The sequence below is a fragment of the Pleurodeles waltl genome, chromosome 6 (assembly GCF_031143425.1).
Source record: "Pleurodeles waltl isolate 20211129_DDA chromosome 6, aPleWal1.hap1.20221129, whole genome shotgun sequence".
NCBI lineage: Eukaryota > Metazoa > Chordata > Amphibia > Caudata > Salamandridae > Pleurodeles > Pleurodeles waltl.
The window spans coordinates 663,822,284-664,398,999 of NC_090445.1; the positions used below are offsets into that span (position 1 = coordinate 663,822,284).

The window sequence follows — 576,716 nt, forward strand, 5'->3', positions numbered from 1 at the left end:
GGCTTTGGTAGGAGCTGTGGGTTGAAGAGAGGGTGTTAAATAAAAAATCATCCTCTACTTGTTCCGAGTGTAGTTCCACATTATGGAATAGTGCTGCTCTAGCCACCACTTGTGAGTAGGCTGTGCTGTCTTCCGGTGGTGATGGCCTAGTTGGGTATGTGTCTGGGCTGTTATCAGACACTGGTGCGTCGTACAAGTCCCACGCATCCTGATCTTGGTCATCGTGGCTCATGGCGGTGTGAGCTGGCGAATGTGACGGGGTGTAAGTTGGCGAAGCCGGAGTTACAGGTGGAGGCGAGGGAGGAGGTGTTACCTTTTGTGCTGTTTGTTGCTGAGGAGTAAACTGAAGCGTTCTCTTTCGTTTGACAGGTGGAAGGGTACTGATCTTCCCAGTCCCCTGCTGAATAAAGATACGCTTTTGCGTGTGATCCACGTCAGTGGATTGCAGTTCTTGTTCAAATCTATGTTTCTTCATTTGAGAAGACATAGAATGCTCTTCAGTGTAGGAGCCAGAAACAGGGTCTGATGTCGCTTTTTTCGGCTCCGAAAACCCTGTCGATTGTTTTTTCGGCTCCGAGGTAACCTTCCTCTTTTTCTGTGCCGAAAATTCTTGGCCTCTATGGTCTTCGGCGCCACTGTCTCGGCGTCGATCCGTGTCGACACCGAACTCTCGGTGTCGATGCTTCTGTTTAGCACTCTCTCGGTCCCGAGGAGGCTGCGTGCCGGTGTCTCGACCGAAGTCGGACGATCTCGACACTGAATGGGCCTTTTTCGGTGCCGATTGTTGGTCACCGAGAATTTGGGTGGAGCCATGGCCGGTTGGCAGTGGCGTCCCCTGGGCCTTCTTTCCTTTTTTAAGGTTTGATCTCGACGTCTTACTCACAGTTCTTGTAGAGTGTAGCTCGTCGGAGTCTGAGTCCTGGATGGAAAAGGATTCCTCCTGTTCCTCTTCTGTCTCGAACTGTGGACGCTCTTTTGGTGTGGACGCCATCTGCAGTCTTCTCGCTCGACGGTCGCGCAGAGTTTTTCGGGACCGGAACGCCCGACAGGCCTCACAGGATTCTTCGCTGTGCTCGGGTGACAGGCACAGATTACAGACCGAGTGTAGGTCCGTATAAGGATATTTGTTGTGGCATTCGGGGCAGAATCGAAACGGGGTCCGATCCATCGGCGTTGTCCTCCACGCGGTCGGGCCGACTAGGCCCCGACGGGGTGCCGAAAACTACCCCGAAGGGCACCGAAGCGCTTCGATGTTCAACGCGTCGTCGTATGTGTCTATCTCTAACCGGATCGCAACGATACCGTCGAAAATCTTCCGTCTTCAGCTATCTTTCCGTTCCGAAACTCGGAGCGACAGGAACACGTCCGAACCCGATGGCGGAAAGAAAACAATCGAAGATGGAGTCGACGCCCATGCGCAATGAGCACAGAAGGTGGAGTCACTCGGTCCCGTGACTCGAAAACACTTCTTCGAAGAAAAACAACTTGTAACACTCCGACCCAACACCAGATGGCGAGCTCATGCATACCATGTGTATCTACAGCGACAGATGCCATCGAACCTATAGTTACAGTTAAGTAACGTTTCTTTCACAGCACTGTATTTTTCATAGATTCACATCCTTGAATACAGAGGAGCAAAACCGGTAGCTGACAATGGGTTTGAGGCTTACCTTATAGTAAAAGTTTCTTTGGTACCGCTAGGACCACTTATGTTTCTGCTTTGGAATGCATATCAAGTAGTTAGTGTTTGGAGAAGGAATGCACCCTGCTCCACATCGTCAGACTGGAAGTGGTCTTCATGGAGACACAGGATTGTCATGACTGCTACTCCCCTTTTGGAATGTGTTCTAATGCCACATGGTGAGTGTTTTCCTCAGCAGGCATAAGCAGCTGAGATACAGGAAACAAACTATCTCAAAATACCTTGTGTCAACAAAGATTTGCTTTTGTATGCCTTTTCAATGGTACAAAAATTTCAGGCTGTTTTCTGGAATTATTTTGTTCTATTAACACAGAACCCCAGACATCTCTTTTCAAGCAGAGTAAGACCTTTTCTGAATTTGATGTTGTTTGTGAAAAATAAAACGTGGATAAGCTTTCCATCTTGTTCAAGTAAGATATTCTTGGTACTGTAGGTATACATTTTGGATTAGTCTTTACAATGTCTTTATCCTTAAAGAAACTTAGACATGGTTCTTTTATCAAAAAACTTAAATCTCATGCTCCTTGCTGATGCTTTAACCAATAGAAAAGCAGTTCACTTTCACAGGATAATTTCTCTATGTTTTGCTTTAAAAGGTGTTTCATCAAAGTGGTAAAAACGATGTTAGGCTCCCAAATAGGTATCAGCACTGTAGGAAATATCCAAAACCCTTCATAATCTGTTTTGCAATTCTAGCAGATAATTACGAAGGAGTTCTTGGTCTTCTTAGATCTTTAGAAATCACTGAAAAATTTATTCTGATGGATGGCTATTTAAGGAACAAGTTATCAAGCAATAACCAGTATAGTAAAAACGGATGCAGTTCCATAGTCAGTTGATCAAAGGCACCACCTCTGGTGCAGACAATACCTTTTTCATTTGTAAGCATATGTCTGTGGTGTTGATGCAGCTCTGGTCGCTTTCAATATTGTTCAACAATCCTCTGGGATTTGTAATAAACCAAATTCTAAATCCTCAGAAGCTGAGCTGTCAAATGCAGCAAATCTGGGTTCTGGTGATGAATTTGCCCAAGATTCCTTGTTGAAAGATGGTTGTCTTCTTTGTAAATATCATAATGACCTGACTGTTTCTGTGTCACTCTTGATTGCTGGCAGTAGCTTGTGTGTGTGTTTCCCCAAAAAAAGTTACTTCCATCAAAGGGCATATCTACAATTTTCGACTGTACCTGTGGTTGGAATGAAGTGCTTTTTAGCCTCACAGTGTCTGTGCTGCTGTCTTGCCTGAATCCCACAAAGGTGGAGCCCATGGCTGAATCAATAACTGAGGTTGATGCTTGTTGTTCTTTTGAGACATTCAAAACTTTCTTTCGTCTAATGGTAGTTTTTTGTATGTATACGGTGCTATATCATTCCACAGCTGCCCGTCGTAGCTGGTGAGCACAGCTAAAGTGCTCACCACCTTAATCCTGATTGAGGCTACAGCATTTTACCCATCATGTCCCACTTCCTTCCTTTCTTGTCTGGAGGAGCTGTACAAGGAGCTGTTGGGTTTATATGTCGTCTCTGTGCTGCTGACTAATCAGATAAGGCAATGTGGTATCTGGTAGTTTACATTTTTTTTCCATACAAGAAGTATTTACTAATGATGTGCAATATTTCATGTTCTGCAGACCTTCTTCCCAAAGGTAATCAAGAATGGGGAATGCACACATAGATGTTCTTAATTTTTCTTTTCTTTAAAATCATAAAAACACACTATTTTAACTACTACTGTAGGAAGGCTGAACATATTTGAAGCTGGCTCCATCAGAGGATGGTATTTCCCAATATCACCCATTGATGAATCATTTGGTTCTGGAATCTGACTCATGCCACCGACCGTATAATCTTCCCATTCTGAATGTTAACCAATCTTTTGAGGTTGATTTTGATGAAGACTGCCATCTTAGTTATGCAGACATTGGAATCACCATTTTTCTCATCATTCAGCAATTTCTTCATAGTTGCAGTGAATATCAATAATTTCAGTACACATGTCTTCCAAAGACAGCAGTTGCCTTTACTGCACGTAACTCCACTTGCGATGCAGCTATCTCCCCACTTACTCCATTGTTGTGGTTTTGCAGACTTGTATACAACATGGATACTGTGTGGTAAAGGCATTTATCATCTATTATAATTATATTACTAAATATGTTGGTACCTGAGCTATTGGAGGGATCACTTGAAATGGCTGTGGTGGCACAAAACCTGTTGATTCTTCTTTGGGATTGCTCCACTTGGAGTGTGAAGTCTTCTCATACCTTGGATGAGGAAGGTTTTTGAGGTGTAGCTTACCAGGACTTCTGGCCTGCTTATTTTGATCTCCATCTTGTTCATCAGAACTAAAGGCAGCTCCCACCTGTTCTTCTTGTTCCTTATGGCTGCTTCCTAATGTCTGATGACCATTTGATCCTATAAAATTAGTTCAAGTGGGTCTGAAGATATGCTTAATGGCAAAAATGCCATGGTTTGTATAGGTACTATCACCGGTAATGGTGAATTCATATATGCAGATATTTTATGTCCCGCTGACAACACTGTCATTGCCATTGTGAATGCTTTGAGCGCTGTTGAAACATTCTATTCTCATGGACTATGAGCGACATCCTGAACCATAAGCATCTCAATGGTAAATATATTTCCTGTCGACTATGGCATGTCTTGCCCCATCACATTGCCTATGGTCAAGGAGAAGCTCTGCATTGGACGTTTTTACATCAATAGCTGAGTCTTTTTGACACTGGCTTTACCTTTGTCTACATCTGCAATGCCATCAATGATAAGTGGTGTATGGGTTGGGTTGTCATGGATGATGAACGTTCTTTTTCGTAGGTGTCTTATGAGTCGCTGGCATCTTATTTAATTCAGCTGTGGTTCCACCCACCGCCTTAGCTGTCATCCTAGTGGTCGTAAACGATGAACCAGGTGTCATCGACTAGCTTATTTGTTTGGGCATCGACAAAGAAAACATTTCTGTCTTTTTTTAAAAAGTGTGGCTAGATCATGAGAAACAGACTTTTTAAAATTATATTCTTTAGTGGAGTTTCTAGGATTGATGGCTCATCTAGATTTGAGGATTCTATTTTCCAGGGCACTATTTCTCCACCTCTCCGGCTACAGTTCAGACACATAATGAGGTGGATAGGCTACATAAATTGTGTGGTGACATTTACTATTAATGGAAGCAGTAGAAAGATCCATAATTTCATAACCTCTAATTATAGAAAGTATAAGTAATTGAAGAAATTATTGTGATACAGGAGATAAGAAGTTTGAGTTCAGCATCCCGTATTATAGGGGATATAAGTAAAATAGAAAATTATAGGGTTTAGTGGCACAAACAGGGTTTCTTGGTCCCTTGTTGCATCTGGTTTGAGAAAAGTATTGGGTTGGTGGGATAAGGTGGCAGTTGAGAGATTTCAGCATTACAGCCAGGGGCATAAAGTACACGGTCCTTGGTTGCGGAAGGAGGAGGGAAGTGTCAGTCTTCAATACACAAAGTGTGCCCCCCCTCAGCTTGTCAGCTAGAGTGTATGGGCATTGCCGGGGGCCCCTAACCGTCCCTTGCAGTAGGCCCCTCGAAGGTTTCCGTATGCCCCTGATTACAGCAGTGATGAGATAACAGGAACAACTTAAGAATTTCAGTGAGTTCAATGAGATAGGTACCTGCTGACCCCTTAGTGCTTTACATACAGGTGATACAACATAGAAGGGGTTGGGTATTTAGAGATGAGACACGTCATTCCAGTTTCTCAGTGTGACAAATAGATGATGGCATATAAAAGGACTATAACAGAGATAACTAGATCTTTGAGAGGTCTACAGAAAAGGGAATGGGAAATGGGAGAGCAGGGGGCATGGGGGTGTTTTACTGGAATTAAGGCAACTTGATGGAGGTTGGTATTACACAGGGTAACTGGAAAAGTCCTAGATATGGTGTCAAAGCCTCCTGGTATTTATCACTTTTGCAGAGAGATGATATGATACAGAGGCCCTGCCCAGAAGCCAAAGGCCAAGTTTACAGAACGAAAATGGAAAATGAAGCAGCATTAGAAGAGGTTTTCAGCACGTTGGAGTGTTACGATAAGGCAATATCATACAGGGTTAAGTGTTAGAGCGGACATTTGAGCTCCTTGGATGGTCTCATTGCTAGACATTTTACAGAACTATTAATACAGCTCAATGAGTTTAGCGCCAAAAACAAACATCTGCATGTTATTTGCATACCACAGGTTCATTTCCCAGGGAGGTTTACTCAGTCTTTTGTCCTACAAATGGATGATAAATAGAGTACCATTGATTTGGGTAATATTAACGTCTGTTATAACAGAGCTGTAGAAGCAGGAGAGATTCTTTATGAAGCTCTATATAAATAGGAGAATATTATTACTATTGTAACATAGAGGTGACAGTGGTGTAAGGGTATTTCAGGGGATGCTACCCAATCATGTAATCGTTCACCTCTACGCCTAGGCCTCCTACTACCCAAGGCATGCATTCTCAGGCCCTGCATGCTGGCCATTAAGTTTGTGTGGTCTATGCCAGGAATTATTTAGCTGTGAGCATCTCCCAAGGTTCCACAGGTCTTTCATACACATAAATACAGAGGAGCTCTACTTTAATGCTGGAGCTGGCACAGCCATATTCCCAGAAAGTTCCAATGACCTCAGGTTTATGTAGATGTGTTATCAGGCAATCAGTGTCTACATCAAATGTTTGGGGCTCAATGAGAGCATCTGGAAAATAAAATGCAAGTCCAATAAATCCCCGCTCAGGTGACAGTGGGCTCATGCAAGCTTTGTTGAACCAGCGAGGTAAATACAGGCACTCTAGCCACTCAGAGAGAAGTACATCTCCCATCCTTCGGATGAATCTTAAGGCATTGCATGGTCTTGTTAGGAGTTTCTTTGGTAGACAGGTGTGAATAGTCTCTGCTGCACCCCACGAACAGCTAGTCTTGCCTTGGAGTAGGGGAACTCTTCTTCTGGGACAGGCTCTGGTCCTGAAACAGACAGATGACAATGAAGTGTGAGCTGTACTGCCAAGTTATCAAACAGGACTGGCCAGTGTACTTCAGTTGGGCCACATGGAGGTTCTCTTTGCATGCACTTGATAGGAGACTCCCTAATACTGCTGACTAACTACAAGGAATACTTTACCTACCCAATCACTGGTACTGCAGAAAACGTCTGAGGCATGTTCTTGAAGAGATTTGTTGAACAGTGTGATGAAAAATGACTTACTTGGGAGAAGAAATGAGACTACTGGACAGTGTGAGATAGATTAAAACAGACACACATGCAGAGTCACTCCCACAGACAGAATGAAGCAGAGCGAACAGGAACATGCAGAGTACAGAGATAGGTAATTTTATAGTAATGTGGCATGGGTCTTCCCACGCCACAAATCCATACTGCATTATAGATGCCAGAGCATCTTCGTGCCTTTCCTACCTGCAGAGCTGTAAAAATCACAGCGATGTGGAGGGGTTTGGTGTCATCTGTTCTTTGCCCTATAAAACAAGAGACGTAGAAGAGAAATAGCGTGAGAGACCGAGAGAGACAGAGAACATGAATGATAGAAACAGTGTGACAGAGAGAGACAGCGATATGAATTTAAGTTATTCAAACTAATTAGCACGTAGTGCAGGAAGCCAGGAACTAGCCAGCCAATCAATATGCTTCTTTTGTGGGTATTATAACACTAGGGAACATTCTGGGGCTTCTAGCTTCCTGCATCTCTGGTGTGCCATTTGCCTTGTCCTGTGTTCCATCAGAGCTGCCCCCAACACTTTTTTAATACATTTCCATTCTGTCAGGTTTCGGTTTACAATAGGTGGGCGCTCATCATGGGAGGGTACAAAAATAGCTTCTTCAGTACACAGAATAGGTTTGGCTGTATCTTTATTGCTGGCTACAGAAAGCCAGTGTCTCTTTTCAGAAGCACTGTGGGTCATATCCAGCTCTTTATAGCTGAGGAGGAATTTGAGCCACAGATCATTAGGAAACAACCACTGGCAAAATCAATAGGCCGCTCTTTTCAACCTATTGGCTTTGCCAATGTTTTTTTAATGATACCGGGCAGCATTGGCAAAAACAAAGAAAAAAGTGCAATGACTTGCATGTGCACATTCATCACCAAGCATACGTGCATATGCATCATGACACTACCATGGTCTAGGTGATGACATATGCATGACTTATCAAGCATGCACAAAAATGACATTACTAGCTGCCATTTTGTTAATTTTTTTATTTACCATTCCACAATGGTGGATGGCAATAAAACAGTAATGCATAAGTCTTCAAAAACACATTTTAAAAAAGAGTGGACCTACACCAGATAGCAGCAGTTGGGTCATTAAAACACATTTAGAAAAACATTATTTTTAAAGTCTGCAAGGGGCAGGGGAACAACGGAAGATTACTTAGGGGAGAAGTCAACATGGTTGGGGCAGTGAGGAGCGGGCGAGGAGCAATGGAGGAGCTTGGGCGGGCAAAAAAACAAAAGTAAAAAAAAAGTCTCACATGTTGAAGGAAGCAACACGGAGTGTAAAGGGGGCAGGTATTTTAGAGTGAAGGAACACATGATGAAGAGAGCAAGAAAGAAAATAAGTTACTTACCTGTAACTGTGGTTCTCCAGTATTGGTATCTTTCATAGATTCACAAGCTTGAATCATTCCCAGTCATCGAAGTGGGAGTCCCATGGTACACAGAAAGCAGTAACTTAAAATTTTACATTGAAGTCAAAGCAAAAGACATTCACTCGAATAGCTTATCAGTGTAATTAGAAATGACAAAAGTCCAGCCAGTCAGGCAACAGCACCCTTTAGAACCCTCACCACAGAGGCTCCAGTCTCTCACATCTTCTAGCACACGTGATGAAGAGAACAGCAAGACAGTGAGAAGTGAGCCTCTATGGGGAGGAGGGTGGATCACATGTGAACCTATGAAAGATATCAATACTTAAGAGCCACAGTTACAGGTAAGTAACATATTTTCTTCTCCAGTATTTGGGTATCTTTCATAGATTCACATGCTCGAATCAGAATAGTTAGCAGTAAACATTATAATACATATAACGAATGCCATGCAAATTAAAAAGTGGAAGGTGGGAAAAAAGAATAAGTGGCTCACCTTATTGAAACAAATTACGTAGAACTGCTTGTCCTGCTGCATCCATTCTGTCTGCAGCATCGAGGCAGCAGTGCTGAGTGAAGGTGTGCCTGCTAGACCAAGTTGCCGCTCTACATATCTGTTGTATAGTCACACCTGCGAAAAGAGCTGTAGAGGTGGAGACAGCTCTGGTGGAGTGAGCCTTGACTTTGTTTGTCAATGGTTTCCCTGCTTGTTGATGACAAAATTGTGTGGCGAAAGCAATCCACCTTGCTATTGTCTGTTTAGTAACAGGAAATCCCTTTTTGAAGTCTCCATAGCCTACAAACAATTGATCTGCTTCGCAAAAGCTGCTAGTCTTCTGTATCTCGAATTTGAGATATCGTCTGATATCTAAGGAATGTAATGCTTTTTCTGCCGGAGATTGAGGATTTGGGAAAAAGGTTTTCAATATTACTGGTTCATTTAGATGAAAGTCTGAAGGGACCTTAGGGATAAATTTGGGATTAGTCCCGAGTGTCAGTCGTAAACTGGAGAAAAGGTTGATTGATTGTAAATGCCTGGATGTCACTGACCCGCTTTGTTGAAGTAAGTCCTAGGGGAAGCGCTGTCTTCCAGGAAATGTATTTAAACTCCGCCTTGTGTACTGGCTCAAATGGGTGTCTCATCATTTGCAATAGTACAACATTAAGATACCAAGGAGGAGGAGGGAGTTTTACTGGAGAAAACAATCTAAATAGTCCTTTGAAGAATTGTTTTATTATTCTGGAGGGCCATAAAGATGGAGAATTTGTGTTATGATGAAATCTAGAAATGGCTGCCAGATGTACCTTGATGGATGAGTGCGGTAGACCAGATTTTGCTAAATGAAGTACATATGGAAGTATCTGTTCTGCAGCAGATGGAAAAGGGTGGACATAGGAATTCTTGCACCAGATACAGAATCTTTTCCATTTGAGTTTGTGTGTTTTATTTGTGGTCTGGGCTCTAGCATTACCAAGCACCTCTTGACAATCAGTTGGAGTATTTAGGTCAGTGAATTCAATGAACTCAGGAGCCAGGCAAACAACTGGAGAGAAGTTGGGGTGGGATGACAGACCTGGTCTTGGTTAATCATTAATAGGTTTGGTATTGGTTCCAACTGAATATGAGGCTGCTCCGAGAGAAGCAGGAGCTCCATAAACCAAAACTGGGATGGCCACTTGGGAGCTATGAGTAGCAGCCGACAAGGTTCCCTCTTCATTTTCTTTAGCACTCTTGGCATTGATGGTATCGGGGGAAAAGCGTAAGCATACACTTCTTACCATCTGATCAAAAATGCAGTCCCACACGATACTCTCTGCGGTAGCAACTTGCGTAGTACTGGTATTTGCTGTTCTCTCTTGTCGCAAAGAGGTCTAAGCTGGGCTTGGCCCAGTGCTGGAAAAGATGATTGAGAGTCTCCTGGTTGAGCTCCCATTCGTGGCAGGTTGTTGTGGTCCTGCTTAGTGAGTCTGCAATGATGTTCGACACTTGTGGTACGTGCTCTGCCCTGAGAGGTATGTGGTGTCAAAGGGCCCAAATCCATATCTTGTGCGCCTGGAGAGAGTGCTGGTGAGCATGTCCCACCTTGCTTGTTGAAGTAGTGCATATATGCGGTATTGTCTGTTCAGATCAGAACTAATGAATCCCTGATTTTGGTTAGAAAGGATTTGAGCACTAGGAAGATGACTTTTAATACTAACAAGATGATGTGAAACGTTGCTTCTTGGGTGGTCCATTTTCCTCTCTGTCAGGTCTTGTAGATGAGCGCCCCATCCCGCCAGGGACACGTCTGTGGTAATGACATATTCCAGGATTTGATTCAGGAAAGAGAGATCTTTGGAGATGTGGGATGTCTTCGACCACCATTTCATGGCCTGCCTCATTTGGAGGGGTGTTATTTGAATTATATCATTGAAAGATCCGTTGATTCGGACCCAATGTCTGTCAAAATCTTCCTGAAGTGATCTCATGTGGAGATGGCAGTTTGGTAAAAGTGGAATGCAAGAGGAGAGCATCCCCAGGAAAGATTTGTAGATTCAGACTGAAGTAGACTTTCTTAAGGCGAGGTATTGTGCTAGATTTCAAATCTTTTCTGTCTCTCTTGGGACCGAACGTGCTAACGTCACTGCTGAAACAGGACCAAAAGGTTTTTGTAAGGAAATCAACAACTGACCCTGAAAAGTTTGGCGTATATCTCTAGTACGTTCCTCATAAGCTTTCAAACATTTTACAATACATAGCTTTTGGTGATGAGGAAAAGCTGGATATGAAACACTTCTAGAACAGGACTTAGTACGATTAGAAATAGTAAATGAGACTCCCGAAGGAGTAAATACTCTACCTGCCAAATCCAGAGCTTGCACATCAGACACTCTGCGACATGATAATAAACATAGCAAAATGGTCAACTTCGTTGAAAGCTGCTTGCGTGAAAGATCCTCGTTACATGGCCATGACTTCAAATACTTTAAAACAATATCTACGCCCCACAGGGAAGAATATTTAGGTTGAGGAGGGGCCACCATGCGAATCCCCGCAGCAGCTTACACACTAGCGGGTGTTCCCCCGTCGGTTTACCTTCTATATGGGGATGACCCGCTGAAATTGCCAATCTGAAATTGTTAATGGTTCTATAAGCTAGGCCCTGCGACGCTAGTTCTGACAGAAAATTGACGATCATAACAATGGGGGACCCCACGGGATCAATATCTCATTGATTGCACCAACCCACCCATCTTTTCCAGGCGGATTGATATTGTTTGTGAGTGGAAGGAGCCCAAGATTGTGACAAGAAGAACATTGCGTTGTCCGAAACTCCCAGCACCTGCCAGCGTCTCCGGAAATTCTCCACGCCATGAGGAGTAATTGTTCCCTCCATATCAGTGGATGGGGAGATCCCACTGGATCTAACAATAGTCGAGGGTCCTGCGGAATCGCTACAGGAAGAGCGCAAGACATCAACATTGCCAAAGGGAACCAAGGTTGAGCCTTCCAGATGGGCGTCACTAAAATCAATTCTGCCCTCTGTCTCCTCACCTGAGAGAGTACTCTCTGAATCATGATGAATGGGGGAAACGCATAAAGCATCCCGACTCCCAAGACTGGAGAAACGCATCCGTCCCGGCCGCCAAAGGGTCCGGTCTCCAACTGAAGAAACATGTCAGTTGAGTGTTGAGTCTGGAGGCAAAAAGATCTATCCCACAAGGACCCCAAAGAGAGTTCAACTTGTTGAATATCAGAGGATCCAGCCTCCAGTCGCTGCCATCCCTGAGGAATCGATAATTCCAGTCCGCAATGAGATTGGCTCGTCCCGGAATATATTCCGCTGTCACCGATATGTGATGGAGAAGACAAAATTGCCAAAACTCCTTCGCAATCTCTACTAGTACCCGGGACCTGGTCCTGCCCAGACAGTTGATGTATTGAACTGCTGAAATGTTGTCCATCCGGAGAAGAATACAACACTTACCCTGCTGTGGAGACAGGGAGCGAATAGCAAAAGCTCCTGCTAGCAGTTCTAGGCAATTGATGTGGAGGGATAGTTCGTCCTGGGACCAACGACACCCCGTCTGAACAGAGCCGCAGCGTGCTCCCCAGCCCCACCGGCTGGCATCCGATTCGATAATCATTTCTGTACTCGAAGCAAAGATGGCTCTGCCGTTCCAGGCATCCATGTGTTCTAGCCACCAATGGATTTCCGACTTGGCCTCGTCCGACAGAACAATCTGTTCTGCACACGGAAGGCCTTTGCGGAGATGAAGAATCTTCAAGCGCTGTAAGGAGATATTGGAGAGGCCCTGGGAAGATTGCCTGTATTGAAGAAGCCAAAAGACCCACTAGGCGTGCTAGGGTCTTCAATTATATAGTCTGAGAGGCAAGGACTCTCCACAATTCTTTCTTGATGGATTTCCTCTTCGCAAGAGGTAAAAACAATTGTGCTTTGAAGGAGTCCACCTGAAACCCTAAGAATTCTACAGCCTTGGACGGGGTTAACACTGATTTGTCTACGTTGATAAGGAATCCTAGATCTTGCAGGACTGAGCCATGATCAGAATGTCGTCTATAAATAATGAGACAAACGCCCCTTTATCTGAGTAGTTGAACTACTGGTCTTAACAGTTTGGTAAAACACCAAGGGGCGGATGAAAGACCGAAGGGAAGGACGGAGAATTCGTACCAAGTCTCCCGCCAACAGAATTGGAGGAACCGTCGATGAGGCTCGAAGATGGGAACCGAAAGATAAGCATCCTTTAGGTCTAACCTTACCAGAAAATCCCCTTCTAACAGAAGGTCTCTTAAAAGATGGATACCTTCCATTTTGAAATGTTGGTAGACCACCCAGGAATTGAATTCCCTCAGGTTGAGAACTAACCGGGAGCCACCTCCTTTTTTCTGAACCAGAAAGATCGAACTTACAAACCCATTTGGGTGTGGATCGGAACGGCAAATGGCGTGTTTTTGGATTAATCGGGCAATCTCGACGTCTATGAAATGACCGTCTGTTTCGGTAAAAACGAGGGGACGAGGAAAGTTCGTCTGATGAGGCAGGGCATAAAACTCTATCTTGTAACCTTGGACAGTCTGAAGAATCCACGGATCTTGAGATATCCGTTCCCATGCTCTTAAATGATCTTTCAATCTCCCTCCCAAGAAAACCTCTGAAAAGGGAATAATTCTCACCTGTGGAGGGCCCTTCGACGGAGTTGGCGCCGCATCTATTACGGTAACCGGGGCCTCTGCCTCAGCGGGATCGGGAGGGATAGAATCCCGATCTGGAATAGTATCCTTGTTGGTTGTAACTGCCTGAGGCCTGACTGAAGCCACGGCCCGGCGCTCGGCCTCTAAAGCATTCGGCCCTGGCAAAAAGGCCTGTATTAAACATTTTACTCATGGAGGATTGAGCCTTATCCAAGGCGGAAAAGGTGGCAACATATTTCCCCAGATCTTTCACAAATTTATCACTGAAAAAACCCATTTGCTGCTGGGCCTGCGTCGTTGGGGGCCAAATCTGCCAATTTAGGATCAATTCTCATGAGGAAGGAGCGTCTGTGCTCCGTAGTCATGGCGCAGTACGCATTTCCCAATAGAAAGATTGCTCGTTGAGCCCACTCTAAAATTGTTTGAGGGTCCAGAGAAGATTCAGACTCTTTCGCTTGGACGGCCAATTCAAGAATTGTTGTGATGGGACCAGATATATCAAGAAGCCTGTCCTGACAGTTCTTACAGGCACGATCCAGACCCTTCTTAGGATCTTTTGAATTTTTTTGCATAAAAATCGCCATATTTAGATCAAGATCTGGAGTCTCTGTTACCTTGCCTTGTAGAGAAGGACGGGGGCATTCTGAGCGTAGGGTGTTCCTAACCTCACGGTCAAACCCTTTGAGGATATGGTCTTGTACATATTGAGCAACCTCCTCACATGGAAGCCATTCCGTGGACCTGGGGTGGATTATACTTTCAGGATCAAAGGAAAGGTTGCGATAGGAAGAGCTACGCTCTTGCGTGTTATGGGATTTGCGTTTGCGCTTCCCCATTGGTTTGGGGTCTTCCTGATCTTGGTCTGAGCCGGAGGACTGAGCCAGAGGAAGAAAGGCCGTCTGGTCTAGCAGAGGCTTCTCTGCTGCCTTCTGACGTGTCTAGTGACGAATAAACATCATAGCTGTGATCTTGCATCACCGATGCAGCCATATTCGCTAGTATGTCTGCTGACGACAATGGTCTTTTTAAGGCTCCCTGGGACAAAGCCAGATCAGGTAGTTGGTCGGGTTGCGAACCAGCCTCCGTTAGAGGGCGACCTCTCAATTCACACTGCCCAAATCGTCTCAAGGGCTGAGCAAAAGGTTTTAGCACATTAATAAGAGCCTGATTTACGGAGTCCTGGACATGGTAGCCCAGGGCTTCCACTAGTCTTTCCTCCATATGCTCATCTGCAAATTCAGGTTGATCCTGATAGAAATCATCCTCTCCGGCATAGTACACCATGGCAACAGAGGAAACGGAGGAGATCACGGGGAGGAAGAATAATTCCCAGCAGGAAATTTGATCCAAAGTTATGGGTAACTGAGTTATTAATGGCACAGCAAAAGTTAAGTGTGGAGGGAGCTCCTGCTTTGTACCCCTCGGCAGATCCAACAACGTTAAATTCGCCCCGTCTGGCGTTCTGGGGCTCGAACAAAACTCACAGAGGAAAAGAGAGCTAAAAATATCTTCTCCTGAGCCTCCTGACGCACCGTGCACACCTCGCCCACCTCACTAAGGGTCGGACGAGGAGGGCGCATGAGCAAGCATAGCCCGAGCGTGACCACGCCTACCGGCAAATGCTGAGCTTTTTGTGCCGTCAAAACGGACAACAAAAAGAATAAAAATAAAGGCATGTCGCGTGGGGAAGGCACCGAGGCGCGCGTAGAGCCTGCTCCCGCTCCACGCTGTGCTAAACAATACCCCAGAACTAATTATACGTAAATTAAAAAATACAGTGAACGCAGAATGCACTTATCTCTTGGCTGCAGCAGCAAAAAAAGAGGAAGGACTATGCTGCGAGAGCCAGTTATATGGACAGGTCACTTGTGATTGGTGGACACGAACTACTGAGTTTATGGGAAATGTAGTTCTTTTGTTTTGTTGAATTTTATTGGTTGCTGAGGTTTGCAGTAAAGAGAGAGAAAAGCATAATCCGAAGCCTCCGGTCCTGACATAGAATTTCTTTCCTGTGGTATCCAGGTGTTTTCCTTCCTTATTTGGGTGTGCGGAAAGTGGAGAGGATAGGTTTCTGGACCTGCGTTGGGCTGCCTGAGTTATCACAGAGTCAGCTTTGGGCTGACCAATTATACAAGCTGGGGAGTTCTCAGGCATTTTGTACTCTTGTCCAATCTTGAAGTGCCGCTGGTATTGAGGATGGGGGCTGCATAACCTTAAGGTCCTCTTCCAAAATAAAATCCACAATCAGGATAGCACAAACTTACTTTCTGGTATCCTCTTTAAAGTCGTAAAGAAAGCAATCCGATTTTTTTATGACAATGGGAAGCTGAAATCTTTTGGCACCTCGTTCCATAACACTATGGAACCCTCCTATGTCCTGCGGTGGAGTATCTACCGGTTGTGAAGTAGAGGGGAATGGTGTTTGTGTTTGGTAGTCGTCCCACTCACTGGGAAGAGAAGCAGTCTCACCCTCTTCTTGGTCCTCATCCGAGAAAGCTCGATCATTTATAGGAGGTAAAGATGGAGGTGACAATGTTGTTGTGGGTACTTGGAACTCTGAAGACTGATCTCTGGTAGAAGGCCATAATTGCGGTGGGCGCTGGAGTGGTGTATGTGGCAGTGGAGGTGCCGATCCTGGTGGTGGAAATCTGCTATAGTAGTCTTGCATCATATGCTGTAAATTGGTGACCAGTGATATTGGCATTTGTACTGTGGTTTCCTGCTGTGAACCTGCCTCATGTTGGTAAACAAACAGTTCATGGACATATGAATGTTCATACTGCTGGAACTCCTCATTGTCTTCCTGGCATTTAAATCGTAAATCTGAAGGGCTATGAGCCACTCCAAACATTCCATCATCCGAATAGGTGCCCTCATATTCTTCTTCATCTTTGTCATCATCAAGAAAATTCTCTGGACGGGCAGACGATACCTTGCTGGGTGAGATATGTGATGGTAGCAGTGTCTCATGTGTGGACTTGCGCCTTAAAGGTATTAATGTTAAGGGTAGGAAAGACGGTTGGTGTGTAGACGGTGTTAGCATTGCTGGTGTGTCTCCAGGATGTGACTGAGTCGTCGACAGTGCTCTTTGTTGTCGTCAACAGAGCTGTCGTCGATGGTGTGGAGGTTGTTGGTGTAGTCGTTGTTGATGGAGCCGTAGACCGTATTAACATCGATGGTTTAAAGTTTTCTGATGTCGCCGCTTTCTTTGCTGACGTCAACGGGCCGGATGACGGGGAGTGGAAATTTTTCATCGATGGGTCAAACTTAGATACCTCCGTCGACGCTTACTCCAACTGGGGTGTTGATGACGGTAAAGCAGGTTTATACTCTATGTTAATCAATGTTATTGTCGTCGATGATAACAGTGATGACGTTATTATCAAGGGTGAAGGCGGTGCAGTAAATAGTGCCGTCGCTGTGGTAGCAGTTGTGACCAAAGCTGTTGTAGAGGGTCTCGTCGACGAGGCTGACATTTTTTAAGCCGTCAGCGGCAGCAGACATCTGGATGTTTTTTTCATTTGAATAGTGGTGGCAGCTGGTGGGGAAGGTTCAGAATGATCTTTCCCAGTTGAACTCTCTTTCTTTGAGGTTGATGGACATTCCTCTATTTTCTCCCCCCACAGAATGGATTTTCTTGTCTGCCTTACTTCGTTTTGGAGAGTAGCTCTCCCCAGATCTCTTTCTCTTTTTCGATGGCACAGATTTGTGTGAGGTATTGCTGTCGTCAGAGAGAGGGTACTCTTTGGACTTAAGCCAAAGCAGGAGCCTAGCCTCTCAATCTCTCGGGGTTTTATGAGGAAAGGTTAGAAAAATCTTACAATCTTTCACCTTGTGGTCTGGGTGAAGACAGTATATGCAGTCCTTGTGAGGATCTTCACAGTGGAGCCGTGGCTTCCCACAGGAGCTGCAGGGTCGAAATAAACATTTCTTGGCTGTAGATATGTTAGAATACGCAGTTTTAGGGTAAACAACAGTATTCAGAAGAATTCCTGTCAGAAAAATTTAAACTGAGCAGAGCTCAGGGTGACTTCCTTTACACGACGTGCGGTAGAAAATCTGAGCGACTGGAGCCTCTGTGGTAAGGGTTCTAAAGGGTGCTGTCTCCTGATTGGCTGGACTTTGGGTCATTTCTAATAACGCTGATAAGCTATTCAAGTGAATGTCTTTTGCACTGACTTTAATGTAAAATTTTAAGTTATTGCTTTCTATGTACTGTGGGACTCCCACTTCGACAACAGGGAATGATTCAAGCATGTGAATCTATGAAAGATACCCTAATACTGGAGAAACAAATGTACTCCCATTGAGTACTAAAAGAAAAGAATAGTTCCCTGAGTATGAGCTATGCTCTAGGGGAGGGACAGCTGCAAGAAGAGGAGGGAAGCCATAGAAAAGAAGCAAGCAAACGAGATGGAATAGAATGTCAACCAATGATAAATATTTGGCTAGCCCAAATCCCACTGCAAGCTCCCTGTAGGCAAGATCTACAAATAAACTAGTACATTTTTGACATATGTTTCTTAGATTATTGGATGATGAGCATACAGCTGTGGAAAGTGTCAGAAACTTTGAGGTGGTCTCAGTGTGGGAAACAGGTGTCATACATACCGCTGACTGATGTCCCTGTCCAAATTGCGGGATGAAGAGAGACCGGTTTTGGCTCTTTCCTCCTCCCAAGTTTGTTGACTTGCTTTCTCGCTGGCTTTCACTGCGTGTGACAGCACTGGACAAGTCAGTCCCTAAATGCAAGAGAAGAGATGGTTTTGTACACATGATATCCAGGTAAAATGTGTGTAATTGAAAAGCACAAAGAGGATTCTCCAAGATATAGAGTTCAGCACTTCCACTTGTAACACTCTTACAGAAAGACTTGCAAAATACAGGGTAGACTTTAAGAAAACACACAGGGATCGAAATTCCAATTCAGGAGGCATTTACTGCACCCATAGATTACTAAGTGCTCTAAGCATGAAAATCTGCCCGTTGTTCCCTAAAAACTCAGAATAGCTGCTATTTATCGCACCCTATAAACATTTTACCTCACAGAATAATATATATCAAGTGCGACAAAAAGCATCTATTATACACAACTCCGAATCTAGCCTAATGCACCGAAATCTGCATTGTACAGTAAATATCGTACATTTCCCCCCTGCTAATTTTCACCAGATTTGACATGCCAAAATTTATTGAAGGGTAAGGTATTTACCACACCCGCTAGCTACCACCAAACTAGGAATTTCGATTCCTACAGGGATTTGCACAGGAGGTCGGAAGACTTTGACTAACTCGGACTCAGGGTCACAGACTCATCAATGATGACAGTGTGTGGATTGCACAGGCAAATGATAACTGTTGAACTAGGCATACCAGACTCACTATCACAAGTAGAATTAAGTTACTCACCAGTACATATACTTTATTAGTACAGTGCTTAATTTTTAAAAAAAATAGGTGGCGGCCCAAAATGTTCCTCATGTGCCCGCGGCTGGCACTGCTGTATGTCAGTGTACCAAATACCAAGTCTATGTAATCTTAATTCCATGTCACATCTCTTTAATCCACCTGGACACTCCCTGACCCTTTAGCTCACTCTTGTAGGTTTCTGCTTTCTCAATTTGTCAGGTTTTTCCATCTTACTTTTCCTCCCTCTTCCCCTGTGTGTGTTTTCAAAACTCTTACTATGATGAGGAAAACTAGCTAACTGTCTCAAAAAAGAGTGCCGGTGGGTCCCACCAACAACCAATAACTCACTTTGAGCACTAATCATTAGTCATCAATTATCTGGGTTCAAGTCCTCTTTTATGGTTCGGTGTGTCCTCACCTTATGCAATGCTGGCCTACCAAGCCTGGGTGTACTTCCCAGCAAAGAAACTGCATGTTTCAAGAACCTTTCTGGGTCAGCTCACCACCCATCTTAGCTCTGTGCTGAAGAGGAAGCAAAATTTGAGCAAGTAAAGGAATCAGTTTGGAAAATAGAAGCAGCCTTCATCTTTGCTAGTGTAGGACATGTATGGTTCATCACTGTGTCTGGCAGGAGTGTCAGGGCTTAGACATCTGATTCAGCATGTGGTAGTGATCTTGTGTTCCTTAAATGCTAAAATGTGTCTTTAAATGGAGGGAGGGGGCTGCTACCCAATCGGGTTGTGGAGCGGATCTTTCTGATGACTCACTGGCAAGATCTGTGGCAGATGCAGGTTAATGTGCCTTTTTTTGATGACTGTGCAGGGTGACTGCAGACCAGTTTGTGCAAAGCACAACTTCCCTACATTCACAAGCTCAAACCTATGGCCTAGCCCGAGGTCATTCCATTTGGTAAATTTGTTGATGGATCTTAGCTAGCAAATTGGTCTCAAGTCTTAGGTTAGGGTTTATTCTACGCTAAGAGGTACCTCATGTATACCCCTTTTTCTGGTGAATTGGAACTCCTTCTAAAGCCTTCTTGTAGGTATATTTGACTGTACCTCTGTTGAGATAGAGGTCCCTGCAGTGGTATGACTGAGAACTTCAAAGTCTCTTTGGTTTTGATGATGTCAAGCACAAACATGTGATCTCCCTCTAGGCCTAGAGCATGTTGGATATTCTCCATCTCACTGGTGTAGGGCAAATGGTGTAACAGGGGAAATACATAGATTTGGTTTTAGAACAATGGAAAATAGGGCGATGGAAAACAGCACTGCCAGCAAGGGCACAGAACCTCTTGTAGAAGGGCACAGCACCTCTTGTAGAAGGTTTTCTTGGTATGGGTTTTCAAATGCAGAGGCATGAACCCTCTGAAAAACCATCCCTCTCCTATGACCCTAATCATGAGAAGACTTGAATTGAAACTCAGATCAATTCATTTGATAAGCTCTGACCATCATGCCTCGAGTTGTACATATTCAAGTGATGTAAATAATGTAGTCAATTAACAAATGTTAACTTTTCCTTTTTACAAGTAGTTTGGCAGTACGAAGTTTGGTGGTGTACTTGTTAACACATACTGTTGTCAATTTTATTATTCTATTTTCGACGTGGTATTCCATTTGTATTTTTTTCTGGAATGGATGATACGGATTATGTATTTTCGTATATTGGTTTATGTTATATACAAATAACATTTTTTTAAAAGAACAAACTGCAATATTCAGGGAAACAGCAATTTTCCAGGAGATTTCTGCAAAGGCCCACACCACACAGGAGATGCTTTACTTGTATTTTTTCGTGTAACAGGTGAAGACAGACACAACATTTTCTTCAAAATAGATCAGACTGACACCAATATATGTAGAATGGATGCAGATAATGTGATGAGGTAAAAAGTGTTATTCTGAGTGAGTCTCTTGTGGGAGGAGCAAATAGGGATTCATGCCTTTTGAAGACAGAATTCTGATCAAGATGATTCTTGAAAAAAAGTGTGCTGTGGATCTTTCCTGTGTTTTAAATAAGAAGAATAACTTGACTGTTGCGTGGATCTTTCCTGTGTTTTGAATAAGAGGAACAGCATGTATGCTGGGTAGGTCTTTTAGATGTTTTACGTATAAAGAAAAAAGTATCTGGCGGGCAGATCTTTCCTGCATTTTGAATAAGACGAACAAGTGTGTCTGCTGGGTACATATTTCCTGTTTGGTGAATAAAAGGAACAAGAAGTTTGCTAGGGATCATGAAGCAAGAGTGATGAATCCTGCATATGACATATCTCAATGATATTTGTAGTAGATAGTGCATCCAGGTGAAGTGATTGTTGGCAGTGTATGTAGGGACATCAGTGTCAGGCATCTCCTTCATGCTAACTAGAAGTGCTGTCAAAGAATGCCCCACCCCAGTGTGCCTCAGACATTGAGCACCTTCACTCTGATGGGGATTTTCTTGGAGACAAAAGGCAAGGGTGGTATAGAGTGAAGCGGGGGTCCCTTAGATGGAGCAGACATGTAGGTGTTCCTTTTTTCATACAAATCAGTGGTATTGCTAAATGTGGCTGAACATACTGCTTGTGGAGGGAAAAGGCCCAAACCTGCATCAATATGTCTTCTACTACTTTCTTTCAAAGCCTTGAACTGCCAGCCTTTACAACGGTTCACAAGTGTTAACAAAATGATTTACATAAAAGAGCGAACTTTGAGTACGCATTCTCTTAGCCTAACTTACTCTTCCTGCAGTCTGAGTAATTTCTAAATAATGGATACATTGTTCCAAGACACAAATACTCTCCTTATAGAGTTCACAGCAGAAACAAAAAAATAAAAAATTGGAACGCAAGAGCCACATTGTTTAGGATTTCTCTCTGGCTAAGTGGAAAATAAAATTTAGAGATGGTGTCTCATGCTTGGCATTAAGGATCCTCTAGGACCAGACACCTTAAAGAGACAGCACCTAACTCCATGTGAAGCATCAACTAGAACAGTCAATTTTAAAAATAAGTTTACAATATTTTTCTTTTTAAAAAACATGAATTTCTGAATATGTTTAAAGAGTTATGAAATTATCTTGTGTCCACTTGATATATCCTAATGCTGATCACATAAATAGGACCATAGCATGTGTAGTGAATTTGCCTGAGAGGACAAGCAGGACAACCTCAAAGTCTTTGTGATAGCGAGAGGGACATAAGAGATAATTTGAGATCTGCATGGTGCACACAGGCACGACTGTGAAACATCTATGTACTCCCAAGCTTAATGTTTTGGGTGTAAATCAGAAAACAGAAGTCTGCAGCTAGGGAGGTTCCAAGTGGACTGTTGTTTCAGGCTATCACTTTTCAAGTCTCAAAACTAAAAGCAAGACAGACAACTTAATTTTCAAGAGTCCCAGTCAGTTCCCAGAATATGACTTGTATACATACGAATGGGGACATGAGAGGACTTGAGGCACTTAAAAGTAAAGATGAACACAAGACGGTTTATGAACATGAGACTCCATATCTGGAAGAAATATTTGACATCCCAGCTCTAATTTTGAAGGTATTTGTTTTTCTGTGACATTTGTGTTTTAAAATGGCGTACGGAGAACATTGCAAGTGAGCGTGTTCAGTGTTTATGTTCTTCTTACCTGGGGCAGTCTTGCAGGAGTTGTAGTCCCAGCTTTCCTCTGCAATGATTCCTGGGAGAGATGAAGATCCTGGGGAGCTGGGTCCAGCTGAGCTGTGTCTAAAGGGGAACTGGAGGTTTAGTGGTCCTAGGCCTTTTGAAGTGGATGAGGAGGAGCCTGAAGGGCATGAGGTCTGTCTGCATGGTCCGCTGTGGTCAAACGAAGAAACTGCCACTGATGCACGAGTCCGAGCACCTGTAGAGATAAACAGAGAGTGACACAGAAGTTAAAAGGCCTCAGTAAAACCACCTTGCTAATGGACTTAGCATAACATTTAAAGGGATTCAGAAGTTGCCAAACATTAGGGAAACCTGGATGTTTACAAAAGGGTGCTGTATCTAAAAGGAGGTTCAGAAGGACGAGATTTGCACACATGCTAAGGAGCTTGACATGTGTCTTAGCTCAAGCCCACTCATCCTTTAGAGCAGACGTCTTCATACTTTGACATGCCTCTGCCAACAACCCCCCCCCCACATTGAAAATAAATAAATCTGAGCCCCTCTCAGATTTTTTCACAATTATTCAACTAAACTGCCAATGTTTAAATATGTCTAGACTTATTTAAACATTGCAGTTAAGTTCTATTACCGTTTTAAAAATGCAATCAACATACTATTCTGGTCAGGCAGGCCTTACTAATGTGTAAATGTATCCACAGAGTGATTATTAGAAATGGGAGGTGGGTAGGATATAAATGGCAAAACATGTTAATGGTGGCCCATTCCAGAGCGCTTACTGGTGCTCTTTTTACCGCTTAAAACAAAGCCCTGTAGTAAGCATAATGCTTCTTTTAGCCAGAGCCTGGCGCCACCCCACCCCTGGAAATACTTGAGGCTCCCATAGGGGGGGCCACTTCCCCGTTTGCAGATTCCTGCTTTAGAGGCAGCATGTTTTCACTAATAGTGTCTCCATAAATTTCCCATTACAGCTTTCTGCCTCTGATCAGACTAATCAGGCATACACCGACAGACCTCCTCAAGTGCAGTTTTGGGGACTAACACTAGTAAAAAATTATGACACCACCAGTAAAAGCCCTTTTTCCGGACATTAAGTCAATACTAACTTTGCAGGTTTCTACCTGAATAGAGGAAAGTAACACCTATTCTTACAAATGGCTAAACCTATGAGAGACTAAGAAATAACTCATATGCTCAAGTGTAATAGTTGGACAATTATATAGTAATCCCAGTGGAGACTGAGATTTGCACTCAATAATTCAAATGTTAACATTAATTATAGTAAATTAGGAGCACTGTTCAAACAAATGTGGGCAGGAGTATGCTTACAATACCTATAGTGGACATTAGTGTCTCCTGAGATAAATTCTATAAGGTAAATATACATACACTGTTGATATCTAATTACAACCATTTGAGCCCACAAAAATAAGGCTCAGAATCACCAGCTTTAATGAGGACACATTTCCGTGGCTCATGCCTCACTTCAGCTGATGATGCCCTCTTGGACCTGGCCATACAGTAGAACGCCTTGTCTTCATCTGGGACAAAACCTATCCAAAGTGGATTGCTAAAACATCACAAAAGAATGAAGTCTTCTGTTGTGTTGGAAGATGATTCTGGAGACTGTCTGGGTTGAAGTAGAAGGTTTAATTAGGAACAAACCCTGTGATGCCCATCTAGGCCAAGCACTAATCTTCAAATAACACGCCAGACTGCCACAGTAAGCAAGAATAAAACTTTCTGGCATTATAACATTCAACTGTATTTAAAGTTACAAACCCTTTTCTTATGCAGATACAGAAAGTAAAATAATACACACCTACTTACTGGGGGACACAACATGAGGTAAAGATTCACACTGACTAACGCTGAGACCCAAAAGACCCCGGGGGCTAAGATGACACGTATCGGTAAGGATAAAGGAGAGGCAGCAGGGGCAAATAAACGTTTGACCTCAATAACTGGCAAAGCGGCTGGGAACAACATGTCCGGATCATCGAGAGATGCCAAGACGGGTGATAACAATACCCCCCCATTGGAAACAAGGTCGATGGGCACAAACCAGTCAACTATCACGGCCTTCCTTGCAAGCGGGGTGCAGAATAATCTTCCTGCACATATAACCCCCCCTTGGAAAGCAAAGCGTCAGGGGTGGAAACCCCTCTTCCATGTGCCAGTATAGAGGCTGAAGACAGTAATAAAGAGATAAGTGAGGAAATACCTGGCATCTCTGGGCTCAGGCAATCCCAAAGACAACAACCTGATCAAAATGAGGAGGCGGAGCTCCAAAATAAGGAGGGAGCTATAAAAGCATCAGGACCCGCAGTAGAAAAGGATGACCTAACTATCCCTCTAGGAAATGGGAAACAATGGGATAAAGTAGTTGGAAAAGACCCCCAACTTATGGACTGGGGCAAAGACTGTAGTGATAAATTTTACTCTTTAACAGAAGAGTCCGATCTCAGCAGTGTTGACCACAGTCTTAGTGAATCAGAAGGGAGTGAGACATCCGAGGCTGACAGCAAATCTCCAAGCAATGAACTTACAGTGCGGCAATACCGACAACAGAAAATGGTCAGAATACGCCCTGGGTCTCAGGATGGTGGTGAAAAGGCAGCATCTATGAGTGGCAGGACTTTAAAGTGGGACTACTCTGGTATTGGTTTAATAGATGTTCCTACCAGTGGCTCCCAGGGTCTTGATAACGAGAAAACAGAAATTGGAGCCTCTGCAGGCAGCCCTGGCAGTGCATCTACATTGGGCACTGAGGCAGGGATCCTGCAGTCAATATATAATTCAATTAAAGAACTGCAAACTGGGACCAGGATCGAAAGCCGGCGGGCAAGGATCGCTACTAAGAGACTGCAGGGGACGGTTCGTAAAGTCGCGAAATCATGCACAGAGATCGAAGCCAAGCTATGTTCAATGGAAGAAAGGATTGTGGCGGTCGAGGAGGATGTGGACACTCTGAAAGAGCAGAACGCTGAGAGAGATGGGCAATTGACGGATGTGATGTGGAAAATGGAAGATTTGGAAAATAGACAGAGAAGGAACAATCTTCGATTTCTGGGCATACCGGAGGGGCTAGAAGGAAATAATATACAGGCGTATATGGTCAATCTCCTACGTGGGGCTTTCCCAGAGCTGGGGAACTGGGACTGGCATAATGAGGTACAACGGGTCCATAGGTTTCCAATAACCCAACGGGAGGGGGGCCAGCGGGCAAAATTGAAATATCCAAGAGCAATCTTGGTCTATTTTGGGAATTATTTGCTACGACAAGAGATAGCTGATAAAACCCGTCCTAACACCCCACGTTTTTTGGACGGGGTTACTTTCTTTACCAGCCCCGATTTTTGTCATGCTACCGTGGAGCGGAGATGGCGGCTATGACAACTTATTAAACCATTCTCAGATAAAGGAGGGGAACCTTATTTGTTGGCCTCTGCTAGACTTAAAACAATATTGAATGGAAAAGTAAAAGTCTTCACCTCAGAAATTAAGGCAAAAGAATATCTGATGGGGGACAAGCAATAGAATATAGAAATACAGGGACGAAGTGGTGCTTGGGAGACAGATGGGTGGGTGAGCCGCTGTATTCACGACACCAATATCCAGGCCACAGGTGGTCTGATTGCTCAACAAGGTGGGGGGCAGTCCCAGGGGGGGGGGGTTGGGAAGGAGATGAGGTGGGGGAGGGCGGAGACTGGCCCAGGGAGGTGGTGGGGGGATGGAGGGGTGAACAGGGAGGAGGGGAAGGGCAAAGGGGGAGGGAGGGGGAAAAAACGAGGGGAGAAAATGGAAAGGAAAGGTTCAAGAGAAGCAAGAGAAATGGAGTGGGAAAACTAGAAGTGCTGAGCAGTCGGAACGGAGAATTCAAGAGAAAATGAAGCTAAATATAAGGATTCTATCGAGCAGAAGGAGGGGAAGGAGGAAAAAGGGGAAAAAAAAAAAAAGAGAAACAACCAAAATAATGACTGGCTAGGCTTAGAATTGTCTCAATTAATATATGCGGACTAAATGACCCTCGTAAAAGAAGGGGTGTGGCCGAGGAATTTAAAACTTTTAAGGCAGATATTTTTTGCTTGCAAGAGACACATGTGGAATATAAAAATTCTGGGGTCCTTGGCTCGCTTGGTATGAAAGTGATCGCCCGGACAGAACAAGAAGATAGAACCAAAGGAGTAGCAATATTAGACCCGACTAATAAATTAAATATTACTCGGCAGAAGGCAGATATGGGTGGAAGATGGGTAATAGTAGAATGTTGTTACGGGCATAGTAGCTTTACATTATGCTCTCTGTACGGGGTGGTTACGGACGATCCAGTTGTGATAGATACTCTTGCCATTGAGCTAACAGATTGGGCACCTCCCTATATTATATGTGGGGACTTCAACTTCAACGTATCTTGGGAGGGATTGCAGGATTTACTAGCACCTACAACCAAGAGGTATCAGGGGCGCAAACCTCGGGTATATAAGGCAATGGTCGCTATCCAGCAAGAATTAGGATTAGTGGACGCTTGGGTGAAGCTGCGTAAGCCAGACCCTGGATTGAAAATGTCACTTACCCAGTGTACATCTGTTCGTGGCATCAGTCGCTGAGATTCACATGGTATGCATGAGCTCGCCATCTGGTGTTGGGTCGGAGTGTTACAAGTTGTTTTTCTTCGAAGAAGTGTTTTCGAGTCACGGGACCGAGTGACTCCACCTTCTGTGCTCATTGCGCATGGGCGTCGACTCCATCTTCGATTGTTTTCCCCGCAGAGGGTGAGGTAGGAGTTGTACTATAGTAATAGTGCCCGCGCAATGAAAAATGTAAGTATGTACCTATTAAAGGATTAAGTAATATATACAAATGTACAAAATTGAAGGTAACTTCTGAACTGCTACAGGCTTCCGGGGAGGTGGGTGGGTCCATGTGAATCTCAGCGACTGATGCCACGAACAGATGTACACTGGGTAAGTGACATTTTCAGTTCGATGGCATCTGTCGCTGTAGATACACATGGTATGCATAGACTAGTAAGCAGTTAGTTCCCCATAAGCGGTGGTTTAGCCTGTAGGAGTAGAAGTTGTCTGAAATAGAGTTCTTAATACAGCTTGACCTACTGTAGCTTGTTGTGCGGATAGCACATCTATACAGTAGTGTTTGGTGAATGTGTGAGGCGTAGACCAAGTGGCTGCCTTACATATTTCCTGCATTGGGATGTTTCCTAAAAAGGCCATTGAAGCACCTTTTTTCCTTGTTGAATGTGCCCTGGGAGTAATGGGCAGTTGTCTTTTTGCTTTAAGGTAGCAGATTTGGATGCATTTAACTATCCATCTGGCTATACCTTGTTTTGATATTGGGTTACCTGCATGAGGTTTTTGGAATGCAATAAATAGCTGTTTAGTTTTTCTGATGTTCTTTGTTCTGTCAATGTAGTACATTAATGCTCTTTTGACATCTAATGTATGTAGTGCTCTTTCAGCCACAGAATCTGGCTGTGGGAAAAATACTGGTAGTTCTACCGTTTGATTTAGATGGAATGGTGAAATAACTTTTGGTAAAAATTTTGGATTAGGTCGTAGGACGACCTTATTTTTATGTATTTGTATAAAAGGCTCTTGTGTTGTGAACGCTTGAATTTCACTTACTCTTCTTAGAGATGTAATGGCGATGAGAAAGGCAACTTTCCAGGTTAGGAATTGTATTCCGCAAGAGTGCATGGGTTCGAAAGGTGGGCCCATGAGTCTTGTTAGAACCACGTTTAGGTTCCATGAAGGAACAGGTGGTGTTCTTGGTGGTATAATTCTTTTAAGCCCTTCTATAAATGCTTTGATAACTGGTATCCTATACAAGGAAGTTGAATAGGTAGTTTGCAGGTATGCAGATATTGCTGCAAGGTGTATTTTAATAGAAGAGAAGGCTAGCTTTGCTTTTTGTAAATGGAGCAAGTAATTTACTATATGTTTTGGAGTTGCATCTAGCGGTTGTATCTGATTATGATGGCAGTACCAAACAAATCTTTTCCACTTACTTGCGTAGCAGTGTCTAGTGGATGGCCTTCTGGCCTGCTTTATGACTTCCATACACTCTTGGCTAAGTTGTAAGTGTCCGAATTCTAGGATTTCAGGAGCCAGATTGCTAGATTCAGCGATGCTGGGTCCGGGTGTCTGATCTGTTGGTTGTGTTGCGTTAACAGATCTGGTTTGTTGGGCAGTTTGATGTGTGGTACTACAGACAGATCTAGCAGTGTTGTGTACCAGGGTTGTCTTGCCCAAGTTGGTGCTATTAAAATGAGTTTGAGTTTGTTTTGACTCAATTTGTTTACTAGGTAAGGAAGGAGAGGGAGAGGAGGAAAAGCGTAAGCAAATATTCCTGACCAGTTCATCCATAGGGCATTGCCTTGGGATTGCTTGTGTGGGTATCTGGACGCGAAGTTTTGGCATTTTGCGTTCTCTTTTGTTGCAAATAAGTCTATTTGTGGTGTTCCCCAGAGTGTGAAGTAGGTGTACAGAATCTGTGGGTGGATTTCCCATTCGTGGACTTGCTGGTGATCTCGAGAGAGATTGTCTGCCAGCTGATTCTGGATCCCCGGAATAAACTGTGCTATTAGACCAATCTGATGGTGGATTGCCCACTTCCATATTTTTTGAGCTAACAAGCTTAACTGCGTTGAATGTGTTCCTCCTTGTTTGTTTAGATAATACATCGTTGTCATGTTGTCTGTTTTGACAAGGATGTATTTGTGGGTTATGATTGGTTGGAAAGCTTTTAGTGCTTGAAAAACTGCTAATAATTCTAGATGATTTATATGCAGTTTTGTTTGATGTATGTTCCATTGTCCTCTTATGTTGTGTTGATTGAGATGTGCTCCCCACCCTGTCATGGAAGCATCTGTTGTTATTACGTACTGTGGCACTGGGTCTTGGAAAGGCCGCCCTATGTTTAAATTTATACTGTTCCACCATAGAAGCGAGAGGTAAGTTTGGCGGTCTAGCAACACCAGATCTAGAAGGTGACCCTGTGCTTGAGACCACTGTGAGGCTAGGCACTGTTGTAAGGGCCTCATGTGCAGTCTTGCGTTTGGGACAATGGCTATGCATGAGGACATCATGCCTAGGAGCTGTAGTATTGTTCTTGCTTGTATTGTTTTGTTTGGAGACATGTGTTGAATGACCCTGTTGAAATTGTGGATCCTTTGTGGAGTTGGCGTTGCTACTCCTTTTGTCGTGTCTATTATGGCTCCTAGATATTGCTGTACTTTGCTTGGCAGAATGTTTGATTTTGCAAAGTTGACGGTGAACCCTAGTTTGTAGAGGGTTTGTATGACTTGATTTGTGTGGTTTGAGCATTGTGTGAGCGAACTGGTTTTGATTAGCCAGTCGTCTAGATACGGGAACACATGTATTTGCTGCCTTCTGATGTGTGCAGCGACTACTGCTAGGCATTTTGTGAATACTCTTGGAGCGGTTGTTAAACCAAAAGGCAATACTTTGAATTGGTAATGTATTCCTTTGAATACAAACCTTAGATATTTCCTGTGTGATTGATGTATTGGTATATGGAAATATGCGTCCTTGAGGTCTAGGGTTGTCATGTAGTCGTGTTTTTTGAGCAATGGTAACACTTCTTGTAGTGTGACCATGTGAAAGTGGTCTGATTTGATGAATGTGTTTACTACTCTGAGGTCTAGAATTGGTCTCAGTGTTTCGTCCTTTTTTGGTATCAAGAAGTACAGTGAATAAACTCCTGTGTTTATTTGTGTGCTTGGTACTAATTCTATTGCATTTTTTTGCAGTAGTGCTTGAACTTCTATCTCTAGAAGCTGTGAATGGTATTTTGTTAAATTTTGTGATTTTGGTGGTATGTCTGGAGGGAATTGCAGGAATTCTATGCAATAACCATGCTGGATAATTGCTAGGACCCATGTGTCTGTAGTTATTTTGTCCCATGCTTCGTAATATTGACGTATCCTCCCCCCCACTGGTGTTGTGTGGGAGGGGTGTGTGACATGTGAGTCACTGCTTGTTGGTAGTGGTTTTGGGGCTTTGAAATCTTCCCCTATTCCTAGGGAATTGCCCCCCTCTATACTGGCCCCGAAAACCTCCCCTGTACTGTCCCTGGTAGGTGGGCGGTGCGGACTGTGAGGTGCTAGCTTGTGTGGCCTGACCCCGAAACCCTCCTCTAAAAGGTGTTTTGCGGAAGGTGTTATAAGATCCTCTGCTCTGCGGGGAGTAGAGTGCGCCCATGGCCTTGGCAGTGTCAGTGTCCTTCTTGAGCTTTTCTATAGCTGTGTCGACCTCCGGACCGAACAGAAGTTTCTCGTTTACTGGCATGTTAAGCACTGCCTGTTGAATTTCTGGCTTGAATCCAGACGTTCTGAGCCATGCGTGCCTACGGATGGTAACCGACGTATTAATGGTTCTTGCGGCCGTGTCTGCTGCATCCATGGAGGAGCGTATTTGATTGTTGGAAATGTTTTGACCCTCCTCAACAACCTGTTTTGCTCTTTTTTGCAGATCTTTTGGGAGATGTTCAATGAGATGCTGCATCTCATCCCAGTGGGCTCTGTCGTATCGCGCTAGCAGCGCTTGTGAATTTGCGATGCGCCACTGGTTTGCTGCTTGGACAGCAACCCTCTTCCCGGCTGCATCGAACTTCCTACTTTCTTTATCTGGGGGAGGTGCATCCCCAGAAGTGTGTGAGTTTGCCCGTTTCCTGGCAGCCCCTACCACCACAGAGTCTGGTGGCAGCTGAGAGGTGATGAAGACAGGGTCCGTAGGAGGCGCCTTATACTTTTTGTCCACCCTAGGCGTCACTGCCCTACTTTTAACTGGCTCCTTGAAAATGTCCTTTGCATGGCGTAGCATGCCTGGGAGCATCGGCAGGCTTTGGTAGGAGCTGTGGGTTGAGGAGAGGGTGTTAAATAAAAAATCATCCTCTACTTGTTCCGAGTGTAGTTCCACATTATGGAATAGAGCTGCTCTAGCCACCACTTGCGAGTAGGCTGTGCTGTCTTCCGGTGGTGATGGCCTAGTTGGGTATGTGTCTGGGCTGTTATCAGACACTGGTGCGTCGTACAAGTCCCACGCATCCTGATCTTGGTCGTCGTGGCTCATGGCGGTGTGAGCTGGCGAATGTGACGGGGTGTAAGTTGGCGAAGCCGGAGTTACAGGTGGAGGCGAGGGAGGAGGTGTTACCTTTTGTGTTGTTTGTTGCTGAGGAGTAAACTGAAGCGTTCTCTTTCGTTTGACAGGTGGGAGGGTACTGATCTTCCCAGTCCCCTGCTGAATAAAGATACGCTTTTGCGTGTGATCCACGTCAGTGGATTGCAGTTCTTGTTCAAATCTATGTTTCTTCATTTGAGAAGACATAGAATGCTCTTCGGTATAGGAGCCAGAAACAGGGTCTGATGTCGCTTTTTTCGGCTCCGAAAGCCCTGTCGATTGTTTTTTCGGCTCCGAGGTAACCTTCCTCTTTTTCTGTGCCGAAAATTCTTGGCCTCTATGTTCTTCGGCGCCACTGTCTCGGCGTCGATCGGTGTCGACACCGAACTCTCGGTGTCGATGCTTCTGTTTAGCACTCTCTCGGTCCCGAGGAGGCTGCGTGCCGGTGTCTCGACCGAAGTCGGACGATCTCGACACTGAATGGGCCTTTTTCGGTGCCGATTGTTGGTCACCGAGAATTTGGGTGGAGCCATGGCCGGTTGGCAGTGGCGTCCCCTGGGCCTTCTTTCCTTTTTTAAGGTTTGATCTCGACGTCTTACTCACAGTTCTTGTAGAGTGTAGCTCGTCGGAGTCTGAATCCTGGATGGAAAAGGATTCCTCCTGTTCCTCTTCTGTCTCGAACTGTGGACGCTCTTTTGGCGTGGACGCCATCTGGAGTCTTCTCGCTCGACGGTCGCGCAGAGTTTTTCGGGACCGGAACGCCCGACAGGCCTCACAGGATTCTTCGCTGTGCTCGGGTGACAGGCACAGATTACAGACCGAGTGTAGGTCCGTATAAGGATATTTGTTGTGGCATTCGGGGCAGAATCGAAACGGGGTCCGATCCATCGGCGTTGTCCTCCACGCGGTCGGGCCGACTAGGCCCCGACGGGGTGCCGAAATCTACCCCGAAGGGCACCGAGGCGCTTCGATGTTGAACGCGTCGTCGTATGTGTCTATCTCTAACCGGATCGCAACGATACCGTCGAAAATCTTCCGTCTTCAGCTAACTTTCCGTTCCGAAACTCGGAGCGACAGGAACACGTCCGAACCCGATGGCGGAAAGAAAACAATCGAAGATGGAGTCGACGCCCATGCGCAATGAGCACAGAAGGTGGAGTCACTCGGTCCCGTGACTCGAAAACACTTCTTCGAAGAAAAACAACTTGTAACACTCCGACCCAACACCAGATGGCGAGCTCATGCATACCATGTGTATCTACAGCGACAGATGCCATCGAACATACTTATTATTCATTCCCTCATGCGAAACTAGCTCGACTAGATTATTTTTTAATCTCTCCCGTTCTTTTGAAGCAGGGTAGGATTGAGAAACATTCACGGGTTATATCAGATCATAATCCTTTAGTTCTAGATTTAGAACTGAGTGGGTTAGAGCCAAAGGTTAGTAGATGGACATTTGAACGGGGGCTCCTCAAGGATCCGGAGTATTGTGAGCATATGAGACAGTGGTTAGTGGAATTTTTGGGGTTTAACCAGGGGTCAGCTTCAGTAGAGATAATCTGGGACACTTTGAAAGCAGGAATTCGAGGCGAAACATTGAGTTTTAGTATCAAAAGACAGAAGGATATCCAAGGGAGAATAAAAGAGCTCCAAGTGAAGCTGCAGGAGGCAGAGAGGCAATTGATTATAGCTATAGAAGCTGGAGCCGATGTAAGGAGGGCTCAAGAGGAGGTTGCTATAGTAAAAGCAGCAATGAACAGGGATACGGCCCAAAGAATAGCGGAGAAATATTTAGCACAGCGTGCACAAGGGTTTGAGTATGGAGAAAAAGTCGGGCGATTGCTAGCGATACGGGCAAGCCAGAAAATAGCATCTGGGGTCATCAGAGAGATTAAAGACTGGCAAGGCCAGACAGTAACGGAAGTAGATGAAATTAGAAAGGTGTTCCATAGATACTATCAGGAATTATATAATGATATACCTGGACATCCGGAGGAAGAGATGTCGGAATTTTTACACCCCATTAAGGTTAAGGAATTAGCCAAGAGTGACATATTATGCTTGGGGGAGCGGATAGATATTTCAGAAATCGACAGGGCAATGAGCGATCTACCTACCGGGAAGGCTACAGGGCCCGATTCGATTCCTTTAGAATTCTTCAAAGTTTTTAAAGCATTATTATTCCCTGTGATGGTAGAGCTGTTCATTCAGGTTCAGAATGGAGGGGAAATTCCCCCATCTTGGGATCTGGCCAATATAGTTATGTTTTTGAAGAAGGGGAAACCTTTGTCAAGCCCGGCCTCATATCACCCGATCACATTAATAAATAGTGATGTTAAAATATACTCAAAGATACTGGCTGCACAATTATCTCGGGTGATCAAGGAGCTCGTTTCCCCTAGGCAGCATGGGTTTGTCCCAGGAAGAGACACTACTAACCATATCCAGAGAGTCATAGCACTCTTGGATGCCACGGAGGTAGCAAAGGAGCCTATGGCGGTTGCTTTATTAGACGCAGAAAAGGCATTTGACCGGGTAAATTGGAATTATCTGTGGTATGTTATGGAATACTATGGGTTAGGGAAGAAATTTATTACAGCTGTAAGGGCTCTATATAGATCACCGGTCGTGAAAATACAGTTAATGGGAGGTCAATCCGAGAATATTATGATCAGAAGAGGCACTAGGCAGGGATGCCCATGCTCCCCTCTCTTGTTTGCATTGTATATAGACCCTTTGCTTAGACAGTTGGAGGTAAATAGCAAGATCCCACCAGTACATAGGCTGGGATGGGATACAAAAGTATTAGCATATGCAGATGATACAGCCATTTTAACGCCCTCCCCCGACTCAGCACTGAGAGAGGTTGAAGAGGTGACGACAAAATTTGGGAAATTCTCTGGATCCTTGTTAAATAGTGCTAAAACGCAGCTGCTGGCTAATCAATACACAAACACCGAAGACAGTCGGAGGGTGGATCAGGCAATGTATTTAGGTATCAATATTACACCAATGATAAATGAAATTGTTAATCTGAATATAGATCCTATACTGAAGAAAACCAGAGAAGATATGTGCAGATGGAATAATTTACATCTGACTATTGTGGGGAGGTGTAATATGGTGAAAATGATCTTCCTTCCTAAATTGTTGTATCTTTTTCGGGCCATACCATTGAGCTTTAATAATCTTAGCTTTAAGGAGATAGAAAGAGTGATTATGAGATTTATTTGGGCATATGGTAAGTGTAGAAGAGCAAGCCAAGTTTTGTCTCTCTCTCGAGAAAGGGGGGGGGGGGGGGGGGCGGTCGTTACCGAATATAAAATTATATCAAATTGCAGCAGCTTTTCAGTACATGCGTCCATTATGGGGTCCCAAGAAAGAAGGAAGTACGGAGGTAGACTGCCCTAGTATTTATGAGCTACAGATAGGATTTGATGCCAATGGGTGTCTGGTAACATATCATGAGCCTGGATATTATAAGAAAACTAGATTTAAGGTTTTGGGAGCAGCATATAAGTGTTGGCGAGTATGGTATAAGAAGAAAGGACTCGGTAGATATAATCATTATACAATGATTGAGAAGAACCCACTGCTCCCCGAGATTTTTCAGGATAAATACATAGCAAACTGGGTCTCCTTAGGCATAAGTAGGCTAGGGAATCTCTTTCATAATTTCAGGGTGAAGGCATTTGGAGATTTACAGGAGCAGTACGGTCTTGAGCAAATGGACTTTTTAAAATATTTACAGATACGGGATTTTTTACGGAAAAAAACAGGAGGTGCGCAGGGATTCAGAAGTAATCAACTGTTGAACGATATCCTGGCCAATTCTAATATAACCATCAGATCAATTTACCCTTTAATGCTGGCGGAGCAGCTAGACAATCTAGAGAAGTATAAGGAGAAGTGGAATAAATTACTGGTGGATGGAAGCAATAACTTTATGCGGTCATTGGAGCTGGGATGTACCATCTTATTATCTTCCTCCTTGCAAGCGCAGCATTATAAAACTATATTTGATTTGTATCATACTCCAGCTCACCTTGCCAAATGGGGGTGTACGGCAGGAACAAATTGTCCAAGATGTGGGAGGTATGGTACGGATATCGTACATATGATGGCTACATGTGGCGAACTGGAGGCCTTGAGGGAAGGTATTCAATCGGTCTTGAAGGAGGTTTTGGGATGTGATTTCGCCCTTACTCCCGAGATTATGGTTCTCGGGGTAGCTGGCGATTTGGATGGTTCACATAGAGCATTTATTTTTGCAGCCATGGCAGTGTATCGAATATGTATAACATCTGCATGGCTGAATGTACGACCCCCGTCTTGGCAGCAATGGTTGGCCAGGCTGCTTGCTGTATATCATCTGGAGATGGCATTATATGAACGTAAGGGGAAACGTGCCAGGAGGAAAGGGAAGGCAATATGGGAGCTACTCCAGGTCTGGATTCGGACTCACAATGAATAGCGTATAAATGAATAAACCCCCCCCCCTATCTATTTCTCTTTCTCCCCTGTTTGTTTCTCCACTATCGGCTTAGAATGATATGCTCTTAGTGTAAAGTGATGTAAGAATGTATTTGCTGTATGATTCTTTCCAATAATAAAAAAAAAAAAAAAAAAAAAAAAAAAGGGAGACCCAAAAGACCCAACATAAGACAATACAGAAACACCAACACAACCATACAAACAAATAATCCAACTTACCATATAAACACACTCCCCAACTAATCAGGAGGCCATCAGGACCTTTGGTGAATAACCTTTCCATGGACAACCCTAAATTCAAGCACAATCCCCTACAGCTTGGATCAAAGATTGAGGACCAGGTATGTGGGTTTTAGTCTCACCTGGTTTTGCATTAGCATAAAATTCAGAATCAGATATAAAACACCACTGACTAGAGATCATGCTGCACCGGCTTACTTTCTGTGCATCACTGCTTGCCTTTCCCAAGCAGGTTCCCCACAACTACGCGACCCATGCATCGAGTTTAGTGTAGTATCCATGGTGGCCTGACATTTGATTTACAAACTATTTGACAAATATAGACAATTTCCTGGCAGGACGCATCCCTGCAAGCCTGGAGCTTGACTCCCCTGTGTGTGGTGGTTGGTACTGAATTTGGAAACAGACCAGGGGGTGTCCAGGCTCAACCAGTGTAGATTTCCATGGCATTATCCCCAATTACCCCAACTGGACCACAGGTTCTTTTAAATATACAATTTTCCCTTGAGGGACCTGCTGGGCTTACGCCATTTGCTACTCTTCTATCTGGTGTACCTCAATGGCACAACCAAGGCCCATGATATGCCAAGGGGGGCGACTCATACCTGCATTTGTAGGAGTAGGTAGAGTTCATCCCATGAGATGATTGCATAGCAGAGGCAGTAGATGTCTAAGTGCAAAAAGCAATAACATCTGCCCTGATGCCTCTGGGGTTTCAACTCCTGCAACTGGTGGCTAACCACCCAGAGCCCCTGCCCTGAAGGGAAGACCATCCCGGACCTTTTTGGGCCCTCGCAACTTCAGAGGCAGCCTTCAACTCTTTAAAGGAGAGACCCAAATGCCCCAGGGATACTAAAACCACAGAGGATGCGCTTGTTGCCTAAATAAGGCCTTTCTGGCTATAGAATACCCTTGGAGAGGCGAGCACGCTGTCACATGGGTATGACCTGACAGATTCTCCCATCTCCGATGGTGACAAAGAACTCCCCAGACCTTGGCACTTCAGTGCTGACACCCCCAGTACAGTTCATCCCAAGGACACCCCCAAGAGACACCCTCAGTCTGATAGGCTGGGTCCAGAGGGTATTTACCATCCCTGCGTAATAGACTGTGTCCCAGCAGACAAAGTAGCTGCTTATGTAGTGGGCCTGTAACCTTATGGGGATGGCCCAATAAGCAATAATTTTCCTGGGGAACGCTAACTACGCCATCTCAACAAAACTGTGCAGATCCCTGTTGATCAAGGTAGACTCCAATCTGGGGGACTAGGCTTCTTTGGATGCATGGGCATGGGCACTTGGAGACCTTTACAAAGACCCATTAATAAAGGAGCTCTGTAAATTTGTTTCAACCTTCACCTCACTGGATAATGCTCAGGCTCTTTTAAAAAAGTGCTTGCCATTAGTTTTTTTCAGGGGCTGGCAAAGGAAGAAGGCGCTTGGCAGCCTGCCCATTCAACAACACACACAAAAAAGGGCAATACTCCAGGAAAGGATGCTGAAAGGATCGAACATTGTTTGGGGGCTTCTTCTCCTCCCAAGGTGCAGGAAGAGCATGGGACAACAGATGTCTCTCAAGGGGCATGTCCAACGACAAGTTATAATCCAATAAGTGCACTTTCATTTACTCAAGGTCTTGTATGTGTGGCCGGGCAAACTTCCTCTAGTACTGGCAGCAAATAACTTCAGACACCTAGGTGCTCCAGACTGTTATGGGGTTCCACATAGAACTTTATGGTTCCCCCCTTCCAACTTGTACTATCCCGGACTCTGGTCTGTTCCAAGATGGACTCTTGTCTCATCGATCAGGAGGTGGCAGAGTTAAAGCAAAACATGCTATCACAAGTTCCCCCTTGCACCCAGAGGCTTTGGCAGCAATCTCTTTCTGGTGGAGAAGAAAAACAAGAGCTTCCATCCGGTTATAAACTTGCAGCACTTCAAGGAGTGGCTGGTCTACTGCCACTTTAAGGTGGTCAGATCAAGAGCAAAACTTCCATATCAACTGCCAGGAACTTTTGGCGGGTTCCTTCAGGATCAAGTGCTAGACCAAAGAGAAACCACAGTGTTGTGTCCTTTCAAAGATGGACAACATCTCAGCCGTGAGACACATTAACCTTCTGGAAGGTCAATGGTCAAGGGCGCTTACAAAAATCCCCAAGGACTTCTAGCAATTCTACCTTCACTATCAGGTAGCTGTGTGCAGTGAATTATCTTCCGGGATGAGCCAACATGGTGGTGAAATAGAACTTGAGTTATCTACCAAATCCAGTCTTATGGAAACTGGACACTACAGTGTTATAAACATTGAACAAAAAGTGTGGTACCTTCTTACTGACCTATTTGCTTCCTGCCTAGACTGTCAAATAGCCAGGTACTTCAGCTGGAGACTGGATTCGGAGGCGGCAGCAACAGACGCTTTCCTGTAGAACTGGCATCGGGAGAGAAGCTATGCCGTCCCTCCCTTTGCCATGACCCGAAGAACCTCAGTGCAGATAAGATGAGAAAGAGTATGTATATGGTACTCATCAGCCCGATTTAGAGATCTCAAGTCTGGTTACCAGTTCTTCTGAAACTCTCTTCAGATTCTCTAGTCTGTCTACCCCACCATCATCTTACTCTGAGGAATCCGAAAAACTTCTGCAACAGCTGGTATTGGAAGGCAATCTCTACCCCATAGCATAAAGGACTGCAGGGGAAGCAGGAAAAACCTAGTCCTAACGAAACCCATTGATGGACTCATCCACAAAGCAAGGGCAGAGATCACAAATGAAAGGTATAGATCCACTTGGAAGAGATGGTGTGCTTGACGACACTTAGATTCCGAGGTGTCAGACATCGTCCACGTACTGAAATTCCTCACAGACCTCGCTCTCCAGGGTATGGCTTACAGGTCCGTGAATGCCTATAGGTCTGCCATATCAGCGGGGAACCTACCCATTGATGGGGCAACATCTATTAGTGTGTGCACTCCTTGCATGAGAGTGCCAGAGGAATAGGAAGGATGTATACTCAAAACAGGGTTACCATCACTGTCTACAGGAGTACCAAAATGCGCACTTGAGAAATATCATACCTTGCATTTAGGTAATCTCCAAAACTATGTGTGGTGGAGTGCTTGAAAAAATATGAGTGTGCCTGATGAGTTGAGGTCAATGGGAGAGCGACAACGTTTCATTCCTCTCCAGAAAACGCTCAGGGCTTTAATGTCTCCCACCACTGGTATATTGATATGTTGGATCATGCAGGAGGAAGGTATTTATATGGAAAAGTTACATACGTGCAGCCATAGTTCTGCATCATAGGAATCTTCATTGAAATCATAAAAAATTTAATAATTCTGTGCTGCTTGCGCGGACCTCGGAAAACCTTCTTCAAAATATATATTTAGATGCAAGGAAAATGTCTCTATAGTGTTCATCACTACAAATCATTTTCAAATACTCGCACTACAGACTATCAGCAAAGTATTTTCCTTGAGAACGCTGTAGACGGGTAGTAGGACACATATAGTGGGGAAAAGGCCTTTTTAATATCTGCATCACACTGTCATAGAAAAAGGTTGCCCCTGACACAGACAGCATGAGAGAAAAAGAAAGTCTGATATGCCAACACTTAATACTTAAAAACATGGCCTGTACCTTTAATGGCCTCAGAAAGACCCCTTCCCTCAATGCACTGCATGCACAGAAGTGGAGAGTGTCAGTTCTTTTTTACATGAAGCACAGATATTCAAGGTACCTGGCAGCCGGGGAGGAGGGAGGGTGTTTAAGACTTCAGTGAAAATTCCTATGATGCAGGAGGAAAATGTCACTTACCCAGTGGAAATCTGTTCGTGGCATGTGGTGCTGCAGATTCACATGCTTTGCATAAGTCTGCCATCTACTGTTGGGCTCGGAGTGTTACAAGTTGTTTTTCTTCCAAGAAGCTTTTTGGAGTCACAAGCGGTGGCTAGCCTGTAGGAGTTGGAGTAGCTTGAAATAGTGTTTTAAGCACTGCTTGACCAACATTTGCTTGTTAGCGAGATGACACATCCACACAGTAGTGTTTAGTAAATGTGTGTGGTGTGGACCATGTGGCTGCATATGTCTGCCATTGGTATATTTCCTAAGAATGCCAATGAAGCGCCTTTCTTTCTAGTAGAATGTGCATTAGGAGTTAATAATAGGTGTCTTTTAGCTTTAAGATAGCAAGTTTGAATACACTTTACTACCCATGGAGCTAATCCCGGTTTTGAAATTGGATTACCCTTATGAGGTTGCTGAAAAGCCACAAAAAGTTGTTTAGATTTTCTGAAATCTTTTGTTCTATCTATATAATACATGAGAGCTCTTTTGACATCAAGAGTGTGACGAGCTCTTTCAGCAACTGAATCTGGCTGTGGAAAGAAGACTGCCAATTCCACTGACTGATAAATGTGGAATGGGGAAACCACTTTGGGTAAGAATTTTAGATTTGTCCTAGGTACTATTTTATTTTTGTAAATTTGGAAGAAAGGTTCTTCTAAAGTGAATGCTTGAATTTCACTAACACGCCTTAAGGAAGTAATTGCTACTAGGAAAGCAACCCTCCATGAGAGAAACTGAAGAGCACAAGAATGCATTGGTTCTAATGGTGAACCTATAAGCCTTGGGAGTACGATGTTAAGATTCCAGGCAGGGGCTAGTGGAGCTCCTTGTGGATTTCGTCTTTTAAGGGCTTCCATAAAAGCTTTTATGACAGGAATTCTAAACAGAGAAGTATGTGTCTGTTTTGGAGGTAGGCTGATATTGATGTTAAATGAATTTTAAAAGATGAGTATGCAAGATTTGCCTTTTCTAAGTGAAGCATATAACAGACAATTTCCTGTACTGATGCTTTAAGTGGATCAATGTTTTGGGGTTGAAAATAATATACAATTGTTTCTGTTTGGCTGCAGAGCATTGTCTGGTTGTAGGTTTGTGTGCTTCTTTTAGAATGTTCATATATTTTGATGGAAGCTGTAGCTATCCAAACTCTATGACCTTAGCAGTCAAATCACCAGGTTGAGCATACTGGGATTGGGATGTCTGATTTGCCCTTTGTTTTGAGTCAGTAGGTCTGGTCTGTTTGGAAGCTTGTGACGTGTTACTATAAATAGATCCAATAGTGTTGTGTACCAGTGTTGACGTGCCCACGCAGGAGCTATATGTATCATAGTGAGGGAGGTGTGATGAATCTTGTTGACCAGAAATGGAAGTAGTTGGAGAGGGAGAAAAGCATAAGCAAATACCCCTGAACAATTGATCCATAGAGCATTGCTCGTGGATTGAGGATGTGGGTACCTGGATGCGAAGTTTGGGCATTTTGCGTTTTCGCTTGTTGTGAAGAGGTCTATGTGTGTTGTTTCCCACATGCAAAAGTACTGTTGTATTACTTGTGGGTGAATCTCCCATTTGTGTGTTTGTTGTTGCGTCGTGCTTAAGAGATCCGCTAGTCGGTTGTGTATCCCTAGGATATACTCTGCTAGTAATTGAATGTGATTGTGAATTGCCCATTTCCAATTTTTTGTGCTAGAAGGGACAATTGAGATGAGTGTGCCCCCACTTGTTTTTGCAGATAATACATTATTGTCATGCTGTCTGTCATTTTCAACACTGTTTTGTGTGTGATCTGTGGCTGGAATGCTTTGAGTGCTAGGAATACTGCTAGCAATTCCAAGTGATTTATGTGGTAAGTTTGTTGAATTGAGTTCCATTCTCCCTGTACAGTAAGGTTGTTGAGATGGGCTCCCCAACCTGTCATTGATGCATCAGTGGTGATTATGGTCTGTGGCACAGGGTCCTGAAATGGCCGCCCTTTTGTTAAGTTGGTGTGATTCCACCATTGCAGAGAGTTGTAAGTCTGGCGGTCCAACAAGACTAGATCATGAGGTTGACCCTGTGCCTGAGACCTTTGTTGCGAGAGACACTGTTGTAGGGGTCTCATGTTTAGACGTGCATTGGGAACTATTGCTATGCACAATGCCATCATTCCCAAGAGTTTCATGATAAACCTTACTGTGTACATTTGATTGTATTGTGGTTAAGATATGAGATTGTGGAAAGCTTGAACTCTCTGTGGGTTTGGGCACCCTAATGCTGATTGAGTGTTCAGAATTGCTCCCAGATACGGTTGTATTTGCGCTGGTTGTAGATGAGATTTTTGGTAATTGATTGTGAACCCCAGGCTGTGTAGGGTATCGATTGTGAATTGTGTGTGCTATTGACAGGTTTGAATGGTGCTGGCTTTTATGAGCCAGTCGTCCAGATAAGGAAAGATATGATTATGTTGCCTTCTGAGGTATGCTGCAACCACTGCTGGGTATTTGGTGAATACCCTTGGTGCTGTTGTTACCCCAAAGGGTAGCACTTTGAACTGGTAGTGCTTGCCTGGTATTACAAATCTTAGGTATTTGCGATGTGCTTGATGTATGGGAATGTGGAAGTAAGCATCTTTTAGATCTAATGCTGTCACGCAGTCTTCTTTTTGTAGCAGGGGAATGATGTCCTGAAAAGTGACCATGTGGAAATGCTCTGACAGGATGTACTGATTGAGGGGTCTGGGATCCAGGATTGGCCTAAGAGTACCATCCTTTTTTGGCATGAGAAGGTATAGAGTATATACTCCTGTCCCTTGCTGAGGTATAGGTACCATCTCTATTGCATCTTTGAGAAGAAGTGAGGTGTTCAAGAGAAAGCCTTTGTGAGCGAGGGGGAATGTTTGGTGGAGTAGAGATGAGTTCTAGGCAATAACCAATTTGTATAATTGACAGCGCCCATTGATCTGATGTAATGTTGTGCCATTGTTGATAGATATTTTCCAGTCTTTCCCCCACAGGAGATGTATACTGTGTGGGGATATGCAGAAGGTCACTGTTTAGTTAAGGTGGAGGCACCTCTTGTGGTGGTGGATGTACCTTTACCTCTAAAGTTGTTTCCCTTGTAGGATCCTCTGAAAGATCCTCTGGTGTAATATTGTTGTGCCTGCTTTTGTTGGGATGTAGAGGGCTCTGATGTTGAATAAGTGCTGTTTGTCAAAAGGCATATTGAGTACTGCCTGTTGTATCTCAGGTTTGAACCCTGAAGTACGCAACCATGCATGCCTTCTGATGACCACACTAGTGTTACTACCCCTTGCTGAGGTGTCTGCTGCATCAAGGACAGATCTAATTTGGTTGTTGGAGATAGCCTGGCACTAGGTAACTATTTGCTGTGCCCGTTTTTGGTGTTTGGGTAGAAGGTATTGTAAGAACTTCTCCATCTCATCTCAATGAGCTCTATCATATCTGGTTAAAAGAGCCTGAGGGTTGGCAATTCTCCAGTGATTAGCAGCTTGAGTTGCCACTCTTTTCCCTGCTGCATCAAACTTGCGGCTTTCTTTATCTGGAGAAGGAGCATCCCCGGTCTATTTGCCCTTTTTCTTGCTGCACTAACAATAGAGTCAGGTGGCAATTATTGTGTGATAAAGAGTTGATCTGAAGGTGCAGGTTTGTATTTTTTGTCCAACCTTGGTGTGATAACCCTAGCCTTCACTGGCACCTTAAAAATGTAATCTGCATGTTCAAGCATGCCTGTGAGCATTGGTAGGCATTGATACTCCTTGTGTGCAGAGGATAGTGTGCTAAATAAAGAAATCATCCTCTATGGGATCTGAATGCAACTGCACATTGAGATATGCAGCTGCCAAAGCAATGACCTGATTATAGGCAGTGGTGTCTTCAGGTGGAGATGGCCTAGGAGGGTATAAATCAGAATCATTGGATGGAATAGTGTTTGGGTCATACAAATCCCATGGGTCTATACTGTAGTGAGTGTCACTCAACTGATCCCCATGTGAAAAAACAGGGGATTGTGGAGAAAATTGTGTAGGTGAAGGTGGTGGAGTACCAGGAAGCAAAGGAGAATGTGGTGGTGAAGGCTGATGTACTGCCTTTGGTTCCTCCTTGTGCTTAAATACTTTTGCAGATGGAGGCCCAGCTTCTAAAGTCTCTTGGAAAGGTAATTTCTTTTTAGTTGTAAAAGGAGGCGAAGCAATAATCCTTCCAGTATCTTTATGGATTTGGATTTTGTGCTGCTTAACGTCCATCACGTCAAGTATGGGCCTTTTTTCTGAAGACTCCTCTGTAACTGAAGCATATTTCCCTCCCACAGGTTTAAGTTCTGAAAGTTTGGAGCCTGAATGTTTTAATCAGGCCGAGAATGTCGGCTCCGAAATGGATGGTAGTTTTTTTTTACTCTGAAATGGATGATGGTGGTTTCAGCTGAAGGGTGGAAGCCTCCACTCTTCGTCGATCCCGAAACAGGTTTGGAAAGCTGTTCGGTCGATGCCCAATGCACTTTGGTCTTTTTCAGTGTCAAACCCGAGGGTTGGTCATCGTAATGTATTTTTCGGGTCCGACCATGGCCGGCAAGCTGTGGTGGACCCAAGACCAGTGCTGATTACTTTTTAGATGTTTTTTGGTGATGGGAAGGGGCTGCTCACGTACTGAGCTGCTGGAATCGATTGGCTGTCCCCATCGGAGTCTCTGTCGGAATCAGAATCTGCGATGGAAACTGCAGTGTGAGCTTATTCCCCTCCGAAAATGTCAGGCGTTTGTTCCGACGACTTGGATGCCATCTCTAACCGACGTGCTTTTCGATCCCGGAGAGTTTCCTTGGAATGAAAGGATCGACAGGCTTCACAGCTTTCCTCCTTGTGATGGGGAGAGAGGCAGAGGTTGCACACCGAGTGTTGGTCGGTGTATGGGAACTTAGCGTGACACTGAGGGCAAAAGTGAAAGGGAGTCCGATCCATCAGCCTGACATCATTGGACGACCACAAGTTGAAGTAGGCCTGGAAAGGGCACGGTCGCCCAAAAGGGTGTTTAATCGACCCAGACGTTACAATCGGATCGAACATCGGTGAAAAAACGTGATCAAAAATGATACCGACGTTTAGAGTTAGAAGACAGAAGTTCAGATAGTACGAGCCGAAATCTACCTGAGTGAGAGGAAACATGTCCTAACCCAACGGTGGAAAGAAAACAATCTAACAAAAGACTCAACGCCCATGCGCACTATCACTGAAACGAGGAGTCACTCGATCTCGTGACTCGAAAAAGCTTCTTCGAAAAAATACAACTTGTAACACTCTGAGCCCACCTCCAGATGGCGTACTTATGCAAAGTATGTGTATCTGCAGCTACACATGCCATTGAACCTATAGCTACAGGTATGTAACTTTTCCTTTTGCATCGTAGGATCTTCTTTGATAGACATAAACCTTGAAGAGAACAGCAAACTAATAGAAAAACCTCCAACAGCGGCTGCCAGGAATCTTACCCTGTGAGTCCATAAAGAGCTGGACATGGGACCAATCAATTATAACCAGGGTCCAGACCCATGAAGACAATATAAACTATTTGAAAAGATTTCTTAATATTTCTTCTCCAAATCTGGACTCAGCGAGAGTATCCATGTTTAGGGAGTAGTGTTTTGTGAATGTGTGTAATGACCTCCAAGTAGCTGCCTTACAAATGTCTAGTTTAGGGACGTGCTTCCTCCAAGCCGTGGTGACGGCTTTACCTCTTGTTGAGTGAGCTTTTGGCTTGTCATGCAAAGGCTTGCTTGCTATCTGATAACATAATGAAATGCAAGAGATTATCCATCTTCCAAATGGATTTTGCCCTATTTAAATAAAACCGCAGAACTCTTTTAAGGTCTAGAGAATGTAGTGTTCTCTCAGGTGTAGGGTTTGGAAAAAAGGTAGAGTTAAAGATTGATTGATATGGAACTCTGACACCACCTTAGGCAAACCAGAAGGATATGTAAGCAATACAACCCTGTTGTGGTGGAAAACTGTAAAGGGTTCTACAGAGGAAAAAGCCTTCAATTCACTAACCCTGCGAGTTTAGATGATTGCAACTAAAAAAGCCGTTTTCCATGACAAATGTTGTAGAGGTGCCTTATGGAGAGATTCAAAAGGAGGACCCATTAGTTTCAATAACACTAGGATCAGCTCCCAAGGAGGTGAAGTTCCTCTGGTTCGTGGAAAAACCTTTTTAAGTCCTTCCAAGAAATCTTTAAGTATTGGAATTCAGAAAAAAAAGATTGTTGTTGGACATTTCCGATAAGCAGTGATGGTTGCTAGATGTACTTAAGAAAGGAGAATTGAAGCCCTGATCTGGCGACATGCAATAGATAAGGTAGGATGAGATTCCCTTGCACTGTAATAAGATTATAGTTCCTAGCCCTACACCATAAGCAGAAACATTTCCACTTAAACTCATAGCATGTTCTTGTGGCTTCTTTCAAAATGTGCTTTCAATCTCTCAGGAGATTTAAATGTCCGTATTGGGTGACCTCAGGAGTCATGCTGCCAAATTCAACCACTGGATAATTAGATGGAGAATTTTGCCCTGTTGTTTGGAGAGGAGATCTGGACTGAGTGGCAGACGTTTGTGATGGGCTACAGATAACTGCAGAAGATCTTTGTACCACCACTGTCTCGCCCAATCCAGAGCTATCAGTATCATTGTGATCTGACTAGTTTGTGAATTACTCGCGGAACCAGCAGAATTGGTGTAAAGCCATACACAAATGTATTTCACAAGTTATAAAAAAGGGCATTGTCTAGAGATTTTGGTTCTAGAGCTCTGGAAGCGTAGTCTTGGCATTTTCTGTTTTGGGCGGTGGTGAACACATCTAACGTTGGAGTGATTCTGTCTTTGAAGATGTTTTCCATTACTTTGTCATTGAAGACACTTGTGTGATAGTCCTTGTGGTAACGACTGAGAAAATCTGCTTCTACATTTGGAAACCCCTGGGATATAAAAAGCTGTGATGGAAAGCCCTCTTGCTAAAGCCAAATGCCACATTGTTTGAGCTTGAAGAGAAAGATATCTTGATCTTGTTCCACCTAGTTCGTTTATATAAAACATTGTAGTGGTGCTGTCTGTCTGAATCATGATGTCTTTTGATTCAAGAGATGGTATTTTGGCTTTGAGAGCTAGGTGAATAGCTTTCAGCTTCAACAAATTTATGTGATAGGATTTCTCTTTCTTCAGACCAAAGACCTTGAATCACCTGATGTTTCATTTGGGTGCCCCAACCTGTCAATGAGGTGTCTGTGACAATCATTTGAGTTGATATTGGTTTCTGGAAGGGAACTCACGCCAGGAAATTGTGAGAGTTGGCACACCATGAGAGAGACTGACGAGCATAGATTGTCAGAAGAATCTGATCTTCCCAGAGACCTATGTTTTGTGACCATTGATCTTCCAGGCACATTTGGAGAGCTCTTATGCACAGATGTGCATTTGGGACTATGGAAATGCAGGATGCCATTTATCCCTGAAGAGACGCTATCTGTTGGATCGTTGGTTTGGTCTCCTTTAAGAGATGTGCAGAGCCTTCATTTGAATCAATAACACTCTCTTCTCAGAAGGAAACACTTTTTCTTGCTGAGTGTAACATTGCTCCCAGAAATGAGAGGCACTGTACTGGTGTGGATATTGATTTTGGTGTATTGACTTATAGTCCCAGCGATCCCAGGAGGGATGTTGTCATGACACAGGCTTGCTTTGCTTTGTGGAAGAACCAGCTCTTGTTAGCCAGTCATTCAGGTATGGATATACAAAAATACCTTTTCTTCTTAAATGTGCAGCTACCACTGCCACGCATTAGGAAAAGGTTTGAAAACTGACTTCAGGCCAAAAGGAAGTATTGCATACTGATAATGGTGAGAACCTACTACAAACCGTAGAAATTGTCTGTGAAGTGAGATTATTGGAATGTGGATGTACACGTCCTGGGAGTCTACTGCACAAAGCCAATCGTTTTTCCTTATGTGAGGGAATATTTGATGTACTATTAACATTTTGTACTTTTCTTTCTTTATAAATTTGTTTAGCATTCTAAGGTCCAGAATAGTTCGAAATTGATTGGATTGAGTTTTCTTCTGGACAAGGAAGTATCTTGAATACACCCCTAAATGTTTTTGATGTTGTGGAACTTTCTCTATTGCTTTCTTCTGCAATAAAAGAGATGTATCTTCTTTGAGGTCGTCCAAATGGGCTGTTGTGACTTGCTCTGGAGGAACTTGTGGTGGAGTATTTGGTAAGCGAAGGGCATAGCCACTTTGAATATTGTTTAACACCCATTTGTCTATTGTGATTTTTTCCTGATCTTCCAAGAAAAAATGTACTGTTCCCCCCACACTACTGGGAAACAGTAAAGGGGGTGTACGCATCTCACTGTTTTGACTGAGAACTTTGCCGTTGGTCTGCGAGGGCTTCTGCAGAAGAGATCTTTTCCTCTGGTATCTGCTCTAGAATGGCATTTGAGCCTGCCTCTGCTGCTTCTGGTATTGGTAAGGCCATCTAGGGGTTTGAATCCTATGATAGTAATCTTGCCAGACCCTATACTTGTTTAAAGAGCTTTTTTCTGTTTCTCTAAGCCGAAAGCCTTAAGCATTTCTACTTCGTTCTTCATGCGAAGCATCTCCTCTTTTGTATGTTGACCGAAGAGGGAGGATCCAGAGAGCGGCAAGTAGGCAATTTTCAGTTGTGCGTCTGGCTTCAGATGACAGTCTTAGCCAAGACATGCGTCCAAGTGATATTTCACATGAGAAAGTCGTGGCAGACAGCTCCACCAAATCCACTACAGCACTGAAATCTCAAATCTCAAGATGGCACTTTCCTAACAAAGCTGCAGAGTCCGCATAGCGCAAATAAGTGGGAGCTGTACCACATATTTTCCTTCCAATTGCATCCAACCTCTTGCTTTCTCGGTCCACTGGGGCTGTGGTTTCCGGAGCTGATGCATGTCTTCTCCTCACTGCAGTCACACTAACTGAATCTAATTTTGGATCGGATTTGAGAAACTCCAGATCCTGTTGTGGAGGTCTATATTTTTTAAGCAGCCTCAGAGTTGCAGCTTTAACTGTGAATGGAGTTAAGAATTTTTTTGGTGCTATCTCCATAAGGCCTGGGAGTATTGGAAGAGGTCTTGCAATAGGTTTAGGTTATAGATTCTCTCATCTTATAGACACCGATGGCCGAGGAGTGTCCATCTGTATATTCAGTTTAGAGGCAACCCCTTACTAGGGGATCTTGGAATGTTAGGATGTCATCTACTGGTGAAACCCTAGATGGAGCCTGAGCTGGAGAAAGCAGTGTATAAGAGGAGGATGTAGAGTCTGGTGATCTTGTCCTGGGCCTCGTGGATGGAGTCTATGTCCTAGGGGATACAGATTTTGGAGGTGGTGTTTTTATTGGTGATGGCACCTTCCATTTGTGAACTGGCGAGGTAGAGGTCGCTGTACACAGGAGACAGATTCAATGGCTGTAAAAAAACCAGTAGAGGGCCATCAGAAGGTATTTTGGCACATATCGATGGATGACTCAGGTCCTTTTCAGGTGAATGAGGGCCCAGATGCTGCGAAGAACCTGACCAATGAGATGTGGAAGATGAAATCTCCATATGAATGCCTTCTGACGTCGAGAAGGATGTCATCAACATTGTATTCTGCCTTTTAGCTGTAGCAGGAGTCACTGGATGTAACATATGTCTCTTTGCCATTGAGTGCCATCCTGTCTTTGGTACAGACATCGAGTGGTGTGACTTTGATGATGAGTAGCAAGATTTTGACGTTGAATGTACTATCCACGACAGACCAGGAGTAGGATCTTGACGTTGAGATCATGACAGTGCTGCTGAGGTAGTTTTCTGCATTGTAGTAGGTCCTGCTTCTGATGTCGAACGGTGACGGTGTTGGTGTCCCATTGATGTTTAACCTTGTCTAGACGGCGAGCAGGATGGTGCCAAACCTTTTGATGGCGATGACTTTGATCTTGATACATGACGTCAGAGGGAATGGTGGTGGTATTGGTGTTGAAAAGGAGACCTCTTGGAGTCAGATCTCCTTTTGTGGGAGTCTGTACTTGATCTTTTTGTTTACTGAGAAAACTGATGTGATGAAGATCTCTCCATTCTCTTTCTCTTTTTCCTCTCCCGGTCTGCTTTCTTGTCCTCCATCCAGCCACGCTGTCTGATGCCTTCTCTGTGGCTAAGTGTTCTTTTAGAAAAATTTTGACATGTCACAACCCTTAGTGATTTGTTGAGGAGATAAACATGCAACACATACCTTATGGGCATCTGAAGAAGCCTATTCCTTGCCACAGGTTGGGTACTTTATGAAGAGAGCCGGTATTTTGACCAAAAAACTCTCCAGAAAGGAGGAAATCCAGACAAAATCGGTTTATTTGACAACACATGTGAAAAAATTGTCAATTCAAATGAATTTTAAAGCGCAGTGAAATCATTTCTCACAGAATTTTGGTGAAAATAAATCACCTGAGGTGTTCTGAGATCCTGTCCTGAAGGTGCCGGAAAAAGAACTGACACTCTCAGGCAAACTGCCACCTCAGTACATTGTGAGAAAGGGTCTCGCTGAGGCCATTAAAGGTATAGGACATGTTTTAAAGCTTTCAGAATTAGCCTATCAGGCTGTCTTTTTCTCTAATGCAGTCCCTGTTAAGGGCAGCCTTTTTTCTATGACAATGTGTTGAGATATTAAAAAGGCCTTTTCTCCGCTATATGTGTCCTACTACCCTTCTACAACATTTTGAAGGAAAATACATCGCTGACAGTCTAGACTGTGACTATATGAAAAGGATCTGCAATGATGAACACTATACAGACAGTTTCCTGACATCTAAAAATATATTTTGAAGAAGGTGTGCCGGGTTTCGGGCAGGCAGCATGGGATTATTCAATGTTTGTCTTCCATGAAGATTCCTACGATGCAGAACAGTCCTTTTGGAACTCATCGCTAGGAGTGCTGTGGTGTCCAAAGCATTTTCACTAGGGACAAGGCTGGAAGACATAATGAAGGAGGCAGACTGATTCTAAGATTCCACATTTAGGAGGTTTTATTTTAAATATCGTGTGGACGTATGTTTGTTGGTGGGAAGTAAACTTTGAACTGTATAATCCTGAAAAGATTCCTAGCAATCGTTAAGGAAAATTTAAATTCCATTAAGGAAACAAAGGTGATTATTATCCCTCTTCACAGAATCTAAGCATTCAGTTTCCCAACCGTGATGTTGGGATGTTGAAGCAGAAGATGAACTTTACAAAAATGTCACCTTAGTTGTATAGTAATTAATCTGATTACAATGGTTAAAATAGTACTGTTATACAATGCATGCAAGCAATAGTTGGCAATATCTTGGTGTAAATGAATGTTTATCAGTGGATGAGCAAAATATGGAGTGATTTGTGGGAAATCAAAATTCATGAAGGCTGTCATGTGAAGAAAGAGGAGCTGTAAGAAGTGATCACAACAACTGAAGGGATAGCTGGCTGATGGTATGACTACTGCTTTATGGGAAGCATAGTTTATGGTTTTGACTTTTAAGAAGCTTCTGGAGGAACGAAAGTTGATGCATAATCTTCACCTCAGTGTCCCTAATAGAACTGAAACTTTCCTTTACGATTGGTAGGAAATTTTTAATTATCATAAACAAGGAATCAGAGTTCACCATCATTGCAACATATTTGCCTCTTATTGTGAACACTGCCTTAGGACTGATTCTTATTCCTTGATAATCCACTGCATTTACATCATCTGCCTTTTCCTCTGCTTCATGCCTTTCTATATCAAGCACTCTCTGCTCACTGTCCCCGGAGTCTTCTTCAACCACTGAAACTCAGTTCTTGCCATCTCCTCTGCACACTCTGGTAAAAAGGCCCCTTTTACCACAATGTGTAGGAAATGTGCCCTTTCTGCAAGGTCACCCCAGATTGATTGTAGGTCTCTGTGCATTTTAACCCACTAATCAGTAATAAAGTTGCTGTGCTTTCCATTTCAACATGGAGAAATTGGCATACTCCTGATTGGCATATTTAACTTACCTATATGTCCTTAGTATATGGTACAAAGTGTACCCACAGCTGTAAGTTAAATGTCAGTAGTGGATTGCAGAACCCATTGTGCCACCCATTACAGTGGCAGTGGTGTGACTGCAGGTCTAGCATTTGTAGCCTGTTGTACTTTTAAACTGCAAGTTGGACCTGTCAAAATAACCCTTTTGATGGGTTCAAACCTTTCTTTTAAATATTTAAAAGCCATCCCTATGTAGGCCCTACTGCCCATAAGACATGGTCCATGTTTTTTAAAAGGAAGACATGTAGGAATTAATGTCAAACCTGTCCTTAGAAAGGCCCAAAAGCTTTTTTCACTGTAGCAAGGCTGGCTATTCCATTGGAACACACTGGGCTACTTTGCTACATCTAATAATGGCAATTGTGGTTAGGAGCCTGCTAGAAAAATAATTACAAAACTATTTTTAATAGTTATTAGAAATCCAATTCAATAGAGAAGAGATTTTTTTATAAATACTATGGAAAGGGTAATTTTAGAAAAATACCTTTTCCTTGCCTAAAGTCTCTGGAGGCCTGTGAGCATTTGCTCTCCCACTTCTGCCTGCCAGAATTTGAACAGATTTGAATGGGTGTGCAAATGCCTCCCGGAAGCAAACAATAGGCTGACCTGCATGGGCAGAGATGACCACTCTGAACCTGACAGAATATGCAAGGTGAAAATGATAGCATACTTTTAGACATTAAAGTATCAAAACCTGCTTGACAGGTCTGTTGCGTTTTACATATAACACTTGGGGCAAAAACAGGATGCCAAAACAATTCTTGTGTATTCCCTGATTGCTTGCGGAAAAACCTGCTTCTAACGTTTGTCTTTAGGTTTATAGGTCCCAAACTGGATTTTACTGTTCGATAAGGGGGGCATTGACATTACTATACCACACTCCCCACACACACCCTCGTCCCTCATAGCCTATGTTCAGTGAAGGTGAAGACTTACAACATCTTGAAAATGATCAAACTGGCCCTGAGAATGTTTACCCAATTGGTTAGGGTATGCCCAAGAGCCATTCCCACCCACAAGCTTGTGCCAGGCATAAATGTGGCATCTCTAGGCATCCCCTAAAGAAAACTACTGGACCTATGGAAGATCAGAAGAGGACTGAACCTGCTGAGACCTGAGAAAACCCTAGAAGACTGGACCTGCTATCCCTCTTGTACTCAGGATAAAGAAGTGTGTTTCAAGGGTCATAAGGCTGACCTCCTGTTAAAGCTACAAGGACACTACAAGCTACCTATCCATACAACTTCCTAGCTGACCAGTGGCAACTGGACCTTGACAGGATCCAATTCTCCTGTTTGGCATCTGCCTGACACCCAATGAGTTTGTAAGCGCCTCACCTAAGGTCATGAGGAGGTTTAGAAGTGTAATTATGTGGTGGATTGGGACATAAAGGACTAAAGTCAAAAGGCAAAATCTTTGACCAGGACGAACCTGGTTGGTGTATCCAACCAGTGCTCCATCGCAGTTAGCGTAAAACTGCACCTACATCCCCATATACCATGACCAATGACTATCATTGGTGCTTTGTCCTTCTCCGTGCTATTTTTTACTTAAAAATGTAAAAATGTTGGTGTAATTTTGTTTATTCAATTTTACTCTATTTTTCTAATTCATTTTTGGATTTTTATTGTTTTGCATTCCGACTATATTACTATTTTGGTACTGCATAACTACTTTACACAGTGCCCTAAGTTAAGCCTGTGTGCTCTGTGCCATAACTCCCAGAGGGTTTAGCTCAGGTTAATTTGGTGACTTTGAGGGTTCATCCTAGCCAGGATTGTGATTTTTCAGTGGTGGGTAGTCACATACCCCAAATAATAAGCACATTTCTTACAATTAGGTACCACCACGTCTACAGTCTTTCTAATGCCTATTCTTTGCATTTCTTTCATGCAATTTTCAGTCTCTCCACCACTTTGGCAATTGTGATAAGTTCCTTAAAAAGCACTGCTAGCTACCAAAAGACGTTCTTGCATCTTGCACATTGCACTACGAGCTGGTCTTTAATCAGTCCTTCTGCATAGCACCAAACAGGGATTTAGCAGCAATGTCTCTTAATCTGGATACTAATTCAACAACAGATTCAGTAGGCTTTTATAGTTGTGTGTATAATTTATGTCAACACATTACTACATTTACATATTTTGTGGACCTTGTTTATATATCTGAAATGCTGACTATTGACAGTTGTTCACGCGGATATATATTTATTTATGCTTCATGGCTGAAGATTAAGCCAGCAGGGGGCGTGATGCGGTTTGCCAGCCAATCTGCATGTGCTGCAATGTGTATGTGCACATTGGGTGGCAGCAGTGCTAATGTGTGAACATGATCGCAGAGAGATTTGCCTAGCATAACAGCAGCACCCTTCTGAATTCGGGGTCGCACTGAGGTGCTATCAGGCAGCTGTCAGATGTCTTGTTCTACTCTTCACAGATGGTGAGAGTTAGAGCCCAATATCACGTGAAGCGGTTGAGGCCTGACTGTCTATTAGGCACCATGATGATTTTGTTAGTGGTGTGTAGCCAGAGTGAATTCCAAATGAGCAGTGAAATTGTTGAAAACAACAGTGCAGGGTGGCGATGTTTCAATATAATAATAAAGTGATACTGAAAATGAAAGCAGCATTCAGCAACAGTAGGTACAACCCCTGTTTTTAAGAAGGTTGGTCCCTTCAATTCATCAACTGGGTTAGACGCCATCACTGGGGTATTGGATTGGTTGTTGCCAAATTGCTGAGTTGAAAGAGGACTCCAGAGACTGTCCTGACGGAGGCAGAAGGGTTCATCAAGTAGACAAGGTAACCAATATATACAAGAATAAAATGAAAACATTCTGCTGCATTTAAAGTTACAACATACTCACACCCCAAGATTGGATTGGAGATTTCAGAACTCACAACTTGCACCCCAAGATTGGATTGGATATTTCAGAACTCACTGAAAAGAGGACTTGATTCGAAAAAGGAAAAACTTTTCTTAAGTAACACTGAATACCTTCAACAGCTTACAAAGTACACACTCTTGGCTAGGGCTGCTGTATACCATAGAAGCAGACAGCAGCAGAGCTACACTTTCAACCTATTACAAAAACGTTCCTTTCTCTTAAATAATGTATTTCTACCGAACTTCTCTTCACACTAGAAGGGAAGGATTCTCAAATTCCCAATGCTTTCTTAGAGGCGGAAGGTGTGGGCCTTCCTTGAACATCAGGCATCGATGAGAGGAGAGGTAGGAAAAACCTTCTAGATGGGCCCAGTTTATAAGCTTATAGCCTCAGAAAGGTGGACAAAATTGGAGCATTCTTCAGAGAGATCAGTTACTATTAGAGACCAATTCGGGCCATGTACAAGACAACATAGAATGTCGAAAAGAATGGTGCTTTATGTTTCAAAGATTGTTTGGGAGCAAATTTGATGCATAGGGTCATCCAGGTTTACCTCTCGCTGTCAACAAAGCACTGATTGTCCTCTCGCTGAGTGCTCCAAAACTTGCTTTGATATCTAGGAATGGCTTGCTGCCCAGACCTACTGTCATCAGCTCTGGAGAATGACGTTCTGTACAGAGAGATACGAGAGACACCAGGAGGTTACAATTCAAGTGAATGAGGTCAGTGAGATGAAAGCGATGGACTGAGAGAGAGAAGTTGTGCTAGAAAAGACAATGTAAAAGCAGTCAGCGAGAGGTCAGGTTAACAGGAAAGAGGTTGGGGAAAAGACAGAGAAATGTGAGAGAGGTGAAGACCATATTCTACAGATATAGTTCAACTGCCCATTCAATGGATGGTGACAGAGCGCTCCTTTCATGAAAGGAATGTGTTAGGAGTACTCCCGGTGCCACCAAGCCTTCAATGAATGTAGAGAAGGTATGATTGTGGGTTATGTGTTGATTATTTTAAATATGTTTTACAACTCCTTCAGCCCATTATGTGGCCTAGTGTCATGTTGTGTGTCACTTGAACAAACAGCCTCACCTTTGTTCTCTGTGGCTTGGTGCCACAGCAGTTGGGCAGTCACCGTGGTCCAGCGGTTCTTGGCTTCCACACTTCCTGCCTGGAAGGTAAAGGCTTCTCGGGTTTTCCGGCGTCTGAACCAAAGCTCGAATCGGAGACCACTGTCACCAATGTTCTCTGTAAGGCCCATGTCAGCAGTCTAGTGGAGCCAAAGATGTGGAATGAGAGACACAGTAACAAAGAGGGATACCTTGGAAACAGACTGGGAAGAGGATAGGCTGGAGAAGGAAACAGCCAAGGAGAAAGAGCGAGATAGACTGGGTAAAGAGACACTGACAAGGACAAGGAGACAAGGAGCCAAGGGACAGGGAGACATAAGGCAGTGGAAATAGAGAGCATGAGGGACACGCAAGGAGAATAGATTAACTAAATAATGGTTAATGAAAGGCTTTTCTGTGATGGAATGCCTATAAGTACACAGTTATTTGCCTATAACACTATTTCTCCAAGGTTGTATCTTTCACAGAGTAATGTGCTTGTGAAAGATCCCCAGCCATCAGAAAAGTATCCAAGACATTGAAAATAAACATAACTGTATTCTCATTTCTAGCATGAGAACTTTGCTTTACACATGAGGTTATGCCATATATAAAGCATCTCCACCGAAAGCATAGTGCAGTGAAATAATTAATTGTAATTAAATCGTTATGTACATGACTGTGTAGAAATGATCTTGGTTTATGTTATACTAATGCCACAAATATGCATACATAAATGCAAGCCTAAGAAGGCCACCTGGAGTGGTCATTATGTAGCTTCTTTGACACTACTGTCTTTTCAAAAGTGAAGTTTACGGCATACGAAAGGGAATACTGTTGTATTCATTTTGAAAGTCTGTGGTCTTTTCATAACATTGAGGGAATATTAAAAATCCCGAAGAACCTTTTAAAGCTACAATGCTGAGAACTAAAGAATTTTCAGTTCTATATTTCAGTTTTTAATGAATGATGGCTACAGAGCAGGTAATTCTACATCGTTTTACAAAGCATTTTCCACAGCCTTCAAACATTCAGACATTTTTGGAAAATAGCACATACCAGCATGATATTCTGTTCTATATTTTTCTACTAAGCGAGGATAGCATAGTACGTCTTCCAGGCCTTTCTAGAAAGCATCTGTATAAACACAGTATGTTCTTTTGTAGTCTTTCCCTTAATGAACCATGCCATATTAGCTTCCAGATCCTTCTCACAGAGAAGAGTTGAAATCTCGAACCAAAATCATTCTAGAGATAAGACATGTGCAGCCAACTTTGCTGATGGAGCCATAAGTAAAGTTGATCCTGCTACTAACCTAATGTTGCAGGCTGGTGCGTAATTTAGTGATAGATCACAGCTTGGAATTTTTACGTAACTGAGAGAGTCTGTACATGGTGGACACAGAAATTAGAAATCGATTGGCCAAGTGGAGGTCTGATGATTGTGGATGTTTCCTGAGATGACAGGAACTACAGCTGAGGGAAAAGCTTTTCAATGTATTAGCCATCGGAAGTCCAAATGATTACTGTGAATATGGTAAGCCTCTGATAGGCTGATACTGATTGAGCGCAACATAAACATAGATAGGCTAAATGAGTTCTATTCAAATGACAGTTTTGAGGAGACATGATATGAATGTCAAATGTGTGTTCACTGGGAGAGCATGCTTGCTCTTTAAAGTGCTTGTATGGGGCTTTTGGGGGCAGGTCCTGGTGATGTCTGGAACCTTGTGATTCCTACTGAGGACTCAGTGCAGCGTTTTCCCAGGCAGAATCTTGAGATGTTGTGTTCTAGGGTAAATTAAGGCATGACTAAGAAGGTTTCTTTTTTTTTTTTTTCAGGAGCTAAATGATGTCTTTATAATATCAACATTTTGGGTCACAATTTCCAGAATTGCTTTGGGTACAATCTTCTTGATGGCGTTTTTGTCAATGGTTTGGGACACCTCACACTGTGATAATTAGGACTTAAATTACCACGATGCACTCCTGCAACTCTGTCACAACTTAATATCTGTGGAAACAGTAATAAATAAATGAAAAAGAGTGTGTCAAACAGTGAAGGAGAGGGGGGCGTTTAACTTAAATCTGCCATGTGTCAAAATATCGAGCTTTTTATTTTGAGCCGCAAAAATACTGAATCCAGAATAAGAACAGCCACTATATTGGAATGGTAAGTAGATGTGTAGTTAACTCGTTCAGCTCCCTTGTGAAGTACATATCATTCCAGAAAAGCTATCCTCAAGCCCCCTTTGCGTCTTTGACATATGCGTCAGTTTCTCCCTGGTGGTGGAAGATTAAATATCTTTGAAGGTAAACATAGATGGGCGCACAGGTTAATGCAACACCCAGTTTATTTATTTGTTGTTGCTGATTTATATGCTCCCACGCGCTTTTCTTTGGTGCGTGTATGTTCTGCAGTTTTACTCAACACTTTCTGCTATGTTTTCATCACTCTATGTACAGATAGTGGGACACTGGCAAGTGCTGCCTGTAAAACTGTGAAAATTCAAATAAAAACAAATGTAAAAAAACAAACAAAAAAAAAAAAAAAAAAAAACCAAACACGGAGTGGCCTGTTGGTTTACTATTTTACATTTGGAGAAGTTTCTTCAGGAATAGAGGGCAGGCCCCGTCCTAAGTGGTGAGTAATAGGTAGCTATAGTAAGGACATATATATCTATATATGTATATCACATAATATTTGCCACCTCAGACTTGGTGCATTTTTTAAAAATTATTTTTGTTCTGCACACTGCCCAAAGCTGGGCAACATCCTTTTTCTGCTGAAGGTGGGTGTCTGCCATTGTCAGATCCCTTCTAGGCAATGGCAAACTCCTGAATGATGCAGCCCAGTGCTCACTTGTGGGCTCATTCATTGATATGCATTTGTCCCTCCCAGGTCCTTAGCTGGTGGATGGGCTAATGGAATGGGCCAAGGGCAACTTGCATTCCCCCTTGCGCCTGCCTAGAAATGCCTAACTCCCCGATCCACTCTTTCTGTCAGTAGAGAGGGAGGGAAGTGGAAAACAGAGCAGGAGGAGCAGTCCAGCTAACATTCTAAATTCTAAATACAGCAATGTAATGTTTGTCTAGCTTTCACAAGGATTCCTAAAAGAAACACATTTTTCAAAGTCAAAACATAGTAAATATAAGTGGGGAAAAATAGAAATGGATCACAAGGTTTTCACCTGTAACTTTTTAAACAGAAGGCAGATCATCAAAAATAAGATACAACTACGTCCATCAGACTCCTCCTGTTGCAAACATGTACAGTGTTTGTGGTGTGGTAAACGTTCCATGACACCAGAGTCAACAACTGAGTCTTGGCTTACAATTAAAGGGCATTGCCTACGGCCATGTTTCCCATGATAATGAAACATCTATTGAGTAGAAATGGTAGGTGAGTGAAAGCAATGTGTTTTATAATACCCAAGATTATAGCAGTGATAGGGAGCATTTGTACCGCTCCGAATTATTGATTACGAATAATACCAGATAATTCCAAGGATCCTTTTTTCAATGTGTTTTCTGACTTACAATAGGAAGCCAAAAGGTAAAGTCAGCAGACAACAGGAAATGCCCTACCATCCTGCATTGGCTCACTTCTGCCAAGTTAAAGTTACCCCAAGTATGGTGGGTCCATTGACCAGGAGAGGAAACCCCCAAAATGCAACTTTGTAAAGAGCTTTAAAGAAGTGAGGAATTAAGCTTATATTTGAGATGTGGGATGCTGTATTTGGGCCTGCATTAAACCAGCACGTAGGGAAACCTACAAACCCCAGACATTTCTGAAGACTACACTCAGGAAAGACCTGGGTGGTGTGACTTGCATGGATGTCACCACTTTTATTTAACGAGAGTTCCATTCAAACATAACATTTTCTGCGATGCAAACTCTCATATTTTCTGGGGAAAAGCAAACGTTTCACCAATACCCTGCTCCCAACGTGCAATGCTTGTAGCAGCAAAAACACTATCTAACATGTATGGGTGGGCCAATTGTAATTGACAGAAACCTGTGACTGTGTGAAATCAATATAGTGTTAATAATGTGCTCTTCACACAGTTAACATTTTTGTTCATTCCATGTGACTCCCTCCCCCCCCACACACACACTTGTGATACCCTTTGTATCGGGAAGCATGTGGGAATGTTGGATGTAGGACCTCTGCTACTTCCCATGTTTTTTAGTTTTCTTGCACAGAAAATTGAAGTAATTGAGATTTTTTTGTACACATATTTTTACATTTGCAGGGGAATCTGGGGAATCAAATATGGCAGGATTCAGTATGCATTCTCCTGGATCTCTAGTTTTCAGAAATACTTAGGGTGCCGGTGGAACTCAGGTCCAAACACTGAAGACTTGCCCCATAGAAACTCTCTCCATCAAAAAACATTGCCTTCTGACTGGTGTGTGGATCCTTGCTAAAACGCCCGCATGCTTGATACCCTCACTATCAGAAGACACAGAAGAACACAGATGTGGGGCAAAAGTTGGCAGGATATGTTCCTGTGACCAAAAGAAAAGTATCCAAACCAACTTTTTGCTTTCATTTATCTTCGAAATTTCCCAAATGCACTGCAACCAGTTTGTTCACAATGAACACCCTGAACTCAAAGAAACCCCATACATCTCTAGTATCCCCTTGCTCAAAAATTCCACGAGAACACAAATGAGGGTTAAAACTTGACATGGGTATATGCCTGCAGAGAGGGAATTACTGTTTCTGGAGTTAAAAAAAAAACAAAAAAGCTAAACATCTGACAAGCATAATGGTTAGTGTGTTCTACGAGCCAACCCAACAGGGCAAGTGAGGTTTGCCTTCTTACCATGATGTTTCTACTAGTCCACATGTAGTTATTAATTCCTTTATCTCAATATTATGTTCATTTTTAGACAACTGTATTACAGAATTCCACAATAGCCGGGGCACTGGATATATACAAGCAATTGGTCTCTAGATTTTCTTATTAAAACATATCCCCATCATCATGACATCAGATACACAAAATTCCTATGCTGTGGGTATGCTGTTGAAGTGCTTCCTATAATACAGTTTAATAAAGAATATTTTATAATTAGGAAGCTTTTATTATTGTTGAGCCAATATCTATTCCCTACAAAACGTTCCTGGCGTAATAGTGTCCCCTTCACCATCACACATCGCACATCAGCATCTAATACAATCACTGTCCAGGCTGGAGATTTCCTATCACTCCATTTACAGTTCTTCCTTGGTGGGGATGGGGGGGCGGGGTTCAGCACCAGAGCCCACTCCCTCCGCACGGTTCCTACTGAGTAGTGCAGGCTCCCTCATCTAGCCTTCTGGATTGTACAGACACATGACACCGGGCATCCAGATTTGGAAAGAATTCAGAGTTTAGCTGTGGAAGCCTGCTGGACCTCAGCAGAACCATTTCACAAACGCTCTGATTGATAGGGAAAGGCTTTCTAAGCACAACCTTCTCCCTGAAACGCTATCTCTGGCTGCGGTTAAGGCTCAGAAAACACGCTTCGTACAGTAACTGCTCTGTATGAGCAAGTGTTTGGTTTTCTGTTTGTTGACATTTAAAATGGCTGTATTTACCCATCTGTATTTTTATGCTACTTAACCTTATGCATAGCTTAAGACCTGAAATCACGTGACTGTCTTAAGCTCAAACTCTTATTTTGCAATGAAACTTTGCTGACTGTCTATAGCGCAGAGAACTGCAAATACCTCCTTGGATTTAATCACTGGAGTAGCATCCGGAGATTTGCTGCTGGCTCTGTCACAGAGCTATTTGATTAACTTACATGATCGTATTTCCTGACTTGATTCCAATGTTATCCCTGCTACTTTTATGTCATTTATTTAATGTGAAAGTTGTAAAGCGCTGGGTGTCTTTCTGTAAGTTCGGAGCCCGGAACATACGGTGCAGAGCTATGTACCTTACCTTGAATGACTGCTTGTAGCTATAGGTCTCCTGACCACCTTCTGATGTTTTGAGTTTGCTGAAGAGCAGAAGATGCTCAAACAGGAACACGTGCCGCTGGGATTTCTTCCTTCCACAGAAGATTGTGAACTCGTCCCTAAGAAGCAGCTGTCCGTGCTCCTTCATATCCACCTAGCAGAGGGGAAGATGCAGGGGGCAGATAAATTGGCAAAAGTTGTTGTCATCGTCACTTTCAAGCCAACGTTACCGCCTGAGCAAGATTACTACTCTAGTCACTATTACATTCAAAACGCCACAACTTTATCATAACTACCAAAGACGACAGATATTGAAACAAGAGCTTGCCTGCCTGTTTGGTGGGGATGAATGGGGGCCTAACTGATTTTCCGAAGTAATGTGCCAGCATAACCACTCTCTCATTGACCCATTAGATCAGCTCCCTCCCCTAGATTTCACATTGAGATGTGCAGCCAATCATCCCACAGATGTAGTTTAAAAACGAACCAGGAAATCCTATGCGCAAGGCCCCTGTGTAGTTCTGTCACATAATGGAACGCTACATACCACAGTCGCGCATCTTTGTACGGTTGTGGTCGTTATGTTTGATTCGAGGCTGTTAAGGATACATTGAGAGGGAGTCAGGTGCACTGGATTAAGTTAATCAAAGAGATTAACAGATTTATTTTAATGACAATATTTTATAGATTTTTGTACCGACAACACACCAGACATCGAATGTGAGATTGTACATAACAACAAAGATGCAGCTAGCAGGGCACCCCAGTACAGTTTTGCATGTTAGTGCGGCTATGCCCAGGAACAAATACATGATCCGCCCCTTCCAAAGACCATCCACTGGCTGACGCCATAATTCCATTGTTACCATTTCTGTCCTATAGGACCTCAAAGCAACTCCTGCCCTCATTACACTGAATCTACCCTCCAGGGAGTGGCCGGGATTCTCAGCTCTCTGCACCTTGATGCCTCGGTATTGGCACCATGCTGCCCATATCTTATAATGTTTAAGAGGGCAACCCCTGACTTTCTATATGGGAATTTCTATGCTCATGCAAAAGTCCAGCCCCTGTTTCCACCGTTCCAATGGTGGGGGTTGCTATCCTTCCAGCCCCGGTGATGTCCATTTTCGCTATCACCGGACCCAGCCACAGCAAGGCAGTGCCATATATGTTAGCATCTAGCTCCTCTGCTGTGTGGAGGAGAACCAAATTAGGGTTGTGAGGCAACACCTATCCCATGTCCAGGCACACCAACACCCCCTTCCAGAACGGGGCCAGTTCAGTGCTCATCCAGCTCGTGTAGATGAAGTCTCCCTTTCCGACTGGCATCTTAGGCAAGTCGGTGTGTCCACTGCCCCCTGACACAATCTCTGGGTGTAGTAGACCCTGTGTAAATATTTCCACTGTATAAGGCTGAACTGCGAGGCAATTGCAGTCTCTATGGGGGAGGCACAGGCCTCCCTCCAATTGTCATCTGTCAGTTGTCCCAGGTCCCCAGCACAGGCCTCTCTCAACCGAACAAATGTGTCTGGGGTACAAATTACTAATGTTCGATACATCTGTGTGATCTTGTTGTCTGTTAACTCTTCTGTATGTATTTTGGCCTCTAGGGATTGTATTCCTCTATGTCCTTGATTCCTTTGATGTGCTTGTGAGAGTGTGTCTTAATTGCAGATATCTGTAAAGTTGTGAACGATGTAGGCCATATTCTGCCTGCAGCTCCAGCTCATTATGGGCCCTGACAGGATGTCCCCCAACATTGTGACACCTATGACATCCCAGTACCTACAGCCCTCCAGAGTTATAACCTGTGGCAGTTAAGTCCCATGCCATAACAGGGTTCCTTTTGTCAGGCCTTCCTCCCAGTCTAGGACTCTGTGAGAGTACGGCCAGATCTGGAGTACCACTTTTGTGGCTGCTGGAAGATGTTCCAGAGGGATCACTCTGACCGAGGAGGACGGGGATGGATATTCCATTCACAGGTCTCTGTGGGATCATTGGTCACATACACTCCCAGGTACTGGACGCCCTCCAAAAAGACCTGTAAGTCTGCTGCACAGTCCAGTGCCCCCAAGGCACATGCATGGGGTACTTTGAGGATTTGAATTTGATAATAATGAGACCAGAATAAGCACCGAAGATCTTCAGAACCTGAAGAAGTCAGGGATCTGAGTTAAGGGGGGTCAACTAAGAAAATCAGGACGTCATCGGCAAAAAGCGTGATCCTGTCAGAGACCTCTGGTGCCTACTCCAGACCCCTCGCCAAGGCATTTACCCTCAACCATGATGCCAGGGGCTCAATCACGATCGCGAACAACAGGGGATATATGGGGCAGCCCCTCCTCCTCCCTCTGTGCAATGAGAATTGGATGGAGAGTGACCCTCCTGTAGGAAAGTACCCTCTTTTTGGCATGGTTACACCCACTTTTTGCATGCTGTCAGTGTGTTTTGACTGTTTTCACTGGGATCCTGCTAATCAGGACCCCAGTGATTGTGCTGTCGCCCTCTAAATTTGGTTGCTTAGGACTTTCCACAAAACTCACCACATATCTACCAAGACCATGGCCTAAATACACCGAGCCAGGCAGGATGGCAATGGTCAGCGCACCCTGTGCTGCATGTCTGGTCCATTTTCCAGTCACCAACCCATAGAAGTCTTGCTTAAAAATCGAGTGCCCCATCAGGAATTATGTCACTGGGGCCCCAGAGATATGTAAGAACTCATTGGTGAGCTGTGGAGGGCTGTAAATATTAGCCAGTGTGAATGGGTGTCCATGGAAAAGGCCAGATGAACGAGTTACTTACCTTCGGTAACGACTTTTCTGGTGGATACATTAGCTACCTGTGGATTCCTCACCTAATGAATACTCCCATTGCGCTAGCATTCAACGGAAATCTTCCTAGCTTCTGCACGTCGACGAGGACGTCACATTTGCCCACGCGACGCCGTCTGACGTCATACAGGCAATAAGAGGTCCTCGCCGACGTCAGTACCAACATTTTTTACGTGCCTGAGAATAATAATCAATTGAGATGAAAGAACAATAGCAATATTTAATGACATTGCAAACAACACATCATTGTGAGAAGTCGGTCTACAATTTTTTTTTATTTTTAAAACAAGTAAATAAATATATAAACTATATATATATATATATATATATATATATATATATATATATATATATATATATATATATACATAACCTATACCAATCCTCAAAGCCAAGAGGAGCACACTCAAGAATTACTTAGTTAGACCAAACAGGCAACGGGGAGGCGGGTGGGACCGTGAGGAATCCACAGGTAGCTAATGTATCCATCCAGATAAGGCGTAACCGAAGGTAAGTAACTCGTTCTTCTGATGGATACAACTACCTGTGGATTCCTCACCTAATGAATAGAGTCCCAAAGCAGTACCGCACTCGGTGGTGGGTGCCTGAAAGGTCAAACCAAGAAATCCTGCAGCACTGACCGTTCAAAATGGCCGTCCCTTCTGACCTCAGAGTCCAAACAGTAATGTTTCGCAAAAGTGTGAAGGGACGACCAAGTTGCGGCCTTGCAGATGTCGACCACAGGAACACCTCTGGCCAAGGCCGAAGTGGCCGACTTAGCTCTGGTGGAATGAGCTCTAATAACATCAGGAGGATCATTCTTTGCTAAAGAGTAACACATTTTAATACAAAGAACAACCCACCTGGAGAGTATTCTCTTGTGGACTGCCTTTCCTCTCCTCTTTCGCACGTAACCGATGAAAAGCTGATCCTCCAGCCCGAAATCCTTTGTCCTGTCTATGTAAAAGCTTAGCGCCCTCTTTGGGCCCAAGCGGTGTAGTCTCTCTTCTTCCTTTGAAGGATGAGGCGGAGGATAAAACGTGGACAGAGTAATTTTCTGGGTCAAATGAAAGGGTGAAACAACCTTCGGAAGGAAAGCAGCCTTGGTCCTCAACACCACCTTATCCCCATAAAAAGTTGTATAAGGGGGTTTTACTGATAAAGCCTGCAACTCACTCACTCTCCTTGCAGAAATTATAGCAACCAGGAAAACTGTTTTAAGAACTAACAATCTTAAGGGGCAAGAATGCATAGGCTCAAAAGGGGACCCCATAAGGAAAGTTAGGACCAAGGACAAATCCCATTGAGGCATAAAGAAAGGATTTGGAGGAAATTTATTCATAAGGCCCTTCAAGAATCTAAGTACTATAGGAGATTTAAATAACGAAGGCTGGTCTGGAAGACAAATGAAGGCTGACAAAGCAGACAAGTAACCCTTAACAGTAGCCACGCACAACCCCTCTGTGCTAAAGACAAAGCAAAAGATAAAACGTCTGACAAATGAGCACGTAAGGGATCAATCTGTCTCTCTCCACACCATACCACAAATTTAGACCACCTATTAGCGTAGATAGATTTAGTGGAGTGTCGCCTGGCCGCTAAGATAACATCTACTACATCAGGCGGGAGAGAAAAGGAACTCAGGTTGCCCCGTTCAATCTCCAGGCATGAAGGTGCAGGCTCTGGAGGTTGGGGTGTAAAACCTGCCCCTGCGACTGCGAGAGGAGGTCTGCCCTGAGAGGGAGACTGAGCGGAGGGCACAGTGAGAGTTGGAGAAGGTCGGAATACCACACCCTCCTTGGCCAATCCGGAGCAATTAAGATTACCTGGGCCCGGTCTTGGCGAATTTTCCTCAACACTCGAGGAATCAAGGGCATGGGGGGAAACGCATAAAGCAACTGGTCGCACCAGGTCCTCTGAAACGCGTCCCCCAACGCTCCTTGCACCGAATACTGGAGGCTGCAGAATAACGGGCAGTGCGAGTTCTCCCAGGTGGCAAACAGATCTATCCGAGGAAACCCCCACATCTGGAAGATTAAACGGACTTGATCTGGATGGAGACGCCACTCGTGGTCGGCCGAGAAATGGCGACAGATTGTCCGCACGTACATTCAAGACTCCGGCCAGATGATTTGCTACCAAGCAAATCTGATGGTCCTTTGCCCAGGACCATAGTCGAAGAGCTTCTCTGCAGAGAAGGTACGACCCCACTCCTCCCTGTTTGTTTATATACCACATCGCAGTAGTATTGTCCGTTAGGACCTGAACCGATTGACCGCGAAGGGATGGGAGGAAGGCCTTGAGAGCCAGCCGTACAGCCCGTAACTCTAAGAGATTGATATGAAACATCTGTTCCTCTGGAGACTAAAGCCCTTTGATCTCCTGGTCCCCCAGATGAGCTCCCCACCCTAGAGTGGAAGCATCCGTTATGACCGTGGTAACTGGTGGAGGCTGCGTGAACGGCCTTCCATGGGAAAGATTGTCGTCGGCAATCCACCACTTCAAATCCGTGGCAGCATCTCTGGAGACCTTGACAGAACCTTCGAGATCTCCTTTGTGTTGAGACCACTGCCTTCGGAGGCACCACTGAAGAGCCCTCATGTGCCAGCGAGCATGCGTGACCAACAGTATGCAGGAGGCAAACAGACCGAGGAGACGTAGGACCTTGAGGACTGGAATGACAGCTCCACTTTGAAACATTGGAACCAACGCCTGAATGTCTTGCATCCGCTGAGGCGGAGGAAAGGCTTGATTCAATGTTGTATCCAGTACTGCCCCTATGAACAGAAGGCGCTCAGAGGGCTCTAGGTGAGATTTGGGCACGTTCACCAAAAAGCCCAAGTCGAACAACAACTGGGTTGTCGACTGCAGATGATGCAACACAAGCTCCGGGGACTTGGCTTTGATCAACCAGTCGTCCAGGTAAGGGAATACCGCTATCCCCCTCCTTCTGAGCTCTGCCGCAACCACCGACATCACCTTCGTGAAGACTCGAGGTGCTGAAGTAAGACCAAACGGGAGGACCGCAAACTGATAGTGCTGCGACCCTACCACAAACCGGAGATACTTCCTGTGCGACTTGAGTATCGGGATATGAAAATAAGCATCCTGCAAGTCGACAGACACCATCCAATCTCCCTTGTTCAACCCCAAAAGCACCTGAGCTAGGGTCAGCATCTTGAACTTTTCCTGTTTGAGGAACCAATTCAAAATACTCAGGTCCAGGATTGGTCTCAACCGACCATCCTTCTTGGGAATCAGGAAGTAACTTGAATAACAACCTTGACCCTTTTCCTGCTCTGGAACCAACTCCACCGCGCCCTTTAAAAGGAGGACTTGAACCTCCTGTTCTAACAACAGGAGGTGTTCTTCTGAACAATAAGATGGGCGGGGCGGGATGGGGGGCGGAAACTCCCGAAAGGGAAGGGTGTAGCCTTTTCTCACAATGCTGGTAACCCAGGCATCTGATGTGATGACCTCCCACTTGTGAAGAAAATACAGTAACCTTCCCCCAACAGGAGAGGAGTGAGTGGGAATTGGTGGAAGCCTAAGGCTGCTTCCCCTGCTGCATCCCCCCAGAGGAAGAGGCAGAGTGCTGCTGAGAGGCTCCCCTGGTACAGACCTTACCCCTCCCTCTAAAAGATCTATAGGAGAGAGAAGAGGTAGGCTGCTCGAATTTCCCCCGAAAGGAGGAGGAGGATGAGCCACGACCAAATCCTCGAAACCTCCTAAAAAATCTGGAGGAGGCAGAAGAAGTGGCTTGCAATCCTAACGACTTGGCCGTGGCCCTGCTCTCCTTAAACCTCTCCAAGGCCGAATCTGCCTTGGCACCAAAGACCTTGTCCCCATCAAAGGGGAGGTCCAGCAGGGTCGACTGTACATCTGATGAAAACCCTGAGTTACGAAGCCAAGCCTGCCTTCTCGTAACTACAGCCGTGCCCATCGCTCTAGCCACAGAGTCAGTTGTATCCAACCCAGATTGGATAACCTGGGTTGCAGCAGCTTGAGCGTCCGACACGAGATTCAACAGCCCTTGAGGAACCTCTGTATGCGTAGATGTAATTTCGTCCATCAGAGCATAAATGTACCTCCCTAAAATACACATAGCATTGGTGGACTTTAATGCCATGCTACATGACGAGAACACCTTTTTGGGTTGCATGTCCATCTTCTTGGAGTCTCTATCCGATGGCACAGATGGAAAAGACCCAGGCGCATACCTTTCCGAGCAGGAAGCCTGGACCACCAAGCTTTCAGGCTGTCTGGTAAGAAAGCCAGGGTCAGCCGGTGTAGCCCGATACCTCCTGGCCACAGACCTATTGACAGCCGAAGAAGACACTGGCTTCTTCCAGACCTCCAACACAGGTTCCAGCAGCGCCTCGTTGAACGGCAAAAGAGGTTCTGCTGATGTAGAGGCCGGATGCAACACCTCTGTCAGCAGATTCTGCTTCGCCTCAGTCACCGGCAAAGGCAGTTCCAAGAAGTTAGCTGCCTTCCTTATAACAGCATGAAAAGTGTCCGCCTCTTTCGTAAACTCCCCCGGAGATGACAAGTCCCACTCAGAGGAGGTATCAAGGCCACTAGCTGTGTCCAGCCCATGAAGACCCTCACCAGAGTCCTCAATTTCTCCTTCCTCCAGGTTCCACTGATACTCCTGTTCTTCCAGGAGACGGAGAGCACGTCTCCTCGAGTGCAGCCTCTCCTCGATCCTCGGCGTCGACATGGCGTCAGCAGATGTCGAAGAAGGATGCCGATCTCCGGATCCGTCCGACGTCGGGTCAACAGGCGCCACAGGCAGCTTCGGCGCCGAAGCAGGAGTCGGATGGAGAGAAGACTGCTTCGGAGTCGCAGAAGGCCTAGATGGCGTCACTGGCCGAAACACTGAAGCCGCTGGAGTCAAAACGCCCGGAGCCGAAGCCTCTGGAGCCACCGGAGCCGACACCGGCGCCGAGCCCACGTTCCCCAGGGAGAGAAAGGGCATAAAGGGTGCTGGTCGCAGCGGAGCCGGAGCACCCATGTTAAAAGCCAAAGGACCCGAAGGCCCAGCCGGTGCGCCACCTGGAGCCATCTGCTGAAAGATGGAAAACATTGCATTTAAAAATGTGGTATTATCAGCTCCAGGGGCTGGAAAAGCCGGATACTGGGGTGCCTGGATCGAAGGCGACAACGACGCCGGCCTTGACGTCTGCAACGTCGGAGAGAACATTTGAGGCTGTGGAACCTCAAATACTGAAGGCGGTTGACCCGAAGACCCGGGAGAAGTCGGTGAGGCTGGAGAAGGCAACGGCGTCGACGGATGGGGAGTGACTGTGGGACTGACCTCCCAAGTCTTCCGACGCCGACCTCAACCGAGACCTTTCTTTACTCGACCGGCGCCGAGATTCTCGACGGTGCCGGGAGTCCCGATGACGCCGATGAGACTTCGGTGACGAGGATTTTCGATGGTGTCTGGGCCCTAGGGGGGTTTGTCTTTCCTCATGATGTATCCGGTGGGCCCCAGCAGTAAGAGAAAGGCAAAGAGCACCGCAAAGCCTCCACCGGTCCCCCACAACAGACCCGGAATGAGAGGGCATCCAGCACCCCACCCGCCCCCACAGGAGTTCATCGCCCTGCAGAGCACCCGCCTTATGTTGAATACCGGGGTACGATCCCCATTCACTGCCACGTCCGAGGGCTCTCTCATCTAGTTGGCCAGATTCCTCCTCAACCCCCCCTTATGGTGGGCTTTGGAGTAGAGCAGGGGCAGACACACCCCCCACCACCATCAGGGCTGGCCTTTATCTGCATTGCCCCCCTGAGGCTCTATCTCCTCTCAGGAGCTGTAACGGCAATCCATCCTCCTGCGTGGTGCCCCTGGCACAGCCCCAGGTGCCCCTGGGGCCTGATTGTTTTGCAGCATCTCTCAGTAGCAGGGCCGACACCTACGGGAAGCTCGGGCATTCCTTGTCTCCGGCCCCACCCAGACTGGCTGCACCCACTGATTCCCTGGACTTTAGGGCTCCCTCCCCCTGCTGGCAGGGGTATTTTCTGGGCGCTGGGCTTCCAAGGCACAGCCGCCCAAATGGCACCCAGGGCGAATGCCTGCCTGTGTCGTTTGCAGTGGGAAGATCCTCCTTCCGCTGAGAGGCCCCACTAACAATCATTGGCCCTCTGCTAACATGGCCCCAACTCTTGGCCCGCTGCCCAGCCATCCACCACCTCTTGGGGAGGATGGGAGGGAGGGAAGGTCTCTGCCTCCTCCTATCTTGTTCCCCCTTGATCAGCACATGCATCATAGTCGATGCGTCTTGGAGTCAGGGCCGATCCTGTGGCTCCTGCCTCTTATTACGGGTGTGTGTTTGTGTGTGTGTGTGTGTGTGTGGGGGTTGGCGTCTCGGGCGTCCAGTACACAGGTGCTTCCCCAGAGAGTCACGGGGTCTCCCGGGCGCTGTCACCCAACCAAAGACGTGTGTCAATGTCTACTAGGGCTGATTACCAGTGAGGGGGGCCCCTCTCCACCGGTCCTGCCAGAGTCACCACTTGGCCAGGTCCGGGCCAAAGCCTCTGCCAACGCCCACTCCAGGGCTCTCTCCTACAGGCCGCCCAGCTTGCGTGGCTGTAGGAGGAAGAGCTAACTTTCCTCTCTGATGGGCCCAGGAAGCTATGGAGCAGGTCACCCTGCTGCTCCCTCAGCGTCAAACCCGTTGCTGGGCATTCACAGAGGCTCCATGTCTTTCCCACCAGCCCAAGTCCTCCAGCTCTAGGGCTTCAAGTATCCCAGGGCCATCTGGCCTGGTATTAATGGCGGAAAAGTGCAGAGCAGTAGCGGAGCTCAAATAAGAGCAGCCACTATGTTCGGTGTCCTGACCAAGCCCCAAATGAATGTACTCTTGATCAGTACTATGCACTGCCAAAGAGGAGATCTAGACAAACTCCACAGGCCATGTGGTTACTCAGTGAACAGATAGTAAATGGGCGAGGTGTGCCTTCCTCAACAGGGAAAAACGGACACGTTACTATTCGTATTAAGCTGTAGGTCTGTACAAGTGCTGCAGACTGAATAAACCTTTGGGGCAGTTAGACAGCAAGTGGTGTCGACCTCCATCTCACACAATTAAGCTTTAGTGGCTTGTATCAATCAGCTGTGTGAAGTTACACGGAGGAGATGCAGGATGCAAGGCTGGTTGAGTAACCATCCTAGACCCCGACCTCAGCATGAACCATCAAGATCAACTCAGTCACTTCCACCTGCTTCCACACCCTCCGCCTCCTACGCAAGACCTTCAAATGAATATCTCTCAAGCATAGAAAGACCATCACACATGCTCTCATCACCAGCAGACTAGACTACGGCAACGCACTCTACGCCGGAATCAACAAAACACTCACCCGCAAATTGCAAAACATCCAGAACGCCGCCGCCAGATTGATCCTTGACCTACCCCGACACTCCCACATCTCACAACACCTACGCACACTGCACTGGCTCCCATTGAGAAAATAATCACTTTTAAAATCCTCACCTACGCACACAAGCCCTCCACAACACCGGGCCTGCCTACCTTAACCAGCGACACAACTTCCACGTACCCCACAGGACACTACACTCAGCCCAGCTCTCTCGCAGAAGTACCCTGCATCAGGAAAACCAGAACAGGAGGACGCTCCTTCTCCTACCTCGCCGCCACCACCTGGAACACCCTACCCTTCCACATCAGACAAACCACCTCCCTCCCCAGCTTCACGAAGGAACTGAAGACATGGCTTTTTTAATCCCCCTCCGATACTCGCTACACTCCACTCCCTCCCCCAGTGCCTTGAGACCCTAACGGGTGAGTAGCTGCGCTTTATAAACTCTGATTAATTGATGATGGATTGTGTAACACTTCTGTTATATTCCATCATGTTTGGGGGAACAACCCTATGAGGAGCTGTTGTTTTTAAATTTTTTAGCAGAAGGGTGATGTCATTTCTGGGTCTCATTCACAAGAGGGGTTTCATTTCATGCTAGGCTTATGTGAGACATACTTATGAATTTACGGTAGTAAGACATAAAGGAAAAAAGGTTTGCGAATCAAGTTTTCCATGAGCTGGAGCTCCGCACACAGATCGTACACAGGATGCAAATCAGCATGTGTGCGCACACTGTTGTAATGGGATATCTGCTCAAACTAGTCCGAGTGGTGTATAGAATACAATAGTGTGAAGGTAGGAGCGAAAGCCTATGAGGTACTAGTGCCAGTGGTGTATGTAGAAATTGAGTGCTGATTCATTGATAGTGTTAACTGACTTAAGTGCGCACCAACTATGACTGTATGTATATTAAGTGTATGTATTGTTATGTTAATGCTCAAGATCTATAAACCTTCTAACCTAGACACTGTTGCCATGTACCTCATTTATTGTTAAAACATTCTGTATCTGAGAAATATATAAAACAATTAAATAAAATACCATGAACTGGATTAAAGTGCAATCCTCATTTCTGTTATCCGTTATTGAGGATGTTAGGAACAGCAGGGAGATCTTTCCACTAAACGCAGCCCGGTGGAGAATTTGTCCTTCAAAAAACGAATACAATTGTGTGCACGCCCTTGCAAGATGCTGCTTTTTCTGGGTTTGTTTCTAGGTTCATCTACCAGAAATATCCTCTTTGTGTTTGCATCTGCATGAGTCACCTTCACAGGTTCTCTTGGTATGTCTATGTGGTCTGATTACCTTGAAACCACATCTCTGTCTACTGCTCACTGAAATCTTCTTTCATTGGATGCAAAAGCATAGATGTCCCTGAAATATACTCTCAGTGTGTGCATACCTGTGCAGGTACTTGACATGTTCTTATTATATGCAGCCAGCATTGGTGCATTCATGAAATCTATTCTAACTGGCTTGAGTCACATTTTCTGAGTTCAAGTGTATTGGAACAAACAATCAAGTTTAAAACAATGGCAGTTATATGGCACACACCGAGCGGCCAGAGATGCCACAGCCACAATTATTACCTTCATTGTCCCAGCAAGCATGACCGCCATTACACCTTCAGCTGGATAAAGTTATGTACCAGAGGACATGATGCATTTTCTGAAGATTACCTCAAATCCTCTAATTGCATCCACGGCCAGCAGGTTCTTCCCATGGTGCACCTGGGACAGCAGTAGCTCCTGCGCGGTGCAGAGAGACTGGCGTTCCTGCGCCAGCTCCTGGCTGCACTCCTGTGCCATCTCATCCAAAAAGCGCCAGTACTGTTCCAACTGCTCAAGCGGTTTCTGCAGATGCTGCAGCATGCTGACCTCTGCATCGTTCTGTCCGGCCTGCAAAGGAGACGGAATAAGAGTAATGGGACTTAGGTCTGTGACTTCCAGGACAACACGTAAGCTACACTAAGGGCATTATTTAGAACTCGGTGGACGGGTTACTCCGTCGCATAGGTGATGGACATCCTGTCTGCCGAAATCTAAATCCCATTCTATCCTATGGGATTTAGAATTTGGCAGAAGGGGTATCAGTCACCTCTGTGATGAGTAATCGGCCCGCCAAGTTCTGTATCAGGCCCTAAATCTCCAAAAGGCATTTCGATTTGTGTCTCCCACTACTAAGTACTGGTAATGCAAAGGCCTTCTGTTTTAGGGGTATCAAGATGTACTCCAGGGCCACTGACTGGAAACTAACAGGATGCAGCCAACACTTACACTACTTCATACAGAACTAAAGTGGGGCAGTGAGTATACTTATATAGCTTGCTATACATTATTAACCAATCAGTGGAGCTCATTCGTGCAAACCTGCAAATTAAACAAGAGGCTCATAAAAAATCTACTAACACTTAAGAGATGTACTGAGTGATTGTGCTTATAACATTCAATATATTCATGACCATCCCTAGGAAGTGACTGTAGGCACGCCAACAGATTGTGCTGGGGTCAATAGACAATCATTCCACAGTTTGCAACCCACTTTAGAAATACTTTGACCTACTGCTAGGGTTCCTCTTGACAGGCGGCAAAAACAGTAAATAGGCTGGAACAGTTTATGATTGTACCTGGAGGTCTTTGCTTGGTACTTGATTACAGAAAATGGGCAGAAGGGTTATGGAGACATCGCTGTATCGAGCAGACACCTAGGTCTGATAGTTGCCTCTGATACTAAATAATGCAGAGAACGACACGGAGATAATAACTTGTCATATATCCTAGTTCGTTTACCAGAACAGACACACGTCAGTATTTCGGTAATTCGCGGCCTGGTTATCAACTGTTTAGGTTCAATATGGTCACTTTACATGTAAACAACATAACAAAACAGGAGTGGCTTTTGGTACCTTGCGGGAAATCCTCACTACTTCAGTGACATTTCTGGGTGCCTGCTCTTGCCTGAAAACCGTGAGTGCAGAAGCCTCTGTACTTATAACTGCTGCAGGACTCACCAGAGGTCCACTCAGAGCTGCAAAAGACTTTACCTTGATGGTACTTCGGTGAGAAGCGAGGCTACTTTCAACTTTGTGTCGGTTCTTCACGTACAGAGAGTACAGACTTATCTGATCGGCCTGTAGACAAACAAAAAAGAGAGAAAAACAGAGAACGAGAGATTGAGGAAGGTGTAAGGAAAATAGATACATAAGTAAAATCCATATGTTGAAACAGATCAATGTAAAAATGCTAACTTTTTTCTAACATGAAGGGTCTGATTTAGAATTGAAGTGGGTCAAGGAACAGTGCCACACAAGGCAAACATCATACTAAATCCGGCCCTAGCTGGAAAAGCCCATTACATCTGGATATTTTAACCACTGCGGCATAGTGGCAGGAATTGTGATGGTGAAATTAATATTATTGGGAAAATATTCAATAGAGGAAATTTTACAAAGGCTGTAATATTCTGAAAAACACTCTTCTTATGATGATGTATGCTGTCTTATTTCACAGCCTATAAGACTTGCATTTGAGCGAACATCCGGCATGTCTCCCATCTTGGTTTATGACAGCAGACTGCATAGTGCCTAATGTGCTGCAGTAGTTATGTGGCACCTGAACACTTGATTCCCACTCCATGTACTTGTACCCGAGAAAGATATACCAGATGTATGACACCAGTCTTGATTTTCGTTACATACACATTCTTGTGATGTGTGAACATGCCAAAAGCTGTACACTGTGCTGCTCTAATTACAGGTTTCTCCCGCCACCACGCACACAAACCTGCACATATGTTACTCTTTACTGAACAAGAACTGTCCAGTTCTGAAGAAAGAGCACCTTTAACCCTATCAACAATGAAGGAGGTAATGATATACACTCCAGGGACGAACAGCAGTTTAGTGACCAGACACACAAAATACCTCCCTCTCTACTGGGAATGTGTGCTGAGTAACAGATCTTGCAAAAAACATGTAATACATTTTCACTGTTTCATTTCTGACGTGTTTTTGTGAATTCAATTTCTGCCTCATTTTAAGTTGTAGGATTTTTTTCAAACAAATGTTATTGCATTTTTAACAGATAACAGAGCCGGACTAGTCAGGCAGTCCCCAACGGGTTGACCTGACAGGTAGTCGTGTAGGCCATTTTTAGGTCGAGCGCGCAAGCGCTTAGACCTGTTGTAACTATTGTGGGCTTTAAACAATGCCCACTGCACGCCCATCACTTTTACCCGTTCGTGGGCTTGCCTTTCAAAAATCCTTTGTTATCATTGGTAAATGATTTACGTTTTCCCTCCTTGGGGCGGTTTTGTTACTGCCTTGCAGACAGCCCCTGTTACATGGATAACTGCATGACTGGCAATACCTTTGACTGCGAGCTAACTTCTTTTTCTTTTTATGTCTCTCCTTCGTACTCATGCTCATGGTGGCCATGGCGCTTTGAATCGGCTCGCTTATGTCAACTGTTTTACTTTTCATTTTCAATTTAAGTGGCAAGAAAAGTCCAGTTAGGAATTGACTACGCTAATAGCTCTAACTTGAGCAAATGCGAGACCCATTGCATTGCAAACGCTTGTTTTTTTTTTGCTGTTTGTGGGCCTGTTTAAGCTCTACTGTGCTACTCTTTACTGTTGATTCTACTGACATTAAAACAAACATTGCCTGCAACAAGCTCAAAGTCATGCAGTCTTCCACACCCTGTAAAACACTTACATAGCATGTCTTTACAAATTCAAAACTGTCCCATTTTGAAAATATGGGCCCTTTTTAGCTATCGAATTCACAAAATGGGCCACTTTTATTTTGGTGCCCAGGCATACTGTCCCAATCCGACCCTGACAGAAAATATATAGAAATGTACACCATTTGGATGTAAAGCTTTTGGGAGGAAACAATACTTACAAACAATACAGCAGTTCGGGAAGAAAAAAAGCAAAAGGAATGAGGACTGGCATTACAACATTAACCACAATAGGCGTCTTCAAATCAGTGCAATGAATAATGATAATATTTTTCATACTGGATGCCTGTCATGGCATGTCAGTGTTATTTATATTCACCAACTAACAGGTAACACAACTGGGAACCCAAGGCATCCAGGTCCAAGTAGTGTATTAAGGGGGAAAATCATCTAATTCTTTTCTGGATTTGAGAAGAGTTGCTTTCCATGATTGCAGTGATGTAACTACAACGAATAGGAAGGCTATCTTAGCCGAGGTCTACCTGATCACAGCAGCTCTCCATGTTGTTATTTGTAGCCCAAGACAGGGTTTCCAGACTGTAGCTATCCTACGCTTGGCTAGTACAAGTGTAAGATCCATAAATTTACTCCTGTATTTCTGAGACCCTATATGCGGGACCAGCCCTAGTAGACTCACTTCAGGTGAGGACGTCAAGTGGACATTTAAGGTTTTTAAATTTTGGAGAGGACATCGCTGCAGTGCCTGGCTAGTCCTGGGCACCCCCATAACAAATGTAATAAGTTACTGGTTTAGCATCTAGGGCAATCGCGTGAGACTGTGCAAAATATTTTACAGTCTGGCACAGATGAAATACGTGTGATGGCAATAGCAACACTGAATCAAATTAAACTTACTGCTTCTGGAGGTTTCAGCTGCATAGGTGACATCATGTCCCACTCTTCATCTCCAAAATCTCCAAAATCCCTGCCCACATGTCTCAAATGAAAGCACTCCTGTGAGCAGCTTGCATAGTAGAAGGCTATATAAATGTGATTCTTCTCTAAATCAAGAAGCCCACGTCAGCAGTAGGGGTGTGTGAAATTCGCATAATTTGCTCTTCCGTAATTATGCAAAAGTTCAGGAAAATCATGTCATATTTACATGTAATAATGTGAAATGCCAATCCATCATTTAGCACTACATTTAAGTGGAAAATATGTCCTTGTGTCAATGTCTGGTGCAAATATGCATTTGAGGGTAAAAAATAGCACGTAAAAACACAAGCGGAGCGAGCAACAGCCACTTGTGTTCTGGCCGTTTGATTTATTCCTGCGCTCCTGTGGTCACATTTTACAGTGAGAGTTGAGTAATTATGTAATGTGGTGCAAAGGCATAATTTCAGGAATTTTGAATAGGAAGCATAATGCAAAATTCCTGAAATTAAGCAAATTCCTTTGGCATAATTTAAATTTCGTCACGCCTAGTCGGGAGAGCCGGTAAAAAGTTGTCAGTCATAGGCTTAATACAGCCACCATTCCAAAGAACTAGAAGTACAGGACAGAAACTGCTCCCGTGGCACTCCATAGATGCTCTCTGCTTAAGCAAAACTGCAGAGAGCTGCTAAGGATTATATGTCTCCTACAGTTTCAAAAGAAGAAAACCCACAAAAGTCTATGTCGATATACAGAGTAGTTCCTACCCAATAATAGAAAGAGGAAAATAGAATAGAAAAATAAGGAAAATCGTTTTTTAATCAATGTGTGTGTTTTTTTAAAATCAGCATTTTTAAATTGTGCAAAAGTCATTTCTGAGTATTTGTAATATTCTGGGGGTTTGGGGAAGAGTTTAGTTAAAATAGCCTGTGGAGGGAGTGGAAATCGTTTTTACTTGTATTAAACAGGAAGTGAGGGTCAGTAAGAGCCCTCCTTCCTGTTGGGACCGCAAGTTAGCGGTCTAGTGTTAGGGAGCCGATTCTGGGCTGGGCCTCGTTCCTGCAGGTATAAATGTGCCGGAACGAGCGACCGCGCTTGAGAAGAAAGCATTTTTTTTTAGCTTCTGCTGTTTTAAGGTTGGTGTGGTGACATCTGTTTTTTATAACTACTGTGGCTTTGATGTATTACATTTTAGTATTTTAATAGAAAGAGGAAAATAGAATAGAAAAATAAGGAAAATCGTTTTTTAATCAATGTGTGTGTTTTTTTTAAATCAGCATTTTTTAATTGTGCAAAAGTCATTTCTGAGTATTTTTAATGTTCTGGGGGTTTGGGGAAGAGGAGTTTAGTTAAAATAGCCTTTGGAGGGAGTGGAAATCGTTTTTACTTGTATTAAACAGGAAGTAAGGGTCAGTAAGAGCCCTCCTTCCTGTTGGGACCGCAAGTTAGCGGTCTAGTGTTAGGGAGCCAATTCTGGGCTGGGCCTCGTTCCTGCAGGCATAAATGTGCCGGAACGAGCGACTGCGCTTGAGAAGAAAGCATTTTTTTTAGCTTCTGCTGTTTTAAGGTTGGTGTGGTGACATCTGCTTTTTATAACTACTGTGGCTTTGATGTATTACATTTTAGTGTTTTAATAGAAAGAGGAAAATATAATAGAAAAATAAGGAAAATCGTTTTTTAATCAATGTGTGTGTTTTTTTTTAAATCAGCATTTTTAAATTGTGCAAAAGTCATTTCTGAGTATTTTTAATGTTCTGGGGGTTTGGGGAAGAGGAGTTTAGTTAAAATAGCCTGTGGAGGGAGTGGAAATCGTTTTTACTTGTATTAAACAGGAAGTGAGGGTCAGTAAGAGCCCTCCTTCCTGTTGGGACCGCAAGTTAGCGGCCTAGTGTTAGGGAGCTGATTCTGGGCTGGGCCTCGTTCCTGCAGGTATAAATGTGCCGGAACGAGCGACTGCGCAGCGGGCGCGCCGCTGGCGCGCCGAAGGCAAGCCCGTCTGCGCCCGACCGGGCCCCAGGGCCAGAAATGCTGCCCTTTTTCATAGCTGTGCAGTATCTGGGGGAGAGGAAGATTACAGTAAACTATCGCCTAATCCCATTAATAATGTAGTATCTAAGCCATTAAGGAAGGGTGGAGCTATTTGGACCTGTGAGACCTGTAATTGGGCTATTCAAGTCCCTATAGAGGCCATTATCTATAGGTCTACGTTGGCATGCACATGCATTAGTTCTTCGAAAGATTCATGTGAGGCAATGACATTTACAATTTCTCAAAACAGTGGGGTACTACTAGAGAGGCTGTTGATATATCGTCCACCGGGACCGACTAAACATTTTTTACAGTCTTGGCCTAAGTTGATAGAACCTATGGTTCTGTCTGCAAAAGCTGTGATATTGGGCGATTTTAACATACACTTTGATGAGACGTCAACTCCTAAGATCTGCGAATTCATTGACTTTATGGAGGCCCTGGATTGGACCTCCAGAGTCTCGTCGGCCACCCATATTGCAGGGCATATTCTGGATGGGATGTTTGCACAAGCTACTCAACAGGTGGAGGTAACCATGATACAGTTGAGTTGGATGGATCATCATCTGCTGAAATTTAAACTCGCCTCAAAGAAGGTTGGGGCTGCTAACGTGGAAACGAACAAGGTAGCCAGGTTATGGAAACAGGTTAAAGTAGAGGAATTAGGCCCAGCTTTAGAAGCTGGTTGGGATAAGGCTAAAGCTATGGCCTTGACCTTGATTGACAGCTTTCTGAAAGGAGTGGAAATGACCATGGAAAAAATGGTACCCCCTGTAATTAGAAGGCCCAATAGTCCGAAGAAACCAGGTCACCCTTGGTTTACAAAAGACCTCAAACTCCTTCAAAGAAAGTATCGACAGCAGGAAAGACAGTGGAAACTTAATCCAGTACCTGAGGAAAGGGTGGCCCTTAAGTCCACTCTAAAGGCTTATAAAGCAGCACAATTTATGGCCAAATCTAAATTTTATACTACCAAAGTAAAGGAAGCTATTAATGCCCCCAGGGAACATTTCAAGACTATTAAGGCCCTAACTGTGCCCATGAAGCCGGCTGGTCTAGAAAACTCTCAGGGTTTCTGTGACAAAGTTGCTTTTCATTTTGAAAATAAGATACTGCAAATACATAGCAACTTTGATACCCAGATCATTCCCGAAGTATTACCCCCCATGATAACAGGGAGTGCTACAGCAGATGCCCAGTCACTAATGTCTTATTTCCAACCCCCTTCCATGGATACTATTAAAAAGAAGATTCTTGAAACTAAATTGTGCTCCCCTCTGGATCCGTGTCGTCCTTCCATTTTTCACTTGGTTCCGGATTTAATGGCACGGATGTTGGTCCCCATTTACCAAGAGGTAGCTGTGTCTGGGGAGTACCCATCTATCTGGAAAGAAACGATAGTAGTACCCCTCAAGAAAAAAACAGAGGGGGATAATCAGGACATGAGTAATTTGCGGCTAATAGCACGTCTCCCGTTTTTGGCAAAGATTCTAGAAAAAATTTTGAACTCTGAATTGATCGAATTTTTAACAAAAGCGGATGCTCTTGATATCTCCCAATACGGGTTCAGAAAAGGGCATAGTACTGAAACTGCCCTAATCTCATCCTCTGATACTATTCGAAGGATGGTTGATGAAGGCAAGGGGGCCATTTTGGTTCTTTTAGATTTATCCGCTGCCTTCGACACTATCTCTCCCACACTATTAATGTCCCGTTTGCATCATGTGGGTTTGAGGGACAAGGCGCTTAAACTTTTGAAGTCTTTTCTTACAAATAGATGGACCACAGTTAGCTGTGGTGATTTCAAATCTAGACCTTATCTTCTGCCATGTGGGATTCCGCAGGGATCTTCCCTCAGCCCCACATTAGTTGATGTGTATGTAGCACATTTGGCTAGTCTAATTCGTACTTTTGGTTTCATTCCATCTTTCATTCCATCTTCCTATGCTGATGACTCCCAGCTTATTATTCCAATTAATCAGCCATGGGAGGAGGTTGCAGATCGGTTTAGTAATTGTATGGTGGAGGTGAGTAAATGGATGAAGACCAATTGGCTAAAAATGAACGCCATCAAAACTGAAGTTTTATGTTTTGGACTTGGAAAGAATTTATGGAACTCACGGTGGTGGCCCTCTGAATGTGGTAACTGCCCTGTGCCTACTACTGTTACTAGAAACCTAGGCATTTTGTTCGACGAACATCTGTCTTTTAAAAAACAGATTAATCATGTGGTAAACATCAGTTTCAAATCAAATCAAATCAAATCAAAAACATTTATAAAGCGCGCTACTCACCCGTGAGAGTCTCAAGGCGCTAGGGGAAGGGGGTTACTGCTGCTCGAAGAGCCAGGTTTTGAGCTGCCTCCGGAATGCAGGGTGGTCCTGAGGTTGGCGGGGAGGGAGTTCCATGTCTTGGCCGCCAGGTAGGAGAAGGATTTCCCACCTGCCGTGGTGCGGCGGATGCGAGGGACGGCGGCGAGTATGAGGTTGGCGGAGCGAAGTTGACGGGTGGGCGTGTAGAAACTGAGGCGACGGTTGAGGTATTCGGGTCCCTTGTTGTGGAGGGCTTTGTGTGCGTGGGTGAGGAGCCGGAAGGTGATCCTTTTGCTGACGGGAAGCCAGTGCAGGTGTCTCAGGTGGGCGGAGATGTGGCTGTTGTGGTGTATGTCGAGGACGAGGCGGGCGGAGGCGTTTTGTATTCGCTGCAGAAGTTTCTGGAGTTTAGCGGTGGTTCCTGCGTATAGGGTGTTTCCGTAGTCCAGGCAGCTTGTGACGAGGGAGTGGGTCACAGTTTTTCTGGTGTCGGCGGGGATCCAGCGGAAGATCTTTCGGAGCATGCGGAGAGTGAGGAAGCAGGAAGATGATACGGCGTTGACTTATTTGGTCATGGTGAGAAGCGGGTCCAGGATGAATCCGAGGTTGCGTGCGTGGTCTGAGGGGGTTGGTGCGGTGCCTAGGGCCGTGGGCCACCAAGAGTTGTCCCAGGCGGACGGGGTGTTTCCGAGGATGAGGACTTCCGTTTTTTCTGAGTTCAGTTTCAGACGGCTGAGTTTCATCCATTCTGCGACGTCTTTCATTCCATCTTGCAGGTTGGTCTTGACGCCAGTGGGGTCCTTGGTGAGGGAAAGTATCAGCTGAGTGTCGTCGGCGTAGGAGGTGATGTTGATGTTGTGTTTGCGTACGATGTTGGCGAGGGGGCTCATGTAGACATTGAAGAGAGTCGGGCTGAGCGAGGAGCCTTGTGGGACGCCGCAGATGATCTCGGTGGGGTCTGACCGAAACGGAGGGAGGTAGACTCTTATCGTTTATGGTCAATTAAAATGCTCAGAAAAATCTTCCCCTATCTGTTACATGAATGGAGAGTATCTGATATCCTGGCATTGGTAATGTCCAAGATAGACTACTGTAATGCACTGTTCCTTAATCTGGATAAGGGGCTGATAAAAAGACTCCAATTAATTCAGAATTCCGCTGTCAGAGCGGTTCTTAATCTCCCACGATGTATATCAGTTAGAGAGAGTCTCAGGAAATTACATTGGTTACCAGTGGCGCAGCGTATCCAGTTTAAGTCGCTCTGTCTTACTTTTAAGGCAGTTCATGGAATAAGACCACTGTACCTGACTTCCAGACTCCTCCTGCATGTACCCAAAAGAAGCTTGAGGTCTTCCCAAGCTCACTTGATTCAGGTCCCTCGCACACATAAAGCCAAATGGGGAGACAAAGCTTTTACAGTAGCTGCAGCTAGAGGATGGAACTCTCTCCCACAGAATATTAGGCAAGAATAAGGTTATTTGAAATTTAGGAAAATGGTGAAAACTTGGCTCTTTCCTCGTTAATTCTTTGGTACATCAAGATCAGGGTCTTTGATTTCGTTTATTTCAGTTTCTTCTACTGGATGTTTTTTTTCTATCTTCATTATTTCTGTTATTTTTCTTATCCTCTGTCTATTTTTTACTACGTGCTTTCTTCCCAGCGCTTCGATGCTCTTGGAGTAGGAACGCGCTTTTTAAATCCCGACTTACATTACATTACAACTCTTCAAGCATCACACGGGCAGTACGGGGCCACAGGTTTACTATTCTGCACAGTGACAACTCCAAAATTACTTAGTAGTAGTGATCAATTTGAGAAGGGTTTGTTTCCGGTAGCGGTTTTCCAACATTAGTCCCAAGAGTTTGTCCAAGTGTATCCCTGCAGATAAAAATATTAGTGATTTAAGTGCCCTTTTAGCCACATATTGTAGCTGTTTTGCAAAATAATAGCAGTCTAAGTTTGAAGCACCCAGCCCTACCCATGAAAGTGAGAGGTGCAATATGTCCAATAAGTTATGAAGAAATTGCGCCAGCTTTCTCATCGTATTTACAACCATTTGTTAGTACTATGGGTGGTAGACTGGTGATTGTGCTTGCCAGATTTTACAACATCTTCAGGCATTATAGTTGTAGGAAGCTAGCTATATACTATCTGGCACTATGCAGATAGTCCAGGGCGACCATTATTGGTTTACAGGGGTAAAATTATAAATCCCAAAAGTTCTCTTTTGTTGTAGTGTGGGCAAGCAGTTAGGCTTATCAGAGTGTGGTGTTAAGCATTTGTTGAACGTGGAGTCAATAAATGACACACACACTCAAGAAGCAACTCGAGACTAATTGTTCAGAAAAAAATTAATTTGTTGTACTATTTATAAACACCTGAACATCTGTAGAAAAATAAATACTGTTGCAGTTCTCAGAACGATTAGCAAGTAAGTAACACATTTTGTAGATGAATGCATTTTTACGCAGTACAAGGTCCAAGGTACTATATGGCTGCATAGGAGTTCTTACACTTAGTGCTCGGGGGTCCCCTGATGTTTTTAGGTGCTAGGGGTGCAAAGTCACTGCGAAGAGCAGCAGTTCAGGTTTAACTGTCCAGGAGCGCCCGTGTGCAAAGGTGTTAGTTGTGTCGGGTTCCTGTACACCAAACACATGGCGAAGAGTGGGGAATCACCTGAAAACAAATGCAAGGAAGTACTTGGGGACAAGTCCGGAAGTTCCCAACAATGGGGCTCGGTCAGTGGGTGTCCAGAGAGCAGGGGGACACGGTTGGAAGTTGTGAACCCGGGCCAGGGTGCTCGGGTGCAGTGGATCCTTAGCGGTGGTGCTCTTGCCTCAAGGTGCACATGGTTCTTTGGGGGGCCTGCAGATGGGAGAGACAAAACAAGGCACCTGGACGACTGTGAAGGCTGTCCTCTGCGATGTTGAAGTCCCTTGCGAGCTGGTTTTCAGAATTGCTGCTGGAGTCTGGGCTGGGCTTCAAAAAGCCTTGCTTGGTGCAAGGGGTCCAGTAGCACAGGTGTTTGTGCAGCTCGGCTCCAGTGGATCTTTGGGTCTTCTCACTTGGTGGGGAGACAGTACTGACTTCTAACAGCACTACCTGCAAAAAGCAAGGAAGTGCTCCTCCATTCCAAGGGAGATGCTGACAAAGTGCTAGAGAACCTCTGAGGCGTTTGAAGTCCCCACAGCTGCAGGAGTCATGATGTTGCCAGCAGGTAAGAAGCAGGGTTTAGCATTAAAAATTTACCAGGCGTCCACAGTTCTCACACTTACAGCTCTTCATTGTCCTCTTCTTCTTGTTGTCATGCAAATCTTGCTGCTGGTGTTGAAAGCCACCTAAATACTGAAACTAAGGGTGTTTTAGGGGAGTGTAGGGTAGTAGTCAATGGGCTACTTACCCTTAGGTGTGCCTGCAACCCCTTATGACACCTTCCTGTGGGGATAGGGCATATCCTATCCCAGAAGGCCTAGTTTTGACCAAAACCAAGATGGAGGAACCCTTCTTCGAGTAGCCCACCTTAGGTGTGTGGTTAGCACAGGGGTGGTACACACCTACTGACTAGCTAATTTTCCCACCTACCCTGGTGCCAAATGAGCCTCGGGTCAAGGGGTACATACACCCAGGACTGGGGAAGTGGGTGAGTGTGCATACCAAAGGTGGCAGGGTCTTTGAAGATCCCAGCCTTGGTATGCAGATCTGCTAGCCATCCTGCTGGAGTGGGTAACACTCCTCTCCAGAGGAGGCATTTTTTCTGACCTCTCACAGAGTAGGCTCTTGCCTCCAAGGGGGGTCAGACACGTGTCTGGTGGTGGCAGACTGACCAGAACTGAACTGTGGGATCACCAACGGTTGGTATGTTTTCACCTTGGGGTGCATATGTCACTGGAATCAGTGAGGGTTTTTCAATACTAGATGTTTGATACCAAACATCCCTACTTTCAGTGAAGCCATCATGTGGCTGGGGAACTCGTATTGACCAGTGTCCAGCACATGTATTTAAAATGGTTTCACTGCACACTTAAAATGTCTAAGAATCGACAAAGACATAGTAGGGGCATATCTGCTCTTGCAGATATGACCACACATGTAATATAATGCACCCTGCCTTAGGGCTACAAGGCCTCATGTAAGGGTGACTTACAAATATTACATGCAGTGTTTTAGGGGACATGGCACACAGAGTGTTTCATGTTGTGTTTTCACTTTTGGGAGCACTTTGTCAAGTAGCCTCCAGTGGCACTCTGCATGAGGGTGGTGCGGGGTCCCTTAGAGTGGCAGAAGTTGTGCTGCAGCTCTTAGGGGCCCTCTTTAGTACTCATGCCCTAGCCACTTGAGGATCAAGTGACCAGGTGTCTTGTTTTGGGGAAGAGGCACTGGGGACCTGGTTAGAAGGAACTCAGTGCACTTCAGTCAAAGTTGAATTAAAAAACAGGAAAAAAGTGGTGGTGTGGGGTTCTGCAACAAGAATGCAGCTTCCTACAATAGTGGTTTTTGTGGAAAACACATTTTGATGGTTTGTTGATCAATTTTCATTTCTACTTCTCTAAATCAGCCATAGTAGTGAATTATGTACTAATTTATTTAGCATTTTACATAGCACTGTTGGGATGGAACTGTCCACTATATGCTATATGGACATGCACTCTTGCACTGAGTGATCCAACGGCATGTGAAAATGGTATTGCGACTTTTTACTGGCCAAGGTCACTTGCTACTCCAGCATGTGCACTGCAGCCTAGGCCTGTATCTGATAATGCCAAGGTCCATAGCTGGTTCTGTGGTCTGAAAAGGGCACACTACGGATGCCCTCTTATGTCAATATGGAGAAACTGTCCATGTCCTGGGGTGGCCATGTAAAGCAGTGGGTGCAGAGTACTGACTTTTGCAAATTAATAGTCCTAAAGAGATCTTTTTTCTGTGCATGAGAGGAGTGCGGCCTACCAGCCAAACTTGATCAAAAGGTCACCTGCAAAGTAACATCCATACCCTCGAACAGACATATTGCATATGTGTGTGTATATGTGTGGCACATACATGACAATGAGACTGTGTGCAACGTCAGTGTGTTTGCTGGGTCCAGTCAGATACATTTTGGGTGATCACTGGTTTAGCAGGGCACAAGATGGGGAGTGAATATAGCTTCTCCAGACAGTGGAAGTGTGTTGCTTGCATTCCTTAAACTGGAGGGTGGAGATCCAGATACAGAAGCGGGGGGAGTACAGAGGCAGGGCTACCGTTTGAAATTCTATGAAACCCTTTTTGCATTGGATTGTTGATTAGAGTTTCCTGCGCACTGCCATTTGGTAGATGGTAGGGGATAGCCAGCACGTGTCTGTTCTTGATTCTTACTTCACAAAGGCTGATGACAGCCACTTGTAGAGACTCCATACACTACACCCTTGTTTTGCATACTCCTGCATGGAGCCAGCATTATCACTACTTGCTGTGAAAGCCATCACCTTGCATAAAGCCTGTGACTGCAGTGTAGCCAGAAAATTAAGTATAAACCTAGTAAGGTGAAACTCACAGTATACAACACTTCTACTGATACAGTGTACGGTAGTGCAGTGCACCCCAGATTCCAGATTCAGAACTCGGTAGTTAGTGGAACAATTTTCAACACTATGGTGATACTCACATATCGAATGAAGCAAGTAGCCACCCGTAGGGGGTGGGACTGGCAGCCTTCCAGTTCCTGCAGGAAGTATCCGCTGTGAAACGCATGCAGCTTCTCCACATTCCCCCAGAGGGCGCCCCACTCTTGCCGCTGCTCAAGGGGCAGCTCGCGCCGCTCCAGCTCTACCGGGAGCATTTCCAGGAGGAGGCCCAAGGATACCACATAGTCCTGCTCGCAGCCAATGACCTCACTCATGAGTCGCTGCAGGTTCCTGAAGAGAAGGGATGACAGGTACAATTTAGGGAGAGAGTGTTGAAGGTGAGGGAAGCAAGGGGGGGTTGCGTGAGGGCCGAATGAGAGCGCATGCATAGAGGGCGAGAGCTATAGTCACTTCCAACCACTCACTCCTTGCTTTTCTGCCATTTTAATACAGTGCTTTTATGCCCTAGCCTATGCCTGTGCATTGCTTCTATAATGGGCATCTATGCACTGTTATTATGCCTTGATTTTACATAGTTTTCATACCCCACTATTGTATGCACTGTATCTGTGCAATGATTATGTGTCTTGCTTACACAATGTATGTATGCATGCTGAATCTATGCACTGCTTCTCTGGCCTACAGCAATGCACAACTTTCATATCCTTTATCAATTCAGGGCAAATTATACCATGTACCTTTGCACTGGGTTCATGTCTTGCAGCAATGCACTACATTTATGCCTCCATTCAATATCCTGTTTTTGCCCAGTATATGTGCATTGCTTTTATTCACTTTTGCGATGCACTGACTTAACATAACATGGCCACATCCTCTTTTTATGCTCCGTATAACTCCAGTGCTCATATGCCGTATGTCTACACGCAGCATGTATACCCATTATCTATGCACCACTTTTTCGTGCTGTATCTTTGCACCTTTTTACGTCCTGTATCAATGCACTGTTTTTACAGCAGGTATATGAGCTTATTTTATATTCCTATTATGCAATATATCAATACACTCCATCAATGCGATGTTTTTATGCCCTGGAGTGTATATGCACTGCTCGTATCAACTAAATCTATGCACTGCTTTTATGTTCTGTCTACTTTGTGTCTGCAAACTGTGCCTATGCACTACGTGTATGCCTTGTATTAATGTGCTGCTTGCGTACCATATATGCATTTCTATCATCGTATTTGCATAGTATACCCAATGCCCTTAGCTGAAACGGATGATTATATGGTCTGTACTTACGCTATGTTTCGCACTGCTTTTATTACCTGTATTTATGCACTACATGTTCCCTCACTTACTCTCTACTGCTACCCATATATTTCTTTTTGACCAGGCTGCAGGGAATAATTGTTGGTCTGCATATGTCCTGTGACTATACACAGAGAATATGCCATGAACTTAGGCCATACATCAATGCACTGCTTGAAAACTCCACCTCTTCGCACTGTCCAAAGTCTTGCAACTATGTACTGTTTTTATACACAGGATGTGAACACTGCTTGACTACCTTATGCTTTACGAGCTCCTTTTATGCCTTGTACCTATGCACTGCTAGCTTGCTCTGCATATGTGCCTTTCTGTTCGCTGCACTATGCACTGTATATATGCCCTGCGTTCACACTGCATTCATAACATCCATGCACTGCACTTTGCCTCATGCTCACATGCTGCTTTTGCATGCTGAAGCAATGGAATGCACTGCCTTCTTACATACTTGCAAAATACATGAAACACAAATAAGTAAGACACATCTTGCAGTAGATAATACATTGGTTAAAACTCATTAATATAAGATGCCAAAATGGACATCCTATAAATAAAATACTAAAATTTAGGCAAACCCATCTGGAACTAAAGCCCAATGAGGACATCAAATGAAATGACCCTGTGTAGCTAGAAATACAGTGACTAAAACAGCATCAATTTCCTTTGCGCAATGGCACACTTTAAAAAAGAACAGATGCTAATACAAAGACAGAGGGAGATTAACTGTTGCAAATAGGTAAAGGCTTCACCACATCTTCTCAAACCACTCGTGCTTAAAATATGAATTAAAAACCTCTTGGTATAGACAATGTAAAAGTGACAATAGAGGGTAAAATGAAGCAGACTCTGAGGGGAGGACTCATCACATGGACAGATCAGCACTTTACGTGAGTCAAACTGACCAACCAGGAAACCAAAGTGCCACCTCACAGAAACAATTCTGAATCAGGTAAGAACTTGGAGCCACAAACCATGCTAAATATGGCTCCATTACAAGGGGGGGCTGTAGCTTCTCATAATCCCTTACGGAGGACTTTAAGATCTCACTCTCCTCTCTATGCTGATGTTTTATAGTTTTGAATCATTTATTAACCCATAAGAGGTCAGATTTAGACATGGCAGAGGGATTAGAGAAGAGTTCCGGCCTCCCAAGATAGCCATTTCATTCTAAATGTACTGGAGCCAGGGGATTTTCAAGCCTCTATCGCAAGAGAGGCAGTCTAGAATAATATCCCTATTAAAACCAGTGTGCAGATTCGTCCATTTTGCACACCACAGCACGAGAGAGGCCAATTTGATACTGTCCTCCACATACTCAACGCCAAGCTCCTGGTGCACTATAAAAGTTGAGCAGGCCTGATGGACTCACAAAAAGCACCTCAAGACCCTATTCTCTTCACCCTGCAGGGAGGTAGTGTTGGCCAGCTCCATAAGTGAGGACGAGGGAGACATGTACTCTTAAAAACCTCCAACATTGTTCGTTCTTTAACCTACATATAAAATAAGACACAGCTTAAATGAAAAATGGATGCAAGTTAAGCTGATCAGTGGGGAATGCACTATTGCACATTGTAACACCTCCATCACTTAATGCACTGCAGAGGCATCTATAACCAGAAAGCCACAGAATTGAACCCTGGTTGAGGCACTGGAGAATAATGACTTGTGTCTGTTTAGTGCAGGTCTCTGTATAAAATAGGCTGCTACAAAATGCGCAGAAAGGTTTAAGATAAAAGTGGTTCAAAATATAGATTTTAGTACTACCCAGACTGTGCATAGTGACTTTTCTTTATAGAGTCCATTAAAAGTACAAACTTCATGTAATCTTCACATGTGCTTCACGTGATCACAGGATCTTTTCCTGCTCCCACTTACACACATACGGGTGGAACATCACCTCCCAACTACAGAAAATCTTTCATACCCGCATACCAGTGTCCTTCCCACTAATCATACTGGGATCACACTGTGCTGATCCACCAATTGAGCTTCCCGGCTGGGAGACCCACCTACTTGACCTGTTGCTCACTATTCCAAATAAACTGATATTACTTGATTAGAAATCTAGTAACAATGTCTCATTCTATAGCTGGTGGGCCAGGGTATTATATTTCGAAAGCACATACATAAACCAGTCTGCCAACAAAAGGCTCCCCACACCTTCCCAAAGTATATGGGAATCACTTGAACGCTTTTGCTCTGAGCTTCCTAGTTAAGGGGAGATCCACCACTAGGGCTTTTTTGCCTTCCCTGCTTCGCTCCATCCTATGAGTTCACAGAACTATAATGGGACTTTCTTTTCTCTCACCACTCAATTAACAGACCACATGACTCACCTTCCCCCCGCCCCCTTACTACCCTCTCAGGCTATTACCTTAGTCGATTTATGACATATGCCACACACCCTCAAATCTAGATCGCCAGCTAACATATGATGAATGTGACTCCACATCTGATAATGACCATCTCCTAAATATGAGATTTAACTCCCAAATTTGTATCCTATTTGCTTGTTCCATCTATTTCACAAGCATATACTCTTAATACTAGTTTGTAAATTGATGATTATGCTGTTGGATTAGCAATATAACATACACATATGTCTCTTGTACAGTATCCTTCCACTCTTTGGTGATCCCCGCCCCTTCCTTACTCCACACCCACCCTTCTCATCTGTATTCTCCCACTCTGTAATATCTTGGTATAAAAGCCAATAAAAATGTATTGACCCACAAAACAAAACCACACTTCACAGTTCAGCTGCAGCTGGTAACTACCATGCAATCCTGCTTCAAAATGTCTCATCAGGAAGCTTCAAGAGATTCCATCAATTAAAGCCAAAACCAGCTTCCCAGCACCCTTTGCATTTGCATATTAACCAGCTGTGCACACTTACATTTCTTTCAAGCAAGGATACACCCTGGCACGAAGGCTTGTTTAGCTGTCTGCTGCGCTCTCTGTTTCACAGCACAGGACAGTACCTGCCTTACACTTCAGCTGAAGCATTTCAACTTTTGGAATTAACTCTCCTGGAACGGTTCTCTTTCACAAAAAGTAGGTCGAACTGTTTTTCTTAAATTAGAAAGTATGGCCACGTATCTCGTCCACTTCAAGCGTTGACCTATAGTATGTCTAAATTGATGGTAAGGCCAATGTAAACGTATGACACCAGTAGCCATAAGCACATTCCTGTAGCTCTTTCTGTATATGCCCACCACAAATCTTCAAGAACATTCTTCTATCTACTTCTGCTGCCACACCTGTAAGAAGAATCATTAACAACTCTTTAACTTCAGGAACTTTTCCTGTAGACCTGAAAAAGGCATACATATGACCTTTATTAAAGAAAACAAAACTAGACCCGCAAGACCCCAACAACTACAGACCAATCACAACTGGACCTTTCCTGGGCAAATTGATAGAAAGAGCAGCATTCACCCAGATGTCACAATTCATTGAAGACAATTCTATACTTTCAGACTTCCAAATTGGATTCCGCCCAGGAAGAAGCACTGAATCGGCACTCATAGCAATCTGGGACGATCTTAAAAACACAGTGGACTGAAATGGAGTTGCTGCACTATTTCTCTTGGACCTCTCAGCTGCCTTTGATACGGTTGACCATGAAACCCTAATTCAAAGACTCCACGAAGCCGGCATACAAGGGATTGCTCTCGACTGGATTACTTCCTATCTTCAAAAATGATTGAATATCATCCACTCGCCCCCTTCTCGTCCGAACCCTACCTCACAAAAGCAGGGGTCCCCCAAGGGTCAATCATCTCACCTTTGCTTTTCAACATCTACATGATATCTTTACCAGAACTGATCAATGATTTCCATCTCACATGCTACAACTATGCAGATGACACACAAATACTACTTAAATTAGAATGCCCCAAAAACATTGAAAACTCACAAATCTTCAGTTGCCTCAGAGCCGTTGATCAGTGGATGACCTGGAGCCATCTCAAACTAAATACCTCCAAAACAGAAATACTCATATGTGGTGACTGGAAAATGTATGACCCTCTGTGCGTCTGGCCTGACGATCTCAGACCACCTCCTCAATTATCCAAGGAAGTTAAAAACCTAGGAATCACCATGGATTCCAAGTTAACTATGAATGCCCAAGTGGACAAATTAGCACGAACAAGCTTCATCACCTTGAAGACTTTACGACGCATCTTCCCCCACCTCGGATTTCCACACAAGGTGCAAGCTACTATCTCGCTTGTACTATCCAAACTGGATTATGCTAATGGCCTCTACCATGGATCATCTCTATCTGTTATGAAAAAACTACAACATGTCCAGAATTCCGCAGCCAGGCTACTATTACATGTAAAGCCGCAAGCCCACATCTGCACCCACAAAGCCATACATGGAACAGGACCGCTTTTTATCAGAAACAAAATAACCAAATACATCCAATAAAGAAACCTCCGCTCAAGATTGGCACCCGCCTTAGAACACCGCCATACAAGAAAAAGACTATAGGTAGTACATCCTTCTCCATTCAAGCAGCCAAACTATGGGATTCATTACCCCCAACTATAAGAGCCACAGATAACTTTCTTGTCTTCAGAAAACTACTCAAGAGTTGGCTCTTTCCTTCATAACCACCATATTCAAACAACTATGGACTGCATATGCCTATATTGATAAATATGTTTTCAGATTATGTGTATATTTCTAGTTATGTATAGTTTCTTTAGAAAATATGTATCGCTACTATGTCATAACAATAAAATACACACACACTCTTTAAACCTGTTTGACTAAGTATATTTTACCCATGGTTCTAAATTATGTATTGTATGTGCATATGTGTGTGTATTCATGTGTTTGTGTGTATATATATATATATATATATATATATATATATATATATATATATATATATATATATATATATATGTATATATGTATATATATGTATATATGTTGTTTCTGTGCTTGGCATGTTCGTGGGTCATTGCATGGCTCCTGGGTGGGTTGTTATACTAGATATCTATGAATTCCTGCTCTCATCTTATCACACTTATCTACCCATCATCTTATGTCATGTCTCTATCAACCTATCCTCCATTCTCACTCTGACTCATCCCAAATCCTTTCTACTACTTTCATCTCCTAAATAACTCTGCTTAAGCTCTTCCCTCCGCTTCCACATCTAACTCACCATACCTCACTCAACTACTGTGACCTCCCACACAACCCTACTAAATTCTCCCGCATTTATCTCACCCTGCTACTATGATCTCCCTAACCCTTCCACAAAATCTTCCGTCCTCCATCCCCCTTTACTCATCCCAAGCCTTTGGGTTGAGTAAATTAAGGATATACTCCTAATTAACACTTCTGGATTTCTTTCCTCCTCCACCCCTCCATTACTCCAGTCAATCTAACTAACAAACTCTCATATCCGCGGCTCAAATTAACTCATAATAATACTAAAACTGTACTCATTATTTCCCGATACTAATCCATCACTAATTCTTGTTGGGTTCCAGAGTAGCGTGCTACTCACCGAAAAGCGCTTCAACGCCTTGTCAGGGGTAGTAAGCGCTATATAAATACGATTACAATACAATACAATATACCTGAATTTTAACACTCACATTTTTGTTTCCTCTGCTAATTATAACCTGTTTTTATATAGCATTATTGTCGTTCCTAAACCCTGTTCATAATATGTTTTATTATAGCCGAATGTAACAGTACTTAATTTACTAACTTTGAAAGTATGGACGACTGAGTTTGCCTTGCAGGGATTTGAACTTGTGACTTGCAAACCACTTCCTGTTTCCGTAGGGAGCGTTCTTACTCTCCAGGAACATAATGTTTGTTCTGCAATTCGTCTGAGAATTCTTTCCTTGCATGCGTGACCCCTATCTTATACGCTTTTGTCTCACTGGTCACTAGGGGATACAAGCCTTCTGCAAATTCCTTCCTGCCCATGACGTTAGGGAGTACCTGGAGTTATGTGCCCAGACCATTGGAATTTCCGTCTGAATCCAGTGGTCGTCCAAGTACTCCTGTAACAGGGGATACACTCAGGGCCGGTTTCTTTATTCGGGCGTGGGGGCATTGCCCCCCTGTTTGTTTTGTTGCCTCCAGGGCCAAGCCACATGATGTTTTGATTCAATTTAGGCGGGGCTTCGGGTAATAATGATGGCCCCGCCCCCAGGATGAGAATGGCCGGGTATCTGGCTCGGGGAGATAACGTCTGCAGAGTGGTGCCCCTAAACTAATACTGCCTCGTTCGGGTCACTCCTATGTATAGTATTACACCCACCGTCACTAAAACAAACCTTGAAATGCAAAGTACGTTTCCTGCTGATACTTAATTCTGAAAAGCAGTCGCCAATGCATACAAGTATTACTACACTAATACTATTTGTTGTCTGATCCCAAGCAATGATCTCTCACATTATATGTCCTTCTTCGTTGAAAGCATCTGACCTTTCCATTACAGGGAGCGTCTGTTCAGGCTAAATCCTTCCCAGCCTCGTCATGGGAACGCATTTGACTGTACTTTATTATGTAGCGCTGCTCTACCCACAGGGCATCGGTGCGCTTTAAAGAATACAATTTCGAGAGGTGTGCGGGTGGTTTTGAAGTTGGGAGAGATGTCCAGGATAAGGGGGGCAGGGATAGTGATGGGCCCTTGTGCAAAGAAGAGAATGGCTCATTTGACACAGATTGTGACAATTACGTGGGTACAATATGCCCCTGAAAGCTCTGGGCCTGGCGCCGCTGCATTTACTTGCTGCACCAGTATTAGCTCTCCCTTTGGTGTACAGGAAGCGGAAGCCACGCCTTGGATAGTGTATCCTTTCTTTCCAAATACCAAACGGTAAGAGGAGGAGAGGAGGTGCGCATTGCTTGCAGTCCTGATTGTTTGACAAAGGTGTGGAAAGAGGGCACAGCCGCATTCTTCCTGAATCACTCACTCACTTCGAAGTGCAGGCTTAGCAGTTCCCTTTGTGCGCACACAAGTCAGCCCCTAATTGGCAACTCTCAGTGTCAAGATGCGGGAACACTGGAAGCAGAAGTTAAAGCTCTGAGCAGCTTCTGATAACCAGAGGCACGGGTGGGAGGCTGCTGGCTGGAAGGGTGCATCTGTAGCGTGGGCCTGGCGTGCACTGCAATTCCATACCCTGTACCACTGTATTGTGGTGGACATCTGTGGTAGCCTGTCTGACTCTGTCCAGCCCTACTAGCTTTTATCCTTTCAGACCAGCAAACAACATAACCCCAAAAAAGATTCCACTATAACCAGAGTCCATACGCATACAAAAGTGTGAAAATTGGGCTTCAGTGGCACTTCAGAATTACCAAAAAGTGCTTCATTTGTTCTTTCCTAACTGCTGATATATTTTGAAGTATTTGTACAGTTGGTACACACTGTACAGATGCAGCAGGTTTTGCTGATTTAGTGGGCCAGCAAGGGGAGCTAATGGAGCTCCAGCAAGATCAGGATGGAGATGATGTGACAGTATTTCTTCATCACCTGAATGAGACGCAAAGTGCTTTAGAGGATGCCCTACTGCCTTTTAACGTTATTCCTTGCTGTCTCATTGTGTCTAGTCTGACAAATCACAATAACTTGTATTTCCTCAGTAGATTTCATTTGTAAAGGCATATCAATAAATAAAGACATCTGTGGGGTACTCACTGCATTATTTCAAAGTCTGTTATTAATTTCTCTCTTAGTACTGAGTAAGCAGATACCTACATCATTATCATATGAAAGCTCTTTATTGATATCAGTATCAATCAATTGGTGTGGCAACCTAAAAAAAGGAGAGACCGCAGACAAATATCCTTTGAGAAAGCCCATAGCAGAGCCCTGCTGGGCCAGAGAAGGAAAAAAACAACACAACCTCAGAGAGAGGGGCAAAATGGGGGTTAACAGACTTGTCTGTGCACTTTGCCCCAATTTTTTTCCAACGACAGAAGTGCACCGTTTTGGTGGAGAGATGCCTGGCTGCCAAGATAACGTTACAGACTTTGGGTAGAAGGTCAAAAGCTGTTAACTGCCGCCACTCAATCTCCACGCAAGAAGGCGGAGAGTGGACAGGTTTGGGTGCAGCACCCTCCCCTGCTACTGCGACAGAAGATCCTCCTGAAGGGACAGTATGATTGGAGGAGCAATGGCCATGCTCAGTAGCTCAGGATACCAGACCACTTATGTCCAGTTCGGAGCCAAAAGGATTACTTAGGCCCAATCGTTCATCTTCTTGAGAACTCTGGGCAGAAGTGGTATGGGTGGAAAGGCGTACAAGAGGCCGGAGTTCCACTTGAGATGAAAAGTGTCTCTCAGAAATTGCTGCCTTGGAAACTCCAACATGCAAAACTGCTGACATTGTGTGCTTTCTGCAGAGGTGAACAGCACTAACCAAGGCTCTCTCCCCTGCTGAAAGAGACCTTGAGCCACCTTCGGATGGTAACGCCATTCGTGATTTGGAAAACATTTTCGGCTGAGGTTGTCTGCTCTGGCATTCAGGGGCCCACCAAATGGTGAACCACCAGGAATATGCCTTGCTGTTCCAGTCACGTACAAAGGGCACAGAGCTTCGTGACAAAGGGTTGTTGACCCCATCCCGCCCAGTTTGTTGCAGTACCACATGGTGGTAGTGTTGTCCGTGACCACCTGCATCATCTTCCCCTTGACAGAGAGAAGAAATGCCTTCAGTGCTAGCAGGATTGCACAAAGCTGCAACAGGTTGATGTGGAGACCGGATGTCTCCGATCTCCACCTCTCCCAGATGGCCCCACATCCCAGGAGTGCAGCAACTGTTACTACTGTCAGATCTGGTTGGGGAAGGGAGAGGGATCTGCCTCTGACCCAGTCGGGGTTCGTTAACCACCACTGCAGATCTTGTGGAGTTCCCTCTGAGATCTGGACCTTGGAGAGATTCCCCTGATGTTACGCCCACCGGAACTTCAGGTCCCACTGCAGAGCCCGCATAAGCGCTCTGGCATGTGTCACCAGCAAGATGCACGAGGCCATGAGGCCCAGCAGCCTCAGAATCTTTCTGACCGAAATCCAGGACAGAAGCTGAAACATTGGTTTAATACCCTGAACATCCTGGACTCATCACTTGGGAGAATAACCCAGAACAGTTCAGATGGAGGGGAGTGTTTGAGAGGAAGTCAGGCGTGACTTTGGCATGTTTATAGAGACTCACAGCCAATGCAGGTCTGCCACAGTCTGGTGGGAGATGACAACGGGGGGCGAGCCCACCTTCAACAGCCGGTCGTCGAGGTAGGGCAAGGCTAAAACCCCTAATCTGCAGAGGTGAGCTGCGACAACCTCCATCACCTTGGTAAACACCCGAGAGGCACTGGTAAGGCCAAAGGGTGAGCACGGTGAACTGAAAGTGCTTGTGGTCTACCATGAACCGCAAGTAAGGTCTGTGGGCAGGGAGGATGGGAATATGAAAATGAGCATCCTGCAGGTCAAACGCTACCATCCAGACTCCTGGGTCCAGGGCAGATAACGCCTGAGCCAGAGGGAGCATTTTGAACTTCTCCTTTTTGAGGACGAGACTGAGGGACTGAAGGTCTAGGATAGGGCCGACCTTGTCCTTTTTTGGGTACCAGAAAGTAGCGGGAATAGCAACAACGACCTACCTCTGGCACGGGAACCCTCTCTATGGCTCCCTTGGCCAAGAGAGCCGTAACTTCCTTGTGGAGAACAGACAGGTGATCCCTCTCATCTGATCGTATAATGGTGGTATAGCTGGATAGCAGTCTTGAAGGGGAGGGAATAGTCCCTTCGGAGTATCTGCAAAACCCACCTGTCTGACGTGACGGATTGCTAGCGAAGCAGGTAATGGCGAATCCTGCCTCTGAATGGCCCCCGATAAGAAGTCAGACCAGGAAGGCTTAGAGGCTGCTGCAGAAGGAGGGGAGGAGGTGTGGGGGGAGGCAGTGGACCCCATGCTCTCAGCCACGCACAGGTTAGGCAGCATGTGCAGCATGGTGGCTGGCCGGGAAAGGATGCAGTCGGCGGCCCCTTCCGAATCCATGAAAGGAGCGAAAGGCAGACTAGCGGGGATGAGGGGCAGCCGTGAGTCTCAAGGACCTGACAGTAGCACGAGAATCCTTGAAGAGCTCAAGCACCAAGTCTGCCTTGTTTCTGAAGAGACGGGCACCCTCAAAGAGCCTGGCCACGAGAGTAGTCTGGAAACCCCTAAAAGCCAGACATCCTTATCAGGTATGGCGCATCCAGGCCACTGTCGACAAAACCGCTCTGCCCAGTGAATCAGTCAAGTCCAATCCATAATGGACAGTGAACTTTGCTGCCTTTCTCCCCTCCGGGACCTGTGACAGCACTTGCGCAACCCTATCCCGCTGTGTGTGGGAATAACGTCCCAAAAAGCACGAGGTGCTAGGCAGGAGGATAAAAAAATATTCTTCCCAAGTGTATCCAACCTTTTAGATTCCCTGTCCGGCAATGCGGAAGGGAACGTGCCCTGGGAAGTGGAAGCTTGGATGACCAAGTTCTCAGGGGTGGGGTGTTGCATCAGAAAGCTTGGGTCCCCCAGAGCGGGACAATGTAGGCAGGCAATTGTCCTGTTCACAAGATTCCATGTGCTGGCTTTGAACCAGGTACCCAGTAGAACCATGGGTTCAGAGGAGGAAACCCCAGACTCAAGAACCTCTGTCAGGAGGTTAGTCCTGTCGGTCACAGAAGGCAATAATTAGGTCCAAGACTCCTGGGGGAAATGCAAAGGCAAGGAATCTGCAACTAGAAATTTCTATCAGATGTCAGGGATCCCAAGGTTGGGACATGCATTCAATGATTTATTGGGTGTGCCCACATCACTGAGAGACACTCTGCAAACACTTTCAGTGTTAGTTGGGTGATACCCTGAAACCAAATGCTTGTTTCCGGTCCAGGGAGGACCTGGCCTGGCAGTTCGGGCTGGACTGCTCTCATGAGAAACAGGGTCAAGACTGATTTGCATATGGCTGGGTCCAAACTGGGGTGGCATGGTGAGCAAAAGAACGATGGATTAAACCCAGATCTGTGACTGGGGGTGAGTGTTTGCATTGTTCAGCACTCCGTCCATCATCCTTTGTTTTGTTTCATCTGACAGCCTGCAGTTCCTCTAGTGTCAAAGGCGTTTAACCTACTTAACACCAATGTAAGCTGATTTATTGTGACTTTTGTGCCAACAATAGTGAAGTTGGCGTATACAGCATTGTGATGTCGCAAGAAAAGAAGCTTTCCGCAGGCAAGAGGTGAGTAATAACTTTATATTTTATTTTACTTTGATGATCAAATGTCCCCCAGCGCTAATCTTCTGACGTGTCTCCAAACCGGCAAACAGAATCCGGTTCCCGATCCGAAACCCGCATTCGAAGGCAAATCGCTCGTGGGCAATATTACAAAGCGCTCGTGAGCGAGCATGTGTATTTACCATCTTAAGATGTAACACATCTCCCTTCTTCAACAACAACAAAACAATTATTATAACACATAATCATCCAAATATTTGGGTTTGATAATAGCTCTTTTAGGACGGCATCTATTAATGGCCTCATCTTGAACAGTATCCTGAATTTCCTCCCTCCCCACATCCCGACAGCCCAATGCCCCAGATGTTTCTCTCCGAGCACACTCAGCAACATAGACATCATTATCCAACACCCCAAGCTCATAAAATGCCCTACCATCCTGGGAATCACTCATTCTACTTGAACCCACATCCTGTGACTGGAAATTTAGCCTGTCAGCAACCCTGTCCACATCTTTGTCCACTTTGGCAACCTTCCTTTTACTCCACCACTTCCCATCTTCTACTCTAACCGAATACTTGGACACCTGAACCACCTTAGTCTTACGGAAATACTTGTACCCTTTCACTTTGTAAGGTCTCGTTATTCTAACACGTTCCCCTACTTTGCAATCAATGTCTTTCACTTTTTTAATCTTGTCATATCTACTTTTGGCCTTCGCCTGAGAATCTCCCACCTAATACTTTAAAGATTCCAAACTGGGGATATCTTTATCCGGATTCGATTTTTCAATTACCCACTTGGGTGACAACCCATTAAACGAGTGTCTTCCCCTCAATAACGCAAAAGGTGTTACTCTAGTCGTGGAATGCGGTGTGTTATGATAACACCAGATTCTATCCCCTACCAGCTCTTGAACCGAAGTACCTGCATCAATGGCCACTTGAACTGTTTCCTTCACCACACGATTCACCCTCTCCACCATTCCATTTCCTTGAGGACTATAAAGAGCAGTTGTCAAATATTTGATCCCTAGGTTGCTGAGAAATGATTTCATGTGGTGCGAGACAAACTGCAAAAGCTGGAATGCCTTCTGACTGAAACAATTTCCTTAAAAACATAGTCACACAAGTGGTTTTAGGTTCCCTTAAAAATTCATATGCCACCCATTTAGAATAATAATCCAATACTACCAACACAAATCTCTTCCCTTCATTCAAGCCCCCAATGGGTCTGATAAAGTCCATGCCAATTTTTTCCCACGGCTGTGATGGGAATTCCACCAGGCACCGGGGAGTATTCTGCACACTTATAGTTTTCTCAGCTCTAGAACATTCACCACAATTCCCCACCATAACTTCCACATTCGCATCCATACCAGGCCACCAGTAATACAAACACAATTTCTTCCTTGTGCCTAAAATTCCTACATGCCCCTTATGAGCTAACTAGACCAGCCAACCCCTAATTCAAAAGGAGGGATCAGTTTTGTGCCTCTCATAACCAAATTATTTTCTACACTTAATTCATCTTTCACCTTGAAGAACGGTTTAAGTTCTTTCATTACTTGACCTTCTCTTGGCCACCGACGCATGACATAACTCTTCAATTGTGTTAACACTGGATCATTTGCTATTTTGCCTTCCCAACACTCCCTTGAAATTACCCCATCGATGCAACAAGGCCATCAATCATTCCGATCACCATCTCCGTCTCCTCTCCGCTGTCATAAGAAGAGTCACTATTCTCACTTATTGGACATCTGGACAAGAAATCTGCTCTGCAATTTTCTCCTCCCTGGATATGCTTCATCTTAATATTAAAGATACACATTTTTGACAATAAACGAATTAACCTGGGACGGACATGCATTGGACATGCCTTTATCATTCCACAAATACATTAAAGGTTTATGATCTGTGACCATCAAAAATTCTCTGCCCCATAAGTAAGTTGAAAAATGGCGTACACCCCAAACGCAAGCCAAAGCTTCCTTTTCAATTGTACTATAATTTTTCTCTGATGGAGAAAGTCTGCGGGAAGCAAATGCCACAGTGGTTTCCTGTCCATCATACAATTGAGTGAGAATAGCACCAATCCCCAGATTACTGGCGTCCACAGTCACTACAGATGTAGCTTTGTCATTGAAAGGTTGAATTGCAGGTGCTTCGATGATCAGCTTCTTCAAAACTCCGAATGCCTCCACTTGTTGTTCTTTCCATTCAAATTTTGCATTTTTCCTTAAAAACTTCCAGAGAGGTTCACTTTGCAAGGCAAAGGTTTGCACAAATCTTGAATAGTACTCACACAGTCCCCGAAACGATCCCAATTGGTCTTTGTTTTCCGGCCGAGTTCTTTATTGCCGCTAATAAGTCATTCTTAGGTTTAATTCCATTCTCACTTATCAAGTGACCCAGTACTCCACTTCTCTCAACATAAACTTGCACTTCTGTTTAGAAACTGTCATACCATGCTCTTCCAATATGCTCAATACTCTTTCCAGTTTGTTTAAGTGAGGTTGCATTGTATCTGAGCATATTAAAATATCGTCCTGATAGGTCAAGACTCCTCTTTCCTCTCCAAAGAGCTGGTACATAAATTTCTGGAAACAGAAGCTGCAGATGCCAACCCAAATGGCATTCTCAAAGACCGAAATGCCCCAAATGGTGTGATAAATGATGTTAAATCCTTAGACTCATTAGCAAGCTCAACTTGGTGATACGCAGCCCTCAAATCAATTGTGGAAAAAGCTTTGTGCCACCAAGCTGCGCCAACATGTCATGAATCCTAGGCAACGTAAAACAATCCACCTGTATATTTTTATTTAATGATCTTAAATCGACACACAGCCTCACATCTCCTGATTTTTTAACAGCCACGACAATGGGAGAAATCTATTCAGAGGATTCAATGGGTTCAATGACCCCATCTACACAGAATTGATTGAAATGATCTTAGAGTTTCTGTCTCGTGCACAATGGAACATTCCTGACCCGGTGAATGACAGAACCGAATTCGGCTTCAAAATAATTTTGTGTTCATATCCTTTCACAACTCCCAACTCATCCTTAAAAACTTCCTTGTGCTTCAACAAGACACGATCTAAGGAATCACTATTCTCCGCACATTCATTAATCAAAGAAATTGGTTGTGAGGTACCAGGCCTCAGAACCATTCCAAACTTACCTTGGTCCTTCCAACCTAAAATATTGTACCCTCGTTTGGCTACATATACTTTTGCACGAATCATTCTGCCCTTATAATGCAAGGTCTCCATGAAATAACCACACAAATCTATCTCTTGACCCCCAAAAGCAATCGTGTGTATATCTGGAGGATTCACTTCTCCAAAAATAGTTTGTCAGAAATAATAGTTATTGGTGAACCAGAATCAACTGTAACTTGAACGCACCAATCTCCCATTTTCACCTCACACACTGGGTCACCACCCCAAAAACTTCATCTGGGCCTGTATCAACCATCTTTATTGACAACACCACTTTCTTAGTAAACTCACTCTCCATTCTATCTGAAGATTTTTCTTGCACATCTGCCTCACCAACTAGCATTACCCTAGTAGAATTCTTGCACACTTGTGCAAAATGCCCCACTTTCCTGCAATTAGAACAGGATTTGCCAATAGTAGGACAATTGGGTGCATTCGCCAAATAATTTTTTTATCCACATCTAAAACAAACCCCACTCTTATCAGATTCGCTCCACTTAATCCTATTTAGTCCAGTAGATTTCATTTTACATGAAATAGAGTTAATACTTTCACCTGAAGATATTTTGCCCTTGTTTAACTCCTTTGAAGCCAATAATGACCTCTCAATCACTCTAGCTATGTCTAATGTCTCCGCTAACGTGGGATTACAACTTCATAGTAATCTTTCCTGTACCTTACGATCAAAGCAATTTACCACCAATTGATCCCTTAAATATTGTTCTATTGGTCCAGCAAATTCATATGAAGAGGCTAGTACTCTCAATTATGCAATAAAGTCATCAACTGTCTCATGTTCATGTTGTTTACGGATAAAAAATGTATGTCTCTCCACAATTATGTTGGGTTCTTTTTCAAAATGTTTCTCTAATCTCTGAACCGCCTCAATGTACTCATCCATATCTGTGGTTGTAAATAAATCTACCTCTGGTAAATGATCAAAAATTCTTTGCCCCTCTGTAACTAAACAATTGTATAGCAGAGCCTTTTTCCTAACAGCAGGGAAATTCACACCATCAACAGCAATCAAATAACTATTGAACGACCTGAACCATTGACTCCATCTTGCCTTAGGCAGACCTTGTTCATTTAAAAATGCACTAGGTAGGTTTGCCATCTGCATGTCTGAATAATTCGAAACTTAACTCTCTTTGTAAACTGTCTGTAATAATTAACTTCCTGCAAAACAAATTTTTCACTATGAAAGTCTATATAATACTTATTTCACACTTGTCTAATATAAAATATATTATACACTTCCACTTTTACTGATTTATCACGCAAAACTGCAAATGTCTTTGGTGTTTTTTTTCCTCGAATGGTGTGCCTATCACCGAATAGGCGAAGGTGAATGAAGGGATCCAGGTGTGCTTGTCACCAAATAAGCGAAGGTGAACGCAGGGATCCAGGTGTGCGTGTCACTGCTGTTTCATGCATGTGTCATCTCCATTGACCAAACTCCCACAGACAGCAACAACAGGATTGCCGGTACGATCCTCTCAGTGTTGTCTGCAACTGCACTTCCCCTTTAAATCCAAGTGCCATAGAAGTTCATGACACAGACGTTTCTAAACTTCCCCTTTAATGCGATGGTAATGGGATACTGTCCCTTTAAATTCCAGCACACCTTGAAAGAGCCTGCGCCTTTAATTCACGGAGGCTCAAAGGTCCGCGTCGTGTAACGATGAACGTGCGCCGAAAAGAAAATCCTACCAGGTCGGTGCTACAACGTGTGCGATCTCCAAATTCACATCGGGACAGTTATGCACACTCCGTAAAACTGCAACCACAACCGTTGGTAGCCAGCTAACCTCCAACACGCTGAGGGACACCTCCACACGTCCCACGTAGGCTCTTCCGCTCATCGCCAATTTATGTGATGTCGCAAGAAAAGAAGCTTTCCGCAGGCAAGAGGTGAGTAATAACTTTATATTTTTTATTTTACTTTGCCGATCAAATGTCCCCTAGCACTAATCCTCCGACGCGTCTACAAACCGGCAAACAGAATCCTGTTCCCGATCCGAAACCCGCATTCGAAGGCAAAAAGCTTGTGGGCAATATTACAAAGTGCTCGTGAGCGCGTGTATTTACCGTCTTAAGATGTAACAAGCATCTCATCGGGTTGACATACATGCTGGTGGGGAATTAAACCAGTATCGCTGATGCTCGAGAAATGCAAGGAATGCAACAAGCAATGTGAACAGGCTGGACGCCCTTGTAATCAAGAAATTAAGGCATGAAGCAGCGACACTGTTTTGAGTATATGTGCTGGTGAGCAGTAAAATTGACAGGCCTGATGTTAGAGGAGTGCTGGGAATACAGCAAGCTAAGTAAGCAAACCGGCTGTGAATGCAATCAGCTGCTTGAGAGCTCTAAGACAGTTTTATAGGTGTACATTGGGAGCTACTTATAACATTGGATGGCAGCTAGTAGAAACATTTAGTGCTTAATAAAGTGCCATAATTCTCTTGAATTCTGCCGTGAGGATTAACTGTAATATTGTGCATCCAACCCTCACTTCAATTAGACTGGCGGTGAGTTAATTGCTTTTCTCGCCTTACCCCTTTTTGGATATGCCGTTAGGAGCATGAGGGTTGGTTGTGGCATTTAAAAAAAAACTCTGTGGCTGCTGTGTTGAAAACCTGCCATTCTGAGCGTGAGCGGATGTGCGTGTGCCACCGGCTTCATAATGGAAGCCAGCTGTATGTGTTGCCATGTGAGGTGCTTATGGGCGGTTTGCTGATGTAATAGTTCTGAAGCTGGAACGGGCACTGCCACGGCTGAGAGGAGTAGGAAGCGGGGTACGATGTGCGTCGGAAGAGGAATTAAAAGTTCAATGTGCACTGGTTACGACACTAGGAAAAAGCTGGAAAGTGGGTGAGAGCTGCAACAAAGTATTAAAGCACTGAATTATGAGTGATTGCAGCCACTTTGTGCTACGTGAGGATGCTGCCAAGTAGAACTGAGACATAAAGGTTTTGTAAGTCATTCAAGCTGCAGGCATCACTCCTCCAGTGTGAACGATGCACCTGAAGAGTTTCTTCAACTGTCGGAGATTTGAGGTTTTTTTTGGGTTGAGAGGTCGCTCACTGGGGACTTTAAAATGTCACTTGCTTGATATAGTTGTGTGCCATCTAGTCTGACTTGCCATGCCAGCATTTGTCTGAGAGCTGTTATCAATTTAATGCATGAGTGTACATTTTATTTATGCCATGCCAAATTTGCTGCCCATGTGTATTTTATTAAGTGTCATGCTGAACTTTCTAACTAAATGTATTTTCAATCATGCAATGCTTGATTGGGGTCCATGGTCTTATACCTGTGGTCATGTAAAGTGTGCCGCAGTGGTGATGCAAAATGGTGTTCAGTGTTAAGGGTCGTGCAGGGTTGTGTTAGTGTTGCATTGCAGGGTTATATACCCTAGTGTTGCGTTGCAGGATTGAGTACCCTAGTGTTGCAGGGTTGAGTACCCAAATGTAGCGTTGCAGGGTTGTGTACCCTACTGTTGCATTGCATGGTTGTGTACCAAAATGTTGCGTTGCAGGGTTGAGTACCCTAGTGTTGCATTGATTGGTTGTGTACCGTGGAACTGCATTGCAGGGTTCTGTACCCTAGTGTTGTGGTGCAGGTTCATGTACACTAGTGTTGCATTGCAGGTTTGTGTACCCTAGTAGTGCGCTGCAGGGCTGAATACCCTAGTGTTGCACTGCAGGGTTAAATACACTAGCGATGCATTGCAGGGTTATGTACCTTAAAGTTATATTGCAGGGTTGAGTACCCTAGTGTTGCAGTGCTGGGTCGAGTATGTTAGTGTTTCACTGATGGGTTGTGTACCCTAGTGTAGCATTGCAGGTTCAAGTACCTAGTGTTGAGTTGATGGGTTGTGTACCTTAGTGTTGCTTTGCAGGGTCATGTTCCCTAGTGTTGGGTTGCAAGGTTGTGTACCCTATTGTTAAACTGATGCATATGTTGCACCTCCTTGTCGTTTTGTGTTGCAGAAGGGGGTGAGTGTGGTGTTGCATTGATGAGTATGCTGCACCTCCTTGTTGTAGTGTGTTGCTGAAGGGGGTGAGTGGTGTTGCGTTGATGAGTATGTTGCACCTCCTTGTTGTAGTGTGCTGCTGAAGGAGGTGAGTGTAATTGCATTGCATTATGTGTTTATTATTGAATCTGATATTTTAGAACTGTTATCATCTATTTACTTCTTTAGTCCTATTTATTTACTGTTTTTTTTAGTTTGAATTTGTTCTACCATCTATTGGTCCTTATGTTAATGTTATTTCCATATTTTGTTTTCTAACAAGAGGAGATGTGTTGTGATTTGAATTGTTACTATGCATTCTCTCCTTAGTTACCAGTTCCCTGCTGCTCAGCCAGTGTAAGTGTGATGTAATGGAATGCTGATGTGTGCCTGTTGGGAATGAACGTGAGTTCGTGAGAGTGGGCTGAGCAGTACGGATGCACCTCCTGATGGGGCGTTACCTGTATCCTGTAACTAAGCTGAATACACCTATCTATTATAATCTACAAAGGATACATCTTCAATTACAACACCATGCTTGCTGTACATGGGGCCTATTTGTGACTTCTAGGTGGTTAACATAGTGCAATTTGGTCCAAGGCACCGATTCCTGGTGCAGCTAATTAGTGACGAGATTACCTTCACTCACAATATCTCTTGTTCATTTTCTGGGAGAAATTCCGCAAGTCCAGCTAACTAGCCCACAGGAGGTAAAAGGGGTCCCTGTGCAGATGAGAATGCTCTTCATACAGTAAGCTTTACGTGATGGTTATTTTCCCCATGCCTCTATGTGCTTTCAGCAGCAGGGTGTCTTCTGGCACACTACGTATCTTTCTGGGCTTGCTGCTGGCAGCCTGGCGTTGGATCTGTTGAGGGATAACCTTTTTCAGCTGAATAAGGAAGTCTACTATCAGTACAAGAAATGTTGTGTCTGTGTGTGTGTGTGTGTGTGTGTGCTGGTTCCAATGCCTCCAGCAACTACCCCCTGTGCGGCATCACTATTAGTGCACATACAAGAGTCTAATATGCTACCATCTCATTTAGAGTAGATACTCCAGGTTCGGCTACACCTTACTCTAAAAGGGATTCCCCTTAATATCATCCAAAGATTCTACTTTTTAGGGCTCCCTCTTTCATGTGTCTCTGAGGTTGAAGGCTTTCCCTGATTTGGGGTCTCAGGTACTCAAAGAGCAACATGATGCTTTAGGCTGCTGTGGTCCAATATACGTGTTCCTCTTCCTCGAAAGCATCATTCTGTGGTGGATTAAGAAAAGCCTTCACTTTGTGGGCGGAAACTGTGATCAGAGCAATGAACTTCACTGTAGCATTCCAAACAAGATGGCCCTTCTTCCGTGTCTTTACAGACTCAAGAAACATTTCTGTTGTGTCTCATATTCATCTTCCCTATACCCTGGAGGCAGATGGTGACTTGATGCACCAAGATTATGCACCAAGATTATCTTTGTGTCAGACCCTGAGGTGGAATTGTGAGGAAAAATGGTAATGGGCTGCCCAGTAGTCTGGAAAAAAAGTATACTTTGTTATGTAAACGAAGTTCCTCAATCATGAGTAAAGACATGTACTTAAGCTATATTGCCTTCTCTGATCTTGGTGACTGGTTCCCCCCATGTGTACTGTAAACTACAAAACAGTCTACTTCAGGGAAATCTTCTGAGCACTGGTGTTTGGGACCAAAGGCTATGGAACAAAGAACTCTGAAGATGGTGCCCAGCAGATGGGCCGCTCGGTACTACAGAAATGCTTGATCTGAAAACATCCGGATGATTAAAGAAAAACAAAAAAAACTATTAATACAATTTTAAAAACGAACTACTACAGGGCAGAATTATACATTAGATGCTACCAGAGTATAATTACAAAAAAGCTGTCACATAGTACACGTAAAAGCTCTCAAGCAAATGCATTTTGCAGTCTCCCCTCAATCGTGCAGAATTTCCCTCTTGAATACAAGCACACTGGTGATGGAAGTTGGAGAAGGTGTGTGAGTGGGCCCGTGTGTGTCTGTACCCGTTTCTAACTGAAGCCCAGTAGGATTCTGCATGAAAGTATTTGGACAATTGTTGTGAGGAAGACCCCTCACTCGAGGTCAGCACAGACACGGTTTCCAGTCCTGACCTTTTCAACTACAAAACATTACTATTAAATGTGTTAGTCTAATGTCTAATAAGCCCATTGTAAACAAACCCAGACTACCAAACCTAAAATATATCGGATTTTCCCATAAAAGCAAAGGAATGTAAATAGTGTCCGTGATGACTGTGATTGTCAAAAGAAACTCCTAACATTTCTTCTTGTAAGATACGATTCAGAAAGAGTGGCCTTTTGTAGGTAAACTATTGTGTAAAAACAAGTTTTGACATTATGGTTACTAATTTTATCAGTCTGTGTCTGACTATTTAATGCAACTGCATTCCTGCTAGTCTAATCCATCCACTGTGTGGCCACCTCTTTGTGATCCCAGGGACTCCCTGAAAGTCTAGAAAGGGAATCTCTTAGTCCTGCTGCAAACCCCAGAAAACTCAGAAGTTCTTCTGCTGACTCTGGAACAATAGGCCACAGGCTAAACACACAACAGATTGTTGCTAATGTGTTACTAGCCCCAGTATGTTGTTGGGCTAGGCTAAGTAACACTAGGTATATTAATACGCACCGTTACATTGAACACCACTGTGTGGTACTACGTCCAGGACCACCTCGATATGGTGTCTTAGCTGTGCCTGTTTGATCAGACACCAGTGTAGAATCAACCCAAACCAATGCAGGTCTTGTTAGACCTGCCTTACTCACCCGATCCGTCTCTTCCTCTCCATTCTTGGGGTTCCCCCCCAGGGGGCATCTGCGGAGAAGGCCCCACCTCTGCCTATCATCACATGTTCCTTTGGGGAGCAGGTACGGTCCACCACCTCAGTGCTGCTCACCTCCAGCCCCCGAATGTACACGCCAACCTTTCCCTGACCTGGGCCGGGCTCGCTGAATGACCTCTGACCCTGCGGTGGAGGAGAGACTGTACTCTGAGACTTCTTCAGAAGTAGCCCTCTAGGGGAGGGGAGTCGAGGCTTCAGGCAGGGGGAGGCAGAGCCCTCCGATGCCGGGCCCCTGCTCTTTGGATCTCGTAAGGCTTTCTCACACACTGGCAGAGTCGGCGCCCAGGACGCAGTAGAGCCCCGGCCCACGCGAGAACCGTCGTACCTCTCACTGTCTGCGAAGACCTGATCCCAGTCACTGTCTTCAGCCAGCACCCCTGAAGAGGCATCGGGAGAACTTGCCGCATTGCTGGGTGCTTGGGGAGCCAGTAGCGAGGTCATGCTCCTGGAAGGGCTGAGCATGGAGCCCAGTCCCCAAAAACGTCTCCCTTCCCCTTTTTCTGAAACTGTGCTGATGCTGTCCGATCGCTTCCGGTGGCCCTCAGAGCCTGATGGACTTTTATCGGGGGCAGGTGACTTCTTTGGCTTGAGAGCCTCTTGGTTAGTCTGGACTTTCCCTGGAGAAGATGGCTTTTTGCCTTTAAGGACTTCTGGTCTGGTCAGGACGTCCTCTAAGGCAGTTGCCTTCTTACCCTTCGGAGCCTCAGGGCTAATTTCAACTTTGTCAGTAGTAACTTTCTTGCTTTTTATTACTTTGGGGCTTAGTTGTCCTTTATCTGAACTTATTGGCTTTTTGCCCTTTAGTGCTTCTGGACTAAAATCCTCCTTCTCACGGGTACAGTTTTTCTTGCCAGACAGTGCTTCAGGACTGACTGGGGCCTTCTCAAAGGTCTCCTTGTCTTTTAGGGCTGCTTCCATCTTCTTGTGGAAAATCTTCTCCATCTCCTGGCACTTTGACCAGCACTGGGCCCACTCTCTCAGTGCCTTCTGGCTCTGGAGCTCCAGGGCCATGGCCTTCATTTCTTGGAAGAGCTGCTCAGGGATGACTGGGTGCTGCTGTTGATACTGCACCAGGGATGCCAGGACGTCTTGGTTCTGTCTCGCACTGCCTGACCCTTCGCCAATAGCTGCTAAGCGCTTCACGCCCTCTAGGGTCCATTTGTGGGCCTGCAGAAAAAACGAAGAAAAGGTCAAATGTTATTTACTCCCAAACAACGTGTTGGGAGTAGCTACTGTGAAGCAAAGTAAAATAGTACCTTATGCTCACAACAACAGAGGTATCTCTTAACTCACAATAGTGCATTTGCCAACGCAATACTTGTAGGAAAGTAGCATCTTTCTAGCATAGTTACTTCCACTTTGTGCCTGGTGTCAGTGTGTTTGGAAGGTAGTACACTGGGATCCTGCTAATTAGGCTACTAGTGTCTGTCTCTCTCCTCTAAATTTGTTTTTTTGGCAATTCCTTACGCCCCCAGCCACTGGGGTTCTAACACATTTACCTTGGTTGCACTCCTCCATTATTATACCACTTTCTTAGTATATGGTTTGCCCCCCCACCCAAAATAGGGTCTTATGTATTTCTATGCTTTTCTTGCTTGTTACTAAGTGCATATTTCGTGTGTAGTTATCTCCAAGTTGATATTTACCAATGTTAGTATAGAGGTAGTGTTGTAATAAAGAATACTTTATTTTTGCAACACCTGTTGTGGTTCTTTCTTGTGTGACAATTACTGACTGGCTAATACGGTATAGTAAGCAAGGGTGGCTGCAGCCAATCTAGCGTGGCTTTGGGAGGACTGGTGCTGGGGGAAGGAGTGTAAAAATTGAAAATGTCACTTACCCAGTGTACATCTGTTCGTGGCATCAGTCGCAGTAGATTCGCATGTTCTGCAATAGCTCGCCATCTGGTGTTGGGCCGGAGTGTTACAAGTTGTTTTTCTTCGAAGAAGTCTTTCGAGTCACGGGACCGAGTGACTCCTCCTTTTGTCTCCATTGCGCATGGGCGTCGACTCCATCCTCGATTGTTTTTCCCCGCAGAGGGTGAGGTAGGAGTTGAATTGTAGTAATAGTGCCCATGCAATGGAGTGACTAAGTATGCACTTATTTAAGGTTGAGATGATACATATATAAATAATTGAAGGTAACTTCCAAACTGCTACAGGCTCCCGGGGAGGCGGGTGGGCACATGCGAATCTACTGCGACTGATGCCACGAACAGATGTACACTGGGTAAGTGACATTTTCAGTTCGATGGCATCTGTCGCTGTAGATACGCATGTTCTGCAATAGACTAGTAAGCAGTTATTTCCCCAAAAGCGGTGGATCAGCCTGTAGGAGTGGAAGTAGTCTGAAATAATGTCCTTAATACAGCTTGACCTACTGTGGCTTGTTGTGCGGATAACACGTCTACACAGTAGTGCTTGGTGAATGTGTGAGGCGTAGACCATGTGGCTGCCTTACATATTTCTTGCATTGGGATGTTTCCTAGAAAGGCCATGGTAGCACCTTTCTTTCTGGTTGAGTGTGCCCTTGGTGTAATGGGCAGCTGTCGTTTAGCTTTAAGGTAGCAGATTTGGATGCATTTAACTATCCATCTGGCTATACCTTGTTTTGAAATTGGGTTTCCTGCATGAGGTTTTTGAAATGCAATAAAGAGTTGTTTAGTCTTTCTGATGTTCTTTGTTCTGTCAATGTAATACATTAATGCTCTTTTGACATCTAATGTATGTAGTGCCCTTTCAGCTACGGTATCTGGCTGTGGAAAGAACACCGGAAGTTCCACTGTTTGATTTAGATGGAACGGTGAAATAACCTTTGGCAAAAATTTAGGATTGGTCCTTAGGACGACTTTATTTTTGTGTAGTTGTATAAAAGGTTCCTGTATAGTAAACGCCTGAATCTCGCTTACTCTTCTCAGGGAAGTAATGGCGATGAGAAATGCCACCTTCCAGGTTAGGAACTGTATGTCGCAGGAGTGCATGGGTTCAAAAGGTGGACCCATAAGTCTAGTTAGGACAACATTTAGGTTCCATGAAGGAACAGGTAGTGTTCTTGGTGGTATAATTCTCCTAAGGCCCTCCATGAATGCTTTAATGACTGGTATTTTATATAGGGAAGTTGAATAGGTAGTCTGCAGGTATGCAGATATTGCTGCAAGGTGAATCTTAATGGAAGAGAAAGCTAGGTTAGATTTTTGTAAGTGAAGCAAGTAACCCACTACATGTTCTGGAGTTGTGTGTAATGGTTGTATTTGATTAATATGGCAGTAGCAAACAAACCTCTTCCATTTACTTGCATAGCAGTGCCTGGTGGATGGCCTTCTTGCTTGTTTTATGACTTCCATACATTCTTGGGTAAGTTGTAAGTGCCCGAATTCTAGGATTTCAGGAGCCAGATTGCTAGATTCAGCGATGCTGGATCTGGGTGTCTGATCTTTTGGTTGTGCTGTGTCAACAGATCTGGCCTGTTGGGCAATTTGACGCAGGGTACCACTGATAGGTCTAGCAGCGTTGTGTACCAGGGTTGCCTTGCCCAAGTTGGTGCTATCAATATGAGTTTGAGTTTGCTTTGACTGAGTTTGTTTACCAGGTAAGGAAGGAGAGGGAGAGGAGGAAAAGGGTAAGCAAATATCCCTGACCAGTTCATCCATAGGGCATTGCCTTGGGATTGTTTGTGTGGGTATCTGGATGCGAAGTTTTGGCATTTTGCGTTCTCCCTTGTCGCAAACAAGTCTATCTGAGGTGTTCCCCAGAGTTTGAAATAAGTGTTCAGTATTTGGGGGTGAATTTCCCATTCGTGGACCTGTTGGTGATCTCGAGAGAGATTGTCTGCGAGTTGATTTTGTATCCCTGGTATAAACTGTGCAATTAGGCGAATTTGGTTGTGAATTGCCCAATGCCAAATTTTTTGTGCTAACATGCTTAACTGCGTGGAGTGCGTCCCTCCCTGCTTGTTTAGATAATACATTGTTGTCATGTTGTCTGTTTTGACAAGAATGTATTTGTGAACTATTATTGGTTGGAAAGCTTTTAGTGCTTGAAAAACTGCAAGAAGTTCTAGGTGATTGATATGCAGTTTTGTTTGATGTACGTTCCATTGTCCTTGTCTGCTGTGTTGATCGAGGTGTGCTCCCCACCCTGTCATGGAAGCATCTGTTGTTATTACGTATTGTGGCACTGGGTCTTGAAAAGGCCGCCCCTTGTTTAAATTTATGTTGTTCCACCACAGAAGCGAGAGGTAAGTTTGGCGGTCTATTAACACCAGATCTAGAAGGTGACCCTGTGCTTGAGACCACTGTGATGCTAGGCATTGTTGTAAGGGCCTCATGTGCAGTCTTGCGTTTGGGACAATGGCTATGCATGATGACATCATGCCTAGGAGTTGTAATACCATCTTTGCTTGTATGTTTTGTGTTGGATACATGCGTTGTATGATGGTGTTGAAATTTTGAATTCTTTGTGGACTTGGAGTGGCTACTCCTTTTGATGTGTCTATTATGGCTCCCAGGTATTGTTGTACCTTGCGTGGCCGAATCTTGGATTTTGTGAAATTGACGGTGAACCCTAGTTTGAAGAGGGTTTGTATGATATGATTTGTGTGATTTGAGCACTCTATTAACGAATGGGCCTTGATTAGCCAGTCGTCTAGATATGGGAACACATGTATTTGCTGCCTTCTGATGTGTGCAGCGACTACCGCTAGACATTTGGTAAAGACTCTTGGTGCGGTTGTTAATCCGAAAGGCAGTACCTTGAATTGGTAATGTATTCCTTTGAATACAAGCCTTAGGTATTTCCTGTGCGATGGGTGAATTGGTATATGGAAATAAGCATCCTTGAGGTCTAAAGTTGCCATGTAGTCGTGCAGCTTTAGCAATGGCAATACTTCTTGTAGTGTGACCATGTGGAAGTGGTCTGATTTGATGAAAGTGTTGACTACTCTGAGGTCTAGGATTGGTCTCAGTGTTTTGTCCTTCTTTGGTATCAGAAAGTACAGTGAGTAAACTCCTGTGTTTATTTGTGTGTTTGGCACTAATTCGATTGCATTCTTTTGCAATAGTGCCTGCACTTCTATCTCTAGGAGATTGGAATGGTGTGTTGTTAAATTTTGTGCTTTTGGTGGTATGTTTGGAGGGAACTGTAGAAATTCTATGCAGTAACCATGTTGGATAATTGCTAGAACCCAAGTGTCTGTAGTGATTTTCTCCCATGCTCTGTAATAATGACCTATTCGTCCCCCCACTGGTGTTGTGTGGAGGGGGTGAGTGACATGTGAGTCACTGTTTAGTAGTAGGGGTTTTGGGGCTTTGGAATCTTCCTCTATTTCTAGGGAATTGCCCTCCTCTATATTGTCCCCGAAAACCTCCTCTATACTGTCCTTGGTAACTGGACGGTGTGGCTTGTGAGGTGCTGGCTTGTGTGCTTTGACCCCGAAACCCCCCTCGAAAGGGCGTTTTACGGAATGAGCTGTAATTCCCTCTGCTCTGCGGGGAGTAGAGTGCGCCCATGGCTTTGGCAGTGTCCGTATCTTTTTTGAGTTTCTCAATCGCTGTGTCCACTTCTGGACCGAACAGTTCTTTTTCATTAAAAGGCATATTGAGAACTGCTTGTTGAATCTCTGGTTTAAATCCAGACGTTCGGAGCCATGCATGCCTTCTGATAGTTACAGATGTATTAATTGTCCGTGCAGCTGTATCTGCAGCGTCCATGGAGGAGCGGATCTGGTTGTTGGAGATGGCCTGTCCCTCCTCAACCACTTGTTTTGCCCTATTTTGGAAGTCTTTGGGCAGATGTTCAATGAGATGTTGCATCTCGTCCCAGTGGGCTCTGTCATAGCGCGCAAGTAGTGCCTGGGAGTTCGCGATGCGCCACTGGTTTGCAGCTTGTGCTGCGACTCTTTTACCAGCTGCATCAAACTTGCGGCTTTCTTTATCTGGGGGTGGTGCATCTCCAGATGTGTGAGAGTTGGCCCTTTTCCTAGCTGCTCCTACAACAACAGAGTCTGGTGGCAGCTGTGTTGTGATGAAAGCCGGGTCTGTAGGAGGCGGCTTATACTTTTTTTCCACCCTTGGTGTGATTGCCCTACTTTTGACCGGGTCCTTAAATATGTCTTTTGCGTGCCGGAGCATACCAGGGAGCATAGGCAGGCTTTGGTAGGAGCTGTGGGTGGAGGAGAGTGTGTTGAACAGGAAATCATCCTCGACCTGTTCTGAGTGGAGGCTTACGTTGTGAAATTGTGCTGCTCTAGCCACCACCTGAGAGTACGCGGTGCTGTCTTCTGGTGGAGATGGTTTTGTAGGGTATGCCTCTGGGCTGTTATCTGACACTGGGGCGTCGTATAGGTCCCATGCGTCCTGGTCTTGGTCACCCTGGCTCATGGTGGTGTGAGCTGGGGAGTGTGATGGCGTTTGTGCTGGTGAAACGTTAATCACGGGCGGAGGAGAGGGTGGTGGTGTAACTCTTTTCACCACTTTTGGTTGTGGTGCTTGTTCCGTCTGGAACTCCAACCTTCTCTTTCTCCTAATGGGGGGAAGGGTGCTTATTTTTCCTGTCCCCTGCTGAATGAAGATACGCTTTTGCGTATGGTCCGCATCAGTTGCTTGTAGCTCTTCCTCAAACCTATGCTTCTGCATTTGGGAGGTTAGCGAGTGCTCTTCTGTATAAGAGCCTGAAGCTGGGTCGCTTGCAGTTTGTTTCGCGTCGAAACTGTGTCTGCGTGTTTTTTCGGCTCCGAGGTGACTTTTTTCCTTTTCGGGGCCGAAACCTCTCGGCGTCGATCTGTTTCGGTGCCGCTGTCTCGGCGTCGAGCCGTGTCCACACCGGCATCTCGGTGTCGAGGCTTGTCTCCAGCACTTTCTCGGTCCCGAGAAGGCTGCGTGCCGGTGTCTCGACCGGAGTCGGACGATCTCGGCACTGTTTGGGCCTTTTTCGGTGCGGACGGTCGGTCACCGATTTTATGGGTTGAGCCATGGCCTGGTGGCAGTGGCGTCCCCTGGGCCTTGTAAATGTTTCTTTGTGTGGTTTTCGACGTCTTACTCACGGTTTGTGTATCGTCGAATCCTTCGGAGTCTGAGTCTTGGATCGAGAAGGTACCTTCCTCTTCCTGTTCCTCGAACTCCCGTCGGGCTGTCGGTGCGGACGCCATTTGAAGTCTTCTGGCTCGACGGTCTCGGAGTGTTTTTCGGGACCGGAACGCACGACAGGCCTCGCAGGTGTCTTCGCTGTGCTCAGGTGACAGGCACAGGTTGCAGACCAAGTGTTGGTCTGTGTAGGGGTATTTATTGTGGCATTTGGGGCAGAAACGGAACGGGGTCCGTTCCATCGGCGTTCTTCAGCACGCGGTCGGGCCGACCAGGCCCCGACGGAGGATCGAAAAATTACCCCGAAGGGCACCGGAGCTCTTCGATCTTCGATGCGGTGTTGAATGTAAGTATGCCGATCCCGAACGCAACAATACCGACGAAAATCTTCCGAAATTAACTATTTTTTCTGTTCCGAAACTCGGAGCGACAGGAACACGTCCGAACCCGATGGCGGAAAAAAAACAATCGAGGATGGAGTCGACGCCCATGCGCAATGGAGACAAAAGGAGGAGTCACTCGGTCCCGTGACTCGAAAGACTTCTTCGAAGAAAAACAACTTGTAACACTCCGGCCCAACACCAGATGGCGAGCTATTGCAGAACATGCGTATCTACAGCGACAGATGCCATCGAACATATATTTTTTAAATGTACCTTCCCGCCGCTCCAGTTTCTGGTTGCTTCCGTGAGACTTCTCTCTTCCCAAATCCAGGGCACAAAGCACAGGCTCCAAATCCAGACACTCCTCTCATGCTAAAGCAAGAATGAGAGCAGCCTGTGTACTGGCCTGAGCAGGCTGGTTTGTTGCTCGCTCAGGCACACGGAGCCTGTGCCATTTCGCAGGCTGGTTTGATGCTCGCTCAGGCGCAGGGAGTCTGTGCCATTTCCCCAACCTGGCTGTGTTAACACAGCTGGGTTGGAGAAATGTAAGTGCGTATGTGAGTTTGGCCGGCCTAAGATGGCTGACCAAACTTACATGCACACTTACGAGTGCCCACCACTCCTCCTCCCTGTCATGGTCCCTCCCTGCCCCAAGCTCCCATGGTTCAGTCAGGCAGTGAAAAATTTGTCACTGCCTGACTGAGTAGGGGGGGGATGCCCCGCTGCTATTACGGAGCAGCTGCCCCTGATTGTAAAGTGCTTTACACTCCTCCTTGATAAGCCTGAGCAGCTCTCCATAGCTACCCTAAATATCTTTGGTTACCTAGGCACCAAAACATGATCACTAAGGGTTGCCTGGACTCAGTATTGGCTGCCACACCATAGGTGTACACCATAAAATGAGCCAGACTCCTACAGTGGGGGTGCAGTGATGGGATAAATCACTTGCATTTCTTTACCACTTGGTCATCAGTGACTTTCCATGAGAACAATCACCACTGACCGTTGGGTACATACTGTACTAGTAACGTCAGGTACCTCTAAACTTTTAGCTTGGGTAGTGAAAGGTCTAGCATAGCCCTTTCTCCAAACTTCTCAAAAGTTTAGAACTCTAGAGTACATCGGTGCACCACTACTCTAGTACCAAGTCTTTAGTTGGGGACACTGATCAGACTCAGGAGTCTAGGAATGGGGCTCTTAAGTTCAAGTAACTTAGCATCCTGTGTTCAGCTAGGAAACTAAAGACACGTTGCAACCCTATCGAATCTACTCTCTTAGAGTTACTCATTGAGGATACGTCCAGAACCCTGATAGGGAAAGAGAGCTAGATGAGGAGGGGAAGCCACCAGTGTTGGGCAAGGAGGTACCTGGTACATTATCTGACCACACTGGACAGGACCATGAAGATTCTGGAGAGAACTTTGAACCTGCAGGGAACAGTACTGGTAATAAAAGAGGGGGTCACAGTAGTAGGCACATTATTTCTCCCCCTGGGGTGGTCAAAAGGGTTTCCAGGAGGAGTAGATCATCCTCATCTTCCCTTGCCTCAGCATCTTCTGCTGGACCTATCCACTCTAGCTCAGAAGCGGGACCTTAGATAGAGGGTTAAGCTTGCTGAAACTTGGGAAAGCCAAACTCAAGATGAAAAAGCTGCAGCTAGCTCTTGAGAGAGAGAGGGGCCCTAGAGATGGAAAGGGGATAATAAAGAATTTGGGGTTAGAACCCCATGGTGGCAGCATTAGAGAATTCGGAGTCAGAGAAGTGAACTTCAATTCTACAAATCTCAAAAGGATAGTCCCTCCTTACAAGTCTGGGGAAGACATTCAAAAGTGAATTAATGCTTTCGAGAGGGCCTGTAAATGTCCAAAGGTCCCTCACAAGCAGTAGGCAGCTATCCTGTGGCACTCCTTTGCAGACAAAGGCAGAGACAAACTTTTGGCAGTTAAAGAAGAGGATGCAGACAACTACCACGTCTTGAAAGAAGCTCCGATTGAAGGGTTTGGGCTCAAAACTGAGGAGTATAGGATTAAAGTTAGGAAAACTCAGAAGGAGTCCTCTCAAGACTGGGTAGACTTTGTAGACTGTGCAGTTAAGGCTCTGGAAGGCTGGTTACATAGTAGTAATGTACATAACTATAAAGGGTTGTACAATTTGGTCATGAGAGAGCACATCATTAACAATTGTGTCTCTTACAGACTGCACCAATACCTTGTGGACTCTGAGCTGACCTCTCCCCAACAATTGGGAAAGAAGGCAGACAAGTGGGTTTTCACCAGGGTGGATAAGAACACCCAAGGTGGGGTGACCAGAAGAAAAAAATGCTTTTAAGTCCCAGGAGAAGGATGGGGAAAAACCTAAAGATAAGAAGGAGTCTTCAACAGCTCCACAAAATTCTTCTGAGGATGGGTCCAAGTCTTCCTCCTCTTCTAACAAGAAACCCCAGTGCTTTTTGTGTAAGGAAAAAGGCCATACAGGTGATAGCAACTGTTCTAAGAAAATCGCCAAGAGCACTACTACTTCCCCTAGTGTCCTAGCAATCGCACTGGTAGTAGTACCACAACCAAGGGTGTAGCTGAGTTCATCTTGGGTACTGCAGTGGACTCTGGCCTCGTCAGAGAAACTGCTGAGGCTGTTCTAATATCAAAGGGTGGCAGTGACCTTGCCAGTCTGGCTGCCTGGCCTCCTAATATGAGGAAATACAGGCAGTACCCCCTCATAAATGGTATTGAGGAAGAAGCTTACAGGGACACCGGTGCAAGTGCGTAGGAAAGTACCATCTTGCCTGGCATGTTACCCCCATATTTCACTGTATATATGTTGTTTTAGTCTATGGGGGTTATTACAACTTTGGAGGAGGTGTTAAACCGTCCCAAAAGTGACGGTCAAGTGATGGATATACCACCAGCCGTATTACGAGTCCATTATATCCTATGGAACTCGTAATACGGCTTGTGGTATATCCGTCACATTTGGGACGGATTAACACCTCCTCCAAAGTTGTAATAACCCCCTATGTGTCACTGGGACCCTGCCACGCAGGGCCCCAGTGCTCATAAGTATGTGCCCTGTATGTGTTCCCTGTGTGATGCCTAACTGTCTCACTGAGGCTCTGCTAACCAGAACCTCAGTGGTTATGCTCTCTCTGCTTTCCAAATTGTCACTAACAGGCTAGTGACCAATTTCACCAATTCACATTGGCATACTGGTACACCCATATAATCCCCTAGTATATAGTACTGAGGTACCCAGGGTATTGGGGTTCCAGGAGATCCCTATGGGCTGCAGCATTTCTTTTGCCACCCATAGGGAGATCTGACAATTCTTACACATGCCTGCCAGTGCAGCCTGAGTGAAATAACATCCACGTTATTTCACAGCCATTTACCACTGCGCTTAAGTAACTTATAAGTCACCTATATGTCTAACCTTCACCTGGTGAAGGTTGGGTGCAAAGTTACTTAGTGTGTGGGCACCCTGGCACTAGCCAAGGTGCCCCCACATCGTTCAGGGCAAATTCCCCGGACTTTATGAGTGCGGGGACACCATTACACACGTGCAATAGACATAGGTCACTACCTATGTATAGCGTCACAATGGTAACTCCGAACATGGCCATGTAACACGTCTAAGATCATGGAATTGCCACCCCAATTCCATTCTGGCATTGAGGGGACAATTCCATGATCCCCTGGGGCTCTAGCACAGAACCCGGGTACTGCCAAACTGCCTTTCCGGGGTCTCCACTGCAGCTGCTGCCAACCCCTCAGACAGGTTTCTGCCCCCCTGGGGTCCAGGCAGCCCTGGACCTGGAAGGCAGAACAAAGGATTTCCTCTGAGAGAGGGTGTAACACCCTCTCCCTTTGGAAATAGGTGTGAAGGCTGGGGAGGAGTAGCCTCCCCCAGCCTCTGGAAATGCTTTGATGGGCACAGATGCTGCCCATCTCTGCATAAGCCAGTCTACACCGGTTTAGGGATCCCCCAGCCCTGCTCTGGCGCGAAACTGGACAAAGGAAAGGGGAGTGACCACTCCCCTGACCTGCACCTCCCAGGGGAGGTGCCCAGAGCTCCTCCAGTGTGCCCCAGACCTCTGCCATTTTGACTTCAGAGGTGTTGCTGGCACACTGGACTGCTCTGAGTGGCCAGTGCCAGCAGGTGACGTCAGAGACTCCTTCTGATAGGCTCTTACCTCTCTTAGTAGCCAATCCTCCTTCCTAGGTATCCAAACCTCCTTTTCTGGCTATTTAGGGTCTCTGCTTTGGGTAATTCTTCAGATAACGAATGCAAGAGCTCATCAGAGTTCCTCTGCAACTCCCTCTTCACCTTCTACCAAAGGATCGACCGCTGACTGCTCAGGACGCCTGCAAAAAAGCAACAAAGTAGCCAGACGACTACTAGCAACCTAGTATCGCTTCTTCCTGCCGGCTTTCTCGACTGTTTCCAGGTGGTGCATGCTCTGGGGGTAGCCTGCCTCCATCTTGCACCAGGAGCTCTGAAGAAATCTCCCGTGGGTCGACGGAATCTTCCCCCGCAACCGCAGGTAACAAAAGACTGCATCACCGGTCCTCTGGGTCCCCTCTCAGCATGACGAGCATGGTCCGTGGAACTCAGCAACTCTGTCCAAGTGACTCCCACAGTCCAGTGACTCTTCAGTCCAAGTTTGGTGGAGGTAAGTCCTTGCCTCCCCACGCTAGACTGCAGCGCTGGGTACCGCGTGATTTGCAGCTGCTCCGGCTCCTGTGCACTCTTCCAGGATTTCCTTCGTGCACAGCCAAGCCTGGGTCCCCGACACTCTAACCTGCAGTGCACAACCTTCTGAGTTGTCCTCTGGTATCGTGGGACTCCCTTTTGTGACTTCGGGTGGACTCCGGTTCACTTTTCTTCTAAGTGCCTGTTCCGGTACTTCTGCGGGTGCTGCCTGCTTCTGTAAGGGCTCCCTGACTTGCTGGGCGTCCCCTCTGTCTCCTCATCCAAGTGGCGACATCCTGGTCCCTCCTGGGCCACAGCAGCATCCAAAAACCCTAACTGCGACCCTTGCAGCTAGCAAGGCTTGTTTGCGGTCTTTCTGCGTGGGAACAGCTCTGCAAACTTCTTCACGACGTGGGACATCCATCCTCCAAAGGGGAAGTTCCTAGTCCTCTTCGTTCTTGCAAAACACCAAGCTTCTTCCATCCGGTGGCAGCTTCCATGCACCCTCAGCTGGCATTTCCTGGGCTCCTGCCCACTCTCGACACTGTCGCGACTCTTGGACTTGGTCCCCTTGTCTTACAGGTACTCAGGTCCGGAAATCCACTGTTGTTGCATTGCTGGTGTTGGTTTTCCTGGCACAATCCCTCTATCACGACTTCTGTGCTCTCTGGGGGTTGTAGGTGCACTTTACACCTACCTTACAGGGTCTTGGGGTGGGCTATTTTTCTAACCCTCACTGTTTTCTTACAGTCCCAGCGACCCTTTACAAGCTCACATAGGTTTGGGGTCTATTCGTGGTTCGCATTCCACTTTTGGAGTATATGGTTTGTGTTGCCCCTATACCTATGTGCTCCTATTGCAATCTACTGTAACTTTACATTGCTTGCATTACTTCCTTTTGCTATTTACTGCATAATTTTGGTTTGTGTACATATATCTTGTGTATATTTCTCATCCTCATACTGAGGGTACTCACTGAGATACTTTTGGTATATTGTCATAAAAATAAAGTCCCTTTATTTTTAGTATATCTGTGTATTGTGTTTTCTTATGATATTGTGCATATGACACCAGTGGTATAGTAGGAGCTTTACATGTCTCCTAGTTCTGCCTAAGCTGCTTTGCCATAGCTACCTTCTATCAGCCTTAGCTGCTAGAAACACCTTTTCTACACTAGTAAGGGATAACTGGACCTGGCACAAGGTGTAAGTACTTCTGGTACCCACTACAAGCCAGGCCAGCCTCCGACAAAGTGTCACCGTGGTGACTGAAAAACTGGTGCCACCCGAGCAAATTCTCTTGGGCAAAATTACAAAGTAACCAATGCTGATAACATCACAAAGTGCCAGCCCATGGCAGTTTTTAACATTAGCGTGGGGGCGGGTGGGTATTTACCGGCCCTAAAAACGTTGTAGTGTCCTCTTCTATTCCAGTAGAATGTCTTATGGACACTGATTTGGAGACCTCAGCCTGGCATGAAGTGGAGTTATAGGCCCATGAAGTGGAGTTACAGGCCCATAAAGCACTGCTGGGCAGCCCTGAAAGTGTCTTTGTAGCTAGAAGAGCACAGGTCAAAAAACAGGGAGAACAATGAGCGCAGGAGCCTGGAAAAATGGACAAGGAAGCTCCCAAGAAGAGAGACAGGAAGGGTAAGAAGTTACCCTCTACCCAGACCTCACGTGAGGATTAGTCTCCTCAGGGAGATGATCTTGCCCCTAGTGAGGAACCTACATCAGAGGAGTTTGTGTCTGACAGGGCAGAGCTCTTGGGTGCAAGAGGACATTCCATGGAGGAACTGAGTCTTGTGCAGCAAGCCTACCCCTCTCCTGAAGGCCTCAGACAGCAAACTGCTGCAGTAGAGGCAGGGAATGTCAGTGGATCCCACAGGATCTACTGGGGAAATGGTCTCCTTTACTCTGAAGCTAGGGACCCCAAGCCTGCTACTACCAGGAGGTTGGTCATACCTCAGAGGTTTAGGGAGATCCTATTGACCCTAGCTCATGACATTCCACTTGCAGGACATCTTGGGCAAAATAAGACTTGGGGCAGACTTTTTCCACACTTTGCCTGGTCCCACATGTCTGAAGACACCAATGAGTTTTGTTGCTCCTGTGTCACCTACCAAGCCAGTGGTAAGTCAGGTGGCAGTACAAAGGCCCCCTTAATCCCACTACCTGTGGTTGGGGTTCCCTATAAGAAGGTAGAGATTGACATTGTTGGTCCCATTGACCCTTCTACAGCATCTGGGAAGAGATTTATTCTGTTGGTGGTGAACCATGCCACCAGGTACCCAGACGTCATTCCCCTTTGGACCACTATAGCACATGCAGTGGCTAAGGCCCTCCTGGGATCTTTTCCAGGGTGGGCTTCCCTAAGGAGGTTGTGTCTGACAGATGTGCAAACTTCATGTCTGGATACCTCAAAGCAATGTGGAAGGAATGTGATGTAACATACAAATTCACCACTCCTTATCATCAACAAAGAAATGGGTTGGTTGAAAGATTCAATAAAACCCACACTGGTAGGATCATGTGACTCTCAGAAAAACTCAGAAGGAGATGGGATGTACTCGTACCTTGCTTCTTTTTGCCTACAGAGAGGTTCCACAGAAGGGAGTGGGTTTCAGCCCATTTGAACTTCTGTTTGGGCTTCCAGGTAGGGGTCCTCTTTGCCTTGTGAAGGAGGGATGGAAGCAAACTCTCAAACCCCCAAACAATACATTGTTCACTATGTACTAGACCTGTGTTCCTGCATGGCAGAGCACATGGAGAAGGCCACCAAAAACCTTGAGGCTAGCCAAAAGCTGCAAAAACAATGAAATGATCAAAAGGCTGTGCTGACTGTTAACCAGCCAGGACAGAAACTGGGGATTTTGAAGCCTATGGCTTCCAGGGCACTCCAAGGCAAATGGAGTGGTCCTCACACAATTGTGGAGAAGAAAGGAGAGGTCACCTATTTGGTTGACCTGGGCACTCCAAGGAGCCCCCACATGGTGCTTCATGTGAACTGCCTCAAACCTTATTTCGACAGGCCTGACAAGAGCTTGCTCATGGCCAATGCTGAAGGGCAGGAAGCATAGAGTGACCCTCTCCCTGACCTTCTATCCCACAACCCTGTTGATGGTTCAGTCGTTGGGGTAGTCTTTGCTGCCTGCCTCTCTGAAAAGCGACAAGCTGATTGCAGATAAGTTCTCAGAACTCTTTTCCCTGACACCCATTCGGACAACCCGGTATGCACATGATGTGGACACAGGTGACAGTCTGCCTGTGACCATGTCAAAGACTGCATCAGGGGCATAGGTCCAACAGATACTTGAGTTGGGGGTTATTGAGCCCTCAGACAGCCCTTGGTCGAGTCTGGTAGTACTTGTGCCAAAACCTAATTCGCAAGGCTGAAAGAGAGAGATGAGCTTTGTGTAGCCTACTGAGGCCTCAATGCAGTCACTAAGACTGATGCCCATCTTATCCCCAGGGCGGATGAGTTGATTGATATTTTGGCTGCAGCCAAGTATCTCAGCACTTTCGATTTAACTGCAGGATATTGGTAGACCAGACTGACTGATGCTGCTTAGCCTAAGTCAGCATTTTCCACAGTGATCCCCTTTGGTTTGGAAAATGCACCTGCCACATTCCAGCGATTGGTGAATCAAGTTCAGACAGGCCTGGAAGACTTTGGTGCAGCATATCTTGCTGATACTGCTGTCTTTAGCTCTGCCTGGCAGGATCACCTGGTCCACCCCAGGAGTGTATTTTAGGCCTTGACAAAGGCAGGCCTCAATATCAAATGCCAGATAGGGCAGAACAAAGTGGTTTACTTGGGCCATCTGGTAGGTGGAGGCCAAGTTCAGCCCCTACAGAGCAAAATCCAAACCATTATGACCTGGGTGCTCCACCTACTCAGACTCAGGTCAGAGCTTCTCTGGACCTGATTGAGTATTACAGGAGATTTGTAAAAGGGTATGGCACCATTGTGACTGGCTTGAGTGATCCACAAAGATCCCTAAAAAGGTACAACGGACAAGAGGCCATTCATGCCCTAAAAAAGGCCACATGCTCAGCTCCCATTTTTAAAAAGCCCAGACTATTCAAAACAATTCATTGTCTAGACTGATGCTTAAGGAATAGGACAGTACTATTGTAACTTAAAGAAGAAGGACAGGCTCAACCTGTAGCTTTTATCAGCAGACCCCAAAGAGAAGATTTGGTCAGCTATTGAGAGGGAGGCCTTTGCTGTGTGATCTGGGCCATGATAAAGTTGAGGTCAGACCTGTTTGGCACTCACTTCATTGTTCAGACTGACCACAAGCCCCTCTTATGGCTTAAACAGATAAAGGGTGAAATTCCCAAACTTTTGAGGTTGTCCATTTACCTACAGGGGATGGACTTTTCAGTGGAACACAGACCTGGGAATAACCATGCCAATAGAGATGGACTTTCCAGATATTTCCACTTAGAAAATGAAGACTCACCTGGGTAAGGCTAGTCTTATCTTCTTTCATTTGAGGGGTGGGTGGGTGAGAGGTGGCATCTTTCTAGCATAGTTACCCCCACTTTTTGCCTGGTGTCAGTGTGTTTACACTATAGTACACTGGGATCCTGCTAACAAGGAACAGTGCCCGAGCTCTTACTTCTAAATTTGATTGATTGGTAATTCCTTAGTCCCACAGCCCCTGGGATTCTAACACACTTCACTTGGTTGGGCACCTCCATTCTTATACCACGTTCTTAGTATATGGTTTGCCCCCCTATAGGATCCCATGCATTTCTATGCTTTTCCAGCTTGTTGCTATGTGTATATTGTATGTGTAGATAGCTCCAAGTGGAGATATCCCAATGTTAGTAAAGAAGTAGTTTTGTAATAAAGAATACTTCATTTTTGCAACTCCTGTTGTGGTTCTTTCTTGTGTGACAATCACTGACTGGCTACTGTGCTATTGCAACTGATTTACACTCATCTTTGATAAGCCTGAGCTGCTCTCCACAGCTACTCCTAGAGAGCTTTGGTTATCTAGGCACCAAAACACTACCACTAAGGATTGCCTGGACTCAGTATAGGGTGCTACACCATAGGTATACACTATAAACTGAGCCAGCCTCCAACAGCAATCTAGCTTCTTTTCTACACTAATCCCACTTGTACGCTTTCTTTTACTTCCATATTCTATCCATATCATAAGGGTGTTGACAGTTCATTAAGTTATCCTCTTCTACAAAAGTCTGGCCATTTCCCATTAATAGCATTCTTTATATGGCCTAGTTCTCCAAGGAGGTTTTGTGAGTTCCTCCCACTGTGGTTTCTCTCCCTACCCTAGTGACATAACTTCTGTTTCTCACTTCACCCTCCACATGATTTGGTCCCTGTGTATCCAGTATATCATCCTCCAGGTTACCCAGTTCACTTTCCTCCCAAGATGGAACCTTCATTGCATTACATACTTTAGATTGGATCTCTACTGGAAACTACAGAAACACAACTGTGGAGGACGCACTTAGTCAAATCGAAGGGTCTTCTCAGTTCCAGTCTCTGCCTGTATGTATCTCAATTTTCAGCTCCCCCCGGTCTCCCTATGGCACTCTGCTAGGATGTGCTGTCATAGCATCCTTATCCCAAGATCCCACAGTCACTTACAGTCCTCTCTCACAAGACCCTCGCTCAGAGATACGCTAGTATCCCTTCTCTTCATTGTGACTTTACAGTTACATTGTGACTGTGACTGTGCATTTCAGCAACCCTTCTTCATGCGTGTCCCTCCCAGCAGGCACCTCTCCCTGCAACTGTCTTGTCTAAGAGTCACACTTTTATTACGCCCCCTCCCTCCGCCCCACCATTACGCCAGAGTACTCACCCTCTGAAAGAACTCCTGCAGAATGATGGTCTTCTGTATCTCCATCTCCTTCCTCTCCAGGCCCTGCAGAAAGCTTTCCATCTTGGTCCTGCAGGCTTGTGGATCAGGCTTGGTTTTTAACCCCCAAGAATCCACCTGCCCCAAGGCGTCCCGGCCTCTCCGGATTTTCTCCTAGGAAAAAGTAATCAGGCTTTCACCAGTAAACTCTTATCCACATCATTATCATCACTGAACTATGTTTCAAACCACAATTATCTCTAAACTCTGGTGAACTATTAATACAGCTGAACACCAGCATAAGCCACAATCGCTTCTGATGCACTTGGCCCCCTCCCCACACTTAATGACTTGTTTGATGCACAATCCCTCTGCTCTTTCCATGTGTAACCTTTAACCTCTACCCTACCCTTTTGTGACCATATCTTGATGTCACTACTCGCATCCAGTTTCTCCTATTGAAGCAGTCTTGTAGTATTGCCCCTGATCCCCAGAATTCTCTCTCCTGTCTATCCCCTGGTTCAACTCTGAGCCTCTAACGTCTATTTAATCGCCATGTCCTTTTCAACATAGGCTGATGATCAGAGAGTCAGAGCTGAACCTGTATCTTCCATATCACCAACCCTTAGCCTGTGCGCTTTCACCTATACTGTCTCTGCTGGGCTTCACTTCTTATCCCCATCTCTCTTAACACCTTTGAGAACAATCACTCTCTCCATCTGCTCCCCTCTCCCCATGTTAACTCTGACACCAACTCTCCACCTTGGTCACCTGGACTTCACCTCTGACCCCCTGGTCTCTCTAAGTTACCTGATCTCCAGGCCCGCATGCCAGTATTACCTTTGACCAAGGCTTTGCTCCATCCTGCTGAGCCTACTCTTGCCTTGTCTGTTGTCTCTCTCGCCTCCATTGATGTGATCTCTAGGATCCTTCCAAACTATGGCGGCCATTATGAACCTGGCGGTTCGGCCCGCCATGCCGGCAGTGGCGGCTGATGCCGCCAGCCGGCATGGCGGGCTGAACCGCCACATAATGATCAGGTTGACGGCCGCCAGCGGCAGCAGTCACCCACCGCCATGCAGCCTGGCGGCGGGATGAAACACCAACCGCCACGGTAACTGTTATACCCTGCGGATAATGTTTCATATGCCGCCAGCCTTTTCCTGGCGGGATATCCCGCCAGGAAAAGGCTGGCAGAGGGGGTGCCTTTTCACTGCCCATGCACTTTGCATGGGCAGTGCAGGGGCCCCCGTGCAGGCCCCGTCTCGCATGTCACTGCCCAATTTACGGGCAGCGACATGCGCAACGGGTGCTGCTGCACCCGCTGCACACCAACATTGGCGGCGGCTCCTAATGGAGCCGCCCTCAATGTTAAAGGCCGTGTTCCCCACCAGGCCGGCGGGCGGAAAACGGGTGCTGCTGCACCCGCTGCACACCAACATTGGCGGCGGCTCCTAATGGAGCCGCCCTCAATGTTAAAGGCCGTGTTCCCCACCAGGCCGGCGGGCGGAGACACTGTCTCCGCCCGCCGGCCTGGTGGGGAAAACATTACACGGCCGGCGGGTTTTCCAGGGGGCTGGCGGTCAATGAAAAGACCGCCAGCCTGAACACGGCAGGACATCACGCAGTGTTCAAAATGAGGGCCTATGTCTCCTCAGAGTTTAAATATTATTTCCCAGAACCTCCAATGTATTCTCTCTTCCATTTCCAAGTAAAGGCCATGACGCCCAGCTACTTTACTCTTAACACTCCAGTGCCATCTCTGACCTCGTCTCCACCCCAAGGGGGTTATTACAACTTTGGAGGAGGTGTTAATCCGTCCCAAAAGTGACAGTAAAGTGACGGATATACCACCAGCCGTATTACGAGTTCCATAGGATATAATGGACTCGTAATACGGCTGGTGGTATATCCGTCACTTTACCGTCACTTTTGGGACGGATTAACACCTCCTCCAAAGTTGTAATAACCCCCGAAGTCTCCATTCTCTTCTTTTCCTCTGTGTCACCTCTGACTGCCAGTTGATCGTCTCCTCCTTTACCGAATGCCAAATATCATCCACCCTCCAGTGTGCAATATGACAGTCTTTTACAGCTAGCCACACAGTCCTCTCACAAGTTCCTCATCTGCACTCCACAGTCTCTTCTCTCTACTGCCCTGCTTTTCCCGCTCAACAAGAGTCATCCATCACAGTCACCTTTGGCCCCTCAAGTCTCACTACTTCCCAGTAGTTTATTTTGCCCCTTCTGCTTCTCCAGGGTCACCTACCACCTAGAACTTTGACTCTCCCCATCCGTTGTGTCCTATTCCTACCTCCACAAATTCCACCTCCGACTCCTGGTCTTCTTTCTTATACAACTCCTGGTATGATCTAACTCCTGGACTCACCTTGGCTAGGGCCTGGAAAGCGTGAAAGGTCTCCTGTATCTGCCGGAGGACTGTAAGCGAGTCTCCCAGCTCCGAGTATCCAGCCAGCATCTTCTCCCCAGACCCTGTGATCCAAGCTACAGCCTGCAGGAAGCATCAACACCAGGAGAGAGAAAAGGGCATCACTCAATGAGTTTCTGCAGTCATGTAACGCAGCACCCGAAGTGCAACACTGCTAGATAAATGAGTACATAAATAGTAACATTTAATTGTTGGATGTTCCTCATGCACTAGCTGTAGGAAAGCACCCTTTCTGGCACAGTTTGCCCCTCACCCCACCCCCACGTTTCGCCTGGTTTCTGATGTGGTTTCAACTGCTAGTGCACGGAGTCCCTGCTAACCAGGTCCCCAGTGCCAGATCTCTTTCCCCAAAACTGCACAGTTGTTTTGCACAATTGGCACACTCTTTAGCATCCACTGTAAGTCCCTAGTAAATGATACCCCTGGTACCTAGGGCCTGAGTTACTAAGAAAGGCCCCTGTGGGCTGCAGCACCAGTTGTGCCACCTCCAGGGACCCCTCACTAAATCCAGACAGTGCTGCCATTGCAGACTGAGTGCGTTGGTGTAGGATAAATTGAAAACATGACCTGTCACACACCCCTGTGTGCCAGGTCCCCTATCACTGCATGTGCCCATGTAAGCCATCCCTAAGGCAGGGTACATGAGGGCACATCTGAGGGCATACATACTCGAGCAGATATGCCCCTTCTATGTCTCTGCCGATTCTGAGACATAGTAAGTTAACAGGGAAGCCACTTGAATGCATGTGCTGGACACTGGTCATCATGACCTTCCCAGCTACATGACGCCTGCTCTGAACCTTGGGATGGTTGGCATCAAACATCTCAGAATAATAAACCCTCACTTAATCCATTGATGGATTTATAAATAAATACACACAGAGGGCACCTTAAAGGTGCTCCCTGAAAACCCACCAGCTACTAGTGCACTGACTGACTGGTCCTGGACTAGTTCAGCCACCACAAACGCGTTTCTGGCCCCCTAATGTGAGAGCCAGCTCTCGTGAAGGCCTGAGACAAAAGCCTGCACTGGGTGGTGGTGTTACCACCTCACCCATGTGGGGTGGACATTCCAGGGTGAGGAGCTTCAAAGGCCTAGCCACCTTTGTAATGCGACCCAGGTCTCTCCAGATGGCAGAGACGACCCAACTCCCTGTCCTGACCCCATGTTTGGCAGAAGCACAGGTGGGAAAATTAGGCAGATTAGGAGGTGTGCCCCCTTCACGCCAGTCCCAGCCCTAAGGTGGATGAGCTGAAATGGACACCACCTTTCAAAATCCTCCATCTCACTCAGAATGAATTAGGCCACTAGGGTAAAGGTTATGCCCACTTCCCAACGGAAGTGGTCATAAGAAAGGTGTAGTCATCCTAAAGGAGGGCTGCCCGTTGGCTACCACCTGTCGCTACCTGTAACACCCCTAAATTGAGTATTTAGGTGCAACCCTGAACCCTAGAACTTAGATCCTGATGACCTAAGAAAACAAGGACAAAGAAGAGTCACGCCCACAGAAGATGAAAATAAGAAGCAGCTGACCATGCTGGACTGCCTGCTGACCTCAAAGAACTCTGCCCAAGAAGTCGACTCGTCCTGCCTTCCATAAAGACTCAAGTCTCCAGTGAGCAGTGGACCTGCACTGCAACAAAAACTTCAAGAAAAGGACTCTGCAACTGCTGGAACCCCAAAAGACCCAACACCTGCAGTGACCACTGCAGTCCACGCCTGGGACCCAAGGTAAAGCCAACCAACGGTGCCCACGCAGTTGCCCAGAGACCGAGTCCATTGTGGTCTCACCCATCTTGGACTCACCTGAGACGCCTGCAGCCTCTGCACGCAGTCCCCCTCTCCTGCAGACTCGTGGTGAGAGAAAACCAGACGCCTCCAGCAGCCACTGCACCTGTCGCCCCTGGCCCCATCTGAGGTGGGTCACTGGTGCCCACAACGTCCCCTGGCTCCTAGGAGCTCAAGTCCACCCTAAGCCCACCCTTGCCGGACTCCCCTATGATGCCTGCAGCCTCAACACATAGGACCCCCTGTCCGTGAGTGTTCCCAGACGAGAAACCCCGCTGCCTAAGGACACTCCTCCATGTGTCGCCCCTGGGCCCTGGAGACAAGGACTAAAGGTGCACCTATGTCCCTGAGCACCCAGGTCTACTACCTACCTGCTTGTTGGCCCTGACTGGCTTCCTAGCCAGAGCCTGCAGCCTGTTTGTCACGAGGTCTAACTCCCATAGAGAACCATTGGGTACCCAGTGCCTTACTGCACCCCTGCACCTTACCGCCCCAGTGCTGCCCAGTGTGACCTGTTGGTGGGATTCTGATCAGTGCCAGTACTTACCTTTGCTCCCTGAGCTCGACCTCATAAGTCGTTGTTAACCCTGTGTTTGCTTAACATTGTTTGCTCCATAGGATAACATTGAGAAAACTCTGAGAATTGCACTAAGTGTTGATTTCTGAAACTGCAAAGTATTTATGCTTAAAAGTCTACTTACATGATTACGAAGTTCTGGGGTTTAAAACATATCAAAAGAATTGCTCTTTTTCTAAATTAGTCTCGGATCTATTCTTTGAGTATGTGTCTCATTTATTGTCTCTGTGAATTCAACAAACGCTTAGCATTATCCTCTGATAAGCCTAAATGCTTGCCCACTCTACCACAAAATAGAGCATTAGTCCTACCTACTTTTGCCTCTGCAAACCAATTGGGGATCTGCTGGACTCTCCACACGGTGTACTTCCTTTTAGTGCACCATAAAGAGAGCCAGCTTCCTACACTGGTGGAAAAGATGTGGGAGGGGCAACCTTGTATTTGCTGAAACCCCTTGGTCCATTCATGACTACACAAGTGAATCCCTTTAGTTAAATTGCATTTTATGAACTGGGAATTTTCCCAGTTCCTAAAAGTACTGTTAGGGCCCTGGTTAGGTGCCTGTAGCTTAAAAAAAACTTACTTTAGTTAGGAATGCAAAATCTGTGTTAAGATTTTTTCTCTACCTCAAAAAGGTACCAACTTTAGAACAAAAATGAGTACCACAGAGAGTGTGGATAAGGAGCTCAACATACCCCTTACCTCTGGCTTTATCATAAACAGGTAAGAACCCTCAGTAAAGGGTACAAAATTAAAACAGGCTAAAACCCTACCTCCCGAAAGCTCCAGGAGTTGTTGGCAGAGTATGAGCAGGCCCATCCTACTGATGAAACCACTGACCCTGTAAATCAGAACAGCTCAAGTGAGGAGGAAATGGACCCCCCCCCCCACTCGAAAGATAGAAATCTGCACCCCCAAACAAGCCAAGTTGCCTAGAGCACCCTCTTCTAGTGAGGATGGCTCAGGTTCCTCAAGGTCCAGAGAATAACTCTCTGAAGAGGAGCTTCTCTTACAGATATTAGCTAGAAAAACTGCCCTGTGGGACAGGATACCAGCCATAGAAAGGGAAAGAGCAGAATTGGGTTTAGCACCCATGAATGGAGGCAGCAACATAATACCTAGGGCAGGGGTGTGGAATTCCTGCAGCCCGGCGCCCAGGGCATATTGTTTGGAGTTAAGGACAACATGTTTTCATATTTATTTGGTCCTTGGGACAAGTAGGCCTAACCCCCTGCAGCGCAAACCCTTTGACTGCCAGTTTACCGTTTCACATTATGGTGCAGCTAAGGGCATTGTCTGCAGTAAAGGTAACATTTGTGTCCATGTGTTAATGCTGTTCGAACTTGTACATATGGATCATTAATGCAAATCCTTTAAGGTGAGCGCGCACTAAGGAAAAGATGTAAGCTCGGACAGAACTACTGATAGTAATTCCAGTATAACAATGTGTAGACACGTTGTCAAAGTTGAACAATATAAGGCTACGTATAAAGCTCCCAAAATGCTCTCTGATTAGATGCAAATATTTGCAGAAGCTTAAAAGCAATATTGAGGATTATTTGATTATGAAATCAAAACATTCATTAAAAAAACGTAAGTGAGGAAAAAAAATGTTTCCTAGGCTGCTGTGAAATTTTAAGTAGCATTCCTTTGTGGCATCATTTAGTAAAATGTGTTGATGCATGCTAGTATTTGAAAAAAATATATCCACAATGGAAAAATCTGTGTAAGCAGCTTCATCAAGACTGTGGGAAACATGAAACTAAACAAGCATTGCCAAAGTCAGTACATTGGTCGTCAGCCTTTTGGTTTTGTGAATGCGTGTCTTGTTTTGACATGATTTTTGTAAAACTTTATTGTTGTGGGAGCTGCCGGGCCCTCACTATTATAACAAACATTGGCAAAAGCAAAAATATTTTTTGGTCTCAAAAAGCATACATTGCCACAGTAGTTCCTGACATTGAACAAAACTACTGTGTGTGCCAATATGCTCCTTGTGAAGGAGCACAATGCTGTCACTAATAGTGAAGCTAACCAATAAGACAGGGACAGCAATAGAATTGTAATAAAAACAAAAGGTTTTGGTTAACACCAGACCTAACTATGGGTCCAATTCTAAAAGGAAGTCACAAAAGTGCATCCATGGTATATGCCCTTGCATTAATGCAGAATTATGACTCATGATTTACCAAGCATTTACAGAAATAGGCCAGGAAATGGTATTCCTAGAAAATATATGTAAACTATATTTTAGCTCAAACAAATATGTATGTCTAGATTTGCTCATGCGAAAATCTGTTGAGTATTTACAAGTTCACTTTCCCTCTAATTACTTTTTTCCCCAACTGTCAGAAATATATTTCCAAGCTTTCTCAGTATGGAGAACAATTGTAGCTGATAAAAACCCCGAAAAATGTGTGAGTTTGCACATACTCAAAATGGCATTCCATACCTGTAACTATTGCTCACTGCTACCTACAGCCTCAGTATGTACATCTATGGAAAGGAGGTAAAATAAGGGATTTGCTAGTATTCAAACACTACTATAGTATGAGCCCTGGCATAAGCAGAGAGACTAATATCGGAGCCCTTATATAATGAGATTGCTGCTATAATTTATCATCGCACTACATGGCACCAAATGGACAAGTGGATTTTGTTACAGGACAAATAGATTTATGAAGCAACCTCTCCCATGGACAAGTAGGTATTTTATTAAATTCCACACCCCTGCCTAGGGACAGAGTAGGGCACTCTGACTCTAAAATCCCCAAACGGATTGTCCCCTAATATGAGGATGGTGATATCATCATCAAGTGGTTCACAGCCTTTGAGAGGGCCTGTGTATCTAGAGAGGTTAACAAAAAGTACTGGGGCTCTCCCCTTTGGGAACTATCCTCAGTAAAGTGCAGAGACAGGTTTCTGACACTGAATGAGGCAGATGCAAGGTCCTATGATGAAGGATACCCTGATTGAGGGGTTTGGGTTCACTCTTGAGGAGTACATGATCAAATTCAGGGAGACTCGAAAACCCAGAGTCAGTCCTGGGTTGATTTTGTGGACTTCTCAGTAAAGACACTAGGTGGCTGGTTAAAAGGTAGCAGTGTGCAAGATTATGAAGGGATTTAAAATGTATTAATAAAAGTAATTGTGTGCAGGAGAAGTTACACCACTACCTGGTAAACCTAGGTACACTTTCTCCTCAAGAGTTGGGGAAGAAGGCAGACCACTGGGTCAAAACAAGGGTGATCAAAACTTCCACTGGTGGGGGGGAGACCACAAAAAGAAGACCAAAAAAACCATAAGGGAAAGAGGGTAACCAAAAAAAAGATAAAAACAAGATGTCTTCTAAAGGCCCCCAAAAACCTGCACATGAGAATGAGCCCCAAGACTCTTCACAACCCAATGGTGGATACAAGGGCAAAATTGGGATCCCAGGAAGGCTTCCTGTCATGACTGCAGAGCCAATGGACACCGAACTGGAGATCTTACATGTCCCAACAAACGCAATGCCTCTAGTGCACCTGCAACTGCAGGGATTGCAAGTAGGCCCTGACCATGTCAGTGAGCCTACTGCTGCAACTTTAGTCTCAGAGGATGGGGTCGATGTAGCTACCCTGGCTGTCTAGCCCAGTAACCTGGAAAGATACAGACAACAGCCACATATTAATAGGATTAAGGTTGAAGCACTGTGAGACATGGTGAGTCCTCAGAACAATATCCGACTGGTGAGACATATACAGTACTCAATGCTGATAATCAGGCCAAGGTACATCACATGGCAATGGTATCCTTAGAATGGGGAGGGGTTACTGGCCAGAAGAGGGTGTTGGTATCTCATGCAATACCTGTAAAATGCCTGCTGGGAAATGATCTGGAGTCCTCAGCATGGGCTGAGGTCGAAAGAAAGCCCCACGCAGCTATGCTGGGTATATGGGTTTGTGTAAAAAACAAAAAGAGCACAGAAAAAGGCTCATGGTGAAAAAATAAAGTTGGAGTCTGGAATGATGGCCCAGCCTACCAAGAAGAAAGGTAAAATGTCTGGGAAGACAGCTTCCAATCAGACACCAGACCAGGTCCCCTCTCCTCAAGAAGACCTGTAAGCCCCAGAGGGCACTGAACCTCAGGAGCTTGGGCCTTGCACTGCAGAGCTCTTAGGACCAAGGGGACCATCTAGGGAGGATCTTTGCCAGGGACAGAGGACCTGCCCCACTCTTGAAGCCTGAGACAGCAAGCTGCTGATGAGTAAAAGGAAGATATCAGTGGCTCCCACAGGACCTATTGGGAGGAGGGACTACTATTCAATGAGGCCAGAGACCCCAAACCTGGTGCCACTAGGAGAGTGGTAGTGCCTTAACCGTTTTGAGAGTTTTTCCTGGCCAATGATATGCCCCTAGCTGTGCATCTTTGCCACGCAAAAACATGCAGTAGGTTGGTAAACCACTTCTACTGCCCTGGTATGTCCCAGAAGGTGAAGGAGATGTGTAACTCTTGTGCCACTTGTAGGAAGCTGGCTCTGATAACAAACTTCCTAGTCTTCAGTGAAGCCATCATGGAGCTGTGGAGTTCGTAATGACAAACTGCCAGCCTATGTACTCAATATTGCCACAATGCACTTGCAATGTCTACGAATGGACTAAGACACTGTAGGGGCATATTGCTCATGCAGCTAAGCCCTCACCTGTGGTATAGTGCACCCTGCCTTAGGGCTGTAAGGCCTGTTAGAGGGGTGACTTAACTATGCCACAGGCAGTGGTTGCGTGCATGGCACCCTACGAGTGATGCCATGTCGACTTTACCTTTTTCTCCCCACCAACACACACATTTTGCAATGGCAGTGGGCATTTGTTTGGTGAAGGGTGGCACAATAGATGCTGTAGCCCTTAAGGACCCTCCCTGGTCACAGGGCGCTTGGTACCACTGGTACCTCTTACAAGGGACTTAGCTGTGTACCAGGGGTGTGCCAATTGATGAAGCAATGGTACAGTTTAGGGAAAGAACACCGTTGCTGGGTCCCGGTTAGGAGGATCCCAGCACACAGTCAAGTTATCATCAACATCATTCAAAAAGTGTGGAGTGGGCGTAACCATGCCAAAAGGGGCACTTTCCTACACAACCCCCTCCTCAACAAAAGATGACGAGACTAGCCTTTCCCAAGAGAGACTTCATTGTCTAAGTGGAAAAACCTGGAAAGTCCATCTGCATTGGCATGGGCAGTCCCAGGTCTATGGTCCACGGTAAATCCACCTCAGAGGTTTAGGGTTCTCACCTTTCATTTGCATGAGACATTTGGGAGGTCTGTGGTCAGTTTGAACAATGAAGTGAGTACTAAACAGGTATGGTCTCAACAGAGTCGCCTTTTTCTTAATTCTCACATATGATTGCACCTTCAAATATGTGAGCTCAGCACTTCTGCAGTACAAAACAAAACTCCTTTGTTTGATTAAGTAGACTAAGGTTTGCTGCATGCATCACAAGACTCTAGTCCACATACCCATGAGGTCCAGCCCACAAAACCAAGGACTTATTTTAGTTTACTAACAACATTGCCATCAGGCAAGGAGTGTTTCTCAGTTTGTTTAAACACTCAATTTGAATAAATATATTACTAAACCATGATGTGGTAACATATTGTCATCTACACACAGTAACTTTTACAAAAATGTCCAAAAACATCTCCACTAACTGGCAGCTTTACTGATAAAACTATATAGTGTGTTAACAATCTGTGAAAATTGAGTTTCAGAAAACATATCCTTTGCACATCAACATGTAAAGTATTGTGATTTGTTTTTATCCTATTAAAATATTTTTTCATCACACAGAAATATAAAAAAAGGTCTTTCACAACTGCTGAAATATATTTTGAAATGTTTGCACAGTTGACTTAGTCATTTAAATGTTGTGTGCTAGGAAAAACCTGACATCCTATATCCTTTTATTTTACATTCTAAGCAGCAGGTCACACAGTTCACCTTACAAAGTCCTGGAACTTTGTAGTCAGAAGGAAAAGTAATTGTAAGAAAAACTGACTGTTGTCCTCTGTCTGTGAACACAGAGCAAATGTGACATAAGAACAAGATGTAAAGGCGTCTTTTATTGCTCCTTCACTTTTCAACTGAACAGAACACCTGTTCAGTGTCAACGCACCAGAAAGGAAGACTAAGTATTAAAAATAGCTCTACCTGATCAAATAAGACTCACCAATGCGAGTGGTCAAGTGGATTTTTGAGCCCTGTAAGTTCTGTGAGGGGGCTCACAGTGGACCCATACCCCTTCACACATCTCCTATAATATCCAGTCAAGCCAAGGAATGCCCTGACTTGAGTATGGGTGGTAGGAGCTTCCCAGTCCAGAACTGTCTGGATCTTGGACTGTAAGGGTTGCACTTAGCATCCACCTACAAGGTGGCCCAACTGTACAACAGTGCCCTGCATTATCTGCCATTTGGATGCCTTAATAGTGAGGCCTGCAGATGCCAGGGTATGCAAACCCTTCCCAAGGTGGACCAGGTGATCCCGACAGGGGGAGCTAAAGACAGCAATATCATCTAGAAATGCTGCACCAAAGGACTCAAAGCCAGCAAGGAATTGATTCACCAACCTTTGGAAGGTGGTAGGTGCATTATTTAAACGAAAGGGCATAACAGTGAACTGATAATGCCCATCAGGTGTGGTGAATGTTGTCTTTTCTTTTGCTCCTGGTGCCATGCGAATTTGCCAGTACCCTGCAGTCAAGTCAAAACTACTGAGGAACTTTGGTGCACCTAATTTGTGTATCAGCGCATCAGCCCTGGTTATGGGGTGAGCATCTGTCTTAGTGACAGAGACCTCTGCTGTCCACACAGAACCTCATTTATTTATTTCCACCCTGGGGATGAGGCTTGAGGACGAAGACCACTGGGCTAGCAGGGGGGCTATCAGAGGGTTCAATAATCCCTAATTCCAGCATCTTGTTGCCTTCAACTTTGATGCTCTCTTTAACTTGGTCAGACTGCTGACAGATCTTGGATTTGACAGGCAGGCTGTCTCCAGTGTCCACATCATGGGTACACCAGTGTGTCTGTCCAGGGGTTCAAGAGAGGAGCTTTGCATACGGCTGCAGGACTTGCCTGTGGTCAGCTTGCTGTTGGGCAGTGAGGGTGTCCAAGTAGACAACTCCATCAACTGACCCATGTTTAGGGTTGTGAGAGAGGAGGTCAGGGAGAGGTTGTAGGAAGTTGGCTCTGTATATACCATTTCAAAGTAAGAAATAGTGTGCACAGAGTCCAAGTGTTCCCCTTAGAGATAAGACAGTGGCAAAAATAGATTAATTCTAATGCTCTATTTTGTGGTAGTGTGGTCGAGCAGTAGGCTTATCAGAGGGTAGTGTTAAGTATTTGTTGTACACACACAGACAATACATGAGGAACACACACTCAAAGACTTACTCCAGGCCAAAAGGTTTTTATGTAGAAAAATATATTTTCTTAGTTTATTTTAAGAACCACAGGTTCAAGATTTACAAGTAATACTTCAAATGAAAGGTATTTCACTCAGGTATTCTAGGAACCTTGAATAATCACAATAGCATGTACAGTTTAGACACAAATGGCAATAAGCTATTTTAAAAGTGGACACAGTGCAAAAATCAACAGTTCCTGGGGAAGGGAAGTAACTGTTAAGTTCACTTGGTAAGTGAAACACATACAGGGTTCAAAGTTGGGTCCAAGGTAGCCCACCGTTGGGGGTTCAAGGCAACCACACAGCAGTTCAGGGCCGGTCAGTTGCAGAGGTCAAAGAGGTGCGCAAAACACATAGGCTTCAATGGAAACAGGGGTGCCGTGGTTCCAGTCTACCAGCAGGTAAGTACCCGTGTCCTCGGAGGGCAGACCAGGGGGGTTTTGTAGGGCACCAGGGGGGGGACACAAGCAGGCACAGAAAGTACACCCACAGCGGCACAGGGGTGGCCGGGTGCAGAGTGCAAACAGGCGTCGGGTTTTGTACTGAAAGCAATGGGGAGACCCGGGGTCTCTTCAACGATGCAGGCAGGCACAGGGGAGGCTCCTCGAGGTAGCCACCACCTGGGCTAGGCAGAGGGTTGCCTGGGGGTCGCTTCTGCACTGGAGTTCGGTTCCTTCAGGTCCTGGGGGCTGCAGGTGCAGTGTTGGTTCTGGGCGTCGGGTCCCTTGTTACAGGCAGTCGCGGTCAGGGGGAGTCTCTGGATTTCCTCTGCAGGCGTCACTGTGGGGGCTCAGAGGGGGCGTCTCTGGTCACTCACAGGCTCGCAGTAGCTGGGGTGTCCTCCCAGAGGTGTTTGTTTTCTGCAGGTCGAGCGGGGGGCATTGGGTGCAGAGTAGAAAGTCTCACGCTTCCTGCGGGAAACGTGGAGTCTTTAAAGATGCTTCTTTGTTGCAGAAAGTTGCAGTTTGTTGAACAGGACCGCTATTCTCGGGAGCTTCTTGGTCCTTTGGATGTAGGGCAGTCCTCTGAGGCTTCAGAGGTTGCTGGTCCCTTTTGGATGCGTCACTGTTGCAGTTTTCGTCGAAGTAGGGAGACAGGCCAGTGGGGCTGGGGCCAAATCAGTTGTCGTCTCCGTCTTCACTGCAGGGCTTCAGGTCAGCAGTCCTTCTTCTTTAGGTTGCAGGAATCTATCTTCCTCGGTTCTGGGGGACCCTAAATACTAGATTTAGGGGTGTGTTTAGGTCTGGGAGGGCAGTAGCCAATGGCTACAGTCAAGCTACACCCTCTTTGGGCCTCCTCCTTGTGGGGGGGGGGTTCAGGGGGGGAGGCACATCCTAATCCTATTGGGGGAATCCTCCATCCACAAGATGGAGGATTTCTAAACGTAAGAGTCACCTCAGCTCAGGACACCTTAGGGGCTGTCCTGACTGGTGGGTGACTCTTCCTTGTTTTTCTAATTATCTCCTCCAGCCTTGCCGCCAAAAGAGGGGGCAGTGGCCGGAGGGGCGGGCATCTCCACTAGCTGGGATGCCCTGTGGCGCGTATCAAAGGGGGTGAGCCTTTGAGGCTCACCTCCAGTTGTTACAGTGCCTGCAGGGGGAGGTGAGAAGCACCTCCACCCAGTACAGGCTTTGTTCCTGGCCACAGAGTGACAAAGGCACTCTTCTTATGTGGCCAGCAACATTTCTGGTGGGTGGCAGGCTGGCAAAAACTAGTCAGCCCACACTGGAAGTCGGGTATGTTTTCAGGGGGCATCTCTAAGATGCCCTCTGGGTGTATTTTACAATAAATTGCACACTGGCATCAGTGTGCATTTATTGTGCTGAGAAGTTTGATACCAAACTTCCCAGTTTTCAGTATAGCCATTATGGTGCTGTGGAGTTTGTGTTTGACAGACTCCCAGACCATATACTCTTATGGCTACTCTGCACTTACAATGTCTACGGTTTGGCTTGACACTGTATTGGGTGACTTACCTATGCCACAGGCAGTGTGAGGTTGGCATGGCACTCTGAGGGGAGTGCCATGTCGACTTAGTAATTTTCTCCCCACCAGCACACACACGCTGTGAAGCAGTGTGCATGTGCTGAGTGAGGGGTCCCAGGGTGGCATAAAACATGCTGCAGCCCTTAGAGACCTTCCCTGGCATCAGGGCCCTTGGTACCAGGGGTACCAGTTACAAGGGACTTACCTGAGTGCCAGGGTTGTGCCAATTGTGGAGACAAAGGTACAGTTTAGGGAAAGAACACTGGTGCTGGGGCCTGGTTAGCAGGGTCCCAGCACACTTTCAAATCATAACTTAGCATCAGCAAAGGTAAAAAGTCAGGGGGTAACCATGCCAAGGAGGCATTTCCTTATAGAGGTTCACTCTCTGCCTCCTGATCCTCGTCAGAAACCATCAGCATGGTTATATCAGCCCTATCACAGAAAAGCTTGAGATGGTTCACATGGATAAAACTTTGGGTGTCCCGCTAGTGTCCAGGTCAACCAAGTAGGTGACCTCACTTTTCTTTTCAAGAACGAGGTAAGGACCATTTCCCCTATCTTGAAGTGCCCTGGTGGCCACAGGCTCCAGAACCTACACTTTTTGCCCTGGTATGAACTCTACCAGTGCTGCCTTTTGGCCATACAACTGCTTCTTGAGCTGTTGGCTGGCCTCAAGGTGTTTGGATACTTTCTCCATCTAGTCTGGCATCCTAGAGCGGAGGCCTAGTACAGAGTCCACCACATCTTGCTTAGGTGCGTAGAGAGGTCTCTCTCAACCCTCCTTCACAAGTTCAAATGGTCCCCTGACATGGTGGCCAAACAGAAGTTCAAAGGGGGAAAACCCTATTCCCTTCTGAGGCCCCTCTCTGTAGGCAAAAAGCAAGCATGGCAACAGGACATCCCATCTCCTTTTGAGTTTTTCAGGGAGTCCCATGATCATGTGCTTCAATGTCTTGTTGAACCTTTCAACAAGTCCACTGGTTTGTGGATGGTATATTGTGGTGCACTTGTAAGTCACCCCACACTCATTCCACATGTGTTTCAGGTAAGCTGACATGAAGTTGGCACCTCTGTCAGAAACCACCTCCTTAGGAAACCCTACCCTGGTAAAGATATCAATGATGGCCTTTGCTACTGCAGGGGCTGTAGTAGACCTAAGGGGAATTGCTTCAGGATACCTGGTAGCATGATCCACTGCTACCAGGATATTCTAGTTTCCTGAGGCTGTGGGTGGCTCAAGTGGACCCACTATGTCCACACCGACCCTTTCAAAGGGAACTTCAAAAGGTAGTAGTGGAATTAGGGGGCCTTTGGGTGGCCACCTGCCTTACCGCTGGTCTGGCAGATGACACAGGAACTGCAAACCTCCTTCACCTTTTGTGACATGTTGGGCTACTAGAAATGGCTAACTAGCCTATTCCAAGTTTTGGTTTGTCCCAGATGCCCAGTTAGGGGGAAGAGGGGGATGTCATGGGCTAGAGTAAGGATGAATTCCCTCAACTGCTGAGGCACTACCACTCACCTGGTTACAACAGGTTTGGGGTCTCTGGCCTAAGTGTACAAGAGTCCTTCCTCCCAATAGACCTTGTAGGAGCCAATGGCATCTCCCTTTTTCCATGCAGCTGCTTGCTGTTACAGACCTTCAAGAATGGGACAGGTCCTCTGTCCCTGGCACAGCTGCTCCCAGGAGGGTCCCCCTGGGCCCAAGAGCTCATCTTTGTAAGGTTCAAGTTTCATGGGCTCAGTTCCCTCTGAGGTGGGTAAGGCTTCTTCTTGAGAAGACAATTCTTGTCCTTTTTGCTGTACAGAAGCTGGTCCCCACGTCTTTTTGCCTTTCCTCTTGGAAGGCTGAACCATTATTCCAGGTTCCAACACGTATTTTTCACCCTATGCTCTGCTTTGTGCTCTAGTCTTTACACACACACCATCTCAGGGATTCCCAACATGACTGCATGGGTTTTGGATTCTACCTCAGCCCATGCTGAGGACTCCAGGTCATTCCCTAGCAGACATTCAAATGGGATTGCAGAAAAGACCACTATCTGTTTCAAGGCCCGTAACCCTTCCCCATTATAAGGTCACCATTGCCATGGGATGGACCTTAGTTACATTATCAGCATTGATAACTGGATATGTTTGTCCAGCCAGGTACTGTCCTGGGGGAACCAGCAGTTCTGTCACCATGGTGACACTGGCACCTGTATCACTCAGGGCTTCTATTTTAGTCCCATTAATCAAGGGATGCTGTCTGTATTTTTTCATATTAAGGCGCAGGACAGCAAGAGTAGCAACACCTACCCCACCCTCAGAGACTAAGATAGCTTTAGTGTGAACCCTGATTTGCTCTGGGCACACTGTTGATCTCACCAGGAGACAGGTAATACCAGTACTAGGTGGTGCAGTACTAGGGGCATTCCTTTTGGGACAGGCCAAGTCTTCAGTCTGGTGTCCATTTTGTCTACAGTTGAAACACCAGGCCTTTTGGGATAAAAATTTTTACTTTTGTACCCATACGTGGATGGTGAAGAGTATTGGGGACCACCCTCCTGAGCAGGTTACTGGAGGCCTTTAGAAGACTCCTTAACTTTATCCTTAGGTGTCTCACTACCCTTCACCTGGGGAGGCTTTGTAACCCTTTTCTTTTGGTCACCCCACTGGAAGTTTTGGTCACCCTAGTCTTGACCCAATGGTCTTCCTTCTTTCCCAGTTCCTGGGGAGAAATTGGACCTAGGTCTACCAGATACTGATGCAAATTTTCATTGAAGCAGTTACTTATGATGTGTTCTTTCACAAACAAATTATAGAGGCCATCATAGTCATGCACTTCAGTTCCAGTTAACCAACCATTAAGTGGTTTCACTGGGTAGGCTATGAAATCAACCCAGGACTGGCTCGAGGTTTTGTGAGCCTGCCTGAACCTAATTCTATACTCCTCAGTGGTGAGTCCAAAGCCCTCAACCAGGGTACCCTTCATAAGGTCATAGGACTCAGCATCTACTCCAGTGTGTGTGTGAGGAGTCTATCCCTGCATTTACAAGTGAACAGTTCCCAAAGGGGCGCTCCCCAGTTAGACCTTTTTCAATTTCCTCATTCCACAAGCCCTTTCAAAGGCCTTGAACCATTTGGTGATGTCATCACCATCTTCATACTTGGGGACAATCCCTTTGGAGATTTTAGGGCCATAAGATTGCTCTGTGCCCCTAGGTATTATGCTGCTGACCCCATTAATGGGTACCAGGTCCATTTTTCCTCTCTCGCTCTCTACAGCTAGGAATTGTCTCCCCAAACTTAGTCTTTTGGCCATCCTTGCTAAAAGAAGGCCCTCTTCACTGACACTGCCCTTAGTGTTCCCAGAGGAACCAGACTCCCCTATAGGAGACAAGGGTCCTGTGAGTGCTATCCTTGGAGACAGGGGCACAGGGGCCCTGTCCTCCCTAGTTAGGTTAGGAGGGGGAAGGTCATCCTTCTGATCCCTAACTTCTTCCCCATCTTGTTAGCAGGGTGTTCCTTTACATACTCTGCCAAGAGCTCCTGGAGCTGAATTTTGGCAGGGTTGAAACCAGTTTTAATCTTTTTGAGACTGCAGAGAAACCTTGACTCTCTCATTTTGAGCTGGAGGTAAGGGGTCAGGTCGAGTCCCACAACTATATCCACTGAGCTGCTCATTATGGGGGTTATTCTAACTTTGGAGGAGGTGTTAATCCGTCCCAAAAGTGACGGAAAAGTGACGGATTTACCACCAGCCGTATTACGACTCCATTATATCCTATGGAACTCGTAATACGGCTGGTGGTATATCCGTCACTTTAGGGACGGATTAACACTCCTCCAAAGTTAGAATAACCCCCTATGTTTCTAAAGTTGGGGATTTCTTTTAGGAACTAAAACTACTTCTAGTTACTTCCAACAATGGTGCCTTTTTAAACGTGAAAAGAAATGCTAAGGAGGACTTAAACAAGGCCCTAGCAGGGCCTTTAAAAATTTGGAAAAATTGTCAATTCAAAAATCACTTGAATCTAAAGGCAATTTTGGAACTTTAGTCATGTGATGAGATGCTGGCTGAGTAGTCCAGCAAATACAGTCGTAGACCCGACCGCTGATCCACCAATGTAGGAAGCTGGCTATGTATATACTATACCAAAATGAGGTATAGTGTGCACAGAGTCCAGTGGATCCTCAGAGGCTTTACAGAGGCTAAAGTAGATAATACTAATGCTCTCTTTTGTGGCAGCGTGGGCGATCAGTTAGGCTTATAGAGAGGGTAGTGCTAAGCATTTGCTGTACACACACAGTCAAGAAATGAGGCACAAACTCAATGACTAACTCCAGGATAATATTTTAATGTATCAAAAATATACTTTGTTACTTTCTTTCTAGAACAAAAATAATATTTGTTGCAGGTAAGTACAGTTTCAAGAATGCATCACTTTTTAGTATCAAATGCACCTTATTTAGAATTCATAGATAAAAAAGGTTACAGGTAAGACTTTTCAGTTTCACAAGTGGACTCAGTGCACTTCCCCACTGGTCGCAATGCAGTCCTAGGGGAGGAAAAGTAACATCACAGTTTACAGATAAATACTCGACTTATGATCCCAGTCTCCACGGGTTGAGGTGTCTACAGGGCAAAGTTTAATAGACACCAAGAGTGCATCCACCAGCAACACAGGGCCGGCCAGGTGCAGAGGTCAAAGTTGGCATTGGGCGCCCAATGGAATCCTATGGAGACGGGGGCACTTAGAAGAAAACAGGTGGCAGGTAAGTACCCGCGACTTCACGGCACAGACCTGGAGGGTTTAGATCAGCACCAGAGGGGAGGACCAGAGGTCAGCACCAAACACACACCCTCAACTGCAAGGGGCGTCCGGGTGCAGGGAGCAAACACAGCATTGGGCGCCCTATGCTTTTCAATGAGGGAACCCCAGGGTTGTGGACAGGGCTGCTGTCCTCGGAACATCTTGGTCCTTGGGTAGGCAGGCAGTCCTCTGGGGGTTTGTAGAGGTTGCTGGTCCTGCAGGACGAGTTGTCTTCTTGTAGCAGGAGTCTTGAAGCTGTAGACAAGCTGGTAGGGCTGTGGCCAAGTCACTTGTCATCTGGAGTCTTCCCTGCTGGTGTGGCTCTTCAGTCCTTCTTCTTTTTAGGTTGCCAGGATTCTGAAGAGCAAGGTTCAGGGGTGCCCCTATATACTAGATTTAGGGGTTTTACAGGGGTCAGAAGGCTGTAGCCAAAGGCTACTGACCCTGAGGGTGGCTACACTCTTCTTGTGCCCACTCCCTTTTGGGAGGTGGGCACAGTCCTTACCCTAGTGGCTATCACCCTCCAAAACAAGATGGAGGATTCTGCCAGGAGGGGTTCACCTCAGCTCTGGGCATCCTAGGGGTGGTCCTAGCTGGGATGGGCACACCTCCTGGTGTTTACTAATTTTCCCACCTGACATAGCGTCAAAAGTGGGGCTTGGTCCAGGGGGTGGGCCTCTCCACTAGCTGGAGTGCTCTTGGACAGTGTAACCTAAGGCAGGAGCCTTTGAGGCTCACTGCAAAGTGTTGCAGTTCCTGCAGGGGGGAGGTGTGAAGAACCTCCACCCAGAGCAGGCTTTGTTACTAATCCCAGACAACACAAAGGTTCGCACCCCATGGGGTCATAAACTTGTCTGTTAGTGGCAGGATAACACAGACTAGTCAGCACTACACTAGAGAGTTGGGTGAAATACAGGGGGCATCTTTAAGATGCCCTCTGTGTGCATTTTTCTCCAACACTGGCATCAGTGTGGGTTTTTTGTGCTGAGAAGTTTGATAACAAATTTCCCTTTCCCAGTCTTCAGTGAAGCCATCATGGAGCTGTGGAGTTTGTAAGTGCAGTGTGGCCATATTGAGAATATGGGCTAGGAGTGTGTTGTTACAATGTCTAAGAATGGACTAAGACACTGTAGGGGCATATTGCACATGCAGCTATTCCTTCACCTGTGGTATAGTGCACCCTGCCTTAGGGCTGTAAGGCCTGCTGCAGCCCTTAGGAACTCTCCCTGGTCACAGGGTCCTTGGTACCACTGGTACCTTTTACAAGGGACGTAGCTGTGTGCCAATTGTGGAAGCAATGGTACAGTTTAGGGAAAGAAGTGCTTGGGGCTAGTTAGCAGGATTCCAGCTCACACTCAGTCAAGTTAGCATCAACATCAGGCAAAACGTGTGTGTGTGGGGGGGGAGAGGGGTAGCCATGCCAAAAGGGGCACTTTCCTACACCATCTGTCAAGCAACTGGCAAGACAGGTGGCCATCCAAAGACCCCTTTAATTTTACTTCCAGCGGTTGGGTTTCCCTTTGAAAGGGTAGGGACTGACATAGTTTGTCCTCTTGACCCTCCTACAGCATCAGGGAACAGATTTATACTGTTTGTAGTGGATCATGCAAGCAGGTACCCTGAAGCAATACCCCTGAGGACTAGTGCAGTAGCTAGCGCCCTCATTTATGTATTCACCAGAGTTGGCTTTCCAAAGGAGGTGGTGTCAGACAGAGCTACAAACTTTGTGTCTGGCTACCTAAAACATGGGTGCTGAATGTACTGTGACCGATAAGTTCACTACCCCATATCACCCTATACCAATGACCTTGCTGAGAGATTCAATAAGACATTCAAAGGTATGATTGGTGGCCTCCTGAAAAATTCCGAAGGAGATGGGATTGCTCACTTCCATGCCTGCTGTTTGCTTACAGAGAAGTTTTGTAGAAGGGAGTAGGGTTTTCCCCTTCGGGCTTCTGTTTGGGCATCCTGTAAAGTGGCCACTTTGTCTTGTGAAGGAGAGACAGGAGAGACCTCTCAGAGAACCTAAGCAGGACACTGTGGACTATGTGCTTGGCTTTCGTTCCAGGATGGCTAAGTACATGGAAAAAGCTTCCAAAATTCTTGAGGCAAGCCACGAGCTCCAGAAGCACTGGTATGACCAAACACCTGCACTGGTTGAGTTCCAACCAGGGAAGAAAGTATGGGTGTTGAAGCCCCTGGCTGTTGCAGATGAAAGGTGAAAAACACAAACTGTTAATGTGTTCCATCTCCCTACAGGAAATGGACTTCACAGTGGAACACAGACCTGGGTTGACCGCTACTATGTCTCTGCCAATTCTGAGACATAGTAAGTGAACAGGGAAGCCATTTTAAATGCATGTGCTGAACACTGGTCATTACGAGTTCCCCAGCTACATGATAGCTGCTCTGAACCATGGGGTGTGTTGTATCAAACATCTCAGAATAATAAACCCTCACTGAATCCAGTGATGGAATTATTATTAAATGCACACAGAGAGCACTTTAGAGGTGCCCCCTGAAAACCCACCACCTACTAGTGTGCTGACTGACTGGTCCTGACCAGTTCAACCACCACAAATACGTTTCTGGCCTCCCAAGGTGACAGCCAGTGCTCTCAAAGGACTGGGGACAAAAGCCTGCACTGGGCAGAAGTGTTACCACCTCTCCCAGGCAGGATGGACATTCCAGGGCAGGCAGCTTCAAAGGCCTAGCTGCCTTTGTAATGCGACCCATGTCTCTCCAGATGGCGGCGATGACCAACCCCCGTCATGACCCCATTTTTGGAGGCAGCAAAGGCAGGAAACATAAGCAGATTAGGAGGTGTGTCCAATTCATGCCAGTCCTACTCCTAAGGTGGACACCACCTTTCAAATTCCTCCATCTTGCTTGGAAGAAATTAGGCCACTAGGGTCAGGGCTAGGGTTACGTCATTAGAAGGGTGTAGTCACCCTAAAGGTGGGTAGCCCATTGGCTATCACCTGGCCCACCCTGTAACACCTCTAAAATGAGTATTTAGGTGGCACCCATGAACCCTAGAACTCAGATCCTGGTGACCTAAGAAGACAAGGACAAAGAAGAGTTGCACCCGCAGAAGAGGGAAAGAAGAAGCAGCTGACAATCCTGCTATGCCTGCTGACCTCAAAGGATTCTGCCCAGGAAGTCAACTCGTCCTGTCTGTCATAAAGACTCAAGTGTTGATTTCTGAAACTGAAAAGTATTAATGCTTAAGCGTCCACGTACCTGATTACAAAGTTCTGGCATTTGAAACATATATAGAAAGAATTGTTATTTTTCTAAATTTGTCTTGAATTTATTCTTTGAGTGTGTGCCTCATTTATTGTCTCTGAGTATAACAAATGCTTAGCACTACACTCTGATAAGCCTAACTGCTCGCCCACACTACTACAAATAGAGCATAAGACCTATCTACTTTTGCCTCTGCAAACCAAAATGGGATCCACTGGATTCTCTGCACGGTGTACAGCGTTTTAGTGCCCCATACAGAGAGACAGCTTCCTACACTATCCAACACTCATGGGAGGCGAAAAATGGCGACAACTGTTCAGCCAGTTGTGGCAGAGGCTCAGGCAAGGATTTACCAATGACCAACACAGAAGTGCCAGAAGCTCACTGCGAGATTGTGTCAGCTCCCAGCAAATCTGTTGTGCCAGGAGGCACCAATGTGGAGCCTGCAGGTGGCACAGTATAAACTTAAAAGGGATCATCTGCTATAGTCCAGCCTTAGAGTTGTGGATGTCCTTGATGAGGGACAATCAATTTATGGATTTACAGAAGGAAGGAATAACTGGATAAGCAGCTGGCTGAGCACTCAGAAATATATTCTGCTTGCAAAGGCAGTGGTGCCAACAACTACTTTTATGTGCCCCGTGGTATATGTTGATCCTTTAAGCCGCACCATCAATCCAACAATAAGGCAATAGCACACCTCACACGACATTTCCTTAAACAGGGATGTGAAATAAAAAGTGCATTAAGCATACCATATTTCCTCTCACATGCTCCTCAATCATAGATATGCATAACAGCAGCATTAACTTTGCTGCAACACAAAAGACTGCATGTCACGACCTCACTCGCCACAACCAACTCTTCACACACTGGACATACTACAACCACATCCCTCGCCAGTGGAGCCATATGGGTCATTTGTTGTCTTTAGCCTCAGATTCATAGAAAAATGTATCTCCTTTAATCACATTTCCAAATAATGTTTCTGGTCATCAATTGTGGACTGGTCCATCTCAATCACTGCAACCTGCAGTACCTGAGCCATTGCAGAAAACCCACTTGCAAATAGCAACTTGTAGAAATCCTGGCTGTAAGAGTCTTTAGCTACTGCGGCATATCTAAGTACCCTTGCCTTTGACATCCTCCACTGACTCCTCGTTGAACGGATGGAGTCAATTAAAGGTCCTCTGTCTCCCCTCCAAAAATTAACCACTAGGTCCTCTGATTGGTTTCACCCATAATTTGACCAATCATATTGTCTGATCTGGTGGTAGCACATGTAGAGCCACCCCCACCCCCGACACCATGATGAAAACACCGGAGGTGGGCAGTCCCTGACAACTTGGGACCTATTTTTCATGGCCTAAGTAGTGGATAGCCTAGGTCATGTGACCCTAGGTGGCCAGTCACAGCAAGACTAAACTGGTGCAAATTTACATGGGTAATAGAGCATGAGGCCACACACTAAGGCAATGATGAGCGATGATGGCGCTGCTTTTAATACCCAAATGTCCATACTAACTACAAACAGAAAATAAGCATGTATAGTAGAGAACACTTATTGAAACTCAAGGTGGAAATCTGTAAAGTGCATTTACAAGGGGTGATGCATAACACAAAGTACAAAGAGGTAAAGGAAACAAAATATATCTTGGATCAAGGCCTTCCATTGTGCTCTGCTGAATGCTAACTTCTAGTACATGGTGCAATAGAAATCACAAATAACATAATGTAAAGACGAAAACTGGAGACCTGCTGAAGGAATGCCAGGAACGCTGTCTCATACTACCTAGACGACAGTATGCGTGTTCACATGCATACACACGTGCTTCCCCTAGCTTCCCCCTCCTCCATATTACATCTAGTTAATAACTGTGATATGTCGCTCATACGATCCATCGCTGAGAAGCAAATTTGTTTATGCAAAGGGCCTTCGGTTCAACAATGCAGAAACGTCTTCATATGTCCTTAGAGAAAGAAGTGTTTGATGCTGTGGTTACTTCAGAAAGGCAGTCGCTCAGTCCATCCTGGGAAAACGTATTTACATTTTTGGCAACAGCTGGGTTGTAAATGTCGAAATATTCACTGCAGAAACATGCTAATAAAATATCATGACCACAATATTAAGGACCGTAATATTGAGAAGGTGAGTGCATATAGGAAAATATAGATTTACAAATCTTAACTCCACGTCTATATACGTTGAAGATTATATATATCTTCAAAGTATAGATGTGCAGTTAAGTAAAAACGTACCTATATATACTTACTGTGTCAACATTTTGGTCCTTGATATTTTCTCCGTGATATTCTGGAGTAGATATCAAGGTAGACTTCCTTCTGCTGTGTCAGATTACTACCTCCTTCTAATGGACAGCTGCACGTCAATGCTCCATTGACTACTGGCTTCTACAGAGTACCCGCCAGACAATCCCATCTAATGTTATGGCTTCAGACAAAGATTTAGAAACTAGCAATGATCTTCGCTATCTAATTAAACTGTTGACAGTTATTCTCCCAAAAGTCAGTACTATAAGGCACTACCATTTAAAGTACCTATTGATGGTAACATAGGGTCTGCTATATAGAGACTGACGACCCAATTACTCAAACGTAACAGATATTATAACATTGGAATGTGAAGAGCTCCACTGAAGGCAATGGAATGGTTCCGTGCTTATAATGGCTGATATAAGCCTACGGCTCCAACATTCCAATGTTTGTCTTTCTGGGCACGTTCAGGGCCTTTAAAATTCTGTATAGCCTTTGGCAGCGAGCTATAAGGCCATATTCCGTCTGCCATAATCCAAGTGCCATTAGATATAATGCACTTGTAATGCGGACATTTGTGATAGAGTAACCCATCTGCTGAACTCTAAATCACGCCTATAGTTACACACACTAAATTTCACAGAGTTCTAAATCCGAAAGGTTGAGCATTTTGGGCCAGATGTAGCAAAGGGTTTTTCCCATTCTGTGTCAATGGGTATAGTTGTAAAAATAAAAGTGATGAGGTCTGTTATAAATGCTTGCTGAAACAACACATCACCACCACCGGCAAACCAATCACGTGGGGTAAGTGAAATACACAGCAGCTACAAAACCAAACGCAATGAATCAAGTGTCCTCTTAGAGGTGCATTCGGGATGCACTAATTACGTGAATGACATGAATTGTCATGTCATTCACGTAATTAGTGCAATGTCTTGTTGAAGATTATGACTGCGTGTGGTGTCGCAAACGGGGTGTTTGGTTTTTCTCACAGCACTCTTCAGGCCATACTCTCTGGCCAATTTTCTTAGCCCCTCCTTGTCATTGGCTCTCTCTGTCTGCCTCCTCTCCCTCATTATACTATCTTTAGTCTTTCCTCTCTTCCCATGGTGAACTGGGATTAACCCCCATGCTGCTGAGAAGGCGCAAGCGACATACCAGGCACCTACACCGTGGTGTCAACTCTGGAAGCAGCTAGAACCATACAGGTGATTGCACGCTTCCCACACTACTACAGAAACACCCAACAGGAGCCGCTCGCACACGAGCCTGAGCCAACAACACAGGGAATCAACAAAACCCTTACGGTAAGCAGGCAGTACCAGTACAGACAGAACCAAGCAGTGAAATGGCACATGGGAACATTCTAGAAACTTATGGGAAACATACAACAGTCTCCAGGCACTCTGCTGAAGACTCCCTCATCCTTCTCGCAGGAGAGTGTTATGTCAAATTTATCAAAGAAAGATTACCGTCCTCACCCTTGGGTCTAATTGAACCCTTCTCACTTACCAACTTTTCAAAATCTCCCTTCCCCCACCACAATCACAGGAAACCGTTGTTTCCATCTTTCATTTTAAAATTAACACCCACGACTGGTAAAGGCGAAGAGGGGAAGAGACAGGGTCTAAACAGGTCTGTAGCTACTACTGATAAAGTGGCACCAGAGCCCAGGGGGGCACACTGGACTGTGAAAATTACTGTACTGTAATATCTCAACAACAGTCACAGGGGTCATTTTCCTTGCTTACACCAGGGCCCACGGATCCTTACTACAAGCACTAGGTTTATGGTGAGAATTTGAACTGAACCGCCTGCATGCAGTTCGTTCCCCAAATACCACTAGCATCATACAGCTCTCTTTAACACCTGCCAGCAGGTCACATAATCTCTCTTTTAACTGTGCAAAGAACCATGAGGGCCCTAGCGCACCTAGTCTCACGAAACTGCAGCATGGTGACTTCTTGTGGGGGGTAAGTAGCTGACAGCAATTGCACTTTATCTGGGTCAGGGGTAATTTCCCCATTAGATAATATGTGTTCACAGGATTTAAAATTGTTGTTATGAATCTCAAACTTTGCTGTGTTCAGAGTGAGACCGGGATCATTAAGTAATTTGCACACTTGTGTGTGAGCTTTGTCATGCTCCTACTGTATTGCTCCTAACACCAGTGTGTCATCACTGTATTTGTAAGCATTCGTGACCATTTGAATAATGCAACGTATAACATCCTGAAATATTTCTGCAGCTGGTGACACTCCAAAGCTCAAACTTTTATATCTGAACAAAACAACACAAGTTGAAAATGTGGGATGTACCTGCAGTTCTCTTCCAGCTCGAGTTGGTGGTATATCCTTTGTTCAGGTAAAGATGGAAGAAGACTTTGGCAACATTAAACTGCATGACCATGTCCAGTATGTTTGGACCAGGATGTTTTTCTCTCACAATTGCCTTTTTGGCCTGGTGCATATCAACCCAAATGCGCATGGCATCTCCATTATCCTTTTTGGACACCACCACTTTGGGCAAAACCCATGGCGCTGGGCCAGTGGAGCACTCAATTATGTCATGCTTCAAAAGCATTTTCAGATTTTTCTCAACAGCTTCTTGCAAATGAAAGGCAATTATGCGGGGTTGTGGAGTAACAGGGCTTATGGTGTATAAGCCTGGTATAATCAGAACCATGGCATAACCAGAGCGTAGCTACACTACAAATTAAGGTGTAATGGTACCCCTGTTATAATCAGAGCCATGGCACGATCATTACACAGAGTCATGTCAATACTCTGGGTAATGTTCTGCTCTGAACCCTTATTTGAACAGCCCTGGCATAATCAAAAACTTACATTTAAGAACATTAGCTTATTTACAGCCCTGGTGTGTAGAGAGCCCTAGGGTAAATGTCCTCGTTAATGTGAAGTCACACTTTCATTGTTTTGAGTTATCCAAGGCCATAGAATAACGACGAAACTGACTTAAAATTTCGCACTGAGTATGCAAGTTGTAATTGAGAGATATCAGTCCCATGTCAGCATAAATGGCAAAGTTGAGCAGGCATGCACTGGGTGAAGTACGTGAATTGACACTTGTTTGAACATTGCTTTGTATTTCATGGTCCCTGTGGATGACCCTTGACTCCGCAATGGTTTAGAATTAGCCCATGTGTATGCCTCTGTCTTTGATGGGTTAAGTTGTGACAAAGGAGATAGGTTATTAAACTTCTCAACCGGCATGATGTCAGTCGAAGCACTGCTGCCTATGATGGTTATTGTGATCTCGGGGCAGTGCCCAAAGGAACTTGATTGTTCCATTAGACGATTTATGTTTGTTATTGGTTCTTCCTTGCAAGCAGCCAACTCAACATGTGCCTGGCATCCTTTAGTTGACATTGTCATCGCACATCCATCTTCCTCATTGGCGCTTGATAATTTGCAGGACAAGCTTGATGATCGACTTCAACGGGTTTCTACTTGTCATAACTAATGTTGCTTTTTGGCCTTGTGGGCAATGGCGAGTATGCTTCTGGAACTTTCTAGCATCCATTTTCTCTACTTGCTACGACGCATTTGGTTTCTCTTTCCCCTTGCAAATTGTTATGAAGTGGTTTTCTATTCTGCAGCCCTTTCACATTTGTCCCATGGCTGGATATTTGCTGTTGTGGGGATATGAAAATCCACAGGTGAAACACACCTTTCCTTTCTTTGAAGACGTTGATTTGTGTCCATATGCTTGTACTTGCTTTTCATGTATAGTGCTGATTCACTTTTCGCTATTTCAGCTTCCATATCAGCAGCTTATCATTCTACTTTTGCAGCTATTAGCATTTTGTCTAAGCTGATTGTCTCGCTCCGCATGTGTCTCTTGAAAGAGTCTGACAGACAGCCATCAATGACTAAGACAAATGGACTTCTTCATCGTTAAATTCACTGAACTTACAGTGTTTGATGAGCACATCAAGTCCTTCAACAAACTCACCTAACATTTCACCAGCTTGCTGTCTTGCTGGATTCAAAAGGTACCTATTGTAGTTGACATTCAGCATCCAACTGAATTTGGTATTTAATGCTTGACTGAAAAGGTACCTTTCGTACTCGACATTCAGCATCAAACTGAATTTGGTATTCAACGCTTCTTTGATCTGACGGTACAGTACTACATCAGTCTGCGGGGTATTCTTCAAGCCTTCTTTTACTCCATCACCAGTAAGGTTAATTAAATACTTACCAATTTTGTTATCGTCTACTATTTCTAGGGCATCTATGAAGTCATCCAATGCCTCGATCCTCGCAGCCCATCTTGGGTCAATATTCGGTTTCTTGGCAGAGTTGATGGTGGTGCTGGTTTCAGAAATGCAGCTGCGTCATACTTCACGCTCTTTCCTACTGCTGCTGAGAGTATATGCTGTTCAGGTGGTGGCAGCTGCTTACTGGTGGCAACTGCAATTTCTACAAGTGGCAACTGCAATTTCTACAAGCATAGGTCGCTTACTTGCGCTTGGGTCATCCTGTCCAAGCAGAGGTCGTAAATCATTGCCCTCTTTCTAGATGGCAAGTAATGACTCTTTTTCTCAAACTTGATCACTGTCACACTTAGCTTTTTGCATCATACCTGGTTGTCACTGCCTTAAGCATTTTGTTTGTATTGATGATGGCTGTGTGATATGGCACATGAACAGTCTTTCTTCTTTCTGCTTTGCCACTGGATTCTGGTGGGCCTTTTGAACACTCTACTCTTCAGGGCCTTCCCTGTCCTGAAGGGCTGTATAAGGGCTGCAGCGATGATTCGATTCCACACTGGCTGACTCTGACCTGCTTGTTTGAGCCAAGCGCATGTGGCACACACAAGCAGTCTGCTGGGGGGTTGCAAACACAGGTATAGCAGCCTTGTTTCTTTGGAGCACGTATCTCCTTACTCGTCACCAGTGATCGCATCCTCCCCAGCCCAAGAGCATACAAAAAACATGCCAATCAAAGAGCTCTTCAGTAGACGTCTTTATTCCTCAGCATAGAATCACACACTAAATCACCGATTACATCATATTCCTCAAGAAACACACCTTAACACCTCCCAGCAGGCTCCGTAATCTCTCTTTTAAGTTTGCCCAGAACCACAAAAGTACTAGCACTCCTAGTCTCATAACACTACATCATCTCCAGTGGACATCACAAACAAGACAGTCAAAAAAGCACGAGGCAGAACACTTCTCAAACATCCAACACAATACAGATGTGCCACGTATACACATACACGCTGATACATGACAGTCACCCACATTCACCAGTACACGTAACACATTCAATGAAGCACGTGTATGTGCTATAGGTGGGTAGTGCTATGCTCACAGCAGCAATTCCCTCAGGTCACACCATATATATATGCTTATAACAGAACACATCACAAAGAAACCACTCCATCCATTTAACACAGCCCAGATATGCCAGCAGCTGGTTAGGGCATTATTCAACGCCACATGCAATCAGTAAATGCATTCACTTTTTCTTATGGGGATTGATCATACATAGTACTCACCTAAAAGATGTATGCACATTAAGGGAAAGATATACAGTCCCTTCATCAGGATCATACTCTCGCAAATCCTCAAGGCTCTGCCATGTTTCCTAACCCCTTTAACTTTACATGGTAACCCTATCACGCCTGAATAGTGGAATGTCTGTTACCAGTTGTATGCTGACCATATCCTGACTGGCTGACTTAAGCAGTAGGTTGAAAGAGATGCCTATAAAGAGTGACTATTTTTTAGCGATTACACTTTGAGTGATAAGGATTGTCCATTTTCTAAACAGCGATAAAATTAGGATCTTAGGTACAGACAAAAACCTCACTATGCTCCTTAATGTGTGCTGCCCCACCCAGCTAGACCAGTAGCAGAACTGGCACTTAATATGAGTTAAGCTATCATTTGATTCACAGATGCAGGATACTGTGGCATTCTCCAAATTTACACTTGCTGTATTAAAAATCGTCCCCTTGTTAACATTCAGACAGCACAATTCACTAATACTAGCATTAGTGATGTCAAGCTTACAATATTATACTCCAGCGCATTGAAGTCTGATATGAATAACTTGCTACACAATAGCAGCGCTATCAATAATAGGTGAAGCAGTCCATGATCTGTGATGGAATCATCAGACACAAGTTTGGGAGGCAGGTCTTTGCCAGGGGCACAACGTGTACTATACAGCTATCTCCAACAGAACATAACGTAATGTAAGATAACATAACTCAACTCAAATCCAAAAATATTCACGAGTAGAAATACTACATTCTCCTGCTCATCACGGGGTACTTTAATACTCGCGAACCAACCAAATCGGCCAAGGGTTTTCTGGGTGCTCCCCGGTACTTTCATCAGAACAGAAAGTCTATTTTAAAACTAAATACCAGCCCGGGCTGCAGGCTCTGTCTAGCTTGAGGTTGGCGGGCACCAGTAACAGTGAGTCACCAGCTGCCAGGGTGAGCTGAGCCAATGGAGGCTCACGTGGGGCGGGATAAGAGCTTCACTCCCCCCCCCCGCGTCTGCAGCGCTCTGACAGCAGCGATTGGACGGTGAGGATGATTCACTTGCATTTCACCTGGATCTATGCATCGCGGTAGCAGAGCAGCCAGCAGGCGTTCACTAGAGGAAACATCTAAACCCTCAAAATGGCTCCCCACAATGGGCAGTGTGTCTCTGACTGTTCACGGAAAAAGAGTTTACAAGGCTTTGTGTAAAAGCACCGAGTGCATTTGTGAGTGCCGCAAATCAACGGCTTAGGAATATGCGTGCATGATTAATTACACACTGCCGCCCCTACGTCTGCAGTGCGCTTTACCTAGGAGTTTACTACCCCCGTCAAACAACAAGCAGGAGTGTCATGCATGCGTAGTCTCCTCTCCCAGGATCTCTCTTCTCATAGAGGTTTGCCATTCCCCCGCTTGCCCTCGTTTGCCTTGTTCTTTGAGGTGACCGGCTTTGGACCATGGGACGCCTATTCCGTGATTCGTTACTTTCTTCTGCGTTGACTGGTGTGACAAAATATCAGTCAGAAATATAGTCTAACATAAATGCTCTGGTACCATGATGGGTGCTTCTGAAAAGCACAACCAGACGTGGCTGACAATGCACCAGTCCGGCCAGCTTATTAAAGGAACATCAGCCAGGAAATCCGAGGAAGTGGAGTCCGTTTGGAACAGAAAGCGTTGTACCTTAATCACTTATATTGAAATTACCTTCTGCGCAATTCTTTAAATTTTCCGTCAACAATAATTATCATTTTAAGAGGATGTTGTGCGTGTTATTGTCTCTAAAAACCTGAATAACTGGCCCTCTCATTTATTATTAAACTCAGTAGGACACATTTTATCTGCTGGGAAGGATCAAAGCCCGGGTCAGCCCAGGACTGATTGAGCCTGCAGCCTGACATGCAGCCTACAGGTTACTCTCTGATCTGTGCAGCATGTACATTAGCCTGCTGAAGTATACAGGGCCTAGTTTAGAGTTTTGCAGAGGGGTTACTGCCTCACAAACTTGACAGACATCCCGTCCGCCTTATTACAATCCTATTATATCCTATTGGAATCGTAATACTGCAGATGAGATATCCTTCATGTTTGTGAAAGAGTAACCACTCTGCCAAACTCTAAATCAGGCCCACTATGTTTTAACTTGTTTTCCACATTACCTCTGTTTGTCCATTAAATTCCACTCATATTCCCTCTCCCTTGATTTTTATCTTACCACTGTTCCTCTCCCTGCTTCTTGGTCATCTTACTTCTTTTCTGTGTCTTATTGACTAAGGGCCTGATTCAGAACTCGGCCGGTGGGTGACTCTGTCACAACAGCGATGGGTGTCCCGTCCTCTGAAATCAAAATCCCATAGGATAGAATGGGATTTAGATTTTGCCAGACGGGATATCCATCACCTTGCGATGGATTAACCTGTCCGCCCAGTTCTAAATCAGGCCCCAAGCCTCAGAGGTCCTGAGACATGCAATGTATGTCTAGGTCTGCCTCGTTTTGCCCTCTTTCTCTTTTACCTCTTTCCAGTCCACCACACACTACCTCGTTCCTTCTTACTACATCCCCTTTCTCCCCCCCCCATCATCTTTCCTACTTCAGGTTTCTTCCCATCCCTCACTTTCCTGTGCTCACTCAGCCCTCATACTTTTCCCATACCTGCCACTCTCATTCTAACTTCCCCTCCTCTCCAGTCCGTAGTTAAATTCAACAAATGAATGATATTTGCTCAGTGCTCCAAAACAGGAATTGTTAAAGCAAATGTATCGGTTCCCGTGAATCAAAACAACATTTACAGTCCGGGTGTCCTTCAGCCTTTAGGCTTCTGTGTCGCTTCACTGGAGGAGAAATCTGTGGCTAAAACAGCATTTTTCTCGTGTCCTACAGCACTTAAAGCCAACACTCTACTTACTTGCGGTACGACCAAGACAAAGGGAAAGGAGAGGAACGTGCCACATAGGATACAGGTGTATGGGGAGGGGAGGTGAACAGAAGTAGGTGGGAAAGAATTTAGCAAACACCCCGATGATATAACAGCGGTACTGAGTCTCTCCGTATCTCTGCTGTCATGAGGCCTGAAAATAGGAATTTCTTTATTTTCCCACCGCAACCCTCCAAGGAGACTCTCGCTCATAGTATGCGCCTCTAAATCTACTTGTAAGGGGCAGGATGGACACATGAAAGGATGTGAAATATAGAAATGGGGAGAAATGCTATAAAAAATAACGGAACACTTGGAATTCCATTTTCTTTGCCAACTTTCTCACCTAGGGCTACATAGACATCTTAAGCCAAAATTTGTGCAATAAAACTCACCACTGGTGACACAATTTTGTCAAAGTTTTCTTGCTGGGAAAACACCTAAGATCCAATGGAAGCGACACCCTTGTTTGACACACCATGAAAGAATGTATTATATCAATTCAGCGGCAGAACCTATAGTTTTCAGCACACAAGTGAAATTAGCGATCTAAAATTCCTATTTGGCTCAATTTTTTAACTTTTTTTAATTTTCTTTGAGTCTATACTTCTGCCCCATCATTTATAAAAAAAAAAACACTAGCTGCCACTGTGAACTAAAGGCACCACGCTGTACCGAGACCTTTTCTTGGGATTAAATGTGTCAGTGAATTAAAAGTTGGCCATGGTGGTCACAGGTCCTATTATTAACTGTGAAAGGCACCGGGGTGAACGATCATATTGTAATTTCTTCTAATTCTGTCACGAGATTTTCTGTAATGCCGATATCGACCAAAAGTCACATGATGCCATTTTTTTGTTAATGATATTAGTATAATAATAATTATTAACTCATCGTAGAGCTAGAGGTCTGCAGTTGGGTATCTGCGATGCTCTCAGTCGCCACCGGGAGGCATCAGTACTCCAAGTAACGTACTACGACGAAGGAAGCTTAAGAAATCACTCACAGCGTGAGAAATAGGATCTGGATCCAGAAACCACAGACAGAGGCGGAAACCACATGCAGCCAGAAAACCAGAGACAACACCGGAAGCGCATGAGAGCCCCGGAAACCAGGGGCAACCTCGGAACGTGAAGGGAGGTCCAGCTGCCAGAACCTAGAGGCTGCAAAAACCATGTACACAATAGCTCGAAGTTGCCCCAGAACACACAGAAACTGAAGAAACTGCCGGGCACGCCTTCGTTCTTTGCCGCCAGTCTGCACTTCACAAATATTTGTCTGAAATGCCATGAGTCAGGGTTTCACCAGTCTCTCACAATTCAATAGCAACCGTAAGCCCCGACCGACACTCAAAACACGGGAACAGGCATTCAATTATGCCTCAGAGAGACCAACTGGCAGTTAGGCTTCGGCTCAGTTATAAAAAAAAAAACTGAAAAGAGATATCACGGCAAACGCTCTAGACCCAGCAAAAATAAAGTATTCTAAAGCCAGAATTACGATACTGGAGTAAACTGAATGTGGCTTAGGAACAAGCAGCCAAAGCCGATATATTTATTACGCATGGATGCGTTTGAAAATATAAGGAACAGATATAAAGTTGTCCACGTGTTGGTACACGAAACACACAGTATGCTGACAGAAGCCATCCTCAAATAATGCAATAAGAGAAAGCACAAAGGTAAGGGTGATCAGTATAAGACAGGAAAACAAGACCCCCTGAGACGGCATTGACGGGTTATATTCCAACTAAAGACAAAAACAACACGACTAGAACAAACAACCTGTTTATCCAAGAAGGTACTAGCCCAACTAATGGCTGTATATCACAGGGGGGTAAAAGTAGAAGCCACCAACAATATTTTCAGACTTACTGAGAGCACTTACAACAATGGACGGGAGACACAAAGGACATGTTATTCAAGATCCACACCTACAGCAAAGAATTCTGGGTAATGAGTAGGTTGCTACTGTGGCAAAACAGACTACCTGGACGTGTGCATTCCTCTAAATGGATGGGAAAGTTGGGAGTTCTTGTCGAGAGGATACTGAAAAAGATTCAAAGTCAACGAAATATGTAACTGGCAAAGAGGTGTTCCATAAAATTAACAGCCAGAGGAAGATGCAGTGCTTGAAAACTGATAAAAAAATGATGGACAAGAAAGATGAAACGTTAATGAACAGAATGCAAACATAATCATGAAAGGGCATGTAACGTTAAACAAACATATACATCGGACTAGTAACTGTGGCAATGAGCGTTGCGAGTTGTACAAAACTCAAGAAGAGGGAAGCGAATTCTAACGAACATTTACTACAAAGGAGGAAAAAATGTACTGCCAGTGGTATTGGAATCACAGTCAGAACAGAAAAATATATCTTTACTGAAAGACATGAGGATGTTCGAGAGAGTATAAGTTATGCAAATTCAATGACAGGGATAAATATGTGAAAATACAGACATGAAAAAACAGAACAGGGAACAAACATTTAACCCAGATGGAAGCGTCCTGGCGTTTTGAAAAATGTAAAACAAAAAACAACCACAAGGAAAAGTCTCCTAACAGCTCTAGCCTTCAAGGGGTTGAAGAAGAATCACCAACCGTCAAAGGTGCAGTAGTGGAACTTAATGAAAGGCAAAGTGGAAACCACCGTCCTGCCAAAATTCAGGACTCAAAGGTCTCCCACCATCCCTGGTATGCCAGCAGACTGAGGAGTAACCACTGGCACAAGTTCAACAACAGTCAAAGGAGTATCCACTGGCTGTAGTACAGCTCCAGCCAAAGGACAAGCACAGGCTTCCAGCTCACAGAAACCAATGGACAATCACTCGCACAATCAGTCAAGTGTCAAAGCGGCAACCATTGGTCGTGATTCACCAGCAAAGGACTGCCTTGCCCTTTTAACTACTGACAAACCAGAGTTATTCATAGGTTTTCCTAGCAAAACCGGGGAGGTTGTGGCCTAATAATGGTGTCAAACATGCTTTTGCATGGGACACTACCAGCAATTTAAAAGGCAACCACCAGGCTACCTGCAGACATAGGGGACATGCACGTGACTCATTCCAGGGTTTTCTTACCCCTTCCACCTCCTCCTGACTTCGAACCCGTTCCAGGTCAGATTCCAGGTTGCGCAGCCTCTGGTTTGAGAGTTGCACTAGACGGTGGATGGTGTTGTCCACCTCATTATAGAGACCAAATGCCGAAGCAACATCTGTCCTAAGAAATCAATAGGTAGAAGGTTAAAGTCAATACCAGTTACAACACACCACCCACATCGCAATATCTCACACAGTCTACACCACCAGAGTTCGAGTGATATCATAATATTGTTGAATATTGTCTGACATATCAATCATGTTATTAATACTGTTTACAAAAATATTGCGCCTTTGGAGTTCATAATCCTTAGTGTACGCCCATTGGGACAATTTTTATCCGATATGTAGGACACAATATTGATATCAGCCAATATTTCTCTATATGATATTTAGACATACGACCCCGCAGTTCACACTCTCAATAGGGGGCACCTGTGGCAGTGAGCTATTGGAGGTGTGGGATATTTGTGTTGGTTTATGCTGCATGTGTCAGTGTAGTTGTGTGTGTTGTGTGTGGTGAATCCTTACACACCACATCACCCAGTGACTACACAGCTCTACCAACACTGCTGCCAACACATAATATACACGGTACCACACCAAAAATCACCTGCACAAGACATCTATGAACCGTAATAAAAAAGGCCACACTACCTGCTGCTTCAACGGAGAACATACCATTCACAACTGGCAGGTAACACAACCCACGGCCTGTCCCAATTGCAACACATACAACTACCCTAGCACCAGCACACGCCACCCAAAGAATTCGGAATCCAAACCAAAGGCCCAGTTGCCCACACATCTAATAGCGCGGTGCCACAGATCCACACTTCCTGCAGCCCTCTTTACCAAAGACCATAACACAAGTAGTGCTAGGCTCCCATATCCATTATCAACAATAATCTATTCTTATCAGCGGGCCCACAAGATCCTAATCACACAAACAAGGACCCACACCACTCACATCACGTTACACCATTCACACTTCCCCAAGCTATGCTTTAGCCCACTCATCTAATAGCATAGTGCCACAGATCCACACTTTCTGCAGTCCACTTCACCAACGACCACAACACAAGGAGCGCTAGCCTCCTATATCCATCAACAAGACTATTCTTATCAGTGGGCTCACAAGATCCTAATTACACAAACAAGGACCCACATCACGTTACACTATTCACAGTTCCCCATGCTATTCTTTAACCCACTCTTCTGGCAGTTAGTTTAAGCCACTATGGCCAACACCTCCCGCAACTATATAACCAAGAACACATAAGGCCTACAGCCAATCTGAAGCCTGCACCACGCACATCCAACACCATCCACATCCCATACCATCAAATCCCACACCGCCCAAGTCCACACTATCTGAACTGCACACCAAACATATCCCACAGCTATTAGTCGTACCACCTACAACCTACACCATAAACAGCCATACCATCTGCTGCAGCCATAACTCACACCACCTAAGCCCATACACTCTACAGCCTATAACAGACACAGCCCATACCTCCCACAGCGACCTTTGCACTAAGCACCAATTGTAGGAGGCTGGACTGGCTTGTAGTGAGTACCAAGGGGTACTTACACCTTGCACCAGGCCCAGTTATCCCTTATTAGTGTATAGGGTGTCTAGCAGCATAGGCTGATAGATAATGGTAGCTTAGCAGAGCAGCTTAGGCTGAACTAGGAGACGAGTGAAGCTCCTACAGTACCACTAGTGTCATATGCACAATATCATAAGAAAACACAATACACAGATATACGAAAAATAAAGGTACTTTATTTTTATGACAATATGCCAAAAGTATCTCAGGGAGTACCCTCAGTATGAGGATAGCAAATATACACAAGATATATGTACACAATACCAAAATATGCAGTAATAGTATTAGAAAACAGTGCAAACAATGTATAGTTACAATAGGATGCAATGGGGACACATAGGGATAGGGGCAACACAAACCATATACTCCAAAAGTGGAATGCGAACCACAAATGGACCCCAAACCTATGTGACCTTGTAGAGGGTCGCTGGGACTGTAAGAAAACAGTTAGGGTTAGAAAAATAGCCCACCCCAAGACCCTGAAAAGTGAGTGCAAAGTGCACTAAAGTTCCCCAAAGGACATAGAAGTCGTGATAGGGGAATTCTGCAGGAAAGACACAAACCAGCAATGCAACAACGATGGATTTCCAGTCGAGGGTACCTGTGGAACAAGGGGACCAAGTCCAAAAGTCACAAGCAAGTCGGAGATGGGCAGATGCCCAGGAAATGCCAGCTGTGGATGCAAAGAAGCTGCTACTGGACAGTAGAAGCTGAAGGTTCTGCAGGAAAGACAAGGGCTAGAGACTTCCCCTTTGGAGGATGGATCCCCCACGCCGTGGAGAGTCGTGCAGAAGTGTTTTCCTGAAGAAAGACCGCCAACAAGCCTTGCTAGCTGCAAATCGTGCGGTTAGGGGTTTTGGGTGCTGCTGTGGCCCAGGAGGGACCAGGATGTCACCAATTGCGTCTGGGGACAGAGGGGGCGTCGAGCAAGACAAGGAGCCCTCTCAGAAGCAGGCAGCACCCGCAGAAGTGCCGCAACAGGCACTACGAAGTGGAGTGAAACGGTGCTCACCCGAAGTTGCACAAAGGAGTCCCACGACGCCGGAGGACAACTTAGGAGGTTGTGCAATGCAGGTTAGAGTGCCGTGGACCCAGGCTGGACTGTGCACAAAGGATTTCCGCCGGAAGTGCACGGAGGCTGGAGTAGCTGCAAAAGTCACGGTTCCCAGCAATGCAGTCTGGCGTGGGGAGGCAAGGACTTACCTCCACCAAACTTGGACTGAAGAGTCACTGGACTGTGGGAGTCACTTGGACAGAGTTGCTGGATTCAAGGGACCTCGCTCGTCGTGCTGAGAGGAGACCCAGGGTACCGGTGATGCAGTTCTTTGGTGCCTGTGGTTGCAGGGGGACGATTCCGTCGACCCACAGGAGATTTCTTCGGAGCTTCTAGTGCAGAGAGGAGGCAGACTACCCCCACAGCATGCACCACCAGGAAAGCAGTCGAGAAGGCGGCAGGATCAGCGTTACAGAGTTGCAGTAGTCGTCTTTGCTACTTTGTTGCAGTTTTGCAGGCTTCCAGCGCGGTCAGCAGTCGATTCCTTGGCAGAAGGTGAAAAAAGAGATGCAGAGGAACTCGGATGAGCTCTTGCATTCGTTATCTAAGGAATGCCCAAAGACAGAGACCCTAAATAGCCAGAAAAGAGGGTTTGGCTACTTAGGAGAGAGGATAGGCTAGCAACACCTGAAGGAGCCTATCAAAAGGAGTCTCTGACGTCACCTGCTGGCACTGGCCACTCAGAGCAGTCCAGTGTGCCAGCAGCACCTCTGTTTCCAAGATGGCAGAGGTCTGGAGCACACTGGAGGAGCTCTGGGCACCTCCCAGGGGAAGGTGCAGGTCAGGGGAGTGGTCACTCCCCTTTCCTTTGTCCAGTTTCGCGCCAGAGCAGGGCTGAGGGGTCCCTGAACCGGTGTAGACTGGCTTATGCAGAAATGGGCACCATGTGTGCCCATGAAAGAATTTCCAGAGGCTGGGGAGGCTACTCCTCCCCTGCCTTCACACCATTTTCCAAAGGGAGAGGGTGTAACACCCTCTCTCAGAGGAAGTCCTTTGTTCTGCCATCCTGGGCCAAGCCTGGCTGGACCCCAGGAGGGCAGAAACCTGTCTGAGGGGTTGGCAGCAGCAGCAGCTGCAGTGAAACCCCGAGAAAGGCAGTTTGGCAGTGCCAGGGTCTGTGCTAGAGACCCGTGGGATCATGGGATTGCACCAACAATGCCAGGATGGCATAGAGGGGGCAATTCCATGATCTTAGACATGTTACATGGCCATATTCGGAGTTACCATTGTGAAGCTACATATAGGTAGTGACCTATATGTAGTGCACGCGTGTAATGGTGTCCCCGCACTCACAAAGTCCGGGGAATTTGCCCTGAACAATGTGGGGGCACCTTGGCTAGTGCCAGGGTGCCCACACACTAAGTAACTTAGCACCCAACCTTTACCAGGTAAAGGTTAGACATATAGGTGACTTATAAGTTACTTAAGTGCAGTGTAAAATGGCTGTGAAATAACGTGGACGTTATTTCACTCAGGCTGCAGTGGCATGCCTGTGTAAGAATTGTCAGTGCTCCCTATGGGTGGCAAAAGAAATGCTGCAGCCCATAGGGATCTCCTGGAACCCCAATACCCTGGGTACCTCAGTACCATATACTAGGGAATTATAAGGGTGTTCCAGTAAGCCAATGTAAATTGGTAAAATTGGTCACTAGCCTGTTAGTGACAATTTGAAAGAAATGAGAGAGCATAACCACTGAGGTTCTGGATAGCAGAGCCTCAGTGAGACAGTTAGTCATAACACAGGTAACACATTTAGGCACACTTATGAGCACTGGGGCCCTGGCTGGCAGGGTCCCAGTGACACATACAACTAAAACAACATATATACAGTGAAAAATGGGGGTAACATGCCAGGCAAGATGGTACTTTCCTACACAACCCCCCCCCAAACGAAGGACAATAAGACTAGCCATGACCTGATGAGTCTTCATTGTCTAAGTGGAAATATCTGGAGAGTCCATCTGCATTGGAGTGGGTAGTCCCAGGTCTATGTTCCACTGTATAGTCCATTCCCTGTAGGGATATAGACCACCTCAACAATTTAGGATTTTCACCTTTCATTTGTTTTAGCCAAAGTAGAGGTTTGTGGTCTGTCTGAACAATGAAGTGAGTGCCAAACAGGTATGGCCTCAACTTCTTCAGTGCCCAGACCACAGCAAAGGCCTCCCTCTCAATGGCAGACCAACGCTTTTCTCTAGGGGTCAACCTCCTACTAATAAAAGCAACCGGTTGATCCTGGCCCTCAGAATTAAGTTGTGATAGGACTGCCCCTACTCCTAATTCAGATGCATCAGTTTGGACATAGATGTTTTTAGAGTAACAAGGGCTTTTCAGGACAGGTGCAGAGCACATGGCCTGCTTCAGCTCCTCAAAAGCTTTCTGACAGCTAGCTGTCCACAATACCTTCTTAGGCATTTTCTTGGATGTGAGGTCATTAAGAGGGGCTGCAATGGAGACATAGGGCCTGATTCTAACTTTGGAGGACGGTGTTAAACCGTCCCAAAAGTGGCGGATATACCACCTACCGTATTACGAGTCCATTATATCCTATGGAACTCGTAATAAGGTAGGTGGTATATCCGCCACTTTTGGGACGGTTTAACACCGTCCTCCAAAGTTAGAATGAGGCCCATAGTTCTTAATGAACCTCCTGTAATACCCAGTGAGGCCTAAAAAGGCTCTCACCTGGGTCTGAGTAGTAGGGGGAACCCAATCTATAATAGTTTGGATTTTCCCCTGAAGTGGTGCAATCTGGTCTCCACCAACCAGGTGTCCCAGATAAACCACCTTCCCCTGCCCTATCTGGCACTTTGAAGCCTTGATAGTGAGGCCTGCCTTTTGCAGGGCCTCCAAAACTTTCCATAGGTGGACCAGGTGATCATCCCAACTGGAGCTAAAGACAGCTATATCGTCCAGATATGCTGCACTAAAAGCTTCCAGCCCTTGCAGGACTGTATTCACCAACCTCTGAAAAGTGGCAGGTGCATTTTTCAATCCAAAAGGCATTACTGTGAATTGGTAATGGCCTCCAATGGTTGAAAATGCAGTTTTTGCTTTAGCATCTTCTGATAATTTGATCTGCCAATACCCTGCAGTCAAGTCAAAAGTGCTTAGATACTTGGCAGATGCCAGTGTATCTATGAGCTCATCTGCCCTGGGTATAGGGTGAGCATCAGTTTTGGTTACCTGGTTCAGACCTCTGTAGTCTACACAAAACCGCATTTCCTTCTTTCCATCCTTGGAATGAGGTTTTGGTACAAGTACCACAGGAGAAGCCCATGGACTTTCAGACTGCTCAACCACTCCCAGTTCTAACATTTTCTGCACCTCATGCTTTATGCAGTCTCTGACATGGTCAGGCTGCCTATAGATTTTACTTTTGACAGGCAAGCTGTCTCCAGTATCTATAGTGTGCTCACACCAAGAAGTGGTACCTGGCACAGTAGAGAAGAGTTCAGAAAACTGACCCAGGAGATTTAAGCAATGGTCTCTCTGCTCAGCAGTAAGACAATCAGCCAAAACTACACCTTCCACTAGAGCATCTTGTTCTGTGGAAGAGAAGAGATCAGGGAGAAGGTCACTCTCTTCTTCCTGTCCCTCAACAGTTGCCATGAGCAGGGTGAGATCAGCCCTGTCATAGTAGGGTTTCAGGCGATTGACATGGAGCACCCTAAGGGGACTCCTGGCAGTGCCTATGTCAACTAAGTAGGTGACTTCACCCTTTTTCTCAACAATTGTGTGGGGTCCACTCCATTTATCTTGGAGTGCTCTTGGGGCCACAGGCTCCAAGACCCACACTTTCTGCCCTGGTTGGTACTGAACCAAAACCGCCTTCTGGTCATGCCATTGCTTTTGGAGCTCTTGGCTGGCCTGAAGGCTTTTACTGGCCTTTTTCATGTACTCAGCCATCCTTGATCTGAGGCCAAGTACATAGTCCACTATGTCTTGCTTTGGAGCTTTTAAAGGTTGTTCCCAACCCTCCTTAACAAGTGTTAGAGGACCTCTTACTGGGTGTCCAAAGAGGAGTTCAAAGGGGCTGAAGCCCACTCCTTTCTGGGGTACATCCCTGTAAGCAAAAAGGAGGCATGGTAAAAGGATATACCATCTCCTGTGGAGTTTTTCAGGGAGTCCCATAATCATGCCTTTGAGAGTTTTGTTAAATCTCTCCACCAGTCCATTTGTTTGTGGATGATAGGGTGTAGTGAACTTGTATGTCACACCACACTCCTTCCACATGGCCTTTAAGTAAGCAGACATGAAATTGTTTCCCCTGTCTGATACCACCTCTTTTGGGAAGCCCACCCTGGAAAATATTCCCAGGAGGGCCTTTGCCACTGCAGGTGCTGTAGTGGTCCTTAGAGGAATTGCTTCAGGATATCTGGTGGCATGGTCCACTACCACCAAGATAAACCTATTGCCTGAAGCAGTAGGAGGGTCAAGGGGGCCAACTATGTCAACCCCTACCCTTTCAAAGGGAACCCCAACCACAGGCAGTGGGATAAGGGGTGCCTTTGGAGTGCCACCTGTCTTGCCACTGGCTTGACAGGTTTCACAGGACTTGCAAAATTCTTTTGTGTCCTCTGACATTCTAGGCCAATGAAACAAGGGAACAAGTCTGTCCCAAGTTTTCATTTGTCCCAAATGTCCAGCTAGGGGAATGTCATGGGCTAGAGTTAGGAGGAACTTTCTGTACTCCTGAGGAGTCACTAACCTCCTGGCAGTTCCAGGTTTAGGATCCCTTGCTTCAGTGTACAAGAGGTTGTCCTCCCAGTAAACTCTGTGAGAGTCACTGACATCCCCATTAGCTTGTTTGACAGCTTGCTGTCTTAGACCCTCTAGTGTGGGACAGGTTTGCTGTGCCACACTCAGCTCCTCCCTGGCAGGCCCCCCTTCACCCAAAAGCTCAGCAGTGTCTGCTTCCAGCTCCTCTGGTGTAGGTTCTGCACATGGTGGAAATTCTTCTTCCTCAGAAGTAGAATCCACTGTAGAGGGAGGGATAGTAGGTAGTGCTTTACTTCTACTAGCCCTAGCTTTAGGGAGCACTTGGTCCATTGTTCCAGGATCCAAGTTACCCTGTCCTTTTTGCTTTTTGGCCTGAGCCCTGGTTAAAGCAAAAATATGCCCTGGGATGCCCAGCATTGCTGCATGGGCCTCCAACTCCACATCTAACCAAGCTGATGTCTCCAAATTATTTCCTAGTAGACAGTCTACAGGTAAATCTGAGGCTACCACAACTTTCTTTGGACCAGTAACCCCCCCCCCCAGTTGAGATTTATAACAGCCATGGGGTGGCTAAGTGTGTTGTTGTGAGCATCGGTTACTTGGTACTGGTGACCAAGTAGGTGTTGTTCAGGGTGGACCAGTTTCTCTATTACCATAGTAACACTGGCACCAGTGTCCCTGTAGGCCTGAACCTCAACACCATTTATTAGGGGTAGCTGCTTGTACTTATCCATGTTAAGGGGACAAGCAACTAAGGTGGCTAAATCAATAGCCCCCTCAGAGACTAACACAGCCTCTGTGGTCTCCCTAACAAGACCAACCCCAACTAAGTTACCAAAAGTGAGCCCAGCTACTCCCTTGGATCGGCTATTAGTAGGTTTGCTCCCACCACCACTGCTATTAGTAGGGACACTAGGTGTAGCAGTAGGGGCTGTAGTGGTAGGAGGCTTGGTGCTTTTCTTTGGACAACTGGGATCTGTTGTCCAATGGCCTTTTATTTTACATAAATAGCACCATGGTTTCTTTTCTTTCTTTTGATTAGAAGAGGATTTGGACCCACCACCCCCACCAGAGTGTTTTTGTGGGCCTGATGAAGACTCATTTTTAGATTTGTCCCCACCCTTGTCAGAAGACTTACCATCCTTCTTCTTATTGCCATCTTTGTCACCCCCTGTATGAACTTTTCTGTTCACCCTTGTTCTGACCCATTTGTCTGCCTTCTTTCCCAATTCTTGGGGAGAGGTCAGATCAGAGTCTACCAGGTACTGGTGCAACAAATCAGACACACAATTATTAAGAATATGCTCTCTCAGGATCAAGTTATACAGGCTTTCATAATCAGTAACTTTACTGCCATGTAACCACCCCTCCAAGGGCTTCACTGAATGGTCAACAAAATCAACCCAGTCTTGTGAAGACTCCTTTTTGGTCTCTCTGAACTTCATCCTGTACTGTTCAGTGGTTAAGCCATAACCATCCAGGAGTGCATTCTTAAGAACTGCAACATTATTGGCATCACTTTCTTTTACAGTAAGGAGCCTATCCCTACCCTTTCCACTAAATGATAGCCATAGGATAGCAGCCCACTGCCTTTGAGGGACATCCTGTACAACACAGGCCCTCTCAAGTGCAGCAAACCACTTGTTAATGTCATCCCCCTCCTTATAAGGGGGAACTATCTTGTGCAGATTCCTAGAATCATGCTCTTTTGCAGGATGACTATGGGGAATACTGCTGCTGCCACCATGGGTTTCTAAACCCAATTTCTGTCTTTCCCTTTCCACTTCTAAGGACTGTCTATCCAAATCCAGCTGTTGCTTCTTGAGCTTCAGTCTGGTTTGTTCCACTCTCAATCTATTGAGCTCCCTTTATAACAATCTGTCATCAGGGTGGGTGGGTGGGACATTCCTTGAAACAGAAGTATGGTGAGAATGTACAGAAGGAGAACCATCCCTTACAGAGGGCATCCTAACAGCTTGGTTAACAGAAACATCACTTCTACTATGATGTGAAGGAATACTCTTGCTATGATGTGAGACAACACTATCAGTATGGTGTGACTCTACATCAGTACCAACTATGCTAGGCTGTCTTGTAATGGGCAGGCTAGGAAGTTTCTTTCCTGACTCTTTTTCTAGGGGTGTCCCTGGATCAGATTGTGAACCATTAGCTACTTTTTCAACAGATGGGGCACCTCTAGCCTTATCCTGTTCTATAAGCATGTTAACCAATAGTTCTCTGAGGGGATTCTTCCCTACACTTAAACCTCTTTCTATGCAGAGACTCCTTGCTCCTTTCCAGCTAAGGTGATCATAAGCAAGTTTGGACAGATCAACAGTTTGGCCTGTGCCAGACATTTTAGAAAGTGTTTTAGTGACAGAAAAAAGAAAAAAAGTTTGTCAGAACTTTTAGAAAGACAGGGGAAAAAAACTTTAAAAACTTTTAAAGAACTTTTTGAAAGTTTAGAAGTACTTTTCAGCACTTTAGAAAAGAAGTGAGAAAAGAAATGCAAACCTTTTTGGTTAGGTGTACATACACTGAACTTGTTTTGTATATTTTTCTCTTATGAAAAGTACAATGACAAAAGTGGTAAGTAGTTGCAAAGGACTTATCCCACCGCTGCACAACCAATGTAGGAGGCTGGACTGGCTTGTAGTGAGTACCAAGGGGTACTTACACCTTACACCAGGCCCAGTTATCCCTTATTAGTGTATAGGGTGTCTAGCAGCATAGGCTGATACATAATGGTAGCTTAGCAGAGCAGCTTAGGCTGAACTAGGAGACGAGTGAAGCTCCTACAGTACCACTAGTGTCATATGCACAATATCATAAGAAAACACAATACACAGATATACTAAAAATAAAGGTACTTTATTTTTATGACAATATGCCAAAAGTATCTCAGGGAGCACCCTCAGTATGAGGATAGCAAATATACACAAGATATATGTACACAATACCAAAATATGCAGTAATAGTATTAGAAAACAGTGCAAACAATGTATAGTTACAATAGGATGCAATGGGGACACATAGGGATAGGGGCAACACAAACCATATACTCCAAAAGTGGAATACGAACCACAAATGGACCCCAAACCTATGTGACCTTGTAGAGGGTCGCTGGGACTGTAAGAAAACAGTTAGGGTTAGAAAAATAGCCCACCCCAAGACCCTGAAAAGTGAGTGCAAAGTGCACTAAAGTTCCCCAAAGGACATAGAAGTCGTGATAGGGGAATTCTGCAGGAAAGACACAAACCAGCAATGTAACAACGATGGATTTCCAGTCGAGGGTACCTGTGGAACAAGGGGACCAAGTCCAAAAGTCACAAGCAAGTCGGAGATGGGCAGATGCCCAGGAAATGCCAGCTGTGGATGCAAAGAAGCTGCTACTGGACAGTAGAAGCTGAAGGTTCTGCAGGAACGACAAGGGCTAGAGACTTCCCCTTTGGAGGATGGATCCCCCACGCCGTGGAGAGTCGTGCAGAAGTGTTTTCCTGAAGAAAGACCGCCAACAAGCCTTGCTAGCTGCAAATCGTGCGGTTAGGGTTTTTGGGTGCTGCTGTGGCCCAGGAGGGACCAGGATGTCGCCAATTGCGTCTGGGGACAGAGGGGGCGTCGAGCAAGACAAGGAGCCCTCTCAGAAGCAGGCAGCACCCGCAGAAGTGCCGCAACAGGCACTACGAAGTGGAGTGAAACGGTGCTCACCCGAAGTTGCACAAAGAAGTCCCACGCCGCCGGAGGACAACTTAGGAGGTCGTGCAATGCAGGTTAGAGTGCCGTGGACCTAGGCTGGACTGTGCACAAAGGATTTCCGCCGGAAGTGCACAGAGGCCAGAGTACCTGCAAAAGTTGCGGTTCCCAGCAATGCAGTCTGGCGTGGGGAGGCAAGGACTTACCTCCACCAAACTTGGACTGAAGAGTCACTGGACTGTGGGAGTCACTTGGACAGAGTTGCTGGATATAAGGGACCTCGCTCGTCGTGCTGAGAGGAGACCCAGGGTACCGGTGATGCAGTTCTTTGGTGCCTGCGGTTGCAGAGGGACGATTCCTTCGACCCACAGGAGATTTCTTTGGAGCTTCTAGTGCAGAGAGGAGGCAGACTACCCCCACAGCATGCACCACCAGGAAAGCAGTCGAGAAGGCGGCAGGATCAGCGTTACAGAGTTGCAGTAGTCGTCTTTGCTACTTTGCTACAGTTTTGCAGGCTTCCAGCGCGGTCAGCAGTCGATTCCTTTGTCAGAAGGTGAAGAGAGAGATGCAGAGGAACTCGGATGAGCTCTTGCATTCGTTATCTAAGGAATCCCCAAAGACAGAGACCCTAAATAGCCAGAAAAGAGGGTTTGGCTACTTAGGAGAGAGGATAGGCTAGCAACACCTGAATGAGCCTATCAAAAGGAGACTCTGACATCACCTGCTGGCACTGGCCACTCAGAGCAGTCCAGTGTGCCAGCAGCACCTCTGTTTCCAAGATGGCAGAGGTCTGGAGCACACTGGAGGAGCTCTGGGCACCTCCCAGGGGAGGTGCAGGTCAGGGGAGTGGTCACTCCCCTTTCCTTTGTCCAGTTTCGCGCCAGAGCAGGGCTGCGGGGTCCCTGAACCGGTGTAGACTGGCTTATGCAGAAATGGGCACCATGTGTGCCCATGAAAGCATTTCCAGAGGCTGGGGGAGGCTACTCCTCCCCTGCCTTCACACCATTTTCCAAAGGGAGAGGGTGTAACACCCTCTCTCAGAGGAAGTCCTTTGTTCTGCCATCCTGGGCCAAGCCTGGCTGGACCCCAGGAGGGCAGAAACCTGTCTGAGGGGTTGGCAGCAGCAGCAGCTGCAGTGAAACCCCGGGAAAGGCAGTTTGGCAGTGCCAGGGTCTGTGCTAGAGACCCGTGGGATCATGGGATTGCACCAACAATGCCAGGATGGCATAGAGGGGGCAATTCCATGATCTTAGACATGTTACATGGCCATATTCGGAGTTACCATTGTGAAGCTACATATAGGTAGTGACCTATATGTAGTGCACGCGTGTAATGGTGTCCCCGCACTCACAAAGTCCGGGGAATTTGCCCTGAACAATATGGGGGCACCTTGGCTAGTGCCAGGGTGCCCACACACTAAGTAACTTAGCACCCAACCTTTACCAGGTAAAGGTTAGACATATAGGTGACTTATAAGTTACTTAAGTGCAGTGTAAAATGGCTGTGAAATAACGTGGACGTTATTTCACTCAGGCTGCAGTGGCAGGCCTGTGTAAGAATTGTCAGAGCTCCCTATGGGTGGCAAAATAAATGCTGCAGCCCATAGGGATCTCCTGGAACCCCAATACCCTGGGTACCTCAGTACCATATACTAGGGAATTATAAGGGTGTTCCAGTAAGCCAATGTAAATTGGTAAAGTTGGTCACTAGCCTGTTAGTGACAATTTGAAAGAAATGAGAGAGCATAACCACTGAGGTTCTGGATAGCAGAGCCTCAGTGAGACAGTTAGTCATAACACAGGTAACACATTTAGGCACACTTATGAGCACTGGGGCCCTGGCTGGCAGGGTCCCAGTGACACATACAACTAAAACAACATATATTCAGTGAAAAATGGGGGTAACATGCCAGGCAAGATGGTACTTTCCTACACCAATATAGTCTCTTCTGTGTGGAGAAGGGGTTAGGATGATGTAAGGTTTCACTTCAACCTGGTTTCAGGGCAGGGATTTTTCCTTTTGCCCACTTTATGAAAACTGGGCTACAATCCATCATATATGGAGAGATAGGGGCTCTTAGGTTAAGAAAATTGATAATGAGAATGGATGATTGAGGAAGGCATTTCTTGATATGATCTCATCAGTGGGATAGCATTGCACTGATTAGAACTACTGCGTTCAAAATTGTCAAAATTTGAGCAGAGTGAGAAAGAAAGGCGGCAGGACCCATTCCCTTTATATTATACATTAAGCCAGAACAGGGGATGTCATTGTAGGGGAATCTGAAAAGCAGAAATTGTACATTAACAGATGGAATGGCCTTTTCTCCACTATATTTTCTATCTTTTGATGAAAAAGAAAATACCTTTCTTATCCTACAACCCTGCATCATTGGTTCTTTTGTGACTTTACCTGTATTTTTTGGGTGGTTGGACTTTACCTTCAGACAAAGATACTGATAATGATGTTGGGCATTTTAACTAGATTTGTCAATTAATTAAATGGTTTTAGACAGGGATGAACATGATAACTTGGAGGTACCTCAGAGGGGAAACGCCCTGAAGGCCGACTCCGCAACAAGGAAGTCGTGGCCAACGAAAGTGGAACTACGCTTTCCTTAACCACGACTTCGTTGTTTTGTGCTTTAACCACGCATGTGCTGAACAACGCACATGCGTGGTTAAGGCACAAACAAGGGAGTCGGCTGACGAGGACGAGACGACGACTCCGGTAGGTGGGGTGGGGGGGTCGGGGTATTTTCAGTTTTAGGGGCGGGGTGGGGGGTTCGGAGTTTTAGGGGCGTGGGTGGGGGTTGGGGTATTTTCAGTTTTAGGGGCGGGCGGTGTGGGGTCGGGGTTTTAGTTTTAGGGGCGGGGTGGGGGGTCAGGGTATTTTCAGTTTTAGGGGCGGGGTGGGGGTCAGGGTTTCAGTTTTAGGGGTGAGGTGGGGGGTCGGGTTTTAGTTTTAGGGGCGGGGTTCGGGGTATTTTCAGTTTTAGGGTTGGGGGGTCGGGGTTTTAGGGGCGGGGTGGGGGTCGGGGTATTTTCAGTTTTAGGGTCGGGTTTTAGTTTTAGGGGCGGGGGTGGGGGTCGGGGTATTTTCAGTTTTAGGGGAGGGCGTGGGGGGGTCGGGGTTTTAGGGGCGGGGTCGGGGTATTTTCAGTTTTAGGGGCAGGGTGGGGGGGGTCGGAGTTTTAGTTTTAGGGGCAGGGGTGGGGGTCGGGGTATTTTCAGTTTTAGGGGCGGGGGTGGGGGGTCAGGTTTTCGTTTTAGGGGCGGGGATTGGGGTATTTTCAGTTTTAGGGGCGGGGTGTGGGGGTCGGGGTTTTAGGGGCGGGGTGGGGGGTCGGGGTATTTTCCGTTTTAGGGAAAGGGGTGGGGGTCAGGGTATTTTCAGGTTTAGGGGCGGGGTAGGGGGTTGGGGTTTTAGTTGCAGGGGTAGGGGTAGAGGGTTGGGGTATTTTCCGTTTTAGGGGTGGGGTAGGGGGTCGGGGTTTTAGTTTTAGGGGCGGGGTTCGGGGTATTTTCAGTTTTAGGGAAAGGGGTGGGGGTCAGGGTATTTTCAGGTTTAGGGGCGGGGTAGGGGGTTGGGGTTTTAGTTTTAGGGGCAGGGGTAGAGGGTTGGGGTATTTTCCGTTTTAGGGGCGGGGTAGGGGGTCGGGGTTTTAGTTTTAGGGGCGGGGTTTGGGGTATTTTCAGTTTTAGGGGTGGGGGTCAGGGTTTTAGTTTTAGGGGCGGGGGGTCGGGGTATTTTCAGTTTTAGGTGAGGGTGTGGGGGGGGGTCGGGGTTTTAGTTTTAGGGGCGGGTCGGGGTATTTTCAGTTTTAGGGGTGGGGTGGGGGGTAGGAGTTTTAGTTTTAGGGGCAGTGGTGGGGGTCGGGATATTTTCAGTTTTAGGGGCGGGGGGTCGGGGTTTTAGTTTTAGGGGCGGGGTTGGGGTATTTTCAGTTTTAGGGGTGGGGGGTTGGGGTTTTAGTTTAAGGGGCGGGGTGGGGGGTTGGGGGTTTAGGTGCAGAGTGGGGGGCTCGGAGTAGTTTTAGGGGTGGGGGTTGGGGTACTTTAGATTTCAGGGATGGGGTGGGGGTTGGAGTCGGCTGACGAGGACAAGGCGACAACTCAGGTAAGTGGGGTGGGGGGGCGGGGTATTTTCAGTTTTAGGGGTGGGGGGGTCGGGGTTTTAGGGGCGTGGAAGGGGGTCGGGTATTTTCAGTTTTAGGGGCGGGCGGGGGAGTCGGGGTTTTAGGGGTGGGGGTATTTTCAGTTTTAGGGGCGGGGTGGGGGGGGTCGGGGTTTTAGTTTTAGGGGTGGGGGTCGGGGTATTTTCAGTTTTCAGGGGTGGGGGTCGGGGTTTTAGTTTTAGGGGCGGCTTGGGGTTCGGGTATTTTCAGTTTTAGGGGTGGGGTTTTAGTTTTAGGGGCGGGGTGGGGGTCGGGGTATTTTCAGTTTTAGGGGCGGGGCGGGTGTGGGGGGTCAGGGTTTTAGTTTTAGGGGCGGGTGGGGGTATTTTCAGTTTTAGGGGCGGGTCGGGGTTTTAGGGGCAGGGGTGGGGGTCGGGGTATTTTCAGTTTTAGGGGCGGGGCGGGTGTGGGGGGTCAGGGTTTTAGTTTTAGGGGCGGGTGGGGGTATTTTCAGTTTTAGGGGCGGGTCGGGGTTTTAGTTTTAGGGGCAGGGGTCGGGGTATTTTCAGTTTTAGGGCCGGGGGTGGGGGGGTCGGGGTTTTAGTTTTATGGGCGGGGGACCGGGGTATTTTCCGTTGTAGGGGCGGGGTGGGGGTTTGGGGTTTTAGTTTTAGTGGCGGGGTGGGGGTGAAGGTTTTTTCAGTTTTAGGGGCGGGGGTTGGGGTTTTAGTTTTAGGGGCAGGGGTGGCGGGCGGGGTATTTTCCGTTTTAGGTGTGGGGGTAGGGGGTTTGGGTTTTACTTTTAGGGCGGGGTGGGGGGTTGGGGTATTTTCAGTTTTAGGGGCGGGGGTGGGGTTTGGGGATGTTTTAGGGGTGGGGGTTGTGGTAGTTTAGGTTTTAGGCATGGGGTGGGGGTTGGGGTTGTTTTAGGGGTGGGGGTGGTTTTAGGGGTGGGTTGGGGGGGTCGGGTAATTTTGAGGGCGGGGTGGGGGTTGGAGGGGTTTAGGTTTAGGGGCAGGGTGGGGGGCTCGGAGTAGTTTTAGGGGTGGGGGTTGGGGTACTTTAGGTTTCAGGGATGGGGTGGGGGTTGTTTTAGGTTTTGGGGGTAGGGTGGGGGTCGCAGTAATTTTAGGGAGGAGGTGGGGGTTGGGGTAGTTTTGTGGGCAAGGGTGGTGGGTTGGTGTGGTTTTAGCGGGGTGGGGGGTCGCGGTAATTTTTTAGGGGTGGGGGTGGGGGGATCAGGAGGGACGCATGCAGGAACAATGCATGCCTATCACTAATGCCTTTACCAGGAATGCCTTTAAAAAGAAAAATCGTTGTTAAGGCATTCGTGGTAAAGGCATTCGTGGTAACAACAAGGTCGTTGTTCCGACCTCGTTGTTCAGGCATTCGTTGTTCCGGCAGGCGTCGTTCCAACATACATTCACCTCAGAGTGGTTGGTGGGTTGGTGAATGATAATTATTTATCAACAGTGAAGGAGTCTAACGATGCCCATAGATGGAGAGACAGGCTATGTGAGATAGGCTTTGGGCTGTACCTGTTAGATGGCTGACACTGGTCCTGCTTTTGTTTCATTTTGATGACAGAACCTTTAGACTGGTACAGGTACAAAACATAAGCTACAACACCCAAAGACCACACCTGTCAGAAACGAAACCACTACAGCCTACAATACCAGAACCTACTTCCCCAGAGCAGACACCACTTACACCACCACCAGCCCAGCTTTACACATCCCACAACATTCGGCCCCTACCACTGCCACTACAGTACACAGCCAAGACGCCAACTGCACTTGAAGCCCTCACCACTCAGGACACGTACTACTGACAACGCACATCACCTAGAAACCATAACACTCAAAAACACACTGAGCACTCGCAAAACTAGGACTCACACATCCTAGAACTGCAGTGTCATCAACAGCCAAACTGCATCCACAGCACACACCAGGAAGAGTCCACACTGGAAACTGCTTCGCCCATAACCCTTACCACCAAATTGCTCATATGGCCAATGGCCTACACCTTCCTGGGTAATCACCACAGTCAGCCTTTACTACACAGACCATATGGCTGTGAGCATACCTCATCCACAAGCCACACCACTTGCAGAAATGCTTTTTCCACTACTATGTGCCCCCGTCAATTTACAAGATGGAACAGCAAGGGGAAAATGCTCCCACGGTCCTCTCCTGATCCTAGGGTTGTCCTAACCTGTGGTTGCAGGATTTCTGCAGTCGGGCGATAAGTGATCCTCCATTCCTCTGCAGCTCAGATAGCCGCCCATCTGACAGCACCTTCATCATTGTCTCCTGTTGCTGTGAGATCAGGGTCTGTATTTCCTGTGAGAGAAGGGATCGTCACTATCAGACAGTGTATCTACTTCTCACAAGTAGGAGTCTCTCCATCAGACTCTCACCACAGGAATTCTGTGGTTATTGGGACAGTAGTATTTGCTCACATGTCTAGTAACTCATGTTAATTCTCTATACATGGGTAGGGTTATGTGACTAGGTTTGACTTGAACAGTCCTGATTTGGGCTGATCTATTGCAGTCGAAGTGTGAGCCTGACTGAAATACCTAGTTTGCGTTTGGGTGAAGTTGAACAACTGCGCATTGAGGACTAGTATGTGTTCATGTCAGGGAGACTGTTTGGGTCATAGAGAACACCAACCCCAGTAAAGCCTATTCCGTGTTCCAGTTTCTAGAAACATTGAAATAGAGTTGCTGGAAGTCTGGGTTGAACCAAACATGTCAAAGTTGCCCAATATGGGGGTATATGAATTGGCAATATCTCCCTCATATGTCACAGTGAAGGGCCATTTGCCATATTGGGGCATTTGGAAGGAGGGATAAAGCTGTCAGCTTGCACCTTATCATCTGAAGGGGAACAGGTGGAAAGATGTCTGTCTGTTGTGTGCTTGGAAGTCATTCCCTTGAAGGTTTCCGGTGCAATCATTGACATTAGGAATATAGTCAGAGGGATGGATGGGTCCTCTTACCTGACTGGTTCCGGCTGAGGTCTCCAGCTGCAAGTCTTCAATAACATCTAACAGGGACTGCAGGACCTCCAAGCAGAGCTGAGACAGCGAGTCTAGCGTCTAGAGGAGCACGGAGACAGAACAAGAGGTGGCGAATGCAAGGGAAGAGGGGGAGGGATGTTCAAGTGCAGTGGGAGACAGAGGATGGGTGTTGAGACACAAGACAGAAAGGTGCAAGGGATGAATGGAAATAAAGCAGGGACAGGAGGAGGTAGTTCGGAGAGAGCAAGGGCGGGTGAAAGAATAGATAACATATACATTAGTAAAGTCACTAAGACCTCTGCTATTTAGATGCAACACAGAATGTGTGACTGTGTGTGGTCTGTGTACAGTGTTTCACTGTTTTTGTTCCTGTAGATGTACATGATGACGACCTCTGTCTGGGAGACTCATCTAAATGTTAAGATATGCACTTGTGGCATGCACTTGTGGTGGTGTGCAGTGTATTTCTGTAGTCATCTCGGGGACTGATGTAGGGTGACTGTCACTGCACCCCCTTCAAACAGAAGCCTGGAGCCCCTCAGCTTCCACTCTCGATGTGTGGTGTTGTGCACGCAGCCTTGCAAATCTGACCTTAAGTTTGAAGGAAATCGAGCTACATTAAGCACTTTCAAAGCTTTTTCTTCACTGGGACGGAGTGTGGAGGAGGAGTAAAAAATTACCTACTAACCTTTTTGGGGGACAGGACATCCACCATGGGAGGTTTCCCTAGACACCAGAGACTGCTGAACTGCTACCACCCAGTAGGTTATTTGGAGGGCCAGTGCCTTTCAAACTGCTATGCTTCAAGTGTTCATTATTTCTGGACTTAAGTCTGTTTCAAGGACCCAGGCTACAGCTTTCCACATCATTCATATGGTTGCTACTGCGCTCTGTCTTTCTATCTGTGGCCCAGACCTTCCAAAATGGCATCTCTCTCAGGGTTAGGCCAAGGTGCTGCACTACAGCATAGCATTCTTTCCACTGCAGCTGCCACTGCAAGGTTCTCAAGCCCTACAGGTAGCTGAGCCACCCAGGTTACTGAACCACACTGTTCGAAAGCCTATAGTGTGAACTGGACTGAGTATACTGGACTTCATCGTGCCACTGAATGTGGTTATTATGCAAATGTTGTCTCTGGCCTTTTTTTCCTAGGTATGGGGAATAAGAAAGTGCTTGCATTGAAGGGTCCCTAGTGTTACACATTACCACTTGCTACAAATACTCCCATTTACCTCTTTGCAGATGTCATGTCAAGTCCTTATTCCACCCTCTTGTCCCACTGAGGTTTTCAGGCTGAGGCGAGATACAGTCGACCCACACACATCCAACACCAGGATCAGGTCCCTTGCACAAAATGTCCAGGAGCACATGCTGCCACTCTGATTGCTTCCTACCTCCTGAGTTAGGCCACCTATCCCTATCTGGGCCAGTCACCCTCAGCGAGGGTGGTGACGAGGACCTCCTGTTACCTGCATGTCTCATGCCAAGTGCCCAAAAAGCAGCTACATGTGGAATGTCGTACACAGTAAAATATACACAAGCCTATTTCTATAAGTGCGTGTCAGGCACGGTTGCTCACCCTGTGGTTCTGCATCCACTCGCTGTGTGAATAGGGAAGCTTCCCGCCTAGGCTGGGCGGCAGCTGCTGTGCGTCCACGTGCTCTGTCAAACCTTCCAGTCCAGTCAACACAACGGCCTGAAACAGAAACCAGTGCGTAGTGAGCAGTGAGCACAGGGCCAAGAACAGTCTGCGCAGCTACAACTCAGCCAGTACGAGCTCCCATGATAAAAAAGATTATTGCTACCAACTGTTTTGAGAAGAACGGACCTTTGTTGACTATGCCTGGGCCTAAGGTGACCAGACGTCCTGGATTTCCCCGGACAGTTCCGGTTTTTAAGAGGACTGTCCCTGTGTCCCGACGCTTCTCTTAATTTTAAATAAATGTCCCGGTTTTTGGTACAAAGTTCAGATCATCTTGGGAAGCATAAGTTAAAGACACCTACGAAGTATGGAATAATTAAAGTAATTTATCAATTTAGCTGTTACTGTCAGGCAACACATGCCCCTGTCTGCTCCCAACAGAGAGAAGGAGTGGGGAGCAGAGAGAGGTGGGCAAAGGCGGGTTGGAGGTGCAAGGTGGGAGGTCAAGCCATAGCTAATTTTATATATGTAGTCTTGTAAGTGTGTGTGTGTGTGTGTATATATAAAAACACACATGTATAGGCACACATTCACAAAGCTATGCAAAAAAACGGGACAGGCCAGATATAAAAACGGGACAGGCCAGATATAAAAACGGGACAGGCCAGATATAAAAGTGAGAGTAAAGTCTTTAGTCCTTCTTTTATATCTGACCCGGCCCGGTTTTTGCTCCTCAAAATCTGGTCACCCTAGCCTAAGCCATCTGCCATGACTGCACCGCTTGCTGCAACTATAAATGAAATCGGACAACCTTCAATGACTACATGTGTGCCAGATCCAACTGACAAGGCAGAACTTATTTAGGAGTACTGACTTTTATAACTAAGGGCTTGATTACGATCTCTGCAGATGGAATACTGATTCACAAACATGACGGATATTCTGTTGGCATTATTACGATCTCAATAGCATATCATGGAATCGTAATACAGCGGACGGGGCATGTCTATCACGTTTGTGACAGAGTAACCCCGTCCACCAAGATCGTAATCAGGCCTTACGACTGGACCAGTGCCCTGTGTTGATTACAGCTGAACTAGTTCCACCACAACAACTGGGTTAATCCCACCCACAAGCACTACAGCTGGCTACAGAAAGAGTGAACTGTCATAACTTGCATCATATCTTTAAAAAGAGGGCATTTATTTCTGTTCATAACAAGCTCGCACAAGCAGCAACGAGTCACTTATGACACTGAAGCCATTTTTGATGAGAGATGCAGCTCGTACATAAGTACAGACACTCTAAGAGCCTTTTAGATCTTACACCCCCTCATCATTTTTAATGGTGAGACAACTTAACACCCATTATTTTAACTTGAAAGTACTTAGTATGCATGCTGCAAGCACATGGTCATCATTTCGTTTGTGAGCAACTCAACCCAGCGCTCTCTAGCAGCACAGTCATTAAGTAGAAGCTTGCTACTGTGCCTGTGATGGGGGTGAGGGAGGGGGGGGGGCACGTGCTGACTGGAGGATTAAGGCCCTTATTAATGGTAGCCCAGTTATTTCCGCCCCCACCACATGCAGTGTTTATGCAGCTATCAGAATTATATCTTTTCCCCACAGTACCCCGCACCCTGCACTTCTCCCGAGGTGAATTTCAGCAGGCCAGTCAGTGGCTTTGCCCCCCTGGTGGTGCCGTATTCCTTAGGTTGTGGAGAGCAAGGAGAGCTGCCGTGCATCCAAGAGGAGAGCTCAGACCTGTCCAGGAGAGGTCTGGGAGAATGGAGGAGGAAGAAGACTGCCAGCTGTTTAAGGTGCAACACCAATGGGAATTTGATTTAGTGGAACATAATTCCCTCTTGCCAAGCTACGAGGGAGCGGAGCTGTGGGAAATGTGTAGCACTGGCAGTGAAAGAGCGCAGCAGGCAGTGAAGTGAATTGGACAGCCATCTTCTCTGCGCTGCGGTGTGTGTTTTAGGTCTGGCTTGACAGCACGGCTGTTACTCAACCTCGTGCAATCACCAGAAAAAGAGCGCGAAGGAGCAGCACAAAGAGAGAGGCTTGGGCTCCACTCACATTATGATATTCATCTCTGTAAGTTTTTGATGGGGTACAATGTGTGTGCTGAGCTGCAGTTTTTGATTGTGGGGAAGGCAAAGGGCAGTACTGTAGGCTTGGCGTGGTCATGGTGACACACCAGTCATTAAGGTTGAACTGTTTATTAAATGTTATAACAAGAGCCTTAGGCATCATGTATTTATTGTGAAATGCAAATGTTAAAGCCAATAGGTCTCTAAGGGTGGATTGTTATTACACTGTAATAAAGGCCGCAGCCATGTATTTCTTTAAATTATATCTCACAAACTACTATATTAATCATGGGTTTTGATGTTGGTTGCCTCTTCTAACAAACTCTGGGGGTAGAAGATTTGCACTATGACAATTAGTGTTAATATTGTATATTGTTTTTCCAACAGTAATTGTGCACATATTTGTAATTTTATAACTGTGTGTCTGATGGTTGCACTGTGGAAAAGCATAGGCACAATACAGTAGGCATGAGTTGGTTATGGTGACAAGACAAAGATAAATGCCGTAGGCCTCATTGGTTGACTGGGAAAAGCTGTGTCATGAGTCTGATCGGTTTATTATAAATTGTTGCAATCAAGGCAGATTTATTTATTGTGAACAACATATGTTCAAGACATTAGGCCTGTATTGGTGTATTATGATCACACTGTGTTAAAGCCTGTGGACGGGTATTTGCTTACCCGGTTTTCCCAGATTACCACAGTAAGCTAAAATTGTGGTGGTGGTTACCCACTCTGATAACCCCTTGGGGTAAAAGATTTGCCCTGTGATAATTCTTGTTTGGTCTTCTTGGGAGAGACTGTATATTGATTTGCCAATTGTAAGGTTGTACATACTGGTAATTTTATGACCATATATGTCTGACCCCATGGGGGGTCGAGGTCAACAGGACAGACATGGCTACTGGGCACTTACTGTGCTGCCTGAGGTCATTACCACTGGTATCCTGGGAAAATGGTCCCGTAGGTCATTCCTCTATGGTTCTACCAAAAGGACAAGTATAACCCTTTCCACACTTGACTCTCAGGGTAGCGAGGGGCGGCCAGTCAAAGTCTGTTCAGGGAGGAAGTGTGAGGGGGAGAAGAGCTCAAATTTAAACAGTCAAATATTAGGCAGAGCAACGTGCTGTCCAGTCAAGTACTTAGCTTTTTTAATATAAAAGAAGCAGTGTAATCTCTCAGCAAAATGAATAACTACACAATTGAATAGGAATCACATGTAAGCATTACAATCTCAGAAAGGCACCACACACCCACTTAGTCCCTTCTCCCTGTTCTAGAAGATTTCCTATGCCAAACTCAGGTCACCAGGTCTTACCCTAGATATTCACGTATGGAATAAGCCTTAAGTCCTAGTGCCAGATTTGTCTGCGTGCTTTTAGTCCTGGTTCCATTTGCAGGCAAAGCCATGTTTAACCTACTCAATGGTTGTTGCAAATCTAGTGGTGTGTGGTAGGCAGCTCACACCGCTGCTCTTTGCAGCAGCAGATTTTCATTGTGAGAACCTCAATGGTTATCTCCTTTTGGAACATACATTTCTGGATGGAGTCAGCACAGCAGATCATACAGTTCGATAGTTGCCACTCCCCGAACCTAGTACAGATAGACAACCAGGAATTGCAGTTGCAGCTCCAGACCTATTCATCAGCAGTGATTTGTCTTTGGCAGTTGCAGCTTTCCAGTCCGATCGACCTCTAGCTACAGTGGTGACGTGGAACCTCTTCTCCACCATCACCAGTGGCAGCAACAGTACTCGGACCCACAGTGGGCTGCCAGATGACACTGTGGGACTCATAGTTGCAAGATCTTTGTATAGTTCACACGGGAACCACTCAGAGAGACTGGGCGACCCTTCACAACATGGATTTCTTGTGGCTTCCCTGTCAAGGACAGTCAGCTTTTCTGAGTGTTTCTTATATCAGGAATACTCAGGGCTTCTCACCGTGGACTGCGTCTCCTCCTGCAAGGCCAGGAACTCTCCTTGCCTCACTCTGCATGCAGGAAGGCAGGATACTTGGCGCTAGGCAGACCTTCAACGCCTGCAGTGCAAATGCAGAATTCAGGTGATGTCCCTTCACCTCTGTGAGATTGGCTGTCATGCAAATGCCAGTCCTCTCCATAAAGTAATCATTGATCGTGAAGAACATGGAACAGGGACAAACCGGAATGGTCTGGATCCCACTTTTATACACCTCACCCACACGGGGGATATAGAACCACTATCTACGGTTTCAGAAACTATTTTGGGTGATTTTCTTTTATATGTCATTTTATGGCTGTTCCTCAAACATAGCTGTTGTGCAAACAATGGCTCTCACAGTAAGTAGCAACAAGGATTGCTCAGAGCAGGAGTATCCAAAACAAGAGCACAATGGAGTGTGAGAGCGCTACAGCTGTCTGACATCAGCATCCCCTAAGCAGTAATTATGGTGAGACAAAAGGGCAGGCATAGAATCTTTCTCACCTTCAGTAACAGAAACTGCAGTCCCATTCCTAACCACTACCATCCACCAACTTGCAGTGCTCAGGGAGAACTAACCAACAGTCCTTTGCTAACAAGGTTTTCATTAAATTTCTAAAAGTAGACCTGTCTCCTGTACATCACATCAATGGCTGTATTGTCATCCTTAAGTCACAGGAATGCATGTAGTACATTTCCACTGTTTAGAGAAGCTATGTCTGCCCTCCATCTTGTGCCATATTAAACCAGGTGAATCCAAAATTGATCTCATTGGCCCTAGAACATAGGGGGTCACAGGGTCGGCGGGAGCACCGCCGACAGACCGGCGGTGCCCCGCAGGGCATTCAGACCGCGGCGGTTCGGCCGCGGTCAGACTAGGAAAACCGGCGGTCTCCCGCCGGTTTTCCGCTGCCCTACAGAATCCTCCATGGCGGCGGAGCGCGCTCCGCCGCCATGGGGATTCTGACACCCCCTACCGCCATCCTGTTCCTGGCGGGTCTCCCGCCAGGAACAGGATGGCGGTAGGGGGTGCCGCGGGGCCCCTGCAGTGCCCATGCCAATGGCATGGGCACTGCAGGGGCCCCCGTAAGAGGGCCCCACTTTGTATTTCAGTGTCTGCTTTGCAGACACTGAAATACGCGACGGGTGCCACTGCACCCGTCGCACCTTCCCACTACGCCGGCTCAATTCTGAGCCGGCGTCCTCGTGGGAAGGTTGATTTGCCCTGGGCTGGCGGGCGGCCTTTTGGCGGTCGCCCGCCAGCCCAGGGCAAATCCCAAAATACCCTCAGCGGTCTTTCGACCGCAGAGCGGTATTTTGGTGGGGGAAGTCTGGCGGGCGGCCTCCGCCGCCCGCCGGACTTAGAATCACCCCCATAGTCTCTCAACACATAAACTTATGCTCAATACTTGAGTTGAGTTCTTCTGTACAATACTTGAATCAGAAATTAGTTATGGTGACAAGCCAATGACAAAGGCTATAGGCCTGATTGGTTACAACTTACAGGCTATATGCCTGATTGTCTCAAAGTTATGTCAACTGCCATAGGTCTGATGTGTTTTTATGACAAGTTATGATAAAGGCAGCAACCGTGACTTATTAATTGAGAAAACATATGTTAAAGCCAAAATGTTTTGAAGAGTTGATCGTTATTGCAGTTTGTATACTTTATGCACAATACCATTCCAAGACGATTGCCTGCTGCCATCTTTAATTTGTACTTATTTTTTTATTGCATGCACATGCCCACCATATTTAGGTGGTGGCTGTTTTTTTCCTACATTTTTTATTTTAATTTATCTTGCCTATGCTTGTTGAGTCTGTGTGTGCTTTACTGTGGATGGGTGACCGGATGAATGCATAAATGAGCCACTGGGTGAGTGGATGAATGGATGGCTGAGTGCAAAGGTGAGTGACAGATTGCATGTATGATGAGTTATTGAGAGCTTAAAATCACCAATGACTATAGAGGCAATATCAATTAGAAGCCAGGCCTGTTGGCACTGCCAACGGTATTACAGGAGGACTGTGGTGCCGTTGCCATAGAGGATGCTAGAGCAAGCTGAGAAAAGGAGCAGGTTGGCTAGTACTGCCACTAAAATCTCCAAGTAACTCACACTCTAAGAATATTTGCTGGGATGAGTTACTCCTTGCCTGCAAGGAGTAACTAAATAACTACGAAAAGGTATTGTGATGCGTTTCACCAGTAGTATATGGTGGCTCAGGCTCAGCTATCGCCATTAATTCTCTAACTTACCTACCTCTAGACTCCGGTAATCAACAGAACAGTCGACAGAAATGGGAAAGGTGGTAGAAACAGAAGAACAGGAAGAAAGAAGGGCACAGTGAGACACAGAGTCACACAGGGACGCCAACACTGGGGGGCATGGACACAGTGGTGACACAGCCAGTAGGAAGACATACTGGGCATGTGGAGGCATGAGCACTGAGGAGCACACAGAAACTAAGAGACAACGACACCATGATGTACAGGCACCAGGCAAGCATATGCACTCTGGGGAATGTGGGTTACTAAACATACGGGCATAATAGGTATTGGTGTAGTAAGGGGGGAGTGACGGCAGAAGGGCATGGAGTCAGACAAGAAACTACATGACACTTTGGGGAGCACAGGGGAACAGTAGGGGACACTGAGCCATATACTAAATAATGTCTAACACAGGATAGTCTGCTCAAACCCTGACTCCAGACACTCTCATGAGTGCACCCACGGTGCTATGAGACCATCCCAATGACAGAGGTATGAGTGTGATACAAATAGAACGTAACATAGCCTCACACCTCAACTGGTTTCAACTTCTGAAAATCAAAAAGTAAATGATGAAAAAGGAAGTACATTATAGCAACTATGAAGCCATTTAAAATTACCTAAAGTTTAAGTATCCAAGGTTCAACAAGTTTCACTTATAATTGCTTGATTGCTTCATGGATGCAGAAATAACAAATATTGTTTTAGAGTTGTGAGATATGTTTTTATTAGGGACCCTAAGTGAGCCGTTGAATTGCCCCCATGTTCTGATACTGCAGCAGTGGAAATGACTTTCACTAGGTTAGGGCCAATTCCCATGACTTTCATGGGGGCAGGAGCTGCTTGTACAGCTACAAGTGTGCTTGTAACACCTGCTTCACCTACAACAGGGCCAGTATTACATGTCAAGGCAACAACAGGACGTGAGAAATGGCGAGAAACAGCATCTCACAGGTGTGCCCATCACCAGAACCACCCCCATTCAATCTGATACCAGGGATACAGACCTGGAGAAAAGTCATTTCATCGACAGCAGAATCCGCCTCTGTCTTCTCTGTCAGAATGATCGTGGAGTTGATGGACTGTGGCGATGTTTCCTGATGAAGACCAAAGGGACATCACGGATATGGCGCGATGAGGAGAAGGAGCAGGAAAAACAAAGATCAGTACACAACTGATAGACGGAGGATCACAGCATGAGTGTGAAGAAAGGAGCCTCAAACAAAGAAAAAGAATGCCAGAGAGATGATGGAGAGAACATGTTGGCATAGAGATAGGAAGGAAACTGAGTGCAATAGAGAAAGGATAGATACACTGAAATATGGGGAGGGAGGGAGATTAACGAGGGGCCAGAGAGAGTGAGATAGAGAGAGAAAGGCTAGGTAGAAAAAGAGACGATGCAGGGAAAATAGACCAGAGGGAGCTATGGAGGGGAGAAAAGAGGGTAATTGAGAGGTGAGCACAGAAGACAGAGAAACATTGAGGGGGGAAATAAGAGAGGTATGAAAAGAGGATGAAAAGAGAAAGGGGCAAAAAAGAGATGTGAAGGAAGAAAGAACAAAGTAAATGGTGTGAGGATAGAAAAAGGAAGATGGGTTCAGATAGAGGGAAGATGAGGAATTAGTATGACAGAGAAATATATCACTAAAAATTAAACAAGAGTGCTATAAGCAGAGACATTTATTGAAAAGAAAGGGCAAGAGAAAGGAGCACATGGAGTGATATTTGAGGAAGAAAGACTGGGTCTGAGGGAGTGAGATGAGAAAGAGAGTAGAAGTGGAATAAGGAGAACAAGAGGGATAGAAGTGAGAGATCGAGAGAGAGGGGAGGAGTGAAAGGACTGACTTTGGAGGACAGAGAAATGTCAAATACCTGCAGCTCTTTGAGAGCTCTAAGGAGGACTTCACTGGGGGGCTGAGATGCTCCTGGACTCCGGAGGTCAACAATCACAGCTAATCCCAGATCTTGCAACTCCTTCCTAGAATGAAAGATAGAGCGACGCGGTTTGATGAGAGATAGTTAATATGAGTGAAAAATAGATAGAGATAGACAATGGTATTTAAAAGAGACAATTTAATGAAAAGAATGTGCAATGAGAAATAGGTGGTTTGATGAAAAGGTTGGTTTGGAGAGACAGATATCACTTCAACAGAAAGGCTAAAGAGGGATCGAGAGTTGGTGTTGCAAAACCAGAAACAACTAGTTTAGTAAGAGAAGTGGGACCTACTAAAAGAGAGAGGTTAATGAAAGAATGGTAAATAAAGAATGGTTTGGACGTTTGATGAGAGAACGCTGCTTCAATGACTATGTTTATTTAGCAGCAAGAGAGGATTCAGTAAGAAATGTAACGGGAGAGAGAAAGCAAGGGAGATGGTTTAAGGAGAGAGAGGGGTGCAGTCAAAGGCCAGGTATGTCAGGCATTTATCAAGTGCCTGGGACAAAAAAGCACAACAGGGATCTCCACAGGACGAGGACCTGTTTCAAAGTTTAAACATATATCCTGCAGTGAAAAGGAAAACAGCAGATCCAGCATCTGGCATGTTCTAGTGGCATTAGCTGCCTCGTCATTAATACAAAGGGCAGGCAGGCAATAACATCTATCATTAAATGTTACAGCAAGAGCTCTTTGAGCACCCTGTGTTCGAGCCTAGGAATAATGACCACTCTGTCCCCTCCCCTTTCTGGCAGTTCAGGTGAAGGTAGGCGCTAGTCCCTGCAGGATCCTTACAAGTTTAGTGTAGGCATGGCAGTCAGTAACAGCAGGCCCCAATAAGGTCTGGGATGAGATTAATCCCTTTGCACAGCCAGGGACCAACACCAGTACTATCCAACCAAGGAATCATCACAATGGCTGGTGCTGATGCTGCAGATTCATGCTTGCACCCAAACTGAAATCAAAGTAGTGTTCTTCAACCAAGGCAATTTTCTAGGCACAACAGCAAATCACACATTCTGCAGTGCCATCCATACTGGGTTCACCTCGTATTACCCCTTTTATAGATTTCACAAGATCTGTCTATCTCAGCGACCATCTCTTATGGATCCTGTGCCCGCACCCTTTCAGTTCTTGATTCTTAGCATTGAAAACATTTGCTGGAAATTGGAACCAGTAGCTACGGCCACCCAGAAGTCGTTTTCCTGCCGCAGGATGGCAGGCAAAAACACACCCCTCAGCAGCCAAGAGCTGTTTTGTGTTGTGGTCTCTGTAGATCCCAAAGTATTTCTCCTGAAAGAAAGGCTGTGTGAAGTATAAAAAAGACAGCGCATTCTGCGCCACTACTTAATTAACTGATGGACTGACATTGGTATTTGAGAACCTTATATGTGAATTTTGAAGACATGTATCTCAAATAGCAGTAAGACTAAAACTGGATAATGAATCTGATGCTTGTATAGAGTGTTATGATAGCATTAACCAATTATAGGTATTCACACATTATAGTTCACCAGAGAGCAATGGTCGATCTAGAAGAGAGCATGCTCTTTTTTTATTCTTATTGTAGCAGTGTGTGTTTGTGTTTTGTTCAGATTCGTTCTTCCAAGATCTGAGGTCAAGACCTTCGAGTGACGGGAAAACAGAGCGCAAGCAGCATGGTGTCTCCCACTGAAGCAGCTGTCAACGAAAAAGGTAGGAGCAATCAAAATGCATATTATCTGATTTAGCTTGATACCATGTTATGTTTTGTAGGAGAAGTTGCTTTTTTGTGCTAACAGATGCTTCCAAAAGAATCATAGGCTGTGGCTATATCTGGGCAGTGAGAAGAGAAGTAATTTGTGAAATTGCTGCTAGACAATTGAAAATAGAAAACTGGAAGGTTAATAGTGAGTCATCATCTTTGTTTTTAATTGTAGGTGAAAGTGCCATTTATTTTTATTATTTTGGAGTGTTTTTTTTAGTTTGTTTGTTCCCGACCCCCTTCCATTGAGGTTACTTAACTTCAATCAACCAGGATTTGTAAAGCACGGCTTATCCCCCGACAGGGTATCAAGATGCTTGCAGGTCCTGGAGAAAGCAGTGAAAATGAAGGCAAAGCAAGAAGAACGCACACAAAACAAGCATTTGCAATGCAATAGGTCTCACATTTGCTTGAGTTAGAGCTATTGGCATGGTAAATTCATAACTGGACTTTTCTTGCCACATAAATTGGTCAACTCTGCCTCATAATTTCGTCTTTTCCTGCCAACTAATTCCAGTGGCCCTGCATATAACTAAAGCACTTCCATTTACCTTCTTCCTCTATCTGCAGCAAAAAATGAAAATGTTGCCATTTAGCATCCTAATTTAAATCTGCCATGCTAATTCCAATAGAATACCACTTTCACCAGCCCACCATCAGAGTTGCTGGCTGGCTAACACAATTCCCCCCCAAAAGACACAAGACAGCCACAGAGAAGAAATAAACTAGAAGGGCCCCCCAAACATATCAAGAGTGTTCAAACAGTCATAGTATAATAAGGATGTTAGGTTGGCCTGAATTATGGTCATAATTGTAATAAGGAGAGATTATTACAACATATACAATTATCATATAAACTGCTGTCAGAAATAAACTTTTGGCATTAGACTTTAATGCTCAAAACAACCCCTAGAGGGCACCAAAACAAAAATATCATTTGTAAGAAACATGGTCATGTAACCATATTGTTAGCCCCTGGAGGGCAGAACCCCATGAAAACAAACAGGAGAAAGTAATGCAGTGTAACCATGTACTTAGCCCAAAGAGGGTGTTTTTAGGGATAGAAGGTCTACTGCAATGATATTACAAACAAGGCCTTCAAAACAAAACTTCTCCCAGCTGTAAAATAAAAGTTGTATCCATGAGAAAACTTAACAGACACTGAATGGTGGGAGGGGTTATTATTTTGGGATCCGTACTAACCTAGTGTGGGGTCCCAGAGATGATGTAGACAGAAAAACCATTTTGAAGGTGGTCCCCTTGTCCTAGGACCACCAAAGGCTGAGTTATGAGCAAAAATGTTTTGTAAAAGTAATGCCCTGCAAAGCATTATGGGGCAATTTTCCTGACTGCAGTGAATACTGCAGTAATGGGTCACCCGCTGTGTTGGGAGAGCTGCTTCGCTTTGAGGATTTCTGTTTTATGTGAAGCATTTATCAATTTCAAGTGTTTTAAGGGGAGAGCCACAAGAAATGACTCTGATTAGGTAACTGTGAACAATGTGACCAGCGCTCCAATACCACTGATCGACTTCACACTGTTGTGCCTGTTGGCGCTGTGAACACCATGGCCACCATGGAGCACGAAGGGGAGAGACAAAAGAAAAAATAGTTCCCCCACGCTAAAGTGTATGGCTAATTGTGCAATAATCCATGTAATAGGGTCAGTCTGCAAGGCGGTAATAGAAATGCCCCACGGCGAGACAAACGTAAAGCATTTACCAATTACATCAATTGATTTTTGAAAGGCAAGCCCAGGAGCGAATGAAAGAAATGGGCGTAGTTAAAAACCCACAATACTTACAACAGGTCAAAGTGCTTGCGCGCGCAAGCAACAAATGGGAGAAAAAGCATGGAGAAAGCAGTGAAAATTAGGGAAAAGCAAGGAGGAAGCACACAAATAAATGGGGGGAAAAGCATGGAGAAAGCAGTGAGAACGAGGGTAAAGCAAGGAGAAGGCACAAAAAAATGGGGGAAAAGCAAGCAAAAAAGCAGTGGGAACGAGGGAAAAGCAAGGGGAAGCACACTAAAAAAGGGGGGAAAAGCAGGGAGAAAGTAGTGAAAATGAGGGGAAAAAGCTAGGACAGGCACATAAAAAGTAGACGAAAAAGCAAAAAGAAAGCAGCAAGAGGGAAAGCATGGCGAAGGCACCCAAAAATCGGGGAAATTAAAGCAAAAAGAATGCAGTAAGAACAAGGGAAAGCAAGAAGGCAGATAAAAAAATGGGAGGAAAAGCATTAGAAAGCAGTGAAACAAGGGAAAAGCAAGGAGAAGACACTAAAAAAAACGGGGACAAGCAAGGAGAGGCACATAAAAATAGGGGAAAAACAAGGGAAAAGCAAAGAGAAGGCACACAAAAAATTGAAAATGGGAATAGCAAGGACAAAGCAGTGAAAACGAGGGAATGGCAGGGAAAGGGCACACAAAAAATGAAGGAAAGAAAGGAGAAAGCAGTAAAAACTAGGGAAAGCAAGGGGAGGTTACACAAAAAAACATGGGGAAAAGCAAGGAGAAAGCAGTGTGAACGAGGGAAAAGTAAAGGGAAGGCACTCAAAAAAATGGGGGGAAAGCAAGGGGAAGACAGGACCAAGAGCCATGCTGTCGCGCAGGGAGAGCTGAGCCTGGGAACTTCCCACTATTTATGTCATTGGTTGTGATTGTCCAGTGAGCAAAAGAGAATGTGGGTGCATGCTGCCTCTGTGTTCCAGTAGACAGAAGTCTGCTTTCTAAGCCATAGTGTGTGACAGATAGTAGTCCTATTCTAAACCTCTACCATCTGTGAAAGGGCCTTGTAGCTCTGTTGAGACAGAGTGGGCGTCAGTAGGAAAAGTTCAAACTTGTTTCTGGGTATTCAGGTTTGATGTAGTTGTAACTCCAATGATAAGCACTGGAAGTGTTGAGACACAGACATTGCTCCTGGCTCCAGCAGGGTTTGTGGTCAAAGGCAATGGCAGACAGATAAGCAGCTGGACAGAATTTACTAAGGAATTTAATGGGAGAGAGAAGGCAAGGGAGATGATTTAAGGAGAGAGAGGGGTGCAGGCAAAGGCCAGCTATGTCAGACGTTTATGAAGTGCCTGGGCCAGAAAAGCACAAGTGGGATTCCCACATGACGAGGACATGTTTCAGAGTTTAAACATATATCCTGCAGTGAAAAGGAAAACAGTAGATCCAGCATCTGGCATGTTCTAGTGGAATTAGCTGCCACGTCATTAATGCAAAGATCAGTCTGGTTTTAAAATCTATAATTAATGTTGCAGCAGGAGCTATTTGAGGGCCCTGTGCTTGAGTCTGGGGAATAATGACCACTCAGCAACGCCCCCTTCTGACAGCTCGGGTGAAGGTATGCTCTAGTCCCTGCAGGATCTTTACAAGTTTAGAGTAGGTATGGCAGTCAGTAGCAGCATGGCACTCAACAGCCTCGGAGGAGATTAATCCTCTGCACAGCCAGGGGCCAACACCAGTACTGTCCACTGAAGGACTCATCACAATTGCTGGTGCTGATGCTGTAGATTCAAGCTTGCCCCAAACTGAAATCAAAGTTGTGTTCCTCAACCAGGTCAGTTTTCTAGACACAACAGCAACATCACACTTTCTGCAGTGCCATTCATACGGAGACACCTCATATTGCCACTTCTCTTTATTACTCATCACATTACTTACTTGTGTGGTATTTCATTTCCACAGACATGCATTGCGTTACCTTATCGAAAGTCTCCAGACCTTTCCTATGACTTTCACTTCTCTTTTTAGACCTCCTCCTATCGTAAACGTTTCTAATACTTTTAGGACTCGTTGCAGAACTACAGAACTACAGAAGTTGTATATTTCCCCTCTTAGTCCTTACAGGGGTATCACTGGCCTGTTCAAGGTAAATGGCCATGAATAGGCCAATGACACCCCTTTACAAAGGCACTGGCAGACTCGTGCAGCCGTTCTGAGGTATGTTGTCTGAAAAGGTGCGCTAGTTCCAGAGCAAGAACCTCTGGCTTGTTTTGCTCTCTATGGTGACATCTTCACTCTGAGTATAGAATCTCAAGGATACTTCATATGAATGGATGTACTCACACTGAAGGAACAGGTCCAGTCCTGAAGGAACTGCCTTTTCGTGGTTGCTCATAAGGGTTCCAGTGATCAACTCTATAGAAGCTTCATGCAAATGTTAAAGGAAGTCAGGCAGAGGACGGCAGTGAAGCATAATGAAAATGTCACTTACCCAGTGTACATCTGTTCGTGGCATCAGTCGCAGTAGATTCGCATGTTCTGCAATAGCTCGCCATCTGGTGTTGGGCCGGAGTGTTACAAGTTGTTTTTCTTCGAAGAAGTCTTTCGAGTCACGGGACCGAGTGACTCCTCCTTTTGTCTCCATTGCGCATGGGCGTCGACTCCATCCTCGATTGTTTTTCCCCGCAGAGGGTGAGGTAGGAGTTGAATTGTAGTAATAGTGCCCATGCAATGGAGTGACTAAGTATGCACTTATTTAAGGTTGAGATGATACATATATAAATAATTGAAGGTAACTTCCAAACTGCTACAGGCTCCCGGGGAGGCGGGTGGGCACATGCGAATCTACTGCGACTGATGCCACGAACAGATGTACACTGGGTAAGTGACATTTTCAGTTCGATGGCATCTGTCGCTGTAGATACGCATGTTCTGCAATAGACTAGTAAGCAGTTATTTCCCCAAAAGCGGTGGATCAGCCTGTAGGAGTGGAAGTAGTCTGAAATAATGTCCTTAATACAGCTTGACCTACTGTGGCTTGTTGTGCGGATAACACGTCTACACAGTAGTGCTTGGTGAATGTGTGAGGCGTAGACCATGTGGCTGCCTTACATATTTCTTGCATTGGGATGTTTCCTAGAAAGGCCATGGTAGCACCTTTCTTTCTGGTTGAGTGTGCCCTTGGTGTAATGGGCAGCTGTCGTTTAGCTTTAAGGTAGCAGATTTGGATGCATTTAACTATCCATCTGGCTATACCTTGTTTTGAAATTGGGTTTCCTGCATGAGGTTTTTGAAATGCAATAAAGAGTTGTTTAGTCTTTCTGATGTTCTTTGTTCTGTCAATGTAATACATTAATGCTCTTTTGACATCTAATGTATGTAGTGCCCTTTCAGCTACGGTATCTGGCTGTGGAAAGAACACCGGAAGTTCCACTGTTTGATTTAGATGGAACGGTGAAATAACCTTTGGCAAAAATTTAGGATTGGTCCTTAGGACGACTTTATTTTTGTGTAGTTGTATAAAAGGTTCCTGTATAGTAAACGCCTGAATCTCGCTTACTCTTCTCAGGGAAGTAATGGCGATGAGAAATGCCACCTTCCAGGTTAGGAACTGTATGTCGCAGGAGTGCATGGGTTCAAAAGGTGGACCCATAAGTCTAGTTAGGACAACATTTAGGTTCCATGAAGGAACAGGTAGTGTTCTTGGTGGTATAATTCTCCTAAGGCCCTCCATGAATGCTTTAATGACTGGTATTTTATATAGGGAAGTTGAATAGGTAGTCTGCAGGTATGCAGATATTGCTGCAAGGTGAATCTTAATGGAAGAGAAAGCTAGGTTAGATTTTTGTAAGTGAAGCAAGTAACCCACTACATGTTCTGGAGTTGTGTGTAATGGTTGTATTTGATTAATATGGCAGTAGCAAACAAACCTCTTCCATTTACTTGCATAGCAGTGCCTGGTGGATGGCCTTCTTGCTTGTTTTATGACTTCCATACATTCTTGGGTAAGTTGTAAGTGCCCGAATTCTAGGATTTCAGGAGCCAGATTGCTAGATTCAGCGATGCTGGATCTGGGTGTCTGATCTTTTGGTTGTGCTGTGTCAACAGATCTGGCCTGTTGGGCAATTTGATGCAGGGTACCACTGATAGGTCTAGCAGCGTTGTGTACCAGGGTTGCCTTGCCCAAGTTGGTGCTATCAATATGAGTTTGAGTTTGCTTTGACTGAGTTTGTTTACCAGGTAAGGAAGGAGAGGGAGAGGAGGAAAAGCGTAAGCAAATATCCCTGACCAGTTCATCCATAGGGCATTGCCTTGGGATTGTTTGTGTGGGTATCTGGATGCGAAGTTTTGGCATTTTGCGTTCTCCCTTGTCGCAAACAAGTCTATCTGAGGTGTTCCCCAGAGTTTGAAATAAGTGTTCAGTATTTGGGGGTGAATTTCCCATTCGTGGACCTGTTGGTGATCTCGAGAGAGATTGTCTGCGAGTTGATTTTGTATCCCTGGTATAAACTGTGCAATTAGGCGAATTTGGTTGTGAATTGCCCAATGCCAAATTTTTTGTGCTAACAGGCTTAACTGCGTGGAGTGCGTCCCTCCCTGCTTGTTTAGATAATACATTGTTGTCATGTTGTCTGTTTTGACGAGAATGTATTTGTGAACTATTATTGGTTGGAAAGCTTTTAGTGCTTGAAAAACTGCAAGAAGTTCTAGGTGATTGATATGCAGTTTTGTTTGATGTACGTTCCATTGTCCTTGTATGCTGTGTTGATCGAGGTGTGCTCCCCACCCTGTCATGGAAGCATCTGTTGTTATTACGTATTGTGGCACTGGGTCTTGGAAAGGCCGCCCCTTGTTTAAATTTATGTTGTTCCACCACAGAAGCGAGAGGTAAGTTTGGCGGTCTATTAACACCAGATCTAGAAGGTGACCCTGTGCTTGAGACCACTGTGATGCTAGGCATTGTTGCAAGGGCCTCATGTGCAGTCTTGCGTTTGGGACAATGGCTATGCATGATGACATCATGCCTAGGAGTTGTAATACCATCTTTGCTTGTATCTTTTGTGTTGGATACATGCGTTGTATGAGGGTGTTGAAATTTTGAATTCTTTGTGGACTTGGAGTGGCTACTCCTTTTGATGTGTCTATTATGGCTCCCAGGTATTGTTGTACCTTGCGTGGCAGAATTTTGGATTTTGTGAAATTGACGGTGAACCCTAGTTTGAAGAGGGTTTGTATGATATGATTCGTGTGATTTGAGCACTCTATTAACGAATGGGCCTTGATTAGCCAGTCGTCTAGATATGGGAACACATGTATTTGCTGTCTTCTGATGTGTGCAGCGACTACCGCTAGACATTTGGTAAAGACTCTTGGTGCGGTTGTTAATCCGAAAGGCAGTACCTTGAATTGGTAATGTATTCCTTTGAATACAAACCTTAGGTATTTCCTGTGCGATGTGTGTATTGGTATATGGAAATAAGCATCCTTGAGGTCTAAAGTTGCCATGTAGTCGTGCAGCTTTAGCAATGGCAATACTTCTTGTAGTGTGACCATGTGGAAGTGGTCTGATTTGATGAAAGTGTTGACTACTCTGAGGTCTAGGATTGGTCTCAGTGTTTTGTCCTTCTTTGGTATCAGAAAGTACAGTGAGTAAACTCCTGTGTTTATTTGTGTGTTTGGCACTAATTCGATTGCATTCTTTTGCAATAGTGCCTGCACTTCTATCTCTAGGAGATTGGAATGGTGTGTTGTTAAATTTTGTGCTTTTGGTGGTATGTTTGGAGGGAACTGTAGAAATTCTATGCAGTAACCATGTTGGATAATTGCTAGAACCCAAGTGTCTGTAGTGATTTTCTCCCATGCTCTGTAATAATGACCTATTCGTCCCCCCACTGGTGTTGTGTGGAGGGGGTGAGTGACATGTGAGTCACTGTTTAGTAGTAGGGGTTTTGGGGCTTTGGAATCTTCCTCTATTTCTAGGGAATTGCCCTCCTCTATATTGTCCCCGAAAACCTCCTCTATACTGTCCTTGGTAACTGGACGGTGTGGCTTGTGAGGTGCTGGCTTGTGTGCTTTGACCCCGAAACCCCCCTCGAAAGGGCGTTTTACGGAATGAGCTGTAATTCCCTCTGCTCTGCGGGGAGTAGAGTGCGCCCATGGCTTTGGCAGTGTCCGTATCTTTTTTGAGTTTCTCAATTGCTGTGTCCACTTCTGGACCGAACAGTTCTTTTTCATTAAAAGGCATATTGAGAACTGCTTGTTGAATCTCTGGTTTAAATCCAGACGTTCGGAGCCATGCATGCCTTCTGATAGTTATTGATGTATTAATTGTCCGTGCAGCTGTATCTGCAGCGTCCATGGAGGAGCGGATCTGGTTGTTGGAGATGGCCTGTCCCTCCTCAACCAATTGTTTTGCCCTATTTTGGAAGTCTTTGGGCAGATGTTCAATGAGATGTTGCATCTCGTCCCAGTGGGCTCTGTCATAGCGCGCAAGTAGTGCCTGGGAGTTCGCGATGCGCCACTGGTTTGCAGCTTGTGCTGCGACTCTCTTACCAGCTGCATCAAACTTGCGGCTTTCTTTATCTGGGGGTGGTGCATCTCCAGATGTGTGAGAGTTGGCCCTTTTTCTAGCTGCTCCTACAACAACAGAGTCTGGTGGCAGCTGTGTTGTGATGAAAGCCGGGTCCGTAGGAGGCGGCTTATACTTTTTTTCCACCCTTGGTGTGATTGCCCTACTTTTGACCGGGTCCTTAAATATGTCTTTTGCGTGCCGGAGCATACCAGGGAGCATAGGCAGGCTTTGGTAGGAGCTGTGGGTGGAGGAGAGTGTGTTGAACAAGAAATCATCCTCGACCTGTTCTGAGTGGAGGCTTACGTTGTGAAATTGTGCTGCTCTAGCCACCACCTGAGAGTACGCGGTGCTGTCTTCTGGTGGAGATGGTTTTGTAGGGTATGCCTCTGGGCTGTTATCTGACACTGGGGCGTCGTATAGGTCCCATGCGTCCTGGTCTTGGTCACCCTGGCTCATGGTGGTGTGAGCTGGGGAGTGTGATGGCGTTTGTGCTGGTGAAACGTTAATCACGGGCGGAGGAGAGGGTGGTGGTGTAACTCTTTTCACCACTTTTGGTTGTGGTGCTTGTTCCGTCTGGAACTCCAACCTTCTCTTTCTCCTAATGGGGGGAAGGGTGCTTATTTTCCCTGTCCCCTGCTGAATGAAGATACGCTTTTGCGTATGGTCCGCATCAGTTGCTTGTAGCTCTTCCTCAAACCTATGCTTCTGCATTTGGGAGGTTAGCGAGTGCTCTTCTGTATAAGAGCCTGAAGCTGGGTAGCTTGCAGTTTGTTTCGGCATCGAAACTTTGTCTGCGTGTTTTTTCGGCTCCGAGGTGACTTTTTTCCTTTTCGGGGCCGAAACCTCTCGGCGTCGATCTGTTTCGGTGCCGCTGTCTCGGCGTCGAGCCGTGTCCACACCGGCATCTCGGTGTCGAGGCTTGTCTCCAGCACTTTCTCGGTCCCGAGAAGGCTGCGTGCCGGTGTCTCGACCGGAGTCGGACGATCTCGGCACCGTTTGGGCCTTTTTCGGTGCCGACGGTCGGTCACCGATTTTATGGGTTGAGCCATGGCCTGGTGGCAGTGGCGTCCCCTGGGCCTTGTAAATGTTTCTTTGTGTGGTTTTCGACGTCTTACTCACGGTTTGTGTATCGTCGAATCCTTCGGAGTCTGAGTCTTGGATCGAGAAGGTACCTTCCTCTTCCTGTTCCTCGAACTCCCGTCGGGCTGTCGGTGCGGACGCCATTTGAAGTCTTCTGGCTCGACGGTCTCGGAGTGTTTTTCGGGACCGGAACGCACGACAGGCCTCGCAGGTGTCTTCGCTGTGCTCAGGTGACAGGCACAGGTTGCAGACCAAGTGTTGGTCTGTGTAGGGGTATTTATTGTGGCATTTGGGGCAGAAACGGAACGGGGTCCGTTCCATCGGCGTTCTTCAGCACGCGGTCGGGCCGACCAGGCCCCGACGGGGGATCGAAAAACTACCCCGAAGGGCACCGGAGCTCTTCGATCTTCGATGCGGTGTTGAATGTAAGTACGCCGATCCCGAACGCAACAATACCGACGAAAATCTTCCGAAATTAACTATTTTTTCTGTTCCGAAACTCGGAGCGACAGGAACACGTCCGAACCCGATGGCGGAAAAAAAACAATCGAGGATGGAGTCGACGCCCATGCGCAATGGAGACAAAAGGAGGAGTCACTCGGTCCCGTGACTCGAAAGACTTCTTCGAAGAAAAACAACTTGTAACACTCCGGCCCAACACCAGATGGCGAGCTATTGCAGAACATGCGTATCTACAGCGACAGATGCCATCGAACATAGCTATTCCTCTCTCTTAGACAAAGAGACTGCCCCAATTCAAGGCTGAATTCGAGCCAGGAGATAGTATGCTGAAGCCTCAGCTGTGGCAAGTGATAGGAAGAAATGTCAGCCCAGAATTAGTAGAAGGGAATCTACTTCACTATATTTGAACTCTGTTGGGGGCGGGAGATGGTGGATGACAAACAGTTGGGGCCAGGAGTTGCTAAGTCTCAAAGGACAGTGTGAAGAAAATCCTGTATCACATAATGGAAAATGTGTGCTTTCCTTTAGAGGTCTCAGCGATAGAGGTCAATAATACACTATACAGTCAGTATGAGGAGACCTCAAGCTCCAAGAGGCTGGTACACTAATCATTTATAAACAATTTCACAAGGAAATGTGTGAAGCCTGAGAACATTAACCTCACAAGGCTCATGTCATGTGGAGGTGAGTACCGATGACCTCCACAGCCATGTATTTGTCATCATCAATCAATGGACTGGCCAAACCAGGAGCAATGTATGATGATAATATGAAGCCTGGTACATCTTGCCACTGTGTACGTCTCCTTTGTTGCTAAGAAATAGTTAATTAATATGTCGATCCAGGGTTTCCAGAATGGTGCAAGAGGAATGGCGCTGCTTGGGAGTAGAAGGCTAGGATTGGATATGTTTTCTGAAACCCAATTTTCACAGATTGTTAATTCACTGTATAGTTTTATCAGTAAAGCTGCATGTTTGTGGAGGAAAGTTTTTTGGGACATTTCTTGTAAAGTTACTGTGTGTAGATGACAATATGTTACCACATCATGGTTTAGTGATATATTTATTAAAATTGATCCCCATATTTATATTTGCTTTCCGCTGAATTTGCATCATTTGTTTTTACGCAAATTCAGATCAAACCTCCAAAATTATACTTTGGCGCTACACCCGCCTAGCGCCAAAATTCTACCTTGGGTCAATGAGATGCAAGGTAGGCGTTCCTGTGATTAAATGATGATATGGCCTTAGCTCCATATTTATCCCCCATGCTAAAATGATGCAAGGGGGAGAAGGGCACTAAATAATGGTGCTAAGATTCCTTAGCGCCATTATTAAACCCCTGGGTCAGGGCAGGCTTTAGAGAACCTGTGGGCCTATTTCCATGGCCGGGCCGTGGAATGGGCCCACAGGTGCCCTTCCCTAGCCCCAGCCCACCCACACAAAAGGGACGCCAGAGGATGGGGGGACCCCATCCCAGATAAGTACAGGTAGGTATTATTATTTAATTTTTTAAGTGCCATAGGGGGGCCTAACTTGGGCCCCCCTACATGTCACTGGGACCAATGGCCATGCCCTGGGAACGTATGTTTCCAGGGCATGGCCACTGGTGTGGTGGGCATGACTTCTGTCTTTACTAAGACAGGAGTCATGTCCATGGGGGTGTTACGTAAAAAAATGAAGCTAGTCTAGTTAGAGGCATTTTTTATGCCTCTGCCCATACTAGCATTATCCTTTGACGCAAACCTCCTGTTCCCCCTATGCCTCCCCCACCCGGGTAGCATCCTTTTTTATGACGCTAGCCAGGCCTTACCGCCAGCTACGGTCATTCCATAAATATGACGCTCGGCCGGTGTCTTGGAATGGCGCTAGCCAGCAGTTTACTTTTTCATGCAAATCTGCGTTAGCGCAGTTTTGCCTGAAAAAGTATAAATATGCCCCTGGGTGTTTAAACAAACTGAGAAACACTAATGCTCTGATAACAATGTTGTTAGTAAGCTAAAATAAGTCCTAGGTTATGTGGCTAGACCTCATGGGTATGTGGGCTAGATTCTTGTAATGCATGCAGCAAGCTTTAGTCTACTTAATCAAACAAAAGAGTTTTTTTGTACTGCAGAAATGCTAAGCTCACATATTTGAAGGTGCAATCATATGTGAGAATTAAGAAAAATGTGACTGTGTAAACTATTTGCCTAGTTTCACACAATTTGAGACCCGTTTACAGGTCGAGTACATTACAATTAGGTTGAGTAGATTATTTAAATTACTCGATCTGCAGGTCGAGTAACATTTTTATGATTTCTCAAGCCCTGGGTCAATACCAACTCATCGTCAGTAACATAATGAAGCATGGACCACACAGTGCTACTTACTTTTCTTGCTATAACTATGCTGAATACAACAAATCATCCTGAAGTTGTCCAATCCTCTACACTCTAACAACCGCCTACTCCATGACTGCCTCCTTTAGATTAAATCCTGAATGATCAGAAAGCACCTCAAACTCACCTGCACATATAACTGTTGGTATATGAAGCATTTCTTGGAGTACGGGAAAGATCTTTGCAGACAGGGGCAGTAATTCTGGAGGTACAAGACACATGCATGGGGTGTACAGAATACCCAGGGAGAGGGACACATCTGGGGCAGACACCAGTGGATGTGTGGGAGATATATTGACAGTATGGGAGATGTCTCTTGTAGAGTGGGAGGTGTCACTGGGTGGGGAGATCAATATCTCCCACTTGCAGGCAGTACCCGAAAATAAAATGAAAGATATAACCTAGGACAGATAGCCCTTGGGGAAGGGGGATGTTACTTGTACCTCAGGAGGGAGCGAAGGTGCATCAGAACATTCACAAGGTCTCGCTGGTCACAGAGGGAGTGGTATCCAGAGTCCGGCATCTGTGGGGCGACGACCAGAAGGGTACTGCCACTACGGGCCACACCACCTGTAGGAAAAGAGGTAGAGGTCAATCACTCACAGCCTACATCTCACCTACACCTCATTACCTCACTACTACGAGAGAGGACTCCTTCAAGTAAAGGAGGTGTCAGATAATGAGGGATGTGCCACGACAGATGTCTCTTTAAGATGTTTTAAGGAATGAATGATGTCTTGTAAGCAAAGACATATAAATGGGCATGAGTCAGGTCATCTAATGTGCGAAGCCTCAGTGCATCCAGGATATCGCTACGAACTGCTTGCATTGATGAGTAGGGGGGCCTTTTACGGACCATGATTAATATGATAATGATGGCATGTCTTAATGTGAGATATCACATTGTGTAAGAAATATCTCTTATGGACAGAAGATTCCCCAGGTATGATGAGCACTACGCAGTACAGACCTTAGGAAAGGCACAGTAAGGCAGGAGGTTGTATGACGGGTAGAATCTATCATCTTTGATTGAGAATTTGAAGCAGCCCTGAAGATCTATGAAGAGAGCAACTTCAGGATGCCGGACATGTGAATCTGTTCCAGCTCTAGCAACTTCTTAAAGGCATATCAGCATGACATGTAATGACTCTTCACCAGCCCTATCAGAGTTAAGGGTGCAACATGTATCGGACTCTACCCAAAGGGAACAAGGCAGGTCTCATTTTTTATATATGCAATGCCAAGGGGTCTGGCTTTTTGTTAGGGAATGTGCTTGCTAATAGCCGACTATGTGTGTGCTTCTACCAGCAGTCCTAGAAAGGAACTACTATAATGTAGCAGTGTGGAAGTTGGGAGTAGAACCTCTCAATTGAACACACGTCATAATGTTAAGCTGTATCCTCAAAGATCAGCACTATAAGAAGTCGGAAGGTGAAATCTGCATTGCAACAGATGAACTTAAAATGCATAAATACTATAATACTTCATAGCATATACTTTTGACTAAGGACAATTATTTTCAGTGCAGCTGTGAGAAAGGTTATGTGCACATATCTTTAATTTTTTTTAACTAAAAAGCTTTAATTCCAACAACAGGTTAGCATGATCGTAGCATGACAGCAAAGTAAAACAAATGAACCTGCAAGGGTGATTAATAAAGAGCCTCAGCCTTCCATTAAGGCAAACCGGGAAGACTTCCTAAACAAAAAAGTAACAAACTAGCACGTAAGATGTCTTTATGTCTGTAACAAAATTATATAACATCCACTGAGTCTGAATTACGAACTACACGTAATGTTCTTCTGCAGTCCACCAAAAGAACTATTTGAGCACCATTGGGTTTGTTTAATATTGCACCACCATGAGAGGGCAGTTGGTGTCAACCAGCTACAGTCACATGCTAACAAACATTTTTGTCTGTACCATCGAAGGGGAGAGGACTTACTACCCTTACCCATGTAAAAGTTCTGCATTCTTCTTCAACTGTGTTTTCTTTTTACATGATTTACAGTGCAGTATGTGGTTGGTGTGTGTGTGTCATAAGGAGACTAAGCAGGATAGATGAGATCTGCACAAAACAGATGTCTTCTTCACGCTGCCTTTGACAAACCTTCGATGTGACAGATGCAAGTCTTTTTTCCTCTAGCTCCATACTCTGAAACTGTAGCTTTCATGTGGCCTGAAGAGGAACACAGTTCATCCCACACTACTCCACTTCGCCCTGGCACTACATCTGAAACGTCCCATCTTAACTTTCTGAGTTGTGGTTGTAGCTGTCATGTATATCTGGGATCAATCCACAAACTAATTTGAAAATTGGAACAAGCTCTTTTTTTTGCTTACAGTAGAAGCACAGGAAAGACGGAAAACATGGGAGATATTTTCCGCCATAACTGGAGGCGTGTTTTAACATACAAATAAAGCTGGCCTTTTAGTTCCCAGCTGCAACCACTATTTTCAAAGCTGAATTCCAGGGTCTGGCTCTGGACAGTCATCTCCTATCATTTCCTAGATGGCACGGGCAGAATCCCAGGACCAACCAAACACTGTACCAAGTTCAAAATTCATAGTCCTGATCAATTAGTGCTGGACATCTCTTCTCAGGAATTTCCATTAGGGGTGGAGGGACTCGATGCAAACACTCAGATATTGTAGGAGACACAAGAGAGGCTGTATTAGGCCTCAAACAAGTTAGCCATGATGTGTGGGAGTAAGTTGTTTTAGCTAGATCTGAAAGGAGAGCTACTTAGGCAGTAGACACATCATTCATGAGTACTGGTAAAAAGGCCTCTACATCTGCCGTAAAGGTCTGTTGCCATCAAACATCGTTCTTCCCATAACCTGATGATGAGACAATAGCCTCCATTCACTATGGGTGGAGGTATACTTTGGAAGTACCTCCTGTCCAGCAGAGGCTAGTACTCTGTTGGGTAAATAATGAAAAGATACAGGGAGCATCTCCAAGTGATGGCTGTGGATAACCATGACTGACCAAAGTCATAATGACCCGACAAGAAGAAGCAAGTATTCTCTGACTAAAATACACTGCTCTGCAATACCAACATAGGCCGGCAGTTCCTCAAAAATCTCAGTTTGTATCATTGGTGGATCATAGTTACATCTCCAACGTGTTTCTATTCTCATTTACTTCTGTTTTGCTGTGGCCAAGGCATTCTTAAGCCATTTGTTAACGTTCTATCAAATAGACAACCAACAGGAATACTGAGCCAATGCAGCCAAGAATAAGGCAGATAAATCATCAAGTAAAGAATCAAGTAGTAGCATCTCTGGTTTTGAGTTGGCAAGACCAATACACTGATGCTGAATTAGAACTACCTTGTCAAGAGATTCCAGGCGTGATTTACCACTGATCTCGGAGGAGGTGTTTACTCAGAGGTGGCAGAGTGAGATCACAGAATCATATAAAGGAGTCAACTGTCTCGCTAAAGTGGGAGATGCCCTTGACTGTCTATATAAAGTAGACGATGGTCATGACCTTCTTCCTGTGTTTTTGTTTTTTTTATAAGGATGATACGCCAGATAGGAAAATGCCCTGGAATCTGCCAAGGGTCTCGCAGGACCCTCTGCCAATTATCTGTCACACACTCTGATCCATTACAGATAATTGGCATATTCTTCTGCAAAGGAAGGCATTTCGGTTGAAGTAGTTGGTACAGTGGGTGTTTGCAAACTTTGTGACTGCCTTTGGTAAACGTTATAAACTTCCAAAAATGCCCTACTGTTTTTTAATCAAGGGAGGAAAAATACACAAAGTTTTGTGGGGAAAATGGCAAATTGGTCGTATTTGACTTTTCCCAACAACGTTTTTGCTTAAAAAAAAGAATCATGCAAAAACAGGAGAACTTTACCAGAGCCGTAATTGAATTCAAAATTAATCATTTCTCAATTTTAATGAAAATGCTACATTATGAATATAACCTTGTAACGCCAAAACATATATAGTTTTGCTTTCTCCTCTCTGAGCCTGACTTGAGCTACTGCAGAACATCTGGCTATTTTCATTTCATGCATTTTTAGTAATGTTAAACGTTTAAGTGGTAGAGATCGACACCCCACAAACTTGTTTAGGAGGAGCTGGTTGACAAACATCTTCTGCTATGTAAGAGGTTCATTTGTTTGAAGAATATCCCCAGACCTGCACATCTGAAATTAAGGACTGTTAATTAGGTAGTAAATGCATTCAATTCATGACCAGACAATCAAAGCTTTGTCTCTGAGATAAATTTCAGCCAAGCTCCCAATGCTTTTCTGCGCAGTGAAGTTTTGCAATGTTGCTGATGTCAAAGCTCCAGATTTTAACAGTAGGCTTTTTATGCGAGAAAAGTTTTGTTTCTATGCCACTAGACGAACAAAGACCATATCTTCTTCTGGATGCCACCCACTTTTACCTGAAAGAGACTCATTATCTTCTCAAAGTTCGCCTATCTCAGAAGGTATCTGGTCTAAACTTTGTAATGTCATTATCTAGACCATACTGGTGGCAGATAAAAGGCCATCCCTTCAGTGCCTCTGAGGACACAGTATCGTTTTTTAAATATGCAACCTCAGTATACCCTATGTATGTCTTGAAGGGTTATCGCAGGTCAGCTCATTTATGTGAAGTTTCTAGGGATTTCCAAGTTGCGCAAGAGAAGTGAAAAGAAATGCCATAATATTTCTGATGCCCCTGCATGTTTTAATGTGCTTTAGAGACACATATTTGATGTTTAAAACCTATACCTTAAGTTAAGATGTTGTCAACTGGTTTATTTTTTTTAAAAATGTTTTTAAGGGAAGAATGCACAGCTTTCTAAAATATCTGAAGCTAAGTGCAGGTTTACAATAGCCCTTTTCTGTAAAAGATCATGAAATATGGGTGATTTGGCTATCTAGTAGTTAAGACGCAATTGGCAGACAGATTGTAGACTTGCTACAGCTTATTTCTGCACACAGGGCACTAATGCAGTAAGTAGTGTAAATGCTCTGTGCTCTTTTGTCTCCCTCTCTGTTTTGCATGCCTAGGTTTGCTGCTGTCAGTGAACCTCTTCTCCCTGGCCAGGTGCCCTGAGAAGGTTCAGCTGAATGCTGGCTTTGTACTGTCCATGGCTGACGGTGAAGTATGTGTGGGGCCAAAGCTGTGATCTTCAAGCCCTATATGTAATCCTTTTACTAAGACATGGCTTCTTGCATGGATGAAGCTTCTCAGTTGGACACAGAACTTGATGGTTAGAGAACCATCTCTGTGATGACATATCCAAGGGTGAGTTGGAGATATTTACCTATTTTTTTTAGAGAGATACTCTAGAGATGTGGTGGATATCTCCACGTGTGCAGGAGAACATCGAAATAATGTGGGAGATATATGTGGGGGAACTAGGGGCCTATCCGGAACATGGGAAAGACTATGAAGACTTAGGAAATATTTCTAGTTGTACAGGAAAGATCTCTGGGGTGTGGGAAACATCTCTGGTATTACATGAGACATATCTATGAAGTGCAGAGGATGTCTGAGGAGAAGAAGACATTTGGGCAGGATGCCAGTGGTGAAATGAGAGATCTCGGAGTGGTGTGGGACATATTTCTTGCAGACAGAAACATGTCTCAAGGGAGACGGCCCAGAAGTATTGCTCCTGGAGTTACATCTGAGGTATAGGAGATCTCTCTGAGTTTAGGGTAGATACTATGTTGGTATAGGAAGCATTTCTTCGAGTACAGGAAAGAACTCTGCTGACAGGGGCAGTAATTCTGGAGGTACAAGACACATCCATGGGCTGTACAGAATGCCCAGGGAGAGGGACACATCTGGGGCAGACACCAGTGGATGTGTGGGAGATCTACTGACAGTATGGGAGATGCCTTTTGAAGAGTGGGAGGTGTCACTGGGTGGGGAGATCAATAGCTCCCACTTCCAGGCACAGTATAGCGATCTCTATGGATATTGAGAAATTCTGAAGGGCCTCTTAAGATAATTCCAGAGGTCTGAGATATCAATGGGGTTAGTTAAATGCCTCTGGAGCCACAAACAATGTCTCTGTATTGCGTAAGGTTCCATGGGGCCAGACATATCTCTAGGGCATTTCAATCTGCCCTTGAAGAACACAGTCCCTTCTTTAAATAAGCTTCCAATCAACATACAACTTCAGTAAGTGATATTTACTTGTCTAGGAATGAATTGATTGGCTATGAATTATAGAACGCACACATTACCATTAATTATTTTGGAAAATGCATTCTGCATGCACATAAAGGGATATCAACGCAGAAAGGTGAATATGGTGGGTATTCATACTCTCGTGTTGGTAGGAGTCAGAGCACATAAATTCATTTTTGTGAATTGAGAATATATGATGTGAACATTTTCTGCCTAAGTTTAACTTCAATAACTCTTGATGGGGTCATGTCTTGGCCAATATAACAGGATTGGATAAAGCAGCCTTATCCAAGAGGGGAGGAGACCAGACGCATGCCTTTCTACGGTGCCCATGACAAATCTGGGAATGTGCACTGATCCTCGCCGGTAGACTAATCATGCCTGCACCTTTGATACTGAAACATGCTTCGGATTATTGACCAAGTAGAGGTCTAGATTCCTTCTATATGGGTCTATATGGATGTAGTATATGTGGGTAGCAAAACGGGTATGATAAAACAAATCTGTATGAGCAAAGCAGATGATGTATCTGCAGTGTTCCAGAAGGCATTACGTCTCATGTTTAGTGTTCTGTACTATAAATTGTTATATATATATATGTATTACTGATTCATCATTAAATAGACTTTTGTCAGTTTTCCTTATCTACTTCGATGAAAATAATGATAATGATACAAACATTTCATAGAAATGAAACGATTTGACCTAGCTATAGAGCACTTGAAATACCTGCAGAGGTGGGGATAATGAAAATGTCACTTACCCAGTGTACATCTGTTCGTGGCATCAGTCGCTGTAGATTCGCATGTTTTGCATAGCTCGCCATCTGGTGTTGGGCCGGAGTGTTACAAGTTGTTTTTCTTCGAAGAAGTCTTTCGAGTCACGGGACCGAGTGACTCCTCCTTTTGTCTCCATTGCGCATGGGCGTCGACTCCATCTTCGATTGTTTTTCCCCGCAGAGGGTGAGGTAGGAGTTGAATTGTAGTAATAGTGCCCATGCAATGGAGTGACTAAGTATGTACCTATTTAAGGTTGAGATGATACATATACAAATAGTTGAAGGTAACTTCCAAACTGCTACAGGCTCCCGGGGAGGCGGGTGGGCACATGCGAATCTACAGTGACTGATGCCACGAACAGATGTACACTGGGTAAGTGACATTTTCAGTTCGATGGCATCTGTCGCTGTAGATACGCATGTTTTGCATAGACTAGTAAGCAGTTATCTCCCCAAAAGCGGTGGCTCAGCCTGTAGGAGTGGAAGTAGTTTGAAATAATGTTCTTAATACGGCTTGACCTACTGTGGCTTGTTGTGTGGATAACACGTCTACACAGTAGTGCTTGGTGAATGTGTGAGGCGTAGACCATGTGGCTGCCTTACATATTTCTTGCATTGGGATGTTTCCTAGAAAGGCCATGGTAGCACCTTTCTTTCTTGTTGAGTGTGCCCTTGGTGTAATGGGCAGCTGTCGTTTAGCTTTAAGGTAGCAGATTTGGATGCATTTAACTATCCATCTGGCTATACCTTGTTTTGATATTGGGTTTCCTGCATGAGGTTTTTGAAATGCAATAAATAGTTGTTTAGTCTTTCTGATGTTCTTTGTCCTGTCAAGGTAATACATTAATGCTCTTTTGACATCTAATGTATGTAGTGCCCTTTCAGCTACGGTATCTGGCTGTGGAAAGAACACTGGAAGTTCCACTGTTTGATTTAGATGGAACGGTGAAATAACCTTTGGCAAAAATTTAGGATTAGTCCTTAGGACGACCTTATTCTTGTGTAGTTGTATAAAAGGTTCTTGTATTGTAAACGCCTGAATCTCGCTTACTCTTCTTAGGGAAGTAATGGCGATGAGAAATGCAACCTTCCAGGTTAGGAACTGTATTTCGCAGGAGTGCATGGGTTCAAAAGGTGGACCCATAAGTCTAGTTAGGACAACATTTAGGTTCCATGAAGGAACAGGTGGTGTTCTTGGTGGTATAATTCTCCTAAGGCCCTCCATGAATGCTTTAATGACTGGTATCTTATATAGGGAAGTTGAATAGGTAGTCTGCAGGTATGCAGATATTGCTGCAAGGTGTATTTTAATGGAAGAGAAAGCCAGGTTAGATTTTTGTAAGTGAAGCAAGTAACCCACTACATGTTCTGGAGTTGTGTGTAATGGTTGTATTTGATTAATATGGCAGTAGCAAACAAACCTCTTCCATTTACTTGCATAGCAGTGCCTGGTGGATGGCCTTCTGGCTTGCTTTATGACTTCCATACATTCTTGGGTAAGTTGTAAGTGCCCAAATTCTAGGATTTCAGGAGCCAGATTGCTAGATTCAGCGATGCTGGATCTGGGTGTCTGATGTTTTGGTTGTGTTGTGTCAACAGATCTGGCCTGTTGGGCAATTTGATGTAGGGTACTACTGATAGGTCTAGCAGCGTTGTGTACCAGGGTTGCCTTGCCCAAGTTGGTGCTATTAATATGAGTTTGAGTTTGTTTTGACTGAGTTTGTTTACCAGGTAAGGAAGGAGAGGGAGAGGAGGAAAAGCGTAAGCAAATATCCCTGACCAGTTCATCCATAGGGCATTGCCTTGGGACTGTTTGTGTGGGTATCTGGATGCGAAGTTTTGGCATTTTGCGTTCTCCTTCGTCGCAAACAAGTCTATTTGAGGTGTTCCCCAGAGTTTGAAATAAGTGTTCAGAATTTGGGGGTGAATTTCCCATTCGTGGACCTGTTGGTGATCTAGAGAGAGATTGTCTGCGAGTTGATTTTGGATCCCTGGTATAAATTGTGCTATTAGGCGAATTTGGTTGTGAATTGCCCAACGCCAAATTTTTTGTGCTAGCAGGCTTAACTGCGTGGAGTGCGTCCCCCCTTGCTTGTTTAGATAATACATTGTTGTCATGTTGTCTGTCTTGACGAGAATGTATTTGTGAACTATTATTGGTTGGAAAGCTTTTAGTGCTTGAAAAACTGCTAGAAGTTCTAGGTGATTTATATGCAGTTTTGTTTGATGTACGTTCCATTGTCCTTGTATGCTGTGTTGATCGAGGTGTGCTCCCCACCCTGTCATGGAAGCATCTGTTGTTATTACGTATTGTGGCACTGGGTCTTGGAAAGGCCGCCCTTTGTTTAAATTTATGTTGTTCCACCACAGAAGCGAGAGGTAATTTTGGCGGTCTATTAACACCAGATCTAGAAGATGACCCTGTGCTTGAGACCACTGTGATGCTAGGCACTGTTGTAAGGGCCTCATGTGCAGTCTTGCGTTTGGGACAATGGCTATGCATGAAGACATCATGCCTAGGAGTTGTAATATCATCTTTGCTTGTATCTTTTGTGTTGGATACATGCGTTGTATGATGGTGTTGAAATTTTGAATTCTTTGGGGACTTGGAGTGGCTACTCCTTTTGTTGTGTCTATTATGGCTCCTAGGTATTGTTGTACCTTGCACGGCAGAATGTTGGATTTCGTGAAGTTGACGGTGAACCCTAGTTTGAAGAGGGTTTGTATGATCTGATTTGTGTGATTTGAGCACTCTATTAACGAATGGGCCTTGATTAGCCAGTCGTCTAGATATGGGAACACATGTATTTGCTGCCTTCTGATGTGTGCAGCGACTACCGCTAGACATTTGGTAAAGACTCTTGGTGCGGTTGTTAATCCGAAAGGCAGTACCTTGAATTGGTAATGTATTCCTTTGAATACAAACCTTAGGTATTTCCTGTGCGATGGGTGTATTGGTATATGGAAATACGCGTCCTTGAGGTCTAAAGTTGTCATGTAGTCGTGTAGTTTTAGCAATGGTAATACTTCTTGTAGTGTGACCATGTGAAAGTGGTCTGATTTGATGAATGTGTTCACTATTCTGAGGTCTAGGATTGGTCTCAGCGTTTTGTCCTTCTTTGGTATCAGAAAGTACAGTGAGTAAACTCCTGTGTTTATTTGTGTGTTTGGCACTAATTCGATTGCATTCTTTTGCAATAGTGCCTGCACTTCTATCTCCAGGAGATTGGAATGATGTTTTGTCAAATTTTGTGCTGTTGGTGGTATGTTTGGAGGGAATTGTAGAAATTCTATGCAATAACCATGTTGGATAATTGCTAGAACCCAAGTGTCTGTAGTGATTTCCTCCCATGCTTTGTAATAATGACTTATTCTTCCCCCCACTGGTGTTGTGTGGAGGGGGTGAGTGACATGTGAGTCACTGCTTAGTAGTAGGGGTTTTGGGGCTTTGAAATTTTCCTCTATTCCTAGGGAATTGCCCTCCTCTATATTGTCCCCGAAAACCTCCTCTGTACTGTCCCTGGTAACTGGACGGTGTTGCCTGTGAGGTGCTGGCTTGTGTGCTCTGACCCCGAAACCCCCCTCTAAAGGGTGTTTTACGGAATGTGCTGTAATTCCCTCTGCTCTGCGGGGAGTATAGTGCGCCCATGGCTTTAGCGGTGTCCGTGTCTTTTTTGAGTTTCTCAATCGCTGTGTCCACTTCTGGACCGAACAGTTCTTTTTCGTTAAAAGGCATATTGAGAACTGCTTGCTGAATCTCTGGTTTAAATCCAGACGTTCGGAGCCATGCATGCCTTCTGATAGTTACAGATGTATTAATTGTCCGTGCAGCTGTATCTGCAGCGTCCATGGAGGAGCGGATTTGGTTGTTGGAAATGGTCTGTCCCTCCTCAACCACTTGTTTTGCCCTATTTTGTAGGTCCTTGGGCAGATGGTCAATGAGATGTTGCATCTCATCCCAATGGGCTCTGTCATAGCGCGCAAGTAGTGCCTGGGAGTTAGCGATGCGCCACTGGTTTGCAGCTTGTGCTGCGACTCTCTTACCAGCTGCATCGACCTTGCGGCTTTCTTTATCTGGGGGTGGTGCATCCCCAGATGTGTGGGAGTTGGCCCTTTTCCTAGCTGCTCCTACAACGACAGAGTCTGGTGGCAGCTGTGTAGTGATGAAAGCCGGGTCTGTAGGAGGCGCCTTATACTTTTTTTCCACTCTTGGTGTGATTGCCCTACTTTTGACCGGCTCCTTAAAGATTTCTTTTGCGTGCCGGAGCATACCAGGGAGCATAGGCAGGCTTTGGTAGGAGCTGTGGGTGGAGGAGAGTGTGTTGAATAAAAAGTCATCCTCGACCTGTTCTGAGTGGAGGCTTACATTGTGAAATTGTGCTGCTCTAGCCACCACTTGAGAATACGCAGTGCTGTCCTCTGGTGGAGATGGCTTCGTAGGGTATGCCTCCGGACTGTTATCTGACACTGGGGCGTCGTATAAGTCCCATGCGTCTTGATCTTGGTCACCCTGGCTCATGGTGGTGTGAGCTGGGGAATGTGATGGAGTTTGTGCTGGTGAGACGTTAATCACAGGTGGAGGAGAGGGTGGTGGGGTAACTTTTTTCACCACTTTTGTTTGTGGTGTTTGTTCAGTTTGGAACTCCAATCTTCTCTTTCTTCTAATAGGGGGAAGGGTGCTTATTTTTCCTGTCCCCTGCTGTATGAAAATACGCTTTTGCGTATGGTCTACATCAGTTGAGTGTAGCTCTTCCTCAAACCTATGCTTTTGCATTTGGGAGGTTAGCGAGTGCTCTTCTGTATAAGAGCCTGAAACTGGGTCGGTTGCAGTTTGTTTTGGCACCGAAACCCTGTCTGCATCTTTTTTCGGCTCCGAGGTGACTTTTTTCTTTTTCGGGGCCCGAAACCTCTCGGCGTCGATCTTCTTCGGTGCCGCTGTCTCGGCGTCGAGCCGTGGCTACACCGGTATCTCGGTGTCGATGCTTGTCTATAGCACTTTCTCGGTCCCGAGAAGGCTGCGTGCCGGTGTCTCGACCGGAGTCGGACGATCTCGGCACTGTTTGGGCCTTTTTCGGTGCCGACGGTCGGTCACCGAATTTATGGGTCGAGCCATGGCCTGGTGGCAGTGGCGTCCCCTGGGCCTTGTAAATCTTCTTCTGAGTGGTTTTCGACGTCTTACTCACGGTTTGTGTATCGTCGAATCCTTCGGAGTCCGATTCTTGGATCGAAAAGGTTCCCTCCTCTTCTTGTTCCTCGAACTCCCGGTGGGCTGTCGGCGCGGACGCCATCTGAAGTCTTCTGGCTCGACGGTCTCGGAGTGTTTTTCGGGACCGGAACGCACGACAGGCCTCGCAGGTGTCTTCACTGTGCTCAGGTGACAGGCACAGGTTGCAGACCAAGTGTTGGTCTGTATAGGGGTATTTATTGTGGCATTTGGGACAGAAACGGAACGGGGTCCGTTCCATCGGCGTTCTTCTGCACGCGGTCGGGCCGACCAGGCCCCGACGGGGGATCGAAAAAATTACCCCGAAGGGCACCGGAGCTCTTCGATCTTAGACGCGGTGTTGAATCTAACTACGCCGATCCCGAACGCAACAATACCGACGAAAATCTTCCGAAATTAGCTATCTTTCCGTTCCGAAACTCGGAGCGACAGGAACACGTCCGAACCCGATGGCGGAAAAAAAACAATCGAAGATGGAGTCGACGCCCATGCGCAATGGAGACAAAAGGAGGAGTCACTCGGTCCCGTGACTCGAAAGACTTCTTCGAAGAAAAACAACTTGTAACACTCCGGCCCAACACCAGATGGCGAGCTATGCAAAACATGCGTATCTACAGCGACAGATGCCATCGAACCTTGTGTTTTGGAAATGGAACTATCTGTGAGAAATATGTCTGTGGTGTGGGAGGGCTTTGGAGACACCTCTGGGGAGAAGGACCCTCCCCTAACAGGTACAAGTGTTTTAGACAAGAAAAGATATTTCAGCAGGGTTAGAGGACTTAGACATCTATGGGGACAAGGAGTGTCTGTGAAATGTCTGATTATCTGGAAGAACCTTCCGAGTTAGTGGTGTTGTAAGAGATATGTCTAGGTTAAAAAATAACTTTCAGTGTGTGGGATATTTCAGGAGGAAGGATTATTTATGAATGGGTGAAACATATCCCAAAGGGCAGCCGGAAGTTCTCTCTAGTTTGAAAAAATAAATGCCTGCATGTCGAGTGAAGGTCGTGTGGGTGGAGAGTTCTGAGGAACTGGATGGAAAACAACTGTTCTAGAGCAACAATGTCTCTTTTGGAGGGATGTTCCTTAGAAAGATGTCCTTTGTGAGAGATTTCTCTCAGGGCACATCAGCCTCTACTCACCAGTAAGCGAGAAGACCCCGGACTGCAAAATGTCCCAGTTCACTTCCTGTCTGCTGGCTTCGCCTTCAGGAAGAGCTGTTTTCCGACGGGGAAGAGACAGGGGCTTTTCTGTTTCCATAGGAGCAGATCTCAATGATGAGGGCTCCTCCAACTGGTTGGAGAGGTCAGCGGAGGATGCAGAAATGCAACTTTCTAGAACATCAGCTGTAAAGGACACAAGAGATTGAGAATCCCTACCATAATCACCCCTGCAGTGCTCCCTTTCACTAAGCGTGCACTTGCCACTGGAAGAAACAGGTGCTATCCCAAGTCCTACCTCATCCCATAACACATCATCCTTACCTACCGTTGTCCTTGCCAATGTCATTACCACTACCTACCATTGTACTTAGCAACCTTTTTCCCTAGGCTGCCATTGTCCTTCCACTGTCATTATCGTTGTCATTACTTATTTCCTAATTGATTATCCTTGTCATAGTCTTTACCTCCCATTATCAAAAGGACTGTCAGTACCATTGTCCTTGCTCGTATTCTACCTTACTATCTTTGCTAATGCTTTCTATTGTGCTTCCACATGCACTTACGCATGAAATAACCCATTCCCTTCCCATTTCTTGTAGTCTGGAAAATTGAGCATAGAATATCATCACAATATCATGACCAAAATATCGAAAATCAAAATATCGAAAATCAAAATATCTTACATGTGAGTGCATATAAGTAAATATAGATTAACTATTCCTAACTCCACATCTACGTACCTTGAAAAGATATATATCATCAGGTTACATATATGTGGAATTAGGAATAGAAACTCTGTACATACATACTTGCTGATATTTGGTCCTCGATATTTTGGTAATGATATTGTGGCCACTCGATATTCCATTTTCCATATCTACATCTTTTTTCAAATCTTTTTGGCTAGCCGTTTCATAAAATATTTATTTGCAAATGCTGAGCACCATTCAATACAGAGCAACGCATCAAGCACTCCTCCAACTCGCTGCCTGTAATGTCTAGCAATCTCCACTACTTAGCAACATTTCACCCTTTCAACTTGTGGGCCATCACCCCTTGAAATTGTCTCAGGGCCCAGGTGCAAAGGGCTTACTGATGGCTTCCCTCTCATACCTTGGCTTCCTAATGTTGGTTGTTCATCACTGGTTCCCTCCTCTTCCCTGGCCATGAGATCTTGACTTCCTTCAACACGCTCGACTTCCGATCCTGTCTCATCAAGTGCTTCTTCTGACTGCGACCCAGGCTCGGTGCCATCAGAGGGCCTCTCCAGATCCACACTCTTTACTAGTTCCTGCTTTTCCAGACTCACTAGTCCCTCCACAGGAACATCCTTGGCAATGGAAACAACCACACATGACTTTTGCTCGCCTGGCTTTCTGGAACCAACTTTTGCACCTCCCTTTTTTCGTTTCCTCTTTCCCTTACCATGCTTCTTGGTGGGAAGGTGACCTGCACACCCTTGGTGGCCAGGCTTTCCTGCATGCACAGCTTCTTGATCCATGGGATTTTTAATTGACTTGGCAGGCTCTTGGTCAGTTGGCTTGCTCTGGTCTTCAGTGACCTCACTACGGTCCATCTGTCCTCTTGTTAAGGAGGTCACTCTGCTGTCCTCATTGGAGTGAAACGCTGTGTTGCCCTCCTTGCTTTGTACCCCCACAGAAATGTCTTCCATTACAGTTTCATCTGCTGCTGTACTTAGAATAGGTGGATTCAAAATGGGTGTTGGAGACTCTAGGGATCTTGGAGATGTTGAAGGCAGTCTGGAAAATGGGGTGTCATCTAACTGGTTGGTGGAGCAATCCCCTTGTAGTGTGGTCTCTGGTGTCAGGCACAGCAGTGGGCTCTGGGTATACTTTGTGGATGGCGCTCCTGCCCCACTCTCCTGTGAGTTGAACTTGCCATCTATAGAAATGTATTTAGATGGTGATAACTGGTCGTCTTTGTGACTGTGCTCCAACATGACACCAGGAGAAAATGTGCCCCCTTGTGGAAATGCACCTATGCAGTTTCCCTCTGTGAACACATTTCTGGTTTTGGGAATATATTCTGAGGACAGGGGTCTGGTGGGAAGATAGTCTGACTCCCCACTAGAAGCCTTGCAAGAGTCTGCCTCCCAACACACTGTCTTTGTTTCAACATCAAGGACAACGGCTGATGGAGTCTTTGGTGTAATAAGAAATGCATGTTGCTTCTCAGCAGGGGAGAGAGGCCTCTCCATGACCCCCATATTAGTTCTAGCATGTGCCCCAACACTGGCTTCAGGTGTGATTTCCTGGGCACCATCCACATGCCTTTGCCGTTCCTCACCTGACTTATGACTTGGCCCTGTAGTAACTCCAACATGGCCAGAATTGCTTTGCACACTGCCAGCAATGCTACCTTCCCATGTCCGGTGGCCTCGGTTCTTGCCGGGGACAGCTTCTTCCTTTGGTACCTTTTGGTGCATCCAGGCACGGTGCCGCTTGTTTCTGCCCTTGCCATGCCCCTTTCGAACAGGCAATGTCTTGGTCTTGGAGATGCCATTTGCCTCAAGGTACCGCTGCCTGGAGTCCACACCAGAATCTGGAGAGATACTGAGGTCCAAAAGCTCCACGTACTCACCCTCAATACTCTCTGTGAAGGGGCTGCAGATGTCTGTAATGTCTCCCACAACTGCTCCAGTGGGATCAACACCAACTTTGACCAGTCCCCCATGCGGATCTTTGACATCTGTGCTGGAGTTTCGTCCATCCCCTGGGCTGCGGTCCCCTAAAATTTCAGAGAAATGCTCACCAGAAGTTAGTATGCTCCCTTGGGATATGGGATCCAAGGGGCACTTTTTACCCACAATAAATCCGTCTTTGTGCACAAACTGAGGATAAACTATATCAGACCAGGGCACCCGAAGGACCCGCTCCCCAGAAGCCAGAAGGCAGTTTTCCAGTCGGCTAGCATAACGGTCCTTATTAATGCCGTTGAGCCACTCCACAGTGAAGATAAAGGCATAGGAGTCCTCAGGCACCAGCACCTCCTGAACGCTGCGGCCATCTTGGGACAGACACTTAAGAGCCAGCCGTGGAGAACATTCAAGGTAGGGAAGGACCTGCAGGTAGAAGTCTCCAGGCTTCAGGCACTGCCAAGGCAGGGAGGAGAGCTGCACCACCACCTTGTCGTGAAGACATAAGGGCCAGCCTTCATGGCAGAAGAGGAAGCCGCTGTACTGGGACTGCAAGATAAGACAGAAGAGAAGTTTAAGAAGGAAACAGGGACAAAGAAGAGAGTTAGGAAACATAAGAGGGATAAGGACTGCACAAATCTCTATCAGCACCATTTACTATTTATAGTTACACAGGTGGTGTATTCGGGTGGTCAATCTGCATCTTTTCTGTGGCATTCCCTCTGGGGAGAACGCCTTGTGATTCACTGGACCCTCCTGAGTTTGTATTTCATTAGGCTGCCAGTATGGCAACAGACATTCAGGTTTCTGGCGCAAGTGCACATACCAGCATGAATGAGCAGGACCGCCAGAAGCATGAGGGGAGGGGGGCAGTCTACTGGTATGTGGCGAATGAATAGGAACATACAACTAAAGAACCGATCTCTTATCTAGAAGACTTTGGCGATGCCAGTAAGGCAGTACTGCAAGGCAGGGGTAAGGAATAGGGCCTGTTTTACTCGGGAGACCCGTCCTCCAAGCAGTTCCTTATTTGTGGACACCTGCCTCCTCACAGAATGCTCTATTTGTTTTACTTTTGTAGGCACTAAACGTGGCAAGGGAGAATTCCCATTGAAAATGTATTCTTTTAAAAACCACCTCCAACACTTTGCAAATCGGCTCACTCCTCCCAATCCCACTTACCCTCCCAGAGAATTTTGTGCAGGTTTCTGTAGCTCCTGAGGAGAAGGTGCTAACTAGGGACTATAGTGGCAAACAGCATCTGCCAACATGCTCTCGTCTGAGTGATGTGTACCTAACTATATGAGAGAGCTCCGGCACCTAGACACACATTATGAGCCCAGTGGGTAGAAGAGTGGGTATGGGGGGCACCAGAGTACGTCGACAACTTCCTTGGTAAGTTTTTTTCCTCACAGTATTTTAGAAAGTTAACTAATTTCTTGATGCAGAGGCTCAGGCTGCACTATGAGGAAAGCAGGATACTCTAACCCTGTCATACTGATCGAGGAAGATAACAGTCCCTCTCACCCTCTGCCTACTGACATTTCTAGGACGGTCTAGATATTTGTATCCTCTGTTGTGTATATTTCCCACTATCATTAGTAATATTGTGTGTGTTGTGTCTAGTTTTAGTCGTATGTGTGTGAATAAACTATGTATTTGTAGACTTTAAAAAAATATATATAATTTGCTAGCTGTGCTGAGTCAAGCCAGTTTACCAGGGAAAAAGAACCCTAGGCTACAACGAACACTGACAAGTGCAGTTACACGATATGTGCCCATTCAGCCAATCATCATCACTTACGCATGCCTCCTGCTGGATCTTCTGCAGAATATGCTTGGCTGGCACCAGAAACTCAATGGCGTATCTGAGTGCATCCTCGCCATAGGTGCGTTCCACCACCGCGAACACCTGGCACAGCAGCGTGGGGCCAGTGGCCGTGAATGGTGGGTAGAGGGCTGACAGGGTGTTCTGCACGCAGTCTTCTACTGGCTCTGAACTCTGTGAAGAGAGGAAGAAAGAGAGGATGAAAGAACGGCTGAGACCTGGGAGGACTTGAGCAGGGGGGCCACGGGCAATGGAAGGAATAAGACACAAACTGTATAAAGTACGCCGCTAGGTCTCAACTCTTGATGGACACCTATGTTGTCTGTGCAGTGTGTATTGTTATTTTTTCTCTGAGAGTAAGGCCTTGCTCCAGGGGCAGGGGCATGTGGTTGTCAAATTGCCCTCTTTACCCCCTTTTTATGACTATGGGCCTGATTTAGACTTTAGTGGAGATGGGTAGTCTGTTATAACGGGAGCAGAGCACCCTCTTTACCAAAGCGAAGTTCTGCCTGCCCCATTTAGAGGCGGGCAGACCTTCAATATGCAGACAGTGGAGACAGAGTAGTCTCTGCTGCCTTCATACACCTCCTATGTAGTAAGGGTAATCAGAGATTTGGCTACGTGTTCGCCTGCCCCATTTAGAGTGGGTGAAATCATGGTCAGTTTTCACTGTCTGTCACGACCGGGTAAAACCTGGTAGTAAGAGGCAGTGAAAACTCCAAAATACCCCCCAAGGAAGTCAATGGTTGTTTTAGTTTTCCCAAAAAATCTTGCTTTGGGATTTTATTTTTGAAAATATTTTTTTTTGTAAAGTTTGATGAACGACTCTCTCATGTTGCCCGTCCACCATGGCCACAGTATTTAATTCATCCTCCAAAGTATAAATCAGGTCCTACCTTTCTTGTAGAATCAACAGAGAGGTAAAGTACGGGTGCAAGGAGGAATCTGAGTCAAGGAGGGAAAAGTTAAGGCAAAATCATGCACTGACAGCGTTACCTTTTCATCCTCATTGCTGGGCCTATGGGCCAATAGAACAATCAGGAAGGGCTCAATGGGCTGGTCTGACAGATCAGTATGGGGGCCATTTTTTTGCCGTTTCTGGGCCTGCTTTATGACCAGGTGGACTGGCTTTTACTGTCGTTTCCTCTGACATTACCAGAAATTTTGCATGCAGCAAACACAAAGGCATGCAGTTTCTCCCTGCAAAATAGCTATAGAGCTTGTCTTTACAAATTCAAGACTGGCCCAATTTGCCACTTTTTTAGCTATCTGCCCGAGTCTATTTTTTTTATCCCAGTCCGACCCAGGTCGTCCAAGTACTTGATAAATGCAGGTGTGAGGTCGCCCCTTTTCAAGTATACGTTTACTCTTTCCATTCCCAAAAGACCTATCCCTTTTACAATGTAAAGGGTATTATACCATTACTCCAGTTCCACATTTTCCATCCTAGTAATTACGGTCCCACCATCAACATTATTCAAGAGATTTTAGTTGGGAGCTTAGATACAAAGGGATGTGCTAATTACATAATTTCCTTTACACTGTAAATGGGGCTGTGTTTTTTTGTGAATGTAAAGAGAAGAAGAATGCTTCAGAAGGGACGCCGTAAGTGAGGTGGGGCTTTACCACTGCTGTTAGTAGTGGGTCAAGGAATGTGGAAATGGAGTAATGAAGAGTAATAGTAAGTTACTCAGACATTACGTCCATTGAGGGTATCTTGCATTAGAAAGCGCAAGTGCCACAGATCTTGAGTCGTATAACACAAAGTGATTTCCCTCTGTGAATCTGGAAGGGGGGGGGCTCTAAAAATGTCACTTCATTTTGTCAAATTATGCAAAAACTGTTGGGCCTCGTGGCTCAAAATCCTGACATTAATATCAGTCTACATGATCCTTTACTGTCAAGCACAACTTTTTTCTTATTGTGTAACTACTCCTTTCATTAAGAACTTTGTTCCCGCTGTTTTTTTTTAGTTTTTCATAGTAGTTAACAAAACAAAAACTCATGTATGTCATTTTTATACAGAAATATGTAGTCTTGTAAGCTCTTTGCCGCTGCTGCAAACTCTTAACCAGGAGCTATCCCCTTGATGTTCAGCTTCCCCTCTGTTCTCCATCTAACGAAGTAGCCCTCCTCTTAATCCACGTTCCTGCACACTTCCTCTCTGACGTTAAAAGTCAGTAAAACCCTGCTTCATACAATTCAAATATCCACTAACTTGCCCGAGATCCACCACTATTTTTTATTTAACGGCCCTCACACTGGGTGCCCCGTCCAATCCAGTTTCTGTGTCAGCGACTGTTGGCGTCCCCCCCAGTCAGAACTGTGCCCCTTAACGGACAGATTAAAAATGCCTGAGCCTCGGTTAAGGAATTAATCTTGTTGCTGTCGAAAAATATGAAAAAGAAATGTTCTGCACTTCAGTATATTCCCGAATTAACTCTACCACTTCGTCACGTAACAGTCTTCACTGAAAGAGAGACTCTCACCTCTGAAGATGTCAATCCCCTTGCTCCCGCTAAAAATGGGATAGGCATTAACAAAGCAAACAGGTCTCGTTTTGCCAACGTTGAGCAGGCAAAGCGAAAGGCTTCGCCAAAGCCTGGTCGGCCTTATTAAAAGTACAGAAAGCAGTGAAAACATTGCTCTCTATACTTTCAAGATGGCCACTGAGCTGTGTGACGCAACATGTATTGCATCGGCATGTGTTTCAAGTGCGTTGCAGTGATGTGACAATGCAGTACGCGTTATGTCACTCTACACAGCGGCCATCTTGAAAGTATAGAAAGTAATGTTTTTGGTATGTTCTGTATTTGAAAGATAGGTGGTCGCTGCTACTGGGTTTGCAAATGCCAGCGGAGTGTAAAAGCTTCTGGCATTCGCATAACCTACAGTGGCTACCAGGATGAAGAGGAGCAACACAAGATAGCCCAGCAGGACTACATCTACGCACTGGTGCTGAAACAATTATCAGAGTGGGGGTGCTACCATCAAAGTTGCATTACTGAACTCATAGGGATTGCAAAAATCCAAGCCCCACACAAAGAAGAAGTGCAGCAAATGAGCCACGCCCATTCAGCAGGAGAGTGGTAAGGGTGTGTAGCTGGTGGTGCATTTTGGAGCACACTGTTGCAAATATATTACTAATGCACGGTGTGGTATCAAATTGTCATTTACATTTGGCACAGTCTTCATGGAAACGGGCACTAAATTTGCGAAGATATACGTTTTACTATACAGCGCACAAATGAGAATGTGTGTAAATCAGGTGTCAGCAAATATTTGTCATTTATGCACCAGCCAAGTAAAGTGTCTTCATTTGTTTTGATCCTATTAAAATCTTTGTTTTCAGCACACCTCTTAATTACAAAAAAGCACTTCATTTGTGCTTTCCTACCGGCTGGTAAATTTGAGATAACTGTACTGTTAAATTATAGGTATTTAATTGCGTTTGATAAAATAAAAAGACATTCTGTAGTCTCTCTTTCACGCTAGTATGATTGTCAAATAGTTCATTTAAAAAAATCCTCTCACTATGAAATCAGAGAAAGAAAACTAAACACCTATTCCAAAGTTAAAATAATAAGCACCAATTTATCAAACATAGCCAGACATTTAACCTCCATCTTTGAAAGCACAAAAAAAAGTAAGAAGTTAAAAACAAAATTTAAAGGCATCTTCATTATTCATTCACCTTTGGAGCCGCAGCATGATTATTTTGGGGATGCTGCAGTACCACCTTACCCCCAGCACCCCTACTTCCAGCACCTATGATCTAAGTCATCACTAAGGGCATCATCCTACGCCAGAAAGACAGGGGTGAGTTGGGGGAGCAAATTAAAACACTGAAAAACAAGACATGCCTTCCACATGGAAAGCTAAAAAAGTAAAGATATAAACATTGTAGTTCTATGACGTGTAGCTAATCAAAAGCAAGGACAATCAAGCTCTTTAGGGGAGGGACAATCAGAGAATGGGGAGGTAAGTCACCAACAAAAAGCAGAAAATTGAGATTGGCAAGAATGACATCTTATGAGAAAAGTCTGATTCTGTGTTGTATACTATGCTGACTTCGGCAGACAGCTGAAGCTGCCTGTAGCAAGACCACAAAAACACTAGGTTACAAAGCTTTGCCTCCTCACAGGTGTAATTATCCCTCATTTTGTTTCTCCGTACTGAGGTGACGTGCTGGAAAGGTAGTCTCCTCATGATCCGGTCCTCTAACATTTAAGCTATTCATCTGCCTATACTTTCCAGAAGTAGTTTTATTTATCTGTTTCGCTTCTGTAAGCAATGCACACAAATGTATCCCAGTATGTGAGGACAGAATAATGTGTTATTTTTAACCTCAGTCCTTGAATATTTGGAGGAAGATCTATTTTTAGGAGCATAGCTTTACTCGCAGCAAGAAGAGGGATTGGTAATATGGGTGTAGGAAGCTGGCCTGGTATGTGGTGGGTACCTATGGTACTTAAGGTCCAGGTATCCCCTCTCAGTGAAGTGTAGGCAGTGTCTAGAAGCTAGGCTCTCTAGCGGGAGCTGTGGCTGAGCAGGCTTATCTAGGAGACATGCGAAGCTCATGCAATACCACTACAGTCACACAGTACTTACACACAAGAAAGAAAACACTTTTTTGGTTAGAAAACAGAGTAAAATAGCAATAAGCAATAACCATATACTAGGAAAGTGGAATGCGAACACAGTACCCCCACCTAGGTAAGTAAATCGTGTAGAGGGGAGCTCCGAGTACTAGGAAACCACAAATGTAAGTAACGGAGTACCCCCCACCGACCAGGAATGCAGGATTAAAACACTGGATTTTCCCCAAACCACTCCATAGGATGAAAAGAAGGAAAAGAAGACACCCAGAACAGCCGGCAAGAAATCAGCAATAGATTACTGAAGATGGAAATCTGTGGAGAGAGGGGACCAAGTCCAGAAATGTCTGTGGAGTCCAGGGGGAGTAGGAGATACTACCCACCTAGAGGGACCTTTTGAAGTTGGTCGACGAAGAAGGAAGACAGGTCTGCACTGCAGCACAGAAGCTGGAGAAGAGTTCCTGAGGCATGGAGAAGGTGTCCCACGCTGGAAGCTGGATTGCAGATGGGTGTCGGTGAAGGATTTTCACCAACAAGCCTTGGCAAAGGCAAATTCGCGGCTGGAGGAAAAGAGGTGCTGCAGGGGATGAGCAAGGCCCGGGAGGACCCTAACCTGGAGGGGGAGTCACAGGCGACCCTCTGCATCACAGAAGACCCACAGGAGCAGAGGCAGCACCCACAAGTTTCCAAAGGACAGAGACACAGAAGTCGCTGAAGCAGCCCATGCAGCACCACAGAAGTTACTCTATGTTGTCGGAGGGCCGCGCAGAGGTCAAGGAGTTGCAGGAGGGAGTGCTGGGGGCTGGAGTTATACGTTGCCTGAAGTTCCCTGTGGAGGTGAAGCAAACAAGCCTTGGCAGATGCATGGGGGTGCTGTCTTGCGTGGAGTGGAAAGGACTTACCACCACCAAAGCGCAATAGCTGGTAGAGAGAACCAGGGGGAACTCTCCGGACCACCACCCGTGATGCAGGATCCACATCACTCAGGAGGAGGGGAGATCCACGCAGCCAGCCGCCGATGCAGCCAGGTACCTGCGGATGCAGGGGAGTGATGCCTTCACCCCAAGGGAGATTCCTTCTTCTTCTTTTGCAGGCTGAAGAGTAGGAGTCTTCTGAGGATGCACGGTCAGGGAAATGTTGCAAAGCTGACAGGAAGTCTGGATACAATGTTGCAGAAAAGTCATCCTCGTGGATCTGCAGCTTGTAGGTTCCTGAAAGGTCCAGTCGCGGTTCAGAAGGCCAGAAGTCGAAGCAGAGGTTGCAGAGAAGGTCAGCTGGAATCTTGCAAGCCCAATCTGAGGAACCACCCCAGAGGAAGACCCTATATAGCCCAAAGAGGGGGCTTGGTCACCTAGGAGAGGGTGCCTCTGATGTCACCTGCCTGGCCTGGCCACTCAGATGCTCCCAGAGTTCTCTGCCAACCTTGGAATCAAGATGGCAGAACCCAGGGACCCTCTGGAGGAGCTCTGAGCACCACCCATAAGGTGGAGATGGACAGGGGACTGGTCACTCCCCTTTCCATTGTTCAGTTTCACGCCAGAGCAGGGACTGGGGGTCCCAGAACCGGTGTCAACTGGTTTATGCGAGGAGGGCACCAAATGTGCCCTTCAAAGCATTGCCAGTGGCTTGGGGAGGATACCCCTCCCAAGCCTGTAACACCTATTTCCAAACTGAGAGGGTGTAACTCCCCTCTACCAAAGGAAATCCTGGTTCTGCCTTCCTTGGCTTGAGCTTCTCAAGCAACAGGAGGGCAGAAACCTGTCTGAGGGGTGGCAGCAGGTGGGCTGCCCGGAAAACCCTGTGAGACTGGTGGTAGTAATGCTTGGGGTCCTCTAAGGAGCCCCCAGAGTGCATGGAATCATACTTCCAATACTTATAATAGTATTGGTGTATGATTCTGACATTTTGGTACCAGCTTCAGAGTTACCATTTTGTAGCTGGACATAGGTAATGAACAATGTCCATTTCAAACATTAAATGGTGTCCCCGCACTCACAAAGTCCAGTAAAATGGGGCTGGAGTTCGTGGGGGAACCTCTGCTAGTGCAGGGGTGCCCTCACACACAGGTACCTGCACCCTGCCCTCTGGGCTGGGAGGCCTAAGGGTGACTTACAGTGACGTGGTGTAGTGACCTTTAGTGAGAACAGGTGCATGCACCCGTTTCATGCAGGCTGCAATGGCAGGCCTGCAGAACCCTTTGTGTGGGCTCCCTATGCTGGAGTGATGGGTGTCAGAATAGCTGCTGCAGCCCATAGGGATCCACTGGAACCCTAATGGCTTAGGTACCTATTTACCATATACTAGGGACTTACATGGGGGGACCAGTATGCCAATTGTGGGAAGAAAAAAGTACAATTTAGAGGAGGGAGCAAAACTACTTGGGTCCTGGTTAGCAGGAACCCAGTAGACACAGTCAAACACAGTCAAACATACTGACAACAGGCAGACAATGAGGGTAACCATGCCAAGAAAGAGGGCACTTTCCTACAATGGGCATGTTGGAAGACATGCATACTATATGTTTTTATGGACAGCAAAGGTTTTGGGGTCATTGACAGATAGGGAGCTTCAAAAGATAGAAGATGGGTAAGATGGCTCAGGAAGTTGAACACTCTTCTTAACATCTGCTGTGATCTTCATGTCACAAGCTTGAATCCCAGCAAGGCCAAGTCAATCTTCCATTCTTCCAAGGTTGGTAAAATTAGAGCACAGCAAAAATGCAGCACTTAATTTATGGGAGTTAAATTGGAATATACCATAAGCATGTCTTTGCTTGTCTCTTTACTGTCCAACCCAAGCCATTGTGTTACTAGTGATAGAGACCAATGATGAGGCTTACCTAAGCCTCACGGTATGCATGCAGGTTTAATTTAAGATCAACAGCATCTGTCATCAAGGCCTTCTGGAACTACTTCAGATTTGCAAGGCCCACTTTGTACGTAGGTGGCCTGGTACATGGCGGTGTGTGCCATTACTGGATCGGCATGTGCTCTAAGAGACGTTACTACAGCTCCTACAACAATTGAGAAACAAAAAAGGGCAGTCTGATGCACTCATTTGAAACGTGTCAACCTCATATGGGCTAAGTAGGACTAGAGTCAGATGGTCCTGTTCCAAATAACGCAGAGGCAGAAATTCTGTTTGACAGGAAATGCATAATTTTCAAGGAAGAGCACAATGATGTGTTGTTGGCGTGGCTCCGTTCACGGGCAGATAGAAGACAGGTAAATGCATGCTGCTAACCTGACAATGTATGAGCAGCGACATGTCAGTTCAGGGTGGCCAGTACCAGGACAAGGTAAACAAATGGATGGATTTCAGTAAAGGCACCACTGTAGGCACTAAAATAATACATACTCATGCACCAGATCTAGGGACTATGAAAACCACAACTCCTTTACCTTTTGATGTCCCTATGGCATTCTGCTTTTGAGCAACATACGGGGAAGAATCCCACTTCGACGATACCAAAAGTTGATTCACAAGAACCAGAACCTGCATCCAGGATCAGAGGACCAGAAATAATACACCTAAATGGCCACTGCTCTGTTAAAGCTTTGAGAGAACCTTGAGGGAAGGGACATGCAAGTAGTCCCATGTTCGAAGGCTGTAGAAAGTGGGTTCTCTTAGTCCAGTGTGTAAGAACAATTCAAGATTGCCACTGATGATTGAGCACTTGGAATCCTGAATTTAGGAAGCTTATATGGCACAGCTAATATTAGTGGATTCCCAGGACCTCGACCGTGCTCAAGAACACAGACTGCACTTTTATCCCCAAGGCCAGAGAGCAGCAAACTCTATGTCTCACATTACTTATGACCATCTCCAGGAGGGGAGCTTGCAGCAGGATCAGTAATTTGAACATGGCGTCAGGTTTGAGTAAGTCTACTAAAGTCAGACAATGGCCTACATGATTTGTGCTTCATCTACTGTTTCTGAAACAGAAGCTCTTCGGGCTCAGCTTGAGGAATAACATCACAGAGGCAGCCAAAGTCAGGAATAGCTGAATTCCACCACAGCCAAAGCAAAGTTCTCTTTGTTAGGCAGAATTTCCCTCTTCAAAGAGCCAAAGAGGGTTCTTCAACATAAATACCCATCTTACAGCAACCTCCTGGTGCCAAAGTCCTGACTGTGCCTCACAGACCTAGTAAGACACCATTGGGAGGAAGCTTTTTCACATAATGGAAAGCTTGGTGTTAGATACTATAAAAGCAGGATAGTGGCTTGATTTCTCTGTGGCTTAAGAACAACCTATATTTATTGCTCCTCTTTACGATCCAAGCTGAAAAGGTGAGACATTTAAAAACCCAGAAAAGAAGGCCACTGGTGCTCAACCCTTTAAGGAGAGTCAGGGTTTACTCAATTCTATTTGCCGTATTGATGAAAAGGGCCTTTGACCAGTTCTGGTCTTGAAACCGGTGATCAGATAAAGGATATCTAAACACACACTAACCACAATGCTTAATCCCTTTGTACCAATAACACTAATAACAAGAACGCTACCAAAGATGACAAGGAATGGGCATCAGTAATCCGGGTGGTTGCCAATCGGCCTTGGTCGTCATGGTATGCCCGCAAGCTTCAGGTGACGGTGTCTCCACTTTGAACATTACTGTCCCCTCCGCCCTTCTCCTTTTGTCAGACTAATCCAGCAGTGAGGCCCCATCATCATCCCACGGTGTGGAGATTGAATGCTTAGTGCTCAAGTAGAAGAGCCTTTCAAGGGTGGCGCGGTCTGTCTGTCTGCATTGCAGTCATATGGCAGGCCTTGCAATCAAGAAGGCTGTTTATAAGGGCTTGCATCGCAGGTTAGGTTATCAGTGCCATCTATTGGAGCTTTTGAAAGAGGATTTTCTTCAACCACAGAGGGTGATAAATGTGGCGTTACGAGTAGCCTAGAGGGTTTGCTATACTCTAGCCCTTTGCCCTATGTCTCTTCCACGGTTTTGATATTCAACACACCCAGAAGTTAATTCCTGTATTTTTCTGGGACCTCTACCAGTCACCTAGTTAGAGCCATTGGAAGAGGATGCAGAAAATAGTTTAACACTCAATATGCTTTTCTTAAAGGAAGCTAGAAGCTTTCGGGAACTGGGGACTCTAAGGTGATTATAGTGGCAGAGACCAAAGCAAAAAAAGATCTTGAACATTATCATTTGTCTCTCACTCTTGTGATTTGAAACCCTTGGTCCACATCTTTAGTCGGCGGATGAAAGTAGGATTTCTGTGTCCTATTAGCAAGCACAGATGGACATCCAGCTGGAAATCGGGCCGCTCCGCCTGAGGCTCTGTACGCTTATGGGCTGGAGGAAGTGGAGCATCATTACCACAGGATATGTGTAAGGCACTTCGATGAGCCTGTCCAAGCATCTTCACGTTGGCGTCAATTCACCAAAATGCCAGGGTCAGCGGAAGTGACATCACACATCTTTAACCTTAATGACAACACAGGCAGTGACATGATATGACCTTTGACGCTCAGTCTTCCTAGAAATCTATGCCACATGCTCCTAATCCTGATTTCATCACAATAATTGATATTGCTGAAGTTGCATATAGATGCACAATTAATATAAAAATACACAAATGTCTGTTTTAGATATCACCTGTATTAGGGTGCTGATGTGATATGGAAGGAGATCATTAATCTATTCTATTAGTATTACATGAAACATTATGTGTTCACTTGAAGAGAATATCGTGCCACAAAACAAACAACAGCATTGGGAACCTAATTTTTTAGACCACAAACTGCCATGATTTATTAGTTCCCATACTGTGTACTGGAATGTAAAATTTGTGGATAGATCATAGGGAGAGAAAAAAAAGATTTAAATAAAATAATAGCAGGTATGTCCTCAAGTATTAATTGAGGTAGCCCACATACTGAATATGTACTAAATTATTGGCATAAATTATCCCTTACTGTTAATATATTTTGATTTAAGATCCTTTGTAAGGCCCAATCACTTACATGAAGCACGGAGATGGATTTTATTCAGACATTTCATTTTTCATTTATTCATAAAAATGAAACATGGCAACAACTTATTTAAAAATGTTTGTCTTTTAGTTCATTTTTTGTTTAATCAGAGGAGTGCACATTGCACTACTAAATTTAGTAATTTTACAAAACCAAACAAGCAATGTCCTACTCACAGTCCCAGTGGAAAATGCAGAAAGTAAATAGTGCTCATCAAGACACTGTTTACCTTTTGTTCTTGGAGTGGTGGCTGGTGATTTCTGAAAGTGGTGGGTCATAATACCCAGAATTGTAGGAAGGGTTCCGATGGGGAGGAGGTAAGCGGGTTGGAGGGGGGCTCCTACCAAGAACATTTGAAAAAATTGGACCACATAGTGCATTTAAAGCACAGTTTCACATATATTCGCTTAAAAACCACATGCACTTAAATAACATGCATTGAATGTTCAGTTCTTTCATGGTGTGCCAGGCCAATTTAACCTGAGGCTCCCAGAGTTGACCCCATTTTTGCCGAAATGTGCTAGCAGTGCCCTCATGTCAAAAGTTACTTCAATTGTGCCAGGCATAGCATATTGTGAGTGTGCTCCCCAAGTACCATGGGTGCACTTTTGGTTCCAATATTACATACAATATGCCACTGCTAGAATTTAGTTGCATCCATAAACCACGAGTGACTCCTGTAAAAAATTATCACTAGTAGGTCAGGGCCAGAATTTTGTCATGATTGTTCCCTCCTATATACCACAGTTGTCCTCCTTTATGCCAAAAGGTACCATCAATGTGCAAGTGCCACCATTTTCCACAGATGCCCCCATGCCAAGCATTTCCTTCAGTATGCCAGCGCTTTTCAGCAGGTGCCCAATGTGAAGAATTACATCAGTATGCTAGTGCCAGTGTTTTGTCATGGATGTCCACATTTGCCAAGTATGACCTACAGCGCACCCTCGTGTGCCTGCACTTTGCCATAGGTGATGCAAAGAACTGCCTCCAGTATGCCAGGGCCAGAATTTGCCATCGGTGCCTCCTTAAGGTAGGAATTACCAACAGTATGCCAGGGTCAGGGGAACATTTGCAAGCATAACACCACATTCTCATGCAAGTTAACTTATTCTCATTCACTTGCAGTCATTTATTCTCAATCACAGTTGCACTCACTCACTGCTACTCACACTCCCTCATCCTTGATCACACTCCCTCACACTCATCCATTCTCACCCACTTTTTTGCAATCACTCTATCTCTCACTCGCTGACTCACTCAAAATCATTGACACCTAAGGGCATATTTACTAAACAAAATAGCACCATGCAGCTCAGCAACCAAAGGTGCTATGCTGTATTATGCTAGGGGAAGAAAACGTCACAGAGCCAAACTTACTAAGATATGGCACTGCTGTTCTCTTCCTGGGCCCTAGTGGACAAACAGGCTGCCTAGCAGCACACACGCATTTCTTTGCTCCATTGTGCAAAAGTGTGTGCATGGTGTCTAGCGTAGATTTGGTACTTGAAGGTTAGCTTTCTAGTACACAATACTATACAACGACAAACTGTAAAACTTACCACACATTGGATGCGTATTGTTTAGTGCAGCACACAAGCTATGTGTCAAAGGTTAGCAGAAATTAAAACATTTCCCCAACTTAACGCTTGCCTCAAGAACGTGCTATTCTTTGGTGCAAAGTCCTTTCTAAGATGTTTAGTAGATAGGTCTTTGTATCAAAAACTGAGTCGTAGCGCGGGAATGCCCATATAACACTCATGGCATGCCCAATGATGCAAAGTAGTGCAGAGCAGCACAAGGCATTCTTTATGCTACCTTAAGGGCTCTTTCCAGTGGAAACAATGCTTTGCACTGGAAGTAAATAGTTTATCAAGACTCTGTGCCATTTTGCGTCACTCTGAATGACTTAGCACCAACACAAAGACTTGATAAATCTGCCTCTCACTATCAGTCATTCTCACTGCCTGTGAGTCACTTACACCCCACCTCCGGGCAGCTTTAGAGTTTGAGGCATCCAGTGTGACAATGCCAATGACCTCCATTTCCACGGGTTCTCTCACTGCCACCTTCCAATAGTGCCACTCAGCTCTGCACAACCCCCAGTTTTTTAAGTTTTTACAGTGGACCTCATACCAACCTTAGGGTGACAGAGCACTTTACATCATGCACATGTTATATGGTTTCCCGAAGACTGCTGGACAGCAAGGAAACAGCAAGTGCTTTTAAAACCAAAAGTTATTTGTGAACACAGCGCTTCTCCCGAGGTCAGCGGCAGGAGTGGCTGCACCTGTCATGCCGCCTTAAAGCCTGCCCTGCAAGCACCCACACGCACGTATACACACACATACACACACACAAAAGCTCACATATACAGATACATGATCACACATACACACAGTCGCACACACAAATACACCCTCTTCAGCATGCACACAACATACATTATAAAGCATTCGTTCACTTACCATGGCCGCCAGAGAAGGTCCCATTCAAGCTCTTCCTGTTTTTATTATGCTAATACGGTGGTGTAACAAAAACTCCATAGGCTCTGCGGTGCAGGGGGTGAGCTCCAGGGAGCTCCCTCAGCACAGTAAACTGAGCACGGGCAGCAGACCTCTGACTAGGTCAAGGGGGGAGGGAGCCCCCACAAAGTCCTTTGCAGGGGGGCCTCTCAAGTTTCGTTATGGCACTGTGCTAATAGTGAATAAAACACTATTATTCACTGTTAGCATAATAGGCAGAAAAGGAGGATGGAACTGGCCACTTATAAGGGTGAGCCTTTCCAGTGTTCTTGGCACTGATTTTGCCATGAGTAACAAAAACAGTGCTAAGGGTTGGAAGGGACATGTCAGGGGTCACAGGTGCAACCGCTGGTAACCTCTAAATGATGTCCATGCACCTTGATACAGCACTTACAGGCTACTAGTACTGGTGGGAGGAGGCTTTTACAGATGCCAAAGACTGGGGTCAGAAAGAGCTTTCATCACCAGCAAAAACTCTTAATCAATTCGGTAATAAATCAATACCAGTCAGATGACTGCATGTCTTGGATACAAATCTTCATTTGTGACCACGGATGCCTTGTTAGAAATAGGTGATCTTAATTAGATCGAATCCTTGTTGTTGTCTTCCCGTGCCTACTCACCCTTGTGTAGTGTCAGCTGAAGATTACCAGTAAGTATTTAGGAAGTTAGTCATTCAGTAAAAAGCCTGACTTTGGGCCTTATTTAGAGTTTGGCGTATATCCTGTCTGCCATATTACAATTTAATTATAGCCTATGGAACTTGTAATATGGCAGAGAGGATAGCGGTCACGTTTGTGACAGAGTAACCTGCCCACCAAACCCTAAATCAGGCCCATTGTTTGAAACATTCAGAATCCCTAGCAGCCATTAAAATCAGAGCAAAAACTAAAATTACACATTTTTCAGATCCAAATTGAATATTTGATTGGCGCCTCCTAGAATATTCCCAGAGACATTTTAAGGCATGGCCAACTGCCAGGGACCCCCACCTTCCACAGGGCCCCCTGAGAAAGTGAATTTTCTCTCTATTTGACCTCTATCTTTCCTGTTTCTCTAGCTATAAACCTCCCCATCTCTACTTACTGCTACCTCTGACTTTGTCTCTACCCTGTGTCATTTTAAGGATTTTTGATGTCCCAAGCAAGACACATTTCATCTGCTTGCCAACTGTCACTTTGAGTCACTTCTAACATCCTGGCACAAGGGGGAGCTCTTTCCACAACAGTCCTCTTTGCAGGTCCCTTGTGCACAGCAGGTGCAGTCCAGTATTTGGTGCAGCCACTCTTTGCTAGGTCCAGGGAGCAGCAGTCAGTCAGGGTGGTGGCTAGTAAAACTCCATGTTAACCACGTGACCACCGGCCTTGCTACAGTGAAAAAAGCTATTTTTGTTTTCGCTGTCAGGGCATGTTAAACACAAAATGAACATGCCCTTCTTCTTAATATTAAGCACCCAGCCTGGTGGGCTACTAAGGCCCACCCGTGGAGTGGCTTACTTTGAAAAGGAAATTATTGACCTCGCTAAAGGGCTTAATTTGCGTGTCAAGTTGGCAGTTTGAAAGATTCCGAACTAGTCTGTGGTGGAGGCCTGGACTCACGTTTTCACCTCGTCACTGCAGAGGTGGCACAATTAGGTAGTGCACTCCCCTAGTGACATTTCCCTTACAGGCCTTGGGACATGGACAGCTAGGCCCGTGCACTGCAGAATCGACAAACAGCAGCATCAGTCCAAAAATATGGGGAGTGATCATACATAAAGAGGTCCTTTTCTACAATCCCCCGTGTGCTCTCCTGTGCTCACCCTGACATTTCTCCATTTTAGATAAACAGCGGGCCTCTAGACTCACATTGAATGGCATCTCGTGTACCCATGGTAACAGCTCTGCCTGGGACTCTCATTACTTTCTCGTATTTCACTTTCAAAAGGCAGTTAAGTAGCTTCTTTGAAACTTCCTCTCCTGCCTAAAGTTCAGGCCGCCTCCTCCACCGCCCTCTGTCTTGAGAACAGCAGTTGCCACTGGTTACTCCCTCTTCGGGATACACTGCCGTGGGCTTCCCTTCCTCTTCTAAGGGCGTTGCCATCCAAGAAACGGACTCGGAGCTCACCGTGTCTCGCCTTGCACACCGGCATCTCTTCAGGGAGCGTTACATGGATGGTAGTCAGACTGCACTACGTCCACAAGACACAATAATTCCATCCCAAGGTTTTCATTTAAAAAAAATGCAATCTGGGACTTTTAATCTTCATTTTGTTCAGTTCAATTAATTCGACTAACGTATCTGATTAAAAAAAAGCTTTTTAAAACCTAAGTCAGTGCCATTGTACTCACAATTATATATAACTGGCAACCCTGCCGTCTGCTTCGTTCTGAGTGCCGTGGCATGTTTATAATTAATAGCAACAGGGATTGTGCCTGATTTAAAATCAAGGCTCCTGGCCTCCCGCAATTTTGTTCTCGATCCCTTGTTCTTTTGAAGACGCAAAGTCCGTTACAGCATGTTAGCACTTTGTGTGTGTGTGTGTGCGTGCGCGGGTGTGGTGGGGGGTTAGGGGGAACGTGTTGAATTCAAAATCAATTGCAAATAACAGGGAAATCCCATGTCATGAGGTAACGCTCGACTCACCCGATGTGTCCCCTGCCATAAAACAGTCACTTGTACACAATGGAAGGCTCCTCGTCGACCAGCGTGCAATGAGGCTTAGAAACAATCTGCACGCGGCCTGGCTTCTCCCAGATCAAGCCACCACGTGCTGAGAAAGTCCTTTACCTGGAGAGGATAAAAGTCATCATCATACTTTAGCTTCCCTCGCTCTTAGCCCGAGGATATGGAATGCGCTTCGTGTTGACCTCCATCCTGCGCTCCCAAGTCTATCTACCAGGAAATCTTGAAAGCACTTTCGCTCTTTAAATTCACTCATATGCTTCCCATACCCCCCCTGCCCTGGGCCCCTGTTTGTGTTGTTCGATCGCACTTCCATAATCTTATGTTCATGTCTCCCATATATGGACGTCTCTCGCACCCAAGCGGTTACCTGAACCAAGCAGGCTTCATGCATCTGTGGGGCAGCCCACCCACCAGTTCCTTCTCTAGGCAACATGAATGACTGTGTGGGGAAGCTCAGCTCAGCTCAGAAATGATGCAACCACTGATGAAGACTCTCTGCTGAGATCCTGCGTGAAGAACCCAGCAAGATTTCTAGTATTCACATGAGCTACGATTTGAAGAGAGGATTTGCAGAACACGGAGCAGGTGGTCAACTGCGGGATGCGTCTCAAAGCAGCAATGTAAGCTTCTTGGATGGAGGATGTCATCAACATTTACTTCAACACAGAGGAGATCTCCTTGTCCCCAAAAAAGACACTAGTTCACTCCCTCCTGAACAGTGTGGGATTGGGCCTTTATGTCAACAGTAGCTACCATCCCATCTTTATCCTGACACTTTAGGCACGACACTGGTCAAGGTGGTCTTCACCTGGCGGAGTAAGTGAAAGGTGGCGGTTGTTTGATGCCACTCCATCTGTTTAAAGAACAGGCGATGGGCAACAAGCTGTCCTGGTCTGCGTGCGAGTCTAGCCTCAAGCCACGGACTCTGGCAGTGCCTTGCCATCTTGATTCTTGAATATCTTTGCTGTCTTTCATACTTTTGTCCACAGGTTTCTTCTGCCGTCCCTATGGATTCTGGAAGGTAAGGGTGTACTGCTTTGCAGCAGGTTACATTGTTCCAGCGGAAGTTGACACTTCTGATGCTACATTATGGCACTACTGGTCAACTGCCTGTCAAGAATTACCTGTAGTATGTCAGAGCCTGCATTTTGACAAGTGTGCCCTTCCCTTATGCTGAGTGTTACCTCCTATATGCCAGCGGCAACATATTACCTTGGGTGCCCCCAAAGCCCAGAATTATTTAGACGGTGCCATGGCCAGCGGCAGGCTCACAAGCATAAAGCACGCAGAGAAACACACTCTTATTCACACTCTCTCGCTCTCTTTCTCCCCCAATCACTCCAGTTCGCTCACTTACTCATTCTACTCTATTCGTCGGTTTTCTAAAACAAATGGCTACCCGACAACAGGCTTCCCATCGTCATTGGTTTTAGCTAGAGTGAGGATAAAAAAACGACATAGGGTAAAAAGATAGGTTTTCAGTTGCTTTATAAAACTCATGAAATTATTTTCTGTTCTCAGGCTGATGGGCAAGGAGTTCCAGAGTTTGGGTGCAAGGCATGTGAAGCAACGACCTCCACTTCTAGCTTCTTTTAGCTCTCTTGACTCTGGGGACAACAAGAAGGTCAAGATTGTTGGACCTAAGGGCCGTATTTGTCCGATGGGATGTACATGTTGATGGAACACATGTGGGTCCACTTTGTGTCTTGCCCAAATAAGACACAGTACCTTGAATTGTACCCTACAACTTATGGGCACCAATGGAGAGCTTTAAGCGCTGCAGGTGCTGACTGTGTTTTAGCAATACCTAACAGCATTTGAGCAGTGGCGTTCTGAATTATTCGAGGTTTTTTTAACTGCTAAAGTAGGGAGTGTTACCATAGTCAAGGCGAGAAAGAATAAGTCCTTGAATAACCGTTCTTCCTGACTCCAGCGGGCGCCATTTCAAAGTCTTCTTAAGGCTCTCAGGAGGCCGAAGGAGTTGCCAGCCACCTTCTTTACTTGAGAGGCCATAGAGAGATGGTTGTCCAAAGTAATCCCTCGGCTCTTAGCTTCCAGCTTGGAAACTGGACATTCCCTAGTGAGGGAGGACAACTAATCTGCTCCCAGAGTGTTGGGTTATTGCCAACTACCATAACCTCTGTTTTCTCCCCATTTAATTTTAAGCAGCTGGCTCCCATCCATGAAGACACCTTCTCTAGGCAGTTATTAAGTTTCATAGAGGTGGAGCCTATGTGGTGAGATAACAAGACGATCAACTGTGTATCTACTGCATAGGATACTGCCGTGAAGCCAAAATAGCAGATGATATCAGATAATGGCTGGACATATACATTGAACAGTGTGGGGATCAATGATGAACCCTATTGAGCCCCCCATTTCAACTGATGGCTAGTTGAGTAGAAAGGCCCCTCACTAACTTCAAAACTCTGTTTATCCAAGAATAAGGCAGACCATTTCAAGGCGTTCCCTAAAATACCCACTTCTTCCAGTCAGCGGAGTAGGGCAGAATAGGAGACCATATTGAATGCACCACTTAGGCCAAGGAGAATCAGTGCCGCTGAGCCACCCTGATTCAAGACCATTTTCAGATCTTCTGTGGCCCTTAAAAGTGCTGTTTCAGGAACTATACCCAGAGCAGAAACCTGTTTGAGTAGAGTGAAGGATGTTATTGGCTCTAAGATTTTACTGAGTCCAGGAAGTAATGATATAGGTCTGTCGTTTTCCACCACCCCAGGATCTAGTGTAGGTTTCTTGAGTAACAGATGAATGATTATGTGTTTCCATTCCTACGGAACGCTGCAGTATTTCAAGGACAAATTACACGTATCTGTCAGAGTGGAAAGCATCACATCTAGGTAGCTTTGCGTGCATGTTCCCTTACTTTTGAAATAGAAAATGGAATAATATAAAGGTCCGACAATACAGCTGGCAGAGGGGATTCTACTGTCATATTGGATATGCTTATATAAATTGGGTCCAAAATATGGCTCTTATTATGCCACATTCTCACTCGCACCCATACACACTCACACTCAAAGGTTTGCACACTCACTTGAAAACACAGTCACACCCATTCACACTCACTGGCTGTCGCTCACAACTCCTGACGTAGAAGGGCTCTGTTTTAATATTTAGGATTCTTTTCGGCCAATCACCTTTGGGCCTGGGTCAACTGCACCTGCTGCACTATTGATAGTTACACTCCTGAATCACTTCCACTCCCAATCACAACTCACCCTCACTCATTCCTTCTAACTCACTCATACTCCATTCCTGGACACTCTAAAAAAAACACACATACACACTCATTCAATCTAATTCACTCCAGAGCAAACTCCCAAACACAAATTCACATATGTACAGAGAAACAACATTTATTTACTTACCTTGCTCCTTTGCTGGCAACTTGTAGACTCCTTGGCAGCAGCAAACAGGAAACAAGTGCTGGATATTGGAACCAGCAAGTCATGATTTCCAACAAAGAGCTAGAAAGAGCAGCAGAACCACGTTTCAAAAGGGGAAGACCCATCTCAATCCCTCTGCCACTTTATTGATAGGGCTGAAAGCATAGTCCTGTAAGATGGGAGGACAGTGCTAGGGATACCGGCAATGCGGAAGATAAGTAGTAGTACCAGGGCCCGAAGCACGGACCACTCGCAAGCCCCTCTAAATGCCCAAGGTTGGCCAAATGCAGGAGGATCTCGGAGTGTAAGCGTACGATGATGTTCCTTTCATCTTTCCACAAGAAGGGTAAGAGAAATACCTGAGGGAAGCCTTACCCTATATTACGATTCCTCTCCACCCCACCATCTATGGGATGAGCGAAAGTTGACAGATACTTTTCCCTGTTTTTCATGTGCGTGTGTACAGCAAGAAGCTGGGAGGGGGCTGGAAAATCTAAACCTAGTGAGAATCCACCAAAAGTGTCTCCTACCCACACTATGTGTCACCAAAAGCAACGTGCAAGTATCTAAAGTAGTGGGTGGGGCTTATTGATGAGGAAGGGAAGAAGTCCTTTCTTAAACACTATAACTTTGGTATACAGTAATTATGTAATTTGCACACACAAAAAAAAAAAAAAAAACAGAAGAATCCCAAAGCAAGATAGATGCCGAAGAATGGCTGCTCTTTTTGCAATTGCACGAGGAGGCCCATGAACAAAAACATGAATTCCAAGTCCATGGTGTAAAAAATTCCCAAGAGAAGCTTTTGTACCAAATAAGTTACCACTTACACAGCGTTATGGATGGTGCTCCAACTATGTACTGCCCCAGATCACTGAACCACAAGAGAAGGAGAAAGACACAGAAGACCCCAGGGAGGAGGATTTGCTGAATATGTTCCCCATTCCAGCTGAGGAGGCTGGGGGTGCAGCAGCATATGTACTGGGAACAGAGAAGTGCCTGCAGGACTGCCAGCGAATACAGCATAGAGATGGTAATGTCCATGTGAGCATTGAGATGTAACTCACTGACAGCAAATCTCTCAGCCGGGCATGTGAGTGACAAGATAAGATGCATATTACACTACAGTGGATCATTTTGGAGCACAAGTGCATGCTGCAAAGGATGTGTTGTTGAATGTGGCTGCAAGTGTATGCAAAGTGAAAATACATCGTAAACTGTATTGTACTGTATGTTGCAAACTCAATGGAGTTTACCTTAACGTACCCTAGCAGCATGAGCATGAAATCCTCGCCCTTCCATGCGAAAACGCTAATTGTCAATTTATTATGCACAGAAATAAAATGTCTCAAGATTTAATTTGCTTTACAAGGTAGTGCCCACACTGTGGTCCACAAGGGCCAATCATTTTGGGTGCGTACCTTGGATGGAACTCATGAAAACCAAGATCAGCCCACAAAAAATCTACCTAGGATACCTCACTACCCACTCAAAACAGAGGCTGAGAAAGTGTTCATCCCGTGTCAATTGATCTGATTAAGTAGGGGGGTTTGATGCCTATGGCAACAGGTGTAATACCCCAATTTTGACAATAAGCAAAGTAGATAAGGCCATGTCCAGGTTTGTGAAGGACCTGCACATTATATTCAATGTGGTCATCCTTGTTTCCCTGTAGTTCCTAACCCTGCTACCATTTTTCCATGCATTCCAGCAAATACCCAATGGTTTACCGTACTAGAACTCTGTTCTGCCTTCTTCTCCATCCCTGTACATGAAGGGAGTCAGTTCCTCTTCACATTCCAAGGGTCTCTGCTTTAATGGCAGAGGCTCCCATAAGGATTTTTGGAGCCTTTGTCAGTCTTTTCCCAAACTTTAAAGAAGGGCCTCTGCATATTGACCTTTCCCTGGGATTCTGCTTTGGGTATTGTAGACAGTGGATCATTGGCTCCTTGGCCATGGCAAAGACATAGCAATATTACATGAGGAAGGACATCCCTAAAACCTTGTAGCTGTCTAAAGAGGCTGAAAATAGCTCTGTGAAAATAAAACAGCAATTTATTTTGTCCTGAATTATGCAAAACCATTTACAATGTATTGTCATGAACACAATTCATTTGCCTTTGGAATACTGGTCCAGGCCCAAGGGATCAGGAGAAGCCTGTAACTTATTAGTCCCCAGCCTTGGACCCCTTTGCAGCGGGGTTCCCATCCTGTCTCTGCACTGTGGCTTCCACTGCACATCTTGTCAAGGGCAGTGTCAAGAGCCAAAACCAAGGGGCTGATTACCTCCCACTGATAGTCTGAGGCTGGGGCTGGGCTGAAAGGGGGACATGTGCACTACTGAGAAACCTTTTAAAGTCATCCTCCACATCAAAGGAACCTTTTGTTATTCCGAACTGGGTCTCGAATTCCCTAGATTCAGTCCTGTGCTGATGTACTGTATCATGCTGAGCTTGACTGTTCCACGGTACTGCTACTCTCCCTCACTGAGCTGCCCTGCTCCTTGCTGACCTCTGCCCAGGTGCAGGACCCAAAAACTATCCTCCAGAGTGAATCTAAGGGATTTCTACCTTGCCTCCCATTTTCCCCCGCGATCTCAGGACATCAAAGACCTTGCATCTTCTACTCAGCACTCTGTGTTGCTGGAGCATGCCTATTTTCGCCTGACAAAATTGAGGAGGAAGGGTGGCGTCTGCTTGTAAGCCGCACACATTGCTCTACAAAAAGCTAAGCACTTGTGAATCAGTGCTGCCCGACATGGACGCAACTGGGCGCCCCAATCCAGTGTAGATACCCTCCCGGCTGCCCTACTCTTTACAGCGAGTTGGGCACACTCTTGCCGACCCAGATGGTACACCTGAGTGGAACCTTTTGGTGGTGTTTTTATGGTGATTGCTTTATGTGGGTTGCACAAATACTTTATATATTGCCTTCTAAGTTAAGCTTGACTGCTCTATGCCAAGTTACCAGTAGGTGAGCACAGGTTAATTAAGGTTGTGTATTTGACTCACCCTGACTAGGATTGTGGTCCCTTCTTGGACAGAGTGCATACCTCTGCCATCTAATGACCCAATTTCTAACAGCTAGAAAATACAAGTATTTTTTGGATTTTGTTTTTGTTTGCGTTTATTAACTTTATTAGAGTACAATCATTGCATACAGACACAGGATAGCAGGTATGCCAGTACTACAGCATAGTTCCAAACAATAGGGTAAGGCGCTTACATAGTCATATTGGAAGGGTCTCAAATTCCTCCCCTGAACCCCCCTCACAAAAGTACAGGAGTCATTCTGTCTCCATTGACATATCCAAACATAGCATTTAGTAAGACAGTAAAACAATATCATGTGTGATAGCCACCATATACTGACCCCGCAGTTACAGCCATTAGCACATCATTCAACAGTAGCAATGTTTCAACCTCTCAGCCACCTGACTCCCGCAGTCCTCCAACCAGAGCCTCCCATCCTATACTCCTGCAGGGCCCCCCACAGATCGTGGTCTATCATCTGCAGCTATACGCTCTCTATGTAGGTAGGCTATATATGGTCCCCATACATCACGTGGTTTACAGATACTGGGCTGGAGCTATCCGTATACATCAGAATGCGTGCTACAACACACCATGTCACTATGCCACTCCTTGAGCTTTTGCACCTGTCCTCTGGCCCAAAGGGTGGCAATCCTACGCCGAGCCAGCAATAGGCTCATAGCTACTACCTTCCTATCCACACTTGGCCCTCATTCATTGTAGCCTAATAATGCAAGCAGAGGATCTCTACGCAGATCACGCTCTGTTATTTCTTCAAAGGCAATAAATAACTCCTCCCAGGAGCCAATTATCTCGGGACAATCCAGGCAATGTGTGCAAATCCTGTCTCGTCATCCCGACAACACCAGCATTTTGCACTGTCACGAAGACCATAGAGAGTGAGACGGGCCGGCGTGTAGTACACCCTATTGAGATATTTAAAGTGGATCAAACGGTGCCTGCCATTAAGGGTAATTGACTGTGTGAGTGAACAGCAATATTGGCACTGCGCATCTGAGATGGTAATTTGGAGGACCCGCTGCCACTCCAGTTGAGCACAGACAATGCAGGCCTATGATTCCCCTGCAAGTATGCATAAAGTCTAGTCACTAAGCTGGTAGGCGAGGTAGCCTGTAGCAGATATGGCAAAGCTGGCAACTCCAGAGGTTGCAGAAGGTCATCGCTCAGCAATTTGCGCCTAGTTTGTCTTGCTCTAAAATAATGGAATCTGGCCAAGGTGGTAGGTACCTCTATGTTCTCCATGACCAGAGCCCAACCTTTCATTGACCCATCCGTAAACAAGTCTCCCATACAGTTTATGCCCAAGGACTGGAATGCCTGTCTTGCGCTCTGTTCTGGCCCTAACTGAAACCACAGATACCAAGCCACTGGAGTGCGTGTGGTATATAGCAGCGTGCCACCCCCTGCCAATCAAGGATACTACGCCATGCACATACCGTGCAGTGTGTGGAGTCCAATATTCCGTACCACGAGTCGGCCTACAAAACAGGGCATGGGAAAGCATGAGTGGGGAGAACCAATATGTGCTCGAGCTGTAAGTGGGGGAGATCCGGGGTGCCATGCAGCCAGTAATACACAAAACTACTCTGCGGGCAAGGTAATAGACCTCCAGATCCGGCGCATTCAATCCCCCCATATCATAGGGTAGAGTGAGTGCGTCCCACTGTACCCTAGGCTGTCCTGAGCCAGTCTTATCATTGGCCGCAGCTTCTTACAGAACGTACGGGGCAATAGCAGCGGTATAGAAAACACAATGTTTTACCTTTATCCTAAAAACGAGCAAATTTCTCACAGACCACATAAACAACAACATATAGAATTTCATAGTGCTACCATTGAGAATAGGGTACCAGCTACTTCCGAGTGTTACTGACAATAGTGTAGGATGAAATGCAAAAGGGGCATTGCATGAAGCCAAATTGGCATCACCAGATATGCATATAACCAAATGCTGCTCGAAGTATTATTTGCTATTTATCTCTTTTCCATACTCTCACTCTGTGGCATATTCGCTTCTGATTCAGCTCATAAAAATCATGATTGGTCCAAGTTGAGCCAACATCACAGTAACCAAATGATGTTAGAATTAACTTTTTATAATCAATGGATGTATTTTGTAGTCTATGCAGGTGCACATTCCTTTCTTTGTCTTGAGCACAAAACCTGTTTGGGATTTTGAAAGCTAAATAAAACCAATAGGAAGATGTTTATAGATCTTGAAATGTTCACTCTTATTTCTGCTATTTATTCTATGGAGACTTTAATTTCCTTTTTCTAAATCTACTCAGAATTAAGGGCCAGATGTATGAAAGGGTTTTCCCCATTCTGTGTCTATGGGAAAAAGCTGTCATACATATGGCCCTAAATCCCACAAGTTGGTTAAATTCCAACCTTCATGTTTACGAAAACATTCACAAATTGAATCTAGGCATTAAAGCAAAACTGAGAAGAGTCTGATATGCGGTCTTTGTCTAGTTAGGTAAACAGTGCACACTCTGGAACAAACTGATTCAACATCTTTCACAATACACCATGACAAATGTTAGAAATGGGGTTTCTGGCTGCCTAGGGTATGCACCTCAGCCAGGCAGAACCCACCACTCTAGTCAGGGCAAGTATGTTACACACCAAAGATACCCTGTGCTCACCACCTGGTAGCTTGACACATAGCAGTCAGGCTTATCACCAGAGGTCATGCGTAAAGCGTTTGTGCAACACACTCGCACCAATGACACAATAAATACACCACAAAAGAGACTCCACACAGGATCTATAAAAATATGTTTTTCTATTGTGAGGTATGTCACAGACCCAAAAAGGACATAAATACAATGCAAGTAGAAAAATTACTAACAGATGGTACTTGTTATCATAACACAATAAACACCAAAATACAACACGTTATCAGTGGATATCTTCAGGGCATGCGATATAACCCCCTAGAAAATACATACATGGAACATGATAACATTATGGGGGTCATTCTCACCTTGGCGGTCCATGACCGCCATGGCGGAGTGCGGCGGAAGCACCGCCAACAGGCTGGCGGAGTGCGGCGGAAGCACCGCCAACAGGCTGGCGGTGCTTCCTGGGCGATTCTGACCTCGGCGGTAAAGCCGCGGTCGGAAAAGGGGAGCCGGCGGTTTCCCGCCGGTTTCCCGCTGGCCCAGGGAACCCGCCATGGCGGCGCTGCTTGCAGCACCGCCATGGGGATTCCGACCCCCTTACCGCCAGCCTGTTTCTGGCGGTGTCCACCGCCGGAACCAGGATGGCGGGAACGGGTGCCGTGGGGCCCCTGGGGGCCCCTGCACTGCCCATGCCACGGGCATGGGCAGTGCAGGGGCCCCCTAACAGGGCCCCACAAAGATTTTCACTGTCTGCTTAGCAGACAGTGAAAATCGCGACGGGTGCCACTGCACCCGTCGCACCCCTTCAACTCCGCCGGCTCCATTCCAAGCCGGCTTCATTGTTGAAGGGGCTGTCCCGCTGGGCCGGCCGGCGGTCTTCTGGCAGTCGCCCGCCGGCCCAGCAGGAAAGCCGGAATGACCGCTGTGGTCTTTTGACCGCGGTGTGGTCTTTCGGCGGGAACCGCTTGGCGGGCGGCGACCGCCGACCGCCGCGGTCAGAATGACCGCCTATATGTCACCCTAAATACCTGAAGCATAATGACGGTGTTCATTATGCAAATACTGAGGTCCTAACTGTGTAGGCATCAACACAACATTCAGAATGCCACAGGGCATGCAGTAATAAGCATAAGGGTCACCACATTAATCCCCAATAACACAGCAAAGACAGAGATACTGTGTGGCTACCAGGCCCGCACGAGGATCAAGGCGAGGACAATACAGCATCCAACAAAAAACCACGTGGAGCGCAGCAGCACCTGCGTTCCTATTAGCTGTTATTACAGTAATTTCCAACTCCTCATGGAGGTGAGGTTTCTGAGTGCTCGCTCTACGGCACTGTGGTTTGTAACTACTTTCCTCTGCAACAGCACAAGGGCCCCCAGGGACCAGCCCCAGGTAAGGAGAGGAGGTGTGGGACACAAACCTGCTTCAGGACTGCGGGGAAACCCTCCTTGGGTCCCCGTGTGCAGGTTTCAGCAGGGAAACCTCGCTGGGTCTCCCACTCCTTGAGGCAATAAAGTTGGCTGCCCGTGAATGTGTGGTGCTTCCTTTGAGCTCGGTCCTCTAGTGTGTCACTGGAGGGTGAGACTTCCGCAGGGGTGTCGGGAGGCCTCAGGGATAGGGCCCTCCTCCTCAGCTCCAAGACGGGTGCCGTTTTTCCCCACTAAGTCCAGGGTCCATGAAGACAGGGGCGGGCTTGGCTTTCCCCGCTGGGCCCCACCCACAGTGTGATGAATGCTGAGTTCCTCCGCTCCAGGTAGGCAATTCCCTGGGCTACGAAGCCAGGATCCCTTTACTGTGGTAATGCTCCTCTCCAGCTGGAGGGAAATTCAGGATCTTCCCAGGTAAATCATCACTGCATGGGGCTATTGGGTCAGGAGTGGCACCCCTCACGTGCCCGGAGGTGCAGATAAAGTGCTCCTTTGCCCTACTTTCCAGGAGGTGCTACACAGAGTGCTCTCCACTAAGAGGGTGCCTGCAGGACGAGGAGAATGGAGTGCTCACTGCAGGCTTTAATCTAGTGAAGAGCTCAACATGCCTGATTCCTTGGAGAACACTGGGGTAAGCAAAGGCAGGCAGCAGTAGGCAGGGAGACTCGCACAGCCAGCCCAGTGGTCCTGATGGGGAACTCTCCTGGTAGTACCTGTAAAGTCCTTGCAGAACAGAATCAGGGAGCAGCTGGCAGCAGTGCAACAGAAGAGAAGTCCAGCTGAGTCCTTTTGCAGCTCAGCAGTCCTTCTGACAGAGGTTCAATCCCAGTTGCAAAAGGGCTCTAAAAATCACGGGGCGAGAGCCCCTGTACTTATACACCGAAAATACCTTTGTCTAGGGGGTAACTTCAAAATAATCCTTTCAAGTGAAGCACAACACCCTTTCACCCAGCCCTGTCTGCAGACATCAGTAGAGAGTAATGAGTCCATTGTGGAAGGGCAGGACACAGCCTAGTCACATGGAAGGTATGGACAACCCCAGTTTGCAAATGCCTTTTTTGTCACACCCAGCCTCTCTTGTCTGATGGCTGTCTGGAAGGTATGCACCAAGTGGAGCTGTCACTCTTCCCCAGAAGTGGATTGGAGTGAGGCTGCAAAGCACAAGAGTCATAAGCACAGTGAAATGCCCACTTTCTAAAAGTGGCATTTCTATAATAGTAATGAAAGATCCACCTACACCAATAAGTAGGATTTCTCACTCCCATGCCAAACATATCCATGCTACTCCTCACAGATCAGAAATTGCCACTTAGACATATACAAGGGAATTCCCAATGCAAATCTATGAGAGGATCAGCACTCACAACAGTGGGAAACGAAATAGGCTATTCTTCACTAATAGGACATGTAACACATAAAAATATATGTCCTACCTTTTACATATGCAGCACCCTGCCCATAGGGCTTTCTACGGCCTACCTTAGGGGTGACTTAGGTGTAGTAAAAAGAGAGCCTAGGCCTTGGAAAGTAGTTTAACTTGCCAAGTCAGTGTGGCAGTAAACTGTGCACGCAGGCCCTGCAGTGGCAGGCCTGGGACAGGTTTGAAAGGCTACTTTGTGGATGGCACAAGTTGCGCTGCAGGCCCACTAGTGGTATTTGATTTACAGGCCCATCGTATATGGGATACCTCTGTACAAGAGACTCACAGGTAAATTAAATGTGAAAAAAACATTTGAAATCTTTTAAGATTTAGGAAGGTACTTTAAATCAGTGGTAACCCAAACCAAACCCGTGGAATTCCAGAAGCTTGGCATCAGACTGTCAGCCTTCAGGAGCAGCGAGGACCCCAGCACCTGCAATGCTTTTCATTCTGTATGTTGGATTACTATCTGTCCACTTACCCAGGCTGCTCCCCTCTTCTGGCACTCAGGGCCTCGTTGTTGGATCCCTTAGAAAGGAAGGTTCCTTCCTCCCAGGCATCTGATCGAGGGAGCACGTGACGCTACCACATCACCTGAACTGTAGGAACATCTTACAAATGTGGCTCTATCCGCACCAACATCCGGCTACATGCGCCATCTACTTAATTTATAGAGCCAAGGTGCCTCGGGGGTACCCTTCGCATATTAAAAACAAACAGCGTAGGCTGACATATTGAGAGAGACATTTGGAAGCACACAAGGAATAGCTGAAGTGCCTTGCTTGCATGCAATAAGAAACATCTGGAAGGACAGACGCTGGGTGGGTATGAAAAGTGCAGACTACCATCAGAAGCCTGATGCACGAAAGTTCACAGAAAGGGATATTATTTGACACCAGAGTTCCAGTATTTTCGGAATAAATATGATGCTTCCATCAAAGAGTTTGCTTGATAGAGCAGAGAGGCTTAAGAAAACAACTGGCGAGGAGAATGTCGCACTGAGCTAAGGAGTGTCAGCTTCAGAAGAAGCCAAGTACAAGACTTGGCAACTCACTCTTAACTATTTCACAAACTGAGCTGAACCAAAGAACTACAGAGCTACTACTCAGTCAAATGGCTAGGTACAAGCAGTGAACAAAACGGCTGTACAAACGAATCTGCACTTCTTTCATACACGGTGTTACAACGTTATACCGCTTCTTCCTCGGGCAATCAAGTTTGTTCAGTATTAAAAATGCTCACTGGTCAGTAATGACCTTTGTGCCAAGCATACGGTTTAATCAATTAATTACATATTGTTTCATATTTATGATCCCTTACATCACCGCCTACACAACTACTACATTCCATACAACCCTTACCCTTAACCATCACCTACACCACGCACATAACCAATACCACTAACACACTATACGATCACCAGTTCTCACTGGTCCATAGACCACCACTGAGAACGTACACCATCTGCAACCCCCAACACAAACCTACTTCAATTTACAACACATGCTACACCCTCACTAGCTCACGTTCGGTCCTTCCCTTCAGGCCCCAAAACCACCACGTACAATCAACACTCGATATGCCACATCACTAGCAACACCACCTGAACTCTACAACCTACACTATCTAAATCATATGCACCACCTTCATCCAATATCACTACGGTACCCCAGCCTAATTTGCTGTCTCCCCAGAAGGAGCAGGAGAGATGGTAGTACTTCAACATCCATCCTGTGCCTTCACACTTCATATTGCTTCCTTCTCTTCACTTTTCAGGCTATCACCTGCACCGCCTAACCTCAAAATCACCACGAATATTGAATATCACCAACAAATCTGTCACCCTCACTTATTTTACCATCTAAACTCACCACCTTGCATTTACATGATCAACTAGTACAGTACTGCCTGCAGCACATCCCGTACCCAACCACTTTACAACACCTACATCCATTACACCCACTATCTATAGGTTACACCACCATCTGCATCATACATCACCACTTACACTCAATACACCACCTAACACCACTACTTTATATTTACATGCCTACCTACAGCAAAGCCACCCACAATTCACACTTCAAACAACCTTTTAGAGTCTACATCCACACCTGCGTCCTACACATTCACTATCTACAGGTCCTACCACCCCCCAACCTGCATCACCACCTGCACCCAACAGCGCCACATAACACCACCACCTTACACTTAGGGAACTGCAGGGACCAAGTCACTAGTATGCCTGCTAGTGGTAGAATTGTTGATGTGAACTTGACTCATGCTCCTGTTGGCGCTCTCATGTGCTGGTGGTGCATGGAGCCTGGCGGGGCTGCTGAAACTGACAGTGCAGAGCACACACCCTATTATGTTTCTGTGTGTTCTTTACCAGTGCTTCTCTGCCACTTGCACATTGCCCATGTCAGAGAAGACTGCCATTTTTCTGGAACTGAAACGTTGCATAGAATTGTGTGAAAATTGTTAGCTAATGGGACTTTTATTTTTTTTTAAACTTAGTTAACGAACCAACTATAAATACAGTGTGAATACGAACCAACAAACCACAATCTATCTTCTGGAGTGTTCTCCGATTACATTTATATGGTTTTACTGTGTTACTACTGGATGGTTCAAGGGCAGTGAGTAAGAGCGGCGATACTGGTCTGCAGTACTGAGAAGTCTACGGAAGCACAGGGTAACCCTTCATGACCACACATTCTCTTTCGCCCACTACAGACAGGTATCCGTAGCACTGGGAGCCTGGCATGATGGTCTACGGGCAGGGCCTGGGTGCCAATATGTCTGGTAGGGCAGATCCTTTGTCTTTGTTCCACATCAGCCTGAAACACAGCTTCCTTGTGAATCTTAGACGGTTCAAGGCTGGGTGAGAATGCCACTGGGGAGTGACTGTGGCAAGGGCACTGCCTGGGGAGAAGCAGAGGAGGAGCCCAGGTGTTGGAGAGGTGGGCATTAGGCAAAGGCAGAGCAACTAGCGGGTGATATGATGCTGGGGGACCTGGTTGTTTCATATTGCAGGGAACTGTACATTCAAGACATGCTTGAGGTAAGACACAGAGGACACTAGGAAGAGGACAGTGGTTCCCAACCTTTTGACTTCTGTGGACCCCCACATTATCATTACTGGAACCCAGGGACCCCCACTGAATCATTATTAGAACTTGTGGACCCCCCACTAATTCGTTACTGGAAGCCGGGGACCATGGCCTAAACATTGTTGATGATTTGAACTGCAAAACAATACACAACAAATTGCAGAACCAAGCTTTCATCAAACACATACATAAATGACAACATATTTTATTAATTTTATAAATAAATATACATTAAAAAAATAACAAATTTAACTTTAATAGGAAAGCTTGAGCTTTTCCAAATTCAAATGAATCCACAAATCATCAGTATTATATTCTGTTTGATGCATCTGCACTGCTCCCACAAATCAATCTGAGGATAACAATTTCATTTTTAGCCTCCAATTTCAAATTTCTTGACATTCACAGTGCGTTTTTTAATTGTAAATGTAGCTAATTTATTTATATACACTTTGTAGAAAGCTGGCCTGGTGTGTGATGGACACCTATGATGTTTGCACCTTATTTCAGGTCCAGACAACCCCTATTTGTTAGTGAACAGTGTCTAAGAAGCCAGGGCTCTCTAGTGGTAGCTGTGGTGAGCAGTCAAGACTTATTTAGGTGGAGTGTAAAGCACTTGCAATACCCCAGTAGTCACACAGTAACTTATCTCACATGAAAGGAACCACACAGTGTTGCACAAATAAAGGTACTCTATCACAATAACACTGAACTAGATTATTTATAGGCAGACCCCCAACTGGAGGTAAATACACACTATATATAGACAGTAAGAACTAGGACTGACTTAGAAAAACAACAAGCATTGGCAAGAAATAGCAGAAAATAGCTAGGGCCCTATGAGGGGGAGTCAAACAGTAGAATGCATAGTCAGGTCCCCCACACAAGGATGTGGAGTAGTTAGAAGGGAGCTGGGAGACTGGACCACAACTGTGGCCAGTACACAGGTAAAATGGCTTCCCCGCACTTACAAAGTCCAGTGCATTGGAACTGGAGTTCGTAAGGACACCTCTACTCATACAGGATTGCCCTCACACAAAGGGACCTGCACCCCACCCTTAGGGCTGAAAGGGCCTACCATAGTGGTGACTTACAGTGACCTGGTGCAGTGACCAGCAGTACTAGGCTGCAAACGGCAGGTCTACAGACACAGTTAGCGTGGGCGCAATACATGCTGCAGCCCATAGGGGACCCCTGGTGTACCAATGCCCTGGGTACATAAGTACCATATAGTAGGGACTCACAGGGGTGCACCAGTATGCCAATTTTGGGGGTGTAAAGGGTACCAAAGCAACCAAATTTAGAGGAGACAGCACAATTACTGGGGTCCTGGTTAGCAGGATGCCAATAAAAACAGTGTAAGCACACTGATAACAGGTAAAAAGTGAAAGTAAACATGCCAAAAAACAGTTTCCTACACACTTCATTAATCTGTTAATATTATTTAATTTTCTAAGCAGTCGCGGACCCCCTGACCATATGTTGAGAACCACTGGGCTAAGACATGCAAGGGGCCAATAGTTACTTAAACCTTGTGCGTGAGTCAGACATCTGGTCAGGCTCCTAAAGGCCTCTAGGAGACCGATGTGAATAAGTGATGTTTGTGGCCTTGTCACAGCTAGGGATGCCGAAGGGACTAGGTGAGTGAGCATTCAAACCCAAGGTGTTTAGGAGACCCTGACCTCATTATCTTCTACCCTGTTGAACTCAAGTTGTGCTAATGATTTTATTTATTTTGATGGCCATCTTTGTTAGACAATTAAATGGAAGCTCTTACTTCGCATCTAGAATGAACTTTGGAAACTGCCATGTTTGTAGAAATCTTGTTCCTGTGCAGATACATGTGAAGGCCACTTGCTCAGAGGTTCTCCTTTTCACTTAATGTCATGCTTTCATCTGTTCGTTAGAAAGTAGAAACTTAAGTCCATGTGTCCCTATTCTAAAAACTTTTCAAATAGGGTACAAATGCATATATCGGTCTCTCCTCGAAAAGCTCCTCTCCTTGGTGAATGAAGGGGGATGACTGTACATTTTTTTCTAGGATCACTACTACTTTGTTTATATAAATGCATCTGGAGACTCATTCCAAATACATAGCACTGGAGTTTTCTTCAACAATCCTGCATGAATGAAGGGCTGTAGGCGGGGTATGTGACCCGGGGGCGAGCTCTGATCTACTGTGGTGAACGGCCTAATCTGGTTGCCCATGTGCCTGCCCTGTGTGGGAGTGCTACTCGCACCCACAGGAGAGGGTGGCACAGGGCTACGGACCCTGTGTCTTCTAGGGGTTATTTGGTGCAGTACCCAGCAGTTGCGAGACCACCTAAGCTCGAGGTGCTGCCCCCACCCCGCACATAGCACAACACAGTGCTTCCACCTAAGCTCCAGGTGGAGCACTGTGTGGTGCTGCGTGCGGGGTGGGGGCAGCACCTCGACTGCACTCACCCATGCTCTGGACTGCAGGCCGGCCCTTCTTCACCTCCATATTATGTGACTCTTCAGAGCCTATCCTAATGGGGAAAGGGAACTGCATCGGAGTTTTTGGGGCCGCATGTTTTAAAAGAAACCAGAATTTCGTAAACACGTTGGAGGCCTCCTTGTATTACAATGATACGATTATTGCTCCAAGATGGCCAACAGATCAGTGCCTACAAAGTGAGCATTCATAGACTCCAATTGCCAATTACATCCTGCTGCAGACTGGGCTGAACCAAGTTCTTCTGTCCCAGATTTGTGAATGAGGAACATAGTGAGGCCGGGCAGCGCGCTATGGCAGGCTGTGGCGATGGCATGGGGTCATGGATCTTCCCTTTTACATCGACGATACTTTTTTGTTTGTTTTAATTACCTTGAGGAAATGTTCTGTAATGCTAAAAAGGATTATATAGCTTGATATCCAAAAGGGTGCCGTGGTGCTCACGGAGTAAAGGGAAGGGGGGGGCTGAGACAGCTGAAACCGTTTTTTAAATCTTTTGCAGAAGAGAAGGTAGCCTGAAATATTACTGATTGTGAGTGGAAGGGAGCTCTAGTGTTAGGCTGGCAGAAAACAGAAACTGCAGCTGCCAAGGCGACTTGGAGCAAATCATGGGGGCACGAGGTGCTTAGCAGTAGTAAGGCGTAAATTACGCATGGGGTGATATCAAAGAAACCTCCTTCTCAGAGCAGCATGACTTTATTACGCGCCCCTTCATCCAAGCGAAGCCGTGAACTCTGAAGGGCTGCTTACGGGCAGCCAATGAAAGTTCTTCAGATGGGCAATGCCTGGCACGGGCAAACCCTGGGAATGAGACGGGTGGCAGAACGTTAAACACCCTGGGGATGATGCAAGAGGGAGGAAGGGATTCCAAGATAGAGTATATTCTTGTAGGCGAGATATAATCAATGCCTGGACCGCGGTTCTCTCAGTAGACAGTGGAAGCAGGGGAATGATGCTTTTAACATCTTCAGATGATAAAACTTACATGCATAGATCGCAGTGTAAGAAAAACCCAAACTTTTAAATAGAGGACACAGGAGAGGGGCTGAGGCAGAGTTTAGAGGAGCACCGGCGAGACGAGTAAAAGAGTTTCCCCCTCCTCTGATACCGCTGCTGAGCTTGCGGCAGTTGCTTGCTGTTCGGTAAGCTGTGGACATCAGGCATGTCTGAAACTTTCGTGGGTAAATGTAATATCGTTGTTGACGGAGACGCTGATCTGGGTATTGTCTACCTAGGACATCTACGCAAGTCTGAAATAATTAAATGGGGTGGCTTTGTGAGTAGCCATTATAGGGATGTATTGATTCCTCGCAGTGGAAAGACAAGGACTAACATAGGAGGGGCCTGTGAACTGTTGTAAATCTTTTGTCATGCCTCTCCTAGTTTTTAATTTATTTCTCTTATGTCTCATTTATGCTTTGATGCAACAGAAATCCATAGGTCTGCTACGTCACTCATTTCACAGTTCATAGTTACTATCTTATTCATATTTGCATAACTCTAACTAGTTCCACGGCACTGTAGCATCTTTTCAAACTGGACATTCTTTCGTACAGAACATTGAAGGCCATCTATTGACGGTGTCCGATGTTTGTTTGTGACTGCGTGAGATTAGTAGAAGGTGATTGATTTGATTATGCTAGGTTATTGTTTTGCTAAGAATCAAACAATTCGCTGTAAAAAAAATAAAAAAAATACTCTCTTCTCCCAGGTGTACTAATAGGTCTCTGTCTCTTTTTTCGGCTTCACTAAAAGGACTGGAAGAGAAGGTTGCACAGCCGTGGCCTGGGCTGCACCTGTTTTAATGTGTGTAATACAAGCCTGCACTACTATGGCCTTGCTGAACCTGATCTTCATGGGAGAGAATCTTGCACTACTTCTGCCATGCTGAACCTGATCTACATGGGAGGGAATCTTGCACTACTTCTACCATGCTGAACCTGATCTACATGGGAGGGAATATTGCACTACTTCTGCCATGCTGAACCTGATCTACATGGGAGGGAAGCCTGCACTACTAGTGCCATGCTGAACCTGATCTACATGGGAGAGAAGCTTGCACTACTACTGCCATACTGAACATGATCTTCATGGGGGGAAATCTTGCACTACTTCTGCCATGCTGAACCTGATCTACATGGGAGGGAAGCTTGCACTACTTCTGCCATGCTGAACCTGATCTACATGGGAGGGAAGCTTGCACTACTTCTGCCATGATGAACATGATCTTCATGGTAGGGAATCTTACACTACTTCTGCCATGCTGAACCTGATCTACATGGGAGGGAAGCGTGCATTACTACTGCCATGCTGAACCTGATCTACATGGAATGGAAGCTTGCACTACTTCTGACATGCTAAACCTGATCTACATGGGAGGGAAGCTTGCACTGCTGCTGGAAAGCTGAATCTGATTTACATGCTAAAGCACTGCTGCTTCTGTGCTGAACTAGTTCTGCATGCAAAGGGGAAACTTGCAGTGCTGTGCTGAGCCTGTTCTGTGCGAAGGAAACTTGCCTTGCTGCTACTATGCTGAAAATGATCTGTATGTGAGGGAAGCATGCGCGGCTGTTGCTATGCTGAACCTGTTTTGTGTGTGAGGGACGCTGGCACTGCTGTTTGTAAGCTGAACCTGTTTTGTGTGTGAAGGAAGCGTGCACTACTGATACTATGCTGAACCTGGTCTGTGTGTGAGGGAAGCTTGCGCTACTGCTGCTGTGCTGAGATTGTTTTGTGTGTGAGGGAAGCTCGCACTACTGCTGCCGTGCTGAGCATGTTTTGTGTGTGAGGGAAGCTCGCGCTACTGCTGCCGTGCTGAGCGTGTTTTGTGTGTGAGGGAAGCTCGCGCTAACGCTGCCGTGCTGAGCGTGTTTTGTGTGTGAGGGAAGCTCGCGCTAACGCTGCCGTGCTGAGCATGTTTTGTGTGTGAGGGAAGCTCGCACTACTGCTGCCGTGCTGAGCGTGTTTTGTGTGTGAGGGAAGCTCGCGCTAACGCTGCCGTGCTGAGCATGTTTTGTGTGTGAGGGAAGCTCGCACTACTGCTGCCGTGCTGAGCATGTTTTGTGTGTGAGGGAAGCTTGCGCTAACGCTGCCGTGCTGAGCGTGTTTTGTGTGTATGGGAAGCTTGCAATACCGATACTATGCTGAGCCTAGTTTGTTTGTGAGGGAAGCTTCCACTGCTAATTTGCTGGTCCCCATCTGCATAAGAAAACCCTACACTGCTAAATCAAATCAAATCATTAACATTTATAAAGCGCGCTACTCACCCGTGCGGGTCTCAAGGCGCTAGGGGGGAAGGGGGGGTTATCGCTGCTCGAACAGCCAAGTCTTTAGGAGTCTCCGGAAAGCGGAGTGGTCCTGGGTGGTCCTGAGGCTGGTGGGGAGGGAGTTCCAGGTCTTGGCCGCCAGGAAGGAGAAAGATCTCCCACCCGCCGTGGAGCGGCGGGTGCGAGGGACGGCAGCAAGTGCGAGGCCAGCGGAGCGGAGGGGGCGGGTGGGGACGTAGAAGCTGAGGCGTCTGTTGAGGTATTCCGGTCCCTTGTTGTGGAGGGCTTTGTGTGCGTGGGTGAGAAGACGGAAGGTGATCCTTTTGCTGACTGGGAGCCAATGCAGGTGTCTCAGGTGTGCGGAGATGTGGCTGTTGCGGGGTACGTCGAGGATGAGGCGGGCCGAGGCGTTTTGGATGCGTTGCAGGCGGTTTTGGAGTTTGGCGGTGGTCCCGGCGTAGAGGGTGTTGCCGTAGTCCAGGCGACTCGTGACAAGGGCGTGGATCACGGTTTTTCTGGTGTCGGCGGGGATCCAGCGGAAGATCTTGCGGAGCATGCGGAGAGTGAGGAAGCAGGCGGAGGACACGGCGTTGACTTGCTTGGTCATGGTGAGAAGAGGGTCCAAGATGAAGCCGAGGTTGCGGGCGTGGTCTGCGGGGGTCGGTGCGGTGCCGAGGGCCGTGGGCCACCAGGAGTCGTCCCAGGCGGACGGGGTGTTGCCGAGGATGAGGACTTCCGTTTTTTCAGAGTTCAGCTTTAGGCGGCTGAGCCTCATCCAATCTGCGACGTCCTTCATACCCTCTTGTAGGTTGGTCTTGGCGCTGGCGGGGTCCTTGGTGAGGGAGAGTACAAGTTGGGTGTCGTCGGCGTAGGAGGTGATGATGATGTCGTGCTTGCGTACGATGTCGGCGAGGGGGCTCATGTAGACATTGAAGAGTGTCGGGCTGAGCGATGAGCCTTGAGGTACGCCGCAGATGATCTTGGTGGGTTCTGAGCGAAACGGAGGGAGGTAAACTCTTTGGGAGCGGTTAGCGAGGAAGGAGGCGATCCAGTCCAGGGCCTGGCCTTGGATCCCGGTGGAGCGTAGGCGGGTGATTAGGGTGCGGTGACAGACGGTGTCAAAGGCAGCCGAGAGGTCGAGGAGAATGAGGGCGACTGTTTCACCGTTGTCCATCAGGGTTCTGATGTCGTCTGTGACTGAGATGAGGGCGGTTTCCGTGCTGTGGTTGGTTCGGAATCCAGTTTGTGAAGGGTCGAGCAGGTTGTTGTCTTCCAGGAAGGTGGTCAGCTGTTTGTTGACGGTCTTTTCTATTACCTTGGCTGGGAAAGGTAGAAGAGAGATGGGGCGGAAGTTTTTCAGGTCGCTTGGGTCAGCCGTAGGTTTCTTTAGTAGGGCGTTGACTTCAGCGTGCTTCCAGCATTCGGGGAAGGTAGCAGAAGAAAAAGAAGAGTTGATGACGGTCTGGAGGTGCGGGGCGATGATGTCGTCGGCTTTGTTAAAGATGAAGTGCGGGCAGGGGTCCGAAGGGGCGCCGGAGTGGATAGAGTTCATGATGGATTTGGTTTCTTCCGTGTTGATGTGGGTCCAGTTGTTGAGGGTGATGTCCGGGGAAGCGGGTTCAGTGGTGTATGGTTGGGTCTGGTGTCCGAAGCTGTCGTGGAGGTCGCTGATCTTGCGATGGAAGAAAGTGGCGAGGGATTCGCACAAATCCTGTGAGGGCGTGACGGCGTTGGCGCTGGCGCTGGGGTTGGAGAACTCTTTGACGATGCTGAAGAGTTCTCTGCTGTTGTGGCTGTTTTTGTCTAGTCTGTCGGTGAAAAAGTTCCTTTTGGCAGTGCGGATCAGGTGGTGGTGTTCGCGTGTGGCGTTCTTGAGGGCAGTCATGTTGTCAGCGGTGTGGTCCTTGCGCCAGGCCTTCTCAAGGGCACGACAAGTTTTCTTTGATTCTTTGAGGGTGTCAGAGAACCAGAGAGGTTTTTTGGTGTTGGTCTGTCGATGCGTGCGTTTGAGGGGAGCAAGGTTGTCAGCGCAGTTGGAGATCCAGTTTGTGAGTTTGAGAGCTGCGTCGTTGGGGTCGGTGGTGAGGGTGGGTTGGTTGGCGGCGAGAGCGGAGAAGAGTTGCACTTCAGGGATCTTGTTCCACTGTCGATGAGGGATGGGTTGAGTGCGGAGGTGGGAGGTCTCGCGTCGGAATGTGAAGTGGACGCAGCTGTGGTCGGTCCAGTGTAGGGCAGAGGTGTGGCTGAAGAAGACGTGTTTGCTGGCGGAGAAGATAGGGTCGAGCGTGTGTCCGGCGATGTGGGTGGCGGTGTTCACCAGTTGTTTGAGGCCGAGGTTGGCGAGGTTGTCGAGCAGGGTGGTGGTGTTGGGGTCGTTGTTTTGTTCCAGATGGAAGTTGAGGTCGCCTAGGAGGATGTAGTCCGGTGAGGCGAGGGCGTGCGGGGAGATGAAGTCGGCGATGGCGTCGCTGAAAGAGGCGCGAGGTCCGGGAGGACGGTAGACGAGGGATCCTCTGAGGGTGGTCCTTGGGTCGGTGCGAATCTGAAAATGCAGGTGTTCAGCGGCGAGGGGGGGGTCTTCGGTGGAGGTGGTGACGCTGATGGAGTCTTTGAAGATGATGGCGACACCTCCTCCTACTTGGTTGGTGCGGTCTTTTCTGGAGATCTTGTAGCCTTCGGGGATGGCGGTAGCGATGTCTGGAGCAGAGGAGGCGTTCATCCATGTCTCCGTGATGAAGGCGACGTCCGGGGCTGTGGAGTCCAGGAGGTCCCAAAGTTCAACGGCGTGCTTGTGGACGGAACGAGCGTTGATCAGGATGCACTTGAGGTGGTTGATGGCGCGTGGGCTTGTGGTCGTGGTAGTTGCGTGGTGGAAGATGCGTTTGCAGGAGTTGCAGGCGAAGGGTCCATGGGTGCGCTTGGGGTGAGCTAGGAAGCAGGTTTTGGAGCGCCCTGGGTTGAGGGCGTGGAGGGTGGTGGGGTCGTAGCGGATCAGCGGGGCTTGGGGGAGCTGGGGACCAGGGGTCGTGGCGCTGGGCGCGGGCCAGGCGCGGACGGGCGCAGACGGGCTTGCCTCTGGCGCGCCTCCGGCGCGCCCGCTGCGCAGTCGCGCAGCGGCCGCCATAAGAGGTAGGAGGGGTCAGCTGGGGGCGAATGGGAGCTGGGGGGCGGGGGCGTGCAGGAGGTCGCGGCGGGAAAGCGCGAGGGAGGGGGGGGGGACAGGTAGAGTGAGAGGAGCTGGGGGAGGGGGTTTAGGGTGGAGGAGGGTGAGTGTTAGGAGGTTTGGAGATTAGGGAGAGAGATAGGAGTAGGGTTGTGAAGATAGGGGAGGGGGGGTTGTAGAGGTGGGTGAGGGAGAGAGGTAGAGTGAGAGGATAGGGAGATAGGTAGTAGAGGGGGTGGCGGGAGGGGGGAGAGATAGAGAAATAGATAGAGAAAATAGAGAAGTCGATAGATAGGGAAATAGATAGATAGACAGATAGGTAGGTAGGAGGAGGTGGAGAGTGGGGGAGTTAGATAGTGAGATAGGGAGCTAGAGAGATAGGAAGATAGGAGGAGTGAGGGAGGTAGATAGCGAACGGGTTAGCTAGGGGTGAGAGAGGGGGAGGCGAGTGAGGGAGGGGGATGAGGAAGGAGCAGGAGGGCATGCTCGGGGGAAGAAGACGGAGGAGGTAGAAGAGCCGAAGACAGGAGAACAGAAGACAGAAGAACAGAAGACAGAAGAACAGAAGACCGGAAGAACAGAAGAACAGAAGAACAGAAGAACAGAAGAACAGAAGAACAGAAGAACAGAAGAACAGAAGAACAGAAGAACAGAAGAACAGAAGAACAGAAGACAGAAGAACAGAAGACAGAAGCACAGAAGATCGGAAGAGCAGAAGAACAGAGAAGAACAGAGAAGAACAGAGAAGAACACAGAAGAACCGAGAAGAAGAACACAGAAGCACCGAGAAGAACAGAGAAGAAGAACACAGAAGACCGGAAGAACACAGAAGAACAGAAGGGAAGAACAGAAGAACAGAAGAGAAGAACAGAAGAACACAGAAGAAGATTGCAGAGGGGGAGCGAGGAGGAAGAGACAGAGAGGAGGAAAAGAAGCAGGAGCAGGAGAGAAGGTGAGTGGCGCGGGGCAGGGTGAGGGGCTGGGAGGAGGGGGGTACTTACAGTTAGGTGGGTCTCAGGAACACAGGAACTCGGGAACTTGGAGGAGCTGCAGCGGCAGGGGGAGCGACCTACCCTTGGGTCAAGGGTCACTACCACTGTCGCACAGCGGCCGCCATAAGAGGTAGGAGGGGGGGGAGGGGTCAGCTGGGGGCGAATGGGAGCTGGGGGGCGGGGGCGTGCAGGAGGTCGCGGCGGGAAAGCGCGAGGGAGGGGGGGGACAGGTAGAGTGAGAGGAGCTGGGGGAGGGGGTTTAGGGTGGAGGAGGGTGAGTGTTAGGAGGTTTGGAGATTAGGGAGAGAGATAGGAGTAGGGTTGTGAAGATAGGGGAGGGGGGGTTGTAGAGGTGGGTGAGGGAGAGAGGTAGAGTGAGAGGATAGGGAGATAGGTAGTAGAGGGGGTGGCGGGAGGGGGGGAGAGATAGAGAAATAGATAGAGAAAATAGAGAAGTCGATAGATAGATAGACAGATAGGTAGGTAGGAGGAGGTGGAGAGTGGGGGAGTTAGATAGTGAGATAGGGAGCTAGAGAGATAGGAAGATAGGAGGAGTGAGGGAGGTAGATAGCGAACGGGTTAGCTAGGGGTGAGAGAGGGGGAGGCGAGTGAGGGAGGGGGATGAGGAAGGAGCAGGAGGGCAGGCTCGGGGGAAGAAGACGGAGGAAGTAGAAGAGCCGAAGACAGGAGAACAGAAGACAGAAGAACAGAAGACCGGAAGAGCAGAAGACAGAAGAACAGAAGAACAGAAGAACAGAAGACAGAAGCACAGAAGATCGGAAGAGCAGAAGAACAGAGAAGAACAGAGAAGAACACAGAAGAACACAGAAGAACCGAGAAGAAGAACACAGAAGCACCGAGAAGAACAGAGAAGAAGAACACAGAAGACCGGAAGAACACAGAAGAACAGAAGAACAGAAGGGAAGAACAGAAGAACAGAAGAGAAGAACAGAAGAACACAGAAGAAGATTGCAGAGGGGGAGCGAGGAGGAAGAGACAGAGAGGAGGAAAAGAAGCAGGAGCAGGAGAGAAGGTGAGTGGCGCGGGGCAGGGCGAGGGGCTGGGAGGAGGGGGGTACTTACAGTTAGGTGGGTCTCAGGAACACAGGAACTCGGGAACTTGGAGGAGCTGCAGCGGCAGGGGGAGCGACCTTTACCCTTGGGAGGCTATTTACCCTTGGGAGGCTATTACCCTTGTTGTGTCTGAAATACGAATGCTAGTGGAGCTTGAAAAAAGCATTCACTATAAAAAGACCAAGTGTAAGGTCGCCACATTTAGGGGCTGAGTGTTGTTCTTTTTGTGACATGTTTATTTGCAATATAAGTACCATCGCACAAACCTGCCAAGGACAGACGAAGTGGCTTTGCAATGCTTGTTATTTTGCCCCCCTAAATGACCAACCTAAAGCTGGTTTGGCCCAAAATGCCGTTAGCTGTAACACTGGGGCATAAAGTTGACATCTGTCAGGCGGCTCCCGCTACCTCTCAGGGGTCTCGCGGTCTGTGAGGTGACGGGATAAGTTACATTTTACGGTCAATCTCACCAGACTGGTGAGACTGACTAAAACGTAACTTAGTCTGGGGGTTATCCTAACACTGCCGTAAGGGGTGTTATGCAAACATGCTGGTGACTTCTCCTCGCGGTGTTGACCTTTTTCATTGTTCTTAAAGCGGGTTTGCTGCCTGGAGCATTTGGAGACGGCTTCGGAAAAGTATGACTACTCGCTTTTCATCGTTCATCCCATTTGAAATATTTGTATCTTTTGAACAGAATTTTAATAAGTGTAACTCTTGTTATATTTATACCAAAGTATCTCTGATAATGTTTATTGGACTGACATATCTGGCCACCTGCTTGGGTTACTGTGCATTCTAACATGCAGAACAATAGTCCTGACATAAGCATAAGTGAAATCAGGGTACTCTTGGGCTGAGGTCGACTGGCTTTGCCAATGCTCACTGGAGAGGCCGCGGTCCCTGAAATGGCAGTAGAGCTGCCGTCAGGGTAGTAAGGCTGCCCCCTTCAACCCCCGCGACGCAGGCGGCGAGGCGCACGCTTCCAGGGAGGGGCTGGGGTCTAGCGGGGCCGGCAACCTTCAACCCGGTTCGAATCCCAGTCTCGACTCGAACATTTGTGGCTCTGGGAAAATCCCTAACTCTACCCGTATTTGGGTTCTATTGCAGAGCACTCTAAAGCCCCGGGGCAAGCTCACGGTATGGGGAAAAGGTGCCTAAAAACGACCTGTCTGAGAATATTTATGGGACAGACGACCTGAGGGACATTCTGCGACCCCCTCACATTATGTTACGCCACTGAGACCATTGTGTTTGGGAGTAGCCAATAGCAATTCGTCCCTACAAGGCAAGTAGGGCTGGGCTAGAGTCAGCCTCAGATCATCATTTTCTTTCAGAGCCTGGTTGGAATGGCGCCAGTCACGTGTCAGCCTTTTTGACTTTGGAAAGCAGCCACGGTCGAGCAGGAGTCGCCCAGACTTCAATCTATTGCTTTTAAAAGACCCTAGGGTTGAGGCAATCACATTTCAGGGAACCTCACGCCAGACTAAAGAATGTCCCAAAATGTAGCTCTTCAACGGAATAAAATAAGACACACCTTTTCTAAATACTGTTTAAAAGTGCATGGTGTTTCTCACTAGAAAATGTTCCATTCAGGGCCTCATTTTCTGAGCGGTCCGTGGACAGTGGCCACGGTGTGTGGCCAGATGCGCTCGCTCTTTCCTGACAGCGTGGCTTCCCGCCAAACGCCATGACTCAGAGGTGTGGGACAAACTGAGGTCACTTGTTCCAAGGAAGTGAGGTGTGCGGCGCGGGTGCGGGAGGAGCTGGAGGGAATACCAATGTGTGAAGTTGAGAGCCCAACAAGAATTCAAGCGAGAGCTGTTGTGATTCTGTGATACTTCCTCAGAGCCTTCCTGCGCCATAGACAACTCTCTTCAAGCTTTCAGTTAGGCACCCGAGTTACCAGTCAGGATGGCACGGCATCTGCCTGGTGACAGAAGACGAGCGCTTGAACAGCTCTTCTAAAGTCAGATTCCGAGAGGAATGTCTTGTGTTTGCATAAGACCAACAGCTGGTTCCATGCGACCTTCGATTCCTTGGTGATGGCAGTCTTGAAACTAAGGGAGTAATTGATGCACAAACTGGGGGACTTAGCGAGTCAGAGGGTTGTGTGGTGAAGCCCTGGAGGTTCGTTTGGGAGAGCTACTCCTGCATTTCTGGTTGTTTCCATGTTCAGTCGCGGCAAGCTCAGCATTTATGGGGTTGTGCTACGGCATACAAGTCTGGATGGTGGAATTAGTCATTAAAGCAGCCACTGTCGCACAACGAAGCCTTCAGATAGATGTTTATGTTTACCATAGGTAATGGGCATAGTACAAAAAAAGTTACTGCTAGAAGCAGAGCTTAGCAAAGGACGAACAAACTATTAAAACAGTTAATACCAACTATACATCACGGTTTTCATATTCTGGATAAAAGACCTGCAGCCTGGTTCAATAAGATATAATGGTGACATACCCTTGTCTTGCTCCTGAATTCCAGGACCACGGCATGAGGAAACAGAGCATGCTTCTGGCTTTCTCCAGAAATTCACAGTTAAAGCTGTAGTACTACAAGAGTAAGGGCCAGATGCACAAAGCAGTTTAACAGTCACAAACACTCTGGTTTGTAGTTTGCATCCGTAAAATACGTTTTTAATGTCCCAATCCCATGTTAGGGCTCTGTATATTTTTACTGACTCCTAAAATGAGATTGCGACCCCATACTTATTTGGTATTTGGAACATGTGTGTTGTAGGCGTCCCTACCGAGTACTGTATCAATGTAACCAGTATTAATGTTTTGCTTCTGAAATACAGGCTCAACACTCTGAAATAATACTAACTCAAAATGGGGAGGTAAGCTATTCTCAACATGCATTGGCAATGCCAATAGGTCTGACATATGAACAAAAGTATTTTTTGTTTAATTCATGGGTTTGGGCACTGAATAAGGGATGACATACGCATACTCGCTGATCCTCACGCTCAAGTATCGTTTCAAGCATCCACTTGCCCATTCTTGCATTCACGGTCTGAACCAACTGCATTAAAACACAAACACTTCAATAGATACAAGAACATTTAGGAGAATAAAAGTAGAAAAAAGAAAACATGCTTCCTTCTAAACACAGAGGGCATATGCTTGTAATAACTAAACTAAATATAGCAATGGCCGCATGTCTTGCAGAGATATTGTAAATAGTCTATCATTTTTTAAAGTTCCAGCAATGCAATCACGTTTAGAACCAACTTCTTGGCCATCTTGGAATGGTAAAACAATGATATCCTATGGACAACAGCATTCCATAGAAGTCACCTGGTTTATAAGAAGCGGCCATATGGGATGCAGAACACTGCAGATGAAATGAGTAGCAAGCGGCGACCCGTTAGCACTACCTAAACAGCTGTATTATCCTCTTAAGAAAAACTAAAATAAAAAGAGGAGAAGCAAATAAATGAAAGGGGAACCATAAAAGGAAAACAGTGAAATAAAAGTACTGGCAAACCAGCCATGACACTGAAGAGCATTTATATTTCGGTGGGTGTGCCAATGTGATCAGAAACTGCTGTCATGAGGCAGGTAAAGACTGATGCAATCTTTTACCAATACCCCAAAGTACACTGTCATGGAAAGAAGCAAACTAAATGGCAACCTAACAGGCCAGTGGTAGAGGAAGGCCAGCCCGAAGGCCCTTTGTGTATGTATATATATATCCATATATATGAATGTATACATTATTTATTTTTATTTTTAGTTCAAGATCCAGACAGGCAGCTAAGCCTTTCGAAGAGATTCTAGCAATAATTATTACAGCTGAAATTTCAAATTACACCAGGTTAATTTGCATAATTTCATTTTATCCTTGTGAGAAATTCCAGATATAATGCCATTAATCACCATTGCATAATTACACCACCATTGGTCTCAAAATTATAGTGTGAGAGCACAGGACTAAGCCAAACAACCAAAATGTGAGTGACTGGTGTTCACAGCACTTGTGTTTTTTTGCATTTGTTTTAGCACAACATGCATTCTTGTGTGATAAAATGATGAAAGAGCATATCTTACTATAATATAGAGCAAAACAACAGTTAGTTTCATAACATTTGTCTGATATTTTGCATAATTGCCTAAAACCAAATTACGTGAATTTTGCACATCCTTACACAATACCTACCTACAGGCTTTAACACGGTGCAAAAACACTAAACTGCTTTTTATTAACATTTCATACTAAACTGATTGGACCTAAATCCATGATCATTGGCTTGCAACCATAACCAACTCAGTTCTGCTGTATTCAGTATATGCTCTGACACGAGCCAAAAAGGGCAATACACATACTCTTTTCACAGGAGGAACAAAACTTTGGTTCAAGCTATTTCTTTACTCAAGAAAAACCAACACGTTAGTGTGGCCTAACCCTCCTTTTCTCTAAAAGCTCTGTTTTGTTGCTCAGATAATGTCCAGAAACAATTGATCTGCCAAGGAAGACCTAAAAAGCACATGGATTACTATAGCCCTGTTCATTCCATGCTGCTCTCAAACACACAACTGCAATGTTTAAAATTAATGATGGAAATGGAAAGGAATCTGTACTGTTGCCAAAGAAAAACAAACACTGCAGGTTATCTACTTATTGAAACAATGCTTAATTTGTGCTGGCGTTTCCCAGTGCTTGGCATACGGCACTTATTCCCAAACACTGGCACTTATTTAAGAAAGTCTACCACGTGGTTACACAAACCGCCTATATTTCAGTAGTGCTTGTCAATAAAAAATGTTTAACGTGCTTAAAAAAAAAACAGCATGTTAAACAGGTCCAGGTCATCCTTTCAGCTTGAAGTTACCTGGAATAGTCCAATTCATCACACCTGTATCGTGTGATGCTTGGTGTTTGACAATGCTGGCAGGGGCAGTGAATGGTACCAACCACAATGAACTCCTGAAAAATACTTTGCGCCCTGGCACTTACATTCCCACAAATTATGCATATCTAAGACACTTTATCAGTGCATGCCCCAGGAAGTTCAGATCCTTTTGTAAGCTTGATACTTTATGAGTGTAAGTGAGCCCTCTCTGGGAAGCTATGCTGCTGCTGTCTCATGCAGTTGGACAAACAAACAAAATAATCAGAGCTGCATGTAGGGGAAGCACTTTGCCTACTCAAAACACGTACTCCTGTCCACCAACATGTGGATGGAGCCAAAGTCCCTTTCTGCATTACTCCTGAAAGTCCTGCTTTTCCAGTTAATCGCATAAGGCCTAGTGATAGCTCTGCTGTCAAGCCAGACCTAAAACAGGAGGGGTCCACTTTGTCCCCTTTCTACTTTGCGAATTTTACAATGGTTGTTGAGAAACAGACAGTCAAAGGGACCACTGTCAACGCTCATACAAACTTAAAAACGTAAACTATTAAAAAAAAAAAAATTGGCACATTTTCCTTTAAGGAAATATCTGCATTTAAAAAAAAGAGTTCACTTTATTAAAAGGCGATCACAGATCTGGTGATCTGCTGACCCTAAGAGGCCACATAACTTTGATGGCCACCAATCAGAGTGAGTCTCAATTTACAACCTACCTCAATAATATTCATGAGGTAGGCTGGATTACAACCCATAGCAAATCAGATTTTATGAACCAACCTTTTAGTACATAGCTCGGTCAACTGAATACCATTTGCATAAAAACTGGTGCGGTCTGTGACCACTTTTTATGACCGGTATTTTGTACATTTGGTCCCAAATCCCACTTATTTGTACACCAATTTTTGTGAATTGGGCCCATGTATATCTATACCACTCATCAACATAGACCTGGATATCATCTGCTTATGGCTGTCCTTTGACGTTTTTGTCAGCAAATAGTAGTCCAACTGATTCACGTATCAGGAAATAGGCTTGACAAATGCCAAAGGTAACTGGCGTACTCTCAGTCCTCATAGAGTTCATATGGAAAAGGTGAATGTTATTCACATAGGAAGCAAACCACTCCATAGGGCAATCACCTAAGCCACATTCAAGGGGAGACAACTCAATGACTGCGTAAAAAGTTGCAGGGAGGTCTAGCAGGCCAGGACACAGGGGTTGTGGTTGTCTATGACCCAGGGGATGTCATCTACCACTTGAGCGTTTGCTAGGTCCACATTACATTGTGGCCTGAAACCCAAATGGTAGTCTGAAGGAGGGTGAAGTTGCTTTGCTCTTCTCATGAAGTTGGGAATGGATGGCTATCTCAATAACTTTACCCTGGAAAGATAGATTGTTGACCCTGTAGTAGAAAGTTGTATCGTCCAGGTGAAGGCAAGCTTTAGTATAGGAGAAATTGCTCAGTCTTGATAGAAATTGGTGTAGATGTTGAGGAGCTTGAAAGCCGCAATGGTGATGCGGTTTTCTAAAAACAAAAAGCGGAAATGATCACAACTATGGCCAGAACAGCCTTGCTTCGTGTACTGAAAACTGGCTATATGCCTAAAGACACAAATATCGCTTTCAAATGTGTCCTATGGTCCCGATTCTCTTCCTTTAACTCCTACAATGTTGGTGCCATATTTCCAGAACGGTTACTGATTAAAATAAATACTTTTTTTTTACCTTCTGTATTATTTTTAATTTGTTGCTTTTCTAAAGTAATTAAATAATTCCTTCTTTTTAAAAACGTATCTTTACCTTTTAATTATGCAGTACTGAACTGCATAGAATTGTAACGCTAAGAACCGAGGTAATTTTCAGTTTTTAGGTTTGATATGTATGGGACTTTTACCATTCAGTGCAAAAATACAGTATTCTGTTCTTGCATTAAGGGTGTTTGGGCCAACCGCCTTCAATCACTGGCTTATTTTGCTCCAGAACTTTTAGCCTGACATGGCTTGAGATGCTATCGCTCATATCTTGGAACAGCCCACGGATATATTGTATTGTCCCGTTTTTTTTATTGGCCGTTTGGAAGTGTCTTTCAGTCTACATTGGAATGCATGAGGGACTATCTTGCATCTCAAATCAATTGATTATCAGCCCAGTGGCACTGGGAGCAAGGGAGGGAGGAACACTGGCAAAAGCATCTGAATAATAGATGCTATAGAAAAGGGGGTCGATTTTTTTTCTGTATCATCTGTGTTTTAGAAGATGTTGTCAGTATTCTCTCCCAAATGCTGAAATGTAAACTTCATAAACATTGCCTTTGCAAGTGTTTGTTCTGAATAGTTTTGATTCCAAATGCAGGGCACAGCAGGACCCTTTCAACTAGTATAGCAATCTTCACCACTGTGCTGGCTCAGCTTCCCAGCAGGGGTACAGACGTGGGATAACTTTGTATCTCTTTTCTTCATTGCCTTACAAATAATATAGTGATAACTTAAGAAATAGAGATACTTTTGGGCACAAAATATATTAATGCAATTGTGGACTTTCTAAACCTCTGCACTCCTACTATAAAATCCCTTCCCCTAGATGGCAAAAAAAACTTGCCTCATTTTGCTCAGCCACAGTGTGATGTATGTTGTCATGGGAACACATATCTATGTTAACTTTGGTACAGGATGGCAAAGAGAGATTGGTACTGGATGAAATGCGAGGCCTCACAACGTGCTAGCCCCCCCTACAATGCTTTGCCTGTTCCTCCAGCTGAACGAGAAATGACCATCTATGGAGAGGGAGCTCCAGAGTGGGAACCCTCCCCTCAAAATACCAGCCTCCTAGCAAGACTCCACCCGGGGACCCTGCAAGGCACAAAGGCCCGCTGACCTAGGTATGACTCCAGTCTTTGCTTCCTAGCCAGGGTGGGATCACGTGAGAGTTTTTAAAAGGAGACACCCCGTTTTTTAAACTTGAACCAGCCTGCCTCTCTACCTCATTAACTGCGCTTAGTGAAATGTTAAGCCTCCACAGAGGACGTTTATATAAAGTCGAGATCGAGAGAGAGAGAGAGATAGAGAGTGTGTGTGTGTGTGTGTGTGTGAGAGAGAGAAATGGGGAAGTGGAGGGGGTGTAAGAACATTAAGTGCTTTCCAAAGTCGGCATAATGAACATTCTGCCCCTGAAGGGCATCGCTCCATTTTGCCAGGGGCCAACATCTGCATCAAAGAGCACTGGCTAAGCCTGCCAGACTGAGAAGTCCTGGAAGTCTGTTGAAGCACTTCCAGATGAAGTGCCTTCCAGAGAAGGGGTACCCATCTGCCGGTGTGACCCGTGACTCTCTCTAATCCTGGGCAGGCAAAATGAAGCGAGAAAGGAAGAGCAAAGCTAAATCAACATAAATGGATTTGAAATCAGTAGTCCTGAAGGAGCTTATTTCGCCTTCATGCATTTCGCTAGAACAACACATTCCGCTGACAGTGCTTTCTTGAGGTTTAATATCCGCATCGTCAAGATTAGGCCAACCATGGGCACTGAACCACCGCTGTAACTGCATGGCCTAACTCCAGTATTAAAAATTAAAGTACCTCCTTACAATTGGCTCAAAGCTGGACATGTGCCACATTCTGTTCACCGTATCTCACACTCCTCAAATGACCATCCTGAAGGCATGTTTCACGAGCTCCCCCAGGCGAGCCTTTAGCCCTACACGCTGCAAACAACGAGCCACAAAAGCGAAGGAGCCTTGTTTGCTTCTGGCAGTGAGTGGCCATTGACTGCAACGGAACTAAACAGGCGTGTGGGGGAAATGTCTTTCCTTTGCTTGGTAAAAAATGTAATCCTTTTAACAGGTCACCTGCAAACATCCATGTCTATTCCACATTTTCAATATACTCTGCAAATGACCACTCTCTCCTCACCAGGGGAACCCTGGCCGTAGTTCCATCATAACTTTAGAGTTCAACTTAAAACGAGTAATACAGTAACAAACACCCCCTTGCATACAGTGTAAAAGGAACATTAACATAACACAAATGAAAAAGTCATCACCAACCAAAGGTAGCCAGGCTTAGGTCATCTCTGTATCTAAAACCGTCAGAGGTTACAAAAACCTGCTGAGGCTGCACATCGGGTTACTAATAAAAAATACAAAAATTAAAGACCTTGACAAAACCCAAAGCCAGTGCTTGATAACAACCAAAGATACCATAAACTGACAGGCCTTAATAAAATTCACATAATGCTCTTGATAATATTCTAGATAATACCCTAAGAGAGCCTGTGATAAAACCCAGATACAACCCTTGATAATATCCAATTAAAAGCCATGATTGTACCAAAAGACAGTCCTTGATACGATAGAGGTGATACCAATGTCAACCCTTGATAATTCCTAAATACAGACTTTGGGTACGAGCAAAAGTTCTACTTGAGTAGCGTTAGTCAGTTCTTGATAATATCCAAAGACAGGTCTTTATAAATACCCCAAAACGGCACTAGATACCACCAGTGATTGGTACGATCAGAGGTACAGCCATACAACGAGCCCAGTGGGTGTGAAAAACATTAGATGCATTTACAGCATTATTTGGGAAACTAGTTTTGCTGAGTCTAGTTTCACAGGGTGGGAACCCGGTTTCTCTCCTGGGCACAATAAGCAACTCCAGGCCGGGTGGACTTCAATGTAGGAGTTCTTAGTAGAGATCTTTTTAAAATTGTTTGAATGTTGATGATTCTGAAGGTGTGTGCTATGAAATGGAATCCAAAATGTAAGTGGTTAAAATTACCTGTCGGTAAACTAGAGGTTTGTGTTAGTGTTACCAATGGTAAGAATAAAAATGGTACAAAAAACCAAAAGGATGCTGCGGGAAACAACTGTTCCTCTCATCCACCAGTCAAGATCTTTCACTGATCTACATTGGACCCCATGCAGAGTTTGTGGCCTCTATCAGGACCATAGAGTTCTTCATATCACCCCAAATACAATATTCAACTCTTATTTTAGCTAATGTTAAGAGGCACGGAGTATGCAACCAAGGTGAAACCATGTAAATACAATAAGCTGTTCTAAACCAGCTTCCTGTACTAGTAGGACTAAATACAACTACAAGCAGTTTTTTTTATCTCTCTTCAGCAATAATTATTAGGTGCTTCACACTTCATTAAAGTGATGATAGTAGCATCTCTGGCAATTCCTAGTCAATACCAATTCTTGAGTGAAAATTCACAGCAAACACATGCAGCAAGCTTACACTCTAGTACAGGCTTCTCCAACGAGTAGCTTGTAAACTACTGGTAGCTCTCCAGCTACCTCTACGTAGCTCTCCTGTGTGCAGCCCAGACTAATACATTGGAAGCTTTTGATTGTTTGAATTAATATAAACAAAAATGTTAAAAGTGTGCATTTGAGACCAAATGTGTGTATTTTTAGAACTCACAAGCTGATGATTGGAGAAACAATGGTTGGATTTCGGAAATATATTTGAAGATGATATTTCAGAGACAAATCATTTAGTGTTGGGCAAACTTATTACTACTATTATTACCTTGATGCCAGGGGCGTTGCAGCTATGATGTTTGTGTATTTCTGATGTAAAGACATTCCAAAGTGACACATTTTTTTTTTATGTGACTGCTAGAAACCCTGCCTGATGCATGGAGGTGGTCACTGTTGCTGATCTTGGTTGCCACTAAAGTAACCTTGTTAAATAAAAGGTTGGAGACTCCTGCAGTCTAGTAGCATTCTTCTGCTGGATGAACATAGAGGTTGTGAGCTTATCCTAAGCTAATATGTCTTAAGGTCCCTAGCAAGATGCAGCCAAATAATCCTCATTGTCAAACTCTGATGAGAAATACAGCTTAGATTATAGCATTAGGATAACAGGCATTATGACATGTCAAAATCATTTTGTGAAGGGTATGCCCATACCTCCTCAAGAATTACCCAGTCTGAGTAACTAAAATCCTTGGCATCCCAGAATCCGAATATTAACTAGAGATCGGGCGACCATGTCCAATTCCCCACACTGGGGTGTGATGTACCTGCGGACAACATACGATGTTGCACGCCTCTTTGTTACAGAGAGCAGTCGCACCACATAATGAGGACCTCTCCACATCATTAAATGATAAAGAGACTCGTAATTGGATAAAAACTGACTTGAGGGAATACATACAGAAAAGTGTCTTGGATAGTGCTGGTTATTGGAGAAAATTATTGGGGAAAACAGTAATGAAAGGTCAAGCGGCCGTTTCCACATTCTAAAGTGACACAAAGATCCATAACTGGGTAAAAACAGACTCTAAGAACATATGTTGTCAATTGTATTTATAACCGAATCTCATATGTGCAACACTGGGGAAAAAGGAACGCTGTTCCTTTTAGTGTTCGCGACATGAGAAATGAAGTAATATAAGATGCCCAAAAAAGCAAAGCCTAGAGCGCAGATTGGATGGTCTCACGCACATGTAACCATCATAATGTAAGCAGGGGAAAACAGCTGAAAGATGTTAAAAGAAAAACTAGTTTAACTATGTGCTGCTAACAACTAAAATACATAGGATACAGTTGCTCTGTCACAAAGTTACAATAAGTTTCCAATTCAATTAGAGCACAAATGTAAAATGTATCCCAGTGGGCTACTCGTGATATGAGTGCATGTACTATCAATACATTATTATATTAGGAAGCCATCTCTGAAATGATGTAAGGCAATGGAAATAAAATAGGTCGTGTGTGTATAATAACAAAAGGAACATACATCTAAAAGGATACAAAGTTTTCTCATGATGCCCCTGACAAGGTGAATAGAAAAAAATTGTCTTGAATTCATAAACGGAAATGTTTAATATTTGATAAGGTCAAGTGTATTATTATCCCAACTGAGATGAAAGAATGTTGTCATTTACGCCACTGACATATGTCCTCAGTTTATACACCCATCTCTAGTTCTTTACCAAAAGTTGTTTTTTGAAGGCGCCTGGGTCCATATGGTCAGATAGTTTTTTTTACTTATAGCCCTTGTTATGCCGTTCTCATGGGGTCTTTTTCAGGAAAGGATATGTTATCCAGGTCCAAATTCGATTTCTTTAGTTGCAATTGCACAGAGCAAATGAAACTAAAAAAAGCTTTAAAAATCCCAGTGACAGCCCTTGCTAATACCCAATGACTGCTCTTAATAATACCAAATTATAGACTATTTCACTGCCCAAAGCCAGCCCCTGCTAGTTCCCAACGGTAGATACTAGCCAAAGAAAACTCCTGATAATACTCAAAGGGAGCCCCTGAAAGTACCTGAAGACCTCTCCTAACTACACGAATGACAGCCCTTGATAATTCCCAAATACAGACTATGATGTTATGCAAAGACAGCTTTTGCTTCTACCCAGAGTCAGTTCTTTATAATATTCAAAGAGAGCTCTCGCTAATACGCAATGACAGGCTTTGGCAAACACAATTACAGACTACAGTACCATACAGTACCACCCAGTGCCAGTTCTTGACAATACCCAAGTATAGACTGTGATATTACCAAAAGACAGCCCTTGCTAATACCCAAAGTCAACAACTGATAATAACCAAAGGCAGCACTTGATATCACTCAAAGTCCTCTCTTGATAATACCAATGACTGCCGTGTCATCCTTGATGACAGTCAATGACAGATATTAGAGAAACTGCATGGAACTACATTCTCAGGTTATACCAACCACTGGTTCATATTCATTACAGAATATAGACACTAACACAACGTCGTACAATAATTACTATGTATAAAGTTTCTCTCACTCTTTACCTTAGGAGTAAATAATTTTCATAATCAGTAACTTCTGACACTGCTACTGCAGATCTTGCTATAAACAGCCCTCACCTCGATAAAAGCAAGTGTTACCATGAGGTGTCCCATGGTGGTCAGCAACAAAGGACAGCAGGGTCGTTCCAAAGAAGGCAACACCAGGAGTGCCCTGAAAACTTTACCCTTGGCGCACTGCAAGCATGTCAAGGGAAGTCAGCACTTCTCAGGTTCCTCGGGTGACCTTTGTTTGCAGGCTGAAGAACAAAGCTCTGACGAAGGAGGCATGGGGAGGGAGATACTCTAAAATACTATATATAAATATTAAATAAATAAAATAGCATACACGGTATAAAGAATCGCCCAGACACAATATCACTTCGCTCAAAAAGGACTCTTTCATTGGCTTTAAAAAAAAAAGGAAAAAAAGAAATGAAAAATAGAAAGAGGTCAAAAGTTGGTCTAATTTCAACAAATATAAAATATATGACATCTTAAAATTTTAGGAGCCAAGTGAGAAAATAGTGATCAAGAACAAGAGAGAAATGATTAATCCTATGTATTAAGAATAAAGATTTACAATTATTTTCGTTGCCCGTATTTCGTGTCTCTGTTCAAGATATTAGGAATGTTTGTGAGCCTCAAAGCTGGCACAAGGTTAATGGTTGCAATGGCGAAGACACTGCAAAACCTGTACAAAAACACTGCATACAAGGAACTGAGGAGCGTGCAAGCTGAAAGGGGAGAGGGCAGTAGGAGACAGCACCCTCAGCCTAGCTTGCATTGCCCATGCGCACTGGCCGAGCATTCCAAGGTCAAGGGCAGCCCTAAGCCAATAATGCAACGGACGCTTTACGTCACAGCACGTACAGGCAGTACCTTAACTGGCATGAAAGACGTGTGGAGGTGTGGCCAAGAAGTTACTTAGAATCCCTTCCAAAATGCATAAATCATGCAATTAAAAGCGTGACATCAAAACGTGTGAAGTAGATCCTTTGCTTGATAGAAAACTATTACCCTTGCCAAAGCTTGTTAACGTTTATGTTAACCATCAAATGCGTAATCGCAGATGCTCTTTTTCTCCTTTATCTATAGAGCTTCATAATTCACACATTCTCTTCTTCCACTTCATCACTGCCTTTCCACTCTCTCCTGCATGTACCTCCTTAGGCCTCTCAGCTGCTACATCCGCAAAATTTAACAATTTACCGTCTCTCTCTTTCTCTGTCTCTCACACACAGAAAAAACCTCCACACTTGTTGTCTCCAAATTTCCGTTCCTTTACCGCTGTCAAGATTTCAACAGCTGCGTACCCCCTTCACACACGTTTCAGTATTGTAATCACAACCGGCACGTATGTGACCATTACTTTTTAGGAAGGCCAAAGACTGGAAGAGCAGGTAGTCGGTGCACATCCATGAGCCAGTGAGACACTGAGGAACTCGCACGGTCTGCAGCTCCAACCCCACACCTCTTAATCCTGCTCGCCCATCACGGAGCATCCTGCACACCCTGGACCCACCCAGATGCCTAGAGGTGACCCATTCGCCTCATGATGGCCCCGTCTCCCATGGCAAGGATGGCAGATCTGACAGCTCACTCCGGGTCCCTACTTTGCAGGGCAGTGTGCAGGCAATCCTGGGGCAGGGTGGCACTTGCCAGGTTGGGTGTAAGTAGACTTAAAGCTCCGGAGGCCACCTGGCGAAGAGTTCAGGGCAAACAAGGCGGACACAGAAAAGCAAACAGGGGGCTTGTGGTCGAGTAGCCCTGTTATGCCACGTCAGAGGGTTGGCACTACTGTGTCCATTCTAAGGCTCTTGTTTACAACCTCTGCCAAGGCAGCAGGTCCAATATGACTCCAAAGAATCCTTCAAATCAACATTCAGAAGGGGATGTATTTTATTAAAACATAACTGCATCCAGGTGTGGAGGGACGCAATGAATGATGGGAGAAAGAAAATCCAGCGGCATGAAATAAACTGCTGGGGAGAGGGAGCATGGGACTCTAAAAATCGAAGAACTTTAGAGCATATTTTGAGGTATGGATAATATTAAGGAAGAGGAATCCATTGAGCTCCGTTGACTTACACAAGGGTGATTCACCTTTTCTTCCTACATTCTCCAGCCCAGTAACAACTGCGCTTTCTCTTTTGCAAGGAGAAACCCAGCCATTCTTTACCATCAGGGGCGGCCGACAACTACTGTGAGTGGTGGGGCGGCCAAATGAGTGGGGCTGGATGCGAAGAGGGGGTAAATACAACAAACAAAATAAAATTAAAATAATTTACCTTGCTTGCAAGGTGACCTTCTCCTCACTCCGGTTTCCATCTTCTGTCCAGGCTCCAACTCCCTTAACCAATCCAGGCACTGCTCTCATGCACGAGCATGAGAGCAGTGCCAGGATTGGAGGGAGCGGCCTCTCTCTGTGCTCCCGAGGGCACTGGAGTCCTGTGCTTGCTCTCAAAGAGCTGGCTTGAGAGGTTTAAAGTGTGCATGCTGGCGTTGCAAGACTGGCAGCCAAAGAGACACGCGCACTTTAAAATAGTGCGCAGGCAGCAACCACTCCTCCCTGTTGCTGGCACTTAGCTAGCCCCGTCCCGTCGTGACACTCGGTTCGGGTCAGAGGATTTAAAAAGTGGTGATAACTTAACTTTATTACCATTTTATTTTTTATCACTGGGCATTTTTAACGGTGAGGTGACGCTCCTCTGCTATAATGGAGGAGCCGCCCCTGTTTACCATCCTATGCAAACACCTTTGATATTCACACAAAAAAAACCAAGAGCTATAGATAATGAACACAATCTTCTATAAGCTGAATCCACAACTAACCATACTTGGAAAAGAGATGAGATTTTTGTCTCATGTCATCAGAGGTTAAACACACACTTTTAGGTCACACATTGTTTGAATATAGATTAGTTAGGATCTGGCTTACAGAACCAGGACTCACTGGCTGTCGGCAAAAATGCACAACTTTTCTGGGAAGGAGAAGCTCCGGACAATCATGTTCACAGTGACAAAAACAAGCAACACAGAAGGTAGCTAGATATCCAAGTGAGAGAGAGAATATAGTTTCTGCACAGATGTTACAACTGCACTGAAACAGTTTTTATCATCTCCAAATATATTACACCCCGAATGTTTTACATTGTATACAGGACATGTTCTTGCTGTGCTGCAAACAACACAACCTGATCATGCTGTGATGTCACACAACACCCAAGGCAGGGGCAGAAACTGGCTGCAGTGGAGGTACATGGAGTCAGAAGGCTGGTGCAGAGGAGCAGAACACTCAAGGTAACGTGGGGCGCACCCAAGTGATCTGGAGGCAGAGGGATGGTGGACTGACACAGAGCTATCCCTGCAGGGGGCAGAGGACCCTCACAGCCCAGGTAGGGTCCTCTGACCTCAGAACAAGGGCCTCCAAGTACCTTTCTTCGCACAGACTGCTCATGGGGCAATACTGCCATTATTTATTTAGCAGAAAGGAAAAGGCCTATTTTGCTGCATAATACTGTCTGAGAGCAAATCTAATCTCCCAGTCGGCATGAACCAGAGATCTCTGGACTTCACAAGAGTTTATTATTTTAACTGTTTTGCTCATCCACGTGAGACCTCTGCTTTTTAAAAGGAAAATCTGTGACTGTACTCTGACCTTAACTGATCATCTTTACTACACTGCAGTGCCCCGACCTTCTCACCACCTTCTTTGAGTGAGTCTTGCTTTGTTGACATATTCATGCTTTTTTAGGGTCAAACACATTCTGCCACTTCATTCTAGACTGCAATTTTGAGGTCTCACCTGTGACCGTGCTTGCCCTGCATGTGCTCTCGCTCGTGAGAGACATTGTATACAGCACTCTTATTTGCAGGCTTCTAATTGGCTACCATGTGCTGGCTTTACTTCTTCTTTCGGCTGGAGCACGGACCAACTACTGATTGCTTCAGCTTGATTGCTGTCCTTCGACTTATTGCGCTGTGGCTGAGGCACTACTTACATTTTTTATTCTTCCCTGTTGTGCTTGTTGAATCTCTTGCCATTTGTGGCTATGTTTAACAAACACTTCAAAGAAGCTCTTTTCTACTTTGAAATGGATGTTTATTCTGACAACAGATCTTATCTAATTCCAAATATATTTTCTCTAACACATACATGGGTGCAACTGCTTTCTTTATGTGTTAGGATTTTTTGTCAAATGTCTTTTTTTTTCCTTTTTGCACATGGGGAGATTAATTGATTTGCTCGGAATCACAGGGGTGTTGTGCCGAGAGCTAACAAGCATTGGCAAATCCAATAGATTTTGCCTTTGAGACTACTGGCTCTGCTATTACCGTTTGTTCCTGTTGCACAGCATGGGAATCACTGAGTTTGTCAAAGATTTGTACTAAAAATAATAATAAAAGGACTCTGATGCATCCAGTGCTAATGCAGGTTAGAAAAAAGTGCATTAGCCCTGGCAGTGTAATAGTGCTTTTTAAAATTAGTTTTAGCCACACTGCAAAGCATCCGTAGCTACCTGACATTAGCAAAGCTACTAGCTCTCATAGGCGAGACCTATTGGCTTTGTCAATGTTTGGTGGATCTGTGACTTGGACAAACCAGCACATATGGTGTTTCAGTAGCTCAATGTAAATGGGGCACTGTCTCTTGTTGGCAAAATCTTCTCAACAGAGGTAGCTGGTAGTTTACACTTCTTACCACAGAGTTGGTTTAGGGGTCAAAAGACACCTCAGTATAAAATAAGATCCATTTTGCTTTTTGTAGGAATTGGACTTTTCTTCATCCACGACGTTCCATGCTGAAAGCACTTGGTTACCTTACCTTGGCTCCAGAGGCCCCCTCCCAACCAGAGATGTAGCGGAGTGTCGGCAGCCTACATCTGGAAGCACAGGTGGCAAAGACCAATGATCTGTTCAAGAGCAGCACATGTACACATTGCAAAGAAGTGGGGAAAGTGGAGATCCCTAAAGAATCCTGTTTTTCGGCTGGTTTAATTTGAACCTATCCACATTTCATGACACTGATTAGAAAGGAAGTAGCTGATACAGTTCTGTAGTGTATCTGTCCTATATTGTACTGTACTGGGAGACAATAACTGAGGGAAAGAGTCTAAGCCATCCTTTCATGTCCATTTGCATGAATAGATACTAGACACCTGATTCTGAAAGAACCTATAAAAGTGTGAATGGGGGGATTTGGTAAATGCGAAGGTTGATTGTGACACAACTAAATAGCTACAATTGAAAGTCAAATCTCACTTGTATGCGACTGTTCGCATTTAATAATTTTCTCTTTTCAACAATCACTGATTATATATTTTGCTCACATGAAATGGCCCTTTTCAAATGTACCTAACAAGTTTACCTCCCCCTGTTTTAAATTGTTGTCACTTTGAGTCTTTAACAAACTGATGTGTAGAAAACTCGATTTAAGGAGATTGATTATCTGCACTAATAAAAACTACGGGTCTGCGAAATTTGCACAATTCGTTTTCCCGTAATTATATGAAAGTTTAGAAAAATTACACAAAAACATTTGCAATTATACGAAATGCAATTGCACTATTTTTTAGTGCGAAATGTGTCCTCTTGACAATTTTTTATGTGAGGAAGCCTTTCGCACTAAAAAAAAAGGGCAAAAAAATAAAGGAACTGTTGACTGCCGCTCCATTACGTTGCTCCCGAGCATGGCGCATCCGCAGTACATTTGTATCATGAATAGTTCATAATCACATTTTACTCACTCATGAGTGGAGTAATCATGTCATCGCGTAATGTTGGGAATTCTATGTATCTAGCATATTGTGAAATTCTTGAAATTATGAGAATTACACCGCTGTAATTTAAACTTCGCCCAGGCTTAATAAAAACGTAACATGATCATGGAGCTTTAGTGATCTGTGAATGGAAGACTACATGCATGTGCCATGGCACACTTTCTTTAATGTATCACAAGTATATGCATTTGAGGTAATACATCATCACTGGTATTAACTTCATGAATTCCAAACACAAAAGATATCAGAAAAGTGAGAGACTTAAAGAAATGTTTACTTTCTTTTATGCAGGTTTCATTGCATGAGAGGTATGACTGAATATTTATAGACACCTCTTATTTTGCAATGTAGACCCACCTGAAGCTTTCATTTCTTTGCATTGAAAAATATTTTTACATGAATGTCTGGTTTATGTATGAGTACACACACAGTGTACATATTTACTTGCATTTATCATTTACATGGCATGTCTGTACCTCTGCTTTGAGTGGAAAATCGATCCATTCCAATTAAACTGAAGGGTTCTAAAGGGTTGTAACCTCACAAACAATAATTTAGTCAATCTGCTTTTCTGGGTTTGTTTTCTGATTTTCAGGATTTCACGAAGGACACCTTGGGATGCCAGTGCTAGTTTGTAGTTCTTGTCTACAGACAGCTTTAAGGAGTGGACTTAAAGTTGGCTTCGGGTGCACTGCTATGTAGTAATTCAATGTGGTTCTTGTCTATCTCAGTTCCCTAGTGCTGATCCGATGGGCTGTGGAGGCGCATCTGTCCCTCACAAGGTGGATTTAGGTCTCACCATGCTTTGATTGGTTGTGCTGTATCCTTCCACTACTGTCTTCATGCATTGCACAGCATAGGGGACTTTTCTCCTTGCCTCCCTGCCCCATCGCCTCCCCCTCCAACCCCCCCCCCCCATAATTTATGCCAAAATGCCATATTAGAGCACTCTCCCTCCTCCCCCTGCTGGTGGGGTGCCGTAATCGGCCAGTGATCATCTGTGAATGGTTTTGAAACAATCGTAAAAGGACTTCCGGTGTGTGCACATGAATGTGTACTGTGATGTCTTGGAATTTCGTTTTGCTTTTAATTATGGCGATCTTGAAATTGTATTTTTTAAGAGAATACAAGATGGCCACAATGCATGCACGTGGACGACAGTAATCATGGAAAAGGTTTTTAAAAAAATGAAATCTTCCGTATTAGGAAAGCCAATATGTCTGCGCCTGGAGTCGGGGACGAAGCCTATTGGCCTAGCCGATGCACGGTTGTTCATTATATAAGTGCATGGTTCAGGGGTGAAGGTGTGCAGTCATTCCCGGATCTTTTGTGGCACATTGGGCCCATGAGTCAAGGTTTTCACTGCAGAGACGGGGACTGAGGACGGTTTCAAAGCACAGCAAGTGGCATTTTACTATACGGGTTGCATTTCCCTGATTATATTTGAAAGCGCCTTCCTGCATCAGGTGATGCCCAGAGCTTATGGTTAGAGGCCATGCACTGCACAGGTAGGAAGCACTTACCGCCAACATAATAGGCCTCTTATTACAGGACCACGAAACTCACTCGCTCATTGCAGGCAAAACTCACTGCAGTGAGCGAGTGACGTCACCGCTCACTTCCGGCAGGATAGCAAGGCAGGGCCCTTTCACTGAGTGGCCGTACAGTAGGAACCTCCACTCCTGGGGTGAAAGCTTTTCACTGCAAGGGTTGTTTTATCTTCAGGTTCAGAGGCCCCCTCATTGCAAGGGTATGAGCAACTGAAGTGCGACTGCAGCAGTAAAGACTTTTCACTGTTTTGGCGGGAGCCCACTGGGGTCCCGAGGCAGAGGGAGATCTGGGGTGGAGGAGAGGGGGCGGGCCTAGGTTGGTAGAGTCTCAGATTCTAAACAGAGGCGAGAGCAGCTGAGCGGGGAGGGGCGAGCTGGGAATACTGCCAAGGAGCTATAAATACCACCAGGGAAGGCCGGGGCAAGGTAGACACGGAGGCTGGCACACCAACCTGAGACCACCCACCTCGAATGACTCTCCCAGCCACAGACGTGCGACGGCCTCAGACCTGTTCTTACACAGACAGTTCACCCCACACCTCTAGAGACACGTGCCCCGTCACCTTCGCTAATTCACACTTCACTCTATTCATCATCTGCACCTTCACTTCCTCTCATCTCTTTACTTGTCATCGCCGTCACCTCTCCCCTCTTCTTACTCACTTCCTTCAATCGTTTTCGCCACCTCTCACCCCAACACACCTCTCCCTTCTGCCGGGCACATATATCCAGCCACCCCATTAGTTTATACATATATCCATCGCTCCACGAGTTCTGTTTCTCACATCGTTCACGCTTTCCTCCTCTCTCCACATCTTCCCAATCTGTTGTTCACAAGAGCTCACTCTTATCTTACTTTGAGCTAAACAACTAGCGGGCGCGTGTAACTCGCGCAATTCAGTGTAACGTAATCACGTGGAATAACCTAAAAATTCAGCGAGATTACGCTTGAATTACGCAACAAGAGTATCTCTGCATTTAGCAATATCTCCTAGCACAAAAATGCCCTGACATAAGGATGCTTTTTGTGCTAGGAAGTAGCGCTAAATGCAGAAGAACACAAATAGTGAGTGCCCGCCAGCTAAATATGCTCTAGGGTAGGGATTTCCCCCCCTAAATTACTCTTAATTACGTGAGGAGTAATTGCGTAATTATCAATAATTATGTGTCAAAGTGTGACAAAGAATTACCAAAATTACTCCAATTACTCAGGCGTAATTGAAACTCAGCCCAGGCCTATATACAACCCTCCTCTTCCTCACCAAATCGCATTACGATTCTTCCACACATCCCTTGTTTTTCTTCACCTCTCTCACTCCTCCTCGCCTCCACTTTTCTCACCATGTTTCCCTCCTCCCCAGTCCTCCCCACTTCATCTCATCCCTATCTCACACCTGCTTTTTCTTCACATTTCCTATCTCTCAGTCTTTTTTCTCGCCCTCTCCACCACAACACTCTACTCACCATGCTTCCCTCTTCCCCATTTCTCTATTCCTGTCCTTCCTATTTCCTCACATCCCTGTTTTCTCCTTCACCATTCCCCTCCTCCTTCAAATGTCTTCCTCCTTGTGCTCTTCATCTGCGCCATATCCTCTTCCTCCACATCTCCCGCTCCTCACCACGACCCCCTCGCTGCGGCTGTGGGGTGAGGTCTCTTCAGAAGGCTGCTGTGCGTTGAAGAGGGTGGGAGTTCTTTAGAGGGGGAGCGTGAACAGAACATACACCACAAAGCTCTATTGAGGCTGGGGCATTAATTATACAAAAAGCCTAAAAAATGCAGAAGAGGAAACAGCCATGAAAAGAGCTCTTTCAGGCGAAAAGAGCAGAGCTCGCCCACAGTCACGCCGGCGAGAACACTTCATATATCACTGCAGACCAATGTACGCTACCGAGATCTCTTTATGTCACCAAGACCACTTTGTATGTTACGAGGGACACAAGACCACTTCATAATTCACACCCACGAGTGCGATAGGCTGCAGAGACCACTTAGCCTGCTGAAGACCACTTCCTTTATCATCAGAGAATGCTACATGGCTCCCAAGAGCGTTTCATCTATCATCAGAGGTCACTTCACAAGAAACATCGCCCAAAAAAACACTACAAGTCACCCCAAATCACTTCACAGAGCACCCAAGTCAGCTGTATGCCTCCTGAGACTACTTCACAATTCCATTACACTCCCATGCTCCCATAACAAGTAAGACAATCTTACTGGTTTGAAAGTCACTCCAAGCCGAACTCACCTTCATTTAGCAGTATTTGGACCTTCTGACTTTTTCCAATAAAATGTGTGAACTAGTTTCTGTTGTACCAATCGTAAATGCGAATCTAGTTTCCATGGAGCAGTATCATTACAACCTAACCCACACAGCTTTGCTCAGTTCTTTACCTAAATTCTGTTCCTTCTGGCGCATGCATTTACCACAACTCCTCGTCTTCTCTATTTCTGTATGGAAAATTAGCTTCTAAACTGTCTCAGTTGATAGAGTTCTGCTTTGAATCAAGCCAATGAAAATATACTCAGAGCGCCCATTCGTTCGCAGTTTGTTTCCAGTGGTTAATTTGCGCCTTTGGGCCCCACAGCAAGTCATTGAGATGACCGTGCCACCATAAAATCCTGCATTTAACGGAAAGTTAAAATATTGCGAAAGGCTACAGAAATAAAGAAATACAACCAATCCATTATGCTAACTCCACATTGTAAAGCATGTTTCTAGTGGGAGTACAAGAGGAAATCCACAAAACCTGCAGTCACACAGGACCCATACACTCATGGCTCACGCTACCACACACCTGTACAACATGTACGTGCTACATACACATTGAACGTAGCAAAGGTCCCGCTTACATGAGACGGGGCAGAACTTTACTATGGTGAGGCTAGAAGGCCGCATGCTCATCAGTAGACACCGGTAACAAGGCCTGTCCCATTACTACCAATTACACGGGTCGCCACTGCCAGCCTCAAGTAATTGCTAAAGAGGACTTGGTGTGCAGAATCAGACCACAGAGATCTCAAAGTCACCTACTATGATCTTGATCATGGTGTCTGCCGAGGCCGAAAAAGGTCAAAATACCCCAGGGATCCACCTAAGGGTAACTCAGGGGTGCACTATGGCAAACCATGCAAGCGACCTTCCTAAGCACTGAGCTAGGGCAGTAGCCCTGAGTTACTATTCAGGATCAATCAGACCAATCGATCAATCGCTCCAGGAGAGCTCAGAGTGGTGGGGCACACACACCTCCAGAGCGTTTGAGATACGAGATTGCCTCTAGGTGGAGTTTAAAGACGGGCAGATGGTTAAATTCAGACCTGGCATGAAGGTAGTATGCCTGGGATGACGCTTGTGGATAGGGAGGTGTTCAAGAGGTTGTCAATGGGAGCAAAAGCAGGCAAGCTTCTGCAGATGTGGCTCACGTCCCGAAGCTCAGCTAGAGGCAAGGATGCCCTGAAGGTCAGAATCTTTATGAGACGTGGTTCTGTGACCAGCGTGAACCCCTGGATGTGAGGCTGCAGACTGGGGCCCCTGCGTCTGAGTCTGGAGGAGGGGGGAGATGGAACGCTTTCTCCATCTTCTTATGAGCTCTGTGACATCGTATGAAGAGTGATACTTCTCACAGAGGAACACAGGGCTGTAGGAGGCGCCTCTGAAGAGCAGAGGATGGACAGAGGGTTATAAATGACGGGACGTGTCCCAATATTCCAAAGCTCCTTCCCGCCTTTTCCAGTTTTACTTTGAACATACTTCCGTCGGTGGGTGGAATGCTCTCACATCCCCTCCCAGGCCCCTGAGGGCAATGCGGGTCGTTATGCTCCTGGCACATGCCGGCCAGCACAGGAATAGGGTATCACTCTCACTCTGACATCACTCTGCCTCCCGCTGGCTCCCGCGACCAGCCTGCTTTTGTACTCAAGGGCCCCGGCGGGCCGGGCAAACAAAGCGCGCTGAGTACTGCGGGGGACAGGCGTCGTCAGCGGCTCACACAGCCTGGCGCTTCTTCTGACGGGAGCCTCGCACTTCTGGCGGGAGGGAGGGGATACCTGCCAGCGCGAGGGCCAAGGTGGCTCCGTGGACTGCCCCGCGCTAGGTGACTGCTCAAACACCTCGAGGGTTGTGGTGCCACAGTGTCGGATTTTCTACGTGTAGTATGGCACTGCCCAGTTACTGTAGCCTACTGGGTCGAGATATTGACCCAACTTAAGCGCGCGACAGGGTGGGATGTGCCACGCGAGATTAAACAATGTACAGTACGACTGCTTCCTGAAAATCCAAAAAAGAAACTGAGCAAGCAATTCACTATACTAGGGCTTCCAGTGACAAACAGGCCATAGCGATTAGTTGGTTGAGTGTTCCCCACCAACCCGGCGCGGGAGTCCTGGGAGCGAGACCGGTGTGAATGGGCGGGGCGGAGGAGGCACACGAGGAGACCCCGCCGAGATGCCAAGGCGGCGGCGGATGCCCTGCTTTCCTGGGGCGCAGCGGCGCAAGCATTGCTAAGTGTTCCCGACAGACAGTGTTAATACAAACTATGCTGTTTCGGTTGTAGATCAGAATACTTTTATGGTTCTTTGTTCGAGCAAGCTACGGTAACTCATCGCTGTAGTGCAGGCGCGGGCTGCTGACCTTTTCATAATAACGATAGTAGATTTTCCACCAAATATCAACCTGTCCCGCTACTTCACTAACCTGTTGAATGGCCGAGTGCTCCTACATGATGTCCTGGGATGTCTTTAAAATATTTACTGCTATGTATCCTGTAATAGTATTTGAAATTACAATAAATAAATATGTTTTAAAGTAAACAAATCGAGGGTGTGAAAGAAACACACACGCTTCTATATGTTTATTTCTTGACCTATGTAGAATAGGCTACCTTCACCTTAACAACATCTAGACTCTGCTCTGACTTCGGAGTTCTGTGATATCTTAAAGGCCATGCAGTAGACCGCTGAGAGCCTGGTGAGGCAGGAACACGGCCTTAAACCACTGCAGCTCTCAGCCTTCCGACATTGGGTTTCTCCGCTCTATTTAGATAGAGTCGAGGAAAATGCCAGGTTTACAGTGGCAGAGCACCAGCTACCTCTGCCAGTGTAAACCTTTGACCTGGCAGCCCATCTGCCAAGGGCCTGCCGGCTTCAGGAACTGTCGCCCACTCAACTGAGGGCAGGACGACCATCACTCAGTTTCCCAATTATGTTAATTAGCCTCCACGAAAAGAGAGAACACTCCCTCTGGGTGGGGGGGATTTTGTTCATTTAGAGAAAACCAACTCCCACTTTGGGAAATAGTTTTCTGTAACCAACAAGGTTTGCTGCAAAGGGGCTTCAATACATGGCACCCACCAGTTCTTGAAATAGCAAGAGAGAAGTGCAGGTACTCTATACCAGAGTACCTGCTTACTTCTAAAAGATGTCGCCAATAAAAAGCATTGCACCTCTGCTGAGAAGTGCAGTATTTCTCCCTGTCCAAATAAAAAAGTGCAGGTACTCAGTACCCAACAGTACTGGCCCATTTAAAGCACTGGCTCCACACAGAAAACCTTCAGTGCTATAAAGGGAGCCAGCCACCTTAGTGTGGTACCCTTAACAGCACAGAGATCACCGCCAGGCAGTCGAGAATCTTAAATAGGGCAGACGATCCTCGGTCATGGTGGCAGAGGTCATGACCTCTATGCCCCTTGTGGACTAGTAGACCACTCTCCAGGACCCAAATGAACCTCAGAAACTTTAACTAATTGAAGCCCGCACCCTATCATTCTTTTTATAATTGGCCCGGTAACCGCTTTTTGGCCAAAAAGATCTAAAACGAGATTACAAGTGATCTGGTGTTACTGCATCCAGTCTTCTTAGCGCAGAAATGTCCTATATTTTGCCAAGGACAAATCCATCAGGTCAACCTGGAGAACTTTTTCCTCCGGAAAAAGCATAGAATTACATGTTCTCATACAGGTGTCGAAGAGGAAACACTGATTAGTGCATGGTATTCCACATTCCATTATGGGCTACACGTGATCAATCTGTGATCCAACTCTAATAGATGGACACAGTGTACTACAATCCCTATCCCGGTACTGATTTCAGTAGTACTGCCCATAGCACCGAACCACTCTCAATGAGGATTCACGTCTCCGACCAGGACGTTAAACCTTAAAAGTATTGAAAGAGAGTTCTGGAAGGAGAGAGTTCGGGATAACAATAATACAATATAACTATTATTATATAACCCATACTAACATAGTTTTGCTGTTTCTAAGTGCTGTAAATAGCAGTTGTCACTGTGACTCAATCTAATGGTACCCACATTTTTCAACTCTAGAAGACTAAAGGCTTAGTTGTCTCTGCCAGCATGCAAGCTCTTGACCTGCAGATCAGAAGAAACACTTAACCTATCAGGCATCTTCCTAGCTTATATGAGACTTTGTACTCAAAGTGTTACCAGGAATGACTTCTAGGCGATGACATGGGGCTTCTGTCTGGACCTGATAATTCAAATACATCTTTATTCAGCCGAAAATGACCATAAAAGACACAATTCAATACAATAGGATCATGTTAAAAGGAATAAAATGACAAAAGTTTAAAGCACAGAGTCATCTGCATCATAACTACTCTAGAAAGAAATTGGCGTGAAACACCTCAATACTACTAATGCATCCAACAATATATAAAACCGGAAAGATTATAAACTATTGGGGACAATTACATGAAGTGCAAAGTACATAATAAAATGAATATATATATTATTAGGACAAAATAATAAAATAAACAAAAAATACCCAAAAGTTAAAATGCACGTTGAGTTGGTATGATCAAGTTACAATACATACAGAGTGGTTATCCCTGCATAGTACGCCTCGCTCTTACTGCAGCTTTAGTAAAAGCGCACACTTTAAAACAGATATCAGGTGTATTCAGTAGTTTCAAGTGATACAGGGCCTTTCTGCGTCTGCAATGCTCCAGTGAGTTTAAGAGGGGTTTAAGAAAAAATCTACGGCGATTGCTATAATAATCGCAAAAAAACACGTAATGTAAAAGCGACTGCGTAGAGGCTTCATCGTAGAGACAAGTCAAGACTGATCCTCCCAAGAATCCAGTTTACAACCCAGAGATCAGGTGCCACCAAATCATACGAGCTCTGAGACGGAAAACGAGGGATCTCTCCCAGTAAGTTCTAATGACAGATACAGAGCAGGCTCCGAGCTAGCAAAAGACGTATAAAAAGCCAACACAGTACTTTTTGGCCATGTCTGTTTGCAGCCTTCTTTCCTTGCAAAACTCCCAGAACAGATGCTTTACAATTAGTTTGTGTCTTTCTTGATGCTCTCAGGATGCATTAATAGGGCATTCTGCCCCAAAGCCTGAAATATTTAAAAAATATAACTCAGCAAGTGGATGGCACACCCTCTCTCCAGACTAAGACAGTCCAATATGATGTTTCTACATAACTTTGCTTGGGGATTGACCCAAATACTAATCCAGAGTAAAAGAGGGGGGGAAACTAACCATATCTTCGCTATGTCACTGGTTTAACTCCATGTGAATGATACAGCTTGATGCTGTCGGTGGTAGCTGTAAAAATCTCCAGCATATACAATTTTTCTCAAGCTGGAGGGGAAAGCTGTTACCCTCAAATCCCTGCCCAATAAGAGGCGTCTGGGACACATTGTGAGTTATATACTCTTACCAAAGGGTGCTATCGTCCCTTTCACTCTAGGTCTGGGAAGGTTAAAAATTGCTCCAGCTGACCTACTGAGCTTGAGACATGAGCTGGTTATCTGGGACTGCCAACAGCCCAATGAGTTAAAAATTACACTCAGGTAACTAAATATTATTACACAGCACAAAGGATGGCCCTGAGTCACTCTCAACGTGTGAGCACCAAATACTCTCATTGTTGCTACTTCTCCTGAAATGGGAGTAATATATTAGGATTCGTAGCTGCCAGGTCGAGTGATTCCTAAGCATAGAAACTGAACAACGGTGAATCACCTGCATGCGTGCACATTCTGGCTCACGTGCGAACCAAGCGACTTAGTTAGTCAAACTCTGCCTGAGCTCACACACTACACAAGCTGGTATTCCAACCCGCTGCAGCCTCAGTACCAGCTTCGCTTAAGTAACTATATTAATTACTCACCACTTCCTCTAGGGAATAAAACACCTCACTCCTTCACACAACAAACTCACGCAATCTTAGTGTTCAAGCGTGTCAGGTTTCAAGACACCACGCCCACAAGGGCATTAGAGGAAAGAGCCTTAGGGCAAACATATGTAACTTAGTTTAACCCATAAGATCCACAATTTCTCGCTAGCTACAAACTACTCGGGCAACTTTGAACCTACACTCCTGTAATTTAAGTATGGCTATGTCTTCATCTGCCATTCTTCCACCATTTTTAGCGCACAGGGGTCAACCATCTATTCGGTGGGAAGAATGGATAGATCTATTTGAGAACTACTTGTTTGGCATTAAATGGTCAAGGTTTTACCTCATAGAGAAAAAAGCATTGTTATTGAGCATGATTGATAAAGCAGCACACCACATTTTTAAGTACTTAACAGAAATGATAATCAGCCTATGGAGGATGTATATAAAGAAGCCAAAATGTGATTAGAGAAAAGATTCGCTAAAGAGGAAAACACTATAATGTCACGTTACAAATTCTATACCAGACCTCGAAAAACATGAGTCACCAGATGATTTTGTCTCTTGCTTTTGTGAGCTATCAGTCAATTGCAAGTTTGATCAAATGATTGAGGAACTAATTTGTGATCAATGTAAAATGCAGGAGTAAGAAAACCCAAGAACGGATATGGGCAGCAAAAAAAATCCCTAAAAGATGCTATCAGCATTGCAAAGATTGTTGAAGAATCTGAGCAGTGTACAGAAGAAATAAACAAGAAATAGGGGACAAACTGAGACAGCAAGATAGCTGCTGTAGGCAAGGCGGATGACCAGTGGGAGAATGTGGTGGCAATCAACAGACAGCACATCAGGCCTGGAAAAGGAGCCAAAGGGAAGGTGTGTTCAAAGTGTGGAAGTTCAGCAAATTCCAGTGATGCAAAGTGGTGCTTTGCAGCTAATAAAGAATGCAGAAGATGTGGTCGGAAAGGACATTACGCTAGGATGTGCAAAGTCAGTGGGAAATCCTGAGAAGCATGTGCAGAGGATTTGTTGGAAAACTATTACAAGGAGGATCGGGTGTTGATGGTACATACCAAGACTAAAGATAATGAGAGGAATAATAGACCAAAAGCATCTTTTACCATCTTGAGTAAAAAAAATGGATCTTATGGTAGACTCTGGCTCATTGTACACCATCATGCCGAAGGCAATGTGGATTAAGAGTGGCAACAGGTCACATTAATACATAGAGACAATTATCCAAGAGGAAACCAGGGAAAAAAAAATAGATGTTTTAGAATACTATGTGTCACAGATAGAGTTCAAGTAATGACTGATTGAAGGAAAAATATATGTAGCTGGAGATGGTCCTTTCATTCTAGGATGGGTACACCAATACGATTTACGTATTGTGATTGATCCCCATGACGGAAGTCTTTGATGAAAGGCTGTGTGAGCTGAAATGACACATGCACAAAGCTATTTTGGAGGAAGGCGCTGTTCCTGTGAAGCATAAGGTGAACAGAGTTCCAATAATTTTAAGAGGAGAAGTAAAACAAATGTTAGATAACATGTTAAAGGAGGGAATTATAGAACCAATGGTGGCTTCAGGGTGGGTCTCACCTGTAGTTATCACAAAAAAAGTGACGGTAAGCTCCGGTTCTGTGTAGATTTGAGTAGCTTGAACCAACATGCTGTGACAGGCACATTTTCCCAAACAAACATTAATGAACTCCTATTGTTACTGAAAGGGGGCAGATACTTTTCAAAGCTAGGTATGAAAAGTGCATACCACCAAGTAAAATTGCATAAAGAGTCGAGGAGTTTCACACCCTTCATTACTATGGAGGAAACATTCCAGTTTACAAGGATGCAATTCAGGCTGTCCTCAGCTGTGAGTGTTTTCCAAAGATTAATGTCAGAAGTATTCAAGGGGATGCAGAAAGTGTTGTACTTTCGGGACGACATCACAGTATTCAAGGAGACAGTGAAGGAACATAATCAAGAACTCAGGTATGTCTTGGGCAAACTAAAGGAGGCAGGACTTACATTTAGGAGAGACAAATGTAAATTCCTAGTTGAGGAAATTGATTACCCGGGTCACACAATACCTGGTAAGGGGGTAAAGCCAAAGGAGGATCTGTTGAAAGCTATCAGATCTGTATCTGTTTCCAAGGAACAAAGACCAACTGCATTCATTCATGGGTCTCATAGAATATTACTCAAAGTTTGTCTGTAATTTTGCTGAGAAAACTGAAAGTTTAAGAATGATGTGGCATAAGGGATAAATGGGATGTATTACAACAGAACGTGTTTGACGCTATTAGAGAGGATACTTGTAAGGCAGGTAACTTAGCATCATTTGATACCAAGCGCAAGACGTTCTTGATGGTGGATGCAAGTGCGTGTGAAGTGGGAGCAGTTCTGTCCCAACTTAAGGGGAAGAAGGAGGATACTTCGCATCACGCTCTTTGACGGACAGAGAGCGTAACTACTTGATTATAGGGAACGAGGAGTTACCTGCTGTATGGTCTGTCGAACATTTTGGAACTTTCTTGTGGGGCATAAAATTTTGCTTATGCACAGACCACAAACCACTTGTTAAAGTGCTAAGTCCTGGATGGACATGGAAAGGGTCAGCTAGGCTGGCAAGGTTAGCTGCAAGGCTCCAGGAATACCAGTTCAGGGTGGAACACATTCCGAGATGGAAAAATGCACAGGCAGACGGTCTCACGTTAATCAGTAAATTGGGAAGAGATGGGTGGCACAAACATATTAGCCAAGGACCAAGAAGAAGCGGTAGCATGGATGGATGATATTGAGGAATTTGTAAAGAGATCTTTTACGGCAAAGGAATAGAAGAAATGTGTGGCAGGTGATGATGAGGTCGTCATAGGTGTAGAACAAATGGCTGTAAGGGGTGGGCGAAGAGAGAGTGCACATGCCCAGTCAGTGAGACCGTATGTGAAGATATTGGATGAGTTAACCTTGGTAGACAATGGATTGATCTTGAGAAATTACACATTTTTGCCACCCTGGGGACTCAAGGAAAAGATTGACAGTCTGGCTCACAATGGCCATCCAGGCCACACTATGACAAAAAAAGGGTCAGAGAAAATATTTGGTGGCCAGGTATGAATTAAACGATAACACAGTGGGTTGAAAGATCTGAGGTTTGTAAAGAAAGCGAAAATGTTAAAGACCTGAGTCCAAACTGCATTTGGGCATATTGAGGATTTAGGTTTACTGTAGAGCACGGTATGTTTGGATTTTATTGGTCCCATGTAAAGTCTCAAAAGAAATTTGAGTAATGCCATGGTGATGGTTGATGTTTTTTCCAGATGGGTGGTTGTCAAGTTTTTGTCTGAAGTGACCACAAGTTGTACCATCAATATGGTAAATAAAGTGTTCTTTGAGAAAGGTCTTCCCTGAGTGTTCATAACAGACAATGGAACACAGTTCACTTCACATGAAATGATAAGATTTTTGGAAAATTGTAGGAGCAAGCATGATCACACTTCTCTGTACAACCCTCAGGGAAATGGAATGGTAGAGAGAGTTAGCCGTTTGGTGAAAGGTGCCATATTGATGGCTATGCAATGTGGGAAGGATGTGAGATGATCATAATTGACATGGTGTGGGCTCATCGCACAACGGAAAATGTGGCAACCAGAGTATCTGCCTTTGAAAGAATGAGAGGGAGAAAGACAGGCACAAAGTTAATACCCGCATGGTTGACCAATAGTGATGATGAGAAGACAGCGGATAAGAGGAGAAGGAGAGTTAAAGAAGGCTTGGAAGAAGGTGACTGGGCAAAAATAAAACCTGGAAGGATGATCGGAGGGTTATCCACTTTTTGGGGCCTCTTTAAAGTGATGAATGTGTATCATGATCACGTGCAGTTGGAGAATGGTGACAAATGGAATAAGCGCAAAGTGGCTTTGCACCAAAGAGGAGGAATGGTAGGTGTGGAGGAGAGGCAGGCTGAAGAAAGACTCAATAACTACATGTTGGTGAGTGATGATGAGTTGGTGAATGGTACAGAAGGGGTTCTGAGAGGTAATGTGAAGAGCGGTGGAAGGGATTTGTGTGAAAATGTGTGTGTGCATGATGCAAATGGAAAGGCAATAGAGATGCATGTTCCCAGAATTCGTAGACCCCCTCATTATTTAGAGGATTTAATACAGGTTGTTTGACTTTCCTATTATTTTACTTTTAATTAGGTTTTGTTTAGGGTGTTTGCTGTTGGGTGGAAAGGGGGAGATGTGTTATAATGTGGGGTAGCTTTTATAATGCTCTCATGTGTGTTATGCCTTTAACATTTGGGATTATACCGTGTTATAATTCCAATAGAATCTTTACAGTGTTGTGGTTCTCTTTGAGCCAGTTGCTTTGAGGATGGTGAGAGGACGGATCACATTTGTTTGGTTCAGCAATAAAGCGGTATTTTTATGCCTTTACCTCATAGTGTGCGGAATGGTCATTACAAGAGTTAATCAGTATCTGCAAGCGTGTCAAATCTGTTAGCTCTAGGGATGGTAAAAAGAGCAGCCAGCCCCTGTGAGGTGACTGTGGGTGAGGGGGGGCAAGATACAAGGCCCTAAGAGGCACCTCATTGGGATGAGAATCAAATTGGTTAAGCTGAGCCAAATGCTGATGATCACAACTAACTTTAGATTGACTAGTAGGAACATCTGAAGGGCAGGTGCTTTTCTGGAAGTGGCGAGTCGGCGTTTATAGAAATAGCAGAAGGGAACCACATTAATATCACTCCACAGAGCAAGGGACGTATGTGGGCAAACAGTAAGTTGTAGGCTAAAAACAGAAATCTGACATTTATGATAAAATAATCACTTGCAGGGTTTCCAGATTCAGAGCCAATCCAGGCACACCTGTACACAATTAAAATGTCTCTGGTGTGAAACATTGGGAAACCTTTATGTCACGCAAGCCAGCAAAGAATTTGTTAAGAAGCTCCTCGTAAGGTTCAACCTGTCCCCTACACATGGGGGAACCCCGATAAGTACTACCATGTACGAGGTTGCAGCAGGCGGGATATTTATAATGACTCTGTTGGGATCTGGTCCAGGTACTGAAGAGCTATTTAGCGGTTTTGAGGCTAAGGTGGCTGGCAATGCTCCTCCAGATGCATCTCGAGACCCGACCCCATTTGGCTGACTCATTGTTCGATCTGTGCATATGCATCCTCCCGCAAGGGTTTCCTGTTGGAAGTTGAAAACACAGGCGTCGCTGTACTAGATGCTGCCACGGAAGACTCTTTAGGAGGCAAGCTTGAGCTCAGGCATGCTGAAACAATGGGATGACCTGCCATCATTACAGTCAGAAGAGGGTTAAACAAGGGGACAACAAAGTTGATGCTAACTTGGCTTCCAAGGCTTCTAAATGAGTAACCAGAGGTGACGGTTCCAATTTAAGCCATGAGCTCAGCCACTCAAAATAGCCCTTCATTAAGCGAATCAGAGTGTCACTAGACAGTCACGTTCCCCCAACCCCTGAAGGAGACACACTGTGGAGAAGATGTCTAACCCCTGAATCAGCAATCTGTAAAAGGTCCAGTCGGGGAGCTTCCTGGCTAACGTTAACAATGTCAGCATTGTCTACCTTGTTGTTAGGCTTCTTATGGGAAATGGCTCACTTAGGTCTTCTTCGGGGTGCAACAGTTGACTAGGAGTTCCCTAGGGATAAAGAGCTCACTAACTTCAGCAGGATAGAAGGCATCGCGGGGGCCCGTGGGCTGCCACGCATATCCACTGAGGTGGTGTCTAAACAAGCCGGGGAAGATGTAACCGACAGTCTAACTCCTGTGTCGCCACACTGACTGCTACTGGTACCTAAGGACAGCCTACTCTCTGTGAGAGCAATTTCCGTGCTGATGACGTTCTGGGTACGTTCCAGCATGCAATAGATGGATGTACTTTTGACATGTGGAGTAACTGACCTGCTACCAGTGTTCTTCTTTTTCTCCGTGATGGCTAAATGCTGATAGTTAAATAAGAAAGTTTGCACAGTGAGACACCACTTTCACACAGGCTTATCAGAAAACCTACTGCTAGGAGAAAATAAACTGTTGTGAAGACTGTACCTTTGCCATGCGCCAAGAGAGGTGGCCCAGCCTCTTCCGGCTGATGACAGATGGAGGCAGATCCGGTCTTGGCCCGGGCATGCGCTGCACGACTCCTCTGGCACTTTAAGCGCTTCACCACCGGCCCTGCCTCTCCACCGGAAGTCTAGGGAACGTAGTCCCACCCCAGACACAGCCAACTGCAGCAAAGGTCTGGCAGCAAAAACAGCAAAAACAGCGAAAACAGCAAAAACACACCTACGCTACAGGACTCTTCTGGCTCTTTTGAGTTCTTGACAACTGGCCCCGCCTCTCCACATGGACCGGATTATTCTATTCATGTCACTCTGGGGCCTACTTTGCTTGATGTGCAAGTTTTAATGGGTGCAGGGGCAGTTGTTTCTGGACTATTCACCTTGGAGAACAGTCAGCTCAACACACTAACCTTCAACATAAAACATTAGACATAACACCTAGTTTAAATCTAAGACTGCCTAAATATGACTGAGGGCATCCATAAGCAGCAGCTATTGCCAGATATCCCCATATAGTCTTATACTTGCCAGCCAAGAAGATATAGAAATGATTTGGGGTAGCCGACCGTCCTCACCCATCGAACATCAAAAGAAAAATACATCCATTACTCCTCGAATAACACCTTAGCTAACAGAGGAACAGAATAACATATTGCACACCATCATAAGCTAAACTAGGCTATGGTCTGCGATGGAATCATCAAAACCATGTTTGGAAATTACAGCTTCAGTATTGATGATTTAAGGTTACACCTTTATTTAAAGGTGTTGTCGATGTACATGGAGCCGATATGTGTTTCACTCCGGCGCTTCTGCTGCCAACCTTTCTTAAGGTAAATGGTCTGCATTAGTCACTGTAGTACTGACATGTCGAGCAGTTGTCATATCGTTCACCCATTTTTCTTCATGATATGTCCCTATTTGCAGCATCCTTAACGAAGTAAAGATGAAACCTCAAGCTATCAATGCTGAACCTGCGAGAAATCATGCTTATGAAATATGAGTGGTGGAGTGCCAAGGTACTATATTTTTATCTAATCACCTTGGGGTACTCACTACAATCGATATACAAGCCGAGGTATCAGTTCAGACCCTTCTTATTTAGGGCATGCTTGGAAATCCCTTAGGGCCTCATTACAAGAAAGGTGGAGCGATATCCCCCGGAGGACTGTTCCAGTATGTTATGAGTGTCCGGTGTTTCCAGAGCCGGAATTACTTGGTCCAAAACATCAATTGCACACTATTAAAACTGCATCTTTAGAGTGGCAGGGGCACCTTGGGCCCCTCTAGAGATGATTTTCCCTCAGCCATGCTTTTCCTGGCATCAGAGATTCTGCCTCCCTGGAATTCCTGCACCAAAACAATTGTGCCGAGGCCCTTGGACTCCCACTAGGACTGGAAGGCCAAACCTATGCGAGAACGAGCACCATAGGATGCTTCTAGCATAACACAACATAATGACTCTAGGTCTCAGCATATCTTCAAAGCGCCTTAAGAATCACAGTTAGATGATTTGCTTGGATTCTGGAATCCGCATTACTAACTACATGTTCAAAATGAGTGATTAGCAAAGTTCGTAGGTCCAGCCTGCATTTAAATCCCGAATAAACAAGTGGAAACAGAGAAAAAAAAAACTGCTTTTTTTGAACGATGCATCTATGAGATAAAGAATTAAATGCATGATGATTCTGTGTACCTGAGGTGTAAAACTGTCCCTCGTGCATTGCTGTGCAAGCACTCCACCGGAGACTGAATGATACACCAGCCACACAATACAAGGAGTTGAGAGAGAAATACTCCTCTGAGTGGAGTCAAAACTCACACCATGTAAACTTTAAAGAATGTTAGCAAAACGTCAGTAGACAGCTGCACTGATTAGACCTAAAAACATTCCTTCTGCCTGCAGAAAGTCGGCAAAGAGCTAAACCAGGAGTTTACTAAAGCTGTGCATTTACATACGACACATAAGACTAAGAATGCTAATAATTGCCATCTGACAGCACACAATTCAAGCAATTTTTTAATATAGTAACTGTTAATTACTACTTCTTAACTCAACGGCACCCTTGTTGTCAACCTTTGAAGAACAAGTTAAAACCTGGATTTGGAACTTGTGTTCTGCGGTTTACACAAGCATGCACACAACAAATCCGTTAAAAGACTGAGCTATCTTATATAGAATACAAGCCTGTGACAAGCAGGCTACACACAATTATCAGCAGCAGGCACACTAGTCCTCCAAACTATCTTATGATGATTCAAACCATTTCCACACTGGGCTCCGTAGAAAATGTAACCACCTCAGCTGTCTTCCCAGAACTTCTGCATTGAACCTTTCTGGATACAGACATATATTTGCAGCAGGTCCCCTGTATCCATAAATTATCATAAAATATAAACGGTAGCCAATAAATGGTGCTGTAACAGCCTTATAACCCATGTATTCCAGCTGTCAATTTCCCTGGGGCAGAAATAATAGTAATGCATAGTGTGGACTGGGGGTTAACTAGTGGGCCATAGGTGGGATTCATTTAGATTTTCCGTGCTGACTGTGCCCTACAGGCCCCATCCTCTTTCTGCGTCGCCACTCCTCCCAACCTCCTTTCTGTGGCTTTCATTTCAAGCACTGACACTGGCAATCTACCGAATGCAGAAAAGCCCCGTCCCCATAACCTCGGCGACACAGGTATGAGCCCCCAAGGCCGGCCTAGCGTTATTACTTCCGAAGACAAGGGTGAAAGTAACGCCTACTCCCTAAAGAGAACATTCAATTTGTGGTTTGGCAACATGGTAATTACTATAATCTATGCTTATCATGTCTGGTACTGCGAAGGGACCAGAAGTAAAGACTTCAACAGACAACAGTGGGACGGCAGAGTGTGGTGGAACAAGGCGTTAGTGAAATGGCAAGCCAGGGGACAAATAATTTGCCATCCTTAAAAAATAAAACTGACTAAGAAAGCCACAGAGCCATGGAAGCTTATAGAGGAGAAGGCAGGATTGTTTGACAGACGGGGGGTGAGAACATAGATGGGTCTGATGCAAGAGACATGTAAGGAAAGAGGAACCAAGAGGTTCCACAAACTTAGGAGACCGAAACCAAAACTGGTGAGTGGGCACAAAAACAGCAGCGGGAGAGAAAAAAAACCCTTAAAAACAAAACCCAATCAGTAAGCTTCTGCGAAGAAAAAGGACTTAAAACACAGTCTGACTAAAGAATAAGAAAAAAAAAGACAGATTCGACAAAAAATTGAATAAAAGTGTGAGGTGATCAAAAATAACCAAAGAGAGTGAAAGCAGCAGAGACAGATTAAGACCACAGTCCAAACAAAATATGATATGAAGGAAGAATGAGCAGCTGTAGAACTAGTGAATAGTGAATGAAAACGAAGTGATGGACTTAGAACTCCTTCCAATTGAGGAGCAAGAGGAAATTAGATAAATTAGATATATGTGAAACACAACCCACAGGGTTAAATCCTGCCACTCATGATACATCACCAAGCAAAAGAGAAGGCGGGGAACAGAGAGGCTTAGATGACACCTACTGAAAGAGTGAGAAAGCTGATTTTGGACCAAACCTCAATCAAAGAGTGGGGCTGGAAGGGAAAACTCTTTTAGCACAAAACCAGACAAAGAACAAAGCTGAAAGACATAAAACATTATCAAACCAGTCAGAAATCTTATGTGCTCCTCCTATGCGGGGCTCCAGTATAGAAAGGACTAATGGCCTTCACTATTAAATATTTTTAACTATGTTTTAGTATTCCTCGTTTTTATTGTGCTTTAATTAGAGATGACATGCTATGGTCTGATGTTATTTTTGTTGAATGTATTGTCTGTTGGTGTTTATGTTATATGCATTGTCTTATAGCTTTCTTGTTAATCTGAAATAAACAATATAATTGATTGCAGAAAAGACAACTTTAGGAAAAATCCAACTAACAAGTGAGCTGGAAATAGACAGACCTATGCCAAACCCAAATTATAGAATATGGAGAAAAGAAGGACTTAAACAAAACCAACCAGAAAGTGACAACGTCAGACGTGAAACTAAAACAAATCAATAGGCAGGCAAACCTTTAAAAGAGGGCTGAAAAGACAGGCCAAATTCCAGCAAATGTGAGTAAAGAAATGTTAAGATTAGGATTAAATTAAATCAAAGAGTGCGGAAGGCACTGAGCTATCCTTGTAACAGGTATTGCCTGTTGTGCTTCGAAATGTAATGTAAATGTATTGTGGCAGTAAATTGTCATTTATAGAAAGCTCATTTTTTATTGAATTGGCCACTATATTTGAACAGACATGCAGTTTCAATGATAAAACTCTTTAGAGCACAAACGACAATGTGTGGAATTAGGGTTTCTGGAAACAATTATAATTTGCACATCAATTAACTAAAGTGTCTTGATTTGCTTTGATCCTATTAAAAATGTTTATGTCCATCACACTTCATAATTACAAAAATAAGTGCTTCTTAACTGCTATGTATTGAATTAATTGTACAGTCCATTTACAGGTATTTAAATTGTGTTGGAAAAATATAACACCCTGCAGCCTTTCCTTTCACACTCCCTGTTCTCCAGCAAAATGAGCATACCGATTTATTTATAAAATCCTGTCACTGTTTAATCAAAGAATGAAAAGTAAACACCACTCTCCATGTTCAAAGAATAATTGATAGCCTGCCATTAGTGCTCTGCAAGTGACAAAGACAACATTTAAGGGCATGTTCATTATGCATTCACCTTCTGAACTCCAGCACAGTTATTTGGGGGGTGATCACCCCCACATCCTCTCACTTCCAGAGCGTATGATGAAGGCATGAAGAGATGCACGAGTACTCCATTTTTGGCAATGTTTGTCGTTCAGCAAAGTTGGGCTGTGGCTCGAATAGTCGAATCTAGGGTAGACCCCTTTACAGGCAGTAGCCTTCATAGAAGCACTCATAGCAGCTTGGCTTCATAGTGTTGAGCTGAATTGAGACAAATTCCAAGCATTCAGGAAGGTTTACCTCCTCTTTCAGGACACAGCAGAAGCAAGCTTTTATTTTGGGTCCACCAATGCTAGTCACTACTATTGAGGGCTGCCAAGTACCCCAGTCCTGTTTCTATTCCTCCTTTGTTGGTGCACAGAGCCTCCTCTTGAAGTGCAGGGTGAACGTGAGTACCTGACCCACAAGGCCAGCTTGTATTTGAAACAGTAGCAGTGGAGTTCAGCTCAGCCAGCCACTCAGATCTGGTGCAACGCTTGAAACAGTAGGGAGAAAGCAATTCAGTCCAAGTGCATCTTTCTTTGGGTGGAGGGCAGCATACAGGTGCTGAACATCACATAATGCTCTCGGGGTCTCTGATTCCACGATGGTGACTGATTTCACAAAATACTAAACAGAAAGGTGCATTACTCTTAGACAGTTCACTAGCAAATGGGATTGTTTTGCTGGGCTTCAGTTGGCCTCTGCCAGAGCTGCCCACAATGTATTGGGATACACAGTTAGGATATCTCTTTTATCCAGATTACAGCAGCAGCATGGTCTGCAGCCACAGTCTGGTTAAGGTGCTCCTTTGTTGAAAAACACAGTTGGGCCTGTTCAGGCGAGCTTGATCCTGTGACACATGCACAACCAAGCCTTCCCTGTCCCAGTAAATAGTTGTGGACCCAATCCTGAAGTGCAATAGCCTGGCTGCAATGGACTGTGCTGTGAGGGCACGAGGGGGAAGCTGTACTGAGACATGCACTGGGACATGCACTGGGACAACAGAGACATCCATCTCAACTACTATGTTATTTAACAAGGCTTCCCAACTTCCTGTGATTACTTGTTGTTAGAAATGGGGTCTTTGGTTGGCAGTCAGGTTACCCCCTGTCCAAGCAAGGACTCACACTTTAGTCAGAGTAAGTCACACACAATCCAAATTATCCTGTGCCCACCCTCTGGTAGCATTTGCACTGAGCAGTCAGTCTTACCTTACAAGGCAATGTGTAAAGTATTTGTGCAATAACACAGTGGAACACCACAAAAATACACCAAACAGTGTTTAGAAAAATATATAATTTTTATCTGATAAGATGCAGGTCAAAACGAACAAGATTCAATAAGTATACGTTGAGTTATCACTGTAAAAGTGATATAAAGTGTCTTTAGTCTTTAAAAAGCAACAAATGTCTCTTGCAAGCACAAAGTACCTGGTTTGCGTTCAAATTCTCCGCAAAGGACCGCAGCGGAGGAGTTGCATGGAAAACGGGGAGGTGTGTGTCGATTTTTCTGGCGCACAAAGACGATGCGTCATTGAGTTTTCACGCAAGGCAAGCTGTCTGTCGATTTCTGGCGTGCAGACTGGGATCCTCTTCGGTTGCGGGGTTTTTGGACGCCCCAAGGATGATACGTTGAAAACCTGGGCGTGCAGGATGAAGTCACAGGGGTTGCATCGATCTGGTGGGCGTTGCATGGAAATTTCTGCCGCACGGCAGGCGCTGCGTTGATTCCTCTCAGGAAGTCGGGCTGCGTCGTTCCGGTTCGGCTTTGCATCAATCCAGTGGGCAGAGTGTCGAATTTCCGGTCACAACGCTGGCACTGCGTCGATCTTCTCATCAGGAAGTCAGGCTGTGTCGTTCCGGTTTCGCGTGCGGTGATTTTCTCACCGCAAGGCAGGCTGTACATTGTTTCTTGCAGACTGTGCGTTGATTTCTGCCGCACAAGGAGTTCTTTTGCAGAGAGGAAGTCTTTTTGATTCTGAGACTTCAGGGAACAGGAGGGAAGCTCTATCCAAGCCACTGGAGGGTACTTCTCAGCAGAGCCAGAGGGCAGCAAGGCAGCAGGGCAACAGCAGGGCAACAGTCCTTTGCAGAAAAACAGACAGGTGAGTCCTTTGGGCAGCCAGGCAGTTCCTCTTGGGAGGTTGCAGATTCTGGTTCAGGGTTTCTTCTCCAGTGGTTTCTTTCCAGAAGTGTCTGTGAGGTGGAAGTGCCTACCTCAGAAGTTTCTGAGTTGGTAGGGTCAGACACCCTGCTTAAATACCCAAATGTGCCTTTAAAGTGGGGGATACTTCAAAGAGTGGCTTAGGAGTGCACAAGTTTCATCCTGTCTGCCAGGGTCCCAGTATGGGGTATGGCAGTCCTTTGTGTGAGGGCAGACTACTGTCCTTTGACATGTAAGTGTCAGGCCCCCCACCCTCCCAGCCCAGGAAGACCCATTCAATAAGCAGATGTGTGCAAGTGTGACTGAGCATCCTGTGTTTGGGGTTTGTCTGAGTGGAATGCACAAGGGAGCTGTCAACTAACCAAGCCAGATGGGGATTGTAAGGCACATAAGGATTTAAGTGCAGAGAAATGCTCCCTTTCTAAAAGTGGTATTTTTAAAATAGTAATATCAAATGCACCTTCACCAGTCAGCAGATTTTGTATTACCATTCTGGCCATACTAAATATGACCTTGTTACTCCTTTCAGATCAGAATCTACCACTCAACAGTATATGAGGGTAGCCCTAATGTTAGCCTATGAAAGGAGCAGGCCTCACAGCAGTGTAAAAGGAATTTAAGAATTTTACACTGCCAGGACATATAAGCTACACAAGTACATGTCCTGCCTTTTACCTATGGGTTACCTAGGGCCTGCGTTAGAGGTGACAGATGTAGGAAAAGGGGAGTTTAAGGCTTGGAAAATACTTTTAGATGCCAAGTCGAAGTGGCAGTGAAACTGTACACACAGGCCTTGCAATGGCAGGCCTGAGGCATGGTTAAGAGGCTACTTATGTGGGTGGCACAATCAGTGCTGCAGGCCCACTAGTAGCATTTAATCTACAGGCCCCGGGCACATGTAGTGCACTTTACTGGGGTCTTACAAGTAGATTAAATAAGCCAATTGGGTATGAACTACTGTCATCATGTTTTAAGGGAGAGAGCATTTGCACGTTAGCACTGGTTAGCAGTCGAAAAGTGTGCAGAGTCCTAAAACCAGCAAAAACAGTGTCCAAAAAGTGGAGGGAGGCAGGCAAAAAGTTAGGTTGGTGCTTATGTACTGCACATCATGATACGCACATACATCTCAAACTCTTGGGGGAGGCAAGGGATCCTGCTCAGGACAGGTTACTTGCATCCACCAGGGATGGCCACTAGGCATCCTCCCCAACTTAAGGTGCAGGTAAAAAGGAGTGCCCTCTAATACAATTAACAGAGTCATGGTCTGGGCATGGTGGCGCTAGTACTTCAAGTTGAAAGGAGATCCACTTTCGGTGACTCTCATCTTCAACAAAGTCTAGTACTCAGCGCGTGAGCAACAAGTTTTGAAACGTGCCCCTGCCAAGGAACCTGTGACATGAGTCTCCTGCGCAGGAAGACATGCCAGCCAGAAATACTGAGTGAGTGAGGAGGACAGTACATGGCTTCAGCAACAGACACTCTGTGTCCATTAATAACAAGTTACAAAGAAAAAGAAGAGGAGGCAAAATTAGAAGAACAAATGGAAAAGTGAGGGCAGGAGAGCTCTACTTGAAGCAGTAAGAAGACCACTGAGAGGCAGACGGCACACTGTTGCCTGGGCTGCATCACAAGTCCTGAGATCTGCGGCTCAGAAAAGTAAATGTGCAGACACAGTGAGGAAGGGGAGAGAGGAGGGTGTCCACAGCCACGGTGGTCCCTGCAGAGGAGTATCTGCATGCACAGAACGCGTTACACTCCTAGGTGGCAGCACTGCACGAGAGCACAGGGCTAGGAGGGCAGGATAAGAGGCAGGAAGTGGGTAATAATATTCGGTCACAGAAAGGGCGGTGGACCCTTAACACATCCCAGCAGACACAGATAGAGGCAGAAGCGGTGCACGAATTCAAAAGGTCGGACACACATTGGGAAGCAATACTACTCTTACTAAGGGTAAAGCTGGAGACTCCGCACGTTTTGTATATCAAGAGGAGGCAAGGAACTCTGCAGCTGGGAGTTTTACAACAGTCGGATTGTAAAATGTTACCCTTCATGGATGCCAACACTCTCAAGAGTCCACTTAATAACACATATGAGTAGGCCATGGCATCCCCATCATTTGTCCCGCGATGAAAATAGATCACCTTTGGTCAGAATTCACGATTGTGCCATAGATAAATGAGATATGTGTCAAATAATGTGTACTCATGTGTACTCGTGAGTATTAATGCTTACTTACTTGAGTCAAAGGCTCAGTGTCACAGGCTGTTGAATACTGACAATGGTCCATCGATGCCACTCGGCCATGCCCATGTTTACCACAGGATAGTGCCAATCAGGGCCAAGAGGTAGTTTCTACCACTACCATGGAATATTACGCATATATAGCACAGGAAATGATGTATCAGCGCCACAGACTACTGCCCATCAATGCCACAGGATCGGAGCCATCACTACTGTTAAACACTGCATATTGTTGAGATTGGATGACTCTCGCGTGGACCATGGTATGTTCGCCATTTTATTTTTAAATATATTGGTTTATACTACACACAACTAACCAAGTGATGTTTAGGCTTAAATCAATCAAAGATCAGATCGTGGTTCCACAAGAATTGAGAAAGAAAAGTTAACGAAAGAGACAAAGTTGTATGACTTTGGGAGAGAAAATTGGCAAAGGCCGTTTCTGACATAAAAGGGGCATTCATTCCACAGTCTAAGGCCAAGCAGGGAGAATCACCAACCACCCCATGATTCGCATATTGTAGGGGGCACTGTGTGAAGGAAGAGATCATCAGATCTCAGAATTCTAGCAGGCTTGCGCTTCTTGATTTCATGCTTGAGGTACAAGGAGCCCCACATAGGAGACATTTGTAGGTTAAGTGTTAGGATCTTAAATTTGACCTTGGTCTTTACTGGGAAACAGAGAAATGACTTCCTAAGGCGACATACAGGGTCCATCGATTTGACAGAGCACACAAATCTATTGAGTTGCAGCGTTCTACAGGCCTGGTATTGGTGTTGCCTCATTATTTGGCAAGCAACCATACAATGCATCGATGCTTTCCAGTTTTGAATTAAATGCTCTCACAACTAGATTCTGCAAGTCCACTAGAAAGAAGCAGAGATTTGTATCCCGCTGTGAAGCTTTACCTGTCGTTCTGAATGATTTTGTTAATTTCGGTGGTGAGACTCATATCAATACCAGAGAAAGGTAGATGTTTCACTTTCTTGGCATATTTCTTAGGAACGTCAAGATGTTATGTGACCCTTTGTTGACGACACCTGTGCTTACTTGGGGCCAGATTCAAGCTACTCTCCTTTCTCGAGCAGGGTCAGCAATAGCCAGCCAATGATGCATACTCAGTCTCTGGATTGGAGCTGGGATGTTGTGAAAATGCTACTTTCACAATTAAATTAGATTTTTTAAGCTAAGTGGGAAATAAAGTTAAATCATTTCTCAGTCATTTTCCCAGGTTTGGATATAAAACGATGATGTTATTTATACCAGGCCTGTTAACTGAAAATAAAACTTCTGTTTACACAGACAAAACAGCTATTGAGCAGTTGTCCACTGTCAGGACATACTACTCCCATTACAGAGTAACAGAGTACGCCAAAGTTTTGTATATTAAGTACCAAATCATGTGGGTTTATGAGTCACAGTCTAGGGGTGACTTATGTAATATATCAAAATAGCGTTGTCTATGTGGTGAGATATTTTCTTTGACCTATGTCACTGCAGTGCTTTTGAGCTCCAGTCCCGACAGAGCAAATGGTGCTTTCTGGAGCTATATATTTTTGGCATATACATGGCTGACGTAACTACACATTGCAGTCCTCTGCGATGTATAGCTTCCAAACCACTGGTGCTGTTTCTGCCCCAACTTACAACGGTCCAAATGAGTTAAGGCTATTTTAGTACCATTTTAGGGGTAGAACACACGCGGTGTGTGGACCTGCAAGACAGGGCCACAGTGAACAAAGTCCTAATACGAGCAAAAATGGGGCTGAGATAAAGACAAAGCAATTGGGGTGACTGTGCAGAAAAGGTGACTTTGCTACATTGGCCTTTAGTGCCGCAAGTTACTGCTCATCAATATCAGGCCATATTGTCCATCATAACCGCATGATACCGCCCATCAATACCAAAGAGTATTTTTCATAAACGACATGGGATATTTACTACCAATTTCACAGTTTCCTGCTAGTCAGTAACATAGGTTATTGCCCGTTGGTGCTACCAATCACCCATCACTTCTGATGCGTAAAGAACACTAATGAAAAAGGATTCTGCCTATAAATATCATGAAATATTATGCATCAGTTTGAGGCGATCTGACATGTCAGTACATAACTATATTACCTAGACTATTGTCATCAATAAAAGCTGATAATGTTGGTCAGTGTGTCTGGAGACTGTCCACGTATAACTAGACGAGACCCAGTAATATTACTGACCATCAGCATCGCAATACAATCCAATACAATGTGAAGCTGCCCCTCAATACACGCAGCAATTTCCATCAGTGCCACAAAGTACATCCCATCAATTCCAAAGGATACAGGTCAAAAATACCATAGAATGCAGACCATCAATTCAAAAGAGTTCAGCTGACAAACATCACACAAAACACCTCCTCAGCAAGCCATCGAGACTACACAATACAGCTGAAGTGCGAGAGCCAGTCACTCATCAATAACATGGAGTATTGTCTAAATAACACAGGATATTATCCATCAATACAAAAGGTTATTGTTTCCCATTGCCACTGGATACAGTCTATCAATATCACAGGATAGTACTTATGAACAGTAATGCTGCTGGATACCTCCCATCGATAATGCAGGCTATTATCTTTCAATGGCACAAGATACAAACCACCACAAAATAAGACTGTGTTGATCAGTCTGGCAGGACATCAGTACCCTGGGATAAAGCCCACCAATACCAAAGTTTAACTCTACGAAATACCACCCATTCATTCTTGGTGATACTGCAATACAACGCCACCAGATACTGCCCATCGAAAGAGAAGGTCCTGCATCATCAATGTTGAGAATTCTGCAAATTGATTAAGAGAGAATAATAACCAACACCAAACTACCACAAACGAATGCTGATTCATTCCTGGGGATAACTGCCAATCAGTTCACAGAGAATGTCTGTCGCTATCACATAATCATTCACAAAAATACTGCAAGATATTCAGTGCAACAATACTACTGGAGTCCCACCCATTAATTTTAAAGAATGCTGCCCATCAGCACATGGGAGTCCTGGCAACATTTGTGAGAGCATACTGATTGCTGATATGAGAGAACCGTGTCCACCTGTATACTGATACCCCTGTCAATACCACATGATGTTGTATATCACCAGCTCAGTCCATTGCCCATCAATACAACTTGGTGTGGCACACTGATGTCTCATGATGCTGAACAATACCATATAGTGGTAACCATTCATACTACATGACAAGACATAAATACCAGAGGGTACCAGAGGATGTGATGCATTAGTTCCATGGAGTATTGTGCAATGTCCAGAGGATACTGCCCATCAAGTCCACAGGATAATGTTTGTAGCTGCAGAACACTGGAGATCAATGTGTTATGATACTGTCCAAATGTTACAGGATACTGAAAATAAATAGGGCAGAATACTGAGGGTAGTGTCCTTCAGTGGCAGAGGCTCTTCCCCATCAATGCCAGAGGCTACCAGCTGTCTGTACCACAAAGTGTTGTCAGCCGTGCCTTAGGAGAAAGCCTTAGGACCAGTGGATACTGCCCATGGACACCAGTGGATTTGCTCCTCAGTACCACCCACCTATAACACCTCATAATGACCATCAATGCAACGAGTCTGTCAATAACACTTGCTATTCGCCATCTATCATACCAGGGAGTGTTCACTGACACCACTGGTTATTGCCCATCGATACTTAATATCAGTGGATATCATTTCTCATTGCCACTGAATACTGCCAGTTAAAGCAACAGGCTATCACTTGAATTCTCATTGTCACAGAATACTGTCGATTAAAGAACTTCAACAAATTATGTGTCATTTAAACACCACAGGATATTGTCATAATATCACTTGCGCTGACCGTGAAATGCATCAGAGAGCACCTAGCTGGGGCTGTGCTAATCCTTGCCATGAGGTCCTGTCCTGATGCAAGCGGACATTGTATGAATATCATAGAATGTTGCTCATCAGTGACATGTCCTGTTGCATCTCAGCACCACGGGGTATCTATCCTACCATCAATGTGTGTCCAGCGCCAGCAATACTTTCTACAGGAGCCTAATATAACCACACGGTGTCACGCAACACAAGGGGCACGTTGCATACTAAGGCGTGAGCCCTTGCTTGTGGCACAGACTATTTGTTTGCTGGGCCTCACTTGCCTGGATGGTCGCAGACACTCCCTGCTAGAGTGGAGGCAGCCCGGCTCCCTGTAGAGACCACCACCCCTCGCCCTGCAGGAACCACAGTCTGCCCCCCTGGAGAGACACACTCAGTCTCCCTATCGCAGTTTGTTTACAAGTCAGTGGCTTGTGTGAATGCTATAGGATCACTCCCTGCACAGGCGAGGGAGGTCTCTTTGCCAGCTCCTGGACTAATGCTGCAAAAGGTCTTTGGGTAGAGGCAATTTAAGGCATGGGCAAAATGGGCAATTTCCCAGAGCCCCCTAGGAAAGTGAACTTTCTGTTTATCTAGCTTGCCTCAGTCTGTTTCCATATGTCAGCCTTTCTCCTCTCTGGCGGTCTCCGCCTCTTGGTCTCTCTCACTTTGCCCACGGGCAACTTGAGGTTTTTTTTTTTGGGGGGGGGGGGTGGTTGGGGGCTCTGGAAAGACATATTTCAACTGTTTTTGTGTGAACCCTTGTTTTTAAAGTTTGTTGGCATCATGTCTAGTTCAATTGCCAGAAAATGGGCAATAATAGTACGAACGGGGTCACAAAATGCCCTGCCTTGGGTCCCAAAAATCCTTAAAACATACTGTCTGTGGGGACGGTGAGCTGCTGCTTCCCTCCACCCCGCGCAGTCATCCCCCGCAGCACCACCCCTGACCCCCACGCCTGAGAGACACAACATACAGGCCTTGCGAAGAGACACGCACACACAGGGGAGCGGAGTAAAGTGTTAGGCACGCTGCAGGACAGACAGACCAGAGACAGCCAGCCAGCCCCGGACGGAAGATGCACCTACCATTGCGCACTGCTCTGGGGGGCTCCTCCGGTCACAGGGGGCCCCGCTGGGCCCTCTCCGGCTCCATGCAGACCGCTGCTCTGTCCGGGGCCGTCAGACAGAGCGTGGTGACGGGGGGGTTCCCGTGAGTGTTACTCTCCATTCGTGGTGGCCCCGGTGATGGTGCAGCCCAGTCAGAGCGCTGCACACACCCCTGCAGCGGGACCGTGTCCGGGACTCGCTCCTGTCTCACAGACTAAACATTTCCATTCCTTCACCTCATCAGGCAAATAGAGACGCCGCCGGGGCCGCGGGCTGCGTGCTGGGGGTGGGGACCGCGCTCCCGAGACTTTGCATTGCAAACCAGAGGCTGCCCCGGCTGCAGATTTTAGACAGATCCGTCACTGCCGCTGTTGACTTTATTTACACAGGAGCCGGCGGGCGGGAGACAGCCCACTGCAGACAGCAGACTCCACACACAGGCAGGACCGTGCCTGCTGCAGACACCCCGCGGGGCACGGTGGCATCAATACTGCAAGCCGCCCCCTGCAGACAGGACAGTGCAGGCACTGCAGGGTGCAGACTGAAGACTGCCTGCTACCGACTGAAAACTTCTCACCGGCGACTGCCCACAGCCGACCGGACTGATGGAGCCTGGAGACTTCACACTGGGACCAGCACTCCGGAGACGAACTGGAGACTCCGCGCTGAGGGCCGGACCCTGGGCGCAGCAGACCGGAGACTTCACCCTCGAGACTGCAGACTGGCAGCTTCAGCCTGCAGACTGACTGCGAGAGAGCAGCTGAGAAAAGCACGGCTCCCTCACTCCCACTCCGCTGCCCTCCCTCACGCCGTCTCTGATTTCAATAATGCTTTATTGGCAAGAACTACAAATGCACAAGTTTGGCACAAGTCTTTCCCCTCACTCGACTCCTCCTTCCACTTCTTTTCCTTCTCCCAGGCCCGCTCTCCCTCCCCCCCTCCCCTCTGCCGAGGTCACACAGCGCCCCCGGTAGACTGAGCTGGCTGTGTGTGCCGGGGCTGTCATGGCGGTCTGTGTGCGCTCAAGTCTCCAGAGACTGCCTCTGTGTGCTGAAGAGTCTTACTGCCGCCTCTGTTGAGATCTCCTGGGGCCTTTCTTTGAGCTGGGGTCTCTGAGAGCGGTCTCTCCGGCTAAGAGGTCCCAGACGTACTGGTTGCTTTGAATCACTCGGGGATGTGCATGTATGTGACGTTTCTTAGAGATGTATCTGTTTGACAAATTCTCAGCAAAGTGTCGCACCAGTTGCTGCTGTGTGCTGAGATGTCATATGGCTTTCTTTCCGCGCGGAGGTGTCTCGTGTGCGTTTCTGTGGTTCAGGGTCACTCTCCTGTCCATGAGTCGAGGTTCATCGGACATGTCCTTGGGATGGCATCTTAGAACGGTGTTTTTGCAGAGATCTAACAATGGCATCTCTGTAAATTCTGAAATATATGAGGCTGTCTGTGTGCAGGACGTCCTCAGCGGCCTGGTGTCTCTGAAATGCCAAGGTCTCTAAAAACTATCTGTGCGTAATGAGATCGCTAGTACTGTCTCTTTATGTAGCCCTGTTTTTGGGTAATCACTGTATGTTGCAGTATTTTAAAACCGTCTCGAGATATATTATAAATCTCTGTTAACGGAGGCGTCCAATTATATTTTTTGCGTTGAGGTCCTGTCTCTGCGTGATGAGGGCCCTCTATGCCTTTCTGTGAGCCGAGGTTCTCTCCACTCTCTATGACGAGGCCTCCAATGTCGGTCTGTATGTCGAGGTCTAAGGTTGTTTCTGTGTGCTGAGACGGGTGAGTGGTGGTCGCGGTACCTCTGTGACTGCGGTGGCATGACAGTACTGTTAGGCGAGGTCTCATTGCTGCCTCTCTTCGAACGTGCCCGGGCATCTAGTATAGCGCGATGGCGCCGTCTCTTGAATAATTAGGTAGATGCTAGTCGCCTCTGTGTGTTTTGTGGCCTCCCAGGGTCTGTCTCCTAATCTTTCCAATCTTTCTGTGTGTGTTTACCTCCACAGGCTGCCCGTGTCCGAGGTCTCTTAAGGATCGTGTCTTTAAATCACACATGCCAACATTTTAGAAAAGAAAAGTGGGAGATTTTTAAAACATAATCGGGAGACTGTGTTTCTGCGACTGGCTTGTATTGGTCGATGTGTGTTCTGGATCAGAAGTCTTCCTGGGCAGCTGAGGTATGTTCCACTTCACCCTCCCCCATCTAAAACAAAAACCACGGCCTCTATGTACCGAGGTGCGCCCCAACACTGCCTCTTATCTGTGGGGTGGGTATCCTAAGGCATCTATGCGCGTGGCGAGGTGTCTCAGCGCGGTGGGCTCTGTCTGCAGTGAGATATCCGAGGCACCCCCCCCCCCTCCAGTTGTCTTTTCCATCCTGACTGGCTCATTAATGCGCCAGCCCTCATTTCCTTCCTGTCTCGCTGTTTTATTCAGCTTTATTGGCCTCAGAATGACAGGAGCAGCCAAAAAACACAGCCAGGCCCATTTTCCAGCCCTCCCCCCTCCTCGTCTCTCGCTTTCAATCCATTTCTCACCGCTCCCTTTTCCTCTCTCATCCCAGCCCGACTCCTCTCCCCCCTTTAATTGACTCCAGCTGCCCCCATATACACAGACTGTCTGAGTCTGGAACACATTACTGCCTTGAAGAGAACAAAGATATTTCCTGCAGCGACTGGATCCCCCAAGTCTTTCTGTGTGTTTAAGAAATGCGGCTTCTTGTGCGCACAAAGGGACGGGGCTGTGATACCACAATAAATGAGAAGCTTGACTTCCTGGGCCTACAGGAAGCGGGTCCTCGGTGTATAAGTGGGGTGGAGAGGGGGCCGGGACTACTCGGTGTCCAGAGAAGGGTGGGTTCTTGGCTCTAAAGACAAACGGTAGTTTCCAGGTTCTGCAAGTCAGGGGGTGCTTGAGTGCAGGAGGGGCTCTTCCCCGGTGTACACAGGAAGAGAGGTTTCTGGGTGTAGCAAGTGCGGTGTGTGTGTGTGTGGGGGGGGGGGCTTCTTAGTGAGTTAGGAGATCGGAGTGAAACGAGAGGAGCCTCCTGGATGTGTTTGGAAGCTTACAGGTTTTACAATAAATAGAATGTGGTTCCAGGCACAACAAAAGGAGGGGGGTAGAGGGGCGTAGAGGGGCAAGGAGATGGGTTCATCAAAACGCCCGGGATAGGGGAAGTGATGTCATGCACCCTTTGATCCCAGTTGTCATAACTGGGTTGACTCATTGATCCATGCGGAGGCCATCACCGGCCTACCGTTTCCAACCCGAGGCTGGGGGAATGAGAGGGAATATACATAATGTTCCAGCCCGTCTTTCATCCCCCTGAGACCCAGGACAGCAAAGGCAGTGCCACAAGTCTAGACAAGAGTGGCATCTGCGACCTCTGGCCATCCCTAGCCGGCATCCCTTTGAGTGGGAAGCGTCTTCCAGGCTTTACTGGGTGGGTCTCTGGGTGTTATGGGCGTGTGTCTTCCTGGGCGTGCTGGAAAGGTGTCTTCATGGTGAAAAAAAGGACCAGGCATCTTCACCCTCCTCTCCCATCAAGAGCTCCCAGGCCAAGCAGCTCTTAACCTCTCACTTGTACCAACTCACGGAAGCCACACCTACCAACGATGGCTCCAAGAGGCCACTGAGAACACTGCCCCCTGGGAAGCTTCAATTCCACCCCAAGTGATCCATCAGCAGCAACAGGTATGAACCTACCAGGGGGACAAAAACTCATGAGACGCGACTGAGATCCACTAACCAAAGGACGTTACAGCCACTTAGTCAGGAATCAGCATACCAATCTCTATAGGCACATACTATGACCCAGATAACCATTAGCAGCTAAGTGGTCTGCCGGCAATAGGGAAGGAAGGTGCAAACATTTCCACCTCAGAAAAAAATGTAACATTGAACTATATAAATTTATCTGGATGATACCAGTTACTGTTTGTAGACATGTGTTGGATAACTCAAAAATACTGATTCCCTGCCCCAACGCCACAGTCTCAATGTAAAGAAGCGCTTAGAGAGATGGACTCTAATCCAGCACTAGGGAACCACATCTGTAGCCACAAAACCATCACTTCTTGTTCTACAAATCTTCGACTATGCAGATAATACATTTTAAAGGAATTTTAAAACACACCCATGAAATGTCAGGAGCCTGGAAGCAACAGCTTCAGTGTGGGTGGGAATGTCTCAGATTATGGAGGGCCTCCTTATGTTCTTCATAGCACTGGCAGCTGGAAATCACGGTTTTACTGACACTTTCAGGGTTGTAGTGTTGATCTCTGTGGGAGATCCGGACAAAGATGTCTTTGTCACATGCTCAACTGCCTCTACAGGCCGCCATTTTTAGGTAGGGTTTCTCAATATGCATAAATGCACTGTCAGAATCATAAACCAAGCCAGAGAAGTCACAGTGGCAGTATTCGAGGAAACCTTTGCACATTTAAGATGTCTAATCCTCAAACAAGGAGGACAAAACCTGTTAGCTAGGACAACCTACCAGAACTCTCACCCAACACCCAAAGAAATGTTGATTCGAGTGACGCCAACTTGTGCAGTCCACCGTAACAAGATAGTTCAAATCTATCTGGCCCACGGAAGACCGTGAACAACACCAAATTTAGCAGTTCTTCAGCATGTGCTGCTACAACATGAGTACATGGCCCTGTAAATCATCAGTTTCGAGTTTTCAGTGTTTTATTAAAACTTGTTTTAATCATTAGGACTTTGATGCATCAGTAACCAAAGGTACATTCCAACAAATGTGCTACAAAAATACTGGTAATTAAAACATTCCCAAATACAAGGAAATCATAAGAACTGCAAGAGGGAAAAGTGTTGAATGGAAATAAATGGGCATCAGAGCAACCATACGCTCACACTGTCAACGGCAATAGTGCCACAGGATAATCTACACAAGGTCATGATCTTAACAACACTGGACGCAGCAGTGCTGCCAAATACTACCTTTTCGACCAAACCTTAACACAAACTGGATACAATAACACATGTGTAGGAGGCTGGCTCCGTTTATGGTGTGCACCTATGGTGTGGCACCCTATACTGTGTTTAGGCAACCCTTAATGATAGTGTTTAGGCGTCCAGATAGCAAAAGGTCTTGAGGGGTAACTGTGGTGAGCAGCTAAAGCTTATCTAGAAGGAGTGTAAAGCACTTGCAAAACACAATAGTCAGCCAGTATCTCTCACACAAGAAAGAACCACACCAGGTGTTGCAAAAATAAAGTATTCTTTATTACAACATTACCACTATACTTAGATTGGTATATCTCCACTTGAAGATATCTACACACAAAATGAACACTTAGCAACAAGCAGGAAAACATAGAAATACATGTGACGCTATGGGGGGGGGCAAACCATATACAAAGAAAGTGGAATAAGAATGGAGGTTCTCAAACCAAGAATTCCAGGGGCTGGGGGAGTAAGAAATCACCAGAGGTAAGTACAGAAATTCCACAGGCGCCCGGGTGCAGAGTAGTTATTGAGCTGGGTGTCCCATAGGCTAACACAGGGCCGTCGCAGTTGGATTTGTATGGATTCAGGGCCCTTCCCAGAGCACCCAGAGGAAACCAGCTGACAGAAAGAAGGCATGGATACCCAGAAGATTGGAGTACCAATACCAGGGAGCCCAGGTGCATAGGGGTGAAGGGTCTGCAGAAACCTTCGTTGGAGTCAATGGAAGCCTTTATTGTTGAGCTGCTGTCGCCACCCATGGACAAGGTCAGTGGAACACAAGGATATATTCTGGATGTGAAGAAACTGAAGAAGAAAGGGACAATGTCCAGACAACTCAGGGATGTCCAGGTGGAGCAGGTAGGCAATGCCCAACCTCTTGCAGGTGAAGTTCCTGCAGGACGGTGAAGGAAGAAGTCCAGCTGCGGAGTCCAGGGGATGCAGAAGATCCTTGGAGTCACCCATAAGCTGTACCATGTCGGTCGCCAGATTGCAGGAGGGTCAGTGGCCAGCATGACCACCATCAAGCCTTGGCAAACACAAATATTTGTTGCACCGAAGATTATGGGTTTTTGAGGACCAGTAAGGTCCTAGTGACTCAACCCTTGAAAGAGAGTTAGGGCAGGCCTTCACCAGAGAGGAAAGAGGACTAGAGTCAGAGGAGCCCCCATGAGTGGACCACTGGCAGCAGGCACAGGGAGTTGCAAGGAGGCCTTAGCAGAACAAAAAACAAGAGTCCCACATCACAGGAACTACACAGTGGAAGCTGATCTTCGAATTGCAGAGTGCTGGAGGCTGGAGCTTTTTGGAGCCGGAAGATCTTCTGGAGGAAGAGTCACCAAGCCTTGGCAAGAGCAACAGTCATGGTGCACAGGGGTTCTGTTCCAGTGGCTACAGCAGGAGCCCACCATCTCTCAATTTGGTCAGAAGACATAGGGTATGGGAGAGGACCACAGAACTACCACCTGTAATGCAGACCCTTTCGATGTCTGTCCGACAGCAGGATCCACCAGCCGGTCATTGTCGTCTTGAAGTGCCTGCGGGTGCAGAGGAGTGACTCCTGCACTCCAAGGGAGATTCCTTCTTGCTTCTTGGATGCTAACAGAGTCCTTGGGACCCTGGAGGATGCACAGCCATGGAGGTTGCAGAAATCTTGCAGGAGCTGGAGAAACAATTTTGCAGTGGGGGCCCTCCCAACTGAATACAGTCCTGTTTCATTTACAAAAGCAGACCAGCATCAGTTCTGGATGCTAGGAGCAGAAGATATCTTCCAGAGAGTTCCTGGTAGATTCTTGCTTGATGAATCTTAGGACTTCTCTCGGGGAGCTCTTAAGTAACCCTAAAAGGGGGTTGGTCCCTGTCTGTAGTGACCCATCTATTAGAGGGGTCAGCGGTGTCATCTACCTGGCCTGACCAGTCAGATGCTCCCAGTGGCCTCTGCCTAGCTTGTTTCCAAGATGGCAGAATCAACTGGCCACCTGGCAGAGCTCTGTGCACCTCCCTATGAGAGGACCTGAACAGGGGGGTGGTCATTCATCTGTCCTTTGTGTGGTTTTGCGCCATAGCGGGAATGGGGGGTTCTTGGACTGGTCCAAACTGGTTTATGCATGAAGGGCACCAAATGTGCCTTTCAAAGCAATCTGGTGGTGCTGGGAGGTCACTCCACCCTGGCCCAGAGACACCTAGTTCGAAGGGAGAGGAGATCACACCTTCTTCCTACAGGAAAACCTTTGTTCTGCCTTCACCTGCTCAATTTAGGCTCAGCAGCAGGAGGGCAGAACCGTGCCTGGGGTCTGCAGCAGCGTGGCCTGGCAGACTGATCCTGCAAACTTGTACAGGTCGTACTGGGGGATCCTCTAAAGAGTCCCCAGAGTACATGGTATCATGCAACTAGCACTGGAATCAGTGTAGTTGATTGATTCCAACATGTTTGATACCAAACATGCCTATGCTTTGGGGAAGCCATTATGTAGTTGGACCACTCGTGTTGACCAGTGTTCACTACATACCTAAAGATGGCTTCCCCGTACTTACAAAGCCCAAGAATTGGAGTCTGGGGTTTGTAGGTATACCTCTGCCCATGCACGGGTACCTTCACACTTAGGAACCTGCACCCTTCCCTTGAGCTGAAGGGCCTACCAAAGGGGTGACTTACAGTGTCCAAGTGCAGTGACCGCGATATAAGGCAAGCCTTATAACTTAACTGAAATGTGCATGCACAATTCCACACACGCTACAATGGCAGGCCTGGAGACACAGTTTGCATGGGCTCCCATGGGTGGCATAATACATGCTGCAGCCCATGGAAGTGGAAGTACCAATGCCCTGGATGACTAGGTACCATATACTAGGGACATACACGGGTGCACTAGTATGCCAATTGTGGGGTGTAGAAGTTACCAAACAACCAAATTTGGGAGAGAGACCACAGACACTGGGGTCCTGGTTAGCAGGATCCCAGTGTATTACAGTCTAAACACACTGACACCAAGCATAAAGTGGGGGTAACTGTGCCAGAAAGATGCTACTTTCCTACAATGTGGATGACAGCTAATCACTCACACAATCATTGTGGCAGACCATCAGCAAATCAGGTCCCAGCACGATACCTATAGCAGACTCAATACAATCTAGTCAGAACTGCAAAGGACACCATTTCAACAGCACCATTGACCAAAGTTTGTCTATTCAATACATTTTACAGCTCAGCCGTTATTGAAAGCCATTGAAGAGCACACGTTTTGTTCCTTGGTCTCTCCAAGGTCCGGTTTTTAGACAACTTCAAAGCAGTCATTGAGTCATCGATTTGAGATCATCGTCGATGCGCAGCTGCTTTTATCAGGAACAGCAGATAGCCAGTGTGTCATTGGTCCATACAACTTAAGATCAATAATAATCTGGCACTGGTGCTATAGTTACAATGTGAGGTTTTTCACAGAATTTCTCAACTCGTGCAAGTTCTGGATCAGTGGCCAACGCCAAAAAAACATAAATATTATTTCTTTCCTTCCTTAATTTGCATTGGTGAAAAGTAGTACATTAAAAAAAATTAAAACAAATTCAATACATTTTATACATAGGGTCTGGTGGCTCTGTAGACTAATGCACCCGCAGCAGGGATCATTGTTTAACCTCATTGCCATAGGTATGAACCCTTATTGGCCCACTCAACTTTTCATCCTTTCAAGGTCAATCAAATGAGTACCATTGAATAACAATAAGCATATGTTATGTCAGAGGCAAGATACTCTTCATGGTAAATGTGCACTTTAAAAATACACATTATGCTCATATATAGGTGAAGTAAAGTATCCTATTTAAAAGACTGATGTATGATACATTTCTTAAAAACATACAACAGTTCCTCAACATCGCATTCTGCATCATACTGAATCCAGATCACGTAGAAGCATTAATCATTGTGAAGGAAGGTCGCGCCACCATTGCATGTCCTGTAGCCCACGCACGCCAGTTCCCCTTTCTAAACCTATTCTCCAACCACCTACAGGATTCTATTTCCTACTCATCTTCCTTCTTTTGTCTCTCTCATCAGAATCACTCTCTGCACGCCACAGTCATAAAGAAATAGCTCCAGTATTAGGGGGATCCTGGTTCAACCACACTTTAGTTTTACATAGTCTTGTGATTATAATAAATGCAAATATTACCCCCCCCTGTTGGCTCCAGGAACATACTCTACAAACCCCAAAAATCAGATCCCCCGAGGGCGTTAGCAGTGCCATTAGGGCTCACAACCTCTTTAAAAAGTGTCCCAGTAGTTCATCCAACTTAACAACTGGAAACTGTATGAGGAACAGCTGCATTGTTGAACTGACATCAGGGGCACTTAAAATCCGTGTTACACTCGAAGCTATACAACTTCCTATGGGTGTAGTATTGGCCAAGAATCGACCAATAGTGTTGCATTTGTAAGCTAGCCATGTTCACTAGACTCTACCACCTTATAATGCTCCTGAAACTTGTTCAATAACGTATGAAACACCCATAGCCATTTTTCTGCTTGCCTCGAAATGTTTATCTTCCAACGTCACATTAACATCTGAATAAAGGGATTTTATATTCAGTTCCATCTCCTCCAAAATATTCTTTTCAATAAGGGGGGTTTTATTCAGCCTGACCTCGCCCTCCCGCTGGTGAGCAAAGAAATATCTTAGTTGCAGATATATGTAAAACCCTGACCTGGGCATATTAAACTCACTGTAATGCAGAAAATACCAGAAACTCAATTTTGATATACTTGCTCAAGAGACTACAATGCCCGTTTCTGTCGATTTCTACTGTTGGTTTATTGACTGTTTTCTCAAACTGCAACAGATTGTCATACAAGGGAGTCTCCTTCTCTTGGTTGCAAGAAGCTGAGACAAATATTTAGTCTTTGAAGAAAGCATTTACAACTGCCCCTTTAGTTTATTTTCTTAGCATGTTGTAGATAAGGATGCTTATGTTGTAGCTATAGGGGCAATCCTATCCAGGCAGAGTGAGGAAACTGGTAGGTGAAACAATGTTGCTGTTCTCTCTTGCAAGCTGAGCTCAGTCACATAAAATGGAAACATTGTGTCTGTGATTTGTGAACCAATACCCATGGGGGCAAGTACCAGATGATTGTCTTCAGAGCTCACTGGAAGTCACAGTTTCTATGAACAACCAGAGCCCCTCCCTGAGACAACTGAGATGGACCCCCTTCTTCGATGAGTTTGACTGTTGTAGGAGGCTGGCCTGGCTTGTAGTGGGTACCAAAGGTACTTACACCCTGTGCCAGGTCCAGGTATCCATTATTAGTAGAATAGAGGTGTTTCTAGCAGCTTAGGCTGATAGAAGGTAGCTATGGCAAAGCAGCTTAGGCTGAACTAGGAGACATGCAAAGCTCCTACTATACTACTTATATCATATGCACAATATCATAAGAAAACACAATACACAGAGTTACTAAAAATAAAGGTACTTTATTTTCATGACAATATGCCAAAAGTATCTCAGTGAGTACCCTCAGTAAGAAGGTAAGTAATATACACAAGTTATATGTACTCAAACCCAAAACAGGTAAGTAAGAGTCAGAAAAGTAATGCAAACAGTGTAGAATTACAATAGGTTGCAATAGGCAAACATAGGTCTAGGGGCAACACAAACCATATACTCCAAAAGTGGAATGCGAATCACGAATGGACCCCAGACCTATGGGAGCTTGTAGAGGGTCGCCGGGACTGTAAGAAAACAGTCAGGGTGTCCAAGATACCCCACCCCACGACCCTGAAAAGTAGGAGTAAAGTACACCTACTACCCCAAAAGAGCACAATAGTCGTGATAGGGGGATTCTGCAAGAACCACAAACACCAGCGGTGCACTGAAAACGGATTCCTGGACCTGAGGATCTGCAAAGCAAGGGGACCAAGTCCAATAGTTGCGACAGTGTCCAGGGGAGGCAGGAGCCCAGAAAAACCCGGATGAAGGTGCAAGGAAGCTACCTCTGAATGGAAGAAGCTTGGAGTTCTGCAAGAAAGAAGAGGACTATGAACTTCTCCTTTGGATGGAAGATGCCCCACGTCGCGATAAAGCTTGCAGTCATGTTCCCACCCAGAAATACTGCAAACAAGCCTTGCTAGCTGCAAGGGTCGCGGTAGAGGTTTTTGGGTGCTGCTGAGGACCAGGAAGGATCAGGATGTCGCCTTCTGGAGGAGGAGACAGAGGGGACACTCAGCAACTCAGAGAGCCCTCACAGAAGCAGGCAGAACCCACAGAAGTACCTGAACAGGCACTTGGAAGATTTGTGAACCGGAGTCCATGCAGAGTTACAAAAGAGGGTCCCACGACTTCGGAGGCCAACTCAGTGGGTTGAGCACTGCAGGACGGAGTGCTGGGGACCCAGGCTAGGCTGTGCACAAAGGAAATCCTGGAAGAGTGCACAGAAGCCGAAGCAGCTGCAAATCACGCAGTACACAGGTTTGCAGTCTAGCGTGGGGAGGCAAGGACTTACCTCCACCAAACTTGGACTGAAGGGCCACTGGACTGTGGGAGTCACTTGGGTAGAGTTCCTGTGTTCCAGGGACCACGCTCGTCAGGATGAGAGGGGACCCACAGGACCGGTGATGCAGTCTTTTGGTGCCTGCATTAGCGGGGGAAGATTCAGTTGACCCACAGGAGATTTCTTCTGTGCTTCTGGTGCAGGGTGAAGGCAGGCGACCCCCAGAGCATGCACCACCAGGAAACAGTCGAGAAAGCCGGCAGGATGAGGCGCTACAATGTTGCTGGTAGTCGTCTTGCTACTTTGTTGCAGTTTTGCAGGCGTCTTGGAGCAGTCAGCAGTCGATCCTTGGTAGAAGTCGAAGAGGGAGATGCAGAGGAACTCTGGTGAGCTCTTGCATTCCTTATCTGAAGAATTCCCCAAAGCAGAGACCCTAAATAGCCAGAAAAGTAGGTTTGGCTACCAAGAAAGGAGGATTGGCTACCAAGAGAGGTAAGATCCTATCAGAGGGGGTCTCTGACGTCACCTGCTGGCACTGGCCACTCAGAGCAGTCCAGTGTGTCCCCAACACCTCTGTTTCCAAGATGGCAGAGGTCTGGGAGACACTGGAGGAGCTCTGGGCACCTCCCCTGAGAGGTACTGGTCAGGGGAGTGGTCACTCCCCTTTCCTTTGTCCAGTTTCGCGCCAGAGCAGGGCTGGGGGATTCCTGAACTGGTGTAGACTGGCTTATGCAGAGATGGGCACCGTCTGTGCCCATCAAAGCATTTCCAGAGGCTGGGGGAGGCTACTCCTCCCCAGCCCTTCACACCTATTTCCAAAGGGAGAGGGTGTAACACCCTCTCAGAGGAAATCCTTTGTTCTGCCTTCCTGGGCAAGGGCTGCCTGGAACCCAGGAGGGCAGAAACCTGTCTGAGGGGTTGGCAGCAGCAGCAGCTGCAGTGGAAACCCTGGAAAGGCAGTTTGGGAGTACCCGGGTTCTGTGCTAGAGACCCGGGGGATCATGGAATTGTCACCCCCCCAGAATGGTATTGGGGTGACAATTCCATGATCTTAGACATGTTACATGGCCGTGTTCGGAGTTACCATTGTGACGCTATACATAGGTAGTGACCTATGTATAGTGCACACGTGTAATGGTGTCCCCGCACTCACAAAGTCCGTGGAATTTGCCCTGAACAATGTGGGGGTACCTTGGCTGGTGCCAGGGTGCCCACACACTAAGTAACTTGGCACCCAACCTTCACTAAGTGAAGGTTAGACATATAGGTGACTTATAAGTTACTTATGTGCAGTGGTAAATGGCTGTGAAATAACGTGGACGTTATTTCACTCAGGCTGCAGTGGTAGGCCTGTGTAAGAATTGTCAGAGCTCCCTATGGATGGCAAAAGAAATGCTGCAGCCCATAGGGATCTCCTGGAACCCCAATACCCTGGGTACCTCAGTACCATATACAAGGGAATTATATGGGTGTACCAGTATGCCAATGTGAATTGGTAAATTTAGTCACTAACCTGCAGTGACAAATTCAGAAAGCAGAGAGAGCATAAACACTGAGGTTCTGGTTAGCAGAGCCTCAGTGATACAGTTAGGCACCACACAGGGAACACATACAGGGCACATACTATGAGCACTGGGGTCCTGCCTGGCAGGATCCCAGTGACACAAGGGCTAAAACAACATACATACAGTGAAATATGGGGTTAACATGCCAGGCAAGATGGTACTTTCCTACAACTGTGTCAACATCTTTTATCCAGGTATTGTGAATAGAAAGGCGGACACATTATGATTGAACCGATTAAACTTATAAGGACAGGTCTCTCCAGAGAATGTATGATGGAACAACGCATGCTGGAACCACGCAGGCCTTAACAATGCGGTCGGAACAACGACCGCGTTGTTTCCACGCATGCCTTTACAACCATTTTTCATTGTAAAAGCTTGCCTAATAAAGGTATGTGTGGGAATGGTATGTGTGGTTCTATCATGCCACCCCCACCCGCCCTAAGGCCCAAAAGTACCCCACCCATAATACTTCAACTACCCGACCCCCAGCCGCCCTAAATACAAAACTACACCAACCCAAAAAACAAAACTACCCGACCTACCCACCCGCCCTAAGGCCCAAAAGTACCCCACCCCTAATACTTAAACTACCTGACCCACCACCTGCCCTGAAAGCAAAACTACCCTGACCCCCTCTCCTGCCCTAAGGCCCAAAAGTACCCCACCCCTAATACTTAAACTACCTCAACCCACCATCACCCTAAAAACAAAACTGCCCCAATCCCCCGCCCGCCCTAAAAACAAAACTAGACCGACCCCCCAGCCCAGCCCCTAAAAACAAAACTACCCGACCCACCACTCACCCTAAAAACAAAACTAGCCCAACGCCCCAGCTCACCCTAAAAACAAAACTAGCCTGACCCCGCCCCTAAAAACAAACCTACCCCTACCCCCTCACCCTACCCCTAAAAACTGAACTACCCCCGCACCCCTGCCAACCATGAGCCCTAAAACCTTATCCGACCCCCCCACCTAGCCTATAAACAACCAACCTGCCCTAAAAACAAAACTGCCCGACCCCCCACCTGACCCTACAAACAAAACTATCTGACACCCCCCACCCACCCTGAGCCCTAAAACCTTCCCGACCCGCCACCCACCCTAAAAACAACCAAACCCCCACCAGCCCTAAAAACAAAACTACCCCGAACCCCCACCCCGCCCCTAATAACAAAACTACAGAAACCCTCACCCGCTCCTAAAATCTGAACTACCCCGACACCCCCACCCACCCTGAACCCTAAAACCTTCCCGAGCCCCCACCCACCCTAAAAACAACCACTCCCCCACCGCCATAAAAACAAAACTACCCCGACCCCCCACTCCCGCCCCTAAAAACAAAACTACCCCAGCCCCCCAAACTCCCACTCACCCTAAAAACAAAATTACCCGACCCCCCACCCCGCCCCTAAATGAAAATAGCCCAACCCCCCCAGCCCTTAATCCACCCCCCACCACTAAAAACTACCCACCTCCACCCCTAAAAACTACCCACCAACCCTGCCCCAGCCCCACTCACCTGACCAGGCCCTCTCCTGATCCACCCTAAAACAAAACCCCAAACATCCCTCCACCCTGCCCCTAAAAAAAACCTTACCCCCACCCCAAGCCCTTTATCCACCCCACCCCTAAAAACTACCCCCAACACTGTGCGCCCCCCACCCTAAGCCCTTAAAAACACTCCCCCAAAACTCCCCCACCCCACCCCTAAAAAAAAAAATAGACCAACCCACCCACCCCCACCCCAAGCCCTTTACCCACCCCAACCCCTAAAAACTACCCCCCAAACCTGCCCCAACCCCACTTACCTGACCGCATCCTCTCCCGATCCACTCTGCCTTTTTCTCTGCCTTAACCACTCATATGCGTAGTTGAGCACATGCGTGGTTAAGGCAGAGAAAAAGCGATGCCTTGTTCCACAAGCGTGGTTACTCTTATGTGGGAAACGTCCATGTTGTTCCCAACATGTAGTTCAGGACGTTTCCCCTTTCCAGACAATAGTTCCACATGAAGAAAGTATAAGCGTTGAATCAGATGACTTGCTTGACAAGATTTGATCTGCATCAACCCCTTCTAAGTTACTGCCATGGAAGAGTGATAATTCATTGAGAACAATACAAGAGCTGCCCTTCAGGGCCAGAGTCTTTGCCACCCCACTGCTGTAATGCAACAACAGTCTCTAGTGTGGTGCTGTCATGTTTCTTGGGCAGTATAGTCAGGAAATGTAGCTCTCTAGACTTAGTAAAAGGGTTTTTTGGTGGCAACATATGGAAATTCCACTATTTGTACAGGCTTGAGACACATGTCCCTGCGCCACATCAGAAGGCTCGAGGCATTGGGCACTACTGCTAGTGGCATAACACAAAATAATGGGGCCTCATGCAGAATGTGGGAGCAGAGGGGGACGCATCTGATATATCTAACACAAATTCATAGGTCCAGCGCTGAATGGGGGCCCCTTGAAGGGTGGGCATGGTCTGCATTATGCCTCTGGCTACAACTGCTTTACCCCAAATGCAACAAAACAGCCTGCGAATTCTATACTTTTACAATGGTATAACTCTTCAATATGAAAACCTTAATTATTACATTGAAGCCATCACAATAAGCAACCCATCCAGCTAAGTTTTCTTGAAAACAGTTTATTACATGACATATCATACATTCTTTTACAATCTTTGTAATGGAATAATCGTGTTGAGTTTCACAAATGTATACATTCTTGGCTGAAAACTTTCAGTATACAGTAAATCAAAACCAACTAAGGTTTGGCAGCTCCAACCATTCCCACACGTATTCTAAAATTGAACACACACGCCAATCATGCCACAATCATACTACATTCATACTAATCATACTATCATGTTAATTACAATATTATGTCCACGGACCGAAGACCAAACACATATAGAAACAATCAGACCCTTCAATAGTACTGGTGTATCATATCAAGACACTAACATACCTTCTATTTTCAAATAAATCAATGCACATTCATAACTACTTGTACTACATCAAAATGTTCATTGTTCTTCTACTTACAATTATACAAATATAGCGTACACCTCCAACTATTAATTGTCTTGTTGAGGAAACTTCCTTCAATTCTTTTTGATCATTCTCACACCATTATGCAGTCTTCAGTTTTCCATTCAGATGACGCTGACACTTGTTTCAGTCAACATACCCCAAATGAGGTCTACCACCTCCTTCAGGGTGGAAGATAAATTAACATGAGGGGAAGCAGGGGGTACCCTAAGAGACAATCTACATCACCAAACTAACATTCTAGCAAGAGGGTTTTCCATTGGGGAGACCCTAAACAGGTAGACCAGCAGGTCTCCATGGGCCAAGGGCAAACAGCTAAGATGTCCAGATGACTATAAACCAACCAATTGCACAGACCTCTTGTATAGTACCTTGGAAAACAATGAGAAAACAAAGATGTTGCACGGAGTCGCTGAGGTGAGGCGTCCCAGGAGCCGGTACGGCTTCGGTTCCTTACTGCTACTGGGGAAGTTACCTACTGCTAGGCAGTGGAGGTGAGGCATCGATTCCTTGCAGTTGCAGTGGAGGTGATGGGGCATCAGTGGTGAGGCATTGGTTCCTTATGACAAGGCAGGGTCAGTGAATCCAGAAGGCCAAGATGTGAGGCATCAACTTGGCAGTGTTGCGATTGCACTACGGGGCCACAGGTGCTGCAGTGGAGTCGGGTGTCACAGATGTTTGTGGCCCAGCACTCAGCACTCACGTTGTGGCGGGACTTCTAGGGCGCTGCGTCAGAATCAGGCCTGTGTTGCAGGTTGCGGTTGTTGCACTCAATGGGGACCATGGCTCCGGTGAAGGCAGCGGCATGGAGTTGGAGAGCCACGCATGTTCCGAAGTCGCTCTGGAGTTCATTTACTTATTTTCGTCTTGGTTGAACCAGATCTCACTTCCAAGTGCCCAAGAACTGGATTTGGCACCACTTGACAAGTTAAGACTCTCAGCAAGAGAGCCTAGGCGCTAACAGGTGAAGTCTTTGATGGCTCTGAGACTTCTTAACAGGAGTCAAGCTCAGTTAAATCCATTGGAAAACCCTGGGAAGCAGGATGTAGAAAACAAAGTCCAGTCTTCTCACTCCCAGGATAGAAGTAGCAAGCAGCAGGCAAGCACAGCAAAGCAACAGGCAGAGTGGCAGTCCCTCCTACAACATCCAGCTCTTGTTCCCGGCAGAATATCCTCAGTCTAGAAGTGTTCAAACTATGTGGTGTCAGAGGTCCAGTACTTATATCCATTTCTGTCTTTGAAGTAGCCAAGCTTCAACAAGAAGTCCTTTTAGTGCACAAGACCCGGCATTTCCCTGCCCTGGCCCCAGACACACTCCAGGGGGTTGGAGACTGCTTTGTGTAAGGACAGACACAGCCCTGTTCAGGTGCAAGAGTCAGCTTCTCCCACCACTCTAGCTCAGGATGACCCATCAGCCTGGTGATGGGCCATCAGGGTATGCAGGGCACACCTCAGCTCCCTTTGTGTGGCTGTCTAGAGTGAATGCACAAACAGCCCAACTGTCATCCTGATCCAGACGTGTATTCCATAGAATGGTTAAGCAAGAAAATGCCCACTTTCTAAAAGTGGCATGTGCAAACCTACTATTCAAAAACAACTTTACCAAAAAAATTATTTTTAAACTTTGAGTTCAGAGACCCCAAACTCCATAACTCTATCTTCTCCTAATGGGAATTTAGACTTAAAAGGTGTTTCAGGGCAATCCCCATGTTACCCTATGGGAAAGACAGGTCTTGCTATAGTGAAAACCGAATTTAGCAGTATTTCACTATCAGGACATGTAAAACACACCAGTAAATGTCCTACCCTTTAAAAACACTGCACCCTGACCATGGGGCTGCTTTGGACCTACTTTAAAGGTGATCTACAGGTAGTAAAAGGGAAGGTTTGAGCCTAGCAAGTGGGTGCACTTGCGAAGTCAAAATGGCAGTTTAAAACTGCCCACACAGACACTGCAGTAGCAAGTCTGAGAAATGTTTACAGGGCTACACATGGGTGACACAATCAGTGCTGCAGGCCCACTAGTAGCATTTGATTTAAAGGCCCGGGGCACACATGGTGCACTACACTAGGGACTTACTAGTAAATCAAATATGCCAATCATGGTTAAAACAATGGCCAATACACTTTAGACAAAGAGCACTTGCACTCTAGCACTGGTCAGCAGTGGTAGAGTGTGCAGAGTCCTAAAGCCAGCAAAAACAAAACTCAGCACAGGATCAAAAACAGGAGGTCAGAAGCAAAAAGATAGGGGAAACCCTGCTAAGAGCTTACAGTTCTAACACAATTTGTTCATTAAAAACAAATACACAAATACCTCATAAGATCCATACTCAAAGCTATAACAAATACAACTATAACTGTGATCAGTTCAAAGTAGCCATCCTTTCTGATACCAACAACTAGAACTTATCTTCAACGTGGCACAATCTCATATTATTACATTTTAAAAATGCATTCATTAAATGACACCAGTAGATGCTGACCATAATGGAACCATTTCCTCTATGGAAACGGATCAATTAATTGATTCCAATTAAATCCTCCCAGTGGGCTTCACAGGGGATGCTGACTCACTGTGACATCTGTCCGCCTTGTAAATACGGGCAAAGACAAGACATGATGATCAGTTGGATATTAACTGGTCTCAGAATTGTTTCCAGACTGGACGCTGACTACTGCACCCCAATATTCCCTTTTGAACTGGGCACCAGGATTTTGGGCATTGTGTAATTCACCATTGTTGACTTGGAGGGGGCTTGTAATGTCTGATTGTGTTATTCTGGGCTCAGGGACAGTCTTTGGGCTGCTTAAACTGGAAACTCAGCATCTGTGTCTCATATGAACTGAGAGGTCTGGTTTGCACCCAGAGCCAGAGGCACTGCATCTAACACTCTAAAGTGTCTGTAATGTGACAGGTCAGCGCTTTACCAAATGCTTGGATTAGACACACAAAACAGATGGCCAGGAATATCAGAGCAACCCTGTAACATTGTATCCTGCTCTCTGGCATATCAGATGGATTTGCTTTGTTCACAAACAGTGCAGGAAAACACGATAAGTCTCGAAAATTCATTGTAAATATATTTGGGGTGACACCAAAATGTGCAATCACATACATTATTTCTGTATAACTTTGGTTTAATTGCCCTTTTAGTTACCTTTTGATAAAGGTCTCATTCTTTAAGTTACAGCACTGGCTGGACATTGAGCTTATTGAACTACTTTGTCACATCTCTCGAATTACCCCAAGGACTAGGGCCGGCCTCACAGCTGGTGGAACCCAGTGCAACAGTGATTGTTGGGGGGCAGGGGGGCAATTACCTTCTTCTTCATAAATGCTCTCAACACCATCCTGCAACATTGCCTCTCAAGTCTCTGTAACCACTATCTCTCACATACATTTCTTTTGTTTTAAAGCGCTGCTCATAACAGTGCAGGACTTCAGAGCCCTCTACATCACACACATTATTCAGAGACAATGAATGATACATGGTAAATCAGTGCACAGGAAATGTTACATTAGACCAGTGGTCGCCAAACTTTTTAATGCCGCACCACCCCAGTTGAAAAATAAAAATCATTGGGCCCCCCTCAAAATTTTTCACAATTGTTTTTACAAAATGTCAATGTTTAAATATGTCTAGACCTATTTAAACACCGCATTTAAGTACTGTTACCTTTTTAAAAATGCAATAACAAGCTTCTGCTTACAGCAAAGGCATGTTATCTGCATAATGCTTCTATTGGCCAGTGTCTGGCACCCCCCTTGGGATCACTTGAGGCCCCCAGTTTGAAGACCTCTGCATTAGACAAAAAGGACTACAAGGTGCAGGCTTCCTATGCCATCCATAGGGATAGGCAGTATAGTTTGAGTGCTTGTACTGGAGCAGCACAAATTCAGAATTTAAAATGTAACACAGTGGTTGGCTTTACTAATAAAAATGTATTTCTACCCAAATGAACCCTTTTTAGCAACATTAGGATAATGAAAGACTGGAGAAAGAATCATAATGCTCTAACCCAGTGGTTCCCAAATGTTTTGGAACCGCACCCCACTTTTTAGAACGACAATCTTTCATGACCCACCTACCTTTTTTCTGGACATGAGACAGACGTTTTTTTTAATGTACCTAAAGTATTGCGTGGTAGCGCGTTGTCATTTATAGGCAGCACGTTTTTCACTGAAATGACCACTAAATTGGCATCATTTACAGTTTTATTGATACACCTTTAGAACACACAAATGATATGTGGAATCGGGTTTCTATTAATATTTAGCATTTGTGCATCACCAAGTAAAGTGTCTAGATTGCTTTAGCCCTATTCAAATCTCCAGCCCACTTCAGAGTTAAAAACAAATGTGCTTAATTTTTGCTTTCCGAACTACTGGATGGATATTATTTCATTTACATTTATTTACATTTTGTTGTGTGTTGCAAAAAACACCTTACAACCTTTCCTTCACACTCCCTGTACAGCAAGATTGTCACAAAATTCACTTTATAAACTCCCCTCACTTTGCAAGCACCATGTTAAAATAATAAAACTGCCTGACATGTCACCACCAAAAATGGGCTGGCGCCGCGATCCACAGTTTGGGAAACCCTGCTCTAACCCATACCTTGCAGTTTGTGTCCAGCTCTTTGATGACAGCTCGTAGCTCACTGTGCTACATTAGGATTGCAACTTATGAACTGCAAGTAACACAAGGATCTCTGTGACAAAAGCGGTAACCCACTGAAATATCCACATAAAATACAGGTCTGTGATTGGTAGAGTACATGTACAGATTAGCCCTCTGTACTGCTTCATGATGAGTCAAAGCTGCCACTAGACAAAACTCCATCTCTCTCCAGCAGGAACGTTAATCACTAGAGGTATCTAGGCAGTTGTATAGTTGCCTGAAGATTGTTGAAGACAAGGAACTCTGCAGCAGGTGCTTTTCAATCCATAGCCCGCAGGGTGGCACCGGTCGCACCACCCTGAAGCCGGCCCTGCCAAGAGCCAGAATGCAGGTACACTAGAGGTAGATCTCCGAGGATATTATCCACTGAAGAGAACCCAGGACACAAGGGAAGGTGTGCGTGCATGTGTGCCCCGTGTCTTACTGTGGCTGTGGTCCAAGCACTGGAGCTGGTAGCTAACAGCTTCCGATATCTCTCTCTTCTTTCAGAAATCCTCTGCACTGTGCTCTCTATCCCGCATTTACTGCATTACAATGCATGCACCACCCTGCCGGGGCAGCCCCGGCCAGGCCTAGAAAGTGCTGACTGGCCGAAACAGTGACACAGGCGGAAGCTCGGTCATGGAGGGAGCTCTGCCAGCCTGAGCCCTGCTGTCCTGGGACTTGAGAGCGCCCCGACCTGTCTCTTAACAACTAGACGAGGACCTCCGTCTTGCAGCCTGGTGTAGGGTCCACATTGCTTGGCGGAGGATCATGCATCGCCCTGCTCCCCATTATAACCATGTTGGCATTCTGCTTAGGTTTTCTTGTGCATGAGACCTGTCAAGGGTCTCCTGGTCAGTGCTCTATGTGACTATGTTATGTTGCTTTCTCACAAAGGGCTAGGTTATGTTAACGTTGTGGGACTACCCAGTGTGGCACTCCATCTACTATAGCAACTACCGACTCTATAGCTAGGCTATAACATTATTAATGGTTGGTGGCAGCTCATCTTAGTAGTAGACATCTATACTCCTACTTCACTGGGAGGATTGCCTATTGGCTTCCCTGGTAAATCTATGTAATGAGTTTTCCATGCCTGTTTTCCTTTAAGGGGTTAGGATTAGACTCCTAGTACTATGAAGAACATCTAAGGTGCTGAGCTTTGCTGTGGAGGTAGGTAAGTGACCTTATGTCCTTACCGACTGCTATGCACCACTGAGCTGGAGATCTGATGTTCACCTGCTGCGGTAAGATGCTTCACCCTGCTAAGTTTGAACGAAACCAGAGATATCACTCAATGATCAAGACTGATCTAATGAGAACACCTGAGGATTTGAAATACTGCTGGCTAAAGTCCAGTGTGTGACTTTCAAGAGACATCCCTCGAGGTGGTCATCTATGGTGTGAGCTGCTGCGCTCCACACGTAAGGCTGACATGTTAGCCTGTGAAAGGCACTCCATGAGGTTTCTCTTTACCATTTGGAGTCTTGTACCCATTTGAAGCGAGGTGATCCTGTAAGAAGCACCCTACAAGGTCGCTTATTAGTCTTCTGAGCCCCTCATTTTTCCCACATATATGAGGGCATGTGTGACCCTGTCAGTGGCACCCGGTGAGGTGGCCCATTGCTCCTGTGGGCCCTTTGCAAATTGATCCAAAGATGTACCTATGAGCTCACATCCCTGGACCTATTACCTCAACCTGCAAAGAAGACCTTGTTACCCCTTGACTCCTGCAGCTGTCTCAAAGCCAGCATGGCTCCAGGCTCAGCCTTCCTCTGTGACCGCCACCCTCAGCATGAGAGCGTACGGTGAGATTGTGCAGCTGAACTGCTGCAAGTCCACTGATACTGCACCAGCCAGTCGTTCACTGCAGAAGGACTGCTCTGCCAGCACAATTCTCCTGCCTCTACAGATGCGGAGGTCCCGAACACCACAGAGATCTTGATCCCCGGGGGGGAGGGGGGGATTCTCACCTGGTGCTGGAGGCTACAAACAGTAAAATATGCACTCACCACCAGTAAATAATAGGAAACAGGCTGAGTGCTTGGTTAATCCTGGGTTAAATTTGGATAATTTCAACCCTCACTCTTTCGTCTTCTCCGCTTAGCACAGAGGGTGGTAGAATTGCATTTACTAAAAATACCCAAGTAACTCAGCAACCCAGTGCTTGTTAGGCTTTGACTTTCAGGGATAAATGGGGTCGATCAGTAATGGGGTCGATCAGTAATGACGTACTCTAGGACTTCCTAGAGTACGCCATTACTGATCGACCCCATTTACCCCTGAAAGTCAAAGTCTAACAAGCATTGGCAAAGACATTAGGTCTTGCCTATACAAGAGCTATTAGCTTTGGCAATGTGTTTTGACATGTTGTACAAATGTGTGCCTGCTGTTCAGCATGGCTAAAAGTTAGTGGCATGCAGTGTCGAAGTTCAGTGGAGGAGTAGAGTGTCGGAAAGTGCATTTGTTAGAGTGTTGGGGCGTAGGTGTTGGGAATAGGGGGAGGAAAGTGTTGTAGAGTTGAGTAGAGGGGAGTAAAGTTCAGTGGTTCAGTGCCAGAGAGAGTCGTGGAGTGGGGCAGATTAGATTCACTGGATTGGAGAGGGGTGTGGTGAATTGGCTTGGAGTGAGGTGTATTATAGTTGGGTGGATTGCATTGGAGTCAGGTGGATTGGAGTGGAGTGGGGTGGATTGGATTGGGATAGAGTGTGGTGGATTGGAGCGAGTGGGGTAGATTGAAGTGTGGGGAGGTAGTTTGGTGGATTGAATTACAGTATAGTCAGGTGGATTGGTTTAGGGAAGACTGGGGTGGATTGAGTGCAGTTGGATGGATTGGTGTGGGGGTGGATTGGATTGGAGATTGGAGTTGTGTGGATTGAAATGCGGTGAGGTGGATTGGATTAGGGCCCATTGTGATTGGATTGAGGTGGGTGGATTGGATTGGGGTGGATTCGGGTGGGGTGGATCAAGCTGAGGTGGAGTGGGGTGGATTGGAGTGGGCTGGATTAGATTGGACTGGAGTGGATTAGAATGGAGTGGGATGGATTGGAGTGGGGTGTGGTAAATTCGATTGGATTGGATTGGAGTGGGGTGGATTGGATTGGAGTCATGTGGATTGGAGTGGAGTGGGCTGCATGGATTGGATGGAGTGGGGTGGACTGAACTGGGATGGGGTGGGGTGAATTGGATTGGGATAGAGAATAGAATGTGGTGGAGTGGAGTGAGTGGGGTGGATTGGAGTGGGGTGGGGTGGAGTGGAGTGGATTGGATTGAGTGGGGTGGATTGAAGTGGGTTGGATTGGATTGGGGTGTGGTTGGCTGCAGGGTGATGGATTTTATTGGAGTGGGTGTTGGGTGGATTAGATTGGAGTGGGGTTTGGTTTATTGGAGTGGATTGGGTTGGGGTGGATTTGATTGGGGTGGACTGGAGTGGGGAGGATTGTAGTGGGGTGAGGTGGATTGTAGTGGGGTGGATTAGAGTGGAGTTGATTGGATTGGTGTGGGGTGAATTGGATTGGGGCTATTTGGATTGGAGCGGGTTTGGCTGGAGTGGGGTAGACTGAATGGATTGGATTGGAGTGTGGTAGACTGACTTGGGCTGGGGTGGGGTGGATTAAAGTGGGGAGGATTGGGGTGTGGTAGACTGGAGGGGGTGGATTGGATTGGATCGAGGTGGGATGGGTTGGATTGGGGTGGAGTGGATTGGATTGGGATGGATTGCACTGAGGTGAGGTGGATTGGGTTGGCATGGGGTGAATTGGATTGGCATAGTGGTGTGGACTGGAATAGATGAGACTGAAGTGGGTAGGACTGTAGAGGGGTGAACTGGAGTGTGGTGGACTTGAGTGGGGTGCACCGGATTGGATTGGGGTGGATTGAACTGAATGGGGTGGTTTGGGTTGAGTGGAGTGGATTAGGGTGGGGTGGATTGAATTGAGTTTGATGGATTGGATTGGGGTGGATTGGAATGGGGTGGGGTGGATTAGAGTGGAGTAGATTGTGGTGGATTGGAGTGGATTGGGTGGATTGGACTGGATTAGAGTGGCATGGAATGGATTGGAGTGGGTTGGATTAGAGTGGGGTGAATTGGATTGGAGTGAGGTGGACTAGAGTGGTGTGGGGTGGATTGATTGGTGTAGGGTGGATTAATTGGAGAGGGGTGGACTGAGTTGGAGTGGGATAGATTAAAGTGGTTTGGAGTGTGGTGGATTTGACTGGAGTGGGATAGATTAAGGTGGCTTGGAGTGTGGTGGATTGAACTGGAGTAGAGTGGATAAATGTGGGTTGATTGAACTGGAGTGGGGTCAGTTAAAGTGGATTGGATTGGAGTGGGATGGATTGGGGTGGTGTGGTGTGGGTGGATTGGAGTGAGGTGTATGGGTAGCAGTGGACCTGACAGGAGTGGGGTGGATTGCAGTGGGTGGATTGGGCTACATTGGAGTAGGATGGATTGGATTGGATTGGATTGGGATAGGATAAGATGGATTTGAGTGGGGTGAGTTGGAATGGAATGGGGTGGATCGGACTGGAGTGGATTGGTTTTGAGTGTGGTGGATTGGACTGGAGTGGATTAGGGTGGGTGGATTGGACTGGCGTGAATTGTATTGGTTTGGGATGAGGTGTACTGGATTTGACTGCAGTGGAATGGATTTAGCTGAATTGGATTGGATTGGTGTGGGGTGGACTGGATTGTAATGGGGTGAATTATGGTGGATTGGGATTGGGTGAAATGGGAAGGAGTGGGGTGAACTGCAGTGGGGCTGATTGTTTTGGATTGTAGTGGGTTGTTTGGGATTGGAGTGGGGCAGATTGTTTTGGATTAAAGTGGGGCAAATTGTAGTGGGGCAGATTGAAATGGATTGTAGTAGTGCAATAGCTTTAGATTGTAGTGGCATAGATTGTAGTGGGGCAGATTGTTTTGGATTGGAGTGAGGAAAATTGGAGTGGGCAGTTTGTATTAGGGTGGATTGAAGTGGGGTAAATTAGAGTGGGTGGATTGGATTGGAGTGGGGTGATTGGCTTGGTGTGGATTGGATTGGAGTGGGATGAATTAGGATGAAGGGGTGGATTGGATTGGGGTGAGGTAGATTGGATTGGAGTAGGGCATATTGTTTTGCTTTGTAGTGGAGCAGATTGTAGTGGGGCAGATTGTAGTGGGGCAGATTGTTTTGAATTTGAGTGGGGCAGGCTAGAGTGGGGCAGATTGAAGTGGGGCAGATTGTTTTGGATTGGAGTGGGGTAGATTGGAGTGGGTGGACTGGAGTGGGACAGATTGGAGTGGGGCAGATTAAAGAGGGAAATATTACAGAGGAGCAGACTGTCTTGGATTAAAGTGAGGCAGATTGGAGTAAGGCGGATTGAAGTGGGGCAGATTGTTTTGGATTGGAGAGGGGCAGATTGTTTTGTAGTGCAGTGGGGCAGATTGGAGTGGGGCAGATTGTTTTGGATTGGAGTGCAGCAGATTGCAGTGAGGCAGATTGTTTTGGATTGGGGCAGGATGGAGTGGAGAAGATTGTTTTAGATTTGATTGGGAAGATTGTTTTGGATTGCAGTGGGGCAGTTTGGAGTCGGGAAGATGGGAGTGGGGCATATTGTCCTGGAATGCAGTGGGGAATGTTGTTTTGAATTGCAGTGGGGCATATCATTTTGTATTGCAGTGGAGCAGATTGCAATGGGGCAGATTGTTTTGGAGTGGGGCAGATTGTTTTGGTTTGGAATGGGGCAGATTGTTTTGGACTGGAGTGTGGCAGATTAGAGTGGGGTGGATGGGAGTGGGGCATATTGCTTTGTTCTGGAATGGTACAGATTGTTTTGGGTTGGAGTGGGGCAAACTGGAGTGGGGCAGATTAGATTGGGGTAGGTTGGAGTGGATTGAATTAGGGTGAGTGGTTTGAATTGGAGGGGGTGGATTAATGTGAATTTAAGTGGGGTGAATTGGGGTGGATTGTGGTGTGGCAGATAGGAAGGGGTGGATTGGGTGTACTGCACTATTATGTGTTAAAGCATACTTTCAGAAATTACACATAATAAAGAAACAATGCCGCTTTCCAATATTTAAAAGAAGATAATCATCATCTTTTGAGAACAGCGCCAACGAGCAAAAACAAAAGAAACCATGAGTGCAAAGTGATAAAAGACGACTTGGTAAAATAAAACAAAGCTAGCTATAAAACACAGCAGTGCAATTTTGTTTGTCCTGCTGAGCGTGTTTTTGCCAGTCACAAGCTGTCTGGCTGCAGGGTACTAGAAGGTAACAAGAACAAAATAGTAAAAAGATATGGATAGTGCACCACTGCGCAAAGTCAGTAAAGTCCAGTAACACAACGTTGTCTTTTAAACATCTTCATTTTTTATTATTGCTTTTTCTTGAACAAATGAGCAATCAGCCAACGCGTTTCGTCCTACACAAAAGGACTTCTTCAGGGCTTATATTTGCATGGTCTTTAAATTGATTGTCTTTCCTTATTATTGGAATTAAATGTCCAACCTTTTATTACCCACAAAGTAAGGGATCAACCATGTCCGTCCCGGTCGGCAAAGAAAGTACTTTGGACATTTAATTCCAATAATATGGAAAGACAATCAATTTAAAGACCATGCAAATATAAGCACTGAAGAAGTCCTTTTGTGTAGGACGAAACGCGTTGGCTGATTGCTCGTTTGTTCAAGAAAAAGCAATAATAAAAAAATTAAGATGTTTAAAAGACAACGTTGTGTTACTGGACTTTACTGACTTTGCGCAGTGGTGCACGATCCATATCTTTTTGTATGTAATCCTTTCGGGATTGCCCCTTTGGTGGTAGGTGCCGTGATTTGTGCACAGATATAGCCATAGATATTGGGCGACAATATAGTTCACAGAGTTTTAATATTTATGGTAGTCTCAGACAGGTGCATTCTTAAGGTTTAACCCGCCACCAATTCAGTAGCAGTTCAAGAACAAAATAGTACCTCAATCACATTGGGAGAAGCGGTCGGGCACTGATTAAGTTCAATCAATCAGTGCTTGGTCCCTGCTCCATACAGAGGAATGGAAATGATGTCAGACCTGCTGTGACAGATTACGAGGCTTCAAAGAAGAGTGCCAGGCAAGTCAACAAATGGTAAGTGACAGGGGGGCTCCAAGGCCGTTACTGTACAAAACAGAGTCTCGCAAGCGAGACACATTAGCTAGTGAATGCACTTGTAGGTTCGACCCTAAAAAGGAGGCACTTGGCATTTCAATGGGAATGCAGTAGTAACACATTCATTCATTTCCAAGGACAGTGGCAACATTTCTTGGAATTATTGCAAAAATGCTCTTGTCTTGTGCATGTCCTAGAGAATTGGCCTGAGGCCTGACACATTGGTTTCCCCAAAGCCCAAACTCTTTAGCCAGTGCTTAATTTGTAATAATAATAATAATAATAATAATAATAATGCCAACGTTTTTCCAGGAGCCTGCTGCTGCCAAATGCCACCATTTCTTGTTTTAATATCTTCTTTGTGCAGACTACATTTATCCTTGCTTTTTTCCTTTGTTATTGTTTCCAGTCTTTCACTTCCTCCTCCTTTCTCTCATTTCCACTTTCTCTCTCTTGCTCTTGGTCAAAGTCTGATAATAAAAAATGGTTACTGGTCCCGACATATGAGTGCACACTAATTGCAACCACCTGCACAAATTAAGGACTGTCTTTTGCGAATAGAACAACAGACCAATCTCACACACTTTCCAAACCTTCATGCAAATTTGTGCTCTACAGATCAATGTTTCGATTAGGGAGAGAAAGGAGAATGCCTCCCTCTGCTTGAAGGTAAATGTACCAATCACTTACAGAGAGCATCGAGATCCACCTGTTCCTGCAGTTCTCTGAGCAGAGTTCAGAGAACACACCGGTACCAAGGCAGGGAATAGACTGTCACTTGTCCGGAGACAGATGGCATTATCCTCATGTCCACCTGCCACTAACATCAAAGCCATCCCTTTCTCAGTTTACCAATTCTTACTCTGTGCAGACAGCATCCAGAAGAGAAATGATCCTGAATCTCCATGGTATGTATACCATTACCTCCATGCCCATGGATCGCCTGCATGATTGTTATATATGACAACAGCGCATGAGCCTGTCATCTGCAGATCATACTGAGGTCACCAGGAACCATTGCTTCTCCTCCTGAAGTTGCCCTCTGCAGAACACAGTTCTTAGATTTCTGTTTCTATTGTGCCACACATTCCTGATTATTCCTTTATTACACAAACATTTATTAAGCCTCAAAATGCTGCTGTTCTTCTTGTTCTGGTCCTACTAAGTGTGATTTTACACCAAGACCGTCCTTCAGGTATGAGTGGTGACCTTTAAATGTTCCTTGACCCTCAAGCCCCTCTTATATGTCTTCTCCAGTCAGGGATGGGAATGCCTAGACTATAACATATTATTTCTTCTCACAAACTTAACGGCTCTGAGTCATCTGCTATTGTGTGTCAGGCCACAACAAACAATTGGTCAATGCTCTTCCGGGTGCACTTACACCTTACTTTAGCAAGCTGCAATACTCCCATCACAATTCTACGGGGGTTAGGTGTTTGGCTAGATGTAACTATAATAAAAGTTCTCTGTGGAAACATTTCAGATCTTGGATTTTTCAAAAAACCTCGCTGGCTCCACACACTGACAACTAGTTTCTGGAAACACTCTCCAATGGCCATGAAGGTGGTCACTCCTTGTATCATTTGCTATTGTTTTCACTCTTGCAGACTGAAGAGTACATTGTATGACAACCAACACTAACAAGGCACCCATCTTGAAGCAGTTGCTTCCATTCGTCTTAGAGGAACAGCCTGGTCCCAATAATTGACCTCTCACAATGAAGAAATGTACTATTGTGAAACTGCTTTCAACCGTTATACTGAGTCTGTGACAAGGGTTATGAATCAATATATGCATATTCATAAATCGGAGTTAGAGAAGGTATCTTGGTTTAGCAGCAGCTAGAATCCGAATTGAATAAGATAAGATACTCTCTGCAGGTTAGTGAAATTAGAACACCTCACCCTTTTATAAAATTTATAAAAAGTTATCCTAATGGCCAAAGAGGGAATCCCCGCTTAACTAGGCCGAATGACCTGCAGCCATCTTTGAGTTGGTTTAATAATCCCTGGATAAATCTCAGCAGCTACTTTCCTTTCTCCCTTCAAAAGGTTCTGCACCAAACTAAAACATTACTTAAGTGAGAGCATTTCCCAGGTTGGACAGTACCTCATGGCGATTAATAACCTGCCAGTGGCTCTTCCTTCTTCCTCTTTCAACCAATCCTGTCTGCATTTTCATTCAAGCCAGTTTGCATCGATGGTATTACAGACTTCTGCTCATAGTTATATCCAAAGGCTCAAAGAGAGACACAGTGATTGGCTAGCTACTCAAGCACCATACTCATCTGTTTGCAACCATGACTGTTCACAGTCTAGATTTGGGATGCTTGACGCACAGAAACTGCCCTGCTGTGCTTTTGTAATGATCTGTTTTTATTGATGGTAATGCTGTGTCACTTTTCACCTTCCTAGTCGTCTCTGCAGCCTTCAAAGCAGTGGACCACACTATCTTATTGAGGCATTTTTACACTGTATCTCTGGCCTCAGAAAATACCATCAAATTATTTGAGTTCTCTCGCGAAGGGAGGACCCAACACGGCAAACTGAGTCCTTTCACCTCAGAAGCCTGTATGGTGGGGTGCAGAATTCCCAGGGGATCATCTTTGTCTCCTGCTCTGCTTATTATATATCTCAATCCTCTAGTCCATCTTGTCCATGGGTTGCAGGTGTCTGTCTTATCCTATGCTGATGACACTTAGACTAGAATAGTTTCTTCTGATACCTCTCTAGTACTTGGCCTAGAAAATATATTGTGTTACAAACAGTTTGGAATTCAGAACAATACACTCCAGAAGATCCAAAACATTGCGCTAGAAGGTCTCTGAATTGCAAATCACATAGATTGTTCAGAAGGGCACAAGAATCATTGCCCCTATGAGACAATATAGCCTTAGATAACAGAGATTCAGAAGAGGACCTTAAGACCCGAACCCCATGTTTTACAATATTTACAGTAGGATAACACACAGCCTCCAAGTCACCCAAGCATACTGTAGGAAAATGGCTCCCTGTTGCAGTTACCCTCCACTTTTTACCTGATATTGATGCTGACTTGACTGAGAAGTGTGCTGGGACCCTGCTAACCAGGCCCCAGCACCAGTGTTCTTTCACTTAAAAATTTACCATTGTTCCACAATTGGCACATCCCTGGCACACAGATAAGTCCCTTATAAAAAGGTACTAGTGGTACCAAGGGCCCTTAGACCAAGGAAGGTCCCTAAGGGCTGCAGCACATGTTGTGCCACCCCAAGGGACCCCTCACCTAACACATGCACACTGCAATTGTAGATTGTGTGTGTTGGTGGGGAGAAAAAGGCAAAGTCGACATGGCATCCCCCTCAGGATGCCATGCACACAAAATGCTGCCTGTGGCATAGGTAAGTCACCCCTCTAGAAGGCCTTACAGCCCTAAGGCAGGGTACACTATACCGCAAGTGAGGGCATAGCTGCATGAGCAATGTGCCACTACAGTGTCTAAGTCTATTCTTAGACATTGTAAGTACAGTGTGGCCCTATTAAGTATATGGTCTGGAAGTTTGTCAAAAACGAACACCACAGTCCCATAATGGCTACACTGAATACTGGGGCGTTTGGTATCAAACTTCTCAGAGTAAAAAACCCACACTGATGCCAGTGTTGGATTTATTAAAAAATGCACACAGAGGGCATCTTAGAGATGCCCCCTGTATTTTACCCAATCCTTCAGTTCAGGACTGACTGGTCTGTGCCAGCCTGCTGCTAAGAGACGAGTTTCTGACTCCCGGGGGTGAGAGACTTTGTGCTCTCTGAGGCCAGAAACAAAGCCTGCCCTGGGTGGAGGTGCTTCACACCTCCCCCCTGCAGGAACTGTAACACTTAGCAGTGAGCCTCAAAGGCTCAGGCTTCGTGTTACAATGCCCCAGGGCACTCCAGCTAGTGGAGGTCCCCGCCCCCTGGACACAGCCCCAACTTTTAGCAGTAAGTCCAGGGGAGATAATGAGAAAAACAAGGAGGAGTCACCCACCAGTCAGGACAGCCCCTAGGGTGTCTTGGGCTGAGGTGACCCCTGCCTTTATAAATCCTCCATCTAGATTTGGGAGGATTCCCCCAATAGGATTAGGGATGTGCCCCCCTCCCCACAGGGAGGAGGCACAAAGGGGGTGTAGCCACCCTCCAGGACAGTAGCCATTGGCCACTGGCCAGACCTAAACACACCCCTAAATCTAGTATTTAGGGGCACCCCAGAACCCAGGAAATCAGATTCCTGCAACCTGAAGAAACAAGAAGGAAAGCTGACATACAAGCCTGCAGATAAAACTGAAGATGACAACTGCTTTGGCCCCAGCCCTACTGGCCTGCCTCCGGATTTGAAAACCTGCAACCAGCGACGCATCCGACAGGGACCAGCGGCCTCTAAAGCCTCAGAGGACTGCCCTGGACTAAAGGACCAAGAAACTCCCGTGAGCAGCGGCCCTGCTCAACACCAGCAACTTCTCTGCAACAAAGAAGCAACTTTCAAAGACTTCACGTTTCCCGCCGGAAGCGTGAGACTTCACACTCTGCACTCGACGCCCCCGGCTCGAGATCCAGAGAACAAACACCACAGGGAGGACTCCCCGGCGACTGCGACCCCATGAGTAGCCCGGGATGACTCCCCTAGCCCCCCACAGCGACTCCTGCAGAGAGAATCCAGAGGCTCCCCCTGACCGTGACTACCTGTAACAAGAGACCCGACGCCTGGAACCAGCATTGCACCCGCAGCCCCCAGGACCTGAACGAACTGAACCTCAGTGCAGGAGGGACCCCCAGGCGAACCTCTGCCTAGCCCAGGTGGTGGCTGTCCCAAGAAGCACCCCCGTGCCTGCCTGGACCGCTAGAGTGACCCCCGGGTCCCTCCATTGTTTCCTATCTGAAACCCAATGCATGCTTTGCACACTGCACCCGGCCGCCCCTGTCCTGCTGAGAGTGTATTTTGTGTGCCTACTTGTGTCCCCCCCCCAGTGCTCTACAAAACCCCCCTGGTCTGCCTCCCGAGGACACAGATACTTACCTGCTGGCAGACTGGAACCGGAGCACCCCTGTTCTCCATAGGCGCCTATGTGTTTTGGGCACCTCTTTGACCTCTGCACCTGACCGACCCTAAGCTACTGGTGTGGTAACTTTGGGGTTGCCCTGAACCCCCAACAGTGGGCTGCCTATGCCCAGGAACTGAGACTTGTAAGTGTTTTACTTACCTCACAATCTAACTTTTACTTACCTCCCCTAGGAACTGTGGATTTTTGCAGTGTCCACTTCTAAAATAGCTTATTGCCATTTTAACAAAGACTGTATATGATATTGCTTTTATTCAAAGTTCCTAACTTACCTGTGTGGAGTACCTTGAAATTGATGTATTTACTTCAAATCTTGAACCTGTGGTTCTTAAAATAAACTAATAAAAGATATTTTTCTATATAAAAACCTATTGGTCTGGAGTAAGTCTTTGAGTGTATGTTCCTCATTTATTGCCTGTGTGTGTACAACAAATGCTTAACACTACCCTCTGATAAACCTACTGCTCGATCACACTACCACAAAATAGAGCATTAGAATTATCTAATTTTGCCACTATCTTACCTCTAAGGGGAACCCTTGGACTCTGTGCACACTATTTCTTACTTTGAAATAGTATGTACAGAGCCAGCTTCCTACACATACCAATTTACTTCAAGAACAAAATCCCCCAAGAGAAGAACTATTACTGAATGATTCACAACCAAAGAACAATGTCTGCACACAGCTCAAAGATACCAGGTGATTGAAGAATGTTGTGCTATACAAATTCAGGGTAACATAACACAAAACAAATAAAACAACACAAAACAAAACAACACAAAACAAAAAAAAAACACAAAACAACATAAAGCAACACAAAACATATAACATAAAACATAATAGCCTCTTTTTATATGGTGACTACGATGTTTTTGGACTGATGCGTACCCAGAGCATGTAAGCTAGAGGGTTCCCCCAGTGATTGCAGCACTGGTTGTGCCACCCTGGGTGGGTCATGGGTCAAATGAGACCCCCAGCCCACCATATGCAGTCTGGAAGAGCAGTTTAACTGCTGGTCCAACTTTGCCATTTGAAGCAATTTCAAAGCCAAACCTCCTCCTGCAATGTGTGTAAGCCCCCCTATAGCAGGCCCAGCAAGTCCTAAGACAGAGTGCAGCATACCTCATGGGCAGAATATGTATTTTACATGACCTGGTAGTAAAATTGGTAAACTGATGTTTTTGCTATGGAAAAGCTTGGTTGTCCAATTAGCAAGTGCAGAGTTACAAGCTGACCACTCAGCTGTGCTAACTCTAGAATGGTGCATCAACGTGGGTAATCCAAGGTATCAAACAACTTGTTACATTAAGCCCAACTTGATTCTCAAGTCGAAATTAATGTAACAAGTTGCAGTGTGCAAATATAGCAAAGTTGCCACTTAGTTGCCTTCAGTCCCCTGTGCCAATACTAGTTGCACTTAGGGTTCTGTAGCTGAGACAGCCTTCAGCCCTCCTGGGAAACATGCTAATGACTCCCAGGTAAGAATACAATAGGCATCCTTGGAGCATCATCATCCTCAACATCCTTCAACCCTTGTACCAGGACCACTTCCACAGGAAAAGCCCTGTGACGGATAAAGGTACCTGGAACTGACTGAGGACTGCTTCACCTACTGAAGTAACTGTCTCTGAGAACCCTGCTGGTCCCCACTGACTGGCTGCCTACTGGAGTTGGTCACCTAACGTGACTCAAAGTGCCTGCATTTCAAGTAGCCAACCCTTTCAGTAAAAATGTTTCTAAGGGTCAAATTCATTGAATTTGCCAGTGCTTGATCGCAGTTGAGTGAAATAACCAGATTTACTCTACCTTTGTAAAGTCTATGGGCATAATTTAGAGTTTGGCAGAGGGGGATACCCCATCCGCCGTATACAATTCCAATTTAGCCTATAGAACTTGTAATACGGCGGATGGGATATCTGTCACGTTTGTGATAGAGTCACCCCTTGGCCAAACTCTAAATTAGACCCTATATCTCTGGAACTCTCTTGTGGATCTTTTTTGTTGAGGTGTCTAAAAATACATAAAAATACATTCTATGTTTTGTTGCTATTTAAATCCCTTACACTTGTTCTTTTGTGTAAGCCTTACTTCTCAGAGCCACAGCTAGCCAGGGTTGGGATGAAGGTTTGACAAACCAAACCCAAGGGACTGTATTACACTGTGACGTTGCACAAATACACCACATAATACACCCCATTTCCTCACAGTAACGTTACATAACATAGATAGCATAACATAGCATAGGCTAGCATAACATAACATGACATGACAACATGATGTGACATAACAAAACAAAATAAAACAATTTGAATAGCACTGTCTTGCCCTTATGAGGCCCAAAGAGCTTCCTAGTTGGAAAAGTAAATTACCACTCCATTTTTTAGGGTTGAGCCTGCTAGTGGATGCGCTAGGGCATGCATCTCACTTGCGAGGCACTATTGTTTACAATAACGGGCTTGAAACCATTTGATGGCATCAGTGTCACTCTTCTTTCCAGCATCTTAATTGGCCATTGCAGGCCAGGTGTCACTTCTAGCATCTTCTGTGACGCATGGACCAAGAACAGATTGATTTCTGCTGATTAGAGTCCATCCACTGCTTGCGCTGTGATTGAGGTACTATTTATTGCAGTCTTGTTGCTTTCCCCTGACACCCATCACTTCTGGTGTTGTTGTCTAGTTTCTCCTCGCCCCGTCCTTACTTGTCTGCCCAGTCTTTCCTATCCCATCAGCAAGAAAATCTCTATGGCATGGCATGGCACCAGCGCTGCCGCGTCATAGCAGTTTGTGACTAACATTTTTATTTTAGCCATGTTGCACGGCCACTTTACTGTACAACATGGCTAAAAGGCATTGACAAAGCCGATAGCTCTCGCACAGACGAGAATTTCCAGCCTTGTCAATGAACCTTGCTTTTGGTGTGCTCCCAATCAACAGGGTCGTGGGCTGGTACACCTGTTATGTTGTTCGCACCGAACTTAAAGAAAATGGTGTTTCGTCACTGCACTTGCGCTCTTACGATTTCTGTAAGTAATTATTTTCAGCATCACATCTGTTGTCATCAAACACTCCCCTATTTTACAGCCCCAATTTATGCCCATTTTTCATGTGACAGAAGACTATTTCAGGATGTTTTGGGGTATAATTTGCATGGTAGGAGGGGACCACTATGGAGTGGGAGGGATGACCTGTTTGCAGGCCTCTCCATCCGCTTCTGTGATCCGGGAGATACAGAGGGTTTTCGAGCTGGTTCGGAGTTCTCCTCTTGAGATGGGGGATTAGATGCCCCGTCTCAGCCCCCACCTTCTGTTCAGGGCTCACCGGATCCCTTCTGTCTTGTGTGATGCCCCTATTCACCCCCGCCTCTCTGTTGCACAGTTAGTTACACTCACCTGAGTTCCATAATTTGCTTTGTGTGTTTCCATCTCCTGGCTAACTTATAATGTTTTGCTGTTTTATATCGTGGTGCTTTACATGAGCACCAGTTAAGTTACACACGTGGAAGGCACGGGGAGATTAAGTGATTTGCCCAGAATCACGGGATGTTGATCTGACGCCGAGTCTCGAGCCGGGCTCCTCAGCGCCATAGTGGCCAGCTTGGGCCGTTGCGCCACATCCTCTCCCCACGCCATTGCGTTGTAGCCATGGGGATTCATCTTTCAAACTTCTACAGTCGGGACTTTACGAAATGGAACCTAATCTTTTTCTTGGCTCCTTCTGCCTGCACTTCTTAAGATTCATTCTAATTGTGAAATTATACTCTGGCAGCCTGGTCACCACTCGCGTATGTGGAGTTAAGATTTGGACTCCATTACTTGGAAGAATACAAGATTCCCCCACCCCCCCGTTTTTCTCAAGAGTGTATGTACGAATGGGAGTCAACCCTACTGACACCATTCTCGTCTTTCACCTCCCTCTCTCAAAGCTGCTACCTACCTCAGTTCTAATGTAGGTAGGTATACTGAACTCATTGTCTGGTGCAGCGCCGCGCGTCATAGTGCCTTTTTTAAACGTTCAGCCATGCTGCATAGCAGCTGTGCTGCTGTAAAACATCTCAAAAACACATTGACAAAGTCAATAGCTCTCTCAGGCGAGATCTATTGGCTTTGCCACTGCTTGTTTATAATTGGTTGGCAGAGTGTTGGTTGCACTGTGACCTTGCAGTGGCATGCTTTGTGTTGCGCCTGAGGTTCATAAAAGTGCCCCAATCACTCTGAGGCAGCAGGATGCGGCGTATTATTGTATGAGGTAGGGAGTGAAAAAATGTAAGACAAAGGGGGTCATTTCAACCCTGGCGGTACAAAACCGCCAGGGCTAAAATGACGGAAGCACCGCCAACAGGCTGGCGGTGCTTCCAGGGTCATTACGACCGCGACGGAAGCGCCGCGGTCGCACCGCCGGGGCCGGCGGTTTTCAGCCACAATGGCCCCAGAGTTAGTAATCCGCCAGGGCAGCGCTGCTAGCAGGGCTGCCCAGGGGATTACGAGTCCCCCTACCGCCAGCCATTTCCTGGCGGTACGGGGAATCGCGGGGCCCCCTGACAGGGCCCCATGCGGATTTCACTGTCTGCTATGCAGACAGTGAAAAGCATGACGGGTGCAACTGCACCCGTCGCACGGCCGCAACACCGCCGGCTCCATTTGGAGCCGGCTCCCATGTTGCGGCCCACATCCCCGCTGGGCCGGCGGGCGGAAACACAGCAGGGATGTCATTATGGGCAGCGCGGGAGTGCAGCCGCATTGGCGGCCGCACAACTGTTATAACTTGGCGGGTGGCGCTTGCCGCCTGCCAATGTTGTAATGAGGCCCTAAGTGTCATAGTTTGCAGATAAAGACCAGTAATTCTTTCACATTTAGGCCGGTTGTGATTTTGGGAACAACCAGGACATTTTTGCATTTCTGAATTTTAGGTGATTCTGGACTATCTTTTTTCTTTAGGAGGGTGTTCTGGAGCTTGCTTGTCAGTATGATGATGAATCTCCCACACAATCAGATTCTTCTAAAAGACCGAATGATCAGCAGTGCTGACCTGAGGTTCCTTGTGTGATAGGGTAGTCTGAGATTCAATCGTAGAAAATAGGTCCTGTCAGATGGATTACCTGGTCAGTAACGCAAAGAGCTTTAAATTTGATTCTTCTTTTAACAGGCATCCAGAGCAGGGTCTTTAGGGTAGCGGCTCAAGTTTAGACCTTGTCTATCTGTGGCATTGTGGATTCATTGTAGTTTGCTGCTCAGGTGCTTTAGCAGCCCATGCCAATTGGCATGATCAAGATGTGGCTCTTGAAGTGGTCTTGAAACCTGGGCTATGTAGGGGAATCCCAGGTAGAGGATGATCCAACATAGGTTTCTCACGGTTCAAAATACATCTTAGGTCTCTTGGTTATGCTAGGATTGGATTTAGATGTTGAACTCAATTATCAAGCCCACGTACCTTACTTTATTGTGGTTTTTGGCATGTCCAATTTTCCTACATCAAGGTAGAGTCTTATGTTCTGTTACATACTGTGGCATGCTTGTGGTGTCTCAATTTCTAACTCCTTCCTTATACTAGGTAAGCCTTTTCTAGCCGCTTCTAGACCAAAGGAGGTAACTTGGTTACCCAACTGAAATGTAACGGTATTGGGGGCATGTGGCCACCTTTGGTAAATGAGGGTGCCTACACAGAGGCCTACCCAGGAACCACTGACTGTCTAAGGACCACCAAGAAAAGACGAGAGCGCTAGATCCCAGACTTCAGGAGTGACAGAATACTTTGAATAAAGTGAAGTTCATTCATGGGAAGAGGGACACAAGGAAGTGGCAGGAGTCTGCACTGAAAAGCCTGAAGCTGAATGAGGAAGAAGATCTATGACACTGCAAGTCTACAAAGATCCCTTAATTGTAGTCATTGTTTTTTACAAGCTGGGATTGAATCTCTGAGTTTAGGGCTAGTGTCAGATCACAAACCTCAGAGTCAGGATCTAGTGAGAGCCCAGTCTCTGGTGTGCTGGATTTTATATTGATCACACTCCCCCAACATTACATCCCTGGAAACCCTGTTTCCATAAAATCAACTGCCCACGTTGAGCCATCCAATGTCACTATCCTGGAGCAGAAAAAAGAGAAATGCCAGTCATTGACGCTGAGACCTGAAAGGATGGGACAAGAGATCTGAAAGTTAGAAACCGAAACTTCAGCACCATCATAAAGAAAAGGGATTCCATGAAACAGAGGTTGAGTTAGAAGAAAATCTTGTCAGTGCCTGTAAGATAATTGAGTTGTTGATTTTAACCTTCATGGATGATTGTTTGTTGGAACTAACACAGCACATTGCTAACACTCGGGTGGTGGGCTGGTTTATCTTCCATATAAAAACTGACAAAACCAGCAGATGAATACGCCAGATAGGCAAAAGGGTCCACACCAGAAGAGACAAAGCTTGAAAAGAACAGCATTGGCAAACCCCAGGGCTCAAAGCTGGGTCATTAAATAATGGTCTTAAAGATAACAGGAACAGGGATTGTAGAGAAAAGTGCCACATTAAAAGGGACTGCCCAAAAAACAACACAGAACTGCCAGATATCCTTTGTGTTCTCCTATGATGAAGAGCAGCCCACTAGTGTTAGTTATGAATGGCAAACAAACTCTGCAATTCTCTCAAACTGGCCCCTTAGGCAGCAGTTGTTCTATACTTATGTAACTGGGCAGAGGATCACAATCTTTACCAACTTTTCCAGGCGTTGGAGACAAGATGAAGGTAAGAGTCATTTGGTAATATGTAGTAATATATTTTTATTTAATCACTTATTGGTCTCAGACATAAACTTGTGTAAATTTGATCTATGTGTCTCCTTTCTTGTGTAAGCTATGACCACTAATAACAAATTCTAAGTTCCCACTCTCTTCTTTATACCAGTACCCTTAGGTGACTCTCCACCCAAGGCTCTTTCTCAAAGTCCAGCACACTACTCACCTCACCAGATAACTCTCCTGCCAGTGCCTGGAGTCATCGTGGTCTGCCCCTAACAGTGCACCTCTCCAAAAACCCATAATCCCTGCATCTGACATACTCATTACAGCTCTGTGACACCACCTCTTAACTCTCACATTGTTGCGTTGGCTCTCATTATCCTAAATGAGACTACTGGATTTCTAGGTAGCTGGATCGTTCACGGTGTGGGGGACTGAGTCTGACCCACTTGGAAGGACCTCTGTCACCCTAAATCCGGTTTTGATTCGGCTAACTAGCAGTGCCTCATCTCTCCCAAGGGGAAGGGATGATTGGGCAGCCGAGCGCATGACATCTTTGGAACTTCTCAGGGAAGTCGTGGTCACTCAGATCCAAACCAGCTCTCTCATTTACAGTATGATCTCATATACAAATGACAAAGGCAGTTTAAGTTTTATATATTGTTTTAATAAAACGACTGCATTTTAGATATTAAGGTGTGAGCCGCAATAACCAGAACCATACAACACAGTAGGATTGAAATAGTCACGAGGAGAGTGAAACATAAAAATAACGCTGTCATGGTGTTAACAATTTCTACTCTCTCTCAGCTAATTCTATTTCGAGCACAGCATGTTAAGCTTCTAACTTGCCTTTCAGATTCCCTGGGAAGCCCTCAACCCTCATACCTGAGCAAAGGCCTGTGATCTGGTTCAGCATCTGCAACGAGGCAGTCAGCGTCTAGTTGTGGTTCCCTGGTCGGAATCTCCCTCTCCTGTGTATTGGGACAAGGAAGTGTTTTTATAACTAACATGTCAGCGTGATCACAAAATGTCCCTACGCAAGAACGCCAAAGACTAAACTCCTACCACGTCTATCGGCAATGTACCAGACTGTATCCTTGACTGAAGCACAGAGTGAACAGGAATGTGTTATTGAGAACTCCAGTGCTGAAGTAGGCTAAACAGTGTGATATAAAAAATAAAACAAGACCGTAGAACTGGTTATTTGAAAAATAACAGTACGAAGCCGAATAAAAATCATTTAGAGCAAAGTGCACAGAGGCTCTAAGCTGCGAGCAAAGGAATAAAATACATCCAGGGCAAAGTGCACAAAGGCCTAAAGCCTGAAGCTAATGCGCAAAGGATACATAAAACTGACCACACTACAACATAACTACCCCCATGTGGATCTCCCAAATAACGGTTACAGATTCCCTTTGAATCACTCTGTCTTGTTTGTCGTACATTTCAGTCAAGACAACTGACTATGATTACAGATGCACTTCCCCATCCTGTCCATCCTCCCAGTAGCAGATGACCCACTTTGCAGATGCTTCGACATAGATCAAAAATCCTCACCCTCTGACTTGTTGGACTTACTGTCCTCCTTTTGAAAAAATCTAGCTCAAATTAGACTTCTTCAGTGGAGAAATCAACTCATTATTTGCAGAGTTGAAACTCACTAACCTCTCAACCTCAAAGACCAATAAAGTACTTTCCCCTGTAACTCCTCAGGACCAAGAAGAAATCCCTGTTAACCAAACACGGACCTCCCATCTTAGAAACAAAAAAAGAATCAGTGGCCAGAATGATCTGGTTGTGATCTCCTTTGGAAGAGAAATTTGCCTCAATAATAGAAAATTACATCTCAGCCAATAGTAATCGCTGGTCCCTAAACACAAACAACATTCATGTGAACAGGAAATGATGGCCCCATCAAGAAGAGAAGAAAAACCCACAATAACCACAACACTATTCCGATCTCTCCCTTCCATCCCACCAAAGTAACTAAAATGAACCCCAAATTCATCCTGCTAAACTGCAGGTCTGTGGTACAACACTGCACAGACATAGCTGAAATATATGTCTTATGGCATAGGCATCCTGTTCCTCACCGACTCCTGGATCAATGATTCCCCTGTCCCTCTAATGGACATTCTGGTGCACCACAGAGTGAAATAATAAGAATAGATCACAAGGGCACTTTAGGTAGAGGTACAACAGCCATACACCAAAAATCGATACAACTCAAATGCTTCACCATAGAGACAGTCTACATTTGAATGCCTGTGTGTAATACATGGCACACTGCACCTTCATAACTCCCCCCAAGATTCACATCGACTACCACCTTCTGGTGCACAAACAAATCTTCATAGGAGAAAAACAATGTGTGGACCATCTCACTGAGCAACCCCTTTCAGACTCCCCCGAATCTGAATGGGAGATGTCAGCCTCCACTAGGGCAATTTTGAAGGACACTCAGCTAGCTCAACTAAACTCTTTCCTAAAGAAGAATGCCCTAATGCAATTCTGTTCGAACCCAACCCATATATAGGGTTTTATTCTTGACTTGCTGATTGTGAATCAAGAAACTATTTTGATTGAGTCCTTGTCTCTTCTTTATACCAGTACCCTTAGGTGACTCTCCACCTAAGGCTCTTTCTCAAACTCCAACACAACACTCACCTCATCAGATAACTTTCCTGCCAATGCCTGTAGTCATCCTGGTCTGCCCCCAACAGTGCACCCCTCCAAAAACCTCTACTCCCTGCATCTGACTTACTCATTACAGCTCTGTGACACCACCTCTTAACTCTCACATAACTACCCCCATGTTGCGCTCCCAAGTAATGGTTACAGATTCCCTTTGACTCACTGTCTTGTTTGTCTTACATTTCAGTCAAGACAACTGACTATGATTACAGGTGCACTTCCCCATCCTGTCCATCCTCCCAGTACCAGATGAACCACCTTGCAGATGCTTCAACATGTCCCTGCCTCCCTCCCATCATTACTACTTAGGATTTATGCCCTCTGCCAACCTGGTGCCCCCTCCCCCGTCTCTTATCTGCAGTCATTGCCTCAACCCCATCCTATGGAGGATACTCTAACCAAACCATAAATCCTTACTGACCCCACACAGATCAAAAATTCTCACCCTCCAACTTGTTGGACTTACTGTCCTCCTTTTGGAAAAACCTAGCCCAAACTTGACTTCTTAAGTGAAGAAATCAACTCAGTATTTGCAGAGTTGAAACTCCCTAACCTCACAACCTCAAAGACCAATAAAGTACTTTCCCCTACAACTCCTCAGGACCAAGAAGAAATCCCTATTAACCAAATACGGACCTCCACAGAACACTATATTGTTTCTAGGACCATCCTAGAAACAAAAACAAAATCAATGGCCAGAATGATCTGGTTGTGATCTCCTTTGGAAGAGAAAATTGCCTCAATAATAGAAAATTACAACTCAACCAATAGTCCCTAAACACAAACAACATCCATGTGAACAGGAACTGATTGCCCCAGCAACAAGAGAAAAAATCAAACCACAATAACCACAACACTATTCCGATCTCTCCCTTCCATCCCACCTAAGTAACTAAAACCGACCTCAAATTTATCCTGCTAAACTGCAGGTCTGTGGTAAAGCACTGCACGGATATAGCTGAAATATATGTCTTTTGGCATAGGCATCCTGTTCCTCACCGACTCCTGGATCAATGATTCCTCTGTCCCTCCAATGGACATTCTGGTGCACCACAGAGTGAGATAATAAGAATAGATCACAAGGGCACTTTAGGTGGAGGTACAACAGCCATACACAAAAAATCAATACAACTCAAATGCTTCACCATAGAGACAGTCTACATTTGAATGCCTGTGTTTAGTACATGGCACACTGCACCTCCATAACTCCCCCCAAGATTCACATCGACTACCACCTTCTGGTGCGCAAACAAATCTTCATAGGAAAAAACAATGTGTGGACCATCTCACTGAGCAACCCCTTTCAGACTCCCACAAATCTGAATGGGAGATGTTAGCAGCTTCCACTAGGGCAATTTTGAAGGACACTCAGCCAGCTCAACTAAACTGTTTCCTAAAGAAGAATGCCCTATTGCAATTCTGTTCGAACCCAACCCATGTAAAGGGTTTTATTCTTGACTTGCTGAATGTGAATCAAGAAACTATTTTGATTGAGTCCCTGTCTCTTCTTTATACCAGTACCCTTAGGTGACTCTCCACCCAAGGCTCTTTCTCAAACTCCAACACAACACTCACCTCATCAGATAACTTTCCTGCCAATGCCTGTAGTCATCCTGGTCTGCCCCCAACAGTGCACCCCTCCAGAAACCTCTAATCCCTGCATCTGACTTACTAATTACAGCTCTGTGACACCACCTCTTAACTCTCACATAACTACCCCCATGTCGAGCTCCCAAGTAATGGTTACAGATTCCCTTTGAATCACTGTCTTGTTTGCCTTACATTTCAGTCAAGACAACTGACTATGATTACAGGTGCACTTCCCCATCCTGTCCATCCTCCCAGTAGCAGATGAACCACCTTGCAGACGCTTCAACATTTCCCTGCCTCCCTCCCATCGTTACTACTTAGGATTTATGCCCCAGCCAACGTGGTACCCCCTCCCCCGTCTCTTATCTGCAGTCATTGCCTCAACCCCATCCTATGGAGGATATTTTAACGAAACCATCAATCCTTACTGACCCCACACAGATCAAAAATTCTCACCCTCCAACTTGTTGGACTTACTGTCCTCCTTTGGAAAAACCTAGCCCAAACTCGACTTCTTAAGTGAAGAAATCAACTCAGTATTTGCAGAGTTGAAACTCTCTTACCTCACAACCTCAAAGACCAATAAAGTACTTTCCCCTACAACTCCTCAGGACCAAGAAGAAATCCTTATTAACCAAACACGGACCTCCACAGAACACTATATTGTTTCTAGGACCATCCTAGAAACAAAAACAAAATCAATGGCCAGAATGATCTGGTTGTGATCTCCTTTGGAAGAGAAAATTGCCTCAATAATAGAAAATTACAACTCAACCAATAGTCCCTAAACACAAACAACATCCATGTGAACAGGAACTGATTGCCCCAGCAACAAGAGAAAAAATCAAACCACAATAACCACAACACTATTCCGATCTCTCCCTTCCATCCCACCTAAGTAACTAAAACCAACCTCAAATTCATCCTGCTAAACTGCAGGTCTGTGGTAAAACACTGCACAGATATAGCTGAAATATATGTCTTTTGGCATAGGCATCCTGTTCCTCACCGACTCCTGGATCAATGATTCCTCTGTCCCTCTAATGGACATTCTGGTGCACCACAGAGTGAGATAATAAGAATGGATCGCAAGGGCACTTTCGGTGGCGGTACAGCAGCCATACACCAAAAATTGATACAACTCAAATGCTTCACCATAGAGACAGTCTACATTTGAATGCCTGTGTGTAATACATGGCACACTGCACCTTCATAACTCCCCCCAAGATTCACATTGACAACCACCTTCTGGTGCACAAACAAATCTTCATAGGAAAAAAGAATGTGTGGACCATCTCAATGAGCCACCCCTTCCAGACTCCCACAAATCTAAATGGGAGATTTTAGCCTGCACTAGGGCTATTTTGAAGGACACTCAGCCAGCTCAACTAAACTTTCCTAAAGAAGAATGCACTAATGCAATTCTGTTTGAACCCAACCCATACAAAGGGTTTTATTCTTGACTTGCTGATTGTGAATCAAGAAACTATTTTGATTGAGTCCCTGTCTCTGAATGATTGAGCTGATTTCTACCTCATTCTATTTCAACTCACATTTGAAAGAGCTTTGTCCAGAGGCCAAGCCTTTAAACCAAAAATTGTGATTGAAAGCACAAAACAAGTCAACTCCAAAGAGCTATCTTCTATAATTAAATTACATCTGCCACTCTTCTGCAAATTGCTAATTGGCTAGTTAGTTTACCAATTATTACAATGTAACCACGTACCATAAAGCTCATAAACTGCCTACAATGAAACTCTATAGACTAATGATCAAAGCCTGTGCCCAATGGTACAAAGAAGAACTAAACGAAAGAAAACAACTGACTAAGTGAACTGAGACAAAAATACTCATATTTGAATCTGTTTTTGCTCTGAAAGATATATAGCTAGCATTTTTAGTAAAAGCTACCAATATTAGAGTTGAACTTGCCCAAGCGAGAAACTGCCTTAAAAAATCTATTAAAAATTATCAACCGCCTGCAGAATCTTATATGGGGCGGTGACTTTAACACCGTTCTGGAGGACCAATGTGACAGATCGGGTATTTCTCGGGAGCTCCACCCTCGCGCCTCCAAGATGCTCCATACGATTATGAAAGACAACCAATTACAAGACACCTGGAGGCTAACACACCCACATGCACTAGAAGAAACATGCATCTCCACATATCACATAACATGGTCCTGAATAGATTTTTGGGTAGTAACACATGAGATGAGATCGTGGGCGGTGGAAGTCACCCACCATCCCCATGCCTTATTGGACCACACACCGGTCCTTCTTGTGCCTCAACTTCCTCAATCCACACCCAGACCCTTCTCTTGGCGCCTACCTTCTGGCACCTTATGTGACGCTGTATTCCGCAAAGAGATCTGGAAGGGGGTCATCGAGTTTTTTGCCCATAACATACAAACTGTTGACTCACCCTCCCCGCTATGGGAGGCCTTCAAGGTGTGCATAAGAGGCACATGTATAACATATCAGGCGGGTGTTTTGAAATCTATCCGCAAGATGCTTGCTAATCTAGAAAGCGAGAACCGCGCTGTAGAAATGCGATACTTTCACCTTAAAAGTGCGGCCCTTCTGGTGGATATAAATGCCAAATTAAAAGAGTTCCAGGAGGAAGCCATCCAAGAACCTCACTACCTGAAAAGGGATGCGCAAGCACTTCGATATGGTGAAGGTGACCGACCGGACAGTACACTAGCGAGACTACTGTGCCCCAACACATCCTCCCCCCATATAGCCGAGATCTAAGATTCTGAAGCCAACTTAGTAACCACCACACCAGATGTAGAACAGGTCTTTTCATCATTTTATGCCAACCTGTATCAGGGGACCTCAGTGTTGAAAGGCTATACACCTGTAATCCAAAAGATAACCTAGACCCAATGATACGTGAGGTGATTAGATTCGGTTGCTATCGGGGGACCCAGATAAATTGGGGGAAATCCACGTTATTCCCTCTCACAGATGAAACCAAGCCTTTCACATCTGAATTTCCACTTCAGTGGGCTGATGAGTCAGTACGTATCTTGGCATATGGCTTAGCCACGATGTAGACACTATGGGGGTCATTCCGACCCCGGTGGGCGGCGGGCGCCGCCCACCGGGCGGAGACCGGCAAAAGACCGCACCGCGGTCAAATGACCGCGGCGGTCATTCTGACTTTCCCGCTGGGCGGGCGGGTGACCGCCAAAAGGCCGCCCGCCCGCCCAGCGGGAAAGACCCAGCAACGATGAAGCCGGCTCCGAATGGAGCCGGCGGAGTTGCTGGGGTGCGACGGGTGCAGTGGCACCCGTCGCGATTTTCAGTGTCTGCCAAGCAGACACTGAAAATCATTATGGGGCCCTGTTAGGGGGCCCCTGCACTGCCCATGCCAATGGCATGGGCAGTGCAGGGGCCCCCAGGGGCCCCACGACACACGTTCCTGCCATCCTGTTCCTGGCGGTAAATACCGCCAGGAACGGGATGGCGGGAAGGGGGTCGGAATCCCCATGGCGGCGCTGCAAGCAGCGCCGCCATGGAGGATTCCCTGGGCCAGGGGAAAACCGTCGGGAAACCGCCGGTTCCCCTTTTCTGACCGCGGCTTTACCGCTGCGGTCAGAATGGCCCAGGAAGCACCGCCAGCCTGTTGGCGGTGCTTCCGCTGTCGTTGGCCCTGGCGGGCGGTGAACCAGTATGGCAAGCAACTATGGAAGAGCTATGATCAGGTTGGAAGACAGAATACCTCTCTGGACCTGCCTGCCCATATCCCTCACAGGTTGTATTGCAATAGCAAAAATGCTGGTCCTCCCCAAATTCCTCTGTCCCTTCTTTAATATCCCTGTACCTCTGACAGCCACATTCTTTAAACGTGTAAAATCAAACTTAAGCACTCTGGCCTGGGCGGGCAAACAACCCCGGGCATCCCGGGAACTCCTCAACCTACCACTAGACAGGGGAGGATTAGGTGCTCCTGAAATAACTCTGTACTCATACTGCGCTCAAGCTTAGTACCTACATTTCTGGGTACATCCCACCCTGTTCCAGCCACACACCTCTTGAGATAGACAGGGATGCCCCATGCCCTCATGAAACAGCACTGTTCAGCCCTTATAAGAAACCTAGAGCTGAGATAGACACTGTTGACTGTGTCCACATTGTTTATCATACGTTGGCTTCATTGTCACACTCATTCCGTTGCTTCAGCTCCTGCCTACTTCACTTTCTCTTTGTGTGTTTGTCCCTCCCCTGGAGCATCGTCAACGTATTTGTGTCATTGCACTGATGTTTTTTAAGGTGCTAGCTTTTTCTTTGTGTTTAGGCAGGAGAGTGCTTGTTTTCCAGCTGTCTCCCTCGTGTATTCCCCCATTGCTCTGCTTGCCCCCACTCCACTCTTCAGCCATTGACCATCTGTTTGCTCCCACCTCTCCCGCCCAATCTCTGTTGTCTGTCTGCTTGCCCCCTGTGTCGCCTTCTCATCCTCTGTTGGTCTGCATGTGCCGCAGCACCTGGTTCCTGACCTCTGTGTCCATTTTCTTACACCCACCCCAATCCTCTATTCCCCTGTTGCCTGTCTGCTTTTTCTTGCCCTGTCCCTCCTTCCCTCTGTTGTTCGTGTTGCTTCCCGCCCTTCTTCCTCCTGGAATTTTAAAAAAATGCTATGAGGCGGCTAGCGCTTATGGCGTCTTAGTACTTTTCCCCCCAAAACCCTCTCGTCCATGCTGCGCCACGACACGCTGTACCTCCCTGTTGCCTAATCCACTATTAAAAAAGCAAGGGATATGATGCAGCCAATGCTGGCCATGTCATAGTACTTTTCTTTGTTATTTTTTTAACTTCCACCCGTGCCCCATGTAAGCAGCACAGCTTCACAATATTACAGCAGTGAATGGGCCACTGCGGCATCTGTGGGTTAAATGCTGTCATCCGATTTCTCATTGTTTGTTCGTAGTAAAGGTGTATGCGTAACCTTTTTCAAACACTGGACTATTTCTTATTAAAAACATTGCACTGTGTAGTCTTTTATGATTAGGCATGTATTTGCAGAGCAATATGTGTTGCATTCGGTCTTTCACATGTCTGCGATGTCAGGGCACAGGCCTATGCTTCATGCCATGCACATAATGACAGTAAAGCAAACCCCCTGCACCAACCCAGATTGCTTCTTTGCTTTGGTCTCAAACTTAGCTGCTGTGGCCAGCCCTCTCCCTTGAGTAAACTATCACAATGAGTAGGCCATCTTTGTACTCCTTTGTTCATATAAAGTGTAAGTACAGACCTCAGCGCCTTCATTTGTTGGTATATATAAGCAATGCAGTCAAGCAGGGCTTTAGGTGGGATGAAAAAAGCGGCTTGTCTCTAAAAGGGGCATGGCCTAAAATGCATAACTAGGAATCATTTCTAAGGGATGGGGTGCTATATAATCAAAGGCATGCCTTAAAACATGTCAATTAAAATCCCATGTTTCCCATAATGCAATCCAACCAGTATTTTGGTGCCAATCTGTGAGCTTTCATCAGAGACACATCTCACAGTAATCCACATGTACCTAAAACAAGCTAAACCTATTATCTTTGCTAATGCTTGTTATCAGCATCCGATAAATAAATAACAGCACTGATTTTGTTGTGAATAATAGAATTTAAAAAATGTTTCAATTTTGAAAATGTGAGTGAATTAAACATTAAAAGTTCTGTGGAAGGGGTGGTAGTCTTCGGAGCATCTCCAGCACTTTAGTCTTTAGTTTCTCCATTACACACCTCTGCCTCTTTTCTCCCCTCATCTTTCTGTAATTCTCCATTTGCACATCTCGCACCCCATCTCCTTCATCTTCAGCACCCTCTTTCTACTGTTTCCTGCATGTACGTCCTTGTATTTTCTTCACTTTACCATCCCCTACAGATACAATGCACCCACTCACCCGTCAGCACTGCATTTTGTTTAAATTTCACACTGCCAATATTTCAACAGCTTTATGCCACCTTCTCACGCTCTTGCACAGAATTCCAGTTCTAATGGGCACTCATGACCAATGCTATTTGCAGAAGGACCAAGGATTGGATGAACATATATTCTGAACCCCTTTATGACCCACTGAGCACTGTGAGTAACTTGCACTATTTTCACCCTCAGCTGCAGAGCTCTAAATTGTGGCCCATTATAAATACCCACCCACAACCTGACCTCACAGAGACAGCTAGAGACCACTCAGTTCCCATAAAGCACTAGATAAGATCATTATGCTGCATGAAAAAAACCTACAAAAATCGAAACAACAAACCCTCTTCCGGAATGCAAGATTAAGTAAAAAAAATAGCAAATGTAATTATGAACTACAACACTAACATGGGTTGTCTTAACGCTTTTTATAGTCATTATTTGCCCAATCGATTGTTTTTCTTGTAAAGTTAAGGACACCATCATAGGGCCAGATAAGGACCCATTTCAGTGTCCGTTTTTAGGGTCGAGCCTGCTTTGCATGCGCTCGCGCATGCTTATCGCAGCGAGACGCTTTAGCTATTAGAAAAGGGCTCGGAGCCCTGTCGACGTCATGTCAGTGTGTTTGATTGGTTCATGGGCTTGCCTAGTAAAATCTGCTTGCTTTCATTAGTGGAAGGCATGCACACGTCATGCCTTTTCTGGTGGCTAGCCATCCTCGAGAGCAGCGACCAAGTACAGAAAACATGCGAGGCTCACTGTTTTCTGTCGGATCGTGGACTACTTTTTCTCTATTTTCCTAGCGCGATTTCGCTTGGCAGAAGTCGAGCGCTTTACACATTTAATTTCACTTTTTTCGGGTTATGTACATAAAAGCACTTTTGCCGATAGATGAAAAGTCGGGTTAGGAGTTTACAACGCGATTAGCTCTAACATGAGCAAACGTGAGACCCGTTGCATTGCTAATGCTTGTTTAAATTACTGCCAGGTCTGAGACGTGGATGGACCCAGCACACTTAAAGCCCTGCAGTTTAGGTGCCAGCCTTCTTCAGTCCTCCTTGCACAACAGGACTCCAAATGCATGGGTTGAAGGGTGCTCGCTGCTGACATCGTTCACTGGCTTGCAGCAGCGACCCCCACAAATCTCAAGGGAAGAGGTGGGGGGGCGGAGATGGTGTGGAAAGGTGAAAATAATAATAAAAAAATGAATAAATAAACTTACCTCTGCTATGATGAACCCGTCTCCTGCTGCCTCGCTCGTCGCTCCTCTTACCTGGATGTGGTGTTCCAGCACTCCCTGGGACACCAGCACAGGCTTCCCAGCAATCCTGGTGCTGCTTTCATGCTAAAGATAGCATGAAAGCAGTGTCACGATTGGTCAGAGCGGTTTGGCCAGACGCTCAGATACATCCTTGGGGCCTGTGCAGTTTCTCCAGCCCGGCTGTTAAACACAGGCAGGCTGGAGAAACCTAAGTGCGCATGTGTGTTTGGTTGGCTTAAAACAGCCGGCCAAACAAACATGCGCTCTTAGGTGCACACTCTCTCCTCCTCCCACCTCCTGTGGCCCAGCCCCACTCCTCCCTGCACTGCTGGCTGAGCCAGCAACATAAAACTAAAACAATAGTAAACTATCTTTTAATTTTTCTGCAGTTGCTCAGCCAGGGGGCAACGCTCCTTCCCCATAGCAAAGGAGCCGCCCCTGCACTTTAGTCAAGCAGCTGTACCACAAATGCGTCTGCTGCTTGACTACAGAACGTCTTCTTACAGCATCCCTCTGGGATTAGCTAAGAGTCCTTCTTTTACCTGCTTCCCAGATGCAGGCATTGTAAACTGTTTATATTAGCTCTAATAGAGAGATATAAAAACATCCTGTCGTCTACACGGACGCCCCTGCTTCCTGCTGCAGCATCTGATTACAGAGAGCTGCTGAAAGAATGATTAACGCTTGCAAGGCCTTTGCCAATGTCCTGTTCCAGTGTCTTTGTCCACGTGACGAGGCGGTAACGCAGATAATTATATATTGCATTCATGGTAATTAATTTAAGTTGATGCATGACCTGTCTGTGCTGTGTGTTTGTGAAAAACCTGATGATGTCGGAGAACTGCACCCGATGGCAGCAAGAAGCTCACTGGTTGCAGTGTGAATGCACCAATGACATGGTGGCGTCTGGGAGGCAGAGAAATGTCAAAACGTGAGCTGTCTCTGGCCGTGAAGCATTTGTACCACGGCTGGCTCTGTCCCTGGTTAACTCCCACTCATTCACTTTGGCCCTCAACATGAAATTATGCGTCTTTTCCTGTTGTGCTAGCTACCACCCAATCCGTTCTCCCAGTGCTGCAGGTGAAACGGGGACAGAACTGGTCCACTGTGGAGCAGACTAAACATCTACAAAAGGCAACAGTCACAGAGAATAGGACCCTGCCATCAAAGGCATCAGGCACAACTCTGACACCCCCCCAGGGACGTAGCATGGTCAGTAAGACTGGGAGGGTGGGGGGTGGAGATGGAGTGTGGGTGAGCGTCAGATTTCCCCACAATCATGCTGGTAAATAATGTTAAAATAGATTATATGACAAACAGGGTACATGAGAGGGGCGTAAGAGGCAGTGGAAAGGGAGAGGTATGCGAACTGGTAAAAGTACTAAGTGAGAGAAACACAGTATTTTGTAAAATAATGAACTTTTTTAGGCCTTTCAAAACTGAAATCAGAGATTGTGTTTTTTCAGTGTATGTATACGCATAAATCCCAAGTGAAATTCGACAGACACCTCACCATACTGGACTGAAAGCAACTGTACCCAACTATTCTACAGACAATAGCCCCCCGCTGAAGCTACACCCCTGCCTGCCCTCTTCAGAGCTAATTTGTGAGGTTGAGGCTACTAGAGAGCAGTGCGCTGTTGCCAGGCATATTGTGGCTTACCACGAACATAGAGAGGCTTGGAACACACCCATGGCTTACCATTGGTTAGCTTTCCTCCTCACTCTCATATGTTTGCTTCTTATCCGTGTCCTAGCTTGTCGCTTCTATGGAGCGTTGCCCATTTCCAATCTCTTTGAGTGGCTGGCATCTCTATTCCATTGCTTGGCTTTCAATCACTATTTTTCTTCTGTGCGAAGCACTCCATGAGAGTGCATATGTTTTTGAGCTGACACTCTTCCTGTATGTTGTGTTGCTTTCTATTGCTTGTCTGCTTTTTCCCAGCCCACTTCTTTTTGCACTTACCTGTGTGCTTCCTCCCATTGTGTCCCTCCCACCCTTCCCCTGTGTTGCTTTCGCATCCCAGCCTGTCTTCCATCTGTTGCTTTCGCATCCCCTCCTGCCACCTACCTGTTGCTTTTGCGTCTCCCCCTTCTTTTTCAATCTCTTGTATCCTGCCTCATCCCATTTCTCTTATTAGGCACGGTCACAGGTAATTCCCTAGCAAGACAAGTGTACAGATAAAAGGGGGGGGGGGAAAGGCAAGGGAAAAATAAGTTAGAAAGAGCGATATCAGATTAAATAATGGAATTACCAGAAATCCTCAGAGCAGAGTTTTGATTGTCACTTCAGTAACGAAGAGGGATATATTTGTGATTATGAATGAGTGGTAACAAAAGTTTCAATTTCAAGCGATATGTGCATATGGCTTTAATATTATGCGGTAGTCTTCTAAACATTTAACAAGTTACCCGTAACCTCTTTTTTCCTACAAAGGGGGTAACAAGCTGGTTAGACAATGACATCCTCATAAAAATCTAAATCTAAACTCAAAAAAGCAGCTTTATCAATGCTTGTTCAAAATGTATTTTGGTATTCTTTGGCAGGTAGGCACCAGGCATGTGATTCAATATTATTTGGCATCATGAGGCCTTAAACGGGCCAAAAAGGAATAAAAAATTAAAAGGGACTTATTTACAAACTGCATTTTGTGGTATGTTTAGTAGTCATACAATAGTATAACTAATATACTACATAATGCTTTTTGAAACCTACATGCTGGGATTTCTGCCTGCCGACCTAGAGGGAAACTCCTAATAGGTCTGGCCACGAAGGTGGCAGCCGCCCTGTCTGGGGTTTGGTGGACGGGCCTTGCCATTCGTCAAACTCATTATGAGGCCCTGTGTTTTGTAACATCTACATTAATCTTCTATATATATATTCACTTTAAAAAAACAAAGGTTACAGGGATGTTATAGTTAGGTTCTGAATTTACTCACACAAAACCAGAGAAATTCAGCAGTTTCACCATGCACTGTTAATTACCCCATATATTACAGCACTCATAACAACTTTTATAATGTCAGTAGAAATATCAATGAAACATTAGAAGTCAAATTATTGAAACAAAAAAACTATGCATGGTGGGGGCATGAGTTATAGTTACCTCAGGCTGTGAGTTATAGTTACTTGAAATAACTCTAGCTATAACTGCTGAGTTTTTCTGGTTTTCTGCGAGTAAATTCAGAACCTAACTATAATGTCCCTGTAACCTTTGTTTTTTACATGAATTACTAAGGATTTTAAAATTTAATTTCCTAACTATATCGTCCCTGTAACCTTTGTTTTTTTCAGTGAATATATATATGCATCAGGGTCGGACTGGGTCTCTGAGTTGGTTCATAAGGGCCTGTCTTGGGTCTGTGAGTGGCTACATGAGAGTGTGAGTAGATCTGTGAGAGTATACGTAAGGGTCTGAATGGATCTTTGAGTGGCAGCTTGAGGGTGTGAGTGGGTCTGTGAGTGGGTGCATGTGGGTCTGAGTCGGTCTGTGAGTAGGTGAGTGAGTTTAAGAGTGAGTCAGTGAGTGCGTACATGAGGGTCTCACTGGGTTTGTGCGTGGCACCATGAGGGTCGGAGTGAGTCTGTGAGTGACTGAATGCGTGTATGAGTGAATGTTTTTTAAAATACTACAGCTGGGTTCACAACTCTGTGGCGTCGTTACACGTGGGGGGGCATGCTGAGAGCCGCCACAGAGCCTCGACTCCACCGTCATGAAAAAATAATAGATTTTAAACCATTTTACAATCTTAAAGGGTTCCTCAGTCACTCATTATTGTACTTCAAGGGGTCAGAGTATCTCTAGCCTGACCCCTTTTATTCTTATCAGGCCAAAGTTCTATCCTCCAGGGTCGTGCATCAGGACATAAGATGGGGGTTGCAACTTTTCTCACAGCTTACGACCGGCCAATCACAGTTTCCTTATGTCGTGCGGAACCACGACAGATCCGTGTCCCTATTTATACAAATTTATTTTTCACTTAATAACTAAAAAACTAATGAACTGATTTACACCAAATATCAAAAAGGCCTCTTTCTGGCCAAGAGCCTCCGTTCTGCCCAATTTGGTGTAATTCCATCTACTTGCTTTGACGCTATCGCTGTTCAAAATCGCTATAGAAAAATGAATGGAGAAAACTTATTTTGGGGCCCCCTTTTTTATCAGCCCTCGCTTGACGGTTCACCCTGAAATTTTCCAGACAGCAGCAGACATGCACATGAACATTTTTGGGAAACTTTTTTAATGATTCATCAAACAGTGCCAAAGTTATTAGCAAAACAAAAATCACTTTTTTTGTAGAAACTAGGGGCCTGATTATGAGTTCGGCAGACGGGATGACCCCTCTGCCGAACTTCCGACTGGGAGGTTGCCACCTTACTGGCTACCTACCCACCAAGCCCATTACGACTTTCCTGTTGGGCTGACTGGCGTAAATCAAGGTTTCCGCCTGTCAGCCCAGAGGGAAAGTGGCAGCAGCATTGTCGCCACCTCGTATTCGAGGCAGGGGCAATGCTGCTCATAATCAGATAATCAGGGCCTTAGTCCTAGTGGTGACCACCACTCAGTATATATATATATATATATATATATGTATAAATACTGTATATATATACACACACACACACACAGCCTACAACTAAACTGCACAAGTGCATTAACTGCCAGAGTTATGTTACCTTTATGATACACTGGAACTTTCAGCACGTACTTTAACCTTATAAGGTGTTTTAAAATGCAACCTATATGTCACCAATTAGGCTATATATGTTCATCATCAACTTTGCATTCCTAACAGTTTTTTGTGATCGTCGTTTAAAAAGAAATGCATAATTTAGCTGTCAAACTCTAATCCTAATAATTCTGCTCCTGTTGACTGTACCCACTTTTTGAAGTTCCGCAATACAACTTATTATAAGCTAAAAGGGAGTCATGTCTAATGGCTTAAGGGCCACCTGGCACGTGTCCCGAGGCAAATAAAGGAAGCATTTGATGCTCCTGTCCATGTTGTACCCAGGCAGTGTCTTAAGCTATGAGAATGTTATTGTATTCTTTTGCGTTCTGTCTAATTTTCTTTTTGTTTACACACTTTCCTCGATATCTTCTCTCCTAATAGCACTTTTCCTGTGAATCTGTACCATTGCTTCCTTCCCTTTTTTGTTCCCCCTTCATGTTAATTTACTTCTTCATTTCCTTACGCTTATTTTTTCTTTTCATATTGAAGGTCGTGGGTTATTTTCTACTTTTATTTTAGATTTCATTAATTGATTGTTTGTATTTATTCGACCCATGAGGCTGACAGAGCGCGTTGTCAGTACCCTGTTTAATCGCTTTACTACCGTTTCCTAATGGCGACAGGTGTATTTCTAGCGTTGCATCTCCTCGGAGGGTAGCTGATGTGCCCATTTCCATGAGTTGGCGGAGCTACAGACGAGCCATATGACCTGCCCAATAGCGTAAAGCACCAAGGCAGACAAAGTGCTGGGGAAACACATTTTTCCTGGGAACCAAACATTACACAACAATCGTAGTAATTCAATAGGAATGTTACTATCTAATGCAATAGTGCCACCTGGTGGTTTGTAACATGTATTGCAATGAGACTGTTCTGATTTTTATACCCAGCAATTCAATACCCGGTGCTTGTTTTAACTTACATATCTTCGTTTTTTTTAAAGTCCTCTTGATCTAATCTTATTTTTATTTAAAAAAATCCCAACCACGGACTATAATTAAAACTAAACGTTTCTCATTCTATAATTTTGTAACTCTCTGAACTATCCTTCAATTAATTTATGCTGCTACCACTCGGTGACGTTATTGCGCTCAAGATTCACAAATGAATAAAAAATAGTCAAACTAGACAATTTTTTGTTGAGGTCCATTTACTGGATTGTGGTATTGGGATGTGGTTTGTGATCATATGTTTGCAGCATGTGCTGCTATAGGCCACATGCTTTACACAGTCCAGTAATCTTCTGCTGAGTGCAGACGTTGCAGTAAGCTTTTCTTCAGTTAGAGTTTTCAGTTTCGAGACTGGTTGTGATCCTTCTCCAGAAACCCATAACGGACTACGACGTAGACTTCACCTGAGACTGTTTCTTTTTTTTCAGGTTTAGACCTAAATTTCGGAGCTCTGGGACTGTCACACTAAAGAAGAGAAATAAATATTTGACATCGATGTATCAGAATGAACCAAACATTTTAAGGTGTCTGTACAGGAACTTCAATTTAACGGGGCACTTGTAATCTGTGCCTAAATGTTGTCGACATTTGTAAAAACAAAGGAATCTACTGGTGCAAAATAAAACGTCTTTTTACTGATTAACTTGCCAGAAAAGCTCAAGGAACGTGGGTAAACGGGAAGTGTAAATGGTTGAAATTCGGTGTTTCAGGACACCATCTGTGAAAACTTCTGCGGCTCAGAAGGTGTCATGAACACCGGAGACAATATCCAAATATTTGCAAAAGACCATCAAAGAAAACTATTTGAGTCTTTCAGACATCTTAAAGAGACTGGCAGAGTGCAGAGTCACACTGTGCCATTCAAAATGTGATTTTTTGAAAGACAAAATCCATTTTTCTTTTTTGGTGTGTGTTTACCAGTGAAGGCATCAGGGACTCTAAAAACGATGATGATATAGATTCAGAATGTGAGTGTTTCATCCTCAACTTAGCAACTGCCACGAATCAGGGCTGAAGGTGCTGTTACTACGCTGTGTAGCTTAGGGCTGTGGAGATGTGTGCCAAGCAGATTTGCTCTGGGTGTCTTGCAGTCAAGGATAGGGCAGTAGTCAGCACAGAGTGCTGTGGTGTGTGGTTTAAAGTGGTGTGTGAAAGGAGGATGTGATGGAAGACAGCACAATGGGTGTGAACCATGATTCCCAGCCGGCCAAACTCTTATGTGATGAAATTAACTTTGAATTTGAACTAATTTCAAATAGTTGAAATTGAGAGTTAATTTACCAGGGCAATGCAGTGATCACTCTAACTTGTATTGTTGTTTAAAACAAACTTTGAGCTTGATCTAATTATGAACTATGGAAATGGGGGTTTACTTGCTAAGGCATTGCTCAGAACACTTTAAAGTCATATTGTAGTTGAAATGAACTTTAAATTCAATTGTTTATGTGTGCATCGTTCAGAAATAAGCCAGGACGTTTAATGAAAGATTGTAGGATATACATCCAAGACCTTTAAGGGTCAAGCACCAGTGATGCTGCCCATTGATGGGTTACAGCTGGCAGAAAACCTGCTTCCTCGACAATGAAGAGAGCTGCCTTGTCGAAAGACAATATGTCAGATCCTAGATGTGGTGTGAATACCATGCAGTCAGCTGTGGCTGATACAATAATTCCAATGAGTATGTTTTTGTCAGAAGGCCAGGAAAGGGTGATGCGGTGTCACATCCAGATTCTGGAGCTTAAGGCAATTACATAAATATTAAGCTTGCTCAATTCCTACAAAATCCAGTTATTCAGAAAAAACATTGCTGAGTTTATTAAGGCGCTGAATGGTTCTAACTTATTTTAAGGTTAGTGGGAGTTCATACATGTATGGTGCCCATGGGGTTGTATTACACAAAGTTTTCCGGGGGGCTTGCAAAGGGCATGTATGTCTGCTTCTTCCACCTCTGGGGCAGTCTGGTTTTATAGAACGGGCTGCAAATGATTGCACAACTGCTTCTGTAATATATACTGTGCCGATGCATGTATAGCACCAGCGCAATGTATGGGGCTACAGCCCCATGCAAACGAAGGAAACACGTCTAACACTCCTTAATACAGCGAGAGCACAGAGGCCATCAGGATATGTAACGACTGCGCACCACCTCAGGGTGAAACTTTCATGGGGAGAAAGGGGTCCTATCAGTGATTAATTTGTGCTTGTTGTTTCTGGTGCTGAGCATCAGCATTTATTTTTCAGGGCCGGCGCTTATTTTTCTGCCTCAAGCATTTGCTGTAAGCAAAAGACACATATGGGAAAGACGAAGGAAGAGAAAAACGAAAAAGCGTCACAACGGGAGAAAGCAGAAAGCTGCAAGAGTGAGCTGAAGGGGCAGGGAGTGGCTGTAAATGAATTAAAGGGGCCCGAGATGGCTTCAGGATTACGCTGCCTCAGTAGTCCGTGTTCGCACATTTAATTGCAGCAGCCGCAAGTTTAAGAGGAGGGCTTTGGGCACCGGCATGTTTTTATTTACAAATTAAGCACTGGATCCTATAGACCACCCATTCAAATCTCTGCAGGTGGGTGCAGTCACTGACTGCACCCACCTCGATTTGACGGGGATCACCTACAGGGTGATCTATCTCCCCCTTGTAAACTAGGCCATGTTCCGCCTGAACTGCTTGAAAGAGCCTCTCTGCCTTTCACTGGTGCACTGGCCCTAGGGCAGACGCAAGTTCATGTCTGCCAGAGGGTAGTACATGATATGTAAAAGGGTGCACCGCCCATGTATACCTTGGTGCACCTAGCTAAAGGTATGCCACATGTAAACAGGGACAGCGCGGCCTTTATATAATGTAGTCCTTAGTTGTGTTTTGGAACTCATCAACATCAAGAAAACTGATTATTGTCAGCATACTTGTTTACCTTTGTGTCCTTCCAAGTGAAATCTTCCATCTATGGTACTTGCAGGAGTGGACGTGCTGTAGGTGGTTGGGTTTGATATTTCATTTCCCCTTATTAGCAGAAATTTAGTGATATTGTTGATGAGAATAAAGGGAATGTGTTACTCTTGCCCAGATGTAATGACTACAAGACTGATTTATAACGAGGTGCATCAATTCCTTATAGTCACGTTTATTCACTTACTGAATGAGAAACAGTTTATAAGAGACAACATTTAGATGAAAAGGTTGTTAATGCTTTTATTATGCCATATCAGTCTTAAGCAACCTCCCATTATTTTTGTACCCAGAAAGGGGAGTTTTGAGAGCATGCATGGTCTCAGACCCCTAATACAATTGTGGTGAAACATTATCCTCTGCATTTAATATATCAGTTTTCTGAAATTGTGAGACCCATAAACAAGTGAACACGAAAGGGAGAATCCTCTGATTGGTCAAAGAAGCAGATCAGTCATTTTGGGCCAGTTTTACAAGAAAGTGACGCGTCGCCCCTGTCTAAACTAACGACACCATGGCTGTGCCATATTTACAATATGGCGCACCATGGTGGTCATTCCCACAATACTGTCATAATTAATTACGCTACTGTGGTGCTTTGCTGAATTAGTGGCGTAAATTATGGTGCTTGTGCAGCAAAGCACCAGGGAGGCCCATAGGTTACTGTGGGCCCGTCACTTTGACGCCTGCCCTGAGCAGGCGTTAAAAATGTTGCAGTAAAATCTTGTAGATTTCACTGCGCCATTTGTTGCAGCCTCCCTGCGTGGGAATGCCCCCTTGCATACTGTTCCAGGCATAATGTGGTGCAAGGGGTTACAAAGTAATGCAATGCAAGCATTGCGCCACTTTATAAATATGGCGCCGGGGAAATGGCCTCCTTAGTACCACATTAGCATAAAAAAATGACTTGTAAATCTGGCCCTTTGTGTTTTGTAGGAACATTTTTCTAATGCCTGGATTTAGCAATATTCCAAGGTGTAGTGTAGCATTATTAAGGCAAATGCTTCATTGTTAAGGCAGATTCTTCCCATCATGCAATGGTTTCAGAGAAATTCAAAGACATCATGCAATGTGTTTCAGAGAAATTCAAGAACTGGCCCGGTTTACTCAGTAGCTTACTTTTCCAAAAAATATACACCAGCAAAGCGAAATTATACCCAAACTAGTAAGGAACTTTTGGTCTTTAGAGGTATTTTTAAGAAAGAAGTATTGCTTGTTAGGGACAAAACACGCTATTGAGATCAATACATATCACAGAAATTGGCATCCCTTTATGTCAGGTTGAGCGCATACTCCAAGATGACTCAGAGGGACTTTGTTTTTCTCCGACTATGATTTTGTGGTACTTTATATACCATCTCAAAAGAAAAGGACGGCTAGCACCTTACTATGCCAAGATGAGTTGGAGAATGAAAATGAGGTGGCCAAAGATTCTAATTTTACCTCAAAAAGGGGTGACTGATCATTCCAGTGCCTTGATTAATATAAATGTATTTCTAACCAGGGTATGTGCAGAAAGTCAGTCTCTAGATAAATAAATATGATTAAAGAAACAAGAGAATAGACATGACAAATATAGTGTTAAGAATCAGAAAAATATATGTGGTTTCTGGATAGCTAGAACAATACCTGTGAGGTATATTCCTTTAAGAATGTGGTGGACTGGCGTGTGCTGGCACCACCCATCCTGTGCTGAAACACATTTCAATACCAACTAGTCACTTCCAGGCAGACCACATAAGAAAAGAATCACACATTAACTAACTTTTTCTACATTCACTATGTTGGTGAATATGTTTTTTTGCTTTGCCCCTCATTTTGAGAAATTATTATTTGGGGAGGAGAGAGAGCATTTACAGGCAAAAAATTAACATATTGTGGGTGTCCAGGGAAGCTGTCACTGCTTCTCACCAGTGATACTTAACAGGGTTGCAGACTGGGAGTGTTGCGTAGGTTCTCATTATTCTAATGAGACTACTGGTTTTTGAGTGGCAGAATTGCCTGTGGTTTGGGAGACTGAGTCTGACCCACTACAAGAGACACCTGTCAAACCAATCCAGGTTTTGCTCCGGCTAACTAGCAGTGCCTCATCTCCACCCAAGGGCAGGATGATTGGGCAGCCAAGCGCATTACATAATTGATTTCTCAGGGAAACCGTGGTCACTCAGGTCTCATCCATTTCTCTCAGTTACATTAGTCTCACATACACAAGAACAAACAGAGGCAGTATAGGTTTCAACAATGCTTTAATAAAGCGACTACATCTTAGATAGCAAAGCATGGACTGCAATAACCAGGACGATACAGCATGACAAGATTAAAATTGTGACAAGGAAATTAAAGCAGAGAAATAACCCTACCATCTTTTCACTAGAGTCAATAGGCTAATTCCTACCTAGGTTATAATAGAGCACAGCGTTTTAAGCTCTAATTCTGCTCTTCAAGCTCCCCTGGGAAGACATCATCCCCCGCACCTGAGCAAAGGCCTGGAGTCTGCATAAGCAGCTGTAGCGAAGCATTCCGCGATCAGCATACAGTCGTGGTTCTCTGGCTGGAATCTCCCTCTAACGTGTAAGGGACAGGGAAGTGTTATTATAATAAAACAGCTGATGTTCTGAGAAAATGTCCCTGAGTAAGCATGTGTGTTTTCAGTGAATGTCAGAGACAAAACTCTACACCACGTTCACCCGCAACTTATCTTACTGCAGCCTTGGAAGAAGCACAGAGTGAGCAAGAATGTCTTGTTTGAGAACAGAGTGCTGGCCTAGGCGAAAACATTTAGAGGGAAAATAAAACAAGACTGTAAAAGTGGCTATCGTAATAGTAATAAAGCAAAGCTGAATAAAATATATCTAGGTTAAAGTGTACAGCGGCAGGCCTAGTATGTTAAAATAACGTTCATGGAGCTATAATCAAAATGGCTACACAACACCCTCCCCTTGTCGGTTGAAGGTGGTTCAAAGCCTAAGTTTATATAAAAGCTACTAAAAACTCAACCTAAGATATATATGTAAAAAATGTCAATAATGACAAGCTAAAGAGACACATGAGGATATATAATAGGACAATTTAAAACTTTAACATGCAGCATAAAAAGGACCGAATCTCAAAAGTCAGAGTTATTTTTAGTATTTCCAATCAATTCTTGGACAATAGAGGACACAAAATCTTCCACTTCCGTAGGAGTTAAAGTTGGAAATGCATCGCCGAGAAGTACCAAGAAGCAGTTGTGTTACATAGCCTCAGCCTCAACCAAGGTGGCATTCTGTGGTGTGCCCAAAGATGAGTTAAGAGCCACATCCTCCAGGAAGGGCAACTTATAAGTAGCTTCCCGAAGCAAATGCACCCTCAATGCGCATGACTTGTAATGAGCCCTCAGCAAGAACATCAAAAGATCAGCGTTCAACAAAAGCAAGTGCTGCATAGAAAGACAAACTTCTAGTGCATCTTCGAAAGAGCACCAGAGGCACCGAAACACAGGCTGCACACAATGCAAAACCGGTCTGAATGACAGAGACCTGTCACACTCCAATTGCTGCAGGAGTGTTGCTCCAAAATACTGCTTCATGCGTTTACGACACAGCTGCGCTGATGGGAGTGCTTTCATTCCTCCTTGTTGCGGCGGGACAGCCATTGCGCATAAAAAATAACAACTGCAAAACGCCAACTATTATAGCCCAAGTTATTGGAAATCCTCCGAAAATACTGGAGAATATTGAGTGGATGGCTGATGGTATTAAACCGAATATGGAGGAGAAGGTGTGGACGAAACCAGAACCAACAGCCTTAAAGAAATTTGCGATTCTAGTAGTACTGGACACATTAAATATTCAGCCCACGAGTTCACCAAAGTGTCTCGGAAGATTGGTACTTAAAAGGGACTGTATCTCTGCTGATGACCTTGCCACCTGAAGTGTGTAGGTCTCACGTGCAGATGTGAGAACCACATGTTTTTTAAACAATAAAGCCTTGAGTCTGCTCAACTTGTCAAAATTCACATTAGAAGTAGCAATATGAGGCCAGATATCTGCTACCTCTTTTATTTTAGTGGGAGGAAAAAGAAAGTTCCCTCAGCATGTAACAATCTTAGAGACGGAAACAACATAAACTATTCCGGCTCGCTTCCCACGACAGTCTTCACCATTGAGGAGAACATAGCTGCTGTTAGAAAGCACCTGGAATGTAGGTCTAATCAAGGGGACTGGAACTCCCTTCAGATAACAAGACAAGTTCGCTGCAGACGCGTTACACACCCCATGCAAGGACAGCTGTTTACAAACCATTGAATGGCTGACAGAAGTCCCGCATTCATTACCGCTAAGAAAGACTTATTTCATGCCACTGAGACATTTGTATGAGAAGGGTAGCTCCCACACCTCATGGATGTAACTATCTCCCAGTCTTTCATATCTGCCTACCGGAATGTGTTTTAAACAGGAGGTGAATTGAAGTGTGGAAATAGGCAGATTAATGACCCCGTGTATTAACCACTCAGCAGATGGTATCTCAGCCAGAGTAAAAGGCAACTTTTCTAACTTTTCGATGTTTAGCATGACATAAGTCGCTTCTTTGTTAGCCATTAGGTGTTGTTGTAGTATTAAATTAAAAGTAGAAAATGTTTCCGTTGCGCTGAGATGTTGCCAGGGAACGCGACCCGCCTTCAGTGTTTGAAGTGTCCAACCCAACTGCATAATGGACTTTAGTTGACTCTGCCCATGGTGTAATGAAGACATATCTGTTTGTATAATGTCTATTGCAGAAGAGACAATGTTATTTAGGGTGTCTATCCAATTGGACAGGGTGTTAATCCTATTATCTAGAACAGCTAATGCCTTCTGTAAATTTTCCTGGTCCATTTGCCTTAACCGGGCAGGAGCATCTTGTTGTGAAAGCTTCCAGATTTCATTATAAACTTCATATAAGAAGCGTTTTCTGCGTTGTTTTCTGGGGCCTAATGGGAAGTCCTGTAAGTCACTGTTATAAGCCAGGAGACTGAGGTGTTCTCTAACCGCATCTAGTGAGGAACTCTTCAACCATTGCTGGCATGGTTTCCCTGCACTGTATGTTGTTACTATACCCGCATGTTCGGATGATATATGGCAAGGGTCTGGCCTACTAGTTCTAAAACCCCCTGAGGAATTTATAAAACGCTTCTGACACCCATTGGTATATATTGGCCACAATAACCACCCACCAGGACATGACAGTGAAGCATTTGGGGCCAGATGTAGCAACTAAAAAATTTGCGAGGTGCAAAGTGCGAGTCCATGCGACTCGCAATTTGCACCTCGCAAATTGGTATGCAGTACGGTGTCTCAGACACCGACTGCAACTCGCTATGGGGTCGCAATGACCCACCTCATGAATATTCTGTCGTCAGCAGACCTCCATGTTCGTGACTGCTTTCAATAAAGCAGTTTTTTTTTTTTTAAGTGTAGCCCGTTTTCCTGAAAGGAAAACGAGCTGCACTTATAAATAAAACCGAAACCTTTAGTTTCGGTATTTTTTCAGGGCAGGGAGTGGTCCATGGGACCACTCCCTGCCCTGAAAAAATATTTTTGGGTCCATTCACAAAGTGGAAGAGGTCCCATGGGGACCCCTTCCAATTTGCGAGTGGGTTACCATCCACTTGAAGTGGATGGTAACTGCGATACCATTTGCGACCACGTACGCGGTCGCAAATGGTATTGCATACGACTCAGACTCGCAAATAGGAAGGGAACACCCCTTCCTATTTGCGATTCTGAAATGCATATTGCGAGTCGGTACCGACTCGCAATATGCATTTCTGAATAGCAAAGAGGCTTTTGCGCCTCGCAAACGGCGATTTTCGCCGTTTGCGAGGCGCAAACCTTTTGCTACATCTGGCCCTAAACGTGCAATTCTCGACCCATTCATCAAGATGGTCTTCAGCTGCATTAATATATTCCTGCCATTTGTAAAATTTTGCAGGGGCAGGAATACTGGGCGTGTTTAATTCCTTAATCTTTGCTAACCCTAAACAACTCGTTTGTTGTACAGTTTCACTTAAAAATATCATTTGAACAGGTATCAGGCATGCTCTAAATAAAGCTTCCTTCCCCTGTATTTGCCAATGTCTTGTGCCCCACACACTTTTTAAGTCAATCAACATTAGCCAATATTCATAGCCTTCTATAGTCCACCGGGAAACAAAGGAATCTGAATAAATACATTTTGAATTTGTTAATAAAATGCGTCTATTTTGTGTTGGTGGCAATTTAAAATAATATGACTCAGCATTTTAACATCGTGCCCAGAAAAATACGTAAACTTTTCAGAATACGTTTTGGAACTCCCTTGTGGTGGAGTCGGACAATGTTCCCATTATGTATAATTAAAAACAGTCTTTGGGGTACTCGCTCTGTGGATGAAATGGTGCCCATAATAATTATAGCAAAACACATCACCATAATTCTCTTTAGAACATCTTCGTTTTAAAATACAGTATAATACTGTAATTCAGTTATCATAGAATCAACTATTTTCACATCCCAATCATCAGAAATAACTCTTGATATTACTATATAGTTCATTGAAAGTTTAAACACATATGGTATTTAAATGACCTCTGAAGGGCCATACATATCAAATGTTATTTTATCCCAAACAATCCCATCAGGAATTGGTATAGCGGAAATGTTCACTCTGCGGACCTTATGAAAAGAAAAATGTGGTCTGAGGACCTCATCCACCAGTTAAACTGTTGATTTGTCCGGAAGAAAATGACTATGTATTAACAAAAAGAATGTTATAACAAATCCAGTCCAAAGTAGGAAAGCCAATACAGTCAAGGAAAGCCACAGATAGTTCCATGGAAGAATGAAATAAGTTGTTTTAAGCCAAGTTATCAGCTTACGTGTTTTTGACAGTTCAGGTGTCGAAGAGGCGAATGAGTCCGAAACGTTGTCGCTGATGTCAGCAAAGTATTCAGAAGCAGTTCGTGCAAAAACTGGAGCTGTGTTAATAGGTGGTGTTGGTGTTTCCCGCGGTGGCACAGAATAAATGGCACCATCCGTCTGTGTTGAAGTTTTGTCAAATTGATTAGTTATTTCTGTATTATTTGATGTCAGTGGAACCAATGCCAGATCATTTCCCACCCTTCCCAAGCTCAGAGAGGTGTCAGTGTTGCTGCTTGCAACTTGTAGAGGAACGTCTTGACCAGTAGTGAGAGGGATTCGGGAACTACTGGCTGTTCCTTTTTGTCGGCTGTGCAGGATCGGCCACATGATGTAGTTGGACATTGTCGATGGAGACAAAACGATTTTCTTTGGCACCTGCCAACGGTGGTAGAATGACAGTTCTGGTACTGTGTATTCCCAAGACTGGGAAGGGTGCACGACAAGAAGGACCAAATTCCTTTTCCACAGCAACCTTTTCACGTACTAGATCCCCCATTGTAGGAATCCAGCCGGTAGACATTACAGGTACATCCTTAATTCCTGTGGAGGCAGCACTGGCAGAAGAGTTGTCGTCACGGAACTGTCGTAATTTCTGTGAGACTATGACATGATCATTTATGTCAAAAGGTGTTTTTGCCGCCTCCACGACCATCAAGATCTGGAACATACATTTGAGTTCTGAACAGGCACTCATATGAAGTACGACCCCTCAGGGACCTTCTAGGCAGATTGTTAAGTTCTCTCTGGACTTCATACAGGTGAGTATGCCAACTACGACCCGTACCTAAGACTCTGGCTGTTAAGGATTGCTTTAAATCATGGCTTAATCGCTCCACAACACTATTTCCCTCTGGATGAAATGGAGACGAGTACTGGAGTTGGTCCCCCAACAAAGCTATGACGTCCCTGAATGTCCTTGAGGCGAAAACAGGGCCCTGGTCCGTGTGGAAAGCCGCAACTGCATATGTACCGATAAAGACTTGCCAACCTTTAATAACAGTCTATGCGTCAGCCGAGCTTTGTGGCCACACCCATAGAAATCTGGAGCAGGAGTCAACAGCGACTAAGATGTATTTGTATGCACTGTCCGGTGTCAGGGGACCGCAATGGTCCAAGTACACACATTGTAAGAGTTTGTTGGAGATAAGGAGAGGTGTCTGCGGTGGGCGTTTAGCAGTGGAAACTTTAATTTGTTGGAAGATGTCACAACAAAGGACATACTGCTTGACCTCTTTGCATAGGCCTGGCCACCAATAATGGGGTTGTAACAATGACATTGTAGCCGCCACACCAGCATGGGCAAATGCTACCCCCTCATGTGCTGCTTTAATCAACTTACATTTTTACTGGGAATATCTCGCACCCCTGTGCCTGGTATCTTAACCTCAGCGTTTGGGCAGCCTCCAACTCGGTAGGAATATTTTGCAGGAAATGCTTTTGGATAGGGCGTACCATCAGCTGTAGCTTTCACGGCAGCTCACATGTCTTTGTCCGGTTTCTCACTTAAGCGGGTTACTGCAGCAACAGTGACTGTAGAAACTGCTGACTTTGCGGCTTCATCAGCCAGTGTATTCCCAGCCACGTGTATTCCAACATGCTGGTGTCCAAGTGTATGTACAACATGGACATTTGGTAGCGTTTCCCCCACAGTAGTCTCTGTTTAATGGTGTTGCCTTTATACTCTCTGAACCCTTTCTGGTGCCAGTAATGCAAGTATTCATTGAAGGATTGGACACAGTAGTACAAATCACAAACAATCAGTGTTAGCTGTGCGGGATCCGTATGTTCCAGTGCCATCACCAGAGCCTTTAGCTCTGCTAGCTGTGCAATCCCCTAGGGTTTGCGTGAATGTATGTTGGGGACAAAATGTATTGTCCTCCATGTAGCCACTACGCAAGCAGCGGAGTATTGATGCTTTGTGCCAATCGCAGGTTGTGCAGAGCCATGGGTGTACATGACTCTTTGATACTGATCAATAGGCAGTGTGTTTGCAGGAACTAGGTATTCTAGTTCATATTGCGAAAAATTCTTGAGTTTGTAATTTTGGGTAAAAAATGTAGTCTACATCAGTGGCTGTCAAAGACATGGCCCTTTGTATTCAATGTGGATGTAATGCGTTAGCGTTTGGAATGCTGGCTTTTGTGACAGCCTCAAGGGCTGGGATGGGAGAAACGATGATGATGCGTTTGCGGGAAAGGGGCCCGCAACACAGAAGCCGGCTCCGAATGGAGCCGGCGGTGTTGCAGGTGTGCGACGGGTGCAGTTGCACCCGTCGCGCTTTTCACTGTCTGCTAGGCAGACAGTGAAAAGCAGGCTGGGGCCCTGTTAGGGGGCCCCTGCACTGCCCATGCCAGTGGCATGGGCAGTGCAGGGGCCCCCAGGGGCCCCAGGACACCCGTTCCCGCCATCCTGTTCCTGGCGGTAAAAACCGCCAGAAACAGGCTGGCGGGAAGGGGGTCAGAATCCCCATGGCGGCGCTGCTTGCAGCGCCGCCATGGAGGATTCGCCCAGCCGGGGGAAATCCGGCGGGAAACCGCCGGACTTGGTTTTCCGACCGCGGCTGTCGGAATGGGAGATGAAGCACCGCCAGCCTGTTGGCGGTGCTTCAGTCATCCGTGGCCCTGGCGGTCTTGGACCGCCAGGGTCAGAATGACCCCCCAAGTGTGTTTTGTTGTCCCTTGTGTGTAGATGTTACGCTGCAAGCATGTCGACTGTCCAAAATATACTTGAAAAGTCAGGACGTGTTAAGTCATATAAAGGTTTCATGCATGTTGCATAATCTGGAATGTAAATTCTGCAAAAATTTAGAAAATCCAATAGAGATTGGAGTTTTTAAATCATATTTGGAGGTTGTAATTGTACGCATTTTTTTGAGAATTGTGGCGTTAGGCTCTTTCCTTCACTCAATAGCTCATATCCCAGAAACAGAATGCTGAGGAAAGCTGGTTTTGTTTTTTAAAGTTGAATTTGTAGTCAAATTCAGCAAATCCCACAACAATGCGGGCTACCCATCTTAAATGTTGTAGTTTAAACGCAATTGATGTTAACAGCAGATCAAACATACCCCCCTCCAAATAGTTAAAATGCTACAGGCTATTAAAGTGCTATAGTACTACAAAATTAAAGACATCATGAAATTACAGAATTTGCTAGACCTTAATCAAGTGAAATCATGGGATAACATGTCTCCTGTGTACTTTGATTCCACACCATTAAAAAGTCACCAATATTCCTGTAAGAGGAGTCAGAAAATGGAGGAATGCACTTGCCTTGTTCTAAAATGGTTTATTAAATTAGATTAGATTGGTGACAGTCTCTTAGTCAGGTTATTCTTGGTCTGTCTTGATTCTTTTCTTTGCCTTATTCATTAATCTTCGAGCTTTTCTTCTCTTGTTCTTCTTCTCTTCCAGTTTCAACTCAGGAGGAGCATGCAAAGAAAAGAAGAACACAGGAGGTAAGTATGTTCTTTTCATGTTCTATGTTCTTCCCTTTCCTAGTAGCCTCTTATTTTCTCTCTATCTGTATTTTCTGGTGCTGTCACCCTCTGTTTCTTTACTTTCCTTAACTTCTTGTTGACCTTCCTTCTTTCTTTTCTTTCTATTCTGTTTCCTTTTTCCTGTTTTTTCCTGGTCTGCTTGTTCTGGTTTTGTCTTCTTTATTATTCTTATTTACTCCAAAAAAAAAGCAACTTCTGTACTTCCAAATAAAGAAAAATGTAAGTCCCTGATTCCCTTATCTCTGTTGCTTCTTTTATTTATTTTTTCTTGTATTTTTATATCACAGAAGTCTATGCCTCAGCACAAAAACACTACCATCTGGTAGGGGAATACGACCAAACAAAACAAAGAAAGAAAAATAATTTAATGCAGACCGTGCTCCGGTCCTTTTTATCTGGGTCAGTTCTCTTTTATGGTGCTGAACAAAAATACTGGGGAAAAAAAAAAAAAAAGAGGAAAACAAAACTAAAGCAAAAGCTCACAGGACAAAAGAAAAAAATCTGTTTCTTTTCTTCTCTCCTGCCTCCCACCTGTCCCGCACCTGGTTAGGCCACGCTTTCCCAGAGTGTGGCCGGCTTCAGCGTGCTGCGCCTCCTGGGTGCCCCTTCTGCTGCACGGCAGTCGGTTGAAGTCTACTTCGTCTGTCTCGGTCCATTAAACCTTTGGTTCCGGGAAGGTGCTTCCGGGTCGGCTAATCCGACACCGGAAGTACCCCCAGGGCCTTCAGCATCCGAGGACGTACCCCCGGGGTACCTGCGGGCGCCGCCCACGGAGGACGCCCCGCTACAGTCACTATTCTGGACAGTGGTCGCTCGGGCCACAGGTCAGCCAGATAATGGGAGAGGTAATCAGCATTGGTGAGGAGAGAGCCAGGCGAGTGCCGAACCTGAAAGGAAAAGGATTGCAGGGATAAAAACCAACAGAGCACTCGAGTATTAGAGTCCTTAAGTCATGCCAGCCAGGTCAAGGGAGCATGGTCAGTAAACAAGGTAAAGGTCCGACCTGCCAAATAGTAACGTAAAGACTCGACAGCCCACTTAATCGCCAAGCACTCTTTTTCCAGGATAGGGTAATGCCTTCCCCCGGGGAAGAGTTTATGGCTTAGGAATATAATAGGGTGGAAGAGCCCATTCTCATAAGCCTGGGAAAGGACAGCCCTGAGGGCCTGATCCAAGGCATCTGTTTGGACTTGAAAAGGCTTCTGAAAATCCGGGCATCGCAACACTGGCTTGATAGTTAGGAGATGTTTCAAGTGCTCAAACGGGCTTTCTCTATCTCAGAGAGATAAGTAATTTGGTTAGGTTTGTTTTTTTCTAACAAGGCAGTGAGGGGTGCCGCTATTTCTGGAAAATGAGGGATGAACCTTCGGTAGTATCCAACCATCCCTAAGAAGGCCCTGACATCCTTTTTTTCTGGGGGAATAGAATTTGGGTGATGGCCTGTACCTTCTCCAGCTGGAGTTTAACTACTCTCTGTCCGATTACATAACCATGTAATTAATGGATTCAAACCCAATCTTACATTTATCTGGGTTCGCTGTAAGGCCTGCATCTCTAAGGGCAGATAATATGTTGGTCAAGCAGGATATCTGTTCCTCCCATGAATCACTCTAGATGATGATGTCATCTAAGTAGGCTGCTGCATAATTTTGAAAGGGTCGAAGTACCAGATCTATTAATCATTGGAAGGTTGCGGGTGCACCATGGAGACCAAAAGGAATCACTTTAAAGTGATAAAGACCTGAGGGGGTGGAAAGCGCAGTTTTTTCTTTATCTTCGTCTTTTAGGGGTATTTGCCAGTAACCTTTGGTGAGGTCTAATGTGGCCATATACTTGGCTTTCCCTAGGCGTTCCAACAAATCATCGATTCTGGGCATTGGGTAAGTGTCAAAATGGGAAAGAGCATTCACTTGGCGAATGTCAATGCAGAATCTAATCGTACCATTTGGTTTTGGAACTAGAACAATGGGAGAAAACCAAGGACTGGAGGATCGCTCAATGATACCTGCCTGCAACATTTCTTCTACTTCTTGTTCTACTAACTTCCGCCTAGCTTCCGGTATCCGATACGGTCTTTGTCTGGCTACCTTGTCCCCTATTGTCTGTATGTGATATATATCAAATGTGCTTTTCCAGGGATTTTCAAAAAAACATCTAAATTGTTATCTACTAACCTAGATAGTTGTGACCTCTGCAGGAGCGAAAAAGATGTACTGAATTGAGGTCTTCCTTTTGTTTTTTCTTGTGTCCCAAGGGGCATAGGGGTAGGTCGTCTGAAGATCCGGTACTAACAAATAGTATACGGTGGGAATCATCCACTTCATGCCATAGTTTTAGGAGGTTGATGTGGTATATTTGTTCTCTCCTGTTGGGAATTTCTAATTTATATGTAACAGGGGTGACTTGTTCCAGGACTGTAAAGGGACCCTGCCAATGGGCTAGAAGCTTATTCTCTGTAGTTGGTAACAGTACTAACACCTTCTGCCCTACATCTAGGGTTCTAGGTCTACAGGTTTTGTCAAAATACCTCTTTTGGTTTTCTTGGGCGTCTTTTAGACACATGTGAGCGGCTTCCTATACATCGTGGAGGGTCTCTTTTCACTCCTTTGCATAACTTAGCACATCTTTGCTTTCTTCGTCTACCTCTTCCCGTTGCTCCACAAGCATGTCTAATAAGGTGTGCGGTTGACGACCAAACAGGAGCTCAAATGGACTATGCCCTGTAGATGATTGGATATGTGTACGGAGAGCATAGAGAACTAAAGGCAATTTTTTCTCCCAGTTCTTCCCTGACTCATTAATGGCCCTCTGCAGGAGATTTGTAATTGTTTTGTTGTAACATTCGATTAATCCATCAGTCTCGGGATGGTAAACTGATGTTCTGATCGGCCGGGTTCCTAATATCTGACATACCTCTGACATTAAGCGGGACATAAAGGAGGTCCTCTGATTTGTAAGTACCTCTTTCGGAAATCCTACTCTAGAAAATAATTCTATCTTAGCTTGGGCTATCATTTTTGTGGTCATGCTAGCAATGGGAATAGCTTCAGGATATCGGTGGCATAATTACCCAAAACCAGGTGGTATTGATGACCTTTTACTGAGGGGGTTAAGGGACCTACTAAGTCCATACCAACTCGTGTGAATGGCACTTCTATAACAGGCAAAGGTTGGAGTGGAGCTCTATAATCGTTGGATGGATTAATGAGTTGGCATCTGGGACTGGCCTGGCAAATGTCTTCTAATATCCCTGTATACCCCGGGCCAATAAAATCTTTTTGTTGTCGACTCTTCAGTTTTTTCTCTCCCGAGATGTCCCTCACCTTTATCACCATGTGCTAAGTGCAATACTTGATCCCGAAATGCCTGAAGGACCACCAACTGGGCATTGGAGTTCGGACATATTCTATACAATAAATCATTTTTAAGTTGAAAGGTAGGACCTACCGACTGTTTCTCAGGAGTTAGGACTATGTTCCAAGCATGGTGCTGAACGAAAATACCGGGAAAAGGAACAAAAGAAAAGAGGAAAACAAAACTAAAGCAAAAGCTCACAGGACAAAAGAAAAAACCTGTTCCTTTTCTTCTCTCCCACCTCCCCCCTGTCCCGTACCTGGTTAGGCCACCCTCTCCCAGAGTGTGGCCGGCTTCAGCGTGTTGATGCCTCCTGGGTGCCCCTTCCGCTGCACAGCAGTCGGTTGAAGTCATCTTCGCCTGCCTCGTGGTCGGTCCGTCCCTCGTCGTCGGTTCCTGGATTCACGGCGTCCGTTGCGGTGGTCCCCCTTCCTTGATCTCTCAGGCCGTTTAAAAGCCCTGTCAGCCCTGACGGTCCATTGAAACTTTGGTTCCGGGAAGGTGCTTCCGGGTCGGCTAATCCGACACCGGAAGTACCCCCGGGGCCATCAGCATCTGAGGACGTGCCCCCGGGGTACCTGCGGGCACCGTCCACAGAGGAGGCCCGCTACAATTCCCTAGTAAACCTGACTCTAAACCCTTTCCTGTAAAACACCGGACAATAAATAGTGAAGTAAAGTGCTAGGGTGCTATAGAATGGAACGAGAACATATAAATCTACTGACTCATTAATAAAGTGCATAAGTGGCTAAATCAAGTAATTTTACTTCTGATTGTAAATATGTCAAATACAGGCAGGGCTCTTCCGCTAGGGCGGAGGACCGTTGTTCCCACCCCCACCAGCAGCAGCTGCCAAACATCTACAATAAAACAATTATAAACTATGTTTATTATCGTTTTATTGTAGAAAGGCGGGGCCACAGGCTGTCACAAGCACAGATGAGTAGTGTTGAGCACTCCCCCTCAGTGCTCATATATGTTTGGCCGGCCAAACAAACATGCGCACTAAGCTCTGTCCAACCCAGTACTGCATTGCCGAATTGGAGAGAGCAGGCAGACGCCTCCAAGTCTGCCTGGGAGTGCCCTAGCTGGGCACTCCGACCAATCCGAATGCTGCTGTCATGCTTCTGGCAGCATGACAGCAGTATTCAGATTGGCCGCAGGGCGGGCTTAGAGCCTGCAGTGAAGGAAAGAGGAGCGGCGCAGTGGTGGCGGTGGCAGCGGCGACGAGTCTGGTACTTTTTGAACTACTTTTTCGTCCCCCGCGCCGCTCAGCCCCTGCCATGGTCCGGGAGCCTCTCCTGGTCAGATATAGAGATCAATTACCCTGCACCTGGCTGATAAAAGTACCCAAAGAGCCAATGTGCTATAAAATGAGATAAGAAAAACTTTGGAATTCATAAGAAGACTCAAGTGTAAAAACCTGATCACAAAACTAAATGCTTCCTAAATAAACATTGACATGCTGCCAACTCAAAGGCTTTAGCCCTCTTCATTTTAGCATACTAATTTTCAAAAGTTGGAATATTTAACATTCTCTAATATTGTAATATCAAGGAGCAAGCAGCTGTTATAGCAACAGAAATAAAGTATTGCACCATTTTTATTGGTCTTACTAATAATGTATGATGGGCCAAATAATACTAGAGAAGCTTCAGGCACAATCGTGAATTAAGCATATTTACTTAGTTCTTGAAATAACTTATTTCTGAATTGATAAAGTGTGGTCATGTAAAGAAAATACAAATGCAACCAATCACCTGTGTTGTCGAGTTGGCACTGAAATCATTGATCAGGGATAGACTGGAAGATCTTACGCAGAGTATGCGCGATATGGTATGCTAAACACCTTGAATAAAAGGCATTCTTTGAAAAGTTGCAACCATGAGGGATTTATAACCCATCTCTGAAATATATTGATATTCCCCTGTTCTTATTTTGTAATTAATCATTCTATACATTTTATCCAAAAACTCAGGAATCAAAACCAGACTAGAGTATTTGAACAACTCCGGATACCAGTTACCCACACCAGTCAATGTATTCTTTTCTAAGAGATGAATTACCTCATGTGTCTCTTTGCTCATGACCTGATAATTTGCTGTTAAAAAGCCTGATGTACGCATAAAACTGAACAATAACAAGCAGTTCTCTGTCCCATGATGTAAAATGATTGCTTCCAATGTTATCTGTTTTTGACTTATAAAAAATAACTCATCCTAGTAAACCCCTTAGCCTTCCAGAATTCCAAAGTGGACTTAGACTAAGTAAGTCCTAAAAATCTGCAATCCTGCATTAAAGTGAACACATGCATGCTGGGACCTGCCAGGCATTAGAAAATGCCTTGATGCGACTTTCCATTGCAGGGAGCACCTTCTACCTGGTCTTTTTGGGAAGCTTTGCTGTTTTTAAGATTGCTGGTAAATCAATATCAGACTCTTTGACCATGCGGAATAATAAAAGGTTATCGAAGACTTCTGTCCCTGAAGAAAGTTGAATCACAAAAGCCAATAAAGCAACCTGATAATAGGTCTGCAAATCAGGTAGCACAAGTCTTCTTCCTTGAGGTTTGTCTAGTTTTAAGACCAATAACTTTACCCTTGAATGCTTGTTATTCCATATGAATCTTTTTAATAAGTAAATCTAATTCTTTAAAATATGAATTACTCATCTTAATAGTGAAGTTAGAAAAAAGAAATAGAAATAATGGAATAATGACAAAATGGTCTTTCTGATTGAATCCACCCTGCCAATCAGTGATAGAGGAAGTAAAATCCATCTATCCACTAAAGGTTTTAACTTTCCTAATCATGACAATGTGATTTTGTTGAAACATTTGCTAGTAGTTGTTTTTGGCATATATTCCCAAATAATGAATTGAACGCAGGTAAATAAACTGATGCTGGAAGTCTTGCGGGAGATCAGTGAGTGCCCCTTTAAACATTAGGAGCTCTGTTTTTGTTGATTTACTCTGAAACCCCCTAGACTAGTTTAGGCTACAATTTTGTTCACCCCCCATTGAATATTGGACCTGTTGGCTTTTAGATACAATTTGATGTCATCGACAAAGAGTTTAATTTTTGTCATCTCTTCTAACGGTGGAGCAATTGAATCTTTATTACGTAAACTCACAGCCAAAGGCTCAATAAAAAAAGTAAATAGAATTGGAGACATTGGGCAGCCCTGCCGGGTGCCTCTATTAATTCTCGCAGAGCCTATTTCTTTTTATTTATTAATAATTTTAGCTTTGGCATTTTGATAAAGGTTCTTAAGCATTTTTTGAAATAGCAGAGAAATCCAAATTTAAGCAAAATAAAAAATAAGGCCTCCCAATGTACTAAATCTCTATTCACAGCTATAGAACTATTTGGCAAAAAAAAACGTCTGATCCTTATGTATCATAGCTTGAGCAGTAGGGATAATTTGGGATGTCCTTATTTTGGTGAATAATTAATAATCAGAATTTAAAAGACGGATTGGTCTATAAGAACTACCTTTCATCTGTGATTTATCCTTTTTAAGGAAACTAACTATAGTAGACTATTTAAAAGACTTGGGGCCAGATGTATCATACAACTGATTTGCGATTCTCAAATAGCGATTTTTAAGAAATCGCTATTTCAGAAATGCAAAAAGGTATGTATGATATTTGCGATTCGGTAATAGCGATTTCTTAAAAATCGCAAACGCTATTACCGAATCGCAAATAGAGAATCTGTCCCCATTCGCACCTATGGGCCTGTTGGCCCATATCTGAAAATTTTTTGCATTTCCAAAATTGCGATTTCTTAACCAGAAACCCCAGGGTGCTGGGGGCCTAAGGCCCCTTCTGCTGCACCCCAAAATAGTTTTTTGGGACATGTAAGGTGCACACATGCCAACACATGCACATTTTAAAAATGCATTTTTAGATTTTGCACATGGTTACCACCAGGTTCAACCTGGTGGTAAATAGCAATTCCTAAATGCCCAAATCACATTTAGGAATGGCTTCATACATGTGCTAAGAAATCGCAAATAAGGAATCCTTATTTGCGATTTCTTATTTAGAGAGTCGCAATTTGCGACTCTCTAAACAGGGTCGCAATTTTAAGGAATATTTTTGCGATTCCTTAAAATTGCGTTCAGAATGTCTTTCATACATTCTGAACTGGCTTTTTGCATTCGCAAACGGGCATTCGCACCGTTTGCTAATGCAAAAAACCTTGATACATCTGGCCCTTGGGGATGTCCACTTCTTCCCTGATTTGGTTAACTGAGTCAGTTACGAAAGGGTGCAGCTCCTTTGTGAACGTCTTGTATACCTCGTTGGAATGCCATCATTCCCACAGACCTTTTGTGCAAGCCATATTTTTGAGTGTTTTTCTACCTCAGAAACTGCTATTTTATCTAGAAAAAAGTCCTTTTATAACCTTGTCACTTGGGCCAAGTGGAGGGAGCTAAAATATTGATCTAGCCTAGTTGCAGAAACTACATCTGCTCTCTCATACAAAGTCATTTAATGTTGCAGAAAGACCTCAGCAATCTCATCATTCTCAGCTGTTAAAATATGGGTATCTGGGTTCTCAATCTCACTAATACGATGTTTATTCTTTTTAATCCTAGACGACCAAGTGAGAAATTTACCTATTTGCTGACTTTCTTCAGACATTTTCTGCTGATATGCTCTATGATTACTGATCTCCTTGGCCAAGAAAAAATCTGTAAGATTCTGTATCATCCCAGCAAGCTGCTCCTTTTTAAATTTTCTTGAATGTTGACAAGACCTGTCTTCTGAAGCACATATGCACTTGTGGGGAGATCAACGGCAGTTTGCAACTCCTGTACTCTACCAGTTCATATCTTATTGAAATTAGAGTTATAGGCTATCACCCATTGCTCGTAAAGTGGCTTCGAAGGCCTCCATACTACGAAGTCAGAGGCAGAGCTACAATTAATCTTAAAAAATTCCTTTATAAAAGTTCTTGTTTTGTCTAAGTAGATCTGGTCTGATAATAAGGATTTATCAAATTGCCATCTGGGTCTTTCTATTGGCGGGGTAGCTAACCCAAATTGAACAAAAACTATTGATGGTCAGAAAAAGCATTCACCCAGATAGCAACTGATCCCCACATAATCGTACATGTTTAAAAAAATCCAAACATGAAGCGAAAAGCAATTGAACTGCAAAAGATCCAGATGATGTGTGTGCCAGGGATCAACTAAAATCAGATACATTGTTTTGGGTTTTCTCACCATGCATGGGTCTCCCTCCTGCATGAGGTGGTTATCTCCTCTGCATGCAGAGGGTTCTCTCCCGCATGTCGCACAGAGAACTCCACAGTAGAGGCACAGATCTCTGCCTCCTGCAACAAACAAGGAATTACATACATGAAGAGTAAGTCACCCATTTTGAGGTGACTTTAAGCTATCCTCTCACAACCATAACATCATCCTTGTCCATCCTGCTACTTTTTCTTTTTTATGACACCCAACAAAACTGAGGGACAAGATCAGAGAACCTCATAATTCACAGATGAAGAACTGGAGATAATTGGTGTGGGGGTCCTTCAGAGTTACTCTCAACTTTATGGCAGCCCTGATACCCAGCTGACCAGTGCAGGAAGGACCCAAATTTGGACAGACATCACTATGAGGTGCAGTGCATGTCTACACCTGGCAGGGGAAGCTATGTCAGAAGTGCTGGAAGGACCTTCATCTTCATTCTCAGCACCCCCACATGACATCACTATAGGGGAGGATCCCAAGAGCAGCCTGGTGGACCCGCCATGGAAAAGAATGAGCAGCAGACAGATGGTAAGTGTATTATTCACTTAAGAGCATGTGGGTTTAGACAGTGGTGTCCAGTAATGTGTTCCATCAGAGTTTGGTCTTACATTTCATGTTGCAGTTAACCTGTTTTATTTCTTCGTAATTAAAGACGAATAAGTTTAAAAATTCCAAAATGAATGCATTGCAGCTTTGTTGGTTTCACTAATCATTCTATCTGGACATAATATAAATGATTTTTAAGTTCTATTTTTTAAGTCAAAATAACATTTAAAACAATACCTGAACATTTGGTTACTGTTTCATTTACGTTTTGTCAAACTTAGCATATGTGATGCTGACATTTTGTACCTTCATCTTACATTCCAAATATCATATTTATTGCCATTAAAAATGCAGATCAACACAATTATTTTAACAAAATGTGAAGAAATTACACTGAAAACAGCAAGACATAGGTCCTCATTATGAATCTGGCAGTCCATGGACCTCCAGACTCACGGTGGCGGGCGGACCGCTGTAGAGGTGACAGTCTGCCCACCCTATTATGACTGTTGCAGAAACACCACTTTGGAAACGTTGCCACCGCCAGGCTACCGCCACCAGGCAGCCTGGCGGTGGCCGTGTTTCAGATCCTACAGGGCAGCGCTGCAAGCAGCGCTGCTCTGCAGATTATGAGTCCAATTCTGCCAGCCTTTTTTCTGGCGGTTTACACTGCCAGGCAAAGGTTGGCAGAATGGGTGTCTCTGGGCCCCCCTGGGGGCCATTACACTGCCCATGCACTTGTCTTGGGCAGTGCAGGGGTCCCCATGCACACACCGTCATGTATTTCACTGCCCAAATTACGGGCAGTGAAATGTGCGATGGGCGCTTCTGCACCCGCCGCACTGCCTCATTGGCATCAGCTCCATTTGGAGCCGGTGTCAATGTAAAGGCCCTGTTTCCTGCTGGGCCGGCGGGAACATCATTATAGGGCCTTCGGGGACTTCGCCACGCAGGTGGTCTTCCATCAACCGTCAGCGCGGTTGTCGGCAGGGTATCCCGCCATCATCATAATGAGCCCCATAATCCTTTAGTATGCTTTGTGGCTGTACACTTTACTCAAGGCTAGGCAATTTGTTGAAGATGATGCAAAATATTTTTTTTGATAAACCAATTTTTATTGAGTTTTGAGAACATAGTGAAATAATCCTGAGAGAAAGAAGTAGTCTTTGGATGCAGATGAAAGTTGAAAATCCACGTTTTAATCAGAGAAAGGAGAAACTCCAACCACTCCTGTCAAAGACTCGTCACCTAAGTTCCTTAGAACTTTGTACTGAAACATTCCAAGATTTGAGGAAGCTGCCCATAGGTAAGAGAACACTTCAAATGTAAACACCCAGCAAACCCATACATGTAGGAATGGTGCAACAAATCATTAACAAATCATAAGAGATATCACACATATTGCACTAGACGCAAACTGTCACACCATGCGGATTAGTATACAGACAGTGATGAGATAGCCACAGTGACAAAAAGGATACAGATGGCAATATACACCTTGCAAGATATAGGCCCACACTAAGAGTTTGATGGGCAGCAGAGGCCACCTGCCATACTCTTCCCGCCTTCAGACCGCCTGTGCGGCCTGAATCCCACTGGCGCTAATAGGACTTTACAGCAGGGCTGGCGGGCGGAACAATGTTTCTGCCTGCCGGCCCTGCGGTGAACAGGGTCTTAACATTGATGCTAATGTGGCGGTGCGGCGGGTGCAGCAGCACCTGTTTCGCACTCCACTGCCTGTAATCCGGGTAGTGGAATGCGCGATGGGGCTGTGCGTGGGGGTCCCAAATGCATGGGCAGTGCAGTGGCCCCCAGGGCCCCTGAGTCCCCCATTCCACCAGCCTTTCCATGGCGGTGTAACCCACCATGGAAATGCTGGCGGATGGGGACTCGTAATCCCCAGGGCGGCACTGCAAGCAGCGCTGCCCTGGAGGATAAAAACATCCAGGACTTGCTAACGGCAGCTTGGTGGTGTCAGTGGTCTGACTGTGGCAGCTCCGCCACGGTCATAATGTGGCGGTCTCACCGCAAGCCTGTTGGCGGTGGGACCGCCACCGCGAGCCTGGCTCTCATGCGACCACCAGAATCTTAATGAGAGCCATAGTCTAGTAAGCACCCACTTCACCCCTATTGACCCAACCACTTACCCTACACTGGACTGTGTTTCTTTGGCCATCCATGGGCCTCATACACATGTTTTTCTTGCTAGGCACACCAGTCAACTCCCCTCTGCCAATGCAACAAAGTCAGAGGGATGGGGTTATTCCAACTGGTGGCAATGTTGCGCTTGACTTCCAGAAGCACAGTTCCCAGGAAGGACCTATCTGTCCTCGAGTCATCGGCGCCCTCCATCACCCCCAACAAAATCAGTAAGGGTGAAGGCTCTACTTCCCATGCCAAAACGTCACTCAACTCTGTCACTGCGTGTTGGAAAATGGGTTATTGGTAAGGGCAGGTAAGAACCCACACTTAGCAATAGGCCACCAACCTCCACTTAGGTCCAGTTAGGTTTCAGTAAATTAAACCTAGCTCAACCCTTGGTAGCTTGGCAACGAGCGATAAGGCTTAACTCAGGAGACAAACCGTAAAGCATTCAAATATCACAAAACAGTAATTAAATAAAACACAGGAAACAGTTTAACAATCCAAAATCAATTTATAGAAATAGATTATATTTTTATTTTATCTTTAAAATGACACCAAAACGAATAAAATCAGATAAGGGGAACCAGAGATATGAATTTTTAAAGAATTAATGCTTTCTAGCGCATAGAAGCAACTAGCGCTCAAAGGGTTAAAAAAGGTCACACTGGAAAGGAACAAAGTCCAGAGTTCAGGCCACCCATGAGGTAACAGTGACACACTTACTTTCTGAAGTGTTTGATTCAGGAAAGTGGTCCACAGCACCAGCCAAGGGTTCAGAGGCTCTGAGGTGCCTCTTGGGGTCTGGGACTACAACTCCCACAATGCATCTCTTCAACTAATGGAGTTGCTCGAAACGTCTCCAAACTTCTGGATCTTCTTCCAGAGGTCCTTTTTGTGTCCCTGAAGTGTCCACAACCTGATCCAAGGTTCCTGGGTTTGCAGGATGTGAGGGTCTTGCTGGGTTGCTCCAAATGACCTTCTCTGCCTTTGAAGACCGGTTTGGCAGCCCTCCCCTTTCCTACTTCCCCATTTGCTGAGAGTAGATCTCCTCCACCAGGCACATCTCTTTGTACTGAGCCAGGCCACTTCACACCTCATCAAGCAGCCTGGCCAAGCTGCTAGAGGCTGGCCAATCAGAGCACAGCAGCAAAAACACTGCAGGGCTGAAGTTGGCAACTTTTCAGGTAAAGTTTAAACCTCTTTACCTGAAAAAGTTATATTAAATCCAACAACTGGAAGTTGTAGGATTTATTATAACAATTAATTTGATACAAACGTCTGGTATATGTTACTTAAGGGGATTTTTAAAATTAAAAAAAAGTCTCCCCCTTCTAGCCTATGTAGGCCATTCACTACAATGAGAGAAAAACAAATTTGGCTGTTTTACCTCACCAGGGCTTATAAAACTGTTTTTATAAGGTCCTTGCTTATAGTTACATAGGGCACACCTTAGGGGTGACTTATATGTAAAAATAAGGTAGTTTAAGACTTTGGAACTACTTTTAATTCCAAAGTCGAATTTGCATGTAACTTTAATTTAAAATCAGCCAGCAAGGCAGGCCTGCCTTTAAAATGACACTGGGCACCTCAGCAGTGCACCTATGGGTGCACTACCTATGCTAGGGTCCCTAAACCTACACGCCCTACCATATACTAGGGACGTATAGGTAGGTTGACTTAGCGAATTATAATTAGCCTAGTTTGCATACTGATTTTACACAAAGCACAGGCCCTGGGACTGGTTAGGAGTACCCAGGGCACCACCAGAGCCAGGAACCGACCAGCAAAAAGTGAAAAATGGGGGCAAAAAGTCAGGGAACCTCTGCAATCAGACCTGTTCTCTCACACTACGATCATACAGTAGGTTTGGATTTTGGGGCAGGACCACACCATATGAAAGTATCTGCGAGCACCTGTCTGCAGTGAGGTCAAGCAGGGGAGGGTAGGATTCCTGTATGAAATTGGTGAGTTAGGGGCCAGGTAGGTACAGTGGAGGTAGTACGTCTGTATCAGGTGCAGCCTGGAGGAGATAACAAGGACCCGGATCTTGCCAGTCTGCCTCCTCCATTCGTCCCAACCATCCCTCCCAGCGAGCCTGGAGATGATCAAGGGACCCTGGGGAGCTAGTCACCAGAGTACAGTTGATTTGGGATACTCCCCCCTTGCCAAGTGTGCCCATTAGGAGCTTGGCCTATAGTGGACTGAATTCAGGGAGAGGGTCTTTGTTGGTTATGTGTGTCTGGAGAGCATGGCACAGCTATAGGTATCTGTAGAACTGTGTGTTTGTGAGCGCATAAATACTTCGGAGATCATGAAAGGAGCACATGTGGGACCTGGTTCACACATCTCCTAGTAGGGTAATGCCAACAAGATCCCAGCCCTTAAAGCCCTTCAACGCCGCCACTTCTCTAAGCCAATTTCCATGTCAAAGAGAGGTCTGCTGGGTGAGGCACCTATCCCACGAGTGTGTCTCAGGGATGCCCACCACATCGGAAAAACTACCCTGTTCGACTAGGATCGGGGAACCATACAGCAAGGCCAGGATCTGGGGAGCCCCATCGTAAGCACCTCCAAGCGGTAGGCTGGGTCAGACCACCCTCTGGTGAACCAGTCATTGATTACTAGCAGCTGGGAGGCAAGATAATATAAATACAGATCGGTCATTCCCAGGCCACCATCAAACTGTGTTTGTTGGCAGTGGGTCAGTGCCAGGCGGGACCTAGATCCATGCCAGAGGAAGGAGGTCACTGTTTTGTCTAGGGTCTGGAACCAAGCTCTTGGAATGGGGATGGGGAGGTTCTGGAATAATTAAAGTAATCTTGGCATCTTGTATAAAGCAATATGTCCCATCACATTTAGTGGAAGTGGTTGCCATTTATTGAGGTCTTTTGCCTTCTTGGTTAGTGATGCCCAGGTAACAGAAGCTAAGATGTTGTTTGGGGATGGTCTCTTGCCAGTCAAAGCAATCTCTTGCCTGGCCCAATGGAAGCAGTACTGATTTGGTCAGGTTAAGCCGGAGACCAGAAATGTCTCCAAAATGGTGATGTATATGAAGACAGCAGGAGCCGCTAACAGCAGGGTCGTACAGATATAGGAGGACATCATCTGTGTATAGCGCAACGTGATCCTCGTGACTGTCATTCCACCTTCAGCCGCGCATATGGGTGTCACACCGGAGGAGACATGCCAGGAGTTTGATAGTCAGCATGAAGAGGAGAGGAGCAGGAGGCAGCCCTGTTGCATCCGCTCCCAATGGGAAAGATCTCAGACAGCACCCCATTCATCTGGACCCGCATAGTGGAATTGGTGTAGAGGGTCTGGACTAGCCTTCTGAAGCGGGTCCCAAAGTTGGCTCACTCCAGCATGCAGCCCAAATACACCCACTCCACTGAATCAAAGGCTTTTTAAAAGTCAATATAAAAAGCAGGACCAGGTGCGGTGGGAGTGGGTGGCAATGTGCAAGAGCCACATGAAGACGATGGAGGCAGTGGCACGAGCTAAAGTCCAGCATAAGCCACACTGATCCGGGTGGATGAATGTGGAAATAACTGTTTTGAGGCTAGCAGCCAGTAAAGTGGCAAATATTTTAACCTCACCATTAATTAAGGAGATAGGGCAATAATCGGCATAATAGGTGGAGAGTGGCTGGTGCTTTGGGATGACGACTATAGTGGTCGCGTCAAGCTTGGATGGAAAAGCACCGTTCTGTTCTGCCTCTTCCTGGAGGGCCAGGGGGTGAGGTGTCAAAGTTTCTCTGAATTTAACATAGTATTCTGCTGGGATGCTGTCTGTGCCTGGGGCCTTCCAAGTGACGATGGCTGATATGACAGCACCCACTTCTTTGACCATCAGAGATTCATCAAGAACTTGGGCCTCTATTTGGGACATTCTAAAGAGAGGTACATCAGCGAGAAATTGACGGGCTTCATCGGGATTCGGGTGGAGGGATGGTGCTTAAAGGCGGTGATAGGAGCGTGCAAATGTGTTAGCGATGTCTGGAAGGGAGTGTTGGGTTACTCCAGACTCATCGACAATTTCAGGGACAATCCGGAGAGACCAACCAGTATAGGAGCTTCCCATTCTTGTCACCCAAACCATAGACCCTGGCTGTCATGACTCGCCAAAGGTGTTTGGCAGATTCAAATGTTTGGAGTCGAATCTCCTCCATGCTGAGAAGGGACCTAGCATCCCGTCTCTCTGTAAGAAAATGTCCCTTCTGGTTGTTGGTGGAACATGTCCTGTGGCAGCATTTCAGGCCCCAAATGTACAGAACAGTATGGCAGATATGCAACTTCTGGTGCAAAGATGATCCAGTAAACAAACACTTGGAACAAACCTAGAACAGAAAACAAAATAGTATATACCCCCCTCCCCACATCAACCCCCCTCTCCATACTTTCACCCCAGAAGCATCTGTCACCCAAAAATCTAGAACCAAAACACAATACAACTTGACAAACAGGAGTGAAGAGGTAGACCCCTCCATATTGTAGGATCAGATTCAGCCATCAATATTGGAAACTAAAGTTTTTACAAATAAGGAGACAAGTGAACATCCCGTTTCCATGGCCTGGACATTCTGTGCCGCTCAGCAGCTCACCTCACATCTGTTGGAAAGTAGATTTTTGTTAAGAGCAGGTGGGTACATACACTTAGCAATGGGCCACAAACCCCCAGTAGGTCCAGTCAAGGTCTAAATAAATTAATCCCTGCTAAACCCTTGGTAGCTTGGCCCACAAGCAGTTAGGCTTGACTTAGGAGACAGGTGTGTAAGGTATTTAATATCAATAAAACAGTAAATAACTAAAACACAACACACAATAAAAATCCAACCCAATTTATAAAAATAGAAAATATTTTTATCTTTAAAATGACACCAAGACAACAAAAATCCAATGTAGAGTACCAAGTACATGAATTTGTAAAGTTTAAATTAAAAAAATGCTTTCTAGCACCTAAAAAACAAAAGTGCCAATCAGGGACATCTGGTTGCACTCGACAGGGGCAAAGTTAAAATTTGAGGCTGACTGCCATGGAGCCCTGCTTGGATACACTGAGCGAGAGGCTTTGGTTAGAGTTTTACCTTCACACTTAGAAAATTTATTGGAGATTTTCTTAAACCGCGGCAAAGTCAAAAGTTGAGGCTAACCATGATTGAGCCCTTCTCGTATACACTGCATGGGAGGCTTTGGTCAAACTTTTACCTTTGCACTTAGAAACCTTACTGGAGCTTTTCTTTCTTGATGTCAGATGACCCTCCTCAGCAAGCCCATTTTGATGCAACGCATTGGATTGCCTTTCCATGAGCCCCCAGTCAAATCCTGGAAGTCTGGGGCTCTAGGAGATTTTCAGCAGGATGAACCTGAAATTCAGCCGGGTCACGGTTGACGGTAGCCGGCTTGATTCTCATCAGATCAGTCCACTTATGGAGATTTTTTCCAAAGTTGCTCCAAACTTCTCCAAACTTCTGGATCTTCTTCCAGAAGTGCATTTTGGGTCCACAAACTTGCTCCAATGTTCCAGAAGCTCTGACTTGCTCCTTGGAATTGGGACTTCAATTCCCAGAATGCACCTTGTCAGAATCCTCAAATGGCCACTTGGCAGCTGGATTATTCTTGCAAGACTTGATGAAGGGGACTCTGGTTAGCTCCTTTGTACCTGTAGCTTACAGGGAGTCCACTCCTGGAATTGCAGAAACAAGGCAAAGTCATTTTCTTGATGAATCCCAAAGTGTGCAGTTAGCGCAGTCCTTCTGAGTGCAGTATCCAGGTGCAGACGGGCAGTCCTTCTTCTCCAGTATCTTCTTCCAGCAGGGATCTGAATTGTGGGGCAGCTCTGTCATATTTATCCTTGCTCATGGGGGTGGAAAGCAGGGGAGTAATCATGTCCAATAGAGTGCAAGCCACCACCCTTTTGAGTGACCACTTCCTGGGAAGTGTGGCGAAAATCAATACCAGGGAGCAACATTCTTCAAAAATCCAAGATGGCAATAATTCAGTCTTAGAGCATAGAGCTGGCTGAGACGACCCAGTGGTGTGGCAAGGTTTCCCTTAATATTGCCCTTTCCTGCCCCTCTCCTAATCTAATAAGTGGGCTCCTAGCTGTCTGGGGCTGCAGGAAATGGGGGAGGTCCAGTTTCTGTCCCAAGTGGCTTTTCCTCCTTTGAAGACCAGTTTGGCTTCTCTCCCCTCATCCTGTTTTGTCATCTACGGTAGCAGTTCTCCACCCACCAGATGCTTTTTTTGTTTCAACCCAGGCCACTTCACACCTTACCAAGACAGCCGGGCTCAGGCTGCCAGAGGCTGACGAATCAGTAAAGGGCACTGCAGGGCTGAATTTGGTAACTTTCAGATAGAATTCTAAAACTCTTTCCCTGTGCTAGGTATATTCAATTCAACATTGGCAAGTTGTTGGATTTATTATACCATTTAATTTGGTACCAAACATGCTATATTTAGCTAATCTCTATTGAAAATAAAACTTTATTATTTTAAAATAAAGCCTTCAATGTTATCCTTTGCGGCCCATTGACTACAATGGGAAAAACCATTTTTGGCTGTTTTTCCCCTCACCAGGGCTTATAAAAGATCTTTTACAAAGTCCCTGCTTATATTTACACTGCACCAAACCCTGGGGGAATTTAGGGCAGACCTTAGGGGTGACATATATGTAAAAATAAGGTAGTTTAGGACTTTGGAAGTCGAATTTGGGGTTAATTTAAACATAAAAGCAGCCAGCAATGCAGGCCTGCCTTCAAAATGACACTGGACACCACAGCAGTGCACCTATGGGTGCACTCTCTATCCTGGGGTCACTAAACCTACGTGCCCTACCATACACTAGGGACTTATTGTGCAGCACACATAGAAAGACGAAAAAGCCTCTCAGGTTTGATTTTGTGCAGGAAGGTGTCCCTTCCTGCACAAAAGCAATCCTGCATGCAATGCAAGCAACTTTGCACCATAAAGAAAGGATGCGTGCTTTGGTGCTAGACTGTCAAAAGGGTGTCAGCGCAGCGGGAAAGGACAGGAATACACCGTATTGGTTAAATGTGGTGCATTTCTGCCTTTTCCCTGGGACACAGTGCAGTGAAATAAGGTAACTTGCTGAGCTGATCTGTGCCACAAAGCCAATAAATATGGGCCTTGGTTTGGATGTTTAGGCCAGATCCTTAATTATATAGGCCACACCCCTTTCAGAGACCCCCCAACACACTTTTTGCAACCCACTTAAAACCTTGAATGCAGCTTACCCTTCATTGAAACGGCAAATAAATTGCATTTTTGTGGATTTGTTATGGTGTTTTGAGGGCATTTTGGCCATGAAAAGTTACCTGGATGCACACAAGACACCCTGCCCTGCATATCCCTGAGTCTTTAGCTTTCAAAAAAGCCAAGGGTTGGTATTGTTCTTTGTATGCCAGCCTTCCTCAGGCCATAATACTGCATCCCTCCCCGCTGGACAGTGATGGGGAGTTTTAGGCATGGTTATTACATATGAAATAATTCTGGGTGAGACAATTTACTGAAATTCATGCAAGTCAACCACCTTGAATTCTCCTAGCTATCAGGATTTCAGAAATTTCTGGGATTGGTAGGATTTCCTGGGTGCTGGTCAATCCTTGGCCCAAATTCTGCAGCTACCCACATCGACAGAATGATTGAATTGTAATAGAAAAACCTTGAGGTTTGCATGTTGGCCTTTTCTGTACAAGAACCCACAACACCTAGGACTCCCCTAGGTGAATAGCTTTCAAAATTGTCTGGGGTCAGTGGGTTATGCTCTTGGGCCCAAATACCGCAGGTACCAACATCCCCAGAAGGATTGCAGTTTAAAGGAAGTCAGCCTCACAAGCCACAGTGGGTAGAGATGCATGTGACAACCTGATGCATTTTGCAGCCGAAGTCACACCCCAACCAACATGCCCGTCTCCTCGAGACAGAGAGACCTGGAGTTTGGACACTTAAGGTGGCATCCCCAGGAGAATGCCTGCAGACTGATTCAATTATCCGTGTCAATAGTATATTGCGGGTGCTCCTGTATGCCCTTCCGTCAACTCTGGTTAAGTGTACTGGCATGGCCCACAGCGTCCACAGGAGAAGATCTGAGTTTGTCGGATGATAGAAGGAACGCATCATTGTGACAATATAAAATAATAGCATTCCAACAACAAAAGGTTACCATAAGAGCCTGACAACATCAACTCTTGCAGCTCAGGGAGTTAGAAAGCTGCGTTCTAAGTTCTCAGATAGACGGGGCTGGGATTGGGAGTGTGGTAGTCTAGAGAGACTATTGCTAAAAAGGGCCAGCAGTGGTTACAGCTGTCAGACTTTTGGCATTTCCAGAGCCTAAAGCAACAAGCATTGGCAAAGCTAATAGGTCTCAGCAATCCGAGAGCTATAGGCATTGGCAATGTAAATGTATTTGTGTATGGTCCTGGGGCTATTTTTATTGACATACACAAATGCATTAATATTGCCAACGCCTATACCTCTCAGACTGCCGAGACCTATTGGCTTTGCCAATACGTGTTGCTTATTTACCTTGCAGATTTTTTTAAATAAAGTTTGGTGTGACATTTTCACGTTATTTTCTTGTGGTTTTGAAGAATTAGATCAGGATCTATATTTAGGCAACATTTAACAGAGAACCTCAGTTACAAATGTATTTTTTTCCTGTAGTTTGAATTCTGCAATGTATCTGGGAGGGGGTGTGAGGTAATAACTTCATGCAGTGCTAACTATTTAGCTAAGTCATATTTTATAACCATGAAAAGAAATAGACGAGCCAGATATTTCGTTTTCCTTTCTGCATGTGTGCCTGAAAAAAGGCTTGGACTGGGTGTACGAACCAGCAACTCTGCTTTTTTGTCCCCCTCCTGGTTCTCGTTATACCACAACAAACAGCAGTCTTTGTGGGCAGTTGCTGCTCTTTGTCTTCTTAGCAATTATACCAAAATATCAGACGTCCTGCCCAGTGGAGAAAGAGTGAAAACTGTGCCGGGCTCTCTGACTCTGAACTTTTTAGCAACTGTCTGCTTAAGCCTGATTAACAGATTGCTGTGTGATTATGGAGGGACCCGTTGAGAGCAGACGAAGTCTAGTCTCTCCACGGGTGCTTTCGGGAGGGAAGTGACGGAGGGAGGGTAGGATTGGTTGGGGAGTGCGTGGGGATATGATATGGGAGAGGTATAAATAGTGAGAAGGGCGTGGGGACCGGCCTTTTCCGTGCTAGGACATTTGCGTGCTGGAAAGTTTGGCTGGTCCCCTGGGGCATGTAAGGTGCAGGAGGTTCACGTTCCTTGCAGCGCCATGGCTCCTCAGACCCACGACACTGCTGCTGTGAGGGCTGCGCTTCGCCTTCTTGGCGAAGCCGGCTGGTCTGACCTCCTCAGGCCTGGCGTCTTAGACCAGACCTGGGTCGGAATGACGCCCCCTGCACGCGCGGCATCCAGCGGCGTAGCGGCTGCGATGGCCACGTGCGGTTCGCCCGAAAGGGCAAAACAAAGGAAGTCTGTCGGGGGGAGGGGACGCAGTGCGTCTTCTCCCCTGAAGCCCCGTAGGGGCCACAAAAGTTTTAGCAGGCTGTGGGGGATAGAGGGGGGGGGGTGGTGGGGATATGATATGGGAGGGGTATAAATAGTGAGAAGGGCGTGGGGACCGGCCTTTTCCGTGCTAGGACATTTGCGTGCTGGAAAGTTTGGCTGGTTCCCTGGGGCATGTAAGGTGCAGGAGGTTCACGTTCCTTGCAGCGCCATGGCTCCTCAGACCCACGACGCTGCTGCTGTGAGGGCTGCGCTTCGCCTTCTTGGCGAAGCCGGCTGGTCTGACCTCCTCAGGCCTGGCGTCTTAGACCAGACCTGGGTCGGAATGACGCCCCCTGCACGCGCGGCCTCCAGCGGCGTAGCGGCTGCGATGGCCACGTGCGGTTCGCCCGAAAGGGCAAAACAAAGGAAGTCTGTCGGGGGGAGGGGACGCAGTGCATCTTCTCCCCTGAAGCCCCGTAGGGGCCACAAAAGTTTTAGCAGGCTGTGGGGGATAGGGGGAGGGGGGTGGTGGGCTTTTCTAGTGCAGGGGGGGGTGGGGCCCCTGAAAGATGCCTCTTAAGTTGGGGGGTGGAGGGCAACACAGGGGAAGGGCCAGGAGCAGGCCCAATGGCAGTAGGCAATATACCCACAGAGGGAGCCCCCAATAATAGCGTGGCAGTCCAGGTGGCTGGGCCTTGTAGCCAGGCCAGTCCCTCCCCAGTGGTGCAGGCAGGCAAAGTGGGGGCCAAGAAGGCTGGGGCCAAAGGGGCCCCCACCAAACAGAGGGCCAAGAGTGCAGGTAGGCTGGGCGCAGGGGCCAGGGGCCAGCAACCAGGACACTGGGGAGTTGGTGAGGAGCGGCAAGGGACTTTGAGGGCCCCTAGGGGCATATGCAGGGAAGCATTTTCTGGCTGGCCAACCGGGCAGCCGGAGGCACAGGACTGGTCCAAAGTGGACATTGAGGCAAGGATTAGGGAACAGGGGAGGGTGGTCAAAGAGATGGAGGAAAGATGGGCCCAGCTATGCAAGGGCAGGGAGGAGGCCCTAGACAGGGAATGTCGCCCGAAAAGGAAGGAAGGCAAGGAGGAACTGGGGGGACAAAAGGGCCCTGGGTCTGAGTTGGGCACTTGGGTGTGGGTTCCACGTGAGGTGAGTCAAGAGGCTCGTGCGGCCGAGGCGTCCAGCTGTGCGAGGGACACAAGTGGCGCATACGGCCATGAGTTGCGCAAAGAGTCAATGTCAGTGGTAGAGACTGGCAGAAGGAAGGTGGTGCCAAAGGGGTGCAACATGGCCCCAGGACATTGGTCTTAAGTGCTAGAGGGGTCTTCGGTGGCCTTCTCTACACCACAGGAACGTACTAGGCGCACGTATGGCAGACGCCATGAGGGACGCGCTCGTGATGAAGGGACTGGGACGTTGGCTGGGAAAGGTGTGGACGACAAATGTGAGATGGACGATGAAGTAGAGGTGGATCTGGATTACGAGGATGAGTCGGAATAATGGGAAGAGGAGGAGATACGCGAAAGCGAGGTGAGAAGTGAGGGTGGGAGGGGGGAAGGGCGCAAGAGTGGCTCAACCCCCCCCTCTTTGATTTCTATATCAGTCAGAAGAAAGGCAAAGACGACCTTATGCAAGGAGGAACAGGCTCGCCCAGCTCTGACATCGGCTAAGGGGAAGGCTCCCCGGGTTCAAGGTAATGGAGAATGGTGGTCGGTTTGGGGCGATGGTCAAAAGAAGGTTGTGACAAATACATGAAAGTCAGTAGGCATTGGCAATCATTCTATCCATGACATACCTGGAGTTAGTGCGGCCCAGGTGGGGGACGGTACACAGGCAGTACAGGCTGCGGCTCCTGCAAGTGACTTGGGGGACACCTTGAAGGGTGACAGCAAGGATGGTGTGGACGAAGTTGGAGAGGGGCTTAGGAAGTGGCTCCCATATATGTGTCTTTCGATGACTTTGGGTTCTCACGTGGCAGAAAAAACAAAATCCAGGCTTTGGCGACACAAATACGTAGCTTTGTTCAAATTACTCCACAGGGACATACAGGCTAAGGAGGGCTCCAAGGAGGAGGAATGGGAGCTAGCATGCAGGCCCAGGGTGATGATTACAATGGATAACTGGACATCTGCATTTTTGATATATACCAGTATCTATTGTGAAGAATTTCCTGACAGGGCCATCGCAGTTTTCAAATACATGGACATTGTACGCCAAGGCACAAATGCATTTTTGGGGTTTAGCATGGTTGAACAATGCAAAGAGTTTAGGGCACGTGTCAGCATGAATCCGGAAAAACCCTGGCGGGATGTTGACTTTGAATTATGGATGCAGTAGATGGCTTCACCACATTCTGCCGCATTCATGCATACCGCCAGTGGCCTACCAGTAGTATACAAGTCCTTTCAGGCATGTCCCGCTCAAAGGGGGGTGGGCGCTCTACAGCGACCACAATTGTCTACTTCTGGGGAATGCTGGAACTTTAAAAAGGGGTTCTGCTCGAGACATCCTTGTAAGTTTAAACACAAGTGTTCCAAATGCGGGGAAGACACCCGGTCATGCAATGTTTTTCCCTCACAAGTCCAGCAGAACAGTGGAGGTCAGACAGGGGTAGAGGGACCCAGGGCCCTCCTGCACCAAAGGGCACCTACGCCAATTAAGCTTGAGTTCTTGTTGCCATGGTCGCGTATGTGCCCGGACATGGACATAGCATGTAAGTTGGAGTGGGGTTTCAAGGAAGGGTTTTGGTTAGGTTATCAAAGGCCGAGACAGAAGAGGTGGGCAGACAAACCAATATCACACGTGGTAGCAGAAAAAATTGGCAAAAGAAGTAGCAGAGGGCAGAATTGCTGGTCCATTCTTTGACTGGCCTCTGTGCACATTGATGATTTCCCCTCTCAGTGTTGTGCCTAAGAAAAATAAGGGTGAGTTTTGCATTATCCATCAATTGTCCTGGCCAGAGGGGGCGTTGGTGAATGATTTCATTGCACAGGAAGACACAAGGGTGGTGTACCCTTCCGTGGACGATGCCATTTGGCTCGTTTGAGGGTGTGGCATTGGGGTGGAGCTGGCTAAATGTGACATTAAGGCAGCCTTTCGGCTCTTGCCCATCCATCCTGAGGATTTTTCCCTACTAAGGATGCAGCTGGATGGGGCGATCTATGTGGACAGGGTTCTTCCAATGGGCTGTGCCATTTCATGTGCACTTTTTGAGGCCTTCAGTACGTGCCTGCAGTGTGTTTTTGTAAACGTGTGTGGGCATAGAGAGGTGACGCATTAATTAGACAATTTCCTTTTTGTGGGACGTGCTGGATCCCAGTCTTGTAGCCTGGCCTAGAGAGGGTTTGAAGGACTGGCCAGAGAGATGGGGGTTCCCTTGGCTCCCAAAAAGCCCAAAGGCCCTAGTTGTGTTTTGGTATTTCTGGGAATTGAGTTAGATACAGAGGCACTGGTGGCACGATTGCCGGCAGGTAAGGTGACAGAGATTTTGGATTTCTTGAGACAGGTGAGGTGCTTGCATAAGATTGATTTGCGTACGGCTCAGCAACTCTTAGGTTTTCTCAACTTTGCATGTAGAGTGGTAAGAGGGGGTAAGACATTCTGTGGGTGCCTGGTGCTCGCTATGTCGGTGCCTCCATCCCTCACCACAGGATCCCTGTGTCAGTGGGGCTGTAGGAGGACATCAGAGTATGGGAGACTTTCCTGGCAAGTTTCAATGGGGTTTCCGTGAATTTTCCGGAGGAGGACACAATCTGGCAGGTACAAATCTTCTAGGATGCAGCCGGGCCCTCAGGGTTTGGCCTTTTTTGGGACAGCAGGTGGTGTGCGGAGCAGTGGCCAGCATGTTGGCTGACACAAGGCAGGAGTATTGCTTTTTTGGAATTGTAGCATTGACTTATGGGGTGACGAGCTCACCAACAAGACAGTAGTTTATCATGTGGACAACATGATGGTAGTGGAACTGGTGAACAGACAAAGAGCTAAGGACCTGAGGGTGTTGCGTTTGTTGAGATGTTTTATGCTTAGAAGTTTATCGTTAAATGTTATATTTAAGGCAGCAAACAGTCCTGGGGTGAACAATGCCACTGCAGATTCCCTGTCTCGTTCACAGTGGCATTGTTTTTCGCAGCTTTGCGCCAGGAGCAGAGCATCTCAAGACAGCGGTCCTGGTAAACATTTGGGAATGGGGGGCGTGATCATCATTGGGCTGGTTGAGATGTCTTTAGCGGAATCAACTCGGAGGAGTTATCGACTGGCATGGTTGGAATTTCAGAGTTTTGAACGTTGGGAGGGGGATTTTTGGGTACAGAATACTGACAAGCTGCAGTCCCGCACTTTGCGCTTTGTTTTGTTTTTGATTCAAAAGGGTTTGTCGCCTGCAACGATTGGGGACAAGCTGGCTGGCGTCTCTTTTTAGGGTAAACTGTTTTTCCGTTGCGACCCGGCGAAGGATGATATCTTGGGTAGAGCGAGGGCAGACATGGGCAAGGCAGCAAGGGAACCCATTACTTTTGAGTTGTTGTTGGAATTGTTGGATGTGTTGCCAGTTTGTTGTGCTGACCCTCATGAACTGGGTTTGTTTTGATTGTGTATGGTGTGGATGTTTTTTGGAACATTTCGGGTATCTCAGCTTTTGGGTGTGGGGAAAGGCGTTGGTGTGAAGAAGGGTGAAATGTGCCTGAGGAAGGAGCGTTTGGGCATATGGCTCAGAAGGTCCAAGACAGACCACCTGGGGAAAGGAAATTGGGTATGGCTCAAGAGGGGTGGGGATGCAGCTGCTTGTCTGGTTGTTGAGTGGAGCAGTTTTAAGGTTACATGGCTGACTCGTGAGGCCAGCGTTTTTACCCATGTGAATGGGGAAAAGCTCACCACGTTCCAGTTGCTGGCTGTTTTGCGAATGGCGCTGTGAAGGATTGGGAGGCAGGCACAGTGCTATGGGACTCACTCTTTCAGGATTGGGGTGGCCACTGCGCATCTGGGTTGGGATTGGGTGGCAATCATGCAAATTAGTAGGTGGCGATTGTGGTGCTGCGAGCGTTATGTGAGGGCTTGAGTGGGGGATAGGTGTTGAAGAGTGGGTTGTGGCAAAGGGGGCTGGGGATGGGGAGGAGCGGTGACATTTGTATTAAAATCTGTTCTCTTTGCAGGTTGTGTGGCAGTCCCCAGGAGTGGGAAGATGGTTACTTGGATGGTCGGTCATTCATTCATCCATTGGACTGCGAACTACGTGGAAAGGCAGATATATGGACGCTCATTGGGATTGTCAAGTGGATGTCATAAAGTGTTGTGGTGGGGGAAGAGCGGAATGAGGTGGGGCAATTTTCTTCCTTTTATAACATCAATGATGCCTAATTGTGGTTGTCTGGTTATGCTGTTAATGCATTTAGGGGAAAATTACATGGTAAAACTTTCAGGGCTCATCCTACTGCAACATACGCAAAGAGATCTTGAGTTGCTTTCCCAAAAGATGCATGGTACTTGCATAGTATGGACCGAGTCTGTACCTCAGAGGACGTGGAGAGGGGCACTGAAACATGGGGCTAGGAAAAGGGCCCAGAGGAAGCTAAACAGAGCTATGAGGGTTTTCTGCTGGGTGCATGGTGTAAAGGTGTTGAAACATGAGGATATTAAGGAAGGAGAGGCGGGGCTGTTCAGGTCGGATGGTGTACACCTCTCCCAGCTGGGTAATGCCTATTACATCATTGAGCTCCGACTACTGTTGGGGGATTTGTGGGGAGAGAAGATGTGGCTCAAGGAGAGAGCTTAAGTGTGCAATATTGCAGTGGGTTCGCTGGTGGGGCAGCAAAACGCCTATTGGGTTTGTGCTGAGTGGCAGTAGATGGGGAGGGTGGAGAGTCAAATGCGGGCTTGCCCACCCTTCCAGGGGCGAAAAGAAACAGGTGAAGGATGATAGCATGGGGGATGCCCGAAGCAGGCAGGGGCTGAAAGGAAAATGGGGATGTGTGGGTGATTTGAAGTGGAAGATGGATGAACGGAGGCTAATGGAGGAGATGAGTAAAAAGAGGAATGAGGAGAGGTTTCAAAGGGTTTTTGAAGTTGGGTAAAGTTCAGTTGTATAATGTTATTGTATACGAGGCAATCCTGTCCTAAATAAATGACCTTTTACACTTCATGAACACTGTATCACTGACTGTGTACCGAGGAACACCATTTCAGGGTCTGGAAGTCCCTTCAACAACCGAATGCATCCTGAGAGTTGTAGTCTTGTTTCTGTTGAATCAAGTCAATTACACTAACACAAATGAAAACAAGGATTTGTAAAAGAGAAGCCCAGGGCTGGAATAAGGAGTCCCTAATTACGTGATGTCATCTAGTAACCCTATGTTAAACTGTTTTTATTACAACCGTCTACCGTGCATCAAAAAACTCAGTTAACAAAAACATGTAATACAGTAAAGGCAGTTTCCCTCCCCACAGGTGCTCAGCGAGCCTTGAGGTCAGCTTGCAGGCGCTGAGAGAAACTTGTCACCTCAGAGGAACAGTAAGCGAAAACCAGTAGCCGAGTAGATTTAACCAGCCGAGTGGCAGCAACGGCCCTGCATGGAGACGCGGTGCTGGAACGATGCCGCGGCAGCACAGGAGGTAGAAGCGGTGGCTGCAGCCAGACAATGCCAGTTTTACATAGAGAATGTGAAAGAAACGCATTCCACTTGAGTGTGCAATATTTAATTATAGGCTCCTTCCAATCGTGTTGTAAAACAAGTTAAATCAGATGTGTCCATGCTAAGGCAAACACCCACATTGGTTTGTGTCCTAGCGCATTGATTCATGCGTTAAGCCCCTCCAGGAGGGGCCGTCAGGTGTGTGGATTGTCATAGGGAAGATTATTTTCTGCTAAGATAAACCAGGGGCATGGCCAACTCTTGGCCTGATATTTAGGGAGTCTTGATTACTGAGACTTGTAGGACTGCTGCCTGGTCTTTGGAGTCTACTTTCAGATTGAGTATTGTCAATGTCAGTGGCTGAGGATTAGGGGCAGGCTCGGCACTGCTTATATATTGATCGTAATAGAAGTCTGCATGGCAACCTTGCAGTGAGCTTGCTTAGAGGTGTTCAGCTGCTAGTGCTTTATCTAAATACAGACAGGTGTATTGCAGGTTACAGCAAGGACGGCGTGCTCCTGTGGGGGTTGCTGCAGACCACTCTGAAAACTTGCACTGTTGTGCTGTGGCTGCTGAGAGAACATGCCGGGTCACCACCCGTCCTTGCGCCATTCAGTCCCAGGGAGTCCTGGGGACATTGTGTATATTTATAATGAAAATGAGTCTCAACACTAGGTTGTGGCTTGAACCCGCATGACAAGCTGAGGTTAGGCGGTGCAAGTAAAAACAGTGGTGCTCATGAACAGCGCTCTTAAAGTAATACAAAAGTAGTCCCGAAAAAAATGCATAAAAAAATGACCACTATGTATGTTAACAGTCGTTGGCCGGTACTCTCGGGGAGGACTAACCACCAGAAAAGGTATGACATATGCATGCCCTTTACAAATGGCGAGAACGTAAAATCGAGCGACAATGGTGCCAGCAAATGGCAACCCTGTGGGCGGGCTGAGACCTACAATGTAGAAACAACATGTCTTGAATCGAGACAACGCATGAGCACCATCTAGCGCAGAGACTTAAAAATCAGCTCAATGCCATGCTGAAGGGGTTCATGTTCCTCTAAAAAGCAAAATACAAAAAGGTTAATGAAGCAATAAGGAAATAGCCCCGTCAAAGGAAACCGGAACGATGAGTGGAGCAATGAAGCAATATTCTATTGACAACATCATACTGCAAAGTAATTTTGAATGTGACATTTCAAATGTGACAGAAAATAAACAAATTGTCTCATATTGTTCAGAAACTAGGCAGGGAGAAACCTCAGACACAGATTTGAAAGAGCTGGATTCTGATAAATGAAAGGAGTAAATACAATGGCATCTACCATGATAATGAAGTGGGAATTTCAAAAATGGCAGCTGAAACAGCATCTGAAGTTGGGTGATCTGAAATAAGTGATGCAGGAACATTTTTTTTTTAATTCATGCTAATATACAGACATATTTTCAGCTAATTCAAAAATGAAAAAGAAAGTCACTTTCAGGTCTGCCAGTGGGCGTTAGGTTGATAAAATAAGAACAGCTATTCATATTGCAGACAGGACAAATCCAATATGCTCAAACAAAGGACAGAGCTATTAGCAAGAGGCAGGACATAGAAAGACATCAAAACCGGTACTGGAGAGTGACAGCCCTGCTGAGAGTAACACAACATGTGGCCAAGAAACAGTGTTGGAGGCCTTAATCGTACAAAAAAGAGAAACATTAATGACAGCAATCAAATTATCTCTGGAAAGAGGTCTGTTCATTCACAGGCTGAGCTTCCATCGTCAAAGAGTAACCATAATCCTCCCCCCAAGGAGGTTCAAATCAGTGCTACTGAGTTTCTGCTTTAAAATATTTTAGTAGCGGTAAAGAAATTAAAAGTAAATCAGGCTGCAATTGCTTCCTTTCTCTATGAGCAAATGTAGGAGATTGATTAAAAACTTGGATTGCTTCTCCGTCCAGATCAAAGAACTGCAACAAAATGTCTCGAATTGCAAGGCCTGCAATACAATTTGTGGAAATAGACTTCCACCTATTCAAAGTAGCTGAATGCTCTTAGGTCACAGTTAGAGTTTCAAGAAAACAGAATACGAAGATCAAATTTTAGATTTGTCGGCATACCATAAAAAGAACCACATTTGTGAGCCACAGAAGTGATTGAAGATTTAACTAGAACTCAACTACAATCACTCAAGTACATCTATGAGCATTCATGAAGAACCCCATAAATGCACCCAAGAACAATATTGGTGAACTTGGACGACTACTAAATGAAAAAATAAAAATCTAACAACAGCGATTAGACAGAAAGAATTTAGATTAAGAACCGAATTTAACTTCCAGGTTTATACTGACATGAGGTATCCTGCTTGTCAACAGTTCATTCAGAATGTTTCGAGATAATGATTCCGCTCAGAAATGTTTCGCAGAAATACAAAAAAGGAATAATGTATGGCGAAAATAAAACAGAAGGGGGAAGGGAGAGGTAAAAAGAAAAGCCAAGGAACATGCAATACTCTAGCTGTCTTGCTTTACTGTAAAAAAAATAGTATACTTATACAAAAGTGAATCAGGCCCTCAAATTGCGACATAAGGCTAGAGTGAAGTAAAACATTGAGCTACACAGTGATTCAGTTTCACCATAAAAATAACTTTATGCTCCGTTTTAATATTAAAAACACACAAACTAAACACAATTTATGTGAGGCAATAGCCAGGAGTAAGGAAAAAACATCCAGGGTTGCTTATTCCCTGTAACTCAGCCACTCCCTTTTGAAGAGCTAGGTCTAACATGTTAGTAGTGGTAAAGAAATTAAAAAAGAGCACCTGTAAGGGGTACATATCACTCACTGGAGCAGACTTCCCTTACTATTGATGGGTTCCTCAGGGGTGTTAAAAGCCAGGTGCGACTCAGATACCCTGAGTTAACTGAATAGGTAATCACAAAAGCAAACATAAGAGCACTGATATTTGAATGGGTACGTGATAACATTAAAAATGGCATAAACATAATGGCTGAAACTTACCAAGCAGCCAGGCCCTCCTCGGTGCAAAGACTGCTGTCTGTTGTGGTATGCATCTGTTGTACAGCACCAACAAGTCATGTATGGAACCTGAAAATCTTGCACATACACTGGTGATGTAGAGGTCTGTAATGCAAACTACCTGCACATTGATGAAGTGGAAAAGCTTCCTTGCTCCCTGTCGTAAGGTGACACAAACGTGGGTTCCATCAATGCCACACATCACACTTGGTATGCCTCCCAATCCACAGAATTTGGCCTTGCAATTACACGTAGCATAATCAGTTGTAAATTGAATATAGTAATTCTTGTGCCTGTGCATAACATCTAGGACCTGGTGGGGAAGAGCAGAGAAAATTGGCTGAGACATCCCATTAGAGTCAAACATGGGTACAAAGAGTAATTTTGATAAGTATAGTCACATAGTCTAAACTATAATATGCAAGTTACATAACAATATCAAAAGTATCTCCAAACTCACCTATGGACACACATTAAAAGATTTTTTAATTGTTTTAAAAGATATGTTTTAATAAAGTTTAACATTTTCATAATTCAAGTCAAGTAATTTGTTTGATTAATTAAAATCATCAACTGTATAAAAAAGATACCAAAATAATACAAAAATAAATAAAATATTACAGTTAAAGAAATCCAGACCGTCATCATAAATCCAAGAATTGAACACCTATAATATGCTAAAAGAGGCTCACAGAAAGGATTTGTGTAAGTCCCAGGACATGAACAAAACACAAGTGTTATACATTAAGATCATAGCTTCCTTAAATCAATCAGTTATTCTAGTATAAAGTAAGAAGATACATTTAACTCCCTTTCTTAAGTGAACTTAAAATTATTTTAGAAAAATTCCTATAGAGGGTCAAGACTGTGATATCAGAAGAATTAAGGCAAAGTGATATGGCCTCCTTGCAGGTTCAGCTGCCGTGTAATAAAAAACTGAGGTTTCAAAAGGGAATGGCAAGTGTTCCCAAATTGTGGGCAGCCAAGAAGTAAATGTATGAAAGATTCATTATTATAATTGTAAAATCAGCACTTTGGGGTTGTTGTTGATCTGTGCCTCCACTGCTGTTGAAGTTCGTTAATTGGGAGAGCTAGGAATCTTGCAACTAAAATATTTCTCCTGCATTCCCGCTTAGTGATCCTTTCAGATAATTTTGTAGATGCTTAGTTGCATAAGAGGGAAGAATAGGTTTAAACTGTTCCTGTTGTTGCAGGGTATGTTAATCAGCTTCCCCGGGGTTTGCCATGACCACATTTTTCAATAATTGCTTAAGTAATGAGTATGCCAGGTTGCTGGCTTTTAATATCTCTGACTCAAGAGTTAGGTCAGCACATCTCAAATTTAAGTACCTGATCCAGTCATTGGCTGGGTTGTTAAAAATATCCGGCTATACTGCCCTCAGTGATCATGCTTTTGCGTGGAATATCTGGTACTAGTACTTGAGGAATTAGGATATGCTTACAAGGTCTTGTTTTGCTAATCCAAATTCCAGGCATATCCAAGCACATCTGATGTAATAGGGTAGCTGAAAAATCCCTTTGGGGGCGTGTTTGTAGTCTATCTAGCATAGAATACATTTTAGATGGAAAACCTATGTGAGCGTACAAGATTTTTAGAAGAAGTTTGGCCTTAATTACTCTTATTACTTTAACAAATGTATTAGCAAAAAAAAAAACTTTAAATATTTTTGCAAAAAAACAAGAATATATTTATTGAAAATTATATTTAATGAAACATATTCCATTTTATTTTTTTCTTTTGATTAATCCATCAAAGTTGATAAATATTACACTGTGAACAGTCTAAATCTATTGATTATAAAGGGGACATTCTAGTTGGTATTGACAGAATCAACATCACTGATGACAATGCTTCAGTCAATGACGTACTTCCAGTCTGCCATATTGTACACATACCATATGCTGACAATGTTGGTTTTTGAAGACTGACCACACATGGAGGATGCATGACATCATGGATGATGGGCTAGTAGGTCAAGGTTGTAACTACCTTTTCTAGGGGGCGCAGTTCCTCACTGGTTAAACTAGTCTGCGACTGACAGAATCTGTTGTTCTCTGTGTAAGTGTACAGTGATGGAAAATCATCTCATTGATGTACTCGTTTTTTAAACCGATGAGGTCACTTGCATTATATCTTACATCTGTAGCAGACGTCCCGCACTGTTGCTCCTTAGTAACTTCTGCTGGAACCCACCAAGACTGGAGGTGCAGAAGACAGGGCCCCCAGCTTCACTGCAAATTAGTTGATATCCTTGTGGTGGAGCCCTGACCAACCACAAATAGCTGTTTGTTCCAGCAGAGAGTCAGCTAAACTAGATACATGTAGTTTCATAAACTTTAAAGCTAGATTTGAATTAATAATATTGTAGAGTGATTGGACACTGTGACCCTAATGTTTAAAATGTCACATGTGCTGTGTTACATGTGTTGTCAAACCTCCGATCAAAGCAGTTTGTGACTGATGCACATGTCACTGCTACACAATATTTAGTTGTACTCTGTGTGTGTCAAACATTTGAGTTTAGTCACTTTATTTCACATTTTGTTTACCTTGAATGGTCAAATAACAACACCCCGGGCGACTGTTCAGCTTTTGCAAGACAAAGTCATGGTCTGACCACAGACACTATACACATAGGACACTATTCTGGGTCTGTTTTTGAATGTGTGTAGAGTAGTTTTGTGATGTAATAAGCTGGAATAATTTACTTTCCCTGCCAGATATGTAGACAAAATACTGTAATACAGCAAACACTGGCCTGGGCACAGAGAGCCTCACTTTGGCATGCGGAAGCTGGTCAGTCAACCAGGGCAACAACAATCTGAGGGTCAAGTTGAGGAACATCCATTGTGTCACACAACACATCATGTTTTGAATCAAGTATGGATAGTATTAGTGACTTAAGACATGGATGTCAGAACTAATGGCGGCCAAGGATAGGGCAGTATCTGTTCGACAGCCAAACCAGTAGGGACTCTAAAGCTGGAAACATCGCAGTGAACTCAACTTTAAAGACAGGATTTATACTGTCATTTTTGTGGACAGGGTACTCCATTGCATTTTGGATGGATTACCCATTCATAAAATGTAAAGGCCCTGAGTTACAGTTTGGCTGGAGGGTTACTGCATTACAACATGACAGACATCCAAGTAATCTTATTATAAGTACCATAGTATATAATGCACTTGTAATAAGGTTGGAGTGATATCTGTCATGGTTTGATGGATTAACTTGCCCACCAACCACAAAATCAGGACCAAAGTATGGTACTTAAAGGCATCACACAAAAGTGTCCTTCATAAAATTAAAAAACATATTTGACAACAATACAAAATCAGAACAATGCATGTTAAGTCAAATTCACATATCTCCATAATCGTTTTGAAAAAAAACTTGTTCATTCATAGCATTTTATTGCATTTTCTTGTCTCCCTCTTTATAGATCAGCCTCATCAAAAGAAGATGCTCAGACGGGACACAGAAAGGAGTGTGTTCCAATAGGGGATCTTCAAGAGCTGCAACATACCCTACTGCAAACACTGGGAAGACCTTCAACAATAGACCCAGCTTATTACATTACATCACCAGGGAAGGCCCTTCCAGCAGAAAAAATGAGTGCAGATGTCGCTGATCTCCATTAAGCAGCATATATGGGCAGTAGCCATAGTGTAAGTTATATCACTTTAAAAATGTTGATATTGCCCATAACCTTTCTTTACAATTTGATGGCTGGAATACTGTCTCACTAATATGACAGACATACTGTTGGCTTTATTACAAGTGTCATAGAATATAATAGACTTGTAATTCAGCCGATATCTGTCACATTAGTTACACTGGTCACTGAGTAACCCAGACACCAACCGGTAAATAACCCCTATGTGTCTCCACAATGGTTTATGTGTCACTTCTAACAATGCTTTAACATTTAATTTTTGAAGCTTTGCATGTTAACATATTTGGACAGTAATATGTGTACTAACATATGTATGCATAGGGTACCTTACAAGCATGATTAATAAAGGATAACAATTTTTTTATATATTTTTGAGGATTTGATTCTACATTGCAAACATGAAGGGCATCCCATCTGCTGTATACAGTAACATAGGCAACCCTGCACTTGTAATATGCCAGATGGGATATCTGCCACATTACAAATGGAGTATCCCATCCACCAAACTAGAAGCAAGGCCCTTCATTGAGTGACTCATGGGTCTCACACTCCTGTGGAGCAGGTAAAACGTGTTGGTCATTCTCTGAATCTCTAATAAATATTATGCATTGCCAGTACCATGCTAATCTAACTACTCTGTGACATGGATAGAATTATTTGACCATTGCTTGAGGGAATGCTTGTAGTGACAGGCTTTGGGTAAGTTTATGGACAGAGTAGGGCATGGGCTAGAAGTGTATGCCATACAGAGAACATTTCTGTTACCAAAGATATAAAAATGAAAGTAACATTGTGTGCCTGATTTTGAGTTAGGCATATGGGATACTTCTTCACAAACATGATAGAACACATATCCAGTGCATTAAAAGTATTTTTGAATAATATGACACTTGTAATATTGTAGGCAACATTTATGTATATAAAGAGGTTCCCTTAGGCCCCATTCTCTTATTAAACTAAACCAAATGTTGAAGACTTAAATAGTTTTCAGTATGCTGTAATAGTAAGATCACTGTTCCAAGAGCTTCATCTAACTCACTGTATACTTGTGTCGATATGGGGTCTCTAGATTGCACCTTGTCCAAGTAGGGACCCTCACTCTAGTCAGGATAAGGGAATCACACGCTAAGATAACCCCTGCTCATCCCCTTGGTAGCTTCGTACGAGCTGTCAAGCTTATCTCAGAGGCAATGTGTAAAGTATTTGTACTCTCACACAGAGTAATACAGTGAACATACCACAAAAGTACTCCACACCAGTTAAGTAAAATAGCCAATATTGATCTGAGTAAAACAAGACCAAAACGAAAAAAATCCAGCATGCACAAGCAAAGATACAAACTGTTAAAGTTTAAATCTCAGTAAAACTCTTAGAAACACAATAGCTTCAAATGGGGCTAGCACAACATCGTTGACAAAGTCATTCTCAGCAGTCCAATGCCACTTGCAAGGGAGTGCAGGCCAGTCATGGAGTCGGATGGACCCCAGGCACAGTACCTTTGGGAAATGATGAAACAAAGACGCTGCACAGAGTTGGGGTGGTGAGGTGTTGCAGGAGCTGGTGTAGCGTCGGTTCCTTATGGCTACCAGGGAGATGAGGTGTTGGTTCTACGAGGCAGGGGAGGTGAGGCATTGATTTCTTACGGTTGCAGGGGAGGAGATGTAGTTTCACCGGTGGGGCATTGGTTCCTTACGATCCATCAGGGGTCGATGAATCCAGCAGGTCAAGCCGCAAGGCGTCGACTTCGCAGTGTCAAATCACATCAGGGGGCTACAGGTGCTGCAACGGAATCGGGTGTCACCGACGTTGGTGACTTGTCAATCAGGACGCACGCTGTGGTGGGACTTCAGAGGTGCTGCAGCAGCCTTAGGCCTACAGCGTCGGTCGCTGTACTCAGCAGGGACCACTGCTCAGGTGCAGGCAGGAGAGTGGAGTTGGACAGTGTTGCCGGTTCCAAAGTCACTCTGGAGTTGATGCACTTGGGGCCATATTTATACTTTTTGATGCAAAACTGCGCTAACGCAGTTTTGCGTCAAAAAAATTAGCGCCGGCTAACGCCATTCTGAAGCACCATGCGGGCGCCGTATTTATTCAATGACATTAGCCGGCGTTAGCGCCGGCGCTGCCTGGTGTGCGTGAAAAAAAACGACGTACACCAGGCAGCGCCGGCGTAGGGGGATATGGAGCTTGGGCGCCAAAAAATGGGGCAAGTCAGGCTGAGGCAAATTTTTCGCCTCAACCCGATTTGCGCCATTTTTTTTTACTCCCAACCCCCATAGAAATGACTCCTGTCTTAGCAAAGACAGGAGTCATGCCCCCTTGCCCAATGGCCATGCCCAGGGGACTTCTGTCCCCTGGGCATGGTCATTGGGCATAGTGGCATGTAGGGGGGCACAAATCAGGCCCCCCATGCCACAAAAAACGACGCAATTCCGGCGCAAACAGAGTATAAATATGCCCCTTGGTTTCTTCTTCGTTTCACCAGAACTCCTTCCCAAGGGCACAGGAACTGGATTTGACACCACTTGGCAAGTCAGGACTCTTAGCAGGAGGGCCCAGGTGCTGGCAGATGAAGTCTTTGATGTCCCTGAGACTTCTAACAGGAGGCAAGCTCAATCAAACCCTTGGAGAACCTTTGGAAGCAGGATGTAGAAAGTAAAGTCCAGTTCATTCACTTATAGGACAGAAGCAGCAAGCAGCAGGCCAGCGCTGCAAAGCAACATGCAGAGTAGCAGTCCCTCCTACAGCATCTAGCTCTTCTTCCTGGCACAATGTCCTCAGTCCAGAAGGATTCTAATGTTGTGGTCTCAGAGGTCCAGTACTTATACTCTTTTCTGCCTTTGGAGTAGGCAAGCTCCAAAGGAAAGCTTTTGTAGTGTACAAGTCCCTGCCTTTCTTGCCCTGGCCCCAGACACGCTCCAGGGGTTTTGGAGGCAAAGGCAAAGGACAGACACAGCCCTACTTAGGTACAAGTGTCAGCTCCGCCCACTCCTCTAGCCCAGGAATACCCATCAGGATATGCAGGGCACACCTCAGCTCCCTTTGTGTGACTGTCTAGAGTGAATTCAGAAACATTCCAACGGTCATCCCAACCCAGTCGTGGATTCCACAGACAGGCAGAGGCACAGAATGGTTAAGCAAGAAAATGTCCACTGTCTAAAAGTGGCATTGCCAAACTTACAATTCAAAAACCAAAATCACCAAAAGATGTTTTTTTAAATTGTGAGTTCAGAGACCCCAAACTCCAAATCTCTATCTGCTTCCAATGGGAAATTACACTTGAAGGACATTTGATTTACAGGCCCTGGGCACACGTGGTTCACTTTACTTGGGACTTACTAGTAAATCAAATAGACCAATCACGGAGAAACCAATCACCAATACAATTTACCCAGGGAGCATTTGCACTTTAGCACTGGTGAGCAGTGGTAAAGTGCCCAGAGTCCTAAAGCCAGAAAAAATGAAAATCAAAAACAGGCAATCAGAAGCCAAAAAGACAGGGGAAAAGCTACAGAAAGGGTCATTTCCAACAGTATGCTATATGTCCTCAGACAATATAGTCCCCAATAGGCACTGTTATTTGTTGCAATGACTTGCTAATTAATTCAACACCAAATGCTATCTTGTTCATGAAGACACACAATTTTTCAAGTAGCTGTGTTTAAATATCAAACAATATCATCATTCCAAATACATTGCATCAATCAATACACCAAATGCATATTCTGGCTTTGCTCTCCATTGTATAAAAAAGCCACAGATTAATTGAACTGCCTACTTTAGCGGATACACAAGTATACTTTCTTCTAGAACTGCAAAAGAACCCAGAATACTTGTATGGAGAAGGATCAATTCCCCCCAACATGAAGGACACTCCGTCTGAAATGCATTGGGGCTTTTTGTACAATGAAGAACCTGATGCTTGCCATATATGATTGTGTATATCAATATGCTACTTATGGATTGCATTCTGGGGGAAGTAGTTAATTCCCTTTCGGTGTGTGTTAAAGGAACTGGGAGTGGTGATGTGAGGGGCAAGTGTGTGTGGCACTCAGAATAGGAGTGAGTGTGACTATGTTTTAATTTATTTGGACAATGAGATGTCAGTATAACTTCAAGTGTTGGGGTTCAATCAGAGTGCATGCCATACATTAAGTGTGCCTACACCTAGGTTAGGTATATGAGTACAATGTCTGGCATGTGAGTGTTTGTTTAGCTCCTGATATTATGGCAAGATTTTAAGATGTAACATAGCACTGAGTGGGTTGTGGTAATATATATTAGGGGTACATGGTTGAATATATGATTGCGAAGTCTCACGTAAGTGGATAAACTGTGATCAACAGAAGCCTCATAATAGTTGTGTTACTCAACACTTCTACTTAGAGTTGTTACTAGCATAAATACACTTTACAATTAAATATAAAATGTTTAGTTCTAATGTGTTAACATTATGGCCCTCATTACAACTTTGGTGGGCGGCAATCGCTGCCCGCCAAGTTGTAACCGCCATGCGCCCGCCAATGAGGCCGCACTCCCGTGGTGTCCGTTAAGACATCCCCGCTGGGCCGGCGGGCGGAAACCGAATTTCCGCCCGCCGGCCCAGCGGGGATGTTGCCCGCAACATGTGAGTCTGCTCCAAATGGAGCCAGCGGTGTTGCGGCCGTGCGACGGGTTCAGTTGCATCCATCGCGCTTTGCTTTATGGGGCTGTGCCCCGCGACTCCCCTTTCCGCCAGCCTTTCCATGGCGGTTCCTACCGCCATGAAAAGGCTGGCGGGAGGGGGACTCGTAATCCCCTGGGCAACGCTGCAAGTATCGCTGGCCTGGAGGATTAAATCCGCCGGGACCAACGTGGCAGTCCCGGCGGAAAACCGCCGGTCCCGGCGGTGCAACCACGGCGCTTCCCCGGCGGTCGTAATACGCGAGTTTGCACCGCCAGCCTGTTGGCGGTGCAATCTCCAAAACAGCCCTGTAATGAGGGCCTATATGTTTGTCTGAGCATGTACATTTAAAAAAAAAAGAATGTGCAGATTCCTGCTGTAATGAGGTTGGATAGTTGAAATGTGTTAGGTGAATATTTTATATAGTTATGTAGTGTGAGGCACATGGCCAAACAGGGAGATATGGTACACTGTTGCTAGATATGCGTTGGTGTTCACAAATGTAACTTTAGTGACAGTGGTAGCTAACATTCTGCATTAAAAAAGATTAAAGAGTTGTACTTTCTTTCTGTTTGTTGTACACTGTGTTGTTGCTTATCCATCACTGCCAGACAGAATCCCAGGCTTTGAGAATCAGGCATATGTTGTACACACTCTTTGGCTATTTAGGCTCGTTTTCCTTCATCACAGGTGAAAAGGACAAACCACCATGTTTCCATTAAACATACACCCTAAGTACATGGACTGACTTTTTGTTGCTCACCATGCCATGTTTAGGATATACCACCATTGGCAGAGTAACAAAAATGTGGCTGAGTTGTCAGGCAGATGACAGACATTCGTCCATCAAACCATCATTCTCTAAATAGGACAGACTGACCTCTATGTTGGCAGATGGTTGAAAATATAGGCCATCATTATAAATCTGGCGGTCCATGGACCGGCAGACTCACGGTGGCGGGCAGACCGTTGCGGTAGTGGCGGTCCGCCTGCCCTATTATGACTGTGGCGTAAATGCCACGGTGGAAATGCCGTCACCACCAGGCTGCCGCCACCAGCCAGCCTGGCGGTGGCAGCGTTTCAGATACGACAGGGCAGCGCTGCCCTGTGGATTATGAGTCCCATTCTGCAAGCCTTTTCCTGGCGGTTCACACTGCCAAGGAAAGGATGGTGGAATGGGTGACTCAGGCCCCTCTGGGGGCCCCTGCACTGCTCATGCACTTGGCAGGGGCAGTTCAGGGGCCCCCATGCACAGCCCCGTCGTGCATTTTTGTGCGACAGGTGCTGCTGCCCCCACTGCACTGCCACATTGGCGCTGGCTCCATTTGGAGCTGGCATCAATGTAAAGGCCCTGTTTCCCGTTGGGACGTCGGACGTAAACAACGCCGGCCCAGCGGGAAAATCATTATAGGGCTGGTGGGGGCTTCGGTCTTCCGTCGACCGTCAGCTCGGTTATCGGCGGGGTATCCAACCATTATCATAATGTACAAGCAATGCCTAGTGTTTTCTTTAACAGAGCAATACATGTAATCAAATCTCTGGCACCCTGTGTATTGTGTGATAACTCTATATGCATAGTTTGTTGTGGAAAGTGACTACTAAAGTTCGGGACTTGTCTCATTAGCTTTTGCCGAACTATAACAAATAGTATCTTATGCTAAGTCAAAGATAATGCCCACTCTAAGTTTGTACATTTGATATTCATGAGGATGAATGATTTTAGAACTGATTGCCTCACTTCCATCAATGTGGATTTGTAACTTGCCTAATCAACCTAATATGATGCTCTTGTCAAGACTAACATTTTCAAGTTCTAACTGCAATTTCTGTAGTGATTGGGGTGGTAAGTTGGTTTGTCCTGCTTAGTGCATTTGACTGGGTGATGTAGTCACATTTGCATTTGTTACATTGAGGAGATATGGCAGTCCAGGGTAACAAAATGAATCCAGAGAAACTGTACTAGTATTCAATCCAACCAAATTATAATTAAAGGCAAAATAGAGTGTGTTTGTGAATGCTGTGAGACACATAGAATGCATAATGTATGAAAACAGTGAAAATCTAGGTTCCACCATTGGTTTTCCAAACTTACCATAAGCTACACAATTAAGGAATGATCAGTCCTGCTGTGTAACAGGATGATTCAGCATCGAAAATGTGGGGCCCCATTGACTGGACATAGTTACAGCATCAGGAACACCTGTTTAGATCCAATCTCAAAATATTAAAGATACAAATTTTACTTTAAGCTACTTTACTTTAAGCTAAGAAACCCATAACTCATAATACATCTAGGGCCAACTGGCCAGCAGGACAACTACCAAAACATTTAGAGGTGTCTCCAATTTCAGGTATTACTTTTAAAAAAAATAATCCAAACAAGTCCTTAACACACTTTGGGTTTTGTACCTTGCCCCCTGGGTCCCAAATTCCAGGTGTTTCTCTATTTTGTAAATCGTTATAAATGACATTTTCAACATTAGTTCTTAGTTAAGCCAAAAAGCATGTTGTACCCTAAAAAGAGAAATTTGTCCATGATGGTTGTTTAGACAAGTGATCAGAAATGTTACATTCTCAATTCACTATGGAATTAGCCTGGGAAAGTGGTTTGATTTATATGATTTATTTTCCCAGGAATTTCAGCTTACATTATGGCCCATTTCATTTATTCCATCTTCTTTTGTGCTACACAATCTACTAATGTACCTTCAAAGCATGCCCCATCAAAAAACCTTTGCCAGTTTTGCTGTAGTCTGCTACTTTCAATGCCTCATAAAATGAATAGGATCAAGTACTAGTGTTTGGATTTATGACTCTGTTTTATCATTTGTAATGTGATCTCTTTTTAGACATGGTCCGAAATCTCAAACACTTACATTTTAGCTAAACTTGAACCATTTGAAAAATGTCATGAGACAAGAGAGGTATATCTATGGTGAAGGCTATGTTCTTAGGGCTAGATGTAGTAAACTCCGGCATTGCGACTCGCAAATTGCGAGTCGCCATGCCGGATGCAGGATGGTGTCCCTGACACCATCTGCGAGTCGCAAGGGGGTCGCAAAGGCCCACCTCATTAATTATAATGAGGTGGGTCGCAATTTGCGACCCCCTTGCGAGTCACAGCACTCACAGGGATGGTGGCCTGCTGGAGACAGCAGACCACCATGTCAGTGACTGCTTTTAAATAAAAGTTTTTTTTTGTAATGCAGCCCGTTTCCTTAAAGGAAACGAGATGCATTACAAACGAAAAAATGAAACGTGTCAGTTTAATTTTTTCAGAGCAGGCAGTGGTCAATAGGACCACTGCCTGCTCTGAGTAAATGTTTTTATGGCCATTCACAAAGGGGAAGGGGTCCCATGGGGACCCCTTCCCTTTTGCGAATGGGTTACCACCAGTGTGACACTGGTGGTAACTGCGAATTGCTTTGGGACCGCGTTCGCAGTCACAAAGCAATTTTGCATTGCGATGCGACTTGCAAATAGGAAGGGGAACGCCCCTTCCTATTTGCGACTCGCATTCCCATTTTGCGAGTCGGTAACCATGTTACCGACTCGCAAAATGGGAATGGGCATCGCGATGTGGCTTTTGCGCCTCGCAAACAGCGATTTTCACTGTTTGCGAGGCGCAAAAGCCTTGCTACATCTGGCCCATAGTCACAGTCCTTCCATCCTGAAGTGCATTTGTCTGATGGAAATTTCTTCAGTCTAGGAGATTGTTGGGTGGAAAACTTGATGAACAACTCAGACTGAGAGACGGTATGTATTAAAAATTTTACTATTTTAACGTCCAGTTTGATCCTTGCAACAATTTTGCTGGCTCTGTCACTAGGTGACAGAAATTTTAGAGATTGCGGTATCTCACTAAAATGTAGTACTGAATCAACTACTCTGGGATGTGTATGAATTAAGTATAAATATATCTTTTGTAATAGGCCTAAAGAAAACAAAAGAAGGCCTACTCTGGTCAACACATGACTTAGAAGAGAAATGTGCAGAAATGTACATGGTTCGAGAAAAGTACAGGCCTCAATCTGAGTATGATGTTAGACTGGAACGCAAGGACAGGAAGGAAAAGGAAGAAAGAGGCCAGGTGCAGGGCAAAGCAGTAACAGCCAGACCTTGCATACCACAGATAATTTAGAAGGTCGCATACACATGAGAGTTTGAGTTACTTCCTGATAACATGTGCTAAAGGGGAAGCGTACATCAAGGCATTCCTACAAGGGAAATACAGGATGCTTGTGTGTTTCAGGGTTGGCAGGGAAAGGGAGACAGACAGTAAAACTTCAAAGCCTGGTAGTCGTGTAGGGAGGACATATTGATAAGGTTCAGAGGATGAGATTGGAAGGACACTATGCTTGCTAGAAGATGCATACATATATTATCTACGCCACAGCTGCATTTAAGTGACAAGTAGTCAGATGCTTATTGAAGAATTATTGCTTTTTGCTAAGATGAATGAAGATAACAGATAGTTGCACTACTGTCCTAATTGGGAGATGTGGAACTTCAATGGTAGACCAAGACTATAAAAGATGCTGTTTGTAAGAGCTGAGTTGAGTGTGGTTTCAATTACAGAACTGTGCTATGCTCCCGGTCATATTATTCTTTTATAAACTACTACATTGGTACCAGAGTTGTGTCACTTCTTTATTCCTGAAAAATTCGACTACACTCTCCACCTTCTTAGAACCATTTGCCTTCCTTCTCTAACAAGTGTATTTTTGTGCTAGTATAAAATGTGCTCTTGGAGACTTTTTATTGCATACAATCAATGAAACCAACTTGATATGCTCACGAATGGGGAGGAGTTATAATTACATCTGTTGACATTGGAAGATTAGCCTTATACCCACTGTCACTGTGAAATTAAAGTAGATTTTATACAAATGTTACACCTCAAATCGCAGGTATGCCCGTGAGTCGTGGGGGGCTGGGAAGACCACAAGACCCAGCCAGTTACTCTGTTTCATGCCATCTGGCGCGTAAGGCTGACTGCCTCACCCATCTGCGTGGGATGCCCGTGAGTTGTGGGGGGCCTGGAGGATCACAAGGCCCAGGCAGCTTTGGGGCACGAGCCGCCGTCATTCTGTTTCACATCATCTGGCTCTTAAGTTTGACTGACTCAACCTGCTGCACTGGACACGCCCGGGCAAAGCCTGGCTAAAGGCAGGCCTGTCACCACCAGGAAGAGCCTGGGCAGGGTCATCCCCCCAGGCCATTTTCCCATCGAACCCAGTAACACTGCTCTATGGTTATGTGCTGTAGTTGGAGCTTATTTTTAAGCGGGCGTCTGAGCCTCTGACTGTTGCTCCGACTGGTAATTCTTCTGAAAGATTACTTGCCACTGTACAAAAGAGTTTCTCAACTTAATTCTCTTTTTCTGTATTAATGGATGTACTGTTGATCTAAGGCTTGGTGGGTAAATAGGATCCAAGAAGCATTCTTTCAACATATAGGACCTCATTACGACTTTGTCGTTTTTTTACAAGACCACCAAAGCCATGGGTGCCAAAAGACTGCCAGCGCTGGTGGTCTTCCGACCACCATATTACCAGTACTGCAGGATTTCCTCCACATTTTGGGCTGAAATCCAGCACTAGTCGTGCTGGCGGTCGTAGGCGCATGAGAGGTTCGGCCACTGGCCCGGCCCGCCAAAAGGACTCCACCAGCCGTATTATGAGCAGTAATATGGCCTGGGGTTGCCTGATGGCGGGGCACGGCCGGCGGTGTAAGCACCCGTTCCCTGCTGGATAACCTCCTCGCTGGACAAAGTAAGTCGGGCGTCCGACAGGGGAAGGGGGTGGGAGAGTGGGGGTGTTGTGTGTGCGTGTGTGAGTGGGTGTTGTTTGTGTGTGTGAATGTAAGTGTGTAGGCATGTGTGTATGGGTGTATGTATGTGTGTTTGTAAGTGTGTATGAATGTGTGTTTGTAAGCGTGTATGAATGCGTGTGTGTATGCATGTGTGTATGTGTGGTTGAATGCATGTATGAATGTTGAAGTGAGTGCGTGTATGAATGTTAAAGTGAGTGCATGTATGAATGTTGAAGTGAATGCGCGTATTGATACTTGTGAGTGAATGTGTGTATGGATGCTTGTGAGTGAAATGCGTGTATGTCAATGTTGGTGAATGAGTGTGTGTGGGGTGCGTGTGGGTGTCTGTGTGTGTGTGCGAGTATGCAGGGTGCTGTATTGGTGGTGGCGTGGGGGGCGCTGTCCTGGTATGAGGGACAGTGGTCCAGGGGAGGGGGCGCTGACTGGTGGGGGGGATCTGATATGGAAAAGGGTGTGCGGGACATTGGACTTGCAGGGAGGGGGTGAGGGAGTCATCAGCCGGTGACAGGAAAGACATTTTGTGTCAACCAGTAGCCTTTCCGCCAGGGTTTTCGTGGCGGTGCTACCACCGCGGAAACCCTGGTGGAAAGCCGACTCCAAATACCTCCGGCGGTCTTCATTGGACTGCCTGGTCAGAGATGCTAATCTCTGGCCTGGTGGGTCCAACCTCCCTGGCAGTACAAGTGGGGATGTGGCGGGTTGGCAGAGGTCAACCCGCCGCGCTCATAATGTGGCGGTCTTCACCACTGGCCCGTCGGCGGTGAGATCACCAGGGTCATAAAGAGGGCCATAGGCTGCATCTTGTTTATTTTTGCCAGTGGACATTGGTTTAGCTGTTCTTAGGGCTGGAGTCACTGTGTAACATTTTGAAGTTTTAAGGTTTTTCGGACTGAGGAAAAGTGTTTTGTTTAATAAGGGTCATTATTATGGTGAAACGAAAGGCGGCAGATGGGCTCTTGGGATCAGGGAATGTTAAGAAAATCCTGAGGCATTCAGCAAAGAATCGTACTTTAGTTGAAATAGATGAATTAATGGAAGAGGTGGAGAGGCTGCTGGTTCACACAGATAAACATCCAGAAAAGTCCGGCAAAGGGCCAGAATAGAAGGGAAAGGCAAGTGGCCATGCCCAAAAGGACATAAGGTCATTTCTTAGGCTAATCAATAGGGAGCGAGCTCCAGACTCCACTATCAAAGGTAGTTCAACCAGTAATAAGCCCCCCTTCTTTCCCCATGCTGGCTCCCCATGAATCTCCTTGGAATAGCCTTGTACAAGAGCAAGAAACAACCGTGACTCCACTAATACCAAATGTGGAATGTTCAAATAGATTTGCAATATTGGGCACTTCAGTGATTGATAATACTAGATCTGATATTCCTGTTGCACCTAAGTGTTCACCCAATGAAGGAAGTGTTGCTCTTACTGAACAGTTGCACTCCCTAAAGGGTGAAACTATGACCGGTTGACCAAAGATCTGAATGGTAAACTAGAGAAATTGTAAATAATGGTTGGGAAATAAATAATACATTGGAAGCTAGACTTAAAGCAACCTGTTGCCCCTAGAGCACATCATTATGAGAATGCAGTTACCCATACAGTTGTTAAAAAACTATGTTAAAGGAGGAATGTCCTCTCCTTGTATTATGGTCAACAAGGAAAAATCCCATCAAGATCATGGCATTATACTAGGGCCTGAGAATCATTGAAATAACCAGCAGGCACAAAGGGCAGTACCCATAGCTACTACTGGTACCACAAGTAGAAGAGTGGGTTCAAACGACACACAGAAGAAACAACATGACATCTATATGGTTAATGTGCTTTAATTGCTATAGGGTAGGATGGAATGGCATGATGCGCTTATTATTAAAGTGATACCTTGGATAAGGCACACATGAGGTTGTAGATCGGTCATCAGAGAAGACATTTTTTTGCAAGCTGCCTTAGTAGTGATAGCCAGCATGATACAATAGGGATGAAATTCAGGTCCCATCAATTAGTGGAGAGCCTAATAACCCTTGAATTAAAATTTCGGCCTGCTACACTTTCCCAAATAAGATTTAAACTACATGAACTGAATGAGTTCAGATATCAAACTGTTGCTAGGAATTGTGAACCTCTAACTTCCTTTGGATTTAACCACGCCCTTGGGCGTCTGGTAGTTGACCTGAATGATATTGATTGACAAAAGGGAAGCTGGAGGGATCTAGGGCCCCATATTATGAGTACTGATGAAGAGCTGGACAGTATGTCAGGGTTGATCCCCAAAGGGCTTGATGAAAAACCTGAGGGAAATACTTTAAAGCCCCAACTAGATAGAGGGGTTAAAGTAAATATGGAAGCTCAGAGTAATAATTATGTTGTTTTTACAGTGGGGAGGGCTATGGCAGCAAGGGATTGTGTAAGACTGTTGTCTTGGAATGTCACTGGGATAAGATCCAAGCTTTCAGATGCAGATTGGGGATGTTTCATAGACCAGCATCACATAATACTCCTCCAGGAGACATGGACAACTGACACAGAATATAGGTCTGGATTTATACCATATACCATAAATACTCCACCATCGATCGCTAGCAGGGCTTCAGGTGGATTATTGGTTTGGTTGTGGTTGGATTAATTTCCCAAAGTCAAAGTAATCTCCTCTGAGAGTAGAGATTTACTAGGCTTAGAAATTAGAATATCCACACAACAAGGAATTAGATATATCACTATTGCGAATATATATCTAAGGACTGTAACGTCAAATAGTTTTTCTCCCACGGTGGACCAACTATCGGATATGATAGATAAATTCCACGGAAACTCACTAAAAATAATAGCAGAGGACTGCAACACACAAATGATCATCCAGATGGTAAGAGAAGGAGGGGAGGAGATCCAATCTCTTGCCCCAGTTGTAAGACCTAGCCTCCCTAAGGATAAAGGGAAAAAGACACTGAATGTGGCACAACAGTTGGCTAATCTGATTTTGGCTCATGGCCTGAAAGTAGTAAGTGGGAATAGAAAGTCTGACTCTCCCCAAGCGCCAACATTTAAAAGGCGATTGACAACTAGCAATATAGATTATATCTTTATGGATCAACTTCTATGGCCCTTTCTAATGGATATGGAAATTGTTCCAAGAATGGACGGTGATCACCAGGCATTATGTGCCAAGTTGGAATTTAGTGCTTTTGAGAGTTTACGTTTGAAGCCAACCATTAATGCTGACATGATTCAGACTTCAAACGATAGGAGGAATGTTAAGTGGTCAGTAGTAATGAATGACAGTATGGTTCTGATGCAAATCTATAGACTTTTTGAGAATGCACTCTCTCCAGTAATTAACGAGAGGGAGAAGAAGAGAAACTTTTCCAATCTTCACAGGGAACATCTGGAACAACGACTCCGGAACCACAACGTTGTTCTTCATGCAAGCGGAACCACGCTTGCATGAACAACAACTCCCTTTTTCTTTGCCTTAACCACGCATGTGCTGAATTTTGCACATGCATGGTTAAGGCAGAGTAAAAGGGAGTCAGCACCGGGAGAGGACGCAGTCAGGTAAGTGGGGCTGGAGCAAGGTTTGAGGTAGTTTTTAGGGATGGGGTGGATTAAGTGCTAGGGTTCGGGGGAGGTCAGGGTAGTTTGTTTTTTAGGGGCAGGGGTAGAGGGATCGGGGCAGTTCTGTTGTTAGAGGCAGGAGTGGGGGGTCATGGCAGTTTTGTTTTGGGGTGGGGTACTTTTGTTTTTGGGGTGGGGGATCAGGGTAGTCTGTTTTTTGGGGGTAAGGGGTTGGCGGGGTCATTGGTTTGTGGGGGTGGGGGATCGGGGTAGTTTATTTTTTGGGGGTGGGGTGTTCATTGGTTTTTGGGGTGGAGTAGTTTGGTTTTTGGGGGTGGGGGATTGGGGCAGTTAGGTTTGGTTGTGAGGGGATCGGGTAGTTTCATTTTTGGGGGTGGGGTAATGGGTTAGTTAATGTTTTTGGGGGTATGTGGTGGGGGATCGGGGTAGTTTGGTTTTTGGTGGTGGGGGTGGCAGGGTCGTTGGTTTTTGAGGTGGGGAATTGGGGTAGTTAGGTTTTTGGGGCTGGGGTTGGGGGGTCGTTGTTTTTTGGGGTGGAGGTAGTTTGGTTTTTGGGTGTGGAGGATCGGGTTAGTTAGGTTTGTGGGGGTGGGGGATCAAGTAGTTTCGTTTTTGGGGTCGGGGTATCGGGGTAATTAGTGTTTTTGGGGTGGGGGGTCAGGGTAGTTTGGTTTTTAGGGGTAGGGGGAATCATTGGTTTTTGGGGGTGAGGTAGTTTTGTTTTTGAGGGTGGGGAGATCGGGATAGTTAGGTTTTTGAGGGTGGGGGTTGGGAGATCGGTTAGTTTTGTTTTTGGGGGTGGGGATTGGGGTAGTTTGGTTTGTGGGAGTGGGGGGTGGTGGGGTCATTGGTTTTTGGGGGTGGGGTAGTTTGGTTTTTGGGGGTGGAAGGATCGGGGTAGTTAGGTTTTTGGAGGTGGGGTGGGGTGATCGGATAGTTTCATTTTTGGGGGTGGTGGTTGGAATAGTTAGTATTTTTGGAGGTGGGGGTTGAGGCAATTAGAGTTTTTGGGGTGTCAGGGGGGTCAGGGTAGTTTGGTTTTTGGGGGTAGGGAGTCGGGGTAGTTAGTGTTTTTGGGGGTTGGGGTCAGGGTAGTTTGGTTTTTGGGGGTGAGGGATCAGGGTAGTTTGGTTTTTGGGGGTGGGGGTCAGGGTAATTTTGTTTTTGGGGTGGAGTAGTTTTATTTTTGGGGGTGGGACAGTTGTTTTTAGGGTGGGTTAGGGGTTGGGGGAGGATTTAGGGCTCAAGGTGGGTGGGGGTATTGAGGTAGTTATATTTTTAGGGCAGTTGAGGGGATGGCACGTAAAAACCACACATGCCATTCCACACATGCCTTTACTAGGCATGCTTTTACAATGAAAAATCATTGTAAAGGTGTACGTGGTAAAGGCATTTGTGGAAACAACACGGTCGTTGTTCCGACCGTGTTGTTCAGGCATGCGTGATTGGCGCATGCATTGTTCCATCATACATTCATCTTCACACCCAGTTGATGGAACAGATAAGTAATTTTTTTTATAAAAGAAGTGAAAAGAGTAGACTATAAAAAAAATAATTCGCCCAGTTGGTTTACTAAGGAATGCTGGTCCGCCAAAAGCAGTCCTTTAGATGCTGTTAAGGTGGGAAGTAAGGCACAAATAAGTAGTGCTAGGAAGTATTATAAAGCTGTTATGATAGAGGTAAAAAACGTTGGCCATCTGAACATGGGCGGAATAAGCAGAAGCTCATCAGCATGGGGATGTGAAAACTTTCTGGAAGTTTATATTGGCAGGAACTGGCATCATTGATGATCATCTGGAGTCAACAGTTCTCCCAGAAAAATGGGTGGCACACTTTGAGGGCCTTTACGCAGAGGGAGATAAAGGAAATAGGGTGTTGCCACAGATTTATGAAAAAGGCTTGGCTAACAAGTTTGGTGATTCAGCCCATTTTAAATGTATCCCACATAATATTGATAAGGGGTAGTAAGGTTCACCCTTCTTGAAACAGCTAGTGCCATGAAGCAGGTAAAATGAGAAAAGGCACTGGGACTAGATGGTATTCCTGGTGATCGTTACCTTTCCCAGCCTGAAGTGTGGACCCCATACTTCAATGCTCAAGGTAATGTTATTCTGATGGGTGAGGGTATTCCCCCTTCTAGCAAGGAGCAGTTATAATTTCTGTATATAAAAATGGGAATATGGACGAACCAGCCAGTTATAGGCCTGTAAGCCTAATAGATTCACGCCAGAAATAAATTATAGACAGGTTCTGGCAAGGCTTCAATCTTGGCTTAATGACAACTCAATCCTTGAGGATGCTCTGGTGGATTTTAGGGTTAATATTAGTACCTTAGACCAGGTCTTTTGCTTTATGTTGGAAATGCATCTTCCTGAAGCAGGATCACCCTTTCTTACTTAGATGTTTGACCGGCTTTTGACCTGGTCCAGAGGGACCAATGATGGGGGTCCTGGAAGCTTATGGGATACCTAGTGATCTTTTATGGCTGTTGACAATTTTACATAAGGATACCTATGCTAGGGTAAGATGGAACGGGGGGACCTTACAACTAAGATACCTATTAAAAGAGGAGTTGGACAAGGGTGCGTCCTTGCGCCTACATTGTTTAGCCTTTATATAAGTGAAGCAGTGAACTGGTTATTACAATGTAGGCACAACGCACCCAAACTTGCAGGATTACCTGTTCCACTCCTTATGTTTGCAGATGATACATTTCTTATCTTGAGAATCCCAAAGGGCCTTCAATGTGAGCTGGACTCAATTACCGATTTTTGCACCGAAAGGGAATTAGAGTTAAATCCAACAAAGTCCAAGTTTATGGTTATCAACCCGCATCAGTCTTTTAGAGGTAATATGACAATTGGTGGTGTCTCACTAGAAGAAGTTACAAATGTTGCCAACCTAGGAGTAAGGATGTCTGATAAAATGTAATGGGGGCATCAGTTGGAGAAAAGTAAGACTACACTTTATTGTAGGTCAATGGCTATAGAGAGTAGGTATAAGGCATCAGATGGGAGACCAGTTACACCTGCTTTAAAAGTGTATAGAGCTGCAGCTGTGACAGATGCCACTGAGATGTGGGGTTATGCTAACGCAATGGAGAACAAGTTTATTAGGGCTCTTTTTAACTTTTCTATAAGTGTTCCCCTTTTATCCATGAGGTATGATTTAGCTCTTAATAGTATCCACCATGTGATCTCTTTGAAACCCCTTTTGTACTTGGTTAGGGTTTGGACATCAGAGGAACTATCCCCGTACAGTGAATCTCTTGTAGAATTAGTATCCCTAGACCCCTATGCATGAACACCTTGGCTAAAACATGGTAAACACCTAAGTGAATCAGTTAATATGGGTGAACTATGGATTGATCCAGGATCAATTGAAAAAGGGTGTTATTCATAAACTGAAAAAATAATATTGGAAGTATGTCCGATTAAGGTCTTGGAATGACCAGAAGGAAGGGAGTATATCAGCTCAGTTTGTAATGCATCAATGTATTCGTTATTTTGAGTCATATATTAATAGAATACTCCCCTTCCCGGCAAAACAGCTCTATGTCCTGTTTAGGTGTGGGGTATTACCATTGAGATCCTTCATGGCCAAATGGGATAAAGTAGCCTACTTACCTATCCATAGCCCACACTGCCCTTCTTACAGTGAGACCGAGGCACAATTTTTCTTTTTTTGTTCACTCTATAAGCAACCTCGGGTTGGTACTGTACGGAGGACTTAGAATTGTAGTGTATTTTTATTAGATAATGAATATGTGTCAAATTGTGACAATGTTATCATTGTAAGTTAAAATTTTGCATGAATTTTATTGATTTTCTTGTGTTTGTATAAGGTGTATTGCTTTTATGGCTTTTGGCCAAAATAAAGTAAATTATATATGAATTGCAGGTCGAAAGAGGAAATAAAAGATGAGCTAATATAAAATATGAAACTATAGAATTGTCAATTATGTATTGCCTTTAGTGTATTTTAGACGAGTTGTAATAGTAATGAAGGTTGTGAATTTAGTACACTAAATGAAAAACTAGAATTGACTTACTCCCAAGCCAAAATGGGCAAGAGAGGCAGGCACACCCATCTAACATAGTATCCAAGAGACGTGCTCTAATACAGATTGACTGGAGTGAAATAGGTTAGCAGTTACCTGGAGCCCTGCACTGATAAATTAAAATGTTCTAAAAATAAACTGTTAATGAATAAACATATCAGGTTGATTAGTGTCACAAAAGGTTACAATATAAACTACTGCATCATGTGAATTTGATTTTATCTTTTCCTATTCCCACTTCCCATAAGTTAACTTGAGTTTTTGACATGCAAACCCAAACATCGAAATGTATGCTTAGAAATGGGATTTGTCTACAATAGTCACTGATCTTGCCAAGTAAAACAATGACATTGCAAAGCAACTAGAATTTCTACTTAGTGTAGCTAAATGGCATCTACTAGAAAAATTTAATATTTTCTGTCAGCACTTTTCCACTCCTAGTATTCATCTCCAATAAAATAACAGTATTAGAACGTTGCTAATGGGGATCTATTTGAAGCTGATGAACAAGACTCATAATTCATTTAATATGTTATGCTCTTGTAATAAATCCAATGAAAGTGTAATGGACTTTTATTGCAGTGTTCCCTACCCAGGGCAGTGAGGCAACATGTGGTATGCTTGCATTAAGTAACACAGTCATAGAGCGCATCTCTGGATTGGCTCAGGAAAAGGAGCAATGGCATCAGTGAAGTCTAAAACGTTTGCTGAAGTAACATAAAAAGAGAAAATAATAAAAATGCAGTACATTTTCATAAAACAGAGGAGAAAGGGTGAGAGCTGAAGACAGAGAGAATAAAGCTGTCTAGAAGGTTTACGTACAGATTGAATAGATGACAAATAAAGATGCACAAGATAATGGATAGGTTTTTAGAATCTACATAAAAAGTTAAACTAGAGCCACCATTGATATGTTGATGTGTGAGGAGTGTAAGAAATACCACAAAGAGTATACACAGAACAGAATGGATGTGAACAATAAAAGAGCACAGTTCAGTAAAATTGCATTTTGGGCCTCCTTCACACCAGTATGACTGTTTGTAGATGTTATAAAAATTGTCAGTTTCTCTTAGATATTCCCATACTATAGAATTCACAAAAAAATAAGAAGTAGATGTATGATGTGTATGATTGTGTCCTACAATATGAAAATCTAAGGGCCTCATTATAAGTTTGGCGGTCGAACGAGCCGACCGACAAACTTGTGGGGAAGACGCCACCGCCATGGCATCCCCCCAAGTGTATTATATGGTTCCCACTGGGCTGACCGGCGGGAACATTGTATTATGCCATTCTGGCCGGGCTTACCGGCGAGATCAGTGCTAGGGTATTGGTCTCAGTTCCCTTAAGGGAGCTGAGACCAACGACGTAGCACACCAGCACCATTGGAATGCACACTGTTGTCAAAGCTGGCAGTGTGCATTCTGATGGTGCTAGGCAGCGGGGACCTGCACTGCCCATGCCATGTGCTTGGGCAGTGCAGTGGTCCCCCTGTGGCCCCCGGCACTGGCTTTCTGCCAGCCTTTCCATGGCGGGGTGAGTGCCATGGAAAGGCTGGCAGAAAGCTGAGTTCTAAACAGCACAGCTGCGCTGAGTTCAGCGCCGCCATGGCTGAGTACAACATAGACCCCGGTCAGCCCATTGAGAATGATGTTCCTGGTTGTGACGACAGTCCTCTGACGGTTCTGGCCGCCTGGGTTATATTGTGTTGGTTGGACTGTCACTGCAAGTCTAGCAGTCCGACCGTCACTGCAAGTCTGGCGGTCCTCAGACCTCCACACTCGTGATGATGTCCTATGTCTTTACTGTGATTTTGGTCTTGCTGAAGATTGCTTTAGTTGTCTATCACAGACAGCATGGTAGCCAATACTTTAACCTATACTGCCGACGACACTTCTGCGGTTTGGTCCGTCTCGCTCTCACTCTCTTGCCTCTCTACCTGCTGCTCACTGCTGCCACTATTGTCTTTGCCAATGCTTGTAGAATTGTGTTGGCAAAGTAATTATTTCTATGCTTACAAGATAGCTACTGCCTGCATCTAAATGCAATGTTACGGCCAACATGGAAGCTCAGAAAAAACGTTTGCCCATCTTCAATGGTATTTTTTTGAATTCCAAGATGGCGCCCTTTTGTGTCCACACGCAATGTGACCATCATTTTGGAAGTAAACAAAATAGTGAAGCCATATTACACCCACTGCTAATGGCTTTGTCAATCCTTGTGATGACATTTTCCAACTGTTGGCATATACAATACTGACAGCAAACAAACATTGGAATAACGAGACCCATTTGCTTGTTTTTAATATACATATGCACCACAACATTCATATTGCTTTATTCTGAACAGGAAAATGTTTTCCTTTTGGAAAAACACCTTTGCCTGCATTCCCCTATAAAAAAAGGAATCTCTGGATACTTTTTACACCCGTTTTGCACACTTTTTCAAGCACTCTGGCACTAAATATATGTGCACAAAAACATGTGAAAAATAGTTTGAATCTGTTTTCCTAATATGACACCTATAGATGACATAAAATATGCTCTGTCAAAAAGAACAACATATTGAAAAAATGAGGCCCATATGCATGTGTAGTAAGAGAGACAGAAACAGAGGTGACATATATTGAAAGAGTTTGATAAAATGATGAAGAATCTGATAAATATATTTATATTTTAGTTTCAAATTAAGAATACCATCACCCATCCATGTTTGAGCAGCAAACTGCCAAGCCAAGCAAGAAAAACGTGCGTGGTCAGCATGAAAATAATAACAGAAGAGTGTGTAAAAATATAAAATGACAAACATTACAGACTTAGAACCATACATAAGAAGCTCTATAGGAGAGGAGAAGTGCATGAGAAAAGTAACTATTGTAAAAAAGAAATGTCCAGAGAAATAGGATAAAAACATTAGCTGGGGATTTGCATAAATACCAAGAGGGGACAGAACATAAAATCAAGTTGAATTATCTATGCGAGAATAGAGGAGTATTTGTAGTGTCAACGTTCATGGATAAAGTGTAAAAGCAACATACAAATATTTGAACTACCCCCTGCCTTCCAGTTGTGAACTTCAGGCAAACTACTTACATCCTAAAGGTATTCTGATCAGAAGCGGTCAAGCTGGACAACAAATAAGTATACGGAAAGGCACTAGACAAGGAATTCCACTGCCTCGTGTTGTGTTTGCCAGTCTGCCCACGTGCAAAAAATGTACACGGTAGTCCTGCAATCCTTGGGTTCATATCGACAAGCTACCAACATGTGGTTATGTTGTATGCAGAACCTCTACATGCACTAACCTAGGAATTTGTGGCTCAGCAGACAATAAAGATATTGCTATCCAAATTCAGCCACATTTTGCTAAAAGTGAAGTAGAAGAAGACTGAGATGATGTGATACGAACTATGCATGCAGAGGCCCCTATACAGATGGCTGATAAACTTTGTTATTTGAAAATGGCAGTACTAGCAAACCTTGATGACTGTATTGCTTTTTACTATCAACAACAAAGGTCAGATATAAAAATCTCACTAGATCAGAATCCGGAGTTACTGATTTCATTGGTTTTTCGTTGCTCAGGTAATTATGTAAAAATTGTCATGTTATTTTTTTCAGCCTCTTTATACCCTTAACACTTTTTTAACCAAACTTGAAGCATGAATTGTCCAGTTTGTATAGCAAGATTCCATGCACACTCCTGTATAAGGGACTTGAAACCCTCATGACTCTAATGGGATACTTTTTTTATAAATGTGTTTATTCGTTTTATAAAATGTATCAATCAAGAAAAGAAAATCAATATACAGTAAAAAATAAAGTAAAACTGCAATATGTCTGTTCATGGGAGTTCACAAAAGGAAATGAGACAAAGGTATACATCGGGAAGATCATCCCATGGACAAGAGGGATTTCGAATAAGACATCCATATCCTTTCATGCTTCTCCGGGCACCCTCTGGATTTATAAACATGTTTAGCTGCCATTGAGGCAAAGTCCACCCCCAGTCCGTTCCAGAAAGGGTGGAGCAAATTGAGATCGCCAGTGCTGAGCAATGTCCCTTTTTGCAATAATAAGGCCCACTCCGACCAGCGTACGGAAGCTGCGGCTCCCCTCAATTAGATGTCCAACAGGCCCTGAGGATCAGATTTGGGTCCAAGGAGACTGTTCTGGGTATGATGTGAGAAAAGGTAGTGGCAAATGCGTGACTAGTAAGTTTGGATAAAGGGGCAGTCCCAAACCATAGGTGCTGGTACCTCCAACACTGTGGTGTTGTCATGCTCCTCATACAGTGTAGGTGCAAGGGGCTGTAGCAGACACAGTGAAGATATTGTAATTGGTGGAGCCTCATCGATATCACCAGGGATCAAGGAGCCATTTTCGCCTCCACCAAGTCCTTATCATCCAAAGGGCCCAGGTCTCCCTCCCATCGCTCCCTGAGGGTAGTCATGGGATCTGGAGCATAATTCACTAATGTATGATAAAGGTGGGACATGCCTTTCTCAGCAAGACATGAGTCAAGCAGGTGTGCCTCACGGGGATCAGTTTGAAGGAGGGGCTTTAAGTCATCTAGGGAGGCCTCAAGGACATGTCACAACTGTAGGAAGCAATAAAGTTGTGACTTATGCATAGTGAAGGTGGTGGCAAAATGCTGGAATGCACAAATGACTGTGCCCTGCCACACGTCTCCCAGCATTGTAATGCCAACAGAGCCCCATGTCCTGAAACCCTCCAGAGCAGCAGAGTGGAGGAGCCAGGAGCCAGTCCAAAGTGGCGTCATTGGCTTCGGGACCCCATGCCCTTTAACCCACCTCAGGGATTGGTGCCAGGATAGTAGAGTCGAACGGGTGGCCGGGAGAGGAATGTGGGAACCGTGCGGCCATAGAGTAAATGAAGGGATTTCCAACTCTGTGAGTTCTGCCTAGGTGCCGGGATCCAGGCTGTCAGCAAAAAGCAAGTGAGTGATGGAGAGAAGGAGGCTGGCCCGATAATATAATTGAACAACAGAGAACCCCAGTCCGCCCTTATAAGGCTGCAACATACATTTATGGAAGGGGATACATGGGAGCCCCCCACCCAATTGAAGCGTATTACCTCAGCATATAGTGTGCGGAAGAAGGAAGGGGGAGTGGGGTGGGTGTAGTTCTGTAGGGTGTAGAGAAATTTTGGCAAGGAGATCATTTTCAATAGTGCACCTCTGCCAGCCATGTTAAAGGGGAAAGTGGCCCAGTGGGTCATGTCCCTCCTAGCTGAAATGATAAGAGGTGTGATAATGAGATCCCATGCTTGTTGTGAAAAGGTGATTTGCTGCCCCTGGTAGCAGAAGTGCACTGTAGACTATTGAAACAGGGTTGTGGCTCATATATCATCGTCGGGGCCCTGCCTTTGAATATAAGTAGACTTGGACCACTTCACTGTGAATCTGGAGACATTAGCGTACACCTGTAACATATGTAAGAGGTGGGAGATTTAGGCCTCAGGGTTGCCTACATAAACAAGCAAATCATCTGCATAGAGCGAGACTCAGTCCTTGCAGTTATCAAGCCATCGGAAGCTGCCTAGTTCTGTGTCCCGCTGGTACCATTCTGCTAAGGGTTCAATAGTGAGTGCGAATAAAAGGGGTAAGAGATAAGCCTTGATGCATGCCCTGTTCAATGGGAATGGTGGGGGAAGTAGCCCCATTAACTCGGATTTTCATCCAGGAGTTCGAGTATACCATTCATACCCAGTTGAAAAAAGTGGGGCCAAAGTTCATTCACTCCAGCAGAAGAAACAAAAAGCTCCAATGGACTCAGTTGAAGACTTTTTTTTAAATCAACTGGGACGAAGGCATGACATTCTGCCGTGTCCTCGGGGGGTGTTTGCATTATGTACCCTATGCAGGCAGTGCCATAAAAAGCAGTGCTGTGGCCAGGCATAAAGCCGTTTTGGTCTGGGTGGAGAAGCGATGTAATGACCTTTGCTAGGCGGTTCCCCAAGACATTTCCCAATATCTTAATCTCCATATTAAAAATGGAGATAGGTCTATGGGACCTCCAGTCCCTGGAAGGATAACATGGTTTAAGGATGACAGATATTGTGGCACCATGGAGGTCTTATGGGAGCTTGCCCACCTTCAGTGCCTCTTAGAACACTGCAAGTAGGGGGTTGAATAACAAGATGCCACATTTTTATACACTTCCAATGGAAAGCCATTGAGGCCTGGTGTTTTCCCACTGAGGGGCACCCCAATGGCCGACTTAATTTCAGCTGCGTTAATGGGTTCGTCCATTACTTTCCTGTCTCAGATGGTATGCTGGGGAAGAATAAGATCCTACACAATAGCATGGAGGTGTTCAGCCTCTGGTGTTGGGTGGTCAGCATTAAGGTTGCCATAATATAGGGCGAATTCTTGTGCTATTGAGTGTATGTCTTCTACCTCTCGACCCACCTTCGTAGTAATGGAGGGGACCAGGTGGAGAGCCAGGTCATGGCTTGCCCGCCAATACAAACGTTTCCTAGGCTTGTCCCATACTTTGTAAGTTTGACCCTGTGAGCCAAGGTGGGCAGACGTTGTGGTGTCCAGTTGTTTCTGGCAGAGTGTGAGTCTTTTAAGTCTGCCAATCATTTCAGATTGGCATTGGGTTTGTGGTGTAGGCCTCATTGGCAGTACAAAGATCTAGTTCAAGGGGCACAACCTTGTTGAGTCTACCGGAGCTGGGAGCTGATTCATAGGAGAATAAATGGCCACACAGGGGTGCCTTCAGGGCCTCCCAGAATGTGGAGGGGGAAGTGATCGATGGTGCGTTGATTTTGAAATAGTCTGAAATATGTGTCTGAAGGAAGTCCACAAAATCAGAGTCAGTGAGCCACCATGCACGGAGGCACCAATGACTGAGTTGCTGAAGTCTTTAGGGCCTGAGGGTCAAGGTGATGGAAGTATGGTCTGTTAGTGCACGTGGGAGGATGCATGCATCAAGCAGTCTGGCAACATCAGCGGATGGCAGAAAGAGGTGATCAAGCCTAGTGTGGGATTTATGGGAGTGTGAGCAAAAGGTATATTCCTTGAGCTGGGGATGGAGTAAGTGCCAAGAGTCAGAGAGGGCCAAAGAAGAAGCTCAAGCGGCCAGATTGTATGTTCAGCAAGCAGAAGGGTTGCTTGAGCCAAGCTGCAGGACCATCACAGAGTTAAAGTCATGCCCTAGCAGGGTAGGGCTGGAGAGAGACTGGAGGAGGGCGAGGGCCTGGAATTTGGGGGCCACTATCGTAGCGGGAACATAGATAGAGGCAATCGTCCAATGAACACCATCCATGTTTCCTCCCACCAGAACAAACCCCCCAGCGATGTCGCAGTGCAAGTGTATTACATGCAGTGGGAGCTGTTTGTGGTGGAGAATGGCAGCGCCCCAGGAACTGGTCATGTAACCAGCATGGTATACTCAAGTGTAGCCCCTCTTTGTAGTGCCGGGCAGTGGTTACCAAGAAGGTGAGTAATTTGAAGCAGTACTACTATCTCCCTCGGGGTCTGGAGAGGGATGGGCTCAAGTGTAGTAGCAGTCACAGCATGTTGATCTGCGTTTTCTGGGTGAAAGGCCAGGGGCCTTACCTCCTGCGTCCAATGAGCCCCATGAGGATGGGATGGTGAATTTCAAGGGAAACTGTTCAGTAGCTCACAGCAGGAATTGAAAAACCATGATTTGGAGTTGTGGCATACTTTGAAGTGTAAGGGTAAAAGAAGCATGTAACAGAGACCCATAGAAATGAGCCACTGATTAATGATGTCATAAGTCCTGTGCCGTTGCTGTACAGCACTGGACAGGAATTTGACTATCAAGGGGCGAGGTGGGGCCCCAGCTGGGGGCTGTTGCAATAGGGAGTGGTGCACCCTCTCCACCTCAAAGCAAGTAGACAGAGAAGAGGTGGGCAGCTAAGAGGTCAGCCAGTTCTCTAGGAAGTGTTCAGGGGATTGCTCTTCAGAATGCTTGCGGAATTCCACGAAGCATAGGTCGCATCAACTGTCCCAGCCCTCTGAATCTTCTGTGCGAGCCCCCAACTCCGCAGACGTGGATATAAGTTCTTTGACGATGTCCTCCATCTCTGATATTTGGCCCTCGGCCTTCTTGACTCTGTGGTCCTGTCATAGAAAGAAGACCTCCATGCCCACTTCTTAGTCTCCAGCATGGAGCTGGTGGCTTGGATAGCCTGAAGGATAGTATCAATGCTATTGGGGTTTGGTGGCTGTCCAGAGCGGTCTGGTGGGGCAGTCAAGTGTCCCAGGGTTGCCGTAGTGGGGGCTGTGTAGCGGTCAATTTTGGATTGGGAAAGAAAAGCTGAAGATTTGTTACGGGCCATGGTGGAGCTTGAAAGGTTCGCCTGCTGGTCAACTGCATGTAGGTCATAAGGGGCGGTAGTGCCCCAAACTGGGCTGCTCGGCCCCCTGACAGAAGAAGAAGCCAGGAAGAAGGGTGGGGGGGCAGCGTGAGAAGTCAGGAATGTCCGAGGGGGTATATGCAATGGTTGGGCATGCCCACAATGATGGACAAAGAGCAATGGTTTCCCATAGGGTAGTAGAGATACATGACTCAGGGAGGGGGGCACCAGGTGAGTGTTATTTAGCATCGGGAAGTCCCAGGGTTGCTGTAGGTGTCTGCAGCTGGGAGCGGGGAAGCAGGGTCGGTGGGTCAACCTGGAGTGTGTTCAGCTTTCCTCTACAATAGGGGGGGTGCCAAAGTGGCAGTTGTGGGTGCCCCCCACGGCCACCAGAAAAACGACCCATAGGGTGACCACAGGGGTCCATTGAATGCCCACACGAGCCAGACCAGGCTGTGCGGGGATGAGACATGGAGAATTGTATTGGGCATGATATGCCCCGGTTGAGGCGTCTAAGCAGCTGTCTCAGTCAAGTCTCACATGGGGAGGAGGTCTGCCACAGCAAAGTCTGTCTGGGTATCCCTGGAAGACAAAAGTTTGATTGGTGTAGCAGTACAGAAGGGACCCCTGTCAGGGGTGGCACAGCTCCACTGTCAATCCACTGGGGTCCGGTGATGATGGTGGCCTATACACAGCGCTGTTGAAGTGCATGGGAGCGCCCCTCCCACCATGGTCTGGCCGGAGGCCAAAAACACTGTGCAGGCCATCCGTGGATGTGAGGGCCCGGGGAAGGGGGCCAGCTCTCCTCTGGGCTTCTCTTCACCACAGGTGACCACGGATTGAAGGGACCATTGGTGGGGTGCCACTGCCCTTCGCCTGCATTTCCCATTGGGGTGATACCGTAGCCGCATGAGCGGGCCGGAGTGGAGAGGCCCTATCCCCAACACATGGGCCGGAGGCTTTGGGGGCAGCAGAAGTTGATTGCTGGCTTGGTGGTTGGTGGTGGAGCCGAAGCGTGCCTCGGCTCACCCTATATCGTGAGGATGCATTGATGTGTGTTGATGCCCTCATTTGACAGAGGGTGCCACCATGCCTAACCTGCATCTCCCCAGGGCACCCCATCGGAGTAATTCCAAAACCGTGGGAGGGGGCTGGAATGAAGAGGCTCTGGCCCCGGGCACAAAGGCCAGAGGCCTTGGGCATGGTTGAGGTTGTTTACAGGCTTAGCGATTGGCAGAGGGGTCCGGAGCACATCTGGCCCCCCTCCAAGCCTTCAAGGTGTGTTGGTGAGGGCAGATGCCCTCCTGGGCACCGCCAGAACCAATGATCGAGAGTTTGCTAGAGTGAGATTGCTGGGAGCTCAGACAGGAGCATCCACCATCTTGGGCCGGATGGCCACACCCCCCTAACAGGGTACTAAATTCACCCAAGTATTTCGAAAACCACCTTAAAATTATGCAGAAAACAGCATGTTTGGTATGATATCAATAGCTTTATGAAGTATCCAAAGTGTACAGAAAATACATTGGTATGGAAAAATTTAGATTTTCTAACATTGATTATGTTAACAACATCCTGGACAGAAAACCCCTCAACGGGCAAGAAGAACTTCCAAGACGGGATGGAAGCAGTCGCCGCCTGGATGAAGGAAAGCTGCCTTAAGCTGAACTCCAACAAGACCAAGATCCTCATCCTGGTACCCTCTACCTCAGCCTGGGATGACTCGAGGTGGCCCTCAACACTTGGCAGCCCCCCACTCCTACAGACCACGCATGCAACCTTGGCGTCGTCCTCCAATCAGTGCTCACCATGGTCAACTCAGTCGCCTCCACCTGTTTCCACACCCTCTTACTCGTACGGAAGGTATTCAGATGGATCCCTAATGACTGCCACAAAACCGTGACACACACCCTGATCACAAGCAGACTTGACTACTGCAACAGCCTCTATGCCAGAATCACCAAGAAGAACCTGAACAAGCTACAACAAATCCAGAATTCCTCCGCCAGACTTATCCTGAACATCCCCTGCCGAGAACACTTCACAGGACACCTGAAAGATCTCCACTGGCTCCACGTAGAGAAGAAGATCAACTTCAAGCTCCTCGTACACACCTACACGGCCCTCCACAACCGGGGACCCAGCTACCTCAACCACCACATCACCTTTTAGTCCCCTGCCAGACCTCTCAGTTCCTCCCAGCAGTCACTCTCCACCGTACACCGCATAAAGTCCTCGGCTGGAGGAACATAGTTCACCTACCTTGCGGCAAAATGTTGGAACACCTTGCCTCTCCACATCAGACAGTCGCCATCCCTACCTCAATTCAGGAAGAACCTCAAGACCTGGCACTTCGGCTGAACCCTGAGGACATACCCCACAGTGCCTTGAGAGCCTATGGGTGAGTAGCGCTCTCTAAAAAAGACTGGTTGAGTGATTAATTGAAAGATGCACCATATAATTAGGAAATTTAAGATGCACAAGGTAACTTCAAAAAGTTCTTGTGGGTAAAGGCAGACATACATGATCTGTTGGCCTGGCTGTTACAGTCTTTAGTTTACACAAAATGGAAGAACATATCTGTTTGGACGTTGTCAATGACCAGGTGAAAAAACTGTTAAGTTATTGTGTGTAATTGTTACTTTGACCAAATATTGACGCAAGCATTTATCACCATACATCACACATATTTATTTAAATTTCACACTGTGACAGATGTCATAGACCAAGATGTAGTTAGTGACCTAAATCATCAGCATATGTTTTTGTTCTGTTGCCTAGTAGTCGGCAATTACTGGCAAGCAATTGTGACCACTCACTAATTAAGATATCACTTAGAAATCACTTTTTGTACGTTTTGTGGTACGACCATGCAAGACCCTCGTTTACTCGCGTCAGCATGTAGAATTCCGAACAGCTGCATGGAAGAATTATACGCTCTAAAAGATCAAAGTCTGCCTGCCCACATATGTGGGACATTATCAAGAATATTCCTTTGAGAGTAACTACTAGGCAGGGGTCTGAGGTGCATGCTACCATTTGCTTGGTAGGTTGGTTGGCATTTAGCTTTGATCTTTCTAGACATACTGCTTTCTAAGTACTCACAAATGCATGCCTACATCTTTTCCTATACCTAAATGTACAGGATGGTAGTTGTCTGTGGTATGCTGTTTTTACCTTACATTACTAAAACTGAATTTGCTTTCCTTGTTATCATAATGCCACAGCTCCTAAAATAAATACGATCAAGGTACCCCAACGACTGTATTACCAACAAGCTACATTTGAAACTGTCACGTACTTTTACGGTCTAAGTTTGAAAAAGAGGTGTTTGACCTGAACTATGATGGAGATTGTGGCCTTGTATGTGTGAGGCCATACATTTCCACCAATGGTTTCATGAGCTGATATGAAGACTTCTAATAATTATAAACTACCGGGCAAGTGATAGTGACTCAGCCAGTAATTATGGCTAGCTAGCACTCCGCATAGGAAATGTATTCTTACAATCTCGAATAACGTTTGCAGTTTGATGAAAGTGCACGAAACTTGCAAACGCTTCATTCTGCCATGTCCACCCACCTCTCGAGAATTTTAGGAAGGTCATTCAAGAGGGCCAAAGGTCAGAGGGGCCCCAAAAGTGCATAGCTTTATTTTAACTGCCGTACGTCTGGTTTGAATGTACTGCTGGAGGCAGACAGCATTTTTGCATAGCTGTGTTTTTATACTGAAGCATATTAAAGCCAGACCTACTTATTTTTCTGATACTTGCGAATATTTGTAAAGTTTACAAAAGAAAACAAAAACTGTTTTTTTGCAGCAGTGGAATACTTTCCACATGTCGCCTCCTTTTTCCATTCAAACCAACAAGTATTACATTGCTTTTCTGGGCACTGTTACCTGCGGCCAGCATCCAAACAACTTGCTACTTCCGATACACAGTCTGGTGCTCAATATCCTTTGGCACTCCTCAAGTTTCCTTCTACATTGTTGTCGGATCTTAGGAAATATAGAAGAGAATTAAAGGCCGTTCTCTTCAGACAGACAACCTGACTAGAGACGACCCTGTCATTCCACTTGTTTGTTTCAAAGGTTTCTTTGTCTCCTTTCCTCACTTTCAGTGATTGGACACATTCTTGGGTAAGTGTGAGCACTTTGCAAATACAATAAAATAAATCAACCCCATAGCAAAGCACCCTAAGTCAATACCTGCATACACACATAAATTACACATTCAGCATTCTTCCATTACGTGTTATCATTTGAAAACAAGATGCATTCACTGCACAAGTTCTTGAAATTCACATTTACATGGTCAGAATGAGAAGTGTGTAACATTTATACTCAGAAAAACAGATATTGGGGTGGGCATGAATCTCGAATGAGTGATGGAGTGAGCAAAGTGGAGGTTTTCATAAAGATTTCTGTACCTGCTCCTTTGACAATAAAACAGAAATGACCTAATACATAGCTATTATTAGTACTTGCAACGACTGAAAACATCTTTTGATCTGTCATCACTAGTATTGATCCTGCTCCAACAGGGACAGTCTGGCCCAAACTGCCAGGTCAGGTTCTTTCTCAACCGGACCACAAGTAAGCCAAGACCAGTTTTGCCCTTATTAAGGCTAAACAGTCAAGTATAGCATGGTTCCAGTGGCATAGTGTGCACAGGACCAACCTCTTGCCATACCTGTCCAACTTAGGGCATTACACTGAAGTATACGAAAAAAGTGATGGATAGAATGCTTGAATTAATCTCAGCCCCTGGTAATTTTTCAAGCTGCATCCCAATCCATCGTTATTTTGTACATCATGCCACCTCAATTTAGACCCAGACATATGCAAATCAGCCTTGATTGACCCTGCTGCAATGGGAACAATCCAGCCCAACCAACCAGGCCAGGTCCTCCTTGAACTCAATCACAAGCAACCCAAAACTGGTTTTGCCCTTACTAGAGCTCATCAATTGGATATGGCTTGGCGGCACAGTGTGCACAGGACCCACCTCTGGGCTTACCCATCTCACTTAGGGTGTCACATTGAAGGATACAAAAAGGTATGGATGAGGTACTTGAATTAATCTCAGCCACTGGTAATTATTAGGGCCTGCTTCCCAGTCCTTTGTTTTTTTGCACACCATGTCACCTCAGCTTAGACACAGCCATAGGCAAATCAGTCTTGACCCTGCTCAAGTGGGAACAGTCCAGCCCGAACTGCCAGGCCAAGTACTCCCTGAACCGGACGGCAAACAACCCAAGACCAGTTTTGCCCATATTAGTGCTCATTAGTCGAAAATAGCTTGGCTCCAGTAGCTCAGTGTATACAGGACCCACATCTGGGCTTACTCATTCCACTCAGGGTGTAACACTGAAGTATAAAAAAAATGATGAATGTAAGGCTTGAATTAATCTCAGCCACTGTTAATTACCCAGGGCCTGCTTTCCAGTCCACTGTTATTTTGCACACCATGCCACATCAGTTCTAGTCTAGCAGGTTAAACTGCACTAATTAGATTCCTCCAAAAACAAAACAGCAGTTGGGTATTTACAAAACATGAAGTATGTGTGTTCCCCAATCCAAAAAAGTTGGGTTGATCCCAAATAGCCAACAATAATCACATTGTGCACCTGAAGGACAAAACCCTCTATTGTAGACACGTTCTGTGGGACGGGAAGCACATTCTCTTGGTGGATATTCATAAGCCATTTGTGAACGTGTTCCACTCAACTCTGCATTACTGCACGAAAAATCTGCCACCACTAAAACATTGGTGTACTCTGGACTGGGAAAGGTGTGTCTGTTATAGAACTATTATATAATGAGTGACAACACACATACCTATCTTACACTTGCACATATTGTAGGTCATAGGAGTAAAGACGCTCTAAACAGTTAATAAACAATGCTATCACGGGGCCTGGCCAAGAGATAGTTTCACCAGTAGAATTTTTTAACAGCCATCAGTGGTGGCACAAGGATGCAAACAGTCCTAATTCGAGCACGGTTCATGGGCCACCATGTTTCTTGGTTGGGCAGTAAAGGACAGCCACAATAGAGGTGCATTGTGCCTCTTACATCTTGGTCCTGGTGCCACCACATCTCCTGCAGCAATGCTAGCTGTGCCTTGGTGGAGGTACTGGTGATGGTCTGAATGGTTGAACTGGTAATGTTGGTGGTAGTACTGTTGGCATTGATGATGGTGCTTGCGATTATGGTACTGGTGGTGCTAGTGATGGCAACGATGGTACTGATGGTGGTATTACTGGTAGTGGTGGTGGAGTTGTTGCTGGTGCTACAGTAATGGTTGTGGTTGTACTGGTCATGGTAGTACTAGTGTTTGTGGTGCTGGTGGTAGTTGCTGTGGTACAGGAAATGTTGGTACTGGTGGTCTACTTTAGTACTGGTGGTGGTAGTATTGGTGGTGGCTATACTGGTAGTGGGGGTGGAGGTACTGGTGGTGGTGATTTGCTGTAGTACTTATGGTTGAAGTATTGGCTTTATGGCTACTGGTGATGGTGCTGTTGGTAATGGTGGCACTGGTAATGGTGGTACCAGTGATTTTATTAGTGATACTGGTGGTGGTACTGTTGGGCTGGTGGTGCTGGTACTGGTGGCAGTGGTACTGGTGGCACTGGGGTGGCAGTAGTAATGATGTTGCAAGTACTGGTGGGGTGGTGGTATCCATGCAGGTGGTGGTAATAATGGTGGTGATGGTCTAGTGGTGGTACTGATTGGTAGTAGTGAGACTGGTGGTGGTGCTACTGGCGGTGTTACTGATGATGGTACTAATGGTACTGGTAAGTGTGGTACAGGTATTCGTGCTGCTGGAGGTGGTAGTACTAGTGGTACTTTGGTGGTAGTTCTGGTGGTGATACTGGTGATGGTGGTGATACCGGTGGTGGGGGTAGTATTGATTGTGGTGGTACAATACTGATGGTACCGGTACCATGGTGTTGGCTTTGAGGGTTGTGGTGCTGAGGCTGATGGTGGTACTGGTGATGGTGGGACTGGTGTGGTGACACTGTTGGTACTAGTGATACCAGTAGTGGTATTGTTACTGGTAGTGGTGTTGGTGCTACTGGTACGAGTGGTCATGGTACAGTGTTGGTAGTACTAGTGGTGATGGTATCAGTGTTGGTGGTGGTACTTGTGGTGGAACTGGTGGTGACAGTAACAGTAGTATTTGTGGTGGTACAGGTGATTCGGGTGGTGGTAATACTAATGGTGGTGGTACTGGTGGTAGTTGTGGTGTTGAGGTGGTAGTTGTGGTGTTGAGATGGTAGTAATGGTGGTAAAGGTAAGAAGCCAGACAGAAATGCTAAAGGAGCCCCTTGACTCTCGGTCATCTGCACAGACGTGATATCAGTGGAACACATCTGTCTGACTCCATGCTGTTGCCCCATACACACTTAGACCCATTCCTCTCCACTACAGAGGAGGGCCATATGCAATATTCACTACCAGGGGAGTACATATACACTTCTTCAGCCACCTAGCAGTGTGTAGTTCTCTTTACAACTTTCATGTCAACTAAATTGGAGATGGGGTGTGGAGAAGAGTGAGAGTCCACTGGTACTGGAGTGTTTTCCTGTAGTCTTGGAGATCTTCTTTTACCTTCAGTTTTAATTTGAGTTGTGAGAATTTCTGACAAGACATGGCAGGGAGACAGATGCACCAACAAAACTAGATGGTACAAGCTCTTTCTTTCTCCATTTTCAAGAAATGTTTAAAAACTATGGGGCATATTTATAATCTGTTTGTGCTGAATTTCCGTCATTTTTTTTAACTCAAATTCAGTGCAAACTTAACTCCATAATTATATTTGACGCTAGACACATCTAACGTCAAAATATTGGAGCGAGACCCATTTTTTGGATGCGTGAACCCACCTTGCAGTAGGCGTTTCCATCCAAAAAATGGTGCAATCCCCATACCGCCATATTTAGCCCCCTGTGCTAAAATGATGCACGGGTGGGAAGCGGACCTAAATAATGGTGTGAAGCAAGCATAGCACCATTATATATTGCCTATGTCAGACCAAGTGTTAAGGGACCTGTGGACCCATTTCCATGGCTAAAAGCCATGGGAATGGGACCACAGATGCCCACCCAAGGCCCCCAGAAACACTCCCACCCACACCAGAGGGACATAGGAGGATGGGGGACCCCATCCCAGGTAAGTAGGGTAAGTATAGGTTAGCATTTTTGTAATTATGTTAAAGTGCCATTGGGGACCCTAACAAGACACTGGGTGCAATGGCCATGCCCAGGGGACACTGGTCCCCTGTGCTGGCCATTGGGGTGGTGGGCATGACTCCTGCCTTTTACAAAACAGGAGTCATGTGTTATGGATGGTTGTGCATCAGGAAATGACGGTAGGCTGGCTAGAGGCATTTGTTTTGCCTGAACTAGCCTAGCGCCATTGTTTGACACTCAACCTCCATCTCCTCAACAGTCACCCCCACCCGGGTAACGTCTTTTTTTCTGATGTTAGCCCAGGCTTAGCGCCGGCTTGCGCCATTTCTTAAATATGGAGTCCAGCTGGCGCTGTGGAATGGTGCAAGCCGGCGCTATACTTTTTGCCACAAAACTGCATTTGCGCAGTTTTGCGGCAAAAAGTATGAATCTGGGCCTATACTTTATTTTAACAAACATGACCAGCTCTAATACACAAGATCACTGCCATAAATAACAAATGGGTCTGTATCCTAATTCACAGGAACCACCTGCAACATGTGACACACAGCCCTATGGCACAGAAGAGACAACGGGACTACTCTGGAAGTGGAGTAACACAACTTGTGCCCCATGAAATGATGTACTCAAGTGAATCAAGATGTGAGTGGTGCCAAAGACTCTCTCTTAATAGAGTTTTATAAACCGTTCTTTTCTAATGAGCACATAAGGTCGAGCTATGTGCGTTGTTAAGAAACTTGTTTTCTGTTGATCACATAAGGTATAAAACGGATACGCTGCACAGCCAGAACTAAAAAAAACTATTGCACCTATTCAATAAGTCGTGGATGGGGAGAAGCGCCATGGTTCAACTCGTAGCTGTGTTGGGTTTCATAAAAAGCTGCTAAGCGTTGTTTTTGCCAAGAAGCCAATTCGGGGGTCACGGTTATAAAAATATTATAAAGAACAAACGATCTATTTCTTTCACTAACATCCAACATCGAGGTCCACAGAGTCCACGGCCCACTTGCCTCAGGCCTTAGCTGTTCCCTGCATTCTGCTGTGGTTACATAAAGAGAACAAAACCAGTCGGCAGTGAACAGACTAATGGTATCTCCATGTGGATTTTTTAAAGCAAGACTTTGGAAAAAGGCGTGTAACGCCACTTTAGCCCACACCATTTAGAAAACACAAGGCAGTATAGCTTATTACCAAAGTAGTTAAAATGTAAATAAACAGCACAGAAGTTAATTTTGAATATCTGTGTCAAAAAGACAGTGCTTTAAGAAAATACTGGCAATCTAGTTTGTTTTATAAGCAATAGGGTGCAAAAAATTATTTTACATGTTTGAGGAGTCTTTTGGAATGCTGAGTTAAATTTAGACACGGCGTTTAATAACATGAGACCATCGTCTTTATGCATAGTTTCAGCCAAAGCCTTTCAGTTGTTCATTACTTCTGAACTTACTGTGCAGGATGACCTGGCTTCTGTCACTGCTGCTACCAATCAGCTCTGCTGTTGCACCAGCCCATAAAGGAGGCTGCAATGAAACTAAAAATACCCAGACTCAAAGAGTACATCTTCAGGGAGGATTTAGGCCAAAGTATGAGCCATGAATAGTGTGACATATGTGTGTGTGTGTGTGTGTGTGTGCGTGCGTGTGTGTGTAAACACACATATGGTGCAGCACAAACATCCATAGGGACTATCCTACCCGCCGGTCCATGCTACCTGGCCTGTGGTCACTACTTAGTGTCTGGTGTCAGCAATGGTTGTTAGGCCACGTGACCTACATATCCTGTTGCCAGTGACGGCCCTTCAAGGGAGGTGTAGGTCCTGTCAGCTGGGAAGAGTGGTGGCTCAACAGGCCGTCGTGAATTGTCCTGGGCCAAAGCACAACTTGAAACAAACATCCCTACTAAGGCCTTTGTTGTGGCCATCATTTCTAAGGACTTGATGTTCTAAGCACCACGTAGCTGTGTTCACAAAACCCTCCTCAAGGCCAGGACAGAGAATTGCTCTATTTGGACCCCACTTGTGCGAGGCGGTGGCCAACTAGTTCTGCTTTCGTTGCTGTTGGTGTTAATCCTGTGTTGTTTTATTTTGAGCGGCTCTTGGCCTGTCTCACCCTCACCAGCATGCTGTTCTTGTGGGCATTTCTTGCACTGCAGGAGGCCCACATCGGTAGATTTGCAGTTCTGTGTCCCGTTTAGAGACGTTCTGCAGGGGTGTTTAGATTATTAGACCAGACGAACAGGACATTCAACCTCTCTTTGCATGTAAATGTAAAATGCCCACCTGAATCCTCAGTGGAGAGCAACCCTTGACCAAGTGCTGCTCCCAGCGTCCTCTGAATGAAACCATCCTACACCCCCAAGCAGGTGAACAGAGGCCAGACTTAAATGTTTTTGTTTTTTTTCATTTTGCTGGGTCTAGGACTTGCAAGGAGGCGGCTCGCTTGGGGGCCAGATCATACCAATATGTCTGTGCAGTGGGCACCATGCACGTCTAACATACATTTCATGTCACCAGACCGCAAAGCTTACTTTCTTCTGTTTACACACTATTTCAGGGTTATGTTTATGTTCATTCGTTTGTGCTGTGCACACTGGAAACCCTACGTGCTTCTGGGCTGCAATGGCGTGGCATTTAAGCTCCTAGAGGCACGCGCCGGATCATGTTTGTGCTGAGAGCTCTACTATAACAGGAGAATGTATACACAGAGGCATTTTATAAGCATCCTACAAAGCAAGGAGTTTCTCACTGCAGCTGGTGACCCAGCAGGTGCACCTTAGTTACGGGGATGCCTGGTATGTCCTGGATTAGTGAGCCTGTGTTTCAAGGACTAGTTTATTTGAAACTGAGAGTGTGCTGTGACCCCTGGGTCAGGGTTGGGGGGATGAGCTTCTAGCTTTCAGAAAGCAAAAGACAGCCTGGGGAGGTCCTGATATATGGAGGGCGGCAAGTGCTGGGTGGACAGATCAAAAACGTGTCGGTCTCCTCAGTCTCGGGGTTAATTCTGGAAGCCGCTGGAGGTTAGCCTGGCCAGACAGCAGTGGGGGTGGGCGGGGGTGGGCGGGGCATGGGGGCGGGTGACAGCGCAGCATCGTGTCTTTGAGGTCAGTAGGACGAAACCTTACAGGCACTTGTGGGTGAAGTGCAGTTGTTTTTAAGGAAATGCTGGCTTGTACAAGGAGGGAGCCAGTGAAGGCTTCTGAGTTGGGAGGAGAGAGGATGTTATTTTTTTCAGGCTGAAGATGCGGTACCCTGCCGCAATCTGTACCTCTGCAGCACGTTTAGTTCGTCGCCGGTCAAAATAGGAGGCATTAACACAACTAAGGTGTGAGTTTGCAGGAAGTCCAAATAATGTGGGTGTTTATCTGCTTGTAAGAAAGATGATGATGGTTGAGAAGCTTCAGTTAAGGGAAAGGGAGGTTAACCGTTTTTGCTTTCTTAGCCTTTTAGTTTTAGGGTGGTACATCTAGCCCTTTGTTGCCTGAAGGCATTTGTGTACAGACGTGAATTGGTCTTGTGTGCCTGTGACCTGACACTGGAGTGTCGGAGGAAGAGGTGCAGGTGTTGAGCAAGGAGGAGGTTCATTTTTGCCCTGATGTCGATGCTGAAGGGGTGGAAGGAAGAAGCCTTAATAAACTCTGTAAGTGATGAGGCTGGAAGGGGAGGGCAGGCCTCCGTGCCTACCCTCTGGCTGCCTCTGGGCGGTAATGGTTTGAGCTAATCAAACCAATGGTCTGAGCCTTTGCCTCCTGCTGTCAGTGGATAAGGTGGGTGTTGTGGCCGCAGTAACAGAGGGATTGCAGGAGTTTAGACATCTGTGGACGCTCAAGGCTCAGGTCTGCTCTCTCTAACACATTACCCAACACTGACTAGGGCTATCTGGATCCCCTATGCCATAGATTGTTTAGGACCTGGTGTGGGCACGGAGGTGGCAGCAAGCACTTGAGCAAGTTTTGAAATGTCATGGGAGTCTTAGATGGAACAATAGCTACTGGGGTCTGCAGGATGAAGGGAGTGGTGGTCCGAAAGTGTTATAGGGCTTCAGGGATTCCCCCTCTAGCGACCTGTTGAGAAGTTCTGCTAGTGAACAGCTGGTATCCCTGTGTGGGGTGCTGCGATGGGCGCAGGTACGAGTCTTCTAAGTCTCGGTGCTAGTTTGACTCTGTTGGTTGCATTAATAACCAATTACAGCAGGCACTACCGGCCGTAGAATGCATTGACTTGTTTCCTGAAGGCACGGGTCAGGAGCAGGGTGTCCCTGGTGGTAAACCTACCTGCTACAACCTTTAGATTAGAATTCCCTACACTGGCACTTCCCCCTGTGCTACTTCAAAGGCCTTGTTGCTGGAGGTCTCAGGTCTTCGTCGAGAACTAAAGTGGGGCCCGGTGGGGCCTGCTAACTACGTTAGTGGACCTGTTTCTGTTTCAGTTCGGTGTTTACATAGTGTGCTTGTCCTACCTGTCAGGTTTCCGATTTTTGTTATCTTTGGAGACATCCTAGACTGTCTTAGCTCCTCTAATTCGTCAGTGCCTTTGCAGTGGAGTCATTTGTAATGAGTAGAGAATGCGAACAGCATCGAAACCTGACTTCTATCGGTTTATTCCAGGCTATTGTGGCTAAGAAATTAAAATACCTCAGTCTTAGAAGGTGTGGCCCTTGTTTCTCCTACAGCTTTACTTGTCCTGCTGTTAAGGAAGCAGAGAAGGAGGTGGGATTCCCTGCAATAACATTCTATCTGGAGAAACCTAGGCAGGAGATAGGGAGGTGGGGACAGGGAATCCTGCCCTGTTTATTCTGATGTTCATGGTAACAGAGACAGGCTGCTCAGCTGACTGTTCACTCAATTGAAGAAGTGAAGAGAAAGCACGCAAAATAGCCTCTCACAGCTCATGTGCAAGGCTACATATCCCCCTCCCCACGTCATTACACAATAAGTCATTGCAAGTCTTTTTTTTTTAGGTAAAACGGCCCAGAGACCCCTTGTTTTCGGGTGGCCCCATGTCATCGTGCTGGTTCACCCAGCTGGTTCTGTTTGTATTGTAGCCTTTGTATAGCGCTTCCTACCCCTAAGGAGGCGTCAAACCATTTTCCGGAGGTATCACACATGGCTACCCAGCTGGTTGCGGCGGTGGGTAGATTGAGAGTTTACAGTGTGGCAGTGCTTATGCCGGAAGTTGATGCGAGCAGCCAGTGAGCTATAGGAATGCAGGCGGGATACACCCATCTTTACATACTGTGCGCTGTGCAGATGGACCATGTTTTAGAGAAGACCTAGATTCTCATTGTCTTCTTGAGCTCTAGGTGATTCTTAATTATTCTTATTGTGAATGAAGATCGTTCCAGATCTCAGATGTCTGCACTTGAAAAAAAACAACTATCACCGACACAAGATTTTCAGAATGAATGGATAATGGAGAGCCAGGCTTTCTGAATGGGGGGGCATTCTCCTGTGGTAGATCTGGGGTTTCATACCGAATATCGGTCCCGAGCCATGGACGACGTGAACGAAACAAAGGGTCTTGAAAAAGATACATTTTGCAATTGGCAGCAAGTGTAGCTATGAGGGCCTGGGCCATGGGTGGGTCATGAAGCCATGTAGAAGTTGTCTGGCCGTGCAATTTTCGTTTTGCTGTTGCCTCCGGAATAGATATCAAGGCACCCCACACGGGCACAGTCCCAGCGTGACAAAACAAGTGCAAGGGTGATGTGCACCCTGCGAGCGAATTCCATACGAGGAAAGCGTTCTCCTGCTATCGATGGCACTTTGGTAATCTGAAGTTGGTGGGAGAGGTCGAAGTTTATGATCACTCCTAGGATCTTCTCTTTGGTCGAAGTAGCTGGTGGCAGTCGGAGTACGGGTGCCATGCAGCGGTAGGGCTGTAATTAGACCAGGGCCTGTAGGTACCAATTCCAGTTTTAGAGGAGCTGAGCCGCTGATGGCTCTACATTGGTCAAAGGAATAGATGTCCTACAGCTCTAGAATGCTCTGCCCTCAGTATTGTTTTAGCAAGAAAGACTAAGTGAATTTGTGAGCTCTAGGAAGGGTGAGTAAGATGGATGCATCCACAAGAGGTAAAAGGTGCTGAACAGACAGGTCAAGAAGTAGATAAGCCCCAGTGATGGGTTTTTTTCATTTACAGCTCTGCTCGAGGGCCATGCTGGATTCCTCATTCACAATCCAAATGATAAATGTGTTCTGCACGCAGTACCATTGTCCAACATCTTCTGCGAGCATCCTATGTCACTTACTTTGTTTCGTATTGTTGCTTTTTGAGTGCCGACTTGCTCCTGTATATGGAGCTGCACTAGGGCGTACTCTGTGGAAGATAGTAAACCTGCATGGCAGTTAGCGTGGCAGCATCCCCTGCTGCAAGGGTGTACTGTGCAGCTACAGTAAATTGCTTGTTTGTACCAGTTTCTTTGTGCTCAATCACTCAAACTCCACCATGTTTTTTCAATACATACATCAGACTCCTGTAAGAAAGGAGAGGCAACTGGCTATTCAATCACTTATGTGCATACATGGTGCGGATTTATATATGTGAAAGAGGTTCAAGTAGGGACTCTTCACAGGCGGCAGTGCTTATCCAGGAGGTCTAAGGAAAGATGGGAGCCACTGCGCTAAAACTCAGAAAGACCAAAATGCAGATTCCATTACTAATCATTCTAGACCTTTGAGGTTTGCATTAAGAAAAGGTTTCTTCAAATACTGTTTGTCCTGAACACTAATTATGTCACCAGGGCAAAGATTTTGGGGTGATAGGCACTGCAGATCTATGTGAGAACTCCCAGATTGGTGCTGTGGTCAGCAGTACGTTTTATTCACGCACACCAGCACTCCACAGTGAGTCATCTTATCTCCAGAGAATCTCAATCATGCTACTTGATTCTTTAATTATAGCCAAGAAGTGCTGTGCTGATGCTCTTTACAAATGTTTACCACCTTACTGACAAAAATGCTGACAATCAGTCGAAAATGTAGCAGTCTGAGTAGAGTCTGGTCTAAAAGATATGACTTAATTTGTTCATGAAGGAACGTACCTCCTTTCCAACTGTGTGGTGATGGTGTACCAGAAGCGAATATATCCCCCCTTATTCTCCAGACTACACACTGTGCTCCACTGTTAGAACTTGGGTCTCTAGTTTGTAGAGGTATGCACCCTGTCCAAGTAGGGATCACATTCCTAGTTAGGGTAAGTCACAACACAACATAAATTATCCTGTGCTCACCCTCCAGTAGCTTGGCACAGAGCAGGAAGGCTTAACTTAGAAGGCAATGTGTAAAGTATTAGTGAAATAACTCATACAGTAACACAGGGAGAACACCACAAAAAATACTCCACACCAGTTTAGGAAAATAGATGATCTTCATCTGAATAAAATAAGATCCAAACGACAAAAATCCAAAATTTACCAATCACAATATCACTTTTTAAAGGTTAAAATGAGTCTCAATCCTTAAGAATCAGTGGTTGTATCCTTTTAACACATAGTCCCTGGGATACGTAAAAAATAATGATACAGAGGGGCTGCAAGGGACGAGATGCGTCAAAAAGTAAAGCGATGCGTCAATTTGTATTGTGTGGCAAAGGCGATGTATTCCACACTGCAAGGTAATGCGTTGTTTTCCAGGAGCACAGCCTTAGCTCCTCATTGTGATGAGGGGATATTTTGATACCCAGGGACGATGTGTGGAAAAGTCAGAATGCATTGAGCAGAGGCAACAGGCGCTGCGCCGATCCAGCAGGCGATGTGGTGATTTTTCAGCTGTGAGGCAGGTGCTGCGTAGATCTGGCAAGCGTTGCGTCAAACTTTGCAGGCGTTGCATTGATTTTCTGATGTGCTGGATTTTCTTCTCGTTGGTGAAGCCTTTGATAGCCCTAAGACCTCAGAACAGGAGGCAATCTCAATCCAAGCCCTTGGAGAGCACTTGAGGAGAAAGGAAGAGTCCTTCCAGCAGAGTCAGCAGGACAGCAAGCAGTCCTTCCAGCAAAACAGTCCAGATGAGGACTTTGGCCACCCAGGCAGTCCCTATGAAAGAGTCCAGGTGTCGGTCCAGAAGTGTCTGAATTGGTGGGGTCACAGACCCAGTATATGTACCCAAAAGTGCCTTCGAAGTGGAAGAAACGTCAAAGAGTGGTTTTGAAGAGCCCAAGTTCCCCTTTTAACCCAGCCCTGTCTGCCAGAGGTCCTGTGGGGGTTGTCAGACCTTTGTGGGAAGGCAGGCCACTGACCTTTGAAGTGTGAGACCCCGTCCACCCTTCCTGCCCAGGGAAACCCATCTGAATGCAGATGAACGCAGATGCAGCTGAGTGTCCTGTGTTTATGGCTGTCTGGGTGGAATGCACAAAGGGAGCTGTCAACGAGCACAGACAAGACGTGGACTGGAGACAGGCTGTAAGGTATGGATTGAAGGAAATACAGAGAAATGCCTACTTTCTAAAAGTGGCATTTCGGAAATAGTAATGTATAATCCAACTTCACCAGTAAGTAGGATTTCTCACTACCATTCCAAACATGCTAAATATGACAAGTCTATTTCTGTCAGACCAGAAATTACCACATAAAGAGATATAAGGGAATCTCTAATGCTGGCCTATGAGAGAAGCAGGCTTCACCATAGTGAAAATGACTTTGGGAGTTTTCACTACCAGGACATGTAAAACTTATAAATACATGTCCTGCCTTTTACTTACGCAGCATCTAGGGCCTACCTTAGGGGTGATTTATGTGTAATTAAAGTGGAATTTAAGGCTTGGCAAGTACTTTTAAATGCCAAGGCGAAGTGGCAATGGAACTGCACACACGGGCCTAGCAATGGCAGACAGTTAAGGGCTACTTATGTTGGTAGCACAGTCAGTGCTGTAGGCCCACTAGTAGCATTTATTGTACAGGCCCTAGGCACTTCTAGTGCACTTTACTAGGGACGTACAGGTAAATTAAATATGCCAATTGGGTATGAGCCACTGTTAACATGTTTAGGAGAAAGAGCTCAAGCACTTTAGCACTGGTTAGCAGTGGTAAAGTGTGTTAGAACCAGCAAAAAGGAGATCAGAAAAATGGAGGGAGGCAGGCAAAAATTGGGGTGAAGACCACAGTAAAGCTGCCAGGTCTAACATCTACTGAAGCCCATTACTTAAAGGTTTCAACATCCAGGCTTGTAGAAGTGGTGCAGAGTCAGTTTTTGCCCCATGACAGTGGTACACCTCCCCTACACAAATCCACCTCAGCGCCAGTCTGTCTTCTCCATGAATGCTACAATGCATGGCTAGTTCCAAAATATACACCTTTTGGGTAAGAATGTTCTTTCCAAAATGATGGTTGTATGACCTCTCATGCCTAGATGTGCTGGAGTCTGTAGAGTGGTAAGCTACAAACTTTTAAAATCCAAGCAAGGCCTACCTTACAACAAGCATGCAGCGTCGCAGGCAGGAAAAGTCTCCTACAGATCTATTCCCTACGTTTTTCAACCTCTGCAGGCACTTCTCAATCTGCAGCATTAGCCCAGCTCTGCCAGGTTCTAGAGACTTCAGAGCACAGGTGCAAGTCTCAGTTTTCCAGTGAAGTGCTATGCATCACCTGCAACTCATCTCACAGGCTCTAAGCACAGATGGCTTCTCCCATTTCACACCACCGTTTCGTTGCTTTGTCTTCTTCTTTACCCATTTAAATCTCTTCAGTGTTCCCTAATGTTCAGATTACAAAACCAGCTTCTCGTGTTCTGCTTTTTGGACTACAATAGTCATGGTGATTCATTTCAGAGGCTGAGCTGGTTCCTTTCTTTGTATCAGTAATTTAAACTGGTGGTATTTCTTGCTAACATTTGCTTGTCACCATCAGTGTGGGTGTGTTATATTTCCTTTATGTTCACATTTTCAGAATATTTCTTGTGTATGGAAGACTATACTATTTGACTATTTTACAGTTATATAAAATTGTCATGCTCACTGATTGCCTTTCCCTTTGTTGAGTTTGCAGAGTGGGGGCGCCTGTTCCTAATAATCAGACCTCAAATCTTGGAGGACAGCATTCTTAAAAATCTTTTTTATTAGTCTTTTATTTTATGGGGATTAAAAACAAACAGTTATACTCCCTTATGTTCCAGTTACTGCATTTAGAAGACATGTCTCAATACTGCTGCAGATGTGCTTTCTCGGACTTAACACCCTCTTCTTTTTTCAGCTCGCTCGAGACTTGGTTTCCATGATCACGCGCTCCTCTGTTTCATTCGTCCCTTATTCTGTTTCTCACCCTCGCACACTCTTTCCCTTCTGTGCTTCATGTATTAAACTCATTCCCTCACATTTACCTAGTCTTTCCACCAGTCTGTCCTTCTCACTTGTTTGTTCTCGCTAATGATAGAGAGATGGACATAACTATTTTTAACTAGTTTCTCAAATGTCTCAGTCCTAATGTCTCTAGAACTATCATATTCACTCTTTGATCTTTTGCCAAAAAATGGATGGCGGTAGTTTCTCAGGTTTGTAAGAAAGGTGAGCACCTCAGTCACACTCGCAGTGTGTTATGGATGATTTCAGATTTAGTGTGTGAATTATTATCTCCTCTGTACTGTTGGGGTTGATAAAAGGTATCATGTTGAGATGAGGGTGAGAAAGTCTGATCTCTATGTTTTACCTTCATTATGAGATTATCTTCTAGTAGGGTTAAAATTTACCACTGGGTCATCAAGGGAAAGCTTCCCATATCCTCTTGGGCAGCAACATACACCCAGGAATGATGCATGGATGTTTGATACCCAAGATATAATAACACTTTGACCTAGGAGAACTCCTTACTCACTGACAAGGCCCTAGTTTTGAGTGTGGTAGTTAATTCTGATCGCAAGGAATGGAATGCCTGGTTTAGATGTAAACTTTGCTTACTGTGTTCTCATGGTGCTTCCTACCCTATTCTAAGTTTTACATGTCACAATGAGGAATAACTAGTGGCAGCGCCACTATGGGGGTAGATGTATGTTTGGCCAGCTGTCTTGGGCCTGCCAAACACACATGCGCACTGTGCTCTCTCCAGCCCGGCCCGGGGCTGCTGGGCTGCTGGGCTGGAGAGAGCAGGCACAGGCTCCCAGTCTGCCTGGACCTCCCTGGCTGGGCACTCCCAGCCAATTCTAACGCTGATCTGAGCAGTGTCAGGATTGGCCGAAGGGCAGGCTGGGAGCCTGTGCCTGCCTGCTGAGGAGACGAGGGAGCGGTGGCGCAGCATGGAGATAAGCCGCGACTGGGAATAACTTGTTGTATTGGTTTTAAAGATCACTAAAATGGCAAATTGTTCCTCTTTCCATCCTTTTCTTTTGCATATCACTCCAGGTGATACGTAGTGGGATTTGTGCTGAGAAAAAAAATCTTGAATCCATGCAAAATGTGTGTCCAACTCAAAATCCAAAATAGGGCCAAACACAATATGCCCCTGAAGCCGGATTTACAATGGAATTCAGAATATGGCCATTGGTTGACACTCTCCAATGTTTTTGCTTTACCGTCAGCTATAGAAGCACCGGCCCTGCAGAGACCCCATAAGGATCTTCTTACTAAGATACTGTGATTGGTCTCTTCAGGCACAAAATTTAAAAGACAGAGACAGACAGACAGACACACACACACACTCTCTCTCTCTCTCTCTATGCTTTCTTCCTCTGTTTTCTACTTTGTTGGCATCCCTTTTCTTTCTTGACACCACTCTCTTCTTCTCTTCCTCTGCCTCCTCCGCCCCTTTACTTCTTCTTCTTCTGCCTCTGCCTCTCTGCCTGCTGCTTTTGGCGCTCTTTCTGCTTCTGCCTCTCTCTCTGCTTTTGGCGCTCTTGTTCAGCGTGTTTCTGTCGGTCTCGCTGTTTCTCTGCCTCGTTCCGTTTCTCCCGCTCCCTCAGCTTGCGACGTTCCCTCTCACGGTCCTTCTGGCGATCATGGCTGCGGTGCATGGCCAAGGCGGCCGGGGCAAGCACGACCTCTGGGCTGGGACTGTTGGCCTCCTCCCCTTCCTTCTCCTCGGCGTTCTTTGTGGTTTCCTGAAGAAAAAAATTGAATAAAAGAATGAACGACTGGGCTAGGCCAGGCAGCACCAAATAATCTTGCAAGAGAATGCTACTGCAATTACTTTTGTAGCTCCTGACAGAGCAAATTATGTAGCAGATCTTCGTGGAACGACATCACAGGATGTGACGTCAGAACGAACCATAACTCTGACTTTAATAAATGATATATATGTATTTGCCTCCTATGACAGTCTAATATTTCGTGACATCACCTGTGCGAAGCCTTTTGTCTAATAACCTAGATGAAATATGTATACATTAGAATAAACAGATTTAGGGCCTGATTACGACCTTGGCGAATGGGATACCACGTTACAAAAGTGATGGATATCCCACCCGCCATATTACAAGTTCCATTATATCCTATGGAACTTGTACAACTGCAGGCGGGATATCTGTCACGTTTGTAATGGAGTATCCCATCCGCCAAGGTCGTAATCAGGCCCTTAGTGTCTTTAGGCAGATTAAACGCACACTACCATCCAGGAGGTGAAAGACTTGGATCGATGTTTCTTTCAAACTTCCTAGCTCAATGAAATGAGCACCACGTTGGACTGGAGAGTAACAATTGCATAGAAAGAGGTTACATTTTTTTTTATTATTGTAAAATAATTATCATTTGTATCTACATTGTCAGCCGTTTTCTTTTTACTCAAGTGGAAGCACAAACAGGACCTTTCCACCACTCATCTAGAGCCATTCGGATGATGCGTTGCTGAGAAAGACTTTCTCTCCTAATACGGCCCCAGTACAACAAGGAAAGAGAAAATGGCAGACTGGATGGACCTTGGCAGACACCCACCGTCTGCGGTGCCCTAAGCCAAAATAAAGTACACAGGGTATTATCAGGCCCCGTGTGAGACCTCACTGGGAGTATGTGCACTTAAATACAATAGATGGCAACCGCTGTGCTAATATGGCGCGAACACCACCTAAATACGTAATTACTGGCTATAAAGACATCTTATAGATCTTAGTATCATCAGACATTTATCATCGCACATATAGGTTACATTTCCTGGAATATTCGCATCCATACCAACAATTACGTTATCTGGTACAGCCCTCCGGTCTCACTCATCAAAATACAACTCGTCAAAACTGACATACCCTATTTCACAAAACCTAACTGGAGACCGAATTAATTTAACATTAATACCAGTTGACCCGACTGTTTGGCTCACTTCAAAGAAGGCAGTGCCACCCTTCCTCCCGACACTAAAGGCACACAATCCCTCCTATATAAATAGTAAGGGGCGGAGAAAGATCTGCATGGTTTACATTTTTTCACGCTGCCCCCCGGCCAATTCCAAGTATGGAATAGCGGGACCCATGCTGATTCCCTAGTCTGTCTAAGAAGTCAGTTACTACACAGCATTTACCGAACTGTCTGTTCCTGGTTATCCACCCTTTACACTTTTTGTTTAGCTGTTCATTTCTATTTACCCCTCTTAAGTAATTCTGCGCTGCGCCACTGATGTCCTGTTCTGTACTCTAAGGCCCGTATTTATACTTTTTTTAGCGCCGCATTTGCGCCGCTTTTTGACGCAAAACGGCGCAAACCTACAAAATACAATGGTATTTTGCAAGTTTGCTCCGTTTTTGCGTCAAAAAACGACGCAAATGCGGCGCAAAAAAGTACAAATACGGGCCTAAATACGTAGGAATCCAGCGAAGTCCTGCTTAGCTCTGGTGTGAGAGGGCCACCTCTTCGCCCTATTTCTTGTCCTAGTTCTATGAGTTGGACCTACCTCTCCTGAGAGGCACACTGTTCCCCAAGGTAAAGTCGTTTTAGACTAATCTCTCTCAAGTAGGCATATGCCCTTAGGGACTGGAGACGTCACAAAGGAAGACACCACTCCCACCGCTGCTCCTTTTATCTTGCAAGGCACAGGTACCCTGGCCTGAGGGTACGACAGTCACCCGAGGACCTTCCCTCCCGAAGCAGCAGTGTTCACAGCCAAGTACCCCGGGCATTGCAAAGCGACAAGCTGGTCCGGTGTTAGATGAATGCCTTCCTGGGTCCCTGCAGGACCTGAGCTCTGGTTTTGCTAGGCATGATGGAACTTTGCAGAAGATATAAGGATGGAAGTGCAGCTTACTCTTCCAATCCGAGAGGTGTGCTCTGCGCAGGCTAGCAAAGCCGAGGTAGTGGCGTTTGAGGTCATCCTTTATGGAAAACACCCAGATATGAGCTATCCTTATTATTTTTTATTTATGCATTTTTACTTAGCACAGACATTGCCCAAAGGTGCTAGAGTGATTTACAATAAAAAATAGGTCTTTGCATAAGGTCAAGAATTTCATGGTTACATAAGGTATTTGCAGTAAAGCATAAGCCATTCTAATATTACAGAATATCTGATCATTGCATAAGGTTCCTATGTAACAAATTTAGAAATCAGCAGGTCATTACACACGGTACAAATTACAATTGTTGGAGAAGAGGATGTAGGTAGTATTGGTTTGGCAGTGAAGAGGTTGTCAATTGACAAAGTATAAGGAAATGGAGGTAGGACAGTGGTCAGAGGCTAAACCATGAAAGAGCACATTCCCACTGGAGAGGTTAGTTAAGAGGCCATTAACTAAAATGTATTTGGAGGAGAAAGGCTTTCAGAATCGCCAGCGAGGTGGTGGTGCATAGGTTCGGAAGTAGGGGTCCATATTTTAGTCACGTATCCTGAGAAGGATTGTGCTCAAATTCAGGGTAGTCTTCCCCTTGGTATTAGTGGTGCGGCAGGAATTGCTCTTAGCAGGTTAATGTGCAGTTTCGGTATCTGAAGCCCAGGGGTTTGGAGGCGAAATTGAAACTAGCCTCCAGGGCAGGCAACTGGTGATAAGGCCACGAGTCAGCTTCACAGGGATGTAGCCATGTCTTTGCCCTTCACCAGAGAACAACCGGGCCCCTCAGGTTCAGAAACCATGCACAAAGGGACCACTGGCAGTGGCTTCTCTGCATCATTGCTGCAGCTTTGGTGATGCTCCCATTAAAAAAGACATGGAGATAAAGGTCGCCTTTGTGAGAACCCGACAGAGTGAATGATCATTAATCCCCCTATTTTTCAAAGGTGTCTTTTGAATAAAGGCCACACTTCAGAGAGATGGCGGGTCCATGCAGTTACTCTATCAGGACCCGAGATCTGTGAAAGTGCCATTTGTGTTGTTGCAGGTTCTCGTGTTCAGTGGGCTGTGGTTCTAAAAATTCTGGACCCATGTAATTTACTTTGCCACAGCAGTATGATTTTAGTATCAAAAGACCGATAATGACTAGTACACTAAGCATGAGCATTTTCGCTCAATTCCAGCAGCGTTTTCGCCTCGAAATCGCCATTTTCGTCCTGCACTCGTGGCTCCCATTTTATACACGGCAGCCATTTTTAAAAGTTGCCCTCACATAGGCTTATAATACAGTCAGATTTGATTCCAAGGACACGTACACCTTGATTGACTTTTCCCTGACCTGGGCAAGCTGGAACCATTGCCTCAGGCCAAACCTCTTTGGTCAGTCCCTCTCCCAGTGGCCGAATCAGATAGCATCAAGGCACACCATGCCATAAAACCCTTATTATCGCTCACACACCCTGCCTAATCTTGCTCACACCTGCACCTGCTCTTTTCTTCTTCTTACTTTAAGAGGGGGAGGTGCCCGTTTTTATTGGGGGTCCACACTTATCTGATGTAAAATACTAGGCCTTGCCGGGTAATTTATTATGGGTTGGATGACATGAAATATGAGGTTTCATCATGACACTGTTTTTTCCTTTGTAGTGAAAACATGTGAATGACCAACCAAAATGTCAAGAATGTTTGCCTGAAGCTTAAAAAACTGTATATAAGGAAACCTGACTTTGCATTGAAACACAGTCTCCTGAGAACATACAAACCGTGCTGTTGTACTTCTAGGACGCTTGTTACTTGGTTGCAGCCAATAAATTCGATCTTTGACTTCGCCTAGAAGACTCTGAGTTTCTGTGGTCTGAATCAGGAAAGTACCCGAGGTCTTTGGGTGTACCCTGGCACCACTGGGTTACCGGATCAGTACCGGTTCTGAAAAACCCAGTACCTCAGTTGGCGCCCAACGTGGGGCGATACCAGCGGTACCGGTCCAAGCCTGAGGTGTGAAAATTCTGGAGGAAGGCCGCCACTTCATCGACCCCTGCATGTCGACGTGGTCCGAAAGTCTTTGCTGCGAGGTTCCCCGCTTCCCGACGGCTACGAAGGACTGCTGCCCTGGCTATCGCCCTGATTTGGACCCTTGATGTTTGGTAGAGCAAAACGATAAGACGAGTCTTCTGGTGACGTCATCGATATTTTCAGTTAAGTATAAGTGGAGCGTCTCCCAGTCCTTAGTTGGACACTTGGTTTGGTCCTTAGTTGGACATTTGGTTTGGTATCCCTTCGGGATCACTTTGATTTGGAACTTGCAAGTACCAAAGCCGAAGGACTCGTGTATTCACGAGACTATCGTAAACGATAATCCTTTGAAGTTTGAAGCTAGACTAGTGAGCGAAGATGCCTGGTCTTAGCAGACTTGGAAATTTGTTTTGTCTTGGTTGTAAAAGGGACTCCTGGTTGGAGGACTCATGTCCGGTTCCTCCGATTGGAACTCCAACCTATGAACTGTATGTGAAGCACGGAGTAGGCCCCATCACATATAATGAAGTATGGATCCGTTACACCAGAAAAGATGGTGTTTTAAAATGGCCCCAAAATGGTATCTTTGACACAGAAATCTTAGATAACCTCGAAGTTAGACTTTTTAAGAAGAAAGCCCGGCCGGCAATGTTTGATTCTTTCCGCTTATGGCGTAAGGAAGCCAAGCAAAAGGAAATTAAATTAGCTAAGAAAAATAAGAGAGAAAAAGGTATTTCGATTATGCAAGCTGCTATACAGTTTAAAGCTAACGAAGTAGAACAGTTGAATGAGCAGTTGCATAGGCGACATAAAATGACAGTAGATAAATGCTATCCAGTTTTGCCGCCTCTTCAGCAAGATGCAGCAAAAGACTCTGAAAAAGATCCCCTAATGTCGCATTTGCTAAGTTCGCCACCACCCTATGCGCAGAATGCCACGGCACCTCCGCAACCTCTAGTTGCACAACCAGTGGTTGCATTGCCTCCTGCTCCTCCACAGCACCCACCAGCTATTCTTCAGTTGGTTCCTATTCCTCCGGTGCAGCCTCCTCAAGGGCCACCGGCTTTGACATCTGCTCTGCCTTTACTTCCTACAACTTTGACTACTATAGCGACTACCACTCCTGGTATTGTTTCTGACACTGCTTCTGTCTCTGCCTTGTCTCATTCTGTTTTTCCTCCTGTTCATTTGTCAACCTCTCCCTCTATCCGTCAGAGAATGACAAACACTATGACTAGTCTTTTATCCCCTCTCTTTGGGTCATTAGCTACTACCCCAGTTTCAGAGCGTAAACAATTGCGTAGCCAATTGCCTGATGGTAGGGAGAAAGAGACACTGAATTATTTGGTGCATAAATGGGTTACTGAACCAGCGAGATATGAACTAGAGTCTGTTATGGATGTCTTCCATCAGTGGGAAGAACCGAAACAGAGATACGTTTTTGAGAAAATGTGTACTTTTCTTTCTGAGGATTTAGAGGAAAATGGTTTGGAGCCCAATCCGCCTAAGTTGTATTGTGTACGGTTCGATTTTGCGACAGGTTTGATTGTGGGTTCAGATGTCGAGAAAGCAGTTGCGATGTTATTGTCGTTTAGGACTGAAGGTGTTTCCAGGTTATTGTTTAAATATGATTCTTCTGCTAAAAAGAAAAGGAAACAGTACCCCATGAGAGAAGTTCCCCCACAATGGAGGGAAGGGGACCCAAATGCTAATCCACCTGTCCTGCCTCATTTCCAGCGTGTATGGGTACACGTTCCATGGAAGCGAGCTGAAGTTTTAGCCCTTAAGCAGACATTGCCTGATCCCCGTAAGAATCCTACAGGGTATTACAAGGAATTGTCACAGACTGCGGGGTCTTGCATTATGAATTTAGCTGACATAGACATGTTGTTTGGGAATGTTGTTCCACAGCCTTTATAGGGAAAGATTCGCCATACAGACCATGCTCAAGAGTTAGGTGACACATGGGCTAATATTGCTGCTGCAGATGCCCGACAAATTGGTGGTGCTAAACCTGAGCCTTTAGTGACAGAGCTTCCTGGTAGGATTATTGATTACATGAAAACTATAATGCCTGCGATGCGTGTAAACTGGGATAAATTGTCTGCATGTAAGCAAAAGAAAGAAGAAACGGTATCAGATTTCTTCACCAGGTTTGAAGAAACGTTTGTGGACCACAGTGGTCAAGATATGAGCACGGAAGGTGGTCAACGTTTGTTCGTCGATAAATTTGCGCATAATCTGCTTCCTGAGCTGTGTAAAAAGTTAAAAGATTCAGAAAGTTCTTGGGCAGTTTCCTCTTCAGCGCAGATATTGGCTACTGCACAGTACTACGAAAATAGAGATAAAGATGAGAGAGATAGAGTAGAGAAGAAAACTAAAGAATTGAAAACAAAGGTTCTGTTACAACAAGCGTACCCGCCACGTGGTGGTCAAAATAGTGGTGCACAGAGTAACTATCAGAACAACTATCAGAATAACTATCAGCCCCAACCGTTTCAGAGAAACTCGCAAAGAGCCGAGTATGCTCAACCACGTATCCCAGTAGGTCCCAATCAGTGTTCATATTGCAAGGAAGAGGGTCATTTCAAGTATAGTTGCCCTCCTTTGCTACAGCGCGCAAATGGTACTTCTGGTTTAAGAGGTCGAGGTGTTCCACAAGCACCTAGAGGAAGAGGACGTGGATATGTTCCCCAGAGCGCACGCCCATTCCCCCCTCAAAACTCAATGAACAGATTTGATCAACAGGTTAATGCATCTGGTAGGATGGCTCCGTACTATACTGATGATTACTATACGGAGGATGAGCATTTGGACAGTAATGATTGCTAGGATAGCCATAGACAAAGAGAGGGAGTTGTTTCAGTTCCAGTAGATCAGAGTGGGCCTTATGTTAAGGTGATTGCATCAGGTGTGTCAGAACCTTTTCTGTTGGATACTGGTGCTACCAAGAGTTCTATTATGCACTCAAAACTCCCTGGCGCACCTTTGTCTGGTGAAACAAATGTATCAGTAGGGTTTTCCGGCGCCCCAGTTAGAAATCCGATTTCTAACCCTATATCTCTTTCTGTTGGACCTTGTAAATTTGAAACACCCCTTATTTTGACGACAGGTTGTGGCGAGAACTTGTTAGGATTAGATCTGTTAAAGAGATTGTATGCAACATTGTATTGCTCTCCTTCTGGAGTGCAACTCACATTGGGTAAGAAAGTGGTTTCACCAATGTATTTGTAAAAGGACAGATTTCCACCAGAATTTTCGTCTCTTCCTAATACTCTTTGGGCTACTGGACCTAATGATGTAGGTCTTTTGGAAATTCAGCCATATGTGATAACATTAAAAGCCAATGTTAAAATGCCACGTATTCCCCAATACAAGATCTCTAGTGAAGGGGAAAAAATCTTGTTAGCAATTATTTGTGATCTGATTGAGAAGGATGTAATTGAAGAGACAAGAGGCAACGTTTGCAATAGTCCTGTTTTGCCTGTCTTGAAGCATACTGACCCTACTCAGCCACATGTTTATAGGTTTGTAATTGATCTTAGAGAGGTGAACACAATAGTTGTGCCACAGTTTCCAGTCGTCCCCGATATCACTGCATTGTTGACAATGATTCCAGCTTCAGCCACTTGGTTTTCAGTGATAGACCTGAAAAATGCTTTCTTCAGCATCCCTATTGCAGAAGAGAGCAGGGACATTTTTGGCTTCAATTTGGGAGGACGAAGCTTCAGATTTAAGAGAGCTCCTCAAGGCTACTGTGAAAGTCCATCTATCTATAGTCAGGCTTTGAAAGCACAACTTGACACTCTTACGTTACCTGATGGCGCCACTCTCATTCAATATTTTGATGATTTGCTAGTTGCTGCAGATACTAAGGAGATCTGCAAAGAAGCAACATTGTCATTATTGCGTCATTTGTCTGATTTACACCACAAAGTGTCCCTTTCAAAGTTACAGTATTGTCAAAAAGAAGTGACCTATTTAGGTCATCTCTTTTCGAAGGAGGGAAGGCAACTGACCCCAGAGAGAATCAGGGCTGTTGCAGCAATGAGTGTGCCAAGAACACAGAGAGAAGTGCGTGCTTTCTTGGGTATTACATCATATTGCAGACAATGGATACCTAATTTTTCGTTAATAGCCAAACCCTTGGTGGCATTAACTTGTAAAAATACACCAAATCCCGTCCCATGGTCTGAAGATTGTCAGAAAAGTTTTGTCGAATTACGTGATGTATTATGTTCAGCTCCTGTGTTGGGTACCCCCAACTACAGCAAGCCTTTTACATTGTATGTCCATGAGAAAGAAGGTTGTGCGTTAGCAGTTTTGACACAACAGTTTGGAGACAGGGAGCGTCCATGCGCCTATTTCTCTTCAACCTTAGACCCAGTAGCTAAGGCACTACCAAGCTGCTTAAGAGCGGCAGCGGCAACTGCTGTTTCTATCCGACAGTCTGCTGGTTTAGTGATGAATAACACATTAATCGTAATGGTTCCATATGCAGTGGACACGTTGTTAAACAGAACCAAGACACAGCATTTAACTAGTGCTCGATTGTCAGGTTACGAGTTGACATTGTTAGCAAGCCATGTACATATAAAAAGATGCACTACACTTAACCCAGCTACGTTATTGCCAATTGTGACGGAGTTAGATACTTCTGAACAACATGATTGTCTCCATAGAACAGAAGAAGAAACGAAAGGGAGAATAGACCTTCTGGACACTCCCCTTGCAAAGAATGATGGTACTTTGTGGGTGGATGGTTCATGCTTTAAGCTCACGAATGGTGACACGACTGCGGCGTTTGCTGTGACAACTTTGTGTACGATTGTTGAAGCAGCACGTATCCCACACAATTCAGCCCAAGCAGCTGAGTTAATAGCCCTAACAAGAGCATGTACAGTATCAAAAGGAATGAAAGTGACTATCTATAACGATAGCCAATATGCGTTTGGTGTGGCCCATAGTTTTGGGCGTTTGTGGAAGGAACGTGGGTTCCTGACCTCGCATGGAACTAAAATACAGCATGGTCAGTTGGTAAATGAGCTCCTTGGTTCACTTACTTTACCGTTGCAAGTTGCGATTGTGAAGTGTAGCGCACATAAAAAGGTGACTGATGATGTTGGTCGTGGGAATGCATTTGCTGACGAGGTCGCAAAAGAAACGGCAAGGAATGTGATGAGCCGAATGTATGTTGCGGGCCCTGCAAGATGGATTGGTGATGTTGGAATGTGTGAAGACACGATAGAAAGCGTGAAATCGATTCAAGCTGAAGCCACAGAGAGAGAATTGAGTGTGTGGAGAGAAAGTACGGGTAAATTGGATGCGAATGGTTGTTGGGTCGAGTTGTCAGAACATCAAAGATGGTTGCTACCCGATGCGTATGCGCTTGCAGTAGTTACAATGGCTCATGGAATGGCTCACATCAGTGTGAAAGGGATTTGTAAGTTGTTGGCCCCAGTATGGCAAAATGCAGGAATTCCCAAGTGCGCAGAAAATGTGGTTAAAAATTGCATGGTATGCCTGAAACACAACCCTGGTAGAGGAACCCCAACTCCAGCTGGTCATTTTGCACCTCCTACGTATCCGTTTGAGGTTTTGCAGCTAGATTTCATCCACATGGAGAGGTGCAACAACTTAAAATACGTACTCGTTGTTGTTTGTGCCTTTTCAAGATGGGTGGAAGCCTATCCCCTAAAAGACAATACTGCGCTATCCACAGCCAAAGCCCTTGTGAAAGAGTTCTTCCCTAGATTCGGAATGCCGAGAATGATCTGGAGTGACAATGGAAGTGAATTTGTGGGTCAAGTGATGAAGAAAGTATGCGAAGGGCTAGGCCTAAACCAAAAATTTCACGCTGCAAATCACCCCCAATCAGCTGGATTAGTGGAGTGCTATAATGGCACTCTAAAGCTAAAATTGGCCAAGATACAAGCGAGCTCTGGTCTTAAATGGCCTGACGCTCTACCCCTAGCACTCCTATCAACCAGAATGACTGTGCATTCACGAGTGAAACTTAGTCCTTATGAAATAGTGTTTGGCCGCCCGGCCAATATATGGGGAGTGCCCAGGCCCAAGAAGTTTAGCGAGATAGAGCATCCTGTTTTGCTTGACTATCTGTATGAATTGACGGCTAAATTGCGTGTTTTACATCAACAGGTCCACGACACCCTGCCTCCGGTCTCTGAATCTCCAGGTCATCCCATTGAGCCTGGATCCTGGGTTTTAATAAAGAACTTTCAGCGAACCAAAAACGAGCAGCCCAGGTGGACCGGACCGCACCTCGTTCTTCTCTCCACAAGATCAGCTGTTCGAGTAGAAGGGAAGAAACACTGGATCCATGGGACCCATTGCAAAAGGGTACCCCTACCTCTGCCATATGACCGGTGGGTCCAGGAAGGTGTCGCCGACTCAGAGACTGAAACCGTGCCACGTTTTCTGCCTTTCAGCGATGCACGAATAAAAGGAACACTCACTGAGAAAGAAAGTGATGACATTTTACAATCAGCAGTATCACCGTCAGTTCGATTGGACACTACAGAACCTGAACTCCTTTTTCAGGACCACACGATACCTGGGACTAACCGTTATAATCTACGACCAAGAATAAAGGACAAATAAAGCAGTTTACTTTTCTTCCCTTTAGCAAAGTTCTCCAATATGGAAAATTATTTTTGAATCACTTTTTGCTTTTTTGTGTTTTTTGAACCTCCATCCGGGTTCAGCTGTAGGATCGTGGCTGAAAAGACTTAGGGGGGTAGCCTGTGGACACAAGGTCTACAGGTCTGGTTTGTTCTAGGGCGGCCTGGAACATTCAGAACACTCCTAAGTGAAGTAAACCAACCGCCACGAACGGCAACGGTTAGAGGATGGAATCTTTCCAAAATGGAGAACATGTTGAAAGACTGAGTTTCAAGAAGAGAATATGTGAAACGATAACCAGGAAATGGTTTTTGCTGCTGTGCATTTTTATGTTATTTAGTATACTTATGGTTTTTATAGGATATGTTTTATTCTGTTTTAACGTGATATTGGCACCCACTACCTCGTCTACACCTCCTCCTTCCACTGTTTCCCCACATTCTTTTCAACTCCTCCCTAAACATGAATCTGCTAGGAGACTAGAGTTCATTAATAACTCCTTCATCCAGCTTTTGCACCAACACCAACTAGTGATAAATACAACTAACTGTTAGGTGTGTGGCCTTATGCCTCACACAGCAGATAAAGGTATCCCTTATCTGATCCTGCCTTTCAGCCACAATGGTTCCGTGTGGGCATTCAGAACGATATTCATCTATGCACACTACCCCCTACGTTTTGCGGAAGACAACCCTAAGAAAAATGCTTTAGTTAAAGGTATCATAGACATGATGAAGGACAATATCTTCTACGAGACTATCCCCAGAGATGAGACAATAGCATATATAGGATGGAACATGACCGGATATGAAGCCACAATGAGTGAGAAACAGCAAGCTAAGATATCTTCCCTGATTTGGGTTGTACCCCATCAGGGTCACCTGTGTCTGTGAGGTACTGGCAAGAATCCCAGAGCTCAGCTAGGGGAAAGCGTCTGCACTGAGACATATGTCTTCGCATCTCAGACCTCCCCTCCGCTCTTGGCAGCTAAGGGTACCTTTTTCATCTGCCATGATAGAGCCTTTACATGGTTGCCCCCTGACTTTTCGGGCACATGCTTCGTTTCGTTCCTGTTGCCCCCTACCTACACAGCAGCGGCAGATTACCACAAGACAAGGATAGTTAGAGGCGTCTTCAGTGAAGAAGACACTGCAGGACAAGAATTTGGGGACTTCGTAAAGGGTTTTCTGCCGTTCTGGGGACAAATAGGTAACAGCAGGAGCATAAGGCAATTGATAAGAGTGGTTGAATCCACCGTGGCTGAAACCGCTGGTGCCCTTGGTAACTTGACTGCTGAGCTCCAGTCGGATCGTCTTATGACCTTCAGACCAGGGTCGCATTAGATGTCATACTTGCAGACCGGGGTGGAGTATGTACATTGATCCAATCGAGTTGCTGTGTTTTTGTCCCTGATAACGCTCCAACAGTATACCAGGCCATCTCCAAACTGCATAGAATTTCCGAATCTATTCATTTAGATAGAGGAGATTGGTCATTAATGGGATGGTTCTGGGAACTGATATCAGCATGGGGATGGAAGATACTGATGGTCATTGGGATGATCTTGGCCATTCTTTTCCTGTTCAGTCTATGCGTGCAGTGTGCTCCTGCGATATGTGGCCTCTGTGTTACATCATGCATAAGGAAACCTGCACCAAGAGACGAACTAAATACTAGGATGATGTTACAGCAACATCTCAACGACTTTAGAAACATAGACCTGGACTCAGATTAGCATGAGAATAGGTTTATTGCCTATGTAAGGGCAAAAGGAGGGTTTGTGGTTCTAAAAATTCTGGACCCATGTAATTTACTTTGCCACAGCAGTACGATTTTAGTATCAAAAGACCGATAATGACTAGTACACTAAGCATGAGCATTTTCGCTCAATTCCAGCAGCGTTTTCACCTCAAAATCGCCATTTTCGTCCTGCACTCGTGGCTCCCATTTTATACACGGCAGCCATTTTTAAAAGTTGCCCTCACATAGGCTTATAATACAGTCAGATTTGATTCCAAGGACACGTACACCTTGATTGACTTTTCTCTGACCTGGGCAAGCTGGAACCATTGCCTCAGGCCAAACCTGTTTGGTCAGTCCCTCTCCCAGTGGCCGAATCAGATAGCATCAAGGCACACCATGCCATAAAACCCTTATTATCGCTCACACACCCTGCCTAATCTTGCTCACACCTGCACCTGCTCTTTTCTTCTTCTTACTTTACGAGGGGGAGGTGCCTGTTTTTATTGGGGGTCCACACTTATCTGATGTAAAATACTAGGCCTTGCCGGGTAATTTATTATGGGTTGGATGACATGAAATATGAGGTTTCATCATGACACTGTTTTTTCCTTTGTAGTGAAAACATGTGAATGACCAACCAAAATGTCAAGAATGTTTGCCTGAAGCTTAAAAAACTGTATATAAGGAAACCTGACTTTGCATTGAAACACAGTCTCCTGAGAACATACAAACCGTGGTGTTGTACTTCTAGGACGCTTGTTACTTGGTTGCAGCCAATAAATTCGATCTTTGACTTCACCTAGAAGACTCTGAGTTTCTGTGGTCTGAATCAGGAAAGTACCCGAGGTCTTTGGGTGTACTCTGGCACCACTGGGTTTCCGGATCAGTACCGGTTCTGAAAAACCCAGTACCTCAGGGCAAAGGATCCAGAAGGAAAGTCAAGAAGCATTGTTCGAAGGAACATCATGCTGTCACCCTTTTCCCTCCTTCTCAGGAAGCAAACTCATGCATAGGGCACAGGGGAAAAATAGGAGCTCAGTTCATCAGGATGACCATGTTTGAGTGTTAGCTTCAAGCCTTGATCCAATCCCTGAGCGATATGGCATTTGGGGAGCAGAGAGGGTCCCCTTTTCGCACTTGGTATGTTGTCTCCTTTGAGTCTGTACAAACCCTTTCTTACTGTTCTTTAGATGAAGGAGCTGGCATGAACCCCACTCCAAGCCTAAAGGTAAATACTTTCAGAAGTGGATATGTTGGCAGAACGGTGTTACTGCTGTGTCTTGGTGTGCTGTGTGTGCAGAAGTATGTGCTGTGTAAGGATGCTTCTGACCTTGAGCGCTTGAGTTTTATACATGGATATGACAGCTATAGGTGTTCTATGCCTGGGAGTTTTGGAGGCTGGAGTTTTCTGAGTTGAAGACTTGTACTGACTCGAGGTGGAGATCAGGGTGAGGTAATTTACTTTGAACTTCATTAATGATATTTCCATAACTAATCTTGAAGAATAAAAACACTTGAGGGTCTCAGTAACATGTAGACTATCTCTTGACCCGTCACCTGGAAAGTAATCTGAACCTCTTTAGGGAAGATGAGCTCCCACTACAGTAAATTCCATTGTCACCCCCCAATGAAACAGTGGGGTGGTGAAGGATCCGCAGTTAGTGAATGGGAGAGTCCAGAGAGAATCTCCCTGCCCAGTTTATGGCACAACACTATCCCATTTTTTTTTTAAAAAGGGAATTTGATCTATACGGAGCCTTCCAGCTCAATTCTCTGCCTGTAATTCTTTTTATGCAGACAATGATGGAGGCGGTGAATGTGACAGTTTCCACTTCTGTTGAAAGGAAGCCAGAGGTGTCACTGCAGAGTGTTTGCAGGTCTCAACTTGGCTCCCCGTAAAGGGGTGAAAGTAATCTTCACTGGTCATGCCTTAGTTGAGGGCTTTCATTCGGTCCCAACAACCCTACAAGTCAGTGATGACTATTAAGAATTGAGAGTGAAAATAGAAACTCAGGCATTGTGTGTGTCTGATTTGACCTTTGATAAACATAAAACCAACAGCCTTTACCATCATGCTGTGCACCCAAAGGCACGTGGAAGATAGATACACCATTTTACGCACAGACAATGCAGGAGTTGTTAAAGAGCTCTTTCCAAAACAAGTAGCATTCTGTTGAAGCCTGCTTTGTTGTGTGTTGCTCCTTGCTCTGCTCAGCTTGTGGGTGTGAACCAGATGGAATGTCCCCTGTGTCACACTGTGTCTTGGCTGGTCTTTAGTCTGTTGGGAGTGGGAGCTTGAGCAGGGTGGATGTACCTGAAGGGACTTTCTCCTCTTCTACTTGTTACTTGGTTGGCCCCGGCACCTGGGACTGCCTGTGATAGCTATTCTCATAATGTTTGAGCGTTTATGGGAGGCTCATTCTTCCCTAAGGAGCTCGTGACCTAATTTTTTTCTGTGAGGCTGAAGAGTGAAAGATCCGGCAATTCAGCATGCCATCTCAAGGAGGTACCGGTATGAGGCAGTCAATACATTTTGGTAAGAAAATATTGCATGTGTCAGGGCGTGGTGTTAAAAAAAAGATAACATTGGGGCAAGTCAAGTGGGTGGGCTTTTGGAAGAGATGCTGAGCTGCTAGCTTATTGGTAGTACTTCGCAAGGGTGTTTCCTGGCACACAGTCCAGTAGTGGACAGTGTATATTGTGTATTGCAGGAGGTAAATTAAATAAGGTGACGATGAAAAGTGATATTTGTGCTTGTCCTGAATTTCAGCTTAGAACGACATTGACAAGGTCTTGAGTGCAGGTCCGACAATGATGAGTAACTAGAGCACTATGTTAGGAGCAGGAATGTTTAGTCTTGTCTTGACAGAACAGCAAATTGCAGACATATTGTTATCAATGTTTTAAACATATAGAGCAGGCTTGGGTTCTAATCAAGGGATAATTTATCTCTCACCCCAGTGGCTGTTCAATCTATAATTCCACCGCCTATGAAGTGCTTATACTGGAATGCATGAGGGTCTATGTTTACAGGAGTTATTAAGTGTACATTTACAAAGTACACTAAATGACCACACAGAAAATAATTTTTTCATATATGCATTGCATACAGACAATCGTTTACTATTTTGTGTTTTTTCACTGCAATAAGCTTTCTTTTTAATGTTTTAGTCAGGACTCGAAAAGCAAGCCAGACCTATTAATTGCAAATGTTTGCTTTATTTAGATGTCTGTCATGGTTTTGAGATCTTTACGTACACTTGGTGCGTATTGTAATTGTTAGCTAGGCACATGCTAGACAGGGTCAGCAGTTTTGTGTTTGCCTGGTAACATGTTTTTCCTTGTGCCTTGAGAGCTAGGCTTGGACAGATGTATTTGGTCCTGTGTGTAAGGATAGGTAAATGCCCTGATAGAGGTAGGTGAGTTGCCATACCCTCTAGTGGGCAAGAAGTTGAATTTTCCACTGCACTGGTTTGTAGGGGTAAATGGGTTTTCTGTAGCCTTTGAGGATGAGAAGGGTGTTTCTGATTGCCCTATGAGTGGTGTTTATGAGTCATAACATGAGCATAACATGAGCATAGGGACATTCATGGTTTCAGTTGGATGGGATTGTGGCAGAACCTGTTCTTGGGAAACTTTATTCCCGTATCTGCATAAGGTGTGTCTGAGAGTAGTTGCCGGTATTTCGTGTACTTGATTCATACTTGCTTTTATTGTGAATGCGTTTAAGAGTGGGAGGTGTGCTGGTGTTGTAATACGTTCCTGTTCTGCTCTGTCTGTACGTGTGAGGTTCAGACACAGAGAGGGTCATTCTGACCCTGGCGGCCGGTGGCCGCCAGGGCCACCGACCACGGGAGCACCGCCAACAGGCTGGCGGTGCTCCAACGAGCATTCTGACCGCGGCGGTTCAGCCACGGTCAGAAGCGGAAAGTCAGCGGTCTCCCGCTGACTTTCCGCTGCTCGTGTGAATCCTCCATGGCTGCGGAGCGCGCTCCGCAGCCATGAGGATTCCGACCCCCCTACCGCCATCCTGTTCATGGCGGGAAAGCCGCCATGAACAGGATGGCGGTAGGGGGGGTCGCGGGGCCTCTGGGGGCCCCTGCCGTGCCCATGCCAATGGCATGGGCACGGCAGGGGCCCCCGTAAGAGGGCCCGCAAAGTATTTCAGTGTCTGCCTTGCAGACACTGAAATACGCGACGGGTGCCACTGCACCCGTCGCACCTTCCCACTCCGCCGGCTCGATTACGAGCCGGCATCCTCGTGGGAAGGTCGTTTTCCCCTGGGCTGGCGGGCGGTTTTTCAGCAACCGCCCGCCAGCCCAGGGGAAAACTTGTAATACCCGCCGCGGTCTTTTGACCGCGGCGCGGTATTTTGGAGGGCGGCATCCTGGCGGGCGGCCTCCGCCGCCCGCCAGGGTCATAATGAGGCCCAGAGTTTGGTAAGTCACAGCGTGTGTACGTAGTCTAAAGTAATCAGCATGATGAGCAGGGTGGATACTGCTCCGGGTCGGACGTCCTTCTTTTGTACTTGCACTCTGTGTTCTTCAAGGATGCATAGCTGCATCAAGATGTGTTCTCACACAGCTAAATAAGGGTCAATCTTCTATTATACACAAGAGCCATCTCTTCAAAGGCAGGTTGAACCCGTGAAGGGGGGTGTGTGTGGTCAACATTCCTATATTAAAAAGTTCTCAAGGTCTGGCTGATGAAAATAGGGGTTCAAGACTACTACAGTTCCAGAAAGTATGGAAGGAAAGGGTATATGATTGTCTGCAAGGCTAGACTGCCTGATTCAAGCCTCACACCATGCACTTGCCACACATCATCACCAAGAGGCTGACCAATAAAGGGAAATATATAGGCAAGTATAGATTTATAATTCTTGACTCTTCATCTAAATACCTTGAAGTTAAATGTATATAGGACCTAGTTTCCATAGAAAAAGTGTCAAGGTGCCGCTTGACGAATTTTCACAAAATTTTGAAAACTAGTTTGCCAGTCATTGCAGCTGCTGTCTCTGAAGTTTCAGACTGATCTGTCAAACAGGGGCTGAAAAAAAGTGGGGTTTGGGGTCCCAAAACATGTTTTCCCCATGTAGTTTCCCATAGGGATTTTAGACACGACTACAGCCAGAACCGCTGAATGGATGTACACCAAATTTGACAGGAAGCTAGATCTAGGATCACAAGGATATCTTTTTGTAATTTGGTATAAATTGGTTAATTAGTTTTGGAGTTAATAAAGCAGAAAGATTTATGTACATCTAAAGACATGGATCCAATGCAGATTTTCTGAGGATCCGGGTGGATTCACAGATCCAATGCCGTGATTGGCTGGCCTTAACCTGAGGGGAAAGTTGCAGCCATCATTTTGTTCATCCGTTCTCACTTCACAGCAGGGAATATAACATTTAAAAGTGATAGAAGGGGTCAGGGTAGGGGTACCCTGACCCCGTGGGACTGAAGAAGGGATCTGTGAGAGACCCCTCATGGGCAAGAAATTATCCAAAAATGTTTTTTTTGGACGTTCAAGAATCTGTGCTGATCCACCTGGATCCTCCCCGACCCTCCCAGACTTGGGTGGGTTGCAGATCCCCATGAATTTAGGTGGGTTCACGGATCCAGACCCCAATTTTAAAAAAAACAAACATATACACCCACTCACAGACTAAGAGACCTACTCACACATACTCACCCACAAACTCACACATCGACTTACACACTCACACATCGACTTACACACCCACACTACCACTCACACACTAACACACCCATACAGCCACTCACAAAACCACTCACGCACCCACCCACAGACCCACACAGCACTCACACACCTGCTCACACAACCACTTATACAGAAATGATCATTCATAAACGAATTGTATATCTGGATAGTTGGGTCCGCAAGAGTTTCTAGACACTCATGCAGGAGCGCCAATTTAAACATTGAGCATTCTGATTGGCCCAGGGAGCTTTACTTCTCTTGGGCATCTCACTCCCATGGGACTCAGACTCCTGTGGGAGTGAGCACTTTCATTGGCTGCCAGAAACATAAGAAAAATGTTACTGGCAGCCATTAAAGGACTCAGGTTCTTGGTCCACTGTCTTGAACATGCTTAAAAAAACTTATAAGGGGGAGGGTATGGATAACCTGACCCCCTAAACCCTATTGGGGGAAATCAAGAGGGACCCCCCAGGGCCAAAAAGGAAATCAAATGGGCAGCCTGGTTCCTGTGCTACTACAACTGGATCTAAAAATACAAAAATCAAACGGCATCCAGAGCTACTTTGTTATAATAATGATTGGGGGTGCTCTGCCCCCTCCTCTAGCCTTAAAGGTCCCAGAAAGCTCCCCCAGGGCCAGAATTAAGGTATATGGGGAGGGGGGACAGAGGGTCCCCCTCCCTGGGCCATCAGAAGCCCTATAGAGTGCACCCCTGGGGCAGAAAACATTGTACATGGGTAGGGGGGATGTGCAACGCCCTTCTTGAGCCATCAGTGGCCCCAGGGAGCCCACCACCAGGGCAGAAAAAGGCCTGGAGAGCCCACCCCTGGGACCTTAAATTATTCAAAATGGGGAGTGGGCCATGCAGTCCTATCTCCAAGCCTCTAAAGGCTCCAGGGAGCCCATCCCCAAGTCCAAAACTACTGCAAATGGGGAGAGGGTTGGCTTACCTGCTATGTCCTTGGGAGTCCTCCCCTCAGACAGAGCGGTTTCCCTGCCTGCACCGGCACAGGCAGGGAAACCTGTGTTTGCTCCACCAGCTGGGAGCAGACTTTTGATCTATTACTCTGCCTGCACTGTTGCGGGCAGGCAGACAGATCAAAATATTTCTCCCACCTGGAGCAGACTTTGATCTGTTACCCTGCCTGCACTGCTGCGGGCAGGCAAACAGATCAAAATATTTCTCCCACCTGGAGGGAGCAGCATTAGTAGCTGCTTCCTCTGGGTGAGAGCAAAGATGGCTCCTGCTGCATTCGGGGAGCTGGCTGGGCTGCGGTGGTCTTGGTGCTCTCCGTACAGCCCCTAACTAGTATATGGTGGGTGCCAGGATGAGCACTAGGGCACCCACCTTTAACAGTGGGGGCACTAGAGGATGGGCTCCCCGGGGCCAGAACAGGCTTGGGGAGGGGTGCCATGCAGCCCCCTTCCTATTTTATTTTAGTAGTGGCCCTGCTGGATGTGATCCCAAGGACCTAATGATGCCAGGGGAGGGGCACCACGTGCCCCCTCCCCTTTAATTGAAATTAACGGCCATGGGAGATGGGGTCCCCAAGGCTTTACAAGGCTTGGGGAGGGGGCCCAGTGTCCCCCCAGCCCTTTAATTTAAAAAAGGGCCCCGGGGGATGGGGCCCACAGGGCATAACAGGGCTCGGTGAGGGGTGTCATATGCCCCCCCTTACATTTTTATTGAAAAAAGGCCCTGGTGGATGGGGTCCCCAAGGCATTAGAAGGCTCAGGGAGGGGGGCCATGTAGCCTCTCTCCCATTTAATTAAAAAAAAAACAGCCCTGTGGAATGTGGTCTGCAGTATTGTGTGTCTTTAAAGTTTTGGAATCTTTGATCTGTTCAATGTATTAGAGCTTTGCATTGTGTAAGAGAGAAGCAGTGATTCTATTTTAGACAGTTGATGTGTAGCTGGCAAAAAGGGGATCACGCTTCTCCAGGCTGTTGAAAGAAATATCTTATGTCTTTAAAGAACTCAGAGATCTTTATTACCATATTTTATGGCCGCAAAGATGGCAGAATTAAAAGATGCTCTTAGCATAGCGAAAGTCATGGAAGATCAAAACTGTGCATGAAGGCAATGTGCAAGAAAGACTTTGTAAGTGCTGGAAGTGAATTTTCTGCATTTTAAAAGTAGGAGGATTCTCAAGAGAACATAGGTGCTATCAATCCTAATAATAAACACAACAATAATATTCAAGAAGGGGTCAAAACCAAATGTGTTACAGGTACGGAAGAACATTTCATTCTAGTGACTCTGAATGGTATTACTGCAGCTACTAAGGAGTGCAGGAAATGCAGTTGCAAGCGACATTATGCTTGTATGTGTAAACAGACTAACAAATCTCTAGTGGCGGTCACAGAAAAACTTGGGAAGACAGACAAGGTAAACGAGTTCTAATTCTACAGGAGCCAGTTGATAAAGGAAGGAAAATAGGACCAAAGGCTTTCTTTGGAGTGAAGGGCAGGATAATCGAACTGATGGTAGACTCGGGGGCATATTTATTACCTGGTTTGAATTGCTCATGCACCATGTTGCGTGGTGAACCTTAAGTCGGATTTTTGAAGCCATGCAAAGTCACTTTGGGGGTCATTCTGACCCTGGCGGCCGGTGGCCGCCAGGGCCACCGACCACGGGAACACCGCCAACAGGCTGGCGGTGCTCCCACGAGCATTCTGACCGCAGTGGTTCAGCCGCGGTCAGAAGCGGAAAGTCGGCGGTCTCCCGCCGACTTCCCGCTGCTCGGGGGAATCCTCCATGGCGGCGGAGCGCGCTCCGCCGCCATGGGGATTCTGACACCCCCTACCGCCATCCTGTTCCTGGCGGGTCTCCCGCCAGGAACAGGATGGCGGTAGGGGGTGCCGCGGGGCCCCTGGGGGCCCCTGCAGTGCCCATGCCAATGGCATGGGCACTGCAGGGGCCCCCGTAAGAGGGCCCCACTGTGTATTTCAGTGTCTGCAATGCAGACACTGAAATACGCGACGGGTGCAAACTGCACCCGTCGCACCCCTGCAACTACGCCGGCTCAATTCTGAGCCGGCGTCCTCGTTGCAGGGGCATTTCCTCTGGGCCGGCGGGCGCTCTTTTGGAGAGCGCCCGCCGGCCCAGAGGAAATGTCTAAATGGCCGCCGCGGTCTTTTGACCGTGGTGCGGTCATTTGGCGGCTCCCTCCAGGCGGGCGGCTCCCGCCGCCCGCCGGGCTCAGAATGAGCCCCTTTGTGTGGCTTTGAATGCCTTGAAAAATCTGGAGTAATGCAAAGCAGAGCAAATTTCTGCGTTGCATTACTCTGACCAAGGAAAGTGTTCTATGATCGTTTCATGGGTGTTTGCATGCAACTCCCATGGTTTTTTACACATTTCCAGATTTACGAAACTTGGTAAACCCGGGAACATGTCAAAAACATACACCTCCCAGGAGGGGTGTAATGAGGAGAAATATCTTTATTTCTCCTCGTTTTTTCTCTTGCTCTGTTTGCTGCCTCATAAGGTTGTTTTTCTGCAGGAAGGTGCCTCTTTTTGCACAAAAACAATCCTGCCTACAACACAGGCACCCTTGTACCTTGGTGTAAGTGTGCCTGCACTGGCGCTAGGCTACCAAAACGGCACCAGCACAAGGGTAAATGACAGGAATGTGCTGTACTGGTTCATTCTTGCCCTTTCTCTGGGACGCAGGGTGGTGCAGCAATGTGACTTGCACTGCCACAAAAGTCATAAATATGCCCCTGGGTCTCTATATACTATCATCCTGAAGAGGATGTGGGAGGGAGAACGGCTGCAAGTGACACCGATGCCTATCGATATCAATCCAAGTAGTTGTCAAGGCTAAAGAATAGATATATTGGGATACTTCCAAGCTCCAATTGAGTTTATGTCTAGATGATGGAAAGGTGCATGTCGCATAGGTTGGCCCACCAATATTGGGATGGGTGCCTCAATATGACTTACATATTGTGACTGATCCCCATGCTGTCAGCCAAGTTATGCTGGTGGATGAGCTTGGGGTTGAGAGGGTGTTTAAGGATATCAGCGACATGTTTGATGACAAATTGGGAGAACTGAAGGGATAGTGTAGTAATCGATAACACCGTAGAATTCTTGAATGTTTATTTGAGTAAACATAGATCAAATCCATACAAGTAACTCCCAGCTATCTCCTCTCTCCACTCCACCAGATCTCCTCTCAACTCCTCCCGGTTCCTTCTCCCTTCCACATTCCACATTCCATTCCATGTATATTGACATATCACTACACATCTTCCCCCTTACAAATTTTCAATTGCAAATACATTAAAGAAGAACTTCAGCAACTATGTACAATTTTACGGGGAACATCCTTTTTTACGACTTTTTTTTTCTGAAAGTCGTGGTTAACGAAAGCGCAACAATGCTTTTTTTAACCACGACTCCGTTTTTTTGTGCCTTAACTACGTATGTTCTAAACAACGAACATGCGTGGTTAAGGTACAAAGAAGTGAGTTGGCGAAGGTAAGTGGTGGGTTTAGGTTTTGGGGAGGCGGTGGGGGGTCAGGGGGTTTTAGGTTTTGGGGTGGGGTTGGGGGGGTGGGGCGTTTTTGGTTTTGGGGAGTGGGTGGGGGGTCAGAGGGTTTTAGGTTTTAGGGTGGGGTTGGGGGGGTGGGGCGTTTTTGGTTTTGGGGATTGGGTGGGGGGTCAGGGGGTTTTAGGTTTTAGGGTGGGGTTGGGGGGGTGGGGCGTTTTTGGTTTTGGGGAGTGGGTGGGGGGTCAGAGGGTTTTAGGTTTTAGGGTGGGGTTGGGGGGTGGGGTGTTTTTGGTTTTGGGGAGTGGGTGGGGGGTCAGGGGGTTTTAGGTTTTAGGGTGGGGTTGGGGGGGTGGGGCGTTTTTGGTTTTGGGGAGTGGGTGGGGGGTCAGGGGGTTTTAGGTTTTGGGGTGGGGTTGGGGGGGTGGGGCGTTTTTGGTTTTGGGGAGTGGGTGGGGGTCAGGGGGTTTTAGGTTTTGGGGTGGGGTTGGGGGGATGGGGCGTTTTTGGTTTTGGGGAGTGGGTGGGGGGTCAGAGGGTTTTAGGTTTTGGGGTGGGGTTGGGGGGGTGGGGTGAGGGATGTAGGGTGAATGGTGCCTATTGCTAATGATTTTATCAGGAATGCCTTTACAACGAAATATCGTTGTTAAGGCATTCGTGGTAAAATCATTAGTAGTAGCAACGAGGTCGGTGTTCCGACCTCGTTGTTAAGGCAGTAGTTGTTTTTTAAGTTGTTGTTTCGTCGTACAGTCCAATTTTACACATCCCCAAAAATATCTATATACGATACATAAACATAAATATCTTAAACTACATTTACCTTACACAATTGTCCCATACTCCATTCATCACCATTTTCTAATTTGACGATTGAATTGGTTACCTTCACTACTCGCTGAGGTTCACTAAATTTGCTGTCACCTTTCTTTACAATACCGCTTTTCCTTACCACCACCCAATCGCCCTTCTCCACACTGACATTCTTCACACCTCTCCTATTATCATAACGTATCTTATTACGTTCTTGAGAATCCATAACTCTCACCTTCATGCATTCATGATCAACCCACACCTGCTTCTTCTCTTGCAACCACCACGGAGATTCCTTCGACGCCGGTTCCCTACCCTTAAGAGCTACAAAGGGTGACACACCAGTCACAGAATGAGGAGTTATCCTATGTGCCCACAGCATCTTGTTTAATTCATCATTCCAATTAAGTCCATTGGCCAACGATAGTTGAATATTCTCCATAACCATCCTGTTCACCCTGTCCACTAAACCATTTGCTTGTGGTCGGTACAATGTCACCCTCTCATGCTTAATCCCTAATTTAGTAAAGAAATTCGTCATGGCTGAAGACACTAACTGTACTCCATTATCCGTAATTATAATCTTGGGTACACCCTCTTCTAGAAATACCTATTTGAAAAATTCAATGACCTTAACTGTTGTGATCTGCTCCACACTCTTGACTACAAACTGCTTACTGTGATAATCCACCAGAGTTATAAGGAACCGATTTCTCCTACCAAGTTTCTCTACTGGACCAAGGAAATCTAAAGCTAATTTTTCCCATGGTTTATCAGGAAAATGTACATTCCCCAGAGGCGGTTGCCTGACAACTTTGGTTTTATCACTGTTACTACAAGCTTGACAATCGTTTACAACAGCTTCAACCTCCTTGCCCATTCCAGGCCACCAATAAAATTGCTGTAGCCTCCTTTTAGTTAAACTCCTTCCCAAGTGTCCCTCATGTCAATCTTTATAAGCCTTCCTCTTAACTTTACAGGAGGAACAATCCTGTCACGTCTCAGTATCTTTGTTCCATGCACACTCAATTCATTTTTAACTTCCATGTACTGTTTCAAATTTCCTTGCCATGCCCTCTCATCTAAACCACTTATTACTTTTTTTAGTTCATCATACTCTACATCCTCTTTTATAGCCTCATCCCATTCTTTTTGTTCCAAGGCCGGTTCACCCATCCCTGGTATCTGCTCTCCAAACATTTCGTATATCTCCATCTGTTCCCCCTCAATTGGCATGCGTGACAAACAATCAGCCAATACATTCCTATCACCTTTCACATACTCTACCGTAAAATTTAACTCAATGATTGATATTAACCATCTCGAAATACGAGGCGTAATGCTACCTTCCAGTCCCCGACCACACTTAAAAATCTGTATTAGAGGTTTATGATCCGTGCGAAGCACAAATGGCAATCCCCATAGATAATATCTATAGTGACTTATACCCCAACAACAGGCCAGTGCTTCTTTTTCAATAGCCGAATACGATCGTTCAGCACCCTGCAATCTCCTGGACGCAAATCCAATGATTATTTTTTCATTTCCTTCCATTTGCAATAGGACTGCACCCAGTCCCACGCTACTTGCATCTGTCATTACAATAGTTTTCCTTTTTACATCAAAATGCCCTAACGTGGGAGCCTTAGCAATTGACTGCTTAATCTTTTCAAACGCTATTCTGCACTCATCTCCCCATTCAAATGTTGCGGTTTTCTTCAATATCATTCTTAAGGGTTCAACCAAGTCTGCAAAGTTATGCACAAACTTAGAGCAATATTCTGCCAGTCCTAAGAATGATTTTAGTTGCTCTTTAGTATTAAGCTCAGGAGCTTCATTAATAGCTTTCACTATGCTTTTTTTTGGCTTGATACCATTCGCCGATATTTCATGTCCTAAATAATTCACACAATGTTTCCTCAATTGGCATTTTTCTTTTTTTACTGTCAAGCCAAATTTCCTAATCCTCTTCACCACTTCCATCAATAAATTGTCATGCTCCATAAATGATTTCCCAACCACTATGATATCGTCTTGGAAACATAATACATTATCTAAACCTTGGAAAATATTTTGCATTATACGTTGAAAGACGGCAGATGCCGATGCAAGGCCAAATGGCATCCTGCAATAACGATAAGCCCCCAACGGCATCACAAAAGAAGTCAAATGACGAGACTCAACATGTAAGTTGACTTGGTGATATGCTGCCGACATGTCCAATACACTGAAGATTTTACCACCTCCCATCATGCTCAACATCTCATTGTTATTGGGTAAAGGTTGCCAATCAACCCAAATATTTTTGTTGAGATCTCTTAAGTCAACACACAAACGAATCTTGTCCTTATCCTTTGGTGCTACAACAATTGGTGCCAACCATTCTGAAGATTCAATCGGCTCAATTATGCCTTCATTAAGCAATCTTTCTAATTCTAGTTGGAGCGGTTCCCTCATTAAAAATGGTATAGGTCTTACTTTATGTACCACTGCTATTGCACTCTTCTTCAAAATTATTTTATGCGTGAAGCCTTTGAGTTTCCCTAGCTTATCAGTAAAAACCTCAGGAAATTTCTCCATTAAATTTGTGCACCACTGCAAACTCACCACTTGACTTTCTACACAATCCATTCGCTCTACTATCATAACCGGCTCACTAGCATTTGGATCCAGCAAAATACACAAGTCCTTCTGATGTCTCCACCCCAATAGATTTGATCCTTCATCACTGACATATACCTTACCATACACTCCTTTCTCTTTAAATCTGATGTCCATCCAACTCATCCCAAGAATCTCAATTCTTTTTCCCCCATAACCAACAGCTCTCACATCAGTTTTTTGTAGGTCCTCAAGATTTCTCTTCAGAGTATCTCTGTACACTTCCTTAGGTATTAGTGTATACAAACTTCCAGAGTCTGCCAACATTCTTACACGTGTTAATCCTAGAGTTATATCACAATGGGGTTTTTGCAAATCCCCAAGACTTTCCCTTTTTAAATTACTAATATTCACTGATTCTATACTTCTCCAATCAGACTCCCCTTCACCACTAACTGTGAGTACAATTTCTTCACTAACTTCTTTTACGTCATCCACAGTTTTTATTTTGTTAGTCAACATTTTACCCCTTGATCTGCATACTTTCGCTATGTGACCCTTCCTACCACACACTCTGCACATAAGAGTTCGTGCTGTGCATGTTGCGCTCGAAGCTATGTGCCCCGGACACCCACACCTAAAGCATACAATACTTGTATTTTTCCTCTCTACAGGTCTATCAATGTTTTCCATCCGCTTCTTTAACTTGAATTCATTCACTTCAACGGTCCTTTCTTTATTGAAGTCCTTCATACAGTTCTTTGTCATATCGATTTCTCTCATCCACGCTTCTGTGTGCTCCATACTTCTAGCAATTTGTATTGATTCTTCCAATGATGGATCCATTGACAGTAACTTCTCTCTAATTTTCTTGTTGTTCGTACAGCGTACTATCTGATCACGTATTAAGGAATCGCCTAAGTCACGGAAGTCACACGTTATTGCTAAGCCTCTCAGAGCCACAACAAAAGACATTATATCCTCATCATGACCCTGAATGCGAGAAAAAAACTTATGGCGTTCAAATACAGTATTCATTTTTGGAGTGAAATGTTTCTCCAACATTTGTAATGACATTTCATAAACATTTGCGGGTTGACCATCCCCCATGCCCAGAGGTATCTCTGGCAAATCATCATAAACTCTTCTACCTTCTGCACCCAAGTGGTGTAATAAAATTGCTTGTTTCCTAAGTGGGTTATATTTGTCTCCCGCAATAGCTAAAAAGTACGTTATGAATATGTTCCTCCATCTTTTCCATGTTACTGTTGGTTCACCAGGTAAGGGTAAAAAGCATGGTGGTGATGCAATACTTTGTTCTGCCATCCCTGTAATAGAAACTAAAATAACAATCTAAAATAATAATTTAAAGCAATAAGCTAAAATAATAAACTATTGTAAATGTTCCCAGAATAACATTTTAAAATATTCTATTATTGTGATGTAATACCCTTATAACCAACTATAGTCTTTTTCCTAGTTCTATGCAGTCTCTTCACTTCCTTAGTCCTTTCTCTGTTTCTTAGTGGGATACTTCCAGCATTAATACGCGTGACCGAGATGTCGATTCATAAGTTCGTTCTTCAAAAAGAAAAAAGGTAATTCTTCCACTTGCCGCAAGTTCAAATTTATTATGTGCTGAATAATCATCCGCGTTGAAGGGAATCAAATGCGTGAACGACGCGCACTGATTTCAGCACACTCCATTCACGAGTTGTGGAACGCGCTGAAAGAATTCAATACAGCGCGTGAACAACGCCGCTTCAGACTCGCGTTGTTTATTTTTAAAATCCAACACCACAACGGCAACCGTAGTTCACGACTTCTTCGAAAAGAGGCAAAATCCAATAAAAAAAAATATAATTTCAGATACGGTCTGCGATTACGCTACGCTGCGATCGACCATGCACTAATATTTATGGCAAAAACAAAACAAAGAAAAAATGAGGCACATGAAACGTTGCCAGTCAATTTATAATGTATCGGTAAACTCACGATCGGGTTCAGATGTAATAAATTTCCTTTTTTTTTCAATCTTCTGCTCCTCTACTGTTCATCTATGCACCTTCGGAGTCAATTATTCTCGCAGTTTCCATCAGGGGTTGGGAGTTACAGCATTCGCTCTGCCCCCTGCGCAGAGATCCCTCACTCGTCGCCAATATGTAGTAATCGATAACACGTAGAATTCTTGAATGTTTATTTGAGTAAACATAGATCAAATCCATACAAGTAACTCCCAGCTATCTCCTCTCTCCACTCCACCAGATCTCTTCTTAACTCCTCCCGGTTCCTTCTCCCTTCCACTTTCCACATTCCATTCCATGTATATTGACATATCACTACAGATAGGTTAGCAGAATTGTTCTGAAACAGGGTACCATCCCAGTGAAACAGAGGTTGAGAAGGGGACCTGAGGTGATGAGAGGAGAAGTTAAGAAAATGTTGGAAGACATGGTTAAAGAGGGTATCATAGAGCATGTAGAGGCCACTAGTTGGGTCTCTCCTGTGGTTATCACTACAAATATGATGGCAGATTGTGATCCTGCGTGGATTTGTGTAGCTTGAATCAGCACATTGTTACGGCCAGCTTTCCATTACCAAACATCAATTAACTACACTGTTTGACTCTAAACTTATCCATGTGGAGTGGGTGCTGTACTGTCCTAGTTACATGGAGGGTGTGAAAGAACTGTGGCATTTGCATCACGATAGTTAACTGAAAGTGAACAGCCCTACTTGGTCATAGAGTGTGAAGCGGTAGCCATGGCATGGAGCATGGAACATTTCTGAATGTTTTTGTACCAGCACGATCACAAGCCTTTGATCAAGGTTTTGACTACAGGACGGGCAGGGAAAAGATCTGCCAGTTTAGCAAGACTGGTGTCTAGGTTGCAGAACTACAGATATAAGATTGAGCACATTTCGAGTTAGCAAAATGCTGGAGTAGACTGTCATATATGCTTGTCTCTAGAGTGGGCTGAGGTCGATGGACGAGCTTTCTTAGCCAAGAAGTAAGAAGGAGGTGTGGCTGTCTAATGTAGAAGAATGTGCGTGTGGAGCATTTACTGTGGATAAATGGAATAGGTGTCTAGAGATTGGCCGTGTGTTAAAGGTTGTGAAGCAAATGGTGGTGGAAGTGGGACTTAGGGAGAGTACTATTGATCCTCCCGTGAGACCATTTGTGAAGGTGTTGGATGAGTTGACACTGTGTGCCAAGGCAGTCATCATGAAGCATGATAAGTTTGTACCACCAGAGGGATTGAAAGAGAAGATCATTAACATAGCACATGAGGGACATTTGAGGCAAACGGTGACCAAAAACAAAAGAGCAAGGGAAAATTTCTTGTGGCCAGAGATGGATGACCAAATCACACTGTGTGTAGAAAATTGTAACATGTGCAAAGAGAGTGAAAAGAGTCTCAAAACAGGAGTCCAGGCTGTACAAGGTCATGTTCAGGACCCAGGCAAACCATGGAGCACAGTTTGTTTGGATTTTATAGGGCCTGTGAAAAGTGTGAGATATGTGAGAAGTCAAAAATGCATTGGTAATGGTAGACGTACATTCCAAATTGTAAAAAGTTAATTTTTTGAAAGCGGTGACTAATTGATCTACCATTAAAACCAGAGAAAGTGTGTTTTGGGGGAAGGATTCCTCAGCTGCTGATCACAGATAATGGGACTCAACTCACTTCACAGGAGATAAGATGATATTTTGGAAGGAGTGGAATAAAAATACATTGCACTGCACTGTACAACCCCCAGGCCAGTGGGACGGTTGATAGGGCCAACCTAATGGTTAAAGGTGTGATGTTAATGGAGAATCAAGGGGGGAGGGGATTTGGAGAAAATGTTGAATAAGATGGTGTGTGTGATGTTAACGGCGATTTAAGGGGGGGCTGATGTAGAGGAAACAGTGAATAACATGGTGAGGTCACATCATACCACAGAGAACAGTGTGACCAAAACATTACTGTTTGAAAGGATGAGAGAGAGAAAGCTGGGCACAAAGATGTCCCCAGCATGGTTGATGAATAACGGCAGCGAGGTAAGGAATAATAAGGAGGGATGGTGTGTCTGGAGGGATCATCAAAGTGGGTGATTGAGTGAAGGTGAAACATGGCAGTGAGTGAGTGGGGGGTAGTCTAACTTTTGGGGTCCATTCAAAATAAAGGAGATGCATGAGGGGTATATTGAGTTTGTGAATAGAAACAAATGGAATCACCACAAGGTGTCATTATACCAGAGAGGGGATTGTGACGATGACAAGGAGAAACCCAGCCAAGCGAGAATCACCAGTTTCATGTTGGTGGATAATGAGGAATTGGAAAGAAATTCTGGAGATGACATGAGAAGGAGTGAAAATGGTGGAGGGGGTGTGAAAGAGGGAGTTTATGGCAATGCTGATTCTTATTTGGGTGTATATGAGGTACACCATCAAAGATGGAACAGACTGTCTCATAATTTAAAGGATTATATGCAAAATAGTTCTAGACTTAATGCTAATTCATTGTACTTTGAGAAATACTAATGTTATATTCATGTGCACTCAGGAAGTTTAGTTCTGTTAATTATTTTTGTGTTTTGTGCATTCTGATCTTATGTATTCATTTAATTGTTGGGTGGAAAGGAAGGAAATGTATAGTAATGTGTGTCTTTAAAGTTTTGGAATCTTTGATCTGTTCCTTCAATTACAGCAGTGTCTGAGAGAAGTGGAGATTCTATTTTAGACAGTTGATATATGGCTGGCAAAAAGGGTGTCCTGTTAATCCAAGTTTTTGAAATAAATATTTTATGTCTTTATTGGAACCAGTGCTCTTCATTACCACAGGGTCCCAAGGGCCTGACAAGGCTCAGATATGGAGGCCGTCTGCCCCCCCTCCCCATTAATTGTAGTAGTGGACCTAGGGGATGGGGTTCCCAGTGCCTAACATGGCACGAGGAGGGGGCTGCATATATATATAGAGAGATATATATATAGATAGATATAAATATCTATATATACATACATATATATATAGATATATATATATATGTATATATATATATATATATATATATATACATATATATATATATATACATATTCAGTTAAAAAATAAAAGGTTACAGGGACGTCACAGTTAGGGTCATATTTTACTCACGCAAATGTTGCAGTGGTATTATCAAGGATGTCATAGAAGATGTTATGAGTGATGTAATATGTGGGGTAATTAGCAGTGCATGGCGAGGTCGTGAGTTACAGTTACTTTAGGGCATGAGTCATAGTTACTTGAGATAACCATAACGACAACTGCTGAATTTCTATGGTTTTGTGTGAGTAACATATGAACCTAATTATAACGTCCCTGTAACCTTTGGATGTTTAAGTGAATTTCCATGTTTTTTATCATTCTAGATCCTAACTATAACGTCCCTGCAACCTTTGTTTTATTCGGTGAATTGCTAGGGCTTTTTTTAACGTTAAGTAATATTTAATTACTTTACGTTAATCCGACCACCGCTGCACATGGCCCAAATTCTCCAGTGCCTGCCCAACTATTTTAAGGGAAAGGGGGGCCACCCCACTCCCTGGCCCGATTTTGTCCCCAGGGACAACCATTCTCATGGGCCCAGCCAATGAAGTGGAGGGGGGCCGTGTGATCCCCCTGCCCGTGCTGACTTTGGCCACAGGGACCCCATCCCCTGGGGCCTTGCCAGTTGTTAAAAAGGGAGATGGCCACACCACCCCCCTTCCCAGGCCGATCCCCAAGGGCCAGGCCATTATTAAAATGGGAAGGACTTACGCCCCCTCCCCAGGCCGATTTTGGTCCTGGGGACCCAATCCCCCAGGGCCCGGCCATTTGTTCTGGCCTCACCCAGGGAACCCAGTGTTCATTAATGGAGACCCTGGGGGAGCCTGAATGCCCCTGTGGTCCTAGCCGCCTACCAGCCTCCTGCATGTGGGAGCCGGCATTGCTACCCGCATGCAGGAAGATGCAAGAATACACCTCCCTGATCCTTTAATGTGTTTCCCTGCCTACATGATAGCGGGCAGAGAAACAGATGAAAACTCCACTCCCAGCAAGCAGGAGCAGCTCCTGTTTGCTGGGAGCAGAGTTAGGGCCTCATTACGAGTTTGGCGGTCTTCAGACTGCCAAACTCCTGGTTGCGGTTGGACCGCCGCACTCCTGGTGGCCCGACCACCGGATTACGATCCTGGTGGTCGGACTGCCAGGAGACCACCGCCTGCGCTGGGATCAGGGATCCGGGCGGGTTGGCAGAGGTCAAAGTCATGGTCAGCTACTGCAGTGCCGAGTGCTTTCCACCAGCCTTTCCATGGCAGGGTCCCCGTCATGAAAAGGCTGACAGACAGGCAGTGCTGGGGGCCACAGGGGGACCACTGCACTGCCCATGACCATATCGTCGGTAGTGCAGGGCCCCCCGACCAGCATCTTTGGGATGCGCACTATCTGCTATGGCAGACTGCACATTCTGAGGGTGCTGTGTGCGATGGCATTGGTGGCCAATGCCACCGTACTGTTACTCCGTGCTGACTGGCACAAACATTGTAATATGATAGTTTATGCTAGTCATCCTTGACGGCTGCCTCACCACCACCGCATTGGAGCTGTGGTGGCTCAACCGCCCAACTCGTTATGCGGCCCATACAGTTTGCTCTCACTTCGTGGGAGCTGCCACAGCTTCTGACAAGTGAAAACAAATTGTTATTTCCTGAGGGTGGGCAGGAGCCGGCCCTGGAGTGTGGGAGTCCCCAGGGCCATTAATGGCTCCAGGAGGTGGGGCTTCACTGCCCCACTCCTTTAATTTACATGGGCTGGCCTCTGTGAGGTGGTGGATCCTGGGGCCGTTTATGGCCTGGGAATGGGGGCACGCTGCTTGCCTCCCAGTTTTAATTAAACTTCTGGCCCCGGTAAGGTGGTGATCCCTGGGACCTCCCCTGCACCGATTTTAATTTTGCACGGGAGGTGGTGCTCCCTGCAGCTTAAAGAGCCACAGGAGGGGGGGGGGGGCAATGCAGTCCCCCTCCATATTTGTAAGCATGCCCCAGGGTGGTGGTGGTCCCCGGGGGTTCATAGGAGCTTTAGGAGGGGGGCATTGTGCGCCCCCTCCTTTATTTTTAAATCCTGCATACCATCGGGGAGCTGGCCCACAAGCTGGCTAAGGTGCGGGAGATCGTACTTGCATTTTCTGGATTTGCTGATTTTCTGTGATTTTCAGTGAAAAGTTCCCATAATGGCTGCCAGATATTTCCGGTTGAAATGTTGGCAGTCAATCAGATCTCAGCATGAGAGCTCCAGGATCCGCTGAGCCTCCACGTCACTAGATATACAAATCTGGTTTTCCTTTAAATACTATAAAACTACTGAATGGATTTATACCAAATAACAGAAAGCATGACCTACACACCATGATCTAGCTTTCTGCCAAATTTGGTGTAATTGCGTTCAGCAGTTTGGGCTGTGGTCATGTCTAAATAAATATATAATATATAATTTATAATTTATAATTTATAATTTATCATTTATAATTTATAATAATATATATTGCCTATAGGCAGTCGCCAGTAGGTAGCTATAGTTAGGACTTAGTTTCCATAGGAAAAAGCATTTTTTGGAATTGGCTATATCTTTGGCACCATTTGATGAATCTTCACAAAATGTTCCAAAAAAAGTGCCCTCTAGAGTCTTGTTTTGTATGGGACATTTCGGGATGATCCAGCAAGCGGGGACGAAGAAAAAAAGGGGTGGTGCGTTTCCACAGTTAATTCCCATGGACTATTTAGACACGCCTGCAGCCCAAACTGCTGGACGGAATTACAAAATGGTAGCTTTTGGTCCGTAGGTCACCCTCTTTTTTTTTGGTCTAAATCCGTTTAGTAGTTTTTTAGCTATTCAAAGGAAAATAAATGTGTATATCTAGGGCTGCAGATCCAGGGAGATCTCCTGCTGAGATCTGATTGGCTGCCAACACTACGAACCACCCAATGCTTCAGCTGAGTCCCCCTCAATTTTTTTTTTTTAAAAGAATGTATGTATACCCTAACCCCTTAACCTTGGTTCAGGGTTTTTTTTTTAAATCACAGAGAAATCCGTGGCTGGATCTGCATATTTTGCTGTGTGATTTAAAAAAAAGAAAAATGCAGCCTCATTTGTTTCTAAATACTTTTGTCACCATGGTGGGCCAGGTCCCAGGGGCCTTGTCAAAACATAATGGAGGAGGGCACACAGGGCCCCCCTCCTAGGGCTTATGAATCCTCAGCAACCACCACCTCGCCAGGGCTGAAGAAACTAATATTGGGGGTACACATTTTTTTAAAATATAGCCCAGGGGAGGTGGAGGTCCCCGGAGGCCGGGAGGTCCACGTGGCCCCCGCTTTATTTCATTGTTGTGGCCAGAAGGAGGTGGTGGACCCCAGGGCCCAGGGGTCCACGCCTACATGCTTTATTTTAATCTTATTGCCTGAAGGAGATGGTGGTCCTCAGGGCTATGGAGAGGTTCATTGCAGCCACCCGCTTCATTGTAATGTTGTAGCCCAGGGGAGGCGGTGGTACCCAGTGCTCGGAAGAAGGTCTGTGCAGCCCCCCATATATTAATTTAACGTATCCCCAGGCAGGTGGTGTTCCCCTGGGCCGGGGGGGGGGGGGGGGTTCCACGTGACCCCTCTCGCAATTGTCATTATGTTGCCTAAGGGAGGTGGTGGTCCTGGGGCCTGGGGGGGTCAGTGCAGCCACCCCCAGGTCCCAGGGCCTGGGGGGTCTGTGCAGCCCCCCATATATTTATTTATTGTTGTCCCTGTGAGGTGGTGGTCCCCGGGACCCAGGGGGTTTCACACGGTCCCCCATAACTTTTTTATTATGTTGCCCCGGGGAAGTGGTGGTCCCCTTAAATAGATATTTATGGTTGCCCCAAATATATATAAATATATATAAAAATATATAAATAAATATATTTAAGGTTAAGCTCCAAACACTGCACCACGCACAGCCTTTGGCTGGGCGTGAGGTCGGATGATAATATGGGGTTGGCTGCAGGCCCTGCAGCCAACCCCTGCTGAGCCCAGTCAAAGTGGTAGTGCGTGGCACAGGGTTGGTTGGTTATAGGGAGTTGGCCGCAGTTCCTGGCCGCAAGCGAGGTCCTGCGGCCTACCTCCACCATGCACAGCCTTTGGCCATGCACTGCCCTCATTGGATTAATGTATAATAATGAAAATTACTTTACGTTAAAAAAAAAACATAGAAATTCACTGGAAAAGACAAAGGTTATAGGGACGTTATAGTTAGGAAATAGAATTTAAAAAAATATAGAAATTCACTTAAAAACACAAAGATTACAGGGACGTTATAGTTAGGCGCCCCCTACTATTTTTGCCCGGCAATGCCCCTTTGACCTGGCGCACTCGGGGGCCACAGCATTTACAACGTGGGAGGCCACTTTTTTTTTAACTCATAGCGAAATCCGCAGATCCAGCAGCGAATTTCAGTGTAATTTTTAAAAAATGCTTTTAAGCCTTGGGGAGTCCAAGGGGGAACCTGGACCAAGGCTAGGGTGTTAGGGTATATATGCCCTGCACTTTTTTCTTTTTTAATGTTTTTTTAGGGGACTGAAGCTGAGTCCCAAAATGGCTGCCAACACTTCTTCTTTTAAGTATTGGTAATCAATCAGATCTCAGCAGAAGACCGCCCTGGATCCGTGGCCCTAAATAAACAAATATATTTTCCCTTTAATATCTCAAAAACTGTTTAACAGATTTATACCAATAAAAAGGGTGATCTGCGGACCAAAAGTTACCTTTTTGTCCAATTTGGGGTAAATCTGTCCATCGATTCTGGCTGCAGATGTGTCTAAAGAGTCTTTGGGAATGAACATGGGAAACACACTTCTTTTGACCACCCCTTTTTCTCGGCCCCCCCCTTGATGGATCATTCGGAAACTTTCCATTCACAAGATTCAACTTCTTTTTGGAAAATTTCGTGAAGATTCGTCAAACTGTGCTAAAGATATAGGCAAGTCAAAAAATGCTTTTTCTCTGGAAACCAGGTTCTAACTATTCCTACTTACTGACGACCACCAATAGGTAACATATATATATATATATATATATATATATATATATATATATATATATGTGTGTGTGTCAAGTATACTACACATATGCTTAACTAAAAATGCTTACTGTGATGGTATGGTTCTGCACTATTTTTGCTCCAATATTATGGTAGCACAATATTAAAAATGCATAGTATCACCATAGCCCCCTAAGTAACAAACAGTGACTGATAAGACAAATAAGTATTTCCTACATTTATCTAGGGTTGCAGGTCAATATGTGCAATATTGTGGCTCTGTCTTTTACATCATCCGTAACATTCCTGCAAACACGGGGTTTTACTAGACAACACTTGTTTACAATAATAGTTGTTTACATATTTTTGTGATCTAATGCAGTTGTTCGTTTTAAATTAAATATTAATTGTAGGCACTCATTTATCATATACTGGACTGTACTTCATTCTGCTAGGACAGCAGCTCATCTGAAGGCACTGAAGCTTTGCTATGCGGGCACATGTTCAATACGCCTGGACGCAAAAAAAAATTAATTTTCAAAACAAATTATGAAAGCAGGAGGTTGTTTTTGAAATATATATATATATATAAATATATAGTTGACGTGCAGGGAGTTTCCTTCCATGGTGTGGAGGTCATTTATTTGTTTTGACTGACTTCCTACTGTCAGTCGTGCAGTCTGTCAACGGTTTCCGCTGGAGTAGCCAGCGGATGCTCTGTCAGCAAAAACATGGCGGCACCACTCACCCATCCCCCCGACTCTAAACGTAGTGGGGGAACTTCAAGTTTGGCAGCCAGGGTCTTCCATATTATAAATAAGGCCCTTAGCCTTTTTGCAATTTCTAACATTTATTATGGAATTCAAAAACATTTTTCGGCAATCAGCCAGCATGTTTTGCAATAACCTCAGGTACGCTGTCTCCTTTATCAAGGCTTACAGTTAGCAGTACTCTAATTCGAAATTGGTAAAGGAAAATCTGTAAGTACAGAATAGCAACATCCCTGTGCTCCAGATAAACTGACATGGTGGATGATATGATCATCTTTCATAGTAGTCAGTATCTGGGTGCTTCTTCATTGTACTGATCTGTAAAACATTCTAAACAATGTAAGAATTATCATTTGTGTCGTATTTATCTGGAAAATCTTCCAATCAATCTAAGAATGATCAATTGTTTAAATTTTCTTCATTAAAAGTGAACACCCTTCTAAACTTGTAACTCGAACACAGAAAGTGTTATAGTGTTTGTGTGTAATCTTTACGGTCACAGAATGCATCTTGTTTGTCACAGGTTAGATTGGAAACTGGTCTGCGGGCTGTGAGACTTTGGCTTAGACGTGGCTTGTGGTTCATTGAGTCGCTAGGTAGGAATGCCTCCCTTGAAGGCTATGTAAGCATGAATTCGGAGGGCTGCGAGACCACAAGAAGTGCAATATTCTGCAGAGTTCTGGGTGAAGCACAGTTGGGAGTCAAGAGGAATTACACCAGTGTATCTCTACTTCTGTAGTAAGGAAGAGGTAAGCAGCTATGCCAGAGGCCAGTTCCAGAGTCATTGACAAGGAGTGCAGTAATCAGACTCGTGTCAGCTGTGTGCTAGTGGCATAAGTAAGGTCCTGACTTTTCCAGAGGGGGTTAGTTTGTCTGTGTTGGGCTAAGAAGAGACAGGTGCTAGTGACGTGCTGCCTTGGAGCAGAACTGAGGGCCCTTGGCCCTGCCACACCTAGCATGAGTGGTAAGAAGAGGAAATCTTTGAAGGACATTTAACAGAGGTGGCCTGCCTTCCAGAAGGATGGACTGGAACCTCGGGACCAAAGTGCTAGACAGCCTGGCACTTGGCCCAGGGCCAAGCCTACCCCAGGCGGATTTCCCAGGCCATCTATGTCAAAATCCATCCTCACCAAGAGTGTATCACAAAGAATGAAACAAAGTCACTAGAACCCACAATTGCTGATTCCTATGCTGGCAGTAAGCGGGGAGCTCTCTCTGTGTCAGCATTCTACTGTACGGATAGCACCCCACGTGTGTGAGTTTAGGGCACTGAGTGGGATCCTCGTCTCAGCAAAGGGGCTTGGACCAGCTTACAATATTAGCACCTATCCATTAACAGAAGCCTTGTTTTTCCTATAACTGAATTCAGTGCATAGTTTAATATTTAGAGACTTCGATGGGACTGTCATTACATCTGCTTGTGATACTCATTGATGCTAGCTGTACCCCTTTACTGAGCTATCACCCCAGAGCAGTTGTAAGGTTCTTGGGGCATATTTACAAGCCTCTTGCGCCTCCTTTGCCACCATAGGGTCATTTTTTTTCACACTAAGAAGGCATTGTGGAGGCCCCTACCATGTGCAATATTTACAAAGTGCCACAATGCATGCATTGTGCCACTTTGTAACCCCTTGCACCTGGTATAATGTATGCAAGGGAGAGCTCCCACGCAGGGAGGCCCAAAATATCATGTAAATTTCACTGCTCCATTTTTTCCTTCATTTTAACACCTGCTCAGGCAAGGCGTTAAAGTGACACTCCCATAATAACCTATGGGCCTCCCTGTGCTATGGTGGACTCGCGCAATAATTTATGGCGCTAATCCAGCAAAACTCCACAATAGCATCATAAATTATGACGCTATTGTGCTAACGTGTACCATGGTGCACTGTATAACAAATACAGTGCTACCATGGTGACGTTGGGGGGTGCACAGGGTGACGCAAGAAAAGTGGTGCATCAGAGCTGATGCGTTGCTTTCTTGTAAATATGCCCCTACGTATGTTCATGCATAAAAATGGTTTGTGTCCCTGAAATGCGAGCTTTACACTGAGGCCGGAAGTGAAGTCCCTCCTGTACAGATTAGTGCACCAAAGATAGACTGCCCAAGGGGTTGCTATCGCAACTAATGGAAAACCAGGGCCACATTTAAACCATGAGGGACTTGGACCTTGGCCCGCCTCCATCGAAGAGAACAGCGACAGGATGGCAGCTTTCCAGGTAACTATGGAGCACAGGCCCTGTATGCCTGGAAACACTGAGTTCAAACTGTTTCTGCTTCCATTGTCCCAGTCTGGAATAAACTTGGCAGTGGATTTGGGATGGTGCTTCCTTCTCGGATTTTTATAAGTAACGTAGAACATTTGTGTTCCGCCTTTTCTGTAAGTATTTTAATGATTTTAAAGTCTCCTTTTAATTGTGAAGTTACCTTAGCCTTTGTAGGCAAAGGATCTGTTTTAGAATAAAAGCATTCTTAGACACACGTCTAGCCTTGTTCAGGCGTACAGTATAGAAAACATTACAATGAACACGCATATAAAGAACAATCAGAAAAGCAAATGAGTGCTGTCAGATTCTATCACACCAAACAGACCCGATGTTTATTCCAAGCCTAAGCCGGACGTAAGAAAGGAACTCTGCATGTGGACCCAGACCTTATCTTTCAATGTTGCTGGGTAGATTTCAAGGCTTCGTCCGGTGTTTTTCAGGTGAGGCTGCTTGGGCGAGAAGGATTGTTCGTGCCCCCAGACAGCAGGGCAGGAAGAAGGATTGGACCTGCTGTTGTGCTGACAGCAACACTTCCACTTTTTCTAGTACAGCCGCGGGTTACCACACGACACTACAAACCCGCTTCGACCTGGCAGTAATCGCCTAGTAAGGGTAAAATGCTTTCTCGAAAAATAATCGCATCAGCAATACTTGGTGTCACCAGTCTCCCACCAGCAGCTTAGGTCAACTTGGGATAAGTGAAGTGACTACCTGCGTGGTCCCATGGACTAGGGGACAAGTGGGCACATCCACAGAATGAAAGGAGATCCTGCAGAGGATGAAGAAACAGTGGCAGCGGAGGAACTAACAGTGGAATGTTGCCTCTGTGAGGAGGGACAACTTCACACAACAGGCACAGGGCAGGTTTCCGCAAATATATATATATTTTTAGTTCTACTTCTGTTCTTTAGAGCAGGACAAGCATCCATAATAAAAAAAAACGTAGTACATAGATAGAGGGCCCAAGCTCTTTATGGCCCCACACAGGTTAAAGTTGACAAGTGTCCATCAGAGAGCAGAAGGCGCGCGCGCACACACACACACACACAATCTCTCTCTGTCTCTTTATCTCTCTCTCTCGTGCGACAGCTACAGCACAGACTGCAAAGGCTCAAGCTTCCATCATACATTTCTAAGAGGCACAGCACGTTTCCCTTCCAAGTCTCAGGGAGCATCAACGCACGGCTCCTTCGCACACAGCATGGGCAGAGAAAGGGCAGCACCGTGCCCATTTCTCCTGCTTGGATTAGCAGACTTCCTGGCTCCATGCTCATTCACTCATTGGCCTCTCAACGGAAAGCTGTTGTACATTAGTCATTTTAGATCTCTGTTCTACATTAATTTTTGCCTTACCTCATCTTCCGAAGAATCAGAGACGTGAAAACAGCTACATGACCGGGTCATTATCCACCGCTTGCTGTGAAGCCTTCCGCCCTGGAGGGGAGAGAGTGAAGGTATAGCATCAGAATGTGCTGCAAATTAAAAAGGGTGATTTGGAAGAGGTGTTTGAGGGCCCACGCGCTGGTAAAGCATGGCTGTTGTCGTTGGCAGACCGCTGTGCTGTCTCGAGCTGGGATACAGAGTATTAATGGTCAGGTGTGAGGTGCAGTGGTGGGGCTATGAGTGATCACTAGTGCTGGAGAGGCAGTGGTGCTGCAGGTGTTAACGTGATGTTTAATAAATAAATAAGGTGTGTATGGTTAACATGTATGGGTCATGCATTATATACTTGAGCTGTATTTAACATGATGAAGCTTTTCAAGTTGCATTAACTACTTGTCAAGTTGCACTGACAGCTGAAGAAATGTGGCTCTTTAAAAGTGAAATGGAAAGTTTCTACGTGCAAGTTTTGCTCTATAGTGGCTCTCTTTTTGTAACACGGTGGACAATGTGATCTATTCTGTGGGGCTGTTTATTCGTGTCAAATAAAACATGCTTTGAAGGAAGCTTTCCAGACTTATTCATGTACTATTACAAATGTCCAAGGCTGTTCCTGCTTTCAGCCATAATTTTTTTTAATTCATTTTACTAGTTTAATTGGTTAGTCGTGTAATGTCACTTCCCTTTGTATGTAGGTTAGAGATATTCCTAGACTATTAGTTTTGGGAGGGTTTCTAGAGTAAGTCTTGTTAGACCTGTCTGCCTTAGGGTGGTCTTCCCCTAAACTTTTTGCCTTACTCCTCCATATTTTCTGATCTAGTTTTTTTGGTCTTAGGTTTCTGTGGACTTTACTAGTGCTAACCGGTGCTAAAGTGCATGTGTTAACTTCTTAAAGCATAGTAACATTTGTTTCTCCCCATTTGGCATATTTAATTTAATATACAATTTACTTGTAAGTCCCTAGTAAATTGCTACAACATGTGGCCACAGCCTGTAAATTACTTGCTACTAGTGGGCCTGCAGCACTGATTGTGCCACCCATTTAAGTATTGTTTTACAAGCCCCAGGCCTGCCATAGCAGCCTATATCTGCAGTTTTGAACTGCCATTTCGACCTGGCAAACTAAACTTTTTGCCAAGTGCACACCTTCCTTTTAATATAAATGTCACCCCCAGTATAGGCCCTAAAAGGCCCACACAGCAGTGTGCAGTGTATTTAAATAGTAGCACAAGTATGTATACATTTTAAATGTCCTGATAGTGAAAAAACCCTAAATGAGTTTTCTTACTATTACAAGGCCTACCTCTCCCATATAACATTGGTGTTATTTTATTACATTTAATAGGAATGAATTCCAAATGGGAACAGGTGAACAATTCTTGTTTGATGTCTTTGGGATTGTAATGAGAAATCCTCTTTTATGGTGAAGTCGGATCTTAAATTGCAATTTTGAAAATGCTACTTTTTGAAATTTGACACTTTCATGCCTTAGCCATTCAATGCCTTCAGCTTGTCCCTGGGCCACATGACTAGGTGTAGTTGGCAATTGGACTTTGTGTATTCCTCCCAAGCAGCCACACAAAATAGAAAGCTTAGGTGTGCATGATTGGGCCATCTCTGACAGGATGGGAGGGCGGAGCTGGGTACAGCACCACTTGCACCTGAATAGGCTGTGTCTTGCCTTCACATAATGGGCTGTATATCCCATGTAGTTTGGAGCCAGGGCAGGGGAAAGAGTAAACATGTGCACTTCAATCAGAAACCTCTAGAAGCTTCTCCCACTTCAAAGGGCGGCACTAGGTATAAATATTGGACGTCAGACACCAGCCCCTCAGTACACTGCTGAACCTGTGGAAGACTTTGCCAGGAAAAAAGACTGCTGTGCCGCTGAAAGGACTGCCACTCTGCTGGACTGCTGTCCTGAAGTAATGATGTGCTGACTTACTACCCTGCTGCCCTGCTGCTCTCTTTACTGAGAAGAACTGAACCTGGAACCTGTACCCAGGACTTCCAGAATGACTCCAAGGGCTAGTCCCTTGTAACCAACAATTCTGCATCTGTAAGTCCTATTGTACCAGGTGGAGCCACCCCAGGCCTGGATCCTTGGAAGTAGGCCTGAAGGTGCTCTGCCAACCTGTGGTCCCAGGAGGACCAATACATCTCCTCTGCTGTGCGGCACAACCCAGAAGAGAACTGACACATATCCTCTGCTACATGGACTTTCCAAGTGCCAGGATTTGGCATTGGCTTCACAGCACCAGTCTCATCAGAACCGCTGCTGTGCAATGTACCCCCGATTCAGGCCCTCGCATCTCAAGCCCCTCATCATTGGCACCTTGACGACAACGCAGGGCTCCGCATCGCAAGCCTCGCACCTTCTTCTGAACTATCCGATGTTTGACGCATCCTCAACACAGGACTCTGCATTGCAAGCCCCTCTCTTCAACAGTCTCCTCAGCGATGACACAGTACCCTGCATCGCAACCTCTGAGCTTCTCGGAACTGACACCCCATGATGTATCTCCTTGCCTGGATTTTGCATCACAACTGCTGCATCAGGTATCATCTGCTTGGGACTCGGCATCTCTTTGCAACCAGGATTAGGGTACTGTGTTCAGCAAACCTAAGTGGGTCCCTGTAACCAGCCTGCACTCCCTTGCAGGCAGCCTGAACTTGTGACTTTGTCCCGGTCTAGCGTGACCAGATATTCACAGTTGACAATTTGTGCTTTTGGAGCTATTTTCACTAAAATCTTTAAACTTGTATATCATTGGTTCCACTGATTGGATTTTTGTTATTTTGGTCTTGTTTTATTTATTAAAATGTTCTCTATTCATCTAATTTAGTGTAGGATCTTCTTTGTGTTGTGGTTTCACTTTATTACTGCTTGAAATTCTGCATAAATACTTTACACATTGCCTCTAAGTTTAGCCTGACTGCTCTGTGCCGACCCACCAGAGGGTTGATGACAGGTTCATTTGGGGTTTGCATGTGAGTTCGCCCTGACAAGGACTGTGGTTGCTGCTTGAGTAGGATTTCACCTCCCCTCAAACATCAACCCAATGTCTTACAAGTCTGTTTTATATAATAGAATTTCTACAGTGTTGGTTGGTTTCTGTCAATGTATTTTTAATTTGTACAGCCCATGGTGCCACTTCATGCTATGTCAAGGGCATAATTCTCTACTCCTGAAACCCCATAGCATGTGCTGTCTTTGGAATGTTTGCCAAATTTTCCCTTGCTTTCATACTGAGTAGTCTCTATGTCAGGCTGTAATTTAATTCAATTTTGTTGATCTTGGTTGTTACAGGGTGGCTGATAATGTGCAAATGGTCCACCTTTTTTACATTGGTTATTGTTGCGTAAAGACTTACTCTCAGTTGATGCAGGGTGTAAATGGGCAAAAATCTGATCCTTCTTTACATTCAGTGGCACTTACTACCTGAAGAATAGATCACAATTAACATATTGTAACAGTCATTGGGCAAAGGGTTGATCTTGGTTCATGGAGGTTGGCATTTACTGAGTACAGAATTCATCTTGATTTAGGTAAGATGCTCTAATTGGGTGTAGGGTTGAGCTCAGCAGTGCAGAGTGACTGGATAAAGAGTTGATATTAGTTTATTTGTTTGACTTTAACTGTGCAAATGGATGATCTATTGTAGAAGAAGGGTTGACCTATGTTTAGTATGCCTTGTCTATGGTGGACATTTTGAATTACTTGATGAGAAAATCAAGCCAAGTGTCTAGTCTGAAGGCAGCGTCTGACCTTGAGCATGTGTGAGCTGTTTCCAAGCCAACCTCCAGAGGGAACTCCCTGGAGCTGTCTCCTTACAGCTTCCTACAGCTTAGTGGTAAAAGTGTGTTTAAACACTTTTTATTGAAGGCTTCTGGTGCCCTTTTCTGTTTTTTTGTGGTTTTTTCAGGGGCTGCTCCTCCCCTATGGCCGAGGAGCATTGTCCCCCCGCCAGCAACAGCCGCTGCAAACGGTTTACAATGAAAGGATCATAAACTATGTTTATTATTCTTTTGTTATGAAAGTGGTGGGCCATGTGGGATAACGGGATAAGGGGAGTACACTGTGCACTCCCCTCAGTGCGCATGTGTGTTTGGCCGGCTATCTCGGCCCGGCCAAACACACATGCGCACTGTGTTCTCTCCAGCCCGGCACTGTGCTGCAGGGCTGGATAGAAAAGGTACAGGCTCCCAGTCTACCTGAGAGTGCCCTAGCTGGGGGTGAGTGTTTGCATTGTTCAGCACTCCGTTCATCATCCTTTTGAGTTGCTAATGTTGCCCTAAGTGGGAAGGGTATGCGCAGACGTGGATCCCTTGCTCACTGTGCCACTGGATTCAAGCTAGCCTGGCTGATGAAGGGTGATACCCTGAAACCGGTCCCAGGATGCTTGTTTCCGGTCCAGGGAGGACCTGGCTTGGCAGTTCGGGCTGGACTGTTCCCATGAGGAACAGGGTCAAGACCAGTGCTTAATTTGTAAATAAAAAGGTGCTGGTGCCCAAAGCCCTCGTCTGAAAAACGCAGTTGCTTCAATTAAATGAGCGAACACGGAATACTGAGGCGGCATAATGCTGAAGCCATCTGGGGCCTCTCTAATCCATATAAAGCCACTCCCTGCCCCTTCAGCTTACTCCTGCAGCTTTCTACTTTCTCACTTTGTGACGCTTTTTCGTTTTTCCCTTCTTCCGTCTGTCCCATATCTGTCTTTTGCTCGCAGCAAATGATTGAGGCAGAAGAATAAGCCCCAGCCCTCAAAAATAAGTGCCGGTGCTCAGCACCGGAAACAACAAGCACAAATTAAGCACTGGTTAAGACTGATTTGCATATGGCTGGGTCCAAACTGGGGTGGCATGGTGAGCAAAAGAACAATGGATTAAACCCAGATCTGTGACTGGGGGTGAGTGTTTGTATTGTTCAGCACTCCATCCATCATCCTTTTGTGTTGCTCATGTTTCCTCCAGCCCTTTCTTCACACCAGGAACAGAATTTGGGTTGCAAAAACTCTCCTACTGTGCTGCCTTTCCTCACTCAAGCAGCAAAGCTAAATTTACTGAGGGGTGAATATGTGTCCAGTCACTCAAGCAGCTGTGACAAGTTTCTTAGTTTCATGTGTGATGTGCTGCTCGAATCCAGGTTCTTTCTTTGATTTCTGGGACTTGTAGTCTTATTTTTCCCTTATAAAACAGGTCTACAAGTTCTAGAATTCAAAGAAAGAACCTGGACTAGGTTCTACTGGCTACAAAATGCTGGCTAGAGTGGCTCAGTTTTTCCACAGATATGTGTGGTGGTGGTCGATGCAATATACAGAGGTAGCGTCTGCTCACGAGCTCCGACCAGTATGGCAGGGTGTTCTCCAATGTTTGATTGTCAGTAGCAATAGCTATATATATATATATTCACTTAATTCTGAATTTACTCATACAAAACCATAGAAATTCAGCTATTATAGTTAGAGTTATTTCAAGTAACTATAAGACCTTCCATCTCTGCAGTGTGGAACCCCCCCCACGCGCTGAACACAGGACGATCCACTGCCTGTCATCACGCATCACCCAGAGACACACTTGGGCCATTCTCTTGTCTCCACTGCCACCACATCATCACCCCACAGCCGCTGAGCCATCGAACACCAACCCATAGCGTCTCAGCTGCATCCTCCTCAACCTCTGCTCCCTTCACAAACACACCACCGAACTCTGGGACCTACTGGACTCCTCCCACCCAGACATCACCTTCTTCACTGAAACTTGGACAAACCCAGCATCCGCACTGGACATCGCCATCGCCATCTCCAGAGACTACAAACTTTGCCACAAAGACCAGCTTGGCCAACATACACCTATCCTCTCTCCACTTGACAACCCACGCAGACGAACACTCCCCCCCTCATGGAGCACCTCCATTTTCAGATACACGCCACATCAACGCTCAGCTCTGTAAGCACATCGAGGACAACAACATCTTGGACACCTCCCAATCAGGCTTCAGAAGCAATCACAGAAGAAAGACTGCCCTCCTCGCCACCACAGATGACATCCGCTTGCTCCTCCACCCCGGCCGTACAGTAAATCTCATCCTACTGGACCTATTGGCCACCTTCAACACGGTTCCACACCTCACCCTCTGCTCCAGGCTCAACTCAGCCGGCATCCATGAAAAGGCCCTACAATGGATACGCTCCTTCCTGTCTGGCAGAACTCAGAGAGTCAGACTCCTGCCTTACCTGCCAGAACCTACGGAGACCAGCTGCGGAGTTCCACAGGGGTCCTCCCTGAGCCCCACACTCTTCAACATCTACATGGCACCGCTCGCATCCATCGTCAGGGACCACTGGCTGAACATTGTCTCCTACGCCGATGATACCCAACTGACCATGGACTGAAAACCCCACAACTGCCACGAAAAACGGGATGGAAGCCGTCGCCACCTGGATGAAGGACTGCTGCCTCAAGCTCAACTCTGACAAGACTGAGATCCTCATCCTGGGAACATCCACATCAGCCTGAACGACCCTCAGCAACTCCCTACCCCTCCTCCCCAACAAACAATGCACGCAACCTCGGCATCATCCTGGACTCATTACTCACCATGTCGCACCCTCCTGCTTTCACACACACACTAACTTCTCTGGATGATCTACAAATGGATCCCAAAGGACTGCGGCAAAAACCATAACCCATGCCCTGGTAACCAGCAGACTCGACTATGGCCAGGCCCTCTACGCCGGTACCACCCAGAAGAACCTGATGAAATTACAGCACATCCAAAACACCTCTACCAGACTCATCCTGGACATTCCCCGCTGCAAACATATCTCTAGTCAGCTAAGAGACCTCCACTGGCTTCCCATTGAGAAATGAATTAACTTTAAGCTCCTCGTCCACGCTTACAAGGCCCTCCATGACCTAGGACCCGCCTACCTCAAACACTGCATCACCTTCTACTCTCCCACCAGACCTCTCCGCTCCGCTCAACAAGCACTAGCCAAAGTACCTCGCATACATAAGGCCTCAGCTGGTGGAAGATCCTTCACCTACATTGCGGCAAAGAGCTGGAACACCCTGCCCCTGCGTCTCAGGCAGTCACCATTGCTACCTCAATTCAGAAGGACCTTAAAACCTGGCTTTTCATCTGAAGCTAAAAAGACAAACCCCCTTAGCACCTTGAGCTCCCTACAGGTGAGTAGGTGCACTTAATAAACCCTGATTTTATTTTGCTGCGGGTCTGGCTATGTCCATGCCCTGCAGCCAACCCCCATAACCACCGAACCCTCTACCACATATGGCCTTATGCCATGTGAGGCAGGAATTGGCTGCAGGGTCTGTCTCACTGGGTATGATGATAGGTCTGAGAGGGTGTCTCTGGGTGAGAGAGTCGGTGTGAGAGTGTCAGGCTGGGTGTGAGAGTGGGTGTGTGAGGGTCTGAGTCGGTCTGTAAGTGTGTGATGTCTGAGTAGGTCTGTGAGTGGGTGCATCAGTGTGTGAGTGGGTGTAGGAGGGTCTAAGTGGGTCTGTGAGTGGGTGCAGGTGTCTTAGTAGGTTCGTGAGTGAGTGCATGAGGGTCTGAGTAGGTTTGCGAATGGGTGGATCAGTGTCTGAGTGAGTCTGTGAGTGGGTGCCTCAGGGTCTAAGTAGGTCTGGGAGTGGGTGCGTGAGTGTCTGAGTAGGTCTGTGTGTGGGTGCGTGATGAACTGAGTGGGTCTGTGAGTGGATACATGAGTGTTTGAGTGGGTCTGTGAGTAGGAACCTGAGTGTCTCAGTGAGTCTGAAAGTGAGTGTATGACTCTGTGAGTGGGTGCATGAGTGCTTCTATGAGTGAATGATTTACTGTATGAATAAGTCAGTGAAAGTCTTTGTTTTTTTTGCCGATATTTGTAAATTCATCACAACATTACCCGGGGCCGTGCTGAGCATCGCAACGTATTCGTGAATATTGCCTGGTATGAACAAATATATTTTTAAGCTTATAATTTGAACCTTAAATAACCCTATATGACAGCCCTGGGGTTAGGGTACCTCCACCCTGACCCCTTATTCCACTTTTCATTTTATTTTTCAGCCCCAGGGTGGCCGGTCATTCACAGCAGTCCTATTGGTGCGAGCATTCGCAAATTCACCACGATAACCGTGAAAATGTGACGGATCAGCGGCCCTTGATATATAAATGTATTTCCCCTTTAATATCTCAAAAACTACTGAACAGATTTACACCAAATATGCAAAAGTGTAATCTGGGTACAGAATCCTACCTTTCTGACATGTTTGGTGTAATTCCGTCCAGCGGTTCGGGCTGTAGTCATGTTCAAAACTCCTATGGGAATTAGCATGGAAAACACACATTTTGTGACCACCCCCCACTTTCTCTGCCCCCACTAGACGAATCATCCCAAAACTTCCCAGTCACAACAAGAACCACTGGCACACTTTTTTGGGGGAAATTTTGTGAAGAACCGTCAAATATTGACAAAGACCAAGGGAAGTCAAAAAATGCTTTTTCTATGGAAACAAGGCCCTAACTATAACTACCTACTGGCAACCGGCAGTAGGTGTTTTCTCTCTCTCTCTCTCTCTCTCTCTCTCTCTATATATATATATATATATATACATACAAAAAAAAACAAAGGTCAATGGGATGTTATACTTAGGTTCAGATTTTGCACACACAAAACCATAGAAATTCAACTGTTATAGTTACAGTTATTTCAAGTAACTATAACTTGTGCCCTAAGGTAATTATAACTCACACCCTTCCCATGAACAGTTTTCTCATCAATAATTTTACTGCAAATGTTACAGTGATATTATCAGTGATGTCAAAGAAGATGTCATGAGTGATGTAATAACTGGGGTTATTAGCAGTGCATGGCTAGGGTGCGTGTTATAGTTACCTTAGGAGGACATATTTAATTTTAGCTTCTTTTTAGCCTAGTCCATGGTGACAATGATCCGACTGGACAAAACAAAGTCCTATTTCTATGTCTATGACCATCTCGGTTTTTCATTCTGAAAATCTGGACACCCTAGACTAGGTGAACTGAGTCTTTTACCCAGTCCCTCCACATACGCCTCTGACAGACCAGGAGAGGTAGGTCCATGAATTATGCACATCCTGAGCCTCGGCCAAGAAGAGGATTGTGAAAAGGGCTGGCTCTGAGGCGGTGCGACCAGTGCCATCGCACCGGGGGCTGACTTCGGGTGGGGTCACTGTGTTTGCAGGTGTAGTATGGTTTTTAAAGCACCTGCTGCAGCTTTCCTTGTCCCAGCAATTTTCAGGCAATAATAAATATGTCAAGATAACGCTGGTGATTAATGTTCTCCCTGGAGAGAGATCAGAGTTTTCTCAAGAGGTAGTTTTAAGGTAGTGCAGAGAGTTAATATGTCTGCTGCATAGAATGTGTACCATGCAGATCAAAAGTGCATTTGATGCAAATAGGTTAGTGGTTTACTACTTTTGTCAGACAGGTCCTTTTGTTTCTTGCAGTATATAAGTAGAAATCCTAATATAGAACAGTTAGCTATTAGCTGTCATCAAAGAACAGTAAGTATACAGCAAGGTGTAGATTAGAGGGTTATGATTTTTTTCCCCAGTCTTTCATTATCCTAACACTGCAAAAAGTATTTATCTGGGTAGAATTTAATTGTTATTATTAAAAAGAACCCCCCAACCATGGTTTTGCATTTTAAATTCTGAGTTTGTGCTTCTTCAGACCAAGCACTCTTAAAGTATGCAGCCTACCAGGATGGATGACATATGACTCCTACACCTTGTAGAGCTCTGTCTTGTGTGAAATTTCTTGTAGATGGATTTACACACTTACGACTGATTGTCTCTGTGCAACCTGTGTGTAATGTAAAGTGCAATGACACCCTACACTGTTATGAGTGGAGCTATAAAAACTAATTAAACGCATCTGAGAGAGAGTGGTCATGGAGACTTGAGGGGCACTGTTAAAGGGTGGTAGTGAGGGGATCTGTGGTGGAGGTGGTCTTTGGGTGGAACCTGTAGGAGGCTGGACTGGCTTGTAGTGAGTACCAAGGGGTACTTACACCTTGCACCAGGCCCAGGTATCCCTTATTAGTGTATAGGGTGTCTAGCAGCTTAGGCTGATAGATAATGGTAGCTTAGCAGAGCAGCTTAGGCTGAACTAGGAGATGCATGAAGCTCATACAGTACCACTAGTGTCATATGCACAATATCATAAGAAAACACAATACACAGATATACTAAAAATAAAGGTACTTTATTTTTATGACAATATGCCAAAAGTATCTCAGTGAGTACCCTCAGTATGAGGATAGCAAATATACACAAGATATATGTACACAATACCAAAATTATGCAGAAATAGCAATAGAAAGCAATGCAAGCAATGTACAGTCACAATACATTGCAATGAGAGCACATAGGTATAGGGGCAACACAAACCATATACTCCAAAAGTGGAATGCAAACCACGAATGGACCCCAAACCTATATGACCTTGTAGAGGGTCGCTGGGACTGTAAGAAAACAGTGAGGGTTAGAAAAATAGCCCACCCCAAGACCCTGAAAAGTGAGTGCAAAGTGCACTAAAGTTCCCCAAAGAGCACAGAAGTCGTGATAGGGGAATTCTGCAGGAAAGACACAAACCAACAATGCAACAACAATGGATTTCCAGTCGAGGGTACCTGTGGAACTAGGGGACCAAGTCCAAAAGTCACAAGCAAGTCGGAGATGGGCAGATGCCCAGGAAATGCCAGCTGTGGGTGCAAAGAAGCTGCTACTGGACAGTAGAAGCTGAGGATTCTGCAGGAATGATAAGGGCTAGAGACTTCCCCTTTGGAGGATGGATCCCCCACGCCGTGGAGAGTCGTGCAGAAGTGTTTTCCTGAAGAAAGACCGCCAACAAGCCTTGCTAGCTGCAAGTCGTGTGGTTAGCGTTTTTGGATGCTGCTGTGGCCCAGGAGGGACCAGGATGTCGCCAATTGCGTCTGGGGACAGAGGGGGCGTAGAGCGAGACAAGGAGCCCTCTCAGAAGCAGGCAGAACCCGCAGAAGTGCCAGAACAGGCACTACGAAGAGGAGTGAAACGGTGCTCACCCGAAGTTGCACAAAGGAGTCCCACGTCGCCGGAGGACAACTTAGAAAGTCGTGCAATGCAGGTTAGAGTGCCGTGGACCCAGGCTTCCCTGTGCACAAAGGATTTCCGCCGGAAGTGCACAGAGGCCGGAGTAGCTGCAAAAGTCGCAGTTCCCAGCAATGCAGTCTGGCGTGGGGAGGCAAGGACTTACCTCCACCAAACTTGGACTGAAGAGTCACTGGACTGTGGGAGTCACTTGGACAGAGTTGCTGGATTCAAGGGACCTCGCTCGTCGTGCTGAGAGGAGACCCAGGGTACCAGTGATGCAGTTCTTTGGTGCCTGCGGTAGCAGGGGGAAGATTCCGTCGACCCACGGGAGATTTCTTCGGAGCTTCTAGTGCAGAGAGGAGGCAGACTACCCCCACAGCATGCACCACCAGGAAAACAGTCGAGAAGGCGGCAGGATCAGCGTTACAGAGTTGCAGTAGTCGTCTTCGCTACTTTGTTGCAGTTTTGCAGGCTTCCAGCGCGGTCAGCAGTCGATTCCTTGGCAGAAGGTGAAGAGAGAGATGCAGAGGAACTCTGATGAGCTCTTGCATTTGTTATCTAAGGAAATCCCCAAAGCAGAGACTCTAAATAGCCAGAAAAGAGGGTTTGGCTACTTAGGAGAGAAGATAGGCTAGCAACACCTGAAGGAGCCTATCAGAAGGAGTCTCTGACGTCACCTGCTGGCCCTGGCCACTCAGAGCAGTCCAGTGTGCTAGCAGCACCTCTGTTTCCAAGATGGCAGAGGTCTGGAGCACACTGGAGGAGCTCTGGGCACCTCCCAGGGGAGGTGCAGGTCAGGGGAGTGGTCACTCCCCTTTCCTTTGTCCAGTTTCGCGCCAGAGCAGGGCTGAGGGGTCCCTGAACCGGTGTAGACTGGCTTATGCAGAAATGGGCACCATGTGTGCCCATGAAAGCATTTCCAGAGGCTGGGGGAGGCTACTCCTCCCCTGCCTTCACACCATTTTCCAAAGGGAGAGGGTGTAACACCCTCTCTCTGAGGAAGTCCTTTGTTCTGCCATCCTGGGCCAAGCCTGGCTGGACCCCAGGAGGGCAGAAACCTGTCTCAGGGGTTGGCAGCAGCAGCAGCTGCAGTGAAACCCCGGGAAATGCAGTTTGGCAGTACCAGGGTCTGTGCTAGAGACCCGTGGGATCATGGGATTGTGCCAACTATGCCAGGATGGTATAGAGGGGGCAATTCCATGATCATAGACATGTTACATGGCCATATTCGGAGTAACCATTGTGAAGCTACATATAGGTAGTGACCTATATGTAGTGCACGCTTGTAATGGTGTCCCCGCACTCACAAAAGTCCGGGGAATTGGCCCTGAACAATGTGGGGGCACCTTGGCTAGTGCCAGGGTGCCCACACACTAAGTAACTTAGCACCCAACCTTTACCAGGTAAAGGTTAGACATATAGGTGACTTATAAGTTACTTGAGTGCAGTGTAAAATGGCTGTGAAATAACGTGGATGTTATTTCACTCAGGCTGCAGTGGCAGGCCTGTGTAAGAATTGTCAGAGCTCCCTATGGGAGGCAAAAGAAATGCTGCAGCCCATAGGGATCTCCTGAAACCCCAATACCCTGGGTACCTCAGTACCATATACTAGGGAATTATAAGGGTGTTTCAGCATGCCAATGTAAATTGGTAAAATTGGTCACTAGCCTGTTAGTGACAATTTGAAAGAAATGAGAGAGCATAACCACTGAGGTTCTGGATAGCAGAGCCTCAGTGAGACAGTTAGTCATAACACAGGTAACATATTCAGGCACACTTATGAGCACTGGGGCCCTGGCTGGCAGGGTCCCAGTGACACATACAACTAAAACAACATATATACAGTGAAAAATGGGGGTAACATGCCAGGCAAGATGGTACTTTTCTACACAACCCCCCCCCCCAAACGAAGGACAATAAGACTAGCCATGACCTGATGAGTCTTCATTGTCTAAGTGGAAATATCTGGAGAGTCCATCTGCATTGGAGTGGGTACTCCCAGGTCTATGTTCCACTGTATAGTCCATTCCCTGTAGGGATATAGACCACCTCAACAATTTAGGATTTTCACCTTTCATTTGTTTTAGCCAAAGTAGAGGTTTGTGGTCTGTCTGAACAATGAAGTGAGTGCCAAACAGGTATGGCCTCAACTTCTTCAGTGCCCAGACCACAGCAAAGGCCTCCCTCTCTATGGCAGACCAACGCTTTTCTCTAGGGGTCAACCTCCTGCTGATAAAAGCAACAGGTTGATCCTGGCCCTCAGAATTAAGTTGTGAAAGGACTGCCCTTACCCCTAATTCAGATGCATCAGTTTGGACAATGAATTTCTTGGAGTAACAGGGGCTTTTCAGGACAGGTGCAGAGCACATGGCCTGCTTCAGCTCCTCAAAAGTTTTCTGACAGCTAGCTGTCCACAATACCTTTTTAGGCATTTTCTTTGAAGTGAGGTCATTAAGAAGGGGTTGCAATGGAGCCATAGTTCTTAATGAACCTCCTATAGTACCCAGTGAGGCCTAAAAAGGCTCTCACCTGAGTCTGAGTAGTAGGGGGAACCCAATCTATAATAGTTTGGATTTTCCCCTGAAGTGGTGCAATCTGTTCCCCACCAACCAGGTGTCCCAGATAAACCACCTTCCCCTGCCCTATCTGGCACTTTGAAGCCTTGATAGTGAGGCCTGCCTTTTGCAGGGCCTCCAAAACTTTCCATAGGTGGACCAGGTGATCATCCCAACTGGAGCTAAAGACAGCTATATCGTCCAAATATGCTGCACTAAAAGCTTCCAGCCCTTGCAGGACTATATTCACCAACCTCTGAAAAGTGGCAGTTGCATTTTTCAATCCAAAAGGCATTACTGTGAATTGGTAATGGCCTCCAATGGTTGAAAATGAAGTTTTTGCTTTTGCATCTTCTGATAATTTGATCTGCCAATACCCTGCAGTCAAGTCAAAAGTGCTTAGATACTTGGCAGATGCCAGTGTATCTATGAGCTCATCTGCCCTGGGTATAGGGTGAGCATCAGTTTTGGTTACTTGGTTGAGACCTCTATAGTCTACACAAAACCGCATTTCTTTCTTTCCATCCTTGGAATGAGGTTTTGGTACAAGTACCACAGGAGAGGCCCATGGACTTTCAGAGTGCTCAACCACTCCCAGTTCTAACATTTTCTGCACCTCTTGTTTTATGCAGTCTCTGACATGGTCAGGCTGCCTATAGATCTTACTTTTGACAGGCAAGCTGTCTCCAGTATCTATAGTGTGCTCACACCAAGAAGTGGTGCCTGGCACAGTAGAAAAGAGTTCAGAAAACTGACCCAGGAGATTTATGCAGTGGTCTTTCTGCTCAGCAGTAAGACAATCTGCCAGTACAACCCCTTCCACTAGAGCATCTTGTTCTGTGGAAGAGAAGAGATCAGGGAGAGGGTCACTCTCTTCTTCCTGTCCCTCATCAGTTGCCATGAGCAGGGTGAGATCAGCCCTGTCATAGTATGGTTTCAGGCGATTGACATGGAGCACCCTAAGGGGACTCCTGGCAGTGCCTAAGTCAACTAAGTAGGTGACTTCACCCTTTTTTTTAACAATTGTGTGGGGTCCACTCCATTTATCTTGGAGTGCTCTTGGGGCCACAGGCTCCAAGACCCACACTTTCTGCCCTGGTTGGTACTGAACCAAAACAGCCTTCTGGTCATGCCATTGCTTTTGGAGCTCTTGGCTGGCCTGAAGGTTTTTACTGGCCTTTTTCATGTACTCAGCCATCCTTGATCTGAGGCCAAGTACATAGTCCACTATGTCTTGCTTTGGAGCTTTTAAAGGTTGTTCCCAACCCTCCTTAACATGTGTTAGAGGACCTCTCACAGGGTGTCCAAAGAGGAGTTCAAAGGGGCTGAAGCCCACTCCTTTCTGGGGTACCTCCCTGTAAGCAAAAAGGAGGCATGGTAAAAGGATATCCCATCTCCTGCGGAGTTTTTCAGGGAGTCCCATAATCATGCCTTTGAGAGTTTTGTTAAATCTCTCCACCAGTCCATTTGTTTGTGGATGATAGGGTGTAGTGAACTTGTATGTCACACCACACTCCTTCCACATGGCCTTTAAGTAAGCAGACATGAAATTGCTTCCCCTGTCTGATACCACCTCTTTTGGGAAGCCCACCCTGGAAAAGATTCCCAGGAGGGCCTTTGCCACTGCAGGTGCTGTAGTGGTCCTTAGAGGAATTGCTTCTGGATATCTAATGGCATGGTCCACTACCACCAAGATAAACCTATTGCCTGAAGCAGTAGGAGGGTCAAGGGGGCCAACTATGTCAACCCCTACCCTTTCAAAGGGAACCCCAACCACAGGCAGTGAGATAAGGGGTGCCTTTGGAGTGCCACCTTTCTTGCCACTGGCTTGACAGGTTTCACAGGACTTACAAAATTCCTTTGTGTCCTCTGACATTCTAGGCCAATGAAACAATGGAACAAGCCTGTCCCAAGTTTTCATTTGCCCCAAATGTCCAGCTAGGGGAATGTCGTGGGCTAGAGTTAGGAGGAACTTTCTGTACTCCTGAGGAATCACCAATCTCTTGGCAGCTCCAGGTTTTGGATCCCTTGCTTCAGTGTACAAGAGGTTGTCCTCCCAGTAAACTCTGTGAGACTCACTGACATCCCCATTAGCTTGTTTGACAGCTTGCTGCCTTAGACCCTCTAGTGTGGGACAGGTCTGCTGTGCCACACTCAGCTCCTCCCTGGCATGCCCCCTTCACCCAAAAGCTCAGCAGTGTCTGCTTCCAGCTCCTCTGGTGTAGGTTCTGCACAGGGTGGAAATTCTTCCTCCTCCTCAGTAGAATCCACTGTAGAGGGAGGGATAGTAGGTAGTGTTTTACTTCTACTAGCCCTAGCTTTAGGGAGCACTTGGTCCATTGTTCCAGGATCCAAGTCACCCTGTCTTTTTTGCTTTTTGGCCTGAGCCCTTGTCAAAGCAAAAATATGCCCTGGAATGCCCAGCATTGCTGCATGGGCCTCCAACTCCACATCTGACCAAGCTTATGTCTCTAAATAATTTCCAAGTAGACAGTCTACAGGTAAATCTGAGGCAACCACAACTTTCTTTGGACCAGTAACCCCCCCCCCAGTTGAGATTTACAACAACCATGGGGTGGCTAAGTGTGTTGTTGTGAGCATCGGTTACTTGGTACTGGTGACCAAGTAGGTGTTGTTCAGGGTGGACCAGTTTCTCTATTACCATTGTAACACTGGCACCTGTGTCCCTGTAGGCCTGAACCTCAACACCATTTATTAGGGGTAGTTGCTTGTACTTATCCATGTTAAGGGGACAAGCAACCAAGGTGGCTAAATCAATAGCCCCCTCAGAGACTAACACAGCCTCTGTGGTCTCCCTAATTAGACCAACCCCAACTAAGTTACCAAAAGTGAGCCCAGCTACTCCCTTGGATTGGCTATTGGTAGGTTTGCTCCCACCACCACTGCTATTAGTAGGGACACTAGGTGTAGCAGTAGGGGTTGTAGTGGTAGGAGGCTTGGTGCTTTTCTTTGGACAACTGGGATCTGTTGTCCAATGGCCTTTTATTTTACATAAATAGCACCATGGTTTCTTTTCTTTGTTTTGATTTTAAGAGGATTTGGACCCACCACCCCCACCAGAGTGTTTTTGTGGGCCTGATGAAGACTCATTTTTAGATTTGTCCCCACCCTTGTCAGAAGACTTACCATCCTTCTTATTATTGCCATCTTTGTCACCCCCTGTATGAACTTTTCTGTTCACCCTTGTTCTGACCCATTTGTCTGCCTTCTTTCCCAATTCTTGGGGAGAGGTCAGATCAGAGTCCACCAAGTACTGGTGCAACAAATCAGACACACAATTATTAAGAATATGCTCTCTCAGGATCAAGTTATACAGGCTTTCATAATCTGTAACTTTACTGCCATGTAACCACCCCTCCAAGGCCTTCACTGAATGGTCAACAAAATCAACCCAGTCTTGTGAAGACTCCTTTTTGGTCTCTCTGAACTTCATCCTGTACTGTTCAGTGGTTAAGCCATAACCATCCAGGAGTGCATTCTTAAGAACTGTAAAATTATTGGCATCACTTTCTTTCACAGTAAGGAGCCTATCCCTACCCTTTCCACTAAATGATAGCCATAGGATAGCAGCCCACTGCCTTTGAGGGACATCCTGTACAACACAGGCCCTCTCAAGTGCAGCAAACCACTTGTTAATGTCATCCCCCTCCTTATAAGGGGGAACTATCTTGTGCAGATTCCTAGAATCATGCTCTTTTGCAGGATGACTATGGGGAATACTGCTGCTGCCACCATGGGTTTCTAAACCCAATTTCTGTCTTTCCCTTTCCACTTCTAAGGACTGTCTATCCAAATCCAGCTGTTGCTTCTTGAGCTTCAGTCTGGTTTGTTCCACTCTCAATCTATTGAGCTCCCTTTCTAACACTCTGTCATCTGGGTGGGTGGGTGGGACATTCCTTGAAACAGAAGTATGGTGAGAATGAACAGAAGGAGACCCATCCCTTACAGAAGGCATCCTAACAGCTTGGTTAACAGAAACATCACTTCTACTATGATGAGAAGGAATACTCTTGCTATGATGTGAGACAACATAATCTGTATGGTGTGAGTCTACGTCAGTACCAACTATGCTAGGTTGTCTGGTAGTGGGCAGGCTAGGAAGTTTCTTTCCTGAATCTTTTTCTAGGGGTGTCCCTGGATCAGATTGTGAACCATTAGCTACTTTTTCAACAGATGGGGCACCTCTGGCCTTATCCTGTTCTATAAGCATGTTAACCAACAGTTCTCTGGGGGGATTCTTCCCTACACTTAAACCTCTTTCTATGCAGAGACTCCTTGCTCCTTTCCAGCTAAGGTGATCATAAGCAAGTTTGGACAGATCAACAGTTTGGCCTGTGCCAGACATTCTAGAAAGTGTTTAAGTGACAGAAAAAGTGAGAAAAAAGTTTTTAGAACTTTTTAAAGAACAGGGAAAAAAACTTTTAAAACTTTTTAAGAACTTTTTAGAAAGTTTAGAGGTACTTTTCAGCACTTAGAAAAGAAGTGAGAGAAGAAAAGCAAAACTTTTTGGTTAGGTGTACATACACTGAACTTGTTTTGTATATTTTTCTCTTATGAAAAGTACAATGACAAAAGTGGTAAGTAGTTGCAAGCACTTATCCCACCGCTGCACAACCAATGTAGGAGGCTGGACTGGCTTGTAGTGAGTACCAAGGGGTACTTACACCTTGCACCAGGCATCCCTTATTAGTGTATAGGGTGTCTAGCAGCTTAGGCTGATAGATAATGGTAGCTTAGCAGAGCAGCCTAGGCTGAACTAGGAGACACGTGAAGCTCATACAGTACCACTAGTGTCATATGCACAATATCATAAGAAAACACAATACACAGATATACTAAAAATAAGGGTACTTTATTTTTATGACAATATGCCAAAAGTATCTCAGTGAGTACCCTCAGTATGAGGATAGCAAATATACACAAGATATATGTACACAATACCAAAAATATGCAGTATAGTATTAGAAAACAGTGCAAACAATGTATAGTTACAATAGGATGCAATGGGGACACATAGGGATAGGGGCAACACAAACCATATACTCCAAAAGTGGAATGCGAACCACAAATGGACCCCAAACCTATGTGACCTTGTAGAGGGTCGCTGGGACTGTAAGAAAACAGTGAGGGTTAGAAAAATAGCCCACCCCAAGACCCTGAAAAGTGAGTGCAAAGTGCACTAAAGTTCCCCAAAGAGCACAGAAGTCGTGATAGGGGAATTCTGCAGGAAAGACCAAAACCAGCAATGCAACAACGATGGATTTCCAGTCGAGGGTACCTGTGGAACAAGGGGACCAAGTCCAAAAGTCACAAGCAAGTCGGAGATGGGCAGATGCCCAGGAAATGCCAGCTGTGGGTGCAAAGAAGCTGCTACTGGACAGTAGAAGCTGAGGATTCTGCTGGAATGACAAGGGCTAGAGACTTCCCCTTTGGAGGATGGATCCCCCACGCCATGGATAGACGTGCAGAAGTGTTTTCCTGAAGAAAGACCGCCAACAAGCCTTGCTACCTGCAAGTCGTGCGGTTAGCGTTTTTGGATGCTGCTGTGGCCCAGGAGGGACCAGGATGTCGCCAATTGAGTCTGGGGACAGAGGGGGCATCGAGCGAGACAAGGAGCCCTCTCAGAAGCAGGCAGCACCCGCAGAAGTGCCGGAACAGGCACTACGAAGAGGAGTGAAACAGTGCTCACCCGAAGTCGCACAAAGGAGTCCCACGTCGCCGGAGGACAACTTAGAAAGTCGTGCAATGCAGGTTAGAGTGCCGTGGACCCAGGCTTCCCTGTGCACAAAGGATTTCCGCCGGAAGTGCACAGAGGCCGGAGTAGCTGCAAAAGTCGCGGTTCCCAGCAATGCAGTCTGGCGTGGGGAGGCAAGGACTTACCTCCACCAAAATTGGACTGAAGAGTCACTGGACTGTGGGAGTCACTTGGACAGAGTTGCTGGATTCAAGGGACCTCGCTCGTCGTGCTGAGAGGAGACCCAGGGTACCGGTGATGCAGTTCTTTGGTGCCTGCGGTAGCAGGGGGAAGATTCCGTCGACCCACGGGAGATTTCTTCGGAGCTTCTAGTGCAGAGAGGAGGCAGACTACCCCCACAGCATGCACCACCAGGAAAACAGTCGAGAAGGCGGCAGGATCAGCGTTACAGAGTTGCAGTAGTCGTCTTCGCTACTTTGTTGCAGTTTTGCAGGCTTCCAGCGCGGTCAGCAGTCGATTCCTTGGCAGAAGGTGAAGAGAGAGATGCAGAGGAACTCTGATGAGCTCTTGCATTCGTTATCTAAGGAAATCCCCAAAGCAGAGACCCTAAATAGCCAGAAAAGAGGGTTTGGCTACTTAGGGGAGAAGATAGGCTAGCAACACCTGAAGGAGCCTATCAGAAGGAGTCTCTGATGTCACCTGCTGGCCCTGGGCACTCAGAGCAGTCCAGTGTGCCAGCAGCACCTCTGTTTCCAAGATGGCAGAGGTCTGGAGCACACTGGAGGAGCTCTGGGCACCTCCCAGGGGAGGTGCAGGTTAGGGGAGTGGTCACTCCCCTTTCCTTTGTCCAGTTTCGCGCCAGAGCAGGGCTGAGGGGTCCCTGAACCGGTGTAGACTGGCTTATGCAGAAATGGGCACCATGTGTGCCCATGAAAGCATTTCCAGAGGCTGGGGGAGGCTACTCCTCCCCTGCCTTCACACCATTTTCCAAAGGGAGAGGGTGTAACACCCTCTCTCTGAGGAAGTCCTTTGTTCTGCCATCCTGGGCCAAGCCTGGCTGGACCCCAGGAGGGCAGAAACCTGTCTGAGGGGTTGGCATCAGCAGCAGCTGCATTGAAACCCCGGGAAAGGCAGTTTGGCAGTACCAGGGTCTGTGCTAGAGACCCGTGGGATCATGGGATTGTGCCAACTATGCCAGGATGGTATAGAGGGGGCAATTCCATGATCATAGACATGTTACATGGCCATATTCGGAGTTACCATTGTGAAGCTACATATAAGTAGTGACCTATATGTAGTGCACGCGTGTAATGGTGTCCCCGCACTCACAAAAGTCTGGGGAATTGGCCCTGAACAATGTGGGGGCACCTTGGCTAGTGCCAGGGTGCCCACACACTAAGTAACTTAGCACCCAACCTTTACCAGGTAAAGGTTAGACATATAGGTGACTTATAAGTTACTTAAGTGCAGTGTAAAATGGCTGTGAAATAACGTGGACGTTATTTCACTCAGGCTGGAACCCCAATACCCTGGGTATTTCAGTACCATATACTAGGGAATTATAAGGGTGTTCCAGTATGCCAATGTAAATTGGTAAAATTGGTCACTAGCCTGTTAGTGACAATTTGAAAGAAATGAGAGAGCATAACCACTGAGGTTCTGGATAGCAGAGCCTCAGTGAGACAGTTAGTCATAACACAGGTAACACATTCAGGCACACTTATGAGCACTGGAGCCCTGGCTGGCAGGGTCCCAGTGACACATACAACTAAAACAACATATATACAGTGAAAAATGGGGGTAACATGCCAGGCAAGATGGTACTTTCCTACAGCGCCAACACACATTGTCGCACGGGGCACCACCAGTGCTAAGGCCGGCCCTGATTGTGAAGCTTTACTTTTGACAAACTGTTTCCTGCTGCTCATGAAGTTGGCACACAAGTATCCCGCGCGCAAGAGTCTCATTGGCGCACCGACAGTTAAACACACACTCCAGACCGAAAGCCGCCGAGGGATCAAGTGAGACACGGAAGTAGGGAGCAGGCCGCCCTGGAATACCCTGTGAGAAGCACTTTACTGCGCCCATAAAGGACGCCTGAGGGGTACGGGCCCGGCTGGTTTCCTTATTTAAATGGCTATGGAGCTAGGCGGATACACATTCTCAATGGCTCGATCAGGACGTTGACGTGGAAGATGTAGCTATAGTCTGAGAGGCCAGAGTGGTCATGTGTGGCTAGAGCAGTGTGGCAGTATTACACAGCTACAGGTTGCGACTCGATGCATCGGCAGAACTATGTGTGGGCTTCCAATTCTCAAACAGTATAAGGCGATGCGGGTGACAATTAATGTTTGTCTGTGTGTGGCTCTGAGCACTTGCAGGCCGGGCCTGAGGTGCACTTGCTAAGATGTGTGAGTATACGGGATTGGGCTTGTATTGGACGCGCCGGCCCAGCTGTGAGTTGGCCCCACTAAAGAAATGACAGAGGCGTTGCTGCTCTAGAACAGAGCAGAGGTGCACCGCAGAGCGTGTTCAGTGTCCCGGGGCTTGCAGCGCTCGCGGTGCTGTAGGGTAGGGTTAGGGTGCATTGAGATAGCTGCGTGTGGGTCTCAGGAGATGACAGGCAGGGGTAGTGCTGCTGTCGGCCAGGACTGAAGTACTCTGGCACGGCAGTGTGCGGGGAGAATTAGAGCAGCAGAGGGTGGGAAAGGTGTACATGACAGAATGGATGCATCCTTCTTACACACCTATATCTGCCCTTCTGGCGTTGTCCTTTCACACTTCCCACTGCTTCCGCTCCTCAGGTTGTGCGGGGCCACTCCCGGGCTTCGGGCACTCACTTATAGGGTTCGAGATTTGACCCCCTGCCCGGATCCTCAGCGTCCCCTGTGCCAATGAAGAGACCCAAAGCATTGAAGATTATTCCAGCTCAAAATTCACAGCGCAGAAAATACCTACTACAAATACAGTCTGGTTCATCGGCGGCATGTGACTATGCTCTTGTGCGTCAACACAAACTTGTCGCTTATGAAGACCACCTCATCCCTCCCAGGCCCTTGTCTGCCTGCTCTATCGCTGCCCGCCCCCTCTAGGGAAGTATCCGCCTTCCTAGCAACCGCTGCCCCCCTAAGCAGAATCACCCATTGTCTTTCGAGGCACCCCTACCTGTCCTGTCCAGTACACCTTCTTGCCCTCTCAAACATCCCCAACCAGCCCTCGTCTGCGCACCATTTTTGATACTCTATGGGTAGGTCACCATACCTTCACTCTCAAGCACCCCAAAGTGCCATCCAGAGGCCTCCTACGCGCGCGCTCCTTCTCCCCAGCTGTTCTCTCTAGTGTTAGCTACCGGTCCTGCTCAGCGCTAACTCGCCCTTTCGGCTCCCGTACCTGTCCCCCGCACGGGTGAGCCCTCACCTCCGCGGCTCTTACTCATCCTGTCCATCTCAATCCCTGTGTCCTGTCCGGCGCTGTCTGCCTACCACATCAAGCGCACAAACTGTTCATGTTCAGACCCGCATTCCTACATTGCTCTGCCTAGCACGCCGCACCTGTCTAGCTCAGTTTGCCTGTCCTGTCCAGTACTCTGTCTTCCTTAACTATCCTACAGAGCGTCTGCCCCACTGCATATCCAGTTCGGCACCCCCTGCGCGGCAGCTATTGGCGTCCCAACCACCCCCCCCTTCGTTTATCTTTTGTTCCACTCAGCCCCGATTTACCCCGTCTAGCGCCCCCTACCTATGGTCTGCAGAAGCGGCCGGAAGTTACTCGCTGCGGCTCCCGAGCGGCTGTGAGGAACCGTGAGCGGCCGGGATTGTTATGAATGCTCCGAGTTCTGCCCATGAAGGGTCATGCTCGGGGAGGAGACAGAATCCGTGTATCCTGGAAACTCCCCCTGCTGCTCCTCATCCGCGTGCGCTGAGCAGCCAGCATTCCTGCCCTTCCTGCTGAGCTGTGGGGAGAGGCGGCGAGGGCAGGGCTGGGTCAGAATGTCTTCCAAAAACTTTGTAAACACTTGTCAGGGCAACACAGTTCATTTTTAGGCCTGACCTGATAGCTCAGCTGTCCAATAACTGTTGTTACAAATTCTTTAACATATACATGGAATGGCTTTTATTCCGCCCAGACCAGCAGTTACCTTTCACCTCAGGCAATTGGCTGTTTGATATATCATTCCAACCCTTTAGAGAGTGGTTGCATCGCAATGTCATAGGCCTATTTTGTGTCATCAATGTATTCCGAATCACCACACTTTGAAGTGTTTATTTCATAAATGCATTGTAAACAGACAGGTAGCTAAACAAGTGTGTTATGGGTCGTCGTGCTTGAATGGAAATGTCCCCCCGTTGCTGTTTGAATTATATTATAAAGTACAGCAATAAACAGGGTTCAGTAGGCCCCTCAGGGATTTGGGCCCTTGTGCCACTGCACACTCTGCACCAATGAAAACTACTCCTCTGTATACAGAAAGCAATGTTTTTTGTTTTAACACTTCAACAGTCTTAAAAATGTTTTATCCAGGACTCAAAATGCAAGCCAATAAATTGACTTTGTCAATATGTTTTGGATTGTAAGAGGGACATGGGGGGCAGGCTAGGGAAAACAGAAGAAATTGAGAGACAGATGGGGAAGAGGAGAGGCGTGACAAGAGATGAGAGAAGAAGAAGCTAAGACAGACCAATATCAACATAGGTCTGGTACTAGTAGTCAAATATAGGGAGCAACATTTTGAGGCAGAGAAAGAAAGACCAAGGATGAGATAGAGAAAGGGAGAATAAAACAAAGAAGACACTTGAAGTGGCTGTTAGTCAATGGTGCAAAACACATGAAAAGAGAGGTGAGTATAATTTTAATGCTCAGCTCCCCACATATGTCCTTTGAAGATATAAATTATGTAATAAACCTATATTTTCACATCTATACTTGCTTTATAGTTTGAACATTAAAATGTTTCTTACAATATTATTATAGCATGATATTTAAAACTTGATATGCCGTTACTATACCATAAAGAAAAGATGTAAAGGATACATGGCTCTGAAAGTATATAAAAGTTGCAGTTTATTGTATTTTCATATTATTACCATAAGCAGTTTGTTTGTAATAAAAGTTTCATAAAAAATGAAAGTGCAAAGTGAGCGAAAAAATCTGTGCATGTGCTAATCACAGTTTTTTATAGTAAGGTGTAAATCTGGTGCAAAAGTAATAATAATTACTTCAACTTATATAACACATTCACTATTTGTTTGGGCTCAAGGCCCTGATAACAGGTTTAATTATTATCCAACTCAATAGTAGGAAAGGCTAGGTGGACCTGCCGGGTATGGATTTGATCATACCGTTGAGCTACTGATTGAGAACTTTTCACCCTATTACAACAAACGTCTCACCCTATTACAACAAATCAACCCAGTCAAGGTACTGTAGAAATTAAACTTCGTATGTAAAACAAAATTTAGAAGTTGATGTAATTTAAAGCTGGTGTGATAAGTTGCTGCCATTGAAGATGGCGGACGCGAGCTAGAGGAGCTCCACCCACCGCCCGGCTTATCCGGCTGTTAAAGGGGGCCCCGGGACACGGCGCTCCGAAGCGCCGACCTTTGGAGGCAGTGGGAGCGGAAAGGAGCTGAGCCCACGTGGGTCCGCGGCCGGCTGGGTGCTGGAGTCCGGCGGGCATGGCGGTGCGGCGCGCACTGGGTGCTGCGGGGTCGGGCCATTGAGGCCTTTGTGCGGGGGGGAACCCGGGAGCCCGGCGCCCCCCACGGAGCCAAAAGAAGGAACCTGTGTGCCTGGGGAGCGAGTGTTGCCGTGCCTCATCCCCCCGGGCGAAGAATCCCTACATTGGAGGGAGCTCCGGGCCTCCTGGTCACGTGGCTTGAACTGAGCAGTCTGCTCCTGGCGAGGCCCCTTCTTTGGACCACCTGCGGGCTGGAGCTGGCGACTGGAGTCTGGTGAGCAGTGGACAGAAGCTGGCTGCAGGTACCTTACAGGCCGGGCTGCATGTGCTGCTGCGCAGCACCATACTGGGGGCGCAGGCAAGCGGGCCCAGCCTTTTGATGGTGTGGTGAGGTGCCTGCCCTGTGAGAGCCAGAGGCGAGGAGGAGACGGACTTTGACACTGGGTGCGGAGTTGGCGGCGGCGAGGAGATCCTTCCAGCCTCATGGTGCTGGGTAAACGGCGCCATCGTGGTGGTCTACCAGAAGAGTGTAAGAGCTGGCTCGGAAGTCCTAAACTGACGCACAGCGGTCGCACTTATACTATTGCTTCCCTGGCCCAGTCTAGTGGATTTGGTTGTCTGCGCTGGGAAGTGCCGCCTGCAGCATTTGTGGTGAGTTGCCCGGAGTGTGCAGTGGCGCTGACTCGGAGCGCGGATGGGCTTTAGCCATGGCGGGAGCGGGACGCCTTCGCTCTGGCACTGGGGCCGGGAGAGTGCAGGATGCTGCGACGCAAGACGGTCAGAAACTGGACACTGTGTTGGCCGCGGTAGAACGCATTGGCGATTCGCTGGAACGTGCCTGCACTTCATTGGAAGCCAAGATCGACAAGGTAGCCAGTGACCTTATTCTGCTGCACGCTGACCATCGCAACCTGGCAGACAAGACAGGTATGTTGGAGGTGAGAGTGGATGAGCTAGCGCCGGTGACGTCTCGCTTGGAGGCCAATGTGGTGGATGCCCTGGTGCGTGTGGCAGAGCTGGAGCGCCGTGTGGAGGATGCTGAAGGCCGCACCTGGCGGGATAACATACGTGTGGTGGGCTTGCCGGAGGGTGCAGAGGGCCGAAACGCGGTGACTTGCTCGGAGAACTGGCTGAGGGGGCTTGTGCCAGAGGGTACCTTGACCCTCTTTTTCTCAGTGGAACGGGCTCATCGAATCCCCACGCGGCCCTGGCCTCCGGGAAGCGGCCCTTGCCCCTTCATAATACGTTTGCTTCATTATGTGGACCGCTACATCATCCTTAGATCGGTGAGGCCCGCTCCGCCGCCCCGAGTGGATAATGCACAAGTAATGTTGTTCCCGGACTATATTCTGGCGGTGCAGCGAGACAGGGCCTCCTATATGCCTTTGAAGCGCAGGCTCAGAGAGTTGCGCCTGGAGTACTCTCTATTGTTTCCAGCCAAACTCCGTATCATAGCTGAAAATAAAACTCACTTCTTCACCACGCCAGAAGCTGCATGGGACTGGCTGGAGTCAATAGGCTGTGTCTCGAGCCGTGAGGTGGAGAGGCGCCCGCCTGCGTCACCGAACAAGTGCGGCCGGGTGCGGCGCGGCCGAAGGAGGGGTGCCAGTACTGCTGAGGCCGTGGTGCATGCCCCTGATCTGGAGCAGTTAATACAGGAGAGGTGCGAGGCGCTGCATTCGGCAGCGGCGATCGGCACTTCCTCGAGGGTGTCCGAGTCAGATACTGAAAGCTCACAGCCCCCCAGTGACTGCCCTGCCATGCAGGACCAGCTCTCGGAGTTGGGGTTCCCGGATGGCCCGGCGGTGACTCCTGCCACTGCAGACGTCCTCTTCTAGGCCCTGCCTTGACGAATCTGGGCGGCCGGGGGTACGGTGGCCCTCTACTTGATGTGCATGGTGGGCCTGGTTCATGGAGCTGACATATGACTCTGTGTGGGCAGCCTGCTGGTCTGAACGCCAGGAAACCTGATGTTGTACTGATAAACTGTATGACCTCTGCTGGTGCTGTGGTTGTCTCGGATTGCGGCCCGAGGCCCGGCCCACCGTTGGTCCTCCTTTTTCCCCCTACTGTTATCCAATATAGCCAGGCGGGCAGGGTTAGAGCTTGTCTGACTCACGGTGTGATCTGGCTTACCCCACTCTCCTACTGGTGGACGATTAATATGAGTGATTGTGTTGTTGAAAGTTCAAGTTGTTGGGTTTGGGCGGGAACCGGTTGTTCATCTGTTCTGATGGTATTGGTTTTGCTTAGTTTATGTTGGAGGCACTGCGTGAGCGATCGGTCTGGGTGTGAGGTCATTGGCATGATGTGTGCTGCGCTGTGCTTATGGGCGGGACGTGTGGAACGCGCGCATGCTGAGCTAAAACCACCATGACTTCGTGCACTGCACTCACCTGGAATGTGCGCTGTATACATACTCCTAGGCGCAGGTATTCCATATATTCGTATCTTAAACAGCACTCGATATACCTCGCCTTCTTGCAGGAGACCCATTTATCATTGGCAGAGCTCCCTCGTTTGCAGCGGCGCTGGAGAGGGCAATTGTATGCAACGGGCCACTCCTCCTATGCAAGGGGGGCCCTGATCTGGATTAAACCGGGTGTCCCCTTTGTTTTGGAAGATCAGATCATAGACCCGCAGGGGAGATTTGCTCTGGTGCGCGGGCGGTTGGCGGGCAGGGCCTTAGTGCTCTGTTCTATCTACGCCCCAAATGTAGATCAGGCTTCTTTCCTGCACACTCTTTCCCATCATTTATCGGGTTGGAGCGATTACCCCTGGTTGCTGGGTGGAGACTTCAACAGTGTCTTGGATATATATTTAGATCGTTCCTTCCCTCCGCTGACCACTTCGCCAAATGTGGCGGCTGCACGCGGGTTGGTCCATTGGGCCCATCACTGGGACTTGATTGATATATGGCGTCAGCGTAATCCTGATGATAGAGTTTATTCCTATTACTCTGAACCGCACTCCCTGCATGTACGTCTTGATCGAATATTCTGCACGCAGAACCTGGCCTCCGTGATTGTGGATGTGGATTACCTGGGGCGTACGCACTCGGATCATAACCCGCAGATGGCGGGTCTGTGTTGGGATGCCTCGCCTTAAGCGGTCCCTACCTGGAGGCTCAACCCTGAGCTTCTGGAGGACATTGCCTTTAAGACATCACTGGAAAGAGCCATCCTGGAGTTCTTTGAGCATAATGAGGGCACTGGCTCTACGGGCCTGCTGGAGTGGGATGACTTTAAGGTTTTCATCCGCGGCCATTGCATGGGGACCCAGTGGAACTTGAGACGTTCGGTTGAGCAGGAACTTGCTCATATAGAGCAGGAAATGTTGTGCCCGGACCGGGAGGTTGCTCGGGATCCCGCAACAATGTAGTTGTTGTTTCAGGCCCGGGCTGAGCGTCTAACTCTGCTTGAACGGTTACGTCGCTTGAACTACGCCGCTCACTCTGCGAGAATGCACGCCTCCGCAGATTAGTCGGGTAGACTTCTGGCCTGGCTGACCCGAGGTGTTCATGATCATGGACCGGTCATGGAGGTTCGCTCGGAGATTGGCTGTTCGTTTTACACACCTGGGGAAATACATTCGGCGTTTACGCAACACTATGAGACATTGTATACCCCCGTTGTGGTGGCCTCCCGAGCGGTCGTGTGATGACTTCCTCTCTGGGGTGGAGCTCCCATGTCTGACGGCGGACCAGAGGAATGCGCTGGAGGAACCTCTTGATCTTATTGAGGTGCAGACTGGTATTCGGGAGCTGGCGTTGAGTAGGACGCCGGGCCCGGATGGCCTGCAGACCGACTTTTATAAGGCATTTACTACGCTTCTTGCGCCTAAGCTTCTCCGTGTTTTTGAGGAGGCGGTGCAGAGGGGACACTTGTCAGCATCTCAAAGGGAGGCGATGCTAGTGTCTCTTCCCAAGCCTGACAGGGATCCGGTTGAGTTGGGCTCATACCGCCCTTTGGCCATGCTCAATACGGACTACAAAATATTAGGCAAAATTTTAGCGATGCGTTTGGCACCCATCATGCCGGATCTGGTGCACCCAGACCAAAATGGGTTTGTTCTGGCGAGGGACATGTCTTACAACATCAGGCGGCTGTTTCGAGTTATGTGCTACGCAAGGCGAGTCTGGCCGCGGACGGGCTGCCTTGTCCTTGACCTGGAGAAGGCTTTCGACTCCTTGGAATGCCCTTATCTTTTTGGGGTTTTGCAGCGGTTCGTCATGGGGCCCCTTTTTGTTCGTATGGTTAAACTGTTATACACTAAGCCGCAAGTTCGGGTTAAGATGGGGCGTATTATATCAAAACCAGTCAATGTGTGCAGAAGTACGAGGCAGGGTTGCCCCCTTTCCCCACTACTCTTCTCCCTTGCTATGGAGCTTGCGCGACAGTGGTGCGAGTTGGGGCATCCCTCTTGGCGATGGCGTGCACGCGGTATCGTTATATGCCGATGACCTCTTGTTGTACTTCCGGGATATCTTGCTAATCCCTCTGGGGGTTGGGTCCTTACTGCAGCAGTTTGCCTTGTTGTCTGGCCTCAGGGTTAATTGGGCTAAGTCCTGCCTTTTCCCCTTTGACCCTGGGCTCCCTGATCCAGAGCTTTGCTTCTTTGGGAGTGCAGTTCCCTGGCAGCCCGTGCATTCCGTTATCTGGGCATTCGCATCTATCACCATGAAGACGACCTAATAGACGGTAACCTCAAGATAGCAGTGTCCTCAATCAAGTCCCAGATGACTTTTTGGCAGACGCTGCCGCTGTCGGTGTTAGGATAGCGCTCCTAAAGATGATAGTTCTGACAAGCCTTTTATACTACTTCACTAACATCCCTCATTATATCCCTCCTAGCTTTTTCAGGTGCACGGAATCTACACTGAGAGACTTTGGGGGTCATTACAACATTGGCGGTATAAGGTGCTTACCGCCGTGCAGAAGACCGCCAATACATCGCCGCCGCGGCGGTAGACCGCCACAGCTATTATGACACACATCACGGAATCCACCGAAATTCAGACACCCATACAATACCGCCACACCAAAGGTCAGCGATAAACATGCGGAAACAAATCCTCCACCTCCACGCCAACAGAAACACGCCCATGCTATTACGACCCACGAATCCACGCGGCGGTCTTTCAACCGAGGTATTCCATTGTCGGTACACACCGCCGCGCTCAAAATACACACACATCTACAATACACAGCCACATTGGACAATTCCAAATACACACACCTGACACACATACACACACCACACCCACACATCCAATACAATATAAAACACACACCCACATCACCCACAAACCCCTACAACCAGAAATTCAGAGAGAAGTCGAGAGAGAGAGCACAGAATAGACAACCCCATCACACAGAGGCAAACAACACCATCACCCACACAACATTCAAGCACAAAACACCACATACCACTACACTCACCACACTCATCACCACATACACCACCCCACACATCACACACACCACCCCATGTCACGCCAAAGACACCCCCGCTTCTCCGAGGAGGAGCTCAGGGTCATGGTGGGGGAAATCCTACGGGTAGAGCCACAGCTATTTGGCTCACAGGTACAGCACACATCCATAGCCAGGAAGATGGAGCTATGGCAAAGAATAGTGGACAGGGTCAACGCAGTGGGACAACACTCAAGAAATAGGGAGGACATCAGGAAGAGGTGGAATGACCTACGGGGGAAGGTGCGTTCAACAGTATCCAGGCACCACATCGCGGTACAGCGGACTGGCGGCGTACCCCCACCTCCTCTCCCTCAACTAACAACATGGGAGGAGCAAGTCTTGACCATCTTGCATCCTTAGGGCCTCGGAGGAGTCGTTGGAGGAACGGACACTGGTAAGTCAAATCTTAACTATCACATCCCCCACCCTACCTGCATGCTATCACACACCCCCACCCTCACACCCTCCCCTATCACCCAAACTCCTCACTAATGTACTAATAACACCAACTACACATCCCAACCCCAAGACCTGCATGACACAACTAAGCATGGACACCCATCACTAAAGCATGCCCACTGCACATACCCAGAACACCCCCCAACCATCAGCACACAAGCCCCCACACAGGAATGCCTGCACTGGGGTTCACGCACACCCAACCATTGCACACCATGAAACACACACATGCAATAATCATGTACTTATACCCCCGCAGGAACCCGAAGGAACGTCACCACACCAGAGGGTCCAGACAACACCACTCCACCCCCAGAAGAGGCCCACAGTGACGACAGCAGCTCTGCCCTACTGGATCTTGATGACCAGCCCGGACCATCGTGGGCCTCAGGACAGTTGGTTCCCCTTGCCCAGCCACAGCCCAACACCGAACTTCCACCCTCTGGTAACACCAGCACAGCACCCACCCAGCGGGCCCAAACCTCCCTACCCAGGACAGGTCAATCAGCGGTGTGTCCACCACTACAGGGCACCCAGGATAACCCACCACCCCAACAACAACAGGGACCTGGGGGCAGTGGTAGTGGGCACACGGTCCAGGGGACGGAGGCACAGGAACATAGGGGAACTGTGAGGGCTGCTGTGCGACAGAGGGAGGACAGGCCAAGGGAACCAACTCTCCATGAGGCCCTATCCTCCATCACGGGAGCATACCACCACTCCCAGGAGACGGTCCTGGACAAGTTGCAGGAGACCCTGCGTCTGCAGGAGGAGCAGCATTTGGGATTCAGGGAGGAGCTCAGGACCATCGGCTCCACCCTGGGTACAATCATAGGGGTGCTGACGGACATTCAAAAGACCTTGAGGGACACCGTGGCACTCCAAGGGGCCCCTGACACTAGCCAGGATGACGAACTGCCCACCACCTCCGCCGGCGCTAGTGGACCGGACGCCCCGCCACAGGACCACCACACCAGCACCCCATCCCCTGCAGACGGACAACCACCACGCAAGCGGTCCCTGAGATCCAGGAACAGGACAGAGCAAGATGGCAAGACCCCCGCCAGGAAATAAGACCACCCTGATTGTCCCCCCCTGTCCCACTTTGTTACCCTGTCCAAATCGGAACTGCCCCAGCTCCACTTCCAATGGGCAGATGTGCAATGTACCTGTGAGACTAATAGACTGGACTCTGCCATGGACATTCCTCCACCATCACCCATCACCATTTTACAACCCCCCTTCATTTTTTAGCACTTAAATAAACACCCTTGAAACACAAAAAAAACTGGAGTCAGTCTATGATTTGTAATTTTGTATGACAGTGTCATAATGGGTTACCCATTGGAAGGCTAACACACCAATGTCACACATCACAAGCCCATCAAGGATGCAAGCAGTTGACACATTTGTGAAACTGAAATGGAAGGGGACAACTCAGTTAACAAATAGTGAGTGAAATGTCGGTACAGGATAGAGGTAGACGTGAGAAAGTTAATGTAATGTAAAACCTGAAAATGTACTCACCTGAGTTTCACTGGAAATATTGCTGTATGACTGACTCCCTGTTGTCGTTTTCTTCTTCCTCAGCTTCATCCTCATCACTGTCCACAGGCTCCACAGACTCCACAGCTGCACCAACACCGTCATATGGATCATCCTCCTGCAGAAAAGGCACCTGGCGTCGCAATGCCAAATTATGGAGCATGGAGCAGGCGATGATGATGTCGCACACCTTCTTCGGTGAGTAGAATAGGGACCCACCTGTCATATGTAGGCACCTGAACCTGGCCTTAAGGAGGCCGAAGGTGCGTTCGATGATAACCATCCTAGTCATGTACAGAGCCAGGGGACATAGCATTTACCTGCGAGATGTACTGGTCTGCCAAACAGGCCATCTGAACATTCATCGAATGATAACTCTTCCTGTTCCTGTACACCTGTTCACTCCTGTGGGGGGGACTAGAGCTACATGGGTCCCATCAATGGCACCTATGACGTTGGGGATATGTCCAAGGGCATAGAAGTCACCTTTCACTGTAGGCAAATCCTCCACCTCAGGGAAAATGATGTATCTCCTTACGTGTTTCAGCAGGGCAGACAACACTCTGGACAACACGTTGGAAAACATAGGCTGGGACATCCCTGATGCCATGGCCACTGTTGTCTGAAAAGACCCACTTGCAAGGAAATGGAGCACTGACAGCACCTGCACGTCAGGGGGGATTCCAGTCGGATGGCGGATTGGTGACATCAGGTCTGGCTCCAACTGGGTACATAGTTCCTGGATTGTGGCACGGTCAAACCTGTAGGTGACGATTAAATTTCTCTCTTCCATTGTCAACAGGTCTACCAGCGGTCGGTACACTGGAGGATTCCGCCATCTTCTCATATGTCCCAGCTGACTGTGCCTAAGAAGGACAACAGTGAAGAAACAGTCACTATTCCTCCAGGTATGTACCCACAGTCACACACAAGACTACACCAGACAATAAACCCTTCCTGTATGTGTGTTGAGTGTAGGCCTCGGTATGTGTGATGCAGTTGAAAATGAATCCATGTGGGCCCCTGAAATGGCGGCTGCCTGACCTCTAAACTGGGACAATGGGATTGTGGGGTAACAGCGCTGGCGTTGCACACCGTTGCGGTAGGCGGTCATAGACCGCGGCGCAATGCTGCATTGGTTAACATTGGACCCTATGGGTCCCAGGAGCCAATGAACAGGTGCGCCGCGGACGTCACCGCCATTTTCTATCTGTTCAATCACTAGATACCTGACCTTCGACAGGAGAGGACCTACACTGCTAGTGCTGCTGTGACCTCGGTCTGGAAGCGACGATGGCTGCTGCGTCTGGGGAAAGGGCCCCTGCCTTCACTGCACAGGAGTTGGAGAAACTTGTGGATGGGGTCCTCCCCCAGTACATGCTACTCTATGGTCCTCCAGACCAACAGGTTAGTACACAGGGAGCACGTTGTATGGGCTAGGCCTGGGTGGCAGAGCTGGGTGGAAGAGGGAAGGGGGCAGAGTTCATACTACAGTAAAGCATGGGAATAAATGGGCCACATGGTCAGAGTAGGGAGGGGGCCACTCACATTGATGGTGCAGTTGGTAATGACTGTTCCTCTCCCCTTGTCCATGTCATGTAGGTCAGTGCCCACCAGAAGAGGGACATTTGGTGAGCCATCGCCAAGGAGGTCCGGGCCCTGGGGGCCCACCAGTGACGGGGCACCCACTGCCGGAAGAGATGGGAGGACATTCGCCGCTGCAGCAAGAAGACGGCGGAGGCTCAGCTGGGGATGGCCTCCCAACGTGGGAGGGGTGCCCGTCGCACCATGACCCCCCTGATGTTCCAGATCCTGGCGGTGGCCTACCCGGAGTTGGATGGGCGCTTAAGGACATCACAGCAGACACAAGGGGGTGAGTACAACCTCATTCTGCGGACTTTGCGTGCAGTGGAGGGGTCTGGGTGGGGGAGGTGGACTGTGGGTGTCCCTAGGCCAGGGCGAGTTAGGTAGGCAAGGCCCCTCCGTAATGTAGGCCATGTGGCACTCTACCCCACCTCAGAAGAGTGGCAAGTTGAGGTATAGTTGCCCCTGTGGCATCCATGTGCGCAGATTTCCACCATTGCCATGTAGGCCATATCCCAGAAATTTCATGTGCAGAGGCCAGGAGCACGGCGTTATGCATGGGGCTGCTGCGACTGTCTTGTCCGCCAACGGTAGCGGTATGCCATGCACTAAAACTCTCTTACTTCTGTCCCCCCCCCCTTTTCCTGCTCTCCCTGTCCTTTTGTACATCAGCATCATCAGGCGGAGGTACAGTGGCACCGGAGCACGAGGGAGCTGCATCCCACATGGCCATGGAGGGCCACACCACAGACTCTGAATGCACCAGTGGGACGGAGGGCGAGGGGAGCTTCACGTCGGCCAACGGATCAGCAACCAGCGACACGGACTCGTCCGACGATGGGAGCTCCCTTGTGGTGGCGGCACCATCTGTGCGCCCCACATCTACAGGTACAGCCGCCACCTCCCCTACCAGCACCACCCTCCCAGCAGCCTCTCAGTGTTCGCCCGTGCCCGCTCACCCAGGAGGGTGGGCATCACCTTCGCCCCAGGCACCTCAGGCCCTGCCCCAGTCACCCCTGCTGCCCTCAGTGAGGAGGCCATTGACCTCCTCAAGTCACTCACTGTTGGGCAGTCTACCATTGTGAATGCCATCCAGGGAAAGGGAGTTGCAACACGGTAATGCATTCCTGGAGCGCATTCATTCTGGTCAGGCTGCCCTTCAGCGAACCCTGCAATCTCTGGCCTCAGCACTGATGGCAGCCATTGTCCCTGTGTCTAGCCTCCCCCCTCCAACTTCCTCCACCCTGTACCCCAGCCCATCCCAAGCACACCTACAGACCAGCATGCACATAAGTCAACACACACAAGTAGCTCAAGCAAACATAGGCACCACACACACCACAGGCACTCACACAAGCATCACACCCATACAGATACAGCAACATCCACTGTCTCCACTGTGTCCCCCTCCTCTTCTCCCTCCTCCCTCCCAGTCTCGTCTACACACACACCTGCATGCACCACATCTACAGGCACTAGGACTTGCACCAGGACACCCAGCACCATAAGCCGCTCACCTGCACTCACCACCTCCACTGCCATTTACACGTCCCCTGTGTCCTCTCCCAGTGTGTCTGTGACACCCCCTCCCAAAGTTCCCAAACGCCGGCAATCACTCACCCAACATCCATCCACCTCACGACAGCCTACAGTACCTGCACCTGCACCCAAAACACCTAAAGTGACACCTCCTACAACCACCTCCTCTTCCTCCACTCCCAGACCCCCTCCAGCTATCCCAGAAACTGTCCCTATGTCAAATTGACCTTTTTGCCCCCCCCTCCAATTCATCAGTCCCGTCGTAGCGCCTCAGCCAAAAAGCCTCCAGTACCAGTGGTGCGTGTTACAGGTTTTTGGAGTGCACCGTCCACCAGGGCAGGCAGTAGGACCCGGAGCCAAGGCACTGGCAGCCCACCCCCTGTAAAGGCTCTGAAATTGGAGAGTGGACGACGGGACCGTGTCAAGACTCCTGGTGGGACAACAAGTGAAATGGGATCGAAGGCGATTGGTGAGTCAGCTGTAACTCCAAAAAAGGTGGGGAATGTCCAGAGGAAGTCTGCCCAGGTTGTTGTGAGTGTCACGGTGGAGAAGTGCGCCATGTATCGTCACTGGTCCAGAGACCACCACCAGAGTCACGACCCAGGAGGGCCCAAGTATCATCACTGGTCCAGAGACCACAGCCAGAGTCACAGCCCAGGAGGGCCCAAGTATCGTTACTGGTCAGGAGTCCACCGCCGGAGTCACAGCCCAGGAGGGCACAAGTATCATCACTGGTCCAGAGACCACCGCCAGAGTCACAGCCCAGAAGGGCCCAAGTATCGTCACTGGTCCAGAGACCACCGCCAGAGTCACAGCCCAGGAGGGCCCAAGTATCGTTACTGGTCAGGAGACCAGCGCCAGAGTCACAGCCCAGGAGGGCCCAAGTATCGTTACTGGTCAGGAGACCACCGCCAGAGTCACAGCCCAGGAGGGCCCAAGTATCGTTACTGGTCAGGAGACCACCGCCGGAGTCACAGCCCAGGAGGGCCCAAGTATCGTCACTGGTCCAGAGACCACAGCCAGAGTCACAGCCCAGGACGGCCCAAGTATAGTTACTGGTCAGGAGACCACAGCCGGAGTCACAGCCCAGGAGGGGACAGGATGCCACAGCCCCGCTGGCCAATGATGGAACGTCATGCCACACACCAATGTCTAGTGTGGAGATCGTCATGCCACACACCTATGTCCAGTATGGAGATCGTCATGCCACACACCAATGTCCAGTGTGGAGATCGTCATGCCACACACCAATGTCCAGTGTGGAGATCGTCATGCCACACACCAATGTCCAGTGTGGAGATCTTCATGCCACACACCAATGTCAGTATCAGAACCGCCATGTCAAAGCACCACTGAACAGTCCTGAACCTCCATGGCAAAGCACCGCTGAACAGGGCAAAGACCGCCATGTCAAAGCACCGCTGAACAGTCCTGAACCGCCATGGCAAAGCACCGCCGAACAGGGCAAAGACCGCCATGTCAAAGCACCGCTGAACAGTCCTGAACCGCCATGGCAAAGCACTGCTAAACAGGGCAAAGACCGCCATGGCAAAGCACCGCTGAACAGTCCTGAACCGCCATGGCAAAGCACCGCTGAACAGGGCAAAGACCGCCATGGCAAAGCACCGCTGAACAGTCCTGAACCGCCATGGCAAAGCACCGCTGAACAGGGCAAAGACCGTGTAGGAATGAATGGACCGTCACATCAGGCATCCTTATCCCATGTGCAGCTGGGACAGTGACAGGACAGGAACTTTCACGGGGAGACTCATCCAGTCTGGGCACCAGTCCCCCTCCAGAACCAGTGGAGACATGCATCTACTTGAGAGACTGTGGCTTTGCACTCCCCAGGATGGCACAGTGGGCAACCCACCCACTGTAGAGACTTGAGAGACTGTGGCTTTGCACTCCCCAGGATGGCACAGTGGGCAAACCACCCACTGTAGAGACTTGAGAGGCTGTGGCTTTGCACTCCCCAGGATCCATCAATGGGCATGTAGCCCCGTCGTGGATCTGGCTTCGCATTCATGTGGCTGAGGTGCCCCCCCCCTTCCCTTCCCCCTGAGGTGCCTGTAGTGTTTCTATCTGATGCCCCGGCAGTGTTCTCTCCGATTTTGGTCAGGTATCTATTGTGGGCATCGCCCAAGCATTTTTGGACTTTTGGTGCACGGACATTGTTGTGTACATATCTGCACTACTTCTTGTATTGTATATATAATTATGAGTGATTTAGAGATATATATTTTTGTATGACATGTATATTGGCACATTACAATGTTTGACCGAAATTTGCTTTGTCTTTGCATTCTTCCGGGGGGATTGTGGGTTGTTAATGTGATATTTTTGACTGCATTCGTGTGTATGTTGTGATATGCGAGGGTGGGGTTGGGGGTGTTTGGTGGGTGTCCCCCTAACTTTTGCCTCCCCCCTCCCCGTGTCGTAGATGCAGTACTCACCGGTATCTTCTGCGCCTACGTCGCTGTTGGTCGTAAAGGAGCAGAAAGACAAGGGCAGGTAGTATTTGGAGTTCCGGGTCCATGGAGTCGTCGTTCCTCGTGGGATGTGTAGAAGGTGAGCGTTTTCCTATTGCAAAAGCTGTTTCCGCCGTGTTTTTATCCATGGTGGCGGATTGGTGGGTTGTAATGGTGTGGGCGGTACATTGTCTCCCGCCTGTCTGTTGGCGGTAACCGCTGCACTGCTTGTCTGTACCGCCGTGGCGGGCGGTGTGTTAAAGTGGCTGTCTTTGTTGGCGGTTTCCACCAGGGTCATAATTTCCTTTTTTTGTCCGTCGGCGTGTTTGCGGTATTACCGCACCTTTTACACCGTCCGCCAGGGTCGTAATGACCCCCTTTATTTGGAATGGGGGAAGGTGTAGAGTTGCGCTTCGGAAATTGTACTTGCCGCTGGAGAGGGGTGGCCTGTCGGTCCCTAACCTGGAGCACTACTATTTGGCATCCCAGCTCCAATGGGTGTCTAAGTGGTTGGCGGGCCTGAATCTCACCGATACGACAACCCTGGAAGACCCTTGGTCCCTCATGCAGGTCTCGCATTTGTTTCACCCAATAACACGAGTGGCATTACCATATCAGTTGTTCCTCAGGGTTGCCATCAGCTGTTATCGTAGATCCCTGCGACTTGCTGGGGGGGCGATCCTGTTTGCGCCGGCGCTGGCGTTGTTGGGCACTCCTCGTGGCTCTATAGTTACGTCCGGGTCTGAGCTGCGGGCGTGGCACGCAGTGGAGCTGTATACGCTGGGTGATCTGTAAGACGACGGTAAGCTGATACCGTTTCCTGCGTTGGTACAGGAGTCAGGCCTTCCTGTGGGGCAGTTTCTGCTGTATAACTCACTGCTGAGGTCACTTGCATCTAAATGGGGTGACTTGTCTACTGCTCCTCCTACACATTTATTGCTATAGTGTATACAGGTGATGGGACAGGGACGGCACCTAATTTGTTGGTTCACTGAGGCGTTGTGTCTACACACAGCCCTTGAATGTGATTCGCTGCGCGCGGCCTGGGATGGGGATGCTATTACTCCGTTCACGGATGCGTGGTGGAGGTCAGCTCTTTCCGGCCATGTTAACATACCGCGTAACTACAGATTCCACTAGAGTCAATTCTACATCATACAAAGGGCATACCTCACTCCAGCCTGCATAAACAGATACTTTGCTCGCAGTGACGCGGCGTGCCCCCGTTGCTCCCGCACTGATGCAGACATGCTCCACATGCTTTGGTCCTGTCCATCATTGAGTGGTTTCTGGGGGGCAGTGGTTGGTTGCTTATCGGAGTGCATGTCGCGACCGGTACTGTTTACTTGGGAGTCCTGTATACTGGGCCTTTTTCCTAGGTACACGCGGAACAGAGCTGCAGCACATTTTCTGGACCTAGGCCTGATAACGGCCAAGAGATTGATAACCCGCCGGTGGAAGTCGTCCGACCCGCCGGTTGAGAGGGCCTGGAAGTCCTCGTTTGAGGTGTGGGCTGGTGCGGAGGGAGTGGCATTGGCGAGGGAAGATGTGCTGGGGCTGCGTAAGTACCCACTATCGGTCAGTTGGGAGGTGATGCTGGCATGCTTGTGGGGTTTGGGGCAGACCTCGGATGTGGAGGTGGCGGTCTGATGGTCATTGAGTGTATGTATCTCCTCCTGGCGTGGGAACACGATGGGTTGGGTGCTCAATTTCGAGCAGCGGACCTGACCTAGGCCTTTTGAGTTGAGAGTGTGACCGATGTGGGAGGTGGGGGAGTGTGGTGTGTGTACATGTCTGCCCTTTGCTGATGCGCACGGGCAAAACATGTGGTCTCTGTGCCCCAGAGACTATGCTCCGGCCTCGACCTGCTACTTGTAGAGGCAGTCCCCCAAAGTTCGTTCATGTTCACGTTCTTACTGTTAAGTTGTGCCTTATCTGAAGTTCTGCGCCTGAATGCACACTGCTGTACGTGCACAATGACCTGCCGCAAAGGGTTAAGATACCACTGTGGTGCCTGTAACATGCTCAATTGTTTGTGTGATGCATGATTCCAGTGTTCGGTTTCCTCTGATGGCGCTCATGCATTAATTAATCCTGTTATATACAGGCTTTATGGTGCGTATGGTGCGGGGTGTAACCGTATGCAATATGTCTTTGCAGCCAATTATTCCGCTGGTTGGACAGTTGTGCTCATCTAGTCTACTAATAATTGCACATACTAAGGCCCTCATTACAACATTGGCGGTAAAAGCCGCTTACCGCCGTGCAGAAGACCGCCAACACACTGCCGCGGCCGCGGAATTCTGCCACAGCTATTATGACCCACATCTCGGAATCCGCCAAAAGTCAGACACCCACACAAGTCCGCCACACCAAAGGTCAGTGATAAACTGGCGAAAACAAAACCTCCACCGTCACGCCAACAGAAATACGCCCACACTATCACGACAGACGAATCCACGCGGCGGTCTTTCAACCGTGGTATTCCATTGGCGGTACACACCGCCACGCTCAAAATACACGCACTCTTACAAAACATCCCCATATTGGACAATTCAAAATACAGTACACACACCTGAGACACATACACACACCACTCCCACACACCCATTACAATATAAAACACACACCCACATCACCCACAAACCCCCATGACAACAAATTCAGAAAGAAGGCCAGAGAGAGACACCACCAGCAAGAACAACAGCTTCCACAGGCACACAACACCATCACCCACACAACTTCCACACACCTCACACAACACACCACTCCATATCACCACACTTATCACCACACACTCCACCCCACACATCACTTACACCACCCCATGGCACGGCAAAGACACCCCAGGTTCTCGGAGGAGGAGCTCAGGGTCATGGTGGAGGAAATCGTCCGGGTAGAGCCACAGCTATTCGGAGCTCAGGTGCAGCACACCTCCATAGCTAGGAAGATGGAGCTATGGCACAGAATAGTGGACAGGGTCAACGCAGTGGGATAACACCCAAGAAATCGGGAGGACATCAGGAAGAGGTGGAACGACCTACGGGGGAAGGTGCGTTCTGTGGTCTCAAGACACCACCTGGCAGTTCAGCGGACTGGAGGTGGACCCCCACCTCCTCCCCCACAACTAACAACATGGGAGGAGCAGGTCTTGGCGATTCTGCATCCTGAGGGCATTGCAGGAGTAGGTGGAGGAATGGACTCTGTAAAGTCAAAGCTTTACTATTATATCCCCCACCCTACCTGCATGCTATCACATACCCCCAGCACCCCAACTCCTCACAAATGTCCCAACATCACAAACCACACATCCCAACACCAAGCCCTGCATGCAACTACAAAGCATGGACACCCATCACCAAAGCATGGCCACTGCACATACCCATACACCCCCCTAAACCACCATCTGACAAGCTCCCACACAGGAATGCTAGCACTGGGGTACACGGTCACCCACCCATTGCACACCATTACACACACAGATTTAACAAACATCCTTTTATACCCCTGCAGGACCCCTAGCCAATGTCACCGGACAGGAGGGTCCACACCACCAACAGAAGAGGCCCACAGTGATGACAGCATCTCTGTCCAACTGGATCTAGATGACCAGCCCAGCCCATCGGGGACCTCTGGACAGTCGGTTCCCCTCACACAGGCACAGGCCACCACAGACCTTCCCCCCTCTGGAAACAGCAGCACAGCACCCACCCAGTGGGCCCATACCTCCGTCCCCAGGACACGTCAATCAGCTGTGTGTCCACCACTACAGGGAACCCAGGATACCCCACCACCCCAACAACAACAGGGACCTGGGGGCAGTGGTAGTGGGCACACGGTCCAGGGGACGGAGGCACTGAAACACAGGGGAAATGGGAGGGCTGCTGTGTGACAGGGGGCGGACAGGCCAAGGGAACCCACTCTCCACGAGGCCCTCTCCTCCATCATGGGAGCATACCACCACTCCCACGGAGACAATGGCAACGGTACTGGCCAAGTTTAAGGAGACCTAGCGCATGCAGGAGGAACAGTATATGGGCTTCAGGGAGGAACTCAGAACCATCAGCTCCACCCTGGGCACCATCGTAGGGGTGCTGAAGGAAGTACTCAACACCAGGAGGGACACTGTGGCACTACAAGAGGCCCCTGACACTAGCATGGACGATGAACTGCCCACCACCTCTGCCGGCGCTAGTGGACAGGACGTCCCGCCACAGGACCACCACACCAGCACCCCACCCCCTGCAGAGGGAGAACCACCCCACAAACAGTCCCTGAGATCCAGGACAAAGACAGAGAACGATGCCAAGACCCCCACCAAGAAATGAGACCACCCTGATTGTCATCCTACTATCCCACTTTGTCACCCTGTCCATAATTAAACTGCCCCAGCTCCACTTCCTATGCCCATATGGGCAATGCACCTGTGATACTAATAGACTGGACTCTGCCATGGACCCTCCTCCACCATCACCCCTCACCATTTCACTACCCCCTCCAATATTTTGCATTTAAATAAACACACCTAAAGCACAAAATGATCTGGAGTCTGTCTGTGATTTCAAAATAGTGTATTAGCAATTACAGTGACAAAATGTTTTTGAAATAGTAATGTCAACATACCTATGTCACACAGCTCTAGTCCATGAGGAATCTAAGCAGATGTCACACAGTGGGACCCACATCTGTGAAACCGTAAGGGAAAGTGACAACTCAGTGACCATACACTGGGTGAAAATGACAGACAGGAGAGAGGTAGTAGTGTTAAAGTACATATAGTAGGCAGAATTGTATTCTTACCTGTGTCTCACTGGAAATATTGCTGGATCACTGAGTCCCTGTTGTGCATGTCTTCTTCCTCAGCTTCCTCCTCATCACTGTCCACAAGCTCCACAGCTGCAACAACACCGCCATCTGCACCATCCTCCTGCAGAAAAGGCACCTGGCGTCGCAAAGCCAAGTTGTGAAGCATACAGCAGGCCACGATGATCTGGCACATCTTCTTTGGTGAGTAGAATAGGGATCCACCTGTCATATGGAGGCACCGGAACCTGGCCTTCAGGAGGCCGAAGGTCCGCTCGATCACCCTCCTAGTTCACCCATGGGCCTCATTGTAGCTTTCCTCTGCCCTGGTCCTGGGATTCCTCACTGGGGTCAGTAGCCATGACAGGTTGGGGTAACCAGAGTCACCTGCAAATGGTGAGGGGCAACTGTTAGACACACACTAGCCTGGGGTAATAACCCCAGACCCAGACAACCATTCCCACTGACTTGCTTCCAGGTGCTCACCTAATAGCTACACATGGTGCCTCTGGAGTTGACCCATCACATAAGGGATGCTGCTATTCCGCAGGATGAAGGCGTCATGCACTGAGCCAGGGAACATGGCATTCACATGGGAGATGTACTGGTCTGCCAAACAGACCATCTGTACATTCATAGAATGATAACTCTTCTGGTTTCTGTACACCTGTTCACTCCTGTGGGGGGGGGACCAAAGCCACATGGGTCCCATCAATGGCACCTATGATGTTGGGGATATGTCCCTGGGCATAGAAATCACCTTTCACTGTAGGAAAATCCTCCACCTGAGGGAAAACGATGTAGCTCCGCATGTGTTTCAGAAGGGCAGACAACACTCTGGACAATACGTTGGAAAACATAGGCTGGGACATCCCTGATGCCATGGCCACAGTTGTTTGAAAAGAGCCACTTGCAAGGAAATGGAGCACTGACAGCACCTGCACTTGAGGGGGGATTCCTGTGGGATGGCGGATTGCTGACATCAGGTCTGGCTCCAACTGGGTACACAGTTCCTGGATTGTGGCACGGTTAAGCCTGTAGGTGATTATCAAATGTCGCTCCTCCATTGTCAACAGGTCCACCAACGGTCGGTACACCGGAGGATGCCGCCATCTCCCCACATGTCCCAGCGGATGGTGCCTATGTAGGACAACAGCAAGCACAGAGTCAACCAACTCAGAGGTACGTACCCACAGTTTAGCCAGAACACCAATCATACACAAAAGGTGGCCTGTATGTGTGTTGAGACTAGGCCTAGGTATGTGTGACGCAGTTGAAAATGAAGCCATGTAGGCACCTGAAATGGCGGCTGTCTGACCTGTAAAGTGGGACAGTGGGATGTGAGGTAACTGCGCTGGCGTTGTACACCGTTGCGGTAGGCGGTCGAAGACCGCGGCGCAATGCTGCATTGGTTAACATTGGACCCTATGGGTCCCAGGAGCCAATGACGATGTACGCCGACGGTGACGGTACGCACCGCCGCGGACGTGACTGCCATTTTCTATCTGTTCAATCACTCGATACCTGATCTTCGACAGGAGAGGACCTACACTGCAAGTGCTGCTGTGACCTCGGTCTGGCAGAGACAATGGCTTGTGCGTCTGGGGATAGGGCCCCTGCCTTCACATCGGAGGAGTTGGAGAAGCTCGTGGATGGGGTCCTCCCCCAGTAAACGCTACTCTACGGTCCTCCAAACAAACAGGTAAGTACACAGGGAGCATGTTGTATGGGCTATGCCTGTATGGAGAGGGCTGGATGTAAGAAGGAAGGGGGCAGAGTGCTGCGTGCATGAAAGACGGTGAATGCATGTGCCACATGGCAAGGGTAGGGATGGGGGCCATTCAATTTGACGGTGCAGTTGCTAATGACTTCTCTTCTTCCCCTGTACATTTCATGTAGGTCAGCGCCCACCAGAAAAAAGATATTTGGTGTGCCATCGCCAAGGACGTCCGGACCCTGGGGTCTACCACAGACGGAGCACCCACTGCCGGAAAAGATGGGAGGACATTTGCCGCTGGAGCAAGAAGACGGCGGAGGCTCAGCTGGGGATGACCTCCAACGTGGGAGGGGTGCCCGTCGCACCATGACCCCCCTGATGTTCAGGATCCTGGCAGTGGCCTACCCGAAGTTGGATGGGCGCTTGAGGGCATCACAGCAGACACAAGGGGGTGAGTACAACCTCATTCTGCGGACTTTGCGTGCAGTGGAGGGGTCTGGGTGGGGGAGGTGGGCTGTGGGTGTCCCTAGGCCAGGGCGAGTTAGGTAGGCAAGGCCCCTCCGTAATGTAGGCCATGTGGCACCCCAGCCCACCTCTGTAGACTACCAAGTACAGCTATTCATGCCCTTGTGTCATCTATGTGTGCAGATGTCGTCCACAGCCTTGTAGGCCATTTCCCAGGAATTGAACAGTGGAGCCCAAGAGCGTGGCGTAGTGCAGGGGGCTTCTGTGTCTGTCTTATCCGCCAACGGTAGCGGTAATCCATGCACTCAACATGTCTTTCTTCTGTCGTCCCCCCCCCTTTTTGTGGTCTCCCTGTTCTTGTGTGCATTAGCATCATCAGGTGGAGGAGCAGTGGCACTGGAACACGAGGGGGCTGCATCCCACATGGCCCTGGAGGGCGAGACTACGGACTTGGAATTCACCAGTGGGACAGAGGGCGAGGGGAGCTTCACGGCGGGGACAGGAGCTGAGATCAGCGACACGGACACATCCTCTGATGGGAGCTCCCTTGTGGTGGCGGCAACATCTGTGCTCCCCGCATCTACAGGTACAGCCGCCACCCCCCCTACCAGCACCGCCCTCCCAGCAGCCCCTCAGCCTCCGCCCGTGCCCGCTCACCCAGGAGGGTGGGCATCATCTTCGCCCCAGGCACCTCAGGCCCTGCCCCAGTCACCCCTGATGCCCTCAGTGAAGAGGCCATTGACCTCCTCAGGTCCCCCACTGTTGTGCAGTCTACCATTTTGAATGCCATCCAGGGTGTAGAAAGGCAGTTGCAACAAACTAATGCATTCCTGGAGGGCATTCATTCTGGTCAGGCGGCCCTTCACCAAGCTTTTCAAACTCTGGCCTCAGCACTGATGGCAGCCATTGTCCCCGTCTCTAGCCTCCCCCCTCCAACTTCCTCCACCCAGACCCAATCGTCTGTACCTCTGCCTATCCCAAGCACACCATCAGACCAGCATGCACACACATCAACACACAAGGGAAGCTCAGGCAAACATAAGCACCACACATCCCACAGGCACTCACACAAGTAACACACACATGCAGACACACCAACATCCACTGCCTCCACTGTGACCCCTCCTCGTCGTCTCCCTCCTCCCTCCCAGTCTCGTCTACACTCACACCTGCATGCACTACCTCTACAGCCACTACGTCCCTCACCAGCACACCCCGCTCAAATGCAGTCACCACCCCCACTACCATTCACATGTCCCCTGTGTCCTCTCCCAGTGTCTCTGTGACGCCCCCTCCCAAGATACAAAAACGCAGGCACACACCCACCCAACAGCCATCCACCTCACGACAGCCTCCAGCGCATGCACCTGCACCTGCACCCAAAGTCACCAAACGTACACCTCCTACTACCACCACCTCTTCCTCCATTCCCAAACCCCCTCCAGCTACCCGTCCCAGTGTCTCCCAAAAACATTTCCTATCCAGCCTTGACCTTTTTCCCACACCTCCCCCACCCCGTCCATCTCATAGGTCCCGAACTAGCACCTCAGCCACAACATCTCCGGGACCAGTGGTGCCTGTAGTCACCGGTATGTGGAGTGCACCGGCCACCAAGACAGCCAGTGTGGCACCGAGCCACAGCACAGACAGTCCCCCACCTGTGAAGCATCAGAAGTTGGCCAGTGCCCGGCGGTAGAGGGGGAAGACTCCAACCACCAAACCCGCTCCCAGGGGTCCCGGTGGGAGTGTGGAGTTAGCTGTGACACCTTCCAAGGTGGGGAAGGGCCACAAGAAACCCGACAAGTCTGGGAAGAGCTGCACGGTGGAGAAGACCACCATCATCCCCGCTGTCCAGGAGGCCACCACCAGCCCCAGCCCAGCTGCCCAGGAGGGCACTGCCAGCCCCAGCCCAGCTGCCCAGGAGGGCACCGCCAGCCCAAGCCCAGCTGCCCAGGAGGCTACCGTCAGCCCCAGCCCAGCTGCCCAGGAGGGCACCGCCAGCCCCAGCCCAGCTGCCCAGGAGGACCGCCAGCCCCAGCCCCGCTGATCCATGAAGGACCTCCAGCCCCAGCCCCGCTGGGCCATGAAGGACTGCCAGCACCAGCCCCGCTGGGCCATGAAGGACCGCCAGCACAAGCCCCGCTGGGCCATGAAGGACTGCCAGCACAAGCCCCGCTGGGCCATGAAGGACCGCCAGCACAAGCCCCGCTGGGCCATGAAGGACCGCCAGCACAAGCCCCGCTGAACAGGGCACCGCCAACTCAAGCACCGCTGAACAGGGCACCGCCAACTCAAGCACCGCTGAACAGGGCACCACCAAATCAAGCACCGCTGAACAGGGCACCGCCAACTCAAGCACCGCTGAACAGGGCACTGCCAACTCAAGCACCGCTGCACAGGGCACCGCCAAGTCAAGCACCGCTGAACAGAGCACCGCCAACTCAAGCACCGCTGAACAGGGCACCGCCAACTCAAGCACCGCTGAACAGGGCACTGCCAACTCAAGCACCGCTAGCCCTTGAGCGGCAGGGGCACTGACGCAACTGGGTCCGTCACGGAGTGAGTGATGCACTCTGGGCACCAGTCCCCCTCCAGAACCAGTGGAGACATCCATCCACTACCTCAGTCCTTCACAGGATGAAGCACTCTGGGCACCAGTCCCCCTCCAGAACCAGTGGAGACATCCATCTACTACGTCTGTCCTTCACAGGATGAAGCACTCTGGGCACCAGTCCCCCTCCAGAACCAGTGGAGACATCCATCCACTACCTCTGTCCTTCACAGGATGAAGCACTCTGGGCACCAGTCCCCCTCCAGAACCAGTGGAGACTGTTATCCACTTGAGAGACTGTGGCTTTGCACTCCCCAGGATTGAACAGTGGGCAAACCACCCACTGTAAAGACTTGAGAGACTGTGGCTTTGCACTCCCCAGGATTGAACAGTGGGCAACCCACCCACTGTAGGGACTTGAGAGACTGTGGCTTTGCACTCCCCAGGATTGAACAGTGGGCATGTGGCCCTCTCGTGGATTTGGCATTGTGCACTCAAGCGGCTGAGGTGCCCCCCCTTTCCCTCCCCCTGAGGTGCCTGTTTAGTTGCTGTCTGATGCCCCTGCAGTGTTCTCTCCGTCATGGTCGGGGATCTTGTGTGGGCCTCGCCCATACCGTGTGGTCCCAGTGTTCCACGGACTTTCTTTGTGCAGTACCTGGACTACTATGCCTAGTATATATTTTGTACATGGTGTATATATATATATTTATATATATTTCTGCCTACTTGTTTGTAATATATTCTGATGGTTACACTCATTTTCTTTGGTCTTTGCATTCTTCCGGGGGGTGGTTGGGGGGTGTAACTGTGATGTATTGATATGCATTAGTGTGTGTGTTGTAGTGGGTGAGGGTGGAGGTGGGTGTGGGGTGTTGCGTGTGTGTGTCCTTGTTTTTTGCCTCCACCCTCCCCTGTGTCGTAGGTGCAGTACTCACCGTGGTCTTCGCCGCCGGCGTTCGTGCTCCTGGTAGAGGAGTAGGAAGACTATCGCAGGTAGAATTTGGAGTTCCGGTTCCATGGTGTCCTCGTTCCTCGTGGAGTGTGTAGAGGTGAGCGTTTTCCCTTCGAAATTCCTGTTTCCGCCGTGTTTTTATCCGCGGTGAATCCGCCCCGGAAAAGGTGGCGGATTGGCCTGTCATAATAGTGTGGGCGGTACATTGTCTCCCGTCTGTCTGTTGGCGGTGACCGCCGCGCTGTGTGTTTGTACCGCCGTGGCAGTCGAAGTGTTAAAGTGGCTGTCTTTGTTGGCGGTTTCCGCCACGGTCGTAATTGCAATTTTTTTACCGCCGGCCTGTTGGCGGTCTTACCGCCGCTTTAACACCGTCCGCCAGGGTTGTAATGACCACCAAAATGTCTTGGGAGGCTTCCCAGGGTTTCCGTAGGCCTTTGTCAATCAAAGGAAAGAGGAGTGTAAACATTGTAGCTGGAAAAATATCATGAGAAAAGTCTGCGAAAGGCAGTTCAAAGATTTTCTGGGCCCTCAGACAAAATTATATTTTGTAGTGCAGATCTTTATTTCCACCTAGCAACAAGGGCATTTTGAATCAATTTGTTGAGTTCTGACGGCCACTTGAGGCCATTTATGTTTGCACCTTAAATCAGCTGACTAGAACAACCATAATGTAGGTGCGGCCCAAGAAATGATAGTTAACTACCCTTAGTGATTCCTGGTAGTAAATCATGCTGTCTCATTGAAAGCTACTCTTTCATTCTGATATGGTGGCCTAAGGTGCAATTTCTCTGGTGTCATTATTGTTCATCCAGAGATCATTAACAATTGTAAAGCTCTCTAGTTAGTCTGGAACAGTGAAATACATAATCCCTTCAATAAAACTCTCCCTGGTTCATATATGAATAAAGGTAAATAAGATGGTATAGAGACATCGGGATGCAAATAACATTTATGGTGGGCAGTAGGTGTATTCTACTTGTAAAGTAGTTCAGTTGACTAATGCACCCTGCATAGAAATCTCCGTGTAATCTGAAGGTCAGAGGTTCAGATCTAATCCTCCAACAAATCAAACAACCCAACCAGAATGCTGTAGAATTTGAATTTCATATGTGCAACTCTAGGGCATGATACAAACTACTCCTATATCAGTTAACACTCAAAACTATTTGAGTTGTGTGAAGTATAAAGAGCTCTGGAAAAAGCAAAAGACCCCAACATTACACTATATCTGATGTGGTGATTGGAGAAAATATTGAGTTTTTAATAATGTGATACCAGAATATCATCACAAGAATATTGTGATGCTGAAAAAATCCGTCAACAGGAATATTGCAGCTAAAAATATTGTTGCTGAATATATTATTGTAAACATATTTGTTACTATTATTGTTTTTATTGATATTTTTGTTTATTTTAAGTGTGTTTTATATTTATTCTAAGCATATTAATGTCACATATTTTTAATGTGTAATTCAATATATGTTTTGTTCTATTTTTTCATTTAGGTAAAAAACACATTAAAGAAAAATTATTCAATACATTTGAAAAGGTATTATAGTATTTTTTAGTTGTAAGATGTTGGGTTTATATGGGAAAAGGGCAGGAGAATATTAAAGATATTTTGAATGTATATTTTTTAATTTTAAATTACGTTAGGAATGTTGTTTTATATTCTATAGGTGTTAATATTTATTTTTTAATGGTATCTTATACAGATTTCATCATATTTTTTGTAAAAGATAGAATTATGTTTTTAAAATGTAAACAAATGTAATATTGTTTATGGTGTTTATATACATTTTATAAACATAATTTTTGTCTAATTTTTGAAAATAAAGTTTAAAGCATTTTAAAATATTTAAATATTATTGGCTTTCACATACGTATTTGTACTTGTTTAATTAATAAATTACATTTACAAATAATTATGTTGAATTTAAAAGTTCTTACACTATTAAAAATTATTTTTGAATACTGTTTATGTTATTTTTTAAACTATGTAACCAACTTTTTTTATAGTTACACTGGTGGTAATGACCACCAACAGGCTGGCGGTAAGTACCGCCAAATTATGACCATGGCGGTGATAAATGCCATAGACAGCTAATGTACCACACCAACCGCCAAGGCGGAAACAACAGCTACCACAGCGGTAGCCGCCAACAGCCAGGCAGGAGACAAAGTACCACCCACCATATTAAGACACATGAAACCTCCACCTTTTCCAGGGTGGCACCAATGCCAACAAAAGCCTGGCGGAAACAGAGCTCAGAAGTGAAAGGACTCACCATTGGAGACACAGGGAAGAACCACGCTGCCATGGAACCCGAACTGCATGTTTTCCGGATGCTCTTCTACGTTATGCTCCACCTGGAACACCAACGGCGACGAAGACGACGACGGTGAGTACAGCCCACTAGCACACAAGGGAGGGTGGGAGGAAAACGAGAGTGACACACACACACCTGACACACACACACCATACACACAACCAGCTGCACATGAAAATCAATTTGTCCCTGAAAAACGGCAGAATAATGCAAGGACAACAGGAATTGACGAAAGTGATTGTAATCAGATCAACATCAAAATTAATAATTTGATGTGTCAATGAAACAGATATGTACACATGTACACAAAAGGACACTGCTCAGTCCATTGTGTAAAGGGCCCACATGGCCACAGGGAACAGTCTAAGGCCCAACTCGAGTCCTGAGCACATCCGGATAGTATACTGCAGGGGCATCAGTGTGCAAATAGGCAGGCACCTCAGGGGGTTGGGGGGCACCTCAGGGGGTTGGGGGAACAAGCCCACTGATTGTGGAGGGGGCAACATGCCCATTGCTTTGTCCTGGGAGTGCAAGGCCACAGTCTCTCGAGTGGGTGTCTTTCCCACTGGTTCTGGAGGGGGCAACATGCCCATTGCTTTGTCCTGGGGAGTGAAAGGCCACAGTCTCTCGAGTGGGTGTCTTTCCCACTGGTTCTGGAGGCGGCAACATGCCCATTGCTTTGTCCTGGGGAGTGCAAGGCTGCAGTCTCTTGAGTGGGTGACTTGCCCACTGGTTTTGGAGGGGGGAGCTCGCACAGCAGCCCCCGAGGGTTGCCTACATAGCGTCCGCCGGCAGTAACAGCTGCACTGTTGTGGTGGTTGGAGGAGGCTCCTGGGCAGTCCCTGCACTCACTAGTGGTTGCATGGTGGTGGTTGTTGGAGGAGGCTCCTGGGCAGCCCCTGCACTCACTGATGGCTGCACATCCACAGCTGGTGTTGGGGACCCGTGACAGCAGGTGGAGGTGGTGGAGGTGTTTGCCTGACAGCTTCCGCTGGTGTGGAGTGCCCCGTCTCCTCCTGCTCATGGGTCAGGATCCCTTACCCTTCCTGGCAGGGGTGGATGGGCTCTTCCCCTCTCTGCCTGGTGGTGCAGGCTCCTTCCCCTTCTTCACAGCTGGTGCAGGCTCCTTCCCCTTCCTCAAAGTTGGTGCTGGCTCCTTTCCGTTCTTCAAAGTTGGTGCTGGCTCCTTTCCCTTCCTCACAGCTGGTGCAGGCCACTTCCCATTCCTCACAGCTGGTGCAGGCCCCTTCCCCTCCCTTACAGCTGGTGCAGGACTCTTCCCTTTCATCCGTGGTGGTGCTGGCTCCTTCCCCTCCAGTGTCGTAGGTCTGGTATCCTTACCAACACGAGTAGGTGGTGCTACCACTGTCCCTGTGGACTGTTTGGCTGAGGTGCTGGGGTGTGTTCTTGGAACCCTGCCCATACGTGCAGGACAGGGTGGGGAGGGGTAGGGAAGAGGTCAAGTTGAGCAAGGAAAAGCTTTTTAGGGACGTTGAGGCGGGAGGAGGGAGGAGTAATGGGAGTGGAGGATGAGGGAGTGGTTGTTGGAGGAGTATGTCTGCTGGATTTGGGTGCAGGTGCATGGGCAGTATGCTAATGTGAGGTGGATGGCTGTTGGGTGTCAGAGTGCTTGATTTTGAGTCCTTTGGGGTGGGGAGAGACACAGTGGGAGAGGACACAGGGGATGAATGCATGTATGTTGTGGAGGTGTCTGTCAGTGTGGTGTGTGCTCTGTTTGGCGTGGTGATTCTGATAGTGAATGTAGATGTAGTGCATGCAGGTGTGAGTGTGGACGTAACTGGGAGGGAGGTGGAGGAGGAGGAGGAGGACGGGGAGACAGTGGAGGCTGTGGATGTTGTTGTGTCTGCAACAATATGTTGTTTGTGTGAGTGCCTGTGGGATGAAGTGTGGTGCTTCTGTTTGCCTGTGCCAGTGTTGGGTGTTGCCTTGTGTGCATGCTTGTCTGTCTGTGTGCTTGGGATAGGTTGGGGTTGAGGAGAATGGGACTGGGAAGTGAAAGTTGGAGGGGGGACGGTAGAACAGGGACAATGGCTGCCATCAGAGAGGAGGCCAGAGCCTGAATCGATTTCTGTTGGGCTGCCAAACCACCATGAATGCCCTCCAGGAATGTATTGCACTGCTGCATCTGGGATGCCAGCCCCTGGATGGCATTCGCAATGGTTGACTGCCCTACAGAGATGGATCTGAGGAGGTCAATAGCCTCCTCACTCAGGGCAGCAGGGAGACTGGGGCAGGGCCTGAGGTGCTGCCCACCCTCCTGGGTGTATTTGCCATGCAACCATTACCCTGCTGAGGACCTATGCTGCTATGTCTGGCCTGGTCTTAGGGGCAGCCACTAACACACAACCACCACCCGGATACCACCCCACCAGCCATAAGTTGTAGGGATACCCACTGTACTCCCCCCTTGTGGCTGCTGTGATTCCCACAATCACCCATCCAGCTCAGGGTAGGCCACCACCCGTATGCAGGCCATCAGCGGGGGTCAAGGTCCGATGGGCACCCCTTCCTCATTGGGAGGCCTCTGTGGTCTTCTGTGCCCAGCGTCTCAGGTCCTCCCACCGTTTCTGACAGTGGGTGCTCCACCTTCATAGACCCCCAGGGTCCGCACGTCCTTGGCAATGGAACGCCATAATCCCTTCTTTTCATGGGCGCTGACCTGCAGAGGTAATACATACAGGAGAACTCCATTAAACAAACAGTCCAGCCTGTCACACACATGGCCCACCATACCCGATCCCATCACCATTGCAACACACATAGGCCAGCTCACAACATGTACACCGCCAACAGACATTCCCCCACCCCTCCACCCACCCTTACACAATGCCTTCAGACACATCTCCATTGATTCATGCCACATGCATCATGCCCACAGTGTACTCACCTGTTGGTCTGGAGGACCATACAGCAGACCGTACTGGGGCAGGACCCCATCCACCAGTCGCTCCAACTCCTCCGAAGTGAAGGCTAGGGTCCTTTCCCCAGTCACACGGGCCATGGTAGGTTCCAGACACAGGTCAAAGCAGCACATGCAGTGTAGGTCTTCTCCTGTGGAAGGTCAGAATACAAGCGAGGATTGAGAGAGAATATGGCGGTCACGTCTGCGGCGGTGTGCACTGTCACCGCCGTGTAGATTCCCATTGGCCACTGTACCCTATAGGGCCCAATATAATCCAATGAGGAATTGCACAGCAGTTCACGCCTGCCTACCGCCACGGCGCACAACATCGGCGGAATTACCTCACTTCCACCTGACCCTCCCACAGGACAGGCGGTCGCCATTTCAAGGGGAGTGAACAGGCCTATTGATAATTTCTGCGTCACAGGATAAATAGGTACATACTTTTAAATTACACTGTCCCAAAACATGATTGCATGATGTGGACTGCTGTTGTGGTTTCGTTGTTCAAATTGTGACAGCCTACTCATTCTTGTGTCCCTTAGATTCCTACCGCTGCGGATGAATAGGAGGTGGAGACGTAACCCCGTGTACAGACCCCTAGTGGACTTAGCTACACTGGAGGACAGGCACATAATACTCACCTATAGACTGGACAAGGCCACAATCACAGACGTGTGCCCAGTTGGAGCCTGACCTGATCTCAGCTATCCGTCATTCAACTGGGATCCCCCCTCTTGTGCAGGTTTTATCAGTGCTCCATTTCCTGGCAACTGGTTCTTTCCAAGTGACATTGGGCTTGTCAGCAGGAACGTCACAGCCAATGTTCTCAAACGTGCTGGCAAGAGTCTTGTCCGCCCTGGTAAAACACATGTGCAGCTACATTGCATTCCCCCAGGGGGAAGATTTGGCCACTGTGATGGCCGGATTTTATGCAATGGGACACATCCCCAATATCCTTGGGGCGATTGACTGTACACATATTGTGTTTGTCCCCCCCCAACCGACAGAATGAACAGGTGTACAGGAATCATAAGAGTTTCCACTCCATGAATGTGCAGATGGTGTGCCTGGTGGACCAGTACATCTCCAACATCAATGCTAAGTATCCTGGGTCAGTGCATGATGCCTTTGTCCTGAGGAATAGCAGCATCCCAAATGTGATGTCCTATTTACAGAGGCACAGGGTGCGGCTTATAGGTGAGCCTTGGTCCCCACCCAGTGTATGTTGGTGTATGCCTCTGCTGTTAGCCAAATAGGATAGTGTGTGGCTAAATGTTGTCCCTCAATATTTTCAGGTGACTCTGGCTACCCAAACCTATCATGGCTGCTGACCTCTGCGAGGAATGACAGGACAAGGGCTGAAGAATGTTATAATGAGGCACATGGGCAAACCAGAAGGATAATTGAGAGGACCTTCGGCCTCCTGAAGGCCAGGTTCAGGTGCCTCCATCTGACAGGTGGATCCCTGTGCTACTCACCTGAGAAGGTCTGCCAGACAGTAGTGGCATGCTGCATCTTGCACAACCTGGCTCTCAGACGCCATGTACCTTTTCTGCAGGAGGAGGAGACTGGAGATGACCCTGTGGCAGCAGTGGACCCTGAGGACAGTAAGAATGAGGAGGCAGAGGATGAGGATGTGGACAACAGAACATTAGTGATCTATCAGTACTTCCAATGACACACAGGTGAGACAGTGCAACTTCACATTTCTTTGACTGTTGTATTCTGTGTGGCATTGGCATGCTGGCATTACCCACTTGTTTCCTCTACTTACTGTCACCTATGGCTTATCATTTTACAGATGTTGGTGATATGACAACAATGTTGTGTTGTGATCACAACAGCCAGCAACAGGTCATTCATTCTATGCTCTTACTATGTACAGTTAAATTGCAATGGATGTAGCGGTTTCAATCAATACAAATTTGCAATACATGAAATACTAGTAGTCGAGTTTTATCCAAGGGTGTTTATTGTAGTGCTAATAAATTGAGGGGAAAGTGCAATAGAATGGGGTGATGATGGAGGAAAGTCCAGGGTATTGTTCCAGTCTGTTTGTAGCACAGGTGCAGTGTCCAAGGGGACATAGGAAGGGGAGCAATGGCAGTTCAAGGTGGACAAGGTGCCTGAGTGGGACACAAAGGGGACAATGAGGAGAGTCTAATTTTCTGGCGGTGGTCTTGGTAAGTGTCTCTGGCTCTAGTCTGGGTCGCAGGAAACGTTTGTGGGGTGCTTCACCTTCTGCAGGGGGAGGGATGCTGGTGGCCTGTGGGTCCTGTGGCGTGGCCTTCAGCCCACTAGTGGCAGCGGAAGTGGAGGGTTGTTCAGTTGACTGGCTAGTGGTAGTGGCCCGCTTGTGTGACACTGCCTCCCTCATGATGTTGGCCATGTCTGCCAGCACCCCTTCAATGGAGATCAGGGTGTTGTTAATGGCCTGTAATTCCTCCCTGATCCCCTGATACTGTCTCTCCTGCAGCCGCCTGTTCTCCTGCAAGTTGTCAAGGATCTGGCCCATCGTGTCCTGGGAGTCGGTTCCCTGCTCCTGTCCTCCGCCTGGTGCACAGCAGTCCTCCCAGGGTCCCTGTTGGCCTGTGCCCCGTCCCATGAACAGTGTGCACACTGCCACTGACCCCAAGTCCCTGATTGTTTTGTGGGCGAGGTGTGGCCTGGGGTCCCTGTACAGGTGGGCACACTACTAATTGACGTGTCCTGGGGACAGAGGTGTGGGTACGCTGGGTGGGTCCTGTGGTGTGGGATACTGAAGGGGGAGGCTCTGTGGTGGTCTGTGAGTGGGCTTGCACCATCTGTCCAGTGGTCCCGGATGGGCCAGGTGGTCATCCAGATCCAGAAGTCCAGAGTTACTGTCATCACTGGGGGCCTCTTCTGTTGGCTGACGGGATAGTTCCTCTCCACCGACATTGGCTAGGGTACCTGTGGGGATGTAAATAATATATTATGCTTCAAGCGTATGACATTTGTACTTCCCTAGCTTCCCCCCTATCGGTGGTTTTGGCCTGCCAGCTTTTGCTTGTGTATGGTGATGTATTGTGGTTATGTTAGTTTCCCTATGCTGTACATGCTTTAGTGATGGGTGTCCATGCAGGGCTGGGAGGGCTGTCCATGCACTGGTATGGCATGCAGGGCTGGGCATTGAGGTTAGTCATATGTGTAGGTACAGTGTGTGGGATGTAGTGGAGTGATGGAAGTGAGGATGAGGGGGTGTGATGGTATGCAGGTATGGGGGTGATAAGTGTTAAATGTTGACTTACCAGTGTCCAGTCCTCTGGCTACTCCAGCGAGTCCCTCAGGATGCAGTATTGCCAGTACCTGCTTCTCCCATGCTGTGAGCTGTGGGGGAGGAAGTGGGGGTCTACCGCCAGTCCTCTGTATGAGGAGCTGGTGTCTTGCTGCTATGGAATGTACCCTCCCCTGTAGGTTGTTCCACCTCTTCCTGATGCCGTCCCTTGTTCTTGGGTGCTATCCCACGGCATTGACCCAATCCACGATTCTCTGCCATAACTCCATCTTCCTTGCTATAGATATCTGCTGTACCTGTGCTCCAAAGAGCTGTGGCCCTACCCTGACAAAATCCTCCACCATGACCCTTAACTCCTCCTCAGTGAAACGGGGGTGCCTTTGTGCTGCCATGGGTGTTGTGTGATGTGTGTTGGTGAGGGTGTGTTGAGTAATGTGGTGGGGTGTGTGATGTGGTGTGCGTGAGGGGTATATGGTTGTATGTGGAGTGTGTGTCAAGTTGTCTCTGTGCTCTTCTTCTCAGTCTCCTGGGAGTAATTGTTGTTTGTAAAGGCTTGTGGGTAATGTGGGTGGGTGTTTTATAGTGCTGTGGGTGAGTGTGTGTGGTGTGTGTATGGTTCTCAGGTGTGTATTTTTCATATTGGTCAATGGAGTGTTGTTTTGTATGTGGGTGTCCATTCTGAGCGCGGCTGTATGTACCGCCAATGGTTTACCACCGTTGAATGTCCGCTGTGGTGATTCTTGGGTCATAATGTGATGGGCGTTGTTTTGTTGGCGTAACGGTATGGGTTTTGGGACTGCCACTTTATCACTGACCTTTGGTCGGGCGGATTTGTTTATGTGGTTGAATTCTGTCTGATTGGTGTGTGTGTGTCATAATATGGTGAACCGATATCCGCCACCGCGGCGGTAAGTTGGCGGCCGTCAGCATGGCAGTAAGCGGGATTTACCACCAGTGTCATAATGAGGGCCTATGTTTTGAACTAAAAAAACTAAAGAAATTCACCAGTTATAGTTAGCAGCTCTAACTGTAACGTGCGCTCCTCCATGCACTGCTTATGCTCTCACATATTTCAAAACTCATGACACGTTCTATAACATAATTTATGACATCACTGATGACATCTCAAATGACACCATTGATGTCATCACTGGTGACTTAATCCAAGCCTCTTTTGTACACATTGCACGGGAACTGGCTATACACTTTGCTCTATGAACAGGTATAGCATTGGAGTTATGAAACTAAGTAGAAAGTAGCTCAGAAGAATATGAGGCATTATTAATGCCATCACATAAACAACTCCTGCAGGTGTAGAAAGCATGGGTTATTTGCCATATTGACTCTATACCATACACTTCAAAGTAACAATCAACCACAGATATATGAGAAACCCTCACTGCATATGGTGTTCAATCTGTATACAACTGTTCAGAGAAAGTCATGTTCTTTAAAATACTGAATGTCAATTCCAAAATAAATGCCCTACTACAGGCAGCTTTTATCTGTCTTGATCCCTTGATGATTACTGAACCTACACTGACAAATGAAGTTGATATTAATAGAAAAGTTGGTATTGTAAACAGTATTCACTCTATGAACAGAGTTTACTCCATACCACACTGTTTGCAGACAGTGAAACTCTCATTAGAAATACACTACTGAGTATTAAAAAGTATGTACTCAGAACAGTGTACACCCTATGCAACCCTTGGCAAGTAAGACACTATTCTCATAAAAAAAGCAATGTCTGCAGGTGCTAATGATAATACTACCTGTAGCCTTCATACTGTGAGGACAACGTTACAGATACACCATCTTCACCATCTTTAGAATGCAAAACAAGCCATTGTATTGCTTAATACTTGGTGCACACAGTTTTGTATGTTATGCAGGAATTATCATGCTGTGACGGTTCTGTCTAATAATTCAAGGCTGCTTACAACACTTTGGGCCTCATTACGAGTTTGCAGTCTGTGCTCCGCCATGGCGGCGGTGGCGGTCTGACCACCATGTCCCAGCAGGCGAGAATGGAGACTTTAAAGGGAACAACTCACCTGCAGGTAGCTTTACAGATCCTGTGCTGCCATGGAGCCCATCACACACATCCTGCCATTGCTGCTGCTCATCTAAGGTGCTCAAGGTGCTCAAGGCGCCATGGACGCAACCAACCATAAGTACACATACCTACCCGTGTCATTAAGCTCAACATCAAATCATCGCTCCATCAGCCACATGATATAGCAGTCATAATACGGGCACCAAGTACACACTGCACCACAACACTACATGAAAACACACATCTGCAAATCTTAGCCACAGGGGCAGTCAGGTGTACACAACATTGTGTCACACAATACCAGCAACACAGCAACATGACATCTACCATTACAACTGACCCCCTCACATTGCACACATGCCATGGACTTTTGTCAAAGTCAACACACACAATTATGAATCTGTAATGGAACACAATCGACACTCCCATTAAACATCCCTGGTATGGACCTCCACATCACCCACTTTGCAACACAATGGAAGGACAATGGGATGCACAGTAGTCAGACAGACAAATAAACAAATCTCAGTATGCAAACAATACCTGCACAATAGGGATGGGGGAATCGGGAGCACTCAGAGAAGGATTCTGGACTGTGACACATTACACTTTGCACATGCCCCTAAAACAACATTTGCACAGGAGCTGGCCATACGTGGGACAAACAATAACAGAGCAAAGTGACATGTCTATCTGCATAATGTGTAAGTGAAAGTCAAGAAAGCAAATACAACACCAACAGCATTAGCTATAAATCTAGATGAAGTAGATGCAAGGAACAGACAGCAAAATGGTCAGTCAAATGCAAAGGAAGCTAGCACAATTGAACACCCTCCAGGCCTGGACAAACAAAACTCAAGATCCCCCACATGAGACGAATGTACAATCGATATCAGTAGGGCAAGTCTAACACTATACATGCTGACATTGGCCAACACAAGATGAAATACTTACCATACCAAACATAACACAATGCATTGACACCCCAATTGCATTAACACCCACATATCCATACAGTCAAAATCTACCTTTGTCTTGGGTGACACCAGCACTGCCTACAAACTCAGATACTGCAAACAACAGCAAATAGATCAGTAATCAGGGGTAAACAGACACAACTGTAGGCATACAACACAAGTTACTCAGGAACAACATAAAGGTAGAAAAGGAATTGCAGGAGAAATGTGTACAAAAAACAACTGTTTGGGTTTATTATCAACAAAATGCAAAATATCAAAGGCCATTGTCAAGTCCAGCAGATTGTCAGTGCACAGTACTGTGCCCAAACTTGACTCCTATTACTGCCAGGGAACCTCCACAGAAATGGGCATCAAGTGGGCAGGCAGGCACCTGAGGGATCATCCTTGGGGAGATGGGTCGGATTTGGGATGGGTGAGTTTGGCTTTGGGGAGTGTGGACTAGAGGGATGGGCTTCTTCTTGGGGGAGGGGTATGCATGCTTGCAGGGGGGGCAGGTGTGACAGGGAAGGACTTGGATGTGGAAGGGATGGGTGGCATGTGGGTCAGGGCCTCTTAGGTTTGGGATGGGGGTGGAGAGAATAGGGGAACGAGCAAGTTCAAAAACAAAACTTTCCTTTGGAACATAGGGACGGTCATCATAAGGGGTTGGGGATTTGGAGGTTGAGGGAGTGTTTGTATGGTGTGTCAGTGTTGTTGTCTTGGGTGTGTGCATGTGTGAGGTATTCTTATGTTTGGGTGTTGTCTGTTGCATGTGTCAGTGTGGGTGTTTGCGTGTCGTGGGGGCAGCAAGGTAGAGGTGCTGGGTGTTGTGGGAGTGGTGGATGTGTATGTCTGTTGGGGTGGTGTCTGCAGGTACGCTTGTAGTGGTTGATGTTTGTGTGTTTGTTGTGTTGATGTCTGCAGGTCTGGTGGATGTGGTTGATGTCTGTGTGTCTATTGGGGTGGTGTCTGTGGGTATGGTGGGTGTGGTGGATGTCTGTGTGTCTGTTGGGGTGGTGTCTGTGGGTATGGTGGGTGTGTCACTGCCTGTTGTGGTGGTGCCTGTGGGTATGCTTGATGTGATGTGTGGGCCAGTGGGAGTGGTGGAGGTATCTGGGGAAGTGGTAGCTGATGTTATGTGTGTGGGTGTATGCTGAGTGGCTGTGTGCCAATGTGTCTTGTGGTGTTTGTGTTTATGTGTGCTGCTTGTGTGCGTTGAGGTGGGTGCATGCGGATGTGTCTGTGTGCTTGGGATATGTAAGGGAATGGGGGATTTTGATTGGGAAAAGGGAGGAGGGGGGTGGAATGTGGGGGGTGACTGGCTGCTGTCAGTGAAGAGGCCAGCGCCTGAAACGCTCTCTGTAGGCCAGACATGGCACTATGAATGCATTCCAGGAAAGCATTGGTCTGCTGAAGTTGGCTGGTCAACCCTGGATGGCATTCACAATGGCAGCATGACCCACAGAGGTACTCCTCAGGAAGTCAATAGCCTACTCACTCAGGGCAGCAGGGGCCATAGGGGCTGGGGCGGAGGTGTCTGTGGCAAAGGAGACGCCCCCCCTCTTGGGTGAGCAGGCATGGCCAACTGGGTGGGGAGTAATATGGAGGGTGGTGATAGACTGGGGGTGGTGAACAAAGATGGTACAGGAATATGTCCCAATGGGTCTGTCACCACTAGGGAGTGGCCACTGGAGTTAGAATTCCATGATGAGGATGTAGATCAGGTCTCCTACATGGTACTCCCCTCATGTTCCGGATCACAGGGTCCCTCTGTGTTGGTGGTGTCTTGACCATGGCCAGATGCTTCCCTGCTTGGTTCCTTCTGTCTCCTTTGCTTGCCTGTGCCGATGCTGCAAATACAAAGAGAAATAAGGTCACCACATGTCCCTGATCACACTTGAACAACAGCTCTGATTAGCAAACATTACCATGATGTCAAGTAGGCCCCAGCAACAAACTCCACCTAAGTTGCCCCTACATGTACCAGGACTTATGCATGCATGTCATCTAAACTGTCAACAGTTGCCTACAGGAAAATCAGGATCTCAGACAACTCCAATTGCATGGCTGAAGTTGTGTGTAGGAGGCTGGACTGGCTTGTAGTGAGTACCAAGGGGTACTTACACCTTGCACCAGGCCCAGGTATCCCTTATTAGTGTATAGGGTGTCTAGCAGCTTAGGCTGATATATAATGGTAGCTTAGCAGAGCAGCTTAGGCTGAACTAGGAGACGAGTGAAGCTCCTACAGTACACTAGTGTCATATGCACAATATCATAAGAAAACACAATACACAGATTTACTAAAAATAAAGGTACTTTATTTTTATAACAATATGCCAAAAGTATCTCAGTGAGTACCCTCAGTATGAGGATAGCAAATATACACAAGATATATGTACACAATACCAAAAATATGCAGTATAGTATTAGAAAACAGTGCAAACAATGTATAGTTACAATAGGATGCAATGGGGACACATAGGGATAGGGGCAACACAAACCATATACTCCAAAAGTGGAATGCGAACCACGAATGGACCCCAAACCTATGTGACCTTGTAGAGGGTCGCTGGGACTGTAAGAAAAAAGTGAGGGTTAGAAAAATAGCCCACCCCAAGACCCTGAAAAGTGAGTGCAAAGTGCACTAAAGTTCCCCAAAGAGCACAGAAGTCGTGATAGGGGAATTCTGCAGGAAAGACACAGACCAGCAATGCAACAACGATGGATTTCCAAACGAGGGTACCTGTGGAACAAGGGGACCAAGTCCAAAAGTCACAAGCAAGTCGGAGATGGGCAGATGCCCAGGAAATGCCAGCTGTGGGTGCAAAGAAACTGCTACTAGGCAGTAGAAGCTGAGGATTCTGCAGGAACGACAAGGGCTAGAAACTTCCCCTTTGGAGGATGGATGTCCCACGCCGTGGAGAGTCGTGCAGAAGTGTTTTCCTGAAGAAGGACTGCAAACAAGCCTTGCTAGCTGCAAGTCGTGCAGTTAGGGTTTTTGGATGCTGCTGTGGCCCAGGAAGGACCAGGATGTCGCCAATTGCGTCAGGGGACAGAGGGGGTGCCCAGCAGGACGAGGAGCTCTCTCAGAAGCAGGCAGCACCCGCAGAAGTGCTGGAACAGGCACTACAAAGAGGAGTGAAATGGTGCTTACCCGAAGTTACACAAAGGAGTCCCACGTCGCCGGAGGACAACTCAGGAGGTCGTGCAATGCAGGTTAGAGTGCCGTGGACCCAGGCTTCGCTGTGCACAAAGGATTTCCACCGGAAGTGCACAGAGGCCGGAGTAGCTGCAAAAGTCGCGGTTCCCAGCAATGCAGTCTGGCGTGGGGAGGCAAGGACTTACCTCCACCAAACTTGGACTGAAGAGTCACTGGACTGTGGGAGTCACTTGGACAGAGTTGCTGGATTCAAGGGACCTCGCTCGTCGTGCTGAGAGGAGACCCAGGGGACCAGTGATGCAGTTCTTTGGTGCCTGCGGTTGCAGGGGAACGATTCCGTCGACCCACGGGAGATTTCTTCGGAGCTTATAGTGCAGAGAGGAGGCAGACTACCCCCACAGCATGCACCACCAGGAAAGCAGTCGAGAAGGCGGCAGGATCAGCGTTACAGAGTTGCAGTAGTCGTCTTCGCTACTTTGTTGCAGTTTTGCAGGCTTCCAGCGCGGTCAGCAGTCGATTCCTTGGCAGAAGGTGAAGAGAGAGATGCAGGGGAACTCTGATGAGCTCTTGCATTCGTTATCTGAGAAATTCCCCAAAGCAGAGACCCTAAATAGCCAGAAAAGAGGGTTTGGCTACTTAGGAGAGAAGATAGGCTAGCAACACCTGAAGGAGCCTATCAGAAGGAGTCTCTGACGTCACCTGCTGGCCCTGGCCACTCAGAGCAGTCCAGTGTGCCAGCAGCACCTCTGTTTCCAAGATGGCAGAGGTCTGGAGCACACTGGAGGAGCTTTGGGCACCTCCCAGGGGAGGTGCAGGTGAGGGGAGTGGTCACTCCCCTTTCCTTTGTCCAGTTTCGCGCCAGAGCAGGGCTGAGGGGTCCCTGAACTGGTGTAAACTGGCTTATGCAGAAATGGGCACCATCTGTGCCCATCAAAGCATTTCCAGAGGCTGGGGGAGGCTACTCCTCCCCTGCCTTCACACCATTTTCCAAAGGGAGAGGGTGTAACACCCTATCTCTGAGGAAGTCCTTTGTTCTGCCTTCCTGGGCCAAGCCTGGCTGGACCCCAGGAGGGCAGAAACCTGTCTGAGGGGTTGGCAGCAGCAGCAGCTGCAGTGAAACCCCGGGAAAGGCAGTTTGGCAGTACCCGGGTCTGTGCTACAGACCCGTGGGATCATGGGATTGTACCAACAATGCCAGGATGGCATAGAGGGGGCAATTCCATGATCTTAGACATGTTACATGGCCATATTCAGAGTTACCATTGTGAAGCTACACATAGGTAGTGACCTATATGTAGTGCACGTGTGTAATGGTGTCCCCGCACTCACAAAGTCCTGGGAATTGGCCCTGAACAATGTGGGGGCACCTTGGCTAGTGCCAGGGTGCCCACACACTAAGTAACTTAGCACCCAACCATTACCAGGTAAAGGTTAGACATATAGGTGACTTATAAGTTACTTAAGTGCAGTGTAAAATGGCTGTGAAATAACGTGGACGTTATTTCACTCAGGCTGCAGTGGCAGGCCTGTGTAAGAATTGTTAGAGCTCCCTATGGGTGACAAAATAAATGCTGCAGCCCATAGGGATCTCCTGGAACCCCAATACCCTGGGTACCTCAGTACCATATACTAGGGAATTATAAGGGTGTTCCAGTATGCCAATGTAAATTGGTAAAATTGGTCACTAGCCTGTTAGTGACAATTTGAAAGAAATGAGAGAGCATAACCACTGAGGTTCTGATTAGCAGAGCCTCAGTGAGACAGTTAGTCATCACACAGGTAACACATACAGGGCACACTTATGAGCACTGGGGCCCTGGCTGGCAGGGTCCCAGTGACACATACAACTAAAACAACATATATACAGTGAAATATGGGGGTAACATGCCAGGCAAGATGGTACTTTCCTACATTGTGCAATCATAATAACCATTTAACAAGTAGGATACCACATCACCTTCAATGGTTTGCCTCATGGAGCATACTTCAGTTACCTGTTGTCATACAATAGTAGGCCAATACCGACTGCATTCCTACATATCCCACACAAGGTCTTGCAGGCATTTGTTTGTCACATACACAGTAACACAACAATAAGAAATGAGGCTCTCAGAACATGGCATGTTGCTGACAACAGTATAGTAGCCTGGAGAAGGTGACATGGAAATACTGATGTCGCACTGGAAACGTATCCAAAATGAACACTTCACCAAGTGAAATTTGTCCCGGTGGAGTCATGGAGATACTACCAATGTTGCTCTGATAGGCCACAAATTTGGCATGGAATTGTACTGTAGACATCGTGCAAATTGTCAGGGAGATATACCCCTAAAATCCACAACAAAATGAGCCAGCAAACCCCAGGGAAATCACTACTAATGTCAAGCACCCCTTACTATTACATGGTCGTGGAGTACATACTCTGATTGCATTAGTAGAAGCCATCCATCGTATGTTGGAGGAATTTTGGAGGAAAACAGAGATTTGCAAGTACACGTAGAAAGGCCCTCAGCATGCTGCCAAATGGAAAGCTACATCACTGCCTCCATTTTGGTCCTGCAAACCCAGATGTCTGTGGACGAATGGTTGTACCTAACCACATGTAATTTCAACATAACTGCAAGTAATTTCATGATGCATGCCAACAGTCAGGTAAAAAAACCTTCCCCATTACACATGTGCAATGCACTTTGCTACAAGATGCCACATTAATGGCCTGGAAATACACATTGTGGTTAAGGATCTAGTCATACATGTCTTTTTCCTCATTTCTACTGCAGTTGTATATGCCAAATGACATGGAATGACAGCTGAAGGTATGTGTGAGTCAAGAATCAATGGTGACACCCCTGTCTGTGGCACCACATGAAATGTACTCCCATTGCAAATGTCCTATTCTACACACAGGTTGCATGCACATATATGTGAAGGCATACAGGATTGTCCTACGAACACAGGTAGACCATGCATGAAACATCACCGTACACATTTTGTCAAAAGAGAAAGGGACACATGCCAACATGTAGAGGCCAGGAATGTTGGCAACAGTGATGGCACACAAATCATGTCAATGGACATTCCCCACTTACCAAGCAAATGTATTGATCTGTAGCTGCACACAAAGAACAATATATGCTCTGTCACATGTATGATGACCATCTTCACATTACAGACAGTAGTGAGGCACCAGTAACCGTGCTGAAGACAAGTAGCCTCTGTGTGGGAGATGCCAAAATACTCATTTAACCAGACACATGGGTGAGGACAGTGATCCATCACTTCCTTTCCTTTGGCCTGTAACACTGAGGAGTAGTGGTCTGTTGTATAGAATTTCACCCACTACAACAACAAACAGTACTTGATTGATCAATGTACACAGCCATATGTTGCCCCTGGAGAGCAAATTGTTTGTGGATTGTACACAGTTGTGTCCTAGGTCCCTTGGCCAATAGGCAAGGCACATCAGTGTGCACCACATTGCATATCTACACAAACAGTCACTCATCTACTGTTTCACATATGGCACATCTCTAATCGTCAAGGGGAGATGTCAGAACCTAACACATTTACATCCATGTGGCTGTTGTGCTCCCCTCAAATGTCCATCAAGGGTGTTGACCTGCATGGATGCAAAAGGCAAATGAAGAGATCACAATCCCAAGTTTTAGCACACATATTGAATCAGACACATACCAAAACACCAAGCTAGAAATTTTATTTTGGTTAATACACCACAAGTGTAAAGCACACAAGTACATAAATACAGAGACATGACTACAGATATATATATCTACCTGCAGACTAACCCACTGGCCTGCTTAGGGCCTACAATGACTAAGCAGGCCTACTGACACCAGGTAGCCCATAATCCAGCAACATCTACTGTTATGTGAGCCACGATGAAACACTACACACATATGTGGCTTCTGAATGGTAAACTCCTGAGTCCTGACTGAACCAACAGATTCACACTGTGTGAGATTGACTCACTGCATACAGTCCCTACAGGTAACTGCCATAGCACAGACATCACCCTTACACTTGAGTGACAATGAAAGGGCTGGCATGGTGGGTACAGAAAGTGTCTTCCTTGTGCATGCGTAGACATGTGGCCTACCAATTGCAGACTCATGCCACTTCAGGAGGTGGGTTTTGTGGTATGTACCTGTACCACACAACACTCCTTTGGGCATATGTGTATATTCTACAGAGATGTGATCCAACACACAAAGGTACGCATTGTACAATTTCTGCTATGTGACCAAGCTATTGAATCACATGTCATGGCCTCCCAAGAATCAACACACTGTCTGCACCGTGGGATTGTCATCAGTGCAATAAGCATGTACAGGACAAATATGACTTCTTTGAAGGTGACAACAGAGCTGTGGGAGTGAGGGACCTGTCATGAGTCAAAGGCACACATTGACAATGATGATAAATGCACATATGGACTAGTTCATGGGTTTACCTCAGTACCAATTCCTAATTTAGTCAATGGACTGAGGCATTCAAGGCAGGTTTTGCCACTAGAGCCTCATATTGGCCACATGACAGGATCTGCTAGTGTACAGGGAGTAGGCACTGTTCAACAGTTGCATAGCCACAGTGACTATCACAGCCTGGACTATGTCCCATCTTGGGAGATACGTTTGACAGGCCCTGGTCTCTGCAGGCTGAGCATATAGAACCTACTTGTCACTCCATTTTCATCACTTCCATGCATGACAGTACATCATGTGGCCATCAGCAATATTTCATGTGGCAACCTCAAGGGCAGAGTTTAGACAGGATATGCCTTCCAAACTACAGTTTGGCACGGCTGGATGTGGGGGGGGGTGAAAGTTCTGTGCTACTATACACATTGCTTACAAGATCCTCAAATGACTCATCAAAATATGACACGGGTCATGCTGTCATGCACATACATGTTGTCTAACATTTACAAACATCGTAAAGAAAAAGATATCAGTGGATGGCAATAAAGTCACTGTAGGAGGCTGGACTGGCTTGTAGTGAGTACCAAGGGGTACTTGCACCTTGCACCAGGCCCAGTTATCCCTTATTAGTGTATAGGGTGTCTAGCAGCTTAGGCTGATAGATAATGGTAGCTTAGCAGAGCAGCTTAGGCTGAACTAGGAGACGTGTGAAGCTACTACAGTACCACAAGTGTCACTTGCACAATATCATAAGAAAACACAATACACAGTTATACTAAAAATAAAGGTACTTTATTTTTATGACTATATGCCAAAGTATCTTAGAGTGTACCCTCAGTGAGAGGATAGGAAATATACACAAGATATATGTACACAATACCAAAAATATGCAGTATAGTCTTAGAAAACAGTGCAAACAATGTATAGTTACAATAGGATGCAATGGGGACACATAGGGATAGGGGCAACACAAACCATATACTCCAAAAGTGGAATGCGAACCATGAATGGACCCCAAACCTATGTGACCTTGTAGAGGGTCGCTGGGACTATTAGAAAATAGTGAGAGTTAGAAAAATAACCCTCCCCAAGACCCTGAAAAGTGAGTGCAAAGTGCACTAAAGTTCCCCAAAAGACACAGAAGTCGTGATAGAGGAATAATGCAGGAAAGACACAAACCAACAATGCAACAACGATGGATTTCCAATCTAGGGTACCTGTGGAACAAGGGGACCAAGTCCAAAAGTCACAAGCAAGTCGGAGATGGGCATATGCCCAGGAAATGCCAGCTGTGGGTGCAAAGAAGCTTCTACTGGACAGAAGAAGCTGAGGTTTCTGCAGGAACGAAAAGGGCTAGAGACTTCCCCTTTGGTGGACGGATCCCTCTCGCCGTGGAGAGTCGTGCAGAAGTGTTTTCCCGCCAAAAGAACGCCAACAAGCCTTGCTAGCTGCAAATCGTGTGGTTAGCGTTTTTGGATGCTGCTGTGGCCCAGGAGGGACCAGGAGGTAGAGGAGACGTCGAGCAAGACAAGGAGCCCTCTTAGCAGCAGGTAGCACCCGGAGAAGTGCCAGAAACAGGCACTACGAGGATGCGTGAAACGGTGCTCACCCGAAGTTACACAAAGGAGTCCCACGTCGCCGGAGACCAACTTAGAAAGTCGTGCAATGCAGGTTAGAGTGCCGTGGACCCAGGCTTGGCTGTGCACAAAGGATTTCCGCTGGAAGTGCACAGGGGCCGGAGTAGCTGCAAAAGTCGCGGTTCCCAGCAATGCAGTCTAGCGAGGTGAGGCAAGGACTTACCTCCACCAAACTTGGACTGAAGAGTCACTGGACTGTGGGAGTCACTTGGACAGAGTTGCTGGATTCAAGGGACCTCGCTCGTCGTGATGAGAGGAGACCCAAGGGACCGGTAATGCAGCTTTTTGGTGCCTGCGGTTGCAGGGGGAAGATTCCGTCGACCCACGGGAGAAATTTCTTCGGAGCTTCTAGTGCAGAGAGGAGGCAGACTACCCCCACAGCATGCACCACCAGGAAAACAGACAAGAAGGCGGCAGGATCAGCGTTACAGAGTTGCAGTAGTCGTCTTTGCTACTATGTTGCAGTTTTGCAGACTTCCAGCGCGGTCAGCAGTCGATTCCTTGGCAGAAGGTGTCGAGAGAGATGCAGAGGAACTCTGATGAGCTCTTGCATTCGTTATCTAAAGTTTCCACAGAGACAGAGACCCTAAATAGCCAGAAAAGAGGGTTTGGCTACTTAGGAGAGAGGATAGGCTGCTAACACCTGAAGGAGCCTATCAGAAGGAGTCTCTGACGTCACC

At 46.0% G+C, this 576,716-nt stretch overlaps 2 protein-coding genes and 1 long non-coding RNA gene across 5 annotated transcripts; 1 reads left to right on the top strand and 2 right to left on the bottom strand.

Moving 5' to 3' along the window:
- Positions 1-5,940: 5,940 nt before the first annotated feature.
- Positions 5,941-315,750, bottom strand: ARHGEF40 (Rho guanine nucleotide exchange factor 40). Of its 3 annotated transcripts, none has more exons than XM_069239054.1 (24): positions 314,909-315,750; positions 224,753-224,950; positions 221,406-223,497; positions 220,272-220,475; positions 207,420-207,546; positions 192,955-193,060; positions 192,090-192,179; positions 184,696-184,812; positions 183,096-183,194; positions 182,307-182,434; positions 164,870-165,008; positions 131,174-131,296; positions 128,789-128,959; positions 111,122-111,963; positions 88,160-88,409; positions 75,607-75,693; positions 74,243-74,461; positions 62,321-62,491; positions 56,365-56,542; positions 55,832-55,948; positions 22,576-22,809; positions 18,157-18,287; positions 7,161-7,219; positions 5,941-6,709 (listed from the first exon to the last, which is right to left on the bottom strand). In XM_069239054.1, the coding sequence occupies exons 1-23, from the start codon at positions 314,909-314,911 to the stop codon at positions 7,178-7,180; spliced, it is 5,868 nt and encodes a 1,955-aa protein (XP_069095155.1). In that variant the 5' UTR covers positions 314,912-315,750; the 3' UTR covers positions 5,941-6,709; positions 7,161-7,177. The 3 variants fall into 3 exon arrangements, with proteins under 3 accessions (XP_069095155.1, XP_069095153.1, XP_069095154.1); XM_069239052.1 differs by having other exon boundaries at positions 110,720-111,963; XM_069239053.1 differs by lacking the exon at positions 55,832-55,948 and having other exon boundaries at positions 110,720-111,963.
- Positions 79,723-283,982, top strand: LOC138300126 (uncharacterized). The gene is made up of 3 exons (XR_011204875.1): positions 79,723-79,745; positions 194,611-194,710; positions 283,967-283,982. It is a non-coding gene; the product is annotated as an uncharacterized lncRNA (long non-coding RNA).
- Positions 315,751-463,985: 148,235 nt separating the features above from the next.
- On the bottom strand, positions 463,986-529,907 carry LOC138300127 (octapeptide-repeat protein T2-like). The gene is made up of 4 exons (XM_069239055.1): positions 529,772-529,907; positions 528,781-528,919; positions 506,617-506,697; positions 463,986-465,982 (listed from the first exon to the last, which is right to left on the bottom strand). Exons 3-4 carry the CDS (start codon positions 506,665-506,667, stop codon positions 465,692-465,694), a joined length of 342 nt encoding a protein of 113 aa, XP_069095156.1. The 5' UTR covers positions 506,668-506,697; positions 528,781-528,919; positions 529,772-529,907; the 3' UTR covers positions 463,986-465,691.
- Positions 529,908-576,716: the final 46,809 nt, after the last annotated feature.

Excerpts from the sequence above, each read along its gene's own strand:
- LOC138300127 (XM_069239055.1), bottom strand. The coding sequence starts at position 506,667 with ATGACCCGGTCATGTAGCTGTTTTCACGTCTCTGATTCTTCGGAAGAT. Across the intron at positions 465,983-506,616 it reads CTGATTCTTCGGAAGATGAG|GAAACCACAAAGAACGCCGA; the intron begins GTAAGGCAAAAA and ends TTTTTTCTTCAG.
- ARHGEF40 (XM_069239052.1), bottom strand. Across the intron at positions 220,476-221,405 it reads ACCAACATTAGGAAGCCAAG|CTGATGTTCTAGAAAGTTGC; the intron begins GTATGAGAGGGA and ends TGTCCTTTACAG. Across the intron at positions 192,180-192,954 it reads GAGCTCTCAAAGAGCTGCAG|GAAACATCGCCACAGTCCAT; the intron begins GTATTTGACATT and ends GGTCTTCATCAG.